The sequence below is a fragment of the Mobula birostris genome, chromosome 7, assembly GCF_030028105.1.
Source record: "Mobula birostris isolate sMobBir1 chromosome 7, sMobBir1.hap1, whole genome shotgun sequence".
NCBI classification, from domain to species: domain Eukaryota; kingdom Metazoa; phylum Chordata; class Chondrichthyes; order Myliobatiformes; family Myliobatidae; genus Mobula; species Mobula birostris.
The window spans coordinates 150,261,850-150,838,565 of record NC_092376.1 but is presented as its reverse complement, the minus strand read 5'-3'; the positions used below and the strand labels follow the sequence as shown (position 1 = coordinate 150,838,565).

General features: G+C 41.3%; 3 protein-coding genes and 1 pseudogene across 8 annotated transcripts; 1 reads left to right on the top strand and 3 right to left on the bottom strand.

Annotated features, from left to right (window-relative positions):
- The first annotated feature begins 142,094 nt into the window (after positions 1–142,094).
- tcf7 (transcription factor 7) lies at positions 142,095–372,383 on the top strand. 6 transcript variants are annotated; one of them, XM_072263933.1, is made up of 13 exons: positions 142,095–142,315; positions 142,445–142,511; positions 142,654–142,766; positions 317,530–317,662; positions 325,172–325,262; positions 330,306–330,392; positions 335,041–335,163; positions 340,704–340,866; positions 341,608–341,715; positions 359,053–359,101; positions 361,771–361,843; positions 362,420–362,492; positions 372,223–372,304. In XM_072263933.1, exons 1-12 carry the CDS (start codon positions 142,121–142,123, stop codon positions 362,460–362,462), a joined length of 1,245 nt encoding a protein of 414 aa, XP_072120034.1. In that variant the 5' UTR covers positions 142,095–142,120; the 3' UTR covers positions 362,463–362,492; positions 372,223–372,304. The 6 variants fall into 6 exon arrangements, with proteins under 6 accessions (XP_072120034.1, XP_072120040.1, XP_072120037.1 ...); XM_072263939.1 differs by lacking the exon at positions 330,306–330,392; XM_072263936.1 differs by lacking the exon at positions 361,771–361,843.
- A 27,131-nt stretch (positions 372,384–399,514) lies between these two features.
- skp1 (S-phase kinase-associated protein 1) lies at positions 399,515–421,179 on the bottom strand. The gene is made up of 6 exons (XM_072264486.1): positions 421,058–421,179; positions 413,008–413,104; positions 412,221–412,294; positions 411,626–411,769; positions 401,078–401,218; positions 399,515–400,564 (listed from the first exon to the last, which is right to left on the bottom strand). Exons 2-6 carry the CDS (start codon positions 413,102–413,104, stop codon positions 400,529–400,531), a joined length of 492 nt encoding a protein of 163 aa, XP_072120587.1. The 5' UTR covers positions 421,058–421,179; the 3' UTR covers positions 399,515–400,528.
- Positions 421,180–429,290: 8,111 nt separating this feature from the next.
- On the bottom strand, positions 429,291–452,005 carry ppp2cab (protein phosphatase 2 catalytic subunit alpha b). The gene is made up of 7 exons (XM_072263932.1): positions 451,648–452,005; positions 437,738–437,947; positions 435,950–436,123; positions 435,570–435,659; positions 434,774–434,935; positions 432,759–432,877; positions 429,291–431,983 (listed from the first exon to the last, which is right to left on the bottom strand). Exons 1-7 carry the CDS (start codon positions 451,747–451,749, stop codon positions 431,911–431,913), a joined length of 930 nt encoding a protein of 309 aa, XP_072120033.1. The 5' UTR covers positions 451,750–452,005; the 3' UTR covers positions 429,291–431,910.
- A 42,601-nt stretch (positions 452,006–494,606) lies between these two features.
- LOC140200856 (cyclin-dependent kinase-like 3) lies at positions 494,607–565,562 on the bottom strand (annotated as a pseudogene).
- Between the last annotated feature and the right edge of the window lie 11,154 nt (positions 565,563–576,716).

Below are 576,716 nucleotides of genomic sequence, written 5' to 3'. Positions count from 1 at the left end.
AAGGTATGGCAGGTATGGCACGTGCCCTGGGGCACCACTTGAAGGGGGGGGGGGCGCCACTGAGCAGTTTCTATTAAAGTCAGACAAGCCATCCTCGGATAGTGAAAAAAGAATTTTCTTCAGATGTATGATCTGTCTTTGATTATCATGGGTGAGAAGCACTAGGATGGCCTTATTTCAGAGCATTGTGTAAGAAGACCATGAAACGTTTCTTCACGAAGAAGAAGGAAAGTGGAGCTGAAGGACGGAAGAAACGGAAGTTGGAGGCAGAGGAAGCCAAGAAGTCGAGCAAGTTCTTCATGCCCTTCCTTGAAAAGCCTGGAACAAGTAACTCGACACGTTCCATGGAGTTGCCTGCACCTGCTACAACTTTGTTAGAATCCGAAGGTGGATCAAATACAAATGTGTCACAAGCCGAGGAGGAAATCAAGTCAGATAAATCTGAGTATGACGAGATTAAGAGTGAGGCTGCCACAGAGAACGTGGACGTAACAGGAGGGGACGATGATGGTGGTGGTGGTGATGTTGAGTTTATTGACGAGATTGAATCTGACGACGCTGAACCTAGTGAACTGGATGGTGTCAAAGAGCTTTGAACTGTCATACCAGAAGTGATTGAACAGCATGACACTGGACTTCTGAAGTTCGACAAGGATACTGGAAAAGCAATTCTGCCTGACGCGTTGAGAACAGAAACAATAAAGCTGGGTTTGAAGTATTTCCAGAACAGTGAGGGGCCTTTCCTACCAACAGATAACCACTCAATGAACAAAACTTGGTTTAAGAGGAAATTGGGAAATGCTCGTGGTGAGGAAGTGACTCGCTCATGGCTGGTCTATTCCCCTTCTAAAAAGTCTGCATTTTGTATCTGTTATCTTCCCTATTCCCGGTCAGACCATCAATCCTCATTAGAGCAGGAAAGCGGATTCAACCAGTGCTTTCCACTGGTTCATGATTCATGGATTAGTGTTCATGAAAATGCCAAGAATCATCGGGAATGCTTCACACAGTGGAAAGAAATGGAAAGAAATTTAGCTGGAAACAGAGGAGTTATTGATGCGGTATTTCAGTCACAGGTTGAGAAGGGAAAACAGAAATGACGTGATATTTTGACGAGAACCTTTTACTGCATAAAATTCCTTGCGCCTCAGAACCTGGCTTTGTGAGGACACAGGGAGTCACTTCGGCTAGGCGATAACTCCAATGTGGGAAATTTCCTTGGCTTACTGAAACTACTGGCCATCTTTGACCCTGTCATAAAAGAACACCTCACTCATTTGGAAAGTCATCCTGGATCCACGTCTTATCTTTCACCAGATGTCCAGAATGAATTCATCTACATGATGGCATCCACTGTTCACCAGAGTTTACTGAGAAGCATTGGTAAAGCCAAGTACTATGGTCTCATGTTCGACCCGACTCCTGATCAGGCACACCGTGAGCAGATGTCAGAAGTCGTGAGGTATGTGGAAGTTGATTTTGAGAGGAAAACAGTCGTGTTAGAGAGTCCTTCTTTGGTTTTATCCAGATAAGCCAGAAGGATGCTGAGAGCTTGGTTGAAGACATCTTGAAACAGCTAGAGAAGGATGAAATGGAGCTACAAGATTGTCAGTCACAGTGCTATGACAACGCTGCTGTGATGGCTGGACACAGAAGTGGTGTTCATCAAAGAATAAGTGAGAAAAACAACCTGGCAGTGTTTGTGAATTGCAACAATCACTCACTCAACTTGGTGGGTGTACTTGCAGCCAAGCAGGATACAATGATGGTCATGTTCTTTGGAACCATCGAAGTTCTCTACATGTTTTTCTCTCGTTCAACACAGCACTGGGAAAAACTCAAAAACGCCATGCCTGTGGTTGTTAAGTCGGAGTTCGAAACCAGGTGGAGTGCAAGGACAGAAGCAGTGAAGCCCGTCAACAAGTACCTTGAGGAGATACTTCAAGTTCTCCAGGACATGATAGACAATGAAAACGAGACCAGTGAAACAAGAAGTGATGCAAGGCAGCTGTACAACCACATGTTGAGTTACGATTTTCTGATTTTGCTAGGATTTTGGAACAAAGTACCCATTTGCATTGACCGTATTCAAAAGAGGCTGCAGGATCCTAGCATGAACTTCCATGATGCTTCCCTGGATTTGAAAACCCTCCAAGATCATTTTTATGATGAAAGAGAAGTGTTGGTCAGTTAATCACTCGACAAAGGAGTCGGTCTCTGTCAGGAATGGAATATTGAAGCTGAAAGACGTCAGAGACGAAAGCAAAGAATGGCTGATGAGAACTCGAGAGATGCTGGGTTAACAGCTGAGGAGGAAATGGAAAGTGTCATGAAGGGAACACTCGACCTTCTTCACAGAGAAATGGACAAAAGGTTTGCTCGTTTGTACGACACTAACGCCAAGTTTAGGTTCCTTCTTGATGGCAAGTGACTGTGTTACAAGGCCAACAGTAACGACCTAAAGAAGAAGTGCGAAAATTTGGGCGAATTGTACAGCTCTGATCTTGATGGATAGTGGCTATATGAAGAAATTTTGGATTGCAGAATGTTGCTATCAAGGCTGGTCAACATGAAAATATCAAGACCTGAAGAGCTTCTTGAATTTATTGTTCAGTGTGGAGATGACAGTGTCTTCCCCAATCTTCACATTGCCATTCAGATAATGCTAACCGTCGCAGTTTCCATCGCCAGCTATGAGAGATCATTCAGCAAGTTAAAACTAATACTTTCGTATTTGAGAGCCTCCATGGGTTAAGGCAGACTCTGTGATCTTGCTCTGCTGAGTGTAGAAAGAGAAGAAACTGAAAAAACTACTTTGATCACATCATAGACCAATTTGCATCAGTGAAAGCAAGGAAGGTGCAGTTATAATTTTCATGTAGTGGCATAATTTGTTAATTGAAAGATTAATGAGTTTAACTTGTATTTTTGAGCTGATATTATGGTAAAGTTATCTAAAAGATGAGTGTCAGATGTTTGGACAGGGGCACAATTTCAGTGCTTGCCATAGACGCTTTTTTCCATAGATACGCCCCTGCCCCCAAAGAATGAGTGAAAGTTAAATGTTAAAAACCCAAAGTCCTCCCCCCAAGTTTCCCTCCTTCCCGCACTTAGGTGGCAGCAAGCAACGATTCCCCCCACCCCCCGGCAAGCATGAACAAAGCAACAGCAATGACACAGACTTGCAGTACTCCAAAGACCACTTGTTCACCCAGTATTCGACATACCACAGGCTCTCTCTCTCTTTCCCTAATAAGGGAGAAAGAGTTGTCTCCATTTCACAGCGAGAGGGGAGACATAACGAACAACTTGCTGGTTTACGATGTTAAAGGTCCGTTGCGTCGCTTTTTCTGAGCTCTGTGCCCAAAGATCTCGGGTCTCTAGGCACACAGCCTTAGATCTTCCACCTCCCACGACACACCGGTCTCCTGTCCGGACACCGACCTCCGATCCCCCCGTCTCCAGAGCCACGAAATCTCGGACATCCGAAGGTGAGGGAAGCTCTTAGGCCGTGTCCTTGATGCGCCGAATAATGGCCAGTCATGGAACTCTGAGAGTGGGTCCCATTCCCGCAAAGAACTGTCGTCAGCGTGTAACTCCAGGTCAGGGCCTTCAAAAGAACCCTGAAAGGGAAAAACAGAGATATTGAAGATGGAAATAGAGCTGTTTCTGAAGTTGCAAGCAAAGGAGTCGTCGTTAGGCGCCATTGATTCTCTTAAGCTCCTGCTCCTATGAAAGTGTGTCTGTGATGAACAGTAGATGATCCTCACAATTGGAACCCATGGTGTTCACAGACCACTGATGTCCCAATGCACTGTCAAAGCTACAAGGCATTTGGCATTTCCAAGCATTCATATCAAAGCGAGCCTGGCAAATACACAGACTCGGCATTGTCTGTTTCACAAACGTGGGTATCCTTAGGTTGAGGGCCTTGCTGAATGGGCTTATTGAGGCAGAGAAAGGAGGAGGAATGAATGATGCACTGCTACATAGTCTACACTCAGCTATCAGCCATCTTAGCATGCTCCCTATAGTCCTTCATGGGTGCATTAGAGAGGGCGATTCAAACTTCATTAGGCATTTGCTGCATTGTGAGTTTTTCGAAAATAAGAACCAGGTGGTGACTCCCCAGGAGCCACAGCATATGGTCCATTAGCTCTGAAGGCTTAGCATCTCCAGCACGGGGCAGGGAGAGCAACTGTTTGGCACGCTTAGACTCCAATAGTCCAAAAGTCTGTAGAAGGTGAGTTTTCAATGATCAGTATTTATCATGTTCAGGAGGGTGTTCAAGCAGACTCACAACTCTCGCCACTGTGTAGTTTTTGAGCAGCACTACCATGTAGTAGAATTTGGTGTTGTTGGGTTTCGCAAACAAAATGAAGTGAAGTGTTTTATGTTTAACGAAACCCATAACATATTTTATTGGACTCCAAAACCTAAGCACCAAAGCGCTCTAATAAAGTCTTTACGTAATAACATCATCACATCAAACCAGCCTCTTAAAGTGAAACCCCAACACAAACGTCAGTGATTGTGAATTATGTACATTTCTCCCAATTATGTTACCCTACATGTACATGTTGACAGGGTTGTAAAGAAGGCACTTAGTCAGATAAATGAGTTTGAGAATTAAAAAATTATGTTGCAACTTTATAAAACTCTAGTTATGCTGCATCTAGAGTTCATTCAGTTCCTGTTGCTCCATAAAAGGAAGGATATGGAGAGGGTGCAGAACAGGTTTACTAGGTTGCTCAGCTAGCAGGCAGCATCTATGGAAAGAGTACAGTCAGCATTTTGGGCCGAGACTCTTCAGCAGGACTGGAGAAATAAAAGATGAGTGGAGTTAAAAGGTGGGGGTAGGGGAGGGAGAAACACAAGGTGATAGGGGAAACTGGGATGAGAAGTGGTGAAGTAAAGAGCTGGGAAGTTGACTGGTGAAAGGGATACAGGGCTGAAGAAGGGGGAACAGGGCTAACAGGAGAAGACAGAAGACCATGAAAGAAAGAAAAGGGGGAGGAGCACCAGAGGGAGGTGATGGACAGGTAAGGAGATAAGGTGAGAGAGGGAAAAGGGGATGCAGAATGGTGAAGGTGGGGGGGGGTGTGCCATTGCCAGAAGTTTGAGAAATCGATGTTCAAGCCATCAGGTTGAAGGCTAACCAAACGGAATACAAGGTGTTGTTCCTCCAACCTGAGTGTGGCCTCATTGTGACTGTAGAGGAGGCCGTGGATTGACATATTGGAATGGGAATGGGTAGCCTCCAACCTGATGGCATGAACATTGATTTCTCGAACTTCTGGTAATGGCCCCCACCCATCTTCTTCACTATTCCCCCAAACCATTTTCACTCTCTCTCTTCATCTTGCCTGCCCATCACCCTCCTCTGGTGCTCCTCCACCCCCCCCCCCACCTTTTCTTTCTTCCATGGCCTCCTGTCCTCTCCTATTAGATTCCCCTTTCTCCAGCCCTGTATCTCTTTCACTAGTCAACTTCCCATCTCTTTACTTCACCACTTACCCTCTCGGTTTCCCCTATCTCCTTGTGTTTCTCCCTCCCCTACCCCCACCTTTTAACTCTACTCCTCATCTTTTTTTTTCTCTCCAGTCCTGCTGAAGGGTCTCAGCCCAAAACATCGACTGTACTCTTTTTCCAGAGATGCTGCCTGGCCTGCTGATCATGTGTTGCTTGCATTTCCAGCATCTGCAGATTCTCTCTTGTTTTCACTAGGTTACAGCCTGGATTAACAGGCATGTGCTATGAGGACAGGTTGGACAAACTAGAGTTGTTTTCTCAGCAGTGCTGGATGCTGGTAGTAAACAGAACAGAAAATTATAAAATTGAGAAGATAGAGCAGATAGCTGGCATCTTTCTCCCCCAGGGCAACATCAAATACAAGAAGCCATGCATTTAAGGTGAGTTGGGGGCAAGCTCAAAGGCAAGTTCTTCTTTACACAGAGCAGTGGTTTCCTGAAATGCATAGCTGGTGGTGGTGGAGGCAGACTCAAATGAGGCATTTATATAGGAGACTGTTAGAAATGCATCAAATGGAGGGAGATGGACCAAGTGCAGGCAGTATGGATTATGTGTCACAAAATTGTGGATGCAAGGGCCTGTTCCTATACTCTCCTGTTCTATGTTCTAATGCATTCTGCTGACGGAAGATATCTGAACTAACTGTAACCTTGCCTTGCCTTGCTTTGCGCCCTTAACTCCTGGTGGAGTCGTTGGGGCACTGTCATGACAAGCTTTGCACCAGTCTGTTCCATCTGTCGCGGTTGTGTGCCAGAGCCTGGGTCACCGCAAATGTTTTCCCTGTCCATTCTTTAATGTTGTCCGTCCACCTTTTCCTCTGTCCACCTCTCCTTCTTTTCCCCTCCACAGTTCCTTGTAGAACGGTCTTTGCAAGGCCACTGGATCTTGTTACGTGGCTGTGTCATCTCAGCTATAACCCACAACTGAAATATGCCAATGTGATATCAGCCTCCGTGCTATTGTATCCGTGCTATTGTGGAGGCAATTATTTTCCTATATTCTTCAGTATCTGGTATACCAAAACATTAGGATTCGATTTTCATTCTTGTCTTCACATCATTTAGATTGCATAAGAAGGCCAGAGTTCCAAGCACCTTAACAAAGATCAAGTATCTAGAAGAATATTAAACAGCATTTATCAAAGGCAAGATGATATTGGAAGGTGATCAATCATTGGTGTCAAAAGTTAAGTTCAAAAGTCAAATTGGCTGTTACAAAGACATGAAAACTGTAGTATTAAAATTTCATCAGGTAAATATATAGATTCAATCCAACTACCTCCACTAACTTCCAATAGCCAAGAGTAAAATAAAAAGACTCGCCACTTATTTTTGATCATGGTTTTGCTTTCTAGCTTGCTGAGCTAAAGCTTTCCAGCTAAGCTATAGCTTGCGTTTTTTCTCAACACACACCAGGATCCAATCTTCACTTTGCCAAGCGCTGAGATCTCAGCTTTATATCTGATCTCAGAGCAATTGCTAATTAAGAATTTAAACAGGGCTGTGCACCAATAATCAGAGTTAAATATTTACGATGAGCATTTATTTGTTGATTTGCAGACTTTTTAATCATTTTGATTTTCCCTTTTCATCATTGGGTGGCAGCGTGGTGCAGCCAGTAGAGCCTCTGCCTCACAGTTCCAGAGACACGAGTTCAATCCTGACTTCGAATGCCATTTGTGTACTGCTTGCACATTTTTCCTGGGACTCTGTGGGTTTCCTCCATAGGCTCCAGATTTGTCCACATCCCAAACAAATGCTGGTTGATGGGGAGAGAAAAAAATGGGATTAATGTAGAATGAATGAGTCAAAGGTCCAAATTTCTTTACTGTATCATATGTTGCACATGTGCCGAGACAATTAGTCTCCTTATGGATCCACAAACCCTTGCTTTTAACAGGAGAAAAGAAAGTTGAACCTTTATTTTGTAAGACCATGAAAATTGTTTTGAAGAACTTTAAGTACATGAAGCAGAAAAGGAGATGAGGATATAAAAGTGTGTCTTGACTACAACCTTGCCTCCCCTTCTAGGTACATTACCAGACAGTGTCTGCAGATCTAGGTAATCAATTCAGAAACTCAACTTCAAATCCCTCAATGGTAACTGTGTAATTTAACTCAGTGTAATGCCTTGGTTCATATTTTTTTTAACTGTTATGCTGTGTGTATTTCATTTTGTGCTGCTCTGTCTGAGCTGCCTGTTTTCAGCTTGGGTTTGGGTTACTGTTGAAGATAAGAGAGAGGAAAAATGCGTGCTGTCCAATCAGGATGGTCGGATTAAGGGGAGGTTTCTCTGGTGAGGGACACTAAGGTTGGGCTTGGAGCTTGTGTTTGAGAGGAGATGAAGGAGAGGAGAGAAGATGCTGGGGAGAACCGGTCGTAACATATGATCCGGTGGGAGACCCATTTGTTTGAGATGGATTGCGAGCGACGTTCGGAAGGTGGTGTGGGTGTTCACGCTGACCGAGGGCCCAGCACGTGAGTGACTGAGAAGTTCAAGGTGAACTCCAACTTGTGCACGTTTGACTGTTTAACTAGAATAGGCCCTTTTCTTCTTGTTATTCTTTACTAACCCTTTAGTTAAGACTCATAAATATAATTCCTTTAACCATAGGCAGTGTACTGCCTGTTATTTCCTGGCATTAATTTGTAACAGGGTAGAAAATGGCACAGGATCCATACAAACCGGGGTTTGGGGTGGGATCGAGCTCACCTCAATCTCACAAGTTTGGTGGGATTGGAGGTTGCCTTCCCTAGATTTACACAGCCAGGGAAACTGGGGTGTTTCATCAGTAATGTTAGTCACAAAACCATTCTCATAAAAGTTCACCTAGCTTTCAATGAAAATAATCTGCCATCTTTAGCTGGTCTAGCCTATTTGTAACTCCAAACCTACCAGTGTTGTTAACTCACATGACATCAAACTGGGCACAGAGCTCAGTCCTGGTGAAGTTGCTCCAGGTCAAACCTCAAGTCCTTTTTAGAAACTTCGGACAGCTTGTATTTGCTCATCAGCCTGAAACATTCACCTTCAGAGAACCATATCTTCAAGATAATGTGCTAGGTTCTTCCATCTACGCAGGACACAGTTATATGTAGGTAGGCAGGAGTAGCCCTTAAAGCGTTCAACATTGATTGTAAACCCAATGAAGTCTCATGACACCAGGTCAAGCACGGACAAGGAGACCTTCCCCCTGATTACCTTACTCCATGGTTGATGAATGAATGCTCCTTTGCCAGCAATACCAGATCCCAAAAATTAATTTAGAAAAAGGCAGGTGTGAGAAGTATTGAAAGAAGTTAGTAAATGCTGAGTTGGTGATGAATTTCCTCCACAAAAAGTTAAAATATTCCAAGATTGTGTCGGCGTACATCAGCGACTCTCTACGTGCTGCAGAAAATTGTACCAATTTTCCTCTTAAATATACTCCTTTTGAATTACTTCTGCTGCAATTTGCAGCATGTAAATTTCCCCTCAACAATGGGCTACAAAATTACACCGGTGAACTTCTGATCTCACATTCGACCGTTAATATTATCAAAGATCCTCACCACCCAGGCCATGCACTTTTCTCACTGCTGCCATTGGGTAGACCGTAGAGGTGCCTCAGGGCTCGTTCAAGAACAATTCGTACCCGTCAACCATCAGGCTCATGAACAAAAGGAGTTAACTACAGTCATTTAAGGACTCTGTTATATTGTTGTGTTGATGGATGTTATATTATTATTTCATGCTCATTATTTATTGCTATTTATTAATCTGCATTTACAGTTTGTTTACAGTTAATAGCTCCTGATGTTTACAGTTTATAGCTTCCGTTCTATAGATTTGTTAAGTATGCCTGCAGAAAAAGAATATCAGGGTTGTGTGTGGGAAAGTAGAACAGAGATGAGGAGGAATTTCTTTAGCCAGAGAGTGCTGAATCTGTGGAATTCTTCGCTACATGCTGCTGTGGAGGCCAAGTCTTTATGAATATTTAAGGCAGAGGTTGATAGATTCTTGATTGGTCAGGGTATGAAGGGATATGTAGAGAAGGCAAGAGACTGGGGCTGAGAGGAAAATTGGATCAGCCATGATGAAATGGCAGAGCAGACTCAATGGGCCGAATGGCCTAATTCTGCTCCTATACCTCATGGTCTCGTCAGGTAGAAGGTACAGGTGCCTCAGGACTCATACCGTCAAGTTCAAGAACAAGTTACTACCTCTTAACCATCAGGCTCTTGAACAAAAGAGGGTAGATTCACTCATTTATGGACTCTGTTATATTGTTATTCATGGTCATTATTTATTGCTATTTATTTATATCTGCATTGGCACAGTTTGTCATCCGTTGATCCTGTTCACGGTTACTGAACTACAGATTTGCTAAGTATGCCCGCAGGAAAAAATATCTCAGGCTTGTATGTGGTGACATGTACGTACTCTGACAATAAATTTGACTTTGACTTATTACATTACAAATTATTCATTTGTTTGTGGGGGGACACTTTGATTTGGGGACTGCTTATTTGTACAATCTATCAATGTTAAGGAGAGAAAAGAAAACATCTGTTTAAACAATCTGATAGGAAATATCTATCAACACACACAAAAAAACGCTGGTGAACACAGCAGGCCAGGTAGCATCTATAGGAAGAGGTACAGTCGACATTTCTGGCCGAGACCCAAAGGGTCTCGCACATATTTTTGTGTGTGTTGCTTGAATTTCCAGCATCTGCAGATTTCCTCGTGTTTGCGGAAATATCCATCAGTTTGAATGAACATGGTTTCTCCTTTGATACTGAACAAAACACAATACTATGAGTTTCATTGCACAAACATGGCCACTATATCTATTCATGCTGAAGAAAGACTATTGAGTAATGTTTGAACATCCTAGAAGGGAATGTTCAAACCACTCATTAAGTATAATTAGTGAACATATTTAAAGTTGTTCCAAATGCAGATAATTCATATTTTTGTCAGACTCTGAATAATTCTCATACACGCTGAGAATCTGTAGAGGAGATGCCTGGGCCAAATGAAATAATCAATTCTGCGGTCAGTGGAAGGTTACCTCTGAAGTCTCAAGTGACACAGCCCCAGGTGACATGGCACAAGTTTGCAAAAACTGTGTCGTAGGTGATCTGTCCAAGCAAATATTGATTAATAGACATTTCACCCTGTTCCATTGCATATTTTGCTTTTATATGATGGAATGCATTGTTTAAAACATCAGATATACCTTTGAGATATAATTTTAGTAAGGCTATTTTCAATTCATGTATAGGTAATAGATTGTTATCTAAATTTAAAAGACTATGTAGATCATATCTCAAATTCATGGTGTGACTTCTCAGTTATTCCCATGGCAACCACAGCTACCAATGAAATCTAGGGATATTGCATAGTATGCTTCAAGTGCATGACGCCCATGTTTATTGACAAGCACAAAATACTGAAGTGACATCAGTAATACACTTGGGAGGGGGGGTGAGAAGTAAGTTCATGTCCATGAATCTTTGTAAGTTGATCAGCTGCCTTACTTCTTCAAGAAAATGCACAATAAAGGTTAGGCCCTCTGAAAAATGACAAAAAAATTAACTGCTCTTCTTTCCAAAAAAAGGGTACATGACAATCTTTGTCAATCTCCCAAACCATTAGAGAAAGCCCTGACTGAACACTTAACTGAAATATGTAAAGCACAAGAGAATATCTCAAACCAAATTCCCTCTGTCTCCGGAATTAGTTTCTGCATCACTCAAGGGCCGAAGAGAAGAATGTTTCACAAGAGAAGTTTGGATAGGTACATGGATTGTTGAGGTATGAATGGCTATGGTTCAGGTGTAGATTGATGGGACCGGGCAGTTTAAATTGTTCAACATGGACAAGATGGGCCAAAGAGCCTGTTTCTGTGCCATACTCTATGGCTCTAACCTCCAAGGGAACCACAACCTTGTCGTGGTTTGAAGGCTTGTATGCCTCAATGACCCAGAGAGCTATGCTGGCTGGAGTCAGGGCTTTATGCTTTGGCTCTTGGTAGTATCACCCATGCCAAACAGATCAAAGGGTAGAGGCCGGGCTAAGAGTGCTCCACCTGTCCTCCAGGTCCAGGAGTTCAGCTCAGGGCTAACAACCCTTACTGGTAAAACAAAATTGTTACAGAAACAGCAATGAAGAATTCCTCTACATCCAAGTGTGATGGTATTCTGAGTCCCCATCCAAGACGTGCATAACTGTCAGTGGTGAAAACTGCGAGGAAGCCCTGAACACCAGCAGAGTAACGGGCAGTAAATTAGTACTATGACTCTGAAGCTTATGATTAGGAATGTTGACTGGAAAAGTAATATACCTGTACTATAAAATAGAAAATACTGCATATTGAATTAAAATTCAGAAATCTATTGGACAGAAAATTACTTTCCATTTCTTGGAAGGTAATATTCAGAGCTGGTCCCATATTGCTCCCTGCTACTCACAGGTGTTTCAGGTTTTATATTCACTAATAGAAATACACAGAATTCTGGAGAAACTAGCTACATCCAAGGAGGGGAATAAGCAGTTGGCGTTTCAAGCTGAAACCCTTCATTAGGACACATAGATGCTGCTTGACCTTGCTGAGTTCCTCCAGCATTTTGTGTGTGTTTCTTTGCATTTCCAGCATCTCTTGTGTCTTTATTCCCTATTAATCCAGTTCTCCTCTGAACCTGTCTTTGTCAACTAGCTGTCAACCCCATTGCAGCTTTGAAAATGAACATGGAAGATTAGAAGTTGTTAACAATTACAGAAACTGAAATAAAAGGAGATCATGCACCTGCCATGTACTGTGTTGAAGGATGGAAATGAGTAATTTTGGTCTGCATAGTTAACTAGACGGTTGAGTCCTGACGAAGGGTCTCGGCCTGAAACGTCGACTGCACCTCTTCCTACAGATGCTGCCTGGCCTGCTGCGTTCACCAGCAACTTTGATGTGTGTTGCTTGAAATTCCAGCATCTGCAGAATTCCTGTTGCTTGTGTTTAAAAACAGATGGTTAATGGCCACTGATCCATCATAAAAGAACCAAAAGGATCAAACCATAGAAATTCAAAGAAGAGAAAATCTGCAGATGCTGGAAATCCAGGCAACACACACAAAATGCCAGAGGAACTCAGCAGGCCAGGCAACATCAATGGAAAGAAGTACTGCGAAAGGGTCTCGGCCTGAAATGTCAACTACTTTTTCCATAGATGCAGCCTGCCCTGCTGAGTTCCTCCAGCATTTTGCGTGTGAAACCATAGAGATTAATATTATTGATGTAAACATATGTGATTAAGCATTTGATCACTTTTACAAAATATATAAGTCTTATTTTGGGTTTGAAATAATATTAGATAGTAAACTAAGTTACAAAAATATTAATAACACATGGGCTTCTACATGTTGAACCTAGTCCTCATTTATAATGGAGTTAGTGAATAGGTTACAAATTATAACACTTTTTTCTTGCATATCATTTATAGTATTATTTTCCTTTCTTCGGATTTTCGCAACAAAGAACTTAAGGGTGCACTGAAGCAGTATTGTGTGATTGCTGTCTGCTTCAAAGGTATTCAGACAAGGAGCAGTCCTTAGTGGATTACCTGATGTGCCAAAGTTTGATTAGAAGGCTGGTAAAGGACAAACACAACACAGTGGTAGGATCAGGTTTAAATGCTTCCTGCCACCAAGTTGTAATTATGGAAAGGAATTAAGTGTAGAGAAATTTGCTTTCCCAGGAGCAGTGAGAGAGAAGGGAAGGAAGGAGGGAGGAGGTGAAAATCTAAGTTAGAAAATAAGGGCTTTCCCAGAGTCTATGTTATATACCTTATGAATCTGAAAGTAGCACTGGGCAATCCCTGCAAACTCAGCCACAAGGACAATGAGCATGCTTGAAAATGTATTTTTGGAATATGTTTGCTAACTCATCAAAGTATAAATTTGTTGCTCTATGAAATGGGACAATTCTTCAATATTTAAGCTTTGCATTGATATGAAACTCTTCCAGATCAGAGAGAGAGCACAAAACATAGAATGATGCAACACAGGAATAGGCCCTTCAGCTCACGATATTTGGGCTGATCATGATGTCAAATTAAACTACGCGTAATCTCATCTACTTGCACAGGATTTGTACCCCCCCCCATTCCCTGCCTGTTCCTGTGCCTGCCTAGAGGCCTCTTGTGCATTACTATTGTATCTGCTTTTTCCATCTCTCCAATCAGCAAATCCCAGTCGAACACCACTTATGTGTGTACATATATTGAAAAATACTTGCCTTTAAAATATCTTTAAACCTTACCTCTCTCACCTTAAACCTTTGCCCACAACCATTTGATATTTCCACCCTGGGGAAACATCTACCCTATGTCAGTCCCTGATAAGGTTGTATACTTCTACCAGGTCGTCCAGTAGACTCTGGAGAAAACAATCAAATTTGTCCAAACTCTCAGGTTTAAATCCTGGCAACATCTGGGTGTATCTCTTCTGAACATTCTCCAAAACCTCCATAAACTTCCTGTAATATAGTGACCAAAACCATACATGATACTTCAAATGCAGCTTTATAAAAGTTCTATACAGCTGCAACATATCTTGCCAACTTCTGTACTCAGTGTTCCAATCAATAATTCCACTTGCCTTCATTTCCAACCTATCCACTTGTGTTGTCAATTTCAGGAAGGTATTGACTTGCACCCATCTGTACATTAGAGCTTCTAAGGGTTCTGCCATTTATTGTACACTTTCCTCTTACAGTTGACCTCCCAAAGTGCACCGTATCAAACTGGTCTGAATTAAACTCCACCTGCCATTTCTGCACCCATGTTTCCAAATGATCTTTACCCTGATGTATTCTCTCATAACCCGCCTTACTATCCACAGTCCTGCGTCATTATTTATTATTCCAATTATGTGTTATTGGCAAACTTACTAATCAGCCCACACACCCAACACCAATTCCTGCAGAACATCAAGATCACAGACCTTGTCATAATAACACCATTCCCTAACTACTCTGTCTTCTAAGGTGAAACCAATTTTGAATCCAATCTACCAAATTGCCACAGAGCCAATGTGCCTTAATACTTCTGAATCAATCTACTACCACGAGAGATGCTGTTGAATGCAAAATCTGTCTGTGGAACTTTCTGTTATTGCCCGCGGAGGATTTAATCAAGTGGCAAAACCTTTGGATGGTTGACAGCTTAAAGTAACAATATTTTGTGTCAAATCACCATTGCTGGAGTATCCATCTCTGAAACCATTGATGATGCCTCACTTTGAATCTTATCATAAACATTATGCATAGAGCTTCTTAAATAATTCCGAAAGTCACTTAAGGAGCATTTGTAAACTCTTGGACATGGTGTAAGATAATTTGCGCATGATATACACATGATACTTGATATTTTGATATTTTGCACTTGCCTTCCCAAGACAATACCTAATAATGTATACCTCTATTGATATTTATCTGGTGACCCAGTTCCTCTTCTCTCAACATCCCAAAAGATTAGTACACATATGCAGATTGAAACACTTCTTCTTGGGGCTTGACATTTGATATACATCCCATTTGGGCTGCCTTTCCTCCAACTTTGCTTCCGAATTGGACTGAATGAGACTCAACTGCATTTTCAGTCTTGTGTGCAATAGCTCTTCTGCTGAAATGTATCGTATCTGCTGCAAAGTATATCATTGTATTGTGGCTTAGAAGAAATCTTGCAAATCAATGTTCCATTGTGAAATTTAATCAGCCTGTTAAATTTTAATACGTAGAATAACCTTTTTAATTCTAAACACTGGTGTTGCACAAAGTTGTGTCCTCAGCCCCTATATTCCTTGTACACCCATGTCAGATTCTGCTCTAGCTCTATATACAAGTTTGCAAATGATACCACAATAATGGACCACTTCTCAAATAACAATGAGTCAGAGCACAGGAAGGAGATAGAGAGCTTAGTGACATAGTGTCATGACAACAACCTTTCCCTCAATGTCAGAGTTGTAGACAAGGCTACTGTTAATCATGCATTGCATAATTAAGGGTCATTTGATTGTCAGTGCAGAGCTGGAAGTCTTATCTGGCTTGGGTATCATTTTAATAGGTCACCCAATCACCCTGTGACATCTCCATTAATAGCTCATGTCCCTACTTTGTTTAGCTCTATCTTTCAGTGTTTGTTATTTGGTGCAGTCAATAGAGGTTCAAATAGACATTTTCAACACATCTCTGGAATAGTCCGCTGTTCCCTCAGGCTTCAAGGTGGCCACTATTATCCCATTTCCCAAGAGGGTGACTGTGATTACCATCCATTAGGACTGACTTCAACAATAATGAAGTGCTTTGAGCATTTGGGTATGGATTGCACTAACTCCCATCTTCCTGCTGCATTGGACCTTTTCCAGTTCACTTATCACTCAGATCAGTCCGCTGATGATGCCATAACCCCTTCTCTTCAGTCCATCCTGTCCCACCTGGAAAATGGTGCCTCAAATGTGAAGACGTTGCTTTTCGAATTCAGCTTGGCATTTAATATGAACATTCCTCAGAAGCTGGTGGGAATACTGTCCTCACTGCGTCTGAACACCTCTCTCTGTAGCTGGATCTTGGATTTCTTGACAGAAAAGTCAACAGTAGAAACATCTCTAGTTCCATCACACTGAATGCCGATGCTCCCCAGGGCTGCGTGCTCAGCCTGCTGCTGTTTGCAGTGCTGATGGAAGGCTACATTGTTAGGTCCAGTTCATACCAAATTATCAAGTTCACTGATGACACAACAGTGGTTAGCTTCATCAACGACGACGAGATGGCATACAGAGAGGTGGTAGAGGGGCTGGTAGAATGGTGTGATCACACAGCTTGAGTCTCAATGTGGATAAGACGAAAGAGATGACTGTGGACTTCAGGAAGGTGTAGGCTGACTATTTCTCATTGCACATACACGGCTCCTCATTTAATGCCAATTTATGAATCCTTATATCCCTATTTTCATATTACTCCAGAACTTCTTTCAATATTCCATCATGTATTCATATTAAATATGATTTTCCAATCCTCAACATCTCTGTCAATCCATTCTTATCAAAGTTAGTTTATTCAAATAATTAGCCAGTAGACTTACCTTTCACCCATAATGGAGGGTTACCACTGGTTTCTGAGTATTCCAAGATAATATTCATCCAAGATAACATGCTTCTTGCTAATTGCACCTTCCTGTGTCTCAGGTTTTATATATATCCTTTCACAAGATAGAATGATCGGTGATCTTTGACAAGATACATATTAATGTCCTCATTGTTAATAGTAAAGACATCAAATGCAGGCCACGCCCAACAGGTCAGATAGCATCTTGAGAAAGAGAAACCGAGTTTGCATTTCAGACCAAAGACTCGTCATAATGTTCTTGGCTCAGTCATTAAGTTACTTTCTCTTTCCACAGATAGTCCAAACTGCCAAATGATTCCATCATTTCCTGTGTTTAATATCAGATTTCCAGCATCTACAGTTTTTATTTAAATTTACTTCTGATCATTAATTTTTACTTTCATTTTAAACCACTGTTTCTTTTATCGATACTCCCATTTCTGTGGCTATTTGGTGTGTGTTCCTCATTCATTGCCTTCAACCATTACAATGGTTTTCCACTGTAAACTATTAACCTTACTGTTGGGGTAATGATAATTGCCATTACTTTGCTAATGTAGTCTATTTAACCATACTTGTAAGGAAGCACTGCAATTAGAATACATTACTGCTCAAAACTGAAACCCTCGCAATGAATAGTACCCTTTAATAGACTTGACTTTGGTGTCATTAACTCTCTTGTGACTCAGAGTTAATGTTCAGAATCAGAATCAGGTTTAATATCACTGGTGTTTGTTATGAAATATGTTGTTTTACGGCAGCAGTATCATGCAATGCATAATAAGAGAGAAAATAACTGAAATTCAGTCAGTGTGTGTGTATGTATATATTCATAGCAATCAAGATTTTAATGGCAGAGTTTCACGGCAGTTTCTTGGAGTCAAAGAGCGACCAATCAGCAAAAGGCAGTGTGTAAAAAGAGCTATCTTTCAGTCAGGTCCGCGTCCATGATTTAAAAGCCTCTTGCTGATTGGTCGCTCTTCAACTCCAAGAAATTGCCACAAAATACTGCCTTTGCAACCACGATTGCCGTAAATATATATTTTATATATGTGTGTATGTGTGTGTGTGTGTGTGTGTGTGTGTGTGTGTATGTATATGTATGTGTGTGTGTATATATATATATATATATATATATATATATATATATATATATATATATATATATATATATATATATATATATGTTTTACTGAAATTCACAGTTTTCGCTGAGTTGGACAATCCACAGCAGGAAGTGTGTTAGAGAAATCTTTTAATCAGGTTTTAAAGGCAGAGTTTCACATCAATTTATGAGAAAAAACTTTGGCCAGCGACCAGCATTTGAGATTGACTAGCAAGAGCAAATTAAAGAAAGGCAGGGGCAAGCGCGGCTGCCTTCGTTGGAGTGTATAGAGTCAAAGTGGTCAGCTTGAAGCTACAGCGAAGAGAGGCTTCAGTCAGTGAAAGCAAAAGAAAAGCTCCAGGTTAAGTTTCTTTTTTCCCTTCCCTTCTGTATAGCTGCTCTGCTGGAGGCAGTACAGCCAGGATAGCTGAGTGCCCCTCGTGCAGAATGTGGGAAGGCAGGGAGACCTCCAGTGTCCCTGATGACTACAATTGCAAGAAGTGCATCCTGCTGCAGCTTCTAACATTCTGCGTTAATGATGTGGAGCTGGAGCCAGATGAATGGATCATTCAGGAGGCTGAGGGTGTGATAGGTAGGACATATAGAGAGGTAGTTGCACCCAAGGTGTAGGACACAGGAAACTGGGTGACAATCAGGAAGGGGAAGGGGGTTAAAGAGCAAATGCACTGTGGTAATCCCCCTCAACAGCAGGCATATCACTTTGGATACTGTCAGGGGGCTGACCAAATACTGTAGAGGCAAGTCACAAAGTTCAGGTCTCTGGCACTGAGTCTGCCTCTGTGACTCAAAGGGAAGTGGGGAGAAGAGGCCCACTGTGGTGATAGGGGATTCATTAGTTAGAGGAATGGGCAGGAGTTTCTGTGGGCCAGAACAAAATTTCCCGATGGTATGTTGCCTCCTGGGTACCAGGGACCGGGATAGCTTGGATTGAGCCCTCAGCATTCTTAAGTGGGAGGGTTAACAACCAGAAATCATAGTCCATGTAGGTACCAATGACGTGGATAGGGTGAGTGACGAGGCTCTGGAAAGAGAGTTCAGGGAGTTAGGTGCTACGTTATAGGGCAGGACTTCCAAGGTTGTGATCTCAGGATTGCACCTGTGCCACATGCTAGTGAGGCCAGAACTAGGAAGATTATACAGATTAATATGTGGCTATGGAGTTGGTGTAGGAGAGAGAGCATAAGATTTTTGGATCATTGGAGCTTTTTCCAGGGAAGGTGGGACTTGCACAGAAGGGACGGTTTGCACCTGAACTGGAGGGGGACTAATATCCTAGCGGGAAGACTTGTTAATGCTGCATGGTGGGGTTTAAGCTAGAACCGTAGGGGGATGGGAACCTAGTGCCAGAACGGTTAGTGAAGAGGTTGTGGAGACAGATGTTGGTAAAACCGCAGACCAAGTTAGGAATTGAAAGGTTGAGTATTGGACTGGTGACCTGAGCTGTGTATATTTCAATGCAAGGCGGGTGATAGTGCTGAAGATGAGGAATCTGGTTTACAAACAGAGGCAATGTGTAGCGAGGAGAGGCTGTTGATTGGGCAAAATTGCAGTCAACAGGATGAGTTGCAGAGCAGACAAAGTCAAAAAGGGTAAATACAGGACAGAAGGTGTTATATTTGAATGTGCACAGTATACGAAATAAGGTAGATGAACTTCTGGCACAGTTACAGATTGGCATGTACTGTATGATGCTGTAGGCATCGCTGAATCATAGCTGAAAGAAGATTATAGATAGGAGCTTAAAGACCAAGGGTACACATTATATTGAAAGGACAGTCAGGAAGGCAATGCTCTGTTGGTAAAAAATGAAATCAAATCATTAGAAAGCTGTGACATAGGGTCAGAAGGTGTTGAATCATTGTAGATAGAGCTAAGGAACTGCAAGGATAAAAAGACCCTGATGGAAGTTCTACACAGACTCCCAAACAGTAGTAAGGATGTGGTCAACAAATTACAATTGGAGATAGAAAATGCATGCCAAAATGGCAATATTACAATAGTCATGGAGAATGGAAGGTGTGGCTAGATTGAGAAAATCAGGTTGGTGCTGGATCCAGGTGGGGGATCTTCTAGTGAACACAGCAGGCCAGGCAGCATCTCTAGGAAGAGGTACAGTCGACGTTTCAGGCTGAGACCCTTCATCAGGTCCTGACGAAGGATCTCGGCCTGAAATGTCTAGGAAGAAGAGATGCTGCCTGGCCTGCTGTGTTCACCAGCAACTTTGATGTGTGTTCCTTGAATTTCCGGCATCTGCAGAATTCCTCATGTTTGGGGGATCTTCTAGAATGGCTTTTTAGAGGAGTGACGAGATGGCTTTTTGGAGCAGCTTGTGGTTGAACCCACCAGGGCATCAGCTATTCTGGACTGGGTGTTGTGGAATGAAACAGAATTGTTTAGAGAGCTTAAGTTTAAAGAACTCTTAGGAGTAAGTGATCATAATATGATCAAAATCACCCTGAAATTTGAGAAGGAGAAGACATACCGGTATATAAGGTCAGATATACCGGTATTACAATGGGAAAAAAAGAGAATTACAGAGGCATGAGAGTGAAGTTGTTTGGAAAAGAACATCAGCAGGGATGAAGGCAGAGCAGCAATGGATGGAATTTATGGAAGCAATTTGGAAGTCACAGGATATATACACCGCAAAGAGGAATAAGCATTCTAAAGTCAAGATGACACAACCGTGGCGAACAAGAGAAGTCAAAGCCAACATAAAAGGCAAAGAGAGGACGTATAGATCAAAACTTAATGGGAAGTTAGAGGATTGGAAAGCTTATAAAAACCGACAGAAGGCAACCAAAAAAAAACATTAAGAAGGTAAAGATGAAATATGAAAATAAGCTAACCTGTAATATTAAAGAGGATACGAGAAGTTTCTTCAAGTACATAAGATGTAAAAGAGAGGTGAGAGCGGATCGCTGGAAAGCAATGCTGGAGAGGTAGTAGTAGGGGACAAGGAAATGGCAGATGAACTGAACAAGTATTTTGCATCAGTTTTCACTGTGGAAGGCACTAGCAGTACGGTGGAAGTTCCAGCAGTCAGAGGGTATGAAGAGTGTGAAGTTACCAATACTAGAGAGAAGGATCTTGGGAAATTGAAATGTCTGAAGGTAGGTAAGTCACCTGGACCAGGTGGTGTACACCCCAGGGTTCACCAAAGGAGGTGGCTGAAGAGATCATGGCGGCATTGGTAATGGTCTTTCAAAGATCAATAGATTCTGGAATAGTTCCAGATGACCTGAAAATTGCACATGTCATTCCACTCTTCAAGAAAGGAGAGAGGCAGAAGAAAAGAAACTATAGGCCAGTTTGTCTGACCTCAGTGGTTGGGAAGATGTTAGAGTCAATCATCAAGGATAAGACCTCTGGGTTCTTGGCTGCACATGATCGAGTTTCTTTCCAGGAAAAATCTTGCCTGACATATCTGTTGGAATTCTTTGAAGGAGCAACGAGCAGGGTAGACAATCGGATGATGATGTATGTTTGGACTTTCCAAAGGCCTTTGACAAGGTGCCACACATAAAGTTGCTTAACAAGCTATGACTCCATGGTATTACAGGAAAAATTCTATCATGGATAAAGCAGTTGCTGATTGGCAGGAAGCAAGGAGTGGGAATAAAGGGAGCCTTTTCTGACTGGCTGACAGTGACTGGTGGTGTTCCACAGGGGTCTGTGTTGGGACTGATGCTTTTTACGTTATATGTCAATGACTTGGATGATGGGATTGATGGCTTTGTTGCAAAATTTGCAGACGACATGAAGATAGGTGGAGGAGCAGGTAGTTTTGAGGAAGTAGAGAGGCTACAGAAGGATTTAGACAGATTAGGAGAATGGACAAAGAAATAGTGGATGGAATGCAGTGTCAGGAAGTGTATGGTCATGCACTTTTTGGTCGAAGTAATGAAAGGGTTGACTATTTTCTAAATGGAGAGAAACTACTAAAATCTGAGGTGCAAAAGTCATTGTGCAGGATTCCCTAATGGTTCATTTGCTGGTTGAGTCTTGGCAAGGAAGGCAATACGATGTTTGCATTCATTTCAAGAGGACTAGAATATAAAGTAAAGATGTAATGTTGAGACTTCTTAAAGCACTGATGAGACCTCACTTGAGTATTGTGAGCTGGTTTGGGCCTGAAAGGATGTGCTGAAACTGGAGAGGGTTCAAAAGAGTTTCCCAGAAATGATTCCAGGATTGAATGGCTAGTGTATGAAGAGCTTTTGATGCCTCTGGGCCAGTATGCACTAGAATTCAGAAGAATAAGCGGTGACCTCATTGAAACCTATCAAATGTTGAAAGGTCCTGATAGAGCGGACGTGGAGAGGATGTTGTTTCCTATGTTGGGAGAGTCTAAGACCAGAAGACACAGACTCAGAATAGATGGGCATCCTTTGAGAACAGAGATGAGGAGAATTTCTTTAGCCTGAGAGCAGTGAATCTGTGGAATTTGTTGCCGCAGGCAGTTGTGGAGTCCAAGTTTTTATATATATTTAAGGTAGAGGTTGATAGATTCTTGATTGGTCAGGGATTGATGCAGGGTGAAGGCGGGAGATTGGGGCTGAGAGGAAAATTGAATCAGCCATGATGAAGTGACAAAGCAGACACGATAAGCCAAATGGCCTAATTCTGCTCCTATATCTTATGGTCTTATGGTCTAAATAGTTAAATTAAATAAGTGGTGCAAAAATAGGAATATCAAAGTTATGAAGTAGTGTTCTTGGGTTCAATGTCCAATCAGAAATTGACGGAAGAGGGTAAGAAGCTGTTCTTGAATCACTGAGTCTGTGCCTTCACACTTCTGTACCTAATTCCTGATGGTAGCAATGAGAGAAAGGGATGACCTGGGTAATGGGATCTTTAATGATGGACTGAGAATATCACTGGTAAAAAGCTCTGCTGCTCTTCAGGTGTATGTTTGAAAGCAAAGGATGGTACCATTATCATGGAAAAAGAAGAGATTATGAACACATGCACTGAGTATGTTCAGGAATTGTTTGAAGACGACTGAGGCGAAAAACCAGAAATTAAAAAAAAACATTGAAGGTCCAATTATTTTAAAATCTGAAGTTCGTAATGAAATAAATAAGATGAAGAAAGGAAAGGCAGCAGGTCCTGATGAATTAGTAATAGAACAAATCATCACCCTTGAAGATTATGGAATTGAAAAACTTACTGATTTAATCAATGACATTTATGAGACTGGAATAATACCAGAAGAGAGGAAAACATCAGTACCTATCACTCTTCCTTAGAAACCTGGAGCAACAGAATGTGAATTACATAGGACCATAAGTTTAATGAGTCATATCACCAAGATTCTTCTAAGAATTTTGATGACAAGAGCTAAAAGTGAGGTACAAGCTGAAATAGGTAAAGAACAACGTGGTTTTGTGAAAGACAAAGGTACAAGAAATGCGATATTGATGTTAAGGATACTATCAGAACGAGCTATTCAAGTGCAAAAAGATTTGTTTGTTTTATCGACTACACAAAAGCATTTGTAAAAGTGAAGCACAATAAATTATTTGAAACATTACAGAAAACTCTAGATCTAGATTCAAAAGACCTCCGCCTAATCAAAAATCTGTACTGGGAACAAACTGCCACTATAAGAATAGATGGAGAATTGAGTCAGTTTACGAAAATCAAGAGAGGTGTTAGACAAGGGTGTGTTTTCTCCTCTGATTTATTTAATGTGTACAATTAGGGGTGTATGGGGTGTCAGGGAGGGGTAGCACCTCTGGTGGGGGAACATGTCGCGTCCTTTTCAGGGCGGTTAGTCCACCTTTGGTCCCCACCTGGCACTCAGCTCTCACCTGTGGCTCCCCGTAGCTGTTTGCATGCGACAGCGGCCACACCCCGGGCAACGGCTTCGGCAAGCCGGCTAAACCAGGTGAGGGTAGCCGACGGGTCTCAAACCCTCAGTGAGATAGGGAGTTGTCTATCCCAGCACGTGAAGACAGACTCTGGCGGACTGAGCGGACAAGGCCAATGGAAGGTCCAACAGTCAAGAAGGTGGTCTCTGCAAGCGTCATGGAACGTGTAGAGCAGAACAAGACACAGAAGACGTCCTGGTCATCCACTGAGTCTAGTCCCATCTCCAGCCGTCTCGACTCTTGTCTTGCCGCTGGATCCAGATGGGAATTGGGAAGAGAGAGTGAGGCTGACACTGTGCAACTCTCCCTCACTTAAATCCAAATCAAGCGCTGGTCTCGGCACCATCATAATGGTGTCGAGGTCTTCATCGACGACAACGATGGACAAACAACAAACAGTGAAACAATATTACAAAAAATAAGAGACATCTTGGGAATCAAAGCTGGCGGTGAAAACATCAATAATTTCAGATATGCAGATGACACTGTGTTAATTGCAAGCACGGAGGAAAAACTACAAAACTTAATTGATATAATTGTCAAAGAAAGTACAAAAATGGGTCTATCTATCAATTGCAAAAAGACAGAATGTATGGTGATATCCAAAAAGAAGGAGAATCCTATCTGCAGGCTGAAAATAAACAGGGAAGACATAAAACAAGTACAGAAGTTTTGCTACTTAGGAAGCTGGGTGACATCAGATGGCAGGTGTGACATGGACATCAAAAGAAGAATAGGGATGGCAAAAGACACCTTTACGAGAATGAAGAGTATACTGACCAATACTAAACTAGGCATGACAACCCACCTCAGAGTACTGAAATGTTACGTTTATCCAGTTATGTTATATGGCTCAGAATGTTGGACAATATCTAGTAACGTAAGGAAATGAATTGTAGCAGCAGAGATGTGGTTTTTGAGGAGGATGCAAAGAATATCATGGACGAAATGAATATCTAATGAGGACGTCATGAACAAAGCAAACACAGAAAGAGAAATAATGTATGAGATCATGAAAAGGCAACGTAACTTCATTGGAGTTGTGATTAGGAAAGAGGGGTTAGAATGCATGGTAATTATGGGAAAGATTGAAGGGAAGAAAGCAAGAGGAAGACAAAGACAAATGATGATGGAGACAGCGGCCAGAGAACTGGAAATGAATACCAATGAATTGATCCACTTGACCCAAAACAGGAGTGTGTGGGCCATGGCAGTCAAAGCTCAAACCTGGGCATGGCACATGATGATGATGATGATGATGAATGATGGACACCACATTTTTGAGGCACATCTCCTTGAAGATGATGTGGATACTACAGAAGCTATTGCTCATGATGGAGCTGACTGAGTTTAGTTCGTTCTTGTGCAGTAGCCCCTCTATACCAGATGGTGATGCAGCCAGTTAGAATGCCCTGCTTGTGGAAATCTGTAGAAATATTGTGAATGCTTTTGGAAATATCGTCTTAAACTCCTAATGAAATATAGCTACTGTCAAGCCTTCTTTGTAGCTGCATATATATTTTAGGTCCAGGTTAGGTCCTCAGAGATATTGACATCCAGGAATTTGAAATTGTTCACTCTTTCCAATTCTGATCCCTTTGTGAGGACTGGTGTGTGTTCCTTTCTGAAGTCCACAATTAGTTCTTTGGTCTTATTGACACTGAGTGCAAATGTGTTGCTACAACACTACTCAACTAGCTGATATATCTCACTCCTGTACACTCTCTCGTCACCTTCTGAAATTCTGCCAACAATGGTTGTGTCACTAGCAATTTTTTAGATGGCATTTGAGCTGTAGTTGGCCACACAGTCAAGAGTATAGAGAAAGTAGGGCAGTGGGCCAAACCCATTCCCTGAGCTGGGGATATTGTTTCCAATCCGCACGGATTGTGGTCTTCCAGTTAGGAAGTCGAGGAACCAGTTGCAGAGGGAGGTACAAAGGCCCATGTTCTGAAGCTTTTCGATCAGAACAACAGGAATGATTGTTTTAAATGCTGAGCTGTAGTCAATAAACAGCCTCCTGTCATAAGTATTTGTTTGACCACAATGTAAGTTTGTGAAATGGCAGCTCATCTTCTATGCATGGTACAGATCCTGCAGATCAACACTGAGTTCAATAATATCGGATAATAACCAGCTTTTTCAGATTGCTTCAGAACTGCTTTGAGTACCTCTAGCATTTCTTTCCTTTGTTTCAGATGTCAACCATCTTCAGTCTACTTGCTTTTTTAGTAAAAGGTGTCAGCTCCTTGGTCAGCATGTTCAAACACTGAGACCAAGTGCATGAAACAGAGGAATAGCTTGCACATGGTCGACAACACTAAAAAGACAGTTGTACCTGGCATTAGCTCAGCAATGACATTAGCCTCTCTGCAAGTAAAAAGACTTTCTGAAAGTGGGCACTAAGAGAAAATACTTACACATTCAATTGGCAGCAGAGGAATTCAGGCGAAATGTGTGAGCAAGATGTTGTAACTCGCTGCTTTCAATATGGCTCAGTATGTGTTCATTCCATCCATTCTCAATCAATGCCAGTTAATCTTGGGTTCTGTGCTCTAACACTGTTTTTCACCACTGACGGGAAAGAACAATTCTATAAGGAGCTCTACGCTACTGTCAGTGAAGCAGCTAAGACAAAACATCTTTACTTAACAGGAAAGTCACAAGCTTGGAAACAAAATTTGAGACTTGGCCCACTTGTCGGGATACTGACATTGGCTAAATCTGGCCACTAACAGATGTTACTCAACACATGCATCATTCATAAAACTGACTACAGCACTACCACTCTCTGACGTGCACCAACATCAAAATCTAATGCTTGCAGCTTTTCCATTCATGACAAAAGGCTGTCACAACATATAAACAATAGCTGTTATTTTAAACCAGTTCCCTGGGTTTCACTTAATATTTATAGAATGTCCCAAACAGGTTCTTTGAAAAGTTCTTGAATAAACTGCACAGGTTGTTTGTCCTCCCCGTGTTTTACGTTTGGGTCCAAACTGAAAATGGAGTTAAAGAATCTACAAGTTCAGCCAGGTAGAAGAAGGGTGATTGTGGAAGAAAATTGGCTGGGCTTACATTCAGAAGAGTGAAGAGTCAGCCATTCTGGTGATATAGACATAGAAACATAGAAAACCTACAGCACAATACAGGCCTTTCAGCCCACAATGCTGGGCCAAACATGTACTTACTGTAGAAATTATCTCAGGTTACCCATAGCCCTTATTTTTCTCAGCTCCATGTAGCCATCCAGAAGTCTCTTAAAAGACCCTATCGTATCCACCTCCACCACAGTCACCAGCAGCCCATTTCACACACTCACCACTCTCTGCATAAAAATCTTACCCCTGACATCTCCTCTGTACCTACTTCCAAGCACCTTAAAACTGTGCCCTCTTATGCTAGCCAATTCAGCCCTGGGCAAAATCCTCTGACTATCCACACGATCAATGCCTCTCATTATCTTATACACCTCTATCAGTTCACCTCTCATCCTCCGTCACTCCAAGGAGAAAAGGCCGAGTTCACTTATCTATTCTCATAAGGCATGCTCCCCAATCCAGGCAACATCCTTGTAAATCTCCTCTGCACCCTTTCTATGGTTTCCACATCCTTCCTGTAGCGAGGCGGCTAGAATTGAGCATAGTACTCCAAGTGGGGTCTGACCAGGGTCCTATATAGCTGCAGCATTACCTCTCGGCTCTTAAACTCAATCCTACGATTGATGAAGGCCAATGCACTGTATGCTTTCTTAACCACAGAGTCAACCTGCGTAGCAGCTTTCAGTGTCCTATGGACTCAGACCCCAAGATCCCTCTGATCTCCCACGCTGCCAAGAGTCTTACTATTAATATTATATTCTGCAATCATGATTGACCTACCAAAATGAACCACCTCACACTTATCTGGGTTGAACTCCATCTGCCACTTCTCAGCCCTGTTTTGCATCCTATCAATGTCCCTTGTAAGCTCTGACAGCCCTCCACACTATCCACAACACCCCCAGCCTTTGTGTCATCAGCAAATTTACTATAAACCCTCCACTTCCTCATCCAGGTCATTTATAAAAATCACATAGAGTAGGGGTCCCAGAACAGATCCCTGAGGCACACCACTGGTCACTGACCTCCATGCAAAATATGACCAACTACTCTTTGCCTCCTGTGGGCAAGCCAATTCTGGATCCACAAAGCAAGGTCCCCTTGGATCCCATGCCTCCTTACTTTCTCAATAAGGCTTGCATGGGGCACCTTATCAAATGCCTTGCTGAAATCCATATACACTGCATCTACTGCTCTACCTTCGTCAATGTGTTTAGTCACATCCTCAAAAAGTTCAATCAGGCTAGTAAGGCACGACCTCCCTTTGACAAAGACATGCTGACTATTCCTAATCATATTATGCCTCTCCAAATGTTCATAAATCCTGCCTCTCAGGATCTTCTCCATCAACTTACCAACCTCTGAGTAAGGCTCGTTGGTCTATAATTTTCTGGGCTATCTCTACTCCCTTTCTTGAATAAGGGAACAATATCTGCAACCCCCCAATCCTCCGGAACCTCTCCCGTCCCTATTGATGATGCAAAGATCATTGCCAGAGGCTCAGCAATCTCTTCCCTCCCTTCCCACATTTAGTTTGGGTATATACAAACGTTTGTAAATGAGCTAACCTGCCAGTTTGACCAAATAAACTAAACACTCTTAAAATGATAGAGGAAACAGAAATATCTCCGCTATAAGTAGGAAGAAATTAGACAAGAGGAGAAATAGATGTTTGCAAGACTGAAATGGTCTGAAGGATGGTTCTACCAGAACAGTCATTCCTGTCTCCCTCAGAGACAAGATAGAAGCAGGCTGTGTTAGGTTAGTGGACAAGTATGGTGGAATCTATAAAAGAACTTATTAGGATTAAATAGTGTCTATGGTTATCAGGGAGACAATGGCCTGATGTTCTGTGGTAAGGTCATGGTCCAGAGGGGGGTGTCAGACAGCCAGTGATTATCTTCTACCAGATGGTGGTCAATTTACAAAACAACACCAGCACCGCCCTTGTGTAAACGATAACAAGCAACATCAGCATTGCCTGCTCTTGACCAAAAAAAACAATAAACCACAGTGCTGCTCCTTTCAAAACTGAACCAACATTTCCAGTTTGTGCAAAACCGACTAGTTTCAGTGACGGGTCATCAATCTAATAAACAAACTTTGTCTTTTCCTCTCCAGACGTGCTGCCTGACCCACCGAGCATTTTCAGCACTCTGTTCTAACTTTTGTTGGTGCTTTATTTCTTCACTGCTTTTGGATCTCACAGTCCTAATTGGTTTTCTCTGTTCCTTTCAACTACTTTGTTCTCATTGATCTCTTTCTATTTATACCTTCTCCAGGTGCACCATCAATGATTAACATCCAATCTCTGCCTTTTCTCAGCCCACATCACTACAACTAGTGTTGTTCAATCTCTCTTGGCCTCCACCTCTCATGCTTATTTCTTTTGTTCTCTCCAACTTGCCCCCTTCTTCTGCCTTAAATATGTTCAAATTCTGACTGTCCTCAGTTCTGACGAACTCTTATGTTTGCGCCTCTCCGCAGATGCTAACAGTCCTGTCGAATATTTCCGGTGTTTGATGGGTTTATTTCTACTTCCTCTCTGTTTGTTGTCTGGATTGATGTGTTCAACCCACCTGTTGAGGGGGGAAATGTCAGCATCCTTTAGAACGTGCAGGTCATGCCAGGTCAGGAACCTACGGACTGGGGCTGTCCATTTCAGACAGAGGTTAGCCTACTGGTGGGATACCATAATCCCTCCTACCAGTGAAGACAATCCATAGAGGCCATTTTCTACATGCTTTGAGTAAACATATTAATTATAATAGTTGTGTTAACTAATACACCCTCTCTGGGACAGAAGCACAGGTACTGTGTCATTGTATCAACCTCTAGGGTGTGTAGAGGAAGAGAGTTGGCACATGGCTCACTATTAGTGTCTTGCATTCTAGTGTGCTGCATTCTTCACGCTCACAGCCTTCACTGCTGGCTGGCAGCAATACACAAAGGGGAGTCAAATGAGCAAGTCTCTCCTCATTGGTATACAGCCCTCTATTAGCAAGCCTTCAAGTGTTGACTGAGAAGAGGTGGTACCTTCATGGACGCAAGCTAAAGCTTCAGGGAAGCTCAGAGGAGGTTTGGCCCATAGAATACAGTGCACTGGTCCTTTACCATCTGGGTGCATTGTTAAACCAAATCCCTGATAATGGGAAAATATTCCATTGTCTTACGGATATCCAAGTAGAGAGGCTAACTACACTCTGAACAAAGAATGAACCTGGATGGGGGACCAATAGTGGACTAATGTTAACAAAGTTGTCTTTCAACCAAACTGGTGCCAAGTATCAATCTCTGTATTCTTTTAGACCCAACCAGGAGGCTGAATTGGTCAACCCATGGTCTCCATAAATTCTGCCCAGGCCTGTGCCTGAAGAGAACTCTCAAGTCTCTCAGTTTAGGCATAATCAAGACTGGAATGGTCTGAAAGGATGGGTCCACCAGAACAGTCATTCCTGTCCCTCTCAGAGACAAGTTAGAAGTAACAATGACCTTACTGACCTCATTTCTTCCTTCAATGTTCTTCTTAAAGCCCAACCTGATTGATCTATATTTCTGGACATGTTTCCTGATGTCCCCGTTTGGAGCTCACTGTGGCACTTGTCCTGGGAAGGGCCTGGAACATCTCTTTTTAGCTTAAAGATGCCATATAAATGTAAATGGTTGCTGTTGTTGTAAGACCATAAGATACAGGTGCAGAATTAGGCCATTTGGCCCATTGAGTCTGCTCTGCCATTTCATTAAGGCTGATCCATTTTTCCTCTCTGCCCCAATCTCCTGTCTTCCCCCGTATCCCTTCATACCATGGCCAATCAAGAATCTATCAACCTCTGTCTGCCTTGAATATGCAAAAAGGCTTGGCTTCCACAACTGCCTGTGGCAATGAATTCCACAGATTCACCACTCTCTGGCTAAAGAAATTCCTCCTCATCTCTGTTCTAAAAGGAGGCCCCTCTATTCTGAGGTTGTGTCCCAGACACTCACATTATAGGAAACATGCTCTCCACATCCACTCTATCAAGGCCTTCCACCATTCAATAAGCTTCAATTAGGTCATCACAGTGGATACAGGCCCAAAGGCATCAAAAGCTCTTCATATGACAAGCTATTTAATCATGGAATCTTTACCAGAAACCTCCTTTGAACCCTTTCTGGTTTCACCACAGCCATCCTACCATAAGTTGTCCAAAACTGCTCACAAAAATCCAAGTGAGGCCTCACCGGTGCTTTATGAAATCTTAATATTATATCCTTGTTTTTATATTCTAGTCCTTTTGAAATGAATGCTAACATTGCATTTGCCTTCCTAACCACAGATTCAACGTGCAAATTAACCTTTAGGGAATCATGTACAAGGACTCCCAAGTCCCTTGGTGCCTCTGTTTTTTGTATTTTCTCTCCACTTAGAAAATAGTCTACCCTTTCATTTCCTTTACCAAAATGCATGACCATACACTTCCAGATACTGTATTCCATCTGCCAGTCAGCAGTTCAGAAATTATAGCTTTTCTTAAAATCTTGTATATTGAAAATGGTCATTACACTGAAGATAGAAGCAAATAGTACAGGGAAGAAGTCCTCACTGCCACAAATTTTGCCAGCTCTTTGTTGATAAACTAGTTAGATGAATTAATAAAAGTTGAGCACTTGTCAAAATAATGTTATGGTTTAGCAAGTTAAATTAACAAAGTTCGTAGGTAAGTAATAGTCCAGAAATAGAAGGAAGCATGTTTTGAGTTTTGAAGGCTGGAAACCAGTGAATTCCATGATGGTTATAAATGGAAAGACTACTCTTAAGTACCCTTAATTTTTCTAAGTGGGTATGAGATGGATCTGACAGGGAAGGTTAAGGAAAACCCTACGAGGTTCTACAGCTACACTAAAAGTAAAAGAGTGGCTCAGGAGAGAGTAAATCCCTTCAGAGATCAGCAGTGTTACCTATATTATGAATCACAGCAGGTGGCTGGAATTTTCAATAAACATTTCTTCTCAGAATTTACTGAGGAGAAAATCCTGGTTGCTCGAGATAAGGGAAACATAGAGGTTATCTTGTAAGTAACTCTCTCTCTCTCTGATCTTATTTGTTCATTCTTCATCTATTACTGTATAGAATAGAGAGAATGGCTCCAGGGCAGTGTTTTGTAGTGCATGTGGGGAATGGGAAGTCTGTGAGACCTCCAGTGTCCCAGATAAACACATTTGCACCAGGTGTATCAAGCTACAGGTCCTGAGAGTATGTATCAAGGAACTGGAACTGCAGCTTGATGACCTTCGACTCATATGGGTGAATGAGGAGGTGATAGGAGCTACAGGGAGTTAGTCACCCTTAGATTGCAGGAGACAGGTAACTGGGTGACTGTGAGGAGAAGGAGGGGAAATGCACAGCCAGTGCAGAGTACACCTGTGGCAATTCCCCACAATAATAAGTATATAACATTAGACACTATTGAGGGGGACGACCTACCAGGGGAGCCGAAGTGACTGGGTCTCTGGTGCTGTAGCTCAGAAGAGCAGAGAGGTGAAGCGGATTGTAGTGTTCATAGGAGATTTTTTAGTCAGAGGAACAGAGACGAGGTTCTGAGGGCACGATAGAGACACCCAGATGGTAAATTGCCTCCCTGACAACAGGATCAGGGATGTTTCGGATCATGTTCATAGTATTCTTAAGGTTGAGGGTGAGCAGCCAGAAGTTTTGGTGCATATTGGCACCACTGACTTGGGTAGACAAGGTGAGGAAGCCCTGAAGAGAGATTTTAGGAAGCTAGGTAGAAAGCTGAGAAACAAGACCTCCAGGGTAGTAATCTCTGGATTGCCGCCTGTGCCATGTGCCAGTGAAGGTAAGAATAGGATGATTTGGCAGGTGAATGTGTGGCTGAGGAACTGGGGAGAGGTGAGGTGTTCAGATCTATGGATCACTGTGGAAGGTATGACCTAGACAAAAGGGACAGGTTGCACCTGAAACCAAGGGGGTCCACTGGCTTTGTGGACAGGTTGGCTAGAGTTGTTCAGGTGGGTTTAAACTAATTTGGCAGGGAGATGGGAACCAATGAGGTCGCTGGATTGCAAACAGAGAAAACATATAGTGAGACCCCGAGCAAAGAGAGGCTGATGATAGGGCAAAATTGTTGTCAACAAGATGAGTTGCAATGTTAAAGGCAGACAAAATCGAAAAGAGTGAATACAGGATGAAAAATGTTATATCTGAATGCACCCAGTGTACAGAATAATGTTTATGAATTTGTAGCACAGTTACAAATTGGCAAATATGATGTTGTAGACATCACTGAATCATGGCTGAAAGAAGATTATAGCTGGCAGTTTGATGTTCAAGGATACACGTTTTATCAAAAGGTCAGGCAGGAAGGCAGAGGGGGCGGCAATGCTCTGTTGATAAAAAATGAAATCAAATAATTAGAAAGAGGTGACATGGGGTCTGAAGGTGTTGAATCATTGTGGAAGTCAAAGCCAACGTGAAAGCCAAAGAAAGGGCATATAATAGAGCAAAAATTAGTGAGAAGGTAGAGGATTGTGATGATTTTAAAAACCAACAGAAGGCAACGAAAAAAAAGACATTAAGAAGATAAAGGTGGAATATGAAAGTAAGCTAGCCAATAATATTAAAGAGGATACCAAAAGTTTCTTCGGGTATGTAAAGTGTAAATGAGAGCCGAGGGTGGGTATCAGACCATTGGAAAACTATGCTGGAGAGGGGACAATGAAATGGCGGATGAACTGAATAAGTAGTTTGCATCAGTCTTCACTGTGAAAGACACTAGCAGTATGGTGGAAGTTCCGGGTGTCAGGGGGTATGAAGTCTGTGAAGTTGCGTTTATCAAGGAGAAGGTTCTTGGGAAACTGAAAAGTCACCTGGACCAGATGGTGTTCACACCAGGGTTCTGAAAGAGTGGCTGAAGAGATTGTGGAAGCATTAGTAATGATCTTTCAAGAATCACTGGATTCTGGAATGGTTCTGAAAGGCTGGAAAATTGCAAATTTCACTCCACTTTTCAAGAAGGGAGAGCCACAAAAGAATGGAAATTATAAGCCAGTTAGTCTGACCTCAGTGGTTGGAAAGATGTTAGATTCAATTGTTAAAGATATGGTTTCGGGGGGTACTGGAGGCACATGATAAAGTAGGCCATAGTCAGCATGGTTTCCTCAAGAGAAAATCTTGCCTGACAATTCTGTTGCAATTATTTGAAGAAATAACAAGTAGGATAGTCAAAGGAGAATAGGTGATGTTGTGTATTTGGATTTTCAGAAGGCCTTTGAGAAGATGCTACACATGAAGCTCCTTAACAAGCTACGAGCCCATGGTATTACAGGAATGATGGTAGCATGAATAAAGCAGTGGTTGATTGGCAGGGGGCAAAGAATGGGAATAAAGGGAGTATTACTGGTTGGCTGCAGGTGACTAGTGGTGTACCACAAAGATCTGCGTTGGGACCAATCCTTTTTATGTTATAGGTCAATGATTTGGAAGATGGAATTGATGGCTCCGTTGCAAAGTTCACAGATGATACAAAGATAGGTGGAGGAACAGGTAGTTTTGAGGTAGTAGAGAGGCTACAGAAGGACTTAGACAGATTAGGAGAATGGGCAAGGAAGTGGCAGATGGAATATAGTGTCAGGAAGTGTACGGTCATGCACTTTGGTAGAAGAAATTAAAAAGTTGACTATTTTCTAAATAGAGAGAAAATACTAAAATCAGAGGGTTAAAAGTCCTTGTGCAGGATTCCCTAAAGGTTAATTTGCACCTTGAGTCTGTGGTGAGGAAGGCAAATGCAAAGCAAGCATTCATTTCAAAAGGACTAGAATATAGAAGCAAGGATGTAATATTGAGACTTTATAAAACACTGGTGAGGCCTCATTTGGAGTATTGTGAGCATTTATGGGTGTCTTATATGAGAAAGAATGTGCTGCAACTGGAGAGGGTTCAATGAAATGAAATGAAATATCTTTATTGTCATTGCATAGTACAATTTGTCATGCACCAATACAGCGAAAATGAGTTTGCAACTCTCGTACTCAATGCTATAAAACAACAAATAAAATAAATAAACAATAAATAAAATCAAGTAACCAGCCAGTACAAGCATTGTCCAGCAGTACAAAAGCGCAACTCAGATGCATGACCGCCATAAAACCAGTATTAAGGTAGCAATATAGCAATTTATGAATGATGCTTGATTGATTGGTTCAAAGCAATTATAGGTCTGGGGAAAAAGCCATTTTTCAGTCTGGAAGTGCGGGCATAGAAAATCTTATAACGTCTGCCAGATGGAAGAAGTTCAAACAGATGATTGCATGGGTGTGTATTGTCCTTACAGATGCTTGTAGCTTTCCATAGGCAGCGTGAGCTGTAGGTGTCCGCCAGGGCTGGGAGCTGTGTCCCTATGATCTTCTGTGCGCTAGAGATGACCCGTTGAAGTGCTTTCCTATCAGCTGCAAATGGAATTTCATAAAAATGATTCCAGGATTAAACAGTTTGTCATATGAAGACCAATTAGCTCTGAGCCTATATTCACTGGAATTCACTGTGTTGACCTAATTGAAACCTTTCAAGTGGTGAAAGGCCTTGATAGTGTGCATATGGAGAGGATGTTTCCTATAATGGGAGTGTTTAGGACCAGAGGACACCGCCACAGGATAGATGGACTTCCTCTTAGAATGGAGATGAGGAGGAATTTCTTTGGCCAGAGAGGAGTGAATCCGTGGAATTCTTTGTCACAGACAGCTGTGGAGGCCAAGTCTTTATGTATATTTAAGGCACACAGATTCTTGATTGGTCAGGGCATGAAGGGATTTGGGGAGAAAGCAGGACACTGGGGCTGAGAGGGAAAATGGTTCAGCTATGATGAAATGGCGGAGCAAAATTAATGAGCAGATGGCCTAATTCTGCTCCGATATCTTATGTTCTTATGGTCTCATGTTCTGGAGAACCTTTTTATCACCAGAGAGGAGGTGTTTACAGCATAAACGTGGATAAATCCCCATTTGTAACTGATTAGCATTCTCAGTTCTTGTGGAAGGCTATAGAAGAAATTGCAGAGGTCCTTGCAGTGATAGTTGCTTTATTATTAACTACTAATGAAGTTTGTGAAGACTGGAAGGTGGCTATTGGTGTTCCATTGTTTAAGATGGGTATCAAGGAAAATCCAGGGAACTACAGGCCTGTCAGCCTGACATCAGTAGTGGTCTGGAAGGTTAAGGTCCATGGAGTTCAGAGAGAGCTTGTTTGGTGGATTCAAAATTAGCTTGGAAGTAGAAAACAGGCTGTGATGGTTCAATTTGTTTCCTGGAAAGGAGACCAATGTCTAGTGCTGTGCTGTCAGGTTTGGTGTTGTGGTCCTTGTTAACCGTTATTTGTATAAACAATTTGGATGCAAATGCACAAGGCTTGATCAGTAAGTTTGCAGTGTTCTTGTTGATAGTGAAGAGGGTTATCATAGATTACTGGGATTTTGGAACAGTTAGGGAGGCAGGATTTCAATACAGATAAATGTAAGCATTTTGGAAATCCAAACCATTGCAATAATAATAACAACTTATTTATAGAGCACTTTACATACAAATGTTGTACTTCAAAGTGTTTTGGGCTTTAGCCTCAGGTTGTTATTCTATTCTCTTCTTGGTTGGTAAGTGCTGGTCAGTAGTCAATAGACAATGAAAAATCAAAGCACCTCAAGGGAAGAGAAGGTTGAATTGCTGCACCAAGAGTCACCGTTTTATGTAAGCGTGCTGCTGATACCTTCTGTGGTCTGAGCAACTGTCCACTAAGGTTAACTTGCAGGTTCAAAGTTAAGTCAGATTTTTTTGTCAAGTGCTCTGCTACAGGTACATACAAGTGTAACGGAAAACTTACTCGCAACAGTAACACATAGCATCATATAAGCATATTTCACAAGAAAAACATAACTTAAAGACAAATCATTCACAATTTTACAATAAAACACAATTAGAGCAAAAAAATGTCCATTTTAATGCAAAGTGGTCAGGTTGTCTATTTAGGATGATATTGATCAGTGAGGACTTGCTCTGCAGCCTGCAGTCAATGAACGACACAGCGCTAAGTGGAACTGAACTGAACATTCCTCAACTGTTTCAATGACTTCGTGGTTTGATGGTTTATACACTGTTTTTTTGCTCTTTTTTACCGTTTGCATGATTTGTTCTTTTTTTTTACATATTGGGTGTTACATGTTGCTCTTTGAATGGGTTCCATGGTGTTTTATTTGTTTTGTGGCTGGCTGAGGAAAATCAAATCTCAGGGTTGTTTACTGCATGGATACTTTGATAACAAAACGTATTTTGAATGTTGAACTGTAGTGAGTAGGGTTTTGCCAGTTGAAGGGAAGTGGCTGTTCTTCATCCTGGTGTCATGGGACTTTAGGCTTCTCTTCCACCTGCCCCGAGTTAGCTGCAAAAAGAGGGAAGAGGGCATGAGCTGAATATGGGAATCTTTGACGACAGATGTTGCTTTCTTAAGGCAGCATCTTCTGTAGATATTAACAATAGTGGGGAGGAATGTATTCGTGTTGCATTGAACAGAATCCACTTCTCCCTTATGTTTTTGCACGTTTGAATGCTGAACCAGACCATAAAGCAACCAGCCAGGATTCTTTTAACAATATACCTGCAGGAGTTTGTTTGAGTCTTCTGTGACAAGCCAAACCTCTTGAAACTTTCAAGAAAGTGAAGAAGCTGGCACAGTTTCCTTATGATTACATCCGTTTAGGATGTATACAATGCATGCTCGAGCACTAGGGAGTATAAAGAAACAGAGGAAGACAAAATACAATATATAGTGCATTGAAAGTGGTGTAACAGAGGAGTGGGTAGTGTAAAGGGCAGTTAACACACCGATCTTCATCAGTCATGGCATTGAGAATTGGAGCAGGGAATTCATGTTGCAATAAAGCCGCACTTGGAGCACTGAGTGCAGTTTTGGCCACCATTATAGGAAAAACATGGTTGAACTGGAAAGACTGCAGAGAAGATTCACAAGGATGTTGCCATGGGCTTGAGTTATAAGGGGAGGTTGGCCAGGCTAGATCTTTATTACTTGGAGCATTGTAGAATGAGAGGTAACTATCAGAAGTTTATAAAAACATGAGGGCCGTAGGTAAGGTGGATGGCAACCATATTTTTCCCAGGGTAGGATGGACTAAAGTATGGAAATATAGATTTAGGATGAGAGGGGAAATATTCAAAAGGGATGTGAGGGGCAACTTTTTCATGCAGAGGATGGTGAGTATATGGAATAAGCTGCCAGAAGAAGTGGTTGAGGCAAGTGCAATAGTATCATTTAAGAAACACTTGAATAGATACATGCAGAAGTGGAGCTTAAAGGGATGTGGGTCAAACACAGGAAATTTGGACTAGCTGAGTGGTACCATGGTCGGCAAGGACTCAATGGATCGAAAGACCTGTATTGATATTGTACTGCTCAATGATTTATGATTCTAATAATTAGCTACTCCTGAATCTCTAACATACAAAATGGCATTCAATGATGAGAAACTCATTCCAGGATCACACTTCCGTGATTCCAGCGGCTATAGGAGATGCTGACCTAGCTTGCAGAATCAGGGCCTCACTGTGTTTTTGAGATCTGCCTGGTCAACTCTGAACGAGAATCCACCTCAAGTGATCACAGGCCACAGACCCAGGTGTTGGAAATCCCCCCACGTAAAGCTCGCAGAGACCTTATTTGAACTACTCACATTTCTCTAACTTCATAACCCCTGCTGCTGCTACTAGAATCAGTCCACCTCATGCTCATGTCCAACACTTTTGCCTCCCTTACAATAATCTAATTCTCTAGCTAGGCTTCTCACTTCCATGGCCACTACTTCTCACTCACAGTTGCCTGGAACTGCACCTTATTGGAGTCCTTTTGCATGCTTTGAAACATGCTCATAGCAGTCACATTGTCATAAAGTAAGGGGGGAAACATATGGAAAGTGTTGGACCTTAGCAGCTAAAAATATGGACACTTCTGGTGAAAGAATAGCTTTGGGAAATGGACCATGTCAGCAACACTGAATAATGTCATTTTAAAATTGTATATCTCAGGTAATGTAAGGTATTTATTCTAAGCAGATCTTTTCATTTGCATACAGTTTGTGATCTTTTAGAATTTAATTCTTTTAAAAGCTTTAAATTTTTTAGAAACACAGCTGTGGCAGGGTTTATGTGCTACAACGAACTACAAGATGAAGCCAGGCAGCATTGCCAACAACAGTACGTCGCTTCCTGGTGAGCTTAATGCATTCTATGCAGGTTTTGAACAGAAGGGGATTGGAATGTCACCACCTGCCCTGACAGCTTCAAAAGCACTTGAATCCTTGCAGATATAAGATCAGTCTTCCAGAGAGTGAACCTATGGAAAGCATCTGGCTTGAGTGGTATCCCTGACTGTGTCCTTAGATCCTGCGATGATCAGCTGGTGCAGGTAATTGCAGATATTTTAACCCCTTCAGCTATTTCAACTTTAAACCTATATTGGTCTGGTGTACGTGAACCCCTGCCAGTACAGTAACACAATTTTTTCATCCAGGCCAGCTTCTGTTTAGAAATTGCAACTTTCTTTAAGCTCCCTTTCATTCCTGACTACAACTCAATTATGTCTCTGTATGCTGTGTCCATTGATACAGTGATTTCAACTGTTCTTTTAAATGTGAGTTGTACTTCAGTTTGGAGGCTTTCTGGATGTTTTCTTGTAAGATTCCACAACTAAACAATCTCTCAGTACGTCATTAAGCCATTACTGAACAGACAGTGCTCAGACAATCTTTTCAATTCAGCCACAATTGCTGTAATTGACTCCCCTTCCTTCTGATTCTGCTGAAGCATTCTGTAATGAACAATAGTTTCAGTTCTAAATGTTCCTGCAGAACTTTCATGATATCAGCAAAGCTAATTTTGGTTGGTTTGGTTGGAGCAGTTAAACTTCTAAGCAAACTGTAATGCCTTCCACCTAATAAACTCATAACTGGCACTGTTTTCTCATTGGCTATTCCATTTCCTTTAAATTATTACTCAATTTGTTCAGCATACATCAGCCAGTTATATTTTGTGCAATTGAACTCATCTCACTTTCCAATGCAGCCAGTCATTTTTGCTCTATTTTAGAATTTAGTTGTGATTATTATCATTACTCATGAACCTGTGAACTTGTCTGTCTCTGCCTTTTTTTAAAACTCAAACGTATTGCTGCTTTTTTTTAACTCAAATGTCTCACTGCACTTCAACTAGTAGGTAGTCGTTCCAGGTTCGGTTAAAACTTCCTTGGTACCACTGTTATCTTCTGTAACTCCAAAACATAGAATTAATTGAAAGAAAATGCAGAGCCGGGAGATGTGTGTCTTAGTTTTGCTTTACTTTTAGCGAGCTGTGCACTTATGATGTAATGGGATGATGACGTATGCCATTCACATACTTGTACATATACTGTAACCCACCATGCATTATGGAAACAACAAAGAATGCTTAATCAAACAATATATTTACAATAATTCTCAAATATTACCAATATATTAAATACACAACAACAGCCTCTCCTTGGTGGACTTTGTCCACACTTCTAGTTGCCTTGGTAAAGCAGCTAGCAAAATCAAAGACCCAACCTGGATATTCTCCCTTCGTCCCCTTCCTGTAAGGGCAGAAGACACAAAAACCTGAAATCACATACCATCGGGCTTCTATTGTAGCTATAAGACTATTACATGGTTTCCTAGTATGCTAAGGTTGACTCCTGACTTTACTATCTACGCATGGACACACTGTTGAAGTAAATCATGGGGGAGAATATTCAACAGCGTTCTTCTGAATAGTTTTGGGACAAAAGGAGCAAAGCCTTGGAGAGGAAAACCCTGTATTTTTCCATTGTGTCTTAAGACATATTGTTCTTATACCTGAAACAATAGGGGTAATCTTTAAATTTTAAACACAAAATAATCCAAAGATGCTGGGGTCAAAGTAACACTCACGACACGCTGGAGGAACTCAGCAGGTTGGGCAGCATCCGTGGAAAAGAACAGACAATGTTTCGGTTTCGGTCCTGACGAAGGGTTCTGGCCCGAAACATCGTCTGTTCTTTTCCACGGATGCTGCCTGACCTGCTGAGTTCCTCCAGCGTGTTGTGAATCTTTAAATTTGATTTTAGGGTTGGATGCAAAAGTGTCAGTTGTAACTCAGTTGCCTTGCAGCTCAGTACCGGGGAGGAACCATACTATACAAAGTGCATCTCTTGGATAAGGTATTCAAATGTCACCTTGTCTCACCTCAGGCTGCGGTGAAAGATTACTTGATGGTAATTACCCCAACTGTTTTAGCCCATTGTCACCAAAACAAATTTAGCTGATTGTTCTCACGCGTCTGCTAGTGAGAACTGGGTGAGTGAAAACTAGCACCATAACTCTCCTCTGAAGTATTTGATTGGGTGTGGAGTGTTTGGAGAACAGCCTGAGGTCATGAACAACACTATGGTTCTCTGACACTTCCTATTTGCGACGAGTAGTCACTCTCGTCTAGCCAGTAGGCTAAACCAGCATACTGCTGAGATAGCAAACAACAGGAATTCTGCAGATGCTGGAAATTCAAGCAACACACATCAAAGTTGCTGGTGAACGCAGCAGGCCAGGCAGCATCTCTAGGAAGACTCAGAGGATGGGCAAGGGGTATAGTCAGAGGGACAGAGGGAGAAAAAGTATAGTCAGAGGGACAGAGGGAGAAGAAGTATATTCAGAGGGACAGAGGGACAGGGACTTTTTCTCCCTCTGTCCCTTTGACTATACCCCTTGTCCATCCTCTGGGTTTCCCCCACCCCCCCCCTTGTCTTTCTCCCTGGGCCTCCTGTCCCATGATCCTCTCATACCCCTTTGCCAATCACCTGTCCAGCTCTTGGCTCCATCCCTCCCCCTTCTGTCTTCTCCTATCATTTTGGATCTCCCCCTCCCCCTCCCGCTTTCCCCTCTTACTATCTCTTCCTTCAGTTAGTCCTGACGAAGGGTCTCGGCCCGAAACGTCGACTGTACCTCTTCCTAGAGATGCTGCCTGGCCTGCTGCGTTCACCAGCAACTTTGATGTGTGCTGCTGAAATAGCAGCCTGGTTTAAGTGGACTCCCAAACTGCCTGGCATAAACTCCCAGCATTTTAACTCTCATTGAGGCAGTTATTTACTGCTTAATTATTGTTTTAAAGGAGAATTTCAAAATCAGGTTTAATCAAAGTTTAGAGTAAAATTTATGATCAGAGTACATACATATCACCACATACAACCCTGAGATACTTTTTCCTGTGGGCATACTTAGCAAATCTATAGAACAGTAATAGTTCATTGACTGTTCATTATCATTAACACAGGGCATAACATTTATTGGTTTGCCACAGCAGTTTAATGCAAAAACATTAAAATCTATACATTTCAAAAGTAAATATATAGTACATAAAAATGAATAATGAGGTCATGTTTGTGGGTTCCTGGATCATTCAGAATTCTGATGCAGGGGGGAAGAAGCTGTTCCTAAATCATTCAATATGGGTCTTCAGGCTTCAGTTCCTCAATGGTAGCAACTTGAAGTGGGCAAGTGGGAATGGTGAGAGCGATGCTGGATGGGGTCTTCTTGAAGCGTTGCCTCTTAAGATGTCCTTTGTGGTGGAGAAGGTTGTGCTGCTGTTGGAGCTGGCTGAGTTGATAATCCTCTGCCGTCTCTAGTGATTCTATGCATTGAGCATTCCACAGTCAAAAAGCTCTCCACTGCAGGAATTGAGGAACCTATTGAGATTTAAAATCCATTTATCCAAATTGTTTATTTTTTTAAACGTGCAAATATAGATGGTAATTAACAATGAGGTTAAAAAGAGCAAGTGCAACATTCAACCAAATTTTTCAGTAGCATAATCTGCTGAGATTTTTATTCTTAAACTCACAGAACAAGTAAAAATATAGTGAGGGAATCCAGGCCAATTAAAAGATGATGCTTATATTGTTTTTCCTTCTGCCATATCAGCAAAACTGAAAGTCTTATGAATGCTCAGAGTTTTAAATTACAGAAATATTCAAGCCAGTAACAGATTAGAGAAAAATAGTGTAAAATGCAGTTTACTGTTTCACTACAATAGGGATTCAAGTGATTTTCACACATTTTGATTTCCTGACTTATGGTCTATTCAAATATATTGATGCATTAAATAGCAACAATTTTTTTTAATTTTAAAAAAATGTACATTTCCACTGGCATATAAACTGTAAACTTTTTAAACAGGTATTTCTTTTAAAAATTATGGTCTGAAGAGGAGAGTCAAACTTTACAAATCTAATGGACTGCTGGTTTGTCCCTTATTCTATCATTGGTAAGCATGAGATCATCCTGTAATTAGCCAATAATGTCCTAACGCCTATTCACCTATAATCCTCCGTGGCTGATGACCTATAGTTGTTCCCAACAGAACTACATGAAGCTCCTCCTTACATTGACTACCCTGCAAAAAACAAGAACAATAAATTGAGACAACTTGATGCACCATGGAGAATTTAAGCCGTAATATTTGGGAAAAAATGCAAAATTATATGAAGTGTACAAAAGGTAAAATAACATGGATTATCTTTTCTTAGCTTTGGTATATATTGCGAATAAAATGCAAATTAAAATTACTCACATAGCATTAGAAAGCTCCAGAATTACTAATAAAAAGAGTCAGACCGAGCTGGTGTGGCCTTAAATAAAAGAAAGCAATCAGGGAGGATAACATCTGGGGAAATATACACAATCCCTCACTCTGATATGTGATTAACAATTTGACTTGCACATCAACGTCTTCACAAAAAGGCCACTAGAGTCTAAATATTTGCAACGAGTTGGTAAATATATGGGGGGAGGAAGAGCAAAGCACAAAAAAGTATATTTGATGCTGCCTAAATGTCAAAATTAAAGCTGACTGATAAAATGTCAGAGATAAATGCAATAAACCCAAGGCCCACAAAATGAAAACAAAAAAAAAACTAAGCTTCCTGTCTCTCTCCATTCGGCTTATATATATATAAAAAAGAGAAAAATAAGAGATAACATGAAAGCAGGTGCCTCACACCCTTTTCTTTGAATTGACACAAACACAAACCCACGGCAACATGGACAATAATGATTTGGAGACTTAACCACTGGGCGTTAAGAAACTAGAGCAAATAAGAAAAAAACAAACACAGAACTCACCAGTGCAGATGTAGAACAGGTGAATGTCTCGCCAACCACTTTGTGAGAAAACATTTCTTATAAAGACTCTTGCAGGTGGCAAGCATTGCAGTAAACCACATCATACAGCTTACCAGGACATAAAGACACAGAAGGCTTCAACACACACACTGAACTCAACAAATGGTGAAAAAAAACAAATGCCACAAGAGACCTGAACATAGACCCTGAAACCCGCTGCACAGCTCATCATGCAAGCCTTTGCTGGGACTGAAACAGTGAACCATGTCATCAAAAACTGATGATAACTGCACCAAACGCCTACCCCCGATAGCTGTGGTGGACAGTGTATTTAATGTCTGCATTCACAGGTTACCATCAGAACAGTTTAAGGTAGAAAGTGGAACGTCCTCTGCCCATTTACAGTGAACTATCGGGACCATGAAGCCGCGTTCTGGGGACAAACATCCAGTACCCCAGGCGAACCTGAACAGCATCCGAAGTAAGGCTTGCATCTTTCAGACATTTTCAAAGTCTGTTTATCATCAATCTACAAGGGCTGCAGTGTGTTAATTCAGAAGATACACAAAAACGTCCCCAATAATGTCTCTAAAACATGGAATCCCTGCCACCAAGAAGCATATACATGAGCCCCACCACCTCCAAGTTCCTTTCCAAATCATGCACCAACCATCCTTACTTCACGAGGTCCTGAAACACCCCGTCTAATCGCACGATGAGAGTAACTGCATCACACAGGATGAAATTCCGTCAAGAAAGCAAGTGACCACCACTTTAAGAACAATTAGGGACGAGCAGTAATTGCTAGCCTTTTTCAAAGTTCAAAGTAAAAAATATTAATCAGAGTACATAATGTAACCACAGACAATCCCGAGATTCTTTTCCTGTGGGCATGCTTATCAAATCGATAGAACAGTAACGGTAAACAGGATCTGTAACCTGCAAACATCAGGGACTGTAAACTGTAATCAAACTGTGCAAATGCAGATATAAATGCATAGCCATAAATAATGAGCATGAAATAACAAGATGAAAGAGTCCCTAAATGAGTGTAGTTATCCCCTTTTGTTCAAGAGCCTGACGGCTGAAGGGTAGTAACTGTTCTTGAACCTGGTGGTGCGAGTCCTGAGACACCTGTACCTACTACCTGATGGCAGCAGCGAGAAAAGAGTATGGCCTGCCTGGTGAGGGTCTTTGATAATGGATGCTGCTTTTTCATGGCAACATTTCATGTAGGTGTGCTCAATGGTTGGGGGAGTTTTGTCACTGATATATTGGGCCGAAACCACTACCTTTTGTAGGATTTTCCACTCAAGGGCATTGGTGTTCCCATACCAGGCCATAATGCAGCCAGTCAGCACACTTTTCACCACACAACTATAGAAGTTTGCCAAGGTTTTTGATGACACATCAGATGTCCGCAGACTCGCGAGGAAGTAGAGGTACTGCTGTTCTTTCTTCACAATTACATTATTTGATGGGTCCAGGACAGATCCTCTGAGATAGTGACACTCAGGAATTTAAAGTTGCTGACCCTCTCCATCTCTGATCTTCCAATGATTACTGGCTCATGGACCTCCGGTTTCCCTTTCCTGAAATCTACTATCAATGATTATCACAGGAAACATAAAACAAGTGTCATTACTCTTAAAGATGTGATATTCATGTTTAAATGATGATAAGGGGAGTTGTCGGGCCTAGTCTGTTTAGGATTCTTTAACACCAGATCAAGCTTTTAGCTTAGAGTAGACAGGATCAGGAATGCTCCCTTTTCTCTGCAGCTGTTGTGACCTTTCTTCACCTGTCACCCATTCCAAAATCCTTTTTGGGATTCACCTTTAGGCTGATCCTAGTGAAGCAAGTAACCTGATATTCAGCTTCTTCATTGTGCACAAACAAGCTCAGATAATCTAAAAACGCAAACACGAAGAAATCTGCTGGAAATTCAGGCAGCACACACAAAAAATGCTGGTGAATGCAGCAGGCCAGGCAGCATCTATAGGAAGAGGTATAGTTGACGTTTCGGGCCGAGATCCTTCTTCAGGGGGTCTCGGCCCGAAACATCGACTACCTGTTCCTATAGATGCTGCCTGGCCTGCTGCATTCACCGGCATTTTTTGAGTGTGTTGCTCAGATAATCTAACCTGTTACTGGGAACATGGTTTGTGATCTTCCTCCATCAGCGGGTATGGAAGGGGAGATTGTTCTTCATTCTAGGTGGAGGAGGGAGACTAGAAAAGCCAAACCATTTCTGTAGAACCTCATAATAGTACACTTACACTGTGATGTGAGAAGAGTTCAAACGTCAACTCAATATTGACACTGCTCTAAATGAGGCCCTGTTAATTTGATTCCTTCATTGTATGGTGTCTGAGGTTAAGCTTTTCTTGCTAATGTGCATAGACAGCGGTAAGTGACTGGAAGACACTTGTATACCTAACTGTTGAATGAAAATTCAACATATATTTAAAGGAAGACAATCAAAGTGTGAAATTAACCAAATAAAAGGGTTACACAGACTGAAACTTGGAGGAGGTGAATTGTTCTAACTTTGCCGCTGCAACCATGTGATCTGCTGTAAGGACGAGAACACAGTGTACTTTCTTTTGTGATCAGTTTCAAGAATAAATTATATTTTGACAGGATGCATTGTGTTTGTGTATTTTTTAATTTTTACTGTATCCAATGAAGTTATTTACTGTTAGAGTCAAGGTGGGGATAAGGGCAAGTTCTGATTGGCTGCTCTCCACGGCCACCTGCTCTGCTGGACTTTTCACTGTTTCAGGTCAGAGTGCTGCTCTCGAGTCAAGAAAATCACAGGTGACAAGCGAAAATAAATGTGCCAAAAGCATAACGTCGCGTATTTCACTGGCCAATGTCCGAATCCATTGTCGTCCATTGATTTATTATGTCTTGTCACCATGTTGTTGTCAACTTTTACACAAACATTGCGGCAGGAGGGCAAAAATAGCTCTAGAGAGAAAATAACTGATCATTTGAATGTAGGGCTTTACGGGGATTTGGAGCAGGTTGACAGTTACATTATTAACATTAGCATTTGGGTGCCCCTGTAGTTGGAATCTGGAGAAAATTCATGCAAACAAAATGGATTAATTAGTCACTTATATTTTAGGTAATTGTTTTTTCTCTTTAAATTGAGAGCTTTGGCATTTACTTGACACTAATTAAGTTCAGGAGTCCTAATTGATTTTTTTATCCACTCAAAGATTCCTGATCAGAACCAAACCAAGCCAAACATTTACATTCTAAGGTAGCTGGGAAAAGCATTGGTACCCTTTATTCAAATCCAGTAACCACAGGGAAAACATCAAAAATTACTACTGCTTGTTCTGTAGCAAATTTCTTTAAAATGGCCAAGATCAGCCTTTTTTTTGTTCTCTGAATAACATTAGTTGAATTTGAACCAAAAAAAACTCATAAAAGGCAGGGAATGCAGCCTTGATGTTAATAGAGAGTTTCTTTGTTTTCCAGATCATTGATTCTAGTTACATGTCCCAACCCCAGCCAGTTATCAAGTAAGTTTTTTTTCTAGCATACTGAGGTCATGGTTATGAGGAAACTATATCGACTGAATGGAGCTCTCTATACGATGCCTTGAGACCATTAATCTACGCTACTTATTTAGATAATTCAATGAATTTTCTGGAATAAGACCTTTTACATGTTCGAAATTTTCTTCTTCCTTTAGTTTAATTGTGCACTGGGAAGATTTTGCTGTTCAGGGTGCTCAGGGTGATGGGAATGATAATGCTCTGTGAAGTACTAAGACACAAATGAGAAAGTAGTTACGGATCAGCGTAAGCTTGTCATGTAAAGTAGATTGTTAAGTTAATTCTGAGAAAATTCTGTTTCCAGAAAAGTGAAGCCATTGGCTTGAGGTTTTTTAAAAAAAGCATGTTTGTAGCATTTCAATGTTCATCTTTCAGCAGAGGTCTGCAAGGTAATAACTTGTGGAGATTACATTGGGAAGGCAACTGGTAACACACCTCTCAGCCTTATTCACAAGAATATCTTTGTGTGTGGGTAATGAAGCTGGGGGCACCCACCTCACATTCGCCACTGTCCTTGCAGCCATTTCAAACAGGAATAGCATAAACCCTCCTTTCAGCACTTGGTAAATGGGTGTCCCTTATGGCTGGAGGCTCCATTTCAATTTGTGAATTTCAGTAGGTTGGCAAGTATGAGTCAGTACAGCAATTTACTAGAACTTATTGAGTATTCTGGGAAACATGGATTCACGTGTGCTGCAGCAACACTTCATATGTAATTGGTGAGTTTTGTGTCTGGGCTTGCATGCCATTTGCAGAGTGATCTAAAGCTATGGAACGTAAGTAAAGCTATGTGCCTGGGGTTACCTGTGGACCTCTGCAAATTAACATCGGAAGCTAGAGAAGCCAGGTCTGGCTGAATTACTTATGGTCTGGAGATTCAACCACTCCTAGTTAGGAGCATTAAATCAACCCTGTACAGTTAACCCTCATCTATTTATTTCAGCACTGTTCAGAGTCGCAAAAAGATCCCAGTAAAAGCACTCTTTATTTTCCTTGTTACAGTTCACAATCATTGCTGTAGTGTCTTATACTTGCCAGCCTAGTCACTAATTGCCGTGAGGGCTTGGGACAACTATTTACCAAGCACCGCAAGAAGGGTTTATACCATTGCAGTTTGAAGCTGGTGCAAGGATAGTGATAGCGATATAGGTGAGGGAGGTTGCTTCTAGCTTCATTACAGACACATGCAAAAATATTCCAGTGAATAGTTTGGGAGGTGTCCTGGGACTGGTTGATTGTTTCTTCTGAAACCATGCAATGATGAAGATAAGAAGAAGGACATGGTAATGAGAGAATATGGTCCCTGTTAAGTGGCAGGGATGAGTCTGAGATTTCGAAAAAGGAACTGTAGATGAAATCGCTAACAGAGCTGAATCTCCTTACATCTGTAAGCATTGTAGAAAGGAATTTCTGGATTCCATTTGATTTGTCATGATTGCTGCTTTGAAAACACACACACACACACACACACACACACACACACACACACACACACACGGGATTCTGCTGGAAATCCAGAGTAGCAGATCAGGCAGCATCTATGGAAAGGAATAAACATTTGGTGTCTCGGGCTTCATTCGGACTCATTTCTTGCTTCCACTTGATTTGTTATGATTAATGCTTTGAAACCTTACCCACATACGTACATAAACGCGAGAGATTCAGATGCTGGAAATCTTGATCAACAGCCACAAAATGCTGGAGGAACTAAGCAAGACAGGCAGCATCTATGAAAGGGAATAGTAAATCGATATGTTGATTGTTTATTCACTTCTATAGATGCACCTGATGAAGGGGAAATTCAAAGGTGAATTGTTAATATTTTTGAATAATTAGTGAATTTCTTTTACTGGTGTGACATTTCTGTTAATTACATTTTCTTTCAGCCATCAACCTGTTCTTGGTCATGTCTCCTTGACAGAATCTGTCACACCCATATGCCAAAGCCATCAGCCTCTTTTTAATTTGAGTACAGTGAGTCTCATCATCTGCCAGAGCATGGCTTTCATTTGCCATTGGGTAGCCATCTTGGATGACAGCAGTTTCAAGGTCCCGAGGTATCTATTTGTACCTAGCTGGTTTCTGTCATTGGAGAAGTATACCACTGTTTCTGCTGAAACTATCTCTTTCATTCATTGGATTTCTTGTTCATGGATGCCCGTCAGCATGACTCAATATCTTTTCTTGTGAGTGAAAATATTTTCCCTTCAACAGGATCGCAACCTTGTTGTGGTTTGGAGGCTTACATGCCTCAATGACTCAGAGGGCAATGCTGGCTGGAGTCAGGGCTTAATGCTTTGGCACTTGGTAAGGCCACCCATGCCAAACAGGTCAAAGAGTCGAGGCCAGACTAAGAGTGGTCCACTGGTCCCCCCTGAACACCACCAGAGATGGAGGACCTTCATTGCCGCCCTAAATATCAGCAGCATAATGGGCAGTAAGTGAGTAAGAAGATATTTTCAGTTGCCTCTGTAGACATTAGAAACAATTACTCACTGTCAAGCTCGGCACTTCAAAATACATTCAGGCATGCAGCGTTCTGTTTCCTCATAGAATAGTTTATCTTCAGCACCTTTTTCAGAACAGAGGCTTAGCAAGTCTGGCCTATTTGCACACACACACAGCTTGACACCCAAGGGGCAGGAGTGTCTATTGATGTAATGATCTCTGTCTCTATCTTTTAAGTTCAGTTTTCAATTTCTGTTTGACAGCTATTGGAACACGTTTGAACAATGTGCAACTGGCTTCTTACTGTCATCCAGATGGTATTTTTCCTCTGGCTTTCCAGTTTCTTAAAACACATCTGCCAAATTTCTAACCTGTATTTCTTTTCAATGATAGACCTTGACTCTGCTGGAATCAGTTCTCAATTCCACTTTCTGGGTCACACAGTAAGCAAGGATAGTTCTCTTCAAGTGATACAAATTGCTTTATATTTTCCATTTTCATTATCAGCCTGGTACTACATCATACAGTTGTATATTGTACCTGTGTTTCTCTTTAAGATTCAAGATCGGCTTTATTTATCACATGTACATCTAAACGTACAGTGAAGTGTTTTGTTTGCATTAACAAGCAACATATCCAAGATTACGCTGGGGGCAACATTAGCACACTCACAATGCTCAGCAAAACAACACAGAGCACAATAAAACAAAGCAGAACACAACAAACACCAAAACAACAACAGCAAGACAAGTCCCATTCCTCCCTACGCAACCACCCATCCACGCACGTAGCCCGCCATCCCCAGGACAGGCCATCTTCAGCTCCAGTTTCCTGTGGCTCAGGCTCAGGCTCACAGACACTGGGCCTTCGACTTCCCCTGTGGCTCTGGCTCGGACTCACAGACACTGGGCCTTTGACCTCCCAGTGGCTCAGGCTCAGGCTCACAGACACTGGGCCTTCGATTTCCCCTGTGGCTCAGGCTCAGGCTCACGGACACTGGGCTTTCGAATTCCCAAGTGGACTCATTGAGATTCATAGACTTGTGGCTCCAGCCATTGGACCTCAACTTCCGAACTTCTGATCCACCTTCTGACTTTAAACTTCTGCATTCAACCCAGTGGGCCAGTCAGCAAGTACTAGGCCTCAAATGCTGGACTTGCCAATGACAGGACCTTTACACTAGGCCTCTAACTCCAGTCTTGTCAACTCATGTATCAGGGGGCCACTGGCGCTTGTTCCTCCTGCCCACACTGAACTCTGACAACTTGCTGACCCTGAGGGAGCCACCAGCCCTCATCCACATTGATCTGCCAGCCCGACATCCGACCACAGATGTCCCACACCCATGTCACTGGCCTTCTAATTAGAGGCTTATACTTCAGCCTCACCTCTAGTTTTCTCACATCCCCGTACCCGTCCTTAAATGCTAACATGATACATTAACTCCCCTCTCTGTCCCCAAAACCATTCTTAGGAACCTAAAACAATGTCAAAAACAACTAAATATGAGCTGCAATTTCAACAGAGACTGCAGCACGGCATCATCTTGATTGGAAAGGTCTTAAGGTTTATTAAAAAGTTCTGAGGAATGATGTTATGTTTAGAACTGTCCAGGTAGAACTGCAACTCCCTTCCTTCTACTTCAGCCAAGCTGTCTGGTAGATTTGCCTCTCCCTTAGGTTCAATGACATGACTTTGATCTTGTTATACTCCCCCTCAGACATCATGCAATAAATGTAGTCAGGTTACACAATGCTGCGAGCTGCCCTTGCTTCTGGGTTAGTATTGCCCTACCTGCTACTCGTCTCATCCTTCTGCACTGGGATGAAGAGTGGTTCATCTTCTTGTACTTATTGCTTCTTCCTTCCTCCAATCATGCTGTTTATGTCAATACTGCATAATTACACACTTGCTGCCCTTTGTTGTTGTTTCACTGCATTGAAGTTGTGGGCATGCTATGATGGCTCCTAAGGGATGGCAACATTTGCAGGCTGCCCCCAAAACATCCTCCACCTCTGTTGACGCAAATGACGCATTTCACTGTATATTACAATGTTTTGATGTGTATGTGACAAAATGAGGCTAACCTCTAAAGATTGTTTTTGACTGTGAAACCGTCCAGTGATGGCTTTGGACAGTTCTGTTGCCCTACAGGAGTCAACACTTTCTGTTTCTATCAATAGACACTTTCCCACTTCTGCTTCTTGAATTCCGCATGCAATCCTGTCAACGATCAGAATTCCTTCAGATCTCAAGAGTTCAATCTCCTGCCAGTCAGTTCAAGTACCATACTCTGCAAAAGTCTTGGGCACATATATATAGTTAGGGTGCCTAAGACCTTTGCACAGTACTGGGTTTGTCAATGTGGAGCGGAGAGCGAGTGCATAAATCTGGCAAGAGCAAAAGATGCTGGGAAAGATGAGAGTGGAGCACCATGGGTGGAGTGTGGAACAGATGGGAGAGAAGGAATGCCCTCAGACACCAGGCAAGGTCATTTGATTCCAAACAATTGGTTTATTGATCATTACAGAATGTCTCTCTGGTGCTTCCTGCTCCCTCCCCACTCCCTTCCCCTTTTCCAAATATGATTCCCCTCTCCCTGCCCCCTTCCCACAATAGAGATCCATATCAGAATCAGGTTTATCATCAATCACATATGCCATGAAATTTGTTCTTTTTGCAGCAGCAGTACAGTGTAATACATTAAAATTACTACAGTTATTGCAAAAAAAAAGGTACAAATATATAACTAGGGTGCCTAAGATTTTGCACAGTACTAAATGTATCAAATACCACCTGATTTACTCAATTAAATTGATTCTGCCAACCATCGCATTGCTTGGAAAACACAGTGATTCTAATGGCTTTGAGAATATCTTCCAACATCTCATTTGTACATTGGATTGTTTGATATGGCTCTCTGCCTTAGTAAGCAACCAGAGGCAATTTTGTTTTTCAGTCTTGTTTTCACTTTATAAGACATTGCCAACCTAATAATGATTTTTCCTTCTCCATTTGACTCCATTCATTTATGATTTATTTGTCTCAAGAGTCAAGCTGGTGAAACAGCATATCTGCTCCATGCTGCAATGTGTCATCATCATCATCAGGTGCCGTGCCCAGTTTGAGCCTTGACTGCCATGGCCCACACACTCCTGTTTCAGGTCAAGGGGATCAATTCATTGTTGGATCAATTGGATCAATTCATTGGTACTCATTTCCAGTTCTCTGGCCGCTGTCTCCATCATCATTTGTCTTTGCCTTCCTCTTGTTTTCTTCCCTTCAATCTTTCCCATAATTACCGTGCATTCTAACTCCTCTTTCCTAATCACATCTCCAATGAAGTTACGTTGCCTTTTCATGATCTCATACATTATTTCTCTTTTTGAGCTTGCTCTGTTCATGACACAGAGCCAACATCTGATATGTGAAAGCAGATGGAGATAGAAAAGCATTCTGAAGGTGTTCCATGGATGGAGATCGTGGTGAAGGCAGGTACTTCACCAGCCATCTCTGGGTGTATTCAACATAAACCTTTGAAAGGAGCTCATTAAGAAATTTATTGAGGACAGAGCACTTGGAACTCTTGGCTTCTTTAGTAGTAGTTTTGTCTCCATCTGATCCACAGCGTCCCAGTATTTGCACAAAAGCCTAGGATGGGTGAGAGCAGGTTTAGAAAAGATCCAACAGAGTGGTTGTGATGTTAAGACAGTGCAGCTCAGTGGATAGGCTGGAGAAGCTGCAGTTCCTCGCTAACCAGAGACTGGGAGGATTTGGATAGCTCTTTAAAAATGTGAAGGATTTAGATGCAGTACATGAAGGGCAACTGCTGCCAATAATTTCCTTTGGATTAAAACTGATGGCTGAAGAGCCGGATGTAACATGGGGAAAGGTATTTTTATTTCCTTACCACAATGCAGAAAGTTATTGAGCTCTCTGCAACAATTCCATCTCCCAACAGAGCAATTCCATCAACCCAGCCCTGCTTTCCATGTTCCTTGGCCTCCCTGCAATGAATTTTCTCACATGCCCATGAACTAGCATTCGATTGTTTGGTATTTACCTACAGTGGGGGGTAATTTACAGTGGGCAATAAAATTACTAACACATCCTTGAGGTATTGGGGAAGCCAAAGCATTCTGCAGAACTCTGCATGATAACAGAATGTGCAAACTCTATTCAAACAGCACACAAGTTATGGATCCAACTCAAGACCCTAGAACTGGCACACAGCACTTCTAATTGCCATGCCATCTCTTTGAGCAATGAGTGATTTAGGCGTATAATATGAGAACACTTTTTTTTCGTAATTTTCATGAGGGTACATGAAAGAGAAAGTCTGGTAGAGATAAGGGGACAGACTGCACCAGTTGGATTGCTATGTAGAGTCAATGTGCTGAGCAGCAGACTTCCTGAGCTGTGCAATGATTTGCTGATTCATTTCATTTCCATTAAACTGTACTGAGTGCCTGAAGAGTAGTTGCTCCATAATAGTTTCCAAATGCATTATTATGGATAGAGAAATTTAATAGTTTGCCTAAACAAACTATGAAGTAAAATTACCAAATCTGGAAACCTGCACCATGTCTCTTTTTCTTCTCTAGCCTCTCTTTCTTTCTAAGCAGAGATTCTTAGAATTCTGCACTGCAGGTTTGATTCTGTTGAATGCCGGTGCCACATCATTTAAACTGAAGAATCCACAATCACATGTTCTGAGTAATCATCAACCCTTTCTGCAGCGTTAGCCTTTCCTCCTGCTAATCAGGTTTAGTTAGAAAACTACAGCACAAAGAACCTTTTGGCCCGTCTGATTATAGATTAATTTGCCCAGGTGGGATGATCATGTGCAGGATGCTGCTTTCTCCTTGTGCATTATACTGTCTTTCATTATGGCCCTGAGCCAGCTCTTATCTTACACAAATCTGACAAAATACTATTTGCCCCCAAGGGACTGGGGAAATCTCAGGTTTAAGAAGAGCACTGTAACAAAGGGAAACACATACAATTAGATCAATCACAGTGATTAAACAGGAATGTTTGATTTTCATAGTTAGTGCCCTGGGGCTAAGTCTTCAATGTTGCCAATTTAAACAGCTTTGTCTCAATGAAAAATAGTATTTTACAAACTCGTTTATCTTTTCAGGAAAAGGATAAACTAAAGAGCTCTCCCATATTGCCATAATATGTAATGATACGATGTTTCACCACATTTACTCTCATTATTATCTTTTTGTGAAAAATTAATAATACTTTTCAAAAGTGCTGGAAAATGAATAAAATCTCAAGAGGTGAGTGTTTTATTCACTCAAGCCTATTCGGCTATTCAGTTAAATTGTGGTTGCTGTTACCCAGTACCCAGCCAAGTCTCGGAATAGCCTCATCACACAAAAAAAGGTTCTGTTTGATTTAGTATTTATAGGAATGGAAAATGCTGTTAAACAGTACTATTTTCTGCAGTGTGGCCTCAGTAATCCTCGTAACCAGTCACCATGAATAGATTAATTAGATATTACAGTTAAACAAAAGTTGCCGTGTTATATTGGGAAGTGTGAAAACCCCAAAAAAAACATCAGCAAAGAAAACACCAATACAGAAAACTAATCAGCATAAGATAGCCCAGTAATTCCCTCACATCACATGACATTTTTGTTTTCTTCTGTTACCTTTTCTATGCACAATATTCCATGGAGTTTATGAAGTGCTTGGTAAAATACTACATTTTCTAAAGACACAAGAAATCCTTCCTCCAATGACCATCTCATTGTTTTCCAATTACAGTGATGATATGTGTACCTCACCCAGTTCTCACACCCATCACTCTGCTCTTCCATTCCCATGAAGCTTACACCACTTAGTTCTACTTTCCTCAAAGAGGACCACAACCTTCTCATAGCGTTTGGAGCTTGCGTGCCTCAATGATCCAGAGAGCCCTGTTGGGTGGAATCAGGGCTTTATGCTTTGGTCCTTTGTAGGGTCACCCATGCCAAACAGGTCAAAGGGTAGAGGCCAGACTAAGAGTGGTCCACCAGTCCTCTCGGTTTAGGGGTTCAGCTCAGGGCAAACAACCCTGACTAGTAAAAAGAAATTGTTATGGAAACACCAATGAAGAATCCTTAAAGGACCTTCATTGCCACCCTAAGTGGTCAGCAGCGTAATGGGCAATAAGTTTTACTTTGTCTCTCCTCAAACCTGTACCCCTTTGCACTTTGCTGCAAGTAGCATAAAGAAACTTTTGGGTAAACTGCCCAGTGAAATTCTCTGTTACAAGAAAATAACTTTTGTGAAGGATGGCACTAGAGTTTGGACTTTTATTTTTGGCTTTTTAATACAGATGAGGCTCAAGAATTTGAAATCTCCTGTTGACTGATTAGTGCGGTTTCAAGGAATTAGGTCAGAAGAGCTGTGACCCATTCTGAGCAGCTGCAGATCTAAAGCATTAAGACCATAAAGGTTATTTCAAAATAACCTTTTTCATTCAAAAGGGAAAGGTTAATAGTAAACTTTATGATTAAATAGATAGTATTGTGAAATAAGTGGAAGAAGATAAGCAAAAGCCTCTGAGAGGACTAATACACATATATCGTTTGTAATAAATAAATAGCATTGTTTGATAAAGTATAGATGAGCTAAAATCTGGATTCTGTGCATACAAATTCTGAACTGTGATAGGCTCAGCTGAAAAAAATAGTTTAAAAAGCACTGCCTAGAATTTTCTGCTTGTGGCTGAGATGCCTGACCCGCTTCTATAAAACCAGACACAGGTGATTGACCACGGGCCTGACTTTGTAGTCAAGAATCAGGCAAACATACTGCAGATACACCAGAGTAATAGCTGGCTATTGGTATGAGCAGACATTGAAAAGTTCTAAGTTAGAAGTAAATTTATTATCAAAGTATACATATGTCACCATATTGTACTGTAAGATTCACTTTCTTGTGGGCATTCACAGACAATACAAAGAAACACAATAGAATCAATAAACACAAAATGATGGAGGATCTCAGCAGTCCAGGCAGCATCAATGGAACAAAGTACAGTTGATGTTTCGGGCCAAAACCCTTCAGCAGAGCTGGGGAAAAAAAGCTAAGAAGTAGATTTGAAAGGTGGGGGGAAGGGAGAGAGATACCCCAGGCAATAGGTGAAACTTGGAGGGGGAGGGATGAAGCAAAGCACTAGGAAGTTGATTAGTGAAAGAGACAGAAGGCCATGCAAGAAAGAAAAAGGGGGGAGGAGCACCAGAGGAAGGCGATGGGCAGGCAAGGAGATAACAAGAAGGAGGGACAAGGGGATGGGAAATGGTGAAGGGGTCAGAGTGGAGGCTTTACTGGAAGTTTGAGAAGTCAATGTTCATGCCATAGGTTGGAGGCTACCCAAACGGAATATAAGGTGTTGTTCCTCCAACCTGAGTGTGGCCTCATCACAAATCAGTAAAAACGTACATGACAAATACGGACAAACAACCAATGTGCAAAAGAGAACAAACTGTGAAAATACAAAAAAGAGAAAAAAAAGTAATAAATAAATAAATAAATAAATTAGCAAGCAAGCAACAAATATTGAGAACATGAGTTGTAGAGTCATTTAAAGTGAGTCCATAGTTGTGGAATCAGTTCAATGTTGGGGTGAGTATAGTTATCCCCCCTGGATTCAAGAGCCTGATAGAAATTTTTAAAAGTTGCGGCCAATTTCTGCAAAACAAGTGAGCTGAAAAGGTGAGATAATGGAGGTTTATAAAATGCTGAGATGTTTCGAAGAAGCAGACAGATAGAAACTATTTTTCCTGGCAACAGAAATGAGTGAAAATTTACACTTAACGAGTAGTCAAAAGATGATGCAAGCTGATTGTATAAATAATTTTTAAAGGGACTGGATGAAGAATAAAGAACTCATTGGATTCTCACTGAAAAGCTGGAGCTCATTACTAAGCATAACTGTTCTTTCAAGAATCCAGTGGCAGCATGACTAGAGTGCTGTGTCCAGATCTGGGCACCACATTGCAGGAAAGGTGTAATTGCCATTACATTGGGAAGGGTCCAGAAGAGATTTATGAAGATATTGCTGGGGCTGGAAAGTTAGAAACATAAAAAACATAGAACACCTACAGCTCAATAGAGGCCCTTCGGCACACAATGCTGTGCCAAGCATGTACTTAATTTAGAAATTACCTAGGGTTACCCATGGCTTTCTATTTTTCTAAGCTCCATGTACCTATCCAGGAGTCTCTTAAAAGACCCTATCGTATCCGCATTCACCACTGTCGCCGGCAGCCTATTCCACGCACTCACCACTCTCTGCGTAAAAAACTTTCCCCTGACCTCTCCTCTGTACCTACTTCCAAGCACCTTAAAACTGTGCCCTCTCATGTTAGCCATTTCAGCCCTGGGAAAAAGCCTCTGACTCTCCACACGATCAATGCCTCATTGGAGTTAAGGTGAAAGAACTGATGATTTAAGGTATTTTTTAATGGAACAGAGGAGGCTGAAAGAAGTTAGAACTGTTTAAAAATTATAAGAGGTTTACGTACAGTAAATTGGAAAGATTTTTAGCAAACATTTAAAAAAACCGGATGCAGCTGTTTAAAGCAATAGCTAGAAAGATTAGTGGGGAAATAAAGAAAGACTGCATCACCCAGGAAAAGTTGGAAGTGTGGAATTCATAGCTTGAAAGACTGGAGGGTCAGAAACTACCAAACAACAGTCACATGTGTCCCTGAAGAGCAATAGTTGGATGTACACTCGAAGGTCTGTGAAATGCAGGAATGTGGACTAGGTGATGAAGCATTGGATGGCTCTGGGTTTGTACTTGCTGGAATTTAGAAGAATGAGAGGGGATCTCGTTGAAACCTATCAATTGTTGAAAAGGCTAGTTAGGGTAGATATTGAGAGCATGTTTCCTGAAGTGGGGGAGTCTAGGACCAGAAGGGACAGCTTCAGAGTAGAGGGAGTCCATTTAGCATGGAGATGAGGAGGAATTTCATGAGCCAGAGGGTGGTGAATCTCTGGAACTTGTTGTCACAGGTGGCTGTGGAATCCAGGTCATGGAGTCTATTTAAGGCAGAGGTTGATAGATCCTTGGTAAATCAGGGCATGAAAGGTTACATGGAGAAAGCAAGAGAACGGGGTTGAGAGGGAAATGCATCAGCCATAATAGAATGGGCAGAGCACACTCGATGGGCTGAATGGCCTAATTCTGCTCCAATGTCCTATGGTCTTATGGTGATGGAAGTAGAATTAGTCTGGAGAGCTCTTCCTTGACAAGTAGTGTTATCTGGGGTAGAAAAGCTTCTATATATTGTGTATTTTCTGTGATTCTATTATTTTATGAATGGGCCAAACAGCCTTCACTGCACTAATGTTTCTTCAGTACTGATTGTCTACTAATGAAAATAGATCTTCATACGACATAAAGCAAAGGAGAGTCTACAGAATACACAGCAGCAAAGTTATCCGAGCTGCTGCCCCAGCTCCTGAGGTGGGCTCTGTCCTGACCCCCAACGAGGTGAGTACATCTTCTCCCTGTGTCTGTGTGGATTATCTCAGGTTCCCCAGTTTCCTCCCACGTGTGTGCAGGCTGGTAATGGAAAATTATCAAAAACAGTCAGGCAGTAGCACTTGGCAGTGTTGTGGAAGGAAAATTCAACGTGCAAATTGCAAGCCTTCCCACAGTGGCTAGAGTTCATTTGCCAGGTGGAAGATGGAGCACACTCTGCACCCCTGGTCACATAGCACACAGAGAAGCTTGGAACTCCCCCTCGAGAAAGCTAATCCTTGGACCTCATGCAAAAAATATCACATGGAATTAACAACTGTGTGTCAACTATAAGTTTTGGTAATCATGTTTTACTTTATTTTCAGAACCACTTTTTCAAAACTTATCTGAAAAGGGCAAAGACTGAATAGTACAATAAGTGGTAACAGTCAGGGGCACCAACAAATGTATTACATCATTGATTGCATGGTTGTGATGTGACACAGATTATAGCAGTCAACGTGAGCTCCAATAACTGAACAGACAATGGCAGAATTTAGCAGCAGAATGAATTCTCTTTGTCTAGAAAATCATCACGTTGTCTTTGACCATTCACTTTCAGTTTGCAATTCAGAACAAGATCCAAACTACACTATGCCCATCATAGTTAAAAACCTAAAATGTACCAGAAATTCCCCTGTTTCATTATACTGAAAAAATATGTCATTTACTAGATCTTCCCATCTCTTATTCTGAGAATTAAAAATTTAAAAAAAACAAATGGACATTTTCAAACCTCATTGTTCATTGCTGACACAAACCATGCTCCACCTCTCCCTCACTATGGTTTGAAAAGCTTAGGTATAAAGCCACAAATGAATAATGGCAACTGAAAGTCAAAAATAGTTCATTCTGGTTTCTACAGCATCAAGCTTTGCTAATAATAGAGATCTTTCCTTAGACAGCTGACATACAGGACAGAAATATGACAAATCATGGTCAATGTTGCAATTTTTTAATTCTGTTCATTCTGAGTCAAAAATATAAAGAAGGCTATATTCCTCATTGCTTACCTTAGTGAAAGCAATAATGTCTTCACACATTGCTGGAGATTCTTTTGTAATAAGCAGATCAATATTATGGTCACTGACGGACCACTCGGGATGCAATGTTAACTTGGTAATACTTTGAAGTAGGCAACAATGGCTGTCAAACTGTTGAAAAGTGTCTTCACACTGGAAGCTGTATTCCTCAGCACCTTTTACCACATTGTGGGGAAGATACTTCCTGTGTGAATGTTTATTTCTGGGAAGAAATGGGTGAACAGTACATACGTTGCAAACAATTTATCATCACTAATGAAAGTGGTAGGAAAAAAGGGACAGTTTTTTTTAGCTTCAAACAGAAGTAATGAAACAAATTCTTCAAGAAAGTAATCCCTGTTTTGTCCCCCACCAAATGTTCTTTAAACTTTCATCTAGATGTAAGTGTGAAATTTCAGATAAGATGAAATTATCTTTAGTTGATGGGAAAACAAGCTGCATAAATACTAAATATTTGTTACGTTATTCTTAATTCTTGAGTAGCATCAATAATTTTTTGACCCAGTCTCCCCCTGCCACTCCATCAATGCAGTTAGAATGTATTGTTTTAAGGCTTTGTTGTATTGATGTGACATGTCTCTGACTGAATAACCCCAGGACTGACTACACTTAACAGTAATTACTGGGGAGTGAGGCAATTACACCTGATCCCGTCTCTTTCCATTACATCCTGAGCTCTAGTTCATGTACCGGGTCACAGTCATTGTCCTTTGTTTTCTGAGGCTTTTTATTTTCTGGTACTAAAATTTCCTCTTTCAGCTGGGTTTAAAGAGCTTCACCCTAAGTTGCTAGTGGGAGCACGCCTGTTTCACAAAAGAGCCGAGAGGTTCTTGAAGTTGCAGCTAAATTAAAAATCTCTGAAAAGCCACGCGGATCTTTTGTAGGAGAGAACGTAACACTGTTTGGTATCAAAGAGCAGAAGAGGCATTTCTTTGTTTTTTTCTAACAGCTCTTGATACCAAATGTGGAAGCAATATTGGGGCTGATAGACCACTTCAAATTCACAGATCCAAACAAATCTGGCATTTGGTATGCGCAGAATAGAAAGAGGCTGCAGAGGATTGTAGTCTCAGCCAGCTCCATCCTTCTGGGCACATTCCACTCCACCGAGTACAGTTTCAAGAGGCAGTGCCTCAATAAATCAGCATCCATCATTGACCCTCATCTTCCAAGACATGCCATCTCCTCATTGGTACCATCAGAAAGGAGTGATGAGCCTGAAGACCCACACTCAACATTTTATGAATAACTCCTTCCCCTCTGACATCAGATTTCAGAACAGTCCATGAACCCATTAACACAACTCCTCCCATGCAGTACTGTGTAAAACTCTTAAGCACTCTAAATTTTTAATATTTTTAATGTGTTATGTGTTTATTTTTTGTCTTCTGCCTTAGTATGTCAGTAGAAAAGAGCAAATTTTAGATTTCCAAACCTTCATTTTCCAATAAATTAAATGCTCCAGAGAATTCTTTATTTTGTTAAAGAAACAAAATAAAAGCTTGATTACTTTGTAGGTATATAGCCCTGTGCATGTTTATACAAAGATAACAAATAGGTGCTAATGAGCAGTGACATAATGAGTTGAATGAACTAAACTGATTAACTGAAACAGAAATGGGTGTAGAAGGAATCAAACAGGGTAAAAGACAACCAAACTAAAAGGCCAGGATGTGGCAGATATGACATTTTAACCTTCATATCATCAAATCTTACACCAGGGAAAGAGTGAGCATAGCAACAAGACACAAGGTGGTCATCCTGCATCAGCCAGGTTTCTCCCAAGCAGAAATTTTGCAGCAGAAGGAGTTTCAATATGTGCTGTCCAAGCTCCTCTGAAGAAGCACAAAGAAACGGACAAAGTTGAGGACCAGAAATGCAGAGCTTGGCCATGGAAACTGAATGCAGCAGTTTCTTCTGCACCTTCTAAATTGGAAGAAATGCAGCATTGTTGTCAGCTCTGAACTCTCAAAAGCCACCAGAACCCAGATACACCCCACTATAATCTGGAGAAGTCTTGTCAGAAGTGGTCTTCATGGAAGAGTTGCTGCCAAGGATTTCCTGGTGGTGGCTGATGGAGTAACAGCAATCTGCCGTTGCTCCAACTCTAATTATCTTACTATTTCCAACCTGTCTTGAAGCTTTTTTAAGTGTGATATTCTTTCATTATGGATAGAAGGAGGGCCAGAGGTACTAAAAAGGATGATTCCCCTGCTTCTTTGGATTCTATTATGGATTTGCTGCAAAGTCATACACGAGAAGCCTCTGAGAAGTTTCAACAATTCAGCTCTGAATTTAAACAAATAGATGGTAAATTGGATTCTATTCAATAAACTTTTAATGAGCACGATAAACGTATTAAAAAAAACGAAGAAATTTTGTCATCTCTGGAAACGGAAGTGGATGAATTGCAGAAGCTTTGTGAAAAGCAATCGAAGTCCAACGAAAAGTTAAGACAGAAGATTATCAACCTAGAAAATAGAAGTAGAAGAAACAACCTATGGGTTCTGGGTATCGAAGAATTAATTGAAGGTAATCTTCCTATGGAGTTTTTTGCAAACTTTTTGCAAAAGTTATTTCCGGAGATTTTGACGTCTGTGCCTATGATCAATCGAGTTCACAGATCTCCTGCGTTTAGACCTCTTAAGGATCAGAGACCAAGATCAGTAATAATCTGTTTTCAGGAATTTAAAACAAAGGAACTCTTAATTCGCGAATCTCGTCGAAGAGGCATGATTGATTATAATGGTCGCAAGATTAGAATTGTCAAAGATTATTCGCCTGAGGTTATGCAGGAACGTGTTAAGTTCAAAGAAGTTATGTCTGAGCTTTTTAATAAGGGTTTCAAGCCTTCCCTTCGCTACCCAGCCCAACACAGAATCACACTTACAGACGGATCTTCGGAATGGTTCTGCTCGACTGTTGAAGCACAAAGGTTTTTAAAATCCAAACACTAGCTGTTTAGTTTCTCCTTACGTGAAGACACAAGATTAAATGAGAAACATTTAATTCGCAAATCCCGTTTGAAGGGGCATGATTGGTTATAGGATGGAATATTAAGATTCTCAAAGATTATTCATTTGAGGTTATGCAGGAACATGCTAAGTTTAAACAAGCTTGGTTGGAATTTTTTTAACAAGGGTTTTATCCCATCCCTTGGCTACCCAGTTTGACTGAGAATCTCATTAAAGATGGATCCTTCGAATGGTTTTGTTTGAATACTGAAGTACAAAGATTTTTTAAATTTGAAGGCTAACTGCTTCGTCTGTTTTTCTATGAAGATATAGGATTAAATGTTTAATGTCTTTCTGTATGAATAATTGTATCTTTTACTTTTGGTAAACCTCTGTAACTTATTTCCTTTAGTATTTTTTATTACTGTATTTTTGATATATGAGAATTGAATCTCTTGTTTGGATATTGTTTAGTCTAGGTTGGAATATAAATAACCTTGAAACTAATTGGAGCGATCACCAAGTTTTTTTGGGGGGGTTGTCCATAGTTGTAGACACCAACTTTCTATTGGTCAGTTTTCTTTCTTTGAGAAGTGGGCGGGGGTATGGTTTTTTTTCTCAGAAGCTGTTTTTGAATTGTTAGCCAACTTGTTGCTTGGTTACCATTTCTCAAGGTTTATGACTTGGTTTTTAACTTACATTTTAACTCTTCCTTTAAATAATATTAAAAATGGTCCAAACTATTCATTTACTTAATTTTAACATGAAACGGTTAAATCACCCTGTTAAACGTAATAAGATTTTTGCTTACATTAGGAAATTTAAGGTCCCTATTATTTTCTTACAAGAAACTCACATACATAAATGTGATAATCTACGTTTTTTTAGCTGTTGGAATGGACTTTGTTTTCAGTCTTCTTTTCAGGCCAAATCTAGAGGAGTTTCGATTCTTATAGATAATACACTTTCCTTTGTCCAACATAAAGTAGTGTCTGATACTAATGGACATTTTGTTATAGTTTCAGGAAAACTAGATAATAAATTAATAGTATTTGCCAATATGTATGGCCCAAATGTAGATGATCCGGGATTCTTTGAGTGTTTTTTTTCCCATTTTTACCAGATCTGAATCTTTTTTCTTTGGTGATGGGAGGAGATTATAACTGTTGGCTAGACCCAATTTTAGACCGATCATCTTCTAAACGAGCATCTCTTAATAAATCAGCTTTGTTTATTCAATCCTTTTTATTGAAGTATGGGAGTATTCATTATTTTCCCATGTTCATTATACATATTCCAGGATTGATTATTTTTTATTGATAGTCAAATGATTTCATCAGTTTGTTCTGTGAATATAAAGAGATTGATGTTTCAGATCATGCTCCTATATTTCTATCTTTTAAACTCCCTGGTCTTCTTCAAACCAACAGATTCTGGCATTTTAATACAACTTTGTTATTTGATAAGGAATTTTTAAAATTTCTAGAAAAGCATATTATTTTGTTTTTTGAAGAGAATAAAAAGGAAGAGACTTCTAATCTTATTGTATGGGATACTTTCAAGGCCTATATTAGAGGACAAATTATTCCTTATACTGTGAGTGTTAAGAATAAAGCTAATAAAGCAGGAATTGAATTAGCCAATCAATTGAAACTTAGATCAAAATTATGCTATAGCTCCAGATCCTGTTTTATATAAAAGACGTGTTGAAGTTAAAACTAAATATGATCTTCTGTTAACATATCCAATTGAAACTCGGCCTCTTAAAGATAAAACTCAATTTTACATTCACAGAGATAAATCAGGCAAAGTATTGGCCAACCAATTAAAAAACTTCTGTAGTTAAATGACAAATTAAAGAAATTTGCAAAACTAATGGTGATGGATTTTCTGGAGAATTTTATAAGGCTTTTTCTTGATTAATTATACTGCAGTTACACTTAGTCTTTTTGGATTCTTTCAAATTGGGTAGTTTGCCTCAATTTTTTTAATGAAGCTTCTATTTCACTTATCCTAAAAAAGAACAAGGACCCAGCTGAATGCTTTTCATATAGGCCAATTTCATTACTCAATGTTGATACTGAAATTCTTTCTAAAGTTCTGGCTCGCAGGATTGAAAATATTTTAGCTTCTATTATTTCTGATGATCAGACTGGATTTATTCCCATTCCCATTTTAATATACGCCATGTATTAAATGTTATTTACTCTGCTTCTCAGGAGATATCGGAATGTGTGATATCCTTAGATGCTGAGAAGGCCTTCGATCAGGTTGAATGGAATTATTTATTTAAAACCTTAGAGAAATTTAATTTTGGACCAGATTTTATTCAATGGATTAAATTACTTTATTTATCTCCTTCTGCTCCAGATCTTACTAATTTTCAAAATTCCAAACCATTTAAACTTCACTGTGGAACTAGACAAGGCTCTCCGTTGAGTCCTTTGCTTTTTGATCTAGCTTTAGAACCCCTTTCCATTGCTTTTCAAGAATCTAATGATATTTGTGGTATTTTAAGGAGAGGTATCACCCACAAAATCTCACTTTACGCTGATGATATATTGCTTTTTATTTCTAATGTTAGAGACCTCGTTACCTTGCGTACTTCCTTTACTCTCCCGTTTTAGTCAGCTTTCAGGATATAAATTGAACCTACATAAGCGTGAATTATTTCCTTTAAATAATTTGGTATCAGTTAATACTAATCTCCCTATTAAAATTGTAAGGAATCAATTTACTTGTTTGGGTGTAACAGTCACTAAGAATTACAAACACCTGTTTAAAGAAAACTTTCTTACTTTATTGAACCATGTAAAATAGATATCATTAAATTGGTCACCTCTTTCAATATCATTGATTGGGCAAATTAATTCTATTAAAATGAATATTCTACCTAAATTTATATATCTTTTTCAGACTTTATCTGTTTTTATTCCTAAATCCTTTTTTGACTCTCTTGAATCTGCCTTACCTAATTTTAGGTTTTATTACTGGGCAGTTATATACGATATCTTACGTTTTAACTATATTATATTAATCATGTAGATTGTCCGGTATGGGTTTCTTTAGAAGCTAACTCTGTTAATAAATTTTGTATTATTTCTCTTCTTGGATCCTCTCTTCCTTTATTTGTAAGTAAACTAACTGATAATTTAATAGTTAAACATACTCTGAGGATCTGGATACAATATTTTGGTTTATTAAGATTTTCCCTTTTTAGTCCATTTATTCTAATTTTTTTTAAACCCTTCATGACTGATTTAGTTTTAAAGAATGGGACAGGTTGGGTATTAAATGTTTTTGGGATCTGTTTGTTGGAGGAAATCTTTTCTCATTTGAGGGAATTGTCAGCTAAATATAGCTTACCCAAAACTCACTTTTTTAGATATCTACAAAACAGAGACTTTCTAAGATCTCAATTATGCACATTTCCTATAAGCTCAGATAAGAACTTACTAGACGTAATTTTTAATTTGACACTTTTTCATCATGGTTCAATATCTAATATTTATGGTACGTTACTGGAGATGAGGAATGTTCCTTTAGACAAAATTAAGAATCTCTGGGAACAAGATTTACAGACATCAATATCTGAGGAAACTTGGAATGAAATTTTTAAACTGGTTAATACTTCATCGCTATGTGCTCGCCATTCCCTCATACAATTTAAGGTGGTACATAGAGTCCATATGACTAAAGATAAGCTAGTTCGTTTTTATTCAGATACATCTCCCTACTGTGACAGATGTAATAATGGAGAAGCTTCATTAATTCATATGTTTTGGACTTGTCCATGTCTTGAAAAATATTGGAAGGAAGTTTTTCAAACTTTTTCTTTACTTTTCAAAGTCAATTTTAAGCCTAATCCTCTGACGGCCCTATTCGGTATTGTTGCAGGACAAGATATCAAGCTGAAGACATCTGATTTACATATTTTGGCCTTTAGCTCTCTTATAGCTAGGAGGGCGCTTTTGTTTAAATGGAAACATGTTTTTCTTCCTGCTCATGCTCAATGGTTATGCGACGTTATCTCATGCTTAGATTTAGAGAAGATTCGTTGTTCAATTTCTGAATCTCGTCAAGATTTTCAAACATTGTGGGAACCCTTTCTGAATTATTTTCAAAACTTTCAAAACCCTCAATTCATTGTTTAAATTCAGATGTTGCCTATTATTATTTTTTTATTATACGAGAGGGTACTTTCCCTTTTTCTCTTTACAGCTTTGGTCTTGGTAGGTGTCAGACTCATTTTTTGTAATAAGTTAGTATATTTCAATATAACTATTGACTAACATATGAATACGGGGTAATGAGATTGTTATTATGAATAGATATAATGTAATTGTTAGTTTTTTAAAATCCTTTTTTTGACCTTTTACATACACTTTCTTCTACTCTGTATTCTTCTATGTAGAAACTAATAAAAATATTGAAAAGAGAAACATAGAAATATAGAAAACCTACAGCACAATATGTGCCCTTCAGCCCACAAAGTTGTGCCAGACATGTCCCTACCTTAGAAATTACTAGGCTTACCTATAGCCCTCTATTTTTCTAAGCTCCATGTACCTGTCCAAAAGTCTCTTAAAAGACCCTATCGTATCCGCCTCCACCACCGTTGCTGCACTCACCACTCTCTGAGTAAAAAACTTACCCCTGACATCTCCTCTGTACCTACTCCCCAGCACCTTAAACCTGTGTCCTCTTGTGGCAATCATTTCAGCCCTTGGAAAAAGCCTCTGACTATCCACACGATTAATGCCTCTCATCATCTTGTACACCTCTATCAGGTCACCTCTCATCCTCCGTCACTCCAAGGAGAAAAGGCCAGGTTCACTCAATCTATTCTCATAAGGCATGCTCCCCAATCCAGGCAACATCCTTGTAAATCTCCTCTGCAGCCTTTCTATGGCTTCCACATCCTTCCTGTAGTGAGGCGACCAGAACTGAGTACAGTACTCCAAGTGGGGTCTGACCAGGGTCCTATATAGCTGCAACATTACCTCTCGGCTCCTAAATTCAATTCCATGACTGATGAAGGCCAATACACCGTATGCCTTCTTAACCACAGAGTCAACCTGCGCTGCTGCTTTGAGCATCCTATGGACTCGGACCCCAAGATCCCGAGCATTAGCATTCCCATTGTATCATGTATGAACTGACAGAGCCTTGCTAGAAACACTGTGCTCATATTAACCAAATACTTTCTGTTTTACAGCAATCCAACTCAATTATTCATTCCTTTAGAAATAATGGTGCAATAGTGTTAGCGCCTTCATCTGGTCAGATGAATCTGAAATAACATCAAATCATTCCACAAACACCTTTTAGCTTTTTGACTTTCAAGACTGCACAAACCTTGCCTTTGACTAATTTCATCATTAGTATCTATCTTCAGATGGAAATAGGCCACTGCTGCCTGCTTAAAGCACACCTAAGTTTTACGTCATGTTGTGAAGATGAAGTCACTTCAATACGTCTTCTAAAGTACATAGATTATTATTTGCATTAGTATCTGCAGTAAGACTTGAACAGACAATTACCTATGCCAGGAAAATATATTTTCATTCTTCTGTGATAAATCTCTGGTAGAAAAACCTGACTCTGTGTGGCAATTTAGGATGAAAGTGGTCCTTTACTGGTGATTGGTGAAAAGTTAGGTTTCACATAAAAAACCTAGATCTCACTAGCCGTGCATGTAGGTTCTGAGGTAGGCATTGTAGCTGTCCAATAATCACTTGTACAACCCGAAGTTTTGTCCACCTTAAGTATAACTATTATTAGAGCAACTCAATCACTATGAGCTTCATTGGTCAAAACTCTATTTTTTTGTATTTACTTGGTCCTTCAAAGATTAAGGAGCTGACTTAGGTTTGCAGTAGATTGGTTAAACACCATATTTGATACATGCATTATGTGCCTTGTGCCATCATTTTTGAAGCAGTCATTGCATTCACACAATAGTTTCCATAAGGACTTTGGTATAACTATGTGAGTATTGAATATGTTCATCTAATAGTTTCAATTTTATGAACTAATCTTTGCCCAATGTTCATTACAGTCTGCCACAATTAATAGTAACTAATAATCACCAATTGTTTTAAAATTCCCATATTCTAAAATTACAGCTGCCTTTACTTCGTAACCACAAGCTTTTCTGGAACCTAAAAGCAAGCATCCTCTGAGCCTTCAACAACTTTCCCCATCAATGTTAATCCATGTCCAAAATAAAGACTATCCCCAACGCCAGTTGTTATGTGTGTAATGCCCTGGTTCATATTTTTCACTGTTTGCTGTGTGTATTTCATTTTGTGCTCTTCTGTGCCAGCTGCTTGTTTTCAGCTTATGTTTGAGTTATTGTTGAAGGTAAGAGATGAGGAGAAATGTCTGCCATCCAATTAGGGTGGTCGAATTCAAGGGGAGGTTTCTCTGGTGAAGGACACTAAGGTTGAGCTTGGAGTTTTTTTTGGTTCGAGGGAGATGAAGAGAGAAGACGCCAGAGAGAAGAGGTCATAGGATTTGACCCGGAGTGGGACCGTGATTTGACGAAGCCCAGGATGAGATCAATTGAGGAGCGGTGACTTGGGGAAACCGTGAGCTCCAACTTGTGCACGTTAGACTGTCTCATTAAAATGGGCCCTTTTTTTGGTCCTTTTCCTTACTAACCCTTTAGCCAAATTAAGAATTACAAAGATAAATCTTTTAATTGTATGGGTGTACCGTCTGTTTTTTCATGGCATTCATTTGCAACAGAGTAACAGATTACACAGTATCCATACACACAGGGGGTTTGGGGTGGACTCGCGCCGCAATCTCTCATGTTTGGAGGGGCTGGAGACTGTCTTCCCTGGACTTACACAGCCGAGGAAGCCAGGGTGTGGGTATTGTCCCTGATCAATTTCATTGGATGCTGTGCAATTGCCCTAAGCATTGATCCAGTGGGTTGTGTCTTTAAGTCTGTGCTAAACTATTGTCCAGTAAAGCGATTATGATACGTGGTTGTGGATGCTGCCGGGGTTGAGCGGTGGTAACGAATGTGTGTGTATTAAGTGGGGTAGACATTCGTATCCCAGATGAATTGTTAATTTGAACTTTAAGTACTGCTAAAGCCATAGGAACATTTACAATTGTGGAGTGGAGGTTTGATAAAATGGTGGGCACTTTGTTTTAGTTCAGACTAGCACTGACGTAACGGCAGTGGAACTGCCCAGTACTATTGGGGCCCCAGGAGGGAGACATGGGCTGTACATACTTACCGGGAAGAGGAGAGCGGGACGAATCGCAAGCTGAGTCTCCTGTAGCTGGGGGTGTAGACTTCAAAGACAGGTTACTCTCATTTCTGCGGAGCGATGGGAAGGAGTGGTCGAATTTGGAACGTCTAATGAGTCCCCCAGTGAAGAGTGGGACTTTTGAGATGGTATCAGCCCTTACCTCGCTGGCGAATAAATGGCCCAGTGCTCATGCAGATGGTCCTCGCTATCAAAAGCTGAGAATGTTCTTAGAATCCGAATCAGAATCAGGTTTATTATCACTGGCATGTGACGTAAAAGTTGTTAACTTAGCAGCAGCGGTACAATGCAATACATAATATAGAAGAAAAAAACAAAATAAAATAATAATAATAAAAAATAAATAACTAAATCAATTACAGTATATGTATATTGAATAGATTAAAAATTGTGCAAAAAACAGAAATAGTATATATTAAAAATGTGTGGTAGTGTCCAAGGGTTCAATGTCCATTTAGGAATCGGATGGCAGAGGGGAAGAAGCTGTTCCTGAATCACTGGCTGTGTGCCTTCAGGCTTCTGTACCTCCTACCCAATGGCAACAGTGAGAAAAAGGCATGCCCTGGGTGCTGGAGGTCCTGAATAATGGACGCTGCCTTTCTGAGACACCACACCTTGAAGGTGTCCTGGGTACTTTATAGGCTAGTACCCAAGATGGAGCTGACTAAATTTACAACCCTCTGCATCTTCTTTCGGACCTGTGCAGCAGCCAACCAACGCCGCCCCCCCCTCCCCGCCATACCAGACACAGTGATGCAGCCTGTCAGAATGCTCTCCACGGTACATCTATAGAAGTTTCTGAGTGTATTTGTTGACATACCAAATCTCTTCAAACTCCTAATGAAGTATAGCCACTGTCTTGCCTTCTTTATAACTGCATCAATCTGTTGGGACTAGGTTAGATCCTCAGAGATCTTGACACCCAGGAACTTGAAACTGCTCACTCTCTCCACTTCTGATTCCTCTATGAGACTGGTATATGTTCCTTCGTCTTACCCTTCCTGAAGTCCACAATCACTTCTTCCATCTCACTGATGTTGAGTGCCAGGTTGTTGCTGCGACACCACTCCACTAGTCGGCATATCTCACTCTTGTATGCATGCTCGTCACCACCTAAGATTCTACCAACAATGGTTGTATTATTAGCAAATTTATAGATAGTATTTGAGCTATGCCTAGCCACACAGTCATGGGTATATAGAGAGAGTAGAGCAGTGGGCTAAGCATACACCCCTGAGGTGCACCAGTGTTGATCGTCAGCGAGGAGGAGATGTTATCACCAATCCGCACAGTCTGTGGTCTTCCAGTTAGGAAGTTTAGGATCCAATTGCAGAGGGAGGTACAGAGGCCCAGGTTCTGCAACTTTTCAATCAGGATTGTGGGAATGATGGTATTAAATGCTGAGCTATAGTCGATGAACAGCATCCTGACATAGGTGTTAGTGCTGTCCAGGTGGTCTAAAGCTGTGTGGAGAGCCATTGAGATTGCATCTGCCATTGACCTATTGTGGCGGTAGGCAAATTGCAATGGTTCCAGGTCCTTGCTGAGGCAGAAGTCCATTCTAGTCATGACCAACCTCTCGAAGCGTTTTATCACTGTCGATGTGAATACAAAAGGGCGATAGTGATTAAGGCAACTCACATTATTCTTCTTAGGCGCTGGTATAATTGTTGCCTTTCTGAAGTAAATGGGAACTTCTGCCCATAGCAGTGAGAGGTTGAAAATGTCCTTGAATACTCCTGCCAGTTAGTTGGCACAGGTTTCCAGAGCTTTACCCAGTACTCCATTGGGACCTTCCGCCTTGCGAGGGTTCACTCTCTTTAAAGACAGCCTAACATTGGCCTCTGAGACAGAGATCACAGGGTCATCAGGTGCAGCAGGGATCTTCACAGCTGTAGTTGTGATCTCCCTTTCAAAGCGGGCATAGAAGGCGTTGAGTTCATCTGGCAGTGAATTATCGCTTCCGTTCATGCTATTGGGTTTTGCTTTGTAGGAAGTAATGTTTTGCAAACCCTGCCAGCGTTACCATGCATCCGATATCACCTCCAACCTCGATCTAAATTGTCTCTTAGCCCTTAAAATAGCCCTCCGCAAATCATACCTGGTTTCCTGGTACAAGCCTGGGTCACCCACCCCCAAGGGGTACAAGGAGTATGAGACTTAGGCGGAGCAGACCTCTCAGTTGTTAGATGAGTGGCAGTGCTTTGATGACATAAAAAGACAGCAATTGTTTAAGAGGCCAGGCTGCTGACATAATGAGAGCCGTAAAGATGCAGAACCCCTTTGCCACCCCTGCAACCTACATGCAAGTGCTAGAAAATATGTTTGGCGTGACGTGAAGCCCAATGGAGCTCATGTCGGGGTTTCAGAACAGGTGTCAGGAGAAGGGGAAGAAGCTTTCTGCCTACATCTTTCGGCTAGAGAGGCAGCTAAATTGTTTGTGGTGTAGAGGAGCCATTCAGACGGCTGAGGTGGATCAATTAAGAATGGACCAAATAGCGAAAGGCACCCAGTCCCAGGACCTGATCGCTTGGGATCTCTGACTGTCTCATAAGATGGGTCCCCCCTCTCTCTTTTGTTGAGCTAATCAAAGAAGTATGAGAGGAGGAGAATGCGTCGGAGGCGTGGGGGAGACTCCATCAGCAGGGTACGGTCCTCAGTAGTAGCCACCTGCATTGAAGTGACCACGGATAGTCCACCCTGGGGAGTGGTAAAGGAAATCGTGACAGAGTTGAGAACTGAGATGTCCCGGTCGTTATCAGCAGATGTGGCCCCCCTGTACGATGGAGATGACAGGGAGGTGGGCCCTCAGGGGGATGGACTACACAGAGGACTGCAAGTGGCCAGGGTCCCACGAGAAGAGGAGCAGCCAGTATTGTCTGTTATAGCTGTGGTGCAGAGGGGCACTTCAGCTGGGAGTGTGAACGACAGGAAACCCCTTGGAGAGTGAGCCCCTGGGTACCTAAGCAGAGAGGGACATTGGGAAACTTAGAGGAGACCCAGTGAGGGAATGGCCTGGCCTCTCGGGGGGAACACATTCCCAGCAATATATCAGGGAACATCCTAAAGCAAAAAAACCCTATTCCTGAAGGCTTAGTGGGGCCAAGTTCCAGTGTATTGCTACAGATTGAGGGTATTTATGCTAGAGCCATACTTGACACAGGCTTGCAGGTCACTTTGCTGTAACATTCGTTTTACAACTAGTATTTGACACGTTTACCATTGACGCCACTCAGTGCACTGGAGATCTGTGGTCTGAGTGTGGGTGATTATCCGTACAATGGTTACTTGAAAGTGAAGCTGGAGTTTTCGGAGGCAGCTGTGGGAGTGGCTGAGGCCCTTGATACATTGGCACTGGTTTGTCTGGACCCCGTTGAGAAGGGCGGTGTTTCAGTTCTTGTGGGGACAAATACTCCTATTGAGAGGAAGCTAATGGGAGCCTGCGTGGAAAGAGCTGGAGAGAGCTTTCCGAAAACATTGTCTGTTCACCCAGTGTTTCGAGCTGCTTTTGAGGAAGTGCATGACCACACTGAGCCAGAAAATGAGCTTAGACGAAGGATTGTGTGGATCACCCAGTCAAAACCAATCATGCTTTGGCCTGGGGAAGTAGCGAGAGTGATGGGTAACCCCAGGTTTCCTGGAATGCCTGAGACCAAGGCCCTCTTGGTGGATGCCCCGGGAGACCTCGAAGAGTAGTTGGCTGATCTACTGGGGGATTGATGAGGCCCGAATGGCAGAAGCCCTCGGTTGTACAGGATAACGGAACACTACAAAGAGGGAGGTCACCTTCAAGTGGGGGATGCCCCTGGTGCACCTCTTCCCAGTGACAGTTATATCTAGTGTCTCTGTGAGACAAGCCGGGGAGAAACTCTCTTCGAAAAAGGGAAAGTTGACTGCTGAGTCATTCAACTTTGGGGACTCCCCGGGGCCTGCGGGTTGGAAGAGGAGGTTGATAGAGAAGATGTTGAAACTGTAAGGTGTCTTTTCTACTGACGAGTTTGATGTGGGTTGTTCCAAGAGCACTTGCCACACTATCCGGTTGACCGAAGACACCCTGTTCAAAGAAAGGTTGCGGCGACTGGCCCCTGCAGAGGTGGAAGATGTTTGGCAGCATTTGTGGAAGCTGAAGGAAGCTGGGATCATCACTGAGTCCAGAAGCCCCTATGGGTCCCCAGTAGTGGTGGCCAGGAAGAAGAATCGGAAGGTACGGATGTGTGTGGACTATAGGACTCTGAAGAGGCGTACCATCCCCGACCAGTATACGGTCCCAAGGATCAAAGAAGTGCCAACCTGTCTGAGTGATGCAAAGTGGTTCAGTGTGCTGGACTTGAGGAGTGGATATTACCAGATCCAAATGAGTGAGGCCGACAAAGAGAAGATGGCATTTATATGTCCACTGGGATTCTTCCAGTTCGAAAGGATGCCCCAGGGCATACTGGGAGCCACTGCGACCTTCCAGCGTGTTCTGGAGAAAACGATATGAATTTGCTTGAGGTATTGGTGTATCTGAATGACCTCATAGTGTTTTGGTCCACCTTGGAGGAACATGAAGCGAGATGACTGAAGGTCCTGGGCCACCTGAAAGCTGAAGGGTTAAAACTTTTCCTGGACAAGTGCCAGTTCTGCAAGACGTCTGTCAGCTATGTTGGGCACATAGACTCATGGACTGGAGTAGCTACAGATCTGTCTAAAATAGATGCGGTGACCACATGGCCAAGGCCCCAGACTGTGAGTGCCTTGATCTCCTTCCTTGGATTCTGCGGTTACTACTGGAGGTTTGTAAAGGACTAGTCTGAATGAATCACCCATTAAATCATGTTCTGTATGGTTACCCTCCCTTGGGGAAGAAAGGGAGGACGAAAGGAGAGGAGGGTAAAGAGTATCTTAGCCCTTCACAGATTTTTGGAGCGCAATGGGATGCGAATTGCGAAGAGGCCTTTCAGTTGCTGAAGGAGCTGCTGACACAAGCACCTATGCTGGCTTTTGCAGACCCCTGATTGCCATATGTACTGCATATGGATGCCAGCAGAGAGGACTTAGGGGGCGATCTGTATCAGGATCAGGTCACAGGGTTGAGACCTGTTTCATTTGTCAGCTGGAGTCTGTCATCTTCTGAGAAAAACCATCTCACGCACAAGCTGGATTTCCTGGCATTGAAATGAGCTGTGCTGGATAAATTGAGTGGCTACCTCTATGGTGCAAAGTTTGAGGTGAGGACAGACAACAACCCATTAACTTGTATCCTGACCTCAGTGAAATTGGATGCCATTGGCCATCAGTGTTTGGTGACTCCTGTCTCATACACTGTAATTTCCTTTACTCCACTGAAATACTGCTACATCAAACTTCACTTTCTCCCTATCAAATTTCAAGCTGAACTCAATCGTATTGTGATCACTTCCTCCTGAAGGTTCTTTTACGTTAAGCTCCCTAATCACCTTCGGTGCATTACATAACACTCAATCCAGTATAGATGATCCCCTAGTAGGGTCAATGACAAACTACTCGAAAAAGCCATCTCATAGACATTCAACAAACTCACTCTCTTGAGATCCATTACCAACCTGATTTTCCCAAATGACCCACATTTCGAAATCTCCTATGACTATCATAAAATTGCCCTCTTGATACGCCTGTTCTATTTCCTGTAGTAATCTGTGGTCCACATTCCAGCTGCTGTTGGGAGGCCTGTATATAACTGTCATCAGGGTCCTTTTACCCTTGTAGTTTCTTAACTCAACCCACAAGGATTCAACATCTTCCAATCCTACGTCACACCTTTCGACTGATTTAATGCACTCTTTACCTGCAGAGCCACGCCACCCCCTCTGGCAACCTTCCTATCCCTCCGATACAATGTGTAACCTTGGACATTCAGCTCCCAACTACAACCATCCTTCAGCCACCATTCAGTGATGGCCACAACATCATACCTGACAATTTGCAATAGTGTAACAAGATCATCCACCTTATTTCTTATACTCCGTACATTGAGATAGAAAATTTTGAGTGCTGTATTTTCTACCCTTTTTGATTCTACATCCCTAATACGCTGATACTCACCCTGCTGGCTCCAATTTTGTCCTATCATCTGCCTGCCCTTCCTGACAGTCTGACTACATGCTATCTTGCCTTTTCTCCTGTCTGTCTTATCTGAGTTCCTTCACTCTGGTTCCCAACCCCCTGCCAAGTTAGTTTAAACCCTCCTCAACAGCTCTAACCAATCTGCCTGCGAGAAAATTGGTCCCCCTCGGGTTCAGGTGCAACCTGTCCCTTTGGTTGCCATACCTCCCCCAGAAGAGATCCCAATGATCCAAGAACCTGAAGCCCTGCCCCCTGCACCAGCTTCTCAGCCACGCATTTATCTGCCAAATCATCCTGTCCAAACACCCACTGGTGCTCCCTGTGTCTAAAATTATGAGGAGCATAAATAAGGTGGATGGTAACAGTCAGGATGCTGGTGTCCAAAATTATGGGGCATAGGGTTAGGGTGAAAGGGGAAAGATTTAAAAGGGACTGAAAGTGGTGAATATATAGAATGAGTTGGTAGAGGCAGGTACAAGAGTTTCATTTGAGAAGCATTTGGATGGGTACATGGATAGGAGGAATATGAGCAGAATGCAGAAGTTGTGATTAGCTAGGTGGACAAAGTGGTCAGCATGCTTTTTTTTAAGCCGAAAGGGCCTGGATCTCTGCTGTATTCCTCTATGACTCTAATTCTGCATCTGGGCTACACGGACTGATCTCTCCATGAATTGCAATGGGACCACACTGACATCCTCAGATTACCCAGCACTCACACTTACAAACGGTGTGCACTCACCCTGCTCAATTTAACAGGTTACTGAAGAAACTGCTGATAAGAGAAGAGCAAATGGTCTTTATTATTTATTTTAATTCAGCTTAAATAATTTTAAGTGTTTTAAAATGTGTGGGCATTTTAATACTTACAATCTGTTGAATGATTTTAACATTTTTTAAAAATTTCAGTCCGGTCTGGTCTTTATTGATCAGTGAGAATTGTCTTCCCAAGGGAAGATAAAGGCTGGGACCGCACTGGAAGCTGCTGTGAGGCCTGAGAAACGGACAACCACAAAACTCAAACAATTTACGGGCTTAAGACCATTATATTCTCTATCATCTCAAGAATGGCGAAATGGACAAATACTATTTTTAATTATTGTGGGAATAAAGTAGTCATAATCTGCATGTCTAACATTCAGATTCTGAATTGATGCATAGAAATTCTATACAATAGGAATAAATAAGCAAAAGCTTTTCTCACTGAATATAAGCCGTTTGTTGGAAGGCTTAACAATTCTGATAAAAGTCATTGACATGAAATATTAACCCGCTTTTTCTCTCACCACAGCTGCTGCCTGGCCTGCTGAGCAGCTCTTGCATTTTGAGTTTGCCTCTTATTTCAGATCTTCAGTATTTTCAGTTTTTAGTTAAGTCACTGTCCTGAATAAGGGAAGGAAATTGGTCACTAGAATTTATGTTTTTATTATTGTTTAATGCTTCTGACTGGATTAAATTTTCCATCATCTTGCTTTGGGATACTATTTCAGAAAAAAGGATGAAATAATTAACTTATCCTGCTGCACCATTTTGTTGAACAGTTCTGCTTTTGCATATGGAAAACCTATAGATAATTTAAAGTTCAAAGTAAATATATTAACAAAGTACATATAAATTCACCATATACAACCCTGAGATTCATGTTCTTGTGGACATACTCAATATATCTATAAGAGTAAGAACCATAACAGAATCAATGAAAGACCAGACCAAATTGTGTGTTCAACTAATGTGCAAAAGACAACAAACCGTGCAAATATAATCAATTAATTAATTAATAGATAAATAAATAGATAGACAGAGAAATAAATAAATAAATAAGCAAGCAAGCAATAAAGATCAAGAACATGAAATGAAGAGTCCTTGAAAGTGAGTCCATAGGTTTTGGGAACACTTCAATGACAAGAGAAAGAGCAAAGTTATGCTCTCTGGTTCAAGAGCCTGATGGTTGAGGCGTAATAACATTTCCTGAACTTGGCGGTGTGAGTCCTGAGACTCCTGTACCTTCTCCCTGATGGCAGCAGTGAGAAGAGAGCATGTTCTGAGTGGTGGGGGTCCCTGCTGACGGATGCTGCTTTCCTGCAACAACACTTTGTGTAGATCTGCGCGGTAGTGGGGAGGACTTTACCCACGTTGGCCTGGGCTATATCCACTACACTTTGTAGGATATTCCATTCAAGGGCATTGTATTTTCATACTAGGCTGTGATGTAGCCAGTCAGTATAATCTCCACAACACATCTATAGAAGTTTTTTCAAAGTTTTATATGCCGTGCTGAATCTTCACTGGCTGCTAAGGAAGTAGAGGCTCAGCTGAGCTTTCTTCTTCATTGCACTTACGTGCTGGGCCCAAAACAAGTTCTCCAAAATACATTTATCAACTTAACTGCACATTTTAAATGAACACCCTTAGCCACTAGAATCTCTCTCTGGGGCATCTGGAAAATGATCATATCAAACAGTAAAGATCTGTGTTCATATAGCGTGTCCCAATAACTTTTCCACCTTTCTGCAAAGAAAGCCTTTTGCTGTATGCTCCATTTAATAAATACAATGGATTTTGGTTAATCAGGTTAGAGTTAGGGACAACTCTTGATGCCCAAAAACTAAATGAGAATATTGGCAGAATTCTCTTCCTTTAATTGAAACATTATACCTTTTAATTGGGGAAGGAAACTATTGTCAAACAGTTTCTAACTAGCATCAGTTGCATGGACGTGTGGCCATTAGATACTACACTGTGCTTAGAGTGAACAGTTTTCAAACTGCAGCAGTCCTGAGTGCTTGTATTCAAAAAGCAGTGATTTTTGACACTGATAGTTGGCAAGAAGTAAGCAGTAAGACAATTCAGAACTGATTTCCAGCATCTGCAGATTCTATGTTGTTTCAGAAATGCTTTGCTCATTGCGGTTTGAAGCTTTCAGACTTGGAGTTGCCAGAAATGGCCGGGTGTGAAAATAAGCTGATTTCACTACTTCGACATGTTTCAATTACAAAGAATTTCAAGCGATCACCAATCATCTTGAATGTCGCAATGAAAATGAAGATATGGAGGATGCAATTGTTGAAAACATTGTATGAAAACAGCCTATAATCTGCACTGGGTGTCTGCACTAACTTTGTTCACTTACAGTCAATCAAAAAAGAACACAGCAGCTTGTGAGGGGTGATTGATAAGTTCATGGCTTAAGGTAGAAGGAGTCAATTTTAGAAAACCTAGCACATTTACTTTTTAACATAGTCCCCTCCTACACTTACACACTTAGTCCAGTGGCCGTGGAGCATACGGATACCTTCTTTGTAGAAGTCGGCATATTGGACCTCCAGAAAGTAGTCCACAGCAGGGGCGATTGATAAGTTTGTGGCCTAAGGTAGAAGGCGATGAGTTATACAGCTCTTGTTACATGTACGTGCAGTTCAACTCTTTGAGTGATTATGCAGAAAGTTTGAAGTTAATAACTCATTTAATTTAATTTTCTTTCCCTATTTCCCACATCAGCCAAATCTGAAGCAATTCTGAGTGAAATTGATTTCTTCATACCGTACCCTTTGTCACCCAATTATTCACTAATTTGTATCATGTCAGAAATTGCTTATTTGAAATTTTACACACTGGGATAGAATTGGGAAAGAGTTGATCACGACACAAATATTTTCATTTCAGAGGAATGGACCTCCAGTAAAATGCAGTACTTCATTAAGTCTCATCTTGAAATTGATGTAATCTGACGTATAATATAACTGGTTGAACGAAGATGTCATTAGACTGGCTAAACTCTCTGCCTTTAGGTGAAAGTACTAGACTTTATCTTTGCATGCCTTTTATCTAAGTTAAAATTTGGACATAAGCTGTTGATGTAGATTCATTGATTAAAGTTGCATGGCTGAGTTAGAAATGAGAAAGAGTTAAATGTGGTATAAATACCATCCAAGAAATCCAGATCTTTCACGACACAGAAAACATGAGCTAATTTGATGTAATTTATTTAGACCCTCCAATCAGGTGTTTTGTATTTAGAATAAATCATTTTTGAATTTTACAGATGTCTGTGTTGTGAAAAGTTTGGAAACCATAAAGGATACAATGTTTTTGTAGAACAATGATTAATAGAAAAGGTGAAGTGAAATTATCTGCCATGTATTCAAGGTAGAGAGAACAAAAAAGTCAGAGGTTAGTTACTTCTATGATGTGAATGAAAACATTATTTAATTCAACAAAGCAAGCCTTATAAACTCTCTTTTTCCAAGTATTTCATGTGATTGTGGTGAGTCAGTAGTAAGGAAAGCAAATTTGGTATTTGCATTTCTTTCCAGAGGATGAGAATATAAAAGCAAGGATATAATTTTACAAGGCTTTATAAGGCATTGCACAGACCATATTTGGAGTACTGTGAGCACTTCTGGGCCCCATATCTAGGGAAGGATGTACTGGCATTGGAGAGGGATAGAGCGTCCGGAGCAGGTTCACGAGAATGATCCTTCTAAAGTAGCATGCAATTCAAATGACAGGTGGGTTCCCCCTCCAAACAACATGAAAAACAGTCAATGCACAACAGGCTTTTGTGCTTTGCTCCAGAAATATATATTTACTGAGACTAGATTTAGTATAGCTACTGACACCTCCCCTAAAGGACCAGTCTAGGGTTTGTGTTCCTACTGACAATTGCTGCACTGCATTCAGAGAAATGTGTCAGACCTCAAGGGCGCTCTCATCATGAGTCAGACAACAGTAATAGGCATGGGAGAAAGATAATCTGCAGAGAAGCGTGCGTGTGTGTGTGTGTGTGTGTGTGTGTGTGAGATTTTCCAAAAGTTCTCATGAATGAGATGTCCCTGAGGAAGGAGGACCTCTGTAGCAGGGTCCAGAAGACACGCCGGCATTTCCATTAGAGGAGCCTTGCAGGGGATAACTTGAACAGTTTCCTCCAGAATTGAGATGGAGCAAAACTTAATGCATTCACAATCACGTCCAGCCAGAAGGGCCAAGTGGGTGATTCATTCACAATCATGTCCGGCCAGAAGGGCCGAGTGGGTGATTCATTCACAATCACGTCCAGCCAGAAGGGCCGAGTGGGTGATTCATCCCGGCTTCCTCCTGAGACCCCCACCATCACAGCATCTGGTCTTCAGCCAATGTAATTCACTCCATATGATATCAAGAAACAACTGAGAGCTTTGGATACAGCTACGGGCAAGAGTACAAACAACATCATGCTGAAGGGTTTCCCTAGACGCTACCTGGCCTGCTGAGTTCCTCCAGCACTGTGTGTATGTGTTGCTCGGATTTCCAGCATCTACAGATTTTCTCTTGTTTGTGAAACAACATTACAGCCATAGCTGTAACCCTCACCTCCTGTTACAACATTGATATTCAACAAACGATGTGGGAAATTGCTCACAAAAAGCAGGACAGACCCAATCCAGCTCTTGGATGTAATTGGGTAGTGTGGGCTCCTTGGGCCAGAAGAGAGAAGGGGTGATAAGGGATTCATTAGTCAGGGGAATGGACAGGAGGTTCTGTGGGTGAGAACGAGATTCCCAGATAATATCAAAGTTGCTGGTGAACACAGCAGGCCAGGCAGCATCTGTAGGAAGAGGCGCAGTCGATGTTTTGAAACGTCGACTGCACCTCTTCCTACAGATGCTGCCTGGCCTGCTGCGTTCACCAGCAACTTTGATGTGTGTTGCTTGAATTTCCAGCATCTGCAGAATTCCTGTTGTTCCCAGATAATATGTTGCCTCCCGGATGCCAGGATCCAGGATATCTCAGGTCAAGTCCTTAGCATTCTTAAGTGGAAATGTGAACAGCCAGAAGTCGTGGTCCATGATATCGGAAGGATGAGTGACGAGGTTCTGCATAGGGAGTTCAGGGAGTTTGGTGCGAACTTAAAGGACAGCACCTCCAGGGTTGTGATCTCAGGAATGCTAACCGTGCCATGTGCTAGTGAGGCCAGAACTTGGAAGATTATACAGTTCAATACGCAGTTAATGAGTTGGTGTAAGAAGAAGGGCTTAAGATTTCTGGATCATTGGCCTCTCTTTCAGGGAAGATGGGACCTGTACAGAGAGGTTCGTTTGCACCTGAAATGGAGGGACACTAATATCCTAGCGAGAAAGTTGGTTAATGCTGCACAATGTTGGAGGGGATGGGAACCAGAGTGCCAGAACAGATAGTGGAAAGGTTATGGAGGCAGATGTTGGTAAGACCTTAGACAAAGTTAGAACCAAAAGATTGAGCATGGTGCAGCTGGTGACCTGAGCTGTGTATATTTCAATGCAAGAAGTATCATAGGAAGGGTGGATGATAGTGCTGAAGATGAGGTAGCTGGTTTACAAACAGAGACAATGGGCAGTGATGGACAATGGGCAAAACTGCAGACAGCAGGATGAGAGGCAACGCAAAAGGCAAACGGAACAAAAAAGGGTGAATAGAAAACTGAAGGTGTTATATTTGAATGTGTGCACAATACAGAATAAGGTAGATGAACTTGTAGCACAGTTACAGATTGGCTTGTATGATGTTGTAGGCATCACTGAATCATGGCTAAAAGAAGATTATAGCTGGGAGATTAATGCCCAAGAATATACATTGTATTGAAAGGACAGACAGGAAGGCAGAGAGGGTAGTGCTGCATTATTGGTAAAAAATGAAATCAGATCACCAGAAAGAGGTAACATAGGGTCGGAAGGTTTTGAATTATTGTGGCTAGAACTAACAAACTGCAAGGGTAAAAAGACCCTGTTGGGAGTTGTATACAGACTCCCAAACAGTAGAAAAGATGTGGTCTACAAATTACAATGGGAGATAGAAAATGCATGCCATAAGAGCAATATTACAACAGCCATTGGGATTTAAATATGCAGGTAGATTGGGAAAATCAGGTTGGTGCTGGATTCCAGGGGGACTTTCTAGAGAGCCTACGAGATGGTGTTTCAGAGCAGCTCATGGCTGAGCCCACTAGGGGATCAGGTATTCTGGATTGGGTGTTGTTCAATGAACCAGAATTAATTTGAGAGCCTAAGGTAAAAAGACTGTTCAGGGTAAGTGATCCTAATATCAAATAAACCCTGAAATTTGGTAAGGAGGTGCAAAAGTCACTTGTATCAGTATTACAGAGGTGTAAAGGGAATTACAGAAGCATGAGAGAGGATTTGGCCAGAATTGTTTGGTAAAGAACACTGGCAGGGATGACAGCAGAACAGCAATGTCAGGAATTTCTGGAAGCAATTCAAAAGGCACAGGATATATACATCCCAAAGAGGAAGAACTATTCTACAGGCAAGGTGACCCAACCGCGGCTAACAAGCGAAGTCAAAGCTAACATAAAAGCCAAAGAGAGGCCATATATAGAGCAAAAATTAGTGGGAAGTTAGAGGATTGGGAAGCTTTTAAAAACCAACAGATGCCAACTAAAAATGTCATTAAGAAGGTAAAGATGAAATACAAAATTAAGCTAGTCTATAATATTAAACAGGGTACCAAAAGTTTCTTAACAAAAGTTACATAAAGTGTAAAAGAGAGGCAAAAGTGAATACTGGACTGCTAGAAAATGATGCTGGAGAGATAGCAATGGCGAACAAGAAAATAATGGATGAATTGGTTCAAAAACCCAGTTAATGATAGAAATCTAGAAAATTGTAAGGATAGCAGGAAGGAGCTTATAAATCAAACTAGCAGAGCCAGAAGGGACCATAACAAGGCTCTGGCAAGCAGGATTAAGGCAAACTCCAAAGCATTCTGCAAGTATGTGAAGAGCAAGAGGATAAGATGTGAGAGAATAGGACCAATCAAGTGTGACAGTAGAAAAGTGTGTATGGAACCGGAAGAGATAGCGGAGGTACTTAATGAATACTTTGCTTCAGTATTCACTATGGAAAAGGACTTTGGCAATTGTAGGGATGACTTACAGTGGACTGAAAAGCTTGAGCATATAGACATTAAGCAAGAGGATGTGCTGAAGCTGTTAGAAAGCATCAAGTTGGATAAGTCACCAGGACCAGACGAAATATACCCAGGCTACTGTGGGAGGTGAGGGAGGAGATTGCTGAGTCACTGGTAATGAACTTTGCATCATCAATGGGGACAGGAGAGGTTCCGGAGGATTGGAGGGTTACAGATGCTGTTCCCTTATTCAAGGAAGGGAGTAGAGATAGCCCAGGAAATTATAAACCAGTGTGTCTTATTTCAACGGTTGGCAGCTGATGGAGAAGATCCTGAAAGGCGGGATTTATGAACATTTAGAGAGGCATAATATGATCAGGAATAGTCAGCATGGCTTTGTCAAAGGCAGGTCATGCCTTCTGAGCCTGACTGAATTTTTTGAGGATATGACTAAAACACATTGATGAAGGTAGAGCAGTAGATGTAGTGTATAAGGATTTCAGCAAGGCATTTGATAAGGTACCCCATGCAAGACTTATTGAGAAAGTAAGGAGGCATGGGATCCAAGGGAACCTTGCTTTTTGGATCCAGAATTGGCTAGCCCACAGAAGGCAAAGAATGCTTGTAGACGGGTCATATTCTGCATGGAGTTTGGTCAACAGTGGTGTTCCTCAGGGATCTGTTCTGGGACTCCTTCTCTTCATGATGACCTGGATGAGGAAGTGGAGGGATGGGTTAGTAAATCTGATAATGACACAAAGGTTGGGGGTGTTCTGGATAGTGCGAAGGGCTGTCGGAGGTTACAGCAATATATCAATAGGTTGCAAAACTGGGCTTAGAAGTGGCAGATAGATTTCAACCTAGATAAGTGTGAAGTCAGCATACAGAGAGGAGGTGCAGCAGCTAATGGACTGGTGCAGAGCCACCAACGTGTCTCTGAATGTGAACAAAACAAAAGAGATGGTTGTTGACTTTAGGAGGACACAGAATGACCACTCTCCGCTGAACGACGACTCCTCTGTAGAGATCGTTAAGAGCACCAAATTTCTTGGTGTTCACCTGGTGGAGAATCTCACCTGGTCCCTCAACACCAGCTTCATCGCAAAGAAAGCCCAGCAGCATCTTTACTTTCTGCGAAGGCTGAGATAAGTCCATCTCCCAACCCCCATCCTCACCACATTCTACAGAGGTTGTATTGAGAGCATCCTGAGCAGCTGCATCACTGCCTGGTTCAGGAATTGCACCATCTCGGATCACAAGACCCTGCAGCGGATAGTGAGGTCAGCTGAGAAGATCATCGGAGTCGCTCTTCCTGCCATTACAAATACTTACACACACGCTGCATCTGTAAACCAAACAGCATTATGAAGGACCCCACGCACCCCTCATACAAACTCTTCTCCCTCCTGCCATCTGGAAAAAGGCACTGAAGCATTCGGGCTGTCACGACCAGACTATGTAACAGTTTCGTCCCCCAAGCCATCAGACTCCTCAATACCCAGAGCCTGGACTGACACCAACCTACTGCCCTCTACTGTGCCTATTGTCTTGTTTATTAGTTATTGTAATGTCTGCACTGTTTTGTGCACTTTATGCAGTCCTGGGTAGGTCTGTAGTCCAGTGTAGTTTTGTGTTGTTTTACGTAGTTCAGTGTAGTTTTCGTATTGTTCCATGTAGCACCATGGTCCTGAAAAACGTTGTCTCGTTTTTACTGTGTCCTGTACCAGCAGTTATGGTCAAAATGACAATAAAAAGTGACTTGACTTGACTTGACTTGAGGTGGTTCATTTTGGTAGCTCAAATATGATGGCAGAATATAGTACTAATGGTAAGACTCTTGGCAGTGTGGAGGATCAGAGGGATCTTGGGGTCCCATTCCATAGGACACAAAAAGTTGCTGCGCAGGTTGACTCTGTGGTTAAGAAGGCATGCAGTGCATTGGCCTTCATCAATCGTGGGATTGAGTTTAGGAGCAGAGAGGTAATGTTGCAGCTATATAGGACCCTGGTCAGACCCCACTTGGACTACTGTGCTCAGTTCTGGTTGCCTCATTACAGGAAAGATGTGGAAACCATAGAAAGGGTGCAGAGGAGATTTACAAGGATGTTGCCTGGATTGGGGAGCATGCCTTACGAGAATAGGTTGAGTGAACTCAGCCTTTTTTTCTTGGAGAGACGGAGGATGAGAGATGACTTGATAGAGGTGTATAAGATGATGAGAGTCTTTGATCATGTGGATAATCAGAGGCTTTTTCCCAGGGCTGTAATGGCTAGCACAAGAGGGCACAGTTTTAAGGTGCTTGGAAGTAGGTACAGAGGAAATGTCAGGGGTAAGTTTTTCTATGCAGAGAGTGGTGAGTGTGTGGAATTGGCTGATACGATAGGGTCTTCTAAGAGACTCCTGGATAGGTACGTGCAGCTTAGAAAAATAGAGGGCTATGGGTAACCCTAGGTAATTTCTAAAGTAAGTACAGGTTTGGCACAGCATTGTGGACCGAAGGGCCTGTATTGTGCTGTAGGTTTTCTATGTTTCTATGTAACTGAATAAGTATTTTGCATCAGTTTTCACCATGGAAGACACTAGCAGTGTGGTGGAAGTTCCAGGTGTCAGGGGTCATGAAATGTATGAACTTACCATTACTAGAGAGAAGGTTCTTGGGAAACTGTAAGGTCTGAAGGTAGATAAGCCACCTGAAGGTAGATGGTGTACACCCCAGGGTTCTGAAAGAGCGGCTGAAGAGACCGTAGAGGCATTAGTAATGATCTTTCAAGGATCACTAGATTCTGGAATGGTTCCAGAACACTGGAAAATTGCAAATGTCCCTGTACACTTCAAGACGGAGGAGAGGCAGAAGAAAGGAAACTATCAGCCAGTTAGGCTGTCCTCAGTGGCTGGGAAGATGTTGCAGTCTATTACTAAGGATGATATTTCAGGGTGTATGGAGGCACGTGCTAAAATAGGCTGAAGTCAGCATTGTTTCTTCAAGGGAAAATCTTGCATGACAAGTCTGTTGGAATTCTTTGACAATAACAAGTGGTATAGATGGAGGAGAATCAGTTGATGTTGTGTTCTTGGATTTTCAGTAGGCCTTTGCAAGGTGCCACTCGTGAGGCTGCTTAACAAACTACAAGCACATGATATTACAGGAAGGATTCCAGCATAGATATAGCAGTGGCTGATTGGCAGGTGGCAAAGAGTGGGAATAAAGGGAGTTTTTTCTCGATGGCTACCAGTGGCTAGTGGTGTCCCTCAGGGGTCTGTGTTGGAACCAATTCTTTTTATGATATCTATCAATGATTTGGATGACAGATGTGATGGCTTTGTTGCAAAGGTCGCAGACAATAAAAAGATATGTGGAGGGGCAAGTAGTTTTGGTGAAATAGAGAAGCTACAGAAGGACTCAGTCAGATTAGGAGAGTGGGTAAATACATGGCAGATGGAATACGGTGTCAGGAAGTATATGGCCATGCAATTTTGTGGAAGAAATGAAAGGTTTGACTATTTTCTAAATGGAGAAAAAATACGACAAAACTGAGGCACAAAGGGACTTGGGTGTCCTCCTGCAGCATTCCCTAAAGGTCAGTTTGTAGGTTGAGTCTGTGGCGAGGAAGGCAAATGCAATGTTAGCATTCATTTCAAAAGGACTAGAATATAAAAGCAAGGATGTAATTTTGAGACTTTCTAAAGCACTGGTGAGGCCTCACTTGGAGTATTATGATCAGTTATGGGCCCCTAATCTTAGAAAGGATGTGTTGAAACTGGAGAGCATTCAACGGAGGTTCATGAAAATGATTCCAGACTTGAAAGGCTAGTTATATGAACAGCATCTGATGGCACTAAGCCTGTATTCACTAGAATTCAGAAGAATGAGGGGTGACCACATTGAAACCAATCGACTGGTGAAAGTCCTTGATAAACTAGATGTGGAGAGGATGTTTCCTATGCTGAAAGAGTCTCAGACCAGAAGACACAGCCTCAGTTTAGAGGGCATCATTTTAGAACAGAACTAAGGAGAAATTACTTCAGCCAGAGTGGTGAATCTGTGGAATTCTTTGTCACAGGCAGTAGTGGAGGCCAAGTGTTTATGTATATTTAACACAGAGATTGATAGATTCTTGATTGGTCAGGACATGGCGGGAAATGGGGAGATGGCACAAGATTGGGCTGAGAGGAAAATTGGATCAACCATGATGAAATGGCGGAGTGGACTCAATGGGCCAAATGGCCTCATTCCATTCCTTTATCTTATGGTCTTGTGGCCTGTTACATCCTTAATCGCTAGATAAATAAATAAATAAACAAAGAGGTAAGATGAGAGTCCTTGACACCAAGACAGAACTTGACTGAATGAAGGGGCCATTGCAAAAACTGAGCGAAGGAAAATACTCCCATGGTTAGTCATGTCTCACATAAAAGATTGTGCTTGTTCAAATTCATTCAGGCCAACCCCAAGACATTACTGCAGGCTCCTCAGGGTGGCATCCTAGGCACAGTCATCTTCAACTTCTTCATCTATGATTGTCCTTCCATCGTCAGGTCAGAGGTGGGGACATTTGCTGATGATTGTGTAATGTTTAATTGCATCAGCATCATCTCAATAAATTCACTGGCACATGCTTTCCATCAGCTTGATCCAAGCAACATTTAGGCATGAATTATACGTGGCACATAATATTTGTACTTAAATGTGTCAAATAATAACCATCTCCAAGAAAGTGAGAATAGAACATTATCCTTGACACTAATTGGTATTGGAATTGTTGACTCTCCACCTGGGCTCACCAAAGACAAGGAAATCAACTGAACTGTCGTATTAAAACTTTAGCTACTAGGTCAGTCACTTTAAAGTGGATTACAATTGGATCTATCCAATCCATTTTTGCAGTTGGCACTATTTCAACTAAAAATGGCTGGTTGCTCAATTTACACCAAGTAAGATTGATCAGGAATTGCATGGTTCAGGAAAAAAAAGGAGGCTTCCTGCGACCAACTTTTAGGCAGAAGCTCTGGACCACTGAAATACTAAAGTGTACCTTTGTCATGGATTCTCAGGGCCAACGTTGCAAGAGTTACTGGCTCAGAGTGGCTAGATTTCCACTACAAATAATTCTTTATTGAAGTTTTAATTGCTAAAATATTGAAAAGAAGGTAAGTTTTTTAGAGAATCTCTAAAATAATTAGTGTTGGCTTTGTTGTTGATATTTGAGAATCTGGTAAGCCACGTCTCATATGAAACTTTGCTTTCATTCTACACCTCTGCCTTCATCAGCTGATAATTCCTGCTGGCCATTGATCAGACTGTAACCTATTTAGCTGAAGGCGTATATTTTAATTCTGACTTTTTGTCTCAGAAATTCCATTCACGATCCATGTCAAAAGGACCAAGGACTTGCTCCAACATTCATTTAAGCGGCTCAGCCCAATAATCGTTTTACATTCCATGAAACTATCACCGAACTACTGGGGCCAATTGGAAGTGTTGGGTTGGGTTGTAGAATTATAATTTTTCTGTATTTGCTTGTGGTTTAGCTTTCGTATGCTGGCATGTATTTTTATATAATCACCTATACTGTATACATGTAACTGCTCAGTGAATTTTCCAGTAAATTACAATAGTTGTCTCTGTATTTCTTTCAGAAATTTCTTGGTTTCAGTAGCAGGCGTCACATTACTTGAATCTGGCTATATTATTGGTTAACTATTATCATTGGAATTTCTGTTATCTCAGTCTGGTAATGAGAAGACCACAACTACTTTTTAGTTTGCTCTTTTCTTTGTTTCTCTCACCACACTTTTTCATTGCTCTTGTAACACTTAATAAAAACAGCTGTAAGCATCAAGTTTTATGCTTCATTCTTGATTTTTGAAGAACCTTTGGATCAAAAAGCATCAAGATCTACCAGGAGAACCAAGAGAACAAGTAAAAATGAAGGCACATGCAGAGGCACAGAGGAAGCCATATGTTTAGTAGGAGGAGATTACATCCACCTTTAGAAATACTGATTAGAAATCAGAGGCTGCAATACCATGACATTTATTTTGATGGAAATTAGAGCCATGTGAAATAGGAAGCATGGCATGGTGCTGAAGGAGACATTTGATTGATCATTTAGGGTTGAAAGACCAGATTTGTTACCAAGATGGGACGTACGTTGGGAGGACACAATTTTATTTGAATGAGGAGAAAAGGTTGCAATGGTGGCATAAGCCGACTTTGCTCCATGGAGAAGCTTTTGGAACATAGAGCAATACAGCACTGGTACAGGCCGTTTGGCCGACATTGTTGTGGCAAGCTAATTAAATCAGTAATCAATTGTCCAACTAAGCTGATGCCTTCTGCCTACACGATGTCCAAACCTTAGGATATACGTAATCAGTGGTCCCTGAGCTACATTTTCTCCTCTTTATGTTGCTCCTCTTCCATAGCCCCACCATATACAGTTGTGTCCATCTTAAATCACTTGTCTGCTCCCAGAACTCCAGAATATGATTGCAAATGACCCCAACATTTTAATTCCATTGGAAGCAATGGACGTAGACAGGATAAGAATGAAATCTTTTCTAAAAGCTTTTCCCAGCTGTGGAAAACACTAAATTCTCCTGTGATATGAATGAAGATGCCAAATTAGGCTTAACCATCAGAGTCAAAAGTTCATTCAAGCAGGAAACAAACCAAGTAAAAAAATACTGATTAGAGTCAGCAAACAGTCTGGGAAAGAGATGTGAAATGTTGTACTTCATCAATTTCCATGACTGTCTTGAGCTGCTGGTTATTCTGTGCAAGCTCCATCACAAGCCTAGATTTTCTATTTTGAGCTCAGTCATACAGGGGGTGGCTAGGTAGATAGAAAAAGATTCAAGACTTGCTCAAAATCTCCTTGGAGTACATAGCTATGACTTCCTGGGAATCTCTGGCTAATGACTATTCAAGTGGAGGAGGAGCTTTCAGGATGGTGTAGCGAACATCAAGGCCACGAGTTATCTATACAGGTGCACATCTCACATTACCACCACGACTTGGAAATCCCCTCCAAGTCACTCACCATCCTGACCTGGAAACATATCACCATCCCTTCGTTGTCGCTGGGTCAAAATCATGAAATTCCCTCCATAACAGTACTATGGGTGTACCTACACCCCAGGGACTGCAGTGGTTCAAGAAGGCAGCTCATCACCACCTTCTCAAGGGCCACTAGGGATGGACAATAAATGCTGGCTGATCTGGTGATGCCCACATCCTGTAAATAAATAAATGAAAAATAACAAAAAAAATGTAATTAATCCATGGTCATAGGAAGTGTTTGTAAACTCTATGCAAACAGCAGCTGAAGTTATGTTGAACTCATGTCCCAATAACTGCTATACTACCTTACACATTTATTGCTAACTATACTTTGTAACTTTGTGAGAGATTGCGAAATGAAGAGATTCCATGTAATCACACGAGTCACTCTTTATAAAGCCATTAAACATTCATTCATTGCATCCAAATCCAAGGAGTAATCCTTCTGAAATTAGCCAGCTTCTTAATCTTTCTCCATATTTGTGCAAATCACCTTTCAAAATCCTTCTTCCATTTTGTTACACCAAAAAGATCATTGGGGACATTTTGGACACCCTGGGGGCTTGCCTGTGACTCACTTCTGAGTAATTTCCTTTTCCAGCAATGAAGTTGCAAAAAAATCACCCCAAAAGCAATACAAGCTCCCTTTCAGAGAGGGACTTTTGCTTAATGTAAATCTCTCATGTTCATTGGAAAATGCACTCCAAGTATTTCCTCATGTCTCAATACAAAATGTGGAAGAAACAGCAGTCAGATTAAAATAGCCTTTCACTTTACTTGCATCCCAATCTTCCACCACCCCACACAGCCCTCTTTAAAACCCCATTGTCCTTCAAGATAGCAAGCCCACCCTATCCGCTGACACAAGAGACTACAGATGCTGGAAACAGGAGCCAGAAACAATCTGCCAGAGGAACTTAGTAGTTTGAGCAGCATCCGTGGAGGGAAAGGAATCATTGACATTTCAAGTTGAGATCTTGAAACATTGACAATTCTTTCCCCTCCCACAGACACACTCAGCCTACTGAATTCCTTTTGAAGGTTGTTCGTTGCTTGTCATTTTCTGGCACTGACCTCCTGCTAGCCTCATGTCTGTTTCAGATAGTTGTCGCTATTGAAATCATTCTTTCTCATGTATGGGCTTCTGTTAAATACCAGCAAACTTGCAGTAGCAGCACCCTCAACACCAGCTGCATAGCAAAGAAAGCCTAGCAGCGTCTCTACTTTCTGTGAAGGCTGAGAAAAGTCCATCTCCCAGCCCCCATCCTCACCACATTCTACAGAGGTTGTATTGAGAGCATCCTGAGCAGCTGCATCACTGCCTGGTTTGGAAATTGCACCATCTCAGATTGCAGGACCCTGCAGCGGATAGTGAGGTCAACTGAGAAGATCATCGGGGTCTCTCTTCCTGCCATTAGAGACATTTACACCACCTACTGCATCCATAAAGCAAACAGCATTATGAAGGACCCCACGCACCCCTCATACCTCGGGATCAATAAAGTATGGCTATGACTATATAATCTTGTCTCCCTCCTGCCATCTGGCAAAAGGCACCAAAGCATTCGGGCTCTCACGACCAGACTATGTAACAGTTTCTTCCCCCAAGTCATCAGACTCCTCAATACCCAGAGCCTGGACTGACACCAACCTACTGCCCTCTACTGTGCCTATTGTCTTGTTTATTATTTATTGTAATGCCTGCACTGTTTTGTGCACTTTATGCAGTCCTGGGTAGGTCTGTAGTCTAGTGTAGTTTTGTGTTGTTTTACGTAGTTTAGTGTAGTTTTTGTATTGTTTCATGTAGCACCATGGTCCTGAAAAACGTTGTCTCATTTTTACTGTGTGCTGTACCAGCAATTATGGTCAAAATGACAATAAAAAGTGACTTGACTTGAGAAGTATCAAGTATCGTCTCTACATATGATAATCTTACAGGTGTTGATTGTGAAGGCAGAAATATTAAATAATTGGTTAGCTTCATTATTTAACAGTGACACTATGAGGGGTATTTGATAAGTTCGTGGCCTAATGTAGAAGGAGTCAATTTTAGAAAACTTAGCACATTTATTTTTCCTACATTTACCCACTTAGTCCACCAGTCATGGAGCATACGGGATCCCTTCCTTGTAGAAGTCGGTGTCTTGGACCTCCACAAGTGGTCCACAGCAGGGGTGATTGATAAGGAGATGAGTTATTAACTTCAAACTTTCTGCATTTTCACTCAAAGAGTTGAACTGCACATGCATGTAACAAGAGCTGTATAACTTACCTCCTTCTACCTTAGGCCACGAACTCATCAACCATCCCTCGTATTTAAACCAGGCCAGCAAGGTTCCTGATTTTCTATCCTGAAGGATACAAAATAAGCCAGATGTTATAAACAATCTCAGAGTTTCCAGGTGACAATTATTAAGTGTTTTTCATTGTCTATATGAAGATCAAAGTAGCTTACTTTGTTTTATTTGGCCTGTATTGAAATATATCACCAAAATATTGAGACAATTAGTAGAACTAGGTGTTGCCAAAATCCTGCCAAAGTTTTAGAAAACAATTCTCCAATTTAACTGCCAGAGTATTTGAAAGACTCAGTTTATTTACTGTTCTCATGAAATCCATGATGCTAGGGTGACAGGGTCTTTCTGTGCCATTTTAGATATCATTTTAAAACTCATTGTGGTAATAATTCTATTTTACAATGATATATACTGTATATTATTTTTAAAAATCAGTTGAATATTTGCTAAATTAATGCTCAGATTTCTGCTTCCTTTGCCATTTTACCCATGTGGTCTTTGGTAGCTTTTTAAATTCTCATTGTTTGCATTTTAATTGGTTTGGAACATAGATTGCATTTTCACTTTTATTGCTAATTCTGTAACTGAGTCCCACTGGTTGAAAAATTAATCTTAGTTTCAAAGACATCTCATTCCATGGTTGAAGCTCATATAGTAATAAAAAAAAAGTTATTCCATTTGGAAGTGCAGAGCTGTGGATGTTATAGACTGACACAAAACTAACTGTTTGGCAACTGCTGTAATTAAATGCAGCAGGCAAGTCTCTGGTCTCTTACAGAGTGCCATTTCAAATGGAGATTGAAGGTTTGTGGATCAAGGGGAAGAAGTCACTGAGCCCCAAGCAGACAGTTTTTGTTGAACATATTGTGCTGCGTACATGCGCACTAATACAATAAGACAGTTATTGTGCTGTGATCTCTTCGATAACATTTGTGTGTTGGACATCAAACAGTTGGACATTAGAGTTTAACAGTTTGCCTTCGTCTCCAGTGTTCAGCATAAGAAGTGGGTAGCATCTGTCAGAGGTTACACCTCACAATGAAACAGAAAAGAATCCATTCACATCCTTTGCATTCAGATCCATTCTAAGCCATTTACTCAATTAATCAAAAAAATATGAAGGCTGATGATTAAACATTGGTAGGGAAGACAGAGACATGGTGGCCTACCGAAGTAATACCTGACTGAGAAATCTAATCCAGCTAGTAAACCTCATCTATCTTCAAATTTCCATTCCTCTCTACAGTAGCCACTGCACAAGATTCTTTGAATTTGTTGTCATTTCTGTAAGTCCACCTTTTTGTTGCACTCAATATTTTTAACCTATTTGTGACACTACATTTCATAATTAAATTTAACTAGGTTATGTCACTGGTTCCAAACAGAAATCCTGACATTCAGTCATTTAAACCATCAACACCGAGAGTCAAGGACGTCATATTCTCCAGCTCAACTGAGATCAGAAATGTGGGCACAAAGCCGTAACTGCTCTGTGACTCAAATCAATATTACACCAACCTGCATATCATCCACCTGTTGTTCATCGTTGTTGTGTTGTTTTGCTCAGCAACTGTAATTAAAACTCACAGGGGTTAATTTAACCACTTCCCCTTCTATAAATACATCAACGACAATGATTAATATCTTACTGGGACTCTACCTTTGTGAAAAAGTGTTTATCCTAGAATTTTTATTTCTGAATCCTTTATTAATGTATTTAAATAAACTGTTGAGATGGCAGTTAACATTTAGTTCTTGTTCCTCTCCTAGCCACAGTGAAAAAGGAATACACCAAATAACTTAAATTTGTCTAAAATCTAGGCACTTTGTTAAAAACCTCAAAAACCACCGTAGTATTTGTTATTTATTTATTTATTGAGATACAGCGTGGAATAGGCTCTTCCGGCACTTAAAGTCGCGCTGCTCAACAACCCACCATTTAACCCTACCCTAATCATGGGAAGTTTATCACATTCCAGGGCGCAGGACTGGCCATGCTAAGGGGGCCTAAGGGGATGCTGGTGTGCATCATGGTGCATGAAAACAAACGAGGCAGAACGTAGAACAATAGGAAGGTGAATTTACTGAGCAAGGTGGACTGCTGTTGCAAGGTTGACTGGGCAGTCGTGGTGTCAGGAATGAAATCACTTGTAACGGCTGTCCGTATACCAACTCAGCCATGGACCTACTTTGGAGTTGTTCTGAGCTCCAGCAGGACCCATGTGGGATACTCATGCGAACACTCGTCAGTCAGGGAAGCCCCCAGGCCCCGCAGCCTTACCCGAGAGACGAATCCACACAACTTGAGCCGTCTTTCATCAACACCTACAATCCCATTCAGGGATGCAGGCAGGAGGTACCTTTATGGGCTGCTGCTCCACACCCTCCACTTCCTAGCATTTGTCCACCGTCCCGACACGCCATGGCGGTCGGTCTTTCCACCTGGAGGTGAGGGGGGTCCCCAGTGGAAGTCCCTCTACAAGGGAGTCCTTCCCATGCACCTTGGGGATCTCGGCTGGAGGGTGCTGCATAAAACGGTGCCCTGCAATAAGTTCTTTAGTTTGTACACGGATCTCCCAGCCGCGTGTCACTTCTGCGGGCTGGAGGAGACCGTGTACCATATGTACGTGGAGTGTGTGAGGCTGCAGCCCCTTTTCGCGTATTTGCGTGGGCTGCTTCTCGCCTTCTGGTTGCATTTCAGTCCCACCCTATTCATATATGGTCATCCAGTAAGGAGGGGGGCACAGAGGGATGAGGATGTCCTTGTCAACTTGCTCCCGGGGCTGGCGAAAATTGCCATCCGTGGCTCCTGGAAAAGGGTGGCAGGAGGTTCTCCCCGGGCGGACTGCCTGGCTATGTTTAGGGGGTATGTTCGAGCCCGGGTGAACATTGGAAAGGAATACGCACAGTCCACGGCGACCGTCGAGATGTTCCGGGACCGTTGGGCTCCGCGGGGTGTAAATGCCATCATTGATGAGGATGGCAATATATTGGTTTAACATGTATTGTCTGTTTGTAGTGTAGTAAATGTGTTATTCACTGGGTTTGTAAATATTGTATAGCACCGACATTTGTAATAAAGAATTAAAAAATAAAAAAAAATAAAAAAATCAGAGCACTCTATTAGGAGCAATGAAATCATTTGCATAGGCTGTTGGACTGCAGGTTATACGCCAAGGTTCTGGGTCTTCGCAGTCCAGGGCTCTGAAATGAATTGGGGACCGCGGTCAAAAAAAGTATCAGATGGAATCAGAATCAGGTTTATTATCACCAGCATGTGTCATAAATTTGTTAACTTAGCAGCAGCAGTTCAATGTAATACATGATAATATAGAAAGGAAAGGAAAAAAAAATAAGTAAATCAATTACAGTAAATATATATATATATTAAATAGATTTAAAATAGTGCAAAAAAACAAGTAATGTATATTTTAAAATATTGAGATATTGTTCATGGGTTCTATGTCCATTTAGGAATCAGATGGCAGAGAGGAAGAAGCTGTTCCTGAATCACTGAGTGTGTGCCTTCAGATTCTGTACCTCCTTCCTGACGGTAACAGTAAGAAGAGAGCATGCCCTGGGTGATGGGGGTCCTTAATGATGGATGCCGCCTTTTTGAGGCATCACTCCTTGAAGATGTCCTGGATACTACAGAGGCTAGTGCCCATGATGGAGCTGACTAATTTTACATCTTTCTGTGGCTTTTTTCAGTCCTGCTCAGTAGCCTCCCCCCCCCCCCACCACACACAACAGTGATGCAGCCTGTCAGAATGCTCTCCATTGTACATCAGTGGAAGTCTTAGAGACTTTTAGGTGACAAACCAAATCTCTTCAAGCTCCTAATGAAATATAGCCACTGTCTTGCCTTCTTTATAGTGGCATCGATATGTTGAGACCATATTAGATCCTCAGAGACCTTGACACCCAGGAACTTGAAATTGCTCACTCTCTCCACTTCTGATCCCTCTAACAGGATTGCTTTGTGTTCCCTCGTCTTACTCTTCGTAAAGTCCACAATCAGCACTTTGGTCTTACTGACACTGAGTGCAAGATTGTTGCTGCGACACCACTCCACTATCTCACTCCTGTACGCCCTCTCATCTCCACCTGAGATTCTGCCAACAATAGTTCTATCATTAGCAAATTTAGAGATAGTATTTGAGCTATACCTAGCCACACAGTCACAGGTATAGAGGGAGTAGAGCAGTGGGCTAAGCACACACCTCTGAGGTGCGCCAGTGTTATTGTCAGCGAGGAGGAGATGTCATCACCAATCCGCACAGATTAAGGTCTTCCGGTTAGGAAGTCAAGGATCCAATTGCAGAAGGAAGTACAGAAGACAAGTTCTGACGTTTATCGAGGAGGACTCTGGGAATGATGGTGTTAAACACTGAGCTATAGTCAATGAACAGCATCCTGACAAAGGTGTTTGTATTGTTCAGGTGATCTGAGGGCATGTGAAAAGCCAGTGAGACTGCGTCTACCGTCGACCTATTGTGGCAATAGGCAAATTGCAGTGGGTCCAGATCCTTTCTGAGGCAGGAGCTCACACCACTCTTATTAGACACTGCTATGATTGTTGCCTTTTCAAAGCAGGTGGGAACTTCCGATCTTGGGAGTGAGAGACTGAAAATATCCTTAAGCCTTACCAGGTACTCCATCGGGGGCTGCTGCCTTGCAAGGGTTCACCCTCCTTAAAGACAGTCTCCAAGACAGAGATCACAGGGCTATTGGGTGCCAAACCGAGCAACCTAGGTGCTGATGTACGGCCAAGCCACGTCTGCGGGTGACATCGATAATGGGGGAATCGACCTCTGGCCACCTGGTAGTACGGTCCACCATGGTGAGGAAGTGCATGAAATTGCACTGCGGGGGGGAGGGGGGAGGAGGACCAATAAGGTCCACGTTGACATGGTCAATCCATCATTCAGGGACCTCAAAAGTTGCCAGTGGTGCCTGAACATGACGGTTACTTTTTGCCTGCTGGCACTCCACACAGGCCACCAATCACGCTCATCCTTTCTAAGGCCATGCCACACAAACTTTGGCGCAACCAGTTTCTGTGAGGCCTCTGGCCCAGAGGCGACAGGCCATGTATGGAGTCATAAACAGTCCATCACCAGTTTGTGGGCACCATGGGGTGAGGGCGACATCGCACGGAGGAGAAAACCTTGCTTCCCTGAACTTAATGTCAGCCAACTGCAGGCCCATGACTTTTATTCCGTAAGCCTGAATCTCTGGGCCAGTAACTTGGGCAGCTGCCGTGCCAGCATAGTCAACCGTATGTGTTGTATATCAGTTGTGAACTCTGATACGTAGGCCAGGTGGCGTTGCTGCTGTGCAGACCAAGGGTCTGATATTTTGGCCATCACGTGCACGTGGTGTTTGTAGTTAACAAATGCTGTGAAATGGTGATCTTCTAGAAGAAAATGAAAATGGTGGACAGCCAGATGGAGACCGAGAAGCTCATGGTCAATGTGCTGTACTTCCATTCGGGGGGACGGAGCTGCCGGCTGAAGGAGGCAAGTGGCTGCCACACACCTCTGGCAAATTGATCATGCACAGCACCCACAGCATAGTCTGAAGCATTGGTAGTAATGGCTATAGGTGCTTTGGGAAGGGCTGCGTTTGTAGGGTTGCCTTAGAAAGAGCTCATTTGGTATCATCAAATGACCTGGTCATGTCGGCTGACTAGTCAAGCACTTGATTAGGGGTATTGCCTTCAGCGCTCTATATGGGGGGGGCATAAGTTTAGCACCTTGCGGAATGAAGTGGTGATAGAAAAAAAATTACCAAAAAAGTCCTGAAGTTTTTTTAGTAGAGTGGGCGGTGGGAAATAGATAATAGCAGCTACCTTTGATGGAAGGAGTTTTTCATCTTCTGTGGAAATGTGATTACCAAGGGAGTCAATGGTTGACAACCCAAACCGGCATTGAGCAGGGTTAATGATCAACCCGTGTTGGCTTAAGCACTGGAAAAGTGTGCAGAGATGAGATATGTGTTCAGATTTAGACGCACTGGTGACAAGCATGTCATCCAGGTAAACAAAAAAAAAAATCGAAGTCTTTTAATACAGAGTCCATCAGCCCTTGGAAAGTCTGCGCTTCATTTTTCAGCCCAAATAGTATGCACGCAGAAACTCTAAGATGCCAAATGGGGTTATCACAGCCATTTTGAGAATGTGCAAACTAGCCCCTAACTAAATTGACTTTGGAAAAGTTAACTTTCTGGTTAAATGTGCTGAAAACTCTTGGTTGTGTGGGACTGTGTAACGATCAGGAGTCAAGAGGTTGGTAATCCCCACAACCACCATCAGACTTAGGGACCGCATGGAGGGCAAAGCCCAGGTGCCATTCGACCAGCATACAATGCCAGGTCTTTCCATGTTGGCAAACTCAGCCTTCGCGGTTGCCAGCTTTTCTGGGTCCAGTCTACGCATGGACTGGCGGGCCGGTTGTGTAAATGTGGTGCTAGGCCCCATGTTTTGTGACTGTAGTGGAGAATGTGGGCTTGATGAGGTCTTGCAGAGCAGTCAAGTAAACTCACATGCAGTGATGCATCAACTTGACAGAGTCATTGTGGGGAAACATACTGGAGGAGCAGGGTAATGACCCAAAGTACTTGACATCCACAAGGTGGCAGGTCTTAAGATCAACTAATAGTCCTTGAGCATACAGGAAATCTGCACTGAACAGAGGTCTAGACACTTTAGCTGGGATGTCATTTTATCTAAAGTGGATGGGATCACTGCAAGCAGCACCTTGGTAAGTTCTTCCCTTTCATTTCATCCAAGTTTGAAGTGAAATCCCAACTCAATATCATGGTTGTGAATTCTGTACATTTCCATCATTTACATTACCCCACGATACTTCCTCTTTGTTTGTTAATCTACGATAGTTTAACTAGAGTAATCTGGTTACTGCCTCCAGATTTACCCAAAGGATTTCCAATGTACAATTATGTTACTTCAGAAGTCCTTTTGTATCAGCCACCTTTATAGCATATTAAACTATAAAAAAAGATTTATTCATTGATAGCACCATATAGAGAAACAAGCAGTAACAGAGAGGAGTTGAAGACAATCCAACAGTATTGCAGCATTGATCCAGTTCATGAAAGGGGTATAGAGACAACCATGCCAGTTGAATTCATTTGAGTAGCTTTCTGCCAAATCTTTCAGTCACAATAAACAAATAAATTTGAAAGCAGATCTGCTACCTGCTCAATGATTCTTTCACAGAAAGATGTAGGCGGCCTGTGGAATTCTTCTTGGCCTCCTGTTCACTGCAGCAGGCCAAAAACTATAATCAACTGGCACCTCAGAAGTGTTGAATTCTTATTTATATAAAATCAGGAGCTTCTTTCAAAAATAACTACATTTAAGATGCAGCTCAACACTCTAGCTCAGTCTGCAAATTTCATTGCATCTATAAAATGGTTGTTGAAAGAAATTAATGAATTTTGTCGAGCTATCTCTGTTCTTTTGATTGGATAATATGATTTATCAATATTCCAGTTAATATTTTCATGACATAGTGACTGTTTACCAGATTTTACCACTCTTAACTTGTGCTTTATTTGGTCTTACATGTTGTATTTTATGAAAACTCACAAAAATCTAACCTATTTCCTGACTTGTAGAAACTATGTTTGTTAAATCCCTTCATTTGAAGAGAAAGCAATGGAGAGAAAACAGGAAAATTAGAAATTAGTGTATTTTGATTTTGGTATGAGATATATAATGCTCATGGAAATGGCAATGAGCATCAATCAAGTTTAATACTGAATATGAGAACAAAGAAAAACACAAAGAAAATCAGACAGAATGAGATTAGAGTGCTGGTTGACATTTAACATTTGCCAATTAAGGGAATCCAAAATTTGTCAATCAGTGCATTAACAACAAAGAATTGTTCAGAGGGATGGAGCCAATTAGGAAACGAAAGATAAATCTATGTGTAGAGGAAGAAAGGCATGGGTGAGATGCTAACTTGGATGAATGATGAAAGGGAAGAATTTACCAAGGTGTTGCTTGCCGTGATTCCATCCACTTCGGAATAAAATGACATTATCAAAGGATTGGTTGAATGAAAGTGTCAAAAAGGAGAGAAGGATTAACTCTGCCAACTTGAAATTTGGTCTGTTCAATATTTTCAGGAACAATTATTTAAGAGGAAAGCCAACAATCACTTAAGGACACATGGAGTAATAAAGAAGAGTTAAGATTGATTTGTTCAGTGAAAATCACAACTAAGCTGTGTGCTGTGGTTTTGTAAGTGACAGTGGAAGATGGAAATGCAATTGATTTTGTGCATTGGTGTTTTCAAAATGTGCTTAAAAACGGTATCACATACTGAATCTAAAGAGATAATGAGTTAAACAGCAGCACACAGAGAAATGTTGAGAATATCAAATATCGCTGTGATGATTGTATGCTCTAGTATCAATTGTTTAGCAACAATAAAGTAAAGTAAAGAAAGGGAAAACAATAATTGAAGGGACTATCATTCAGTACATTGCAGAGAGCCAAGCAGTGAAGTTAAACATTATTTAGTACTAAATCTCTACCTTTCTGAAATTGATTCAAAAGCAATGCTTGAAGTCATAGCAGACTAAATTGAATTTTACAGTTCACACAAAACTTGGCAAAGAAGTAAATGCTGATGAAAATACTAGACTTTCACAGCAATGTGAATAAATGTTGTTGCAGGAAAGTCTGAGATGATATCTATTCGGAAGCAGAATAAAGAAACACAATATGCTAAATAAGAAGACAATGTGGGCTAAATGATACAATTTTTAAAAGGATCACAAGAAGAAATCCTTGAAGGAGACAGAACCTAAATGAAAGAAAGAGCATCGTGAACATTACGTACACAGAGGCAGGAGGTACAAATGATTGGAATGTACACTTTATTAGGTACACCTACTCATTTATGCAAATATCCAATCAGCCAATCATATGGTAGCAATTCAGTTGTAGTTTGGACCAAAATGGGGAAGAATTATGATCTAAGTGACTTTGACTGTGGAATGATTTGTGGTGCCAGATGGGGTGGTTTGAGTATCTCAGGAACTGTTGATATCCTTGGATTTTTCACACATAGCTGACTCCAGAGTTTACTGAGAATGGTGCAAAACAACAAAAGCACGCAGTGAGCAACAGTTCTGTGGGTGAAAACGCCTTGTTAATGAGAGAAGTCAGAGGAGAATGCCCAGACTGACAGGGAGGTGGCAGTAATTCAAATAACCAAGCATTACAACAATTGTTTGCAGACGTGCATCTCAGAACACACAACATACCAAACCTTGAAGTGGATGGGCTACAGCAGTAGAAGACTCCAGTACCTAATAAAGTGGTCACTAAGTATATGTCTAAACCATATGAAAACCACTTCATCCTCAACTCGCCAAATGCGAGGCATCATAGAAGGTACAGAACATTTGCAAGGAAAAGGGATTCTTGTTATTTGGATTAGCTAAAAATATTCTCTTCGGGGCAGAGAAGTCTAGCAAGGAAATTTGTCGCAGATGTCTCAAACAAATGATGTTTAGGTGCATAAATATGAAAGAACCATATCCTGTGTCAGAAGGCGATAAACATATTGAAGTTCATTAGCAGACACAAGGAAAGATCTAATCTGGAAAAGAAGAAATTTCCTGAGGAAGGGTCTCGGAATAAAGCAATGACTGTTCATGCATTTCCATGATGCTGCCTGACTTGCAGCATTTTGTGCGTGCAGGTTTGTTTGACACCACACAACTACTTACATCTCTCCTGTAGGTAACCATGACCCAAGTCCCTCAAGCCATAATATCATTCAAATTCAATCAAGCTCTCAAAGATCCTATAAAACCAGATTTGAATCTTTGAAGAAATCTTCTCACTCCTTTTTTCAATTTCCTGGTTCAGCAAGTGGGCCAATACCTCTCATTTTCCACTAATTATTCCACTGATCTAAATTCTCCAAGGAAAGGGATTCTGTCCTTAGTTAACTCAATGCAAACAGAGACCATTCACTAAAGTTAAAGGAGGACGAGAAAGTATTTGCTGGCACATGTAAAATAAATAATGAACAAGATTAATAGTCAAGTGAGATTACAAATACCCCAAAATAAATGGGCAAGATTAGATGGTGAAAGGGATGAAGGAAATAGCAGTTTCATAAACCAACACCACTTCTTTTCACACAGTTTGTAAGAGTTCCACAAAGTGGGGAAAAAATCGCAGCTGAAAACACAGAAACACAGAAAACCTACATCACAATACAGGCCCTTCAGCCCACAAAACTGTGCCGAACATGTCCTTACCTGAGAAATTACCTAGGGTTACCCATAGCCCTCTATTTTTATAAGCTCCGTGTACCTATCCAGCAGTCTCTTAGAAAACCCTATCGTATCTGCCTCCACCACCATCACCGGCAGCCCATTCCACACACTCACCACTCCCTGCATAAAAAACTTACCCCTGACATCTCCTCTGTACCAACTCACCAGCACCTTAAACCTGTGTCCTCTTGTAGCAATCATTTCAGCCCTTGGAAAACGCCTCTGACTATCCACATGATCAATGCCTCTCACCATCTTATACACCTTTATCAGGTCACCTCTCATCCTCCGTCTCTCCACGGAGAAAAGGCCAAGTTCACCCAACCTATTCTCATAAGGCATGCTCCCCAATCCAGGCAACATCCTTGTAAAGCTCCTCTGCATCCTTTCTATGGTTTCCACATCCTTCCTGTAATGAGGTGACCAGAACTGAGCACAGTACTCCAAGTGGGGTCTGACCAGGGTCCTATATAGCTGCAATATTACCTCTCAGCTCCTAAACGCAATCCCACGATTGATGAAGGCCAGTGCACCATATGCCTTCTTAACCACAGAGCCAACCTGCTCAGCAACTTTGTGTGTCCTGTGGACTCGGACCCCAAGATCCCTCTGATCCTCCACACTGCCAAGAGTCTTATCATTAACACTATATTCTACCACCGTATTGTCATGGTCCGGTCCATGAAGTCGGCATTCCGGTTCACGGTCCAGTCCGTGGACTCAGGACTCCGGGTCTTCCAGCTGCCCCTTGCTTTCGTTGAGTTAATCATAGGCACCTGATTCCCATCTTGGGGCTTGGAATATAAGTGGCCTTGGGGTTGAGTGTGGGCTGCTGGTTCATCTTGTCAAGATTCCTTGGGAGCAACCTGCCAGTGGAAGGCTAGAGTGGCCACTTGCCATCTTTAGGTCATGTTGGAGAACTATCATGTCATGTTGGAGAACTATCATGTCATGTAGCCTTGCTGTTGGTAGTTGGAGCTGTCTTTGTGATATGGATTTGGCTATTTCCTGGGCCAGCTGAGTAGCCATCAGCCACTCTGAGGTAGGTAGGGATCTGGCTGTTTCTGTAGCCAGCTGAGGTTGCTGGCTGTAACTGCTACTCTGAGCAACCCTGATGCAGAGATGGAACTGTCTGTCATTCTTTGATGTTTGTCTCTTCTTGTCCTTGCCTCTGTGGGGTAAGTCAGGCTGTTCTGCCATTGCCCTGCAGGGGGATCTGTCTTGTCCTTGCCTCTGTGGGGTAAGTTAGGCTATTCTGTTGTTGCCCTGTGGGGGGATCTGTCTTGTCCTTGCCTCTGTGGGGTAAGTCAGGCTGTTCTGCCATTGCCCTGCAGGGGGATCTGTCTTGTCCTTGCCTCTGTGGGGTAAGTTAGGCTATTCTGTTGTTGCCCTGTGGGGGGATCTGTCTTGTCCTTGCCTCTGTGGGGTAAGTCAGGCTGTTCTGCCATTGCCCTGCGGGAGGACCTGTCTTGTCTTTGCCTCTGTTGGGTAAGTCTGGCTGTTCTGCCGTTACCCAATGGATGGACCTGTCCCATCTTCGTGTGGAGATAAAGTTGAGTCCAGGCTTGTCTAAGGATAAGTCCTGGCTCTATGTCTATGTACTGTCTAGTCTCATGTTAGTATCGTGTTAAAGATGAGTCCTGGCTTTTCAAAGGATAAATCCTGGCTCTATGTTGATGTACAGTTCCCAGCCTGTCTCCAAGCTCAAGCCTCAAGACCCCAGCCTCCAGTCCTGTAGTCATGTCATGTCCTTGCCTGATTCTGAGGCCTGAACCCGAGGCAAGACACAGGTTCTGGGTCCTTGTCCAGTCTCTGGCTCAGAGCCCAAGCCCAGGCTCCTAGTTCATAGTTCCTTGTCCAGTTTCCTTGTTTCTTGTCCTCCTAGCACAGGTCCTGCATCCTAGTCCTGTTCCTAGTACTTCAGTGTCTGTGTCTTGCATTTGGGTCCACTCCCAGTGCCCCACATATGACATGTACTTAACCTACCAAAATGAACCACCTCACACTTATCTGGGTTGAACTCCATCTGCCACTCCTCAGCCCAGTTTTGCATCCTATTGAAAATGATTGAAGATTCAAGATTGTTTAATGGCACTTCCAGTACACAAGTGTAAAGGAGAGTGAAATAATTGTTACTCCAGTTCTGATGCAGCACAAAATGTCTGATATTGTCATTTAAAGTAAAATTGGATAGGTATATGGACAGGAAAGGAATGGAGGGTTATGGGCTGAGTGCAGGTCGGTGGGACTAGGTGACGGTAAGCGTTCGGCATAGACTAGAAGGGCTGAGATGGCCTGTTTCTGTGCTGTAATTGTTATATGGTTGTATGAAACACAATAAATATAAATACATAATATAGCTTCTGTACATAGATTGATAGGTGAGTAATTGCATGAGGGAGTGAGGGAATCTTGACAACAGTGATCATAACATAATAGGATTTAAACACCCAGCAAGGTCAAAAACAAAATAACATGATTTTGTTTTGTTTTCCCAAAAAACAATTTTATAGGGATGAGAACAGAACCAAGGTAAGCTAAGAGAAGATAATAACCCACAAATGATGAATTACAACAGCTATGGGGATAATTTAAAACAGTAATCAATAGAGTTCAGGAGGAAGATACCACACTAAAACTTTCAGCAATTGCATACAAATGATTAATAAAGTGTAAAGGCAAAAGTGAAACTAGAGAATACACCAAGTACACAGCAGCAATATAAGGAAGATAAAATGCATACAAATAATTTACACAGCAACTCAATATAAAAATTCAGAAAGAAAAGAGTAAATGAGAAATTTACTGATCAAGGAAAAATTAAAAATGACACTACAGATTATATAGATTGCAAAAAATCAGAACAGTATAATCTCTACATATGATAAAGTTACAGGTGTTGATTGTGACTAGTTGGTTAGCTTCATTATTTAACAGTGACACTACGAGGGGTGATTGATAAGTTTGTGGCCTAGTGTAGAAGGAGTCAATTTTAGAAAACCTTGCACATTTATTTTTCCTACATTTACACAGTCCAGCAGTCGTGGAGCATACGGATCCCTTTGTAGAAGTCGGTGTCTTGGCCCTCCAGAAAGTGGTCCACAGCAGGGGTAATTGATAAGTTCGTAGCCTAAGGTAGAAGGGGATAAGTTATTAACTACAAACTTTCTGCATTTTCACTCAGTGTTGAACTGCACGTGCATGTAGCAAGAGCTGTATAACTCATCTCCTTCTCCACGACTGCTGGACTAAGTGTGTACACGTAGGAGGGGACTATGTTGAAAAATAAATGTGCTAGGTTTTCTAAAATTGACTCCTTCTACCTTGGGCCACGAACTTATCAATCACCCCTTGTAATGTGACATGATATTAGAAGCTTTTATTAAAAAACATGAAATACTTTCAAGAGAGGAAATTAAGGATTTTTAAAAATTGTACTATAAAGGACATAAGTGTATTGATTAGGTTAACAGATAAATGGGGTGGGTAAAAAATTCTTATTCATAGATGAAATGGACAATTATCTCAACTGATAAATGTAATGAGTAACAAAGCATGCCAAGTAGTCATAGTGTAGCGTCCAGCACCACAGCAGAAGATCAAATGCACTGGCATAACAATTACAAGCGTGACCTTTCAAGCGTGCTCCACCATTCACCAAGATCATTCTTTCTCAGTACTGTTTTTCAACACTATCACCACTATCTCAGTTTTGAATGAACTCTAAGAACTGAGCCTCTAAAGATTACCCATCCCCTGAGTAAAGATCTCCTCATCTCAGCCCCAAAAAACCTGCTGCTTATTCTGAGACTCTGAACCTGGTCTCATCAGCCAGAGGAATGTCCACCCTATTGAACCCTGTAAGAATTCTGATTCTTCTAAATTCTAGTGAAGGCATATGTAATTATTTGGTTTCTCATTAATTCAGTTTCTCATTTGGCAACCCCACCATCCCAAGAACCAGTGTTAGATGCAGGCCTTTGTCAGGCGCATGTATCCTTTTTTGGGTCAGAAGATCAAAATTGTTCGCAATACTCCAGGTTTGGTCTCAACAAGACCTGATATAATTACAGAATGGTTTCTTTACTCCTGTATTCAAACCTTCTCACAACAAAAGCCAATAAATTATTTGTCCTCTTAAATGCTTGCTAAGCCTGCATATTTCTTCTCATTGAATGCTGCACCCATGTCTCTTAGAGTTACAATTCTCAGTTTGCCACCTGTTAAAAATAGTCTACTTTTCTGATTTGTGTGTCTAGTTTATCTCAAATTTTCCCATATTAGATTCCAACTGCCATGTTCTCACACTTTTGGCTAACTTAGCTCTACTCTCTTGAAGCCTGTTTTACATTATCCTCACTTCTCACAACTCTTCCTAATCAGTAGCAAACTTGTTCTCCTCTGCCAAATCATGTGGTATAGATAGCAAATAGCTGGGATCAAGTTGTGGTACCCATTAGTCATAGTGTGACAACCTGAGAAGAGCTTGTTTTGTCCAACTATTTGCTTTCTGTCTCTGAACTGTGGGTGCAACTGAGGAGTAATGGTTAGCATGACACTATTACAACGCGGGGTGTTTCAGAGTTCAATTCTGGTGTTGTCGGCAAGGAGTTTGTATGTTTTCCCTGTGAACTGTGTGTGTTTCCTCAGGGACCTCCAGTTTCCCCTCATAGTCCAAAGATGTACCAGCCTGTAGTTTAACTGGTCATTGTAAATTTTCCTGTGATTAGGCTTGAGTTAAATATGTGGGTTGCTGGGCAATGTGGCTCAGCCTGTTCTAAGCTGTTTCCTAAATAAAATAAAAATAACTGATTCCAGTACATTAGTCCCAAATCCACCATGGTACTTTGACCTTGCTTGATGCTTTGTAGACGAAGGGCCCAAAGCATTGTTGACGGTCCCTACCCTACCACACATCCCACAGGAGGTACAGAAGCATTGGACCCAGGACTGCCAAACTAATGATTACCCTTCCACCACCAAGGTCTCGTCTCGAGGACAGCTAGCTGTTCACTATTTAATGTTTACCTGTGCTGTGCACATCACATGCATTTTGAATTATAATTTATTGATTTATTTGTGGTAATATCTTGTTTTATGTGCTGTGTGCATGATATATGTATTGGTGCACCATGGTCCAGAGGAACATGATTTTGTTTGGTTCTATAAAGTATATATTTGAGACAGATGACAATAAGCTTGAACTTAACCAACTTCTGTACACGATATCATACCCTGCTATCTACTCTACTAGTTACATTCTCAAAAGAAACCTGATCTTGGACTTCCATGCATGAGTGGCTCTGTATGGAATTGACAGCTAAAGATAATTCAACCCAATATAAGAGTTTGCATGGATTTCCAAATGTTATTAGTAGTACTGCTTCTAATTTTGTAGACTTTAGTTATGACAGAGCAGGTCACAGCAAAACACAAAGACAATACAGAATATGCAAAATGCAATGCAATTGTCAAATTAACTTCTATATTGATAAATATATGTTGGTGTACTTTGCGTAGAGGAATAAGAAAGCCAAACATTTAAAAAAATAATAACATAGAAAATTCCCAGAAACCCGTGACCCATTTGCATTTTTAAAAAATTCTAGAAGAGAAGGCTTTAAAAATAGGAAAGTTAAGTTAAACTTGTGAAGAAATTTATTTGGGCTTAGGGAAAATTGAAGCATTGTCAACAGTTATCACCATATTACTAAAGGGAGGCACTGAGTTGAAGTACAGATGAAAGTGCACATAAGACTTACTGGAATATACCAGACATGAGTGGTTAAATCAGTCCGAAGGTTCTGAACATGCTTTTTTATATTCAAATCTTAGTTTTCTAGTTTTTGAGGAAAATGTGTGGTCCCAAAGCTGGTTCCTTGGAACCCCCAAAATAAACCTCCAGTCTTAGAGACAACTGTCTCAATTTGAAAATGCAGCAAACACTGGAAAGAATAATCAAAGAGTGGTTCTGACTAAAGATCATTAACCGAAAATATTGATCCTCTTTCTCTCTCCACCAATAGTATCTGGCTTGTGGTGTGCTTCCAGTGTTCTTTGTTCCTATTCTTGGATAGAGTAGCCCCAAACTAGGATAACAGACATTGACTGATGAAATGGCTAAAGAGATGTCATTAGAAATGTAATGCAGTGATATGGGAAGTAATTCATTTTGATGGTGATAAAGAAGAAAGCAAATATAAGATGAAAGGTATGGCTTTGAAGAGATGCAGGTACATCAAGAGCTGACAGAGGAGCAGAAAATATAGCATACAAGTCAATGAAAGCTGCAGGAGAAGCCTATTGAAAGTGCTTTTGTAGGTATAGTTTTATAAATAACTGCCATGGATTAAATGGGATTATATAGGATATACAGAACAGAGGCAGATTTTTTTTTTGGCCAAAATAGCCCATGCTCCAAGTAAGCCTTCTCCTGGCCGCCTTCATCTTTCAGTGTATTCCTCTATTCCTTTCACTCTCTAATATTTATCCTGTTTCCTCTTAAATGATCCACCAATCCTTGTGGACCATATTCCACCCTTCCTTGGACAAAGGATGTCCTTCAGAATTGCCCGTCAGACCGCCAGTTGACTACTTCTGGTCCTCTAACTATGCTCATTGTCACAAGTGGAAACATTCTCTCCATTTCCACAATTTTAAATGCCTCTTAGGTCACTTCATATCTGTTGTTTCTCAAGAGAAAGGAGGTCCATTCAGTTCATCTTTTCCTGATGTGAATCCACTCCGAGATCATCCTTGTGAACCTTGTTGGCACTTTCCACAGCGTCTCTGTATCCTTTTAAAGATGGAGTAACCAGCACAGTATGTATTACTCTACATCTAGTCAAGGTGTGAAATGAGTTTAAAGTAACTTCCTTACTCTTAATCCTCTCTCTCCAGAAATAACCACTAGCAACTGGTTTGCTTTTTCTTTCTGGTCATGTTAACCAAAGGCACAATTACAGTCGGAGCCATGAATCTATCCCCTAACTGCTTTGTATTCTGTGCTGTGCTTTTATTATGGTAACTAGTCACAAGACTGGGGGCATGGTAAAAGCAAAGGGAATATGTTACATATTCTTGCTTATTTTGTGGCAGTTTGTAGCTTGGGACGGGAAGAAGTCATATCTTTTGCTCAGCTTACAATTGGGTACAATTATGTTCATTGCTCAAGATTGTATGTTTGCTAATTGCTACATTTTGACAGTTATACAAAGCGAGCACTAAGCATTTGGACATGTCCATGAAAGTAGAAGCAACACAGCTTGGAGCACCTTGTGGCAAGTAATGACCTTTTGTTGATTCACACTGTGTGTTTGGGCTTGAAACACAGTTTTGAATGGTCAGCCCTGCCGTGTTCAGCTGCTTTGGACTGGAAAGCTGTATAATGGTGTTTGACTGAAGAGTTTGACCACTTGGTTCAGTTGAAAAGTTGAAGAATTAAATGGCTTCCATTCTTGAAAGCTGAATTGAATTTGCTGATGTTTTTTCTGGTTTGCATACTTCAAAACAATATGAGTCAGGCTGGAAGCAGTGTTGCAAAGGGACTTGGGAGTCCTTGTGCAGAACACTCTAAAGATTAACCTGCAGGTTGAGTCAGTGGTGAGGAAGGCAAATGCAATGCTAGCATTCATTTCAAGAGGACTAAAATACAAGAGCAGAGATAAGATGCTGAATACTTATAAGGCACTGGTGAGTCCTAATGTTGAGTATTGTGAACAGCTTTGGGCTCCTCATCTAAGAAAAGATATGCTGGCATTGGAGAGGTTTCAGAGGAGGTTCACAAGGATGACTCCAAGAATGAAAGGGTTATCATATGAGGAACATTTGATAGCTCTAGGTCTGTACTCACTGGAGTTTAGAAGGATGAGGGGGATCTCATTGAAACCTTTCGAATGTTGAAAAGCCTCAACGGAGTAGATGTGGAAATGTTGTTTCCCATGTTGGAGTCTAGGACAAGAGGGTACAGCCTCAGGATAGAGGAGCGTCCATTTGAAACATAGATGCAGAGAAATTTCTTTAGCCAGTGGGTGGTTAATTTGTGGAATTTATTACCACAGCCAGCTGTGGAGGCCAGGTCTTTGGGTATATTTAAGGCAGAGTTTGATAAGTTATTGATTGGACATGGCATCAAAAGTTACGGGGAGAAGGCTGGGGAGTGGGACTGAGGAGGGAAAAACAGATCAGCTGTGATTGAATGGCAGAGCAGTCACCATGGGCCAAATAGCCTAATTCTGCTCCTATGTCTTATGGTCCGTTGAAGCCAAGACTGAGAGAGAAATTAAACAAACGTGATCTTGAAGGTCATTTTGTTGGAGGAAAGAAAATATTCACAAAGACAAAGAACAAGCTGTGACTACGTATAAAGGTGATGAGTTACAGGATGGCATGCATACTGAACACAGTGTGTCCGATGTGCACTCAGCCCATTCTGCTGCTAGCAGAATAATTCCTGCATCTGATACCACATCAGCGCACATTAAAATGGAGGCTGATTTAGCTGAGTTACACACAAGACAACAGGTGCTGAGGGACAAGCATGCATTGGAAGAAAAGGAGGCAACAGCTTTGAAGGGACGAAGTGGAACTTTGAAGGAACAAAAGAACAGCTTTGAAGAAACCAGGAAGGGCTTCAAAGAAGCCAGGAACAGATGGAAGATCAATTTTGGAGAAAGACGGAGCATCTTAAGTTGCAGGAGGAAATTGCAGCCAAGATGTCCTGAGATAAAGTGCTGAAGGCTTCAAGTGCTGTGAGTGCTAAACGTGCTCCAGCAGAGCAGTTCTATGGAGAGAGTTTCTATGTTGATATGCAGCAGAGAAAATCCAGCTGAGGAACAAACGGCTGTGAGTCACAAGTTTGAACCCCAAGGGGTAGTTCAAGGTGTTCACTCAGGCTACACCAAGGAGGCACTCTGAACCTGTGCCATATCCAATAGCCATTTACAGTATGAATCCACTCAGATGATAAAGGTGTAAATGCTGGGCTGGAGGCCACAAGGACACGAAAGGATATAACAAGCTTAGTGTGCAACAACAATGCATTGCATCTCTTCCTAAAAGAGATTCCAATCTTCGATAGTGATCCCTTGCAGTAGCATTCATTTATGACAGCTTAAAAGAATGGCATTGAAAATAAGACTCCTAATTATGGTGACCATCTTTATTTTCTCGAATAATGCACCCGAGGTTACCCTAGAGAGCTTGTCAAAAGCTGCAGGCCCAGAGCAAGGATATCTAAAGGCCCAAGCTTTACAACAGAAAATGAGCACAAAATTACTACAACCTACATGGAAAAGGCTCTTTCTTGGCCACATATCAAACCAGAAGATGTGAAAACTCTTCAAGGTTACAGCCTTTTTTTTTTTTAAGAGGCTTGCCTGCTAATATGAGAATTGTCATAATTGAATTACCTGAGAAACTTCGGAAAAAATGGAGATGAGTGATCTGTAGACTTGCAAGAAAGGTGCACTGTAAGGTTACTTTCACTGATATCGTTGATTTTAATGTTGATTTCAAGATTGCTAAGCACCCAGTGTTTGGAAAGAAATACAATGCTAGATCGTCGGCAGTAAGCAAAGGTGTGAACAAAACTGGGTCACAAATTTATTCTCAAACTAAATGAAGCAGCTTTGCCACTACGGTGGAAAATGAAGCTAAAACTGAGCCCAGAGCTGATGAGAAGGGTGCAGATTCGAAACAAGCCATGAATGAATCGAATACAGCAGTGAGTACCGCCCTGGTTCCTAATGGTCTTACTGGGGCTGGTGACCATGATTGTAAACTTCCTATAATTCCAGTTCAGGTGAGGTCTAAGAAGAGTAACACAACGGAGGTTACATATGCTTTCCTAGAACAAAGAAGTACAGCAATGTTCTATACAGTGAGGCTCATGAACAAGCTCAACCTGACAGGAAAAGGAACACGCATTCTCTTACACACTGTGGGTCAAGAGAAGGTTGTGAGTAGCTACATCAATTCAGGACTGGAAGTGGCTGACTTGGATAGTGAAAACTATTGTGAACTGTCTAGCATCTATACGCAGAAACGTATGCCCATCCACATAGGGAACATTGCTTGTCAAAAAGTTCAAGTTACAAGTTCAAGGTAAAACTTATTATCAGAGTACATACACATCACCACATACAGCCCTGAGATTCTTTTTCCTGTGGGAATACTTGGCAAATCTATAGAATAGTAACTGGTAACAAGATCAATGAAAAAGAAATTGTGCAAATGCATATATAAATAAATAACAATTACATGAAATAACAAGATAAAGAGTCCTTAAAGGGAGACCATTGGTTGTGGGAACACCAGAAATAGAATGAGTGTAGTTATCCCTTTTTGTTGAAGAGTCTGATGGTCGAGGTGTAGTAACTGTTCCTGAACCTGGTGGTGCCAATCCTGAGGTACTTGTAACTTTGACCCGATGGCAGCAGGTAGATGTCAGAGAAACATGTTTACTTGCTGGAAATGGAGAGAGAAGTAGAGCTGCTGATAGGGGTGAATGTACCAAAGGCATTGGAGTCATTGCAAGTGATTCATGGTGTTAATGACGGAGCCTATGCAATCAGAGCCAGTGCCGGCTTGGACTATGAATGGGTCATTGATAGGAGACCGTGGCGATGGAAGAGAATATTCTTGGCCAGAGTTGACAGTTAATGGGGCTTCAGATTTGCACTTGAATGAGCTTTGTCAGTAGGGATTCAAGACAGATTTTCCTGAATGCAGTCAAGAGAGACAACCTGGTTAGTCAGGAGAAGATCACAATCCAGAATAGACTCTTTGCCAAAAGAGGACATTTGTGTAGGTTTTGAGATTTCATGTCTCCTATATCTTGGCACCATGTAGTAGTAATTATAGTATAATAATATGAGGACTGGAAGATAAGATCCATGTATTCATTCTCTCTCTGCTTTGTATTCTGTGTGGCACATTTACTCTGGTAACGAGTTACATGAGTGGGCGCGTGGTAAAGGCAAAAGGAATATGTTACCTATTCTTATTTTGTAGCTTTGGATCGGTGGAAGTCATATCTACTGCTGACTGCTGAATAATGCTTAGCTTACACTTGGGTAAGCGAAAGTTCATTATTTCAAGATTGTATATTTGCTAATTGCTAATAAATATAGGGATCGAGTAAGGGATTCGACTTTTGGAGTGATCATTGGAGGTGCGGGCGCAGCACGCAAGTGTGATTACAAAGAGAGCATGGCAGCTCCTCTACTTCCTTGGATCTTTGCAAAGATTCAGTATGCATCTAAAATTTTGACAAACCCCTACAGATGTGTGGTGGAGAGTATATTGACTGGCTGCATCACGGCCTGGTATGGGAACCCAAGTGCCCTTGAATGGAAAAGCCTACAGAAAGTAGTTGATGCTAGAGTGAGTGTTTTTGGGGTAGATGATTTGTTTACACTTAAATGACTTTGGCCACCAGGCTTCCATTTGACAAAGTACTGTGGATTGAATCCACAACAATGCGCTTCCTAAAAAGGTGTGAATACCAGATGCTTCTGCCGCCATAGTTTGACCTGATGCTGTAGTTTTGAAGACAGTATTATCTATACATTAATATTAATTGTCTTCTATGTTAGCATGGGAAATGCCAAATAAATGTATCGTAGACTTAACTTGCATACTTAAAGGATGTGGGTACCAACCCAGACATATTGGTGTCGGAAGGAAAGGATGGTGTGATATTTTGTATGTAGCTTCAATAGGAAGCATTGTCTATAACTTTTTAAGTAGCGATTGCCTTTGTGTTTAGCATATAAATATCGAGCCCACATTGAGCTAGCAGACCTTTCCACCGAAAGCGTCTCCGTCCGTATGATGCCTGCTTGTTGTGTCGAATAAAGAAGCTGCTTTGTATCTACCAGTGACTCTGTCTCTCCAGTGATTTCATCCACACTACAACAGTGGATATGGTCCAGTTCATCACAGGTAAAGTCTTCCCTACCAGAGACCACGTCTACAGTACATGGGGCTTTGTCACAGGATAGCAGCATCCATTATCAGGGACCTACACCACCCTGGCTATGCTCTGATCTTGCTGTAGCCATCAGGTAAAAGGCAAAGAAGCCTCAGGACCTACAGCCACCAGGTTATTACCCCTCAACCATCCGGCTCTTGAACAAGTGGGGATCACTTCACTTGCCCCATCATTGAACTGATTCCACCACTTTTGGACTCGCCTTCATGCACTCTTCATCTTATGTTTTCAATGTTTACTGCTTTTTAAAATTTGTATTTGCACAGTTTTTTGTCTTTTTCACATTGACTCTATTATGTTTCTTGGATTTTCTGAGCATGCCCACAAGGAAAGAGTCCAGAGGAGGTTCACGAGGATGATTCCGGGAATGAGGAACGTTTGGCAGCTTTGGGCCCGTACTCAGTGGAATTTAGAAAAATGCAGGGGGATCTCATTGAAACCTACCGAGTGTTGAAAGGACTAGATAATGTGCAGTGGATGTTTCCTATGGTGGGGGTGTCCAGAACTAGATGGTACAGCCTCAAAATTGAGGGGCGACCCTTTAGAACAGAGGTAAGGAGGAATTTTTTTAGCCAGAGAGTAGCGAATCTGTGGAATACTCTGCCATAGGCTGTGGTGGAAGCCAAGAACAAGGGTATATTTAAAGTGAAAATTGATAGTTTCCTGATTGATCAAGGCATCAAAGGTTGTGTCGAGAAGGCAGGTGTATGGGGTTGAGTGGGATCCAGGATCAGCCATGATGTAATGACGGAACAGACTTGATGGGCTGAATGGCCTAATTCTGCTCCTATGTCTTATGGTCTAAAATGAATCTCAGGATTGTATATGGTGATATATATGTACCTTGAACTTTGAATTGTGGGTCCCATTCTGAGGGAAACCATGGAGGGTGAAAAACATATTAGAGAACCAGGTCCAAGGTCTCTGTGGCTCATGGGTATTTGGGAAGGGCAATGAAGAGGGCTGCCTTGGAGAACCAGTCCACCACTGTCACCATCACTACCCCCATCGGTGACAGCAAACCTGTGATAAAATCCATGCGATGTGGAACCACAGGCACCGAGGGACAAGAGCCCAGAGGGTTGCTGACTGGAGGAATTAGACTGGGCACATTGAGGGCAGGCAGTGACAAACTGGCATACATCTACGAACATGGTGAGCCAGCAGAAGCGGCAGCGTAGAAAACCCAGGGTCCAGCGTGTGCCTGGATGGCTGGAGAAGGTTGAGGAATGGGCCCACTGGAGTGCCTTGGAGTATACAGTATGTGGTTGTCAGGTGTGCCAACTGGAGTGGGTCCTGGCAGATCTAGCTTTCAAGATTCCACATGATCAGGGCAAGATGGAATGATAGACCAAGAATCGATTTTCATTTCATCTGGGTCGAACTGTCATGTTTATAACTTGCAGTACAGTTGATGTTCTAGGACAGGGGTCCCTAACCTTTTTTGCGCCACGGACCGGTTATTGACAATATTCTTCTGGACCGGCCGATCGGGGGCGGGGGGGGGCGGGCGGTGCGTGGGGTAGTGTTGCCAACGGACAAGAGTAGCAGTCAAATACATTGTGTTTACCCCGAGAAAGACTACCATGACCATGAAGCCTTGCATGGGCACCTGTGTGCGCATGCGTGTACATGCCATTTTTTTTTTCTCTACAAATCGTTTTTGGCGATTCTGTTCAGTGAAACTACTGTACATACATTATTTTCTACTTTATGTAGGCTGTGTATTTATCATATCATTCCTGCTTTTACTATATATTAGTGTTATTTTAGGTTTTACGTAACAGCGCATGAATATAATGATAAGCCAATTATAAGTCACTGGTAAGTCAATAGCATCATAACATTTTAAGTAATGTTTGGATATTAAACACACAGCACATATTTTCCCTGTATGAACATATAAAATCATTGCGACACACTAATATGACTGAATCAGTGGGAGCCCTGGGCTTGTTTCCCTGCAACAAGACGGTCCTATCGAAGGGTGACGGGAGACAGCGATACTCGAAGGGGGTTCCTTATGTCCAGTGTATTCCGCAATTTAGTTTTTGTTGCTTTCATTGTAGAAAACTCCACTTGACAGCATATGATGTTGGAAATGGAAGCAACGTTTTCAGTGCTTACGTGGCTGTCTCAGGATATTTAGCCTTGACCTTGATTCAGAATACTGGCAGATGTTCTGTCAAACATAACTTTTCAGCCCACTGTCATTTGCAAGCGCGAGGGGCTGATCTTCCTGCGCTGACATGGATGACGCATGTGTAATGACCTCATGTGTGTTCAAGCTCAACAGTGCGTGACAGGGAATGAGGAAAGGTGCAGCTGACTCATATCGCCAAATCATATCGTTTCCTCACAGCCCGGTTGCCAAATCATATCGTTTCCTCACAGCCCGGTAGCACATGTTTTGTGGCCCGGCACCGGTCCACAGCCCGGTGGTTGGGGACTGCTGTTCTAGGAGATGCTGAAGGACTGAACAGACATTACAGATGTGGTCTTGGGGATCCTTGGAGAAGATGAGGATGCTGTCAAGATAGATAAACACATACCTGTGTTGCATATCTCAGAGGATCACATGGATGAAGGCTTGAAAAATGGCTGAACGGCTGGAAAGTCCAAAATGCAACACCAAGTATTCTTGGTGGCCAGAGGCTGTTTGAACTCTGTCTTCCACTCATCCCCCTGGCAGATGTGGATCAGGTTATCCAGATCCAGACTGGTGAAGAACTAGGCCCTGCTGAGGGCTTCAAATGCACGATCCATCAAGGGCAGAGGATCGGAGTTCTTAATGGTGATTTTGTTGAGTCCGTGGTAGTAGGTACAGGGATGGTGACCTCCATGATTCTTTTTTACAAAGGAGAATCCTGCACCAGCTGAGGATTGAGATGGTCAAACGAAGCCTTGCTTTGGGAATATAGTTATTCATGGTTTCAGTCTCAGGATGGGAGAGGGACAACAGACGACCTTGGGGAGGTGGGGGTGACCAGGAGGAGGTTGATCATGCAGTCATGTGGTTTGTGAGGCAGAAGTATGCTGGCTTCCCTTTTACTGAAGCCAATGTCTAAGTTGTGGTACTCCTGTGGGAATTTGGTGAGACTGAGTGTTTCTTCCATCATCTCAGACTTGCAGGGCGAAATCAGCTGAGGTTGCAAGCAGGTGGACAGGCGGTCCCTAACTCAGTGAATTGAACAACCAAGCAAAGTGAGGGTTATGAGTGGAGAGTCAGGGGTAACCCATGGTGTTGCTCTTCCAACCTGAGTGTGGCCTCATCGCAAGAGTAGAGAAGCAACACTTTAATCTGTCTGGGTAGCCTCCAACCTGATGGCATGAACATTAATTTCTTGAACTTCTGGTAATGCCTCCCCCTTTCACCATTCTTCATTCCTATTTTCCTCTCTCTCCTTATCTCCTTACCTGTCCATCAGTTCCCTCTGGTGCTCCTCCCCCTTTTCTTTCTTCCATAGTCTTCTGTCCTCTCCTATCAGACTCCCCCTTCTCTAGCCCTGTATCTCTTTTGCCAAACAACTTCCCATCTCTTTACTTCACCCCTCCTCCAGGTTTCACCTTTCACCTTTCATCTTGTTTTTTCATCCCCTCCCCCCACCTTCTGACTCTGACTCCTCACCTTCTCTTCTCCAGTCCTGATGAAGGGCCTCGGCCCGAAACATCGACTGTGCTCTTTTCTATTGATGCTGCCTGGCCTGCTGAGTTCCTCCAACATCTGGTGTGTGAAGGTGGAGAGTTAGTTTCGAGTGACGAGCTGATGGTAAACGGTTTCCTGTTGCTTCAGGATCGTGTATTCGTGTCGGTGCTCTACTTCTTGCAAACTCTGCTGGGTCAATCACTGGTTCACCCACGCTGTCAGGAGATGTGGAGGAGGTTTGGCCAAAACACAGAACAGTGGAAATAATATAGCAATGAGTGATCACTGCAGAATAACAAGACATGAGGGGCCACAAGACAAAAGAGAACAGATACTTAACACCACAAGGTAATAAGGTTACTGAAGGCTAGGAGCAACTGATTGAGGCTGACTGGATTGATTGGTGGGCGAACAAGGACGATGGAAGGGAGCTGGGTTTAAATAGGCTGCAGGTGATGAGCTGGAAACAAGTGGCAGGTGACCCCTGTTAGCTGGGTGGAGCCTGCCTGTGCAGGCCTGACACCTGTACCACACACGAGGGGGCATAGTTTTAAGGTGCCTGGAAGTAGGTACGGGGGGGTGTCAGAGGTAGGCTTTTTACAGAGGGTGGTGGGTGCGTGGAATGCACTGCTGGCCGTAGTGATAGAGGCAGATACAATAGGGTCTTAAGAGACTCTTAGATAGGTACATGGAGCTTAGAAAAATAGAGGCTCATGCCAGAGGGAAATTCTAGGCAGTTTCTAGAGTAGGTTACATGGTCAGTACAACATTGTGGACCAAAGGACCTGTAATGTGCTGTAGGTTTCTTTTATTCTGTGATTCCTCTTGATAGTAGTAACCAGAAGAGACAGTAGCCCCAGATGGATGTTAATGATGGATGCCAACATCTTGAGGCACCACCTCTTAAAGCTGTCCTCATTGGAGGGGAGGGTTGTTCCCATCATGGAGCTGGATGAGAGTCTACAACCCTCTGCAACCTCTTGCATTCCTATGCACTGTGCACTGAGCTTTCCAAAATCTAAATCATCCATTGATTCTCAGTAAACGGAAGTTTTGTTAATAAAACTCTGGTTATTCCCCAGGAAGAATATCCAATTCTTTTGGATAAAGAGCAAGGGCTTAGGGGGAGTGTTGAAGATATATTCTGGAATGATTATCTCAGTTTTGTAATGTGGAGAGATAAGAAAAACAGAACTTGTTTTCCAGAAAACAAAGTTAATGGACAATATGTTAAAAGTTCAAAGATTCAAAGTACATTTATTATCAAAGTATGGATGCAGAATACAACCCTGAAATTCATCCTCCCAGAACCCATTCAAATAAAAAAAAATCAAACCCTCCCCCCCCCCCCCACCAACCCTGCCATGCAAAAAACAAACAACAAATCATGCAAACAACAAAATATGAGTGAAAATACAGAATATAAAACAGGCATATTTCATTTCTGCTCAGTTTTTGTTATCTGCAGGCCATCCCAATTCAAAAATTGTCCAAGTTTTTAAAATGCAGAAGAACTTTGATAGAATTAAGATGGAGACTGTAGGATCAACATACAGAAGAATAATATTTAATGTAGATAGCAATAAAATTGAATACTAGATTATAAGTGCATTGTTATAATCCAAAAGGTAATGAATTCCAGTGAGTAGTATCAGTTCTAGGAATGAGGAAGTGTTTTGAGGGACATGTTAATATTCAGGCTGGATAATTTATATTATTTTAAATTAATTGCTGTTTTAAATTTATATGATTTTATATCTTTATTTGTTTCATTGTTTTAATAGTTGTTTATGAACTTTTCTGAATGTCACAAACATTCACATTTTTGAGCTGGCTGATTGTCCAGGCTTTGTATTTAGAACTTGTTCTGGCCCAGGCATCTGATGTCATTCTGTTTTTCAAGACTCTACAATATTGTCTTGGGAACACGCAGGGCATCGTAAAAAAAAAAAAAAAAAAAAAAAAAAAAAAAAAGAGGAACTCTGTTCCAACCACACGTGACAGTGCCTTGTGCAGGTAACTCACTGCTGGTAGCAGATGCTGGGTCACTGATACTGAGAGGCAGAGGCCACAAATTTTCATCATTTGAGAAGTTAAATTGAGTAATGTTCCAGGTCCAGTTTAGGAGCAATTAAATGACGACTATTGATTCATTTCAAGCCATACATAAAATATTGTGCTGCCTGTTCCATCTCCAGAATTTCCTGTCACTGATGAATCACTTGTCCTCACCACAGCTTTACATGAAATTTATGGACTTGCAGATGATACACACCATGACTGCAGTGATGGAGGGAGTCAACATTTACAATTGTAGATAAGGTGCCATTCAGGTGGGTTGACGGGATGGTTATGATTATCTTTGTTATCTCTTTGTTTGCATGCTTTGCGGTCTCTGGTCAGTCCAGCTATTATGGATCCTTCCTGATTGCTTTTGAATTGAGAGCATAATTAAATGAGTGGGTTAAGTGATATATCTAGCCCAAGCTCAGGAAAGATTTTCTTCATCTAAGAACCAGATGACTTTTAATGAGAACTTAGTAGTTCCATGGTCAATGATACTGGTGCTCACATGCTATGCACAAATTAATTTAAAAATTAAAGCTCTTCACATGCCATGTTGCTGTTCAAGCTCATGAGTTCATGTAATGAGTGGAGTGCATTCAAGACCATTCCTAATGTCCTTTCTGGAAGGAGCATTTCATGTCACACATCATAAGATATGTTTTCTCTGACCTGCTGGGTGTTTTCACAGCAGATCCAATTAAGTTTCTGCTCAGTGCTGAGCCCTAGGATATTGGTGATGATAATTCTGGTGAATATCAGGCTTGTGGGTTAGTTTCTCTCCTGATAAACATGATGATTAGCCAGCAATGTAGGACAGGAATGTTACAAACGTACAAATTCAGCCCTTTGACTCTGTTCTGCCATTCATCAAAATTGTGGATGATTTGACTGCAACCATAACTCCACCTCTCGCTCTTCTAAACTTCAGAAGAAAGAAGCCTAAGCTGCTCAACCTTTTTCTCAAAAGACAACTTTTCCATTCAGGTGTTTGTCTAGTAAGCTACATTCTAGGCGTTGGTCTAATAAACCTTCACCCCCTTGCTGTTCCAATGGGGAAGAAGCAGTGCCTTATGCTCCAAGTGGCAACGGAGCAGCTTTTGGGATTTAACAATAAGTTCCAACAGTCAGCACTTTCACCATGATACTCAGCAGTATTTTTACAAGCAATTCTGATTCCTCAAGTTCATTAGCAGTTTGAAAAGATTTGGTATGCCCCCAAAGACGTCTACAAGTCTCTACAGATACACAGTGAAGAGCATTCAGACTGGTTGCATCACAGCATGGAGCCTCCAGTCCACAGGATCTCAAAAGGTGCAGGCAGTTGTTTGCTCAGCCAGATCCATCACAGGCACAACCTTCCCCACCATTAAGGACACTCATCACCCAGGACCTGCCCTCTTCTCGTTACTACCATCAGGGAGGAGATACAGGAGCCTGAAATCCTATACTCAATAATCTAGCAACAGCTCCTTCACATCCGTCATCAGATGTCTGAACGGACAATGAACCCATGAACACTACCCATTAGTGCTTTTTTCACATTACTTATTTACTTCTTTAACTTTTATACTTTTATGCCTTTGCATTGTACTGCTGCCAGAAAAGAAACTTCACATTATAAGTCGGTGACGTTAAAATCAATTCTGATTCCGGTTCTGAACTTGAATTTGAAGAAGGTGATTGATGAAGCAATTCGTGGTTGTTGAGTTTAGGACAGAGTCCAAAGGAACCCCAGCAGTGCAATCCCATAGCTCCTAACAATCACAGCCATCTCTGTGTGATGCATAATCCCAGCCAATAAGTGTTTACCTCTTGATTTTGTAAGTCTTTTTTAATGCCATATGAGATGAAAAGCTGCTTTGATACCATTTGGCAGTTACACTCACCTTGCTTGCGAAATCCAGCCCTTTGATTTAGATCCTGTTGGAGCAGTCGAATAGGGCTGATGGATGCAAAATGAAATTGTCCAGAACCTGGGTGAAGCCTAGACTTGCACAAAATCTTAAATTCAATCCTTTAGTATAATGACTGGTTACTTCGACATGTAGCGTGAGCCATTATTCAGCGTCCAATCACCAATACCTCATTGCTATACTAGCAAAGAGATCCAACATTTAGACATGCCAAAGCAAGGTCACCTTGCAAACCATACGGAGAATTGAAAGATATGACCTTGGTTTTAAATGCCAGGGTGCAAAGAGGTTTGGATGATGTGACAACAGTAGCAATCTATCTCCAGCACATTCGAGTTGCTCAGGTATTGCTGCCTGAGAGGAAAAAAATGACCTCAAGGAAGATGAATCTGTTATCTTCTTTCAGGATAGTCACATTCCCCACTACCAGTCCACAATATCCTTGTTGTTGCCTGTCAGTCCATTAGTTCAGACTGCTATCCATGAAAGCAAGATGGCGCAGTGCACAACCAATACTCCTCGACCCAAATATGCTTAAGATTATCCTTCAAAGCCACCTGATGCCTTCTCCATAGCATAGCAGCAGCCTTCCACTGACAACAGAGTAGTCACCGATCAAGCCTTGTACTTGAGCGTTGCGAGAGGCAAAGCATGGATGGATGTGTTGGATATTGTTTCCTGGGCCGGGGCCCTCATGCTTTTGCCAAGCTCGGCTTTCTAAACGTAGCGGCTGCCACTTGTAAGATCAAACAATACATGTGATTTATAAACAAGTAAGTGGTAAGGAACATGAAGAGGCATGAAAGAAACACGGGGATGAACTAGAAACCATTGCTCTTGCTTCCATTTCTGTAATGAATGATTCATTCGGCTGCATCGTTCAAATGACTTTAGCTTTTAGGGATTGTACCTGTGTGGTTTGCAAATCCTTCCTGTTTCAGAAATGGTTTGCGATTTGGAAAAGTTTAAGATTTTAAATGTGTTTTAAGAATGTCGTGTTGATTTAAGCATGTATCACTGAAATAAAATGAATATGTTGTCAACTACTTTGTTAGTTGGAAGTATCTTCTTGGCAGGGAGGGGAGACCCACCACTCAAGTAATGAATATTGGCAGCTAAACTTGCCATGGAGAATAAACAGGGAAGTGAACTAGTCTTTGAAGATTACATAGTTACAGTGTAACATCCCTTTAGTGAGGGTACTTGCGGCTACTTATATTTGATATGAATTGAATTTATTTAGATCTTACATCAATCACGCATGTGAGGGAGTAGTAATCTTTGCATTATGACTCCATCACAATGTACAGACATGTGAATTTATAAGTCTGATGGCTTGTAGAAAGAAGCTGTCCCGTAGCCTGTTGGTCCTGGCTTTAATGCTGCGGTACCATTTGCCAGATAGAAGCAACTGAAACAGTTTATGGTTGGGGTGACTGATGTCTCTGATGATTTTCTAGGCCTTCTTTCTGCACCTGCTGCTGTAAGTGTCCTCAATGGAGGGAAATTCACATCTACAGATGCGTTGGGCTGTCTGTACCACTCTCTGCAGTGCCCAGCGATCAAGGTTGGTGCAGTTCCCATACCAGGCAGTGATACAGCCAGTCAGGATGCTTGAGAATTTGGGGGGCCATGCTAAAATTCTTCAATCACCTGAGTTGGAAGAGATGCTGTTGTGCTTTTTTTTTCTGCCACACAGCTGGTGTGTACAGTCCAGGTGAGACCTTCGGTGATGTGTATACCAAAGAACTTGAAACTACTCGCCCTGTCAGCTGCAGTCCCATTGATGTTGATCGGGGCGAACCTGTCTCTGTTCCTCCTGTAATCCACATCCAGCTCTTTTGTTTTTTGGATATTGAGGGAGAGTTTGTTATCGAGGCACTACTGTGTCAGGATGTCAACCTCTCCTCTGTAGGCTCTCTCGTCACCGTCAATACAGCTTAAAGGTTTTTGTTTGAGTTTAGAACTTCACGGTCAGCAAACCCAATACCATTACACTTCTTCTTTCTTCTCTTCTTCTTCATCCTCCTCCTGATCTTCTAGTCGGTGGCAATGCCCAAAGCCATATTTTTGCCAGACTAGAGAGCATAGAATTGATTACCGTGAATTTGTGGATCCATTCTGCTGCATACAAAGCATCCTGTGCCACGAAAAGATTGTTTGGTATGTCAGTGATCCTTTCTATGAGGTAAGAGATTGGTGCATGACTTTTAAGACCAGAGCTGAAGTTGGATAGCGCTTGTCTCCAAATATCACCCCTTTCATCTAACAAGGATGTAGATGAAGATGATGAGAACAACATATTGTGAGTGAATAATTGCAGTGACTGTGACATTGATATTCGATAATGACCATCATGAAGCATAATCACATTTTGTAACATACCAGCATTCAAATGCAGATGCCTCTTTGCAATGTGGGTGATGTCAGTCGTAGCTGTTCTGTTGGAAAGCCTGCTGTTCTGGCAGATCCATTCCTGTCTTCTATTCTTTGTTCTGTGCAACTCTAAGAAGATGAGCTCCACTCCCTTGTGATCACCGTAATGCAGCGGTATGCTGCAATCTGTGAACTCTTGCCAATGTTCCCTACAAAACTGCGGGGAGAGCCTGAACCATATCCATTGCTAGCAATAATCTTAACACCTACCAGCAACAGAGTTCTGGCACAGACTATCGTTTGGCAGCAATATGTAGTACCAGCACCTTCCTTGCAACGTGCTATCCGCACTGGGATACATAAAAGGGAAATACTCTGTTATAGCAGTTACTGGATAAGGTATCCTAACCCAGAGCTCTTTCTAACTTCTCACTCCTCCATCCAAGCATTTTCCATGTTCTGCATGTCCTCATGCTCCTCTCATCTTGCAGCCCACCCAATCCCGTTCTATCAAGCTGAAAGTTAATACGTACTCATATCCATGCAACTGCAACTAAAACTATTTCTCAGTAAAAAAAGACTTAACTCACAACTCATTTCAACCAGTCCTCCTATATATCAACCACAAACCAACTTGTAATTTATTGAAGATGCCTTTAAATAGTACAGGCGGGACTCTTTCTGCTGCTAAATTCTCCATGCAAGCTGAGCTTCATCTCTGATGATCAAATTGACACTGCTAGCATCAAATTAGAGTTACACAGTGATTGACCTCATACTCTACTTCCATGTGAGCATCACACATTCTAACACCGGTCTACGTGACCCACACTACAAACGTGTACAACTGGATTGCAAATTGCCAGTGAATCAACAGCTTGGATTCTTAAAGAGCTAACTAACTATGTTGTTCAGGAGCATCGCATTGCCAGTGCCCATTTTTCTAGACTTCCAATCAGTTGTTTCAACATGACCTTTGAAAAATTAGTTTCTTCTCTTAGCAGCAAGCAAGATGCTGGTGAGTCATGGTGGGTCAATGGCATCCATGGGAGGAAAGGAATTCTGTTTCGGATAACACCCCTGCTTTTCGGTCTGTGTGTTGCCTCACAAACAATCATGAACACTCACTTATTATCAAAGACTCCAAGCCTGCTGTATTATCCATGATGTTACAATCCAGAGTTAATAAATCTTTTAGTGGTGAACAGGTGCTAATGTTACTTGTGAGTCATGGGGATTTCAACCGGAGTAAATCACTGAACTGAAGGAGCTGTGGTGAACGATGGTGGTAAACCTGAGTTAACTTCTTCAAACCAGGAGTTACAGCCTCCGGTGCAATGAAACTCAAAATTTGAATACCTCCCAAACATAACTTTTACAAGGAAATCTTTCCCTTTTCACAAATCTATAAAATATTTATCCACAAGAATATTGTAACCTCCTTTAATAGAGTCATACCGCACTTCAGCACAGAAAGAGGCTCTCCAGCTCATGTAGTTTGTGATAAACTGTTATTCTGCCTAACCCCATCATTATTATTAATATTATTATTATTTTCTTTGTACTTTCACAGTTTGTTGGTTTTTTCACATTGGTTGTTGTCCACACTGTTGCGTGTAGTCTTCCATTGATACTATTGCGTTTCTTATATTTACTGTGAACACTCGCAAGAAAAAGAAACTCAGGGTTGTATATGGTGACATTTATGTACTTTAATAATAAATACACTTCGAACTTAGAATCCACTGCGTCCACTGGCAGCTTGTACCACACCGTGAGTGAAGAAATTCCTCGCAGGTCCCCCATAAATATTTCACTTTCACCCATAACCTATGACCTCAAGTTCTATTCTCACCCAATCTCAGTGGAAAAAGCCTGCTTGCATTTATCCCATCTATACCCCATATACTCTAAAACCTGCTTCTTATGTATGATTGTAGCATCCCATATTAAAATACCTACTTCCTGACTTATTACCCTATGCTCATTACCCAATGCTATGCTTCCTTTTCTAATACTGTTGTGAATTCTGCATTCTTCCTTTGTCAGCATATTCCATCTTTCCATTTTTGTTAAATTTTTGGAATACTCTCTATCTTGTGATGTACTGTCCTGTGAACGCATTTTAAAATCTCGGCTCGATCATCTGTCAAATGGTTTTCTCAGATAATCATACTTAAATGAAGTTTGCTAGCTTGACGTACTGATACAAGACTATAACAAATTGGGAAGACAGAAAATCAGAATAAAACTTTCTTAAAATGACATGATGTGACATGTGGTAAAAGTGCTAAATTCATATATTATTTGTACTTCACATTGAGAAGTTAAGGGCACTAGAAGCACTTCATGGACTATTGATTGGTAAAAGGCAGAGGTTGCCAGGGATTGGAAAAATAATGGAGAATGAGCTTTCATTTTGCATTTACTGTCATTTGGATTTGAAAGACTGGGGTACATTCAGATATGAAGGTGATTAAAGAACAAGAAGAAATGGTAAATTTTAAAGCATCCATAAAGTCACACACATGCATGGTGAAATTTGGCTTTTGTATTTAATGTCACAATCTGCCAGGCAGTACTTCACAGAAGACCAGATGGAAGTACGGGATGCTATTTTTTGCCTCCACAATGTTAACAGGCCGACGTGCAACATATTGGAACTTCAGACACAAAGTGCCTACAATTGATCTACCAACCTGTGCAATGCAGCTATCCACTTTGTGGTTCATAGCCAGCCCTGCAAATTCCCTTTCTCAACATGTAGGCACAATTGTGTTCGAGCAGGAAGTACTAGCCAAGCAAGATGGATTTTTCATATTGACCTTATTGCCAATCAAGTTTCCCCACAAAATTTGCCAACTCAACCTACATGAGAAATCAAAATTTTGTAAGCTAACAGGTCTTCATCGGAATCAGGTTGCATATCACCGGCTAAGTCCTGAAAGTTGTTGTCTTTGCAGCAGCAGTACAATTCAATACATAGTAATAGAAAAAATTAATTGCAGTTAAGTATATATACACACACACACAAAATAGTTAAATGAAATAAGTAGTGCAAAAATAGAAGTAATAAAATAGTGAGGTAGTATTCATGGGTTCAATATCCATTCAGATACCGGATGGCAGAGGAGAAGAAGCTGTTTCTGAGCCATTGATGTGTGTGCCTTCAGACTTCTGTCCCTCCTTCCTGATGGTAGCAATGAGAGCACGGCTCGACCTGCGTGATGGGGGTCCTTAATGATGGACGCCACCTTTTTGAGGCATCACTCCTAGAAGATGTCCTGTATACTACTGAGACTAGTGTCCATGATAGAGCTAAGTTTACAACTCTCCGCAGTGTACTTCAATCCTGTGCAGTAGTCCCTCACATCATACCAGATGGTGATGTAGCCAGTTAAAATGCTCTCCGTGGTACATCTATAGAAATATCTAAGTATTTTTAGTGACAAACCAAATCTCCTTAAGCTCCTAAAGAAATATAGCCACTGTCATGCCTTCCTTGAACCTGCATCAATAAGTTGGGTCTAGGTTAGATCTTCAGATATTGACACCCAGGAACTTGAAATTGCTCACTCTTTCCTCTTCTGATCCTTCAGTGAGGACTGGTGTGTGTTCCCTTCTCTTACCTTTTCTGACGCCTACAATCAGTTCTTTAGTTTTACTGATGTTGAGTGCAAGGTTGTTGCAGTGGTACCACTCAAGTAGCCGATATACCTTGCTCCTTTCTGCCCTCTCGTCACTATCCAAAATTCTGCCAAAAGTAGTTGGATCATTAGCAAATTTATAGATGGCATTTGAGCTGTGCATAGCCACCTAATCATGGGAGTGGAGAGTGTAGAGCAGTGGGCTAAGCACCTATCGTTGAGATATGCCAGTGTTGATTGTCAGTGAGGTGGAGATCATATTTCCAGTGAGCGCAGATTGTGGTTTTCTGGTTAGGAAGTTGAGTATCCAGTTGCAGAGGGAGGTATAGAAGCATTTCAATCAGAACTGCATGAATGATTGTGTTCAATGCTGAACTGTAGTTAACAAACAGCATTCTGACTTTCCCATTCAGTCTGTTGCAAGATTCTTGAGCATGCTATTTTTATTTCTATTCTCTGCCTATCTCTTTTGTATAGTTTGGGACTGGTGAGACTAAACTTGAGCTATTGTGCGGGGTTCCAGTATTCCTAGCAAAGGAAGAATATACTGGTGACAGAAGGAATGACAGAGGATGCAGCAATGGTTCACCAGGTTGAATCCTGATACTTGGATAGTCCTGATGTAGGGTCTGTGCCTGAAGCATCGACTGCTTACTCTTTTCCATAGATGCTGCCTGGCCTGCTGAGTCCCCCAGCATTTTGTGTGTGTTGCTTTGGGTTTCCAGCATCTGCAGATTTTCTCTTGTTTGGATAGTCCTATAAAGAGACACTAATCGAAAAGGAACTTTATAAGTGGTTTAGAAGAATGGGGGTTCATGTTTTTGAAACACACAGAATTCTTATGAGGCTTGACAACTATGGGACATCTGGAGCCAAAGATCACAGTGCCAAAACAATGAATGGCCATACTGGACAGAGATGTGAAAACAAAATTCTTCATCGAGAAGTTAGGGGTGGTCAGCCAGGGCCTCTCCTCGCTACTTTTTCTTGTGTTGTCCATTCCGAGGTCTCTCCTCATCCTTCAAAGCTGAAGGTTCTGATTTTGTTGAATTCAATGGATGCCGTTTGCTCCTGGCACTTCGTCCTGTGCCCGTGGTCCTTTATGTGGGATTCTGGCAGTGCCACTGTGCTTTTTCACCAGAGAGAGACAAGAAAAACCTGGCTTCTGCCCTCTGTGTTGATGGCTCTTCAACCCAAAACTGACTCAATTTCTCTTCTCGCTGATGCTACCTGAGCTGCTTAGAGCTTTTTGTATTTTGATGCCATCCTCCCCTGCCATCCACAGGAACAGGCTTCCTGCTGAGGTCATCGGCTAATCATCAGGAAGATCTGCCCGGTGTCCTCTTTCCAAAAATGGGAAACTGAAGCCAACCCATCTGGGATCAGATAACCCAGATCGGATGTGGAATTAACTATTCGCTGTTATTGGGACATCAAGGGAATCAGTAGCTTGCATTTTCCCATCAGTGCTATTTTAATGTCAGCAACAACCCCTGTATTTGAAAAGGTTTACCACAGGCATTAAAATAACCCTGGCATATATTTAATTTTAAAACCAGTTACAGCTGCTGTTAAATGTGGATGCAAAGCGTGTGTTACATTCCTTAAAACAAACACAATTTTAGGCGATTAAATCGCTGTCGGTCCTTTCAGGTATACATGCCAATCAGAACATTCCCCTGGTGCTGATCCAGTGCGCGGTCGCAGGATATGCGGCTGTGCTGCAGTACTTATATTACCGGAGCGATACGTCCACAAAACAGCTAGTTATGTTGCGTCATAAGCGAGTCTGCACGTTAAGGCAGTGTTTTAAATCCTGCCCACGGAGACTATCAATTCCTTATCATTGAGTCTGGTAATGCAATTTTTTTTAAAGGATCCACTCATACTGCAACGTGAGCAATACAATCTCACATAGCAAACACGCACAGCTACACAAACATACAAGGAAATGAACTTTCTGCTGCGGGGAGGTGGGGGGGTCACCCCGACTTTTCCGGTCACGTGGGAACGTGGCATTTCCAAATTTGGTCACACAAAGGCCGGGGCGCCGCCAGATCAAAGAGAACCGCCGTCTGTAGCTTTCCAATCCCATCCTTGTGGTTAAAAACATGACAACAACGCGATCGTTTTCTCACGCCACACGCAATCTCCATCTCCCCCGCAGTCCTATACATTCCATGCTAAATGCAGCACAATCAGCTCCTTTATTCTGATGAAGCCCTGCAATTAGATTCGTGCAGGGCCCCCCCATGTTTATAAGGGGAGTGGGAAAATGATGTAGGAAAGGCGTGAAGCGGCGGCCACATGAAAGCAGTCTCAGCCTTTACATTAATGAGACCCTTTGTTTCCTGGCTATGCGGCAACAGGTTCCTTCACATTTGCCAAAGAGGGATTTTTTCCTCTCTCTCTGTTCCATGTGGGAGGGCTGGAAATCTCAGTATATGTTTCTAGTCTATGCGAACAAAAAAAAGGAATTATCTACAGAGGAATTAATGTTATACAGGAATGTGTAAACTCTCAGCGTTAACTTTCCGTCCCTTGTTGAAGGATACATCTCCACACTACTTTTTACAACATAGCTTGTCCCGAGCACGTGTCTACCGGCTGACCTCTCACCGCGGGTCCAATCCCAGCTGCAGTATTAAAGTCGTCGTCCCACCTACGGGGATAAGGGACAAGATAAACTTTTCAGATATTTCTATATTCTTTGAAAGAAAATCATGCTTTTACAAATAAAATTTCTGCCTGGAAGCAAAGTGATGAGAAGCGCCATATTTTTAAATCTATGAATACAACAAAAAGTTAATTGTTGGCAGTGGGCGTTTGACTGGGTTAAAGGTTATTGCTATTTCCAGAGTTTAATGCACACCGTTGAAAAGGACTTTTCCTGTGCACTATAAATTCTAACGTTGTGATTTCTGGAATCAGAAGTATTTTATTGTTCAAATGATATGGATAACTACTTCTGTTTTAAGGCCAATATTTAAATGTCGACCAACTATTCAGCAAAGGAGATTATCTGCTCATTGTCATCGTTGCTGTCAGTGGTCCTACCCACCCAAATTAGCTGCAGGTTATCTGCACTACAGTATCGTTCATACTGTATATCACAATGCTAACTGGGATTGTGAACAACACTGTACAAATGCAAATATGCTTTTTTTTAGAAAACAATAAGCCATTAACTATGGTTGAATCAATTTGTAAACTATTGGAGTTTAAAATAGAATAGAGAATCTTCATGGAAGTCCGTGAATGTGTCCATCTCTGCACGTGTATGTGAATATACAGTGGACTCCTTTTAATTGGGACACAGTACAATTTGGCCCAATTAAATGGCTCCCCCAATTAACTGAAGTTTCAAGGAAATAGCTAAAAAGGTATGAAAAAGAAAAATTATTTTTAACTGAATCACAAATTATGTATTTAAATGAAATACAGAACAAATTACAACACTACAAATACTACAACTGTTACTAGTACTGTAAAACTATGTATTAGTTCTTAATAGTTATCGATGGAGGAATTCATCCGGTGTATATAGCCATCTTCTTTTGATTGACTCTAAATGATCAAAATCAGTGCAGATACCTGGTGCAGATAATGGACTTCCTTCATGCAGTGCTATCGACAATTCCATCCTCCAAATCTTCATTTTCACTGTAACATTCAAGATGATTGTTGATACCTTCAAATTCTTTGTAGATCCAAATTTGCTGAAGTAGTGAAATTGTTTCATTTTCACTCCCATCCATTTCTGGCATCTCCAAGCCTTAATGCTTGAAATTGCAGTAAGTAAAACAATTCGGAAATGTCTTACTGCTCATTTCTTGCCAGTGGCAAAAGTCACTGCTTTTTGAACACAAACAAATCAAATGACGCTATTGAAAAAAGTTGTCTTCGTTGTCCTGACGAAGGGTCTCGGCCTGAAACGTCGACTGCACCTCTTCCTACAGATGCTGCTTGGCCTGCTGCGTTCACCAGCAACTTTGATGTGTGTTGCTTGTCTCGTTTTTACTGTGTACTGTACCAGCAGTTATGGTTGAAATGACAATAAAAAGTGACTTGACTATTTAAAAACTGTTCGCTCGAAGAACAGCCATGTAAGAGCACGTGGACAAAACTGTTCAGCAACAGTCTTCTATCCCAATTAAGTGGCACAGCAATGAAGGCAAGCCCAGCTATTTTCTCAATTCATTTTTGTTCTTTAAGAGTTGTTGCAAACACGCAGCTGCCCTGATTAACTGATGGGCCAATTAACCGGTATCTACTACATTTGCAAAAATGCCTGTTTGTGTCCATCAGCATTTGAATGTGGAATTTATATTTGAATGTGTCTGATCTGTGCCTATAAGGCGTGCTCTATGTGTCTGTCTTTGTACATTAATGTTTTGTTACAGTCTGTATACACATTCAAATTTGTATGTATATAAGTATACTTCACTGCGTACACTGAAGTATCTAATGGGGTTCTAATTGAATGTCCAGGTTGGTATAGCAGCATGTGCTCGGGAATGTTTCTGTATAAAAAATATGAGTCAATTTGGACAGGTTGATTGTATAAATAAATGAGAAAATCTGGAGAGAGCAGCTTGCAATGTGTCACCACACTCCAGTGCCATTTTAAAACCATGTTAATCAGTGGGATTGTGAATATGATTACCAGATTAGAAGTCTTGAGAACTTGGCCAATGACAGTGAGACATGAGTTCAAATTCCACCACAGCAGTCAAGGAGTTTCAATGAATTAATCTGGTAACAGTGAACATAGTCTGCCAAGCATCTCAGCCAGGTCACTAACATTCTTTTGAACCTACCATTTTAGTTGGGTCTTAATTCCAATCTGGTTGACCTTCTTTGCCCTTTGAAATGCCCTACCAAGCCACACACTCTATGATATCAAATCATTGCAGCAAATTATAACAATAATACAATTTAAGTCATTGCATTCAGTAGCCACAACTCACCCAGTCAACTCTGCGAAGATCTCATATATTGTGGTACTGATAGAATTATACAATCCAGACAATGTCCCAGAGTCCACCAATATCATCCTGGCAATGCAAGCCATCTGGAGGAAGTGACACAATGCTGTGCAGTTAATGTTACTTTTTTTAAAATTCAGAGATACAGTACAGGGTGGGCCCTTCAGCTCCTTCGAGGCGAGACGCACCAGCCAGCAACCGGTGACAAGCCCGTTGTAACCCTCACCTAATCACAGGAAAATTTACAATGACCAATTAACCTACTTGGTACACCTTTGGACTGAGGGATAAGCCAGAGTACCTGGAGAAAACCCACTCATTCCATGGGGACGTTGGGATTGATCTCTGAACTCTGACGCCTTGAGCTATAATAGCGGGGTGCTATCTGCTATGCTACTGTGATTGGGAATACTCTAAAATTGTCTGGATAAGAGCAGCTCAAGCAACTGACAAGCAGCTCATCTAAGAAACAGTAGCAGCAAGTTAAAGAATCAGAAAGGCAATCAGATTGAAGCTCTGTAGTTCCACTTCATCATGGTGGTAGTAAGCAATCAAAATACCTAAGAAGATAAGGTTCCTTGAATATTCCCATCTTCTCCAATGGAAGAGCATAGGTTGTGATGCAAATGACAAGGAAGCATTCCCAGCTACCTTTGCCTGAAATATTTAATGTAAGTTATCTACCTCAGTTCCTTCTAAGGCTCACATTGTCACAGAAGCTACAACTCAGCTATCTTGATGCATTCCACATAATGCCCATCACTGGCTGAAAGCAGTGGGTATAACTAGGGCTGTAGACTTTGAAAGACACATTCTTAATGGTCTCACACCAGTGATGCTTTTCACAAACTGGTCGATAATATGCACAAAGCTGGCATTTAGTCAGAAAGGAACACAACTTTCGAAATCACAATCAGGTTTTTTTATGTTGTGAAATTTGTTGTTTTGAGTAATACAATGCAATACATAAAATTATTATAAGTAGTTAAAAAAGAGCAAAATAATGAAGATATGTTCACGGGTTCATGGAACATTCAGAAATCTGATGGCAGACGAGAAGCTGTTCCTAAAATGTTGAGCGTGTGTCTTCAGACTCCTATCCTCTTCCCTGATGGTAGTAATGAGACGGCCACAAGACGTAGGAAAAGAATTAGGAATTTGGCCCATCAAGTCTGCTCCACCATTCAATCATAGCTGATTTATTAACCCTCTCAACCCCATTCTCCTGCCTTCTCCCTGTTACTTTGACACCCTTATTAATCAAGAACCCACCAACCTATACTTTAAATACAACCATTGGCATGGCCTCCACAATCTCTGCAGCAATGCAGAGCACCAATTCAGCACCTGCTGGCTAAAGAAATTCCTCCTCATCTCTGATCCTAAGGGATGTCCTTCTATTCTGAGGCTGTACCCTCTGGTCCTAAACATCCCCCCACTGTAGGAAATACCTTCTTCATGTCCACTCTATCAAGGCCTTTCAATATTGCATATGTTTCAATGAGATCCACCCTCATTCTTCTAAATCCCACCGAGTACAGGCACCAAATGCTCCTTGTATGTTAACCCTTTCATTTCCAGAACCATTCTTGTGAACCTCCTCTGTACCCTCTCCAATACCAGTACATCCTTTCTTAGATAAGGGACCCAAAGCTGCTCACAATACTCCAAGTGCAATCTAGCCACTGTTTTAAATGCTTCATCATTACATCCTTGCTTTTATATGATAATCCTCTCAAAATAAATAGTAACAAATGCAATATCTTCCTTGCCACCAAGTCAGCTCTCAATTAACCTTTAGAGAATCCTGCACCAAGACTCCCAAGTTCCTTTGTTCTTCTGATTTCTGAACTTTTTTCAGCATTTAGAAAATAGTCTACACCTTTATTCCTTCTATCAAAGTACATGATCGTACACTTCCCTACACTATATTCCATTTCCCATTTCTTTGCCCATTCTCCTAACCCGTCTAAATCCTTCTGCAGACTCTCTACTTCATCAACACTACCAGTGCCTCCACATATTTTTGTATCATCTGCAAACGTGTCCACAATGCCATCAGTTCTGTCATCGAAATCATTGACATATATTGTGGAAAGAAGCAGACCCTACAGTGACCCCTGCGGAACACCATTAGATAACAGCAGCCAACTAGGAAAGGACCTCTCTTTGCCTCTTGCCAATCAGCCAATTTTCTATCCAAGGTAGTATCTTTCCTATAATACCACAGGGTCTTATCTCCTTCAGCAGCCTCATGTGTGGCACCTTGTCAAAGGCCTTTTGAAAATCCAAAGTAAACAATATCCATTTACTCCACCTTGTAAATCCTCGCTGCCAGTTCCTCAAAGAATTCCAACAAATTTGTCAGGCAAGATTTCCCCTTAAGGAAACAATGCTGACTTTGTCCTATTTTATCATGTGCCTCCAAGCACCCCAAAACCACATCCTTAATAATCGACTCCAACATCTTCCCAACCACTGAAGTTGGCCTATAATTTCCTGCTTTTTGCCTCCTTCCCTTCTTAAAGAGTGGAGTGCCATTTGCAATTTTCCTGTCCTCCTTTTACCAAGGAGAAGAGGGCATACCTTGGATAGTGAGGGTCTTTAATGATCAGAGGCATTGCATTTTGAAGATGTCCTCAGTGGTGGGGCGCCTAGTGACCATAATGGAGATGGCTGAGTCTACAACACTCTGCAGGTTTTTTTCGATTCTGTGTATTGGCACTTCTATACTAAACAGTGATGCAACCAGTTTGAATGCTCTCCATGGTACATCTGTAGAAATTTACTAGTGTCTTTGGTGAAATCTTAGCAAGCTCCTAATGAAATATAGCTACTGGCATGCCTTCGTCATAATTGCATCAATATGTTGGGCCCAGGAAAGATCTTCTGAGATATTGACACCCAGGAACTTGAAGTTGTTCTCTCTCTCCACTGCAGAGTTCTCTATGAGGAATGGCGTGTGATCTCCCAACTTTCTCTTCCTAAAGTCCACAATCAACCTCCTTGGTATTATTGATACTAAGTGCAAGGTATCCTGCTACAAGGAATCCGCTAAGCATATCCTACTACAAAAAGTAGAACAAATCCAATCTGGCTATCTATCAACTTTCTCTTAATTATTTGCAAAGTGGTGACCTTCTTATCAAGCAACATTTCATCAACCCTAAGCTGTTCACTAATATTCAATATATGTTCCACATGATCTCCTTACAATATCAGTCCTAATACAGTCCTAATTCAGGTGAATTCCAGAGACAAGATGACACTGACTGTCCTTGACGTAGAGGCAGCATTTATATGAGATTAAGAAAGCTCCCTAGTAAAATTGAAGTATATGGGAATCAAGAAGAAACTCTCCACTGATCAGAGTAATATCTAACATGTTTTTACAGCTCAATCATTTAGCCCCCAGGACATCACTGGTGGCATTTCTTAACTAATATCTGAGGTCTAACCATTTTAGATGTTCCCTCAATAATCTCCTCTCCTTCATAATGGTCAGAACTGAGAGTAAAGCTTAGACAGTGCTCAGTTGCATTGGATGTCTGTGCTCACATGCAGCAAAAGTGGAACAGCGTTCCATCTCAGCTATTAACCTGGAAGCGACATTCAAGATATTGACTTAAAGAGAGTTTCACCATCTTCATATGACATTCCTTGGATTTATCATCTACTGCCATTAACATATTGGTTGTTGCAAAACTTGATTGGATGAGTTACCTAAATATTCTGATACAAGTCCAGGGATATGCTTGGATTTACTGCACTCACTTGCAAGTCACACAGCATCGTGATTTGGACAGTTATCGCCGCTCGCTCACTTTTTTGGAGCAAAAGCAAGGACCTTCTTTCGCAACCATAACTGCAAAGGTTCGGGAAAGAGTCTCACAATTTCAGTAGGACCAGTCAATAATTACAGTATAGCCATTCTTGTTCAAATGTCCATGTATGAGTCACTGAATCAAAGGACACTACAGCATGGAAGTCGAACTGCTATTCTGCCTACTCCCATCAACGCCAATCTGACCATAGCCCTCCGTGCCCCTCTCATCCATGTCCAAATTTCTCTTAAATGTTGCATTAAAGTACATGAATAATGTAACTGCATTGCAAGGCATATAAGGTCAAATCTTTGAATGCGTTTGTATCAATGTGTGAAAATAACTCTATATATGAATATGTTTATGTTCAAATGCATATTAATATTATTGGAAGTATTTATTGTGTATTTTCTTTATATTTCTGTCACGAGAGTTTTCTTGTAAATACTGTATGTGAGTTACTGGAGGCATGATCAATTGAATACAGTCTTTTTAAGAATAGGGCCAGAGGATCACAGAGGTCATGATGCGGTTGCCAGTTCCCTAGTAAACAGCTACTAAGGGGAAAAAATCACTACTGTCTGCCTTTTTACAATTTCCATCTGCAGCACAAAGTTTTCCTTGGAAGTGAAACAGTTGCCAGGACTAGGAATAAAACCATTGTCAAGGAGGGAGAATGTGCCTGTGAAATAGGGCCATTTAGAGAGCCACTTCCCACATTTGCTTTTTGTTTGAATTGATTATCCATAATCCAGAAAAAAATGTTTAAAATTGGTCAGACAACTGTCTTTTTAACATAAAGCTCTTGAGAACACACCCAAAACATCAAAATACTACGCGGGAGCAACATTTGGAAGTAATTCCACCGTTTCTGCCTATACCACCAGAATGTGCATTGCAGTTTATGTGAAAGTTTGTGAATGTTAGTTACTACTTGCGTATCCCTAATTGTCCTTGAGAAGGTGATCTGAGCTGTCTTCTTGAACCATTGTTCTAGTGATGGTATTCCCAAAATGGTGTTGAATAGGAACTTTCTGGATTTACCTCCAATGAGAATGAGGGGTTGGAAATTTCTTTCCCAGTCAGGGGGATATGTGATTTGTAATTATTTGCATCTGACTGTATGCAATGCTTTGTGAGAACATGGGTGTGAATACAACTCACTGTTAAAATATCAGTATGCTTCTGTCCTATACAAACACTGATTCTGTTTCAGAAACATCCATACATGTTTTGTAGCAGTCTTTATTCTTTATTTACATCCCTGTAAAGCAAACATATATATTTTCTGGAGGTACATCATTGAAAATTATTGTTGTTTGTTACTACATCTGTAGTTCATTGTAGTCCTCCTTGTCATCTTTAATAGTTGGTGGTCTTCCATATAAGCAATCAATGCTTCACTTTTCTTCCAATGTCCTCCTGAGGTAGTGACTTCTTAGAGTTCCAGTCAGTTAATCTACAATGATTTTTCAATGCACTTCTAGTTAGTTACCTAGAGCTTATCCCAATTTTTCAGGCAAGTTATCTATTTTTCTCATACGGAAGCTCGTCCTTAGAAACTTTACCCATAAGCCCTTTGCATGTATATGCATGTGGACGACACCAAGAGCCACTCTCCTGAAAACACATATATGATTAAAATCTCATTTATATTATAAACGAATGAAAAATCACTGAAACTGAATGCCAGGAAAGTGCCATTAACTTCCATTTCTACTGGACAATTTTGCCCATTTGTTTTCTTCTCTGTTGGTGTCTTCATCCTGTCAAACTCTAACTTACGCTGACGTAATTTCATAGGCATTTGTACCGTAATATGCTAGAATCACAGAGTCATAGAATCATTGAGTCATACCGCTAGAAAACAAGCACTTTGGCCCACAGTATCCATGCCAACCACAAAACACTCTGCCTATTTAAATCCTCATTCTTAAAGCTAGTACGCTCTATACCTTGTACATTGATTTCAAGATCCAAACCCCTAGGTTGTATATCTTTCCAAGGTCACACCTTACCTCTGTCTATACTTCCAGCAATTCTGCTTCTCAGCTCAAATACACTGATAGAGCATCTGGTCCCCGGTTCACCCCATCATTGCTTTTCTCCAACAGAAGCAACTCCTCTAGTGACTTGGGAATGTCCAATATTTCCTTATTAAGCACTTCTCTTCTAATAGATTAAATTTATTTTCCTAATTCAGTTATTCTTATCTTTCTGACTTAATTTAGAGCTTTCTAATCTCCTACCCTCCGAAAGTTCTTTTGGAGTGTTATGTCTATTATGTGAGTGTGTACTTGTGTCTCCTGTATTTTGTGTGTGTGTGTGTAATTGTATCTGTGCCTATGTTTGTCTATATTTAAGTGTGAATATGTATCTGCACTGGGCTGGCCAGTCTGTGCGTGGCTACCTCTATGTGACTGTATGTTTCAATCTGTGAATGAGTGAAAATGTATCTGGGTATCTGCTTGTGTGAGGCTTTCTCAAGCTTGAATCAATCTGACTTCATTGTGTATATTGTCCTTTTTATAGCAAAAATGCCAAAATCTACCAGGCTCCTAACAATTCAAAGCGAACACCTTGGATGAATTTAAGCAATTCTAGAAAAAGTCAGATTTATCTACTGTTCAAAGGGAATTCCAGTTTATTGAGCAAGATAGGGAATCCTTTCATTGGCAATGTATACACGTTATTTATAAGGGGACGCGTGGGTTCACTGCTTGTCTCCAAGCTAATGAAATATTGGATTTAAAAACAGCTGCATGTAAAGATTTTCCTTTAAGGGAGGGGTTGGTTGCAAGGGTAGGGACTTATTAGGAAAATGATGATGATTTTAAAGTATTTGGTTGATGAAACAATTGAATTCCCCCTCCCGTCAATGAATCTGTCAATCAAAAGGCGGTGCCCTTTGATGCTGAGGAGCCGTCGCCTTGGTCCTAAACACAAACTGCTTCAGATCTTTCTTCTCTCCCTACTGTCTTACTTTCACTGAGATTTCTTCCTCGCTTTCTTTTCCTCCCGCTCCAACTGCCTGCAACTTTACACTGCATTCCCCAGGCCGGCTGTCTGCAACAAGCGGCGCAAGTCCCGGGCAGTAACTTTGTACAGTGGAAAGTGAAGGAGTGGAGGAGAGGTGGGGTGGGGGGAGGGGGGGAAGAGGAGAAAACATCCCAAGGAAAATGCCGCAGCTGAACAGCGGCGGAGAGGATGATCTGGGGGCGAACGATGAAATGATCTCTTTTAAAGACGAAGGGGAGCAGGAGGAGAAAATCTCCGAGAACGCTCTCACCGAGAGGGACTTGGCAGACGTGAAGTCATCGCTAGTCAACGAGTCGGAGACTAACCAGAACGTGAATCCTGCATCCGATCCAGAGGTGAGTGAATGAAGGAGTTTATTCCTTGCTGCACTTCATGGATTTCCAGGCTACTAAGACATACGCGTGCATTTGCCCTAGCCAAATCAACCTCATGCAAATTCTTCTTTCACATGATCTCTTTAACAGGCGATCATACGTTCTTCGGACAGTCAAAGAATTTACCAAGATAAATCCAAAGAACACATCAATGACGGTACGCTGGCTTCTGCTCTTTATTTTCTTGGGATAGCCCCACCATTTAGAAAGTCCTCCTTCATTCGCCCTCGTTTGCAGGCAGCGTTTTGTGAATGTTAGCCGGGCAGTTAAACTTTTCCCCCGTGTTCTCTCTCGTACAGTTACAAAGCAGCGTCAAGATGGAGGTATGTTCAAAGGGACAGCCTACTCGGGGTATCCCCACTTTCTGATGCTCCAGGATCCCTACCTGGCCAACGGATCCGTCTCTCCCTCTGTAAGTGCTGGGCATTTTGTAGATATTGCACATTGGTACCTCTCGGGCTGACACCATTCTCATGTTGTTTTGTTTTGGAAGTTGGGTTGGGGAGGGGGAGGGAGAATTAGTCATATTGCAGGAAATAAACCTTCATCAACGTTTTGTCCTGAGGTTGCATTTAATCGGGGGGTGGGGGGGTCGCTGATCTGTTTTTGAATTCGCTGATGCTTTATTTCGGAATGATACTTCGGCTTTTGTTTTGTATTGTAAATGTCATGGTGAAATTATACGGGAAAATATCCCAGTTATTAAAGCCTTTGGACGTATTTCAAGCCAGTAGGAATACAATTTTTTTTAAAAAAATCACTTGTGGTTGCAGTGTTGTGCCTTGCGAAGGTTGCTTATCAAGTGCTGGGTTCATCTGTGCTGTTATCAGTTTGAAGAAAGGACGCCAGAAATTTGTCAGTGGGGCTTCAAGTTATCCATTGTTTTTTTTGTGTGTGTTGTGGTAGGAATGGGAGGGGGCGATGACTATTGATCTTGGACCATTCTCTCCCTGATCTGTCATTACTTGTAAAATAAACCCAACTGCCACAATTTGTGCATTTTGACATGCCAGCTGAGTGAGTGAGGTAGGAAGGAGCCTTGAAACGTGAATGATGCCATGCAGGAACTATCAATAAAACAGAAACCAGAGCAAGCTCCCACATTATTCTTCACTTGGAGAATGAGGAAACAAAAACCATTGTAATTTTAGTTTTGTATAATTTAATAATTTCTGAGCTCTAATAAATCCGAAAAATAATACTCTGTTTTCTATCAGTGTATTGTAACTAATTGTTTCTTAATATCTATAGTAAAATTTAAACAATTAAAAAGTAGCGAGAGTGTTCTGTGGCATTTTAAATTATATCTGTTTAAAAATCTCTGAACGAAGAGTATAACATTAAAATTATATGGAAACAAATCTCTACCCAGTTCAGACTGTGCTGTTGAAATATACTATCCTTGTGTTGCCCAACATGATTTGCATTTCAAAGTAATATCCCACCAGTCTTTCTCCTTGATGTGTCAAAATTTAAATCAAGCAATCAGCACTTTTCTGAATAATTCTGCAAGTTTCAATCCAAGAAACAAAACACTCTGAGACCAAGGAAGTCATTTTCTGAAAAGCAATAAAAGAGTCAAGTTTTTCAAATGTATTTGCTTAGGTGATCAGTACATTAAGAAAAGGTTTCCTTTGTCGTGTTTAAGGGTGAAGGTATAATTGGAACCTGTCTTTTTTTCACTGTCTCTTCTAATGTGAAGTAACCCAACTAAGTTGTATGACAAGAGTAGGTACGATGAACCCAACAGCTGTCAACTAGTCAGCTTTTCTTCATTTTCTTACTTTTTCAGAAAGTTTGCTATCTGATATCAGTTAAACATTCTGTTGAGCATTTCCATCCAAACAGTCAAAATCACAAAATGCTGCTGTGTTCTGAGCCTTGTACTGTTGTGCGATGTGGTTTGAGTGGTCGTTTTTTTTCCCCTCACAGCAGAGTCAAGTGGAAATCTTTTCAGTCAAGATAGGTTTGCTTGAGGGCTGGAGGGCTAGAGAGGTGATGGGCAGGTCGGAGAGGGGGTGGAATTAGATCAGACACAATCTTTGTTGTTAGCTTAGTAATATAACACAGGCACTGTTGGGAAAAATGGCATTACTGTTTAATAACTGCTTACAGGCTCAGAGTTTCCGTGAATTAGGTTCACTGTTCATTTCATACACACTGACAAGAGCTGTCAGAAATCTCATTCAAGGGGTAGTCTTGTTTTCAGTGTCCCTTTTCAAAATCATATAGTTAAACAAAAAAACTGGGAATAACTTTGACTATTTTTTCCCCTTTGATTTGTTCTGGTGTGTATTTTTTAAACTTTTTATTCAAAAAATGGATGTTGATATAGGAGTCTGATTTTAGCTGAACCCCTGAGATCAACAGAATGAAGGAAGTGGATTATTATTAGACATAGGCAATTCAAATTGAACATTTCAACTGTGTGCAGTTTGTTCAGTTTTCTCACACAATCAGTCTTGGTATCTCTACAAAGCTCATTTCCACAATAATAATGCAAATTAAACAAACGTATCTCCAGGAAATAGCATAAAAAGTAAAGTGACTTTTTGTGCAATTTGTTTATTTTCATCTGTGCAGTTCTCTCTGGGCTATGATTGTACAGCTGGAGCCCATATCAACAAAGATAAAATGGTGGTTCTCTCAGTTTAAGCCTTGAACATTGAATTAGACAATGATTTCATGCCAGTCTCTACATTCTTGGGCCAGACTTGGTTACAAACATTGCTTGCAATCCAGTTTTTATGGTAACAATTAACCTTGAATGAAATTAGTTCCAACTCCAAAATAAACATTGAGAATAAGTGAGGACAGTGATTAGACATTTACAAAAAAAATCCCCTGCAAGTTGATGAGAGTGGGAGTAGCAGAAAAAAGCAAAGATGGAAAATACTTATCAGCAAGAAATATAAGTCATTTCAAGTTTCATAAATTTATTGAATTACAAGACTACAACGTGGATAAGAGGCAAGACAAGTCAAGTAGAATCATGAATTTAATGTTTTCACTTAAATTGTATGTTCAAACTCCTTGGTAGTGTAGAGCCAATAATACTGCATCCAAGACTATATTTGTCACAGCAGTATCCGTGTTAGTTTAATATTATGTTTTTGTTTCAACAATGTAGTATTGAATTTGAAAAGCTTTTTTAATAAAATGGCCAACTGAGATTTCCTAGAATTCCCTGTGACCACCAGCAGGCTTGGGAGTTAAAACAAAACATTAACAACAAAACTTCCTGTGTTCTGAAGGGCACGATCATTACATGGTAGAAAACTACATGAGTGGAAAAATAAATTCTCTGACAGCTCGTATGTCTTCCCATAAAATGGAAAGAAATACTACTTTTCTAAAAGTGGCCTACAAGACTAAGTGTATACAATTATGTTTAATTTCAATTCTGCTGAATTAATTAACTGTTGAGTAGCAATTAGCAATCGCAGTATGCATTTTAGCTTTATTCAGCATATAATAGTTACTGCCAAGCAGTAGAAAGAAAAGCAGTTGTTATTCCCTTGGATTGTAAATGCTTCAAGGTAAAGTTTAGTAAATGTTTGTGGGTGTATCAAGGGACAAAGATCACAACTTTTCTGACCTCCATGCTTATGTTAAGCAAACTTTGAAAGATACAATGTAAAATTAATTTGAAATATTCAAACTGATTTCTAATAGAAGCATGCCCCTGGCTCTAACTTGGCAGCCACTTAGGGAAAGATGATGAGTGCGATGAATGGAAATATTATAGGTTGTTTTGTAGAGTTTGAGATGAAAAATTGTTGGTGCAAAAGAACACATGATGACCAGAGAACGTTAGTTAAGAATTAACAAAAATAATTTTAGAAGTAAGTTATTCATTGGACTGAAATGTTTTATAAATAAACCTTACAGAAGTGTCCTGTCAGGTTAATAGATAGTCAATTTGCTGTTAAAGTATTGAATATTTAAAGCAAGCTAATGTTTCCTATTCCATATATAAGTACATTTTCTCTAGTCCATAATACCTCAGATGGGATAAAAATCTTCTTGTCCCTGACACTAATCGCCTACACTGGGGTAAGAGATAAGGCAAAGCAGTTCAACAACACACATTGATTTGCAATTGTCCTCCACCTCCTCAGAGCCACCCACAAATCTGCAGAAAGCATCTTGCTTTCATTCAGCGCATCTCCAAATGCTTCCACTAAGAATGAGTGCTGAACAGGTAGATAGAATATGGTGAGGGTGGGGAAAGTCACAACTTTGTTGTGCCTGAAACAGTAAAGATGGTATACAATTTGCAGACAACCATATAACGGTTTCTCATTCAATGCCAGGGCAAGATGTAGTTTAGAACAGTGCTTAATTTTAATAACATTAAAATTATTCATTTGTTAAAAGATATTTTGCCACTCTTTAGCAGCAAGTTGACAGAACTTTGTTTGATTGACATATCTGCTGGACCAGACTTGCCATTTTAAAGTCTGAACTGTGAGCTGTAGCAGTTTTGTCCAGATAGCTACGACTGCTCTGATCCCATAAATGAATAAAACACTGTTGATACTCCCCTGCATTCAGTTATCATGCCAGCATTTTTCAGAATCTGAATCAGATTTAATATCAGTGGCATATGTCGGGAAATTTGTTGTCATGTGGCAGCAGTACAATGCAATACATAATAATGAAATCAGTGAATTGCAGTAAGAAGGATATGTATAAAAGTTAAAAAAGTGGTGAAATACTGTTCATGGGTTCAATGTCCATTCAGAAATCTGATGGCAGAGAAAAGAAGCTGTTCCTGAATTATTGAGTGTGTGCCTTCAGGTTCCTGTACCTCCTTACCGATGGACCAATGAGAAGAGAACATACCCAGGGTGATGGGGTCCTTAATGATAGCTGCTGCCTTTTTTGAGGCACTGCTCCTTGAAGATGTTCTGGCTGCTGGGAGCTTAATGCCCATGATAGAGCTGACTGAGTTTACAACTTTCTGTAACTTATTTCCATCCTTTGCAGTGCACTTTCCTCCATACCAGGTGTTGATTCAGCCTGTTAGAATGCTCTCCACGATACCTTTATAGAAATTTGCAAGTGTCTTTGGTGACATATCAAACCTCCTCAAACTCCTAGTGAAATATAGCCACTGTCATGCCTTCTTTGTAACTTGTATGTTGGGCCAGGATAGATACTCATTCTCTCCATTTCTGATCCTTCTGTGAGGACTGGTGTGTGCTCCTTCGTTTTACCCCTACTAAAGTCCACAATCAGTTCTTTGGTTGTACTGACATTAAGTGTAAGGTTGTTGCTGCGACACCACCCAACCAGCTGATCTATCTCACTCCTGTACACCTTCTCATCACCATCTGAGATTCTGCCAGCAATAGTTGTATCATCAGCAAATTTATGGCATTTTGAGCTGTGCCTAGCCACACAGTCGTGGGTGTAGAGAGAGTAGAGCAGTGGGCTAATCACACACCCCTGAGGTGCAGCAACTAACGGTTTGGGCAATACAAGAGATATATCTGCTTGACATTACTTAACATCTATCTAAGTTCAATTGCACTAACCACCAGATCAAAATGTGAGACACAAACAGTTTCTTAGGAGAGGGAGAGCATTATTTACATTCTGTTTCTGAATGCAGAAACATCTTCCCAAGTCACTTCAGACATCTGGTGAATCAACTGTGTTAAAACTACAACAATGAACATTCTTTTTCCCTTAAAGAATTTTAAAACACTTTAAAATATTTTGATTGAAGAGTACTAGTATGGAGTGAAGCAAGGCACTGGAATGGGACTGAGTGGAGAACTAGCATAAGATCAGTGAGATCTGCACCAAGATACCCTTTGGGTCTTACAATCACAGAAATGGCAGCAAGATAAACCTGCTAGTCCAGACCCACTTAAAATTGCCAAGCCTAGACAACAAACCAGTCTTTGAGAAAGTCCTTTGGTGAAGGTGACTGAGGATGGGATGCACACAGGCTGACCACAATCTGTATTTTTTTTGCTACAGAGTTGGAACAATAGTCCATTTCTCTTTGGCTCCACCTTTAAATAAACAGAACACTTTCATCTCATGTCCTGTGGCCTCCAACATTCTCTTTATGTCTGCCGATAATATTCCATTGTAATGGCCCACATTCCCCTCTCTAATTAAAACAGACAATTCCGGTGTGGTGCTTATTCTGATTGTAATATTTCTGGGACTTAATGCCCAGTTCAGATACTGGTTATGTCCTGGATGATAAAAGTAACTTATCCCTAAAGGCCATGAAACTTTGGCGTGGGAAACCTTACAATGGATTTGTGTGATTTCTTTGAATTTTTTCTTAGTGTTTTTTTTCCAAACAATCATTGATCATACAGGTGAAAATGTGAAGCAAAGTTAATTTAATTAGTAAAATTTTTACCTGAGCTTTCCGTTTTTATCGGCAAAGACAATCTCATAACTTCCAATATTCCTTCATCTTTGCAAAGTATTGCCATAATGACAAGCAGACAAGTTATTACTGGCCCTAAAATTTTCTCATGAAGATTTGGAAGATTAAGCTAAAGAGAGGATCTATGCTTGAGAGGAATTTGTGGCTGCAGCTGAATTTTTAGAAGTATGGCAAGTAGGAAAAATAACCTTTCAAGCATTTTCAGATCATTGGAACTCTGTGACCTAATTCCAAATACTTTTCTCGTTACCCCCTTTAATACCTTTAATGATCAAATTTCCATTAATCTCAGATTTAACATTAATAATTAGCCCAACATTACTTGGCATTTGCTGGGGAGAGTTCCAAATTTCCTTCCCCTTTGCCTGTATAAATATTTTCTTTCTAATCCTGAAGGACCCAGCACTAATTGTAACCCCATGTCCCAGACACCCTAAACCAGCAGAAATAGTTTCCCTCTCAAATTTCATGTATTTAAATAAAGAATAAGATGGAAATTCTGAACAGGGCAAGTGGAATCTGTGAAGAGGTAACTTTCTGGCTCTGCTTCTATCTCCTGATGCTATCTCATGGTTCCAGCATCTGCATTTTTTTTGGTTTTTCTGTCCAAGTCTCCTTTGTATTTAATCTTTGGATTTCAGGTGCCATTCTTGTACACCACACATCTACCTTTTGCTGAAAACAATTCTGAAAATGAATTGATTTTATAGCCCTTAGCATTTTATAAATGGGATTGTTTGCTTTAACACAGTGTTTTTCCATGTAGTTCCACAGTTGCCATGATCTACTGCCATATTTCTTTTCTTTTGTTCTTTTAGCCTCATATTCTCTCTTTACCTCTTTGGTCACCCATGACTTCTTATAAGCAATTTGCTCTTTAGCCCTTGCCCAGTGGGAGGTTTAAACTGGTTCCTTCTGACATAAAATTTATTTTTAATACTGCCCCTAGTTCAATTTAGTTTTAGTCACAGCAGATTTGGTCAGTTGTCCAAGGATATTTTCTGCCCCGTTGTTCGGAAAATCTGTGATGTGATCTTTGCAGCTACTTTGTATTTCTCTTCTCTGTCCTGAACTGGAGATTAATTATATGAAACAATTAGATGAATGTTAGTTCTAGGACATATTGTTTCAGAAATTTACCCTCTGTTCACTCCAAAAATTTATTACATTTCAGTTAGGATCTACCCAAATTTATAAAAAAGTTTAAATATCCCAATTAATGACATCATGATACACAGAATCATTCAAGACAGAAATGGGTCCTTCTGCCCACTACATTCATACTGACCTTTCTGCCTGTCTACACTAATCTCATTTGCCTTCAAGAAACTGCCTGCTTCCATGCCTTGCCTATTTAAGTATCTCCCTAAATGCATCGTAAACATTGTTGTTGTATTTGATTGTACCACCTCCACCGGAAGCGGTTAATATATAAACCACTCTCTAAGTAAAAAAAAAGTACTTCTCTTTAAAACTCCTTCCTTTCTCATTAATCTTATATCCTCTTGATCTTGAAACCCAACCTGAGGAAAAGGGTATTGACCATCTACCCTATCTATGCCAATCATAAACTTATATACTTCTCTCAAGTCATCCCTCAGCGTCCTTCACTCCAGGGTAAACCAGCTCAGCCTATCTAATGTCTTCCCGTAAATAAAATCCTCTATTATAGGTGATATCCCAGTGAATCTCTTCAGGGCAATGACTTCCTCCCTATTGTGTGGCAACTAGGAGAGCACACTATTCTTCGAGTGTGGACGAACCAGTGCTTTGTAAGTTTGCAACTTAATGTCCCAGCTTGTACGGTGAATCCTATGCCCTGATCTACATCGACAAGCACACTATTGGCCTTCTTCACCATCGAATTGACCTATGTTTTCACTTTCTGACAACTATGAGCTGGACTATTAGGCCACTCTGTTCATGTGCATTTTTATTGTGTTTTTTTTAATTTGCTCTATCTAAGTGCTAACATAAAGAAAACCAGATCTTTCTGAACACCAACAATTAATAGTCCCACGGCATTTAAAAATGTTCTGCCTTTTCATTACTTCTTTCAAAAAACATAACATCACGTTTCCCTTCTTTACACTCATCCATCATCTTTTTGTCCACTCTCTTAGCCTGCCGGCATCTTTCTGCAGCTTGTTTGTATCCTCACAATCATCTTCCCCACCTATTTTTGTTCTGTCAAAAGCAGGATTCCTTACACACAGTCCCTTCATTAGTCATTATTATAGATTGTAAATAGTTGAGGCCCAGCACTGATCCCTGAGGCATCTTGCTGCAGCTTGCTAACTTAAACATGATATGTTTATCTTGATTCAATTTTTTCTCTTATTACAATGCTCTCAATTTGTGTGAATACACTACCATCAATCCAATGAGCCCTCATTGTCACAGTACATTTATGGGGCACATTTTGCAGATTTAAATATAAACATCCTTGTTAACTAAATGCTGAAAAATATTTCAAGAGTTCATTAAATCTGCTTTCACAAAACTCTGGACACTGCCTAATCGTGTTAAGCCTTCTTAAGCACTACGTTATAACTTTGTTTAAGAATGGATTCCAAAATCCTCTTGACACCTGATGTAGGTCTGTAGTTATCTCTTACTAGCTCTTCTTTCAGTTAGTCCTGACGAAGGGTCTCAGCCCAAAATGTCTTCCTAGAGATGCTGCCTGGCCTGCTGCGTTCACCAGCAACTTTTATGCGTGTTGCTTGAAATTCCAGCATCTCCAGATTTCTTCGTGTTTGCGTCTGCAGTTAGCTGTTTTCTCTCCTTCATAATTGAAATTTAGTGTTTTTTCAGAGCCTCAGCAATACATCCACCCTCTCTGCTACCTCCCTTTCAGCTCCGTATATACCAGCCAGCAGAACAAATGGATTTGTAAGACCTTGATACAATTAGTTGGTATAATACTTTTTTCCCAGTAGTATGGTATGTTTCAAATTCTTCATCTGCTTTTCTCCTTGTTCATTTACTATTTTGGTGCATTTCTTCTGTCTTAGGATAATCAAATGTAAGAATTGTTATGCCACAGAAAGCAATAATTTATCCCACTGGAATCAGTCCTTTCTGCTTTCTCCATAGCCCTACAAAACCATTCTCCCCAGTGGTTATCCAATTCTCTTTTGAAAAGTCAAGTTCTTCCATGTGTTAGATACCTCAGTCTCCAGAGAGCAGCTGTAGTCATTTGGACTTTTCATGAGCTTTATTCTGTGACATACACTCAGTAGCCCCTTTATTAGGTACACCTGTATGCCAGCTCATTAATTCGGGTATCTAATCAGCTGATCATGTGGGAGCAACTCAATGCATAAAGGCCTGCAGACATGGTCAAGACGTTCAGTTGCTGTTCAGACCAAATACTGTATCAGAATAGGGAAGAAATGTGATCTAAGTGACTTTGAGTGTGGAATGATTGTTGGTGCTGTATGGGGTGGTTTGAGTATCTCAGAAACTGCTGACCTTCTGGGATTTTCATGCACAACTGTCTCTAGAGTTTACAAATAATGTTGCAAAAAACAAAACAAAAAATCAGTGAGTGGCAACTGTGTGTGCAAAATCGCCTTGGTGATGAGAGAGTTCAGAGGAGAATGGCCAGATTGGTTCAAGCTGATAACCATGGATTACAATAGTGATGTGCAGAAGACCATTTCTGAATACACAACCTCTCTGATGGGCTACAGCAGCAGAAGACCATGAACATAGACTCACTGATAACGTAATTAGGTACAGGAGTTATCTAATAAAGTGGCCACTGAGTGCAGTTGGCAGGAAATTCAGTGACTTGCAGGCTGTTGGACAGTCCATTGGGGTGTCACAGTCAGCTGAACACAGCAGGAAAAGCATACTGCCTCACTACCTCACTACCTCACTATTCCTCCTTTGCTTTGAAATGCAGGTTTCCCAGGTTATTCATCACATTCGGTCCCAAAAAATGTTTGCACTAGAATTTCACTCCCTCCTGCTTCAACCATGTTGCTCAAGGCACTGAAAAAAAACATGAGATACCCTCCCTCCATTACAACCAGTATGAGACAGATACATGTCATCTGCTGAATGTCTTTTCCATGTTCTTATTCCTGATTATTAACTCTTGGCTTTAGCTTCTAGATGACTAACAATATCTTCTACAGTACTGTGCAAAAGTCTTGAGCCCATGTACAGTGCCTTGGAAAAGTATTCAGCCCCCAACCCTTTGTTCACATAAATGAATATTATGACCATGGATTTTGATCAATTTAACTGACAGTTTTTAATTGTGAATCACTTGCTCCTTTTTCACTGTAGAGTCCAAAATGCAAATAAATTTGTAAAGCATGAAAAATTAAAATTTCTGAAACTAAAATGGCAGCATTTCAAAAGTATTAATTCCCTTCTGCTCAGTATTTAGTTGTACCACCTCTCACAGCTATTTCAGCCAGTAGTCGTTTTGTATAAGTCTCTATTAGCTTTGCACAATGTGATGGGGCAAGATTTGCCCATTCCTCCTTGCAAAACTGTTCAAGCTGTGCCAGATCAGTTGGGGAGCAGCAGTTGACAGCAGTCTTGAGATCTTGCCAGAGATGTTCGATTGGGTTAAGGTGTGAACTCTAATAGGGCCACTCAAGGACATCAGTTTTCTTCATTCGAAGCCTCTCCATGGTTGTTCTGACATTGTCCTGCTGAAAGATGAACTTACTCCCCAGTTTCAGTTTTCTGGCAGAGGCGAGCAGATTTTTATCCAGGATCTCTCACTATTTAGCACCATTCAATCCTAACTAGATTTCCAGTCCCCGCAGCTGAAAAACATCCCCAGAACATGATGCTACATTCACCATGCTTTACAGCCGGGACAGTGTAACTCGGTTTGTGTGCAGTATTAGATTTACACCACACGCACCACTTGGTGTTGAGGCTAAGAAGTTCCACGTTGGTCTCATCCGACCACAAGACCATCTTCCACATCTTTACAGTTTCTTCTAAGTGAAATTTTGCAAAGGCTTTATGGGCAAGATGAGCTTTTTTTTTAGCCAGGGTATCTTCCTTGCTACTCTTCTAGTAATACTCTTTTTGTGCAAGGCATTAGAGATTGTGGAGCCATGAACTTCATCGCTAGTTGCAGCCACTGACTTCTGCAGCTCATCAGAGTGACCGTTGGTATCACAGTAGCCTCCCCCACAAGTGCCATTCTACTCCGGTGACTAAGTTTAGAGGGGCAGCTTGACCTGGGCAGTGTGGCTGTGGTTTCATATTTTCACTTTCACAATGGACTGCACTAAACTCTGAGGTATGTTCAGTGCTTTTGGGATGATCTTCCCCAAATTTGTGCTTCTCCATTATCCTTTCCCTGACTTGCCTTGAATACTCTTTGGCCTTCATTTTAGTTTGATCTGTTGGAAATCTACCATACTATTGAACCTTACAGAGAGAGGGGCTGTTTACAGTTGCTTATGATTTCATTAAAAACTGGTGATCGTTCAAGTTTCAACAAATTGGTTGAGTTGGTAAAGTAATATACAGTATTGCACCTGAGGAAAGTTAGTGCAATAATCACAAAGGGGATGAATATTTTTTCAGGCTCACAATCTTGGGCTTTAATTTTTAGTAAATTGTTGACAGATTTAGGAATTTTTCTTTTGATTTGACATGATGCACAGCGTTCTGTAGATTAGTTCCAAAACTCCTACATCAATATATTCTAAATTTGGAAGTAAGACATAAAAAAGTGAGCAACACACTGACTTCCAGCAAATTTTCTCTTTTTCAGAAAAAAGTGAAAATAGTTGTGGAGGCTGAATACCTTTTCAAGCTAGGGTACCTAGGACTTTTGCACAAACTGTATTAATTTTATGTATTGCACTGTACTGCCACAAAAAAAACAAATTTCATGACATATGTGAGTGATGATAAACCTGATTATCATCACTCATATATGTCGTGAAGAGTGAAATGTTTAAGGGGAACATGAGGAGAAACCTCTTCACTCAGAGTCGTGAGAGTGTGGAATGAGCTGCCAGCGTTAAGTGGTGCATACAAGCTGGATTTCAACGTCGAAGAGAAGTTTGGATAGGATGTGGATGGTAGAGGTATGGAGGGCTATGGACTTGGTGCATGTTAATGTAAGTAGGCACTTTAAATGGTTCGCACAGACTAGATGGGCTGAAGGGTCAGTTTTTGTGCTGTACTTTACTATGACTCTTTTTCTTGTATGGGTCTCTTTTGTGGACTGAGAGTGGGAAGGGGCCAGAGAGAGGTGAATCATGGTAGGGAAAGGGGAAGGGAGAGGAGAGGGAGTGGGAAGCACCAGAGAGACATTTTGTAATGAACAATAAACCAATTGTTTGGAATCAAATGACCTTGCCTGGTGTTAAAGTGCTGGTGTGTCTGTTCTCATGCCACACCCCACCCCTGGCACTCCTTCTCTGCCACCTGTCCCACCCACACCCCTCCCAAGGTACTCCATTCTCCCCTTTTCTAATGTCCTTTGCGCCCACCAGATTTATAAACTTGGCTATCTGCTCCAGATTGACAAATACTGTACGTGTCTAAGACTTTTGCAGTTTGGTATTTTATTTGGTTTCATGATATTGACAATGCCTGTTCTAATTGTCCCCGAGAAGGTAGTCATCGAGTCTTAGTCTTCGAACACTACAGCACAGAAACAAGCCCTTCAATCTACCCAGTGCATGTTGACCTGATCATCTGCCTTGTTCCATTTACTTGCCCCAGGATCATATCCCTCCAGACCCCTCCCATGCAAGTACCTATGCAAACTTCTCTTGTGTGTTACAGTTGAACCTACACCTCACTGGTAGCTCTTTCCACTCTTACAGCACCCTCTAAGTAAAGGAGTTTCCTCTCAGATCCCCATTAAACATTTCACTTCCACCTTCAACCTGTGACCTCTAGTTCTAGTCTTGCATATCTTGAGGGGAGAAAACCTGCATTCACCCTACTTGTACCTGTCACTGGTTTGTGTACCTAATAAGATCTCTCCTCATTCTTGTAAGCTCCAAGAATAAAGTCCAAACCTTTTGGTAGTTGTGACTAGAATTCTTGGATCTTCTGCTGAAGACTCCCCATAATACTGTTGAGTAGCGAATTACTGGAATCAGACCAATGACAATGGAGGAGTGATGGCATGTATTCAAGTCAAGATGATGATCATATTGGAGAGATCTCACGAGGTGGTGTCATTGTCTTGCATCTGCTGCCCTTATCCTTCTTAAAACACATGCTATGGGAGATGTTGTCAGTGTAGCCATGACACGTGAGCCTACCGTGTCACTGATGGTGGATAGAAGGAATATACAGGGCAGTGAATAGATGTGGATCAAGTAGAATGCTTTATTCTGGATAATGTTCAAAGATTCAAAGGTCCAATTTAATGTCGGAGAAATATATACAATATACATCCTGAAATGTTTTTTCTTCATAAGCATCCACGAAAACAGAGAAGTGCCCCAAAGACAGATAAATGCAGCAGCGAGCAACAATAATGTTCTAATCTTGTCAGAGCAGCACTCATCCAAGCAAATGGAGAGTGCTCCATCACACTCTTGACTTGGGCCTTGAAAACATTGAAAAAGCTTTGGGATGTTTCGAGGTCAGCCACTCACCATAGGCCCTCCTACACCTGTCATTGTAGCCATAGTATTCATTTGTGTATCTGGTGAGTGGTAGGATATATCTTAGGATATTGATACTGGAGGACTTGGAAGCTGTTGAATGTCAAAGGTAATTGGTTAGACTGTCTCTTGTTGGAGATGCCCAATGCTTGCCACTTTTGTAACACAAGTATTTTTCTGGCAACTTATGAACCCCTGCCAAAAAGATGTGCAAGTTTTGCAGTAAGCGGGCATAGATTGTCTTCTCCATTTAATGAGAAGTCATAAATGCAATCAAACATCATCTAGTTTTCAGCAAGTATCCCCTAAACACAGCTGGGGTGTGGGGGAGGGGAAATCCAGTGCCGACTGGCTTACAAAGCAATTTTTAAAGGACAATTATGAATCACGTATAACTGAAACAGTTTCGGAAGGTGAATTATCTTCCCTGAAAGATGTTAGTGAACCAGGATCTTTTCACGAGAATCGGTAGTTTTGTATTTACTATCACTTTCTTTGTTCTCAATTTCTATACTCATGGAAGTTCTGACAATTTGCTTTTATGCTTCCTACAGATTTGCTCCCATTTTTTTCTCCTTAATCATGTTTTCTGTCAGCCTTTGGTGATTTACAAAACAGTCCTGTTCCAGATAAACTCCCATATTCTGGAATTCAACTTTTCCTGCCGTAATTTGAACTATATTATTTATATTTTACTTTGAGTTGATTATAAAAAACTTCCCTAACTTTCCAGACAAAATGGTAATCACCTTTTAAGTTGCATGAACGCTGTGATATTTGTTCTGTATCCAACATTGACCCGATGAACTCACACATAGAACACACAGACTTCCATAATGTTCAGACACATGAATTTACATGTAAAACTGATGCTCTTATGAGATCAGGTTTGTTCTGGCTCTGTGAGCCTACCTCAGCATGGTCCTTTTTAATACATTTACTTTCCTGTTCGATGCTTTGCCATAGGGCACAGATACCTGCCCACCTGGAATTGGTTGCTACTACATCTAACCTCTATAGAGCCCTCCCCTGTCACTATGATTTCCTAATCTAACTGCCCCTTGCACAATTCAAGATGCATCCAATTATTCTTTCATGATCTGACTGCAGGCTCGCAGGCCTACCCAACAATTATCCCATATACAGTCCCTTCAACTATTGCATCCCTCCGACAACCAACACCCCTCATGACTCACTGCCTGTCAACCACTCTCTACCCTAGACTGGAACCTTCTCCAATTATTGACATCCTCTGCCATCATTACCCCTGAAAATCGCAGCCTAACTGTCCTCTCACCTGGCAGCTGATTCCTCCGGCTCATAATCTGCTGTACTACCAATACATTAGCTGCTAGAGCCTTCAACTATCCCCAGACTAGCAATCTGTCTATTGACACACTGACTGTGAAACACCCACGTGATTATTCATTTTCTCCATCTATATCTACTAACTCCCTTCTACTGACTCCCTTTGACCACCAAGAATTCAACTATTGACTTCCCCGACAACCAATCTGTCTGACCTCAGATCCTGTCTAATCCTTCAGCTCTCTTGACCCCAATAAACAACTGCTCATATTCCAGTTCCCCAATCTACTGACCCTCTGCTTCCACACCCTTCTCAACAATAGATCCCTCAACTAACCAAAAGCCCAGTTACATTCCCCAGACTCTGTCACGTGTTAACACTTTCAGTTCTTATCTTTTCCCGGTTTTACCCATTTAACCTAGATTATTTTATCAGCTTAACCACTGATCTGCAGAATTATTGAATAAGAATCAGAATCAGGTTTAATATCACCGGCATATGTTGTGAAATTTGCTGTCTTTGCAGCAGCAGTACAATGCAATACATAATAATAGAGAGAAAATGTGTATTACAGTAAATATACATATGTGTGTGTGTATATATATATATAGGTTAAATTAAATAAGTAGTGCAAAAATAGAAATTTTAAAAAATGAGGTAGTGTTCATGGGTTCAATATTCATTCAGAAATCAGAAGGCAGAGGGAAAGGAGCTGTTCCTGAATCATTGAGTGTGTACTGTCAGGCTTCTGTACCTCCTTCCTGATGGCAGCAATGAGAATAAGGCATGTCCTGGGTGATGGGGGTCCTTAATGATGGACGCTGCCTTTTTGCGGCATTGCTCCTTGAAGATGTCCTGGATACAACCGAGCCTGTTGCCCATGATAGATCTGACTAAGTTCACAACTCTGTGCAGTAGCCCCTCCCCCCATACCAGGTGGTGATGCAGCCAGTTAAAATGCTGTCCACGATACATCTGTAGAAACTTGTGACTGTCTTTGGTGACGTATCAAATCTTCTCAAACTACGAATGAAGTATAGCCGCGGCCATGCCTTCTTTGTAGTTGCACCGATATGTTGGGTCCAGGATAGATGTTGACACCCAGGAACTTGAATTTGTTCACTCTTTCCACTTCTGATCCCTCTGAGGACTGCTGTGTGTTCCCTCAAATTACTCTTTGTGAAGTCCACAGTCAGTTCTTTAGTCTTACTGATGTTGAGTGCAAGATTGTTGCTGTGATACCACTCAACCAGCTGATAAATCCTGTACCTGTACACCCTCTTGTCACCATCTAAAATTCTGCCAAAAATAGTATTGTCGGCAAATTTATACAGGACATTTGAGTTGTGCCTAGCCACACAGTCATGGGTGTAGAGAGAATAGAGCTGTGGACTAAGCACACATCCCTGAGATGCACCAGTGTTTATTGCTGGTGAGGAGGACATGTTGTTTCCAATCCCCACTTATTGTGGTCTCCTGGTTAGGAAGTCAAGGATCCAATTGCAGAGGGAGGTACAGAGGCCCATTTTCTGGAGCTTCTCAATCTGAATTGTAGGAATGATTGTGCTAAACACTGAGCTGTAGTCCAATAAACAGTATCCTGACCTAAGTATTAGTATTGTCCTGGTGATCCAAGGCTGCCTGGAGAACCAATGCGATTGCATTCCTTGTAGACCTAACGTGGTGATATGTGGGTCCAGGTCCTTGCTGAGACAGGAGTTAATTCTAGCCATAACCTACCTCTGGTTATGATTCCCTTAACCTTCTCCTGACTCCCCTTTTCTCTCGTCATGATTCCTGACCCTTTACGATTATTGATCTCACCATCAGTCCTTGACATAATGCCTGACCAATGCCTTATCACCAGTAACCCTTGACATCCCTCATCTAATTGTTTCCTCTCAGCCACGGATCATTCTTACCAGCAGAACTCTCCAACTACCAGCCATCTCTGACTACTGACCAACCACCCCCTGATAACCAAAGTCACCTCTGATGACTAGTCACACCTAGCACAGTTGCAGATGTCAGAACATAGTTCCTGAGACTTGCCGGTATCAACAAGTAGGATTTGGATTAAACAGTAGCTTGAACACCCATTTTTAAAAAAAAGAAATGGCAAAGAATAAATCCCCCAAAAGTTCTTTTGATCAAGGCTGAAAATTTGTAAGTTCTAAAATGAGGAAGTTTGCTTAACTTTCATCAGTGCAACACACCATAGGCTCCATCCAACTGCGAAGCAAAAACCCTGTCAAGGCTTTCTGCTACACAATCTTATTCTTAATGATTTGAGGACCAGCTTATTTACATTCTTAAATCTTCCACCTTCAAAAGAGAAGCAATTATAAATATATCATTTAGAAGATTGTAATTTGCCACAGTTTTCCTTTGAAGGGGTTAAGTTTTGTTTTGCATCATGGGAGAGCTACTAGTTTAGCTTCAATTATAGTTTAATATAGATTGGAAACATATTACATCTGTAACCAATTACATTCTTATTTCTTCAAGCGGTGAACTCGATTAAAGACCCACGTTGTGAAACATTAAATTGGAAGTACAGAACTCCCCCAACAAATCTACAAACTGTTCCAGAGGAATTCAACTGCTAGTAAAAATCCCTGTGTTAAAAAGATGATGACATCAGCGCAGCCACCTTGATTCCTTTCAATCATACGTTTTGTACATTATGAGGCGAGAGTTTCTGTAGCTCAGTAACTCAACAAGACTTGGATGAACTTTGAAAGTGAAGTTCAGCAGAGTTCCTTAATTGCCTGACATGATTTCCTTTTGGTGGATGATCAGCAAAACTCCCCCCCCAGGAAAGCCTTGAATATGGTTGTTTTTAGCTGGTGATACATTTTCTCGGGTGTTGTGCTGATCTTTCGGCAAAGTTTTTTTCATCAAAGTTACTTCAGGACACTTGTACAAATAATCCAACCACATATGCTTTGACTTTTATGAAACAAGTGGGTGCCTTCCTGATTTGGACACATACAAGTTGCAGCGTATAGAGGAAATGTCTGTTGCAAATCTTTACAAGTTTAGTCTACTTCATCTTTTATCAATCTGGTTATTGTCAATATGTTGAAAGGTTTAACAGTCAAGCTTCTAGTGCTATGTACATGTCATCTGCACATACCTCGGAAAATTAATGAAACCTGTCTGTCTTCAAAAAGCCAGTAACTCAAAGTGATCCTCGTGACATAACAAAACTGATGTGTCAGATCTATTATGGCCAAAATCTGGAATACTGTGGTGATATCCAGCTACATACCAACCCATTCTGTTCTGTTTGCCTTACTCTCCATTCATCTGTCCATCCATTTCACTATCTCTCTATTTTTTGTGAAATGTTTTTCTTTAAAATTGTCCGTATCATTGTCCTTCTGAGAAAAAAAGAAATCCTCTTTCTGGCCTCTGTGCACCACTTGATGAATCTGCAGTTACTGTTTATCAGTCTTTGTGTATGTATAGTTTTTCATAAATTCCATTGTATTTATTTTCCTGTAAATACGAGAAAATGTATCTCAAGGTAGAATATGCTGACATTTAGACACTTTGATAATAAATTAGCTTTGAATTTTGTCTTTGACTGTGTGGATATCTTTGTAGGATCAGGAACATGTGCCTTCTGTATGTATAGTCCAACTTTAGTCCACAGAAGAATAGTGGGATGAGTAGGGAATGGGCAATGATGCTAAAGTATTGAGAAACAAAGTCTCCGGCATGAACTGATACTGGGAAAAGAAGTGTGAACTGTGCTGACAGAGAGAGAAGGGTGGCATTGCATTGTGACAAGAGGGGAAGATTAGCCCAAACATGAGTTGGGATGAAGGATTGAGAAGGAAAGATAAAGGGAAGGAGAGATGTGTTATAGCCTGCACCGAAGGAAACAAATGAAGAAGAAGAACGTCAAGGTGAGCTGACAAGGAAAATAAAGAGAATAAAGAGCTTTTGTGATGTTATTAAAATCTAGTAATATTTGGATAAGTGCAGAAAGTGATACTAAGGTAAAAGGTCGGCTATAATCTTACCAAATGGCTGAATAGGTGACTCCTGTGTCTATTACGTACTTTAGACAGTGGAGATAAAATTCAACCTCAGACAGAGCATAATCTGACCAGTGGCTTTCAGTCACCTGCTCTAATACCTCCTGCTATGACTTGATGTTAATATTTGTTTTTTTAATGTTTCCATTAACAGAGATGCAGATGCCTTACTATATTAAAGACATTGTATTGCTATTATTTGGGTAGTGAATTGTAAATCCTGCTTACACTCCACTTAAAGCAAGCACACAAAATGCTGGAGGAACTCAGCAGACCAGGCAGCATCTATGGAAAAGAATAAACAGTCAAGGTTTTGGGCAGAGGCCCTTTATCAGGACTGGAATAAAGGTGAAATCAGGCAAAAACCTAGTAATTCTAGAGAAGTCTGACTCCTCTTTCTTTCCAGTCCTGATGAGGAGTCTTGGCCCAAAACATCAACTCTACTTTGTTCTTAGATGCTGCCTGGCCTGCTGATTTCCTCCAGCATTTTGTGTGTGCTGCTTGAATTTCCAGCATCTGCCAATTTTCTTGTGTTTGTTGCATTCCAATTAATTCCCTTTGCCATTGACCTCTCGACCGTAGTAGCTGCCAATTTACTAATACCAGTTTGGTTTTAATGGTACCTCACACACCTTAACTCCAGAACACCAACTGTCATGTGAAGCAGAGGCAGTAGAAATGTCTGCTCACGTTGACGACAACTTGCCTGGAACCATCGAATGTTTTGGAGAAGTAATGGAGAATTAACATCTGTGGGGGTTTCATGAAGAGACTTGTCTCATTTACCTGAATCCAGTGAGGTTAGTTGCAAGTGCGTTCCCCTGAAGCTTAAGGAACCCAAAGTGTGCTCAGAAATATTACTCAAATTTTTATCTGCTTAAAAAAACTTGATAAGCTACCTGCTGCTTGACATCTTATTAAGCTAGGCACTGGCTATAGGATTATTTGGATTCATAGGTGGGTGGAGAGGAATAGGGATGCAAACTGACTTATTACCCAACATTTCTCAAAGAAATCACATCGGATGTAACTGTGCCTATTTGACTACTTGCAAAGCCCAGGTCCTCAGACTGGTTCAGGTCTATCTGGTCTCCTAGCATCAAAATGGTCACTTTATTAGGTACACCTGTAAACCTGCCTGTTATTGCAAATATCAAATCAGCCAATCACGTGGCAGCAGCTCAATGCATAAAAGCATGAAGATGTGGTCAAGCGATTCAATTGTTGTTCAGGCCAAACATCAGAATGGGGAAGAAATGTGATCGAAGTGACTTTGACAATGGAATGATTGTTGGTGCCAGATGGGGTGACTTAAGTATCTCAGAAACTGCTGAAATCCTGGGATTTTCATGCACAACAGCCTCTGTAGTTTATAGAAAATAGTGCGAGAAACAAAAAACATCCAGTAAGTGACAGTTCTGTGGGTGAAAACACCTTGTTAATGAGAGGGGTCAAAGAAGAATGGCCAGACTGAGTCAAGCTAACAGGACGGCAACAGTAACTCAAACAGATATGCATTACAACAGTGGTGTGCAGAAGAGCATCTCTGAATGCACAACACATCAAACATTGAAGTGGATGGACGGGCAATAGCAGCAGAAGACCATTAACGTCCACTCAGTGGACACTTTATTGGGTAAAGGACGTACCTAAAACAGTGGTCACTGAGTGTATGTTCTTAACAATTAAGTTAACAGTTAACACAAAATACTCTGCAGATGCTGGGGTCAAAGCAACACTCACAACACACTGGAGGAACTCAGCAGATTGGGCAGCATCCGTGGAAATAATCAGTCAACGTGAAGGTGGGGGGGAGGGTGGGGCCTCTGCCCCTTCCCTCTTCAGTCCTGACGAAGGTTTCCAGCCCGAAACGTTGACTGATCATTTCCACGGATGCTGCCCGACCTGCTGAGTTCCTCCGGCGTGTTGTGAGTGTTAAGTTAACAGTTAACACAGTTCTTATCCTAATTAACTTAATGCATTCACACGTACTCAACAAATTAGGCATTAAGAGGATTTTCTCTGTCTTTAATACGAATGAAATCATGGTAACCTAATCTAGCAACCTAATTTTCCCCCCTATACCGCTCTGCTTGAATTGTAAATCTAACTGGGACTCTGACTACTCGAAGAGGAACATCAATCATGTAAAATGTTGACATACATATGCAGTATTTTTTTTGTACTTAATCTCAGTCCTTTTAATGTTACTGTAAAATATTTCAGACCTTTATTAATGGTTTTACCAAAGGGAAGAATACACTTAAAGTAAAGAAGTTTGTTTCAAATTTCATAAAGATACATAAAAATTTGATGCAAACTTTGCAAGGAAGTAAGTTTATTTTTATTTCAACAAAGGTAATAAGTGCTTTGATTTATGACATAGCACATAGAATCGCTGAGGCTGCCTCATTATCTGTGTATAACCTGGGGTGGCTGGTGGGATGGGTTGAGAACAGAAGTGAACTGAAGCCATTCAGTGGTGTGGTTTTTCTTCTGAAGCCCTGAAGTTTATAAGAACCACCTTTTCCGATGTTCAAGGAAAGCTTGAATCTCATGTGTCGAGTGAGAGCAAACATAACTGAGATAAATGTTATCTGATTTTTTTTGTTTGGAGGGTTAAACAAATAGAACCTGAGAGTGTGGTTGAGATGGGAAGGCTACATCGAACAGTGAGAATATCTGTAACCACAAGAACACCTGTTATGTGTTTCTGAGCTATCTCAATAACCAGACGTAAACAAGCTGAAACCAAGCATACATTTAACTATTTAGCACGAGGGTGGCAACCTATATTATTTTCTCCTCTTTCATGTTGTGGTGCAAAGTTTTTAAAGGTATGACTCCTTTTTTTAAAATTATAGCCTCCCTTTCTTTTCTTTCCTCACTTGGAGCCAAAAGAGTAGGACATGTTTTACCAAAGAGACATAGTGAGGTAGCCACTTCTTTCCAATGTGCCATTCCCAGTGAAGATATTTAGCAGCTGGAACCCAACAGGTTTTACCTTCAGATTATACAGTTCCAGGGATTTTCTTTTCATTAATTGTAATTCAAAATTAGATTTGAGCATTTGCAGAATAATTTTAGGGCAATTGGTTTTGAAGTTCTGTGGTCCCGGTTGAGTTCTTTCTATGAATTTTTAAAATTAGTTCAGCAATCATACAGCCAGTATTAATTGTCCGTCCTATGATGAAAATGATAATTAGTGCTGAATTACTGTTAGAGGCAATGTTAATTTCTTTATAACTTTATAGGCAGTTTATTTCATGGAAACACTCATGAGCAGTCCACTCAGAAAATACCACTTTGCATCCTTCCAGTTGCTTAGTGGGAAAGATTGCATTCTATCAATTGTTGTGAAGACAGTTTTTATGCCTTGTTACAAACTGAGCAAAACCTGGCAAAACTGAGCTGATAATTCAAGGGTCAGAGTTCAAGAATCGTTGATTGACCCTTTGTTCCAAGCAGTGACAGTATGTGAACAGGTTCCAAGGAGGTGACCAGGTTAGTGGCAAGGGGATAACACCAACTAACAAGAGTCCAAACAGGAAGCACATAAAGATCCCCATTCGACATTGCTGACTGCCTAAGCATGGAGATGATTGCATGTTTATTGTTACATGTGGTGCGTTAAGAGAAACATGAAAGGGATAAGCTCAGTCATGAAGACAGGCATCTCCAGAATGGTTATGTTAATAGAAACTGGAAATAGTCTTTGCATTTTAAATATGTTAAAACTAGCCACATCAAGTATTTTAAATTGGCTTTGAACAGCAGATTTTTTTTTCGCCTTGCTATTATGATGCATATTTGCTAATTATCTCTCAAAAGCGGATGGTATGGCTTGTGTTGCTGCCAAGGATCATCAGAGGCCAGAATACCTACCTTTGAATGCTGTTGCTATTTTAAACCTTTTCAGAAAAAAAAATGCATGAGAAATATTTTTGAATTTAAATTTGAGAAGCAGACATAATGATCACCTATCTTGTTGGGAATTCACTCAGAGAGATCCAGAAGTATGACTTCTGCCACATTTTTGAAGGTTCTTGCTGTTCCTCCTTCAGTGTGTAAGGTGTATTTTGAATTTACTCTCTGTTTACTCATTTGAACAACTCTTTGACAAATATTTATTGTACTGGGGGTGCGAAGGTTGTTTGGAACAGGAGGTGGCCTGAATTATGTTTTAACAATCCTGTCAGAGCCAGAGGGCAGTGGAACTGAACAGAAAAGCAAAGTTGACATGGAAGCATTTTCTCAAGATGGTGCAAAGTGTGCCCTGTAAATACATTTAAATATTTGTCCTGAATTGAGAGTTTGTGGACAAAGAGAAAAATAATTTATTTATTAAATTCTTGTTTGCTTTGAAATATTTGTCGGCAGCTGGAAGGATTGACTACCAGTCTGAAAGTTACTATACACTAGAAGGGGGAGGTAGAAGACATTAATCTATCAACTTCTTGAACTTGGGATGATCAAAAACATGTGGAATTTAGAAGGTGCAACAATAATCTCACTATATTTTTGATCTTCCCAGTCCTTCTGTGTTGAAATATTGCTAGTGACAGTCTCAGTTGCTTACAATATCCTTATAAACACAGATAACACTCATAATGAACAAGGCAACAGCCTTCATGCACTTTGTAAATTTCTGCGTGATCACTGTGGAGATGCATCGGAGTTCCGGCATCATGACAGCTACTGCTGAACTCCCAACACGTGGTAGCACTTGCAGTTGTGTTCAACCATCAATACGTGTGACATTACAGTCAATGCAATTTCACCAACGACCAAGAGATCTGGACTGATGATTAGTAGAGTTCGCAATCCACTGCGGAAGCTGGAAAAATAACACTACTATTTACCAAGACCCAGTAAGGTGAGAAATCTGCCGTTCTTACCTGGTCTGGTTGATATGTCAACAAATTATAAAGTGAGCCAATACACTGCGAGCTTGGAGTCACCTAGCCTGGGGTACATTGGCTGACTTTCAGCTATGCTTGAAAGCTCAGGTGGGGATGGACATTAAATGCCTGGAGCTGTAAAGAACACAAAGACATGGCTAACTTTGGCAATGCTGTTGGTTTTTTATTGTGATATGTACCAAGATACAGTGAAGATTTTGTCTTGCATATTATTCAAGCAGATCAAATTATTACACAGTGCATTGAGTTAGAATGAGATCTAGCAATAACATGCTGAATAAAGTGTGAAAGCAATTGGAAAAAGTGCAGTGCAGGTAAACGATAAAGTGCAGGATCATAATGAGGTAGCTTGTGAGGTCAAGAGCTGATCTTACTGTATAAGAGGTCCATTCAAGATAACAGTGAGATAGAAGCTGTCTTGAGCCTGGTGTTTTTAGACTTTTGTATCTTCTGCCCCCGAGAGAGAGAAGAAGTGAGAATGACCGGGGTGGGTGGGGTCTTTGATGGTGCTGGCTGCTTTATTGAGGCAGCGGGAAGTGTAGACGCAGTCCATAGAGGGGAGGCTGCTTCTGGTGACACAGCAACAGATAGAGACAAAAAGAAATGAAGAGGACCAGTGTATCCTATTGGTACCTTGGCCAACATTTATATTTCAGTCAAATCACTAAAACAGATTAAAGGATTATTTGTCACACCGTGATAACTTTTCTCTGTGCTAATTGGCTGCCATGTATTGCTTTCAATTTACAGTGGCTGCTCTGCTTCCCAAAGTACCCAAATGTCACAAAGGGCTTCCAGGAAGGCAACTCCTGCTTTCTGAAGATATAGTTATAAAAGGATAAAACGTTTATATTTCACTCCTTCTTTGAAAAATGTTCCCAGAGACAAAACTGAGCCATTTCTGAGTTACAACATTTACTTTACATAATACCACCTGATCTAGGTTGTTCATACTGTGTGTTCTACATTTATACTAGGTAGATTTTTTGGAGATGTGTCTGTGCTATTGTGTTTAAGTAGAGCTCGACTACAAGCAGAAAATGGTTCATAATGTAAGATAGGGAAAATCAGAGGAGCTTGCAGGGGATTTTACGTTAAAATTTTATCTTAAACTTGTAGGAGTGATGAATCTGTGGAATTCTTTGCCACAGGCAGCTGTGGAGGCCAAGTATATATAAGGCAGAGGTTGATAGATTCTTGATTGGTCAGCGATTGATATGAGGAGAAGGCTGGAGATTGACGCTGAGAGAAAAATTGGATCAGCCATGATGGAGTGGCAGAGCAGATGTGATGGGCCAAATGGCCTCATTCTGCTCCTCCATCTTATGGTCTTATGGTAATGTGATCACATCAGGCATACATGGAGAAACTGGACATGCTTTCGCTGACCAAGAGATTTGTATGAAGCTTTGCATGGGTAATAATAAAGTTATCTCATTTCAACATAATTCTGCAATTAGCCCTTCCTTAGCATGGATAGTTAATGATATACTGTATTGCCTTGAGGAGAAAGATTCAAAGTGAGTGGATGCTCTTTGGAAGAGGCCAACAAAATGATCAGTTACTAGGGAATGTGACTGTGTTCTCATGGCATTCGGCAATATCACATACCTGGAAGTTGTTATGTAGAGTATCACTGCGCAGGTAAAGAAGCTAGAACTATGGTTCTGTGATTCTCCCCCACCCCAGGGCAAAGGAAACAGAAGCGGTCCTTAATTAATACTTTGCCTCAGTTTTCACCAGGGAGGGGGACTTTGACGAATGTGAGGTCAGTGGAGAACAGGCTAAAGTACTGGAGCATGTCAAGGTTAAGAAAGAGGCTGTCTTTAAGCTTCTGAAAAACATTAGGATTGATAAGTACCCAGGGCCAGATGGGATATACCCCCAATTACAATGGAAAGTGAGGGAAGATATTGCTGGGTAATGAAGATTAACTTTGGGTCCTCACTGTCCACAGGAATAGTAGCAGAGAATTGGAGGATGATAAATGTTGTTCCTTTGTTCAAAAAAGCTAAGGGGGACATTCCTGGGAATTACAGACCAGTGAGTGTTGCATCAGTGGTGGGTAGACTGATGGACTAGATATATGAGCATTTCGAGGAACATAATCTTAAGTAGCATGGCTTTGTGAGGAGCAGGTCACCTCTCATGAAAGTTGTGTTTTTCAGAAGAGGAAACAAAACAAATTGATGAAGGTGGAGTGGTGGATGTGATGCATTTGGATTTTACTAAGGCATTTGACAAGGTCCCCATGGTAGACTCATCAAGAAAGTCATGAGGCATGAGATCCATGAAAACTTGGCTGCATTGATTCAGAATTAGCTTGCCCACAAAAATACAGAGCATGGTAGTAGGTGGAGCGTATTCTTTATGGAAGTCGGTGGCTAGTAGTATTCCACAGAGATCTGTTCTGGGACTCCTACTCTTTGTAATTTTTTTTTATGACTTGGATGAAGGTGGAAGGGAGGTTTAGTAAGTTTGCAGATAACCCAGAGGTTGGTGGTGTTGTGGATGGTGCAGAAGGCTGTTGTAGGTTACAATGGGATATAGGCAGGTTGCAGAGCTAGAGAGATGGAATTCAATTGAGAAAAGTGTGAATGATATATTCTGAAGGTCAAACTTGATGGCATTGTACAAAGTTAATGACAGGATTCTTAGTGCAGAGAAACAGAGGGACCTTGGTGTCCACATCAATAGATCCCTCAATGTTACAATGCCAGTTGACAGGGTGGTTAAGAAGGTGAATGGTGTGTTTGCCATCATTAGTCTCTCTAAAACCGTGGTTAGACCACACTTAGAATGTGTTCAGTTCTGGTCACCTCATTGTCGGAAGGATGTAGAAGCTTTAGAGATGGTGCAGAGGAGATTTACCACATTGCTGCCTTGGTTAGAGAATAATTCTTCAGAGAATACGTTGAGTGAGCTGGGGCTTTTCTCTTTGGTGCGAAGGATGATGAGAGGTGAGTTGATGGAGGTGTATAAAAATATGAGAGACAGAGTGGACAGTCAGCATTATTTTCCAGGGAGACAATGGCCAGTACCAGAGGGCATCGGTTTAAGGTGAGTGGAGGAATGCTTAGGGGAGATGGCAGAGATCATTTTTTTACACAGAGAGTAGTAGGTGTAAAAGCATTTCAGGATGTATATTGCGTACATATCTCTGACATTAAATGTACCTATTGAATGCACAACTGGGGGTGGTGGTAGAGGCCAACATAACAGGGACACTTAGGTAGGCAGATGGAGGTATGAAAAATGAAAGGTGATGGGTTGTGTGGGAGGAAGGGTTAGATTGATATTGATCGGCACAACATAGTGGGCCAAACGTTCCACACGGTACTGCTCTGTGTACCCGGGGTCCTGCCATTTACTACGCGCCTCTTGAATTTGACCGCATAGTCTTCTCCAATAACTTCCTACCACTGATGTAAGGCTCACCATCCTATAGTTTCCTGGTTTGTCTCTATTGCCACAGTCCAAATAAAATAAAAACATTTAAAAGGAAAGCCATTTTAAATCTATTTGCCACTAAGCTGGAGCATTCATCCAAAACTCTGCCCTTAGGTAAATGCAATAATTCTTAGTTGCCACAATCTACTATGTTGGCTGGTTGCCAGCTGGCCTATCTCCACAAAGCAATATGTCACAGAAATGGCATGATTAATACAGATTAATTAGGCTGCAGCAAATCCATAATTGTTGGCTTTGAGGTTTGGATACCAAATGCAAAATACAATCTTTATTTGGTCATTACCTAATGACCTTTATGACTTTTTTGTATTAGGAAACAGCGCTACTTGTTCCCTTGCTCAGATCAATATGAATTTGTTCAGACAATTCAATGAACCTTCATTTTGATCATTCCTTTTATTTTCCTCTTGCAATCTTTCTGTCTTTGCCAATTAAAGGTAGAAGATTTGCATTGGTAGACAGATTCATGGATACTGCTTTAGCATGCTATCTCACCAACATACCCACGTTACAGGAGTACCTGTGTTGTGTTGTGTCATCACTTGGTCTAATTGTTTATGTGCTATAAAGCCACACCAGGGGACCTGTACAGAAATCCATATCAAGATCAATTACCTATGCTGCTGTGAGTTCAAGAAAGAAATGCATTTCAACGGAGTAAACTTCTTGTCAGTGGGTTGGCACCACTATATTCACTGTTTCTATCCTTCCCTTGCCTCTGCCTCTGATTGGAACGTAGTGGCGCCCATAATCTGACCCATGTGTCTCCGTAATGTGCTGTATATTCATTTTTAATAAAATGTTATATACACTCCTATGCTAAGTTTCCGCTGATTGCAGAGAATATTGTGGATTTTCAAATACAAGTTACATCAGCTGCATGTTACATTTTTTAATACTGAATGTACTGACCTAAAAGTCATGAATGTGGTGCAAATGTGGCCTTTCCCCTAGCTTGAATGAATTCACTGCTTACTTTGATGATGGTCATTTGACGGGTCTTTTACACTATTAGGGAAAATATACAACAGACCATGAACTACAAGCTTTTTCATCAATAAGACTAGTAAATGCTTATTTACAGTCTGCTTGAAGTTGTTTACGGTTATTTAAAATCAGAATGGTCAATTTCAGTGTGGTAATGGATTAGAACCATTACATTTACTGTGTGATGAATTCATTTTTTGGCTTTTTAATCAAACACCAAGTTTCAACACATGCTTATCCAGGAATACATTTAATGCAAGTTGGAAATATTAATAAATTCTATTCTAAAATGCTGCCTGATTGTATCGGTTGTCACAAGGTTTGTGATCATGCAAATGGTATAAATAGAAATCTGAACTGTATGGAACACCAGTGGAATTTGCGCTCATCCTGACTATTGCTTCCAAAGCTGAAACTATGTAGCACTAAAGGGCTAAATGTGTTTCCAGCTTGTTCCTAATTGCAACAAATCAAAGCTTTACTGAGACTGTATTAAGAATCTGCTGTGAGCTAAGTTTGACCAAGGTCCTCAAGCCTATTGTAGCAAGATGAATTGCTATTTATGTAGTTACTAACAGCTGTCTTAGGGACAAATTCCTAGAATAGCACTAGAATAGAATCTTGTGTAAAGGCAAAGTAAATGTCTGAATTTGTACTTGTATTTGGTTAATTGTAGGCCTGCTGCCTAGTATAAGAAACAGCAGGCCTAAGTCAGGTGCCCGAGAGTCCAACTACTGACTTCACTGTGATCTATATGTAAATAGATCCAGTAGCCCAAACCAATCTGCTATCTTTTCCTGACTTTTTTCAGTATAATTCTCTGTAGGCTTGTGAGTAGAAATATTTAGAAAATTCTGGAAAGAAGTGCTGTAAAGACATTTTGCATGATCAATGAACTGTTTTTAGTGTGATCCAAGTTCTGGATATCTCTCAAGTAATTTAATGCATGCAACTTACAAAACTATTATAATATTTTGAGGCATAAAGTGAAAAATGCCCTGCTATTCTGGCAACTATTCAGCATTTTCCATTTTATTTCATCAATCTATTCTCCATGTTGATACACTGGAAACTCGGCAACAATTTCAGGAAAATGTCTATCCCTGCAAATGGCCAAGTGGATCTGCTAGCAACGAAACCACACAGCAGGGTTTTCCTCCTCATGCATCCGACCCTGTGGTCATTTATCCATCCTGATTATGTGGGAGGTTGTCCTAGACTTAAAATGAAGATTATTATTGTGTGTGGACCAGCTGAGAAGTATTTATTCCAGTGAGCTGACAACATCTTTATAGACTTTTTTTTAAATGTAAGTGGGACTCATTGAAGAAAGGGGAAAGAATTTGGGGAGAAAGTGATTGATGATAAAAGGGAGACATGAATATATTAAAAAGATATTTCAGTTGTGTTTTTTTTTGAATAAACAAACCGTAAACTGTGAAGCTGACATTTGCTGTCTGTAAGCCATCAGGATTCTGACCAGAAGCTGGAAGCTTTCTTAATAATTTACTGTGCCTCTCTAGGAAAGTTTTTATGGGGAGATTATTGTGATAAGAGGTCCATTATTTTTACTCTGTGAGAAAACATCAGCACATTGGCTAGAATTAAGTCCCAGATGGAAGATGTCAAAGTATTATATTCAGTGCTGTTTAAAATTTATATCAAAAGCAAAAAAACCTATCAAATTTTACATTATCTAATGAATGAGCTGCATAGCATTTTTCTGCACACTGTTACATGCAGTGAAATAAAATCTCATTCTCGATTTCAACAATAGATAAAATAGCAATTTATTCAAATCCTTTTGTCTTAAATTTCTAAACAGATTTCTAACTTCTAATTCAGTTAATTAAATAGGGTTAGCATAACACAGGATTCTAACCTTAGTTGTTTTTATAGCTACTGTCATACACACTCAGAGCTCAAGTTTGGGTTTGGCAGTAGCCAATTGTTAGACTCAAATCCAGACACCTGTCTCCAAAAGTTAAGCATATCTAATTTTAAATTAAAATAATAATAGTGATTAAAAAGCAGCTTTGACTTGAAAGATGTCTAACGTTTGGATATGTAGTGCAGAGAGACCCCTAGTAAGAGTTACAACATTTTGTACCCTCAATTCCAAACATCGTATCACATCTTTGAACTACTTCACTGATCATTGGCGGAGCCTGTTTTCTGCTTGCATGCAAGTGCAAAACCGATCGTTAAACATGACCTGCACTTCCATGCCTGATTAGTGCACAGTGTGAAATTCAGTTACTGACACATCCATTCCCCAACTCTGAGTGATGGGCTACCTGATTCAGACCCACAACTTGAAGCAGCTGTTCCCATTAATGAATGTGTCATGGTGGGGTGTTGAGCAGGTAAGTTTGTGTTTCCAGTATAATTCCTGCAATTACAGAGGGATCTTGTGTGTAACTTGGCTGTTGGCCCAAGAATCATGCCGTATGTCAGCATGTAAGAAAATCATTCACCCACAGTCCTGGCACAAGCTAGCACAGTTTTCCTGCTTGGCACCAGTTAAGCTGGTGTTTCTTTGTGCATTGACCAGTAGTTTGGAGAATTACTATGAAGTGAATTAAAATAAATATCTCACTGGGGCCAGGATTGAACTCAGCTGAGAGAGCCTCCAAAACTGATTAGTCTGCTGAGATCATCTTGCAAACATGCAGATGATGGGTTGCTCCCTCAATATGTGACAAATCGTGAAGAAGCTTGTTCTGGGAGGCCTCTCCTCTTCACCCATCTTCCCTTCCCCCACCCACACTGAACAAAATCCCTGCATCTCTGCTTTAAAAATTTTCACAGCTTGGTAGTTGCCTCTTTCTAAAAGCTCAATTAGTGAAGCTTGGCACGTTTCTCATGACAGGGTTACATTTCAGAAATGTAAAACTCTTCTCACCCATCTTCTAAATCTGTTCCATTGGTAAAGTGAAAAAATAAAAACGGTGAATTGAAGTAACTTTCCCAGTTTTTCAGTAACTTGAGAGTAAGGATTAATGTCTTGTCAATCCCTTATTCACTACTGCTGTTCTTCCTCTTGGACGTGAACATTTGATGAGGTAATATTACTTGGTGTGAGGCACCTTCCAAAACTTGACCCAAAGAGGCTACTCTTCGTGATTTGGTTTTAACCAGTGAGAGATGGTGCAGTGTATACCTCATAAGCTCAGAGCAGTATGGAATTGTCAGTGAAAAGTAAGGAGGTCAGTTGATCCGGGGTTCCTAGAACAATTAGTCTCATTGCTTCCATTCCCCTGGTCTTTCTTCATTGTGTTTCAAATAGTTTTCTCTCCAATTCCCTTCTGAAAGGCTGACTCTTGTTTCCTCCACTTACACAAGTAGTGAGTTGCAGGTTGTAACTTTTTGATTCAGATTTATTTATCACGTAAACACATCATACAGTGAAATGCAATGTTTACATGAACAACCAGCACACCCAGGGGTGTGTTGGGTGCAGCTGGCAAGTGTCACCACACATCCGGCACCAACATAATGTGCCCACGTGTTCCACAGAGCAACACAAGCAGCAGCAACAGCAATACGGCCAAACAAGGTGACAAGAACAGTAAAACCTGCCTTTTTCCCCAGATAGGCCTCCAACCCCAGGACAGGCTGCCTCTGCTTCTCCTGTCCTCATCCCCAGATTCTCAGACTCACGGACCTTGGGCCTCTAACTTCAGACGTCTCCCCCAGGGCACTGATGACAGATTTGACCTTTGAGCCTTGACTTTTGAATTTGCATGGACCTCCAATCCCAGTGACCCGGGCTTTTGTGACTCCTTTGGGCCCTCATGACTCTTGTGAGCTTCGACCTATGGCTTTGCCGAGCTCGACATTCAGGCCTCTACTTCCAGATTTGCACAGACCTCAAATTACGAACTCGCACATAAGGAAGTTTTTTTTTCTAGGGTTCTCCGTCTAATTGGATGGTAGAAGCTGGATCATTAGTATTTAAAGTGAAGATGGATAAATATTTGATAGTGTAAGGAATAGATGAACAAAGAGAAATGGCACAGAAGAGGAGTTAAGGACAGCGTAGATCAACTATAATCATATTGAAAGTCCTGGTGGCCTACTCCTAGTCCTATTTTCTTGTGATATTTCTATTGAGGTCTAGATAACTAAGGCTTAAAAATAAAGTTTTCATTTACAGAATGTGGCATTCACTATAGAGCTGGAGATCTTGGAGAGAAAAGAGATTGCAGTGAGAAGTTAGAACCAGAGGTGCTGGTGTGAGAGGATTTTGGAGCAAGATGGAAGTGTTGGAGTGAGAACTTAATTATTGCTTTCAAAGGTCCTCTGTGGATGGTTTAGAAAAAAACAAAGAAACCCCAGGATGAGGAAGCTAAATTAATATTTACTTGTGGATGAAATGGAGCACGAAATGTAAGAAACTATAGTGCTTGCAAAAGATGTAGGGTTTTTTTGTACCAGCAGAATTTGAGGGAAAAAAGATGTAAAATCAGAATAAGTTTGATGGAATCAAAGAGTCAAAGCAAGATCTCAATGTCATTTCTCACTGGAAATAGAAACAGAGAAAGAGAATTACAAACGAGAAAATCTGGAGATGCTGGAAATCGGAGCAACACGCACAAAATGCTGGAGGAACTCAGCAGGCCAGGCAGCATCTTTGGAAAAGAATACAGTTGACGTTTCGGGCCGAGACCCTTCTGCAGGACTGGAGGGTAAAAGGATGAGTAGATTTAAGAGGTGGGGGAGGGGAGAGAAAAAAACGCAAGATGATGGGTGAAACCGGGAGGGAGAGGGATGAAGTAAAGAGCTAGAAAGTTGATTGGTGAAAGAGATACAGGGCTGGAAAAGGGAAGGGAATGTCGACTCAGACCACGAGAGGCCTGCATCGGGCATTTTCATGCCCTATAAGGTACAGATTGGAAGTCTATGTGGGGTGCCACTCCTCACACAGACTAAAGCAATGTATGATTAAGTGCCTTGCTCAAGGGCACAAACACGCTGCCACAGCCGAGGCTCGAACTAGCAACCTTGAGGTAACTAGATGAACGCCACGTGCCCACGTGCTGGAGAAGGGGGTGTCCAATAGAGAACTGAAGGCCATGGAAAAGGGGGGGAAGAGCCCCAGAGGGAAGCAAGGGCAGGCAGGGAGATAGATGAGAGAGGAAAAAGGGGATGGGGAATGGTGAAGGGGAGGCAGATTGGAAGTTCTTACCTTGTTTATGGAATGTTTCAATCAATGACTTAATGAGTCAAGGGGCAATTTCTGCTGTCAGAGTTGTGGTGAGGTACTTTGTATCATGCCTCTATTCTAAAACTGGCTGAGGTAAAATAACATCTCACGTCATCTGGAGCACACATGGTCTGAATCTCGCTCCGCTGCCACGGAGACCACACTTACACAAACAGGTCTAAAATGAGTAACCCTGGCCAAGCAGCTGGTTGAATGGTGAGCAGGTTACTTATGTTTTGACTAGTGCTTCAAAACTCAGAACGCTCAGTCAGGGAGAACGTATCCACCACCACATTTCTCAGGCACTCATTTCATATCTAGTACCAATCAAAGATTTGTAGCAGTTCCTTGCACCTGAGATATCACTTGCTAAGTTAGGTTCAGTCAAAACCCGAGCAGCACATACAAATGCAACATATCTTTCATCAATCAAATCTACCAGAGTTAATAATAGTTTAGCATATGACTGTGCTCTCCAGTCAACACAGGAGAATCGTTCCACAGAAGGCAAAGCAAGTTCAGGTGAATCTGTAATTAAAGGAACCTTAACGAGGCAAATGGAATTTCCCACTGCATGTTCAGATAATTAATGGGGAAGGGATTTTCCACTAAGGATTAGGAATGGTTCTGAACCCTTATATCTCAGACTAATGCTATACTTATTTAATATAACGGATTCCATTAGGAGCTACTAGATAGCAAAAAGGAATTGGAAAAGCTGGCGACTTATCATTAAGCAGGCTAAGAACAATTACAGCAGTTTCATTGTTCATGGTCTGACTGAATGATTTCAAGGGTATATCAGGCTTTAAATTTTAGATTCTTTAACATATATAAGGAGTTACTATGTAAATGTTTTAGCTGAGGTGAAAAAAAAACCTTTTGTGCTGCAGATCCGGAGTCTTCCAGGTCTTCATTGAAAAATGTGCCCTTTTCTCTTTGTCAACAGAGATGTTGCCCTATAAATTGTAGCGATCCTTAAGGGGTGCACCAGATTAGCACAATGCTCACTTCAGTAATGTCTGAGGGCCTGTAGATGTAGCTGAACTGTGGCCTGGAGTAAGGGGTAGGGTCAACTGGGGATGGGCCAATGACCCTTGGACCACAGTGCCATGGTTCCTTATCACTGTAGTCCATCGTTTGTAGCACAATATCTACAAGGATCTTGTTCCCCTTAAATGAGTGAGGTTCAATACTACTCCATTGTGACATACTGTGACTGGATACTTGCCCCTTCATCCTCACACTCTCCTTCATCTCTTAACCAGCCAGTTCTGTTGTGTCTAATCTAAGAAAGTGGGCTTCTTGGAACAAAGTGTCAAATCAAACACCCACCCCCCCAATCTCGTGCATCATTGTGTCCAAAACTTAGGCCCCACTCCATGAGTTCTGAGCTGCAATACCTACTGCTGATGTGGTTGGCATGGATTCTAATGGCTTTAATCAGCTCCCACACACCATATCTGTGTCATTCTATGTCTTAATTCACCTTATTTCAATTTATTTACTGAATTATTTAAATATGAAACCATTCTGCTGTCTTGTGTTCAGTCAAGTCCCCTTTCTATCAATGTTGTGCTTATTCAGTGGATTCATCCAGTAACAAACCCTCAGAAATAATAAGCACAAGCATGCTCCAGAAAATAAGGGAAAATCACGCTATCTCACAGATAAATGTTTGTTCAGGTTGTGAAAAGCTTACATTTCCAAAGGTACATTAATTTTTTTTATTTATAAGTTCAATCTTGCTGTTAGTGGTGATCAATCTGTTTTCTTTTTAATACCATGGAATTGAAATGCCTATTTTTGCTAATCTACTTACATAATTAGAAATCTTACATGGAAGATGTCTTGAGCTCTAAATGTATTCATTGTGCAAAATAATTCAAATGAACCTATAATTTATTCAGGTGTTAGTAGATGGCAAGAAAAGCTATTAGTGCTGATATTGCTTCCTTACCCACCTGCCGCATGCTCTCACGAATTACACAGAGCAAGATACGCAATTTACATATGATCAGTAGCCTCGTCCTGCCCTGTGCCTAGTTTCCAGAACTGCTTTTATCCTTTACTGCTTCATTAGTTTGAAGCATGTTGGTCACACCAAAGTGGTCTGCGGGGCTATGTGAAGAGAGACAGGGAATAGGGCTATTCTGATCTGACATGATAGTTTGATCTCTATACTTTAATAAGTCTATGATTTTACAAAATGAATTTTCCTATATGTGCAGTTGACACTACACCTTCCATGTTTTTTGTCACTGTTTTAATATCCATGATTCCTATTCCTAATGAACTCAACAGGCCAGCTAACTCCTGCAGGGAAGTATACAAGTAGGCCTCATCTTCGCAAAAGTTGGAGATCTCTGAGTTGTCAGCCTACTTTCCGTCTCCCTCGCCTTTCTCCATTGTCGTACCTTGTTCATTTTCTCTTACAATAATACCCCCTGGGTAAAATTAATCAGTGCAAAATGGAAACTGCTGGAAGAACTCACCAGGTCCAGCAGCATCTGTGGAGACAAAAGGGGTGTGTCATCATTTGTTGTTGAGACCCTGCTCCACAGATGCCGGTTGAATTGCTGATTTCTTCCAGGAGATACTTCTTTTTGCTCCAGATTCCAGCATTCTCTTCTTTCTCCAATAAAAAAAAATTGGAGATGCATTGTACAGAATCATTTTAAAATTGTATTTCTTATGAGGTTAAACCTCTGAGAAGTGAAGTACCATGCCCTCCACATTATATCTCAGTAAAGACTGCAGAATTCTAACATTTTTTATCCTTTATTCTTTATTTTCCTTTATCTTTGCCACCTTCTATTTTGTAGCATAATGGTGTTACTCTCATAAGACTTCTCATTTCTTCAAAATGTACTGTATATACTGTATTTCCAGGCTCACTGGTGAGGGAAGGAGACACCTTAGCTTTCAGAAAGTGGAGAAAGCTAATCACTACAAGTGGGGGGAAATTATATACAAGGTCAGTACATTGCTGGAGGCTACATGAGATGACGAAAAAAAGATGCTGGAATTTACAGCTCTTCACCTGATGTCAATAGAATTCCTTTAAATGATATGCAGAAATATAAAGGTATCTTTGAGGAAATGAACCTCTGGTAAGATTAGTACATGCAATTTTCAGGTCAGTTTGAAAACATCAAAGCATTTGATTCCTCAAGGTACTTAGGTTCCTGACAGTTGGAATAGGTCTGAAATTAAGAGAGCTCCCGATGAGACTTTAAGCTGTAATTTGTAAGGTTCAGTAACCCTCAAAAGAGCTTTTCAACATGGTGAACTTCTCAACACCACTCGCAAGAGAAATGTGACAAATGAAAGCTGATGGGAAGTATCAATTGTTCAGCAAATTCTATTTTAATTCCACCTACTGACAGTCAGTTCAAGTCAGACATTGGCAGTTATGTGTACCAGCTGTCAGTTTTGGATGCAAAGGAGTCATGATTTAAATGGTTATGGATGAAGCAATAATACAGCTTTTTTTAATATAAAATAAGAAAAATAAATTAAAAGTAAAAGCTTTCAATGTATATGTAAATATCTGCACAACATCTGTATTTGTAAATTGAATGTTGAACGTTAAGTTGAGAGTTAAAGGACAGAAGTTTAGGGGTAACATGAGGGGTAACTTCTTTACTCAGAGAGTGGTAGCTGTGTGGAACGAGCTTCCAGCAGAAGTGGTTGAGGCAGGTTCAATGTTGTCGTTTTAAGTTAAATTGGATAGATATATGGACAGGAAAGGAATGGAGGGTTATGGGCTTAGTGCAGGTCGGTGGGACTAGGTGAGAGTAAGAGTTCGGCACGGACTAGAAGGGCCGACATGGCCTGTTTCCGTGCTGTAATTGTTATATGGTTATATGATCCAATTTGCTACCCAATAGAAATCAGTTGTTTTGCCTCCTGGAGTGTTAATTCTTCATACCGACTGGAAGATGAGCCTGGGTCCACCCAACTTTGGACAAACTTGCTACTCACTCATCTGTAGGCATTCTTTGCCAATAGTTGTAGGTTTTGGAAATGAGATGGAAAGCCTGACTATCTTAACCGAAAAGCGACGTGCTTTGTAAAAGTATGGAACAGATACCGGGCAAGTGGCTTCAGTCTGTTCTGTTGTATCAGTTTCTTTCAACTTGTAGGCCCACGTCTGCAGTTTGACCTCATTAAGCGCAACTATTTTCTTGTTCTAGGACAGGATTCATAAATTACACCTTTCACAATCTGGCTGTTGGTGCCTGTACCTTAAGAGAAGCTTCCCAAGATCCTGAGGGAACAGTTATCAGAAGATTCAATGCATTAGGCACTTTATTGACCCTGGCTCTGCAATAGTCTGATTGCAATAGATTCATTTGACTGCACCTAGTTACGTTCAGCACTGGATTTACTCCGCTGATCTGGGCTGTGTACCAGATTCTCCACTCTGAGCTGAGTGCTACATTCAATCCACTACACCAAGCAGGGCTCTGCACCAGATTCACTGCACCAAGCTGGGCTCTGTTCTAGTTTTACTACACCGTACCAGGTTCAGACTGAGTGCAAGGTCATCCCAGAGAGTATCTTACTTTGCAGTATGAGCCAATACATTGCTGCCAGCAAGCAGAGCTGAGGAAAGGGCTGCTGCTCTGGTTCAGGACCTGCGTTCCAGCTTTGAGAGGCCTTCCTTGAGGGCATTGCCCTTTTGCTTCCTGCCCTCAATTGGCCCCTGTTTCTGCCTGCTCGGCACAGGGACCTTTCCCAGCCTCCCTCCTTTGCAGTATCACAAACACAAGAGTTATCTACAGATGCTGGAAATCCAAAGCAACACACACAGTATACCGATGAAGGGTCTCAGCCTGAAAGATCGACTGTTTACTCTTCCGCATAGATGCTGCCTGACCCGCTCAGTTCCTCCAGCATCTTGTGTGTGTCACTCCTCTGCAGGCTTGCCAGTGCAGACTCTCCCAGCAATTGGAGTACCCTGCCGTCTAAAAGAAGTCCTTTACTTTTCAGGCAGAAGGATTGAGGATAAGTTGCTTCCAGTCCAGTACCAAGCAGTAAAAGATGTCAGTGTACAATTGTTATAATGTGGGGTTACTGTTACAGAGTGAGATTTTGAGCTATGTGGAAAGGTTCAAGATAATTGGAGACCAGAATTAGTGAGTGCATGTGCGTGCACACACAGGCACACGCACACCACCACCACCCCGTAACGTTGGAAGGAAAGGAGTCACTCCTTGAAGTTCCTCTCATGTACACTTCTAGCATTAATTTCAGAAGATCGATGTCAAATTGTTGACCACATTTCAGTGTACAAGTACAGTGGAACTTAGCTTGAATAGGGGGATTCAGGAGTGAGTAATTGGAATTGGATATACAGTTAAAAATACATGAATGAATAATTAAATATCAACAATTTTCCACTGCATTTTTCCACATTTTTACTTTTTGGGAGGGCAGTTGTAATTTAAAAAAGCTGTGTGCTCTTACTGTTCAATAATACTGTGTTCTATTTGTGGGTACGTTAAGTGGATGAATGCTGTGGGTTAAACCATGGGGTTCTTTTGGAGCCAAACTTCTTGAAAGTAATCCAACTATCTGAATACAGCAGCAAGATTCATAGCCTGTGCATCAAATTAAGTCAAAGACCAGAAAACACCTGCAAGGCAGAGACCTCTTGGAGTCTAATCCTTATGGGTCTAGAATGGGAGCAGACTAGTGGGGTGAGGTGTGGGCATTGGGTGGTGGAGAGCACTTAAAAGGTGACTTTGTAGTTTTAGAATGAATTTGGATTTTCATAGTTTAAAATTACAGCTTTACTAAATTACAGCCCTCTCAGAGTAGCCACAGAGGAATTTTCATGGAATGGGACACTGGTTGCAAGTCTGTAGGGTATATTGTTTGTGTGCCCATGTGAAGGATATGTTAATTATACAAATTACTTCTTACCAGCCTTACGCAAGTACTATGGGTGTTCCAAGATCAAAGGACAATGATTTGTAGTAAATTGAATTGGGTTCTTGCATGGACAGGGCATTGCGTCTGCAATTTACATTAGGCCTGCTCATACCTAGTGAGTGCAGCTCTGTTAGTTTACGTAGAATACCTACAGCTGGGCATTCACAGCACGTGGCTGCCAAAACTTTTTCCAGTTTCACCACTGAAAACAGAATGGAAGTCTAGCCACTTTAGACATTTTGATTGGTCAGGGCACTAAAGGATATGGCGAGAAGGCAAGAATATGGGGTTGAATGGGATCTGGGATTGGCTAAGATGGACTGGCCTAATTCTCGATGGACTCGTTGGACTGAATGGCTTAATTCTGCTCCTATATCTTGTGATCTTATGGATGTTGCTGGACTAGGTTTTTAATGTAAAAATGTATTCATTGACAACTTAGAATATAGTTCAAAGTAAACTTGTTATCGAAGTACATATATATCACCGTATACAACCCTGAGATTCATTTTCTTGCAGGAGTACTCCGTAAACCTATAGAATAATACCTGCACATGGTCCATATCTCTACATTCCCTGCCAGTTTATACACTTACCTAAAGGCTGCTTAAAATCTCTTAAAATCTCTTTCATTACATTCCATGGCTATGTGTTTGCTGGCACCTACTACTGTGTGTGTGTGTGTGTGTGTGTGTGTGTGTGTGTGTGTGTGTGTGTGTGTGTGTGTAAAAAAAATAAACAAAACCTGCCTCATAAACCTCCTTTAAACTTTTTCCTTCTCACCTTAAGTATATGATGTTTCCACCTTTTCTGTCTGTCTGTGAGTCTCATAATTTTAGATACTTCAGTCAGGTTGCCCCTCATCCTGTAATGCTCCAGGGAAAACTATCCAGGTTTGTTCCATTTCTCCATGTAGCTAATACTCGAATCCAGGAAACCTCCTTTGTATCCTTTGCAAAGCTTCCACATAATTTCTGTAATGTGACCAAAACTACACGAAGTACTCTAAACATGGCCTAACCAAAGTTTTTCACAGCTGCAATATGACTTCACGACTTGTGCACTTAACACCCGACTGATGAAGCCAAGTTTGCCCTGTAGCTTTTTTACGACCTTATTCACTTGTTTGGCACTTACAAGGAACTATGGACTGACAACCCAAGGTCATGCTGTACATCAGTGCTTCTGCCCTTTACTTTGTAGTTTCTTCTTGCGTTTGACTTCCTAAAGTGTAACATGTCAGACTTGCATGGATTAAACTTCATCTGCTATTTCTTTGTCCACATTTCCAAAACTGGTTTGCATCCTGTTAAGCCTTTTGCAAGATTTCCTCACTATCCGGAGCTCTGCCAATGTCTGTGTCATCTGCAAACTTTCCAATCAGTCCGCTTACATTTTCATCCAGATCATTTATATATGTCACAAGCAACAGAGGCCCCAGCAAAGCAAATCACAGACTTCCATTCAGAATACCACCCTCCATCAGTACCCTCTGTTTTCAAAGGCAAAGCCAATTTACCAAGTCTCCTTAGATGCCACATGCCTTAATCTTCTGGATCAGCCTAACATGACGGATCTTGACTTTGCTAAAGTCCATCTATGCAACACCCACTGCCCTACTCTCATCAGTCATCTTTGCCACCACCTCAAAAATCAGCCCCCACACACTAAGCCATGATGATTATCCGGAGCAGGTCCCCAGATGCAAGTAGATCCTATCCCGAACAATATTTTCCAATAATTTCCCTACCATTGATGTAAGGCTCACCAGCCTACAATTTCCTAGTTTGTCTTAAGCAAAGGGACAATGCTGGCTATTCATTATTCCTTTGGAACTTCAACTGTGAATAAAAGGGATACAAAGATCTCTTTCTAGACTCCAGCAATCTCCTGTAGTGTCTCTTTCAATAACTTGGAATCAATCTCATCAGACCCTGGGGACTTATCAACTTTAATGTTCATCAAGAACCCCAAACTTCCTCCTGCTTGATAGCAATATTCCCTAAACTCCAGGTATAGCTCTCCTGATCACCCTATCCTCCATTTCCTTCTACTTGATGAATACCAATCAGGATATTCATTTATTACTTCACCCACTTCCTCTGCTATCAGACATGAATTCCTTCTTTTGTCCTTTGTCGACCTATCCTTTTCCTAGTTGTCCTAATTGACTTTAATATATGTATAAATGCATTAGGAATCTGCTTGCCAAATTCATGGCCCCTTTTAACCTTCCTAATTCCCTGTTTAAGTTCTATCCTGCTTCCTTTATGTTCCTCAAAGGCTCTGTCTGATTGCAGCTTCCTAAATCTTACATATGATTGTTTTTTTTTACTTTTTAATTAAATTTACAGCATCTCTTATCACTCAAGGTTCCTAAACCTTGCCGTATTATCTTTTTTTCCTCAAAGGAGCATGTTAGTCTTCAATTCTGACCAACTGGCTTTTTAACAATTCCCACATGTCAAACTTTCAACTTTACACTTTGATGGACACTCCAATGCACTCTTAAAAAAATATTTAGAGGGGGAACACAATGGGATGCATCTACTTTTTTAAGATATGAAAAGGTAATCAATTTAATTTCAACTCTAGATTCTTGAACTTCAGGTGATAGAAGCAGTTTTTAACTGCCTTTAGCTGGGATTGTCATACAAGTTTGACATTTTAATTTACTATTTTCACCTCTTCTCTTTGGAGACAAATGGTTTATGCTAGTATGTCAAAATCCAGTGTATTAGCTGAGCTTGTGCGGTTCATTCTTGTCTAAATCTAGACAAACTGAATAAGCTAACTGTATACGATTGAGGTAAAAGCAAAAGTGGTCAAGCCCCATTCTGAATGGATATGACAATGTGTATTGCAGTCAGGATCAGTGATCCTAGCTGAGTCCCAACTGCAACCAGCAAACTCTGCACAGGACAGGTGTCCTTTGTGGCATGTTCAATTCTTCTTGACTTGCTGGCCAACATTTCCTTCTAGTCTCGGCTATCACGCTAAGTAGGGACCACATTCACTCTATGTTGCTTAATTGTCTGGCAGAATGAGCTTTAGGGAGGATACAGCAAGGCTTTAGGGAGACACATAGACAGGTTAAATGAACGGGTAAGGTTAAGTGAACAAGCAGCTGTGGAAAGATATGAGGCCATGCAATTTGGTGGACAAAACAGAAAGGTGGAATAACTTAGTGACATACTAATGTAGGTGTCCCTGTACACAAATCACTGAAACAGCTTGGATAGAAAATTCAAGAACAGGAGGACAAATATCATGCATCAACTTCATAGGACTACAGGAGACCACAGTTTTACTGAGAGGATACTGAATGGATGCATTTCTCCATCCAAGAGACTAGTAGGATCAGTGCTTGCATACAATCTGGTTAGACTGATTTTTAAGATATTAAGAAAATAAAGAGATTTGCAGTTAGTGCAGGAAAGATAAGAAATAGGAGCAAGAGTAGGCCATCTGGCCTGTTCTGCCAATCACTAAGATCATGAGGTAAAAGATCAGAGTCATCTTGTGGAATTTCAGAGCTGGCCTTTGTCACTTGTTTTGAATGGAAGCGAGGAAGGAACTTCTTAGTCACAGCAATACAAATGAGTTAGGTCACAGTGATGTTTCTTTTTATCTTCAGTGGGAGCTGGCCATGTATCTGCACATCAACATTTTCAAAACGGAGATATTTCCAAACATTCTCCTTAAAAAATTTATCAATATTGTGTTGTTATTTGCTACCTGATTCACAAAGGTAGTTTGCAACCCAAGGTTCAGTGGAGCGATGGGGAGCACAAGAAAATGCACAACGAATTAGCCTTTCTACAAACTGCATCCGCTCTAGACCCCCTGCAAATCTCATGTGACCAAACCCAAACCCCAAACCCACACAAATTATATAAGTGTCTTGTTTATCAGAGACATATTGGAGCAGTGTGGTCTTTCGTTTTATTTTCTTTGACAGTATTTTATTTATAAAGCCGTTTCTGTCACATTGACCGTTGTGTGGATGGTGAAGGTGCCTGAACAGATGTCATGTTAAAATCTCCTCCCCCGCAACTCTCCCCCTTCCTCACCCACCTCCCCGTCCCCCGCTCCACCCTACCCCCCACTCCCCCCACAAGGTCCCCTTCGTATAGTTTCACAACAATGCAATGGCTGCCTCAGCACAGGTTGTGGAACTCTGCTATCAGGCCTCGATCTCCTCACAAGCTGCATCTTCACTGCGGCAAACAGGTCGCTATAGGCGACATGAAAATGGAGAGCGCAGCCTCTGCAAGTACAGTTATGTGAGGTTAAACCATGCTGTGGTTTACCAATGGAAAATGCAGAGACAGAGTTTTTTTTGTGTTTTTTTCACCTGAACAACATCTGCACTGAATTAGCTGTTGGAGGAACTGAGGAAGTGTGAGGAACCACGGAGAGGCCAGTGAACAGATGGGATGGCAAGGGGGTTGACACGGAGTGCAACAGCAAATGTTGTTTTCCTCTCCCATAGTTGAGCAAAAACTATCAGATAGTAGTAGGCCATGCCAGCATCTGCAACCACATACTTACAATCTAGAAAACTGAAAACGCTGTAGCTGACCACAATACAAACCTGTAGGCATTGTCTGCCATGAGCCGCCAGTGACTTTTCCATCCTTTACTGTTAAAAGCCAGTGGAGCTTACATTTCATTCGTTGACTGAGTGCACTCCTGTGGAAGGGCAACATTTGGACTGGTAAATGGAGCAAAGGTTTATCATGCCAGGATTCCACCTCAGGATGTTTCTGGAAGATCAGCAGTAGATCCTTCACCTAAGCCCCTCACAATTCTACCCACATCACCGAGAGTCTTGGCTGAGAGGACGGGTGGGTGAGGACAGGTTTCAGAAGTTACCTGAAAAATTCCAAGCCAGTTCACCTCTGTGTAGCTCTAACAGAAGCAGCAGCCACCAGGAACAGGTACGGCCTCTGTTATACACATCCCAGGAGCACATCTTGCAGATTTTGGCAGACCATTTTCTTTTTTACTTACAGATACAGCACAGTAACAGCCCCTTCTGACCTAATGAGCTCACGCTGCCCAATGACACACATGTGACCAATTAATCTTCTCACCAGTACACTTTTGGAATGTGGGAGGAAATCGGAGCGCCCGGCATTGTTTATACTATGCTTTGTGGTGCCAGTGATTATACATGGACAAAAATGTTTGTTATTCTTAGTTGGGAGAGAAGTTCATACTTGGATGCAGTCGCTAAAAATGTGCAGGCATATTGGTCAAATCCGCACATTCACCTCCAAGACGTCAATGGAACTGGTCGCCTGGGAGATCAGAACAGCTGGTGGTTGATTTCTCTGTATTTCAGTACTGGTCATCAAAGAATTTCTCCCCTATCATTTTTTTAATTGAAAAATGCTGGCCCAGTTTATGAAGCTTCCATTATCTTTTACCATGTATAATTTTCAGAGCAAATTAGTCCCAGTTACCTAGCCTTTCTTCTCCATTAAAAAAAAACAGCGCAGCACTGCATGCACTGACACAGCTTTACAGTGGCCAGGTGTAAAACAGCATGGAGAAATGAGGTCCAGGTAATCAACAACAAAATAGCACAGAGTGCATGTTGGGGAAAAAAACAAGTGAACTTGTTTACATCAGCGTTCTGAAAGAATATTCACAATAGATTCTTCCTTAACCTCACGATGTGTTGGATAAGCTTTTCCCATTTGACAACAAAAATGGATAGGCCAGGAAACATTTCATCAGCAAACTGTCACAAGGAAATAATTTAATTATTGTTCTCTATCTTTAGAAGTAAACAAAGTTAAGCTTGTTTACACACAACCAGAAACACAAGGCATTCTGCAGATGGAAATCTTCAGCAATGCACACAGAATGCTGGAGGATCCCAGCAAGGCAGACAGCACCTGGGAGGGGAGTAGTCGTCGACGTTTTGGGCCCAGACCCATCATCAGGACTGAAAAAGAGTCTCGACTTGAAATGTCTACTGTTAAAATTTGTTTAAGTACTTTGTTGCATGAAAGCAACTTCTTTTTATGGAGACAATTCTAAGACCATAAGATATAGGAGCAGAATTAGGCCATCAGGTGTGCTCCAAAGTTCAAAGTGCATTTATTATCAAAGTACGTGTACATTATACAGCCCTGAGATTCATTTCTTACAGGCAGCCACAAAGCAAAGAAACCCAAAATAAAGAAATCCACATTCAGTCATAGATTTTTTCCCATCAGCCCCATTCTCCCACCTTCTCCCCGTAACCCTTAAAATTCCATTTCTTCTGCCTTCCAGATTCTGTTTCAGGATTTAAATGAATGAAGAAAATAACAAACTGTTACACAGTATTTTCAGTGTGATGGGTCTCTTAATTGTTATTACTCTACACAGCACTTTTGTACTCAATTGGTGGAATACCCCATGCAAGCCCCTTTTCCTCCCATTGTTTATTCAGCTGGGAAGTATATAACTGTTTCCCAACTGAATGGATGGCATTATAGCTCTGATTCTTTAAAAAAAATGGTGGGAAGACAATTCCAAGGAAAACTGGGGCCATCGTTTTAATTTAATAATAAATAAGATAAAATATGAGAACATGGTTGTGCTCAATTAGAGAGTGCAACTTCAGGAGCACCATCAGAAAATGCTGAAGATATTCTGGTTATCTCAAGCAATCGGTCTGCTCTATGCTTCTTCTCAAATCAACTATGGTTGAAAGAAGTACTTAGAAATTCAGATAGGAAATGTCTTTTTCAGTAAAATATCATTGTTAAATCATGCCCTTCAGGAAATTCAACTATGTAAATCTTGCCATAGATGCCCATTGTGTAACTGATATGATTTTGGCATTGGACTTGCATCAGGTAATGTCATTTCCCATGCAACATAACCTTTGAAACATTTTTTGCTCTGTCCCCATCTCCCTTGGCCATGGGATCTCAAATCCCCAAAACCTGCTCCCCATTGTCCCAGCTCGCCCACTCCTCAGTCCTGATTATAATAACTCTTTGATAACTCTGCTGGCTCCTTGATTAACCCAGTTCCCACTCTTCCAGATCCCACACACTCCCAATTTCTTGACTCCCGGCTTCATCCTCTGATTGCCCAAACTGAAGAATCTATAACTGAAACAGTCATAGTGTGCAGTGTGCCAAATCTTAAGCACAATGCTTAGGGTACACTTGAATATTTCAGCCCTAATTCCACGAGCAACAAGTATCTTCTAGTACCTCATGAAAAAGCAGTAATGTCAGGAATTCCTTGGGATTTCCTGATTTAGTGCTCTAATTTTGGTTGAAGAATATGGGAAAACTTTCACATGGGTTTTCATTGATCTTCCGCCAAGTTGCTGTGGCCAAACTGGAAAGTGCAAATTCTCTGCATCAACACCAGCAGGCTGTCAGCAAGACACTGAAGCCTGGCTCTGCCCTCATACATTCTCAGCAGATACTACCTAAATTCAGAAATCATTGTAAAATACTGGATGGGAGCAAGAACAATAACCCCTTTTCTAACTTCCACAAATCCAAAGCGATGGAGCCTCTCTCTGTACCTCTTTTCAACTCTGAAATCTTTCTCTGTTTATTCCTTTTCTTTTATGATTTATTGTCCATCCTCAATTGTTTTTGAGGGAGGACAATGAGCCATTTATTGAACAATTCAATCAGTACAGACCCAACATTTATTAATCTTTAGGACATTGGATACATTGTGGAAAATTATGGGAGAAAGCTTATTTTAACATTAAAGCAGGATAGTAATTCTGCATGAATAAATAATGGTACTGGCTCCATTGCTTAAGAATTGTGGAAGCTAGAATAGAGGCTGTTGTTCTTGCTCTCAAGCAGTATTTTACATTGACTTCTCCATTGAGATAGTATCTGCTGAGGCTGGCTGAGAGCAGATTCAAGCTTCAGTGTCATGTTTTCTTGCTGACAGCCAGCTGATGCTGTTGCAGAAAATCTTTGCTTGCCAGATTGGCCACAGCCGCTTGGTGGAAGATCAATGAGAATCCACGCAAAAGTTTTCCCGCATTCTTCAACCAAAATTAGAGCACTAAATCAGGAAATCCAAAGGAATTCTTGACATTACTTTTTTCCATGAAGTATTGGAGCTTTTCAGGGTCACAGGGCTACAAAGGAGCTATTACCAAATTTAAACTGAGTACCAAAAACTATTTGATGAAAAAAAAGGATTTTGCTTTCCAATCACTTGTTCTATAACTTTAAATGTTGCAGAGTAAGCTCTTGCTTTTTTAACTGCAACTTTAAAGCTTCAGCTTCTACAACAAAATGGTAGTGTTATTGTCCATTATCAGTCCGCTAATTTATTTATTTGCGGCTCGAGAATGTAACAGTGCAGATAAAATGAGTGGGCTGAGGAGTATAGATTTTTATGAACTGGAAATGTATTAGTCCATGTTCTAGAATGAAACTGCATTGATGAGTGAAGCGTGGTACAACGTGCAGAGCCAGACCTGAGTTTACAACATAATATCAGTCAATAAGGCAAGGTAAGTGTTTAATGGTCGTTGTGGTTAGACATCACAAGCGGATGAGTCACTGATATATATTGGTCTCCAGCTACTGAAATTAAACAAAGAAAGAGAGGAAGCAAGAGACAGGGGAAAAATCAATTCCTTCCATCAACTCAAGCAGTTTCCTTGATTTAAAGAAATAGGTTCTGATAACAGAATATTTTAAAAAAATTGTTGTGAAGTTATTATTAAAAGAGGAGGCAAGCAAAAGAATTATGGCCGGTGTGCTTAGTGTGTGCAACTGGTTATGAAGATGGCCTGGTAGAGGCTTGGTATGAATCTTTTTGAACTCAGTTCTTTGCCAGGGAAGATTTGCATTAGGGACTGCAACCCACAAACATGAGTTCATCTGGATTAAATAAAAACGGAGAATGCTTTTGGAGAAAGCTAGTTTTGCATTTCATCCACCCATCTTAGGCAATCTTTTCCTCTGTCGAGTATTCCACCTACAACATGCACTCTATTGCTAACCCATTACTCCAGCAACAGCAGCCAAGCTTCTAATCTCCCTCCCAAGAAGAACAGGGCAGAAGAACATGAGAAGGTTAGTACCTGGGTGTTGCCCTCCAAGCTCTGTGCTAGCCTTACTGGTTCCTCCATTATTGAGAATGATCCCAGGAATGAGAGAATTAATACATAAGGAGTGCTTGCTGGTTCTGAGCCTGTACTTGCTGAAGTTTAGATGAATGAAGGGGGATCTCATTAGCACCTGCCAGATATTGAAAGGCCTAGAAATGGTGGACATGTAGAGGATATTTCCTGTATGGGAGAGTCTAGGACTATGATTTGTGGCTACCTGTGGGCAAGCAAATCTCAAGGTTGTATAATTTATACATTCTTTGGTAATAAATGCATTTGAATCTTAAATCTTGAGTCTAGAGAACACAATCTCTGAATAGAGGGATGTCCATTTAGAACTAGATGAGAAATTTCTTTAGAAAGAGGGTAGTGAGTCTGTGGAATTCATTGCCACATACAGCTGTGGAGGCCAAGTCACATGCATATTTAAGGCAGAGATTTAATATGAAGAAAGCACGGCAGCACCTCTACTTCCTTAGAAGTTTGCAAAGATTTGCCATGTTATTTAAGACTTTGACAAACATCTATAGATGTGTGGTGGAGAGTATACTGAATTTTTGCATCGTGGCCTAGTATGAAAACACCAATCCCCTTGAACAGAAAATCCTACAAAAGGGTAGTGGATGTGACCCAGTCTGTCATGGGTAAAGCCCTGCTCACCACAGAGCACATCTACACAAAGTGCCGCCACAGAAAAGCAGCATCCATCATAAAGGACTCCCACCAACCAGGCTATGCTCCCTTCTCACTGCTGCCTTCAAGAAGAAGGTGCAGAAGTCTCAGGACCTGCACTTCCAGATTCAGGAACAACTATTACCCCTCAACCATCAGGCTTTTCAACCAGAGGGAATAATGTCACTCAACTTTGCTCACTCCATCACTGAATTGTTCCCTAAACCTAAGGACTCACTTTCTAGGACCCTTCATTTTACGTTCTTGATATTTATTGCTTATCTATTTATTTTTTTTCCTTCTTCCTTCTTTTTGTATTTGCACAATTTTGGGGAGTTTTTTTGCACATTGGTTGTTGTCCAAAATGTTGCGTGTGATCTTTCATTGATTTTATTATGTTTCTTATATTTACTGTGATTGCCCGCAAGAAAGTGAATCTCTAGTTTGTATATGGTGATATACATGTACTTTGATAATAAATTTACTTTGAACTTTGTTACGGAGCGAAGGCAGAGGAATGGAGTTGAGAGGGAAAGTAAATCAGCCATGATCAAATGGCCGGCAGGGCTAAATGGCCTAATTGTGCTCCCATGTCCTGTGGTCATCGTTGGGCCTAAATCCTGGAACACCCTAACAGCCAGTGTTGTCTGAGATGCTTGATCAGATCTTTTGGAATTTAGATCATCACCACCTTCTCAAAGGTAACGGGACCAGGCTTTTAAAATGAATTAAAACGTTACAAAGTTGTACTTTGTCACAAAACAGTAGGTGATTTTAGGAAAGAAAAGATGTTACTTTCTTAAGAAAATGGCACCTTTTTGCTGAGGGCAGACAGAAGTAAGGCAGGGTGTGAATTATTTTCATCTTGATGTACCAAATGGTGAGACACTTTGATGCAACTGACTATGTGTTGCTAAGCAAATGGAAGCAAGTTACATATTCCTGAAGGCGGTTACAAGTAAAAGAATGTTTGAGACAACACCTCACTGGAAGTTAATGAATATCCAACATTAATAAGATGCTCGCTACAAAGGTAGATATCCCTATGTACCACATCTTCAACCCTTTTAGAAAATCCAAAATAGAACGTAGTATAGTGTAGCACCCTACAGACCCTTTGGCCATGATATTGGACCAATCTTTTAACCTATTCCAAAATCACTCTATAACTCTTCCCTCCCACACAGCCCTCATCCATCCATGTGCCTATCGAAGAGTCTCTTAAATGTCTTTTCGACACACCTACCACTCTCTGTGGGGGAAATCCCTCCTCCGACAACCCTCCTGTACTTTTCTACAGCATCTTAAAGTTATGTCCCCTTGTATTAACTATTTTTGCTCTGGGAAAAATAATCTGGCAGTCTACTCTATCTATGCCTCTTATCATCTTGTACACTTGATAGTATCTAATTGCACACTTTTATCCTATTATGCAGAAAATTTGTAGAATTTCAAGTTATGAGGAGAAATTATATATTCAATATTTGTTTTCCCCAGAGCAGAGAAGGCTAAGTAGTGACCTGATAAAGATTTATAAATCTAAAAGGGCAATAAATAAAGGATGGTAGAAATTTTTTCCCATTGCTGGGGGATGTCTCAGACAAGAGGGCATATGTTGAAGGTGATGGGGAGGAGGTTTGGAGGGATCTCTGAGGAAAATTTTCAACAAAGTGAGGTTGGATTCTGAAATTTACTGCCTGAAGAAGTGGCAGAGGCTGATACTCTCACAATATTTAAAAACCACCTTGACAATTACTTGAATCTCTAAGGCATCGAAAGATATGGACCTAATATGGGTACTGAGATTGATGGAGATGGGTAACAACATGTTGTGGTGGATCGAAATGCCTGTTACTGTGCGGTAGGACCCTGTAGCTAACTTGCTTCCAGAGCTACTTCAGCTTGGAATTTCGGCACAGCCACATACACACCAGTTGTTAGACAGATCTAACCAACATCTGAAGCCAGGCTATCATCTAAAGGCAAAAATAAATCCAGCCGAAGTGTGGTTGATGTGTTGATGGAATCCTGAAATGTGGCAGCACAAATGAAGAACATTTGGTCCTTTGTATCTCTCCCAACTATTGGAGATATCTATACATGGTGTTCCACTCCGCTGCTTGGCCCTCTAAATCCACTTAAAATATTTATCCAGTTTCTTATTGAAAATTATTATTGAAGTTGTTTTTACCAGCCTATCTGATCATAACAACCCTCAGTGCAAAAATATTTTCCTACTGTCTCCTCTAGCTCTTCTGTTAATTGGCTTAAAATCTTTGCCTTCTGGTTATTGATGAGTCTGCTATTATAAACAGTTCTGTCTTGATGGTAACTATCTTGAACAAATCTTCACAATATTCTCTGCTCTAAGGTGAATCAACATCTAGGTCTCAAGGCTTTCTACAAAACTGATGGCTTCTGTTCCTTTTTGGCTTTCAGCAGATAGACAGTCTCTTGTTCAGATGGCCATTGCTGAGAATAGTTTTGTGAAGGATGCAGTGTCAGTTTACAGTTGATGTAACTCCTGAGAGTTAAAAGTTACCCATCCTTTTAGTCAAGAAATCCAAGTTTTCATTTCATACTAAATGCATTCTTCTTTACATTATCCTTGTAAAAGTTATCCAGTGAACCTAACATCTTTCATTAAAAGTTAAGAAAATATTAAACTATCTGCTTAAATATTGTTCTTTCAAATGCAGAATTTCCAACTAAAAACTTAACTTGATAATAAAAGTTGTTAAGTAGTTTCAATCTAGTAATTCTTCAGTTTTCTATCTTGTTGCAGACTTTTCAGTATACTTTACGAGTTAGCTTGATTTTGGGTCATTTGAAGCTGGAATTTTCAGGCAGTAATGGGAAATACCCTGCACCAATGATCATAAAAGGGCAATATATTTAATATAACGAACATAATTTGGATGCCTATAAGTAGTTAAGGGCCAAGATTAGAGAGCAGAGGAAGCACACAAAAGACTAAAAACAATTCCATCTTCCAGCTGAGAATAAAAATTAAAGTGACTGAGAGTAAAATGTGTCAAGCTGCTAAGATGACATGTCCCAGTATTCTGTTAAAAAGACTAAAATAAGCAAACTTTTAGTGTAAATTTGAAGAGTACAAAGCAAAATAGTATATGTATAGATTTAATACATGGTTGGTATATTTAAACACATTTTCAAACAGAAGAGTTTTTAAATCCAAAATGTTTCAAAGAAATGAAATATAGAAAAATGCCTTAGGGTACTCCACGGTCCTATTATCAATGAAAATTCAACACTAATCCTCATAAAGAGATATCGGAGATGATGACATAAACCTAGATCAAAGAGTTAGACTGTATCTTTAAAGAGGATTTAGAGGTGAGGTAGAGAATTATTGATGAAGGGAGCAAATTTCAGAGTTTAGGGATGTGGCAGCCAGACAGAGATTCAGGCTCTATACCAATCAGCTTTGGCCAGATCTTGTCTCCTGTTTCTGTGTTACCTTAACTCAACTGTAAAACCTCTATATCCATTTGTAGTTTCTCCCTTTCAAACCGCAGGGTGAATTCTATCACATTGTGATTACTGACTCCCAAGGGTTCCTTTACCTCAATCTCTAGAATCAAATCTGGTTCATGGTGTAATTTGGAAAGGCAAGAGTGGACTGTAGACTGCTGGAAAATGCTGGTGGAGAAGTAGTAATGGGGAGCAAAGAAATAGATGAATTGAGTAAGTATTTTGCATCAGGTCTTCAATGTGGAGACGTCAGCACAATGAAAGAGCTTGGTGGGGGGGGGGTTCACAAGTGAGCGTAGTTGCCACTTCTAAGGAGAAGGTGCTTGGGAAGCTGCAAGGTCAGAAGGTGGATAAATCAACACCCTAGGGTTCTGAATGAGTTAGCTTGGGAGACTGTGCAGTCATGGATATTGACTTTTCAAGGATCACTGGACTCGGGAATGGCTCAAAAGGACTGGAATATCATTAACATCACTCCACTCTTTCGAAGACGGGAAAGATTGACAAGTGATAGGTGGAATACAGTGGAGGGAAATATATGGTCATACACTTTGGTACAATTAATAAAGGCATAGACTATGAAATACATGGGGAGAGAATTCAGATAGGCGAGGTGCAAAGGGACTGAGGAGCCTTTGTGCAGGACCCCCTAAATGTTAACTTTTAGGTTGAGTCAGTTATAATGAAGGTAAATTCAATATTAGCACCAACCCTGGGGGAACTTGGCATTGGTCAGACCACATTTGGAGTATTGTGAGCAGTCTGGGCCCCATATCTAAGAAAGGATGTGCTAGTGTTGGAGATGAGGTTTACAGGAATTATTCTGGGAATGAAGGGTTAACTTCTGAAGAACATTTAATGGCTATAGACCTGCACTCCATAAGACCTAGGAGCAGAATTAGGCCATTCAGCCCATCGAGTCTGCTCTGCCATTCCATCATGGCTGATCCCAGATCCAACTGAACCCCATACACCTGCCTTCTCGCCATATCCTTTGAAACCCTGACCGATGAGGAAACTATCAACTTCTGCCTTAAATATACCCATGGACTTGGCCTCCACTGCAGTCTGTGGCAGAGCATTCCACAGATTTACTACTTTCTGACTAAAAAAAATCTTCTGCCCCTCAGTTTTGAGGCTCTACCCTCTATCTCTGGATACCCCCACCATAGGAAAGATGCTACCTGGCCTGCTGAGTTCTTCCGGGATTTTATGTGTGTTGCTCAGATTTCCAGCATCTGCAGATTTTCTCTTGTTTGTGACAGGAAGCATCCGCTCCACATCCGCCTTATCTAGTCCCTTTAATACTCACAGGAGTTTAGAAGGATGAGGGAGTATCTCATGGAATCTTATTGAATAATGAAAGGCCTGGATTAAATGGATGTGGACACGATGTTTCCAGTAGTGGGAGAGGGTAGAACCAGTGTGCATAGCCTCAGAATAAAAAAAGGACGACTTTCTAGAACGGAAATGAGGAGGATTTTTTTTTAGCCAATGGGTGATGAATCTGTGGACTTAATAGTCACAGACACCTGAGAGGGCAAACCACTGAGTATGTTTCAAATGGATGTTGATATGTTCTTGATAAGTAAGGGTGTCAAAGGTTACAGGGAAAAGGTAGGAGAATGGGGGTGAGAGAATAATAAATCATCCACAATTGAATGGCTGAACAAGCTTGATGGGCCAAATAGCCTAATTCTACTCCCCTATTTCTGGTCTATGATTCAATAAATCTATGACCTAACTTCAATATTTGAAACATAATCTATCATAACTTAAATAAAAATGACATGGACAATAATGTCTATTATTATTGTGTAGGTAAAAGCATTCTTGAGTGCATCATGTTTTTTTTGTTCTCATCAAAATTATTAAAATTATTTTGAAACTATGAATAAAGAAAATTGTAATTCATAAATGTAAATTTAATTTTCAATAATAATTCAATATTAATGCCAATTAATTTAATAGACTTTATCTAAGACTATATATATAAAACACTTAATCCATCAATTAAATGAAATTTAAATATTTATTCAGCCTTTATTCATTGTTGTAAATTAAGTATCATTTAAAACAATTGTTAGGTGGTCTTCTATGACAGTGCTGTTTAATTTATGTTTAAATTTTTTTTAATGCATGTACTTTTTTGTTTGTCTAATTGTGAGGAAAAGGGTAGATAGGACAGAAACTTGAGAACTTGCATCTTTTCCTGCATATGAGCAAATGAACACTGAGGTTGCTGGATGATTTATGCTTTAAGAATAGCAAAAGCAAAACCTCTAATCTTACCACAAAATATTGATCAAGTATCGTGTTTATCCCACTGACATTTGAAAGCAGAGCCATTGTCATGATGGCACAAACTAGAGGCCTTCTTGGCTTTCTCTGCAAATTGTTGCTTTGTTTCTTACCGTCAATTGGATATGATTGTAGTCTGCAGATTGTTTTAATTTGTTGCCACTGGTAGCTCAATGCTTGTTTCTATTTTCTGAAGAAAGGCTTCAAATTCACAGCTCAAACTCATCTCAGCCAATCTGTTTCTGCTCTGAACTCTTAAAGCATCAAAACAGAATGTGCTATTTTATCTTGTTCCAAAAAAGCCTTCTCCTAAGATAGCTAGAACGCAAGACACATATTTGGCAGTTAAATTGATTATGGGATTATGAAATAAAGAAGAGCATATGGTATTTCTCAAACTTTGGAAATTGTCATATAGACCCCACTGGTGTCCTGTGGAAGAAAGAAAGATTGCATTTGTGGAGGGCCTTGTCATTTCTCAGAGCTGTCCCAGAGTGCTGTAAATAAAGGAAATTATTTTTGAAGTTTATTTATTGCTGGAAGTATGGCAGCCATTTTGTGCACTGCATGCGGCATTGAGATAAATGGTTTCAGTTTGTTTGAATAAAACATGAATCAGAACACAGTGGAAATGTTATTTTTAAGTTTGCATGGTGAGATCTGTGAATGTCCAGTGGAAGCACAAAAGGAATTTCAGAGATAAGTCCAATTAAAAAAGCACTTCTTCTCTACTGGTGAGCACAAGCTCTGGGAGTTTGGATCAAACCTCATCCTCTGTGATATTCTCATCTCACTGTGTCCCAAGTGGTGTGGAAACAATGGGTGGCACAGATGCTGCTCTGTCACCAGATATTGATCGATTGCTAGTGCTATCAAATAAAGTTGGCGTTACGATAAATAACCTTCACCACCTTCACTCTAACAATGTTTCCAACACCTCTGCATGCTCCCATGTTGGGATTTGACAGCCTATTAGTTCTTCTGTGCTTGTGGTCATTGTACTGCAACAGGTTCAAGCCTGTGAGTTTTACTTGTGAGCTAACTTCCAAATATTAGTCACGCCTTTGAAGATGGGAAGGAAGGGTTATTCTTCAAGGGTGTAGGAAATGGTTTGATAAATAAACGGTACTTTGTGTCACTCAGGGACATTTAATGGCTTTGACAGAGAATTTTAAAACCAACAAAATATATTGTATATAGAATATTTTGTTTAATTGACAGTGATTTTTTAAATAAAATTCAAAACACCATAATTACTGCTGAATTAAGTGTCTGTTATTATGTACAAGTCAGATCATTTAAAAATGAATTAATGAAATGAATGTTGTATTTATCACAGATTGTGATCTCAGGCATGCTGTGAGCAGCAAAGCTTACTTTTCTGTTTTTCCTTTCTTGTTAACTCATTTTAAGCTGCCTATAAACTTTTTTAAAAACAAGCAAGTGATAATTTCTCAGTAATTAAGCTGCTGCAGTGTAAATGTTTGGCCATAATACTTTTACAGCTTTCTGCCATCTTGACACAGGACTCTGTGAACAGTTTAATTAGGAAGAGCTTTCTATTGAATATATTCACTGGCATTAGCACAGGCCATTGATCCAGCTTGCAGGAAGGGCTGCAAGTTATTACTGTTGTAAGCAGAAACACTTGAATCCCATCATTTGTAATCTAATATTTCTTGTTAAGTCAGGCCCTTCATCCTATATGGTTGTCAATTCCAAATCTAAATACGATTTTGCTTCCAAGCTGTGCAAAATGTTGTTCACCAATTTATCAAATAGAAGTTTTGAAGTAACGTGCATTATCAATCTAATACTCTAGTCTGAAGAGGTCCACCTTCATGAAAACATGTTCATCCAACAATTTTTCTGCAGTGTTTATTCGGGGGGGAGGAGTAATACGTCACCCTACATGATAGTGCCATGACAGAGCTAAGCGTGGAGATGTTTGGCATCTGCTTACTTTACAGTCTACATTTTATAGTTTGAAGATCGACAATGAGCCATCAGCTGCTGTGCAGGCAGCAACCAAACATTTAGCTGCCAGCCCATTTCAGCATCCAGCCAACATGAATTTTGCTGTTTATTCACGAACACAAGAAAAGCTGCAGATGCCGGAAATCCAAAGTGCTGGAGGAACTCAACAGGCCAGGCAGCATCTATGGGGGAAAAAAAAGTAAACAGTCGACGTTTCGGCCGAGACCCTTCATCAGGGTGTCACCCAAAAGTTCCCAAGAGACATAGCCTCAAGGTTCGGGGGAGTAGATTTAGGATGGAGGTGAGGGACTGCTTTTCCCAGAGAGAGGTGAATCTGTGGAGTTCTCAGCCCAATGAAGCAGTGGAGGCTACCTCAGTAAATATGTTTAAAACGAGGTTGGATAGGTTTTTGCATAGTAAGGGAATTAAAGGGTTATGGGGAAAAGGCAGGTAGGTGGAGATGAGTCTATGGCCAGTTCAGCCATGATCATATTGAATGGTGGAATAGGCTCGACGGGCCAGATGGCCTACTCCTGCTCCTATTTTTTTTAAGTTCAGTGTGCACAAAAATCTTGAAGTGTGCAATTTTTTTGCCCAGTGACAACAACATGTGTGCACTGAATAAAAGCAGTGTAAATAAACCAGTTCTAAAATCTGCAGACAAATCATCGCAAAGTCCGCCTTGTCAACAAAGTCCGCATGAGAAAACGGAAAAGGAAATGTGATTGTGTACGATCGTGAAACATACTTAACATGTCAACGAGGTGGAGGGTTACAACCCTCTGTACGCAGTTTAAATTCCTTTTCTGTGCTAGTAGCAAAAGATGTGTGTGTGCACACAGCTTAGAGGGAGCATAGGTCTCACCAATATACAGGAGGCTATACTGGGCACATCGGACACAGTAGATCACCCCAACACCCTCACAGGTGAAGTGTTGCCACACCTGGAAGGCCTGTTTGGGGTCCTGAGTGTACTAGGGGAGGCAGGTGTGGCTCTTGCTCAGCTTGCAAGGATGAATACCGGGGGGAGACTAGAGGGAAGGGATGAATCGAGAAGGGAGTCGCATAGGAAGCAATCCCTGCAGAAAGCAGTAAGTGGGGGGAGGGAAAGATGTGCTTGGTGGTAGGATCCATTTGGAGATAATAGACAATAGACAATAGGTGCAGGAGTAGGCCATTTGGCCCTTCGAGCCAGCACCGCCATTCACTGTGATCATGGCTGATCATCCACAATCAGTACCCTGTTCCTGCCTTCTCCCCATACCCCTTGACTCCACTACCTTTAAGAGCTCTATCTGACTCTTTCTTGAAAGAATCCAGAGAATTGGCCTCCACTGCCTTCTTAGGCAGAGCGTTCCACAGATCCACAACCCTCTGTGTGAAAAAGTTTTTCCTCAACATTCTAAATGGCCTACCCCTTATTCTTAAACTGTGGCCTCTGAATGGCAGAAGTTATGGAGAATTATGTGCTGAATGCTGAGGCTGGTGGCTGCTGTTCATTGGTTGGGCACAGGAATCATGTTCAGACCAGCTTGTATCTCGGAGCATAGTTGGAGCTATAGCAGGTGATGATATTTGTACTGTAAGTGAATGTGGTATGGAAACATAGAGTACAACAGCCCTTCAGACCTTCTGGTCCATGCCATACTATTAATCTGCCTATTCCTATTGACCTGCACTGGGACCATAGCCCCCCATACCCCTCTCATCTTCGTACCTTTTAGAACAGAGATGAGGAGGAATTTCTTCAGCCAGAGAGTGGTGAATCTACGGCACTTGTTGCCACAGGTGACTGCGGAACCCAAGTCTGTATGTATATTTAAGGCAGAAGTTGATAGATTCTTGATTGGTCAGTACATGAAGGGAGATTGGAGCTGAGAGGAAGATTGAATCAGCCATGATGAAATGGCGGAACAGGCTCGATGGGCCAAATGGCCTCATTCTGCTCCTATGACCTGTGGCTTTATCCAAACTCCTCTCAGATGTTGAAATCAGACCTGCAGCCACCACCTCCGCTGGCAGCTCATTCCACACTCTCGTTCTGTCATTGAAATCCATGAAGCAGGACTGAGTTCTGATCCCAATAGGTATTAATGGTTCCCTTCTTCCTGTACAGTTCCATCAGGTTGAGGATGATTTTATTCAACTCCACTTGTGAGGAGTAGAGGGTACCTGGTTTTTTTGATTACGAAGTGATCTTTGCACACCAGTGGAGTTGACATCACATCATGAGGTCTTGATACAACCAGATTTTGGTACAATGACATGGAAGTCTAATGTGATAGGCTAGGCTTTTCCACTTAGACTTAATACACAAACACACTAACATATGTGGCTATATATATATACATGCACACACGGACAATAGCTTAACACTGATCCTGCATGCATGCACAGATGCAACTACACATGATCTTACTCACATCCTCTTCCTTTCCCTCATTTCTGTCTTCCTTTTACAGGTCCTGCTTTACCACTACAGCTCTGCTGCCCCAGTGATCAGAATCAGCTTTATTAGCACCGGCATGTGTTGTGAAATTTGATAACTTAGCAGCAGCAGTTCAATGCAATACATAATATAGAAGAAGAAGAAAAAAAAATACAGTATGTATATATTAAATAGAGGAAAAATGGTGCAAAAACAGAAATAATATATATTAAAGAAGTGAGGTAGTGATCATGGGTTCAATGTCCATTTAGGAATCGGATGGTAGAGGGGAAGAAGCTGTTCCTGAATCACTGAGTGTGTGCCTTCAGGCTTCTGTACCTCCTACCTGATGGTAACAGTGAGAAAAGGGCATGCCTTGGGTGCTGGGGGTCCTTAATAATGGATGCTGCCTTTCTGAGACACCGCTCCCTGAAGATGTTCTGGGTACTTTGTAGGCTAGTACCCAAGATGGAGCCGACTAAATTTACAACCCTCTGCAGCTTCTTTCGGTCCTGTGCAGTAGCCCCACACCAGACAGTGATGCAGCCTGTCAGAATGCTCTCCACGGTACATCTATAGAAGTTTTTGAGTTTTTGACCTGGCCGCTCTCACTCTCGGACTTCCAAACAGCCACTTTTTCCTTAATTAAGACCTGTCTCCCAAATGCTACTGTTTGCCCAATTTGGTTGAGCTTTCCACAGCTATTTGCTCTCTGTTACCATCTCTCCACCCAGCCAAGTAACAACAGTCAAAACCAGTGGCCTGATTCAGAAACTGGACCTCTCCCAGAAAATCTCTCACCACCTGCCCTGAGTTGCCTAAAATTGGCAGACAGTTGGGAGGCATCAGGTGACTTCTGGCAGATGTCACTGTGCGTGCATTGATGCTGACACTAATATCTGCCTCATTAAAATTTCTGGCCCATTTCGGTCCATTAATGGCCTTAAAAAAAAAAGGACCAACCATCTCAGTTTCTTCTGAACTGCTATTCCTAATTACTATTCCTTTTATCTACGCCATTTCATTCAGCTGTTCTTTAATAAGGTACGTCATTGTGTATTCAATATTAACGTCAAAGAGTTTCAAATGTCAGAGCCAAGAACAAATTTCACAATGATAATTTTCTGATAAATTAGATAAACAGGGGCCAAATTTTTTTTAACCATAATAATGTGGATCTGGCAGAACTAAAATTAAACATATTGACATATGGAGAAGGCAAGAAATGGAAGCTGAGGAAGGAGAGTCAGCCCATTGTTTCTACTGTCACCCCTGGCAGGGCATTCCACACACACCACCACTCTGTGTACAGAACTTGCCTCTGACATCCCCCTGCACTTTCCTCCAATCACTTTAAACTTATGCCCCCTTGTATTAGCCATTTCTGCTCTGGGGAAAAAAATCTCGGACTGTCCACTCTATCTTTGTCTCTCACCTCTCACCCTCCTTTATCTCCAAAGAGAAAAGCCCTAGCTCGCTCAACCTATCTCCTTAAGTGATACCCTCAGTAAGACCAAAGACTTGATTGTGGACTTCAGAAAAGGTAGCACGAGGGAACACGAACCAGCCCTCATCAAGGGATCAGAAGTGGAGAGAGTGAGCGATTTCAAGTTCCTGGGTGTCAGGATCTCTGAAGATCTAACCTGGTCCCAACATATCACTGCAGCTATAAAGAAGGAAAGCCAGTGGCTATATTTCATTAGGAGTTTGAAGAGATTCAGTTTGTCACCTAAGACACTTTAAAACTTCTACAGATGTATTGTGGAGAGCTTTCTGACAGGCTGCATCAGAACCAAAAGAAGCTACAGAAAGTTGTAAAATTAGTCAGCTCCATCTTGGGAACTTGTCTCCGTAGTATCCAAGACATCTTCCAGGAGAGGTGCCTCAGAAAAAGCAGCATCCATTATTAAGGACCCCCATCACCCAGAGCATGCCCTCTTCTCATTTTTATTGTCAGGAAAGAGGTACAAAACCCTGAAGGCACACAATCAGTGACTCAGGAACAGCTTCTTCCCCTCTGCCATCCAATACCTAAATGGACATTGAACCCATGAACACTGCCTCACTTTTATTATTTCTGTTTTTTGCGCTATTTTTAATTTAACTATTTTATATATAGAGATTTACTGTAATTGATTTACTTATTTTTTTCTGTATTATCATGTATTGCATTGTACTGCCACCTAAGTTAACAAATTTCACAGCACATGTTGGTGATATTAAATCTGATTCCGATTCTTTAGTTCAGGCAGCATCCTGATAAATCTCCACTATACCCCCACTGAAGCTTCCACATCTTCCTTTAATGAGGCAACCAGAACTGAACACAATATTCTAATTGTGGTCTAATCAAGGTTTTATTGAGCTGTAACATTATTTTGCAGCTCTTGAACTCAATCCCCCAACTAATGAAGGCCAACACACCATATGCTTTCTTATCAACCCTATTAACTTGCAGGGCAACCTAAAGGGATCTCTGGATGTGAGCCCCAAAATCCCTCCGATACTCCACATTGCTAAGAATCTTGCCATTAACCCTGCATTTTACCTTCAGCTTTGACACTCCAAAATGAATCACTGCATAATCATTTGTTCCATTAATATGCTATTCAGCATCGTAAAGCAGCATTGAAGCAAATTTCTCAAGGGTCTCTGAAAACAATTCATTCCGAAGTTAGCCTGAAATTCTTCAGAGAAAAGATTCACCGCTCATTAACTGGCATAGTCCAGCTATAATTTAGGTTGATGCCGCTACCAGCAAAAAAGACCCACAATGCCACATTTTAGGTGCTTCATAATATGAATGAAAAATTTAAAATATGTTGGAAAACCGGGAACTTAATTCAAGTTGACCAGCCATCCTGGTCCTCTGCATGTCTGGTGTATTTATGCACATTACTACTTGACATGGCTGCTGGCATCAGGGCCTTACCTTGGCGGTTTATGTACACTCCATTACTGACTCCTCCATTCCCTAGCCTACATGAACACACCATTCATACAGAAGCTCTTTGCAATGCATGTGAGCACCACTTCAACATTATTTAAAGCAGACTTGTCTGTGCAAATCCCAGTCCAATGCAATTTCACTCCTCTGGTATGTCCCCTTTAAGTAAAATAGACCTTCAGCTCCCTGGTTCTTCCTCGGCATTAACCTCCAACTTGCCCACCCCAGCTCATGACTTTCACCCAGCCACCATGTCCCAACTTTCCCCGCAGTCTACTCTGCTGACTTCACTACCTCCCAATTCCTCTCCATCCCGAAACATCCAAGTATCCTTTTGTGTTCCACTCCAGCAGGCTGCAGGAAGGGTCATTCTGTTGTCCATCTGATCTGTTCAATTAGATCTTATGGGCTGGTGAATTTTCCAGCTGTAGATACTCAAACCAAGTGTCAGTTGGCTTGTGGAAAACCAACAATTTAGCTTGCCCATTGGTACCTTCTACCTTAAGGCATGAAGGTCTTAATTCACAAACACAAAATGCTGGAGAAACTCAGAAGGTCAGGCAACATCTATGGAGGAAAAGAAACAATTGATGCTTTGGGCCAAGACATGGCTCAGTGTTATCATCCTTGATAACTACTGTTATTCCAAGAAAAAGCAATAAATTGCTATCAAAATGACCTAACAAGTTCACCACCCGCAGGCTAAAGAAATTTCTCTGCATCTCTGCTTTCAATAGATGCCCTGGCTATCCTGAGGCTGTGCCCTCTTGTCCTCGACTCCCCCACCATGGGAAACATCCTTTCCACATCTACTCTGTCGAGGCCTTTCAACATTTGAAAGGTTTCAATGAGATCCCCCCCCCCATCCTTCTGAATTCCAGCGAGTAAAGACCCAGAGCCATCAAACGTTCCTCATATGATAACTCTTTCACTCTTGGAATCATCCTTGTGAACCTCCTCTGAACTTTCTCCAATGCCAGCTCACCTTTTCTAAGATGAGGAGCCCAGAACAGTTCACACTACTCAAGGTGAGACCTCACCAGTACCTTATAAATCCTCAGCATCACATACTGGCTCTTGTATTCTAGACCTCTTGAAATGAATGCTAACAATGCATTTGCCTTCCTTACCACTGAATCAACCTGCAAGTTAACCTTTAGGGTATTCTGCACAAGGACTCACAAGCCCCATTGCATCTCAGATTTTTGGATTTTCTCCCCATTTAGAAAATAATTTGCACATTTATTTCAACAACCAAAATGCATGATTATGCATTTTCCAACATTGTATTTCATTTGCCACTTTCTTGCCCATTCTGCTAATCTGTCTAAGTCCTTCTGCAGCCTACGTTTTTCCTCAACACTACCTGTCCCTCCACCAATCATTGGAATCATCCACAAACTTGGCAACAAAGCCATCCACTCCATCATCCACTTCATTGACATACAGCAGAAAAAGAAGTGGTCCCAAAACCGACCCCTGCAGAACAGCACTAGTCACTGCAGCCAACCAGAAAAGGATCTCCCTTTTCCCTCTCGCTGCCTCCTACCAATCAGCCAAAGCTCTAACCATGCCAGTAATCTTCCTGTAATGCCATGGGCTCCTAATTGGGTAAGCAGCCTTTTGTGTGGCACCTTGTCAAGGGCTTCTGCAAGTCCAAATATACAGCATCCACTGCATCCCCTTTATCTACCCTACTTGTAATCTCCTTAAAGAATTCCAATAGGTTTGTCAGGCAAAACTTTCCCTTAATGAAACCATGCTGACTTTGTCTTGTCCTGTGTCACCAAGTACTCCATAACCTCATTCTTAACAACTGACTCCAACATCTTCCCAGCCACTCAGGTCAGGCTAATTGGTTTATAATTTCCTTTCTGCTGACTTCTTCCTTTCTTAAAGAGTGGAGTGACATTTGCAATTTTCTAGTGCTCTGGCACCATGCCAGCGTCCAATGCTTTTTGAAAGATCATTTCTAATGCCTCCACAATCTCTACCGCTAACTCTATCAAAACCCTAGGGTGCAGTTCATCTGGTCCGGGAGCTTGTGTACCTTTAGTTGTTCCAGATTTTTGAGCAACTTCTCCCTTGTAATAGTAACTGTAATCACTCTCTTCCCTCACACCCTTCAACATCTGGCATGCTACTAGTATCTTCCACAGTGAAGACTGATGCAAAATACTCATTTATTTCTTCTGCCCTCTCCTTGTCCCCCGTTATTGTTTATCCGGCCTCATTTTCTCGCAGTCCAATATTAACTCTCATCTTCCTTTTATTTTTTCCATACTTGAAAAACTTTTACTATCCACTTTAATCTTGTTTGCTAGCTTACTTTCATATTTCATCTTTTCTTCCTAATGATTCTTTTAGTTGCTTTCTGCAGGTTTTTAATAGCTTCCCAATCCTCTAGCTTCCCACTAATTTTTCTTTGTTGTATGCCCTCCCTTTTGCTTTTACATTAGCTTTGACTTCCCTTGTTAGCCATGGTTGTACTATTTTGCAATTTGAGTATTTTGTCATTTTTGGAATACATCTATCTTGTACCTTCCTCATTTTTTTCAGAAACTCATGCCATAGCTGCTCTGTTGTCGTCCCTGTCAGTATCTCCTTCCAATTTACTTTGGGCAATTCCTCTCTCATACCACTGTAATTTCCTTTACTCCACTGAAGTGCTGCTACATCAGACTTTACTTTCTCCCTATCAAATTTCAAGATGAACTCAATCATATTGTGATCACTGCCTCCTAAGGGTTCTTTTCCCTAAGCTCCCTAATCACCTCCAGTTCATTACGTAACATCCAATCCAGTATAGCTGATCCATTAGTAGGCTCAATGATAAATTATTCTAAAAAGCCATCCTGTATGCATTCAATAAACTCACTGTCTTCAGATCTACTACCAACCCGATTTTCCCAATCAACCTGCATGTTAAAATCTCCCATGACTATCAATCCCATAGCATTGCCCTTTTGACATGACTTTGCTATTTCCCATTGTAATCTGTGGTCCACATTCCAGCTACTGTTGGGAGGCCTGTATATAACTGCCATCAGGGTCCTTTTACTCTTGCAGTTTCTTAACTCAACCCACAAGGATTCAACATCTTCCAATCCTATGTCACATCTTTCTAGTGATTTGATGCCATTCTTTACAAGTAGAGCCATGTCACCCCCTCTACTGACCTTCCTATCCCTCCAATACAATGTGTAACTTTGGACATTCAGTTCCCAACTACAACCATCCTTCAGCCATGATTCAGTGATGGCCACAACATCATACCTGACAATCTGCAATAGTGCAATAAGATTATCCACCTTATTTTTTATACTCTGTGCATTGGGATATAACACTTTGAGTACCATATTTGCTACCCTTTTGGATTCTGCATCATTAAGGCACTGATACTCACCCTGCTGGCTGCAATTTTGTCCTATCATCTGCCTGCCCTTTCTGGTTGTCTAACTACATGCTATCTTTGCTTTTTTACCATCCGCCATATCCTTAGTCCCTTCACTCCAGTTCCCACCCAGCTGCCAAATTAGTTTAAACCCTCCCCGACAGCTCTAACAAACCTGCCCCCAAGATTATTGGTCGCCCTTGGGTTCAGGTACAGCCCATCACTTTTGAACACGTCATACCTCCCCCAGTAGAGATCCAAATGATCCAAGAACCAAAAGCCCTGCCTCCTGCACCAGCTTCTCAGCCACGCATTAATCTGCAGATCATCCTGTTTCTACCTGCACTGGCACGTGGCACAGGCAGCAATCCAGATATTACTACCCTGGAGGTCCTGTTTCTCAGCTTTCTACCTAGCTCTCTAAAATCTCTTTTCAGGATGTCTGCTTTTCCTTCCTATGTCACTGGTACCAATATGTACCATGACATCTGGCTGCTCTCCCTCTCCCTCCAAAAGGCTGTGGATGCAATTCGAGACGTCTCTGACCCTGGTATCTGGAAGGCAACATGCCATCCGGGTGTACCGTTCACATCCACAGAATTTCCTGTCATTCACCTAACTATTAAGTCTTCTATCACAACGCGTCCCTCTTCTCCCTGTTTCCCTTCTGCACTATGGACTCCTGCTCCGTAGCATTCCCCTAGGAAGTTATCCCCCACAACAGTATCCAAAACAGTATTCTTATTTTTGAGGGGAATGGCCACAGGGGTGCTCTGCACTAACTGCCTATTCACATTTCCATTTCTCCTGACAGTCACTCAGCTACTTGCCTCCTGCAACTTAGGGTGACAACTGCCCTGTAATTCCTCACTCTCCTGAACAAGCCGACAATTGTCCAATTGCTGCTCCAGGTACCTAACACAGTTTTCAAGGAGCTGCAGCTGGATGCACTACACCCGGATGTAGTTCCCTCAGAGATTCTGAGTCTCCCAGGACTCCAACAGCCAGCATGAAGAACACACAACCGCCATTTACTACACTAGGTACAGTAAGAGGAAAGAAAAAATGAAGCCTTAATGGAAACTTACTCAGAGCCAACTCTTTAGAGCCGAAGCCTCCTTTGAGTCAAAGCCTGACACTCCTACTCTCACCACTGGCCTACTCCCAAGAATGGCCACCCCTCTCTCAACCATGGCCGCCCCCTTCCACTTGTGTGGATGAGTGCAGCCGCCATTTTATCGTTAAGCCTTAGTGAGCCTGAAACATTAAAAGGAACAAAAACTAAGACGTTTCCTGCAAATGATGAGGCAAGATTTTAAGTATCTCTCGGAACCACCAAAATGCAGTTTTCAATAAACATTCATACATAGATACACCTGACACTGCCACATACCCTGATGTTAGACCTCACATCCTTGAACGTGGCTTAAATTTTTACTTTCAGTATCAGGTGCATGAGCGCCGCTGAGCAGTAGTGACAGTAACATGGCGAATAGGCCAAGGCAGGTGGACTGTTTGTGAAAATTTCAACAGGCAACTTCTTTAAAAAAAAATTACCAGTGTCACCACATGGTAGTATATCATGGAAACATTTGAGCAGGTGTCCTGTTGGACTGTGTCTGATGTCGTGGTGTTTATTTTATCGTCTAGTTTCGCTACATGTTGGAATAGAGATTATAGAACAGAGCATGATATTCTCCTCAATTGCATTTTAGGAGCTAATTTTAACATTGGTGGGTTTCAAGTGACTGCTAACAAAACACATAACACACATGTTGCCTCTATATCCTGCTCATTAGCTGCTGGCCTAGAAAACCAAACAGCAAGAGATGAATGATCCAAATAGGATACAAAATTGGCTTGGTGATAGGAAGTAGTGGTCGACAGATGGTTTTCTGATTGGAAGTCTGTGTCGAACGGTGTACTGCAGAGATCAATGCTGGGAGCTTTGCTGTTTTGTGATATAAATCAATTATTTGGATATGAAGTTTGTAGGTTTAGCTTTTCCTGCTTAAAACAACCAAGAAAAAAAAGAGCAAGGGTTAAGGGGTGACATGATAGAAGTATAGATGATTATGAGGAGATTAAGATAGGGTAGAAAGTCAAAATCTTTTTCTCATGGTAGTGGTATCAAAACTAGAGGGCATCATTTTAATAAATATTGAGAACATGAGACAAAGTCCTTGAGAGTGAGTCTACTGGTTGTGGGAACATTTCAATGATGTTGCGTGAAATTATTCCCTTTGGGTCAAGTGCCTGATGGTTGAGGGGTAGTAACTGTTCCTGAAGCTGGTGGTGTGAGTCCTGAGACTCCTGTACCTCCTTCCTAATGGCAGCATCAAGAAGAGAGCATGTCCTGGGTGGTGGATGCTGCTTTCATGTGACAGTGTTTCATGTCAATGAGCTGAATGTTGGGGAAGTCTTCACCTGTGATCCACTACTTATTGTCAAATTTTCCATTCAAGGGCATTGGTGTTTCCATACAATACAGCCAGTCAATATAATCCCCACCACACGTCTATAGAAGTTTGTCAAACTTTTAGATGTAATGCCTGATCTCCACAGACTCTTAAGGAAGTAGAGGCACTGCCTGCTTCCTTCATCATTGCACTGACATGCTGGGCCCAGGACGGGTCCTCTGAAAGAAATAACACTGAGGAATTTAAAGTTGCTGATCCTCCGATGAGGACCGGCTCATGGATCTGTGGTTTCCTCTTCCTGAAGTCAATAATCAGCTCCTTGGTCTTGCTGACATTGAGCGAGAGGTTGTTGTTAGTGGCACCACTCGGCCAGATTTTCAATCTCCGTCCTATGTGCTGATTCATCACCATCTTTGGTTCAGCCTGCGACGGTGATGTCGTCAGCAAACTTGAATATGACATTGGAGCTGTGCTTAGCCACACAGTCACACGTGTAAAGCAAGTAGAGCAGGGGACTAAGTACACAGCCTTGTGGTGCTGTGGAAATCCAGGATCCAATTGCACAAGGATGTATTGAGGCCAAGTTCGTATTGATTAGCTTTGAGAGGATGATGGTATTGAATGCTGAGCTGTAGTTGATAAACTACATCCTGATGTATGCATTCTTTGCTGTCCAGATGTTCCAGGGTTGAGTGGAGAGCCAATGAGATGGCATCTGGTGTGGGTCTCTTGCTCTGGTAGGCAATCGGAGTCGCTCAAAGCTGCTTATCAGGCAAGAGTGATATGTTTCATCAACCATCCTCTCAAAACACTTCATCATTGTGGATGTAGGTGCAACTGGGCAACAGTTAATGAGGCAGGTCACCATGGGCACTTGTATAATTGAAGCCTGCTTGAAGCAGGTGGGTACCTCAAACTGCCGAAGTGAGAGGTTAAAGATCTCAAGCCTGTTGATCGGCACAGGTCTTTAGTACTTGTCCTGGTACCCCCATCTTGGCTTAATTCTTTCTGTGGGCTCACCCCCTTGACCTAAGACAGAAATCACAGGTTCAGCGGGTGATGAGGGACAATCGTGAAATCTGTAGATCAACAAGTTGATTTAAAAGTACATTGCTTAGAGGGAAATTACATGCTGCAGATTATAGTGAGCTTAATTCAAAAGAGGTATATTTAAAAGTTTGCATGTGGAAAGGAACCTGCTGAGATGCATAGAGGGATTTGATATATCTTGAAGCTATTTAAATTGTTTTAATCAATTGTTTTATTTTGAACAGTTTTTCAGTATTTCAGAATTTTGGGGACATTCAGGATGATTGACATGGTTTGGCAACTTTGACAGACAGCTTTGCCAAGAGGCGCAGATTTCTTGTTAGTCAGTTTTTGAGAGGATTTTCCTTGACCCAGTTTGACTAGCCCAGCCAGCTTCACTCCAGGCCAAAGCACTATACAAGGCTTCACCTCTCACTCCAAGAAGACCTTAGCCTGCATTTCAGACTCATTCAAAATTAGGTGTAGCACGGTGATTAGACTCCAGCTGATCTGCTGCATTCCATCACATCTGATCCATTGCTTCACTGCTGTTATAAGATGGAATGGTAATAGGCCCCCATTAGAGTCACCCTCAGAACCTGCAAGGTAAAATGGTATGAAAGGATTGGATTTCTTCAGGGCAAATAACTGGCACATTTTTATCTGCCCTGGAGCTGGTCATCCAGGATCACCATCAGACACATCGCAATGAAGTACACTGAGACTTATCGGAAAGATATGCCTTGATTCCAAGCCACTGAATAGCCCCTCGTCCATTCTGTGTATGCGCCATGCTCATGAGCTTTATAATTGCCAGTTCCCTGTGCCAGCTTTGGTCAGTGATCTGTACCAACAGGAATTGAGCTCAAACTCTCTCAGCCTCCTTCATAAAACATCCCCATGGGTGTTGAGAAATAATGTTCCAATGTCTTTCTGCTGTGCATGGTACTGAAATTTATCATAAAGGATTCCACATGTGTTCACTAAATGGGCTGTGTCTTTCTGTAGAGTTGAATATAGGACCTTAATCTAAAAGTCAATTAATAAATATGATATTGTCCATGGTGTACAAAGTTGGATGCAAGTCCCTGTATAGAGACACAACATGTGCACTGTGCTCACCAGATACATGTAGTGACATCAAATATACAGTGACCATTCTTCTGCAGGTCCTTTTCCAAAAGATCTTTCTGCATTTGGATGTTATCTAGGCAAAGTGGTCATGGATTACTTTGTAGGAATTTTCTGAATGAACATGACGAACCTAAAAAAAAAATTAAGTCATTACAAATTAAGTCATAACCTACAATTTGGAGAGAGTTGGGATGAGTATACTAGTCAAATGGTTATGCACAGAATATGCTTCATCAGCATGAAACATTTCATTATGCCTCAGGGTCGAGGAGCAACATCTTCTATTCTGTCTGGCAGCCTTCAACCTGATGGCATGAATATCGATTTCTCCTTCCGGTAAAGAAATCCCCCCTACCATTCCCGTTCCTCTATTCCCACTCTGACCTTTTACCTCTTCACCTGCCTATTACTTTCCCCTGAATCCTGTTCTCCTTCCCTTTCTGCTGTGGTCCACTCTCCTCTACTATCAGATTCCTTCCTCTCCACCCCTTTACCTTTCTCACCTGTCACCTTCCAGCAAACCTCCTTCCCTGACCCCCTACCTTTTTATTCTGGCATCTTTCCCATTCCTTCTCAGTCCTGAAGAGTCTCGGCCGGAAACATCAACTGTTCATTTCCATAGATGCTGCCCAACCTGCTGAGTTCCTCCAGCATTTTTGTGTGTGTTGCTTTTCATTAGCATAGCCTGGTTTTATGGGGAAGCTCTGCCAGTCATGCTCAGAATGGGGCAGGGCAAGGGTTAAATCGGGTGTGGGGAAGGTGGAATTTAGGGTGTTGGGGTGAAACAGGATACTGAACTCAAGATGGGGCCTTCTTTACACAATAAACCAGCTCAGTCACATCGAGTCATCTGGTCAGTGGCGCTATGGGCAGCAGATGAATTAATGGCAGTACTGCGCGTGGGGCACAGCCACGATGTTCCCCGTGTTGTCTCAGTAGTGAAGATGAACACGAGAGCCATTCAGTGAACATAAAACCATTATTACAGCAGGGATTCCGCATAAATCCCATCTGGTTCCTGACTTCCTGTGCGAGTTGCTACTTGCTTAGCAGTGATTGAAGAAGGAAGGTGAGGGGCTGTAACTTTATAATCCAATTCCTAACAGTAGGTCAAAACATATGATATCCACACTGCGGTCATTATCACAGTCACAGAACACAGAGGAGCAATGATACCTGGGTAGGGATGAATCAAGGCCAAAAGTGCTGATCCAACTTTTCAATAGGCTGTAATTCAACGGAAAATAAATGCAAGCGTTGATAAAAATTGACAAAATGATTTTCCGGTATGATTTAAGCATAAAGAAGCAGACACACCTGTATCTAATCTCTAGGCACCATACATATTCAATAACTCCAGCGCCGTATACTTCTGGCTAAAGATTAATGGTTTCTGAAAGCCAGCAAAACATTTTGCTTTATGGTGCAGAAAGGCCATTCAGGGTACCTGGGATAAGTCCAAGATACAACTAAGTGATTCAAAATGCAGAGAGTGAAGGAAGGGGCCTATTGGAAGCATTTTATTTATTTATTTGTTTGTTGATTGGCATACAGCGTGGAACAGGCCCTTCGAGCACACTGCCCAGCAATCCCCCGGTTTAATCCTAGCCTAATCACGGGACCGTTTGGTTTCTTCAGCCTTTTCCCTTAGAGTCATGGGAACATCAGCATTAATGTCTACCACGGTCAGCACAGCTACAACTCCGACTGTCCATTCTAATCTTTCCCCTCTCCTAGGTCGTTGCCTGATTTACTGGTGTAGCTGTGGCATTACGTATTCCATTTTATTTTATTTAGAGATACAGAGCGGAGTAGGCCTTCCCGCCCTTCAAGCTACACCACCCAGCAATCACTGACAACTCTGATTTAACCCTAACCTAATCACAGGGCAATTTACAAAGGTCAATTAACCTACCTGGTCGGTCTTTGGAGTGTGAGAGGGAACCAGAGGACCCTGAGAAAACCCACGCATTCCACAGGGAGGACGTACAGAGACTCCTTACAGAGGATGCTGGGACTGAACTCCGAATTCTGAGGTCCTGAGGTGTAATAGCGTTTTGCAGACCGCTGCATTACTGTGGCACCCCATCTTGTCACCCATTTCATTCTGCAGGGCTCCCTTTAGGCAGCAGGAAATCTGCCGAAAGCACAGTCTGAATGTTGTGTTGGTCTGGCTGTGCAGGTTGAGAAAAGCCAGGCAGAATTCCCGGGCTGAAAACTGAGTGTGCAGCCACTGCGATCACTCAATGACTTAAGCTCAGGAAGCAGAAGGAAACTGCTGATAATAAAGAGAACCTGAAGCCCAGGATATCCAAGTGCAGATTGGAGTCAAAATGGTACTCGTGTCCTTCTCCAGTTAAGCTGGCCAGTGGTGTAGTGGCATGCACACCGGACTTCGGGGCGAGTGGTTCTGGGTTCAAATCCGACCAGCTTCTTGCACTCTTTCCATCCGTGCTGTGTTGAGTGTCGAGCTAGTGACTCGGCCTTGTAAAACAGACAGAAATGGCAAGGCTGCCTCCTGCCCCCTGCCCCCTCCATGCGTTGAACAAGGTGTGGGAAGGAACTTTACCTTTATTTACCCTCTCCATTTACGTTCGGATTTTGTCAAAATTTCACATACCAAATAATTTCTAAGCAGATCTGATAGTAGCGAATCTTATAAGGAACACTCTTTGTTGCCTCCCATCTTTGGCACCAATAGTTTGAATTGGTTTCCAATATCTACCAGTTCCGTCAGTAAATGTGTCACCTTCCTCATTACTTTCTGCTTGATTAGACTCAAATGTGTCAGAAAGAAGTTTGGTTTCCATGCTCTACCAGTGTGATCATGAAATGTGTCAGATTATACATTGTTAGGCATATAAGGTGTTAGAAGGAAGTTTGTCATTTAGTTCTACTTATAATTTATTTTCTGATTGACTAGTAACTCTTTAATCTACAGTGCATGCCAGAAATTTCACGCCAATAACTTGCTACAGTTTTATGTAACTGATTCTGTCAGACTTTGTAATATGCATGTTATCCTTTATACCATGTGCTCCAGCCACAATATAGCATTATGCCTCATGGTTAGCATAATCCAATGATTCCCCACAATGTTAGTCTTTAAACTATGTCAGAACTAATTTGAGGAAACTGTTGCAATGTAAGTAGGAGATACAGAAGGAATCATGACACCTGTTCAACAGAGTGAAATGACTGTGTTTTCCATTTGGCTTAGGGAAATAGAATGTTCACTGTTTGACTGCACATAAAGATAAACTTCTAAAAGTATGAATCTGTTCAGTCAACAAAGAAAGGAAATTGGATAATAATACCACCTCAGGCTCTTCAAGTGTCATGCTTTTTTGAGGAAGTTACCTGAAAAGTGGATCAAGACAAGGCAGCACACATGGAAGTTGCTGGTGAACGCAGCAGGCCAGGCAGCATCTCTAGGAAGAGGTACAGTCGACGTTTCAGGCCGAGACCCTTTGTCAGGACTAACTGAAGGAAGAGCTAGTAAGAGTAAGGCAGTGTATGTTTTCTACAAGGCGCTTGACAATGTCCCCACAGGGGAGTTTGGTCAAAAGGTTCGGTCACTCGGCATTCAAGTTGAGGTAGTAAATTGGATTAGACACACAAGAGAAAATCCGCAGATGTTGGAAATACAAGCAACACACACGAGATGCTGGGAGAGCTCAGCAGGCCAGGCAGCATCTATGGATAAGAGTACAGCAGCCGCTTCGGACCGAGACCCTCCAGCAGAGAGAGTCTCAGCCCGAAACGTCGACCGTACAGTTTTCCATAGATGCTGCCTGGCCTGTTGAGTGTCCCCAGCAGTTTGTGTGTGTAAATTGGATTAAACATTGGCTTTGTGGGAGAAGCCAGAGAATTGTAGTAGATAGTAGCCTCAATGACTGGAGGCCTGTGACTAGTGGAGTGCTGCAGAGATCGGTGCTGGGTCCATTGTTGTCTGTCACCTATATCAATGATCTGGATGACAATTGGTTAACTGGATCAGCAAATTTGCAAATGACAGCAAGATTGGGATTGTAGTGGACAGCGATCAAGACTACCATGGTTCTGGACCAACTGGAATAATGTGTTGAAAATGGCAGATGGAATTTAATGCAGACAAGTGTGAGGTGTTGCACTTCAGTAGGACCAGCCAGGGTAGAAGGAGTAGAAGGAGATGAGGAGAAACTTCAAACTTTCTGCATTTTCAATCAAAGAGTTGAACTGCACGTGCATGTAACAAGAGCTGTATAACGCCTCTCCTTCTACCTTAGGCCATGAACTTAACAATCACCCCTGCTGTGGACCACTTCTACAAAGAAGGGATCCATATGCTCCACGACCACTGGACTAAGTGTGTACATGTAAGAGGGGACTATGTTGAAAAATAATTGTGCTAGGTTTTCTAAAATTGACTCCTTCTACCTTAGGCCATGAATTTATCAATCACCCCTCGTAGGTTAGGAATTTATTCCTTGGAATGTAGAAGATTAAGAGGAGATTTGATAGAAATATACAACATGAGAGGTAAAGATAGGGTAAATGCAAGCAGGCTTTTTCCACTGAGGTTGGGTGGAACTAGAACTAGAGGTCATGGGTTAAGGGTGAAAGGTGAAAAGAATGATGGGCACATGTAAAACTTCAGAAGGTCAAGAGAGTGTGGAATGAGCGACAGCACAAGTGGTGCATGCAAGTTCAATTACAACGTTTAAGAGAAGTTTGGATAGGTAAATGGATAGGAGAGCTATGGTCCCAGTGCAGGTCAATGGGAGTGGGCAGATTAAATGGCTTGGACTTGATGGACCGAAGGGCCTGTTTCTGTGCTGTACTTTTCTATAACTGTATGACTGTCTACAGTGCCATTTGGCACAAATTATTGAGGAAATTCTGCCATTAGTGATTGACACTATGACTTACACTTGCTGTGTTTCTGGAACCAAAAATAGATCAACAGAAGATTTGAAGTATCTGCAGCATTCCAAGTAGTTTGAAAACTTTGAATTTTCAATATGGTTCTAGCAAAGATGAATGTCATTTAAAAATGCGCCCATAATTTCAGGTGCCTTTTAATAGTCATTCTTGTATCGGTGTTGTATCTAGCATAAACAGGCCATTTTTGGCACTGCTTCCGATTGACAGCAATTTATCAACAGTGAAATCAGTGTGTGGATGGTATATTTATGACATAGGCTGCCATTAAATTTGAGTTACTGTATGTACACAAACAGGTCCAGATGGTAACGCAGGGAGTTTTAGCTGTGCTATGCCATATTTGCCACAAGCCAAAAATAGTTCAGTCACTCCTTAACAGATCATAAGACTGTAAAACCATAAGACGTAGGAGCAGAATTGGGCTATTTGGTCCACCAGGCGCCACCATTCCAATGTGGCTGATTTATTATCCCTCTCAATCCCATTGTCTTGACCTTTCCCCATAATCTTTGACACCCTGACTAATCAAGAACCTATCCACCTTTGAAAGATACTCAGTGAATTGGCCTGCGCAGCTGTCTATGGCAATGAATTCCACAAATTTACCACCCCCTTGCTAAAGAAGTTGCTCTTCATTTCTGCTGTAATTGGATGTTCCTGTATTCTGGACCTGTGCACGCTTGTCCTAGACACTCCAACTATAGGAAACATCCTCATCACATCCACTCTGTCTAGGTTTTTCAATATTTTATAGGTTTTATTGATTCTCCCTCATTCAACTAAATTCTAGAGACATCAAACACACCTCATACGTTAAATCTTTTATTGACAGAATAATTTTTGTGAAACTCCTCTGGAACTTCACCAATGCCAGCACATCTTTTCTTAGGTAAGGGGCCCAAAACTGCTCACAATATTCCAAGTGTGGTGTGACAAATGCCTTATACATCATCAGCATTACATCTATGCTCTTATATTCTAGTCCTCTCAAAATGAAAATAACATTGTATTTGCCTTCCTTACCACTGACTCAACCTGCAAATTAAACTTTAAGGAACCTTGCACAAGGACTCCCGAGTCAGGTTGCGCCTCTGATTTTTGCATTTTCTGATTTAGAAAATAGTCTACTCCTTTATTCCTTCCATAAAAATGCATAACCATACACTTCTTGACACTATATTGCATTTGCCACTTCTTTGCCCTTTCTCTCAATCTGTCTAAGTTCTTCTAAGTTCTTCTGTATGCTCTGCTTTCTCAACACTACCTGTCCCTCCACGTATCTTCCTATCATTCATAAACTTGCCATCAATTCCATTATCCAGATCACTGGCATATAATGTGAAAAGCAGCGATCCCAATACTTTCCCTGGTGGAACACCACTAGTCACTGGCAGCCAACCAGAAAAGCCACCCTTTATTCACAGTCTTCCCCTCCTACCACTCAGTCAGTCTTCTATTCATGCTAGTATCTTTTCTGTAATACCATAGATTCTTATGTTGTTAAGCAGCTTCATGTGCAGCACCTTGTCAAAGACCTTCTCAAAATCCAAATAAACAGCATCTCCTTTGTGTGTCCTGCTTATTAATTCCTTAAAGAATTCCAACAGATTTGTCAGGCAAAACTTCTCCTTAAGGAAACCATGCTGACTTTGGCCTATTTTATCATGTGCCTTCCAAATTCCCAAAACCTCTTCCTTAGTAATGGACTCCAACAACTTCTCAACCACTGAAGTCACGCTAACTGACCTACGGTTTTCTTTCTTCTATCTCCTCTCACCTCTTAAAGAGTGGAGTGACATTTGCAATTTTCTAGTCCTCCTGAACATTTAAGAATTTATTGATTCTTGTAAGATCAATATTAATGCCCCCACAATCTCTTCAACTACCTCTTTGAGAACCCTGGGGTGTAGTCCATTTGATCAGGTAATTTATCTATCTTCAGTCACTTCAGCTTCCAAAGCACCTTCTCCTTAGTATTAGCAATTACACTCATGTCTGCTGCCTGACACTCTTGAATTACTAGTGTCTTCTACAGTGAAGACTTTTGCAAAATACTTATTAAGTTCATCTGCCAGTTCTTTGTCCCCCATTACAAACTCTCCAGTGGCATTTTCCAGCGGTCTGATATCCATTCTCACCTCCTTTTCTCTTTATATATCTGAAAATCTTTTGGTATCTATCCTCTTTTATAATATTGGTTAGCTTACCTTCATATTACATCTTTTCTATCCATATGACTTTTTCATTGTCTTCTGTTGGTTTTTCAAAGCTTCCCAATCCTCTATCATAATTTGCTTTATCATAATTTTTGCATTTATGCTGTCACGCATGGTTGCCGCATCCTCCCTTTAGAATATTTCTTCATCTTTGGGCTGTATCTATTCTGTGCCTTCTGAATTGCCCCCAGAAACTCCAGCCATTGTTGTTCTGCCATCATCCCTGCTGGTGTCACCTTCTAATCGACTTTGACCAGCTCCTCTCTCATATACCTCTGAAATTCCTTTTACTCCACTGTAATACTGATACATCTGACTTTATCTTCCTCCTCTCAAACTGCAGGGTGAATTCTATCATATATGATCTCTATTTCCTAAGGGTTCCTTTACCTTAAGCTCCCTAATCAAATCTGGTTCATTACATAACACCCAATCCAAATTTGTCTTTCCCCTATTGGGCCCATTTATAAGCTGCTCTAAAAAACCATGTTGTTGGCATTCTACAAATTTCCTGTCTTGGAATCCAGCACCAACCTGATTATCAGACTCTGCCTGCATATTGAGATCCCTCCATGACCATCGTAACATTGCCCTTTTTATATGCCTTTTCTATGTCCCATTGTAATTTATATCCCACTTCCAGGGTTCTGTTCAGAGGTCTGTATGTAACTCCCATCATGGTCTGTTTATCCTTGCAGTTTCTTAACTCTACCAACAAGGATTCTACACCATCCGATCCTATGTCACCTCTTTCTAAGGATTTGATTTCACTTTTAACCAACAGAGCAACCCCACTCCCTCTGCATATCTGCCTGTCCTTTCCAGACAATGTGTATCCTTGGATGTTGAGCTCCCAGCTATGACCTTCCTTCAGCCATGACTCAGTGATGCCCACAACATCATACCTGCTAATCTCTAATTATGCTACAAGGTCATCTGCCATATTTTGTGTACTGTGTGCGTTCAAATACAACATGTTCAATCCCGTATTCATCACCATTTTTGATTTTGCCTCCATGTTACACCTCTATTCATCCCACTGACTGCAATTTTGCCCTATTATCTGTCTGTCATTCCTTATAGTCTCACTGCACACTGCATCTACTTATATACCAGCTGCCACATCCTCAACCCTATTACTGTGGTTCTCATTCCCCTGCCAAATTAGTTTAAACCCTCCCCAACACCTCTAGCAAACCTATCGACAAGGATATTGGTTCCCCTCGGAGTCAGATGTTAACCCATCCATTTTGTACAGGTCATACCTTCCCCAGAAGAGATCCCAGTGATACAGAAATCGGAAACGCTGCACCATGCACCAATTTCTCAGCCACTCATTTATCTGTACCATCATCCTATTTCTGCCCTGAGTAGCACGTGGCACTGTGAGTAATCTTGAGATTACTACCCTGGAGGTCCTGTTCTTCAGCCTCTTCCTATACTCACTGCACAGGACCTCTTTCCCCTTTCTACCTATGTCATTGGTGCCAATGTGCACCACAACCTCTGACTGCTCACGCTCCCTCTTGAAAATATTCTGCAGCCTGTCTGAGACATCGTGGACCCCCACACCTGGGAGGGAACACACCATCCTGGCTTCTCTTTCACGGCCACAGAATCTCCTGTCCAACCCCCTCGCTGTCATTCTACCAGATAGACAACAAATTTCATGGTATGTAGCGGTAATATTAAAACTGATTCTCATCTTACCCTCCCCCGTTGAGCTTCAGAGCTGGCCACAGTGCCATTATCCTGGCTGCTGCTGCTGTGCTTTGATAGGTCAACCCCCCCCCCCACTAGCATCACCCAAAGGGGTATACTTGTTTCCAAGGAGAATTGCCACAGGGAACCCTGCACTCACTGCTTACACTCCTTCCTTCTCTTGATGGTCACCCGTCATTTATCTGCAGCCTGCACTCTGGGTGTGACCACCTCGGTAGAAGTCTCATGGATGAGGTTTTCAGCCTCCCCAATGGTCCTGAGTACATCCAGCTCCAGCTCCTTGATCTTGTCAGTCTTGGAGCTGAAGTGGATGAATATCCTGTAGCTGTCGTCATTGGGAAGACTGTTAGGTACCTTTCATTCCCACACCTTAAGGGAGGAGCATTCCACTGCCTTAACTACTGTCCTGTCTACATGTTAGGTCCAAGCCTGATATTTCAAATCCTTGCTCAAACAGCCCCCCTTTTGAAAAGAATGCTATCACATTTCAGGGAGGGAGTACAGTCACAAAATTATGTAATAAAACTGTCAGCAAAAATTAACTGAATGCCTTGTAATGCCAATGGTTTTTTTAAATCCTGTTGTAACATTACACTCATGTCAGTCATGTATGAAGCTGCTCCCGCTATCATAGATCTGTGTGGAAAAGTGGCTCAGGTATCCCTGCAACATGAGATTATAACATATTCCTTAAACTATGCAAATTCAACAAGCTCATTGACAGTTTCTCTGATAACGTTAGTCCACTTGGGAACCTGGAAGTACAATATATCTGTCACTCCAGTATACTTCGAGACAAATGAATTACATTTGGACTGTCATAAATCTGATGAAAGTGTGCTTTTGAGTTCAAGTTAGTCTGGTAAACTTTAAAATACTGTCGGTCAAAGGAGTTTTACAGGCACCCACTCCTCATTCATTTTTTGACCTGCTGTATGGATATATTCCTTCATTGCTTATAGTTTTGGGAAGTGTAACCAGCAAACCCCATACAGCAATATAAATACAATCTGCTGACAGTACTCAGAAGGTTGGTCAGCATCTTTGGAGGAAGAAGATAAAGTTAGTATATCAAATTGATGATATTTCTTCATTAGTGATTGTAACCTTTTCCTAATGGCTATAGAGTGGCTTAAAATATTCAAAGACTGCTTCTATTATCCAAAGACTCTCAATCTTTTGTAAAAATAAAAATCCTCTCTAAAATGGGCTAAAACATTATTTTCCACAATAGCAAACATCTTCTCTTCATCCACCTTATCAAAACATTTCAGGATCATATTGTTTCAATTAAGTCCCCTCTCACTCTTCTAAACTCAAGTAAAAAAAAGAAGCCCCAGCTTTGCAAGCCTTTCTTCATAAGACAGCCCACCCAATCCAGATAATAGTCTACTAAAATTTCTCTGAACTACTTCCAACACATTTAACATCCTTCCTTAAATAAGGAGGCTAATACTGTACACAATACTCCAGAAGTGGTCACGCCAATGGTCTATAGAACGGAAACATAACCTCCCTTCTTTTGTTTTCAATTCTCCTGGCAAAAATAATAACGTTCTCTCAGCAGATTACTTGCTATATGTTCATTTAAGTGTTTAATGAATCACATATTTAGACACCTAGAGTCCCCTGCAAAGTCAAAGGAGATCTGTAATCTCTCACCATGTAGTTGATATGCCTCTTTTTCTCTTTGTTTTCCTGCTAAAATGAACAGTTTAACATTGTGCCACATTGTCCTCATCATAAACACGCCAAATCTTTGCCTAATCTCTTAAACTGTCAATATGTCCTTACGTCTTCTACCTAGTTTACTTTCCTCCCTTTGTGCGATCAATAAAATCAGCAACCATGCCTTCAGTCATTTTATTCGCATTTTTTTTATATAGGGACTAGAAAACCCAGCACTGATCCCTAGTGGAAACCCCTAGCGCATAGTCCTGAGGAAACTACCAACAGAAACATGATCTTCTTTGTTAATTAATGTCTTTAAAAATCTAGCTTTAATTTCAAAATATGTCATTAAATATGTAGATTTCAAATAGTCACTGTTTGTACCCTACATGAGGGGAGATTTGATAGCAGTAAACACAATTATGAGGGGTATCGATAGGGTAAGTGCAAGCAGGCTTTTTCCACTGAGGTTGAATGGGACTACAACTAGAGGACATGGGTTAAAGGTGAAAGGTTTAAGTGGAACATGGGGGGAAACTTCTTCACTCAGAGTGTTGAGAATGAGCAGCCAACACAAGTGATGCATGCGGGCTCAGTTTCAACGTTTGAGAGAAGTTTGGAGAGGTACATGGATGGTAGGGGTATGGGGGACTATGGTCCCAGTGCAGGCCAGTGGGAGTAGGCAGTTTGAACGGTCTGTCACAGACTAGATGGACCGAAGGGTGTGTTTCTGTGCTGTACTTCTCTGACTCTGTGTCCACAATCACATTAAACTAGTTCAATTTTTTTGGGACTGGATGCGAAGCTGTCTCAAAAGACCAAAGGGGAGATTCTTAGAGAAAGAAAGAGATTGGCCACTGGAGTAAACTGATATTTAGCACAAAATATATAATTTATTGCCAAACAACTTGACTAGCACCTGCCAGTTCCTTGGAGTTTTGTTTCAATATCTGTAGCTATGCATTCATTTTAGTCACCTTCAAATGATAAGAAACTCAATGAAGCCCGTCGGAATGCATCCTCCTCCTGCCCTTATCCTGGAATTCATTCTCTATGCAGCCACAAAAAGTTCACTATCAAAATTATATTATATACTTTGGAGGGTTTTTACATGGGGTTTGCAAGTAATTCTCAAAACACTTTGATGTAAATGAACCAGAGGAATTGTGTAGCAAAATATAATTTTGCACACAGCCATTAAAGTTTAGAAGGAAAGAGAGAACGAGAAAGTAATTTCTTGGCTCGCATCCACATCTGCTTCCTTTTGGCGGTGTTCTGTTACACACTGAGCAGCCCAGGAGAATGTGCCTTTGTCAGCAGTGCAGCGCTGGGAGATTCCAGAGATGGAGAAAACACAGCCTTATGTTGCCTTCAGCTGTTCAGCATGGGAACTCTGGCGACTCGTTGGCTGCCTCCTTCAAGGAACAGTCTGCTGTGACCCACGCTCTGTCAGCCCATCCCAGCAGGTGACTGTGTCAGCAGTGGAGCTGCCTTGAACGTAATAACTTTCAGCTGGAGTTATTAACACACAACAATTAATCAAGACATAAAAATGCTACTGCATTAAAGGGCCGTGGCTCTGATCAGTAAAATAAGCAGACAAAATGGCAAACTAGTCCACATTCATTCATATTCTATCTCAGGTCAACCATTGAAAACTGACCTAGAAAGCTCTTACACAGACAAACTATAGAATATCAAGGTAGTCAAAAAGTTCTTAATGTTGGCCAAGAATGGAACTGTGCTTCAGGACGTCTGAGGGAAACTGGTTTCACTGTTGGCAATTTCTGACTCCTTGGTTTAATCTTCCCTTCTTCCATACTTTTTATATATAATTTAAGGAATTCAATATAATACTTAAATTTAATTTATTGTTGCCATTAGTTTTGGATCATAGAAGCCTGCAGCGCATGAGCAGTTCTGGGTTATTTTTTACAATTAGTGGACTGTTGTTTGTTGTACAATTCCCTTCTGTACACCAGAAGCACAAATACAGACATGTAATCAAATAAGCAGCCACATAATTCCTGAATTACATTATTTTATCAAATAACTGACACTCCATAGCAATTTCTTGACTGTAATCTAGTCCAGGCATTCAGAGAAAAAAAATCTTTCATTTTATCTTTCATTCATGACATCATTTGGAGCTCATAATTCTGCTTCTTAATCATTTCCAAGTACCTATTATTCTTTAATTAGCATTATGTCTAGTGTCTTTCTTCTTGCCAAGGTATGATAAACTAACCAACAATGTCCATATCCCACAAATGAGTAAGTTTAAAGTTAACTCTGAAACAGAGTCAATGGCACCATTATTCACACCGTGTGAATGTAGATACAGGAAAATCAAACTATTGTTGATCAGAGCTATTGTTGCCGAATCACACTTGACCTCTGTGGACTCGGAGCTCCAGATTAAATTTCGAAAGTTCAAAGTAAACTTACTATCAAGGTACATATATGTCACCATATACAACCCTGAGATTCATTTTCTTGCGGGCATACACAGTAAATCCAAGAAACACAGTAGAATCAGTGAAAGACCGCAACCAACAGAACGGGCGAACAACCAGTGTGCAAAAGACAACAAATCGTGCAAATTCAAAAGAAAAAGAATAATAAATAAGCAATTACTGTTGAAAACCTGAGTTGAAGAGTCCTTGAAAGTGAGTCCATAGGTTGTGGGAACCATTCAGAGATGGTGCCATTGAAGTTATCTCCTTTGGTTCAAGAGCCTGATGGTTGAGGGGTAGTAACTGTTCTTGAACCTGGTCCTGTACATGTTTCCTAATGACAGCAGTGAGTGGAGAGCATGGCCTGGATGACTCTCGTTCCAGCTGTTCTCATAAGAGCATGCAGTAGGATTGGAAATTAAGCACGCTTAAGTCTCCTCTGTTCTTGAATAAGATCACAACTAATTACCTACCTCAACTCCAGCTTCTCACATTGTCTACAAGCTCCCTTTATTCCCTTGCATCCAATTCTTACCAATTTACCTTAAATATAGTTAAAAACTAAGCATCCAAAGTCCTTTGAGGAAGAGAATTACCATTTTTATGACCCTTTCAGTGAAGATTTTTTCCCTACATTTCAGCGCTCAATGGCTGACCCTGATTCAAAAACATCTTCTTTCTTATCAATTTCTTGAGCATCCACTACTTAATTTAAAAAAATAATCTCAATAATCTTTTCTAGTGATCCTTTTCACAACATTAGGGGCCTCATCTTTTGAAGTAATGCTATTTTTAATTTCTAATGTTATTCACCACTTTTCTCCGAGTTTTTTTTATAGTGTACAGGAATGTTTATCCGTTTCCTACATCATACTCTCTGATCTGTATCTTAAGCATTATATAATAACTTGGTGCAATCTTTATTTATGCAAAACAAAATCAGATGCATCACACTAAATCCATCTTTGTAGTGTTCAAGCATACTTAATCAGCTAGAAAAGTGTAGAAGTATTTTTAATCAAAGCATTCTCTCTTCAATTAAACTTTTGTCGACCTTTGTCTGGTTTCCTAGACTGTGTAGCTGCCGAGTACGTGCAGGCTAGCCTGAAATTCCACTGCCTTTTGCAAAGGAGTTATTCCAGGCATTCCCTGTAATTGGCATCAATGGAATAATTTTGCAAGGAATAAAACCCTACTCATGGGCTTCACTCTACCATTAAAATTCATGTGCTATAAAAAATGTTGAAGAATGGTAAGAATGTCAGTTTTTTATATATATAAAACACAAGAGAACCTTGAACAAAAACTTCTGCTTTTGCAATTTCCCTACTTCGCTAAACAATCTTTCCTTGCTTGTGGTTGCTGTCAGACAGCTCAAATACTTCATTCAGACAAGTTGAACCAAGTGTTTGAAAATGATGCCTCTTTAATGAGCTCTCTTGCACTTGTCACCGACAAACTAATTTTTCCCTTTTTTGCTTTATGTCTTTGAAAGTCTGTGCAGATGATAAATTAAATTAATATTTAAAGAAGATCATCCATTAGAAAGAAAAGAAAATCTAGTTTGCCAAAGGGAAGAAAACTGTAATGAAGTCTGTAGAAAAATGATATTGCAGTGTGGTGTACTGAATGTAGATTCTGCTGTTCCTGCTTTCCACAGTGAGTCTGAGCCTGTCAGAATTCAACAAGCATGATGGAAACAAAGCTCCACAGAAGTCTAAGTTTAATTGTTAAAACGTGAAATTATGAAGGAAGAATTATATTTGTTTCTTGCTGCCAGTTTCTTTAAGTTTGTGTAAAGGAGGAATGTGAAAGTGCTGCATTGTTTCAGCCCTTCCTTTGTATGATACTAAAACCCCTCTGGGCACTTTTCTCTATGTTAGGTGGCTAGAAATGAAAATCTGCAACATGGAGTCCTGTCATTGCATCATGTGCCCATGTATTTCTTCAGTTCAGGGCTGAGAGGCATTTTTTCAACAAGCCAAAGGCATTCTGGAAGCAAAATGTAGGTGTTTTGCCAGTTAATCCCCTCAACCTTGTGTACCATGCACTTATCCCTGCTGTGTATGGGAGAGAGGGCCTGACCCACACCTCAAAGAGCCACAAGAGTTCCTACCCGAGAGAGTTGATTAATGAATGCCTTCATATTCCACGAGGCCCAGTGAAACGAGGCGAGATCAAGAACAGTAGCAGCAGCTGCTACTGTTCAGGCACAAAGAGAAAACCTTTTCCTCTTTGCTATTTTTATAAAGACGTGTTAACAGATTAAGGGGCATTTTGCTCACTCACAACTACTTATCCAGTAAATCCATGGCAAAAATAAAACACAATGTATTACATACAGTATATCCCTAGCTAATAGGAAATTTTATCAACTCTAAAGTACCATTTCTTCCAGTGTGAGCTATCTAGGAACTTCCTGCAATTTTCTAAGTAGTATAATTTTACTATATACTGTATAGTACTTCGTCTTTTATTTACCCCTTAGTAAAGTTAAGCAAGCATCTTTATGCCCAGTTAAATTATGAGAAGGCATAATACAGTCCAAAATATGTATTCATCCCAGGAATGATAGAAATTGATCAACTGTTACTGTATGGTATGTAGTATGAAATGTAGTAGTAGTTCTATACTGTTGGCTCCTTCCATTCCATTCAATTCCATGGGAGTTACGGCAAATGAATTTAACATGTGGAATACAAAGCTCATTTAGCACAACACAGATCTCTGTCACCATATCACACTCAGGATGTTCTCACACCTCACATTCTACTCTGCTTGCCCCCTGGACCTGTACTGATCTGCTTTCATCTGAAAGATTTGCTGGGTACTTAAATCTTGACATCCCATCCTTATTTCTCTCCCACTGATGCAATTTAACCTGTTACATCCAGCAATTTTTTGATTTAATTTTCAGCTCTCCATTAAGCAGTGTTCATTATTGAAATTATATTTCCTTGCTTGGCAAAAATGGTGGTGTAATGAAGGAGGCATTGCATTATGGGAAGCCCTTCAAGGCTCCTGAGCCTATTATAAGTGGTTTAGATAGATATTGCAGTTCATTGAGATTCTGAAATACATATTTGAAAAGCTATGTGATTTTTGGAAGACTGAAGGTGACGTTAGGGCCTTGCCCTAAACTTTGATAAAACTATTTAAGTGCACCTGCTAAGGGACTTAATGTTTATTTTCAAAATGTCACACACACAATTCACCAACGTGACCTTCTGCATCACAGTTGTTATCACGTGTGAAGCTAGTTTCTCTCTTTCCTCAACAAAGTTCTAAGACACTACATTTACCAGCTAACTTTAGAATTAAATGTTATCTTTTGTTAATTCCTTTTGTGAGTGTGTCATTTCAGTATTTTATTTTGGAATATGGGGTTTCTTGAACAACATTGGTTTTTCAGGAGCTTAGCCAGGTAGTTTTCTAAAGGATGAAGCTGGGATTATCCTCCAGTGAGTGATAGTTTTAACTAAATGGAATATTTTCTTGCCACCAGAATGTGGCCTGTTTCCTTTTGCTCAGGGCTTGGTTTTGACGGCTTGCAGTTGCCCAGCAGGACACTAACCAGTGGGGGATTTCTCACTGTCAAAGTATCAGCAGGTCTTCTGCAGTGTCCCCTCTGCTGCATGAGCAGTACTGGCATGAGACCCAGGAGGAATAAAAGTGCCCTGGAGATTGGCTTGGAGGTCCTACTGAAGACCTTGGCTGACTCTGGAGTCTACCATAGACCCCTTGTGAAGGACAGGTTCAAAACTGATAAAAGGATCACTCGCTGCATGAGGGATGCTTAGGGCTGTTACTGCCTCCTTCCAGAAATAAATGAGGCATGTAAGGTGCAGCTTATTTGAGAAAACTCTGTCCAGTCGTTTACATCTGGTAAAAGAGAAGTTGCATCCTCGGACTTCTCTTTCAACGATGCAACAATCAAACTGCAGCTGTTTTTCAGCTTATCATCTGAGGCGATCCTGTGCAGAATCGTAGAAGAGGTTTCCTAGTCGATCATCAGTAGAGTATTTCACTATGGAAAATACAGGAAGCTGGGCATCGCTTGCACTCCGATCCTAAAGCTACCCAACCAGAAGGACTAAAAAATAATTTGAGAGCAGTCAAAACTGAGCACTGTGTAGCTCCCTTGCTTGGAAGCATTCTAGTCAGTTGTAATGTAGCTTCAAAACTGATTAAAATTAGTTAACTGTAAAAACAATCTAAATGCAGAACAATTTTGATCTACAGGAGCCAGATGAAAAATGAGAGCTTCCCATTAGATTCCTCAGGCCCCTTTGTTAATGGTATGGGTCCATGGCATAAGAAAGGTTGGGAACTCCTTATCTAGAACATGCTAATCTATGGAAACCAGATCAAAAGTGTAAACTTCCCATTTGTGCAGGGTTCCCAACCTGGGGTCTACTGACCCCTTGGTTAATGGTAGGAAGTAATGCATAAGAAAAGGTTGGGAACCCCTCCATTAGGGGAAGCAATATTCATCTCCTAAAATAAAATAATTTTACAGTAGACCTCATTAGAACATGTCCTTTGCTGTAGGATTACTAGTGTGCCTTGAATTTCAGTCATTGCTGACAATGAGTTTATTTTCAAATCACAGCCGTTTCAGACTCGGTGTAAATAAATCTGATAATTTGAGTTTTATCTGTCCATGACTTGGACTAAGTAGAATGGATTTGAAAGATAACATGCAGTAGTCCTCTGCTCTGCTGGCATCACCTTGATACCAGATTCACACTCTTGATACAATAACGTGATGTCATTGCCTTATTGCATGTAAAAGATGCCTTTAGTCACTGAACGCTCAGCTATCTCGGTCAGTACTATACATTGGTTCTGCAGTAGTCTGGTAATTACGGGATCAGAAGGTATGTCAAAACGAGATTGAAATGAAATTCAATTTATGAATGTTAAGTTTCCAGCTGCACATTAACAGGTTTGCACCCAATTTGTGGTTGTGTTGTAAGAGAACTATTTGTGGAGTGTCACAAAGGTGTGGCCTTTTAATTGCATTTTATGTAGTGCACGCAGCGGTTAATTCATTGCTTCCTTGCTGTCTTCCTGTCTATGAATATAAGCAGCTCTCTCTGTTCATGTTGTTTCTCCCCCCCCCACTTTTCTTTATTTTTGTAATTAAGAAGTAGTTTCTGGTTGCTGACAACAAGTTCTCCTGCAGGCACCTTCCTGCTGCTCCCTAAGTGATGTTTGTGGGCTTACGAAATCCCACTGGCTTTGTCAACAGTGTTATATTCAACGATGCGGTAAGTCAACAAGTAGTTGATGGTTGGGAAAATAATCACAGCTCTTGAGTTGTACTCAAAAAATGTGACAATATTCCAAATTGAATGTTATTTACATAGCAACACTCGACTGGGACACATCAGACTTAAGTATGCAAAGGTCACTTAGAATCCAAATAAATGTTTGTCAATGATTTTAAATTGTTAGTAAATGTTTATATCCGTGAAGTGGAGACATTGTTATTGTGGGGAATGGAGCATTTCGGTTTATCAAGCCTCCAGGATCAACATTAAGTGGTGCCAGGGCAAGGTTAAAGATTTTACACTCTCTCTGCTCGGCGCCAGCCTCAGTATCAGTAAAACGTTCTCTGCGGTATCTTGAACTTTCCTATTTCCGATGCTGTCCTTTCTATAATTGAGAATCCCACTTCATGTCAAATGCCTTTTGTGACCAAGACTGAAATGACTAACTTATTTCACATGCAATTGTGCAGCTGTCAGGTATACTGGACTTGCACAGTATCCCACCAGGTTCCAGGTTGGAGATATTGTGGTTTTCAATATAATCATACTTATTGGCAGCTCCTGCCATTTTGGAATTTTGTGACACCCTGTTTTCCATTGTTCTGCTATTGAGCATGCCTTCTGTGACCTGAGTCCTAACCTCTGGAAAACCCTCGTTTATTTTCTGAAAACCTTTCAGCTTGATCCAAATCCATTTCTCTTACTTTAAGATGCGACTTAAAACATTTCTTTCATCAAACTTTAGTTCATTACTCCTAATATTTCTTTCTCTGATTTGGCGTCATTCCTGTGAATTGTATTGAAGTGTCTGAAAACATTACAGTTGCCAGACGATCGTATGGTTTTGATGAGAGGGTGGGGAGGTATGTGGGCTACATTTTGGGTTTGTAGCACACCGTTCCACCACATTGGTCAGAGAACTAGCATGACTTAAATCTCTTAAGGCTTTCTGCCTCTCTGGGTATTAAACATGCACACAACCAAGCATTAAAGAAAAGTTTTGTGAAATACTATGACCAACTTAAGAGCAAAGTTACTGTTACTGAATAATGACCAAAATGAAAAAAAATGCAAATGGTATCTTTTTCTTCATATTTTGGAAACTACTAAATGATTTAATACTAATCCCATTGTACAAAGTAATCATTAAAAATAAATACTAATAGCAATGTGGAATATTGAGTAGCAATTTTTAAGAGTGGGAGGCATCCTTTTTTCTGCCGGCATACTGAAGAACGGCAACCCATTTTAGCTGTTGAGAGCTGTGATGGTGCTTACATACCCAACAGCTACCAAATGCTCTTTCAAAACCCAGCAGAGGGTCGTCGTGGAAACTTTTGTAAATCAGTGGCTGCCAAAGTACAGTAGTTATGTTAAGTATTTTCTTTTCGTGATTTTATTGATCTGCAAAAATGTTAAATTTATTTTTCCTGACAGCACATTTTCTAAGAGCCTCAACAATTTTGATAAGATATTGATGCTGAGATACTTCCTAGGATACACTGGGACACATAATCAGTGATGTAACCTGGGGTCATCAGGTGTTTCAGGTCTTTCAACATCAGACACTCTCGTGCAGGCGACCCAGCCAGGGTTGATCAGGCCCTGGCTTGTGTCCCAACAGCATTGTTCAATGAGTCACCCCTCTTGATCCTTAACTCACTGGAGGCTCACTCAGCAGCCTCTGTGACGGTCCTGATGGGTCTTTTCTTTGCAGCCCCCGTAAAGCCAAGGAGAGAGTAGGTTCTGCACTGTGAGCAGCTACCAAAACCTCCACACTTCACCTGAAAGAGATGGACACAAGCAAAAAGCATTTGTGTTTTGATGTTGTTGATTCCTACAGATTAAGTTGTTTTCTGGTCAGTGCTAATTTCACCAGGATAGTGGTAGAATTACTGCAGTCAGGATGTGTATCCCTGAGAGAGGACAGAGAGAAATGGCCTGGTGATTCTGTGCTCGCTTCTTTCTGGTGACAGATACGGAAGTGTTCATGTGTGTTTGTGTCTGGTGAAGTCAGTCAGACGTGACCTAATCAGTAGATGCCCACTGAAAAAAGGCTTTTGTTTATTGTCCAAAATGTTACATGCCCCATCCAAGCCTCATGATTTCACAAATTTAAGGTTCATACAGAATCTTCTACTAGCATCCCAATTATTCCCTTGCTAATAGGAACTTGTAATCACAAGATATTCTGCAGACGCTGGAAATTTAGCATAAGACACACAAAATGTTGGAGGAACTCAGCAGGTCAGACAGCATCTATGGAGAAGAATAAATAGTCAGCATTTAGGGCTGTGATTCTTCATCAGGGCTCAGATCTTAGTGGGAACTTGTATTGGAATTCAAATATTGTCAAAAAATGTAACTTAATTATCTGAATTTGCAGCATCAATGTTATAAAACAAGGTTGATGGTGAAATATGCTGCTTCAACTCTTATACCCTCATGGGGCTTACAATTCAGCTTCAGTGATGCTGAGAAAGAAGGAATAAAGCTTTCCATTTCTAAAGTTTTTTATCTTTGCTTTTCTGCCTCATCAGATTTTCAGTGACTGGTTCCAGTTGCTTCCCGTCCCTGTTTCTCACGGAGAAATGTTGACCCATTGGGCTCCTCCTTACTTCACTGAGAAGCACTGTCCTAATATGAGAAAGGACGGAGAGAGGGAGCAAAGAAAATGGGCCAGTTAGTCTGGCATTTATCTTTGGAAAAATTCTGGAATAAAATATTCATGAAGTTAGTAGCAGGACATTGTGAAAATAAAAACTATTAGGGAGAATCGATATAGTTTAATGAAAGAAAATGGTGCAGGACAAATTCATTAAAATTCTTCTGAGGATGTAATGAGCAGAGTGGATCCAGGGGGAACCAGCAAATGTTGCATTTTGCACTTCCAAAAGAGATTTGATAAGGAGCCAGATAAAAAAGTTACTATACAAGTTAAGAACTCGTGCATTAGGAGTAACATATTAGCGAGGACAGAGGGTTAGCTAACTTATAAAGAACAATGACTTGGATAAAAGCATCAGTTACAGACAAGCAGGAGGAAACCAGTGGGGTGCCACAGAGATCATTGCTAACATCTCAACTATTGACACTCTATATTAATGATTTAAATGAAGGATTTGAGTGCATTATATTTAAGTTTGCTGACGATATAAAGTTACGTAGGAAAGTAAATTGTGAGGGCACAAAGTCTGCATGAAGATAGAAAATGCTAAGTCATATGAGAAACTGGCCCTCGGCCCAACTCTTCCATGCCAACCACGGTGACCACCTAAGCTAACCCATTTGCCCATATTTGACCTATATCCTGCTAAAGCTTTCCTATCCATGTATCTGGTCAAATATCTTCAGACAGGTACATGGATAGGGCAAACGTAGGTAAAGGGAGTAAAAGAAATGCAAAATTAAAATGCTCAGGTAGGAAGAACAGTAAAAGAGAATATTAAAAGAATGACCATAAAATGTATTCTCATAAGTGAAACATGGAAGGTTAGCTTGTAAGTACTGCAAATACCTAAGAAGGCAAATTGACCTTTGGTCTTTATGACAAGGGCAATGAGGTACTAACGTGAGAACCTTTGCTACAACTGCACAGGACATTGATGAGTCCACTTCTTGACTACTGACAGCAATTTTGATCTCACTTGCTTTGGAGGTGCTGCAGTTCAGGGAGGTTTCACAAATTTGATTCATGGATGAATGGGGTTTCTTCAGAGGAAATAACTCTGAGAGGACCTGGCAACATAGCTGCTAAGAGGATGTCTCCCTTGTGGGGATGGAGAATTAAAAAGAAGTTTTTCAGAACAAGGGATTGCCTATTTAAGAAAGAAATGAATTTGTTTTCTTACAGAGTTGTGTGAACCTTTGGAATCTCTAGCCCAAAGAACTGTGGAGACCAAATCATAAACACAAGAAATTCTACAGATGCTGGAAGTCCTGAGCAACACACACAAAATGCTGGAGGAACTCAGCAGGTCAGGCAGCATCCATGGAAGAGAGTAAATAGTTGACATTTCAGGCTAACTCTTCTGGAAAGAAAGGGGGAAGATGCCAGAATAAGAAAATAGGGGCAGGCAGCCTCCATATTCTGTCTAGGTAGCCTCCAACATGATGGTAGGAATACCTATTCATCCAACTTCTGATAATTCTCCCCCCTCCCCTCTGGTCTCTTAACTCTTCTCCACCCCTGTCACACCTGTCTATCCCTGGTGGCTCTCCTGCTTCCCTTTCTCCCATGATCCACTCTCCTCTCCAATCAGATTTCTGCTTCTCCACCTATCACCTCCCAGCTTCTTTCTTCATCCCCCCTCCCCCACCCACCTCACCTATCACTTCTAGCTTGTCCTCTTTCCCCCCATCACCACCTTATTCTGACATCTTCCTCTTGCTTTCCAGTCCTGATGAAGTGTTTCACTGCAAAATGTCGACTGTTTATTCATTTCCATATATGCTGCCTGACCTACTGAGTTCCTCTGGCATTTTGCTGAATATATTCAAGACCAAGAATTAGAATCAGAATCAGATTTATTATCATTGGCATATGTCATGAAATTTGTTGTCTTGTGGCAGCAGCGCAATGCAATACAAGAAGACACTATATGCTACAAAAAGAAACATATAAAAAAAATGTAGAGTGCAAAAAGAGAGCCAAATAGTGAAGCAATATTCATGGACCATTCAGAGATTTGTGGGCAGAGGGGTGGAAGTAACTTCCAAAATGTGACTGTGCATCTTCAGGCTTGCTGAGCATGATGATGATGATGAAGATTGTTGCTTTCTAACTGTAGGTGAGGCTAGGGTTATCATTAATGTGCAGGATAGTGGAACCCAGACCAAGATCAATATATTCTCTTTTTTTTCATGTTTCCTCATGATATAGAAGGAAGCTATTTAGCCTGCATTGGATTCTGATGTTTCAGACGTCAGGAAAGAGGCACAAAACTTGTTTCACGATTGCTTTACTAAGCGTTAATGGAATAAAGAGAAATTGAAACGAACAGTGATAGAGGTCTACTAAGTGAAGGGAGAGACAAAGGAGCCTAAGATCCAAGATTTAAGATGGTACAGCTTTGTGGTACAGCTTTTATACCCATAGATAAGGAAATGTTCCATTCAAATTTGTAGATAAGAGTTAACCAATTAGAAAGCCATTATTCAAATAATACAGAACAAAGAAGATTCCAGAGCTTTCCAGAATTATACTTTGTATGACCACCGGAGGGCATGGTCACCTGTTACTTGCATATAAGTAATTATATAAAACACAAGCTAACAATTAATTCTTAAACTGCAACAAAATGACACTTTCAATCATGAAGAAACAGTCACTCATAATCATCTTCCAAAGACTAACCCGTGGACATCATCGAGAAGCGCGAGCCGAGAACCCTCCTGTGTACCTGAGATATACTGATCCATCCCCACCTTCCTGAGAAACACTGAATCATGGACAAAACCAGAAAATGTTGGAAATACTCAACAAATGAGACATTTGTGGCAAAAAAAATAAGAGGCAAAGTTTCCAGTTGATATGCTGAGCGTTTTCTTCATTTTCTGTTTTAGGTTGGATTTGCAGCACAAGGGTTATTTGATTTTGGATTATTGAACCACGGAGTTGTTCCTGTGTTACCACAGAAAGAAGCTGGGCTATTGACCAACCCTGCATCAGCTCTGAGAGACAGATCTATAGTATTCCTCTTGTAATGTCTCAGAGAGAGATTGACTACTGTCCTCTTACTGTAGCACCAAGAAACACTGACTGCAGCTCAGAGAAATTAGAAAAACTCTGGCCCATAACCTCCCTGTATCCTCTGGCAAATATTAACCCATGGTTTTCCTGTTTACCCTGATAATTATTCTCCTATAATTACTGAAAACCATTCACCCTTAGTCCTCCTTTACATCTCTGGGATTACTGTACCCGTTTCCATTGCAAGAAAGGACATACAGTATAGTCACATTTCCTGAGAAACAATGTCCCGTTGCCCTCCTGTGTATTAACTTAAAAAACTAACCCATAGTTCTTCTGTATCCATCGTAATACACTGTCACATAGACGTCACTGAGAAACACACTCGAGGGTATCCCATATCCCTTGTGAAACACTGACTAATAGCCTTCTTGAATCTCCTGACAGAAATGGCCAAGAATCCTTTGATAACGGCCCCTTTGTACGGTTATCTACAAATACAGAATCCTTCCTAGCTTTGATAGCTATTGTTGGCACCTTATCCTCTCAGTGATAGAGACATCTGAAAATAATTGCATCATGGAAGCATTCTACGATTTTGCCTGAGGCTTGGTTATCACCATATTGCAAAGTATATTCCACCTAAAAACACCACACATGGATAACAGAGTAGCAAAGTAAAGTTTGTTTGGTCTGACTGGATTGTGTCATGCTGCAGGATTTCAAGCAGAAACAACAATTCCTTTCTGCCACAGATGCTGCTCCGTGGAGTTCCTCCAGCAGTTTGTTTGTTGCTCCATTTTCCAGCATCTTGTATCTCCGGATTGTGCAATTGTTAAATTCAGAAGTCCAGTTTTTTTATTTGTACAGCATAGAGCAGTACAGCACAGTACAGGCCATCTGGACCTCAATTCAAGGATTCAAGGAATCCAGATAGTTTAATAGAGCATAGAACATAGAATAGTACAGCACAGTACAGGCCCTTTGGCCCATGTTGTTGTGCCGACCCTCAAACCCTGCCTCCCATATAACCCCCCACCTTAAATTCCTCCATGTACCTGTCTAGAAGTCCCTGAAACTTCACTAGTGTATCTGCCTCCACCACTGACTCAGGCAGTGTATTCCACGCATGAACCACACTCTGAGTGAAAAACCTTCCTCTAATATCCCCCTTGAACTTCCCACCCCTTACCTTAAAGCCATGTCCTCTTGTATTGAGCAGTGGTGCCCTGGGAAAGAGGTGCTTGCTATCCACTCTATCTATTCCTCTTAATATCTTGTATACCTCAATCGTGTCTCCTCTCATCTTCCTTCTCTCCAAAGAGTAAAGCCCTAGCTCCCTTAATCTCTGATCATAATGCATACTCTCTAAACCAGGCAGCATCCTGGTAAATCTCCTCTGTACCCTTTCCAATGCTTCCACATCCTTCCTATAGTGAGGCGACCAGAACTGGACACAGTACTCCAAGTGTGGCCTAACCAGAGTTTTATAGAGCTGCATCATTACCTCGCGACTCTTAATCTCTATCCCTCGACTTATGAAAGCTAACACCCCATAAGCTTTCTTAGCTACCCTTTCTGCCTGTGAGGCAACTTTCAGGGATCTGTGGACATGTACCCCCAGATCCCTCTGCTCCTCCACACTACCAAGTATCCTGCCATTTACTTTGTACTCTGCCTTGGAGTTTGTCCTTCCAAAGTATACCACCTCACACTTCTCTGGGTTGTATTCCATCTGCCACTTCTCAGCCCACTTCTGCAACCTATCAATGTCTCTCTGCAATCTTCGACAATCCTCTACACTATCTACAGCACCATCAACCTTTGTGTCGTCTGCAAACTTGCCAACCCACCCTTCTACCCCCACATCCAGGTCGTTAATAAAAATCACTAAAAGTAGAGGTCGCAGAACAGATCCTTGTGGGACACCACTGGTCACAAACCTCCAATCCGAATGTACTCCCTCCACCACCACCCTCTGCCTTCTGCAAGCAAGTCAATTCTGAATCCACCTGGCCAAACTTCCCTGGATCCCATGCCTTCTGACTTTCTGAATAAGCCTACCGTGTGGAACCTTGTCAAATGCCTTACTAAAATCCATATAGATCACATCCACTGCACTACCCTCATCTATATGCCTGGTCACCTCCACAAAGAACTCTATCAGGCTTGTTAGACACGATCTGCCCTTCACAAAGCCATGCTGACTGTCCCTGATCAGACCATGATTCTCTAAATGTCCACAGATCCTATCTCTAAGAATCTTTTCCAACAGCTTTCCCACCACAAACTTAAGGCTCACTGGTCTATAATTACCCAGACTATCCCTACTACATTTTTTGAACAAGGGGACAACATTCGCCTCCCTCCAATCTTCCGGTACCATTCCCGTAGATGACGAGGACATAAAGATCCTAGCCAGAGGCTCAGCAATCTCTTCCCTTGCCTCGTGGAGCAGCCTGGGGTATATTCTGTCGGGCCCCGGGGGCCTATCCATCCTAATGTATTTTAATAACTCCGACATCTCCTCTCCCTTAATATCAACATGCTCCAGAACATCAACCTCACTGATATTGTCCTCATCAAGTTCCCTCTCATTGTTGAATACCGAAGAGAAGTATTCATTGAGAACCTCGATCACTTCCACAGCCTCCAGGCACATCTTCCCACCTTTATCTCTAATCAGTCCTACCTTCACTCCTGTCATCCTTTTGTTCTTCACATAATTGAAGAATGCCTTGGGATTTTCCTTTACCCTACTCGCCAAGGCCTTCTCATGCCCCCTTCTTGCTCTTCTCAGCCCCTTCTTAAGCTCCTTTCTTGCTACCCTATATTCCTCAATAGACCCATCTGATCCTTGCTTCCTAAACCTCATGTATGCTGCCTTCTTCCACCTGACTAGATTTTCCACCTCACTTGTCACCCATGGTTCCTTCACCCTTCCATTCTTTATCTTCCTCACCGGGACAAATTTATCCCTAACATCCTGCAAGAGATCTCTAAACATCGACCACATGTCCGTAGTACATTTCCCTGCAAAAGCATCATCCCAATTCACACCCGCAAGTTCTAGCCTTGTAGCCTCATAATTTGCCCTTCCCCAATTAAAAAATGTTCCTGTCCTCTCTGATTCTATCCTTTTGCATGATAATGCTGAAGACCAGGGAGTGGTCATCACTGTCCCCCAGATGCTCACCCACTGAGAGATCTGTGACCTGACCCAGTTCGTTACCTAGTACTAGATCTAGTATGGCATTTCCCCTAGTCGGCCTGTCAACATATTGTGACAGGAATCCGTCCTGGACACATTTAACAAATGCTGCGTTGTCCAAACCCTTGGAACTAATCAGGTGCCAATCAATATTATGGAAGTTAAAGTCACCCATGATAACAACCCTGTTACTTTTGCACCTTTCCAAAATTTGCCTCCCAATCTGCTCCTCGGTATCTCTGCTGCTACCAGGGGGCCTATAGAGTACTCCCAATAGACTAACTGTTCCCTTCCTGTTCCTGACTTCCAACCATACTGACTCAAAAGAGGATCCTGCTACATTACCCACCCTTTCTGTAGCTGCAATAGTATCCCTGACCAGTAATGCCACCCCTCCTTCCCTTCTCCCCCCTCTCTATCCCTTTTCCCCCCTCTCTATCCCTTTTAAAGCACTGAAATCCAGGAATATTGAGAATCCATTCCTGCCCTGGTGCCAGCCAAGTCTCTGTAATGGCCATAATTCCATGTATGTATCCAAGCTCTCAGTTCATCACCTTTGTTCCTGATGCTTCTTGCATCGAGGTACACACATTTCAGCCCTTCTACCTTTAACCCTTTATTCTGCTTCTCTTTCCTCAAAGCCTCTCTATATGTTAGATCTGGCTTTACTCCATGCACTTCTTTCACTGCTCTATCCAGCAGTTTAATATCATTTCCAGTATACAAGTGTAAGGGAGTTCTAAGTTCAAAGTAAATTTATTATCAAAGTACACGTATGCCACCATATAAAACCCTGAGTTTTATCTTCTTGCAGGCATACATGGTAGAGCCAAGAAACACAATAGAATGAATGATGGACCGCAGGCAACAGGAAGAACAAACACAACAATGTCAAAAAAACTCTGCAAATACAAAAAAATCATAATAAGTAAATGAGCAATAAATATTGAGAACATAGTCATAGTCATATTTTAGTCATACTTTATTGATCCTGGGGGAACATGAAATGAAGAGTCCTTGAAAGTGAGTCCATAGGTTGTGGGAAAATTTCAGTGATGGAGCAAGTGAAGTTATCCTCTTTGGTTCAAGAGCCTGATAGTTGAGGTTCATGAACCTGTGGTGTGGGTGCCATGGCTCTTGTATCTTCTTCTTCCTGATGGCAGCAGCTTGAAGACAGCATGGCCTGGGTGGTGGGGTTTGCAGATGATGGATGCTGCTGTCCTCCGACAGCACTCCGTGTAGATGTGCTCTATGGTGGGGAGGGCTTTACCCATCATGGACTGGACCACATCCACTACTTTTTGTAGGGTTTTCTCTTCAAGGGCAATGGCATTTCCATACCATGCTGTGATGTCATTCCAAATCTTTGTATACTTCTCAGGAAGTAGAGCTGCTGCCGTGCTTTCTTCGAAATGGCATTTATGTGATGGACATAGGACAGATTCTCTGAAATGATAACACAGAGGAATTTAAAGTTGCTGACACTCTCCACCTCTGATTCCTCGATCAGGATTGGCTCATAGACCTCAGATTTCCTTTTTCTGAAGTCAATAATCAGCTGCTTCATCTTGCTGACGTTGAGTGAGAGGTTGTTGTTCTGGTACCACTCAGCCACATTTTCTATCTCCCTCCTGTATGCTGATTTGTCACCACCTTTGATTCGGCCAATGACAGGGTGTCATCAGCAAACTTAAATATGGCATTGGAGCTCTGCTGAGCGTCGGAGTCATAAGTGTGAAGTGAGTAGAACAGGGGGCTGAGCACACAGCCTTGTGGTACACCTGCTGATGGGGATTGTGGAGGAGATGTTTTTGCCAATCTGAACTGACTGGGTGTGGAAGTGAGGAAACTGAGAGTCCAGTGGCACAGGGAGGCATTGAGGCCAAGATCTTGAAGCTTATTGATTAGAATAATATAATTGTTACTCAGAATCCGATGAAGCACAAAAAGCACAATAATTTAAAGAACACAATTAAAAAAGCCCACAATACATATAAATGTATAACATAGCTTTAATAAAAATATATCTATTGATTGTATGTCCATGAAATGACTAAAGGCACAGGAGTGTCTGTATACAAAATGATTCTGACAGAAAATGATCAAATAGTGGTTGTGTCTGGAGAGGAGGGATAGTGGGATGTATGTGTGTAGAGATGGGATAGTGGGGATGAGTGTGTGGAGAAGTGGGTTTGTGAGGATGGGTGCGTGGAGAGGAGGGATAGTGGGATGTATGTGTGTAGAGATGGGATAGTGGGGATGAGTGTGTGGAGAAGTGGGTTTGTGAGGATGGGTGTATGGAGAGGTGGGATAGTGGGGATAGGTGTGTGTAGAGGTAGGATAGTGGGGATGGGTGTGTGTAGAGTTGGGATAGTGGGGATGGGTGTGTGTAGAGTTGGGATAGTGGGGATGGGTGTATGGAGAGGTGGGATAGTGGGGATAGGTGTGTGTAGAGGTAGGATAGTGGGGATGGGTGTGTGGAGGGATGGGATAGTGGGGATGGGTGTGTGGAGAGGTGGGATAGTGGGGATGTGTGTTTGGAGAGGTGGGATAGTGGGGATGTGTGTTTGGAGAGGTGGGATAGCGGGGATGGGTGTGTGGAGAGGTGGGATAGTGGGGATGTGTGTTTGGAGAGGTGGGATAGTGGGGATGTGTGTTTGGAGAGGTGGGATAGCGGGGATGGGTGTGTGGAGAGGTGGGATAGTGGGGATGTGTGTTTGGAGAGGAGGGATAGTGGGATGTATGTGTGTAGAGATGGGATAGTGGGGATGAGTGTGTGGAGAAGTGGGTTTGTGAGGATGGGTGCGTGGAGAGGTGGGATAGCGGGGATGGGTGTGTGTAGAGGTAGGATAGTGGGGATGGGTGTGTGTAGAGTTGGGATAGTGGGGATGGGTGTGTGGAGAGGTGGGATAGTGGGGATGTGTGTTTGGAGAGGTGGGATAGTGGGGATGGGTGTGTGGAGAGGTGGGATAGTGGGGATGTGTGTTTGGAGAGGTGGGATAGTGGGGATGGGTGTGTGGAGAGGTGGGATAGTGGGGATGTGTGTTTGGAGAGGTGGGATAGTGGGGATGTGTGTTTGGAGAGGTGGGATAGCGGGGATGGGTGTGTGGAGAGGTGGGATAGTGGATTTGTCTGTATGGAGGGGTGAGATAGTGGGAATGGGTGTGTGGAGAGGTGGGATCGTGGGGATGAGTGTGTGCAGAGGTGGGATAGCGGGGACGGGTCTGTGGAGCGGTGGGATAGCGGGGATGTGTGTGTGGAGAGGAGGAATAGTGGGGATGGGTGTGTGCAGAGGTGGGATATTGGGTGACGGGTGTGTGGAGAGGTGGGATAGTGGGGATGTGTGTGTGGAGGGATGGGATAGTGGGGATCGGTGTGTGCAGATGTGGGATATTGGGTGATGGGTGTGTGAAGAAGTGGGACAGCAGGGATGTGTGTGTGGAGAGGTGGGTTAGTGGGGATGGGTGTGTGGAGAGGTGGGAGAGTGGGGACGTGTGTGTGCTGAGGTGGGATAGTGGGTGGTGGGTGTGCAGAGAGGTGGGTTAGTGGTGATGGGTGTGTGGAGAGGTGGGATAGTGGGGATGGGTGTGTGGAGAGGTGGGTTAGTGGGGATGAGTGTGCGGAGAGGTCGTATAGTGGGTGGTGGGCGTGTGGAGAGGTGGGATAGTGGGTGATGGGTATGTGGGGGTGGGATAGTGGGGATGGGTGTGTGCAGAGGTGGGATAGTGGGGATGTGTGTGTGGAGGGATGGGATAGTGGGGATGTGTATGTAGAGGGGTGGGATAGTGGTGGTGGGTGTGTGGAGAGGTGGGATAGTGGGGATGGGTGTGCGGAGAGGAGGGATAGTGGGGATGTGTGTGTGGAGGGATGAGATAGTGGGGATGGGTGTATGGAGAGGTGGGATAGTGGGGATGGGTGTGTGGAGAGGTGGGATAGTGAGGATGTGCGTTTCAAGAGTTGGGATAGTGGGGATGTGTGTGTGGAGGGATGGGATAGTGGGGATGTGTATGTAGAGGGGTGGGATAGTGGTGGTGGGTGTGTGGAGAGGTGGGATAGTGGGGATGGGTGTGCGGAGAGGAGGGATAGTGGGGATGTGTGTGTGGAGGGATGAGATAGTGGGGATGGGTGTATGGAGAGGTGGGATAGTGGGGATGGGTGTGTGGAGAGGTGGGATAGTGAGGATGTGCGTTTCAAGAGTTGGGATAGTGGGGATGTGTGTGTGGAGGGATGGGATAGTGGGGATGTGTATGTAGAGGGGTGGGATAGTGGTGGTGGGTGTGTGGAGAGGTGGGATAGTGGGGATGGGCGTGCGGAGAGGAGGGATAGTGGGGATGTGTGTGTGGAGGGATGAGATAGTGGGGATGGGTGTATGGAGAGGTGGGATAGTGGGGATGGGTGTGTGGAGAGGTGGGATAGTGAGGATGTGCGTTTCAAGAGTTGGGATAGTGGGTGTGTGTGTGGAGAGGTGGGATAGTGGGGATGGGTGTGTGGAGAATTGGGATAGTGGGTGGTGGGTGTGTGGAGAGGTGGGATCGTGGGTGGTGGGTGCGTGGAGAGGTGGGATAGTGGGGATGGGTGTGGGATAGGTGGGAGAGTGAGAATATGTGTGTGGAGAGGTGGGATAGTGGGGATGGGTGTGTGGAGAGGTGGGATAGTGGGTGGTGGGTGTGTGGAGAGGTGGGATAGTGGGGATGCATGTGGGAGAGATGGGATAGTGGGTGGTGGGTGTGTGGAGAGGTGGGACAGTGGGGATGGGTGTGTGGAGAGGTGGGATGGTAGGTGATGGGTGTGTGGAGAGGTGGGATAGTGGGGATGGTTGTGTGGAGATGTGGGATAGTGGGATGGGTGTGTGGAGAGGTGGGATAGTGGGATGGGTGTGTGGAGAGGTGGGATAGTGGGGATGGGTGTGGGAGAGGTGGGATAGTGGGATGGGTGTGGGAGAGGTGGGATAGTGGGATGGGTGTGTGGAGAGATGGGATAGTGGGGATGGTTGTGTGGAGATGTGGGATAGTGGGGATGGTTGTGTGGAGATATGGGATAGTGGGGATGGTTGTGTGGAGATATGGGATAGTGGGAATGGGTGTGTGGAGAGGTGGGATAGTGGTAATGTGTGTGTGGAGAGGTGGGATAGTGGTGATGGGTGTGTGGACAGGTGGGATAGTGGGGATGTGTGTGTGGAGAGGTGGGATAGTGGGTGGTGGGTGTGTGGAGAGGTGGGATGGTGGGTGATGGGTGTTTGGAGAGGTGGGATAGTGGGAATGGGTGTGTGGAGAGGTGGGATAGTGGGAATATGTGGAGAGGTGGGATAGTGGGTGATGGGTGTGTGGGAGAGGTGGGATAGTGGGTGGTGGGTGTGCGGAGAGGTGGGTTAGTGGGAATCGCTGTGTGGAGAGGTGGGATACTGGGGATGTGTGTGTGGAGAGGTGGGATAGTGGGGATGGGTGTGTGGAGAGATGGGATAGCGGGGATGGGTGTGTGGAGAGGTGGGATATTGGGGATGGGTGTGTGGAGAGTTGGGGTAGTGGGTGGTGTGTGTGTGGAGAAGTGGGATTGTGGGTGGAGATGTTGATTAGCCTTACTGCTTGGGGAAGTAACTGTCTTTGAGTCTGGTGGTCTTGGCGTGGATGCTACGTTGCCTCCTCCCTGATGGGAGTGGAACAAGTAATCCTTGCGTAGGGTGAGTGAGATCATTGATAATGTTACCTGGCCTTTTCTGACACCTTTCTGTATACACGTACTTGGTAGGCTGGTGCCAGTGATGGGTTGGGCAGTTTTGACTACCTGTTGTAGAGCCTTCTTGTCTTCTTCTTTCTTCCGCAGTGCAGTTTGCAACCTTCCAATGTTGTGTCGACCTTTAACCTTCTCCAAGATCAATCTAACACTTCCCTCACACATAGCCTCCCATTTTTCTTTCATCAATGTGCCTGTCTTAAGGGTCTCTTAAATATTCTTAATGTATCTGCCTCCAACCCACCCCTGGTAGGCGTACCACTCCCTGAGTAATCAACCTGCCTCTGATACATTCCTTCAGTCACCTGACTATTGTGCTCTCTCTCATATTAGCCATGGGGAATATTGTCCACTCTATAAACCTCTGCTCATCTTGTACTGTACACCTCTATCAAGTCACCTCTCCTTTTAGAGGTTATCCAAAAGTACAGAAACTTTTTCAGTTTTGGAGATTATTGTTTTCACCTTGTCCTATCAGTGATGGAGCTATGTTTGTTATTCAGTGTTTTTCTGATGAAATTCTTTCGTGGTTTTCTACTTCAATAGTGGGATGGGCACATCTCTGACAAGGCTAACATTTGTTGCCCATCCCTAATTGGCCTTTGTCCTTTAAAGACAGGGTGAGGACAACTAATTTGCTTTCCTAAGAAACTTCAGTGAATGAGAAGGACTTTTATAACAAACAAGTATCTTCTTGGTCACCATGCCTGATCCGGAGGGTGCAGCCCAGATTCCTGGGCATCAGCTGCTCATTAACTGGTTATCCCAGAATTTTTAATTGTAGAACAGCATTCAAATGGTTCAAATTAATGTCAGAGACTGTATACAATATACAACCTGAAATTCTTATTCTTCACAGACACCCATGAAACAAGAAACCCCATCGAATGAAACATCAGAACTGCGCCTCCTCCGTGCATAAGCAGCATCAGATGCATTGACCCTCCCCCTCCCCCTCCCCCTCCCCCTCCCCCTCCTCACACTTGCACCCCCCATCCCCCCACCCCCACCCCCACCATGCAAGCAATAGAAAAAGCCCCCAAAGAGGCATTGATGTAGAGTCCAACAAAAACTACAGTCCATAGTCCAGTGCTTTGGTATTTCAGACAGGCTCTCTCTCTCCATCGAGGGAGAGAGTGATCACTCCTGCACCAACGAGAGTGGAGACCAGCAACTCGCTATTCCAGTCGTACAGTATTTAACCTAAACAGCTGCTCTTTGGGTTTTCAACACCTGCGACTGGACCAACAATGTAGTAACCTGGATTTATCAGCTACTGCTACCGTATGCTACGTAACTTGTTTGACTGGTCCAGCCAGATGGTGCTGCACGTTGAAGCATCTCAGCCCAAATCATCGACTGTTTACTCATTTATATAGATGCTGCCTGGCCTGCTGAGTTCCTCCAGCATTTTGTGGGCGTTGCACATTTGTTTATTCCAGTCTTCCAAAGGTTTTGATGTTTTGCTGTGTTTGGACTGGTAGGTGTCAGTGGCTTACCAGAATCGGTCGTCGCTTTCATGTGCCAGCATAGAATGAGTTGATAAATGACTTAATCATGGCACCATCAGTGCCAAGCTCTGTGTGTACCAAGCTTCTTTCATACTCTTTCGATTCCATTTGTGGTACTCTCACGGTTGCCTCTGCTGAGATCAGCAAGCTCAGCTTTGACTGACGGGCCCTCACATTAGTGTTATGTTTTGTAATTCCAAAACATTAAGCCCATTAAATTGCAATGATGGGAGTCCAAAATGTGAGTCTGACTTAGTTTTACTTTAAGCAAGGCCTCGCACGTATCACGTGCTGATGAACATCTCACTACTACGAATGTCATTCCCACCGGAGTGATATCTTCTCCAGTATAAGTTCATGGTTGGATAACTACAGGCTGCAATTCAGTACCTTTTGAAATGCCGTTCAAACTCATTTTGTAGAATGACTGAAACAGCTGCACCAGCGTCCAATTCCATTTTAATTAATTTGCCTTTCATTTCTGTTGTAAACCATATTGCTTGTCTATTGTTAATCTTCATATTGTAAATCTCAAGGCTACTCAGTCCAGTGTCACTCTCATCATTATCAGATCTTTCATCAACAGCATGCAGATTAGTGCTCTTTTTGAAACTGCAACTTGACTTTTTATCTTTTTCTCTTCCCTGTGCAGATTATTTATTTTTGTCTGCCCGACATGCTCTTTAGATGTGTTCGATTTTGCTGGATTTTCTGCAATTTTCACCTTTAAATCTGGTGTATGTGACTCCCTGTCAAAACGGTAACACAAATTGTTTTGCTAGGCCAGTTTCTGTTCAGGCGTTGCAATTTTGTTGACACTCACTTTCATTGCTGACCGCAACTCAATTACGTCTCTGCTTTTTCCATTGATACAGCAATTTCAATTGCTCTTTTAAATGTAAGTTGTGTTTCAGTTAGAGGCCATTTTTGAATGCTTTCTTTTAAGATTCCACAAACTAAACAATCTCTCAGTGCATCATTAAGCCTATTACCAAACTGACAATCTTTTAAATCTTTTGATTCTGCTTACAAACCTAAAGTGTTCTGCAATCAACAATTGCTTTGGGTCTAAATGTTCCTGCATTACTTTCACGATACCAGCAAAGCTTATTTTGGCTGGTTTGGTTGACCCTAAGCAAACTGTATGCCTTAAATCCAATGCGCTCAGCCAAATTGGTACCTGTCTCTTATCAGCTATTCCATTTGCTTTAAAATAATGCTCAATCCATTCACTATACAAAATCCAGTCATTTTTTGTATCATCAAATGCATCAATCCATCCGACGTAGCCAGCCATTTCTGCTTTTTTAATGATTATTATCACCCGGTACTCACTGTTTATGAGCTAGTGATTTCTTCCATTTTCTGCCTTTTTTTAAAACTTGATCATGTCTTCCCTTCCGAAGAACACGTGCTGCACTGCTTTTTTTCAACTCAAACATCTCGCTCATTTCCACAGGTAAGTAGTCATCTCGGATTTGTTTCAAAACTACCTTATCACCACTACTATGTTTTGTAACTCCAAAATATTAAACTAATGAAAAGGAAAAGGCAGGAGTCTGAAATGTGAGTCTATGTTAGTTTTACTTTAAGCAAGGTATGCACTTATCGCGTGATGGTGTAATGACATATGCCATTCACATGCTTTTACATATCACCTGTAATGAAGTATTTAAATGAGCTAGAATGCTTGATCAAACAATATTACTTGCCATATTATTCAAATACCACTTAAATATTGAATACACAGCAAAATTAGCTCTTCAAATTCCACCAGCCCCAGAACCTTCAAGTTTCACAAGATGTTTTTTTTTGCTTCCTTGGCCTCCTCCTGCTTTTCATCCACACGCTGACAAAGCATCATTGTTTAAAACATGGTGTCAGTTTCCAATGTGCGTTCATGATAGAGTGCTGTATCTCATTCTCGCCTATTTTAACCCCTCCGCTTTCTTCACATGATCAGACTGCTGAATGGGCAAATTCTTTCTGCCGCTGAGTAACGGGACACCTGAGATCATCTTCACCAATTCCATTTTGTGCCCGTGGATTCCCCAGCAGAATAGTCCTCAGCCAGTAACATCAAGTGAACCTCCATCCACCGATGCCACCTGACCCGCACCTGAGTCAGAATAAGGTTTACTGTCTCTGTTTTTATGTGGCGTGAATTTGTTGTTTTACGACAACAGTATAGTGCAAAGACAGAAAAATCACAATAAACTACAAAATAAGTAAATATTTTTAAAAAAGGAATAATATGGTACAGTAGTGTTCATACATTGATGGACTGTATGGAAAGCTGGTGATGGAGGAGAAAAAGCTGTTTCTGAATCGTTGACTGTGAGTCTTTAGGTTCCTACCTTCTCCCTCATGGAACTAATGAGAAGGGAGCATGTCAGAAAGACTGGGGGGTGGGGTGCAGGGATTGGATACTGACATCTTCATATACTGCCTTGTGAGGGTATCCTTAATGACGATGAGGGCTGTGCCTGTGACGGAATTGGCTAAGTCTGCCATCCTGTGCATTGGAGACGCCGTACCAGTCAGAATGCTCTCAGCATACACCTACGGAAAGAGTATTGGGTGACACACCAAATCTAATGAAGTAGAGCCTCTGATGTGTCTTTGTGATTGCTTCATTGTCTTAGTGCAGGACAGATCCTCTGGGCGTTGACGCCCAAGAACTCGGAGCTGCTCACTCTTTCCAGTACTGACCCCTCAGTGAGAACTGGTGGATGCTCTCCTGACTTCTCCTTTCTGAAGCCCATAGTCAGTTCCTTGGACTTGCTGATGCTGAGTGTAAGGCTGTTGTTTGCATCACTGCCGCCATCTGCGATTTTACCAATAACCGCGGTGTCAAGTGCAAGTTTATAGATGGTGTTTGAGCTGCGCTGAGACCTGCTGAATGTTTGGAGCACTTTCCATTTTTTATTTCTGATTCCTAGCATCTGTTTTTAATTTATATTTGGACTCTATTCCTCTCCCTGACGGATAAAAATGAGCTACTGTTGATAACCTTGCTATCATATTGATGCCAAGATGAGCTTCAGACCGTAACCACTAAATCTGCCCACTTCCAACTCCACTCTGCCTCAGTTCAGCTGCTGGTGACCCTCATCCAGAACTTTGCTACCTCGTTGAAAAAATTCTGGTGACTCTCTTCAAACAACTATTTGCATTGTTGTGGTCGTTCAAGCTCTACAGTATGTATTCAAGTCCCACTCACCATCGTTTCTATGATTGCCGTCCTATGTTGCCATGCATCCCTTTCAACATCTTCCATAAACTGAACCATTTTATCTGGAGCCGCCTCCTCCCTTCTGATATAACAGCACCACTCTCATTCTGACCGTTCATCCTCCCCAAATTTAGTCTTTCATTCATGCTTTTAGCCACTAATGCCAGGAGTTCCTTCCCCAAAATTTGGTGCCTCTTTATTCCACCTTAAAATAGTGAGTTCCGGGATATTTGCCTTTTCAGGCAAATCTCTACAAGTGTGGCTGAGTGTCAACTTGCTTTGAAATCTTTCTGTGTCTGGGGACATTTTGCAGTGTTAAAGGTACATTATGAATGCAAATTGTTGTTGTTGTTACAAAACCAAGCAAGATACCGAGAAACCACAAAACGTGGAAAGCCAGTGAGACGAGGTCTTATTGTTTACTGGTGGGAGACTCCAAAGCATTTCTTGCCCTTATCAGCGCAAATCATCAAGTGCAGTTAGCAGGTGTTTGTGTTTTTTAGTTGCCCGACAAATTGAAACACCACACACGACTGCTTACAAGCAATCTGAGTGTCGAAGGAGCTGACAGTGGCTCCATGACGCAGCAGGTAGGACAAACGAGGCCTGCCTGACGTGTGACTGTTTATCGTTTCTTCAATCTTGCACTATGGTTAAAGGCTCTTAAAAATATTCCTTTAGATATGCTTGACACCAAAACCTTTATTGCACATCTTTTAACCTTTCGCCTGTCATCAGGCTAAAACATAATTTGAATACCACAAAAGATGTAGGTGGAAACAGGCGAAAGATTAATACTCCCGCTTTTGCAAGCAACTGTGCCACTTAACAAAGCTCACCTAGAGCTTTGAACTTTTAAAACGTCAAATAAGCAACTTTGTTAAAAACATTTCTAAAATATGGAGGAGTTTACTGTACGGTTTCCTCTGCCAGTGGTTGGTCATGATGAAAGATAATTTTTCAGGTTTTCTGATGGAAAACTTCCTACCTTTGACCTGTTCTCCTGTCTAATCCATGCAATCCTAATCTATGCTGGAAAGAAGCAACTAAGAAAAATGCATAGACTGTGGCTAATAGACTCACAGAGTCGTGCACAGTGAAACTGACGCATAGGCCTATTATACACACGCTATCCATCAATTACTCATCCATACTAATCCCATCCCATCCATCAATTACTCATCCATACTAATCCCAGCATCTTCTAGGTGCTTATCCAAATTCTTCTTGAATGTTGAGGGAATATCTGCTTCCACCACCTTCTCAGGCAGTGTTTCCCTGATTGCAAATATCCTCTAGTCCAGGTGAAAACATTTTCCCTCCCGTCTTCTAAGTCTTTTAAATTCCCTCAATTAAGTTAAATTGGATAGATATATGGACAGGAAAGGAATGGGGGGTTATGGGCTGAGTGCAGGTTGGTGGGACTAGGATAGGGTAAGAGTTCGGCACGGACTAGAAGGGCCGAGATGGCCTGTTTCCGTGCTGTAATTGTTATATGGTTATATGGTCTCCTCCCAATCTTTTACAGTTCAGATTAAAGCTATGCAATCTAGTTTTGGATGTCTCAATTATTGGGAAAGGTTTCCTGCTGTCTACCCTACCTACACCCCTCATAATATTGTAAATGACCAGTGAGTTACACCATAGTTCCCCAGCTGCTCCTCGCCGCTGGAACATTGCAGGACAGGCAACATCCTGGTGGAACAGCACTGCACCCTCTCCAGTGCGACCACTTGGCAACACGATGCTCAGTACCGTTCCACAACGTTCAAAGTGAACAGCCACACCGAGTTGCCCCAGTTTAGTCTGAGAAATTTCAATCCCACTGAACTCTGCTTCCCAATTTATAGCCGTGAACTTCCGCTCAACACCTTCCCTTCATTTGAAGGTCAGTGTGTAATCTCTTTCCCCTGATTAAAGCAGTTGTCTTCACTGACGTTCTAAATTTTGCCTTTTCACAGCTTCTAGTCAACCCACTCAATTTCCTGAAGGAAATAACAACCTGCGTCTGACCTAGAAATCTGTCCGTCCATTGCCAAATAAATGGAATTATCACGCTGTAGCAGATGATGCAATTATGTGCATGTCTTTTTACTTTCCGCATACGCCGGTGCTATCTTCTCGGCAGTAATGTTAGCATCAGTACTGCCATCAGCGAGACTTCAAATTACTATCTGTCCTTGAAAGACTTTGACGCCCATTTGTCTGGACTTGAATCTCTTTCTCAGGTAGATGTGTGCCTCCTCGGGACTCTAGGCATTCAGATCACAAGAAACATAACAGGATCAGTACACAACAATTTGCAGGGGGCCGTGCTCTTATCTATATTTCCTGAGGTGGCTCTGGTGGGTTTACCCCCATAAGGCCATCCTGGTTCACACCAGTGGCCCAATAAAACCTCGGCAAAGAGCATGCGCATGCCTGGTCACCCAGTCCTCTCAACTTCCTGGCCTCATGAACACCCCAGGCTGAATTAGCTGATAAATGGCACACATTGCGGTTTGCTGACCATTGGTGCTTCCAGGAAGCTCACTCCGTAAGGCCAGGTTTCACCTACTTCTCCATCAATCGGGTACAGGCAGATCATGCCATTGTAGACCTCCACTATGCATGCATTCATGAACTGCACTCTTGTCTTGCAGAGACCCCTTGGCAATGTCCTGCCAGGGGCATCAGGCTGTGGCCCTGGAGTATCTCAATGGAGGAAACCCTCCTGCAGATAACGTAATCCAACAGGTAAACCAGGGGAGCACCTTCCTCACCCTTAGGAATCACAGGTGTTATAATTTCTTAGTAAATGGTACTCTCCAGGAGGTGAGGCAGTGCTGTCAGTTCCTTTAAGGGCGGACTGGGGATCCATCTCCATTGTAATTAATACAGACTGGAACATCTCAATGAATCCCACTAATCACAACCTGCATGGCCTCACACTAGGAAGCCCAACAATACCTTAAAATATCAAAATCTCTTTTGGGTTTTAAAAACACTTTTCGAGAGGTACGCAATAGCAATTTAAGGCCGGTGAGAGCACTGGTAAATTTTTACCTTTCAATCGTAAAAGGAGTGAAATCCCAGCATGTAATGTAACTTTGGAACTTTTTTTAAAATCACTGCATTGTTATTCACAAAAGATGTGTGCATTTCAGAAAATTTCAAATCCCTATTTATTAAACTGAGCAAGAATTTGAAGTACAATTAGCATGTAAATAGGCAGCATGGATAAGAAAAGGGTATTAGAGTCATCAGATATGTCCATGCACAGATGTTATAGTCCGTTCTACAGTTAGCACTGCCTTCCAGGAGAAGATTCTGTGAAGCTTCTGCTCTCACTCCCAACCAAGAACATTAATAATGCAAAAACCACATTGCCTGTTAAACATTCTATTTGAAACTGTGCACGCAGCTTTCTCCAGTGTTACGTTTTTGAAAGTTTCACAATAGTTCAGAAAGGCAACAAGCGAAGAAACTTGTACAAGTCTTATATTATGACGTTGATAGAAAGTAATTACAATTATTAAGGTAAGGAGATAAGGAATTCTTCCAGAACATCAATGACTGTTGTTTCACTCAGTCCAACTACAGCTGTCTTGCTGAATTCAGTAATGTTATACTTCTTCTGTACTTCACAATTCAAGGTGAACGACATGAATTCTCGTCAGAAGCAGTATCTTTTATCCATTGGGGAAAAAATATCTTAATTTAGTATTTTCAGCCATCATTCATTCTGTGATGCCTAAAAGTTTCCTTGAACATAAGGCATTCAAAATTACAGGGCGGTTTAGGAATTGTTATGCAACAAACAGTCTGCTGGAGGGACACAGTGGGTCCAGGAGCATTTGCAGGAGGAAAAGATTTAGACACTTTGGGTCAAAACCTTGCATCAGCAATTGATACAGTGGTTTAATATGGGTTACGAAATATTTTTGTTAAATAATGTATGACCGCAGGTTTGCAGATGCCCCGCACTAAAACATTAATCTTGTTTAATTGACCAATAGTTGGAGATGCAGCTGGGCATCCATGGGGAAAGCAAACTGTTGATGTCATTGAACAAGGTAGGGGGATTACAGAGCTAGAAAGGCAAGCTTCCAAATGAGAACTTTATAAACTTCAGGACAGAGAGTGAGGCAAAGAAGAAACAAACTTAATGTTTATGGTTTCATCATTTAAAAGTAGCTTCAAGATTGCAGGCTATGTACCAAACAATGGCATGGTAGCATAGTGGTTAGCACAGCGCTTTACGGTACAGAATACACAGGTTCAATTCCCGCCACTGCCTATAAGGAGCTCGTACATTCTCCCCTCAATTGCGTGGGTTTCCTCCAGGTGCTCTGGTTTCCTCCCACAGTCCAAAGACATGCCGGTTGGTAGGTTCATTGTTCGTTATCAATTGTCCTGTGATTAGGCTAGGATTAAATCAGGAGATTGCTGGGCGGCGAGGCTCGAAGGCCGGAAGGGTCTACTGCCCACTGTAGCTCAATAAATAAATAAATAAACCAGAGCCATTTTTGAAAGCAAGCCGAGAAAAGATAAGAAAAATGTATGTTCAATTATACTAAAAATACCAAGCAAAGAAAATGTTTCCACGCTTGCTTCTGTTGAGACTGTAGAGCTACATGTTCAGTGGCTTGTTTGATTTTAAATACGTCTTCAAATTTACTGATTTCTTGCACAACACAGAAACAGGTCAGTGGGGAGGATGGCATTAGTCAGGACCATAGATGTCACTTGAAGGGTATGATTGCCAGTCTGGGAAGAGGCAGAGCGAGATGGCCTTTTTGTCTTCACTGTGTTTAGTTTAGTAGTAGTGAACAGTGAGGTGGGTGTACTCCCGGAAACCAGAATCAATGCTGCTGCCTGCAGATTATTGCCCTCAGGGGATCATGCAGCCTCTTACAGTCTTTGATCTTTTTTCAGCTGGTTGCTAATGAGTTTTGGGATCTTTTAGAAGAAAAGTAAGATTTGTTTGACAACCCTCCCCCCTCCCCCCCACACTCTCTCTCTCCCTCACACACACACGCGCACACACACACACACACACACTCACTCTCACACACTGTCACACACACACACACTCTCACTCACACACTCTCTCACTTACACACACTCACACACACACACTCACTCACTCACACACACACACTCACACACACACACACACACACTCACTCTCACACACTGTCACACACACACACACTCTCTCACTTACACACACTCACACACACACTCACTCACTCACACACACACACTCACACACACACACACACACTCACTCTCACACACTGTCACACACACACACACTCTCACTCACACACTCTCTCACTTACACACACTCACACACACACACTCACTCACACACACACTCACTCACTCACACACACACACTCACACACACACACACACACACTCACACACACTCTGTCACACACACACACTCTCACTCACACAAACACTCTCTCACTTACACACACACTCTCTCTCTCTCACACACACACACACACACACACACACACTCACTCACTCTCTCTCTCTCTCTCTCTTTAACTGTTATGATACAAGGGGCCTCAGCTTGCCTCTCTCAGGCTTCAAATACTTAAAAGGGCAAAAACAAGCTTATACACTTTTAAGCAACACACATCAAAGTTGCTGGTGAACGCAGCAGGCCAAGCAGCATCTGTAGGAAGAGGTGCAGTCGACGTTTCAGGCCGAGACCCTTCATCAGGACTAACTGAAGGAAGAGTGAGTAAGGGATTTGAAAGTTAGAGGGGGAGGGGGAGATCCAAAATGATAGGAGAAGACAGGAGGGGGAGGAATGGAGCCAAGAGCTGGACAGGTGATAGGCAAAAGGGGATACGAGAGGATCTTGGGACAGGAGGTCCGGGAAGAAAGACAAGGGGGGGGGACCCAGAGGATGGGCAAGAGGTTTGTTCAGAGGGACAGAGGGAGAAAAAGGAGAGTGAGAGAAAGAACGTGTGTATAAAAATAAGTAACAGATGGGGTACGAGGGGGAGGTGGGGCCTAGCGGAAGTTAGAGAAGTCGATGTTCATGCCATCAGGTTGAAGGCTACCCAGACGGAATATAAGATGTTGTTCCTCCAACCTGAGTGTGGCTTCATCTTTACAGTAGAGGAGGCCGTGGATAGACATGTCAGAATGGGAATGGGATGTGGAATTAAAATGTGTGGCCACTGGGAGAATAGACATGTCAGAATGGGAATGGGATGTGGAATTAAAATGTGTGACCACTGGGAGAAGACATGTTAGAATGGGAATGGGATGTGGAATTAAAATGTGTGGCCACTGAATGATACTGTAAAGATGAAGCCACACTCAGGTTGGAGGAACAACACCTTATATTCTGTCTGGGTAGCCTCCAACCTGATGGCATGAACATCGACTTCTCTAACTTCCGCTAGGCCCCACCTCCCCCTCATACCCCATCTGTTACTTATTTTTATACACACATTCTTTCTCTCACTCTCCTTTTTCTCCCTCTGTCCTTCTGAACATACCTCTTGCCCATCCTCTGGGTCCCCCCCCCCCGCTTGTCTTTCTTCCCGGACCTCCTGTCCCATGATCCTCTCGTATCCCCTTTTGCCTATCACCTGTCCAGCTCTTGGCTCCATCCCTCCCCCTCCTGTCTTCTCCTATCATTTTGGATCTCCCCCTCCCCCTCCAACTTTCAAATCCCTTACTCACTCTTCCTTCAGTTAGTCCTGACGAAGGGTCTCGGCCTGAAACGTCGACTGCACCTCTTCCTACAGATGCTGCTTGGCCTGCTGCGTTCACCAGCAACTTTGATGTGCGTTGCTTGAATTTCCAGCATCTGCAGAATTCCTGTTGTTTGCTTATACACTTTTAGGTGTTTTGCTGAAGCACCTTTCACTTCACTGAAGATCTGTAGCATTGTCAATCTCAACACTGTGCAAGCTGACTTTGTTTCTAAGACAGGCAATGTTGAACTGATTGAATACAAGAACAGCTTTGCAGACGCTGGGACTCCTGTGAACTGGAGGTAGAAACATTAAGCAACGGCGTCTGTAGGAACCTGGTGACCCAAATGTTGCCCCAGTGAAAGTGGGAACAAGTTTCGAGACTCCTGTGAGAAAGCAAAGGTTCAAAATTTACAAGCTGAGTTCCACTGACACCTCCCTGGCTCTGACCCCATCCCACAGCAGAATGGGTGCTCACTGAGAATTGCAAGCATTTATGTGGAGAACTTGCTTATGAATCCTCTACTGGCTTAGACCTTGAACAGGATCTGTGAATTTTTTGATTTGAAAAGCAATTAGAAAACAATGAGAAACAATATAAGGGTAAATTACAATTTTATAGTTGTATTTGATTTGATGATTTTTAAGATTTTTTTACATTTATTTGATTTTATGGTTTAACTTTTTAAAAACGTACTTTTTATATGCTTCCGTATGTTAGAAACATTGTGAAAGCTGGTGAGCTTTGACAGATGCCTAAATAACGGATGGGGCTTTGCTGGCTGTCAAGGGTTTTCAGAGGAATTTTCATGGGCAGTATCGTTCTGGCAGGATGCTCCAATTCCGATTACATCATTGGAAATCCTGCTGCTAAAGTGGGTTCTTTGGTGTGATTAGCGGGCCAGCAACCCGATGACATTACAATTGTTGGGACCGGGAATCATTTGAACTGTTGCCCCACAATTCAAGGGATTCAAATTTTTATCAAAGGGATCACCAGAATTTCTTCCCAAGCAGCTAATTTCAAGGCTGAGCAATATGCCCATTCTCTGACATCCTTAATAGCACAGTCATGTTTGGTAGCAGGAGCTTCACACCTCAAATGAATGGGGAGTGTGGAGAAGAGGGAAATAAAATATAAAAATACCAGAATACCCCAGCAGACTTATGTCTCAAACTGACTATTTTCGTGTGATTGTTTTTTTCCTTTATCCTGATTGTATCTCTCCAAGCCAGGTATTTGTGTAAATACTATTATAAAACTAGCTGTAGGGATCTGAGAGAAAACACTTCAACCTTTTGCAGAATTGTTTGTCCTTTGCTCTTGTGCCTCTCTGGAGTGGTTTCCTGAATGTTAGGGGCATTACATGTGACGATGCGGCAGAGGGTCGAGGGTCACGGTATGAGAGCGCCTTCTAATCGGGTTCCCTTTTATGGCAGCTTCTCTGAGCACACCTAATGGTGACAGCTTTTTCAAAATGACAGAATTAAAAAATTAAAGTGTCTTTGAGTTTCCAACACAGAAACAGGCCCTTCATCTCAACAAGACGGACGACCATAAGCCATTTATTTTATTCTTACACATTTCCAACAGCAAACCTCTCCCCCTCCCCCCCTCCCCTACCAGACTCTATGAGCTTCACAATAGAACAATTTACAGTGGGCAATTAGCTTGCCAACCTGCATGTCTTTAAGAAACTGGGGCATCTGGAGGAAACCCACATGATGACAGTGAGAATGTGCGAACTCTGTGTGGGGAGCACCAGAGGGCAGGGTTAAACGTGGACAGCTAGAGCCGTGATGCAGCAGCTGGAATAAATGTACCACTGTCCCGGCCTACTCTTGATCTCATACCTGTTTTCCACAAACTTGTGGGAGACATTAACCTCAGGTAAAACTGGTACAATACTAACACTATACTATCTCGTCAAGTCAAGTTTATTGTCATTTAGTTATATACATTAACCAAGACAATGTTTCTCCAGACCTGGGTATAAAGCACAGTAGTACACATAACACACAATACCTTAGGAAAGTAAGAATGAAATCTACAGATGAATTACATATAGATGAACAAAGTAAAGTGCAAAAATTAAATTATGGAACAAATTAACCAGTGACACTTTGAATGCAATGCGGCAGGCAGTTCAGAAGCCTAATGGTCTGGGGGAAGAAACCGTTTCCCATCCTGACCGGAGTCTCCTGCCTGATGGTAGAAAGTCAAAGAGGATGTTGGATGCATGGGTGGGATCTTTGATAATACTGAGGGCCCTGCGTACACAGCACTCTTGATAAATGTCCCCGATGGATGGCACGGAGATCTTCCCAGTCGTTCTCACAGTCCTTTGTAGGGACTTCTTTGTAGGCTCTGCTGCTCCCATACCAGATGGAGATGCAGCGTGTTAGGATGCTCCCAATGGTGCTCCTGTAAAATTCAGTTAAGGTGTGGGGGGAAGAGGAGCCTCACTTGCCTCAAACTCCTTAGGAAGTCGAGGAGGTGCTGTGCCTCTTTATTCGGGGAGGTGAGTTTGAGAGGTCCCAGGAGAGATCATCTGTGATGTGAACTCCCAGGAACTTGGTGCACTTAACTCTTTCTATGGAGGAACCATGTATGCACAAAGGGAGATGGTTCTTCCTAAAGTCCACACTCGTTTCCTTGGTCTTCTCCATGTTCAGACTTAGAAACCAGGTGGGAGGAGGGAGGAGGTGGACACCAATTGCAACAAGTCCTTTACAGTGCAATTTGTTTATTTAGTGCACTTCACCTGCATTAAAGCACTTTTACAGTACAAAGGAAACCCCCAATGAGAGGAAGACAAAGGGAAGGGAGAAGCTAACATAAACAAAAAAGACCTCAGTGAAAGCTTTGGATAACAGAGTTAGAGTCATGGATAATTTCAGAGAGACAAATATAGTGAAAGTTTGATGGAATAGCAGAGGGTGCAAGGAACATGTGGAGGAGCAGGTTAAAAAAGGTTGCATGGAGGCTATGCAAAGATTTGGAAGACAATTTTGAAACCCACACATTGGACAATAGAGATTAGAAGGTTTGGGAAGGCCAGTCAGATGAGAGTGTGAGACTTCACTCTACCACATATATAGTTTCTACCACAGTGCAGACTTCCTGTGACCTCAGTGTTGTGGCATTGTGGACGCTCTGTATACCAGGAACTGATCTTGCCTGTCAAAAGAATGGTGTCCGTAAATGTCAAGTATTTTGCCAGAGAGCGAGTAATTAAGTGCTGCTAGTTTAGTCAGAGTGCAAGACTGTCCTTAACATCATCAAGGAATATGGAAGAATTGGTTTAATCAAATGATAACTTGGCCAGTATTATTTTGTTTATATAATATTAAAATGATTTCAAGAAATAATATGTATCTACTGTTCTTTCCATATTGTAATAATTATAACTTAAGTGATAATAAATGAACCATTAGGTGGTATTCAAATAATTATACAATCAGAACATACCATATTTCTTCCCAATAAACAGTGTTCCTTACTTGATTGTTAGATTACTGCAAAGTAATCAAGTGGCAATAGATAAACAGTAGATTAGACTTACCAAGTAATATAACTTTGATCATAATTTTTCCAGTGTTTTCCTAAGGCAATATTATCATGTTTTATATTTGACCAGGAAAAATAACTGACAAATGCATTTTATCTTGGGTACATCTTTCTATTCTTCAAAACAGAGAATATTAATGCTTTGCGACCGCAATATTCTCATATTTCAGCCACAGAACTGGAGAATCATTCAGTCATAGGACAGTTGTAGGAGAGCAAAGAACAAAATAAACCTCTTTCAATACAGCCATAATGATTTGCTTCCGTCTCAGTCTCACAAAAGCAACCTCTACTGCAACAGTGTGACCTTTCCATTTCTCATGTCAGCCATCTTTGTAGCCTTGCTAAATTAGATCGCAAATTCACAGACAAATTTTGCAAATTTGCTCTTCTGCCTTGGAGCGCCGAAAGTACAAGAAAACTGACCAAACCCTGCACTTGAATCGATAATTTCACATTCAGTGTAGTATTTTATCCGTACAGTTTATCAGTGCCGGTGAAGATTAAAGATGAGATGGTAGGTTTGGGAGGGACTATGAACTAATTCCAAAGGCTTTGCATTATGTACAATCTCTTAAAAGGTGTGCAGATCATTATTTTGCTTCTTTTATCTACAGCTTTTGAAAGATCAATTTAAAATACAAATTTAAAACATTTAAGAGCTGTAAAGTCATACAGCACAGAAATATGCCCTTCACCCACCAAGTCCATTATTTATACAAATCCCACATTAATCCCAATTTATTTTCCTTGAATGGTAAGCAGCTTTATTCAGTAGATCAACAGACAATTAACAGGGCAGCTATACTATCAGAATCAGGAACAGATTTAATATCACTGGCATATCTTGTGAAATTTGTTGTTATGCGGCAGCAGACGTTGCAATACATAATAATAATAATAACTATATTACAGTTAGAAGTATATATATAAATGTTTAAATTAAATAAGTAGTACTGTAGAAGAAGAGAGTAGAGAGGTTGTATTCATTGCTTCAATGTCTGTTCAGAAATCAGATGGCAGAGGGGTAGAAGCTGTTCCTGAATCGTTGACTGTGTGCCTCCAGGTTTCTGTACCCCTTCCCTGATGGTAGCAATGAGAAGAGGGCATGTCTTGGGTGATGGGGGTCCTTAAAGATGGATGTCACCTTTTTGAGACACAGCACCTTGAAGATGTCCTAGAAGCTGGGGTGACTAATGCCCCAGCATCCAGGACATTCCCATGATGGAGCTGACTGAGTTTACAACACTCTGCAGCTTATTTCGATTCTGTGCCTTGCCCCCACCCCCCACCCCATACTAGACGGTGATGCAGCTGGTTAGAATGCTCTCCACGGTACATCTGTAGAAATTTATGAGTGTCTTTGGTGACATACCATATCTCTTCAAGTCCCCAATGAAGTATAGCCACTGTCCTGCCTTCATTGTAACTGCACCGATATGTTGGGTGCAGGATAGATCCTCAGAGATGTTGACTCCCAGGAACTTAAAGTTGGTCACCCTTTCAACTTCTGATCCCTCGATGAGGACTGGTGTGTGTTCTCTCGTCTTACCCTTTCTGAAGTCCACAATCAGTTCTTTAGTCTTACTGATGTTGAGTACAAGGTTGTTGCTGTGACACCACTTAACCAGCTGATCTGTCTCACTCCTGTACGCCTTCTCTTCACCATCTGAAATTCTGCCAGCAATAGTTGTGCAATCGACAAATTTATAGACGGCATTTGAACTGTCATGTGTGTAGAGAGAAGAGCAGTGGGCTAAGCACACATCCTTGAGGTACACCAATGTTGATTATCAGCACAAACTGTGGTCTTTCAGTTAGTAAGTTGGGGATTCAGTTGCAGAAGGAGGTGCAGAGGCCCAGGTTTTGGGACTTTTTGTTCAGAACTGTAGGAATGATTGTGTTAAATGCTGAACTGTAGTTAATAAGCATCAGCCTGACATAAGCATTAGTATTGTCCAAGTGATCCAAGGCTACGTGAGGAACCAAAGAGATCACATCAGCTGTAGATCCATTGTGGTGATAGGCAAATTGCAGTTGGTCCTGGTCCTGGCTTAGCCATGACCAACCTCTCAAAGCATTTCATCACCATAGGTGAGAGTTCTACTGGATGATGGTTGTTCAGACAGCTCACACTGCTCTTCTTGGGCACTGGTATAATTATTGCCATTTTGAAGCAGGTGGGAACTTCGGACTATAGCAATGACACATTGAAAATGTGTTTGAACACCCCCACCAGTTAGTTGCCACAGATTTTCAGAGCCCTACCAGGTACACCATCAGGGTCTGTCAACTTGCGAGGGCTCGCCCTCTTGGACAATGTTCTGACGTCGGCCTCAGAGACAGAGATCACAGAGTCACCGGGTGCTGCAAGAATCCTCATAACTGTAGTTTTATTCTCCCTTTCAAAGCGAGAATAAAAGGCATTGAGCTCATCCAAGAGCGAAGCATCACTGCCATTTGTGGTACTAGCTTTCGCTTCGTAGGATGTAATTGGCTACAAACCCTGCCAGAGTTGATGTGCATCTTATGTCGCCTCCAACCTCAATGGGAATTGTTTTTTGTTCTTGAGATAGCTTTCCTTAACTCGTACCTGGTCCTCTTGCACAGTCGTGGGTCGCCAGACTTGAATGCCACAGATCTAGCCTCCTGGTTCACTCACAGCTTTTGATCTGGGTATGTACAGATGTCAGTGACAACTGTGATATATTCATTCAGATGCGAAGATGGATCCATGAATACCATCTGGTCCACCAACTCAAAGCAGTCCTGTAAGCTCTGCTCTTCTTCCCTTGTCCATATCTTCTTGGTCCTCTCTACTGGTGCTGCAGACTTCAGTCTCTGCCTATACTCAGGGAGAAGGTGCCAGGTGACCAGACTTTTCAAAATGTGTGCGTGGGATGGCATGGGAAACACTCTTGATGGCAGTTTAACAGTGGTCCAGTGTGTTGGCTTCTCTGGTTTCACAAGTCATATGTTGGTGATAATTATTTAGAGACTTTTTTCAAGCAGGCCTGTTTAAAATCCCCAAAATGATGGATGTTCCGATTGGTTACGTCACTCAGTTTGTCTAGAGCAGGGGCCACCAACTCCTTGCTTAACGATATTGGTCCATAGCATAAAAAGAATTGGGTACCCCTGGTCTGGAGCCTGTCTAAAATTGGCTAGAGATGGAATGTACACTGCTACCAAGATGATGGCTGAAAACTCCTGCGGCTGATAAAATAGACAACACTTGATTGCTATATGTTCCAGGTCGGATGGGCAGGGATTATTATTATTGGCAATCGCAGATGTGACAGAAGATATTATGAACCAATATGCTACTTATTTGCAGAACCAAAGGAGCCATACAGCATAGAAATAGGACCTTTCTATGCCTCGTCTATTCAAGTGCTAAATATCTCTTAACCATAATGATTATATCTGATTCCACCACCTCCTCTGGCAGCAAGTTCCAGGTACCTACCACATTCTGTGTATTAAAAAACTTTCTGCTCAAATTCCCTTTAAAACTCCTTCCTCGTAGCTTAAATTTATGCCGTCTTGTTTTACATGCCCCGACTGCGGGGAGAGGATTTAATTTATTTGAGATTCAGTCGGGAATATGCCTTTCTGGCCCTTCGAGCCACGCCATCCACCAATCCCCCAATTTAATCCTAGCCTAATCGCGGGGCGATTTACAATGACCTAATAACCTACCAACCCCTACATCTGTGAGTATGGGAGGAAACCAGAGTATCCGGAGGAAACCCAAGCAATCACGGGAAGAACGCACAAACAGGCTGTGGTGGAAATTGAACCCGGATAACGCGGTGTGCTAACCACTATGCTACCATGCCGCTTCCAGATCTACTACACAACCCATAACTCTTATAATTTTGTATACTTCTATGGGGTATGTGTGGGCACGTGGCTAAGGCATTGGACTAGCGACCTGAAAGTCGGGAGTTCGAGCCTTGGCTGAGGCAACATGTGTTGTGTCCCTGAGCAAGGCTCTTAATCACCCATTGCTCTGCGACGACACTGTTGCCAAGCTGTATGGGTCCTAATGTCCTTCCCTTGGACAACACCGGTGTTGTGGAGAGGGGAGACTTACAGCATGGGCAACTGCTGGTCTTCCATACAACCTTGCCCAGGCCTGTGCCCTGGAGAATGAAGACTTTCCAGGCGCAGATCCATGGTCTCGCAAGACTAACGGATGCCTTTACCTATCGGGTATGGAATCTCTACCCTAGTAAAGCAAGGGAGCAAGGGAAATTTGTCAAAGAATACTTAGGGAAATTGAGTAGATAGATTTAGGGGATCTGTGGCTGAAACATTTCACAGTTAGCTTAGTTCACACCAACTGATGGTGTGAAACAATGGCAAATGTTCTCCCACTTTTTTTTAAAAATGTGAAGGAAATGTTCCTTGGACTCACAGGCCAGTGAGTTTGACAGCTGTAGTGAGATAAGCATGCTGTTTGATAAGAGAGGAAGCTGTTTAACAATGGTGAAAACAATGGAGAAAGTGTTTACTATTGCCACCGGGGCTACAGCTCACTGTAGATTGCCTGGCCTTTAAAGAAGCTGGGGTAAAAGGAAGAAATTCAGATGGCTATCACAACAGCAAGCGATGCAGTCAGTCAGCTTGCTGCTCAGCTAGCAGGGTTGAAAATCACTGATTGTGCCTTCTTACAAATCTATTTATTGTTTAATTCTGCATAGAGTTAAGAGCTGGACAGGATGGTGCATTTCCTTTCACCTGTAAGTGCTAGAATACATTTATGAGAAAGTTTGAACATACTTCCTCTATATCACACAGACATCATCTGTAGGAAGTGGATTTGGGTCTATCAGGCCAACATCACAATGCTCACATAGCAGTGCATCATATTGACAGTCTCTATCACAGTGTGCACTGACAGCCGACTGAACCCAGGCACGGAATATCGACAGACTCCCATGTAGAAACAGAAACAAGAATTTATTCGTAGGAATTCCAACAGAACATTGGTTGCTTGACCAGGTGACACCTCGAGACAAATCATTCACGAAACACAAGGAACCCGCCATCAGCGCTAATTCGGAGTCCACTTTAAATAATCACAGTACGCTGAAAGCCTGTGCCAGTCAAAATAAATTTGACAAGATTAATCAGAAAACACAAGGGCCTAATCACTCTAGATAAGACAACAATTAACAAATCCAGGTGAACAAGCCCACAGAGCTGATGACAGTGTAACTCCATAATCATCCAGGGCATGCTCTCTTCTCATGGTTGCCTTGGGTCCCACACCACCAGTTTCAGAAACAATTATTACCCTTTAATCACCAGGCTCTGCAGCCCATGTTCTTGATTTTATTCATTTATTCATTCATTTTATTTGCAGTGTTTGTCTTTTGCACATTGGTTGTCAGCCATTTTTCTGTGTAATTTTGTCTGACTGTATTGTATTTCTGTGTTCTACTGTGAATGCCCACAAGAAAATGAATCTGAAGGTAGTATAAGGTGACAGAGAGTCTTGTCGTGTCCAGCTCACTCACCTTTGGTCCCCACCGGACACTCAGCTCTCACCTGTGGCTCCAAGTAGCTGTTTGCATGTGACAGTGGCCACACCCCGGTACACCGCTTCACCAGGTGAGGGTAGTCAGTGGGCCTCATCCCCCTGTGACTTGGGGACACTCCTGTCCTAGCATGCAAAGTGGGCTCTGGTGGACTGGGCAGGTGAGATCTACAGTGAGATCCGGCGGCCAGGAATGCAATTCTGCAATGCTCTGTGGGGAGCCAAGGGCGTGGTGAGGCATGGTCACCCACTGCAACCAAGAAAGATCCCAGTTGTGACAACCTCTTGTAGCACTGAACCCGGTCTTCTGAGGTCGAGAGAGTGGAACTGCCTTAGTGCAATAGCTTTTCCACTTTAAAAACTCTCCCGCACAGGTTTCCTGTCGTCGTCCGGTATGTCAGACAACCACCATACATACCATTTGAGTTTCCAGAAGGATGATTCTCAAACGCCCTTTCCTCCTTTAAGAAACTTCCTTATAACTGTGCCTCAAAATTCATTCTGGCTCTAAAGAGTAAATTGCATTGTACAATAATGCTGGTATCATGTACTATGTCTCTCAAACTTATTTATTGCAATGGAACTGAACTTTGGTAGCAGAGTACAATACTCTGATATGAGCATACAGCCTGTTGCTCGGAAATGAATTTTTTAGCCCTGCCTTTTTTGGCCAAGCTTCCTTAGTATTTCATTTTGTGGCTTGATGTCAAATGTTCTTTGATGCCACTCTCCTAAAGCATCATATTAAAAGCTCCTATAAAAGTGCAAGCTGTTGTGATGGCTAATGTGGGTCAATGAGAGTGTCAAGTATGAGGCTGCAACCTCAAAGACAAGCACACTTTAGGACTGTGCAAACAGACCCACAGAGCATTAACATTCGGGAATTCAAAATTATCAGTGAGATAAATAAAGTACTCTTTCTCCCAGTGTAAAACGTATTTCATTTAGCACAGATTTGTTCCCATATATCAATATCCTCTGTTCAAGTTAGCAGCCAAGAACCACATGTACCTAAGCCAAAGAGCAATGCTATTATCTTGCCTGTATTCTCCAGGGATTCTGATGAATCTGCTGAGTATTTCCGGTCTTTTTTTCAACTTACAGATTTTTGTGACGATGCTTGTGGCTAGAGAATGTGCTAGCCAGTAACTGATACCTTCCAGATCTCTCTCCCAGTCTACATACTGCACAAGCCCTCCTGTAACCCGGTCACTTCTATGGGAGTCCAGAGACGTCCTTCCCTCCTCCTAAATGTCTTCGTGTAGTGCTCGAACTCTCTCTCTACCGAGTGCCCAAGACCATTCTTTCCAATCTCATGAAGGTGTCAGAGCCACAACAGCCAGCTGCCCTCTAAATCTGGATGTGCAAGGGAGCAAAGAGTTCAAATGAAGGAACCCATTTTTCTTGACACTAATCTGCTCCCCCTTTGTCCCAGTCCCATCACAAGTCAGCTCCATCTTGGGCACTAGCCTACAAATTACCCAGGACATCTTCCAGGAGCGGTGTCTCAGAAATGCAGTGTCCATTATTAAGAGCTTCCAGCACCCAGGGGATGCCCTTTTCTCACTGTTACCATCAGGTAGGAGGTACAGAAGCCTGAAGGCACACACTCAGCGATTCAGGAACAGCTTCTTCCCCTCTGCCATCCGACTCCTAAATGGATATTGAATCCTTGGACACTACCTCACTTTTTTAATATACAGTATTTCTGGTTTCTTTGCACATTTTTTTAAAATCTATTCAATATATGTATACTGTAATTGATTTACTTGTTTATTTATTATTATTTTTTTTATTATTATTATCTTTATTTTTTTTCTTTTCTAGATTGTGTATTGTATTGAACTGCTGCTGCTAAGTTAATAAATTTCACGTCACATGCCGGTGACAATAAACCTGATCCTGATTCTAAACTCAGAGGTCAGATCCTGAATACTGCGTCCGGTGCTCCCGATGTGGCCTCTTATATATTGGCAAGACCCGACGCAGACTGGGAGACCGCTTTGCTGAACATCTATGCTCTGTCCGCCAGAGAAAGCAGGATCTCCCAGTGGCCACACATTTTAATTCCACATCCCATTCCCATTCTGACATGTCTATCCACGGCCTCCTCTACTGTAAAGATGAAGCCACACTCAGGTTGGAGGAACAACACCTTATATTCCGCCTGGGTAGCCTCCAACCTGATGGCATGAACATCGACTTCTCTAACTTCCGCTAATGCCCCACCTCCCCCTCGTACCCCATATGTTACTTATTTTTATGCACACATTCTTTCTCTCACTCTCCTTTTTCTCCCTCTGTCCCTCTCAATATACCCCTTGCCCATCCTCTGGGTTCCCCCCCCCTTGTCTTTCTTCCCGGACCTCCTGTCCCATGATCCTCTCGTATCCCTTTGCCAATCACCTGTCCAGCTCTTGGCTCCATCCCTCCCCCTCCTGTCTTCTCCTATCATTTTGGATCTCCCCCTCCCCCTCCCACTTTCAAATCCCTTACTCACTCTTCCTTCAGTTAGTCCTGACGAAGGGTCTCGGCCTGAAACGTCGACTGTACCTCTTCCTAGAGATGCTGCCTGGCCTGCTGCGTTCACCAGCAACTTTTATGTGTGTTTCCTGAATTAAGAGTTTGATGAAGCAATGAGTAGCTTTTTCACTGATCATTTCAATTGCACTTTGCTTCCATCCAATTTTTTCTTTAAATTTAATGGAACAAAACGTTTCACTCCTACGATCTTCTGCTCTTTCTTTTATGAAAATAGTCGTGCTGCTTGTCATGCTGTGATATGCCCTTTATAGGGATTTACCACGCAATGAAAGGAGTGAAGATCCGCAAATGGAATTCTCTGCTTTTCCACAGAAGTTGTTGCAAAATGACATATTTCATGACGTATCAGTCCGTGATAATAAACCAAATTCTGATGCTGGTTTCTGCTGAGCCAGGCATTGGATGCAGGAAGCTTAGGTCTGTAAGCAAGAAACACGTGGGATATTTGGACAGAGAGGCAAAGAATGAATGCCCATCCCTAATTATTATTGAGGAAGTGATGGTGAGCTGGTCTTCTGGTACTGGCGGAGTCAGAGAAGACATACATTCCACACTGTTCTTGGATGTGGACTTACATGGTTTAAACCTGGCTAATGTAAAGGAAGGAAGATACATTTCCAGCTGAGGATTGGTATGTGTGTGCACACAGTCGTACTCTGTAAGTAGTGGGGGTTGTGAGATTGTGTTAGTGTCCTTGCTTGAGGCAGAGGTGGCTTTTTTTACATTGTGTACAAGGGCACCAGTGGTGGAGAGAGCGAACGTTTAGAGTGCTGGATGGATCCTATTATAATGTAATGATGCAGGCATGATGCAATAACGCCTCCTGCAAGTTTTTCCAGCCACAATGTCAAATGCATTTCACTTCCTATCCTGTGCAACTTGCACAGTTATTCATAATTGCTAACTTGCATCTTCTCTTCTAAGGTCAGATAAAGCTGTCTGCATCCACCAGAAGTTTCTAGATATTTGGACGTTTGTACTTGGTGAGATTCTGGTTAATTGGGACACATCAGGACTAGTACATTTTGGCCCAATTAAGAAGTTTCATGGAAATAGTTAAAAAGGAAAAAAACAAACACAAATTGCCGTTTGAGTACTTGTGAAGTACAGGAAAAAAAATAGAATACCAGTACCTGTACAGCACTTTACAACTGAAAATTAGTTCCTAATACTGTAGTTATCAAAGGAAAAAGTCATCCAGTAAAAGCTACTATGTTCTTTTGATAGTTTGTAAGTGAACAAAATCAGTGCAAACACCTAATGCAGGTAATAAACTTTCTTCATAAAATGCTTTCACCGATTGTATCCTCCAAATCTTCATTTTCATTGTAACATTCAAGATGACTGTCGATACCTTCAAATTATTTATAGTTCCAGACTTGTTCAAGTAGTGAAATTGTTCCATTTTTACTCCTGGCAATTTCTGGCTTCTCCAAGCCTGAATGCTTGAAACCATTGTGAACAAAACGGCTCTGTATTGTCTCATTGCTTATTCCTTGCTAACTGTCAGTGCAAAAATCACTGATTTTTGGACACAGACACAGGCAACTGACACTACTTAAAAATGGTTTGCTCTAAATACAATAGCCGCACAAGTTAGAAACTGTTCAGCAACAGTCTACTGTCCCGATTAAGCAATGGAGTATCCCAAAAAAACAATCACAGTCGTGACTATTTTCTTAATTAGTTTTTGTTCTTTAAGATTTATCACAAGTAAACGGTTGCCTCAATTAACTGATGGCCCAATGAACAGGAATGCACTGTACCAGGAAACTATTAGATCCAGAGTGTTATTAAGTTATTTTTGTACTCATAAAGGACTTGGATCTGAAACAATGAATGTCTTTCTGACATTGTCTCTGCTCAAATGTATCACGAAGGAATATATTGGTTTTTGAGAGCTAAAGCTGTGATACAAAAATACTGAAGAAAAATGTCAGCCATGGTTTTTTTGGTAGAAAATTTGTGCAAATTTGCTGTCACATTTCCTATATCACAACAGCAAGTGTGCTTTAAACAGTATTTCACTGACTGTCATGTAAGGTGCTGTATTAAAAATATAAGTCTCAAATTACTATTTTTCTTTTGTTTGGCAACTGCAACCAATTCTTTGGACTTGATTGAGATTCAAAGGTTCAAAGGTCAAATTCACTCAGAGGGGATGGAGTTCTCCAGAATCATCTCAGAGATTGCTGGCAACAGTAGATGTCAGGGGAGCCACAATGTTTCATTCCAGGTTATCAGAGGGGGTCATTAGTTCCATCAGACATGTCATGGTCTACATTTTGCACATTTCACGACACTAATTACTTCATTTGCTCCATTCCTCGGATTTTTCACTAGGAAGGATTTCCCAAAATGCAGGGTGGTATCTTGTACAACAGTGAACTACAGGATGAATTGGTTTGAGTGCCATTTAATCCATGGAGAGCTTATTTCAATACAATCCAACAAAACAAATGTATGTGTAGATACCGAATACTCAGTTCTTCAATGGCCAAATGTCCCCACTTATAGGTGTGGAGTTTAAAGTCAGTTAATATCTGGAATTTAGAGAAAACTCATCAGTAGTAATATTGATCACAGAAAAGTAACACCAGATTGTTGTAAAAACTCACTTAGTTCAGCAGTACGTGGAAATGATGAATTCAGCCTTCATTATCTGGTTCAGCCTATATTCAGCTCCAGACCAACCAACCTGGTTGATTATTAAATGTCCTCTGAAAGGGCCGAGCCACACAATTGGACCTGTGGTGATGTAGTGCCGTGGAGAATGACTCAAACTCGATAGTTCTAAACATATTGATTTTGGCACTGAATTCAGAGATGGTGAGGTAACTCCTAGCCCAGGTGACTTTGCAAATTCTTCCTCATAAACATCTGGAGACAGGTATTTAAATCGGAATAGCTGACCCTCAGACAAGTTGTGCATAGGCAGACAGACACACACACACACACACACACACAGGATCAGACTGTATATGCACGGACCACTCCATCACAATTCCTGAGCCTGTCCTGTCCCACGGTACCATATGGATCGTCATACTCTACAAACATACAGGACCGAGTCTTCAGCATTGACTCCAGAGCCCATAAAGCTTCATAGTCATGCATCAAACTTGAAGAAAACCTTCCTCTGATTGCCATATCTTGTGCTCCTTAGTTTGTGGATCAGTGTTCCCATGTGTTAAGCAATACTCGGATGTAGCAAGGCCTCATGTCCATCACCAGGTTTAGTTTGGTGGCACCTTCACTAACGAAGCAAGTCCATAAGGACATTGTTGCCCAATTGCATGTACTGCAACTGATGAGGGAACCAACACACAGTGTTAAGTATTTGTCTCACTCACACCAATCTATCAATTGTACATGAATTTATCTTGCTGTTAGTATTAGAAATGACCACCATGTAGTCTTTGTGGTGACAAAGACTGTTCTGCACACTATGGATATGATCATTGTGTCACAGTGTGCACTGACAGATAACTGAACCCAGTGCTAAGAAATGACAGACTCCCATGTAGAGATAGAAACAAGAGTTTATTCATAGGAATTCCAACAGAGCATTGGTTGCTTGACCGGGTAACACCACGAAATGCATTATTCTCGAAACACAGGGAGTCTGCCATCAGCGCTAATCAGGAGTCATCATCATCATCATCATCATCATCATCAGGTGCCGCGCCCACTTTGAGCTTTGACTGCCATGGCCCACACACTCCTGTTTCGGGTCAAGTGGATCAATTCATCGGTATTCATTTCCAGTTCTCTGGCTTCTGTCTCCATCATCATTTGTCTTTGTCTTCCTCTAGCTTTCTTCCCTTCAATCTTTCCCATAATTACGAATTACTCAGGAGTACACTTTAAATAATCACAGCGCACTGAAAACCCTTGCTAGTCCAAATAAGTTTGACAAAATTAAACAGAAAGTACAATGGCTTAAAATTCTGGATAAGACAACCATTAACAAAAACAACAGGAATTCTGCAGATGCTGGAAGTTCAAGCAACACACATCAAAGTTGCTGGTGAACGCAGCAGGCCAGGCAGCATCTGTAGGAAGAGGTGCAGTCGACGTTTCAGGCCGAGACCCTTCGTCAGGACTAACTGAAGGAAGAGTGAGTAAGGGATTTGAAAGTTGGAAGGGGAGGGGGAGATCCAAAATGATAGGAGAAGACAGCAGGGGGAGGGATGGAGCCAAGAGCTGGACAGGTGATTGGCAAAAGGGATATGAGGATCATGGGACAGGAGGTCCGGGAAGAAAGACAAGGGGGGGGGGGGACCCAGAGGATGGGCAAGGGGTATATTCAGAGGAACAGAGGGAGCCCGCAGGGCTCATGGCTGCACTTCCCTTCCTAAGGCCGGCACCTGACTGCCCAGGGAGCCCCAGGAAACTTGAGACAGGGCTGGGAAGCTCAAGGAACATTCATAAAACTCAGGAACATGGAATAGTCCTCGGAAGGCTGGAGGGCCGTGAAAGACTGAGGAGACCTTGACGGCACTGAATGCAGACTAGAGAAGCTCGGAACATGGACTCAAGAAACTCAGAAGGTAGCCTCGGGAAACTTCGAACATAGCCTTGGAACAACCACTGAGAATAGAAGGCACCCTTGCCTTCAGCCAGCTGATGTCTCTGCTGGGTCCACTTATAGTGTGGGGTCCTTCTGTCACACTGTGCACTGGCAGGCAACTGAACCCACGTGGCGAGGAATGACTGACTCTCATGTAGAAGACAGAAACAAGAGTTTATTCATAGAGTTCCAACAGGACATCGGTAGCTTGACCTAGCGACACTTCAAAATGAATTATTCCTGAAATATAAGGAGCCTGCCATCGGTGCTAAGGAGAAGTCCACTTTAAATAATCACAGTACACTGAAAACCCATGCCGGTCAAAATAAATTTGAGAAGATTAAACAGAAAACACAAGGGCTTAGCAACTCTAGATAAGACAACAATTAACAAATACAGTACCACAGGGCTCATGAGAAATTGTGCTAACTGAGAGATACAGAACAGACCTGGCAACTCCAATCTGGGCATCTCTGAAGTGCTGTGGACCATTAACAAAAACAGAAAGGTACACCACAACAAGTTAACCTCATAACATGGCACACCCCCCATTCTACCCTCATGTTGAAGCTACTCAAACAATCCTGGTTGGTGAGGAATGCAGAAAGGCATTCGGCGAGCAGCAACGGGGTAATGTGAAGCTGAAATCAAAGTGCTAAACGTCAAAAGTATTCAGCAGATCAAGCAGAATCAGTGGAAAGGGAAATAATGTTTGAACTCAAAGACCCTTCATCAGTTCCATGTCTTAACACCCCATATTAAAGAATGGTTGTGAAACTGAAAATTTAACGCCACTTCTTTCTCCATAGGTGTCTTCTGACTTGCTGAGCTTTTCAAACATCTTGTTATTAGCCCAGTTATAATACTGAAGGTGTGTGCTCTGGAACGAGCTATGCCTTTAGTAATGTGGCTGCAATACTTTTATAGCAATTACATGGAAGTTACATGTGGAAGTTTGCCCAGGCATGTCTTTTTCACAACGTTAGGTGATCAGTCTCGACCTTGTTGGGGATAATGGCTAAGTATCTTGTAATGATAACACCTTGACGCCCAGGAGTGATTCCATTATCTAGCGGGGACATCAGAAATGTCGTGAATAATTTCCATTTACCTGGATGATTGCAATCCAACAACACTTAGAAACTCAGTCATAAATAAAGAAGAGCTTCCCTCTCAATTGTCACTCCATCCACCACCCTAAACATTCATTCCTTCCAACATGAGTACACAGTGGCTACAGTGTGGACCATCTACAAAGGTCTTTGCAATTACTCTCCCAAACCCTACCATCATCTACCACCAAGAAGGACAGGGCAGAGAACAACACAGCAACAATGCCACCAGTATGTTCCCCTTCAAGTAGTATGCCATCCAGATTTGGAAAGATATTGGTATTCCTTTAATGGGGCTGGTACTAATTCCTGGAAATGCCTCCCCATTTACAGTCCGGTTCCTAGGGCTTTTACGACTGAGTAGAGAATGACTGGTGCCAGATCCTGGAAAATGAGTGAATAAATAAATACACCAGAACCTATTGTTGCTGTGACGGCAGCCACCAAAGGTTAAGCAGCAAAACTGGAATGAGGACTATACCCTTCACAGAGAAACGGCAGAGAGAACGCTGGACTGAACATTTATTCTTTTGCTGTGCTTCAGTATGTTTGAGGCTCCTCATGACTTCTTCATCTTCAATAGAAAACAAAACAACATCAATGAGAGCATGAGGATTCAGTTGAACGAATTCACTTGCTGCTGCGTCAGCCAGTTGGCCAATCCTCCAAAACGGCCACTCTCTCTGAACATCAAATCCTGTCTGTGCATCAAAAAGAAAGCGATTACTGCTGATTCAGAAGATCTGCATCAAAAGCAGAAAGTGTTTGGGAACATTGAAGGCTGACCAAAGGTGACAGTGGGAAACGTTCTGCTTTTTTTCTCCACTGTTGCTAACTGGCTTGCTAAGCATTTCCCACACTTTTTTTTGCAGCGTCAGTCCTGTGCCATGCATAAGTCATAAAATGTCTACATTTGGACAGCAAACCTAACAGTCAGCCAATCATATCTCTCCTTAACCATAGATATCTTTCCCAGAGCCATGGGAAACGAAACTGCACATGCAGCAGTTAAAATGCCAACGTGCTTTATTCTCCAAACTGTGACATTTCTCTGATTCCAGTGCCTGCTGCCATGGTTCTTCCCCTCCACAATCTTTGTGGGTTGTGCTTCACGTTTTAATCTTGTTCTCCTTCGTAATGCAAGCTGTGTGGTTAATGCCAGTGAGGCTGCTGGCAGCAGAGGGTCTGTCCAGGGGTTGCACTGCAAGAATGCAACTGAGATCGGAGATGTAGTTTACAGTCAGTGGATGCCGCCTGACTCTGATGTGGGTGCAGACAATCTCCACAGTGACTATCCCAGTGATTGTTCCCTGCGCTTCCTTTTCTGTCTTCTGGTTTCCCACTTCGGCAGCAATGAGAAAGATACTCCCTTTAATTTGTAGAGGGTCTTGAAGCAGGACGTAGCCTTTTTCCACCAAAAGAACAACAACTGGATCAAGTGTGTGCTGATTACACAGGAGTAAAGGTGTCAAGCTAAACATCCAATTTATGCTGCAGTTTAGGTTGACAACTTGTTGGACATATTGCTGGAGGTTTCATGACATAATGTTCATTAATCAGAAGTTCTATAATTAATTTTTAACATTTTTAACTGCTAAATTATGGTTTATCTATTTTTGAATAAAAGCCTCTAGGATTTGATTACTTGCAAAAGGATCCTTCAAATCATCCTTTAATTTATGAAAACTACAGGTCATTCCAGAGGGGTTGGCGCTTAACACTGGTCAACATTCTGGGGATTTTGTCTTTTTAACCCAAAAACTGCAGATGTTGGAAATCAGAAATAGAAACAGAAAGCACTGGAAACACTCAGACAGCAACTGTGGAGAGAAAACGGTTAATGCGTCAAATTGATGACCTTTTGTTAGAGTAGGGAAAAGTTAGCAACCAAAGATGCTTTAGGTTGCGGAGAAGGAGGTGGGGCGGAGGAAATGGAGGGAACATCTGTGATCGGGTGGATGCCAAGAGAGCAAATGGCACAAAATTCAGTGGGGAGAGGGCACAAGAGGCATCACCAAAGCTGATGGCTCATTGATCTACACACCAAGGAACTGTGGTCTCCACAAGCTTAGGGTAGTTTCTTCGGAGTCACAAGGGTCTGTAGATACTTGGATGTGAGGCAAAACACCAAACCTGCAGCAGTTTTGTTTCATTTTAATTCTGGTCCGCTTTTGACACTATATGAAGTTAACCAGTAGATGGCGCTGAGCAGGTCTTGTAAACTGCCTCAGGTGAGTTAAATCTGGTCATGTAAAAATCCCAAGGCAGTGGTGAAAGATGTGGTCCAGCAAATCAACATGTACAATGTGTGACAGGAATACCACTCCTCACTGGAACTGCACAGGCTTCCAAAATTAGTGCCTCTGCAACATTCCGTTCAGAAGTCAAGTGTTGGCGTTGGTAATGGTTTATTATTGTCACATGCAGCAAGATACATAAAATGCGTTTGTTCGTGTGTCGTCCAGACAGGTTATTCCGTACAGAAGTAAACAGCCATGAAAGGATAGAAATTCTTAATGTAACATTTAAGTATATGATAAACACAGACTTGCAGATGCTGCAGGACTAAAGCAACACACACAAAATACTGGAGGAACTCAGTAGGTCAGGCAGCATTTATGGAGAGGAATATTTAATTGTCTTCATCAGGACTGAAAGGTTTAAAGCCCTTCAGCGTAGACGTACTTTGAATGGACTTTGGAGAGGAGCAGCAAATCGTAAACACTAGATTTTAAAGATGCTGAATTTGACTGGATTTCCACCGTGAAGTCTCTTCGAAGTCTTAAGAGTTTTAAGATTCTTAAATCCTGAAGAAGTTTAAATTTTCTCCAGTTCTGATGAAGGATTTTGGCCAAAAATGTCAACCGTTTATTCCTCTCCATAGATACTGCCTGACCCGCTGAGTTCCTCCAGCATTTTGTTTCTGTGTTACTCTTAGTAAATGATAAAACTTCTTTGGAGAACGAAAGCGGTAAATCTGAGCTGGGACTCAGCACATAAGGAGTGAATTAACCAATGTTTCTAATGGGTCAACTGGCACACTTTATTTATTTTACATTACTTGGGAATTCGTGGAGAAGTTCAGTGATGTTCCGTGCTGTTCAACACCATCTGGATGCCAGCTGTAAACTTCATTGGCATGTGTGATCATGACCTTCGCAAGGTAGATGTGGCTTGCTTCAGGACAACTTAAAGGGACCTCTCACCTATGGAGTCCCTCACAAAGGACTCAAGCAAAAATCTTAACCTCTTTTGCTACTCTCCCCATGCACATGCTCCCTATTCCAACTGATACAAACCCAATCTCTTTAGCTCGTCACTTTCTACCCCCATCCCCTGCCACATGATGCCTCGATGCCACTGTCCTGCTGAGTCATTCCATGGCCTTCCTCAGCCCGCATACCCTCCTCATTGGCTCTCCCCCACCTCATAACGTGGGCACTGGGCCCTCAGTCAATCTGCCTGCAACAAGTGATAGTGCAAGGGGAAGAAAGTCCTCTGAGCATGCTAAACGTGCAAAAGTTCATCCTTTGGCCCTGTGTGCTCTAGAAACTGTAGCAGCATCCCTCACAAACAGCAGTGAAGTATCCTCTATACTGACCATGCCTCCCCAGGTGCAGGTGAACTCCAAGAAGTACAATCTTTACAAGTAACATGTACAAGATATTCCCGTAACAACCGGATCTCAAATAAATATAACAAGTTTGTGGCAGAAGCATAATTGTTGTTTTTACACTACTACAATTGTTGCAACTGGATCCTCAACTTCCTAATTGGGAGACCTCAGTCAGAATGGACTGGCAACAACATCTCCTCCTGGCTGCCAGTCAGGGCAGGCGCATCTCAAGGATGCGTGCTTCGACCCCTGCTCTACTCTTCCTACACTTATGGCCGTGTGGCTAAGCGCAGCTCAACAGCTATCTGTAAATTCACCAGTGACGCCACTGTTGTTCGTAGAGCCTGAGATGGCGATGAGGAGGTGTACAGGAGTAAGACTGATTGGCTGGTTGAGTGGTCTCACAATAAGAATGTTAGCAAGACCAAGGAAGTTATCGTGAACTTCAGGAAGGGGAAGTCAGGAGGGGGCCTCATACAGGGATCAGCAGGGGTCAGGTGAGCAGCTTTAAGTCTTGGGTGATAACTTCTCTGAGTCAATCGTTGTGCAATCGCGAAAGAGATATGCCAGCAGCTCTCTTTCATTTAGAGTAGGGGTCACCAACCCGTCAATCTTTGAGACTTTCCCAGTAGATCCCGAAAGGAATCAAAAATAAGTACACAAATACTGTTGTAACGTGAGCATTATAAAAATAAGTAATACTAATTGGGATAATAGTAATATAGCAATACTTTTGCTACAAAGCTGTTTGTAAGAGAGATTGTTTCCGGGTTGCAGGGTTTTAGTTCCGTTCTTTCTGCCCAGTGCGCATGTGTGTAGCTCCCCCGCCATGAACTGCGTTTTCAGCGTAGCTTGTGCTGCATCAGAGTGACCAATTAAATTAGATACACAGTGGTCCCCAACCACCAGGCGGCGAAGAATGCAGCGGTACAGCGGTAGCCAGAACGTACCCCACACACCTTTAAGAAAAAAGCTGAAATAAACAAGCTAATTGATTATGTGCCGCCCGGCACGTAAATGTCGGCCCAGATCAGAGGCGATTGCCCACTGTGTCGCCTCTGATCTGGGTCGACATTTACGTGCCAGGCGGCACCTAATTAATTAGCTTGTTTATTTCGGCTTTTTTTCTTAAAGATGTGCTGGGTGCGTTCCGGCCACCGCTGTACCGCTGCATTCTTAGCGGCCCGGAGGTTGGGGACCACTGGATAAGAGTACAGACTGTTGCAAGTATCAGTATACGGCACTTGCTCGTGATATCCTGACAGCATGGCGGAAGCTCCATGAAAGAAGGCAAAACCATACAAATTCCATCCAGAATGGGCAGAGGAATTTCTATTTACCTTGGTGAAAGACAAGTGTGTATGTGTGTTGTGTCACCAAACACAAGCACTGACTAAAAGAGGGAATCTGGAGCAGCACTGCAACACCAACCACCAGGAATTTAAAGGCACCTACCCCCCAAAGAGCGCAATTCGTGCCAGGAAAGTTGAGGAGCTGAGATCAGGGTTGAAGGCCCAGCAATCGTTTTTCACAAAACATGCTGCTCAAAATAAGGCTGCTTTTGAAGCATCATTTCGTGTAAGACACCTTTTGGCTAAACACAAGAAGCCCTTTACAGATGGCGATTTATTCAAGGAAGCAATGGCCATTACCACAAGAGACTGTTTTTAATGACTTTAAAAACCAAAATGACATCACAACCGCAATACATAATATACTGCTTGGCCCTGCAACAGTGACGAGGAGGGTAGAGTCACTGTCAGAGGACGTGAATATTTTTCACTACAATTTGATGAATCCCTGGATGTAATGCAAACAGCTCAGCTTGTTGTATTTGTCAGAATGGCTTTCCAGGATTTTACAACAAAGGAGGACTTCCTCTCTCTTTTGCAATTAAAGGAGAGAACGAGAGGTGAGGATATTTACAATGAGTTTTAAAAATATGTCCGTGAAAATGACATCCCCATTCATAAACTGGTGGCAATTACTACTGATGGGGCCCCAGCAATGCGCAGTGTGCGTGTCGGTTTTATAGCACTAGAAGTCAGTGCCTACTTTGGGTCAACTTATCTATGTGAAATTGCATTTTCACAGATGAAAAATTATTAAATCTAAGTACAGGAGCTGTCTTACTGACAGACACCTCACAGACTGTCTCAGACTGGCTGTCTGTAGTTATGAGCCAAATTTCAGGGAACTAGCAATAAGTATTCAGCCCCAGTCATCGCACTGAGTGCAACAGTCAATTTTTATTCATTTATTTTTCGTGTTGAAATAAAATTAAATAATGAAACTTAGAATTAAAGGTGTGAAGTATTGTGATATTCTTAAAGAAAGATATGCTAATTACAGTGTTTTCTTGTTTGAGTTAATTTGAAAGTTTGATGAAAGTATTTTGTGTAATTCAAATACAATTAGTCCAAATAAAAGGCCTCAAATTGGCAGTACAATCTGAGCTGTTTTTTTCTCTAAACAATTTAGTAGGTAGATCTTGCCTTTCACTAAGGTCGAGGTAGGGGATCTTGGGCTTAGAAAGGTTCGGGACCACCAATTTAGAGTTTGAGAAGATTTAGTATGTTGCCAAAGACTTCGGCATATTTCTATAGATGTATAGCAGAAGCACTCTGACTAGTTGTATAACAGCTTGATGTGGAGGCTCCAGCACACAGGGCTGAAAGAGGCTGCAGAGTTTTGTAGGTTCATCAGCTCCATCATGGGCAGAAACCATTCCCTCCCATCCACCAGAGAGGACATCTTCCAGAGGCAGTCCCTGAGAAAGGCAGTGTCCGTCACGAAGGGTCCTCACCATCCAGAACGTACCATCAAGGAGGAGGTACAGGGGCCTGAAGACCCATAATCAATGGCTTCAAAACAGCTTCTTCCCCTCCACCATCAGGTTTCTGAGTGGTCACGGACACTGCCTCACTATTCATGTTTTTTGCACCGTTAGTCTATTTTGTAACTTACGGCAATTTTTTTGTCTTGCACTGTACTGCTGCTACAACAACACATTTTGCGATAAATGTCAGTGAGGTGTCGCATGGTGGTCAATGAAGTCGCTTTACGGCGCCAGCGATCATTGATGGTGCTCGCTTCCACTGCTGTCTCTAAGGAGTTTGTATATTCTCCCGGTGACCACATGGATTTCGCTTGGTTCCAGAAGACTGGTGACATCGTGGGCTGCCCCCAGCAAATCCTCAATGATTTGATTTGATGCCAACGATGCATTTCACTGTATGTTTCGATGTACATGTGACAAGTAAAGCACATATTTCTTTCTTTAATAAACCTGATTCTGAACTAGATTATTCCCATTTGGCCTTTCATTTTGGTTCCTCACTTGAGTTTCTGACTTCTGATCCTTTCTTACTGTTTCTCACTAATCTACAGCGTTTATTTCTGCCTCTGCTTCTGATTATCTGCTCCTGAAATTCCCAAACACACAATTATTCCAGCACTTTTGGACAGCCTCATCCTTGAACCATCTCTAATTTGCAACTCGTTTCTGTCAGACATTTTCGTGGAATTGTTGTCCCTTCCATTTTATCTTGTTAGTTAACATTTCTTCCCTTTTGTAGATGTGAAACATCAATTGTGTGGGCAGTATAGATGCTGATTACACACCCACAGAGTGATTGATCAGATATGCTGATGAAATGTTAAACGGCACCTATGAGTCTGTGATCTAATGAAGAGCCTTAGTTATTAGTCTATGTCCTTCAAAAAATTATTAGAGGAAATGCAGAGTCCACTTATGATAACTTCTAGAACCATTTCACGTTTTCCAAAACATCTCTGAAAAAAGAGAAGCTTGCCCTGGCATTGCAGAATCTTCTTCTTTCTCAGGTGTTAAAGCATTCCACGTTGTTGGGCATCAAGGAGGCTCCAGCAAAGCACTTAGAACTTGTCCCGGATTCAGCTCTAACAATAGCCCTTCAACTTTACGTAAGAGGCGCACCAGCCAGTGTACTCGTATGACATTTCAATTTCTCATTAACACTGCATGTGTCATCTGTGGTTGATTAGGAAGAACTCTCACCTCCCAGTCAGAGCTTGTGAGCACCAAAAAAAAAACGTGTTGAAGCTCCTCTCTAGTTTTGAAGCTGCAACGTTGGAGAGGTTGTCTTTCAGCTGAGGTAAAAACCCTGGCTGGTGTTGAAGACTTCACAGCAGGTTGTTTTTAAAAAAAGAGCAGGAAAGGTTCCCCCCCCCCCCCCCCGCCACACACACCCAAATTCCTGGTCAATATCTAGCCCTCAAGCAATGTCACAACAGCAAACTATATAAGATTTAGTACTATTTATGGGAGCTCCCTACATGCAAATAGATCCCTGAAGAAAGTTCTCGGTCTGAAACATCAACTGTTTATTCATTTCCATAGATGCTGCCTGACCTGCTGAGTTCCTCCAGTGTTTTGTGTGTGGTGTTTTAGGTCTCTGCAATTCCTGCAATATAATTTCTGCTTTACAGCAAAATACTCAATGTAGGACGTCCTGAGTCCTGAAGAGGCGGAAATAGAGATTTTCTTTTCCACTGCATGAGATTGCTAATTAGCGTGAGCTCACCTCAGAGAGTCATCTTTTGTTCCGTAATGAAACCTAGTGCCCTGGGCTGGAACAATAATATGCTAACATACTGTACCATTTAGTCCCTGCTGGCAAGAATTTAGATACTGGCATTAAGTTTTGGGTAGATGGTGAGCTTTGGTGGGGGGGATGTTGGTGGCTGGTAGAGTGACCTTGGAGTGTAAATCACGACTTGATATCTAGTTTATCTAATTCTCAAGCCTCTTTTCCACCCCGCCGCCTAGCTGCCTCCCCATTACTGCTGCCTGCACTCCAGCAGTGACTTATGGCAAGAGTTTTATTTTAGCTGTAAGAGCTGGGGAACATTCTGAGGTCACTGTAGATGTGAAATAAATGCAAACCTTCACCTTTCTCTTATAGACTATGGTGCAATGTTGGATCAGTGAACTTTGTTGCTCTTGAATGTATAATTTTTGCCCACACATCAAACTTTGCAAAGTGACTACTGAGAATTTGTGGTATATGACTGTAGAACACCTTCTTTTTCATCCGCCACCAAACTCCATATGAGTTGCATAAAAGCTCACTTCTTGCTTAAAATTGTATTGTTTTTTAAAACATTAATGACAACATATTGTTTTTTCTAATAAAAGTATTTCCTAGAAGATGAAGATATATTTTTGCTGATTACGTATCTCTGTAAAAGGGATTACAAAAGAATATCATAATCTCTATAAAAGGAAAGCATTATAATGCAGTTTGTATGCAAAAGTAAGATGTCAGAGACGACAGACTGAAGAGACAGTCCAGGGAAGATCAAAAGCAGTTTCAGAAGGAATATATTAATTCTTGAGTTAATTTTGTAATAAGGCATTTCCAGTCTGGTAAGAGCACAGGTTTTTTTTTGCCAAACCACCAGGTTGAATGGAAACTTTCCCCGGGTTTTTGTCTATAGAGGTTTCATTATGACTAATGCATCCGTTAGTAAAAGCACCATAATCTGTAGCATTTTGCAAAATGCACAGCTGGGTTCCATTTTAAAATGCAAATTTTCCTCATATCTTTAAATATATCATAATGAAGGTCCTGGACAAGTAGCTCAAATGGGAAATCAGTGAAGAGCTTTAACTGTGATGGAATATGAGTATAGTCTTATCAATTTTACCCATGTCAAAAATCAAGCAATTCATATAATTAAACTTAAAGCTCATTATTTTTGTGTTTCACATTCTTGTTCTTTTATTTGCAAGGTACAAAGCTCGTGATATGAAAGAACTAAATTAACACGAGTATTTAAGATAATTGCTAAAATAATCTAGGCATTCCTATACTTAAGTGTTCTGTAATTGGAATTGCCTCACACTACCACAGTAATAAACTACTCTGCCCAAAACTGTTAACTGCACTTATTCTAAATAATTACATTTCATGAAAACAATGAGAGACAAAGTTATAAAATTATTTTTAGCTGTGCTCCCAAATTTGTATTCAGGAGTGACTGCAGGAACAAAAGAGCCAACGCCTCCTCCGCACTTCCCTAAGACTATAGTCAACTTGTCTTTAAAACCTTTTCATGAAGGTTGGTCTTTGTTGTGCAGTCGCTCTTTATGAGAGACCTGACAATGAAGCATCCTCCCTGAAAAGAGGTCATTTGGATTTATGTAGTATTGAGCACAAGCTCAGGAGATCCCAAAGTACTTTGTAGCTAACAAAGCAAATCTGAAGCTTGATCATTTCTATATTACAACAGATGCAACAGGCAATGTAGGGATAGCAATTTTCATTAATATCGGAATAGAATGATCCCAGCCTTGAATGTACTGAAAAACTGGGGTACACATTCCCCTAATGCAGAGAATTACAAAGATTTATAGCCCTATGCATAAAGAAATTTTGCCTTATTTCAGTCAAACGGCAGCATTTTATTCTGAGATGACACCCATATTTCTATGACATCCAGCCTGAGAGAACAACCTCTCAAAATGTCTAGGAAGGTTCTCAGTCATCCAGGTCATTGTATGTCAAGCAGTAGTAAGTCACGGCAACTGGACTTGCTGTGTTGACTAGAAAACTTTCACCACTCATCTGAGAGGCTTCTTCAGTTCTAATCCATGGTGGGCTGTTTTCCTACCCCTGAACAGAGGGTGGTGGGTATGACACCACCCATCAGCCGCTTACTATGCAGTCCTAACATCATACCTCCATTCACGCAAAGATAAGACTAATGACCCTCTCATTACCTATACAAATCTTAACGACCCTTGTGTGATTGCTGTACCTTTAAACAACTCTCAGAGTTCATCAGACAGAAAACCACCCACCATGGATCAGAACTGAAGCCTCTTGGATGAACAGCCAAATGCCTCCTAGACAGCACAGCAAGTCCAGTTACTTTGATTTACTACTGCTTGATATAAAAAGGCATTGGCCATCTTTCGGCTGAGCTCCAAAGACCATAGACCAATCATGCTCAAACTTTCGTTACTGAACAATCCCTTATCCCGGGTCAATATGACATACTGATTTCTGAGGCAGAGTCAGCAAACTGCACATAGTACCCCAAATGAGATCTTAAGAGCACCAAAGTAAAGTCTGTTGTACTCCAATTGTCTTGTATTAAAGGGAAGTATAGATAATTCTGTGCCTGCATATTTATTTTCTATGTCGAATGAACAAGCACAACAGCATCCTCTGTACGTCAGTAGATGTTTAATTCTCATTTTTGGAAAAGCATTCCACTCTTTAATCACTCTACCAATAGGAATAACCTCACAGTTGCCCATAATATATGCCATCTACCATCTTTTTGTGCACTCACCTAACCTATATGTCTTGTAGACTCTTTACAAAATGGATCACCAGGATAGAATCAATACCAAAAGAGTAGTTCAATAACTTGAGTTGGTAGGATAGCTTGAACCTTCAATTCATTGTTAAGAGTACTTTAACTTATCCATGGAAATGTGTGATGGAGTAGCAGTTTGCAGAATTCAATCAGTTTCTTAATAATTTGAGACCTGCCACTTCAGGTTTATTTGACATTAGAATAGCATTTGTGGATGGTAATTAATGATAAATACATTGTTTTGGTGGGGCAGGGGCATTTTATTCTGCTGTTGCTCTGGGGATTATTATATGCAACATAACAGCAAAGCTACATAGTACATTCCCATTGCTGTAGGTGCCCATCCCTGTGGCTGAAGAGATCCATTTTTAAGTTATCTTTGCCAGTGCTATTAGGCCATTCAAGGAGTGTCTCCATGTCTCTGGATGACAGGATCTGCATGACCTTTTCAGCCTGCAAATTCCCAAACAACGATAACTATATTTTGACATGAGCATTATTGGAAAACCCGAGACCTGTGCCCAGTCCCTAATTGAGCAAAAGAGAGCAATTTCCAAGGGTAGTTTCACATCAACTGCATTTTTATCAATCAGGAGTCACCAAGTAAGAAACAAATTTTCTTCCAAAAAAGACATTAGTGAACCAGATGGAATTTTACCTCAGTCTCATTGCTTCTTGCTCGTCATTAGCTTTTCAATTCCAGGTTAATTTAGTGATTTTTTAAAAGCCGAAATGCTAGAAATACTCAGAAGATCAGTTCACGCCTGTGAAAAGAGAAACAAGGTAACATTTCTTGTTAAAGACCCTTTGCTAGAGCTAAGAAGGTGAAAACATTAAGCTAAAAGGAAGGTGGGCAGGAATAGTTTGGACATCTCTGAGATTAGGGTTGCCTTGGGGATAAACTTCAGCAGTTATCCAGTCCATGGGTTGATGGAGTAGTTAGAGTGACAGACAGAGGAACAAAAGCCGTGAGATGAGGTCAATTAGAGAGTGAGCTCGATGACAAAGTAGATTGAACAATGCAGAAGGCTGAGCTGAAGGACATTGCCAGCATGTTTGCTGGTGCTAATGGATAAAGAAAATTGAGCTATTATTAAAAATGGTAAATGGGCAGTCAGATAAAGCAAATTACCTGAAGTTGGAGAATTCAATATTGAGTCTGGAGACCGAAACAAACAGATGCAAGTTGAGGTGCTGTTCAATGGGCCAATATCATTCTGACCTCCACTCAGGAGTGATGTAGATGAACACCTACCAGTATGTGTATGTATTTGTGTATTTTAGGGAGTTTCATAAGGGAGTTGAAGAGATGACATTTCCCTTGGCTGTAGTGTCCAGACCCAGCAGTTATAATCTGAAAATAAGATGTCAGGCATTCACAACTGTGATTGAAAGAAACTTCTCCACCTAGAGGGGGAAGGAATCTTTGGAATTCTGTGCTTGGGAAGTCTGTGGACTCCAACAAGCTGAGTGTGTTCAAGGCAGATTATTAGGGTTTAGGACTGTGAATGATATGTAAAGGGGCTGGTTTGATTGACAGGATATTGTGAATGACAAAATCCTTAGCGGTATTAATGTGCAAAGTGATCTTGGGGTCCAAGTCCATAGCTCCCAGAAACTGGCTACAGAGTTTGATGGGGAGATAACGAAGGTGTCTCTTTCTGGCATGCTTGTCTTTACAAGTTGAAGAATTCAAGAGTCGGGAAGTTATGCTGCAGTTTTTAAAAATTCTAGTTAGGCCACTTCTGGGGTACTGTATTGCATTCAGTTCAGACTGCCCCGTTAAAGGAAGGATATAAAGGCTTTGAAGGTGCAGAAAACGTTTATCAGGATGTTAGAGCTATAAAGAGTGGTTGCAGGAACTTAATGCTGTTTTCTCTGCAGCAGCAGATACTAAGAGGAGATCTGATAGCTCATAAGATTATGAGAGGCATAGAGAGAGTAGAGAGCAATTTTCACAAAGGTTGAAATGTCTGATATCAGAGGACGTACATTTAAGATGAGAGGGAATAAGTGCTGCCATCTAATCAACAGCACATGGGTTTTTCAATCGGGCGCTGGACGTTCAGAGAGATTTGGCGGGGGGTGAGCACCCGGCACTCGGCCGGGGACCGTGGTCGAGTGGTCGGCGACTTGGGCTGGCTCCCCCACCGGACTTAGTGTGGTGAGGAGGGTGTGAGGACACCCAGCAGAACTGAAAAAAGCAAGACCTGACAAAGGGTGGATGAGCTGCTTGTGAGCCAACGGCCATCTTCCCTGGAAGAGATTAAAGCCTCACCACATACCTACGAATCGTATGCTATGCACTTAGTTAGAAGAGACATGATGAACTTGGTCGCTGCACCGTGTGCCTGGACCTGCCCAAGGCCTCCGCCTAAGGAAGGGCCGAGCTCGAAGTGCCCGCGGCTGGAGGCTGACACGGCCTTGGGCTCGAGTTCGGTGGGGGCGGCGGCGGGCAGCAAGAACAAACTGGAGGAGAGGCTGTACTCGGTGCTGTCGCAAGATCGAAGAAGATGGAGATGCATAGCCGCCAACCCCAGATTCGGGACGGCACCCACTGACTGACTGACTGAATCAACAGCAACCATTCCAAATCCACAAAATGTATTCAATAACAATACACACAAAATGCGGAGGAACTGAGCAGGTCAGGCAACATTCTGGAATGAGCAGTTGACATTTCAGGCTGAGACCCTTCTTCAGGTCTGGAAAGGACGGGGGAAGATGTGAGAATAAAAAGATGGGGGAGGGGAAGAATGACAGCTAGATAGGTGAAGCCAGGTGGGTGGGAAAGACCATAGATATAGGAACAGAATTAGGTTATTGGCCCATCGAGTCTGCTCTGCCATTTCATCAGCCCCAATCTTTTGCCTTCCCCCTGATTCCCTTCATGCCCAAAAATGTCCTCCACAGCTGCCAATGGCAACGAATTCCACAGATTCACCACTCTGTGGCTGAAGAAATTCCTCCTCACCTCCATTCTAAAAGGATGCCCCTCTATTCTGAGGCTGTGTCCTCTGGTCTTAGACTCTCCCCCATCGGAAACATCCGCTCCAGATCCACTCTTATCAAGGCCATTCCATAGGTTTCAATTAAGTCACCCCTCATTCTTCTGAATTCCAGTGAATACAGGCCCAGAGTCCTCAAACGCTCTTCATGTGACAAACCATTCAATCCTAGAATCATTTTCGTGAACCTCCTTTGAACCTTCTCCAGTCTCAGCTAAGGGACCCAAAACTGCTCACAATACTCAAAGTGAGGCCTCACCAGTGCTTTATAAAGTATCAACTTTACATTCTTGCTTTTATATTCTAGTCCTCTTGAAATTAATACTAACATTGTATTTCCCTTCCTTACTACAGACTCAACTTGCAGATTAACCTTTAGGAGTCCTGCGCAAGGATTCCCAAGTCCCTTTGCACCTCAGTTTTTTTTTGTGTTTTCTTTCCATTTAGAAAGTAGTCAACTTTTTCATTTCTTCTACCAAAGAGATGATCATCACTTCTCAACACTACATTTCAACTGCCACTTCCTTACCCATTCTCCTAGTCTGTCTAAATCCTTCTGTAGCCTCTCTATTTCCTCAAAACTACCTGTCCCTCCACCTATCTTTGTATCTTCTGCAAACTTTGCAACAAAGTCATCAATTCTCCCATCCAAATCATTGACATATAACATATAAAAAATCGGTCCCAAAACAGACCCATGTGGAACACCACTGGTAACCGGCAACCAACCAGAAGAGTTTCCCATTATTCTCACTCTTTGCCTCCTACCAATCAGCCACTGCTTTATCCATGCTAGAATCTTTCCTGTAATATCACGAGCTTGTAGCTTGTTTAGCAGCTTCATGTGTGGCACCTTGACAAAGGCCTTCTGAAAATCCAAGTGCACAACATCAACTGATTTTCCTTCGTTATTTCTTCAAAGAATTCCAACAGATTTGTCAGACAAGATTTTCCCTTGAGGAGACCATGCTGACTATGGCCTATTTTATCGTGTGTCTCCAAGTATCCCATAACTACATCCTTAACAATCAACTCCAACATTTTCCCAACCAATGAGGTCAGACTAAATGGCTTATAATTTCCTGTCTTTTGCCTGTCTCCCTTCTTGAAGAGTGGAGTGACATTTGCAATTTTCCAGTCTTCCAGAACCATTCCATAATCTAGTGATTCTTGAAAGATCATACTAATGCCACCACCATCTCTTCAGCCACCTCTTTTAGAACCCTGGGGTGTACACCATCTGGTCCAGGTGACTTATCTACCTTCAGACCTTTCAATTTCCCAAGAACCTTCTTCATAGTAATGGTAACTTCACACACTTCATGCCCCCTGATACCTCAAACTTCCACCATACTGCTGATGTCTTCCACAGTGAAGACTGATGCAAAATACTTGCCTTTTCCTTGTCACCCGTTACTACCTCCCCAGCATCAGTTCCAGCAGTCTGAGATCCACTTTTGCCTCTCTTTTAAACTTTTATGTATCTGAAGAAACTTTTGGTATCCTCTTTGATACTATTTGCCAGCTTACATTCTTTATTCCATCTTTATCATCTAAATTACTGTTTTAATTGTCTTCTCTTGGTTTTTAAAAGCTTCCCAATCCTCTAACTTCTGACTAATTTTTGCTCTATTATATGCTCTCTCTTTGGCTTTTATTTTGGCTTTGACTTCTCTTGTTAGCCACGATTGTGTCATCTTGCCTTTAGAATACTTCCTCTTTGGGATGTATATATCCCATGCCTTCTAAATTGCTTCCAGAAATTCCAGCCATTGCTGCTCTGTTGTCATCCCTGCCTATGTTCTTTTCCAAACAATTCTGGCCAACTCCTCTCTCATGCCTTTGTAATTCCCTTTTTTCCATTGTAATACTAGTAAATCTGACTTTAGCATTCTGGAAATTCCCCCTCTGGGATCCAGCACCAACATGATTTTCCCAACCTACCTGCATATTGAAATCCCCCAGGACTATTGTAACATTGTCCTTTTGGCATGCATTTTTTGTCTCCTGTTGTAGCTTGTAGACCGTATCATCACTTCTGTCTGGGAGTCTCCGTTCAGGGTATTTTTTTTACCCTTGTAGTTCCTTAGCTCCATCCGCAACAATTCAATGCCTTCTGACCCTATGCCACCTCTTTCTAATGATTTGATTTCATTTTTTACCAACAGAGCAACGCTACCCACTCTGCCTTCCTGCCTGTCCTTTCACTACAATGTATATCCTTGGACATTACGCTCCCAGCTATAATCTTCTTTTAGCCATGATTCCGTGATACCTGCAACATCATACATGCCAATCTCTAACTGTGGTGCAAGTTCATCTACCTTATTCTATATTTTGCGTGCACTCAAAATGCAGCATCTTCTTTCCTGTTTTCACCCTTTTCGATTTTGTCTGCCTTTTACGTTGAAACTCACCTTGTTGACTGCAATTTTGCACTATCATCAGCCCCTCCATGCTAGGAGTCTCACTACACACTCACTCTGTTTGTAAACTAACTACCTCAATCTCAGCACTATCACTCTGCTTCCCATTCCCCTGCCAAATTAGTTTAAACCCTCCCGAGCAACTCTAGCCAACCTGCCTGCAAAGGGTGATGGAATTCTGATAGGAGAGGAGAGTGGACAATAGGTGAAAGGGAAGGAAGCGGGGCACCAGGGAAAGTGACAGACAGGTAAGAGGAGATAAGATGGGGGAATAGAAGAAGAGGAAAATCAATATTCATGCCATCAGGTTGAAGGCTACCCAGATGGAATATATGGTGCCACAGCTCCATCCTGATGGTGGCCTCATAAGGAGGCCATGGACCAACATGTCAGAATGGGAATGGAGATTGAAATTAAAATGTTAGACCAGGGGGAACTTCTGCTTTTGGCAGATGGAGCGGATGTATTCACCATCCCTACTGCTGATTCTTTCAAATGATTGCCGGTCTTTGAGATTTTTCAGCTTCAATTCTCATCAACTACTCCAGTACTATCTTTTAATGACAGGATTTATTTTGTTTGAACATAAATTTGTCAGGTTCTTGGCTGTTCTTCCATGAAAGGCACATATTTAAGTTTAAGCTCAAATAAGTTCATTTCGCAGCAGGCCCAATTTTCCTTTCCATTTTTTATCGTTTGGCTTGTGCTACCACAAAACCAACTTCCCCAACGCTGTTTTGTAATGAGATTTATCAACACAAAACTGTTAAGAAGTCTTACGGGTTGGCAATTTTTTTAACAGGTGAGAGGTTTTTATAATCTTTGAAATTTAATGGTTATTCACATATTGTCCTTTGCTTTTCTAAGGTGTGTGTTTTGTGTGCTGAACAATCATTAACACCACCACACTATGATCAAAAGTGCTGCAAGATCCATGGGCTTAAAAACTTCCATTTGGCCATATCAGCCTACTTTCTAACAACTGCATGGCCAACCAAGGCCCGTTTCAGTCATAGGTTCCTATATGACTCTTGTCCAAATCTTTGGTACTAGCCTACCAAGCACCCAGGACATCTTTAGGGAGCGGTGTCTCAGAAAAGCAGCGTCCATTATCAAGGACCTCCAGCACCCAGGGCGTGCCCTTTTCTCACTGTTACCATCAGGTAGGAGATACAGAAGCCTGAAGGCACACCCTCAGCGATTCAGGAACAGCTTCTTTCCCTCTGCCATCTGATTCCTACATGGACATTGAATCTTTGGACACCACCTCACTTTTTTTTTAATATACTGTATTTCTGTTTTTGCACGTTTTAAAAAATCTATTCAATATATGTAATTGATTTACTTGTTTATTTATTGTATTATGTTTTGTTTTATTTTTTTTTCTCTGCTTGATTTTATGTATTGCATTGAACTGCTGCTGCCAAGTTAGCAAATTTCACGTCACATGCTGGTGATAATAAATCTGATTCTGATTCTAAACTCAGCATCTCTAGAAAGGAATAAAGAGAGATGTTTCTGGCCAAGTCCTGATAAGGAGTTGTGGCCCAAAATGTATTCTTGATTCTTTTCCATAGATGCTGCCTGACCTTCTGAGTCCCTCCAGCATATTTTATGTGTTACGTAGAGTTAGACTGAGGTTTGAGGGTGGGAAAACAGGGCTGGTCTGAAAGATTATTGAGAAGTCCCATGATCAGGATTAGGGCCAGTGAGGGTTGGAAGGCTCTGACATCAGGATCAGATTCACATGTGTGGGTGGTCATCAGTCTAAACAGGAGCAAATGTGCGTGGCCAGTGAAAACATCAAGGTCTCAAGGTTGTGTAGGATTGGGCTCTGGAGATTTGGAGCCATTGTGGGTGGAAGCTTGATTCTGTGGGAAGGATGAGAAAATGATAAAGCATAGGACTTAGTGGGGAAATGGTTTAACATTGCACAAGCATGCTTACCCTGAGAATGACAAATTGAAATTATGACAGATGCATGAATCAGGAAATGTCTGGTCAAGTTTCTGGAGTGACACAAAATAACCAGAAATTGTCATTGCCACATTTCACTTGGGGAAAATGCATTTTACATTGCAGACACTGAAGTAAACAGAACTCTGCATTTGACTTTCTATGCTAGTGCATTAACTGGAGCAAACTTTTCAGATCACTTGTTCCAAGCATTTAGCCTCCTTACTGCCTAAAATGGTAATCTTGTAAATTCTAATGTGCAGCTCATAGCATATTTAAAGTAAGCCATGGCTCAGTTGTTTCCACCTAATTCTGGATAAATAGGAAATGATTCAAATCCCATTTGGAGATACTTGAAGAATATTGTTTTGTTTTGATCAAGTTTGAGGTGTTACCTTTTGGATGAAATTTATTTATTTAGAGACACAGCACAGAACAGGCCCTTCCAACCCAATGAGCCGCGCCACCAAGCAACCCACCTATTTAACCATAGCCTAATCATGGGACAATGTACAGTGACCAATTAACCTACTAACTGGTACATCTTTGGACTGTGGGAGGAAACCAGATCAACCGGAGGAAACCCACAAACTTTCTTACAGAGGACCGCTGGAATTGAACTCTGATCTCCACTGTCCCAAGCTGTAATAGTGTCATGCTAACCACTACACTACTGTGGCGCCCCCTACTGTACTATATTAAACCAAGTCTCCTCCACCAGCAAGACACAAAAAAAAACATGTAAATAGTTACCTTGAAGAAATCAGGAGAATTCTTCCCGGTATCCTGGACACATATCGACTTACGTAAGTCACTAAACAATAGATAACATACCACTTGCCTTTTGAAGACTTTCAAATTGGCTGCCAAGTTAACAATATTTCAAAAGAACTATTCATTGCAATGCACTTTAGACATCTTGAGTTTATGAAAAGATGCCATACCAATGAAAATCTCTTTTTTTAAATTTCTGATTATTTTGTGACACCATTTATTTGATTATATACAGTATTGATGATACAAATCCACATAAGCAATGACCAAGCCCATAATGTGCAGTAAGAAGAAAGGGGCATTGCCCACAAAAATGCCTTTGTAATTGTATTTCCTTGCATTATGGTTTTAGAACAGGGGTCGGCAACCTTTTTGCCTCCGTGGGCTGGATCGCATATTAATGAGCGAATGGTGGGCCAGATAAATGCCATAAAAAACTTGAGATATGGGAATTATCTATTTAAATACATCTAGTTATGTTTTGCCTCAAATTAATGAATAACGCATGCTAGGATATCATTTGTGCTTAAGGTTGCCTCCCCCTGTTCTAGAAACATTAATAATTTTGTTTTACTTTGAAATACCAAATTCATTACAGTATTAATTACATGCAAGAATATGACAAATAAAGGACGTTGAATTTTCCGCTACTGTGAAGACATTAAAGAAGGTCATAAAGTAAATGTTGCTGGCTATTTCTAAAACTGTCCTATGTTTAGGGCAAAAGGCATGTTTGCTATTGTTTGTTTACTCTGTCACCTAATGCAGTGGAGGCTTATGGACTCATCCATGAACAGCCGGATCTGACAAAGTGCAAGCACAAATGAGTAGCAGTTGCTTTCTATTGTTTACTGCTTCTGCCTAAAAAAAGATACCACTCACGGGAAGGGAAAGCGCGGAGGGAAAGTGTGCACTGGAGCTTACTGAACCTGACAAAGGGAGAGAGTGCGTTCAAAGTGAAAGAGAGAAAGTTGAACCACCCCAGCTCCCTTTCACCTTGACAAGCTGCATGCAAAAGTTCTCAAAGGGTTAAAAACTGTAAATTGGGCAGCAATGGAGTGGTTAGAGTTTAGATTTTTTTTTGATAAGAACTCTGAGCGCTCCAAAACTGAAATAGAGAGTGGGCCCATTCGGTCTTTTTCTGTTTTCGAAATTATGGGTTCCACAGTGTGGGTAGCTTGAAAGTGAGATGAGTCATTCGACCTCACCACTAATTGCTGCTAAGGTTATCCCACAGATCGAGTGATGCTAAACCACACCAGAGATCATTGTTGATGGAACGATACAAAGCAGAGCTGTTGACAAAAACATGTACAGTATATGGTTAGTGACAGTGAGAGACTAGTCATTTCCAAACAGTGGTGGGCTGGCTCCCAATTTGTCTCCAGGTGACAGTTGTGATGTGAATACTGTACATCTAAAAGGTTTTTCAAAATTATTTGTTTCAATATTTTCTGGTTGATACACAATTAGTCAGTTCAATGGGTGATCTATATTGTGTCAAAATTATATTAAAAAGACATCAACATCTATCAGTCTTTTCAGTAATTTATTACTTTCTATTTACCTCAACAGTTTCATTGAGAGTACAGAAATCCATGTAGATGTGTGGGAATTAATAGCTTTTAAAATGTATAGAGGAAAAAATTACAAAATGGTAACTCAGTTAAGTACTTCTAATTACAGATTACAGGAAGTAATTGAGGATGTAAGGTTTGTGAATGCTCAGAAACCTTGGTATTCATCATGGCACCAACCCAAAAGCGGTGACCCCTTACCATTCACAGTTGTGATCTAGGAATGACTATTATTAACAGATCTGGTTCCCATATTAAGAATGGCCACTGGTATGTATTATCAGTGGATTCCTGCTGTCAGTGGAATAGAATTTAGCAGAAGTTAAGTAAATCAAGAGAAGATAAAAAAATATAAGTAATGGATCTTGAGTGAAGAAAGGATTTTGCTTAGATAGGATCTAGCTGTATCGATATTTGCCTAGAACTACAATCACTTGTATTAGCAACACACATAAAAGTTGCTGGTGAACGCAGCAGGCCAGGCAGCATCTCTAGGAAGAGGTGGTGCCTGGCCTGCTGCGTTCACCAGCAACTTTTATGTGTGTTGCTTGAATTTCCAGCATCTGCAGAATTCCTGTTGATCACTTGTATTAGGGTGTGTCTGACATCGAAAAATTATTCCATGATTTGTAAGTTCTGTTTCTCCCAACTGTACTGGAATTAAAGTTTTACGGAAGAAGCTCATGCTTAAAGTCTTTCCTGTCCCTAGACCTGTCAATGTTGGAACTCATATTGTTCTTCCAGCTGTATGTTCAATTTAAAAGAAATACAGTCTTACCAATGTACACCTTCAACAGCCTCTGTGTTACAATAAGAACCAGGGATTTTCATTTTAGTTCAAGATCAAATATATAAAATGTAATGATTTCATCTGTAATTTGCCCATGCAATTTGTAACACAAATGTTATCAGTAGTGGCAATGATTCTAGCTCTTTAAGATCTGAGCAATTAACATTCCCGTAAACGCTTACAGCTTCCTTTTACCTAATTCTGCTTAACACAGTGTAATTTGGTATTTCTGTGTACTGAAAGCTGTGCTAACCATATGTGTTAAATTAAAGACTATCAAAGATGCTTTTATATAAGTAAGATCCTATTAAAACCTTTTGGAGACATAGAGAACTAACTTAATTTAGCCCCAGAGATGTAAATTACATTCTTGTACTTCATCCAAAATCTCAGGTGTTGACTGATAGTTAATACCAGCATAAAGATCAATCGAGCTGATAAAGAAAATAATGACTCCTGGAAGGAGTTCATAAAAGGCTGCAGGGATTTACCTTCTTTACAATACAGCTTTTAAATGGAATGGCTTTACAAAGAAAAAAGGTGAAACAAACTTACATAGTTGTGAATGTCAGGATATCAGAAAGTAACTCTTTTGAAGAATTTTTGACTGTAGTTGTAAGCAGAAAATATAAAGTTCAGGAGCAGGCAAGTTATGGTAAATTGCTGTATCAAAAGCATTGGGGGTTGTGAAAAGACTTGGAGTTAAGATATTAAAGACAAGCAGATTTTCTTTGTTTACTGTTCTATCTCCATTAAGTTAAATTCTCGTCAATAGATTATTTTGATTTCTTACATTTTCTCATTTGTTTATTTTAAAATACTCATGATTCCCTCTTCACGGAATCTATTCCTTTGTGTTTTTTCACTTCCTCCCTGTGCAATTGCTGTTCTGCTTACCTTCTTTGAATGGTTTTGATCACATATTAAATTCAATGCATATATAATACAATTTACAAGTACTATTTTGTTTATGGTTTATATTTTGCATAATTTATTAGTTGTAGATGGACACGACAGTAATGAGGAAATGAAAACTAGAATCTTAAGTGTTATCAAGGGATATAAAAATAAGCTGCAAGTCTTCAACAAATAAATCAGTTTTGCTGTCTGAATTTGTATAGGGGGATAAGAAAATTAAGCAAATTTTTTCAAAGATAAAAACAGAAAATGTTGCAGCACTACAGATTTGGAGTCAATGATGAGCTTGAAAGAAAACAGAATTAGCAAAAAAAATTATGATGAAATTAAATGGACTGAGAGGTAATAAATGCCTTGGAAAAAGGAATGGAGAGAATCAGTAATGTCAACAAATGGACAAATGCATTTGACACATTGGTTAGCATAGCGGCACAGCAGCTAGGGTTCTGACTTTGGGTTCAGACTGTGTGCAGTTTTCGTGGTCGCTCCATGAAATCATTAAGTTTCTTCCGGGTGCTCCAATTTTCTCTCACCTTTCAAAAAGCATGCCAGTCAGCTATTGTACACTTCCTCACAATGTAAGTTGCAAAACAAATCAATGGAAAGCTGATGGGGGTGGTGGGGGGGTGGGGAGCAGAGACAGGGAGAGGGAGAGAGAGAGAGAGAGAGAGAGAGAGAAAATAAGTATAAGAATATAATGCAGGCGTACAGAGAAGGGAAAAGAGACTAATGCAGTAGCTTGCCTGAGGGCCAGCATTGAACTACGTTGTTAAAAGATCAATCCCTGTGTCATTATGTGTAAATTAGGGATCTTCCCTCTATTTCATTGTGTGGTTGAAAGCTTCAGTGATGATGGAATGCTGCAACTGAATGATACTCACTCCTCGCTCAATTTCAATTCTGCCTGAATTCCTTGATGCCAATTAACAGCCTATCGACAAACATGGATTGGCAAGTGATACTCAAGGCCTGTCTCTAAAAATACCTCAGTGCACATTATTCAGTGGTAATATCAAAGTTCAAAAGTTCAAAGTAAATTTATTATAGAAGTGCATATACGTCACCAAATACTACATTGAGATTCATTTTCTTGCAGGCATTCACAGTAGAACAAAAAAAAACGAAAGAATCAATAAAAAATATACCCGTGAAATAAACATTGAGAAGCAACGTGCAAAAGCTGTACAAATACAACAATTATAACAAATAATACTGAGAATATGAGTTGTCGACACAGGAACAGAATGACGCCGCTCAGCCCGTCAAGTATTCTCCACCATTCTATCATGGCCGATTTATTATCTCTCTCACCCGCATTCTTCTGCCTTCTCCCCACAACCTTTGAAGCCCTAATTAACTAGGAACCTATCAAGCTCCACCTTAAATATACTCACTGAATTCCACTTTTTGCCCATTCCCTTAATCTGTTGAAGTTCTTCTGCTGCTTCTGCTTCCTCAACACTACCTTCTACTCCACATATCTTTGTGTCATCTGCAAATTTGGCCACAAAGCCATCAATTCCATCATCCAAATCATTGACATATAACGTGAAAAGAAGCGGTCCCAGTCCCAACCCTTGCAGGACGCTGCTTGTCACAGGCACCCCTTATTCTGACTCTTTGTATCCTGCCAATCAGCCAATCTTCTTTCTATGCTTGTATCTTTCCTATAATGCCATGGGCTCTCATCTTGTTAAGCAGACCCATGTGTGGCACCCTCACAAAGGCCTTCTGAACATCCACTGACTCTCTTTTGTCTATCCTGACTGTTGTTTTCTCAAAGGGTTCCAACAGATTTGTCAGGTAAGATTTCCCCTTAAGGAGACCATGCCTACTTTACCACGTGCCTCCAAGTACTCTGATACCTCATCCTTAATAATGGATTAGATTAGGCTAACTAGCCTATAATTTCCCTTCTTCTGCCTTCCTCCCCCCTTAAAGAGTGGAGTGAAATTTGCAATTTTCCAGTCCTCCAGAACCATTCCAGGATCTAGTAACTCTTGAAAGGTCATTACAATTTCCTCTACAATCTTTTCAGCTCCCTCTTTCACAACCGTGAATTGTGATCCAGCTGGTATAGGTGACTTATCTACCTTCAAACCTTTCAGCTTCCCAAGCACCTGATTTGCCCAATCTACCTGCATATTGAAATCCTCCATGACTAGCATAACATTGCTGTTTTTAGATGCTTTTCTATCTCCCGTTATAATTTGTACCCCATCTCCTGGTACTGTTTGGGGACGTATACAACTCCTATCGGGGTCTTTTTATCCTTGAAGTTTCTTAACTCTACCCACAATGATTCTACATCTTTTGATCCAATGTCTTTCCAAGGATTTAATTCCATTTTTTATCAACACAGCCACCCAACCCTCTGCCTAACTGCCTGTCCACAAAGAACTGTCCTTGGAAGTGAGTCCATAGGTAGTGTTCGGGGATCAGTTCAGTGTTGTAGTGAGTGAAGCTGTCCAAGGAGGTTCAGGATCCTGAAGTTTGCAGAGTAGTAACTGTTCCTGAACCTGGAGGTATAGGACTTAGGGACCTAAGTATCTTCTTCAAGATGGTAGCAGTGAGAAGGGAACGTGACCTTGGTGGTGGGGTTCCTTGATGATGGATACCACTCCCTTGTGGCAGCACTCTTTGTAGATCATCTCCCAAATCCTCCATCATTGTCAGTTTTTGGATCACCATCCACTAGAAATTTAACTGGAATAGACACACAAATACTGTGCTGCAAGAGCAGGTTAGACATTGCATAACTTGCAGGAATCAATACCCAGAAACCCTGCTGTCATTTAAAACTCGGTTGTCCGATGCAGAACATTCTACTTAGCTGGATAAGTGCAGTTCCAACAACACCCAAGAAACTCAACACCATTCAGGCCAAAACAATCCCCTTGATTGACACAGATTAAATGTTCATTCTCTCATTATCAGCACAGCGTTTGGCAATATTTCCAGTGTATATTAAGTAAAAACATCATACATTAGAATTTGAAATGAAGCTGAACCAAAAGGAATTATGTATCTTTGAAATCAGAGCCTAATTTATGTTCGGGTGTTGATTTTGTTGGAATTTTCTGAATGCAGCCCTTCCAGCATGTCACACTGTGGGTAGCTGTTGGTTTGCTTCCTCACCACTTTTTAGCCAAACAGGAAGCTTCATTTCACTTGTGGCCACATTAGGGCAACCTTCTCTCTTATCACCGGACACTGAATTAATAATGAGCACAGACCATTGTCCAGTCTTGACGATTACTTTTATTGCAAGTACTTCACATAGTTACTGAACTCATATGATCTTTTAGATTAGCTTTCAACTTCATCCTCTGCAGTAAATGCCCACTAATCTGGAGAGAAAATCCGTCATTTTACAGCATTCAGATATACAGTAGATAAAAAAGGAAGAGAGCTGCCACCTGCTACAAAGATTTAATCTATTACTAGACAGTTTTCCAAAACCATTGTTTTTTTTGGATGAGTTTCTTGGGTGTATAGGGAGGAAGTATTGATTGCTGCAATAGATTTTGGAGACGTCCTGAACTGTTCCTGTGGCTACTGGTGAAAATGTCAAGCAACTTGTCAACAAAATGCATGAAGAAGAGTGATCAAGGAAAAGTGCTTTGCGCAACTCTGTACTTCGTTACTAATTTTATTGAGCGCTTTCTCAGAATACAAGTGACTGATTGAAAGGTTGACGTAGTTCTATTGGCATCAATGAATGGATTGTGGGCAATTGACTGCTTCCACTGAATTGTGACATGAACTAAACTGTCAGAAGGGATTGCCAGAGCAGTAGTATGACCAGTGCAGGGAACTCAAAGCTCAGGGATCTTATTGTTGTTAATCAGGTTTGGTGCAAGATCTTTTGCAACATCATATCATCCAAATGTTGGCTCTGTCCTAGTGAATGATGGCTCAATGGAAGCATCTAGAAGGGAAGTAGTTTGATTCCTGATTTTAAGACCATAAGATATAGGAGCAGAATTAGGCCATTTGGCCCATTGAGTCTGCTTCGCCATTTCATCATGGCTGATCCAATTTTCCTCTCAGTCCTAATCTCCTGCCTTCTCCCTATATGCCCTCATGCCCTGACCAATCAGGAATTTATCAACTTTTGCCTTAAATATACAAAAAGACTTGGCCTCCACAGCTGCCTGTGGCAAAGCATGCCACAGATTCACCACTCACTGGCGAAAGAAATTCCTCCTCATCTCCATCCTAAATGGACGTCCCTTTATTCTGAGGCTGTGCCCTCTAGTCCTAGACTCTCTACCATTGGATCCATTTTCCCTCTCAGCCCCATTTGTTTTATATGAGGCAAAAGGGAAAACAATGAAAATCAGATTATTCCTGATTTTAAAAAGCCTCATGGGCTAATTTTTTTATTTGCAGATGTTCATTTTAAAATATTAACTAGAAAGAACTTTAAAAATTAGATTATAGACTCTGGCCAAGGCACTGTTCATTGTTCTGCAGAACATTGTGGTTATGTTATCTTGGTACTGGAATGTATGGCAACGCTTGTGGGCTGCCCCAGTTTATCCTTCGGCTGTTAATACCGATAACACGTTTCACTGTAGGTTCCCATGTGCATGCAATAAGCAAATGAACTGGGATCTGAATACACTTAACAAGCAAGTGGTAAAGATTGTGAAATTGTCACACAATTTGGTCACTCCAAGTGGAAGATGGATTTAAAACTAATGTTTGAAGTCACTTGTAAAATAACTTCACTAACACATGGACATAAAATAAAATGCGTCTTGGCTGAGCTATCGAGGTCGTCTCAGAAGTCTTTAAGAAGCATTTAGTAATGGTTGCCAGGTGGGTGAAGGTTATTTCCATTGCTCACAATGAAGCTTTCACTCATCTTGACTAGAATACTTTTCAGAAGAAAGAAAATTGAATGTTGAAGAGATTTGTTCTAGAGAATCGGGACATTACATTTGTCAAACGTAATATCACTTTGCCTTCCTACAGTAGAAGGAGGAAGATACAGTGACAGCTTTTTCTAAAATGGGAGGAAAGTAACTTTATAGATTCATTTTCCAGAGCTTTATGTGTATCTTCCTACAGCTCAGTGGCAAGTTGCATTGAACCTCCTCCCAAATTTAAACGGGCTACTGTTACAGGGAAAATCTGGCTCAAAGAGAATCAGAACTAGTGACAGGCAATGCAAAGTGTATTGCTTTGCAGTTGCAATACAGTGCAAATAGATAAAGATTCAATATTCAAGATTCAAGATTGTTTAATGTCATTTCCTGTACACAAGTGTAGGGAGAGTGAAATAATTTTTACTCCAGACCTGATACAACACAAAAGAACATATTTTTTTAAATAATACCAAAAAACACACAATAAATATAAGTGGTTAAGGCGTTCGTCTAGTGATTAGAAGGTCGCTAGTTCGAGCCTTGGCTGAGGCAGCGTGTGTGTCCTTGAGCAAGGCACTTAACCACACATTGCTCTATGACGACACCGGTGCCAAGCTGTATGAGTCCTAATTCCCTTCCCTTGGACAACATTGGTGGCGTGGAGAGGGGAGACTTGCAGCACGGGCAACTGCTGGTCTTCCATTCAACCTTGCCCAGTCCTGCACCCTGGAAACCTTCCAAGGCGCAAGTCCATGGTCTCATGAGACTAACGGATGCCTATAAATATAAATACATAAGGTACATACACTGATTGTATGTCTATTAAGTGATGCTAGGCTGTACATAGATGACTGACGGGAAATAATAGTGTTTAAGAAAAATGATGGTGGAGGGAAAGAAGCTCCTCCTAAATTGCTGAGTGTGAATCTAAGGGCTCCTGTCCCTCTGCCCTGACGGTAGTGGTTACCGCCAGCTTATCGCACCACCTCTGGAAGATATTCTCAATGGTGTGGAGGATTACGCCCATGATGGAGCTGGCTGAGTGAGTGGAGGTGTTGATCAGCCGTACTGCTTGGTGAAAGAAACTATTCTGAGTCTGGTAGCTCTGGCATGGATGCTATGTAGCGTCCTCCCTGATGGAAGTGGGGTTGGGGGGAATTCTTCATGATGTACAGGCCCTTTTCTAGCTCTTTTCCGTATTTATGTCCTTGATGGTGGGTAGACTGGTACCAATGATTTGTTAGGCAGTTTTGACTATCCAATGTAAAGCATTCCTGTTTGTCACAGTGCAGCTTCTGTACCAAGCAGTCATGCAGCTTGTTCGGATGCTCTCTACTGCACCTCGGTAGACTGGCGTGAGTATCAATGTGCAAAGTCCATTCATTGGCAAACTTTCCTGACTGTGTGGTATCTGCTCTGGGACCATGAGAGCTTGTATGTGATGTTCACTCCCTGGAGTTTGAAGTTGCTTGCAGTTTCCATTGCTGTGCCGCTGACGTAAAGTGGGCTGTGAGTGGTGGGAATTCTCCTGAAGTTGATAGCCATCTCCTTTGTCTTGTTGACATTAAGGAAGAGGCTATTTGCTTGGCACCAGGCCTCGAGCTCTTCCACCTCCTCTCTGTAGGCCGTCTCATCATTGCTGAATCTATAAATTAATAAATTAAATACAGAGTGCAAAGACAAAGGAATAATGAGGTGTGTTTATGTTTAAGAAAAATGATGGTGGAGGAAAAGAAGTTCTTCCTAAATTGCTGAGTGTGGACCTTTGGGATCCTGTACCTCTGCCCTGACGGTAGTGATTGTGGCACCACCTCTTGAAAATATCCTCAGTGGTGCTGAGGGTCACGCCCATGAAGGACCTGGCTGAGTTTGTAGCCATCTGCAGCCCTTTGCAATCCTGTGCATATGTGCCTCCAAGCCAGACAGTATCATTCAGCTCCCTCGTACCCGGAAGGTGTGAAGGAAAAGTCGAGAAGAGAAAAAGCACATTGTGGCACCCAGGTTAAGCTTCTCCTTTATCACGATCCTTCCCTCTATTTCTTGAGTCCTCCGCTGATACCTTGCAGTACACGCAGAAAATGTAAATGAGATTTAAGACCCAATACCCAGCCAGCAAATTGGGGATAACATCATTCTGTGTGCCAAGTGATGAGTCAAGGTCAGCCATGTCACATTCACTGCTGAGTCAGAAAATTGTGAACAGCGAATCATGCTGCAAAGGCATGAGCACAAGCACAAGCTCTAGCTCACTGCAGACAGAGGAGGTATGGACCGTCAGGCTTTAAGAGACATTAAATTCAAATCAATATAAAATCACTCATGGATTTAAATTCAAAAACACTGGTATTATAAGGTGTGACATGTTCAGTATTTAACATTCAGTGGACAATATATAAAAATGCTTGTTGTTGGTTGAAAATTGCTATCCCCAGATTGGCTTCCTCACTTCTTCATTGAGCAGGAAATGCTTTCAGATATTTTGGGATTATATAAGGTGGTATATTAATAAAACTTACCTTTCTATGTTATTGTCTTATTTATAATATTCAGAACAGATACTCAATGCAAACTATAGAAATCCATTGTGTATTTCTAACCCATGTTTAATTGTTTTTTAATGAACTTTTTGGCTGCTGCTGACATGATTGCATAAACTGGACTGAACAGCTGAAATGATGGTCGTTGAAACAATAAAAATGACCACTGCGTCCTCTAAGCTGTGCGGGTGTGGGGCCACACAGTAACATAGCCTTTGTTTGTCGCACAGCTGGAATCTTCTTTTATATAATGTTAATATAATTTTGAAATCTATCTTAATTCATCATGTGTTAATGCATACAATCCATAAATTTTCTAAATAATAAATGTACCACAACCTTTACATTGAAATATTTTAGAGTTTCAGCATATTTATATTTTCAGTGTTTCAAGTTACAACACTGTTACAAATTGTAACAATAAACACAGAATGGATGTCAGTAGCTGATTGTTAATAAACTGCTGGCCTGCTGAACACCTACACCATGTAGTCAAAGCATTGTACTTTTGCTATTGTGCCTGTCACTTGTGTTGTGAGTTGTGGTTTGTGTTTGTTTATATTACAAAAAAAAACATTTGAAGTGCCGCAGTTTTCAGGCCTTGTAAAAGCTTCCTACTCAGATAATGGTTGGTCTGTGTGGCTGTAAAAAAAACTGAAGGAATGCTGGGCATAGCAGGAATGTCAATCGGTAGATTCACAAGGTATTATTTGTCAGAGATACTTGCCTGAAGAGCTTCCAGGAATTTAGAAAAGAGTAGTTAAGGGGCAGGTAGTGCTGCTAACCTCAAATGCTGCTTTCACCCTGTGATTGTCTTGGGACTTCTCATGTACTCCTGTTTCCTCCCATTTCTACTGGAGCACTGGAAGGTTTTCAAGGGAGAACAGGTTACTGGGAAATAGGTGGGAAATGGCACTTTGGGAATGCTGTCAGAGTTCCCTAGGCTATAGGGACTATGTTATTATGCTTATATTTTGATTTTTCATGGCTTTGAAGCTCTTTATAATTTGTTTTGACAATAAAGCTTGCTTTAAATATGCACCCTAATGGGAAGGATTTCTAATAAATAGTATGTTATCCAAAAGATGCATTTTAATGCATCACTTCTTTAGAAAGCTGCACAATATATGAGACGGGGGGGGGGGTCATCGCCAATTTTTAAAGATTAACATAAGGGGCACCATGTTTGAGTATTGCACTTCAGGATGTCAGAGTTCAGAGTTCAATTCCAACACCATCTGTAAGGAGTCTACATCCTCCCCATGGAAAGCGTGGGTTTTCTCTGGGTGCCCTGGTTTCCTTCCACAATCCAAGGGTAGAAGGTTCACAAACAAGGGAAAATCTACGGATGCTGGAAATCCGAGCAACACACACAAGGTGCTGGAGGAATTCAGCAGGCAGGCCAGACAGCATCTATGGAAAAGAGTAAACAGTCAATGTTTCAGCTTGGAACACCAACTGTTCTTTTTTCCATAAATGCTGCCTGGCCTGCTGAGTTCCTCCAGCATTTTGTGAGGGTTAGTAGGTTAATTGGTCATTATAAATTGCCCTGTGATTGTGCTAGGGTTAAATCAGGGGTTGCTGGTCAGTGTAGCTCGAAGGGCTGGAAGGGCCTGGCCCAAACTATATCTCAATAAATAAATAAACAACATGTTAAAAGACCTCAAGAAACAAAACAAACCAACACATTCATCTTTTTCTGCACACAAATTATTTACTGAATATTTGATTTCACCACATTAGTCAGAAACTTCATTTCTTAATTTATCACGATGAAACGGATGCCAAACTCCCATTTGCTAGATTTGAATCAACTGAAAAAAGGATTCTGATCTTCATTCAAAGCATGTGGAGGAGGAGTGTTGAAGGGAGTGCAGGCAGAGGAACAGCAGAGTCGGCCCTTGGCCACACCCTTACTAATGATTCAGGATGTGCATATGTATATTAAAACACTTGTCTGTTTTATTAGCTGCTCACTTTTTGTTTTCTGTGCAGATACATTTCTAGATAGCCTAGAAATTGGATGCCATTTTGTTTTTACTGGTGCACTAAATCAGCACTATTATCATACCCCTCCAACACCTGTTGTGAATTTGGCAGCAAAGTAGCAGGTAGTAGTTTCATCCCCGTTCAAGGATGTGTTGGGTTGTGATCTGCATGTGTCCCTATAGAGGTCACCCAACTGACCACAGCTGCTGCCACTGCCTTGCAGAGTGACCAGAGAAGGGTGTCTGGCCTCTCAGACACACTCCCTATGGCAGCCAGAGAGCTATCTGACTGCTGTAGAGCAGGTCACGGAGGGAACACCAAGTTTCTCTGAGGGAGACCATGTATGATGAAGAAAATTAATACCAGGAAGGACAAGCCATGTACCATGGAGTAATGCCAGAAAAATGTCAGGGCCATTAGGTTTGTAAAGTAAATCTTCAACATCAATGTAAAAGCTGCTCTTATTGACACTTAACACACACACCACTTGTTCTTTGTAACTAACAACAGGCAACAGTTGTTTGTGGACCCACAGATTCCAATTTATTTGAGAAGAGCTCAATGTACTCTACATTGAGCATACATGCCCAATGAAGGGCAAGTATCAGACTGGTATCCTAGATCGAGGTGTGAAGTGACCTGTCCAGTTTTGCAGTTGCCACAATACCATCTGGAAATAATTGCTAACATGACTACTTCACATCACACTAAGACCACTAGGAGAAAAAATTGCTAGGGATCCATTATCTAGGTAATTAATAATCTTTTGCTAAGATAATCAACACCTTTAGAATATTAACGAGTTCACAGAGTTTACTGGAAGTGCAATAAAATCAGCGCAGGAGTATTTTGAAGCAGTACATGGTTCCTTTGATAGACACAAAAAAAAACTGCAGATGGAAATCTGAAAGAAGTTTCCAGAAACACACATCTGTGACATTTGCAGGAGGGACACAAGAGTTAGCATTTCATGACAATGGCTCTTCTCAGAACGGGAAAAATTGCGAAAACGTATAACATACTTGTTTTCTCAAATAGTTGAGTTCTGACGAAGCATCATTAATCTGAAATGATGACAGTGTCTTTCTCTCCAATAATGCTGCCTAGGCTGCAGAATATTCTTGAACAATTTCTGTTCTTGCCTCTGCTCCCGTTGAAGAGTTTCCAAATGTTCCCAGATACCCTGTTCTCTGTATTATCTGCAGCATTACCCAATCTAAAAGTTGTAAGCCAAGACCTTTATGGTGTATGTGGCATTGCGCTCAGTAAAGCAGGAGAACTATGCCACCTTGTGCAGGGTATTGTCCTAACTGACATAAGTCGAGCGTTCTGGAGACAAAAATCATTCACAAAAGCAAAGCATGGCAGATGTGAAATTAATAACAGAAAGCGATGGAAACATTTGATAGATTGGGAGTTTATGTGGAGAGAGAGCAAGAGAGTGGCAGTATTTCATCTTGTTTGCTTTTTGCCTGAATCTTCCCCAGTGGTTTTCCTGGAGAACAAAACATCCTGTATGCTGATGCATTAAAATACAAGTCATGCTGGATCTCTAAATGCAAAGCTATAGTTTTGCTTCAAATTCAACGTTCCTGCTGCATTTCCCAATGAATGAAACAAGAAGCAGCATTGAGCACTGAAGATTAAATAAATGACTCACAATGTTCCCCAAGGACTGTCTGAAAATCCCCATTATTATTTAGTCCCATTAAAATATAAAGAAACCATATGAATCATTTAAGTTATAGGCTTTATCATACCTCATGGTCTGTTTTCACCATAAACTCAGAGTAAATCAACACTATTCTTTACAGGGAAACCGCTGAAACAATTACTTTTTCCAATCCAACAACAGTTTGTACTTCTTAGACTCTATACCCACTAATATTTCCAGGCTAATTTACAACAAGCTGTACAAAACCAGGGCAAAACCATTTCAAAATGATCTATTTTAAAAATAGCCTCTTGAAGTGGTTTCAAATGGATAATTAAAGCATGAGCCAGTTGCTTTCATGTGAGCACATGGGAAAAACTCATTGAAGTCAGTTCCAAAGTACATAAAAAGCAAACAGAATATGCAAACTGAAACCAAAAGCTATCACTGTCGACTGATGTATATTAAGATAGTGATCCCATTAATTGAAAAATTAGCTTACTGCCTTAAGCAAACTTACTTTTTGATTGATTGAGTCGGTTCTTTTTAATCATTAGAAATCGGTGACCTGTAAGTGGTGTTCTGAAGCTAAACATTGTTCCCTGACATTGTAAAACATGGCTTTCAGGGAGTTGTATTTTATTTTACCAGGTAACTCTTTCTAAGGATGACACAGGGTGAGCAGTGCATTTCATAAAATCATCGAAATGGAATCATAGAGGCTACTGGGACCCAGCATCCAGTGTTAGCTCTTTGAAAGAACAACCGCACACCTTCTCACACTGCAGTTTTAATTTGTCTCAGTTATCTGTCCAATTCCATGTTAAAATGGGTCAAATTACTTAATTCAAGTGATGGGCCTCTGATCTCAGGCTATGCCCTCTGATCTTAGACTCTCCCCTCTGATCTTAGACTCTCCCATCGTAGGAAACATCCTCTTCCTATACGCTTCCTCTAGGCCTTTCAATATTTGATAGATTTCAATGAGATTCCCCCTCATTCATCTAAACTCCAGCAAGAACAGACCTAGACATATTAAATGCACCAAGTACATTAACCCTTTCATTCCCACAATCATTCTCGGAAACCTCCTCCAATGGTGGCAAATTCTTTCTCAGATATGAGGCCCAAAATTCACAACAATCCAAATGAAGTCTGACCAATGCATTATAAGATTTCAAATTACATTCAAATTACTCTTATATTCTAATCCCCGTGAAATGAACACAAACATTGCATTGTCTTCCTTACCACAGACTCATCTTGCAAGTAACCCTTCAGGAAACCCTACACAAGGACTCCCAAGTCCCTTTGCACATCTGATTTCTGAATTTCTTCCAAGTGTATGATCACACTTTTCCCTACACTGCATTCCATCTGCCACTTCTTTAACCATACTCCTAATCAGTCCAAGTAAGCTGTTCTGCAGACTCCCTGCTTCCTCCACACTACCTGTCCCTCCACCTGTCTTTGTATCATCTGGAAAGCCATCAATTCCATAATCATTGACATATAACGTAAAAAGAAGCGGTCCCAACCCTGACCCTTGTGGAACACCACTAGTTATCAGCAGATAACGAGAAAAAGGTCTTTAATCCCACTCTTTGCCTCCTGCTGGTCAGCCAATCTTTTGTCCATGCTAGTATCTTTTCAGTTGTACCATGAGCTCTTTATCTTGTTATGCAGCATCTTGACAAAGGCCTTGTGAAAATCCAAATAAACAGCATCCACTGAATCTCCTTGGTCTATGCTGCTGGTTATTTCCTCAAAGGGCAACATTTCCCCTTAAGGAAACCATGTTGACCAGCCTATTTGATCATGTGCCTCCAAATGCTCCAAAACTTCATCCTTATTAATGGACTAGATAGGTCAATTATAGGGTAACTGACCTATAATTTTCTGTCTTTTTCCTCCCTCTCTCGAGGTTGGAGTGACAGTTTCAGTTTTCCAGTCCTACAGAACATGGAATGATCAATACTAATGCCTCCACAGTCTCTTCAACTACCTCTAATGAAACCTGGGGTATGTTGCTTCAGGTCCAGGTGACTTATCTACCTTCAGATCTTTCAACTTCCCAGCCACCTTCTTTTTATTATAGCAACTACACTTGCTACTGCACCCTGACAGCTGCATGCTGTTGGGGTCTTTCACAGTGAAGATTGACGCAAAATGATTATTCAGTTCGACCACCATTTCTTTATCTTTATGACCACCTCTCCAGTGTCATTTTCTAGTGGTCTGATATCCTATGTAATATTATTGACTAGCTTACCTTCATATTTCATCTTTTTCCTCCTTATTGCTTTTTTAGTTGCAATGTGTTGGTTTTAAAATCTCAGACTCAAACTCAGTTTTAATATCACTGGCATATCTTGTGAAATTTGTTGTTAATGGGCAACAGTACATTGCAATACATAAAAATAAAAAAACTGTAATTTACAGATTTAAAAAGTTGAGTTAAATATATAATGCAAGAAGAGAAAAAAGAAGTAGTGAGGCTGTGTTCATGGGTTCAATGTCCGTTCAGAAATCTAATTGTTGTGGAGAAGAAGCTATTGCTGAATCATTGAGTGTGTGCCTTCAGGCTCCTGTACCTCCTCCCTGTTGGTAGTATTGAGAAGAGAGCATGCCCTGGGTGATGTGGGTCCTTAATGATGGATGCCGCCTTCTCCAGGATGGCAGGATTCACAAGACATTACTTCCTACAAAGCAAAACCCAATAGTATGAGTGGCAGCAAAGCTTCAGTACCAGATGAACTCAATGCCTTCTATGCCCGCTTTGAAAGAGAGAACACAACTACAGCTGTGAAGATCCCTGCTGCACCTGATGACCCTGTGATCTCTGTCTCAGAGGCCGATGTTAGACTGCCTTTAAAGAGAGTGAACCCTCGCAAGGCGGAAGGTCCCGATGGAGTACCTGGTAAGGCTCTGAAAACCTGTGCCAGCCAGCTAGCGGGAGTATTCAAGCACATTTTCAACCTCTCACTGCTACAGGCGGAAGTTCCCACTTGCTTCAAAAAGGCAACAATTGTAGCAGTGCCTAAGAAGAATAATGTGAGCTGCCTTAATCACTATCGCCCGGTAGCACTCACATCGACAGTGATGAAATGCTTTGAGAGGTTGGTCATGACCAGACCGAACCCCTGCCTCAGCAAGGACCTGGACCCATTGCAATTTGCCTATCGCCAGAATACCTCACAATGGTTCTCCACACGGATTTAGACCACCTGAACAACACAAATACCTATGTCAAGATGCTGTTCATCGACTATAGCTCAGCATTTAATACCAGCATTCCCACAATTCTGATTGAGAAGCTGCAGAACCTGGGCCTCTGTACGTCCCTCTGCAATTGGATCCTCGACTTCCTAACTGGAAGACCACAATCTGTGCAGATTGATGATAACATATCCTCCTCGTTGACGATCAACACTGGTGCACCTCAGGGGTGTGTGTTTAGCCTACTGCTCTACTCTGTAAATACACATGACTATGTGGCTAGGCATATTTGAAATACCATCTATAAATTGCTGACAATACAACCATTGTTAGTAGAACCTCAGGTGGTGATGAGAGGGCGTACAGGAGTGACAACTAGTAGAATGGTGCCGCAGCAACAACCTGGCACTCAATGTCAGTAAGACGATAGAGCTGATTCTCGACTTCAGGAAGGGTAAGACGAAGGAACACGTACTCATAGACAGATCAGAAGTGGAGAGAGTGAGCAGTTTCAAGTTCTTGGGTGTCAAAATCTCTGAGGATCTAACCTGGTCCCAACATATTGATGTAGTTATAAAAAAGGCAAGACAGCAGCTATACTTCATTAGGACATTGAAAAGATTTGGCATGTCAACAAATACACTCAAAAATTTCTATAGATGTACCATGGCGAGCATTCTGACAGACTGCATCACTGTCTGGTATGGGGCTGGGGGGGGGGGGGAATCTACTGCACAGGACCGAAAGAAGCTGCAGAGGATTGTAAATCTAGTCAGCTCTGCCTTGGGTACCAGCCTACAAAGTACCCAGGACATCTTCAGGGAGTGATGTCTCAGAAAGGCAGTGTCCATTATTAAGGACCTCCAACGCCCAGGCCATGCCCTTTTCTCACTGTTACCATCAGATAGGAGGTATAGAAGCCTAAAGGCACACACTCAGTGATTCAGAAAGACGAAAGGGCTGATTTTGGACTCTGCCATCCAATTCCTAAATGGACATTGAATCCTTGGACACTACCTCACATTTTTTAATATTCAGTATTTCTGTTTTTGCACATTTTTAATTTTTTCTATATACGTTTACTGTAATTGATTATTTATTATTATTTTATTTTGGTTTTTTTTCTTCTATATTACGTATTGCATTGAACTGGTGCTGCTAAGTTAACAAATTTCAAGTCACATGTTGGTGATAATAAAGCTGATTCTGATGACCAAGCTTGAATGTCATAGATCTAGCCCTCAGCAGTTTATGAATCTCCTGTTTCATTCACGGCTTTAATTCAGGTATATATGGTATATTCTTGTAGGCACACACTTGTCCACACAGGTTTTAGTGAAGTCAGTGACAACTGTGGCGTATTCATTCTGATTCGAAGATGAATCCATGAATACCGTCAAGTCCACTGACTCTGTTTAAAACAGTCTTGTAAGCTCTCCTCGTCCTCCCTTGTCCATATCTTCTTGGTCCTTTCTACTGCTGCTGCTGTCTTCAGTCTCTGCCTATACTCAGTAGAAGTACAGCCAGATGACCAGACTTTCCAAAATGTGGGCATGGGATGGCATGGTAAGCACTCTTGATGGTAGTTTAACAGTGGCCCAGTGTGTTGGCTCCTCTGGTTTCACAAGTAATACATTGGTGATAATTATTTAGGGACGTTTTTAAGCACAGCTGGTTGAAATCCCCAAAAATGATTGGGAAGGCGTCAGCGTATCCTGTTTCATGCCTGTAGATGACGTCGCTCAGTTCATCTAGATGCAGGTGTCCCCAGTCTGGGGTCCATGGAGTCCTTGCTTAATGGTATTGGTCCATGACATAAAAGAAGTTGGGAACCCCTGATCTAGAGCTTGTTTGATACGGGCCTGAGGTGGAATATACACCGCTACCAAGATGACGGCTGAAAACACCTGTGGCAGATAAAATGAACAGAATTTGATTGCTAGATGTTCCAAGTTGAGTGAGCAGGACTGACACAGAACCACCATGTTTGTGCACCACGAGGAGTTAATAATAAAGCCTCCTCTACATTTGAAAGACAGCGGTCCTATCTTGGTGGTGAATCGTGAAGCTAGTGAGCTGTATCACTGCATCTGGAATGGTGGGGGATAACCAAGATTCTGTGAGCTCCCAATCCTCTAGATCCCCACCAATTTTTGCTATACTGTATGACGTCTTTTTTCCTTTTATGTCCGTTGTTAACCATAGTTGCCTCGTCCTTCCTTTAGAATGCTTTTCTTTGGGATAAACTAATCCTGCATCTTCTGAATTATTCTCAGGAAACACCAGCCTGATAGTGTCCCCTTTCAATCAACTTTGGCCAGTTCCTCTCTCATACCTCTGTAATTTCCTTTACTTTAATACCAATACATCTGATTTTATCTTCTCCCCCTCATACTACAGAGTGAATTCTATCATACTATGATCACTGCCTCCTAAAGGTCCCTAAAGCTTCCTAATCAAATCTAATTTATTACACAACACCCAATGAGGAATTGCCTTTTCCCTAGTAAGCCTGACCACAAGCTGCTCTAAATAGTCATCTCATAGGCATTCTACAAATACCGTCTTTTGGGATCTAGCACTAACCTAATTTTCCCAACCTACCTGCATATTGAAATCCATCATCACCATCATGATGAGAAGTGACTTGACAGTAGGCTATCCACCTGGGCCTATTCAGCAATATTTACATCTGTAAATAGGTTGTTCCAATTTAGGAGAACTAGAAAAGACATTACAAATCATAAGTAGAAGAAGTATTCCCCAACTCAATTGACCTGGAAAGACGGGTGAGCGGAAGACAAAATATGAAAACCATTAATCAAATCTACAAACCTGAAAATAGGGGAGATGGGACAGGAGAGGGGACGGTGTCTGGATCCAAATGTGTACATAACAGTTGTAGAGTTGTTTTTTTCTATCTCCCAGTAACAACAGGTGTATTGTGTCACATGCCATTGTGACAGGCATTGAGCAACCTGACCAACAATTCTAAACACACCACTGCAGAGACCACACAGAAAGAGATAATATTCAGACTCAGCTATTAACTCTTTATGGTCTTCCTTGGAACTCTTACCATCCTGTCCCACCAACCCATAATGAATTCTGTGCCAGTTAGTGAGTATTCAGGGATGAATTTTATAGCAGGTCGATTTCATGGCCCTTTTTTGGCCACTGTCCCATCACATCACCCACACATAAGGGGCAATTTATAGTACTAGGGGCTAATTAATGTACTGAGTGATATTTTTCTGGAGCATTGGAGGAAACCCTGGAGAAATCCACACAGTCGTGGGAAGAACATGCAAACTCTGCACTGAAAGCTTTGCCGGTCACGTTGGGTTTAGACTGAGGTGGAGGCTCCTCTCTCCGCGGCACCATGCTCCTTTAAAATCAGCTTCACAAATTCAGCATCAGTGTGTTCAGCATTTATTCCTTCACAATACATCAAAGCAATAGATTTATATTCATGCAAAAGCAAAGGAAGAGTGACTTTGATACAGAAACAACAGGAGAAAGAACACTGCCGGCAGACCAGAATTTGGCTTTTATCCAATTCCTCTCTATTGAGAAGGTGAATATAAATATCCCCTCCACCAGCAGTGTGGCTTTATTATGATGATGACTGTGTTTTGATATATGGTTAGCTATTTAATGATTAGCAATATAAGCCCGTTTGGAAATAGTTTTGTGTATAAGCTTGTTACGCTGTATCTGAGCAGTATTGCAACCTGAAGCTCCGGAGGGTCCATCCTGACGCATTTCTGACTCTGCAGTCAAGCATGTCATTTCCGCTCCCCTGGCTGTCCCACGACAGCAGCACTGAGAGTAGGAGTTCCACATGCAACGAGACTGTGGCTGAAAACCCACATCCAATCATTCTGAGATACTGAACCTCAAAAGCACCAAGTAAATCCCACTGAAATGTCCCAGTAATCATATTTTAACTTTATCAACTCACATGTAATTATCAACGCAATTCAGACATGAGAAACAAAGACGTGGACGGAGGGCTGGAGACTAATCCATTCCCTGGAGAAGAGTATATCTCAGCATGCATGATCTTCAGGAGCTCAAATAATTATAAGGTTGATAGAATTAATAACAAAATTGACTATTATTAGGGAGAAAAACTATAACAAGTAGGATAGAAGGCAGTGACTAGTGAACTTTTGTGATGAAAAACAGACAATGAAACGGTATCTGCTCCTCTGCCCTGTCAGACTCCATAACAATTTTGTGTTCAGCGAGTTCATCATAAAGTCAAGAGAACAAAGACTATTTCAAGGATATCCTTCCTTAGACAAGTGAACAGACTTGTGCACAATCACAGGTCCCCATCTTGATGAAGTACGAAACCAGTACTCTTGCCTCACTGTGCTTGAACGGCCTAGGTAGAATGGACATGGAGTGGATGTCTCCAATAGCGGGAGAGTCCAGGACCAGATGGCACAGCCCCAGAGGAGAAGACGTCCCTTTGGAACAGAGATATGCAGGAATCTCTTTAGCCAGAGGGTGGTGAATCTGCCACAGACGACTGTGGAGGCCGAGTCATTGGGTATATTTAAAACAGAGGCTGATAGGTCCTTGATTAGGCAGGGAAATGGGGTTGAGAAGAAAATAAGATCAGTCGTTATCAAACAGCGGAGCAAACTCAGTGGGCGGAATGGGCTAATTCTGCTCATATGTCTTTTTGCTTTTGCATGCTTGTAGTGTTGTACACCACAACAAAATTCAGCTCCAATAAGTGGAATGAACTGTGGCAGCCCCTCCATGACCCAACGTGGATGTACAGTGTTCCTAGGGCCAGTGAGTGCGGAGGACCGATGAAGAATTCTCTTCATATTCTCTGTATAAATCCACAAACGCTGATGGGATCATTTGGTGTAAATTGTGTTTAAAACAGTACCTGTCAAGTCCTTTAGCAAACACAAACCACTGCTTTGTCCAACACTCTATAATTGTAATAGGCCAGAATAGAAACACAGAAATCTACAGAACATTACAGGCCATTCGGCCCACAATGTTGTGCCAACCATGTAACCTACTCTAGACATTGCCTGGAATTTCCCTACCACATAGCCCTCTATTTTTCTAAGCTCCATATACCTATCTAAGAGTCTCTTAAAAGACCCTATTGTATCCACCTTTACCACCATCACTGGCAGTGCATTCCACGCACCCACCACTCTCTGTATGAAAAACTTACCTCTGACATCCCCCTTGTATCTACTTTCAAGCACCTTAAAACTCTGTCCCCTTGTGTTAGCGATTTCAGCCCTAGGAAAAAGCCTCTGGCTATCTACACGATCAATGCCTCTCATTATCTTATACACCTCTGTGAGGTCACCTCTCATCCTCCGTCGCTCCAAGGAGAAAAGACTAAGTTCACTCAACCTGTTCTCATAAGGCACGCTCTCCTAAGGTTCCTATTCTCTTTTTGGCTTAAGGCATGGAGGTTTTGCAAGGGTTCCAGAAGTTTTTGTGTTAAGAATGTGGTACAGAATTTACAGCAGAGGAACAATCTATCTAGTCAAATGATGATATCTTGGAGGTTTTTTCCCGTTGAACTACCTCTCATCTCACCACACCTAAATGCAAAAATGAACTTTATATTGTATGTGATTCATACCATGTCATCTGGAATATTTGACAAGACAATGCACAGGATGCACTTCAAAAATAAGACATCCTTTTCTAATGCAAATCAGTATTACCGAAGCATTGTGGTGTTGGAAGTAACTCAGCAAAATGAAACTGGCCAGAGATCATTAACCTGAAACATCAGTGCTGCCTCCCTACTGAAATAATCCAGCATTTTCTTAAAGTGGGTGGGACTAGGTTATAAAAAATGGTTATTTTTCTACTCCAAGGGAAAAAGGTCTGATTTTGTAAACTTTTTTTTGTCTTACAGTCTAATAAGGTTCCTGTGGTGCAGCCATCCCATGCAGTCCATCCCCTCACGCCCCTCATCTCCTACAGCAACGAGCACTTTGCCCCCAACTCCCACTCGCCGCACCTGTCAACTGAAATCAACCAGAAAACAGGTAAGAGCACCAGCTCTTTAGATTGGCCTTCTGCCAGTAATTTCAGGAAGTCAGCGCTGGTGATGAAATAACAGATGCCACGGTAAGATATTGAACGTCAAGTGCAGGAGGAACACAGGTGAATACCCCATCTCACAGTTCAGTAGAACAGCACATTTGGGGAGACAGGACACAGACACACACGTAAACACCTCCCCCCTCCCAACAGGCCTGGGTCTAAAATGCTTTACCAGAGTAGAAGTGGAGTGATATTCGTTTAAAATATGTATAGCTGTGGGAAAGGATAGGGAACTGGGACTAGCTACATTTCTTTTACATGTAGCTTGTAGAACTCAATGGGCCTAATGTCCTGTTTCCCTGTTGTTACCATTCTGTTCTTCTGATCTTTAGTGCAGCAGAGTGCAGATGTCTGTAGAATTAATTCACTCCACAGTTCCCATTGAAGGACCTCGGTGTCCCCTTTAGCAAAATGAAAGAAAAATCAGAGGTACAGGTCGTTATGGGACTTTGTTGGCTGCAAGTTGGTTGCAGGTGGTTTGGGTAGTATGGAGAGGTCATAAAGCTCTCACTGTAGCAGTAGCCATGACAATAAACTGGAGGAAAAAGAATCGATTATGTTTTGCAGTGGTCTCCAAAAACTTTACTGAATAGAAGTGCATTCATTCAAAGGACAATAGACAAACTGTCAAATTTCTCTGAATCAAAATATGTCTTCAGATATATAAAAAAACTCCCCATGCTAGGCACTTGAAGAGCTTCCTGTTATATTTCCCATTACTTTTTTATGCAATTTGTCTTTCTTCAAAGGATCTTCTATGAACTTCTTGGCCATTTTGTCAGATATTTGTCTCCAGCAAGAAGAAAGGACAAAAGAAAATAAGACTGGAAAAATTGATGCTGAAGTTGGCATTCATCTAGAGTACTTACTGTGTCAGCACCTTCCAGAAGAACTAAGGCCAGCCATTCACATTTTCTCCTAATTCTGCTGAAAAAAATCCCCATCACAGTCCCTTTACACCTCCATTAAGAGAATTCCCTGGAGTACTCAGTGAGTAAGCACTTTGTATAATGCACCGCCAAGCTCACAAGCCAGAAGATTGCGTCCTAAAACACACTGAATTAGTTGATGTCAATCAGGATTTCTGCTACTATCTATTGAAAAGTGAAAAATTGGTGCACAAGGCAAAGTTAAAGTCAAGTTTATTGTCATATGTGAAAGTACATCGCTGCTCAGGTGCAATGAAAAAATACCTGACCCAATGGAACTATTGTACTGAATTGCATTAATCCCAAAGACAGAATGACCAATCAAAATATAAAACTCAGTGACAACCATGGAAAAACTTATTCAGTTTTTTTTCCAAATAAACCATGACAAATGTAAATGCCAGCAACATTATGCACGAAATGTTTCTCAGGTGATAGACAGTGGTTTAACCTTTTTCTTCCTAAACACCCTAAACACATGTAAATCAATTAACAAAATGCACATTTGTGATATAGTTATGTCAGGGATTTGATCATAGATAACACAGAACAGCCCAAGTGATCATAGTGAGTAATCTCTAAATGTCAGGTAAGGTCAATATGACAATAAGCTTTGGAGTCTATGCTATATAAGGAAGTTGCGTCATCATGTTTGGGAGCTTTGTGGTCAGATTGAATATGTGTACTTGGAGTTTGCCCTGAAAACCTCGTTGGAGGATGAATACCAGAGTTTGTATCAGAGGAAATAATCTTGCAATCACTTCATTAGCATTTTCTCATAGCAAAGCTTCATTTTATTGATGTGCATTTTTGGCATGGATCAGTAAGATATGTAGTAGGCTTGATATTCCCTTTCAGCTTTATCCCATACTAATATCTCCAGGGATCTGTTGTGCAGATTGCAGAATTGGCTAATTTGAAAGTGGACACATAACAGTAAAACACATTTCAACTCCAATGGAGGAGGCAGAAGCTTCAGAGAGAAGAAATATTGCTCCCTTGGTCATTCAAGAGGGGCATGTAACTCCTGATCAACGAGATACATGCCAGAAGGGAGGTCCCATTCCCATTCTTTATAAGATCCATTTGTCCCAGCAGACCCTCCATAAGAAGAGTAGAGTACACAGCTTCATTAGTCATCTCTAGGGGGAAAACCTTCCAAAAAATGGAGCAGTGCTGGAAGACATTTTATGATCTCCAGGACATGTCATGTGAATCTGCTGATGGATCTACTTGAAAATATTTTTCATGTATAGGTCTAAGATTATTTTAAGGGCAGTTGCTTGTCAGGATATGTTGTAGAAAGATATTGAAGTAATTAGAACTAAGATTCTTTCCATTCATGTGGCATAATCAGTGGGGATAACATACACAGAATGTTTGAGGGCATTTTATTTAACAAATAGGCTCTCTTTGATCATAATTGGTGTACGATGTTAGTTTTCAAGATTGTAATGGGGAGGTGATATTTTGGTTTGTAATAAAAGCTGAATATACTGGAGTACACAGTGTATCTTGGGGTCCGTGTATATCTTAATGCTTCCTCATCAGACTAGAAAAGTAAGAAAGAATATGAGGTGGAGAGATCAGCTCTTCTCTTGGATGGCACCAAAAGCAATTGTATCAAACTTGATCTCCATCTTATCACTGACATTCCTTTAGATTTTTTGTGTCCTATAAATAGTTGTTAAAAAAAAACTGCAAACAACCACAAGGTAATACTGAGTTCCCCAAAAGGGCATTGACTCCAGTTTATTTGGGTAGAGGCAGAAATGACTTCACACTAATAATGATTTACTTTGGTGCACACTTGGCACAAGGGAAATATCGACTGCACCAAGGTGATTAACATACAAAAGTACCTGGAATCTGAAGCGTCTGATACAGTTTCACCAGCAATGATCTCCCATTGAATTGGACTCGACGGCAGCCAAAATGATCAATGTTCAAGGTTAATATTCCAGATGGTAATTTGTCCACTTATCAAATTCAGTGTACATCTTGGGTGCATTTTGGTACAAATTTTCAAAGTGATTCAGCTCAGTTTGCCATTACCCTTAGTACCAGCTGCCTGTATACAGGAAATTTTTAAGTCACGAATTCCTGTGCACACTATTCTTAAGTTTGTCCAACTGTAGCAATGAATTAGTCATTTACTTACTAGGACTCTGAAGGGTCAGTAAAGCTGACTGATAGTCTTGTGCTAAATCTACATTCCAGTGTGGAGTATTGTGCTGGTTTTCAATAGGATAAGCTGTTTCATTGGAAATTTAAGTGATTATATGTCATTTAAACTTTACAGCAAGACTGTAGATAACTGTTATATTGCAGCTGATTTGTTAAATCTTAAAGAACAAGAGGTACAATTGTGGCTGCTAAGCTGACATGGCAACACATTAAAATGTGACCTTTCATCATTAAATGCACAGAAGACACACAAGATAATGGATCATTCAGGAGTGAGGACTCAGTTTAGAAAGAAAGATAATTTCCTGGCCAACAGCTGTGGAAAGAGGTGAATGAAACAAGATTATGTCACCAATATTTCATGTATAATCACACAGAATATTTAGAAATGGTTGGTCCTGTCATTATCATCTCGCATTTAACAGATTTACATCCTGGTTAATACCTTCTGCACAGGAGGAATAATGCACTGGATAGAGTCTAGATTATTACACAGTCCTTACATAGAAATTGGTCAATCAGATTAACTTGACTGAGGACATTGCTATGGTTTATTAAATTAGAAATGAACTAATTCTTGCAAAGTATTCAAAAGGATCATTGGTTAGAAATAAGGCAATGAAACTTAATTGACCATAAAATGCTTCTTATTGTCCAAAGAAAATTAACAGTACTGTATAAATATGGCTACCATAAGGTTAGTAAATGTTCAGGAGTGATTGGGATGTGGACTTGTTACCACTGAAAATAATTTCTCTAACCCAGCGTGCACTGGACTTGGCGAGTCATCTTTAAAGATCGCTATTGAACACAAAAAGTAGTGGATGTGGCCCAGTCCATCACAGGTAAAGCTCCCTCCCCCACCAACCCCCCATTAAGCATATCTACATGGAGCGTTGTTGCCGGAAAGCAGCATCCATCATCAGGGACCCCCACCACCCAATTCATGCTCTCCTCTCGCTGCTGCCATCAGGAAGAAGGTACAGGAGCCTCAGGACTCACACCACCAGGTTCGGGAACAGTTATTACCTTTCAACCATCAGGCTCTTGAACCAAAGGGAATAACTCAACTTGCCTCCATCACTGAAATGTTCCCACAACCTAAGGACTCGCTTTCAAGGACTCTTAATCTCATGTTCTCAATACTTATTGCTTATTTATTATGATCCTTTCTTTCCTTTTGTATTTGTACAGTTTGCTGCCTTTTGACTACTGGCTGAACATCCAGTTGGTGTGGTCTTTCATTGCTTCTGTTATGGATTTATAGAGTATGCCCACAAGAAAATGAATCTCAGGTTATCTGTGGTGACATATATGTACTTTGGTGATGAATTTACTTTGAAACTAGTACTTTAAAGATTGAATGCAAAATGAGCACATTTTTCAACCTATTTCAGTGCCTATGTGCCCTACTATTTCTGCTCATGTCAGTACCTAGTGACCACATCAGGGCAGGTATGTGTGGTTGCAATATGTTTGAATGCATGGCCAGCATCTGCTCTCTGGGGTTATACATGAGTTAGATATAGTCAGCACCACCGGGACCAACGGTGCCATGATTAGCATCTTCACGTATTTGGAGATGCAATTGCTGTTCCGAAGCAGCTAAAAGCAAATCAAAACACCCAAACACTAATCCCTCTGACCTACACCATGTCCATACTCCTCCATCCTTCTTACACCCGTGCCTATCCAAACGACTCTTAAAAGCCTGTAATCTATTTGCCTCTACCACCTTACCAAGCAGCGCATTCCAGGTGTCCATGCCAGTATAAAAATTACTCTGCACGTCGCCCTTTCACCTTCAATGCATGCCCTCTGGTATTAGACATTTCAACCCTGGGAAACAGACACAGTCTGTCCACTCTAACTATGCCTCTCATAATCTTATTAACCTCTATCAGACCTCCCCTCGGTCTCCAGCACTCCAGAGAAAACAACCCAAGTTTATCCAGCCTCTCGCGATAGCGCGTGCCCTGTAAACCAGGCAGCATCCTGGTAAACCTCTTCTGCACCCTCCCCAAAGCCTCGACATCCTTCCTATAGTGGGGCGACCAGAACTGTATGCAATTCTTCAGATGTGGCCTAACCAGAGTTTTATAAAGTTGCAACATAACCTTTAGAATTCAGTGCCTCAGCAAATATAAGCAAGCATTCTATAACCCTTCTTAACTATCTTATTGACCTACGTAGCCACTTTCAAGGATCTATGAACTTGGATCCCAAGATCTGTCTGCTCAGCAGCACTGTTAAGTATCTTGCCCTGAACAGTGTGCTGTCCCCTTGCATTTGTCCTACCAAGGTGCAACACCTCACATTTATCTGGGTTAAACTCTACCTGCCAATATCTGCAACTGATCTACTGTATATCACGTTGTATTCTTTGCCAGTCTTCTACACCATCCATAATTCCACCAATATTACTCACTAACCCATCCATCTAGATTTTTTCCAGGTCATTTACACAAGTCCCAGCATAGAGCCCTGTGGAAAACCACGAATTATAGACCTCCAACTCGAATAAGTCCCTTCAACTACCACCCTCTGTCAGTCTGAATCCAAACAGTCAATTCATCATGGACCCCATGCATCTTAATCTTCTGGATTAGCCCCCTATAAGGCACTTTGTCATATGCCTTACTAAAATCCGTGTAGACAACATCCACTGCCCTACCCTCATCACCTTGTCAAAAAACTCAGTCAAGTTGGTAAGGCATGACCTGCCACACACAAAGCCACACTGGCTCGCCCTAATTAGGCCATGAGTTTACAAATACTCATATATTCTATCCCTAAGAATTTTCTCCAGCAATTACCCTACAACTGCCGTGAAAGTTTGAGAACTAGGAACTACGTATAAAAAACTTGTGGGTTAATGCCTTTGCTTGGTTCCTGCTATGGCTCAGAACTGCAATGCCAGAAGTTGACATTGGCTTCCAAGAAAACCACAGCAAAGAACTGCAAACAACTGAAAACGAAACCACAGTGTATTCTGCACGCTAATCTTTGAGAACATGAAGGAGTCAGTGGGCTTTAAAAATAATTCATAGACTTTTAATTTATAAATGCCCACAGTCCAAAGTGTATATGGAACTATTACTTGGAAATATATTTATGGATGCTAACATTATTAGAGCTCCGCAGCTAGCTCAGTGGGTATATCTATTACATGATGTTGTTCTGAACATATGGGGCAGGAAGTCTGCTGGCTCAGTTTCTTGCTTAAGCTGAGTTAACTGAATTTATTGGACCAAAAGGCTTTTCCGCTCCTGCTTTGGGATAGAGTGGGTGGGGAAAGACAGTTATTAGATCACAGCACACTGACCCTTGTGATAAAAGGACTTGTGTAATTATCAAGCATAGTCAGGGTTTGTGTCAGTAACAGTACCCCTCACAGGTAACTTGCTAACGCTCGCTGTAAAACGTTTCCTCACAGCAGTCCAGGGAAGCAGAGAACTGATGTCGGACAAAACAACATTGTCATTCAGGAGGGATGCAGGCAAAACTAAGAAGACAATCCATATTTGTCCTAAATACAAGAGATTCTGCAGATGCTGAAAATCCAGACTATCACGCATAAAATGCTGGAGAAATTCAGCATTTATGAAAAGAAGAAAGACCAAACGTTTCGGGCCGAAACCCTTGATCAGGACTTCTTGTCCAAATTTTTAAGACAAAACTAATTAATGAAATTCAATGTTTTTCATATTTACTTCTAAAACTAGTATTTCTTAATATGAAGTAATGGCTGCATAATGGGGAGAACACTAAAATTCCCCACCCTGACCAAGCAACTCAGCCTTTTTAAAGGAGCACCACACAGTCTCTGTTAGAAGATTGATCACAGGCTTAGATGTCACTTCACAATCCAAGCACCCCATGGTGCTACATATGAAAGAAGCTTTGATCTAAAGTTATATCATTGTTACACTTTCCTCCCTGTAAGTCCCACAACCCTACAAGTTCTTTTCCTTTTCAGATTTACTGGTACCCTTTATAAACATTTTCAACACTCCACTGCGTTTCTGGTGAGGCAAAGAGATTATGCCACTAACCTTCACACTTGAGCACATGTTTCACTAGTAATTAATATTGTTGCATCCATTTTCCCAGTGTAGTATGGTGACAAGGAGTATCTGAACAGCTGGAAGCCTACATCTACTCTCTGCAACCCCATTCTGGCACAATGGGAAATATTCAAACTTAAGGATCAAAAGCTCTATAACATATCAATGCTCTGTAGAATGTCAGAGTACATGTATGTACAGGAGTTTGTAAATTATTGAGTCTAAGTGGCAATTTAAAGTTTGTAATTGTCAGTTTTATTTTGTGCAGGTCTGCATAGATCTCCTCAGGGTCCAGATCTGGCTGCTTTCTACTCTATGTCTCCTGGAAGTGTAGGACAGATCACGCCTACAATGGGCTGGTAAGTGATGCATCAGAAAGTCTGGTTTGAGAGTCTTCCATCAGCGTGGTGGAAGAACTAAAGGTGAAAAGAGTGGCCTTTCACTCATCTGCACCAAAAAGAAAGGAAATGTTATTTGTGCCCGGGGCCTCAATAAACTTTGAAACTTTCAATGGTGGCTTTCATTTTCGATTCTCTTAAACATCAGTACTGACCCAAAGCCAACTGCTCAAGAAGGATCTTACTGGCAGATTCAGCAGTAGGTCGGTTGGGAGTCATGTTCAGACACTGGCTTTCCTAGTATCCACAGACGGCTGTGTTCTGAACAGCATTATTTCACTTGGGACTTAGAGAAAGCCATAATGGTAACTACCATTGATATTAATATGGGATAAAAATGATGCCCTTATTAATCAGAATTGATGCCCTTAGTAACAAACATATTAACTTGCCTGGGGGGTGCGGGGAGGTAGCTTTATTCAAAGAGTTGATTCAAAACCAAGGTTCTATTTACATTGTTCTCTTGTAACCGATAATACCAAGTAACAAATTCTGAAAGTGCATGGGCTTTGTCTTTGTTTATTTTCTTTAAATCTAAGAAGACAACAGTGCAAATAGTGCCTCAAAGTGAATCTGGCATGAACACTATTCCCTGGTGTATCTGGCAAGAGCTTAGCTCCCAGATGGATTATGTCATGATGATGTCAGTAAGCATCTGGTTGCCCCACTTGTCTCCAGGCAACAGAGTCCTTCTGGCTGGTTTTTCAAAAGGTATACTCACTCCAAGCAGTCTTTGTGAAATACATGCCAATTATTTATCAGTAACATTTTTTGTTTTTTTTCCTTAACTTTAACATAACATTTCTGTTTATGCACAGATGGATTATTTGTTGTCGATGCTGTCATTTTCTTTTGTTAGATTCGATGACGAACTGACTCAGCCACATCATTAATTCATCAATGTAACATAACACAAGCACAATAAGCAGTCTTTCATCTGAAGAACCTCAGAGACTTCTCATGCCTGTGTGAATTATAAAATCCAATCTTCAAGTTATCAAAGCTGTTATTATTTTATGCACTGTTTAGTTTCAGTGAAGTCAATTATAGCACTGAGAGAATGGGATAAACAAACTATTAAATGATGTTTAATTTTTGTTTTCTCATTTTCCTGACTCTCTTTCTTTCCTCTTGTACCAGATACAGTGCCAAGAGAGGGTGGAGGTTGCTTTGCAGCTCCTGTTTCCACTGCACGTAGAGTGGCTCACACACACACACACACACACACACACACACACACACACACTCACATACACAGGCTGTAGAAAGGGTGACTCCAAGCCACGTTGACTGCACGCATGGTTGGCTTTACTAACTCATCACTTAAATAAAACAGTGGGTGTTATTTAGAAGAATGGGGCGTTTCATTGAAACCTATCAATAGTTATCAATAACATTCTTGTTTTTAACATAATTTTATTGTTTTTTTAAACTTAAGTTCAACATAACATTTCCAGTCCTCCAGAACCATTCCAGAATCTAGTGATTCTTGAAAGATTATTATTAGTGCCCCCAAAATCTCTTCAGCTAACTCTTTCAGAACACAGGAGTGTATTCCATCTGGTCCAGATGACTTATTTACCTTCAGACCTTTCAGTTTCCCCAAGAACCTTCTCCTTAGTGATAGTAACTACACTCACTTCTGCCCCTTGGCACTCTCAAATGTTCAGCTTACTGCTAATATCTTCTGCAATGAAGCCTGCTGCAAAATGCCTATTAAGTTTGTCTGCCATTTCTTTGTCCACCATTACTACCTCTCCAGCATCATTTTCTAGTGGTTCAATATCCACTCCTGCCTCTCTTTTACTCTTTATATATCTGAAAAAAAAACATTTGGTGTGCTCTTTTGTATTTTTTGGCTAGCTTATCTTCATATTTCATCCTTTCTGTCCTTATGGCTTTTTAGTTGACTTTTGTTGGTTTTTAAAAGCTTTCCAATCCTCTAACTTCCCACTAATATTTGCTATATTATATGCCCTCCCGTTTGCTTTTATGCTGTCTTTGACTTCCCTCGTCAGCCATGGTTGCCTCATCCTCCCTTTAGAATGCTTCCTCATCTTTGGGATGTATCTATCCTATACTTTCTGAATTGGGCCCAAAAAATCCATTCATTGCAGTTCAGGTGTTATCCCCAATAGTGTCCCCTTCCAGTCAACTTTGGTCAGCTCTTCTCTCATGCTTCCATAATTCCCTTTACTCCACTGTAATACTGATACATCCAACTTTATCTTCTCCCTCTCAAACTGCAGGGCAAATTCTATCATATTATGATCACTGATTCCTATTGGTTCCTTTACCTTAAGCTCCCTAATCAAATCTGTTCATTGCACAGCATCCAATCCAAAATTGCCTTTCCCCCAAGTGGGCATAACCACAAGCTGCTCTAAAAACCCATCTCGTCAGTATTCTATTAATTCCCTCTCTTGGGATCCAGCACCAACCTGATTTCCCAAGGTACCTGCATATTAAAATTCCCCATGACTATCGTAACATTGCCTTTATTACATGCCTTTAATATTTCCCATTGAAATTTATATCCCACATCTAGGTTACTGTTCAGGGGCCTGTACATAACTTCCGTCAGGGTCTAATTACCCTTGCAGTCTCTTAGCTCTACCTACAAGGATTCTACATCATCTGATCCCATGTCACCTCTTTCTAAGGATTTGATTTCATATATACCAACAGAGCCACACCACCCCCTCTGCCTACTTACCTGTCCTTTCAATACAAGGTGCATCCTTGGATGTAAGCTCCCAACTATAATCTTCTTCCAGCCACGGCACAGTGCCCACAATGTCATACCTGCTGATCTCTAGCTGCACTACAAGATCACCCACTTTATTCTGTATACTAGGTGCTTTCAAATATAACAACTTCTGTCTTGTATTCATCACCCTTTTCAATTTTGCCCCCATGTTACATTTCAACTCATCCCACTGACTACAATTTTTCCCTGTCATGGGCCTGTCCCTTTCACTACACAATTCATCGACTTCCACACCAAATGCCCCATCCTCAGTCCTTTCACTCCAATTCCCATCCCCCTGCCAAATTAGTTTAAAACCCTCCCAACAGCCCTAGCGAACCTGTCTGCAAGGATGGTAATCCCTCTTCGGGTTCAGGTTGCCTTGTTCTTTTTGCACAGCTCATACGTTCCCCGGAAGAGATCCCAATGATCCAAAAGTATGAAACACTACCCACTGCCCCACTTCTTCAGCCACTCATTCATCTTCACTACCATCTTATTCCTGCCCTGAGTAACATGTGGCACTGGGTGTAATCCTGAGATTACTATCTTTGAGGTCCTGCTCTTCAGCCTCTTTACTAACTCCATATACTGACTGCACAGGATCTCTTCCCCTTTTCTACCTATGTCATTAGTGCCAATGTTCACCACAACCTCTGACTGCTCACCCTCGCTCTTGAGATTCTTTGATAGGCGTGGAGAAGATATTTCCTATAGTGAGCGAGTCTAGGACCAGAGGACACAGCCGCAGAATAACAAGGGTGTCCTTTTAGAACATAAATGAGGAGGAATTTCTTTAGCCGGGGATGATGAATCTATGGAATTCGTTACCACAAACAGCTTTGAAGGCCAAGTCTTTGGGTATATTTAAAGCATAGATTGATAGGTTACAGGGAGAAGGAAGGAGAATGGAGTTGAGAGGAATAATAAATCAGCCATGACGGAATAGCTGAGCAAACTCAATGGACTGAATGGCCTAATTCTGCTTCTATGTCTTATGGTCTATCCATGCACCTGGAAAAATAAATCTTAACTGCATCACCTTCTTCCCACCAAAAAACTGTATAGTTAAAATGCACCTTCTAAATTATCACACAAAAATTGTATAAATGCTAAATAATCATTATGTTGATATGTTAGTAATCTGGCTTAATCAATTTATACCTCTTGTGTATGCCACTCTTGCTCTGAGAAATATTCTGCATACTTCAACAACACTGTTATATCCTCTGCACATCCAGAAATAACAAGGCAGGATTTATCCCAAGAAATACTGAGCAACGGCAAAATAGGCTAACTTGCTGCTCAAAAGTAAGCTTGAAAGATGTTCCGGCTTCAAATAGGTGAGATACGTTAACACTGCAGAAATATTTACTTGGCTAGCAGTTGATTCGCAGTTGCAGATATTCAATCTATCCCTTCACCTCTTCTGTTCCTGCATCATATCCTTTGGGGATTATCCTTCGCAAGCCATTTTTGAATCCGTACCTGTTGATATTTGCCATTTACTTGTGCTCTCAACTTGATGCAATCTGAAAATTTGAACATACTCAACAGAATCCCTCCAATCAATCAAAAAAATTCTAATTAAACGACCTCTGTCTTTCCAACATTAAGAGGACCAATTAACTGCTACTTCTTGTTGTTACCAGCCAGTCATTTGTCAGTCCACTTTAACATAATTCAGCCTTTCCCATTGTCCAAGCCACGGCTGTTCTCCCTGCTTGGTAATGAAGTCACCAGGGTTCGAGCCCAGAGGATAAGTGGCTGGTTCATGCTGAGTTAGTTCATCTCTGAGTTCCTGAGATTTGGAGAGGAAAACTAAACAATGTGATGATGGAAATGAACAGTAAAGATATCTGTGGCAGTTTAGTAATTAATTATTGGGTGCAGCTCACTATTTATTCCCACCAATTTAGAATGGCCATTGGACCAGATACCCAGAGATATATGGAAAAATGGAAAAGCAAATTAGAAATCTCCTCTAATTCTTCTGGAAAACGTTATCCTACAGCCGTCAGTGACAACAAGCTTCATTCTACTAACATGTTGGAATCCAGCTCCAGAGGAGAGAGCTCTCATTCACCACAGATTCCTCAAAGCATAGTTTCTTTATCCCATTCTTTTGTAAGCAATAAAAGAAGTAAAGCAATACTTAGCACATGGCACAGTAAGATGCAGTCTATCTTTTTTAAGCTCATAGGAAAAGCCTGCAAGGCCTAGCAGCTGATAGATCCTTTTCTCCCCGATCCCAGGCAAGGTCAATCTGTCTATCCAATTACATCATGTGGATTTAGACAACCTTACTCCTCAGCGCTTCCAGCCAGTACTTCCATATCCAGGTAGGTATGATGTGTGAGACTAGTCAGCGGCAAAGCTAGTCTCACAGCTTGCAGCTTCTGCCAAGAAGTGTCCGGCAGGCACGGCTGAATATGTGGTTCTCGGGCAACGTGCCAGAGCTGGGCCTCAGGCTCCAATCAGCACTCATCTGTTCAGTTGAAGGGAGCTGAGCTCTGATGAGTGCTGATTTAAAGCTTAGCTTTAAATGTGCCCTTACTGTCTGGTAGCAGGATTGTTGTCCAGTATTGTGACGTCAGAGCCCTGTGTCTTTTGTTGCATTCACAACCGGCTTCAAACTTATTAAACATTTCATTGGTGTTCTAAATTAAATTAAACATTATAGGTTGGCAGCCGGTGGGAGTAATGCAGCACATCAGCCTTCTGTGCACCTGAATAAGGTACAGCTGTTAACCTGAGCCGGTTGTGTTTGCTGATAAGGACCGCAATGTTGGAGAATGACCCTATTAATGTGATTCTGTAATTATGTGTCTACAAAATGAGATGTCATGCACAGTAAAACCTGGTGCTCATTTTTTTTAAGTTTTTGTCCACTAATCTCCCTTGTCCTACATGTCCATCAGCTAAGCAGGAGTCTAGTGGAATGAGGTGCGAAAATGTTATCGGATAAATGTTAGTGCAGCTGTTAATAACAGGGAAGAGATCTGAAATAATGAATTCCTGACAGAAATCCATTATTTTGTTTTATCTCCGGAGCAACAGAGGTGAAATCAGTATCATTAACTAGGATTATATTTGTAGGATTATATGTTCACCAAATGTGTGAATAGTCCATCGCTTTGAAAGCACAGCTGCATCTCAAGCAGAACCTTCTCAGCTAAAAGAAGCAAAAATTGGGAAAGTGATGTTGCACTGTTGCAGTGGCCTCCAATCCATCTCTCTTCAAGCATAGGGTAGCCGCTGGCCCATCATGTAAATGGGCTGTATCTACTCAGGAGGCTAATCAGCATCTGGGGAGAGAGAGAACAACAAAATCAACGTTTCAAGCTGATACCTATCTTTGCCCCTTAAAGAGAGGATCATCTATGGGTTAACCTTTCCAGACTGCTAAAGAGTCTCGGATTGCTTGATATAAATCACTACCATCACATCATTTGCATTTACTATTATCAGGATTGTTGTGCGCTTCATTCTTCCTTAGCAAATTTTTGGGGATCTTTTTCTGCTTGGCTTTGAGCTCAGCTTCCTATGTTGAGAAGATACTGTTTTCAGCATCTGCTCCACCCAGTACCACCAAGCTTCAGCTGGAGTTAGAATTTGCCACAAAGTTCCATTCTGAGGGATAGTAGGGGGAGGGCCTGTGGTGTGGGGAGTGGAGGGGGGATCAGAAAAGGGACCAGTGGCCAACTGCTGCTAAAAATATACATCCATGTGGACAACGGATGCATATCAGGCTCAAATTTCTTTGGGTAGTTGGGAATTTGTGAAGAACTAGTGTTATTTGGAACTGTATCCAGAAGAAAAGAGAATATAGGGAGTATAAAACTAATCGTTTTTCACTGCGTGCATTTTTCAAAGAAGAAAAAATGTTCCTTAGATTTATTCATACTGTAGAATTCTCTTATCCCTTTGATTTGTTTTATAACGGCATCAAATTACTTTTCACTTTTCATTTATTTGCAATTGCAAGGATATTTCTTTGACAATATTATCCACCCAGTTCCCACCAGGATTCACTGTAAATGTCCTTGCTGCTTTTCATTTTCTAAGTTTGATTCAATGTGCACTTGTTTGTGACCTGTAAGGTCAGGAGAAGTCTCTGCTGATCATCGTGCAATATGTGTGTGGCATTGATGTGTGTCTGATAACAGGTTTTATTTCGGAAGTCTGGTTCTATTACGATTTTTTTTCCCCAGTTTAAAAGCAAGAGAAAATAGAGTTAGTTTTGCACAATCCCTTTCTTAGCCTCATGTTGTCCCAAAGCATTAAACTGTCAATAAAGTATTCTTTAAACTGTAACCATTATTGTAATACATGAAATTTAGCAGCCAGTTTATTCACAGTGAACCCCACAATGGCAATGTGTCAATGATCGCGTAATCTGTTGTGATAACTCTGCTTGGAAGTTAAAAATTGGCTAGAACACCAGGAATAACCTGTTAATATCCTTTGAAATAACTTCATGAGATCTTGCTCCGACTGTGAATTTTCTACATTATCATGTTAATTGATCCCAGTTTAGATTAAACTCCACATTGTGAAAGATGGAAACTGAATTTTGTGTGACGTGTAAGATAATTGTTTTTGGATAAGATGATCTTGGACATGAATTATTGTGAAGCTTTGCTCTTGTTACACAATATCACATAATCAATTATATCACATAATCAGTGTCACCAGTGATACCAGCCTATCACGTAACCAGCGTGTCACACCCCGCACTCACTCATCAATTTATAAGGAAACTGGGAAATACAGTATATTGCTGACTCAAACAATAACACTTGTTTTGTTAAATTGCCCAAGGCAAATGTCCTCAAAACCCTGTTATACCTAATTGAAGCAGAGTTACTTCAGTATCTTCCCAAAATTTCACAATTTCAGGATCAGAATCAGATTCAGCCTTAATATCATCAGTATGTATCGAGAAGTTTGTTAACTTTGAGGCAGCAGTAAAATGCAATACATAATAATAGAGAAAAAACTGTGAATTACAGTAAGTATATAAGCAGTGCAAAAATTTTTTAAAAAGGAAAAAAAGCAGTGAGGTAGTTTTCATGAGTTCAATGTCCATTTTGAAATTTGATGACAGAGAGGCAGAAGGTGTTCCTGAATCGTTGAGTGTGTGCCTTCACACTTCTGTACCTCCTTCCTCATGGTAACAATGAAAAGAGAATATGTCCTGGGTGATGGGGATCCTTAATAATGGACGCCGCCTTTCTGAGGCATCACTCCTTGAAGATGTCCTGGATACTACGGATGCTGGTGCCCATGAAGAGGCTGACTAAGTTTACAACTCTCTGCAGCTTACTTTGAACCTGTGCAACACCACCCTCCCCCCCCATACTAGACAGTGATGCGGCCAGTTAGAATGCTCTCAACAGTACATCTATAGGAATTTGCAAGTGTTTTAGGTGACATACAAAATCTCCTCAAACTCCTAATGAGATATAGCAGCTGTCATGACTCCTTTGTAGCTGTATCAATATGTTGGGTCCAGGATAGATCCTCAGAGATATTGACAAATGCTCACTCTCTCCACTTCTGATCCCTCTATGAGGACTGGTCTGTGTTCCCTTGTCTTACCTTTTCTGAGTCCACAATCAGTTCTTTAGTCTTATTGATGTTGAGTGCAAGGTTGTTGCTGCAGCACCACTTAACAAGCTGATATATCTCACTCCTGTACGCCCTCTTGTCACCATCTGAGGTTCTAAAACTAGAATCAATACTTTTGTTCATACAAAACTATGCACAGCAGATCAACTTCCCAGACAGCTACTGTGTGCCAAGTCCAATGATGGAATAGGGTGGGAGCACAAATCCAGCACACAGTTTGTCTCTGTCTTCTGCATTTCAAAGGTTTAATTTAATGTCAGAGAAATGTATATAATACATATCCTGAAATGCTTTTTTCTTTGCAAAGCATCCACAAAAACAGAGAAGTGCCCCAAGAATGAACGTGAGAACCCCAAAGTCCCCCCCAGCTCCCCCCTCCCGCACATAAGCGGCAACAATCCCCCCCATCGACAAAACAAAAAGCGCACCCGCTACCGAGCACAAGTGTGAGCTAAGCGATAGCAAAGACACAGACCTTGCAGTTACCCCAAAGACTATCTCAATGCATCTGGCATTCGGCGACCCACACGTTCTCTGTCTGCCTGGCAAGGGAGAGGGAGATGTCCCCCCATTTCAGTGCCGAGATGCAGAAGTCAGAGATGACCCAACTCTCTGAGAGAACATTGCTGTCAGTTCTACACAACCTCTTGGCTGAAGATAAATATACCGAGGTCTATTTGTATATATTCAAACCTTGGTCAAAGAAGCAGGTTTGAAAACCATCTTGAGGAGAAAAGAGCAGTACATTTAAGGAGGAAACCAGAGAGCAGAACCTTGGTGGCTGAAGGCACTACTAGAACAGCTAAATTCAGGGCAAGCAAAGGAACACATGGCAGAGAAAGCATCAGTGATACAGAGGGGCTGAACTGTGGAGGGATTTGAAAGCAAGAGTAAGAATTTTAAGATGGAAGCATTGATTAAATAGGATCCGAATTTACCCTCCCAAATTTGCATATTTTTCTCTGCTCCTCACATAAAGATATTCATGCATTCTGGTTGATAGCTCCAACACCTCCAGTCTCACTCAAAGGCTTATCTCTGATGTTGGAAACCTCATATCGCCAAAATGTTTCACCTTCCAATACAAATCGCCCAAAAGCAACTGGTGGCTGTGCTATCAACCCTTCCCACGTTTGTGACTGCTTTCATCTGTAGCTCAGCATTTATGACTTAGCGTTGACTAGCTAAGCCATGTTGCTTTTGAAGTGGTAATACATTTTAGCCTTATTGGATCGAGAACTGTAGTTCACGGGCTGTGTGTCACCTCAATCCACATCCAGACATTTCTAACAGATGAAGGCTGTCCCTGTAGGAGATGTGATGCCAAATTAACAACCGTACCTTGCTTGTTTGCAGGTTTCCCCATCCCTTGGTGTTGGGCCCGCCAGGCATGCACTCGACAGGAATCCCCCATCCTGCTATTGTGAGCACTTCCAGCAAACCGGACATGAATCAGTACGACAATGGCCTCAGATGTGTGTAAGTAAGAGTTGAAAAAGATAGTGCTGTTTGCCACTGCGGTGAAGAGCCGTCATAAGGACAAACTCTTTTAGCTGGTCTGTGTGCTTCTAACACCCATCTTGCCCTGGATATTTGGCTTTACCACTGATAAACTATTAAAGTCATCCAGCATCTGAAGTAAAACCTGTGAAATACCTTTCATTAAGAGGAACTAGAGGGACACCGTTTGCTAAAATATATGACGCATGATTCTCTGGGTTCCATTTCCCCTTCTGCTGTCTGTAAGGAGTTTGTACGTTCCCCCCATGTCCATGTGGGAGACCTCCAGGTGCTCTGGTTTCCTCCCATAGTCCAAAGACGTGCTGATTGATAGGTTAATAGATCATTGTATATTGTCCCATGATAGGCTAGGGTTAAATTGGGGGTTGCTGGGTGGTGTGGCTCTAAGGGTTCGAGGGGTCTATTCTGCGCTGTATCTCAATAAATAAAAGAGTAAGTAATTATGCAAATGACTTATAAAAGCATCTATTATTATTAAAAAGTCTCCTTTCACTTGTTTGTGTACATGATGCGCTGACAAGTCACAGGTCTATGTGACCTGCAGAGGGTATTATGTAACATCGTGCAATAAGAAGCTGCCTCGTGTTCCTCCCTTTCTGCTGGGAATTGAACGACTGACACTTACCGTCACAACATAGTGTCTTTAAGATTTATACATTCAGAAACATAGTGAATGATGCAATTCAAGCTGGCTGATGATGAGAAATGCAAGTCCACCACCCCGCTTCAATCATTTTCCTCTGTGGAAATCATTTCCTGGCTATTTTGCCTCACTCCATAAATAGATCCAAGCACTTCTGGATGCAAGACCACGAGACAGGAGCAGAATTAGGTCATTTGGCCCATTGAGTCTGCTCCGCCATTCCAACATGGCCGATTTATTTTCCTTCTCAGCCCCTTTCTCCTGCCTTCTCCCTACAACCGGTGACACCCTTACTAATCAAGTACATATCAGCCCTCTGCTTTAAATACACCCATTGACATGGCCTCCACAGACTCCTGTGACAACAGATTCCACAGACCCACCACCCTCTGACTAAAGAACTTCCTCCTCGTCTCCATTCTACTTTGAGGCTGTATCCTGGGTGTCTGGAATGGCATAATACCCCTTTTGGAATAATGAGGGGATCATTTACCGAGGTATTCCCGGAATGAACCTTGTTGTCACTCGTGGAGGAGTTATTGCTGTACCTCCTCCCTACACACCAGCACCATCCAAACTGCTAGACTCAGTCCATTCTTGCCATAGCTACAGCACAAGATGGCCACCCAGAACCCAGGCATCCTAATGGAGTACCGGGCCGCACATGAAGCCTGACACCCTGCTGTTGTGCTCACTAAGTGAACCCATTACGGGACAGTAGACACAAGTGTTTCCCATTTCTTTCTTGATTTTCAAAGGACAGTTCAAACTAAGACTTGGTTCAGCAACTGATGGCAACTGTCTGGTTCCCCAGCCAACTAACCGGATTTCAGGTGTGAACCCAGACATAGCATTGTCAAAATATTTGACTTGCAGGCCTAGCATTTAATTACCATATGACATGAAGCAGAATTAGGCCATTCAGCCCATCGAGTCTGCTCCACCATTCCATCATGGTTGATTTATTATCCCTCTCAACCCCAATCTCTCGCCTAATCCCCGTAATCTTTGATGTCCTTACCAACCAAGACCCCTATCAAACTCCGCTTTAAAGATGCCCAAAGGCTGGCCTCCACAGCTGTCCATGGCAATGAATTACACAGGTTCACCACCCCCTGGCTGAAGAAATTTCCCCTCATCTCTGTTCTACAGGATCGTCCTTCCATTCTATTCTTAGGCTTCTCCATATAGGAAACATCCTCTCCACATAAACTCTATCAGGGCCTTTCAATATTCAATAGGTTCAATGAGATTTCTTCTCCACCACCCCCCCCCCCCAATTCTTCTAAACTCCACTGAGTATAAAATATTTTCCTCATACATTAACCCTTTCATTCCTGGGATCATTCTTGTGAGACTCCTCTGGACCCTCTTCAATGCCAGTCCATCTTTTTGTAGGTAAAGGGTCAAAACTGCTCACTGTACAATGCCTTATAAAGCCTCAGTATTACATGACCACACACAGAATCTTCCAGCTGGGGACACTGGATTGAGATGAAAGGAGGGAACCACAACTGATTTTTCCCTCCCTGACTTGCTGCCTTTGAGGCCAGTTATAGCGCCTGTCATTGCCAGCTGGGTTGAAATCAGCTTACTCAGCACAGTCTAGGGATCTTCTGCCTTGTGGAGCTCTGTAATGTGGTAATTCTATTGCAAAAAAATGCAACCGAAGTGAATTTCTATGGGTTACACTTACATTTCTAGAGAGAGGGTAAGTTAGCATTTAAGTTATACCCAGACGGAAATCATATACATATTCAAATTAAGCATTTACAAAAGCATTTCTGATTCACAGTTCTGATGTATTTCATGAAGAGACACTGAAGATAAAGATAATTTTGCCTTAGTTCTGTGGGGAAGTGTGAAGCTGGAAGTAATCATTCTCTTGGCTAGGCGGAATGCTAAGCAACTGTTACTTATAAATTATATAATTGAAGAGTTATGTTATATTTGGCACTGTATGAATCAGTTTGGGATAGAAGTTACTAACAGATGCAAAATGTTAAACAGACAGTTTTTTTAATGACTAGAATTAAGCTACAACAGTTAACTTTCATCATCTTTAAATATCATGTATTAATGAATAGTTGACAAAAGAAATTAGAAACAATCTGGATTTTAAAGCCCCCCTCTTCCACCTTTCATCAAGGCATTTCTGCTGCATTATTGTATAATGAGATTAGTGCATGCAGCAAAACATTGTTTTTTGACTAATTTGAAACACCAGCTTGGTCAGAAGAAAAGCTTGTTTCACAAACTGCCTTCAGATTGAGCCAAATTTGCCATTTGTGTATTTGATCATGTTCCAACAGTGGCTTAAACTTTTGTTCTGCTGCTTTACAATTTTAAAGTAAAGTATTAAAATAAGGTAACAAAAGATAACAGTTATGCGATGTCTTTGGTTCAGTTCAGGCTTTCTGTCAAGACTTCAGTGAAATCTTCCCATAGAAAGGGGATTTGATAAATACACTAGGTCTTTAGACTAAAACCTGTTTCTTTTTATGTGCTGCAAGGCTGATAAATGATAACAATTACTCTTTTCTCCTGTGTAATTATATGAAATGCTTACCGTGCATGCTTGTTTTCTCAGAAGAGTGGTAGATATCACATTGTCAGACTTGCTTTTCAACTCTGGAATTTATTTGCAGAGGATAATACATATCAGTGTATCTCAGTAGATTTTGCTGTTAATATACCTGGTATTTCAGAAAGAATACTTGGATGTAGCACATTGAACATTCTGGGAAGATCATGTACCCGGGAACATGCCCACACAACTTTTTTCCAGCTAGTAGATGGTAAATTAGATAGGTTCCCTGACAGCCTTGTGATCTTAATTTTTTTAAAAATCACTCAATAGAATCATAGGAGCCTCTAGGAAGTTGTGCTTGAATCCATTTCGACTGTTAATTTTCTGTGTTTCACTCAGGTCCTCCACTGGCCACAAGCAATACTGTCCTTTAGGACGATTAAATTACAAAAAAAAAACTTTGAAACAACAAAGGTAGAACCACAGTGAAGTTCTGAACTCATAAAAGACAGAATGTCCTGTTTTAGCAAGCATTTTGTTTTACATAAATTACAATCTGTAAGCATGTGGATTTACCGTGACCTGTCCAGGATTGGTGGTAGCTTTCAAGAAGGTCAAGGTGTTGGTAAGAGGTAGTCCAGGTCTCAGAAGGTCGAAAAGAACCTGGTGTTCAAAAGTTCAAAGTACATTTATTGTCAAAGTTTGTATACTATATACAACCTTAGGATTTGCCTCCTTACAGGCAGCCACAAAACAAAGAAACCCAATAGAACCCATGAAAATAAAGACCATCAAACACCCAATGTGCAAACTGAACGCCCGCACGTCCCTCTCCCCCAGTCTGGAGACTCTGAGCTTTCCAATCTGACCTGGCGGTTAAGTCGGCCAAACAGCAGTCATTCCTTGCCCTGCGATATGCTCCCAGGCTTGGGACCTGCCACCTTGATTCGGCCCGTACCCAACGTTTCCAAGCTGGCCTGGCGCTAAAACTGGTCAAGCACCAGCTTGTCTGCTCACTTTCAGGCCCAGGTACCGCCACCCTACTTCTGTTCGGCCACTTCAACTGGGCTCCAAGCCCACTCCAGCAACGGCCAAGCATTGGCTTGTTCCCTCTGTCAGGTAGACCATGGGCTTAATGCCACCTCTGAGAGTGCTTGATCTTCTGCGGGCACACTGAAAGCGATGATGAATTTCATCATCAATGTCTGCTTCACTGGGAGGTGTCTCCTCTGATATGGATAGTGGTTTATCATCTCTAGGGTCTCGCTATGAGTCTTTTTTGTGCAGCAAAGGCAGACTGAGAGGGGACCTTTGTCATGCAGATATATAGCCAGAAGCCTGTCTTCTGAGCCAATCTCAGTGAAAACCAATGTCAGACAAGAGTGAGTCATTGCCCTGACACTTTTCTCAATATTTCTCACCGCAGTGTTGCACTTCCCCTCTGACAAACTTTCCGCAGGAGCGAAACTAAACTTCGGAGCAAATGGAAGGTTGTTCAGTGAACAGCATTTCCACTGCAGAATTAAGGTCACTCGAACCTCAGCAGTGAAGCAGCACTATGCTGACAATGCTTGCCTTTGGGGTGAGCACGAAGCAGTCAATGTCTTATTTGTTGGAGCAAATGAGAGGATGGTCTGTGTATGTGGTTTAACGCTTTCAGGTAGATCTGAAGGAGTTCAGTATTAATGCTTCACTAGCTCTCATGGGCAAAGATCTTTTGAGAATCAAGCATTTCTTGTTGCATTTGTAAATTCTCAGTGGTTCATTGATTCTTGTGTTCTTGATCTTGAGTTTACTCAGAATGAGTTTAACAGGTTGGTCAAAGTGAAAATGGGCAGCAACACTGCTTTGATAAAACATCAACTCTGGGATTTTGCTAGTCTGCCGTTCTTACTTCATCTTTGATGTTCAAACTAGAATTGAAAGTGAGAATAAAAAGTCAATACCTTGTTTCATTATGCTACTAAAACAATGCTAACATTTAGTTCCTTCACTGGGGCTGCTGGTGGAGCTGCCGCCTCACGTAGCCAGTGACCAGCGTTCAGTCCTGACCTCCCGCGCTGTGAGTGGAGTATGCATCTTTTCCCTGAAAACACACGACCTCCTGCAGTTTTATAACCCACACCCCCAAGGCGTACAGATTGATGAGTTAACCAGCCATTATAAATTGTCCCTAGTATGCAGGTGAGTGATAGAATCTGAGAGATGTGAAGGGGTATGGAGGGGTGGGGAATAAAATGAAATTAGTGTAGGTGAATGCCTGATGGTCACTACATAACACGATGACAGCTTATTCTTAAGCACTGTACTATTTTTGCCCTTTAGGAAACCTAATCCTGAACCAAAAAGGGAAAAAGAGAGTAAAAAGCCAACCATCAAAAAGCCCCTCAATGCATTTATGCTCTACATGAAAGAAATGAGGGCAAAGGTCGTAGCCGAGTGTACTCTGAAAGAGAGCGCTGCCATCAATCAAATTTTGGGTAGAAGAGTAAGTAAATTATATATTCCAACAGTTACGTTTGTGCATCTGTCTGTTCCTTACTATTCTCCACCTGAGGGAAATAACTCATGTACAAGTACATCATGGACCCATGAACACTCCCTCACTATTCCCATCTGGCACTATTTTTACATTTTTTATTGGGACTTATAGTCATTTTTTTTGTTTTGCACTATACTGCTGCCACAAAACAACTAATTTCACAATATATGTCTGGGATAATAAACCTGATTCAGATCTCAAAAGTACCAGGCAGAGGTCTTCTTCTTGTGAGGTGAATATATGTGCAGTTTTTTTTTACCGCCCAGTGCAGTGAAGGAAAATAAATCCAGTTTGTTTCAAGTCAAAAGGACACCAGAAGGTCTGCAGCTTGTTCGGACGTGCACCATCTTTATTAACCCCACCCCACCCCGCCCGCCACCGCCAGCACGCTTATCCAAGAGATCAAAGTTAAATCTTGGTCTGGAGGGCATGGTCTCTGAGAGCTTTTCTGTCTGAAACCACTGAAGAGCCTCTGGCCGTGGCACCTGGAAAAAGCAGGGCTGTAGGAGGTGGGTGGGAGGGAATTCTATTGTGGTCACACATGGGACAAGATTTTCTATGCAGGTCGGGCTTGCCGAGATGGCACGCAGATGGTTTAATGTCATCATTGGAAATGTGTATTGCAGAGGATGCTTGCTCTTTAATACAGATATAATAGTTGCCATTGTTGTATTTTTATTGACACAGTGGCATGCTCTCTCCCGTGAAGAACAGGCAAAGTACTATGAACTGGCAAGGAAAGAGAGACAACTACACATGCAGCTTTACCCAGGCTGGTCTGCCAGGGATAACTATGTAAGTTAACTTCTAAAGACCAGTGATTATCAATGGTTAACAGTAGAAACAGCTGATTCTATTTAGACTGAATATTGATTATGTTCTGGAAAATACAACCTGACCAACAATTCCCTGCTTTCTTCACTTACACTCTTCTGAAGACAATTACACACCAGTGCCTCACCAACTGATGCAAATGCATTAATTAATCTTTTGTCACTACACATAGACCAGAACTAAAATTGCTCATTTGTAGTTGATGCCACAACGTATTACTCTAATCTTTCCCCATTCGGTTCTATGAACTCATCCTCAAGGCAACATTTGTGAATTTGATTTGTCTGGTGTATATGGTCCCTCAAGGTTATCACATTATCCTGCTGATTTTTCATCTCCAACCTGCAAGGCGGTGAAGCTGCTTATAGTGACTTCACCAGAGACCGAGTATTCCTAATATTGACACCAGATTGGCTGTAGCATTTTTGCTGAACTTGTGCTGTGTGAGTTCAGTGCACAGTCTGTTCTACAGATTCACAACTGATGCTCTGTGCTATATTGCTGCTGCCATGCATTGGCAGGGTACATTCCTTAAGTGCCTCCAAATACCCTGAGGATATAGAAAATCTTCCCAGCTCTTCCACCTACTACAGAACCAAAAAATACAGACCTTACTTTCACCCATGTTATCTGATCCTTCACTGATCCCTTCCAGTGGCTGCCTGCATTTGCTGCTGTCACCTCGTACCTCCCCTGGAGAAAGTGCAGGTTAACTTTCTGTTTGCAAGCTGGTTTTCATGAGAGCTAGCCACTAGAATCATAGAGAGATGTACAGCAAAAAACAAACTCTTCAACACACAGAGTGCATGTGAATCATCAAACCCTCGTTTACACTAAGCCTGTATTAATCCCATTTTAAATTATTCACAATATATTTTCCTTCTGCTGATGCATCCAGCAAATCAAAGGTGAAATAACAATAGCCAGTCTCTGAAGTCATTATAATGTGCAGGAAACACTACCGTTTGACCACATCGACAGTGAATGAGGGGCATCCATCATCAGGAACCCCCACAATCCAGGCCATGCTCTCTTCTCACTGCTGCCATCGGGAAAGAGGTTCAGGAACCTTAGGTCCCACACCACCAAGTTCAGGAACAGCTTTTACCCTTCAGCCGTCAGGCTCCTGAACCCACATGGATAACTTCAATCACCTCAACTCTGAACTGTTTCCACAACCTTTGGACTCACTTTCAAGGACTCCACAACTCACATTGTCAGTATTATTTTTTTATGTGTTTGTTTATTTATTATTCTTTTGTGTATTGGTGGTCAGTCTTTGTGTGCAGTTTTTCATTGATTCTATTGTATTTGCTTGTTCTAATGTGAATGCCTGCAAGAAAATGCATCTCAGGTGACATAAACATATTTTGTTCATAAATTTACTTTGAACTTTAAGCTTTTAGCTTTGAAGTACAAAATAAATCTGCTGTCTTCATTGCAGTCTCAAAAAATGAGTCAACCACATATCCCATTATCTGTACTTGTTTCTAATGGCTATAGGATTTAATCCTCAGTATTCAATCTCATCAACCTCCTTGTTGGCTTGATTGGGTTCCACAAAGACCAGAAGAACATTGTGCTGCTAGAGAAGGCAGTGTAATTTATAACCCTATTTTTGGTAACTATTCATAATATTCTGCTAAGTTTGCAAACCTTTGTACGATATGATAAAGATTAGAGGAGCACATGCACTTCCTGGTAACAAGCCAACTTGTTTTATCTTATGTAATGCAACATAAAACCATAATGTGAGGAAATGGGATGTTAAAAGGAAAGTACTATGAAAATCTGAAAAAGGGAAAGAATTCAGTGATGCACATGTTGTTATTCTAGCATATAGGAGGCATTCTACATTTCAAAAACAGGAAGGTCCATCTTTTGCTATATAAAACTTTAGTCAGTCCGGACTTGGAGTATCTGTGTGCATTTCTGGTCACCTCATTATAGAAAGGATGCGGAGACTATGGAGAGGGTGCAAAGGGATGCTGCCTGGATTAGAGGGTCTGACAAACCTGGGTAGTTCATCCTAGACCTTTGGACGCTGAAGAGAGACTGGATAGAACTTTGTATAATTATGAAAGGCATAGATAAGATACAGTAGATAGTCAGAATCTTTTCCCCAGGGTATACATGTTAAACACCAGAGGACATGTTGTTTAAGGTTAGAGAGGTAAAGCTTAAAGGTGACGTGAGGAGCAAGTTTTTATGCAGGGAATGGTAAGTGCCTGTAATGGGTTACCAGGGGTGATAGTGGAAGCCGGCAGTTTGGTGGAACGTAAGAGGCTTTTAGATAAACCCATGCATATGAAGGGATTGGAGGGATACAGGAGATGGGATGTTATGTTGAATAAGACGTTGGTGAGGCCTAATATGGAGTATTATATGCAGTTTTGGTCACCTAGCCACAGGAAAGATGTATATAACATTGGAAGAGTGCAGAGAAAATTGACAAGGATGTTGCCAGATCTGGGGGACTCGAGTTATCTGGAAAGATTGAATAGGTTAGGACTTTATTCCTTGGAATGTAGAAGATTAAGAGGAGATTTGATAGAGGTATACAAAATCATGAGGGGTACAGATAGGGTAAACACAAGGCAGGCTTTTTCCAGTGTGATTGGCTGGGACTAGAACTAGAGATCAAGGGTTAAGGGTGAAAGGTGAAAAGTTTAAGGGGAACATGAGGGGAAACGTCTTCACTCAGAAGGTCATGGGAGTGTGGAACGAGCTGACAGCACAAGTGGTGCATGTGAACTTGATGTCGATGTTTAAGAGAAATTTGGATAGGTACATGGATAGGAGGGGTATGGAGGGCTATGGTCCCTGTGCGGGTCAATAGGAGAAGGCAGTTTAAATGGCTTGGACTAGATGGACTGAATGGCCTGTTCTGTGCTGTACTTTTCTATGATATGGATAAAACGCAGGAGGAGGACATTTCATATAAATTAATTACAGGATCAGCACAACATAGTGGGCCAAATGGCCTCTGTAGTGCTGCATTGTTCTATGTTCTTAGGAGATCTTTGACTAGTGATATTCAGTAGCTGGGATTATTTTTAATGGACATGTCAGCAATTTGTGATAAGATCTTCACACCACCCACCCTAGCTGAATCAAAGGAAGAGTTCAAGGAAAGCTTCAGTTTTAATCATCTCTCCCATTTTGTGCATCTTCTGTATTTTCGCTAGCTTACACATCAAACTAAGAATAAAGTATGTTGGAAATACTTGGAAGATTAAACAGCATTTGTAAAGAGATACAGAGTTCATTCCACAGGTCAATGATCTTCGTTCTAACTTTTCCTAGTGTGACAACAGGCTCAAAGTTCAAAGTAAATTTGTTACCCAAGTGTATATATGTTACTATATACCGTCTTGAGGTTCATTTTCTTGCAGGCAGTTACAGACGTAAAAAGAAATACAATAGAATTTACAAAACTTTACATAAACAAGGACCAACAAACAAGCAATGTACGAAAGAAAAATAACAAAAAAAAACTACAGAATGCAAGAGATTCTGCAGATGCTGCGAATCCAGAACCACACACACAAAAATGTTCATCAGGTCAGGCAGCATCAATGTAGATAATACTGAGAACATGAGTTATAAAGGTTAATCAGCCTGAGGCACTAAATCTATTTATTCTCTCCATACAAGCTACCTGAACCGATGAATATGTACAGTACTTTTTTTTTATTTCAGAGTTACATCATCTGTGGTATTTTGCTCTTGGTACTCCCTGATTAATTTAGTAAATGACACTATTGTCTTACTAAAATTATTTATCACAAAGCACAACTAAGAATTTGGAAGAGACAGCAACTTGCACCAGTTCTATAAGCAAAATTAAAATGAGTACCACACAAGTAAGATATTAGGCATGAGCAGTACACACGTTTGACTCTCAGTCTCAGTTCAATTATTTGAAACTAAGTGTGAGTGAGTGTTTGTGTCTGTACGCGTGTGTATGTGTGCATGCACGTGTATGAATCTGGTTTTATGCCCCACCTTCTTTACCAGCCTTCTGATATTGGCCATCAAGTTTCACACATGATTATTAACTACTTGAATAAGTTAGGGGAGGAAGGACATGTTACTACAAGAAATTATTGGGGCATTAATGATGATGTTTACTTCCTCCCAAGCCACAGGAGTGATACCAGAGAGATGGAGGGTGGCATATGCTGTTCTATTGTTCAAGAAAGGTAATAGGGATAATCCTAGGAATTATAGACCGGTGAGTCTTCCATAAATTATTGAAAAAGATTCACTAGCAAAACTTCCATCCAGAAAGTCATGAGGCATGGGATCCAGGAGAACTGGAGTGCGTGGATTTGAATTGACTAGCCCACAGAAGGCAGAACGTGGTAGTAACTGGAGCAAAGAACAATACAGGACAGGCCCATAATGTTATGCCGAACCAATTAAATTAATAAGCAAATAGTCAATTAAACTAACACTTCTGCCTACACAATGTGCATATCCTTCCATTTCCTTCACATTCACGTGCTATCTAAAAGACTCTTAGAAGTCCCTAACGTTTCTGCCTCTACCTCTACCTCTACCACAGGCAGTGCATTCCAGGCACCTACCACTGTGTAAAATAACCGCCTTTGAACTTACTCCCTCTCACCTTAAATGCATACCCCCTGGTATTTTGCATATCAATCATGGGAAAAAGTGCTGTCTGTCTACTGTGTCTGTGCCTCTTATCATTATATATCAGTTCACCCCTCAGCCTCTGCCACAGCAGAGAAAACAACCCAAGTTTGCCCAGCCTCTTGTTACAGCACATGTCCATCTAATCCAGATAACATCCTGGTAAACCTCTTCTGCATCCTCTCCAAAGCATCGAATTCCTTCCTATACTAGGGTGAGCAGAACTTTTTTGCAATACTCCAGAGTTTGTAAAGCTGCAACATAACTTCCTGACTTTTGAACTTAATGCTTCAACTGAAAAAGCAAGCATGCCATTTGTCTTCTTAACCACCATATCAACCTGTGTAACCACTTTCAGAGAGCAATGAACCTGGACCCTAAAATCTGTATGCTCAACAACACTGTTAAGAGTCTTACCCTTGACAGTGCGCTGTTTCTTTATGTTTGACCTACCAAGATTCAACAACTCACATTTGGCCAAGTTAAACTCCATCTGCCATTTCTCTGCCCATATCTGCAATTGACCTATATGCTGTTGTATTCTTTGCCAGTTTTCTGCACTATCAATAACACAACCAATCTTTGTATCTTCTGCAAACTTACTAACCCACCCATGTACATTTTCATCCAGGTCATTTATATAAATCACAAATAACAGAGATCCCTATGGTACACCACTAATCACAGACCTGCAGCTAGATTAAGTCCCTTTGACCACTGCCTTTTGTCTTCTATAGACTCATTCTGAATGCAAACAGCCAATTCTGTATGGATCGGATGCACCTTAATCTACTGGATGAGTCTCCCACGAAGGACCTAGTCAAATGCCTTACTAAAGTCCATGTAGACAACATCCACAGCTCTACCTTCATCAAGCACCCTCATCACCTCGTCAAAAAACTCAATCAAGTTAGTAAGACACGGCTTACCCTGCACAAGGCCATGCTGGCTTTCCTTATCAGGCCATGGTTTTCCAAATGCTATAAATCCTAACCCTAAGGATTCTCTCCAGTAACTTTCCAACCACTGAAGTGAGACTCACTAGTCTATAGTTTCCAGGATTATCCCAAATTCCCTCCTTAAATAATGGAACAACACTAGTCCACTGGGACCTTGCCTGTGGCTAGGTAAGACACAAAGATATTGGTCAAGGCCCCTGCAATCTTTTCACTTGCCTCTCTCAATAACCTTGGGTATATCCCATCAGTCCCCGGGGACTTATCTACCTTAATGCTCTTTAAGAGACCCAACACCGCATTTACCTCAGAATGCCCTAGTCTATTAATACACTCGACACTAATCATCTCCTCCTCCACGTCCTTCTCCATGGTAAATACTGACATAGAATACTCATTTGTGACCTCACCCACATCCTCCGCATTCAAGCAGATATTTCTCCACCCCCCACCTTTAACCTTGAGTCTCTTTAACCTATTGTCTCTCTGATTACCCTCTTGCTTTTCATGTATGTATGTATAGAATGCCTTGGGATTCTCTTACTTGCCAAGGACTTTTCATGACCGCTCCTGATTTTCCTAATTCCCTTCTTGAGTCCTTTTCTGGCTTCTGAATAATCCTTAAAGGGCTCTGTTTGATTCTAGCTCCCTAAGCTTTACGTACTTTTCCACCATGGTAACGGAATGGTTAGTGCAACTCTATTACAGTTTGGAGTGTGGGAATTCGGAGTTCAATTCTAGAACTGTCTGTAAAGAGCTTGTATGTTCTCCCTCTGACCATGTGTGTTTCCTGTGGTGCTCCAGTTTCCTCCCACAGTCCAAAGAGATACTGGTTAGTAGGTCAATTAGTCATTGTAAATTGCCTTGTGATCAGGCAAAAGTTAAACGGGTGGCTTGCTGAGCGGCATAGCTCGGGCTGGAAGGACATGTTCTGTGCTATATCTCTAAATAAGTAAATAAAATTCTTCTGGACCAAGTTTACCACCTCTCTCCACATCCAAGGTCCTCTTACCTTGCCATCCTGGTCCTTCATTCTGACTGGAACATACCTGTGCAGCTGGTCTTTAAACACCCTCCACATCTCAGATGTAGACTTGTTCAAAAACAGCTGCTCCCAACTAATTCCCTCCAGTTCCAGCCTAATGCTCTCATAATTAGCCCTGCTCCAGTTTAATACTCTTGAGCAAGGTCCATACTTATCCTTATCTATAGCTAACTTAAAGAGCTGTGGTCACTGTTCACTATCTGCTCTCCCACGGAATGTTTGATCACTTGGCCATACTCGTTACCCAACACCAGATCAAATACAGCCCCTCCTCTTGTTGGACTATCTATATATTGATTTAAGGAACCCTCCTGAATGCACCTAGCAAATTCTGCTCCATCTAAACCTCTTGCACTAAGAAGATTCCAGTTTATGTTAGGGGAGTTGAAGCCTCTCATGACAACAACCCTATTGTTTTTACACCTTTTGTTAATCTTCTTGCTTACCTTTCCTCAATGTCCCAGTGACTTTTGGGAGGGGGGGTTCTGTAGTGCATTCCTATTTTTGAGTTCTACCCACATATAGACTCAGTGGACGACACTCCCATTATGTCCCCCTCTGAATGCAGATGTGAGATTGTCCCTGATTAATATTGCAACCACCCGCCCCCCCCACCAAACCTGCTTTACCTCTCTCTCTATCTTTTCTAAAACATTGAAACCCTGGGACATTAAGCATCCATCCCTGTCCTTCTCTCAACCAAGTCGCTGAAATGGCTACAACATCATAGTCTGCCTGGAGGTCGGTGACTGGTGGTGTTGGGCAGGGATCGGTTCTGGGACCCCTGTTCTTTGCAGTTTTTATAAATGACTTGGATGTGGAAGTGGAAGGGTAGCTTAGTAAGACTGCCGATGTCACAAAGGTTGGGGTTGTTCTGAAAAGTGTAGAAGGTCGTTGTAGGTTACAACAGACAGGATGGAGAGTTGGACTGAGAATTGGCAGATAGGGTTCAGTGCAGAAACGCGTGAAGAGATACATTTTGGAAGATAGAACTTGAAGATGCTGTACAAGATTAATGGCAGGATTCTCAGCAGTGTGGAGGAACAGAGGGATCTCAGGGATGGAGTCCATGGATCACTCAAGGTTGCCACACAAGTTGATAGGGTGATTAAGAAGGTGTATTGTGTGCTGGCCTTCATTGGTCAGGGGATTATGTTCAAATGCCCCAAGGTAATATTGCAGCTGTTCACTTCTGGTCCCTTTGTAGAGAGGGTGCAGTACAGATTTACCAGGATTAGAGAATATGTTTTAGGAGGAGAGATCAAGTGACCTAAAGCTCTTCTCTTGGGGGTGATGGAGGATGAGAGATGGCTTGATCTCAGTATATAAGATTATAAGAGGCATTGATAGAGTGGACAGTCAGCACTCTTTTCCCAGGGTTGCACTGATCAATACCAGAGGAGATCCATTTAAGGTGAGCAGAGGAAAGTTTAGTGGAGATGTCCGAGACAACTATTTTACACAAGAAATGGCTGGTGCCTGGAATGCACTGCCAGGGATGGTGCTGATAGCTGATACAGTATAGGTATTACAGATGCTATAGAAACATAGAAACATAGAAAATAGGTGCAGGAGTAGGCCATTTGGCCCTTCGAGCCTGCACCGCCATTCAGTATGATCATGGCTGATCATCCAACTCAGAACCCTACCCCAGCCTTCCCTCCATACCCCCTGATCCCCGTAGCCACAAGGGCCATATCTAACTCCCTCTTAAATATAGCCAATGAACTGGCCTCAACTGCTTCCTGTGGCAGAGAATTCCACAGATTCACCACTCTCTGTGTGAAGAAGTTTTTCCTAATCTCGGTCCTAAAAGGCTTCCCCTTTATCCTCAAACTGTGACCCCTCGTTCTGGACTTCCCCAACATCGGGAACAATCTTCCTGCATCTAGCCTGTCCAATCCCTTTAGGATTTTATACGTTTCAATCAGATCTCCCCCTCAATCTTCTAAATTCCAACGAGTACAAGCCTAGTTCATCCAGTCTTTCATCATATGAAAGTCCTGCCATCCCAGGAATCAATCTGGTGAACCTTCTTTGTACTCCCTCTATGGCAAGGATGTCTTTCCTCAGATTAGGGGACCAAAACTGCACACAATACTCCAGGTGTGGTCTCACCAAGGCCTTGTACAACTGCAGTAGTACCTCCCTGCTCCTGTACTCGAATCCTCTTGCTATAAATGCCAGCATACCATTCGCCTTTTTCACCGCCTGCTGTACCTGCATGCCCACTTTCAATGACTGGTGTATAATGACACCCAGGTCTCGTTGCACCTCCCCTTTTCCTAATCGGCCACCATTCAGATAATAATCTGTTTTCCTATTTTTGCCACCAAAGTGGATAACTTCACACTTATCCACATTAAATTGCATCTGCCATGAATTTGCCCACTCACCTAACCTATCCAAGTCATTGTGCATCCTCTTAGCATCCTCCTCACAGCTAACACTGCCACCCAGCTTCGTGTCATCCGCAAACTTGGAGATGCTGCATTTAATTCCCTCATCCAAGTCATTAATATATATTGTAAACAACTGGGGTCCCAGCACTGAGCCTTGCGGTACCCCACTAGTCACCGCCTGCCAATCTGAAAAGGTCTCGTTTATTCCCACTCTTTGCTTCCTGTCTGCTAACCAATTCTCTATCCACATCAATACCTTACCCCAAATACCATGTGCTTTAAGTTTGCACACTAATCTCCTCTGTGGGACCTTGTCAAAAGCCTTTTAAAAATCCAAATATACCACATCCACTGATTCTCCCCTATCCACTCTACTAGTTACATCCTCAAAAAATTCTATGAGATTCGTCAGACATGATTTTCCTTTCACAAATCCATGCTGACTTTGTCCGATGATTTCACCGCTTTCCAAATGTGCTGTTATCACAAATTTGATAACTGACTCCAGCAGTTTCCCCACCACTGACGTTAGGCTAACCGGTCTATAATTCCCCGGTTTCTCTCTCCCTCCTTTTTTAAAAAGTGGGGTTACATTAGCCACCCTCCAATCCTCAGGAACTAGTCCAGAACCTAACGAGTTTTGAAAAATTATCACTAATGCATCCACTATTTCTTGGGCTACTTCCTTAAGCACTCTGGGATGCAGACCATCTGGCCCTGGGGATTTATCTGCCTTCAATCCCTTCAATTTACCTAACACCACTTCCCTACTAACATGTATTTCGCTCAGTTCCTCCATCTCACTGGACCCTCTGTCCCCTACTATTTCTGGAAGATTATTTATGTCCTCCTTAGTGAAGACAGAACCAAAGTAATTATTCAATTGGTCTGCCATGTCCTTGCTCCCCATAATCAATTCACCTGTTTCTGTCTGTAGGGGACCTACATTTGTCTTTACCAGTCTTTTCCTTTTTACATATCTATAAAAGCTTTTACAGTCAGTTTTTATATTCTCTGCCAGTTTTCTCTCATAATCTTTTTTCCCCTTCCTAATTAAGCCCTTTGTCCTCCTCTGCTGAACTCTGAATTTCTCCCAGTCCTCAGGTGAGCCACTTTTTCTGGCTAATTTGTATGCTTCTTCTTTGGAATTGATACTATCCCTAATTTCTCTTGTCAACCACGGGTGCACTACCTTCCTTGATTTATTCTTTTGCCAAACTGGGATGAACAATTGTTGTAGTTCATCCATGCAACCTTTAAATGCTTGCCATTACATATCCACCGTCAATCCTTTAAGTGTCATTTGCCAGTCTATCTTAGCTAATTCACGTCTCATACCTTCAAAGTTACCCCTCTTTAAGTTCAGAACCTTTGTTTCTGAATTAACTATGTCACTCTCCATCTTAATGAAGAATTCCACCATATTATGGTCACTCTTACCCAAGGGGCCTCTCACGACAAGATTGCTAATTAACCCTTCCTCATTGCTCAAAACCCAGTCCAGAATAGCCTGCTCTCTAGTTGGTTCCTCGACATGTTGGTTCAAAAAACCATCCCGCATACATTCCAAGAATTCCTCTTCCTCAGCACCTTTACCAATTTGGTTCACCCAATCTACATGTAGATTGAAGTCACCCATTATAACTGCTATTCCTTTATTGCACACATTTCTAATTTCCTGTTTAATACCATCTCCGACCTCACTACAACTGTTAGGTGGCCTGTACACAACTCCCACCAGCGTTTTCTGCCCCTTAGTGTTACGCAGCTCTACCCATATCGATTCCACATCTTCCCGGCTTATGTCCTTCCTTTCTATTGCGTTAATCTCCTCTTTAACCAGCAACGCCACCCCACCTCCTTTTCTTTCATGTCTATCCCTCCTGAATATTGAATATCCCTGAACGTTGAGCTCCCATCCTTGGTCACCCTGGAGCCATGTCTCTGTGATCCCAACTATATCATAATCATTAATAACAATCTGCACTTTCAATTCATCCACCTTATTACGAATGCTCCTTGCATTGACACACAAAGCCTTCAGGCGCTCTTTTACAACTCTCTTAGCCCTTATACAATTATGTTGAAAAGTGGCCCTTTTTAATGCTTGCCCTGGATTTGTCGGCCTGCCACTTTTACTTTTCTCCTTAGTACTTTTTGCTTCTACCCTCACTTTACACCCCTCTGTCTCTCTACACTCGTTCCCATTCCCCTGTTGTGAACTAACCTCCTCTCGCCTAGCCTCTTTAATTTGATTCCCACCCCCCAACCATTCTAGTTTAAAGTCACCTCAGTAGCCCTCGCTAATCTCCCTGCCAGGATATTGGTCCCCCTAGGATTCAAGTGTAACCCATCCTTTTTGTACAGGTCATGCCTGCGCCAAAAGAGGTCCCAATGATCCAAAAACTTGAATCCCTGCCCCCTGCTCCAATCCCTCAGCCACGCATTTATCCTCCACCTCATCGCATTCCTACTCTCACTGTCGCGTGGCACAGGCAGTAATCCCGAGATTACTACCTTTGCGGTCCTTTTTCTCAACTCCCTTCCTAGCTCCCTATGTTCTGCTTTCAGGATCTCATCCCTTTTCCTACCTATGTCATTGGTACCTATATGTACCACGACCTCTGGCCCCTCACCCTCCCACTTCAGGATATCTTGAACGCGATCAGAAATATCCCAGACCCTGGCACCAGGGAGGCAAACTACCATCCGGGTCTCTGGACTATAGGGGCATTTAAAAGACAATTAGGTAGGCACATGGACGGAAGAAAAATGGAGGGTTATGGGCTATGTAGGAGGGGAGGGTTAGATTAATCATATAAGCGTGTCTGTTTGTATTGGTTGGCACTCATCATGGCTCGAAGGGGCTGGACTGTCCTGTACTGTTTTATGTTCCTAATATAGAAATTAGTGCTTTTTGGAGCTGAAGGTAGGGAAACAATAATGAGAGGCAGAAAAATGGTTTAAACATCCGTGGAAGGCAATACTACAGACCATTTGCAGCTGAATTAGATGGAGAACCATAGCATCATAGATCACAATCAAGGTAGCAACTGAACGAGCTAGATCCAAATGTTACTGTCATTGATTCCATACTTACCACCAATATTCAGCCAATGAAAGGAGAGTTAGATTGGCATTTTGGCACTCGAGCAGTCAAATCACTTTGCACAGGGATCCAGCCCTTCATTTCAATGGGGATTGTTAAACAAAAAGAAAAATAAATGTCGTTTTTATGTTTCAATTTAGTTTAATGTTTTTAATTATTTATTATTTATAAGTACCTTTTAAGTTTCTTGTTAATCAGTTTACTTTAAAGTATTTTTAACTTTAAAAATAGCTTTCTAAACTTTCATTGCTTTTAAGTATTTGCAACATTTAAAAACCACCAATTATTAGCCTTATTTCCTCAAATAATGGGGTTTCCCTTCCTTCACCATTGATACAGCCCTCTCCTCCGTTTCCCAGACTTTTGCACTTACCCCATCTTCCCTCTGCCTTGATAGATATAGAGCTCCTCTTGCCCTCACTTACCACTGCATAATCCTCCGCATTCAACACATTCTCCACAACTTCCACTATCTTCAACAGGATTCAACCACCAGACACATCTTTACCTCCCCCCTCCAACTCTCCACTTTCCCCAGGGATCACTCCATCCGTAACTCCCTTGCTCATTCATCTCTCTCCCCGCTAATCTCCCTCCTGGCACCTACTCCTGTAAGTGACCAAAATGCTACACCTGCCCATTTACCTTCCCCCTTACCTCCATTCAGGCCCCCAAACACTCATTCCAGGTGAGGCGGCACTTCACCTGCAAATCTGTTGGGATCGTCTGCTGCATCTGGTGCTCGTGATGCGGCCTCCTCAATGTTGGTGTGACCCGCCGTAAATTGGGGGACCACTTTGTTGAGCACCTCTGCTCCATCCACTAAAAGCGGAAATTCCTGGTGATCAACCATTTTAATTCCTATTCCCATTCCCATTCCAGCGGGTCAGTCCATGGGCTCCTTCTTTGCTATGATAAGCCCACTTTCAGAGTAGGGGAGCAACCCCTCGTTCTGTCTGGGTACCTCCAACCTGACGGCATGAACATTTATTTCTCCTTCTGGTAATTTTTCCCTCCCCTTTCCCTCTTCTATTCCCCACTCTGTCCTCTTACCTCTTCTCTTCACCTGCCTATCACTTCCCCCGATGCCCCTTCTTCCTCCCTTTCTCTCAAGATCCACTCTCCTCTCCTATCAGATCCTTTCCTCTCCAGCCCTTAGCCCTTCCCACCCACCTGGCTTCACCTATCACCTTCTGACTAGTCCTATTTACCCCCTTCCCCCCCACCCCGCCTTTTTATTCTGGCATTTTCCTTTCCACTGCTGAAGAAATGTCTCAGCCTAAAACATCGCCTGTTTATTTATTTCTATAGATGCTGCCTGACCTGCAGAGTTCCTCCAGCATTTTACATAGAAACATAGAAAACCTACAGCACAATACAGGCCCTTCGGCCCACAAAGTTGTGCCAAACATGTCCCTACCTTAGAAATTACTAGGCTTACCTATAGCCCTCTGTTTTACTAAGCTCCATGTACCTGTCCAAAAGTCTCTTAAAAGACCCTATCGTATCCGCCTCCACCACCGTCGCCGCAGCCCATTCCACGCACTCACCACTCTCTGAGTAAAAAACTTACCCCTGACATCTCCTCTGTACCTACTCCCCAGCTCCTTAAACCTATGTCCTCTTTTGGCAACTATTTCAGCTCAGGGAAAAAGCCTCTGACTATCCACACAATCAATGCCTGTCATCATCTTGTACACCTCTATCAGGTCACCTCTCATCCTCCGTCGCTCCAAGGAGAAAAGGCCGTGTTCACTCAACCTATTCTCATAAGGCATGCTCCCCAATCCAGGCAATGTCCTTGTGTGTGTGTTTTTCTGGATTTCCAGCATTTCAGAATCCTGTGTTAATAGTCAGCCTTTGTAGCTGGCAAAGTTTGGGATACAGCTTTTCCAACTGTCTAAACTTTCAGAGCAGTTTCAGGAAGGGTCTCATTGGTGCTGTGCCATTCTGATCACACTGCTGGGTTGCAAGACACTTCCAGCTGGGGTAGACCCTCAGCATCCAGGCCAGGAAAGTGTTGGTGGGGAAGGCGGTGGACAGCAGTTTTGGAAAGGGTAGCCTGATCAGCTAGTTCTAGCCTAGTAAGTCTGATTTTAAAATTTTATTTTCTCTTTCTTAAAACTCATCTCTTACAATTTGATTTAGAACATGCAACATAGAACATAGAAATCTACAGCACATTACAGGCCCTTCGGCCCACAATGTTGTGCCGACCATGTAACCTACTCTAGAAATTCCCTACCACATAGCTCCTTATTTTTCTAAGCTCCATGTTCCTATCTAAGAGTCTCTTAAAAGACCCTGTTGTATCCACCTCTACCACCATTGCTGGCAGTGCATTTTAAGCACCCACCACTCCTTGTGTGAAAAATTTACCCCTGACATCCCCTCTGTACCTACTTCCAAGCATCTTAAAACTATGGCTATCCACACGATCAATGCCTCTCATCATCTTATACACCTCGATCAGGTCACCTCTCATCCTCCGTCGCTGCAAGGAGAAAAGGCCGAGTTCACTCAACCTATTTTCATAAGGCATGCTCCAGGATTCCATGCAGTATTGAATCGAATATACATCTGTGGGTGTAAGGAAATGATAATAACTGGAAAGAGAAGCAGAAAAGTTGTAGCAAATCTTGACAGTTCATCTTCTGCAGGAAATCTGACTGAATTTTCTACTTTGTCAGACAAAACCACCCTCAATTTGATGTAACACACATAAAAGTTGCTGGTGAACGCAGCAGGCCAGGCAGCATCTCTAGGAAGAGGTGCAGTCGACGTTTCAGGCCGAGACCCTGACGAAGGTCAAGACTGCGAAAATGTCGACTGCACCTCTTCCTAGAGATGCTGCCTGGCCTGCTGCGTTCACCAGCAACTTTGATGTGTGTTGCTTGAATTTCCAGCATCTGCAGAATTCCTCATGTTTGCCTTTCTCAATTTGATGTGTTTGACTTTAAGAAAATTTTGGATTTGTAAGATGCCTACATTCGGTTTTAAATCCCTGGCAATCCCGTTTATGTTATGTGCTATGTAGTTTATATCGGATGTTTGGCAGCATTGAGATCAAAGACTTTTAATTTGTTAGTTTTGGTTGAGTACAGAGCTGGCAGCCAGCCTGACTCCTTCCCCTTACACCCCTCACTCTGATGGGAATTTCTTACTCTTTCTAAAGCTTCTGATATTTTGTTCCCCATGTTTGGTTGTGTTTAAGCCCTGGCACGTAGTGTGAAATGAATAAGGTAAACTATCTGCTCGTCCTTATATGTGAAGGCGATTACAGTGGATCTGCACTAACAGGCACAGGGCAGTGTAGTGGTGAACGTTTCTTCAGAAATTCCCTCCCCCTCTCCCAGTGCAGAGTGCCCTCCTGCTTCACATTATCCACCATTGTCCCTGTACCAAAAAAGACCAAGGTAACATGCCTGAACGACTGGCGTCCTGTCGCACTCACCTCAATAATAAGCAAATGCTTTGAGAGGCTGATCAAGGACTACATCTGCAGCATGCTGCCACCCACACTGGACCCCCTACAATTCGCCTACCAACACGACCGATCGACAGATGCTGCAATAGCCACAGCTCTACATCCTTACTCATCTGGAAAAGAAGGATGCTTAGGCGAGAATGTTGTTCTTGGACCGCAGTTCAGCATTCAACACCATAGTTCCATCCAGGCTCGATAGGAAGCTCAGAGACCTCGGTCTTGACTCTGCCTTGTGCAACTGGATCCTGGACTTCCTGTCAAATCGCCAGAAGGTTGTAAGATTAGGCTCCCTCACCTCCAACCCTCTGACTCTCAATACAGGAGCTCCTCAGGGCTGCATACTGAGTCCCCTCCTTTACTCCCTGTACACCCATGACCGTATCGCCACCCACAGCTCCAATCTGCTAACTAAGTTTGCCAACGACACTACATTGATTGGCCTCACCTCAAACAATAGCGAGGTGGCCTGCAGGGAAGAAGTCATCTCTCTGACACACTGGTGTCAAGAAAAGAGCCTCTCCCTCAATGTGGCAAAAACAAAGGAGCTAGTTGGGGACTACAGGAGGAAAGGAGATGGGCTAACCCCTATTGACATCAATGGATCTGGGTTTGAGAGGGTAAACAGCTTCAAGTTCCTTGGCATCCACATCACCGAGGATCTCACGTGGTCTGTACACACCAGCTGTGTGGTGAAAAAGGCACAACAGCACCTCTTTCACGTCAGATGGTTGAGGAAGTTTGTTATGGGCCCCCAGATCCTAAGAACGTTCTACAGGGGCACAATTGAGAACATCCTGACTGGCTGCATCGCTGCCTGGTATGGGAATTCTACTTCCCTTAACCGCAGGACTCTGCAGAGAGTGGTGCGGACAGCCCGGTGCATCTGTAGTTGTGAACTTCCGATGATTCAGGACATTTACAAGGACAGGTGTGTAAAAAGGCCCCGTAGGATCATTGGGGACCCAAGCCATCCCAACCACAATCTATTTCAGCTGCTACCATCCGTGTAGTGGTACCACAGCACAAAAGCCAGGACCAACAAGCTCCGAGACAGCTCCTTCCACCAGGCCATCAGACTGATGAATTGACGCTGATTTGAGTGTACTCTATATTACATTGACTGTTCTATTTATTATAAATTACTATGATTGCACATTGCACATTTAGATGGAGCTGTAACGTAAAGATTTTTACACTTCATGTATGTGAAGGATGTAAGAAATTAAGTCAATTCAATTCAAGAGCTCACGTTATAAATTCATAGGTTATAAAATACGAAGCCACATGGAAATTGGCCCCCATTTATTTGATCCCCCTTTGTTTAGAAATAACATATTTTGCTGCTTTTGCATAATTAAAATTATTTTTCATGTTAATTTTAATGGAATATTTTGTATCGTTATTCTGTTTGGCTGAAATGACTGTCAACTCTGAGTCTGTGATCTCCAGGAGGGCCTCAGTGGCAGTATAGAGAATTGGTGAGATCCAGATCAGGAGATCCTAAAAGTTCCTCAGGAGTCTGGAGCAGCATTGTTCCAAAGAAAGAATCTCACCACACTAAAATAATTTTAAGGGTTGCCAAGATGCTCAAAATTGAGAATACAGTTAGAATTGAATGCATTGTAAATTATATGTTGCAGGGTAAAAAGAAAAGGAGGAAAAGAGACAAGCAGCAAGATTCTGATCCAGGTACAGAATATTTTCACCTCTGACTGCTTAGTGTCTACACTTATTCAGTTGTAACTTGAAACCAAGTACTCTGGGATGAAATTGCATGATGCAGTATTAATGAACCAATGTATTAACAATGCGTATTTTTTAATTAAGCAAAATACTCATTATACCAGTGGGCAACAGCTTTGTTGAAATGACAGGCAACAAAATTCTACATCAGTACTTTGTTGATGCAAAGTTGACAGCCCAGGCAGCATCTGGAAGTTGAGTGTTACAGGAGGAGAATGCCTGACATCATTAACAGCAAAGAATTTTGGCTATTTGCTTACTTTGATAAACCTTACCTCTGTGAGAAGTCTAAAACAGCCTCCAAAGTACTTATGTTCTGTAGAATATAATGGTTTTGCTCAAACCTTTTTGATCTTTATGTATTTCTGACCATAGTTGAGAGTGGACCTGCTAGCCTAGAGGAACAAACCACAGTTGCTGCCTGAACTTGATAGCAAGTTGAAAATGTGATTATATTGTCATGTCAACCAAACTACTAACTTTAAAATTCTACCAGGGTTTTAAGGAAAGCACAGGGTCAGTCTAGTGTCTTCATGCCTGCACGTTTAATGTTGCCTTGGTTACACAGACGGTTAAGATAGGTGGAGAGGATACATTGATGAAATCGAACCAACCCAATTTTCAAATGATGGAAGGAGAGACAGTTTGGCTTAGTGGCCGGCCATAAGATACTCAGAGACTGTCTTACTTAGTGTGTTCCACCCAGGCATCAAGATAAAAATTCAACCCCTCTCGTCTTTGCAAAGCAACCATTCTTCAAACCTTCCTTGTTATTTGAAGAGGCAGAAAAGCCATAGGAGCTCTGCACTGTTTTCATCACAATAATATATTTCATCATAATATGCACAGTAGGACGGGGCATCTTTGAACAAATGATAAAAGAGCGTGACAAATGCTTTTTGTGAATGCTGCTTATTGATCGCATTTTGACAACAAACTATTCAGTACCTGTATGTGTCATGTTTTATACCCCTAGGTGAAAAAACTTGACTGAATATCCCTGTCTTGTTAGAGGATTTTGTACAATGTCACTTTAGATGATTTCAGCTGTCTTGTTGAAAGAGGGTGGGTGGATGATTTCAGGGGAACTGACAGGAACTTCTTCTGAAATGATTCCTTCTGGGATTGTAAATGTATTCTTATGTCTGTTTAAACAAAAATTTTCAGACCAAAATGCTAATTTGAAAAAGAGACTCTGCCACTAAAATAAAATGTTAAAGCTCAAAATATGCTGTGTGGTGCAAGCCCATTTGCATAGACTTAGCTCACATACACAGAAACATACATGTACAATGACAGGGTAAGCGGTTGTACACTACTAGAGACAGGCAAACATGCAGATGGACACAACCACAAGTGCAAATTGACAACGGAGAGACATGTATGGATTCTTAGAAACACTTGCGCAGATGTGTGAGCGAAGAATTATATGGATATCAAAACTGAAGGATATTAAAATGAAAAATTCTGGAAATCCTCAATAAATCAAGCAGCGTTTGGAGAGAGAAAGGGAGACGGATGATCTTTTAACAGGAAATTAATTCACACATTGGCAAGCACTCAAGAGGCAGATAAAGGTACAAATACAGCCAAATGCACAGTCAGAGAGCAAAGTAAATCCTGATTTCAAGCCTCATTCCAATAAGCTCCAGTTTTATTAAAGAAAGATTTTTTAAAGTAACATATTTGAATCTGCTTTTTAATCTAATATCACATAACTCTCCATAATCATTGATCAATACAGAAAATAGCACTTCAAAAAGTGAAGCAGTTGTGTTTGGCTTCTTTGGTATTTGTGGTTTGGCTCCCATTGCTATTTAATTTTTAGTCTCATAGACTTTTCTAGCTACACCATTAAGCTGCATGTGCAAATTTTCCACTCAGAATGAGCTTGCATGTGCAAGCTATCCTTTCATTCCATGACTCACAAACATTGCAATGCCAAAGCAATGGTTCAAACCCAGGTAAGGAGTTGGTATTGGGTTACCATTGACTTCACTCTCCCTGATGTCCACATTGGAGTCACGAAATCTAGATACGGAACCTGAATTAATAATTACCTTTTCTGAACATTCGATCAAATTGTAATATTGCTGTTATTGCCCCCAACTGGAATCATCTAATTCAACAGATTAGCAATCAAGCCTGAGATAGTTTTGTTTTGAGAGATTGGTGGAGATGGGTAGAAGGAAAGGGTTGGAAACCTGCAGAATTAATCTCACATTTCTTGTGACATGCTTCAGCTTTGAATGATCTCTCCTAATTGTAACTTTGCTCTGTCTGAGTCCTGCCGCTTTTTGTTTGCAAGCACCAATTTTTTTTTTGCTTGTGCTCTTATTTAAATCTCATTCTGTAAAACTGTATTTATTTAAATCAGCAACTTTACATGCAATAAACGGTACATACAATCTACTTCTCGGTAAAATGTTTTGCTTACTAAAACAACCTTCAAATTGACTCTTTGTAGTGTCAAATAACAGTCTGTGAAATTATTGTAACAGTTGCTATAACACCTATTGCTTTTCTTTACTCTCTTTTTTACTTTCGTGCCTTCCCTGCCCATCCTTGCCATATATTTTGCTTTTTTTTTGTTTCTTTTGTTTGTTTTTGTTCAGATCCAAGCTCTCCTAAGAAATGCCGGGCACGCTTTGGCCTTGACCAACGGACAGACTGGTGTGGCCCTTGCAGGTGTGTATCTTGTAGCCTAACGGTCTTGTCACCAAGTGCCTCTGTGTTCAGACTTGTAGGACTTGCAGATATCAAACTGTGCCAATGTTGCAAAGAGGCAACAATAGTCTTTCTCTTTGCTGGCTTTGAGTTGACCTGGGTTTTGGGATGATGTTAATCTCGCACATCTGTAACACTGCTGCACCACTTCTAGCCAAGCTATCTGCAAAAGAGCCCAGAACCACAGTATCACAGAACTGCCACCATCTTGATATATGGTCTTAAAACTGATTTATTATCTCAATGGAATCCTTGCACATTGGGGTGATTGGAAGCTACTTTAGGACAGAGTCTCTTGTTCGAAAGCTGTGCAATGAGATTTTTGATAGTTTTCAAGTGCAGTCAAAAAGAAAAGCCTACAACACGAAGAGCAAAAGGCAACCGCTTTAAAACCACATGTTCCTTTCTGTTTTGGATAATCTTTGTGGAGCCTGCTGATGCTTTTCCAGCTCAATAGAATTGCATACTAACTCCATTTTTTTTAATATAACAAAACATGTTCCTCCATTGTTGTCTTTGTTTACTTCACACTAACAGATGCAAACACCACAATGATGTGTCGCCCATTGTTCGAGCTTGATCTGCAATAGATGCGGTGCCTCTCCTGCAGGTACCCACAATTACTCTATCTTTAACCTGCTTGTGTTTTTTTTTAATTACAATTTTTTGACCAAACTTTTCTTGCCTGTTCAGAAGGGCCTTTCACAAAGGAGGTCATCTTTATGGAGAAAGAATCTGGCACATCTGTTTTTGCTAGGGTGGGAGTAGTTACAAAAGGGCGGTAGTACTACCTCACATTTTCATTGCAGTGAAGTTGCACACAAGTAACATAATGACTTTTGTCACCACAACTTTTCTTGCAAATAGGCGTGGAAAATAAAAGGTTTGCCAGACTTCTGCATGAAGACGATTCCCTTTAATGTAACTGTAGACAGTCTCAGCTTGGAGCCAGAAGTGGTGTGAAGATGGAAGGGAAAATCGGCCTTTGTAATTAAAATAACAATTGTTTAATAAGAAATTATGAAGTGAACGTGTGAGGACTGTGTTTAGTACTCATAAAACAGCTCCACATGAAATATAACTCTATCTTCACAAAAAAAAACTTGCAGCTACAGTGAAGTAGAAAGATAAATGAGTCTTGTGTGGGACAGAAGATATATGTAACTCCGGATGAAATACTATACATCACATTCATCCTTTTATCATCCCAGGTATCGGTTGTATTCTTTTCTTATTTAGCTCAAAAAGGTGTAAGCGAGATAATTTTAATGAGTTGTTGAATATTTGCGATGTGAGGCTGAATTTCTACCAAAACTGTTTTTGTGGTCATCTAGTGCAGTTGCATAGGCTGTTGTGGGTGACGTGATGAGGTTTCTTCGAAGATTTGAGATGGGGACTGGTGTTGTCTTTCCCCGTGCTCACTGCAGTTTAGCTGAAACCTGACCGGCAGATTTTCAGGGACCTCTTGTCGGTGACATAGTGACGATGTTACCAAGGAACAGCAATAAGACAGCCAACCTCTGAAGCCAATTCCACATCTAATTAGATCCTTAAGGATTTGTATCTCAACTCTATTCATTTTTAAATTTCAGTAACCACAGCTATTTGGGAGAGATTTTTCTCCATCCTCTGTAAATAAAATTGCTTCCTGATTTCATAACGACATATGAATTAGGTGCACATTGGGCCACCGGCCATATGAATCGTCTACGATGGAGTCAGTTTTCTGCTGTATCCCCTTTTCCTTACGCTGCTCTAATATTCAGGAATCTGTCTCTTTGTATGTCTTGTCTCCACAGCACTCCAGATCCACCCGACTGAGGAGATTCCCCCTCAGATCGACCCTTGGTGCCTTCCCCCCCTCCCTTTCCCTGTGACTGCGATCTCAGATCACAAACCCCTCAGCAGGAGGGAATGACTTGATGCGTGCTTTCTTCTGCCAGGCAGGTTGTTTGTTGCACTTTCTTGACGATAGTCATGTCCTGTTTTAGGTAAGGAGACCAGAAGTGAAAACATACTCCAGATAAATAAATTTGCACAAAGGTCTTGCTGCTCGACTCAAAATCCTAAAATAACAAGCACTAAGATTCTACTCCTATGTTCTTGATTCCTCTGCTAACAGAGTTCTTCTCTGTACTACCAAACTCTTATCAATCTGGTGGAGCTGTGCAATATCCAGCCCCGAGATTATCATAGAATCATGGAAAATTTAGGAACTAGAATGAGGCCAATCAGCCTATTGAACATGTTGTGGTTGAGAAGGAATATTGGGTCTAAAGTCTAAAGAATCCATTTGTTCAAGTGTACGGACCAGCAATGTTTCAAGATGGTGGGGGTTTCCGTCCCTTATAGACACTGAGTTCCAGACCCCAATAACACTCTGAGTGAAAGAAAAATTCCTACATCTCCCCTCTCTTCATTCTACCAGTTACTTCAATTCTAAGTCCACTTCTTCTGACCACCTTCCTAATAACTCCCTCTATCTGGCTCATATATGATACAATTCAATTTTGCCTTCCCTCAGCCTTCTCTGTTCCATACAAGCCCAGCATAACCTACCTTTCCTCATGCCAAAATGTTCCAGTCCTGGCAACGTCCCCATGAATCTCTTCAGTGCAATCCCACCTTCTCGTAATGTGATGGACAGAACTGTACATTTACTGAAGGTGAAGAGTCATCTGACTTAGGTTGTGTAGAGTTTTAACCTCTCTGCTTTAATATTCTCTGCTTCAACTAGTATTCTATCCCATGATCTTTATGAATTGTTGGCCATACTCTCTCCCAGGTTCCTCTGCTCTCCAAATATTATGACTCTATGTAGTCCTGATGAAAGGTCTCGGCCCAAAATGTCAACTGTTCATTCCTCTCTATGGACATTCCCTGACCTGCTGAGTTCCTCCAGCATTTTGTGTGTGATGCTCTGATGTGTTGCATTGGCAGGATCTCTTGTGTTTATGACTCTGTGACAGTCAGAATCTTTGCAATTGTCATATACCCTCTTGGCTTGTCGCACTTCCCGAAATACATTTCTCCACACTTACCTGGATTGATTTCCATTTGCAATAAGGTCACCTTGCACACCTTCCCAAAGTATTGAGTCCAAAACTGAATCTATTGCTCTGAATCAAATTTGGTCCATCATGTCACATTGAACTATAGCTTCACTTCAAGCAACACGCACAAAATGCTGGAGGAAGTCAGCAAGCCAGGCAGCATCTATGGAAAAGCGTACAATCGACGTTTTGGGTTGGCCCGAAACTTTGACTGTACTCTTCTTCATAGATGCTGCCTGGTCTACTGAGTTCCTCTAGCATTTTGTGTGTCTTGCTTGGATTTCCAGCACTGCAGATTTTCTCTTGTTTATAGCTTCACCTCCTTACTTTTGTATTGAAAGCCTTGTAAAATGCATTTAGGTTTAGTGATTTTTTTTGTTTGTTCAGTGTACTAACTTTTAATCATTTGTGGACCAAAATCATTCCACTACAATTCCTAGTATCTTGTAGAAAAAGACACATTCTGATTTGCCTTTCTTCAGTGTAAGTGAGATAACCTCACGATTCTCCACATTGATTCTATTCACTTTCACCAGTCACTTAAATTGCATGTAACCTTTTGTAGCTTCTCTCAAAGGAAAATTTTGTGCATCCTATCCTGCTGTTGTCTGTGAATTCAAATTCACAATTCATTACTTTTCTGAACCATTGATATTTATAATGAAATACAGCCATTCGGTCAGATAACTGCATCTTCAAAGCAAGAAGAAATTTGTACAGTGTAGTTAGGAATGCAAAAAGATTTCATTTCATTTCTGAAGAAAGCAGTAATTGCACAGCAAGGTAATAAAAGTCAATGTATTCTTGATCACAATTCAGACCAAAGGCCAAATGTGCTGATCACTGGCCCTTGTAAAAGTAGACTAGTTCAATCGGGACAAGAGTGGGACCTGTAATTGTTATCAGAGACCTCAAATCAGGATTAAAAAGATCATTGTTAAACTTCCTATTCCTGATCATCTTGGAAGGTAGTTGCTTGAAGCCTGTATATGACTCAGCAGTGACTGTCTCAGTATCAGACAGGCTACTATTCACTGCACAGATAATGTGCACCACAGTTCAGTGCCAAAAAAAATGGCAGAACTGTACCTCAGCTTACATCGCCACCTTTTAAAAGGTCATAGCAATTTAATTCCGGCCATGAATTCATTAAATGTGGTTATTGATAAGTTTGCAAGAGAAAATAAAGTGACTGTGAACGGGCTGGTTTGGTACGAAGAATTGATGTTGTCACCAATATATTCAAAAGAAGAGAATCTGCTGCTAGCTCTTGATCTACTCTCTATATGACTGTAGAGGATTTATTATAAATTCTCTGTAGAAAAGAGAAGGTAGGAGTGATTAAAGATTACAGATTTGAAAGGCTAGATATTATCATGAGTGCAAGATCGAAAGTAAGAGCTATAAAAAAGAAGAGTGAGTCACTAACAATTCAGGAAGAAAGATTTCAGGAAGAACTTCTTAACCCAGAGGGACTTGAATATGGAACTCATCACTACAAGCAAGAGGAAATCTGCAGATGCTGGAAATCCAAGCAACACACGCAAAATGCTGGAGGAACTCAGCAGGCCAGGCATCATCTGTAGAAAAGAGTAAACAGTCGACGATTTGCACTGAGACCCTTCAGCTCAAAATATCGAGTGTGCTCTTTTCCATGGATGCTGATGCTGCCTGGCCTGCTGAGTATCTCCAGCATTTTGTGTGTGTTGCTTGTTACTACCAGGATGAGTTGAGCTGATTGGGATAGATCTATACAAGGACAAGGGGGAAGAAAAGGTATGGTGATGGAATAAAGAGGGGTGAGAAAAGATGTAAACATTGCAGTGGGATCATTGGGTTCATACTGTAGTTCAGTGCTGTATTAACTCATAATATTTGGCAATTTATGAACGTCAGTGATCCTTAAACTAGTCAAAAAAGTACTGTTGTAGTGTTCAAATTATTCAAGGGAAACACTACACCAGGAGGAATCCCCGTTTCCAATAACAAAGCAATTTTAAGGATCAAAAACAGTCCAAAGTGCATCATAAGGACATTTTCAAACCAATTAATGCAAGCCAAGTGTGAGATGTTAGGAGATTAACCAAAAGTCACTTGGTTAGGTCAGTCACACAAAAGAATTAGAATTTGCCTATCAAAGAGCAATTTGTTATAAATATGGTGTAGATGTAAAGGAGCATCAGAGAAAGAAAGAACAATGGAGGAGGTGGGGAAGGGGGTTATAGGTGTCTACTTGAGAAGAAGTTCAAGCGGAAGCTACAGATGCATGTGGTGGAGCAAACAGCAAGGGTCCGTAATTGAAGGAATTTGGATTTCCCAGAGGATGAAAGGGGGGAGGAGATGGTAGGGAATAGAAATGATGCAACATTGGAAGAACTTCATCACAAGATTTAGTGCAATATTTAATCAGGATCCAGCAAACACAGGTAAGTGCTGAATAGGTATTAGAGCCCTGGATGACCTCAGAGAATAACATGATAGATTTTGGCCAAGATTTCTTTGAATAGACATGTCAGTAGTAAGACATAGTTCTAGCAGTAGGTAAGTGAAGGGAGGGAGATTTTCAAAGGAGGGGAAACCGGTGATCCTAATGTGAAACAGAAATGAGACCCACAACGGAACTTTGGCAAAATCTGACACCCAAGGATATGAACTATCTGATCAATCTTCAGATAGTTATTGGGGAGAAATGGAGATTGTGGGTAGGGTTTGTGATTGCAATATGTGATTGGGATTGCATTAATGGTTTCATCCGATTTCAGTAACAAAATACAATAAGTCACTTGCATTGTACACGTAATATAATAATGTTGCTTTCAAAATTTATCCCCATAGAATGAAAATATTTGGAGTACAATACAACTATAGAGTCTCCACTGCAGAAAATATGCACAAGCGATTGAGAACATACAATATTTTAAGTGTTTGAAAATTCAAGTCCTTTCAGAAACCTTGAAGCATATTCCTATACATAGGACTTCATCACTGGGTGGTAATTCTGGTACCACCAGCACATCTCTGTCTCTGAAATGCAGTTCCAAGTGCAAAATACAGTGAAGTGTGATGTTGTTGCAGTACACCATGTTTAGCATTATACATAACTTTAAATGCGTTGTGCATGTGAGAGCCATCATTGACAAGTGAGCTGCTACTAATTTAAGTTTAAACTTGGACTAAGTTTTTTAAAATCTGCCATTTCATAAATAAGGCAAGCCAGAGTTTGTTGGTTTCAGACTTTGCAGTTTTAAACTAACGAAAAGCAATGCTTGGCCATGCAAATACTTCTACTGTACAACCCAGAAAGGTACATTAAGTGAAAAACCACAAGTGAAAATAGACAGCAGTTTTAGGATATGATATTAATTAGGGCTTCAAGTTTGCTCTCGAGAAATTCAGAGGAAAATGAAGCCGTAAAAGAATTTAAAATTGGGGGCTGAATGACGCCAACACACATTTTATTCAATTAACTCAAGCTTACCGCAGAATATTTGGGAACATGTTAACCACCAACAGAAAATATGCTGGGCATGGAATTTCCTGATAACCAAATACAGCATTAGAATAATCTTAAGGACGCTTCTGAAAATTAATTAATTTTAAAATGTGAACTGAAATTTATTGGCAAGAATCTCCCACAAATAATGACCACAAAAAAAAAATCTGCTTATTTAGTAATGTTGACTGAAGGATAAATACTGGCCAGTCAGCAGAAATAACTTATCAGCTCTACTTCTGAATAGCCACACAGAATTTTCTTGCATCCTCTGTGAGAACAGATTAGGGCCTTTAAAAGATGATATCTCTAACAGCTATGCAACCTAGTGCTCTGCTGAACTGTCAGTTCTGATATATATACATATACTCCTAAAATGAGAATTGAACTGAACGTTCTGACTCGGGGATATAGTGATGCACTAGTAATCGTGATAAACTTCCACTTCTGAAATCCATGGCAATTCATACTCATTTCGTCATCACAGCCAACAAGTACAGCAACTTCACCCTGCTACCACAAAACAGGACTAACAATACCTGTGAGACCAAGGTCATCTTTATAATTGCTAGTAGGAAATTCTTTAACATCTCAGAAACCATTGATCCATTGATGATTTGGACTAGTAGTCTATAGTATATTATGATACCAATTGCATTCTGACTTGGGCTATAAGACGTAGGTGCAGAACTAGGCCGTTCGGCCTATCAAGTCTGCTCTGCCATTCCATTGTCTTATCTTGTCCATACTGCACCAACTGCCGCCTTTGGGCTATAAACGTGCAGGAGCAATTTGTGGTTAAGTGTCTTGCTCAAGGACACAACACGTTGCCTCAGCTGAGGCTCGAACTAGCGACCTTCAGATCACCAGTCCAACGCCTTAACCACTTGGCCACGTGCATGACTGATTTATTATCCCTCTCAACCTCATTCTCCCCATATCCTTTGACACCCTGATAAATCAAGAATCTATCAACCTCCACTTTAAATATACCCAATACCTTGGCTCCACAGCTATCTGTGGCAATGAATTCCACACGTTCACCACTTTCTGGCTAATAGAATTCCTTTTTATTTCTTTTCTACAGGGACATCCCTCTATTCTGAGGCTGTGCCCTTTGGTCTAGACACCCCCACTATAGGAAACATCCTGTCCATATCCACTCATTCTAGGCCTTTCAACATTCAATAGGTTTTAATGAGATACCCCCACCATTCCTCTAAGCTCCTGCAAGTATAGGCCCAAAGTCATTAAACACTCCTCATACGATAACCTTTTCATCCCAGGATCATTCTCATAAACCTCCTCTGAACCTTGTCCAACATCAGCACATCCTTTCTTACATATGGGGCCCAAAATTCCTGACAATCCTCCGTGCAGTTGAGATTTGTGTCCTTTCTTTTATATCTGCCAACTCAGATACGATCAATCAGAATTCTTTCATTAGATTCCATCTTGGGTCTTATTCCTGGTTAGTTTTCATATCCTTCCTGTGGTAACAAGTTCCACGTTCTCACCACTTTTTGAATAAAGAGATCCCTTTTAGATTCCCTGGATGCTTAGATTCATTTATTTCTGCAGTTTCTGATACATTGAATTAATATATTAACTCTAGAACATGCATATTGTCATGTCATTTAGTCAGAGCATGGCTCAGTTATCTTTGACTGGCATACTGGCATCATTCCTTCATTCTAAACAGGCCTGGAAACATTGAAGCCAATCGAAACCACCACAATCAGCATCTTCAAACCCAAATCCTTCGCAGTATGGTTCAATATTTCATAAAAGCATCCAGTTATCCTCCCTGGGGCATTATTAGCATGTTATGTTTAAATCTCTAACATTTTTAATATTTGATTGCATCCTATATTAAAAACAGGCATAATTTTTGAGTGATAAAATCCTGCTTCCTGAGATTAGCAGACACGAAGGTGACTGGATATCCAGCATTCTCTGCTGTGTCAATCTTTTGTGTAAATTACAGCTCCATTTTTATAATGTTATAACCATTGTTAGCTATATTGTTTGTAGTTTATTGTACTATTTCATTTGTACAAGATACGTCGATTGTGAAAAGTGCTGTATCTTAGAAAATCATTCAAAAGTTTACTTCAAGTTAAGTGTGACTTTAAGTACCCTCCCATTCATTTTCAAATGTATACTTATGTTGATTTCAAGCTAGATTGAGAGGAAGCATTTTTTTTCATCTCAGGAGCTGGGCTGAAATCCTGCCTAGATAGAGATGTATGTTTTCTTTCACCGCAGAGTGCAAATGGACTACAATGATTTTCCGGTTCACGCTGACGTTACCAGTATGACAACATCTGTTCACCACTGAGGCAAAATGAGACTTAAATTCACTGACTCACTCAGAGAGGTCACAAGAATGTGTTTGATTTCTGATACAAAGGGGCCCAGGGGGTACACGACTACTCACTTGGTTCAGTGATTGTGTTCTGAATTGTGGCTAAAAAACCATGGAAGTTCACTGTGTTGCAGAAGGTGGCGGGCTTCTAACACTGACATCAAGGCATTTAATTCATGAGACACAGATTAAATTTAATGGTTTCAAATCAAAAAACACTTCGTAATTATTTAAATTACAGGCAACAACGAGTTGAGCTTACTCTCAGCTTGAGTTGAGACTTGCAGCTTTAGAAAGCAGGGAGCATCAATGTCCTTGAACCTAAATCAGGAATTCTGGAAGCATTAATAAATAGCAGAAACTGTTCCTATTCAAGCAATGGAATAGCTTATTTTGTGGAAAGCAAGAAAAAAAATCAAAAATATAAATTTCAAATATGTAACAGTAATCAAATACAGTGCTGCTTTAAATCTACCTCCTATTCCCACCATGAATTATTAATTTTAAATAGTTCTGTATCTAAAGTCTGTCATGAGAAGTGAGCCCCTCAAATGCTGTGCTCTATGTATACCAGTAATGAAATCCCACAATAAACCAAAGAGCAGCAGTCACGTGATCAGGCAAAAAATTGTGGTTCAAGCTTGTAAGAGGAGAATGGTGGGATACAGTTTTTCCTGTCCCTCACACACTTCTCCAGGCATAGAAATAGCTCGCTAATCCCAAAAGCTGTATTTTGGCCAAAGTGAATCTAAATGGGAAAAGTTGGGATGGTAAACCACTCTCCAAGGGCTCTCTTCAAAAATCGCTCCACATCTAATATTAGAGTCTGAAATCAGATTTCCTGTTTGTATGTTGTACAAAGAAATGCCTGTCATCGGGAAGAGAGAAAGATGATTTTAAGAAAAGAAACACCATTTGATCAAGAAAACCTTTAACCATTGTGTGCCTCCTTGGAATTTTCAAGCCTTCAATTTCAACAATCCCAGTTTCCTTAACTTTTTTGTCATTATTTTAAGATCAAGTGCCACACATCTAAGATAACAAGTATATTCTATTCAGGTCATTTCTTCCCGGCGCCCCCCCCCCCACCCCCGGATTATCATAGATTGAATTACTGGGAAGGAGACAGCCCTTTCCACATTTCCAGCAATTCAGTCTGAAGCTTCAGTAACGTCATGTAGGTGAAACTGACTAACGCTCCCTTGCCCTTTCCTTGCCTTAAAGTGTCTCATTTTAAGAGGGACTGGCTAATTTTAGGAGCACATTTATTGTGAAAACTAAGGTAAAACTCTCATGTTGTGGCATTAGTCATTGCCCTGTGCACTGGATGTTCACATTCATGTTCTGAGACACCAGTCTTGATAATTTTTCTTTGATGTGAATCTACTGTACGCTTGCTTAAATGTGCTCTTCTCACTGTTCTCAGGAAGAAAAAGAAATGCATTCGGTACATGCAAGGAGAAGCCAGGTGCACCAGCCCAGTTTCTTCAGATGGAAGTGTGATGGACAGTCCTTCCTCTTCTCCCAGTGCACTCCAGCGTTCAGAAGAAACTTCCGCCAAGCTTGTTAATTCTACAGACTTAGCACAACAGACGCAGCCAAACCCAGCCCCTTACTCTGATCAACCCCAGCCTACCACAGATCTCACGGGACTGTCTATACCCTCTACGTCGGATTCTCCACAATGTTGTACTTTAATGAACATCCCTCATCAGCACACGATGCCAAGATAATGGCCAACTTCTACTGCAATCACTGATTAACAAGTAATACCCTAATGCATAAAAATGGAAATTCCATAATGTCTTTGGCCAGGCCCAACCAGTCTAGTGCACATTCAAAGAACAAGTACTTCTAACTTGTTAATGAAGTTCGGCATGCTCTCAGGACACAAAACAAAATCTGATTCGACTCTTTCAAGACTTTCCAGTGTTTAGCATTGAATGACTGGTTGTCATTTCAAGTGTTCCCAGTAGTATTTGTTTTGATTATACATACATGGTGGAATTCAACAATTCAAATATACAGTCGGTTTTCTTGTGATCATCCATCTGTATATATCTGAGTTTGCCAGTATGTCAGTGTATGTTCCTCATTCACATAATTATAATTTGCAATGAGTTGTTTCTTCCTCAACCTTAAGTAATGGAGGCTGTTCTGAATTGGAATTTATAAGTTTATTCTGATTTTGGATATTTTACAAACAAAATATCCAAAATCAGAAATATGATTACAACTTACTGGGTTACAAACACAAGCTGGTTGTTGGTAGGATAGAAGAGTTTAACTACATATCATTATGTGAATGCAATGATTGATAAATTGTAATGTTTAACTTGATTTGGGAACATTTTCTCTTTAAAAGAAGGGCCTTTGATAACCTTTATGAAAGAATGAACATTGAAGATGACACCTCCAGATTCTTAAGTTAGTTAGCTTTTTACCACATACACCAACTGTCCTCAGCACATGCTTGTGATATGCCTGTTTCTTTGAGAAAATATCACTTTTGATCAAGGCAACAGATAACAACATGCTCTAGGTATTACAGTGGAAGAGACTCTATCTCATTTTTTCTCCTCCATCTTGGTAAGGCAGGGTTAGAGGTATACAAATGCAAATTTACACATTGATACTAACTGATTTATTTAATATTCATTGCATTTTAATGTGCAGTGTTGAAAAGTTGATGCAGTGTTTGGATCTACATTTTAACATTAGTGTTCGAAGTGCAATTGAGTCGCATGGGGGACAGATAACAATTAACAGCTTTTCGAGCACAACACTGCCATAGCGAAATGCCTGCCTTTCAAACTGGAAGCAATTGGAATTGCTTTATTATAATTATGTGGCAAACATGAAAAATCCATAAGGAATGGAGGTAAGATCTTGGAATAAGAGGGAGAATAGGAAGAAGAATCACAATCACAATCACAATTTCAGACAAGCCTGTTGCATGTCTCTGATAAATAATTCAGGCACAATTCTTGGAAGAGCACCCCCATATTCCACCATTCTGCAGTAGGTGAAGTTCACACATTCAGGCATACAAGGTACAGTATGTCTTATTTTCAAGTGCAAATATTTTAAAAAGTAGCATAATCATTTGCAGTCCATGCTTGTTTGCATAGTGTTCAAAGCAGCCCAGTGTTTGTTCTCTCTCACATCTCTCTCCTCCAAACACATTTACTGCCAGTTCACTTTAGGCTGAAATGATCAGGAGATAATTTTATCAGCAGTGAGAACCGTTGTAACTCTCTCGGGGGGGCGGGGGGCAACTAATTTGCACATTTGTGACTAACAAGTCCAGAAGAATCTCTTACTTAGAAAATCTCCCTGATGTCACCAGCCATGAGATCCACACCAGTTCTGGTCACAGGGCCAAGAATAAATCAAATTAAATGTTACCGACTTCAAACAAGACTGCGTGATGAAGTTCTAATGGAACTAATAGTGTGGACAGAGGCCTATATCATTATCGTCGCATTACTATCGGGATGTGAAGTCAACAGAAACCAATGAGTTGAGTAACTCCCCTCTCAGAGCCATGAGATCCCACAAGGACTGAATCTGGGGAAGTCTCCTTCTGTTAGTGAAACTCCAGATTTGACAGGTTCAGGATTTAGTATCAAACTGAGTTTAAATCAGAAAGCCATAAGATAGACTACTCCAAATTTTGGAAGTGTCCGCTACCTCACAAGGATTGCGTCTTGAAGTAGGGCAAAGACATATCATTGGATGGATAAAGCTTCATCCTGTGGCCTCTATCTGACACAAGGTGTGGACAGTATAGTAAAAAGTTTCACTTTTCAGTATTGATCTCCTGTAACTAGAGAGTATAAAAACAAAGTAATGACTTAATTCCTCACTCACGGTGGAACATATAATCAAATGAAGTACTATCTGTGGCAGCTGCTAGATCTCATTTAATGTAGCAGGTTTTATGCAAGAGCTACAGATTTGGATCCAAACCCAACGTTTGTGCATCTCCTTCCTCCTCTCCTTCCATATGTTGGCATTTCTATGTCACTAGTTTGAAGAGAAAAATGAATCAATAAATATATTTTTTGTCTGAGGTATAGCAGCTGAAAACATTTATTTTAAATGGTAATATTTGCTTTCTATGTGTATTGCATTGGTTGATGGGTCTTTTCATTGCTATTATAAGTCTGCTATCAGGCAGTAACAAAATTAGCATTTATACTGTCAAACAGATAAATGAGGTCAATATTTGACTTGGATGTTACCTTTATGAACCCCTGAAATGATCAATCACTTAGTTTTGTGGTTATTACTTAATTTTCTTGCCTATTTGTATAAAAAAATTGAGAGCAAAAAAAAACAAAAAAAATATAAATATAAGACTTGATGCTTCTGCTTTTCTGTGTGTGTATTTCAGGCTGATGTAATATTTTTATGAGTTATATTTTTAGGGAATTAAAATGAAAAGTAGAAATAGACAGGGTTTTATAATAGCTATATTATTTAGTATTTTCCACTAAGTTTCATCTTCCATGACAAGAAATCAAAAAAGGTCAGCTGTTTCTTCTTCCTTCACACAAGACATGTTTGCATTTTTGTAAAAAAAACAGCTTTCAAAGATACTGCTGCCTCATACCCTTCAACAATTACAGTCCCAGCAAAGAGCCATTAACATATAGGCAACACACATGTTGATAGAAAACCAAAAATTTTAAGTAAGTGGAAGGGATCAAATTATTAAAAACATGTACTATTTGTTGAAGTAAAATAAAAGAGGTATTTTGATTGAACTAAAATGTGCATCATGGATTGATCTGTTGTTTCATTTCTGCACTTCATTTCTTTAAATATTTCTCATCTTTGTCAAATGTGTTTTGGAAAATGTTTGAGGAGAATTGATAATTCTCCCAGGCTTACAAAGTGTGATATGACTCTGCCAATTCACACAAGATAGTTCCAAAGCTAAGCTTTGGAATCCAAGTTTTGTTTATTTTGTATTTTGCTATGTTGCAGCTCCTTCGCTTTCAAATGCCATTTCTCTCCATCTCCTGCCAACAGTAGTTTTTCTCACATTCTGATCTCTTTCTGCGTTTTCTCATATTTGCAGCACCAGTGTGATTTACACTCTGAAGTGACCAAGGAAGCCATTAGAATATACAGCACACATAAGCCTTACTGAGGCTTTCTATCCTGGGAAAGACTAAAATACTATTTCAAAGCCAGCAGCGGAAAAGCATGATTACCTGGATGCTGTGTTTAATGCCATGCCTTGTACCTACTCTAAGCTAAACCTGCACCAGACCCAAATAATGAGAGAAAGAAGAAGATGGAACCCAATATTGCTGGAACTGATGCAATTATAAATTACATTTAAAATCATCTTAGGCTTACATCTCAAAGTTACTAACCATTGCCGTTTTTTCCTCATTTCATGAGAAAGCTCAGAGTGTGAACTCATTGTTTACCTCTTCGTGCTGAGTTGATCAGCTGAAGTCATTTGTCACTGATTTCCGTACTGTAATAGTAAAATGGAGATTAGCAGCCTTTTGGGCTCAAATAAATTTGGGATATTGAGACACAATGGGATAGTGCTCATTGATAGATGAGGAAGGCCACATGGATTGCTCCTGCTCCCATTTTTTCATTCAAAAAAGCACATTATCAATCAATTTACATACGACTTCATTCTGACAATTTGGCAGGAAAATACACTGTGGACCCGGAGTGACGTGTCTAAATTTCATCTGAGTCAAATGCATGATTGGATTGGACTTGGCACCTGTGCCAAACTAGATTGGAGTTTTAGGGAGAGGAACTTGTGTGTACTTGGTTGCCTATCCTGAAGAGGTAATGCTTTTGTTTCTCCCAGAGAATGCCAGTAGTGCTGCTGTGAGTGAGGATGTTGTTTATCTCCCAGTGAAAGTTTTTTAATATCCATATGCACATCATATCTTCCTCCTTGTGGAAACAGAACGCATGGTGTGCTTAGCCACGGGCAGATACTCCTCCACCTCCCAATAAACATTAAACACATGAAGAGCTTGCACAGTGCTTTTGAAGTGCTTCTCCAATTCAAGTTCTTGCTTATGTCCTTGCTCTGAAAAGAATTTTTTATTTATTTGGCATAGCTGGGAATTCCTCTTGAAACTTTTTTTCAGGCCAAAGTCTGCAGAGTCCAAGTGGTGCACATTCAGCCCCTGATGCTGTGCCTCCTTGCACAGCAACCCAATAAGCTTTGGTGACTTTTACAGATTATCTGAAACTCAGGTCAAACTCAAACAATTCTAAATTGGATTCCATGCATTTTCCAGGATCTTCAAGTGTAAACAAGGGCTAAATCTGCTGCTGAATCTATGTATAACCTTCTGTCCAAAACATGAACTTCACAAGTCACATGCAAATAAATACTAATATTAATCATAATTCATTGAGGAGCTAACACATTTTAAAGGTAGTCTTAACAGTAAACTAGCTACTCAAAAATGCATGTGCCACGTTCCCACCAAACCGTTGCTGCCGGAGTTTGCAAGGCCACATCATATACTTGGTCTGGGTAAACTGCTTTATTCCCCATAAGAAGACGAGCAGGAGTTTGCACACCTCAATCTCCTCAGAAAGTGTAGATAGTGCTGTGCCTTCTTGACTAGTGAGGTGGTGTTGTGGGTCCAGGTTAGACCGTCCATTATGTGCACACCAAGGAACTTTGGGCTCTTCACTCTTTCCATGGCAGAGCCATTGATGTGCAATGAAGAGTGGGTGACCTGTGCCTTCCACAATTGTCTCTTTTGTCTCACCCACATTGGGATTCAGGTTGTTGTTCTCACACAATTTGACAAGCCTCTCTACCTCCTGTTGGCTCTGTTGGTAAGAGACGGAATTACATCTTCAGAAAGAGGTGACATGGGGTCAAAGAATATTGAATCTTTGTGGATGGAGTTAAGAAACCATAAGGGTGAAAAAAACATCATGGGAATCATATATAGGCCTCCAAATAGTAGCCAAGATGTGGGGTTGAGATTCCAATGGGAGCTGGAAAAGACATGTAATAAGGGTAATGTCACAATTGTAATTAAGTTAAAGTTAAAGTCTGTTCCGAGCCTTATAGGCTCATCAGGCCAGTGCTTATGCCAGTTTCTGTGGCATGAAGTGACTGAGAGTATGAGACTCCCCCCCCCCCCCCGGATAGGATGCCAGTCTATCGTGAGGTTAACCCCCAGCTGGGTGGACTGGAGCATTGTGTGGTTAAGTGCCTTGCTCAAGGACACAACATGCTGCCTCAGCTGAGACTCGAACTCGTGACCTTCAGATCACTAGTCCAATGCCCTAACCACTTGGCCACGCACCACACCACAATTGTAATGGGGGATTTTAATATGCAAGGAGATTGGGAACATCAGGTTGGTGTCAGATTGCAAGAGAAGGAATTTGCTGAATGCCTATGAGATGGTTTTTTAGAGCAGCTTGTGGTTGAGCCTACACGGAGAAAGGCTATCTTAATTTGGGTGTTGTGTAATACCCCAGATCTTATCAGGGAGCTTAACATAAAAGAACCCTTAGGAGGCAGTAATCATAATATAATTGAATTCATACTGCAATTTGAGAGGGAGAATCATAAGTCACATGTATCAGTATCACAATGGAATAAAGGGAATTATTTTATTGAGAGAAGAGTTTGCCCAAGAGGATTGGAGGAGGATACTGGCGGGGATGACAGCAGAGCAGAGGTAGCTGAAGTTTCTGGAAGTAGTTCACCAGGTACAGGATAGATATGTCCACAGATGAAGTTCTCAAATGGCAGGGTAGGCAACCGTGGCTTACAATGGAAGTTAAGGACTGTATAAAAGACAAAGAAAGAGAATATAAGGTAGCAAAAGTGAGTGGGAATTTGGATGTTTGGGAAGCTTTTAAAATCCAACAAAAGGCACCTAAAAAGCTATAAAGGGGAAAAGACAAATATGAAGGCAAACTAGCCAATAATATAGAGCAGGATACTAAATTTTTTTTCAGTTAGATAAAGAGTAAAAGGGAGGTGAGAGTTGATATTGGACCACTGGAAAATGATGCTGTTGTGGTAGTAATGAGGAGACAAAGAAATGGCAGATGAACTTCACTGTGGAAGACACTAGCAGTGTGCCAGAGGTCTCTAAGTGTCATGGAGCAGGAGTGAGTACCATTACTATTATAAAGGAAAAAGTGCTAGGCAACTTCAAAGGTGTTAAGGTGGATAAGTCTCCTGGACCAGATGGACAACATCCCAGAGTCCTGAGAAAGGTTGCTGAAGGCTGCATTGGTCATGGTCTTTCAAGAATCACTTGATTCTGACATGGTCCCAGAGAAATGGAAAATTGCAAATGTCACCCCACTCTTTAAGAAGGGAGGAAGGCAAAAGAAAGGAAATTATAAGCCAGTTAGCCTAACCTCAGTGGTTGGGAAAGTGTTGGAGTCTATTATTAAGGATGAGGTTTCGGAGTACTTGGAGACTAATGATAAAATCAGTCAAAGTTAGCATGGTTTCTGTTAAGGGAAATCTTGAGTTCTTCAAGGAAGTAACAAGCAAGGTGAACAAAGGAGAGGCAGTGGATGTCATTTACTTGGATTTGGGTAAGGATTTTGACAAGACATTTGATAAGGTGCCACACATTAGGATGCTTTACAAGATAAGATCCTATGGCGTTACAAGAAAGACTCTGGCATGAATAGAGGAACGGTTGACAGGCAGGAGGCAGAAAGTGGGAATAAAAGGGGCCTTTTCTGGTTGGCTGCCAGTGACTAGTGGTGTTCCTCAGGGGTTAGTATTGGGACGGCTACTTTTCATATTGTTTGTCAATGATTTGGATAATGGAATTGATGGCTTTGTGGCAAAGTTTGTGGATAATACGAAGATAGGTGAGGGGAGGTAGTGCTGAGGAAGCAATGTGATTGCAGCCAGACTTAGACAAATTGGAAGAATGGGTAAAAAAGTGGCAGGATGGAATATAGTGTTGGGAAGTGGATGATAATGCATTTTGGTAAAAGGAACAATAGTGCAGACTATTATTTAAATGGGGAGAAAATTCAGAGATGCAGAGGGTCTTAGCAGTCCTCGTGCAAGACTCTCAGAAGGTTAATTTACAGGTTGAATCTGTGGTAAAGAAGGCAAATACAATATTGGCATTTATTTCAAGGGGAATAGAATATAAAAGCAAGGAGATAATGCTAAAGCTTTATAAGAGACTAGTCAGGCTGCACTTGGAGTATTGTCAACAGCTTTGGGCCCCATCTCTCAGAAAGGTTGGGTTGTTATTAGAGAGAGCCCAGAGGAGGTTCACAAGGATAATTCCAGGAATTAAGACCATAAGATAAAGGAGCAGAAGTAGGTCATTCGGCCCATCAAGTCTGCTCTGCCATTCAATCATAGGCTGATCCAATTCTTCCAGTCATCCCCACTCCTGCCTTCTCCCCATACCTTTTGATGCCCTGGCCAATCAAAAACCTATCTATCTCTGCCTTAAATGCACCCAAAGATTTAGTCTCCGCGGCATCTCATGGCAACAAATTCCACGGATTTACTACCCTCTAAAGTAATTTCTCTGCATCCCTGTTCTAAATGGACATCCTTCAATCCTGAAGTCATGCCCGCTTGTCCTAGACTCCCCTACCATGGGAAATAACTTTGCCATGTCTAATCTGTTCAGTCCTTTTAATATTCAGAATGTTTCTATGAGATCCCCCAGCATTCTCCTGAACTCCAGGGAATACAGCCCAAGAGCTGTCAGATGTTCCATATACGGTAACCCTTTCATTTCTGGAATCATTCTCATTAATCTTTTCTGAACCCTCTCCAATGTCAGTATCATCATCATCATCATCAGGTACCATGCCCAGTTTGAGCTTTGAATGCCATGGCCCACATACTCCTGTTTCGGGTCAAGTGGATCAATTCATTAGCATTCATTTCCAGTTCTCTGGCTGCTGCCTCCATCATCATTTGTCTTTGCCTTCCTTTTGCTTTCTTCCCTTCAATCTTTCCCATAATTACTATGCATCTATTACTATTACTCCTCTTTCCTAATTACATGTCCAATGAAGTTACATTGCCTTTTCATGATCTCATACATTATTTCTCTTTTTGTGCTTGCTCTGTTCATGACATCCTCTTTAGATATTCGTTTCGTCCATGATATTCTTTGCATCCTCCTCAAAAACAACATCTCTGCTGCTTACTAGATATTGTCCAACATTCTGATCCATATAACATAACTGGATAAATGTAACATTTCAGTACTCTGAGGCGGGTTGTCATGCCTAGTTTAGTATTGGTCAGTATACTCTTCATTCTCGAAAAGGTGTCTTTTGCCATCCCTATTCTTCTTTTGATGTCCAAGTCGTACCTGCCATCTGATGTCACCCAGCTTCCTAATCAGCAAAAGTTCTGTACTTGTTTTATGTCTTCCCCATTTATTTTCAGCCTGCAGATAGGATTCTCCTTCTTTTTGGATATCACCATACATTCTGTCTTTTTGCAATTGATAGATAGACCCATTTTTGCACTTTCTTCAGCAACTATATCAATTAAGTTTTGTAGTTCTTCCACCATACTTGGAATTAACACAGTGTCATCTGCATATCTGAAATTATTGATGGTTTCACTGTCAACTTTGATTCCCAATATGTCTTTTATTTTTTGTAATATTGTTTCACCGTACACATTAAACAAATCGGGGGAGAAAACACACCCTTGTCTAACTCCTCTCTTGATTTTCATAAACTGACTCACTTCTCCATCTATTCTTAGCAGTTTGTTCCCAGTACAGATTTCTGATTAGGCAGAGGGCTTTCAAATCTAGATCTAGTTTCCTGTAATATTTTAAATAACTTATTGTGCTTCACTTTATCAAATGCTTTTGTGTAGTCGATAAAACAAACAAATAAATCTTTTTGCATTTGAATAGCTCGTTCTGATAGTATCCTTAACATCAATATCGCGTTTCTTGTACCTTTGTCTTTCACAAAACCACATTGTTCTTTACCTATTTCAGCTCGTATCTTACTTTTAGCTCTTGTCATCAACATTCTTAGAAGTATCTTGGTGATATGACTTATTAAACTTACAGTCCTATGTAATTCACATTCTATTGCTCCAGGTTTCTTAGGAAGAGTGATAAATACTGATTTTTTAATTTCTTCTGGAATTATTCCAGCCTCATAAATGTCATTGGTTAAATCACTAAGTTTTTCAATTCCACAATCTTCAAAGGTGATAATTTGTTCTATTACTAATTCGTCAGGACCTGCTGCCTTTCCTATCTTCATCTATTTATTGCATTATGAACTTCAGATTTTAAAAAACTTGGACCTTCAATGTTTTTCTTAATTTCTGGTTTTTCGCCTCAATCGTCTTCAAACAATTCTTGAATATACTCAGTCCATCTGTTCATAATCTCATCTTTTTCCATGATAATGGTACCATCCTTTGCTTTCAAACATCCACCTGAAGAACAGAAGAGCTTTTTACCAGTAATATTCTTGATTTGTTGATGTACCTTTTTTAGATCAATAATAGGGATTCTTTCTAGTTGCTCACATTCCTGGTTTAACCATTCTTCTTTGGCTTTTTGACATAAGCTTTAACTTTTTTAATCTAAGGAATTATATTCCATAGGATTTGCTTTCTTCAGTCTCCTTTCTTCCATTAGATTTTTGATTTCATCTGTCATCCATTTATTCTTTGTGCTTTTTTTCTTTTTTAGGAATCATTGACTTTGCTGATTCTACCAAGGCATCTTTCAGAGAGTTAAACTTCATTTCTACATAATTGCTATCATCTTCAACAGATTCTATTATCACATTTATCACATTGTCCAATCTTCCTGCTTGATATAGGGTTCTTACATTCCAAGTGGCAATAATTTTCTTTTGTGTTACTTGAATTTTATGAGCAGTAGCGATACATTTTGTGATTTTGACCATGGTTTTCGTAGCAAATAGATTCTAGGAAACCTAGTATCTAGCAACGGTGGTTTGCTATTGCCTTTTGTTGGACGAACTGAAGAAATCGCCATTTCTCTTCCCAAATGTTCATCCGTCTGTACCATAGCTGTTGTCATTTGAGGTCGTAAACACGAGGAATTCTGCAGATGCTGGAAATTCAAGCAACACACATCGAAGTTGCCGGTGAACGCAGCAGGCCAGGCAGCATCTCTAGGAAGAGGTACAGTTGACGTTTCAGGCCGAGACCCTTCGTCAAGACTAACTGAAGGAAGAGTTAGTAAGAGATTTGAAAGTGGGAGGGGGAGGGGGAGATCCAAAGCGATAGGAGAAGACAGGAGGGGGAGGGATGGAGCCAAGAGCTGGACAGGTGATTGGCAAAGGGGATATGAGAGGATCATGGCACAGGAGGCCTAGGGAGAAAGACAAGGGGGAGGGGGGAAAATCCCAGAGGATGGGCAAGGGGTATAGTCAGAGGGACAGAGGGAGAAAAAGGAGAGAGAGAGAAAAAGAATGTGTGTATATAAATAAATAATGGATGGGATTCGAGGGGGAGGTGGGGCATTAGCGGAAGTTTGAGAAGTCTATGTTCATGCCATCAGGTTGGAGGCTACCCAGACGGAATATAAGGTTGCTACTGTTCTGGGTCAGAACAGCCCTGGGAGCAATGAATGACTAAGGGTAACTCCACTTTCCCCAAAGCTCTGAAAGTCCCCAATCAGAGCCTCATCACCGGTTGCAGTTTAGAGTCATACCCAGGGCATAATGTCAGTATATCCTTTCTAAAATAAGGAGCTCAAAACTGCACACAGTATTTTAAGTGTGGTCTCACAAGTGCCTTATAGAGTCTCAACATCACATCCCAGCTCTTATCTCTAGAAAAGAATGCCAACATTGCATTCGCCTTCTTCACCACCTACTCAACCTGGACATTAACCTTTAGAGTATCCTGCACAAGGACTCTTTGCATCTCTGCAGTTTGAATTATCTCTCCATCTAAATTGTAGTCTGCCATCTAAATAGTAGTCAGCCTGTTTATTTCTTCCACCCAAGTGCATGACCATACACTTCCCAACGTTGTATTTCATTTGCCACTTCTTTGCCCATTCTGCTAAACTATCTAAGTTTCTCTGCAGGCTGTCTGTTTCCTCAACACTACTCGCTCCTCCACCTATTTTTGTATCATCAGCAAATTTAGCCACAAATCCATTAATCCCAGAGTCCAAATCATTGACATAAAAAGCAGCGGTCCCAGCACCAACCCCTGTGGAACTCCACTGGTAACCAGCAGTCAGCTAGATTAGGATCCCTTTATTCCCACTCTCTGTTTTCTGCCGATCAGCCAATGCTCCACCCATGCTAGTAATTTCCCTGTAATTCCATGGGCTCTTATCTCGCTAAGCAGCCTCATGTGTGGCACCTTGTCAAAGGCCTTCTGAAAATCCAAGTACACCACTTCTATTGCATCTCCTTTGTGTACCCTGCTTGTAATTTCCCCCAAAAATTGCAGTAGGTTTGTCAGGCAGGATCGTCCTTTCAGGAAACCATGCTGGCTTTGGCCTATCTTGTCATGTACCTCCAGGTACTCCATAATTTCACCCCTAACAATCGATTCCAACAACTTCCCAAACACCGCTCTGCCTGCTAACCTATCTTTCTGATACACCGTATATCCTTGGACGTTCTGTTCCCAATGGCAGCCATCCTTTAGCCAAGTTTCAGAGATAGTCACAATGTCATACTAGACAATCTGTAGCTGAATTTCAAGATCGTCCATTTTATTTCTTATGCTGCATGTATTCAAGGATAACACTTTCAGTCCAGTATTTGTTGCTCTCTGTTTTAACTGCAGCATGCCTCTATTGCCCTGTAACTCATCCCACTGGCTGTGATTATGCCTCATCTCCTGCCTGTCCTTTCTAACACCTCTGTTGCACGCTATCTTTGATTTAGGTCGGTTTTCCCCTTCCTCAGCCCTATCACTCTGGTTCCCATTCCCCTGCCAAATTAGTTTAAACCCTCCCAACAGCTGTATTAAACCTACCTGCTAGGATATTGGACCCCTTTGTGTTCAGGTGTAACCCATCCTTCTTGTACAGGTTGTACCTCGCCCAGAAGAGATCCCAATGATCCCAGAACCCAAAGCCCCGCCCCCTACACCAGTCTCTCAGCCACGCATTAACATGCCTGATCATGCTATTCTTGCGCTCGTTATCACCTGGCACAGGCAACAATCCTGAGATTACTACCCTGGAAGTCCTGCTTTTCAGCTTTCTACCTAACTCCCTGAATTGTCTCTTCAGGACCTCTTCCCTTTTTCTACCTATGTCATTGGTACTGACATGAACCAAGACTTCTGGCTGTTCACCCTCGGCCTTCAGAGTACTCTGCACCTGATCTGAGACATCCCGTACCCTGGCACCTAGGAGGTAATACACCATACGGGTATCTCTATCAGGCTGACAGAACCTCCTGTCTGTTCCCCTCACTATGGATTCCCCTATGACTACTGCATTCCTCATCTTCTTCTTTCCCTTCTGCACCCCAAAACCAGGCTCAGTTAAGGGATTAACATATGACGATCGTTTGGCAGCTTTGGGCCTGTACTCACTGGAATCAAAAAAAATGCAGGGGGATCTCATTGAAACCACTGAATGTTGAAAGGGCTAGATAGGGTGGATGTGGGGAGGATGTTTCCTATGGTGGGGGCATCTAGAACTAGAGGGCACAGCCTCAAAATTGAGGGGTGACCTTTTAGAACAGAGGTAAGGAGGAATTTTTATAGCCAAAGTAGTGGATCTGTGGAATGCCCTGCCACAGACTGCACTGGAGGCCATGTCCATGGGTATATTTATAGTGGAAGTTGATAATTTCCTGATTGGTCAGGGCATCAAAGGATATGGCGAGAAGGCGAGTGTATGGGGTTGAGTGGGATCCAGAATCAGCCCCGATAGATTGGCAGAACAGGCTCGATGGGCTGAATGGCCTAATTCTGCTCCTATATATCTTATAGTTCCTCTGAATGCCATTGGTGCAATGTCTCGTCATAGGTGCAGATGAAGCCAGCCACTGTAGTATCATCAGCGAAGGTCAAGGTTGCAGCAGGTCTGATTCGCCCTGATCCATGAATGGTAGGAGAATAGAGAGCCAGTGATATAAAGTTTACAAAGGGTTCAAAACATAACCAATGTTTAAGTGAAGGGGTAGAACATTTTTCAAGACTGGACGCTAGGGAGAAGTTTGTTAGAGAAACTGCAAGTCTCATTCATTGGCTTATTGGCTAATTGAGTAGTAGCTGCAATAGAAACAGAGTATGCTCTAGTGGAGGGGCTATTGTAGGATTGACTCAGTGGGACTTTGACTCAAGAGGTTTTGGAGAGGGCAGTCCTGGCCCTTACAAGAGAAAATCTGAAGATGCTGGAAATCCAAGCAACACACACAAAATGCTGCCTGGCCTGCTGAGTTTTTCCAACATTTTGTGTGTGTTGCTGGCCCTTAACCTTTCCTCTTTAAACTACTTAGATGGATGAATTCCTAGTGGGCTTATAGCTGAGATTTAAATGCTGTTACTGACAAGACAGTAATTAAAACAAAAAAAGACACCAAATGACAACTAATTAAACAAATGAGGGATATAGGATCAGATGATGTGTTGTAGCTGCATGATGGGAAACCTGTTGACTCCACTGTGGTTGCTTAAGGAACTCAGGTTCAAACTTAATGCCTGGAAGCTGAGCTTCAAACTATGATACATTAGGGAGGGTAAAAGTCATGAATTACGATGATTCCTTCCATATTTGACTGGAACTATGTCTTTATTTGGATAATCTGACAATAAATTTATTTGCTTGCTTTTTGCCAAATCAAATCTGAACTTCATAAGATAGATTCAAAGACTTGCCTTTCATAGTGACCGTAATCTATTATCAGCTCTGTTGTACAAAGAGAATGTCCTTTGATCAAATTTTAATTTTCCTTACTCCACAAGTAATATTTTTTTGAAACATTTGAAAAGGTGACCTGATAGAGATGTATGAGATGATGAGAAGCTTTGATCGTGTGGATAGTCAGAGGCTTTTCCCCAGGGCTGAAATGGCTAGCATAAGAGGGCACAGTTTTAAGGTGCTTGGAAGTAGGTACAGAGGAGATAACAGGGGTAAGTTTTTTTCAAACGCAGAGATTGGTGAGTGCGTGGAATGGGCTGCCAGCAACGGTGGTGGAGGCGGATATGATAGGGTCTTTTAAGAGACTCCTGGATAGGTATATGAAGCTCAGAAAAATAGAGGGCTATGGATAACCCTAGGTAATTTCTCAAATAAGAGCATGTTCAACACAGCTTTGTGGGCCGAAGGGCCTGTATTGTGCTGTAGGTTTTCTATGTTTCTATGTAAATTAACAGCACCAGGAACTTCAGAGTAACATAACAATTAAAATCTGTGCTTTAGGAGGCAGTCACGTATTAGATTAACTGCATCTAATTTGGTCTATGGTCAGGGACAAGGGGCAAGTTGGGGGATCCAAGAGAGAGTGCTGGAAGCAGCTCAATCCTTAAACTCGTCCAACAGGTCTGACAATCTTGCTGCCTGTGCAGGTTGGAATGCAGCCCCAGGATGAGCACAACAAGCAACACACATCAAAGTTGCTGGTGAACGCAGCAGGCCAGGCAGCATCTGTAGGAAGAGGTGCAGTCGACGTTTCAGGCCGAGACCCTTCGTCAGGATGAGGACCATTGTTTAGGGAGACTTTCAACAAGGGGGAGAAAAATATCGTTATAACTGGGGATAGTATAATCAAGGGACTAGATATAATTCTCAGTTGCAGGGATTAAGAGTCTTGAAGGCTATGTTGTCTGCCAAAGTGCTTGAGTTTGGGGCACCTCATCTAATCTGGAATTTGAAGTGGAAGGGGAAAAATCCAGTAATTGTAGTCCACATGGGTACCAATGATGCAGGTAGAATAAAGAGATTCTGCTGAAGGAATTTGAGCAGTCAGGGACTAAATAAAAAGCACATTCAAAAAGCTAGTAATCTCTGAATTGCTACCTGAGCTATGTGCAAATTGGCACAGAGACAACAAAAGAGTTAAATGTGTGGTGGCTTAAAGATTGGTGTGGAGAAGTGGGTTTGAATTTGTGGTGTGTTGGCACCAGTATTAGGGAAAAGTGGGAGCTATTACTATGGGACAGACTCCATCTGAATCATGCTGAGACCAGGGTCCTGTGAATTGCATAACTCAGAATGTGGATAGGATTTTAAACAAAATAGTAGGCAGTGAGTTCAATGGATTGGAAAGGTATGCATAGAGGGGGTGCAAGGGAATGAAGTCTCCGGAGTGAAAAATAAGACGAAGTTTAGAAAGGAATAAGAATTTAAGTTCAGGCAGAAAGGATACAAATTTGAGAAGGTGGGGTTGGTGAATACAGGATGGAATGTGCTATATTTGAGTGTGTACAGTAAAAGGAACAAGGTAAATGAGCTTATAGCAAGCAGAGTTAGATGTGGGTATGAGTATGTGACTGAAAGAAGATTACAGCTGGAAGCTAAACATCCAAGGATACACATCCTAGCAAAAAGACAGAGGGGTTGGGATGGTGCTGTTAGTGAAAAAAATGAAATCAAATCTTTAGCAAGCAGTGGCCAAAGACTGCAAGGATAAGAAGACGCTTATGGGAGTTATATACAGTACCAGCCTCCAAATAGTAGTCAGGATGTGGGGTACAAATTTCAACAGGAGATAGAAAAGGCATGTAAGAAAGTCAACGTTACAGTCATCATGGCAGACATCAATATCACATAGACTGAGAAAATCAGGTTGGCACTGGATCCCAAGAGAGAAGAATTTGTAGAATGCTTATAGAACCATAGAACCATAGAAACTACAGTACAGAAACAGGCCCTTTGGCCCTTCTTGGCTGTGCCGAACCATTTTCTGCCTAGTCTCACTGACCTGCACACGGACCATATCCCTCCATACACCTCCCATCCATGTATCTGTCCAATTTATTCTTAAATGTTAAAAAAGAACCTGCATTTACCACCTCGTCTGGCAGCTCATTCCATACTCCCACCATTCTCTGTGTGAAGAAGCCCCCCGTAATGTTCCCTTTAAAATTTTCCCCCCTCACCCTTAACCCATGTCCTCTGGTTTTTTTCTCCTCTTGCCTCAGTGGAAAAAGCCTGCTTGCATTCACTCTATCTATACCCATCATAATTTTATATACCTCTATCAAATCTCCCCTCATTCTTCTACGCTCCAGGGAATAAAGTCCTAACCTATTCAACCTTTCTCTGTAACTGAGTTTCTCAAGTCCCAGCAACATCCTTGTAAACCTTCTCTGCACTCTTTCAACCTTATTTATATCCTTCCTGTAATTTGGTGACCAAAACTGAACACAATACTCCAGATTCGGCCTCACCAATGCCTTATACAACCTCATCATAACATTCCAGCAAAATACTTCGATTAATAAAGGCCAATGTACCAAAAGTTCTCTTTACGACCCTATCTACCTGTGAAGACACTTTTAGGGAATTTTGTATCTGTATTCCCAGATCCCTCTGTTCCACTGCACTCCTCAGTGCCTTACCATTAACCCTGTATGTTCTACATTGGTTTGTCCTTCCAATGTGCAATACCTCACACTGGTCAGTATTAAACTCCATCTGCCATTTTTCAGCCCATTTTTCCAGCTGGTCCAAGTCCCTCTGCAGGCTCTGAAAACCTTCCTCACTGTCTACTACACCTCCAATCTTTGTATCATCAGCAAACTTGCTGATCCAATTTACCACATTATCATCCAGATCATTGATATAAATGACAAATAACAACGGACCTAGCACTGATCCCTGTGGCACACCACTAGTCACAGGCCTCCACTCAGAGAAGCAGTTCTTTACCACCACTCTCTGGCTTCTTCCATCGAGCCAATGTCTAATCCAATTTACCACCTCTCCATGTATACCTAGCGACTGAACTTTCCTAACTAACCTCCCGTGCGGGACCTTGTCAAAGGCCTTACTGAAGTCCATGTAGACAATATCCACTGCCTTCCCTTCATCCACTTTCCTGGTAACCTCCTCGAAAAACTCCAACAGATTGGTCAAACATGACCTACCATGCACAAAGCCATGTTGACTCTCCCTAATAAGCCCCTGTCTATCCAAATGCTTGTAGATTCTGTCTCTTAGTACTCCCTCCAATAACTTACCTACTTCTGACGTTAAACTCACCGGCCTATAATTTCCCGGATTACTTTTCAATCCTTTTTTAAACAACGGAACAACATGAGCCACTCTCCAATCCTCCGGCACCTCATCTGTAGACAGTGACATTTTAAATATTTCTGCCAGGGCCCCTGCAATTTCAACACTAGTCTCCTTCAAGGTCCGAGGGAATACCCTGTCAGGTCCCGGGGATTTATCCACTTTAATTTTCCTTAAGACAGCAAGCATCTCCTCCTTTTCAATCTGTACAGTTTCCATGGTCTCACTACTTGATTCCCTCAATTCCATAGATTTCATGCCAGCTTCCTTAGTAAATACAAACGCAAAAAACCTATTTAAGATCTCCCCCATTTCCTTTGGTTCCGCACAAAGCCGACCACTCTGATCTTCAAGAGGACCAATTTTATCCCTTACAATCCTTTTCCTCTTAATATACTTGTAAAAGCTGTTTGGATTATCCTTCACTTTGACTGCCAAGGCAACCTCATGTCTTCTTTTTGCCCTCCTGATTTCTTTCTTAAGTATTTTCTTGCACTTCTTATACTCCTCAAGCACCTGATTTACCCCCTGTTTCCTGTACATTTCATACAACTCCCTCTTCTTCTTTATCAGAGTTGCAATATCCCTTGAGAACCAAGGTTCCTTATTCCTATTCAATTTGCCTTTAATCCTGACAGGAACATACAAACTCTGCACTCTCAAAATTTCCCCTTTGAAGGCTTCCCACCTACCAATCACATCTTTGCCAGAGAACAACCTGTCCCAATCCACGCTTTTTAGATCCTTTCTCATTTCTTCAAATTTGGCCTTCTTCCAGTTCAGAACCTCAACCCTAGGACCAGATCTATCCTTGTCCATGATCAAATTGAAACTAATGGTGTTATGATCACTGGAACCAAAGTGCTCCCCTACACAGACTTCTGTCACTTGCCCTAATTCGTTTCCTAACAGGAGATCCAATATTGCATCCCCTCTAGTTGGTCCCTCTATATACTGATTTAGAAAACTTTCCTGAACACATTTTACGAACTCTAAACCATCTAGACCCCTAACAGTATGGGAGTCCCAATCAATGTATGGAAAATTAAAATCCCCTTCCACCACAACTTTATGTTTCCTGCAGTTGCCTGCTATCTCTCTGCAGATTTGCTCTTCCAAGTCTCGTTGACTATTGGGTGGTCTGTAATACAATCCCACTAATGTGGCCATACCTTTCCTGTTTCTCGGCTCCACCCATAAGGACTCAGTAGACAAGCCCTCTAATCTGTCCTGCCTGAGCACTGCTGTAATATTTTCCCTAACAAGCAATGCTACTCCCCCACCTTTCATTCCTCTGCCTCGATCACATCTGAAGCATCGGAACCCTGGAATATTAAGCTGCCAGTCCTGCCCCTCCTGTAGCCAAGTTTCACTAATTGCTACAACATCATAATTCCACATGTCAATCCACGCCCTCAACTCATCCGCCTTCCCCGCAATACTCCTAGCATTGAAATATATACACCTCAGAAGATTTTTACCACCACTCACAACCTTTCTATCAGCGGATTTGCTTAAACTTTCAATATCATTTATTTTCACCCCAGTCACACTGTCAGCTCTGGCACTCTGGTTCCCATACCCCTGCAAATCTAGTTTAAAGCCTCCCCAATAGCACTAACAAACCTCCCTGAAAGGATATTGGTCCCCCTGTGGTTCAAGTGTAACCCGTCTCTCTTGTACAGGTCCCACCTGCCCCAGAAGAGGTCCCAATGATCCTGAAATCTGAAACCCTGCCCCCTACACCAGTTCCTCAGCCACTTGTTCCTCCTCCACAGCATCCTATTCCTACCCTCACTGGCACCTAGCACAGGTAGCAATCCTGAGATTACCACCCTTGAGGTCCTGCTTTTCAACTTCCTACCAAGCTCTCTATACACACTCTCCAGGACCTCCTCACTCTTCCTTGCTATGTCATTGGTACCGATGTGCACCACGACATCTGGCTGGTCACCCTCCCATTTCAGAATGTCATGCAATCGATCAGAGACATCCTTGACCCTGGCACCCGGGAGGCAACAAACCACCCTGGATTCTCTGTCACGACCACAGAACCTTCCATCTGCACCTCTAACTATCGAGATGAATTTTTAGAGGAGTTTGTGGTCAAGCCCACTAGGCAATCAGAAACAGGTTTATTATCACAGACATGTATTGAAATTTGTTGTTTTGCAGCAGCAGTACAGTGCAAGGCATGAAGAATTACTATAAATCACAAACTAGTGCAAAAGACAAATGAGGTAATGTTCATGGGTATGAAAATCCCTTCACTCACAGAGCAAGTGGATCTTTAGAATGTTCCGTCAAAGAAAGCTATGGAAGTTCATTTATTCAGTATATTCAAATGAGTTTTTTTTAATGTTCAGAGAACCAAGCGTTAGCACAGCAATGTAATTCTGGTGTAAAATAATTAATCATGACCTTTCTGAATTGCAAAGTAGGCACAAGCAGACAAATAACAACAGGAATTCTGCAGATGCTGGAAATCAAGCAACACACATCAAAGTTGCTGGTGAACGCAGCAGGCCAGGCAGCATCTGTAGGAAGAGGTGCAGTCGACGTTTCAGGCCGAGACCCTTCCTCAGGACTAACTGAAGGAAGAGTGAGTAAGGGATTTGAAAGTGGGAGGGGGAGGGGGAGATCCAAAATGATAGGAGAAGACAGGAGGGGGAGGGATAGAGCCAAGAGCTGGACAGGTGATAGGCAAAAGGAATACCAAAGGATCATGGGACAGGAGGTCCAGGAAGAAAGACGGTGGGCAGGGGGGGAGACCCAGAGGATGGGCAAGAGGTATATTCTGAGGGACAGAGGGAGAAAAAGGAGAGTGAGAGAAAGAATGTGTGCATAAAAATGAGTAACAGACGGGGTACGAGGGGGAGGTGGGGCCTTAGCGGAAGTTAGAGAAGTCGATGTTCGTACCATCAGGTTGGAGGCTACCCAGACGGAATATAAGGTGTTGTTCCTCCAACCTGAGTGTGGCTTCATCTTTACAGTAGAGGAGGCCGTGGATAGACATGTCAGAATGGGAATGGGATGTGGAATTAAAATGTGTGGCCACTGGGAGATCCTGCTTTCTCTGGCGGACAGAGCGTAGATGTTCAGCAAAGCGGTCTCCCAGTCTGCGTCGGGTCTCGCCAATATATAAATGGCTACATCGGGAGCACCGGACGCAGTATATCACCCCAGTCGACTCACAGGTGAAGTGTTGCCTCACCTGGAAGGACTGTTTGGGGCCCTGAATGGTGGTAAGGGAGGAAGTGTAAGGGCATGTGTAGCACTTGTTCCGCTTACACGGATAAGTGCCAGGAGGGAGATCCATTGGGGAGGGATGGGGAGGACGAACGGACAAGGGAGTTGTGTAGGGAGCGATCCCTGCGGAATGCAGAGAGAGGCGGGGAGAGAAAGATGTGCTTAGTGGTGGGATCCCGTTGGAGGTGGCGGAAGTTACGGAGAATAATATGTTGGACCCGGAGGCTGGTGGGGTGGTAGGTGAGGACCAGGGGAACCCTATTCCTAGTGGGGTGGCAGGAGGATGGAGTGAGAGCAGATGTACGTGAAATGGGGGAGATGCGTTTAAGAGCAGAGTTGATAGTGGAGGAAGGGAAGCCCCTTTCTTTAAAAAGGGAAGACATCTCCCTCGTTCTAGAATGAAAAGCCTCATCCTGAGAGCAGATGCAGCGGAGACAGAGGAATTGCGAGAAGGAGATGGTGTTTTTGCAAGAGACAGGGTGAGAAGAGGAATAGTCCAGATAGCTGTGAGAGTCAGTAGGCTTATAGTAGACATCAGTGGATAAGCTGTCTCCAGAGACAGAGACAGAAAGATCTAGAAAGGTGAGGGAGGTGTCGGAAATGGACCAGGTAAACTTGAGGGCAGGGTGAAAGTTGGAGGCAAAGTTAATAAAGTCAACGAGTTCCGCATGCGTGCAGGAAGCAGCGCCAATGCAGTCGTCGATGTAGCAAAGGAAAAGTTACTCATTTTTATGCACACATTCTTTCTCTCACTCTCCTTTTTCTCCCTCTGTCCCTCTGAATATACCTCTTGCCCATCCTCTGGTTCCCCCCCCCCACCTTGTCTTTCTTCCCGGACCTCCTGTCCCATGATCCTCTCGTATCCCTTTGCCAATCACCTGTCCAGCTCTTGACTCCATCCCTCCCCCTCCTGTCTTCTCCTATCATTTTGGATCTCCCCCTCCCCCTCTCACTTTCAAATCTCTTACTCACTCTTCCTTCAGTTAGTCCTGACGAAGAGTCTCGGCCTGAAACGTCGACTGCACCTCTTCCTACAGATGCTGCCTGGCCTGCTGCATTCACCAGCAACTTTGATGTGTGTTACAAGCAGACAAATGGTCTATTTTTAATTGTACTTCTTACTTTTATCTTATGCTTGCTGGCTCTGAGATGCCGGTTGATTACACTGACCAGCCTACCTGTTGCTGCCAACTTTTGATGTCAAAGTTGGAATTGTAGAAATTCGCACTTTTTTTGCGGGCTGTTTTAAGGCAAGCAAATGCTTCCTTTCATTAATCATTACTAAATCTGAGAGCATGTTTTACTCACCATCAGGTGGCAGCATTTAAACAAAAATACTGTTGGAGATCAGTAGCAAAGCAACAGCACCCTCTATCCATTAAAGTTTGTAACTTAACAAGAAATAATTATTCTTTCACAGACCTTTTAATTAAGTTTTAACCTGTACTGTAGCTTCAGGATGACCAAATGCATCCATCTTTAGCCTCTAGTTTAGATTTTGTAGCAAACATTATGTTTCACTTTAGATTCCCCCCGCCACCTTTGATTTACCATGTTAATATTTGATCTAATTGTTTTTGTAAAATTTATGTATCATTTGTTTATCTTGTGAATGTGTGTTATCTGATGCCACGTGCCTCTGATGTTGCTGCAAGAATTTCATTGCACCTGTGCATGCATGTACTTGTCCTTATGACAATAAACTCAAATTTGGCTTGGATCTTGTGGGAAGAGAGCATCAACGTTTCGGGCTAGAAACCTTTTGTCAGAACTGTGAGACAAAAGTAGCTTGAGTAGCATTAGGGAGTAGGATGTCTCCTATAGGATAACTTCACAACACATGCCGGTGATAATAAACCTGATTCTGACTCTGACCTGCTGGGCTTCTCCCGCTGCTCTGCATTTCACAGCTCCCACATTCTTTTGTCTAGATTCTTGCCCTCACACTGGCTGGGTATATCCTCCACGCTCGGTGGAAAAGGAACATGCCCCTTCTTATAGCACTTCCTCTTGCAACTGCAGATTATGCAACACTTTTTACCTCTTCCCTTCCCTTCCCATCACCCAGGAACCCAGTCTTTCCAGGTGAAGAAGTAATTCATTTACAGTTCTTCCAAGTTAATGTACTGCATTTGGTGTTCATAATGTTGTGTCTATTCTGGAAAGAACATAAATTGGGTGATCCCCTTGCAGATGAATACAGACATGCCCTATCTGTATTCATCTGCATTTGCCACAGAGGTCGAAAGCAAGTTTGAACAACAATTCATCTTTTGCCAGCATTGTACCCTTCTGGACTTAATAATATTGATTCCGTAGCTTCAGGTTACTTGATTTCCAATTCGTCATTCATCTAATACTAACTCAGCTGTTTTTTTTTCTATTTCTCTGTGAGTAGAGGACATGCTCAATTTGACCTGTTGGGTTTATCCCCTGCTCCACATTTGGCAACTCTCACATTTTTTTGTCTATGTTCACATCTCCTAATTACTCCCATTTACTCATTGACCACATAATCTTGTTTACAGCTTATCCCCATGGTCACCCAGTTTTACCCTATCAAAGACATCACCCTCTCCCGCCCCCCTGCAGCTTGATGAACTTTAGTCTAGTTTTCAGTTCTGTTGAGAGGTTTAACCTGAAATGTTGACCATCTCTTCCATGAAATGTGGCCTGCTCTGGATTTCCAATGTTTTCTGTTTTTGTTTTACATTTCCAGCATCTGCAATTTTAAAAAATATTTCAATATAATGAACTTGCTCTCTTACTGTATTGGAGATGAGGGCCAATCTCCAATAGACTGAATATATGAAACTACATTTCCCTCAGACAATGACTGAGATAAACCTAATAAGTTTAACAATTTTAACAAGGTTAACTTAGTGGGTAAAATATTACCTATAAGAGTATGGTGGCATTAGGGTTATTGAAGGTTGGAGGTGTAGTGGACAGCGAGGAATGCAGTCATGGCCTGCAGAGGGATTTGGAGGTGTAGTAGACAACAAGGAAGGCTATCATGGCTTGTAGGGGGATCTGGATCAGCTGGAAAAATGAGATGAAAAATGACAGATGGAATTTAATGCAGGCAATTGTGAGGTTTTGCAGTTCGGTAAGACCAACCAGGGTAGGTCTTATACAGTGAACAGTAGAACATTGACGAGTGTGTTAGAACAAAGGGATCTGGGAATATAGGTATATAATTCATTAAACATGGTGTCACAGGTAGATAGGGTCGTAAAGTAAGCTATTGGCACCCTGGCCTTCATAAATTAATGTACTGAGTACAGAAGATGGGATGTAATGATGAGAATGTAGAAGACGTTGGTGAGGCTTAATCTGGAGTAGTGTGCACAGTTTTGGTCACCTACCTACAGAAAGCTGTAAATAAGGTTGAAAGATTCCAGAGAAAATTCACACGGATTTTTCCAGGTCTGAAGGATCCAAGTTATAAGTAAAGATTGAATAGGTTAGGACTTTATTCCTTGGAATGGAAAAAAACTGAGAGCAGATTCGATAGAGGTATACAAAGTTATGATGGGTATGGAGTAAATTCAAGCAGGCTTTTTCCACAGAGGTTGGGTGGGACTACAACCAGAGGGCATGGGTGAAAGTTTAAGGGGAACATGAGCAGAAACTCCTTCACTCAGAGGGTCGTGAGAGCACAGAACTCACAAGTACTGCTGGCACGCTTGATTTCAGCTTTTAAGCAAAGTTTGTTTAGGTACATGGATGGTAGGGAGAATGGAGGGTTATGGTCCTGGTGCAGGTTGATGGGAGTAGGGAGTAGATGGGCCAAAGGGCCTGTTTCTGTTTTGCACTTCTTTGTGACTCCATGAAGTGGAAAGGTACACTAAAATTGCAGCAACGCAAAACTGCAAGCATTTGTCAGCAAAATTCAGACCGAAAATCATAGCAGTGAAATTAAAGCTCTTATAATGAGTAAGATCATGAAATCGTTTATTTAGTCCTAATATTCTGGAACAATACCGTAATGAGGTTATCGATTCCTTCACAGAAGCAGAACCCTGACACATTAAATATGAAGAGAAACACAGCAATTACCACAGCTGTGCTAAGCTCCCCATTAGTTATAATAGTGCTTTATTTGACACCAGAGACTCTATGCTTTGAGTCAGAGGAATATCTAAATAGACTTTTATTCTCAAATGCAAGCTAGTAGTTCCCTCTTTGACAGTAATGACTGATAAATTCTTCCAGGCATGTGCATCCACTTTGATTTCCTGCAGCAAACAAATTAAGCTAAAAATCAACCCATTACCAGCTGGCAGAAAGAAGCCTTGATAAAAACATGCTATTGTCACATCTTCTTTCTTCAGATGCCAGAGGCTGCTCAGTACTTTCTTCCACTGAAGTATTTGTGCTACCGCTCTACGTCATTACAATCAAAGCTCAATTTCTAAGAAAAATACTACTGTTTAAATAGAGGGCTATCAAATGATAGTTTCTTACTACTATTTGAATTCTACAATTTCAATAAGAACATCAGGTTAGCAAAATATCCCAAGTACATTACCAAGGTGCTTGGTAATTCCCAATAAATTACCAAAATACTTGTAATTCCATCACATCTGGAAAGACACAATTTCAAGTGAAGAACATAGCAATTTCCCATTGAGCAGAAGAGGGAGAAAGCACAATACAGGTGTCCCCTGCTTTTCCAACGTTCGCTTTACGAAACCTCACTGTTACTAAAGACTTACATTAGTACCATTTTCGCTTTCAGAAGGTTTTTTCACTGTTACGAAAAAATCATCGCACGATAAAAGGCAGAGCGCGCCCCGGAACAGCATTGCTTGAACATGTACCTGTGAGCAGCCGTTCGCAAGCTGAGTTCTAAAGTATCGGAAAAGCCTAAAAGAGCTCGTAAGGGTGTTATACTTAGCGTAAAACTAGACATAATTAAGCGTTTCGATCGTGGTGAACGAAGTAAGGACAACGTGAGTTTGGCTTGTGGAAGCTGACGAACATAATGTTGAAGAGGTTTTGGCATCCCATGACCAAGAACTGACAGATGAAGAGCTGATGCAATTGGAAGAAAAAAGGATAACAATCGAAACCGAATGAGTAATGATAAAGTACGACTTTAATTTTGAAAGGGTACGTCCGTTTAGGGGATATTTGCAGGATGGTTTGAGTCCTTACAAAGAACTGTGTGATAGAAAAATGCGCGAGGCTCAGCAGTCAAGCAAGCCTTCCATATCAGCCACAGCAGACAACGAACCTTGATCTTTGACATCGAGGCGGGCAGAGATAGAAGATGAGCTGCCTGCTCTAATGGAAACAGACAATGATGAGATGACACCCCAGTGTCCCACCACCTCAACCCCCAGGCCACGGACAGATACCGATTCGCGGAGAATGCAACGGTAGTCGGGAGGCACACAGCACATCTTTAAGAAAAAAGCCAAAATAAGCATACTAATTAATTAGGTGCCGCCCGACACGTAATTGTCGGCCTAGATCAGAGACAACGCAATCGGAAATCGGCACTGATCTGGGCTGACAATTACATGCCAGGCGGCACCTAATTAATTAGCATGTTTATTTCGGCTTTTTTCTTAAAGATGTGCTGGATGCGTCCCGGCTACCGCTGAACCACTGCATGCTTCGTGCCAATATATCGCTTGGCCACTGCACCACCCAACCTGCGACGACTCAGTCTAACACACCATCATCAGTGTGCTCGGCGCTGTCTTTCTGATTCCGGTAAGTAATACTACACTGTACATACATTTCTACTTTATTTAGGCTGTGTATTTTTACGTGTCATTTGGTATGATTTGGCAGCTTCATAGCTTAACGGTCACTGGAGCGCGCTTGCACCGTGTTTTTGCCAACAGCGCTTGCGTGAGATTGTCACTACAGAGAACAGTTCAGTAATGATTGTGGAAAAGTATTTTTACTTTATATAGGCTGTGTATTTATCATATCATTCCTGCTTTTACTATATATTACTGTTATTTTAGGTTTTATGTGTTATTTGGCATGATTTGGTAGGTTATTTTTGGGTCTGCGAACGCTCACAAAATTTTCCCATATAAATAAATGGTAATTGCTTCTTCACTTTACGACATTCCGGCTTACGAACCATTACATAGGAACGCCCTACCTTCGGATGGCGGGGAAACCTGTACATTATCCTCTTAAATAATAGTAGTAATAGCTTCAATACCTTAACACCAAAACTTCAAAAGATATGTGGGATAACAATGAAATACTATTGCAAAACTAACAAAGTAATTCATGGGCCTATTTTATTAGATAATAAGATGACAAACAAATCATACAATAATTACACAAAAGCAGGAATATTTTAAAGATATTTGTGGTAATGCAAAAGTAACAAATCCAGTAACTGAAGGATCCTATTTAAAGTTGTAACATTTATCTTGCCTGTTGCATTGATTTAATTATATTAAATTTGTGTTGCTGAACATTCCAGAGAACCTATTTGGGAGCAATCAATAGTATTTTAGGCCAATTTAACATACGATACTGTTTATTACAAAGATCAAAGACAATTACAGGATAATGCAGTGGAGTAAGAAAAAAACCAATTAAATCAAGTATACAATTATATTAAAAAAAATCAGAAGCCACAATGCATTCATCACACTAGCAAGTATATTTAGGATGATCATTGTCCTGGTCGGCATACAATGTGGTCACTGGGACTTGAGCACAAATGCATTGCTAAATTTCAGTAACAACAGAATACAACTTGCATCAAAAATCAAAGCATAAAAGGAGAAAAAGATTATTAATTTAACAACACCAAGTAAGCTCTTCATGCTGTAAACCTTTATTGTTTTACTCTATTGAAAAATTAAATGTTTACTTCATTCAAACAAATTTGCCCTGTTGTCTTAAATTTATGAACAAAACCCCCTCACTGCATACCCTGCTGTTTTCATTTGCCTTCCAGACAAGAGAAAGACATGTATATAGTATTAAAAGAATCTTTGTCTGGTAAACACTTTTTAAATTTTTATAACACATACACATTCTAATCCTCTTGAAGTCACTCTATTATAACAGATAAAACCGTACATCACTTCCAATCCAACAGCAAGATAAAGGCTATAGGGTCTGAACAGGTAAGGAACCATCATGCAATCAAAATGCTATCCTTTTTTTCTCTTTTCCCCTGCATTTTCCAAATAATTAACATTTACAAAACAGTGCAGTGCAACAGCATTTGAAAAAAAAATCTTTCCGTATATCAGAAGACAATAATAGGCAGAGAAATGTTCACTTTTCTTCACACCATTGATTCTCCTTGCGCACCTGAAAAAAAGAATAACATTGTGACGTGTCCACTAGAGTGAAATTGCAAACTGTGGCTAAGTGACATTATAAAAGATAGATTGAACATTAGCTTTGTCACATGTACAGTGAAACATACAGTGAAATGTATCATTTTGCGTCAACAACCAACACAGTCCGAGGATTGTTCTGACGGCAGCCCTGCAATTTCTTCCATCCTTGTTAAGAGATGGAAAAATGAGTAACGACTACAACATAATGGGAAATTAATTCAGCAAGCTTCATGACATCATTATGCTGTGCCTCCCCCCAAGTTATCAATCTCTGACTAAAGCAGGAAACATGACAGAAAATCTACCAATGCATTATCAAGCTTAAAATTAAAATAATAGTTTCTTCACATAGATAACCATATAGTTATTATATTTACCCCAGTCTAAGCCAAGAAGCCTGCACAAACAAGTTATTTTATAGAAAATGAATGTATTAATGTTTTAATTGAGTCTTTTAATTTTAGAACAATAGTGCTATTACCTGTGCTTCCTCTTCTTCAGTAAAGTCATTCTTGATATTGAAGGTCTTACGAATTTCTTCTGGAGTTTTACCTTTGATCATATTTGCCACAGTTTTGCATGTCACATCAAGCAGACCTTTGATATCCAAATAGTTTGCAGCCTAAATAATACACATAAATATTTAGGTTTGAAATGTGCAGACCCTTTCCCATCACCAAACTAATCTAAAACAATGCTAAACAAAAAGTTTCATTAAAACAGTATTTTCAGTGGAGATCTCTGTACATGCAGGAATACCTTTGTATGTTTTTATGCAAGTCAATTTGTACAAAGTCTCACTTTATATGCTGCTTTTGCACCCCTGGTGCATGTAATTTCATACTAGTATCTTCAAAGAAAACATTTCCCTTTAAGCAATCTTTCAAATTGGTAATTAAAGCAATATTTAACAAAATTTACATAATAGCCCAATGGTTTTCTATCATAACAGTTTGGAAGCACGGTAGCATAGTGGTTAGCACAACACATTTACAGTCCCAGTGTTCAGGTCCCCTACTGCCTGGAAGGAGTATGTACACTGTCCCCGTGACCATGTGCATTCCCTCCGGGCGCTCCCGGTTCCACCCGCAGTCCAAAGACGTACTGCTTGATAAGTTAGTTGGTCATTGTAAATTGTCCTGTGATTAGGCTAGGGTAAATTGGAGGATTGCTGGATGGCATGGATCAAAGAACCAAAAGGACCTAGTCCTTGCTGTATCTCAATAATAAATAATTTTGAAAAATCTACACCTCAAGCCAGTTTCAAAAAGATCCAAACACTCATCCTATCACACCTATTAATATTGGAATTTTCACTGCTTTAAAGTTAATCTTGTTGCGATATAAACAACTTCAAAACAAAAGTACTGATTCCAGTGAGTTGTGTCACACAGTGGCAGGAAAGAGAAGAAAATACAAGCATAGTAAAGGATGACCAAAACATTCAATCTGGGTTTTACTAGTATCTAATTATCTTGAACCAGGTTCCAGAACAGTTACTACCCCTCAGCCATCAGGCTCTTGAACAAAAGGGGATAACTACAGTTATTTAAGGACTCTTTTATCTTGTTATTTCATGCTTGTTATTTATTGTTATTTATTTATATCTGCATTTGCACAGCTTATTGTCCATAAGCATTCTTCTAGGGTGCATCACAACCTGGTATGGAAGTTGCCCTGTCCAAGACCGAAAGAAGCTGCAGATCGTGAACACAGCGCAGCACATCACACAAACCAATCTTCCGTCCTTGGACTCACTTTACACTGCATGCTGTCGGAGCAGTGCTGCCAGGATAATCAAGGACACGACCCACCCAGCCAACACACTTTTCACCCCTCTTCCCTCCGGGAGAAGGCTCAGGAGCTTAAAGACTCGTACGGCCAGATTTGGGAATGGCTTCTTTCCAACTGTGATGAGACTACTGAACAGATCCTGACCCGGATCTAGGCCGTACCCTCCAAATATCCGGACCTGCCTCTCCGTTTTTTTTTGCACTACTTTACTTTCCATTTTTCTATTTATGATTTATAATTTAAATTTTTAATATTTACTATCGGTTTGTAATCCAGGGAGCGGGAAGCACAGAATCAAATATCGCTGGGATGATTGTACGTTCTAGTATCAATTGTTTGGCGACAATATAGTATAAAGTATACTGTTACTGTTCTATAGATTTGCTAAGAACACCTGCAGAAAAAGAATGTATGTGGTGACATGTATGTAGTCTGATAATAAATTTTACTTTGAACTTTGTACTTTAATTAGAGGATAGCATTAAAAGCAGCACAGGAATTTGAGAAATGATTAGCATTTTGAAAAAAAAAAACAATTGTATTCATCAAGGTTATAGCCCAAGGCTACAGATCAAACCATTTACATCAGCCTGAACCACCAATCAGAAATGCTGTAAGTAACCCAATGGAAATTAATTTTGACCAATTTAAAATAGTTGAAAGGTTTTAATACAATAGCAGCCATTAATTTTTTTTCAATCAGATTAGAAATCTGAAATAAAAACAAACATGCTGAAATACTCAGCAGGTCAGGTCGCATCTGTGAAAAGAGAAATGGACATACTATTTTAGGCTAAAGACCCTTCATCAGAAATGAAAAATGTGGGAAAAAATGCTTTTCAGTTGCAGGAAAGGTGGAATAGGATGATGGTTAGATAAGGCAAAAGAAACATCTGATAGGAAGAGCGTTGCTTTGGTGAGTCACTATGAAATTACCTGGTAGTGAGATTAATGAGGACTGTTAGAGAGAAAACAGAGTGACATATAAAAGCTGTGAAACACGGGTCAGAGCTGTTGCTGAGAAATGAAACCAAAAGGAAAATGTGAGGTATTATAGCCAGTGGTGATGATGCTTCACGAATGTAGGTTCAACCCTGACCTCTGATATGGAGTTTACCTGGATACTCCAGTTTCCTCCCACATCTTAAAGGTATGGAGATTAACAGGTCACCTGTAAATTGTCCACAGTATATAGGTGAATGGTGACATCTGAAGGGTGATGTGAGCAGTAGTTGTCTGGACAGTGAGGACAATAGGTTACAGGGAAAATTAGTGGTCAGTGGGTCTGGTTTGCAAACTAGCAAAGACTCAATGGGACAAAATAGCCTTCTTTATCATAAGGAAATATGGCTTGGTACAAATGAATGCTAGAACACATAGCACAACAGGCAGTGTCTGTGAAGAGAAAAGCTAAGTCAACATCACATATCACTTATAGCATAACTTGCCTTACATGAGAACTGCTCAGCTCTAACACAAACAGAAAACAAATCATCTGAAGTCACTAAAATTAATTCTGAGCCCCGAGTTTTACAACCTGCTCAGATGAACAGCGCAGGCCAGAGTGGGAGTGTACTGCATTCCACTGGATTGGAATGAGAACGGACCAGGGAACTGTGATGGGGAACAGCTCATTCCAAATGCTGAAAGGAAATGGAAGAAGATTGAAGCATCAGGGTGAATGCAGAGGGGGTCAGCGATGGCTCCCAACGGAGACAGGCAGCAGCTGGATCAGCGCATTCAGCCCCGGATTAGCAGTCACTCTTTAAGGAAGGACTGAGTTTGTGTGGCTGCTCTCCTCATATGCAGACGAAAAGATATTTCCGATATTCTGAGATTTATGTGATTATTGGAATGTACTTTATATTGGTTTCCTTCAGGTTTTCACTGTTTTCTTTCTTGTGGATGATTGGCAGGTAGGTGATGTGTTAATTTTTTTGTATAGGAGGAGAGGTGGGGTTGGGCATTTGGTGCTACTGTCCCTGTTCTCTGCAAGTGAGGGGGTCAGAAATTGTTATTGTCGCTGTTTTCTGTGAGTGAGGGGGGTCGGGGATAGTTACTGTCTTTTTGACGGGGGCTGGAGACAGTTATTGTCGCTGTTTTTTTGCTGCGGGGAAGGGGGTCTGCAAATTTTGTTTCTTTTCTTTTTCGTGTCAGGGAGGGGGGTGGAAAGAGTTGATGTCTTTTTTTTTTGTCAACATCCATGGTTTAGAGGAGACATATAACAGAGTTGTATTCTACATGCATACTTTGACAATAAAATGAGCCTTAAAAAGGAAGGAAAGGCATGCGTGATGGTAGAAATCACTGAAGGTGGTGGAAACCACCTCCTGGTGTTTTCTCCACTTTACTGCCTCTCACCGTCTTCCTCAAGGAATCCTTTCCAGTCTTTCAGTTCTTCAGTCTCTATTATACCTTCTCCAATGACGAAACATCCTGCATGAGTGCCTCTGAGACGTCTTTTTTTCTTAACAGGGTTCTGTCTATCACAGTCAGAACTCTCAAGATTGTTTCATTTACTTCCCACACCTCTGCTCTCATCCTCATCTCCACGTCATCAGTGTCAGCATTCAATATATCAACCCTCATAACTTGTCCATCTTCAAGGAGGTACAACCAGCAGCCACAATTTCCCCCACCCTCCTTTTTCAGTATCCCATTGCTAGTCCTTGGATTACTCTTCCATCTACACCATCCGATTCTCTTTTCATGACACTCTCCATGCAGAAGATACATCTGTTCTTTTACCTTGTCACTTCCTACCAACCAGGAACCTAGATGAAGCAGCAATTCACTAGCATATTCAATTCTCACTTGGTGGTTTCTATGTCAGAGAAACCAAATACACACTAAGTAACTATTTTGCAAAATACCTGTGTTTAGTTTGCATAAATGATACTGAGCTTTACAATTGCCTGCCACTTTAATTCTAGCCTACTAATATATAGCAGTCTCTTAAAGAAACTACAAAATTAGCAGATAAGACATGAAAACATTATATCACTGCAGTAGGCACTAATTCTTCTAGTTAATATTTCTTGTTTGTCATGACAAGGATATTTTTCCTATATCTAATCCACACGAGAGAGTGGAAAAAAAAGTTGAAAAATAGTAAACAATTTCCAGAGCAAGTAATTACAAATTGGAATGAAGTGAATTGTGATAGTGGTGTTTCATTAAGGGGAGAACGCTGGCCAGAGCCTCGTGGACCAAGAAATGACTACTGGTTTCCTTTAGGCATCTCACTCAAAGGTCCTTCCATATTACGAGATTGTCAGCTTGTGTGTTCAATTTCTAGAGTGGGTTCTAAACCCATAATATTCTAATCTAAAGAACACCATAATATAGTTGCTGGACACCATTTGTTGTAGCTTATGTGCTTCAAAGTTTCATCCATTTCATCATTAGTTCTGAAGCATAATCAACTCTGAATATATCTGTTTGCTGGGTTAGCTATCTGTATGAGCATGTTTATGTTAAATGCCAATAGAATAGGAATGCTCTTTATCCAGCAAGACCTTGGCTGATATTTTTCTTGCATTAACTCCCTATTACTGGATTAGGTAAGTGAATGAAAATTGCTTGAGGTAATGAATTGGGATATAAAATGCATAGGGGCGATGGATATAGATTCAAAATTGGCTTCAAAGATCAAAATAATTGGAAGGACATGGGAAAGAAGGAAAATTAAGTTTTACAGACCTATATTAGAGTTGATACTCATTGGGCAGGATGCTTTTTTATTTGGTTTCTGTTAATCAGAGTTTGTCTGGTAGCTGCAGATCCTCCTTTATCCCGATTATGATTTATACATGATTCACTTATTGAACAGAGAAGTTTAAAACAAGAATTCACTCATTTCTCCACTTAAGGCTGCTTAATGCTCTACTTCAGTTTAAAAAAAATACAATCTGGCAGCCTTCCAGCACCATTTCCAATTTGTAATCAGTGTAGACATTGAGAAGGATACCGAAGCAGACTCCCATAGTTAACTTGATTATATTGCCTCTAATCCTTCCTATTTCAAGAACTTAGTTCCATTCCCCCATTGTATCTGCTCCATTGATGGGACATTCCACAGTTGCCTCTGACATATCTTCCATTTTCTTTAATTATGACTTTCCCTATAACATAGTTAACAGAGGCTGTTACAGCTGGGGAGTGGTAATGGGGACAAGCTCCCACTACCTATTAAATGTTCCCAGTAGCGTACGCCTCAGACAGCCTCTGACAGCCAAGTCCAGCTCCTGGCCTTCACATGTGGCTTAGCTACTAAGTCTGACGGAACCATTCCTACTGACAAGGGAAAGGGCAAAGACAGGTTACTGGCACCTTAAAACCAGTCACTTCAGGCAGATGGGGCTCATCAGCCATAGTTGGTAGCTCATCTAGAAGGAAAACTCTGATCTCAAACCTCCACTGCCTTGTGGTTATACCAACACAGGAGTAAACCCCACAGGAAAAATCCAGAGCTGGAGTCCCTAATACAGTCCTACTTTGAGTTCAACACTGACTGGCAACTCCTACAATACTGCTGGTACCAAACTGTATCGGTCTCTGCCATTCCTTTGGGTTCATTAGATGTGTGGACAGTGGGAGCTTGCTCTCCACATCATACTACCCGGCCTTGCATATCTAGACAGCTATTACACTACATCCAGTGTCAACCATGACTGACTGAGATCTTACTCACTTAGTTGACAGAACTTCCAACTGTATTTCACTTCCCACACCTCATTAGCTCTACTTTCCACTCCACCAGCAAAGGCATTCAACAGATAATCTTTTGCTAATTTCCACCACCAACAAGCACACCTTCCCTTTCCGTTTCAATATTCCAACAACATAGATCCCTTTGTGCCTGTCAGAACTGCCCTTTCATCTACACCATCCAGTCCTCTTTGCATGATCTCTACCCCACGCAATTGCATTAGTCACAACATCTGTTTTTATCTTGTTTATTCCTATCATCTGAAAACCCAAGTGAAAAAGAGATTCATTCAGATATCAAATGCTCTAATGATCACATCAAGAGCAACTGCCATCTTCCAATACAACAACCCCCATACAAAATGCAGAATTATAAAGGGTCACATGATGCAAAACAGAGCTTTGCTCCAAGCAGCCTTATCAGATGCAAAAGCTGTCCGCATTTCCATCAATACATTCTTTAGACCATATTCAACAATCACCAAGGAACAGTCATGGGAAGAACTTTACCATCATCACCGAAAGCTCCAAGGTCAGATTCAGCACCACCTTTATCATGTGAACACCCATGACAATATAAAAAGCTACTACCATCAGTTACATACAACATTGACAACTAAGAGCAGGAGGAGACCACCTCGTTCCTCACAGTTTTACTTGAAAAAGATAGCTTTGCATCTACCAGTCTTTGAGGAAGAGATATCCAAAGATTCATGACCATAAAAACAAATTCTCCTCTCATGTCCTTAAGAGACTAGTTCTTATTTTGAGGGTGATTACTAGTTTCAGGCTCTCACACATTGGATTGGGCCAAAGTGCGTGTTTCTATGTTGTATGACTCTAGCAAAAACCCTTTCCTCATTCACCCTGTCATTATTTGTTAGGATCTTGTATCATTCAATTGATGATTACCACACAACAGTACATTATGCATATTTTACCTTAATTTAAGAAATGATTATAAATATACTACTGGATACATTTATTAATATTTTATACTAATATATATGTGTTAGGCTTTTTTGACACATTTTTGAATTTTGAAATACAACCTGAGTTTTTACATTGAAACTAAAGGGAAATGCAATGATTTAAGAATTTTTGCCTAATATTTTTTATGTTTTTTGTAAATTAAGAAATACAATTTTTTTTTCACTCCAAGAATTGTCACTTTGTAAAAGCAGCTTATGGTCAATGTCATAGCATATGCAACAGTTAGTTAAGTGCCAATAGTTATGGGGGGGGAAATGGTGAATAGCAAATAAGGGAAAGATCCCAAACAGTTATATCTGGTTAAAGTCAGTAATTTCTTGATCTTATGAAGTGCAGCCAATGATTTAACAAAAGGATTCTACAATAGAACAATTCTCAGTGAAGACTGGTGTCAAACAAAGCTGCACCACTGTGCCAACAATTATCTCCATCTTTTTGCCACAATGTTGCATCTCATCTAACAGGAACGGAAATAGTCTTCAGATCGTAATAAGCAATTCAAACTATGACAACTACGCTCTAAAACAAATATGAATTAAACTTGCAGCATGCAAGTGAGGTTTGCACTCGCTCAGAGGTTGAGCTCTAAGCTGCCATCAACACTTTCACTGAGGTACAAGAATATGGGTCTTAGATTCACTATCTACAAACCCAATTTCCAGAAAAGTTGGGATATTTTCCAAAATGCAATAAAAACAAAAATCTGTGATATGTTAATTCACATGAACCTTTATTTAACTGACGAAAGTACAAAGAAAAGATTTTCAATAGCCTTACTGACCAACTTAATTGTATTTTGTAAACATACACAAATTTAGAATTTGATGGCTGCAACACACTCAACAAAAGTTGGGACAGAGGCATGTTTACCATTGTGTTACATCACCTTTCCTTTTAATAACACTTTTTAATCGTTTTGGAACTGAGGATACTAATTGTAGTAGATTTGCATTTGGAAATTTTGTCCATTCTTGCTTGATATAAGACTTCAGCTGCTCAATAGTCCGTGGTCTCCGTTGTCTGATTCTCCTCTTCATGATGCGCCATACATTTTCAATAGGAGATAGATCTGGACTGGCAGCAGGCCAGCCAAGCATACGCACTCTTGTCTACAAAGCCACGCTGTTGAAACCCGTGCAGAATGTGGTCTGGCATTATCCTGCTGAAATAAGCATGGACGTCCCAGGAAGAGACATCGCCTTGATGGCAACATATGTCTCTCTAAAATCCTAATATACACCTCAGAGTCAATGGTACCTTCACATACATGCAACTTACCCATGCCATGGGCACTGATGCACCCCCATACCATCACTGATGCTGGCTTTTGCACCTTTCACTGATAACAATCTGGATGGTCGTTTTCACCTTTGGCACAGAGAACTCGACACCCATTTTTCCCGAAAACTAGCTGAAATGTGGACTCATCTGACCACAGCACACGGTTCCGCAGTCTTTCGGTCCATCTGAGATGAGCTCGAACCCAGAGAACTCGCCGGCGTTTCTACATAGAGTTGATGTATGGCTTCCTCCTTGCATAATACAGTTTCAAGTTACATTTCTGGATGCAGCGACGGACTGTGTTGAGTGACAATGGTTTTCCGAACTACTCCCGAGCCCAGGTGGCTATAATTGTCATAGTAGCATGACTTTTCTGTGCAATTTTCAATCTTATTTTAACTCTGTCCCAACTTTTGTTGAGTGCGTTGCAGCCATCAAATTCTAAATGTGTATATTTACAAAATACAATTAAGTTGGTCAGTAAAACTATTGAAAATCTTTTTTTTGTACTTTTGTCAGTTAAATAAAGGTTCACGTGAATTAACATATCACAGATTTTTGTTTTTATTGCATTTTGGAAAATATCCCAACTTTTCTGGAAATGGGATTTGTACAAGATGGAGACCCTCTACCAATTTACTCCTACTACACTACATTGCCCTCTGACATGGAAGACCAATGGAAAACGCTTGTCACTTCCCAAATCTCTGGAACCAATTCTTGATCAAGCCAAAAAAAAAACACTGCCTTCAATACATAAGAACAGCTTTTGGTCAACTAAAGATGATTTTTAAAGATCAACACCTCAGACCTCACAAATGAACTTAGCCCCAGAGAAATACGAGCAAGTTCAAACTGAATTAGCGTTCAACCATACATGAATATAGTCAAATGAAACAACATTCCTTCAGAGCCAAGGTGCAAAGCACATAGCACATATGGTTACGACAGCAGAAAACATATAGTCACACAGAAAAATATACCCAAGTCCCTGAGTGGCAAGGCCTGTAGTTTGATGGTACATGGGATGTTGTCCTGGTCCAGCCTGTTCTTCCACCGAGCAAACACAGGAGGGCAGCATGGATGGGAGTGGCCATCTTCCAACCCAGTAATGATTCCAGCTCACCTACAGAGGCTTCTGTTCTGTCCCATGGCATCTCCTATCCCGGGCAGCTGCAATAGGTGACCCCATGGCAGGAGGGCCTAGTCTGCGCCACAGCAGAGGCAATACAGTTCCCTTGCCATTGGTTTTGTTAATAAGCCAGTGAACAAGACTACCAGTATTCTTCATTACCAATGTCCAAAAGTGTCTTGCAATTACAAAAAAAAAAAAAAAAAAAAATCCAATAGTCACTCACTCCATATGCTGGATTGCGCACTGCCTTGGCACAACAATATGCCACAAGTCCAGGCAATAACACGGCAACCGTACACAGTAAGTCCAGCTCCATCACTATCAAGCAATTCGCTGATGGGATGGACCTGCAAAACTTGATGTTCTTAATATTCAGCAGTGTATTGGGATCGTAAAATAGATGTAAAGGATGAACAACTGGACCTTTGGTTGGGCCCAGAATGGTCGCAGCGCCTGAGCATGCTGCCATCCTACTGGAAACAATCTCCAGAATAATCATCTGTATGCTTCCGAGAACCAGGCCATCTACAGGCATCTCAAGGCACCATGAAAAGACCACCAATGTCCCAGCATTGAAACTCTGGTTACACCATGTTAGCTACACTAGGTAGGCCATATTGTTTGATGTTTGACATCAGACTCCTAAAGCAGACACAATTTTGTAATGAGGTTACTAAATTGACAGAAATTATTTCCAATATGTGTTCAAAGTCACTCTGAAGAAATGCAGTATCACTGGCACTTGGGAATCCCCTGCCCATGCCGGTTCGAAACAGGAAAGGACATCCCCCAAGGGATGATGTCAAGGAATTTGAGGCCAGGTTGTGAACACACAGGCAGCAGGAGGAATGGGCCAGGACCACCTCAAAAGCTAACCAGTTGCCTCATCCACAATTTCAATATTACCTCATTAGCCACTTCAGAAACCACAAAGTGTGAACAAATTATCTTCAGACCTAAGGAACTGCCCAAGGAGGAGGAGGAAGAAATAAGATGTGCAGCAACAGAACTCCAGCCATACGCATGTCCAAGTTACCACCATCTACTGAAGAAGGTAAAAAAAAAAGGAAAAAAAAACTTTTCTTAAAATGCTTGAGGCTAATAAAAAAATCTTACCAGAATTAGTTCAAATAGTGTTCCTTGGTCTACTTTCAGGAACTCCTGATCCCATACTGGTATATCATCAGTTCTCTTTTCCTTGTTTTCATCATCCTCAGGAGGAGGAGGGTCATCTTTGTGATGAGTGCACCATTGAATCACCTATAATCAACAATACAGATAAATGTATTGATGACAGAATTACCTGGAACTATAAAAAGACGAACAGAAACAAAAGGCTTGAATAGCCAGTTTATACTTCACCATTATTGCAAAGTACTGCTAATATTTGCAATTGATTTCATGGCTTGCACTTTTTCTTCTTTGCAAAAAGCCATTATGGTGAATTTTGCGCTATTCTGCTAAGAACAGTCAGTCCTCGGGAACTGAGTATTTTTATGCTTTACTATTACATTGTTTTTGGATCATGGGCACCCCTGAAAAGGTCAACAGTTTAAGCTTCAGAGATGCCATCAGTGTGAAATAGGTGAGTACTGCAGAGGATGGCATGTGATAAACAGAAGATTCGTTTAAGGTGATTAATAATGCACCAATCAAACTAGATGTTTTTGTCTAGATGGTATTGAGCTTCTTTAGCACTATTGTAGCTTACCTTTTTAAGAATTGCAGCATTAACATTTGGAAGTGGTACTGGATCGTCATCTCCTTCATCATCCATCCCCAAATCTGTTTCCAGTAATACATTGAAATTACAAAAAATATAGTTTATCAAAGTTTTCCAAATAAATAAAAGTATACGATGAATTCAGTATAAGGGACTCCCTCACTTCTATCCAATAACTACTGTGCAAAATGTAGGTAAAAGTTACTACTAGCCGTAAATATCAGTTTTACTTTCACTGGTGATTGTATTTGCCTTCTGCACAGCAATGTAACGGAGGTTAGAAGTTCTGTCAAAATCACACAGTCAAAAATCTATCAAATGCATTCCTTTTATGATTCAACCAAAAAAAAACCCAGCAAAATATTATATCGACTTGGAATTCTTTCACCCTTCATTTCACACACTATTTGACACCAATAGGAAGAGCCTTGAGAATGGTGCTTGTCTTCACAACTCAAATGATTTAAAAGCAGAGACAAATTAAGATTTTTATTAAATATCTTAACATTTCATTTTGCCTTCCAGTTAATTATTCACATCTTTTCAATTAATATAAACGTTGATTGGACTATTACAACAAGAAGTTTCATCTACTCAATGTCAATATTACATTGACTAAATGGCCAGCGTAAGTAAGCAACCTTTACAGAAACTAAAATGACATTCAACAGACCTTTGGAACTCAAATTCAGAAAAATGCACAGGAATATGCTTACCATATTAAAAAAAAACACATAATTAACAAACAAGATGATTCCCAAAGAGACGCACTGACCTTCCAACATAGTCTTGATTGTTACAGATTGTTTTGCTATCTCCACGTCAACTTCAAATATTTCTCCATCAGAGCTCTGGAGTTTAATTGAAGGCATCTGAAAATGCAACACAACTATTTCAGTTTCTGTACTTCAAGCATTTCTTTACTTCAGTAACTGTCCTCGACTCAATAGAGGAATCTCAAGGGGTTCTACAAATATATTAAGAGGTAAAGGATAGAAAGGGATAAAATTGGTCCACATATGACAGTGTGGTCATCTATGCATGGAGCCAGAAGAGATGGAGAACTTAAGTGGATATTTTTCATCTGAATTTTCTCAGGAGATAAACACAGAGTCTATAGAATTGAGGAACAACCAAGAAAAGTAAGTTTAGTACAGAGCTTCCAAAACAGAACAATGTAGGAAAAAGAGTCCTACCGAAACGGTCCTACCGAAAGGTTTCGGCCTGAAATGTCGACTGTACTCTTTTCCATAGATGTTGCCTGGCCTGCTGAGTTCCTCCAGCATTTTGTGTGTGTTGCTTGAACCTCTAGGGTAACGCCTTCTACAAAAGCTATTTGGTGCTCCAATCAATGATATGAGATTGGAGGCGTGGGTTATAGAGGTGCCCTGCCCTATAAAAAAGCCACACAAAGTCAGGTTACTGACAGAGCCTGCTCTTCTCAAGAAAGATCGTTTTTTGTTTCTGAGGATCTAAGAAGAACTGTAGAGCTGCATGAAGCTGGAAAAGGCTACAAAAGCATTTCTAAGGACCTGAGTGTTCCTCAGTCCACAGTAAGAAACATGGAGGAAATTCAGTACTGTTGCCACTTTCCCTAGGAGTGGGCATCCTGCAAAGATCACACCAAGAGCACAAAGTGCAATGCTGAAAGAGGTGGAAAAGAACCCAAGGGCAACAGCAAAAGACCTACAGAAAGCTCTTGAACTTAGTAGAGTCTTTGTTCATGTGTCCAGTATAAGAAAAACACTGAACAAGAATGGTGTTCATGGAAGGACACTGCAGAGAAAAAAAAATCACCGCTCTCCAAACAAAACATTGCTGCCTGTCTCAAGTTTTTGCAAAAGACCACTTGGATGTTCCACAATGCTTCTACGACAACTTTCTGTGGACAGGTGAGACAAAAGTAGAATATTTTGGCAGAAATATTTTGGAGGGAAAAGGGCACTGCACACCAACACCAAAACCTCATCCCAACTGTGAAGCATGGTGGAAGGAGCATCATGGTTTGGGGCTGCTTTGGTGCCTCAGGGTCTGGACAGCTTGCAATTATTGAGGGAACAATGAATTCAAAATTGTATCAAGAGATTTTACAGGTGAATGTCAGGGTAGCAGTGTGACATCTGAAGCTTAACAGAAGTTAAATGATGCAACAAGACAATGATCTGAAACACAAGAGTAAATCAAAAACAGAATGGTTTAAAAAGAAGAAAATTTGTGTTTTGGAATAGCGAAGTCCAAATTGAAGTGCTGTGGCATGACCTGAAGAGGGCTGTTAATGCATGGTATCCCAAAAATATTGATGAACTGGAACAGTTTTGTTTCGAGGAGTGGTCTAAAATTCCTCCTCACCATCGTGGAAGTCTGATCAGCAGCTACAAGAAATGCTTGCTGGAGATTATTGCTGCTAAAGGAGGTTCTACCAGTTATTAAATACAAAGGCTCACATACTTTTTCCAGCCTGGACTGTGAATGATTAAAAATGTGTTCAATAAAGACCTGAAAAGTACAATTGTTTTTGTGTTATTAGTTTAGGCAGATTGTGTTTGTCTACTATTGTGACTTAGATGAAGATCAGATCACATTTTATGAGTAATTAATGCAGAAAATCAGGTAATTGCAAAGGGTTCAGAAACTTTTTCTTACAAGTATATGTCACCATGTACAACCCCGAGACATACTTGGGGGCATACTCAATAAATACAATAACCATAATAAGATCAATGAAAGACTGCACCAAACTGGGCGGACGACCAGTGTGCAAAAACACCACGCAGAGCAAATACAAAATTAAAAAATAATGATAAACAATTAAGCAATAAATATCAAGAAAATGAGATGAAGAGTTCTTGAAAGTAAGTCCATTGGTTATATGAACAGTTCAGTAATGGGGCAGTGAAGTTATGAAGTTATCCGCTCTGATCAAGAGCCTGATGGTTGAGGGGTAATAACTGTTCCTGAACCTGGTGGTGTGAGTCCTGAGGCTCCTGTACCTTCTTCCTGATGGCAGCAGTGAGAAGACAGCATGACCTAGGTGGTAGGCATCCCTGATGATGAATGGGGCTTTCCTGCGACACCTCTCTGTGTAGATGTGCCGAATGGTAGGGAGGGCTTTATCCATGATGGATTGGGCTGTATCCACTACTTTTTGTGGGATTTTCTGTTCAAAGGCATTGGTGTTTCCATACCAGGCTGTGATGCATCTAGTCAATATACTCTCCACCACGTGCCTCTAGAAGTTTGTCAAAGTTTTAGATGTCATAACGAATCTTCACAAAGTTCTAAGGAAGTAGAAGCGCTGCCGTGCTTTCTTTGTAATTGCACTTATGTGCTGGGCCCAGGACAGGTTGTCCTAAATGGTAACACCCAGGAATTTAAATGCTGCTGACCCTCTCCACCTCTGAGGACCCAATGAGGACTTCAGTTTCTTTCTCTTAAAGTCAATACCAGCTCTTTGGTCTTGAATAAGAATTTGTTGTTGTGGCAACACTCAGCCAGATTTTCAATCGCTCTCCAATATGCTGATTCATCACCACCTTTCATTCCGCCAGTGACAGTGGTGTCATCAGCAAACTTAAATATAGCATTGGAGCTGTGCTTAGCCACACAGCCATAATTGTAAAATGAGAGGAGCGGGGGATAAGACGCAGCCTTGTGGTGCACCTGTGCTGATGGAGATTGTAGAAGAGATGCTGTTACCAATCCAAACTGACTGGGCGAACAGAAAAGATGTACACAAAACGAAGATTTTAACATTAGATTAGATTATGAAGACATGTAGTCCTCTTTTATTGTCATTTAGTAATGCATGCATTAAGAAATGATACATTATTTTCTCCGGTGTGATATCACAAAAGCACAGGACAACCCAAGACTGAAAAAACTGACAAAACGACATAATTATACATATAGTTACAACACTGCACAATACCATAACTTGATGAAGGAAGTCCGTGAGCACAGTAAAGTTCAAAGTTTCTCAAATGTCCCACATCTCACGCAGATGGGAGAGGGAAGAAAAACTCTCCCTGCCATGCCGACCACAATCCGACTCTGAGTCATCCGAAAACTTCGAGCTCTAATCAGCTCTCCGACACTGAGTACTGCTCTGTCCGAGCAATTCGACCTCTTTCTCGGTCGCCAAAAGCAGGCAAGGCTGGGGATTTTGAGGCCTACCCTCCGAAAGATTCCCGACCACACAGGTAATGACAGCAGCAGACGGGTGTTTCAGAAATTTCTCCAGATGTTCCTCCGTGCTTTCACGTCTATCTCCATCAAATCAGAAATTGTCCACGGTCTCTATTTAACAGATACATCATTTTTCACCGGAGAGCTGCGCACGCATGGCGCGCTGCCATCTTCTCCTCCATAAAACATAAAACTCATTAATAGCCCTTACAGAAGCTGTCCAACATGAAGGATATCTAAACAAAATCTAGTGGTAGGAAATGAAGCAGAAGAGATCATTGTAAGGGGGAGTGCTGTCTGACAACATCAATCACAAGATAATGGCCTAGCGGCAGTAAAAACAGCAACAGTCACAACATGCTGGAGGAACTCAGCAGGTCGGGCAGCATCCGTGGAAAAGATTGGTCGACGTTTCAGGCCGGAACGTCGACCGATCTTTTCCACGGATGCTACCCGACCTGCTGAGTTCCTCCAGCGTGTTATGAGTGTTGCTTTGACCCCAGCATCTGCAGAGTATTTTGTGTTAGTAAAAACAGCAACACCTCCAGTATTCACTGTCAATTATGCAAGACTCCTCTGCAGCCTATATACTGCAGCAACCTTCTCCAACAGCAGAGAGAAACAGGGAGAGAAATCTCATATTGGTATGGATTCAATCTATTTGCTCTGTATAAGATAACATGAAGATCTTAAGCTTAGTAATATAATGATCTAATTTAGATGTTAATATAATACCAAGCTACTGTATAATTATTGGGTTTTTTTTTGTAAAAGTCCAACTTAGTGCAAGAGCTATGCAATTTCTTCACATATTTCAAATATAACCATCTTTAAGATAAAAGCAACACACATAAAAGTTGCTGGTGAATGCAGCAGGCCAGGCAGCATCTCTAAGAAGAGGTACAGTCGACTTTTCGGGCCGAGACCCTTCGTCAGGACTAACTGAAAGAAGAGCTAGTAAGAGATTTGAAAGTGGGAGTGGGAGGGGGGAGGGGGAGATCCAAAATGATAGGAGAAGACAGGAGGGGGAGGGATGGAGCCAAGAGCTGGACAGTTGATTGGCAAAAGGGATAGGAGAGGATCATGGGGCAGGAGGCTTAGGAGAAATAAAATAAAAGGTTGTTTTGTTGTCAATTAATATTCCCCTACAATAGTGTTCCTAAGAGAAACCCATAATGTTAAATTGATGACATAGCTACCATATCTATCCCTTTCTTTTAAAATAGAGATTACATTTACAATTTCCCAATCATCTTGCACAGTATCTATAACCATAAACAATCAGAAGACTGCAGTTAAAACCTCTAATTTCCACATAAATATCCACAGTATCCCATGGTGAGCCCCACCTGGGTTGGGTGACTTTATAATTTGATGAACACCAACCTTTTAAGCATCACCTCTAATTTTAACCCTATTCAATGTCACCACTGTTTCCTCCTTTAGACACATAAGTAGCATCTACTTTTCTAGTTAAAAGATGCAGAGCACTGATTTACTCTGCCAAGCATGCCCACTATCTCCACATAACGATCTTTTAGGTCCCTGATAAGCTACACAATATTTTGACCATCTTTTTTACTGGTCACATTAAAAAAAGCTTCCAGATTCCCTTTTATTTCAGTCATTAATTTGTTCTCATAATTCTCTGTTCAGCCATTGCCCACTTTATTTTTTCCCCCCTTCATACTTGCTATATTTGCTTATTTGTTTCTTCTCATTTTTCCACCCACATCTTTAGTTGTAAGAAGCTATTTTATATAAGAGATATTTATGTTTTATATAGAGATCCCTCTGTCCCCACCCATTACTGCATAGTAATTCATCTAATCTGTATATCCTATAGCAAACTATCCAGTCCATCACTCTAGACCATTAAGTAATCAAAGATCACACATCAAATGAAAAAGAACAATACTCTGGGGTCACAATATCCTTGAAGTTCTAAAACTTGGGAAAGAGTATATTCAGTTGAATTCACAGCTTCCTCCTCCACATCCATGAAGAGACGGACATGTGTTGGAACCTGAGTGGCATAACTGTGACCACCGTCAAGAGACAAATTCCTCTATGACGACTCCCTGAAATCTGCCCCAGGGAAAATCAACTCAAGAATCCTGAACATCTTCTCTCAATAGCCAAAGATTTGCTCCCTGTTCCTTTGACCCCACAGCTATCATTCCAGGGAGCCATTGTAAAGAACATTTTGTTTTTATTTTCAAAAGTCATTTGATAAAGGCACTACAATTTACACAGATTGTGAAGAAATGGGCAAAATGCAGAACAGCTAACAAACTGGTTAAAAATGGAAAACATGAATAGGGTTTAAAGGCAAAACAGGGGATGAGGTGTTTCACAGCTGGCTGATCTAACATACAGATGAAATTTGCACAGTCTATCATGGCTCCATCAATGCAAAATACAGAATTCTATTTAAACGTTAAACAGGATTTAGCAATTTTAATAATTATGGGTACAGAATCAGTCATAATCTGTATTAGTTAGGCAAATTTAACCCTGGTAACAATGACCATCTCAGCATTCCCCATTCACTGTTACAAGCTGTCAGGAAAGCTGGGGGAAAAGAAAATAAAGCAGACATTAGAAAGATAGTCCTTTCCTTCTGCCATCCAGTAGGGATAGAATCAGCATCAGGTTTAATATCACCGGCATATGTTATGAAATTTGTCTTTGCAGCAGTATAATGCAATACATAATAGCAGAAAAACACTGAATTAAAGTGCATACATTTAAACAGTTCAATGAAGTAAGTTAGTGCAAAAATAGAAATTTTAAAAAGTGAGGTAGTATTCATGGGTTCAATGTTCTTTTAAAAATTGGATGGTAGAGGGGAAGAAGCTGTTCCTGAATCACTGAGTGTGTGCCTTCACACTTCTGTACCTCCTTCCTGATGGTAGCAATGAGAAGAGGGCATTACTTGGGTGATGGATGTCCTCAACGATGGACGCTGCCTTTTTGAGGTATCCCTGATTGAAGATGTCCTGGATTCTAGAGGCTAGTGTTCATGATGGAGCTGATTAAGTTTATAACTCTCTGCAGCTTACTTGGTTCCTGTGCAGTAGCAACCCCACACCAGACAGGGATGCAGCCATTTAGAATGCTCTCTATGGTACAGCAGTAGAATTTTTAGAGAGTTTTTGATGACATACCAAATCTTCTCAAACTCCAAATGAAATATAGCCACTGCCATACCTTCTTTGTAGCTGCATCGATATGCTGGGTTGAGGTTAGATCCTCAAGAGATATTAACACCAAGGAACTTGAAATTGCTCAATCTTTCCACTTCTGATCCCTCCACAAGGACTAGTGTGTGCTCCCTAAACATTGACAAAGTGCTCATTCCCAATCAAAAAGCTGCTTCTCTACTTTAAGTGATCATGGGCCAGAGATTCTCCAGGAGATAGTGGGAACAGTGCAGTTCTTCAAGATTGAATTTGAATACATCCCTGACTCTTCTTCTTCCTATCTACCTGTTAAACCCATTCCATGGCAGTGCTCACAACAGTGTCAGTTTCTGGATTTTTTTCCAGGTATGCAAATGACGCAGCTTGCCCTAAGTAGCTAACTAAAGTTTAGCCAGGGCCTTGATGGTGGGGATATATACTTGCCCGAGGTCAGCCAGTGAATTTTGAGGATCTTGCAGATATAGAACACGCTTTCCATCTCTAAAGGATACAGGAGGACAAGGATCACTGCTGGTCAACAGAAGATGTGAGGAGATTTTGTATGTCACTTAAGACTCTTAAAGACAAATTTTATAGATGATGGTAGAGACTGGTTCAATCACAGCCTGGTATGGAAAAATCAATGTGCAGGATTATAGGCTATACAGTTGGGTCCTAAGGCTCACTAGCTCCATCAGAGGCATAACCCTCCCCATATCGAGGGTGTCTACAACATCCATTATTAAGACCCTCATCATCTGGGACATGGCTTCTACTCATTACTACCATCAAGGTTGAGGTTGAAGACCCACACTCGATGACTCAGGAAAAGCTTCTTCCCCTGGGTCATCAGATTTCTTAACAGTCAATGAACACTATCTCCCCCCCCCCTTTTTTTGCACTATTTACCTAGTTATAATTTTAATTCCTTACACTGCACTGCTACCACAAAACAACAAATTTCTCGACATATGTCAGTGATAACAAACCTGAATCTGATTCTGCGGGTTTAGGTCTTGATTATCAAATATTCTCTAAATTGATTAAAGTTTGTGAATCGATGTCTACATTAGTCAAGGCACGACTCCTTAAATATGGAAAATGACCCACATTTTCCAAAACACATCTTTAAAAAAAATACCTTGTGGTCTATCCTCCAATGGAGATTGGCTCACTTAATGACATCTTTGTCCCTGTAACGCTGCTTAACTTCCGTGGCCCAAAGAGACACATTCGCTCTCCTTGGATGTTTTAAAACGCAATAATCTCCCCAAAACAATGTAGTACGCTGTTTTCCATCTACTAACCAGGGCTTCACAGAGCCGGCCAGGCCCTTCCCTCCGTTGCTCGGGCCTGGCGTCGCCTGGTTGTTCCAAGGCCCACCTTAGTAACGGCCCCCACCCGTCCGCCGCCCGCCGTCCCCGCATTTTCACTGCGCCTGTAACAGCAACTCACCCTGAGGATCCGTCCGCTAACCAGCTGAAGATCCGCCTGTTGTGAGCGTCCCGTCCGTAAGAACCGACGCCAGTCACCGGGGCCCCACTCTGTAGCTGTCCAACCAGATCGCCTGCAGTCCCGCCTATAGAGACAAAACTGACTTGTCCCTACCCATTTTAATTTTAACTCCCACCTCTCGATTTTGCTTTGTGTTCGGGAATTGTATTATATTTGGTACCAATTATTTGAACAACCCCAACTCTTAAAGGTGCATACACTCGTTGGGATTTGGCAAAATAACCTTTCGTTTCCAAATCAAAATTTGAAGCAATCACCGACATATCAAAGCTCATTATGCTGTAACTGGGCAGAAAAACTATGGGCTGGAACAATTTCATTTTTTTAAAAGAAGAAAAGTTGTCAGAGGGGGAAATCCCCTCTCCAAGCAGATAGTGCGCCTTTAAAGGATGGTTTCCCTGAGAACGGAGCAGAAGAAACAGGTACGAGAGTCAAGTTACATCTTTGTCCAATGATTTTAATATATTATGAGATGAAGGAAAAAATAGCAGGAAAGGTCACTGGGCTCATACTTGCACCACCATTCAAAAAGACCACGACTGATCTTGTATCTCATTCCCACACTAATCATATTCCCATCAATTCCCTTAATATCCATACATGTTTCAATCTTTACCCTGAACGTACACAGACTGAGCCTCCGTTACCCTCTTGGGTGGTACAGTATTCTGAAGATTCAGAACCATCTGGGTGGAAGACAATAAATTCTTAATTTCTTTTCTAAGTGGCCAGCTCTTTATTTTGAGATTTTAACTGGTTCTAGGCTTTCCAGTGAAAGGAAACCATTTCTGCATCCACCCTGTTAATCCCAGTAAGAGTTTACCATGTTTTAATAAAATTGCTTTTCATTCCAAATAATTTAAAGATTTAGGGGCCTAATCTCTTGTATGGCACTTTACTGAAAACCTGAAAATCCAAATATACAACATCCAATAGTTCACATTTATCTATTCTGGTAGTTACACCTCCAAATAAAGGAGACCTTGCTTTGTGGATCCAGAATTGGCTTGCCCACAGAAGGCAAAGGGTGGTTGTATTCTGCATGGAGGATGGCAACCAGTGGTGTTCCTCAGGATCTGTTCTGGGACCCCTACTCTTTGTGATTTTTATAAATGACCAGGATGAGGTGAGGAAGTAGAAGTGGGGGGGCGGGGGTTAGTAAGTTTGCTGATGACACAAAAATTAGAGGTGTTGTGGATAGTATGGGGGCTTGTCAGAGGTTACAGTGTGACATCGATAGGATGCAGAACTGGGCTGAGAAGTGGCAGATGGAGTTCAACCCAGATAAATGTAAGGTGGTTCATTTCTGTAGGGCAAATTTGAAGACAGAATATAACATTAATGGTAAGACTCTCGGCAGTGTGGAAGATCAGCTGTGGGATTGAGTTCAAGAGCTGTGAAGTAATGTTACAGCTAACTAAGACCTTAGTTAGACCCCACTTGGAGTATTGTGTTCATTTCTGGTCACCTCATTAAGGGAAGGATGGAGATACTATAGAGGGAGTGCAGAGGAGATTTACAAGGATGTTGCTGGATTGGAGAGCATGATTTATGAGAATAGGTTGAGTGAACTTGGCCTTTTCTCCTTGGAGCAACGGAGGATGAGAGATGACCTAATAGAAGTGTATAAGATGATGATTGTGTGGCTAGCAAGAGACTTTCTCTTTCCAGGGATGAAAAGGCTGACACACAGGGCATAGTTTTAAGGTGCTTGGAAGTAGGTACAAGAGGGATGTCAGAGGCAAGTTTTTCCACAGACTGGTGGGTGCACTGCCAGCGAAGATGGTAGAGGCAGATACAATAGGATCTTTTAAGACACTCTTAGATAGGTATATGGAGCTTAGAAAAATAGAGGGCTATGCAGTAGGGAAATTCTAGGCAGGTTCTAGTGTAGGTTACATGGTTGGCACAACATTGTGGGTCAAAGGGCCTTTAATGTGCTGTAGATTTCTATGTTTCTAAACATCTTTTAATTTTGAAAATATATTGGAATTATGAAAGGAAATTTGTTTTTTTATTGGTTCTGTTCAAAGCTGTGTTTATTTTTGTTCTCTTTTAGAGCAAGTTCAGTAAATTAAATTTAAGAGCGATTAGAAAAGGGTAAAGGGCAAGCCTTCAGAATAGACAACAATTACCCTGAGCTAAAGGTTCAGTAAACTGTGCGTATAAATGATTTGACTACAAAGCTAGAGGGAATGGTGTCTAAAATTACTTTAAATGCTCAAAAAAGGACCTAACAAATAATTGAAAGTAAAAAGAAGAGGATATTTATTAAATACTGAAGCAAGTAAAAATTAGCAGACTAAGAAACATTTTGCAGATAAAATTCAATGACACTAGATATGATCTGGCCAATTTTAGCGTAAAAATTATGAATGATTGCATTTAGAGGTCCAGAGGAGCTTTTGGTTCATTAGGCAGTAAATGCAGCAGCACAGGTTGTTAAGATCAAATTAAAAACTAATGGAGTACTACATTTTATGACTAATGGTAAAAGATGTAAAAGTAGAAATGATGAGACTATTAAAGACTTAGCAATACCAGACATATTGTTGAGACAAACCTGCATACATCTTAGAAGGTTAAACCATCTTTTAGAAAAATGATGATTAGAAAGGATATACTGAATACTTATTAAAGCATTTCAGCCCTTCAAATCTTTGTCAAGCAATTATTTGGTCAGCTTTCCTGGCCCTTTTCCCTTGTACTTCAAATTATTTTCCCTCAAGTAAAACGTGGCTATTTCAAAGTCATAACAGAACCTGCCTGCTTTCACCATTCCAACAGATAATAAGCTTCACCTCACCTAGTTTCACCCATCACCAGCCCATCTCACCCACTCCCACCTTACTTTTTTCATACTTTGCTTTCCCTCTACTCTCAGTCCTGATGCAAAGCATTGGACCATCTCTTTATTTCCAGAATTTAGTGTTTCTCCAAACTGGGAGCAAATATAACCCAGTGTTCAACCAGGACGGAAAGTTAACTAACTGTTTAACCTGGCATCAAAGTAGTAATAACAGAATCAGTTTGGTAAATGAAATGGTAATCATGTCTGACAAATCTGTTTGACTTTCTTGAGGTCCTAGAAAGAGTAGGTAGACTTGGAACTTCATTTAGATGATCTCATTGAAACTTTCAAAATTCGTAAAAGGCTCAACATGTTAAGTGCAGAGTTAATGGTTTGCCTAGCTGGAGTGTCTAGAATTAGTAATGTCTCAAAATATGTATTAATAAGAAACAATTTATTCACCCAGAAGGCAATGATTCCTTGATATTTTCCACCCTGAGGGCTGCTGGTGCTCAATTACTCGGCAATTTTTTAAAATATTAAAAGGTATCAAGTGATATATGCTTAGTTCAGGAGCGTGGTGCTGAGGTAGAAGTTCTGCCATGATTGTGTTAAATGGTGGGGTTGCATGAGAGATCAAAATACCAATGCATGCTTCTATTTCATATGTTCACTCACTCAGACGCAAGTTAATTTTCGAACCCTTCTCCCTTTTCCTGCTCTTCTACATGTGTTTCTCACTTCACAGATTGCTCTCAATGTGCTTTTCTCTTCAGGTGCCTCTGCACATCCTCTAACCACCCATTCACATACCTATAAATCAAAGTTCAAAGACAATTTATCATAATACATGTATATCACCATATAGAACCCTTAGGTTCATTTTCTTACGGGTATTCACAGTAAAGCCAAAGAAAGAATAGAATCAATGAAGATGTACATAAATACAGATGTATAAAAGACAGCAAGCTGTACAAATACAAAAAGATTTTAAAAAGTAGTCATAAATAAATATGCATTGAATCAAGAATGAGTTGTAGCGTCCTTTAAAAGTGAATCCATAGATTGTGAGAACAATTTATTGTAGAGATGAGTGCAGTTATTTCCCGTTTTAAGAGTCTGATGGTTGAGGGATAATAACTGTTCCTGAACCTGATGGTGTGGATCTTAAGGCTCAGGTACCTCGTTCCTGCTGGCAGCAGCAAGAAAAAAAAGCATGGCCTAGTTGGTGGGAGTCCTTGATGATAGCTGCTGCTTTCTTGCAATAGTGCTCCTTATAAATGTGCTCATTTGTGGGGAGGGCTTTACCTGTGCTGGGTTGGGCGGTATCCACTACTTTTTTTTATATAAGCTTTTCCGTGCAAGGGCATTGGTGTACCCATATCAGGCCGTGATGCAATTAGTCAGTAAACTCACCACTGCTTATCTATGGAAGCTTGTCAAAGTTTTAGATGACATGCCAACCCTTCACAAACTTCTGATTAGAGGTGCTGCTATGCTTTCCTTGTAAAGGCATTTCCATGCTGGACCCAGGACAGATCTTCTGAAATGATAACTCAGAGGAATTTTAAGTTGCTGACCCTCTCCACCTCTGATCCCCTAAGGACTGGCTCATGGACTTCCAGTTTCCTCTTGTAGTCAATAATCAGTTTTTTTTTGGTTGTTGTGGCACCGTTCAGCCAGATTTTCAGTCTTCCTCCTACATTCTCATTCATCACCACCTTTGATTCAGTTCAGCCAATAACAGTGGTGTCATAAGTAAACAAATCTGGGATTGTTGCTGAATTTCACCTCACAGTCACAAGTATAAAAAGTCAGCAGGGGGCTTAGTACACAGCCGTGTAGTGCACCTGCGCTTATGGTTATTGTGGAGGAGTTGTTGCCGATCCCAACTGACTAGGCTCTGCAAGCGAGGAAATCGATGATCAATTTCCAAAAGGAGGTTTTGAGGCCAAGAACTTGGCGCTCCATTAATTAATCTTGAGGGGGCGAGTGTTCAATGCAGAGCGGTAGTCGATGAAGAGCATCCCGGTGGATGCATCTCCCCTGTCCAGATGTTAGAGGGCTCCGTGAAGAGCCAATGAAATGGTACCTGAGTTGACCTGTTTGACGGAGCTGATCCAAGCTGCTCCTCAGGTGAGTTAATATACTTCAGCACCAATGTTTCACAGCACTTCCCCAGCATGGATGCAAGTGCTATTAGGCATATCATCGAGGCGGATTACCATGTTCTTCTTGGGCACCAGTATATTTGAGCCTGTTTGAAGCAGGTGGGTACCTCAGATTGCCGAAGCAAGAGGTGAAAGATATCAGTAAACATTCCAGCCAGTTGAAATGGTTTTTGGGTTCCTTTTTACCCCATACTATATTCTCACATTCTCTCCATTTTTATCACATGCAAAAATCAGCCTTGGATTATATAATACTTCAAAAAACTTACACCTCTGGTTGCTGGAAATCTTAAAAAAAAGTGCTGTTCTGAATGTTTTTCTAAAGGTATTTGGAGAAGAATAGAAACAAAGTGGTTTGAAAGATTTAATACTTAGACCTGAATTCCAAATTGTTTGTGATTCAAAACCCTTCTTCAGAATCAGGTTTATTAATCACTGACACTTGTAAATTTTGCTGTTTTATGGCAGCAATATGGTGCTAAACAAAACTCAGTTACAAAAAATAACGCAGTAAGCCCAAGGACTGTTTAGAAATTTGTTGACGGAGTGGAAGTCTGTTCCTAAAATGTTGAATGTGGGTCTTCAGGCTCCAGTATTATGAAAAGAGTGCACGTGCTGGGTGGTAGATGGATGTCGCCTATTTGAGGCGTCAACCTTTTGAAGATCTCCTGGATGGCGGGGAAGGTAGTGCCATAGGGAGCTGGCTGAGTATACAACCCTCCGCAGCTTTTTCCGATCCTCCATACCAGACGTCGATGCAACCAATTAGAATGCCCTCCATGGTACAGACTGGTGTAACACCCTCGATTTCCCCTTCCTGAAGTTCACCATCAATTCAATTCCTTCGTGCTGAGCGCAAGTTGTTGACACACCACTCAACCCGCCGATCTATCCCACTCCTGTACCCTGTCACCTTCTAAGATTCTGCCAACAGTTGTCATTGACGAACGTGCCTAGCCAGTCGTGTGTGTGGAGGGAAGAACAGCGGGCAAAATCTTTTCACCAAACACCGGCTAAAAATAATTTTTAACTTAATGGAATTAAAATCTTTATATATAATCAGATACAGGATTTATTTTTAGCTGCAGCTACAAATATAGATATATATATGCATCTCTAATTACAACTAAAAATATACATGCAGCTTATAAAAAGGAAGATGCTTCAGTTAACCTTGGATTTGGTTTACACAGGAAAAAAATGCAGCATTGTGCAATGGCTATATACTTAATTTTAAATATTTTTTTATTTGAGAAGGGATTGTGCACTTGTATCTCTCGATACAAATTGAGGCTCTAATACTTATGTCCATACCACTTTCAAAGACTAGAATAGATTACATAAAAAATATCCCTTGAATTAGTAAAGGTAAATTAATGGATGTAATTGTTTCATTACAATTATACGCCATAGGGAGATACAACATGCACACCTTTCCAGGATCCTGTCCACTATTAAATACCTCTGCACCAATAATCTCTACATTACTAACATTTAAAAAAAATTTGCCTACATTCTCTCAACTCTCCCGGATTCCACCACTCATTTGCTCACTAGCAACAACTTAGTGGCCAATTAACCTACCAACCAGCACGTCTGTAAAAGGTGGCAGGAAATCGGAATACCTGGCAGTCGCAAGGAAAATGCACAAATACCACAGATGACAGTCAAGGTCAAGAAGGTCTCTGGCAGTGAGGCAGCAAGCAGCACCACTCACCCTGCCACTCCTACTCTGATGCTTTTATTTTGGACACCATATTCCAGCAGCATCATTGAAACTTGACCTATTTGTGGTAAGCACAGAAACTATTTCAACAGCGAGTCCACATCTTCACTCCATCGTTGCCAAATATGCCGAATTAGAGCATCGAAGGAGATGATTAATGTATCTGGTGCGAAGTTAAAGACCGAAGTCTGAAGTTACGTGCAGTATAATTATACAATGACCAAGTGAACGTCTTTATTGAAAAAATATTTGCCAAATATGCCAATGACTTTTTAAACATAAAATTCCCGCTGTGAAGGCAAGAGGCTAAGGAGTTTCACTTTTATAGGATTTTAAATTGATACACCAGAAGGGGTGTTACTAGCTGTTTGAATTACTTTGGAAAAGTGTAACCTGGTTATTCGGAATCACAATTCTTGCATATGGAAGTAGACCCATCAAGCCTGCACACTAAACAGAGGTTTGTTTAGCTGTTTATCAAAATCATTTGAAAATAAGCTGGAGGTAAAGTTTTAAGGTAAAATTGTTATCAAGTCTATTTTAGTATTAAGAGAAATCAAACTAAGCACTTCGTGATCAAAGCCTTTTTTCCATTATTCCAAAATCACAGATTAAAACATTCCATTTATATCCTGTTGTGCAAGACTGAATGATACAAACCTCTTCATTGTAGCTAGATTTAAGGCAGCAATAATTAAATCCAGCTGATTCTCTCCCCCCCCATAGAATCTGCAAAATGTAAATGACAATTTTACAAGACAATTTTCATTGCAAATCAGTTAGTCTGTTTTCCAAAACAGCAACATTTTTCAGGATACCTAGGCAATAAAGCACTACCTTTTGCCATCGGTTCCTCAAATTGTCCACACCATGACTAATTTAAAATATGTCACACCTGTATTTTGCAACTAAACAATGACCAATAATGGTCACTTGGCATTGAGTTAACAATGGAACTGAAACTCAATGACATGCTTTAAAAAAAAGATACATCCTTGATAACTGTTCACAATCCTTTTGTTGCAGCCCTTGCTCCAAGACCAAGTACAGCTGATGCAGTAAACCAGATCTTAAATCTAAACAAAGCAAAACTGTCCAGCCAGCCATCCATAGCTCAAGGTATAATGAACAGATATTTTAAGAGTTATTGATAACCAAATTCCTTGCAACTTAAAACTTCTCAAGCAACAGGTGCTTGTGTATCTGGATGCAAATTTATACTTTTTATTATTACATCATAGATCCTGGCATGGAATTCTAAAGATACTTACAATGTTCTTCTGGTTTTCCAGCAATGTAAACATTTGAGATTCGGTGGCAGTTTGCTTTGTTCAATTATTCTTGGCAATTAACCAGAACCCACATTTCACTGAGATGCATTTATAGACAATACCAGAAATACAAATGTACTAGTGACCACTCTCATGTTAGCTTGCTCACAATGGCATGCAGTAACCAACCAAATTACAATCAACACACAGGAACTTTAGTCTATTTTTATTGGTTCAACAAATTTCAGATATATAGTCCCACAAAAATGAAAACTGTAAATTATCACTATCAAATGCTGTAAAAGGGATGGCCACCATATTGAAAAGCAACTAACTTATACTTGCCATTCTGGTAAAGCTTATGAAAAATTGTTGTCTAATGATAAACGCACAACTCCAAGTAAAAAAGGTATTATTTATGAATTCACCTTTATAAAGATTACATGGAGACAATAAATTTAATACATAAATATGTGAAAACTGGAATGTATCTCTACTGGAGTTGGCTAAGCTACCAGAACACAAGTTTAGAGGCACATCATTCACTTACAAGAACTGAAGAATGTACCAAACGACAAGGATGGTTTAAGTTTACATTCAACCAGTGACAGTAACTAAACCAGCCATGTCCAGAGTTGCATAAAAAAGTTAATGTTAACAAAGTTCATAATTCTAGGATACAATGCACAGAGCTCTGTAAGATCATAACTCCCCTCATCCACTCTGGGGACCCATTACTTTCTGTCCAGTGTTCACCCTTAAAAAGTTCTAGTTTTGTACATCAAATTATTTTATTTCCAATAAATGTAAGTGCTGCTCCCCTGAACAGTAAGAATGGATATACAATTCTTGTATTCACTGAACGTTCAAACTGTTCCCTCATTGCAGTGCGATAATGTGGATAAAACATCACCCGCATGATTATCCTGGAGAGAATGAGGCTAAAATTCAACATATTGGTCTGGTACAATTTTGTGTCTTCAGTTCACTGACACAAAAAAAAAGTTCTGTTGTCATTACACGAAGTTTAGACAAATGGTAAAGAAATCAAGGACCTCAACTTCAAAGGACACCAAGACAAGAAAAATATTTCAACTCAGATTCTTTTCTTCAAGTTTAAGTGGCTATACCAGTAATCTTATCAAAAATCACATGATTCTTTTGCAATTTTTTTCCTCCATCCATGTTACCCTTAGATTAATTGATGAAACAATCCTTAGAAACTCTCCTTCTTCATGCATTAATATGGAACTGAACTTTTTATGTGATTATAGATATATGTAAACAAACAAGCACTGTGTGAATGGTTAATTACAACTTTTCCACGCTGAAAGCTTCTACTTCCATTAAAATGCAATAGAATTAGGTAATCGATTCTGATTTAGGCTTCATAAAACAGCTATTTACAGATTTACAGCTCAGGAATTAAATCAAGACCAACCAGTACTCAACACAAACTCTCACCTATTCCTCTTCATTAAACCTTTTCATGCAATGTGTATTTTCTCCCCCTTCTGGCTCACTATATTTTTAAAGCCAGAATTCTCACAGATAAGAGCACCCATGACCAGAGAAAGACCAAAACAAACATTGAATCAAATATTATGGCAAGCATTTATAAATTTGCAAGTCAGTACCAAACCAATATGGCACCTCAATGGTCCCAACAACTGGATCATCGACAGAGCAAACGGAAAAAAGTAAACCCAAACCACAGCATAGCTACAAAAACAGAAACATTTTAATTGAAGTTAGATTACGTATTTTGTTGAAATTGGATGGTGCAGGATTTAGCTAAATTTAAATATGTAAATATCAGAAAGACAGCACAATATTTTTTCATATAAATTACTGCCAGGAAAAACTGAAGGATTGGTTTTAGAAAATGAGGACCTATGTAATACTGACCACGGTCTTGGTGCTTCAAAACTAATTACAGCACATGCAAAAGCATTTATATTAGTCAATGAGGAGAGATTTGATCTAACTTTATGCTGGATACTTGTATTTTATGCATTTTCCTTAATTCTATTAACATTTCATAGGGAAACTAAGGAGATGCAAATTGGCCATTTGGTTCCTCTCAAATGCAAAAACATATCCTGTACGAGCAATTTCAGTCTTTTATTATTTTAACCTGGAGCCTTTGATACACAACTAAAATATTAGTGTAACCATTTTACATAAAGGTATCATGTCTTTCATTCCAATACAGTTAAAATCTGAAATATCTCAATTCTTGGTTCATAATTTTATGGAAAATGACATAGCAGACATCTGCCATGATTTTTCAAAAGGAAAATTTTGTTCCATACAACTTATTTGAATTGGACATTATGAAAAATACATCAGAAACAGTAGAGACAAATTAAATTAAACAGTATTCCCTGAAACAAGATTTCAGTACTGACACAAATAGAGGCTGTTGTATTTTAAAATGTTCTTTTAAGCTCCATTGATTGTTTACTGCTATTGTTTATCTACAAGTCATGCTTGGTATGCTATAGCTAAATGAATTATCACGAGGTGCAGGTTTTAATGTTTACATCTTTATCTCTGCAATCTCTGAAAAAGCAAAAGTAACTACAAACTAGGCTCAAACCACGGTTCTCAACCCATAACTTTCACGCATCAGCATGCATTGATGAACAGGTGCTCAAGTAGAACAATGAGATGTTTGCAGACTGAGGGTTGTATTTATTATGGCACGTCTTTTGGTCCATGATGACAGATTTCTGAATGTTTGAGATTCTCGCTTATAATTTGAAGTTACTGTTGCTCTTCCAATTCTGTCAGGCCAATGTTTAATTCATGGCAATACTGTACAAAAGATTTTACAGGAAATAATCTGGGGTGCGACGAGTCACATGTGGTTCACCTCTGCGAGGCGCAGGATCAAACTGTAGGCTGTGGAAGTAGGAGAGGAACAATCATTAAAATATTAGGCAGTAACCACATCTTAAACCTTACTATGCTAATCAAATACTGGCCTGAAAAGAAATAATCAATAAATAAAGCACACATCATTTTAACAAATTAATGTTAAGGAACAATCCACCTTAGAAAATACAGTTTTCTTATGCCTTCATCCCATATATTAAAGAAATAAACTCAAACAAAACGATCAATTTCAAGACATTCAGATGATTAAATGCCATTAATCCAATTCTGAAAAAAAATCCTATTTATTAACAGAAACTCAGGACTCAAAAATGGAAAATTAACTCTGGCCAATAAAAATGAAGATATGTTTCACCAAAAACAGTCTGCCTTCATTGAAGGCAAATAATAAGAGCTTTATTCCAACAGAGGGAGATGGGAGATCAGGAATACAGATTTACAATTTACAGCCCCAAGTAGCATATCTGAACTGTTGCTATGATAGCCGCCATTTAATAACAACATCCCCCATAAAATTCAAAGTAACACTGAAATGGTGTTAGGTAAACTTTGAGCACTCTATGGAAGAGTTTAAATTTGAAATAACAATACTTAAATGATGCATTTAAATGCATCACTTTGAGAACTGCAAATTGGCACATTTGTTCAGCTCTCATCCAGGAATCAGTAAAGCTCACATGCACTTTCCAATTATATATCATCTTACCAATTAACATAAGCATTTAAAACAAAAAGTAATATTGACTACAAGAGTCTTAATATGGCAATATATATCACTTACAAAGAATATTTAAGGGTGTCATCAAGTTCCATTATTGCGGCTTGATTCCCACAACGATAACAGTAGTTTGGAGCACTGAAAATTGTCACTACGTTGCGATCATGGCACCAGTTGTAACCCTATTGACAGAAATTGCAATATTATAAAACGTTCTAGTATGAACAATTTAGTCATTACACAGGATGCTTGCTAAATAACTTCAGAATTGTGCCTACGTACAGCAGGCTTGGCAACCAGTTCAAAGAGCTCCAAGAATAATTCCCAGACCAAAAAAAAGTCAGGCTAATTAGTCTAGCACAGGGGCTCAACGCAACTGCATAAAGATCTGTAGATTAAGTTTAGACAGCATGTACTTTTACTGATTATTTAATCTTGCCAGACAGGGATAGACTAAACAAAAGTTAGAATGATCTTGATCTTCATTCAGGAAGTAGGCAGTGTACTGTCAGGACAAAATGCCTACACATGATGCTCCAGCAACTGATGATAGAGAAATTGTTTTTACTTTCCTGCTTGTTACTTCCACATGAATGATCATAGGTTCCCATTCTTTCTAAGGGTCACTCTAAGTCTCTTTCTTCCCTCCCCACTGTCAAAAAATGTCAGATCAACCTGCAATTCTGACATTAAAATTTGAAGAACAAATATCAACAAAATAATTTGATACTTGGGGTTTAATGAAATAAGAGTTACTGGAACCAGTATTACTCAGGTGATTTGAAACTGCTCAACTTCTGGCAATTTTATTTTTTGCCAAATTTAAACTTTACCTATATTTTTGAGACCTTGGCCTTAATACCTCCTTGGGCAATTGGATCCTCAACTTCCTGACTTGCAGACCCGAGTCAGTTTGGATTAGCAAAATCTCTCCGAGAATTTCCATCAGCACATGTGCACCGCAAAGCTGTGCGCTTAGCCCCCTGCTCTACTCACATTCCATTTGATTGTGTGGCTAAGCATAGCTCAAACGCCATATCCAAGTTTGCTGACGTAGGCAGAATCAAAGGTGGCGATGAATCAGCATATAGACAGGAGATTGAAAATCTGGTTGAGTGGTGCCAATTCAAGCTCTTCTTCAATGTCAGCAAGGCCAAGAGACTGATTATTGACTTCAAGAGAACGAAACTAGTCCTTATTGTTGGATCAGAGGTGGAGAGGGTCAGCAACTTTAAATTCCTTGGTGTTATCATTTCAGAGGACCAGTCGTGGACTCAGCACACAGGTGTAATTATGAAGAAAGCACAGCAGGTCCTCTACTTCCTTAAAGAGTTTGCAAACATTCAGCATGATATCTTAAAGTTTATCAAGTTTCTACAGATGTTTAATGGAAAGTATTGACTGGCCAAATCACAGCCTGGTACAGAAACAATGCCCTTGAATAGAAAATCCTACTAAAAGTATTGATGTGACATCACATCTACACAAAATGTTGTCACGGGAAAGCAGCATCAGATACCCCTACCATCCAGGACATGCTCTCTTCTCCCTGCTGTCATCAGGAATCTCAGAACTCACACCACCAAGTTCAGAAATAGTTACTATTCCTCAACTATCAGACTCTTGAACCAAAGGAGATAACCGGACTCAACTTCACTTACCCCATCACTGAAGTGATCCCAGAACCAATAGGCTCACTTTCAAAGACTCGTCATCTCATGTTCTCGGTATTTATTTATTGCTTGTTTATTTATTATATTTCTTTACATTTTTATTTGCAGTTTGTTGTCTTTTACTCGCTGGTTGAACACCCAAGTTGGAGTAGTCTTCATTGACTGTAACGGTTATTATTCTATGGATTTACTAAGTATGCCCGAATGACAATGAATTTCAGGGTTGCATATGGTGACATAAATGTACCTTGATAATAAATTTACCTTGAACTTTTTGCACCGTGAGCATTTTATGTTCCAATCTGTTTAAAAGCGGCTGTGTATTGTTAATGATCAAGTCAATATGGATTTTAAATTACAATATCATTAGTTACTTTCAAGGGAAACCTCTTAACAGTACTTTACCTCCATCACCAGTTGATGTGCTCGTGAGACCAACGTAAGGCCATTTGCATGGTTAAAAGTCTCAGAAATATCCTGACCAAAGGTGTAACCAGCACCCCTGGGGGATATGCCCCAGCCCCCACGGTCATCAGGATCCGACCATAGCAAATCGCACATTGGACCCTAAAAACACAAAAAATACAAACCCATGAGAACGAAATGTTTCATTAGGTATTTAGGCAGTAAATACTTACGGCATTTGGGGTGTATGAGGTGTCCAAGGAGGGGTAGCATCTGTGAAGAAGGGGCTTGCCATGTCCAGTATGGGAGAGTTTACTCACCCTTGGTCCCCACCAAACACTCATCTCACACCTGTGGTTCCAAGTAGCTGTTTGCATGCAAAAGCAGCCACACCCCGGTGCACTGGTTCGACAGGCAGGCTAAACCAGGTGGGAGTAGCCAGCAGGCCTCATACCCCAGCGAGACAGGGACATGTCTGTCAATGGATGCGAAGCAATCTCTTGCAGACTGGGCGGAGAGATCAACAGTGAGAGCCAACAGACAGGAAGGCAGTTCTGAAACGCCCCATGGAGAGCGAAGAGCATGATGAGACACAGAAGCAGTCACAATCATCCACTGCAACTAAGGAAGATCCCAGTTTTGACAACCACTCATACCACTGGACCTGGACTTCCAGGGTTGAGTGGAACCACCCCAGTGCAACGGCTTTTCCTATTTTAAGAACTTTCCTGCACATGTTTCCTGACATCGTTGGATATGACGGTCAACAACCACTCAAGGCATTTGAAAAGCATACCTCATGTGGAACCTCCTGAAGGCGATCTAGTGCTCGGATGTGATCCAGTGTATCTATGGAAGGAGAAAGGCCTCCATGGAGACAGAAGATCTAAGAGAGACCAACAGCAATAATTTAAGGTACAATTCAGCCTGAAAGTTTATGTTAGCTTTCAGAAATTAACATACCACAGTTGTTATTAATTAAGCATATAGTTTCAAATATCAACTAGTTTTTAAATACATGCAAACAGAAGATTGAAATCCATATACTACTGCATGCTATCAATTGGAATATTTTGAAAATGGAGGCAACATTTGTATTTTGAATCATCTACAACTACCATTATACAAATAGACGCAACTAGTTCTGGGTTAAATCAGTATTAAAAAAACACTCACCTGACCATCTACCAAGGCAGTGAGCGGAAGGTAATCAAAGAGATCAGTAAAATATTTCCACACATTGGCATTTCCATATTTTCTTAAACATTCATCATAGAAGCCATACACTTGTGTAATTTGTCTGCTTTCATGATTCCCTCTAAGTATTGTGATACGTTCACGATAACGTACCTGAAACAAAATCATTTTTATAAGCAAAGCCATGCTGGCTCATCCACCTTAGTAAAACAAGATCTTTTGATTCTTATAGTTTAATTCTTATAACAAACAATACATATTTTAGTTAGAATTTTGACAACTAAACAGTTTCCTAAAAGACCAAATGCTACCTTAATTTAGCTACCAAAATGGCTAATTTCAAACTGAAAACAGACTTTAATATTAGACTGAAGTAATTAGCCGGTTATCATTGTTTTCACCATCTACAGAAATGCAGCTATACTTAGTGATATTTCTCAAGGAGGATATTAGAAGGTAATTTCATTATGATAACATTCTTCCTTCTATTATTTAGAAGGTATATTGATATGGCAATTAACTATACTTAAACATTCCAGCTGATGAATTTGGTAAATATTAATTCTGTTCCCCAGAATATTCATATTAATAAAAATTACAAATGAATATTCAAAATGTAAATGAATAGATGGCATGCAAAACAAAGTTTTACCACTGCACCTCAGTACATGATCATAATAATTACTAACATTCAACTCAACACTTCCATCACTTTATAATACTCCAATGCTTAATAATAGCATATCATTAGTCATTATTTATATAGAACCTTGATAAAATAGTTCATGGTTTTTTTTTAAAAAAGAGATTACAGATTAGAGTGCAGTAGCAAAATGGGCCTCAAATTGTCTTTCCTCACACAACCTATGCAATGGCAACATCCATCTCCAGCATGTCCTCAGCAAGTAGCCCCAGACCAGTTTGCAACATTTAGTCTTGTCTTTCACTTTGCTGAGATGTCAGCAAAAAGAAAATCATATATACAGTACCAGCAGGCATCTTTCACCAGATAGGTGTTTTTCTAACCAGTAATATTTGGCAAAACACGTGTCTCTTAGAACAGCTTGCATTACACAGAATCTTGTGCACCTTTATATGGTGGTTCTTTCAAATAGCCCTCTCTTTCTAGATAGGTAATCTGATGAGACAACAACCAAGAAATCAGCTGAGAATCACTGTCAGGACATCCTTTAGCACAACAGAGTAAAGTGTCGATGGTCAACCAAATTAAAGGTATATTAGTGCTGAACTGAGCATCTCATTCACCTGAGCAGGAGCTGAATGGCTTGTTGCTGGACTGTATACAAAGTGCCTATGTTTTTATTTTATTGAATACAGCTCAGAATAACCCTTATGGCCCTTTGAGCCATGCCACCTAGCAATCCCCAATTTAATCCTAGTCTAATCACGGAACAATTTACAATGACCAATTAACCTACCAACTGGTACGTCTTTGGACTGTGGGAGGAAACTGGAGCACCTGGAGGAAACTCATGCAGTCACGGGGAGAATGTACAAACTTCTTACAGACAGCAGGTAGGAATTGAACCAGGGTTGCTGGTATGTAAAACACTATGCTGCCGTATCTTCCCCAATATACTGAGCAGTTTTCTACAAATGCTACAAAATGGTGTTGCCTTTTCAGAAGTCACAAGCCAAATTAACTCTAATGAGACTAAAGTGAAAAGTTTATAGTACATCTTACAGAAAAAATCAATTTTCTAGAAAAGATTAGAATTTTAATATTTTGCAAATAAAAATAGATACCTTAAGGGCTACAAGGAGTGTGACTGTTTCAACTGAATAATAACCTCGGTCAACATAATCTCCCATAAAAAGATAATTTGTGTCTGGTGATTTGCCTCCAATTCTAAAAAGTTCCATCAGATCATGAAATTGCCCATGGACATCGCCGCAGACGGTAACAGGACATCGGACCTCCTGCACATTTGATTCCTTTGTCAAGATTTCTTTAGCCTAAACAAGAAAATGAAAAAATTAGTTCACATTGACCTATTTGATCACATCAATACAGATGCCAATTTAAAAATATTTAGCCACTGATAAGAAATAATGATAAAATAACTGAAGCTGCTTTTATTTTGTCTTTATTTTCGACATTCACGTTGTCAACAGCAAGAAACAAAGGATCAACTTTTAAGTATGTGATTAGAGGAAAATCAGACACTTAAATTAAGAAGTTCCTGAACATATATTTGACAGTTTAAATCTAATATGCATGGATCTACCTTTACCATAATCCACAAAAATAAGATGGAATTCAGATATTGGCTGTAAAAGAAAAATTCTACTGATAATTTCACTACTATTACCAAATAGCAAAACAATGCTGATGCGTTGTTCTTACATTATTGATCCAAAAGATAATTCCTGACACAACTATAAATTATTAGCAAGTTTCTCAATAGGCAGAAATTTTAGCAGCAGTTACAGAAGTTATTGGAGACCTGGGAAGTAGACATTTCAAGAAAGGAATATTTATAGCTCCTTTGTAAATAAGAGTTCCAATGTGGAAAGGTAGAATACTGCAGATGTTCAAATCTGAAACAGACACACTACTTTCTCGCGAGATCAGGTGAATGCCTTAAAACTTTGTTTCTACATTATTAGATGTTGTCTGACTCATATTTCCAGCACTTTCTATTTTAGTTTAAATAGCTATTGGGGTCTCCCTACCTTCTGTCCAAGACCTCTTTCAGAGTCGATGCCTCCATAAGACACGGTACATCATTAAAGACCCCTCACACCCTCTCCATGAACTGTTTGTTCTTCTGTCATCAGGCAAACGTTACAGGAGCATCAAAACTAAAACAGCTTCCTCCCACAGGCAGTCAGACTGCTAAATAGCCACTCTACCTGACTCTGCTTTGGACACTTAACTTGCACTGGACACTAATGACTTGATTTTAACTGACCTGTGGCTGTTGTGTTTTACTATTTATTGTTATGTTTATTATTTAGTGTTGTGTTTGTTATGTTATGATTGCACTGCTCCTGGGAAACGCTGTCTCATTCTGCCCTGCAGAACTGATGTACGGTTAGAATGACAATAAAGTTTTTTGAATCTTGAAATATTTATTCTGCATTAAAATACATCATTCTCCCTTGCATAGCTCATGAGAATTCCACCTGTTCATTCAATCTCTTCCAATGATAATGTACAAATTTGTAAATTACATAATCTTCAAATATTTGTAAGTATAAAACAAAGTCTAAACTCAAGAACATCAAGCCTCAATGCTGGTTAAAACTTAAATATAAAAGTAAAATGTATAAATTTATAATAAAATTACCATGTATAGCTGATTCAATTTGGAAGTTAAACTAATTTTGCCCTGGAACTTGATGCTTTTTTTTTAAAAATATAAATCAATTTTGCTATCCCTAATTCTGCCCTTTAATGGTTCATTGAGAATTAGAGATGGCTTTTTCTTTTGAAGAGACCCATACTAACTCAGAAAACCTACATGTTGGTATCATTACAATTTGGTCGAAACACTCTCATGTTGCTCCTGAATAGTTTATGTGAAGCGGCATTTCCAGACCAGAGCTTAAACATGCCACCTGTAGGCTAAGGGCTTCGAGATTTTTTTTGATGGAAAAAGTCCCTTGTATTTTGCTCCAAGAGATTTAATTTTTCAACTTCTAATTCATTCTCAGAAATGATACATTTTCAAATCACCTCAGACAATGTCATAGAGCAAATGCAGAATGCAACTTTTAAAACGATTTGGCAAAGTAAATTACAGGAAAGTGCTAGTAAAAGTACAAAGCCAATAATAAATCATTGGCACCATGAAATTACTTGAAACAAAGCCACATGTAAGCAAATAAAATAATTTTTAAAAATTTCTGATTTACAATGCGAGTGTCTACAAAACAGTTCTCACTCAGCTCAACAAGCATAATCCCAAAAAGTTGAAAATATTCAATTATTTTAATCTTATTCTTAGGCAGCATCTTGGAGAAAAATTACTTGCATTTCAGTTTTGTGGTTTTAGTAGTCGCCACAGAACCCAATGTTAGGTCAGAAATGCTCATCTTCAAACATCTCAGAACCCTTCCACACACAGGGCAAGTTGTGGCTGCTGATAAGTGGGTCGTGTATGAGGTGATCATACATTGCTAAAACAGGACCGTGGTCATTCCTCAACACCATCCTGTATGCTCCTATCCTTTGAAGATACCGAGTGTAATTAGCACCCTAGTACCAGAGAAGTTGGCCCTGTAGAGGATAGTGATATTGATCCAGTTGCCCTTCCAGTGAATTTGGGGGGCCTTGCATGGACTGCATTGGTTTATTTTCCCAATGTCTTGAGGTGGCTGCTGTTAACAGTGCAGAATCACACAGATGACAGGGTTCACCACTGTCCACAAAACCATCTGCTGTATGTTAGGCAATACACACAAAATTCTGGAGCAACTCACCAAGTCAAACAATATCTGATGAAGGACAGAACATTGACTCAGACCTTTAGAGGCCTGCGTCAGGCATTTTCATGCCTTACAAGGCGCAGATTGGAAGTCTGTGTGGGGCGCCACTCCTCACACAGACTAGAGCAATGGGTAATCAAGTGCCTTGCTCAAGGACACAAACACGCCGCCACGGCTAAGGCTCGAACTAGTGACCTTGAGATCACTAGACAAACACCTTAACCACTTAGCCATGTGCCTACACGTGAAGAGTCTCAGTCCAAAACATTGACTGTTCATTCCCTTCCGTAGAAGCTGGTTGACTTGCTCGAATTCCTCCAGCATTTTGTGTGTTGATCAAGACCCCCATCATCTGCAGAATATCTTGCGCTTATGTTGTATGTTAGGTCGGAGATACTGATCTTCAAATATCCTTTGCCCAAAGGATGTAAGAAAATTTCTAATTTCACTATTGATGTTTCTCCCTTGGAGAAGTTGCTGAGTAGAAATAGGAAGTGGTCCAGATTTTCCACTGTTTTAACATGAATCTTCAGTGTCAGAAGACAGCAATACAACAGGGGCAGGTTGGCAGTAGACTTTGACCTTGCAGATGGGCAAGTGTGTAGCCTAACTTCTTTGGCTAATTTCAGTGATGGTTTGGACCTTAGCCTCTGCATATACACAGAAACAAGTATTATCTATATACTACAGTCTGGGTAACTTTGGTTCTATTCTGTTCTTATTTTAGGCTGTTCAGCTTCCCATTATTCCTGATGATCACTACATTCTGAAGGATGTTTGTTGCAGGGGAGATGAGAAACCTCAGCTTAAAAAAAAGGCAAAACAAAGTAAAGACACACTCTTGTTTGACACTGGGGTTTGTTGAGAATGGTTCTTCCAGTACACTATTGCAGAGAAAACATAGGAAGGTAATGAATTCTTGTGGCAAAAGGTGGGGCATAGGAAGAACAGTGGATGGCGAGATCCAGAGATCCAGGCTAAGCAACTAATCAACAGACAACACATTAATGCTGAAACAGCCATCAAAAGCTCTGACACCCAATACCCCAGCCCACGGAGAGCTTGGAACAGGGTTACCAGGGACAGATGTAGCCAATCCAGGTTAAAAGGAACACTTTCAAGACTTTAAACATCTGTTCCTTAGTGAGAATACTTAACTCAATCTCACGGCAGAATTCAGCACAAATTCACAGCCTCATCACCCACATTTGTGCAAGTGTTGTTCCGAAGGACCTCAGTGACCCCCTGCTATCCATTACAAGGAACATCGTTACCAGAATCTTTCACAGCTACCTCATCCTAATGGGTGAAGAGCTGCTTCCTGAATCAATGTGGTTTCTACTGAACCAGAGGCAAACTGACATATTTTCACTGTACAAGAAAAACACGGGACGCTTTAATAATTTTAACACAGTCAAGCAAGTTTTGACAATCTTCAGCTATGCAGTGAAATGAAATGCATCTTTTTCAACTAAATTAATCCCAGAAGACTGGCAGTATTTGCATAGAAAGAGTTAGTGCTTCTGATGAACGAGCTGAAACATAAATTCCACTTCCCACCCACAGTAGCTGCCTGACCTCTTGCTTTTTGTTATTTTTGACTTACATCTGCAGCTGCTTTCCACATTTATCTTTAAATTTATCATAGAAGACTCCAAAAACATGACCTTTATTTCCCCTGCAATGCAAACAAAACTTCAGTACAATGAAGTCCATGCGTAATTGTCAATTGTGCGATTAGCTGTCATATTTCAAGAGTTTCTTGATTTGTCTTAAAATCACACTATAACCTCAAAATGAATTCCAGGGATTTGATGCATCTTGTAGGGTTACAGATCTAGTCACGGCCTCAAATAACCAAAAAGCAAAAAGACAAGTCTAACATCATCATGTTTGAAAACTCCAGATATACAGACTACAAAATAGAAACCATAAGAGATTCAGTGCATTACCAAATGTATTTACCAGTTACTATTTGTAGAGTTACATCTTGAGTTAGGCATAAATTGAAAGATGGACATGTTCCAGAGACAAAGGTATAAGAGTACATTTTTTTTTAAATATACAAATCAGATCCACTCAATTGTGCCTATCAAAGCATATGTTCATTCAAACCACTTCAATATAGCAGCCTAGGTGTTAATCGTGCGTAATTATTTAAATATATTGCAACCCAACAGTATTTAATCTGGAGCAACGGTAATCAGATGTTGATACTTTAACTCTATTTGTTCTGTTATTAAGTGGGAGGTGGATAGGGAATACACAAGTAGATCAAAATCAAACCTCTCAGGATACCACAAAGCAACTTGCATTAAATGAAATACTTTTTATCCAATTTCATGTAGATGAAAATAGCCACACCTTCACCTCCCCAAAAAGGTATTACAGAAATTTAAAATAATAGCTGCACCTTAAATGAGTAAGAATGTCAAAAAGTCTGTTCAGTATTATATACAAAAACATAATCTTTAGCTTTACCTTCTTATCCCATTTCTATTTATGTCATTTAATAACTATTCCGTTCAAAACTGGAGCATTTATTCCTGACAAATTTATGAGAAAAATCAAAAAAAATCATTACATGTTCATACATTACCCAAACATTCAAAGTGCTCACTTTACTCCAATTCCTACAACTACAGAATAGCTTTAAAAACCAAACCTGAAAAACACATAACAAGTTGAGGCTTAGTTTCCTTCTTCAAGGAAGATGATGAGCAGAAATGAAATCTTAAATCGCAAGTTTTGGTACATTCAAAAATAATCAGCCAATCTTCAAAAATCTACCTTTACAGTGGCAGTACGGTTGATACCAATGTGTCAAAGTAAAATTTATTTTCAGAATGGTCACCACATACAACCCTAGTTTCTTTTTTCTGCAGGCATACTTAACAAATCTATAGAACAGTAACTGTACACATCAGGAACTTGTAAACAAACTTCAAATGCAGATATAAATAAATAGCAATAAATAGTAAGCATGAAATAACAATATGAGTCCTTAAGTGAGTGTAGGTGATGATTGAGGCATAGTAATTGTTCTTGAACCTGGTGGTGAAAGTCCTGAGGCACCAATGGCACCAGCAAAAAAGAGCACTGCCTGGGTGGTGAGGATCTTTGACGATGGACGCTCCATTTCTATGGTAACATTTCATGTAGATGTGCTCAATAGTTAGGGGAGTTTTACCTGTGATGTACTGGGCTGAATCCACTACCTTTTGTAGGGTTTTCCACTCAAGGGCACTGGTGTTTCCATAACATGTCATAGCGCAGCCAGTCAGCACACTTTCCACCACACAACTATAGAAGTTTCTCGAGGTTTTTGATGACATACCAAACCTCCCCAGACTCTTGAGGAAGTAAACACACTGCCATGCTTTCTTCACAATAATGGGTCCAGAACAGGACCCCCGAGATAGTGACAACCAGGAATTTAATTACTGACCCTCTCTACCTCTGATCCTCCGATGATTACTGGCTCATGGACCTCTGGTCTAGAATCAGTTCTTTGGTCTTGGCAGTGAGCCATATCTCAAATAATGCTGAGTGGCAGTGCAAGAAGATAGAGCCTAGTGATTTGGTGCCACAACAATAACCTTTCCCTCAATGTCAGCTCAGCAGAACAAACGAGCTGATTATTGACTTCAGGAAGAGGGGCACGTGCTCCTGTTTATGTCAACAGTGCTAAGGACGATAGCCTTTTAAGGTCTTACCACACAGATGCCACAGCCAAGAAAGCTTACCAGCACCTCTACTGTCTCAGGAGGCTAAAGTTGTTTGGCATATCTTCTGCAACCCTCACCAATTTTTAATCAACGTACCATAGAAAACATCCTAAGCAGATGTACCATAGCCTGGTATAACAACTGCTCTGCTTGTGGCTAAAAAAAACTGCATAGAATTGTGGACGCAGCTCAAGCTCATGATGGAAACCAGCCTGCCCTCCACACCACTGCCTCAATACAGCAGTCGGCATAATCAAAGAACCCACCCACCATGGACATTCTATCTCCTTCCCCCACCTCCACCATCACCCATCAGGCAGAAGATACAAAAGCCTGAAAGCACACACCACCAGACCCAAGGATGGTTTCCAGCTCATGGTTATAAGACAAGCGCACATTTCCCTAGTACAATAAGATGGAATCTTGACCTTACAAACTACCTCGTTGTGATCTTGAACTTTGCTGTCTATCTGTACTGTACACACTTCATGATTTAATCTGTATGTACAGTATGCAAGGCAAGTTTTTCACTGTATTTTGGTTCATGTGAAAATAAACCAAGTGCTTTTATTATTTAGAAAATGATAAAACAATCTTTTATCTACAGTAGGCTACTTCCATTCAGAAGTATATTGCTTGAATCAAAAAGGTGTTTTTTGAAACAATCCCCAAAAATTTCTGCATGTTTTTCTGCTTTAAACTTCCAAAGTCATTCACAATGACATCAACTGACCTTAAAAATTAATTTGATATTTATTTCCCCCATGACACTGTAAAATGCTTTCTCTTGACCAAATCTCTTTCTAAATATTGACCACTTCTACAGTCAAATTCTTCGCAAGGACATTTTCTGTACGTTTTTCAAGAAGTGGTCACTATTAAATTATACGTTTAGATTATGTTCAAGTGGCAGTCTATCTACAATGTGATAATTTTCAAGTTCTTGACTACAGACTATATTGTATCACAGAAATACAATTACAGCTCAATTTCGTTTCCCATTTTTGGCAAACATGCATTAAATTGCAATGGTTGAACATTTAAAATTGAAATACCCAAAACTAAGTCCTTACTGAAATCTCCCATTAATAAATTCCAATTGATCTATCATATTAATGTCTATTAGCTACTGAATATGCACTTTTAACAATTTTCTTTAGATCACATGCTCACTGCACATTTTCATTGCTCAATACGATATCTGAACATCTCCATCGAAAATGTGGTGTTCTTTTATAGTTCAAATTCTCAGCCATCTTCCTTCATGGAACATTTTAGATCTTACTAGCACCTGTATCCAAATAAAACTCCTATATCACACAAAAAATTTCGTGGGTGTTGCTTTGATTTTCCCCTTTCAATTCAAAGTGCATACTGCTATCAGTCATATGACAAATCTCTCCATAACCCAGTTAAGTATTATGGCAATTTGTGGATCAGGCTGAGAATATCTGAAAGATTTGTATTTATAATACCTTCTATAATTTGTAATATACTAAAGTGACTTATAGCTGAAATACCTTTGCAATGTAGTCATTGTTGCAATACAGGACACAGCACACCCTTATCTAGTGGCTTGCTACCATGTCAACATTTGGATAAGGATTAATGCCAGGTCATGTACTATCCTCATTCTTGCATGCAGATTGACCAGAATCCATTGGGGGGGGGGGGGGAAGGGAGAGGAATCAGAAACCAAAACACATATACAAGGCAGCCTTACTACATTATAATGAACCCATTGTAAAGAATGCTCATTAGGTCAGCACACATTTTAGCCAGCCATGGGACAGTCTTGGGTTCAAATCAGAACAACAAGAAATTAAGAAATGTCACTATTTTTATCAGAAACAGTAACAACCAAATGTACTGTGGCTAGATGTAATTGCACGCCAAATGGGGGAAACCCACTAAAAGTAATTGCAAGTTAAATACCTCAATACTTCAGCATTTCCTAGAGACCAAAATACGTCAGAGGTCAGAATACACTGGAACTTGGTTACGTACAAAAATACATATTCAAGTGAGACTGCAAGACATAATCTACCATTTATATACAAAAGATAATATCAGAAGTACTCAGATTAGACAGCATTCTAGAAACAATCAACATCTGGGCCAATTCCCTGCTTCTGTTCCTCTTTCCACAGGTGCTACCTGGTCTGCTGATTATTCCCAAAGCTTTCCATTTTAAGATTTCCAACATTGTTTTGCTTTTACATTAAATGTAGAGCCAATTTAGGTACTTAAAATCCTAATACTCCTAAATCAATATATATACACAAGGGTCCTAGAAAAGATTTTTAAAGTCCCTAGCTACGGATGAGGTGCTACAGGACTGAAGGATAGCTAATGTTCTGTTGTTGAAGAAAAGCTCTAATAAACTGGGGAATTATACAACAGTGAACCTATCAATAGTGGGCAAGTTATTGGAAGGTATTCTAAGGGATCAGCTACACAAGTATTTGGATAGATAGGGACTAGTTAGGGATAGTCAACATGATTTTGTGCATGGTAGGTTGTGTCTAACTGATCTTACTGTTTTGAGGATGTTACCAAGAAAGTTGAAGAAGGACGTAGTCTACAAGAACTCATACAAGGCACTTGATGAGATTTCACATGGGAGGTTTGACAAGAAGGCTTAGTCACTTGGCATTCAAGATGAGGTAGTAAATTAATTTAGACATTGGCTTTGGTAGTAGATGGTTGCCTCTCTGACTGGGGGCCTGTGTCTAGAGGAGTGCTGCAGGGATCGGTGCTGGGGCCATTATTGTTTGTCATCTGTATCAATGTTCTGGATGATAATGTGGTAAACTGGATCAGCAAATTTGCAGACAACACCAAGATTGCAATTGTAGTGAACAGTAAAGAAAGCTACCATAGCTTGCAGTGGGATTTAGACCAGCTGGAAAAATAGGGTGAAAAATGGCAGATGAAATTTAATGCAGACCCGTGTGAGATGTTGCACTTTTGGAGGACAAAGCAGTGCAAGACCAACATGGTGAGCAGCACAGCACTGAGGAATGCAGAACAGAGGGATCAAGGAATACAGATCCAGGAGTAGGTCAGCGGGCTAGGCAGATTAATAGTTCGGCATGGACTAGATGGGGCTATTTATATGCTGTAGTGTTCAATGATTAATTTTAGCCTTTGGGGAAAAAAACCACAAGCACTATTTACATTTTTCATCTAAATTCAAAATTAAATAGAAATTAGGATCAATGGCAGAAAATATACTATTTTTCAGCTCAAGTGCAGATATTTCCACATGTAACATCTTATAAAAGAAATTGAGTATCAATTAAAACATGATCCCCGGAACTAAACTGTTGCAAGACAAAATAGCTGAACAATGACGTACAGTTGGAGACAGAACATATGTACAGAAAATGCAAATGTGCATTTTATTCTTCAATGACATCAACCTGCTTGTGAAACCACACCCTCCTGTAAAACAATTACGCAGGATGTGAATCCCAGAAATATCCCAAAAAAAAGATAATAGCACAGAAGCAAGCTTTTAGCCCATTGATTCCTTATCAGTTTCACAACAGCAAAACTACTAATTCCACTCCCCAGCCCTGGAAATTCTGTCCCATGTTGCTTTTGAAAGCAACAGTTATGCCGAGCCATCACTACCTTTTGCAGCACATTCTAGATGTTAACCAGTGTAAAAAGTGTTATTTCCTCACGTCTCTTGAAATCTGCTTCATTCTTCACCTGCTAATTTCTGACCTAATCAATGGGAACAATTTCAACCTAATTACTCAGTCCACACTATTCTTTATTTAAAATACCTCCACTGGATCTTGTGACCACTACAAGAACTGTCACATATTTCTCTAGTTTATCCACATAACTCAAGTCCCCCATACTTGCAACCATTTTCATTAAATGTTCTCTACACACCAGGACTGCAAATCATTCCTCCTCATAAGAGTTCAAGGAATTGAGTATAGAGGTTATAATCTCTGTACGAGATGTTGGTTAGGCAAAACTTGGAACACTGCTTTCAATTTTGGCCACTCTGCAATGGGAAAAAATGGCATTAGGCTGGAAACTGCAGAAGAGATTTATAAGCTTGTTGCCAGGATTCAAGAGACTGAGTTATGGAGAGCTTAAGGCAATTGGGATTTTATTCTCCATCAGTGGCTAAAAGTAAGGAGCAAACTTACAGAGGTGCATAGAGTTAATCTGCAGTCTTTTTATCCAGTATTGGGGGAATAAGAACTAGAGGACATAGCTGCAAGGCACGAGGGGAGAGATTTCACAGGAACTGGAGAGGCAGGTATTCGCAAAACTTGAAAGGGGCTTGGACAACTACATGGAGAGGAAAGGTTTAGAGGGGTATGGGTGAAACTTCAGCAAATGGACTAGCTCACCTTTGTCAGATGGACCAAAGGGCCTGTTTCTGTGGTGTAGCAGAGACTGAACCAGTGTTTTATATACTGCATTTTATACAATCTTCAGAATCAACTTTAATATCACTGGCATGTGTCAAGAAATGTGTTGTTTTGCAGTAGTACATTACAATAACTATACATTACAAAGAAAGGAAAAACATACTAAGGTAGTGTTCATGTCATGACTTCATTGTCTATTCAGAAATCTGATGACGGAGGAGAAACTGTTCCTGAAACACTGAGTGTGTCTTCAGTCCCCTATACCTCTTCCTCGATGGTAGCAATGGGAAGAGAGCATGTCCTGGATGGATGGATTGGGGGGGCGGGGGTGGGTGGGCAGGAGGATCGTTAATGATGGACGCCACCTCTTTCAGGCATCATTTTTTTTCCGAAGGTGCCCTGGATGCTGGAGCTGGCAGACTTTACAACATTCTGCAATTCTTTTCCAATCTTGTGCAATGGCCCTGCCATACACGACAGTGATGCAATCAGGTAGAATACTCGCCACGGTATATTTGTAGAAAATTGCCAGAGTCTGTAGCGACATACAAATTCTCCTCAAACTCCTAATAATGAAATATAGCTGCTATGTGCCTTCTTTGAAATTGCATCAATATGATAGATTGTCAGAGACACCCAGGAACTTGAAACTGTTCGCCCCTTCCACTTTTGATCCTTCAATGAAGACTGGTGCACGTTCCCTCAACTTTCCCATCCTGAAGTCCACAATCAATTTCTTGGTCTTATTGACATCAAGTGCAAGGTTGTTGCTACGATGCCATTCAACCAGCGGACGCATCTTGCTTCTGTACGTCTCCTCGTCACCATCTGAAATTCAGCCAAGAATCGTGGGTGTGGAGAGTAGAGCAACCTTGATGTGCGAGTATTGATGGTCGGCCAGGAGATGTTATTTCAGATCCACAGGCTGTGGTCTCCCACTGAGGAAGTCAAAGATCCAGTTGCAGAGAGAAAAAAAAATAGGCCCAGGTTTTAGAGCTTGTTGATGAGAACTGAGGGTATAATTGTGTTGAATCCTCAGATGTAGACAATAACAGCAGCCTGATCTAGGTATTACTATTGACCGGGAGCGCCAAAGCCAAGCGGAGAGGCAGTGAGTTTGCATCCACTGCAGGCAAATTGCAGCAGGTTCAGGCCCTTGCTTAGGCAGGAGTTGATTCTAGCCATGACCAGCCTCTCAACGCACTTCATCACAACAGATGTGTGTACCACTGGGCAACAATTGTTGAGGTAGCTCATCCTGCTCTTCTTGCACTGGTATGATTGTCTCCCTTTTGAAACAAATAGAAATCTCCAACTACAGCAGTGAGAGATTGAAGATGACCTTGAACACTCCTGCCGGTTGGCTGGCACAGGTTTTCAGAGCCCTACCAGAAACATCATTAGAGTTCAACCTCTTTAAAGATGTTTTGACGTCAGCCAAAGAGACAGAGATCATAGGTCACCAGATACTGCAGGGATTCGCACAGGTATAATTTATTCTCCCTTTCAACACATGCATAAAAGGTGCTGAGCTCATCTGGGAGTGAAGCTTTACAACCATTCATGACGTTAGGTTTTGCTTGTACAGTGAACCCTATCAGAGCTGACAAACATCTGATTCCATCTCTGACCTCAATCAGAATTGTTTTCCTGCCCTTGTATTCTTTAGAACTGGACCGCCTAAATTATTTTTCTTTACATTCCTCCAACCAAAATGTAACACTTCACATTTCAAAGTATCAAATTTCAACTGTCACCTGCCCAGACGTTCTAACATTGCCTAATTTTTTATTTGTCAGCCATCAAATTGTCTATCATTGGCAAATTTGAAAACCACTTCCCAAATACCCGTCAACAATATATTAAGTACTGTAATGACCTTGGTGCTAATCCACAGGGAACTCCATCAAATATTTCCCTCCAGCCCAAGACACCCTACAAGTCCTACAATCCAAGCAAGGTTCTGCACTGCATTCTCTTCAGCACAACCAGATCCTTCCTACAGCATAGCAACCAGACTATACACAATCCTCCAAAATCTATCTAATCAAGTGTTGCAGCATTATACTCCAACATTATTCTATATCCTGATCAATGAAAGCAAAAATGGCATATACACCATAACTATCTTCTCCCACACACAATTCTGAAGAATACCAAGTCCATTTATCAAACATCCAACGCAAACGGCAAACTCACCAAACTACATTCTCTCTTACTAGTCCATCCTCACCTACCCCTTGTGGCAAAGTCTACAGGCCACATTACCCTCAGCAGCCACTTCAAATCCCCGAGAGCTAAAGCAAGTCATCTTCGATTTCCCGAGATGGCCAAAGCAGCAGGTAATTCTGCCCTAATATTTCAAGATTACACAATTTAAAACCATCAATATTTTTAAGATATTAAGTCCACAAGCCTTAAGTTCTTTTCTGAAAAAAATGTTCCATGAAATTCTGATCTCGTTATATTACAGCGGTTCTTTAGCACTACTGCTTTCTGTTGTATGCTCCCTCTCAAGTGATCTTACACTTTCAAGTATCAAATACGGATCCAAATAAACACGAAGGTTAAAACTAAGCAAGCAACAAACATCCGCGTCAAATTTAGGAGCTATCCAAACAATACGAGAATCACACCTTTAAATCTAATACCAGTTCGGAACTGGTACGAACAATTATACGGTGGTAAGGGCGGGTAGGGGACAGAACGATTCCGAGATCTGTCTGCAATTGTTATGCTGCTGCTCGGAGCGGTGAATTGCAGCCGCGAGAATGGCAGCCCGAAAGGCGCCATTTTAGGTGCACACTTGTAAGGTTCAATTTATGCGGCACAGAAATGCCGGCTCCTGATCCGGGAGCACCGAAAGCAAAATACTCCCAGTCTTTCGAGGGGACTGACGGCTAAACACCTTGCTTGAGCAGTAGTATATTTTTTTAAACTGCCGGGGGTCCGCCTGTGCTTTGGTGTCTGAGCGGCGGCGACATTAGCGGGAGGCTCCGGGACTAGGCCACCCCGGGGGGGGGCGGAGACACGCCGGACCCCAGTAACAAGGCCCGGCTGTGGGAAAGGCAACCCACCCGCACCGGCTCACCTTCTCGCACAGCGTCTTCACTTGGCTCTCGGTCAGTTGCTTGCAGTCGTTCAGCTGTTCGATCCACTGGTCCAGCTCCTTGGTGAACGCCTTCTCGTCCATCGCTCAACGACGCGCTCGCCGCCGGCTTGCAGCGGAACGACCGATTCACGCTCACACAGAGAAAAACCCACAAAGGAGAGTGTCCCCGTCCCCCCCTACTTCTATTTAAAAATGAATGTTATGTTTATTTAAAAGCAGGCGCTCAGTCGGAGAGGGTCTATACGTGGAGCTGAAGCGGCAGCGCTGCCCTTCGCAGCCCGATCCCTCTCCGGCTTCAGCTCCCCGGCCCAGAAAATGGCCGCTCGCCCGCAATGACATCAGCGCGCAGGCGCTGTCGGGCTCGGGCTCGGCCGGCCTCTGCTTTCCGGATGGGGAGCGAAGCGCGGGGCGGTCGGTCGTGCGCCGACTGCATTCCAGGAGCCGGCATCAATGCCAACGCTCGTCAAATAGTTCACCCGTCCACGTCAATATTTCGGGGAATCCCTATGCTTTGGGAATGGTGGTGTTTCTTGTTAAAGAGGTTCCAAAAGCCTGAACCTCTGCTGAAGTTCCTCAGGGATAGGTTAGTGTGTTCTAATAGTGGGCAAAGTTTTAGCTTTTAAACGCTTTGCAACCTCACCAAAGGAATATGAAAGACTTTATATAACGATATTTTTATTCATCAATCTGAGGCAGGAGAAGAATTGCGAGAAATGGACTGCAATGAAGGTTCACTAGATTTCATTCCTGAAATTGAAAGATTAAGCAGACAAGGCCTATACATTCCAGAGTTTAGAAGCATGAAATTCTTGAGAGGGTTGACAGACTGACGATGATATCTCCCCTATTTTGTGTATCTGGAGAAAGAGGTTACATGTCACAAAATAATGGATTGGCTTGAGAATAAAGCAACAGAAATGGTGATTGGTCTTTTAAGAAGTATGAGAGAGGGAGTTTCTTTTTGGGGTTGATAGTAGTCATAGTCATACTTTATTGATCCCAGGGGAAATTGGTTTTTGTTACAGTTGCACCATAAATAATTAAATAGTAATAAAACCATAAATAGTTAAATCATGATATGTAAATTATGTCAGGAAATAAGTCCAGGATCAGCCTATTGGCTCAGGGTGTCTGACCCTCCAAGGGAGGAGTTGTAAAGTTTGATGGCACAGGCAGGAATGACTTCCTATGACGCTCTGTGTTGTATCTGCAATTCACCTCCACCTTCTGAAATTTGCACTGTTTATTGCAGCAATTAATTTCACTTTATGTTATTTGGACTTTGCACTGGATGTTGTTTAATGTCACCTTCCATTTTTATGCAGTGATGTCATTGAGGTATTATACTAAAAAAAGAGAAGTATGATGAGGGGCAGACCATTTGGCTCCTTCATCGAAATCATAGCCAATCTTCTACCTCAGTTCCATTTTCCTGTGCTATAGACATATATAACTCTTTGAAATGAGGCTTGCATCCTGAGCCCAATAGCAAAATACTGCAGATATAGGAAAACTAAAATATAAACAGAAAATTATGTAAACACTTCACAGTTCAATCAACATCTGTAGCAAAGACCAAGAAATATGTGAGCTGATGTTTAATTTGTGGGAAAAAATTAGCATGACATCCTACCTCACGTTCAGTATTCACCCTCCAGTAGATGTGACTGCTGTACTATTGAAGTTTTGTCTTAATCTCTGATTTTAGTCTCATACTATTGTTTTGAAATACAGAAAGGGATTTCTCCCCAATAATCTTGCTAATGCTTACACCTCAACCTATGAACAGACTGTCTCCTCCATGGGCACAAATATCTGCTAGCGAGATTTTCAATTTTTCAATCAGAATCAGGTTTATCACCAGCATGTGACGTGAAATTTGTTAACTTAGCAGCAGCAGTTCAATACAATACATAATCTGGCTGAGAAAAAAATAATAAATAAAATTAAAATAAATAAACAAGTACATTAATTACATATATTGAATAGATTTTTAAAAAGTGCAAAAACAGAAATACTGTATATTTTTAAAAAAGTGAGGTAGTGTCCAAAGGTTCAATGTCCATTTAGGAATCGGATGGCAGAGGGGAAGAAGCTGTTCCTGAATCACTGAGTGTGTGCCTTCAGGCTTCTGTATCTCCTACCTGATGGTAACAGTGAGAAAAGGGCATGTTCTGGGTGCTGGAGGTCTTTAATAATGGACGCTGCCTTTCTGAGACACCGCTTCCTAAAGATATCCTGGATATTTTGTAGGCTAGTGCCCAAGATGGAGCTGACTAGATTTACAACCTTTTGCAGCTTCTTTTGGTCCTGCGCAGTAGCCTCCATACCAGACAGTGATGCAGCCTGTCAGAATGCTCTCCACAATACAACTATAGAAGTTTTTGAGTATATTTGTTGACATGCCAAATCTCTTCAAACTCCTAATAAAGTGTAGCCGCTGTCTTGCCTTCTTTATGACTACATTGATATTTTGGGACCAGGTTAGATCCTCAGAGATCTTGACACCCAGGAACTTGAAGCTGCTCACTCTCTCCACTTCTGATCCCTCTATGAGGATTGGTATGTGCTCCTTCATCTTACCCTTCCTGAAGTCCAGAATCAGCTCTTTCGCTTCACTGATTTTGAGTGCCATGTTGCTGCCGCAGCACCACTCTGCTAGGTGGCATATCTCACTCCTGTATGCCCTCTCGTCACCACCTGAGATTGTACCAACAATGGTTGTAACATCAGCAAATTTATAGATGGTATTTGAGCTATGCCTAGCCACACAGAGAGTAGAGCAGTGGGCTAAACACACACCCCTGAGGTGTGCCGGATTTGATCGTCAGCGAGGAGGAGATGTTATCACAATCCGCGCAGACTGTGGTCTTTCAGTTAGGAAGTCGATCCAATTGCAGAGAGAGGTACAGAGGCCCAGGTTCTGCTCTCAATCAGGATTGTGGGAATGATGGTGTTAAATGCTGAGCTATAGTTGATGAACAGCATCCTGACAGAGGTGTTTGTGTTGTCCAGGTGATCTAAAGCCATGTGGAGAGCCATTGAGATTGTATCTGCTGTTGACCTATTGTGGCAATAGGCAAATTGCAATGAGTCCAGGTCCTTGCTGAGGCAGGGGTTCAGTCTAGTCATAACCAACCTTTCAAAGCATTTCATCACTGTTGATGTGAGTGCTACTGGGCGATAGTCATTAAGGCAGCCCACATTACTGTATTCTTCTTAGGCACTGGTACAATTGTTGCCTTTTTGAAGCAAGTGGGAACATCTGCCCATAGCAGCGAGAGGTTGAAAATGTCCTTGAATACTCCCATTAGTTGGTTGGCACAGGTTTTCAGAGCCTTACCAGGTACTCCATCGGGACCTTCTGCCTTGCGAGGGTTCACTCTCTTTAAAGACAGTCTAACATCGGCCTCTGAGACAGAGATCATCAGGTGCGGCAGGGATCTTCACAGCTGTAGTTGTGTTCTCCCTTTCAAAGTATGCATAGAAGACATTGAGTTCATCTGGTAGTGAAGCATCGCTGGCATTCATGCTATTGGGTTTCACTTTGTAGGAAGTAATGTCTTGCAGACCCTGCCAGAGTTGCCATGCATCCGATGTTACCTCCAACCTTGTTCAAAATTGTCTCTTCATCCTCGAAATAGTCCTCTGTAAATCATATCTGGTTTTCTGGTACAGGCATGGGTTGCCAGACTTGAATGCCACAGATCTAGCCTTCAGCAGATGATGTACCTCCTGGTTCATCCATGGCTTTTGGTTTGGGAATGTACAGTAAGTCTTTGTGGGCACACACTCATCCACACAGGTTTTAATGAAGTCAGTAACAACTGCAGCATACTCATCCAGGTTTGAAGATGAATCCGTGAATACAGTCCAGTCCACCGTTTCGAAGCAGTCCTGTAGGCGCTCCTGTGCTTCTCTTGAGTAGAAATACAGCCAGGTGATCAGACTTACTAAAGTGACGGCATGGGGTAGCACAGTAGGCATTCTTGATGGTGGTGTAGCTATGATTCAGTGTGTTGTTTCCTCTGTTATTGCAAGTGATATGTTGATGGTAATTGCATAGTGATTTTTTCAGACTGGCCTGGTTAAAATCTCCCAAAATGATGGTGAAGGTGTTAGGATGCGCTGTTTCGTGCATGTTGATCCCATTACTCAGATCATCTGAAACCTGCTTGACACTGGCCTGAGCTGCTACCAAAATGACCCCAGGAAACTCCCGTGGTAGGTAAAAAGGATGGCACTTTACTGCTTGATATTACAGGTCCGGTAAGCAGAATTGGGACAGCACTGATATATTTGTGCACCAAGAAGATCATGAGGCATACTCCTCCACCTCTGTTTTTGAGGACTCTATAGACCTACCCAAACCCGTCGATCTGAATCGCTGCATCCGGTACGGAAGGGGTTAATCAGGATTCTGTGAAACAAAGGACACTCGCGGTCCTAATGTCCCTCTGATTCAGCACCCTGGCTCTGAGATCATCGTTTTTATTCACCAGAGACTGCACGTTCGCCAGCAAGATAGTATAGGGAATAGGGAATTTAAAGCCCCGTTTCCTTAAACGTATTTGTAACCCTGATCTACAGTCGCCGCTTCCTCCGTGGGCGCTTCCGACCGCAATCGGCTTGTTTCCGTTGGTTTTAAGCAGCGTTAGTTCGCTTGAACGCATTAGACATCTTTGTTGACTGTACTGACCTTGGAACCAGGTGTGCTTTTTAGCTGTATCAGGCTGAAACGGGAACATTTAATCGTATCCATTGAGAGTACTGCTGCAACTAGGCGCCTAAATTGGTAACTCTAATCCAACAGTATCTTTAAATAATTGTAAAATGGTTTCAGACCTGAGGTTATGAAAAGAAACCTATTAGAAAAGAAAAGCATTACTTTTCAATCCAATCTTTATTTTCCTTTGTGTATTTGATTAACCTGCTCTAATTAATCTTTACACGAATTTGGTTGTGAAAATAGACTTTTCATCCACCAATTCACGGAGACCTCAGATGGTCTATTTGCGCAGTTCCCCTTCCAGAAAATTAATACAGTATTCAATTTGCTTTTTAAACTGAAAAATTGAAAGTAAAAACAAACTGTTCTATTTTGCTCGAATGAACCATCGAAATGGCCCGTATTTATCTAATTGCTAGGCATTTCCTTTGTTAAATGAATGCAGAACAAAAATACTTGAATAGCTTGCTGTATTTCCCAAATATGCAATCAATCTTAGCTATACCAGCAACTCTCATTTTACCAAGTAATAAAGATATAATTTTATTTATTTAATCTCTGTAAATCAGATACCATGCTGTATAAAGCAGTATATTCTCTGCAGTGTGTGCTTCAATTCCTGTGACCATCTAAAATAGGAAGACACATGGCACTATAAGCATAAAGCTGTAATTTAATCTCGAGGCCCACATGACAGGCATAAGTCTCTTCAGAACAAGCTGGCCGTAAAACTACAAAAATGATTGTCCATTGTAAGGTTAGAATCTAACTTTGGTTCCCAAAGTGGATGATATTTCTCTGCGAGCGATGGGCGTTTCTAAGGAGGGGGGGGGGCGATAAAGATAAAGCAGGTGGTGGAGGGAAGTGCTTGATAGCAAGGGGTGCATCTGAGGAATTACAGGCTTAATTAAAGCAATTAACTACTTTTTATAAGCATTTGATCCTCAGTGCCTCATAACTGATTACAATGTAATCACCTTGCTAACCCACCCTTAGGCTTTGCTCAAAGCGCGTTTCAAGCGTGGTGTTGAAAGCCCACGTGACACTTCTGTATTTTATCATAGGAAATCTGGATAGATGAATCATGTGTAAAGTTATTTTAAAATTCTTTCTGTGCTCTTTTTATGGTTCAGCTCAGGGTATTTGCTTATGTACCATCTAAACAAAGGAGATACACGTGTTCCCCATTTTCTAAATGGGGAAAAAAATTCAAAATTCAGAGGTGCAAAGGGACTTCGGAGTCCTTGTGCAGGATTCCCTAAGGGTTAACTTGCAGGTTGGGTTGGTTGGAAAGGAACGCAAATGCAAGTTAGCATTCATTTCGAGAGGACTAGAATACAAGAGCAAAGATGTAATGCTGCTGCATTTTGAGGCATTGATCAGAGCACACTTGGTGTATTGTGAGCAGGTTTGGGCTCCTTATCTAAAAAGAGATTCTAGAATTGGAGAGGGTCCAGAGGAGGTTCACGAGAATGATTCCTGGAAGAAAAGGGTTAATGTATGAAGAGTGTTTGACGGCTCTGGGCCTGTACTCACTGGGGTTTAGAAGAATGAGGGAGGATCCTATTGACACCTTTTGAATATTGAAAGGTCTAAGTGGAGTGGACGTGGAGAGGATGTTTCATATACTGGGTATCTTGGGACTGAGGGCATAGCCTCAGAAAAGAAAGACATCCATTTAGAACAGAGATGAGGAAGAATTTCCTGAGTCAGAGGGCGGTGAATCTGTGGAATTTATTGCCATGGATAGCTGTGGAGGCCAGTCATTAAGTATATTTTATATAACCATATAACAATTACAGCACGGAAACAGGCCATCTCGGCCCTTCTAGTCCGTGCCGAACTCTTACCCTATCCTATTCCCACTGACCTGCACTCAGCCCATAATCCTCCATTCCTTTCCTGTCCATATATCTATCCAATTTAACTTTAAACGACAACATCGAACCTGCCTCAACCACTTCTGCTGGAAGCTCATGTCACACAGCTACCACTCTCTGAGTAAAGAAGTTCCCCCTTGTGTTACCCCTAAACTTTTGTCCTCTAATTCTCAACCCATGCCCTCCTGTTCGAATCTTCCCCACTCTCAATGGAAAAAAAGTCTAACCACGTCAGCTCTATCAATCCCCCTCATAATTTTAAACACCTCTATCAAGTCTCCCCTCAACCTTCTACGCTCCAAAGAATAAAGACCTAACTTGTTCAATCTTTCTCTGTAACTTAGGAGATGAAACCCAGGCAACATTTTAGTAAACCTCCTCTGTACTCTCTCAATTTTATTGACATCCTTCCTATAATTTGGTGACCAGAACTGTACACGATACTCCAGATTTGGCCTTACCAATGCCTTATACAAATTCAACATTACATCCCAACTCCTATACTCAATGCTCTGATTAATAAAGGCCAGCAAACCAAAAGCTTTCTTCACCACCCTATCCACATGAGATTCCACCTTCAGGGAACTATGCACCATTATTCCTAGATCCTATTTTAAAACAGAGTTTTTTTAGGTTCTTGATTAGTCAAGGTGTCAAAGGTTATGGGGGAAAGGCAGGAGAATGAGGTTGGAGGGATAATAATTCAGCCATGATGGAATGGTGGAGCAGACTCAAGTGGCCTAATTCTGTTCCTATCTCTTATGGTCATATCTTTTCTCGATGCAAGCTCCAGGTTGGGTACTAAGTCAATTCCTGAACACTTGTAATGAGTAATTAAAAGAAAAAATTAAGGAGGAACTAATCTCGCTACAAAATGACTTTGAACTGAAGCTAAGATTCAAATAATCACATCAAGATTTATGGTTGCAGATATAAATTTCTGAACACTATCCTGCACTGTATCAAAAAGTCAAGATGTTCCTTATTGCCTTTCCAACATCATACTTAGTGGAGTTTGGTTTCAATGCAGTCGCCCGACCTCTTTCAAAGCAATGAAACAGCTTGCAAGTGACTGAATGTTGGGAACTGAGACCCTTTCTGAGTCACATTCGGTCTGATGTCAAAAAGCTGATATCACTGCACCAAGCCCGTCCATTTCATTGAAAGGTGAAAAAGCAATGAAGTACAACTAAAGTACACTCTAATATTGTTGATGAAAATTGTTTACTGTAATTAAATAAATAATTTTATTTGTTGCTTTAAATAGATTTGGACAATTTTTGCAATTAAATATCACTGCTTTGAATTTTACAGGTCCTATTTTCTTTCACTATTTCAAAATAATTCCTATTTTCTTTCAAATATAAATTCTTTATAGTTTTTACGTAATGATCAGATAGTGAGGGGGGGTGCTGGGGATGTGGTCTGGGAGCCAAGGGGGCGGTAACACAAAGAAGTCTGAGAACCACTGGATTAGATTGAATAGTGCTACGTTGCCTCGCCTATAAGTAAAAAGCTGCATAGGTTAACCTATTAACCGACAAGCTACACAGGACAACATGCAGTAAACTGTCTGTATAACTATCAATTTGCAGGATCAAGCAAATGTGTGCACTAGGATAACAGAGAAACAACTCTTTGTTACACGTCCGTTTGGAAACACACATGATAACGTTTATTTTCAATGAAAGAATTGTATCTTGCCAGTGGAGTCATTTGCTTGCAGTACTGCTAAAAAAAGTCATTAGAAACTTGACTGTTTCAGGATAAACAGTTACCAGTGTTACTGTACAGGAATATTGCCAAGTATTTATTTATCTCGTAAGGAATAATCAGTGTGGATGGCAGTGGACATAGGACATGAAGAAACCCCAGCAGTGATGGGATGGTGGATGAAAGGACAGTAAAGGGAAAAAATGCAAATATTCATCAATGGAACACCCATTCTCTGGGAGGTCACCACCAACTGAGTATGGATCGGGTTGTATTCAGTGATCAAATACCTTACAAAACTTCATCACATAGCACATAAGATGTTACGCTGTGCAGTAGACTATTGGGATCATTCTCCTTCCTTTCCATTACTTTCTTTTACAAATCTTTTTTTCAGTACATACTGATTGTGTATTTCGGAGTCCAAATCCATTTATTTCAAAGTTCAGAGTAAATTTATTATCAAGAAGTGATGAGAGCTACAGGGAGGTAGTCACACCTAGGCTGTTGGAAGCAGGGCGTTGGGTGACAGTCAGAGGAGGGAAAGCGAAGGTGAGCAGACAGGTAGTGCAGAGTACCCCAGTAGCCATTCCCCTGAATAATAAGTTTACGGTCCTGGATACTGTCGGCGGGGATGACCGACCAGGTGTGAGCCACGGTGGCAGGGTCTCCAGCACTGAGTCTGACCCTGTGGTGCAGAAGGGTGGGACGGAGAAGAGGAGAGCTGTCGTCACTGGAGACTCTATAGGGGAGCAGACAGGAGATTTTGTGGATGTGAGAAGGACATCCGCATTGTTTGTTGCCTCCCGGGTGCCAGGGTCCGGGATGTCTCTGACCGGGTGCATGACATCCTGGTACGAGAGGGAAAGCAACCAGAAGTCGTGATACATGTTGGGACCAACGACATAGGCAGGAAGAGGGATGAGGTCGTGAAGTATGAGTTTCAGGAATTAGGCAGAAAGCTGAAGAACAGGACCTCAAGGGTGACGTTCTCAGGATTGCTGCCAGTGCTACGTGACAGAGATGGTAAGAATTGGAGGAGATGGCAGTTGAATGCGTGGCTGAGGAGTTGGTGCAGGGAGCAGGGATTTAGATTTTTAGATCATTGGGATCTCTTCTGGGGAAGGTGGGACCTGTATAGATTGGATGGGTCGCACCTGAACTCGAGGGGGAGCAATATCCTTGCAGGTAGGTTTGCTAGCATGGTTCGGGAGGGTTTAAACTAACTTGCGAGGGGGATGGGACCCAGAGCGATAGAGCAGTGAAAGAAGTGCATGGAGTAAAGCCAGATCTAACATACAGAGAGGCTTTGAGGAAAGAGAAGCAGAATAAACGGTGTAAAGACAGTAAGGTAGAAGGGCTGAAATGTGTGTATCTCAATGCAAGAAGCATCAGGAACAAAGGTGATGAACTGAGAGCTTGGATACATACATGGAATTATGATGTAGTGGCCATTACAGAGACTTGGCTGGCACCAGGGCAGGAATGGATTCTCAATATTCCTGGATTTCAGTGCTTTAAAAGGGATAGAGAGGGCGGAAAAAGGGGAGGAGGGGTGGCATTACTGGTCAGGGATACTATTACAGCTACAGAAAGGGTGGGTAATGTAGCGGGATCCTCTTTTGAGTCAATATGGGTGGAAGTCAGGAACAGGAAGGGAGCAGTTACTCTACTGGGGGTATTCTATAGGCCCCCTTGGTAGCAGCAGAGATATAGAGGAGCAGATTGGGAGGCAGATTTTGGGAAGGTGCAAAAATAACAGGGTTGTTATCATGGGTGACTTTAACTTCCCTAATATTGATTCGCACCTGATTAGTTCCAAGGGTTTAGATGGGGCAGAATTTGTTAAGTGTGTCCAGGATGGATTCCTGTCACAGTATGTGGACAGGCCGACCAGGGGGAATGCCATACTAGATCTAGTACTAGGTAACGAACTGGGTCAGGTCACAGATCTCTCAGTGGGTGAGCATCTGGGGGACAGTGACCACCGCTCCCTGGCCTTTATAACTATCATGGAAAAGGATAGAATCAAAGAGGACAGGAAAATTTTTAATTGGGGAAAGGCAAATTATGAGGCTATAAGGTTAGAACTTGCCGGTGTGAATTGGGATGATGTTTTTGCAGGGAAATGTACTATGGACATGTGGTCGATGTTTAGAGATCTCTTGCGGGATGTAAGGGATAAATTTGTCCCGGTGAGGAAGATGAAGAATGGTAGGGTGAAGGAACCATGGGTGACAAGTGAGGTGGAAAATCTAGTCAAGTGGAAGAAGGCAGCATATATGAGGTTTAGGAAGCAAGGATCAGATGGGTCTATTGAGGAATATAGGGAAGCAAGAAAGGAGCTTAAGAAAGGGCTGAGAAGAGCAAGAAGGGGGCATGAGAAGGCCTTGGCGAGTAGGGTAAAGGAAAACCCCAAGGCATTCTTCAATTATGTGAAGAAAAAAAGGATGACAGGAGTGAAGGTAGGACCGATTAGAGATAAAGGTGGGAAGATGTGCCTGGAGGCTGTGGAAGTGAGCGAGGTCCTCAATGAATACTTCTCTTCGGTATTCACCAATGAGAGGGATCTTGATGATGGTGAGGACAATATGAGTGAGGTTGATGTTCTGGAGCATGCTGATATTAAGGGAGAGGAGGTGTTGGAGTTGTTAAAATACATTAGGACAGATAAGTCCCTGGGGCCTGATAGAATATTCCCCAGGCTGCTCCACGAGGCGAGAGAAGAGATTGCTGAGCCTCTGGCTAGGATCTTTATGTCCTCATTGTCCATGGGAATGGTACCGGAGGATTGGAGGGAGGCGAATGTTGTCCCCTTGTTCAAAAAAGGTAGTAGGGATAGTTCGGGTAATTATAGACCAGTGAGCCTTACGTCTGTGGTGGGAAAGCTGTTGGAAAAGATTCTTAGAGATAGGATCTATAGGCATTTAGAGAACCATGGTCTGATCAGGGACAGTCAGCATGGCTTTGTGAAGGGCAGGTCATGTCTAACAAGCCTGATAGAGTTCTTTGAGGAGGTGACCAGGCATATAGATGAGGATAGTGCAGTGGATGTGATCTATATGGATTTTAGTAAGGCATTTGACAAGGTTCCACACGGTAGGCTTATTCAGAAAGTTAGAAGGCATGGGATCCAGGGAAGTTTGGCCAGGTGGATTCAGAATTGGCTTGCCTGCAGAAGGCAGAGGGTGGTGGTGGAGGGAGTACATTCAGATTGGAGGATTGTGACTAGTGGTGTCCCACAAGGATCTGTTCTGGGACCTCTACTTTTCATGATTTTTATTAACGACCTGGATTTAGGGGTAGAAGGGTGGGTTGGCAGGTTTGCAGACGACACAAAGGTTGGTGGTGTTGTAGATAGTGTAGAGGATTGTCAAAAATTGCAGAGAGACATTGATAGGATGCAGAAGTGGGCTGAGAAGTGGCAGATGGAGTTCAACCCGGAGAAGTGTGAGGTGGTACACTTTGGAAGGACACACTCCAAGGCAGAGTACAAAGTAAATGGCAGGATACTTGGTAGTGTGGAGGAGCAGAGGGATCTGGGGGTACATGTCCACAGATCCCTGAAAGCTGCCTCACAGGTGGATAGGGTAGTTAAGAAAGCTTATGGGGGGTTAGCTTTCATAAGTCGAGGGATAGAGTTTAAGAGTCGCGATGTAATGATGCAGCTCTATAAAACTCTGGTTAGGCCACACTTGGAGTATTGTGTCCAGTTCTGGTCACCTCACTATAGGAAGGATGTGGAAGCATTGGAAAGGGTACAGAGGAGATTTACCAGGATGCTGCCTGGTTTAGAAAATATGCATTATGATCAGAGATTAAGGGAGCTAGGGCTTTACTCTTTGGAGAGAAGGAGGATGAGAGGAGACATGATAGAGGTGTACAAGATAATAAGAGGAATAGATAGAGTGGATAGCCAGTGCCTCTTCCCCAGGGCACCACTGCTCAATACAAGGGGACATGGCTTTAAGGTAAGGGGTGGGAAGTTCAAGGGGGATATTAGAGGAAGGTTTTTTTACTCAAAGAGTGGTCGGTGCGTGGAATGCACTGCCTGAGTCAGTAGTGGAAGCAGATACACTAGTGAAGTTTAAGAGACTACTAGACAGGTATATGGAGGAATTTAATGTAGGGGCTTATATGGGAGGCAGGGTTCGAGGGTCGGCACAACATTGTGGGCCGAAGGGCCTGCACCGTGCTGTACTATTCTATGTTCTATGTTCTAAGAACATGAGATAGGAAGTCTTCGAAAGTGAGTCCTTTTCAGTGGGAACAGTTCAGAGTTCAAAGTAAATCTGTTATCAAACTACATACAGTATGTCACCATAGAGAACCCTGAGATTCATTTTCTTGCAGGCATACTCAATAAATCCAATAATTATACTGTAATAGAATCAACGAAAGACTGCACCACTGTGCATACAATCAGTGTGCAAAAGATAGCAAACAAACTGTGCAAGTACAAAAAGACAGAAGAAATAACAATAATAAATAAGAAATAAATATTGAGAACATGAGACAAAAAGTGCTTGAACATGAATCCATGGTTGTGGGAACAGTTCATTGATAGGGCAGGTGAAGTTATCCCCTTTGGTTCAAGAGCATGATGGTTGAGGGGTAATAACTGTTCCTGAACCTAGAGTGAGTCCTGAGGCTCATATACCTTCTTCCTGATGGCACCAGTGAGAACAAAGCACGACCTGCATGGTTGGGTGGTGGAGGTCTCAGATGATAGATGCCGCTTTCCTGCAACAATGTTGATGTGCTCAATAGTGGGGAGGGCTTTACCCATTATAGACCGGGCTGTATCCATTACCTTTCATCAGATTTTCCATTCATAGACATTGGTGTTTCCATACCAGGCAGTGATGCAGCCAATCAATATATTCTCCACCACACATCTATAGAAGAATCAGAATCAGGTTTATTATCGCAAACACGAGGAAATCTGCAGATGCTAGGAATTCAAGCAACACACACAAAAAACGCTGGTGAATGCAGCAGGCCAGGCAGCATCTACAGGAAGAGGTACAATCGACGTTTCGGGCCGAGACCCTTCATCAGGACTAACTAAAAGAAGAGATCGTAAGAGATTTGAAAGTGGGAGGGGGAAGGGGAGATCCAAAATGATAGGAGATGACAGGAGGGGGAGGGATGGAGCTAAGAGCTGGAAAGTTGATTGGCAAAAGGAATATGAGAGGATCATGGAATGGGAGGCCTAGGGAGGAAGAAAGGAGCGAGGGAAGCCCAGAGGATGGGCAAGGAGTTATAGTGAGAGGGACAGAGAGAGGAAAAAAAAAGGGAAAAGAAAAAAATATAATAAATAAATAAATACATAAGGGATGGGGTACGAAGGGGAGGTGAGGCATTAACGGAAGTTAGAAGTCTAACTTCTGTTAATGCCCCACCTCCCCTTCATACCCCATACCTTATTTATTTATTTATTTATTTATTTATTTATTTATATTCTCCTTTTTCCCCCTCTTTTTTGCTGCCTGGCCTGCTGCGTTCACCAGCATTTTTTGTGTGTGTTGCTCAGGTTTATTATCACCGGCATGTGACATGAAATTTGTTAACTTAGCAGCAGCAGTTCAATGCAATACATAATCTAGAAGAGAAAATAATAATAATAATAAATAAAATTAAAAAATAATAAATAAACAAGTAAATCAATTACATTTATTGAATAGATTAAAAGAACGTGCAAAAGCAGAAATACTGTATATTAAAACAAAGTGAAGTAGTGTCCGAAGATTCAATGTCCATTTAGGAATTGGATGGCGGAGTGAAAGAAGCTGTTCTTGAACCGCTGAGTATGTGCCTTTCGGCTTCTGTATCTCCTACCTGACGGTAACGGTAAGAAAAGGGCATGCCCCGGGTGCTGGAGATCCTTGTTATTGGACGCTGCCTTTCCGCGACACCACTCCCTAAAGGTGTCCTCGGTATTTTGTAGGCTAGTACCCAAGATGGAGTTCCTAGATTTACAACCTTCTGCAGCTTCTTTCGGTCCTGTGCAGTAGCCCCTCCATACCAGACAGTGATGCAGCCTGTCAGAATGCCCTCCACTGTATAACCATAGAAGTTTTTGAATGTATTTTCAGATTTAGATGTCATGCCAAATCTTCATAACTACTAAGGAAGTAGAGGCACTGTCAAGTTTTCCTTGTCATTGCACTTATATGCTGGGCCCAGGACAGGTCCTCTGAAATGATAACACTGAGGAATTTAAAGTTGCTGACCCCCTCCATCTCTGATCCCCTGATGAGGACTGGCTCATAGATCTCTGGTTTCCTCCTAATGAGGTCAAAAATCAGCTCTTTGGTTTTGCTGACATTGAATAAAAAGTTGTTGTTGTGGCACCACTCAGCCAAGTTTTAAATCTCTCTCATGTATGATGATTCATCAGCATCCTTGATTCAGCCTGTGACAGTGGTGTTGTCAGCAAACTTGAATTTGGCATTGGAGCTGTGCTTGCCACACAGTTATTAGAATAAAGTGAGTAGAATAGGGGACTAAGCACACAGCCTTGTGGTGCACCTGTGCTAATGGAGACTGTGGAGGAGATGTTGTTGCCAATCCGAACCGACTGGGGTCTGCAAGTGAGAAAATTGAAGCCTTAGTTTCCCCTTGTGCAAATGGATCCAAGGTCTTGAAGCTTATTGATTAGTTTTGAGAGGCTGATAGTATTGAATGTGGAGCTGTTAGATAAAGAGCATTCTGATTAATGCATCTTTGCAGTCCAGATTTTCCAGGGTTGTGTGAAGAGCCAATGAGAGGCATCAGCTGTGGACCCGTTGTGCCAGTAGACAAATTGGAGCAGATCCAAGTTGCTTCTCAGGCCAGAGTTGATCTGCTTCATCACCAACCTCTTAAAACACTTCATCATTGTGGATGTAAGTGCTACTGGATGATAGTCATTGAGGCAGGTTACCACACTATTCTTAGGTACTGGTATAATTGAAACCTGCTTGAAACAGTCTGGGTATCTCAGACTGTTGAAGTGAAATGGTAAAGATCTCAGTAAACACTCCAGTCAGATGATCAGTACTGGTCCTTAGTACTTGGCCAGGTACCCCATCTGGCTAGGAAGCTTTTTGTGGGTTCACTGTCCTGAAGGATGCTGGCATATTGGCTTCAGAGAATGAAATCACCAGATCATCAGGGGTTCTAGGAGTTTGTGATGGTTCCTCCATGTTTTGATGGTCAAAGTGAGTATAGAAGGTATTGAGCTCATCTGGAAGTGAAGCCCCGTTGTCGCCCATGTCACTTGATTTTACTTCATAAGAGGTGACAGCATTCGAACATCCTTCATTGATTCAAGTTTAGTCTGGAATTGCCACTTTACCCATAAGATGGCTTTCTGGAGATTGTACCTGGACCTGTTGTAACTTTCTTGGTTGCCAGACTTGAATGCCTTTGATCTGGCCCTCAGCAGATTGTAGATTTCATGGTTCATCGAGGACTTCTGGTTGGGGAAGATTCTGAGTGATTTTGTGGGGGTACACCTGTCTACAACCACTTTTATAAAGTCTGTGACAACCGTGGTGTATTCATTCAGATCCACAGATGAGTCCTTGAACACTGCCCAGTCCACTGACTCAAAGCAATCCTGTAGCCTTTCCTCTGCCTCCCTCAGCCAACTCTGTGTTGTCCTTATCTCTGGAGCCTTGAAATAAGCAACGTAAAACAAATATAAAAAATAAATTTAGTTGAACCATGCATTACCAGATGATCCGTCGATCAATATTTAGTTTCTCTATGACATTACGCAGTGCATTCAGAACAGCAACACCACGTGTGTGTTATTGTGGATGCCAAGCACAAGGCTTTTCTCATCTTTCATCAGTTAACCTTTCACACGTTATTATATAGCCTTTCCTTAAATGTACCAATGACGTTTGCCTTAACTAATCATACCAGTGTACTTTTTTCAAAGAAGTTTCTTCTCAATTCCGTGCTGGATTTATTAGAGACCACTTGGCAGTTAAGTCTTCAGTTGCACTCTCCTCTGTAGGTCTAATTCTAAATCACTCCATTATACAAGATAGCAATGGAGGAGATGGTTGGAACCTTGACAGAAATCATTGTACTTTCCAAAATTGTGGCAAGAACCCATAAGTCTGAATTATAACCATTGTTATTCCTTAGTTTTAGAAATGCACAGGGAATACCTGGGAAATTATAGGCTTATGGGCCTTACATTAGTGGTAGGGAAATTATAGGAGAAGATTTCTAGTGACAGGAATTAATCAGCTTTCAAAAGGCATGAATTTAGTAGAAGCACCAATTTTCTAGGAGTGTACATAATGGACGATCTCATCTACTCCCTCAGCACCTCCTCTTTGGTCAAAAGAGCACAGCAGTGTCTCCACTTCCTGAGGTTATTGAGATGTGAGGCCCCCTTCCAATTTCAGTCACTTTTTTCAGGAGCGCCATCGAGAGTGCCTTGACCAACTGCACTACTGTCTGGTAATAGAATTGGAATTAGAATTAGAATTTATTTAAATCTTACATCCATTCCACAACTTGAGGGAGTAAAACTCTTTGCGGTATGACTCTGTTGTAATGTACAGACATGTGAATTTATAAGTCTAATGGCTTGTAGGAAGAAGCTGTCCCGTAGTCTGTTGGTCCTGGCTTTAATACTGCGGTAATCTTTGCCAGAAGCAGCTGACACAGTTTATGGTTGGGATGACTGGCATTCCCAATGATCTTCCAGGCCTTCTTTATGCACCTGCTGCTGTAAATCTCCTCAATGGAGGGAAGTTCACATCCACAGATGCGCCGGGCTGTTTGTACCACTCTCTGCAGTGCCCAGCGATCAAGGTTCCCGTACCAGGCGGTGATACAGCTGGTCAGTACACTCTCAATAGTGCCCCTGTAGAAGGTCTTGAGGATTTGGGGGCCCATGCTGTACTTCTTCAGTCACCTGAGGTGGAAGAGAAGCTGTTGTGCTTTTTATTTTGCCACACAGCCAGTGTGTACAGTCCAGGTGAGATCATTGGTGATGTGTATACCAATGAACTTGAAACTACTCACCCTCTCAGCTGCAGACCCATTGATGTTGATCAGGCCGAGTCTGTCTCCGTTCCTCCTGTAATCCATAACCAGCTCTTTTGTATTTTGGACATTGAGGGAGAGGTTGTTATCTTGGCACCACTGTGTCAGGCTGTCAACCTCTCCTCTGTAGGCTGACTGCAAGTCACTACAAAGGATTGCGAGGACTGCTGAGAGGATCTCAGGGTCTCTCTTTCACCCATTAGAGATATTTATCGGGAGCTCTGTGTACACAGGGCCCTTAGCATTGAAAGTGATCCCTCTCATCTGTCCAACGATCTCTTTGACCCCAACCATCAGGTAGAAGGTATCATAGCATTAGGACAAGAACTGTTAGGTTGGGAAACAGTTTCTTTCCCCAGGCTGTCAGACTACTGAACTCGCTGTCATTACCCCGGTCTCATCACATAAGAAGCACCAACAGGTTTCACTGTTTATTTGTTAACTTGTATCATATATGCACCTTATTATGTCTTCATTTATTTTTGGTAATATTACCTTATGTGATATGTGTGTGAGGTGTATGTACTGTGTTGTTCACAGTTTGTCAGTATGCATGTGAATGGTGGAATGACGGCAAACTTGAACCCGAATTTGGATGGTAAGCATGGCTTGTGCAGGCAAGGTCCTGTCTCACAAATTTCATTCAGACTTTCAGGATGTGACAAAGGTGATTGATCAGGGCAGGCAATATGTCTACATGAACTTCCGTAAAGCATTTGACAATGTCTCTCATTGTAGGCTGATCCAGAAGGTTATGTCACATGGGATCCATGGTGAGCTGGTTAATGGATGAGAATTGGCTTGGACATAGAAGGCAGAGGCGAGTGGTGGTGGGTGGAATTTCTGACGGGAGATTGGTGACCAGTGGTCTTCCACAAGGAGCAGGGCTGGGAGCTCTGTGTTTGTGATATACTGTATCTTGGACAAAAATGTAGGTGATCTGATTAGCAAGTTTGCAGATGACACAAAAATTGGCAGAAATGCACATAGTGAGGAAGATTGTCAAAGGATAAAGCAAGAAGTACTGTGGGTCAGTTGAAACTTGGGTGGAAAGTGGCAGATGGAGTTTAATTAAGGACAACAGTGAAGAGTATGTAATGTATGGATCTATTTCTTTTAGTGCAACGACTCCCCTTAGTACTGATAACTGACTGACTGATAAAGTTAAAATCCAGCCGGCACCACTTGCCTCTGTTTTCTATTATTTACTTATTGACTGATAACTTACCCATGTACCTAGATTTGTTGCTCTTTCTGCAAAGTGAATATACTCATTAACTCTACTTTGAGTGTGTGAATTTATTTATTTGATACGTAGCTGTACAGACACAACTGAAAAGCTTGAGCATATAGACATTAAGAAAGAGGATTTGCTGGAGCTTTTGGAAAGCAACAAGTTGGATAAGTCTCCGGGACCAGGCGAGATGTACCCCAGGCTATTGTGGGAGGCAAGGGAGGAGATTGCTAGGCCTCTGGGAATGATCTTTGCAACATTAATGGGGACGGGAGAAGTTCCAGAGGATTGGAGGGTTGCAAATGTTGTTCCCTTATTCAAGAAAGGGAGTAGAGATAGCCCAGGAAATTATAGACCAGTGAGTTTTACTTCAGTGGTTGGTAAGTTGATGGAGAAGATCCCAAGAGGCAGGACTTATGAACATTTGGAGAGGTATAATATGATTAGGAATAGTCAGCATGGCTTTGTCAAAGACAGATCATGCCTTATGAGCCTCATAGAATTTTTTGAGGATGTGACTAAACACATTGATGAATGTAGGACAGTGGATGTAGCGTATATGGATTTCAGCAAAGCATTTGATAAGGTACCCCATGCAAGGCTTATTGAGAAAGTAAGGAAGCATGGGATCCAACGGGATCTTGCTTTGTGGATCCAGAATTGGCTTGCTCACAGAAGGCAAAGAGTGGTTGTTGACGGTTATATTCTGCATGGAGGTCAGTGACTAGTGGTGTGCCTCAGGGATCTGTTCTGGGACCCCTTCTCTTCGTGATGTTTATAAATGACCTGGATAAGGAAGTGGAGGGATGGGTTAGTAAGTTTGCTGATGACACAAAGGTTAGGGGTGTTGTGGATAGTGTGGAGGGCTGTCAGATGTTACAGTGGGACATCGATAGGATGCAAAACTGGGCTGAAAAGTGGCAGATAGAGTTCAACCCAGATGAGTGTGAGGTGGTTCATTTTGGTAGGTCAAGTATAATGGCAGAATATAGTATTAATGGTAAGACTCTTGGCAGTGTGGAGGATCAGAGTGATCTTGGGGTCCGAGTCCATAGGACACTCAAAGCTGCTGCGCAGGTTGACTTTGTGGTTAAGAAAGCATACAGTACATTGGCCTTCATCAATCGTGGTATTGAGTTTAAGATCTGAGAGGTAATATTACAGTTATATAGGAACCTGGTCAGACCCCATTTAGAGTACTGTGCTCAGTTCTGGTCACCTCTCTACAGGAAGGATGTGGAAACTATAGAAAGGGTGCAGAAGATATTTACAAGAATGTTGCCAGGATTGGGGAGCATGCCTTATGAGAACAGGTTGAGTGAACTCGGGCTTTTCTCCTTGGAGCGATGGAGGATGAGGGGTGACCTTATAAGGTGTTTAAGATGATGAGAGGCATTGATCATGTGGATAGTCAAAGGCTTTTTCCCAGGGCTGATACGGCTAACATGAGAGGGCGCAGTTTTAAGGTGCTTGGAAGTAGGTACAGAGGAGATGTCGGGGTAAGTTTTTTTACGCAGAAAGTAGTAAGTGCGTGGAATGGGCTTCTGGCAACAGTAGTGGATGAGGATACAATAGGGTCTTTTAAGAGACTCATGGATGGGTACATGGAGCTTAGAAAAAATAGAGGGCTATGGCTATCCCGAGATAATTTAGAAATATAGAAACATAGAAAAACAACAGCACAATACAGGCCCTTCAGCCCACTGTGCTGAACATTTACTTACTTTAGAAATTACCTAGCTTTTCAATCCGCTGTAAGTCATCCCTACAATCGCCAAGATCCTTTGCCGTAGTGAATACTGAAGCAATGTATTCGTTAAGTACCTCAGCTATCTCCTGAGGTTCCATACACACTTTTCCATTGTCACACTTGATTGGTCCTATTCTCTCACATCTTATCCTCTTGCTCTTCACATACTTGTAGAATGCCTTGGGGTTTTCTTTAATCCTGCATGCTAGGGCCTTCTCCTGGCCCCTTCCTACTCTCCTAATTTCATTCTTAAACTCCTTCCTACTAGCCTTATAATCTTATAGATCTCTATCATTACCCAGTTTTTTGAACCTTTTGTAAGCTCTTCTTTTCTTCTTGACTAGATTTTCAACAGTCTTTGTCCACAACGGTTCCTGTGCCCTCCCATCCTTTCCCTGTCTCACTAGAACGTACCTATGCAGAATGCCACGTAAACATCCCCTGAACATTTCTGCCTTACATTTCTCTGAGAACATCTGTTCCCAATTTATGCTTCCCAGTTCCTGCCTGATAGCTTCATATTTCCCCTTACTCCAATTAAATGCTTTCCTAGCTTATCTGTTCCTATCCCTCTCCAATGCTGTGGTAAAGGAGATAGAATTGTGATCACTATCTCCAAAATGCTCTCCCACTGAGAGACCTGACACCTGACCAGGTTCATTTCCCAATACCAGATCAAGTACAGCTTCTCCTATTATAGACTTATTTACATATTGTGTCAGGAAACCTTCCTGAACACACCTGACAAACAATTGGAAAATTTCCATGCCAAAGTATCGTTCTTACCAGTTATTTTATTATTTCATCCAATCTGTTTATCCTTCTTTTATCGAATGATAAATGTGGAGCTTAGGTTAAGATTGCTTCTCCATCTGTTCGCTTCTTACCTTTTCATTCTTTTGCTATCCTACTTGTTCATGTCTTGTATTAAATTATAAATGGATGATAGACTGAAGTTGATATTTAGGAAGTAGCAATTACAATGCAACTAGAACAATGTAGGAGGAGCAGGGCAGAGTAATAACTGAAAGTAATAGTTAATAATAAATAGAGGTATGCCACTGAGTCCAATATATCATGTGAGGGAAAAACCTGAAGTGGAAAGGGGTTCAATGGGGTAAATAACCCAAACGTATATCAGCTTCATAACTTTACTGTTGTGTACTGTATACATGTTAAAACAGCTTTGATAAAGAAATTAAACTGTCAATATTTTAATAAATAATAAGCAGAGTAATTTGAGGATTCAATATCACATTTAATGTCCACAATCTGCATTAAAAATAACTTGGGAAATATTTTGTTTAGAAGAAGAGCTATGAATTACTTATCACAATGATATCACTCACAACCATGACCACATCAGTCATGTGTTTGGAAGTGGAAGTTTTGCCAAGAGCTCTTAAGGGAATTTATCTTTCCGAGTGTGAGCCTCTGCAAAGCAGAACCTATCTGAACTGTCAAGATATTCATAGCTTGAACTGCAAAAAGCCCTGTGAGTTGTGTATTCGCAAACATCTTGATTGCTATGCAAAAAGTAACAAGCTGGAACAGCGAAACCAAAAGGATAATACAGTCTCCCTTCAATCACTTGACAGCAAGGGCAGGGAAATTGAAGTTATAATCTTTGACAACTAGTGTACACATTCAAACTGAAGTTCTTTGATGCAAATAGATTTCATGCAAAATTGCAACACCTTGAAGAAAACCACCCACTAGTAAAATGAAAGGAATTAGGCTATCTGTACTTGAACCACTAAGTAAAAAGCAAGACACTTGCATGTAATTGTATCTAGACTGTGTTCCAGTTGCCAGAAAACCTCCAATTTCCACATTGCTTTTTTGAGCAACTCCTACCAATATCTGAATATCATGGTGGTTTCCTGCAGAAACATAAGGGCTCTGTGTGTTTCATCATAACATATGGTGGCTGAGCAACAGAAGTAAGATAAAAGACATAGGGCCATTGGACTGCTTTGTGGTTCTACGCGATATTTTCGACAGAGACCGTTATACAACAGTGATATGCCGCATCTTTAACAGCCTCACTATACCAAGGGACAAAGAACATTGGTATTCAAAGTTCAATTTAATTTATTATCATAGTACACATATTACCATATCTTGTAGAAATTTACAGGAAAAATATAGAATCTACTAGAAAACATGTATAAACAAAAACAAACAACCAATGTGCAAAATAAAGAAACTGAGAACATAAATTGTAAAAAAAAGCCCTTGAAAGTAAATCTGTAGATCATAAAATCAGTTTAGACCATGAGATATAGGAGCAGAATTAGGCCATTTGGCCCATCGAGTCTGCTCCACCATTTCATCATGGCTGATCCATTTTTCCTCTCAGCTCCAACCTCCTGTCTTCTCCCTGTATCCCTCGTGCACTGACCAGTCAAAAATCCGTCAACCACTGCCTTAAATATATGTACAGACTTGGCTTCCACAGCTGCCCGAAGTAAAGTTTAGAGCTTTTTGATAAGTTTCGAGGCGATGATGGCATTGAATGCTGAGCTGTAGTCAATGGAGAGTAATCCCAGCCATGCAGCTTCATTGTCCAGATGTTCCAGAGCTGAGTAAAATGCCAATGAAATAGCATCTGCTATCGACCTGTTGTGACAGCAGGCAGATTGGGGCATTTCAGGTGACTCTTCAGGCTGGAGTTGATATGCTTCATGACCAACCTTTTAAAGTGCTTCACAGTGGATGTACAGTAAGTGCTGCTGAGCAAAAGTCATTGAGCCAGGTTATCACATTCTTCCTGGGTGCCGATATGACTGAAGCCTACTTGAGGCAGGTGGGTAGCTCAGATTGGCAAAGCCAGACACTAAAGATGTCCATAAACACTCCAGCCTGCTGATTAGGGCAGGTCTTCAGTATTTGGCCAGGTACGCCGTCTGGGCCAGATGCTTTCCGTGGATTCACTCTCCTGAAGGATACTTACGCGTCAGCCTCAGACTGAGATCACAGGGTTTTTGGGGGCTGTGAGGATTCATGATTTTTGTTGTTATTTATGTTGCTTGGTTTTGCTTTGTAGGAGGTGATGACATTCAAGCCTTCTCACATTTGTAGAGCATCCCTCTGTGATTCAAGTTTAGTTTGGAATTGATATTTTGCATTTGAGATGGCCTTCTGGAGGTCATATCTGAAGCTTTTGTATTTTCCTGGATTATCAGTCCTGAACACCATTATTCTAGCTTTCAACAGATTGTGAATCTCTTGAGTCATCCAGAGCTTCTGGTTAAGGAAAACTGTGGGAACACACGCATCTACCTTATTAGTCAATGACAATCATGGCATTTTCATTTAGGTCCTCTGATAAGGCCTTGAGCATAGCCCAGTCCACTGACTTGAAGCAATCCCGTAGCTGCTCCTCTGCCTCCTGTGACCACTTCTGCATTGTCTGTACCTCTGGTACCTGTCCTTTAGCCTCTGCCTATATGCAGGTAGGAGGAGGAGAGCCAGATGGTCAGATTACCTGAAATGCGATTCAAAAGATGCAACAGTAGGCATTCTTGCTGGCAGCGGTTGTTTGGGTGTTTTGGGTCCTCTGATGTGCTGGTGATGCTAGGTGGTAGTTAGGCAGAGACTGATTCAAGCAAGCCTGACTGAAGTTCCTGGCAAGGGTGTGAAAGGCATTCGGGTAGGCTGTTTCCTGTTTGCTGATCATGACACTCAATCCATTGAGTGCTGGCGTGACATCTGCTCAGTTAATTTCCATCGCCTTTTTCCAGACTGTTTCATTTGCCAACTGATTGAAGTAGTTCTTCTAAAACAAAAAGGTCATTCATAAGTAAACATCCATAACTTGAGATTAGCATTAAAATGGTCCATGATGCACATACAATACAATATTTCCAAAAGTAGGAAGTCTTTACTAAGTCTTCTCAAAATATCCATTCAGTAGCAAATGTGCATCAAACATCTGTCTCATATAAGAGATATAGATATGAACACAATACCGAGGTGTCGTGCCATTTTTTATATTTTACACAACAGTGTTTAGAAAGCCTATAAGTAACAATCTAAGCAACAATTTCCACAATTGCACAAAATAATCTGCAGATGCTGGGGTCAAAGCAACACTCACAACACGCTGGAGGAATCCAGCAGGTCGGGCAGCATCCGTCCTGACAAAAGGTTCCGGCCTGAAACGTCGACCGATCCTTTCCACGGATGCTGCCCGACCTGCTGAGAAATTCCACAATTAACAGGCAATGTATTCCAGTTTAAGATGGTCGTGCTGAAGGTGAGCAACTACTTACTGGTGGTTAACAAAACAAGGAATACAACTGAATAGTTTATTAATAACATTTTTTTCAGTAAATAATTATGGTAAGTGATCACTGCAAACAATGAAGAGGTGAGCGAAGGTGAGGCTGAGTCAAGGGTCAAGGTGTGTGGGTGTGAAGTGAAGTCAACGCGAGTGGAGTGGAGCAAGGTCGGAGCAGAGGAGAGGCAGATTCGAGGTCCGCCCACTTGACCAAGAGTGAGGTTTGACGATCTAAGTGCCAGGCTGACTTGGAAAGGTCTGGTACGGGCCAAAATGTGGCAGCAGGTTCAGGCCAGACTATATTGATGCGACAAGGCCCGGGTCTCAGACTGAGGAACGACTTGATTTTTGGATGATTTAAACACTAGGCCCGATAGATTGAAAAGGCTGAGTGTTGGGACCAGAGGCAAGGGTTCTGCTCACTGCCCTGTGACACTTACTCCATTCTGTGCTGAACTGAGGCTAAGGTTGTGGCCTGCTTCGGGCTTTATGTCTGAGGGACTCACTTCCATTCTAAATTCTATTTGCTTACTTTTATTGTTTGAATGATTTGTTTTGTGTTTTTTCTCCACACATTGTGTGTTTGTCAATGTTCTTTTTTATGGGTTCTATTGTGTTTCTTTGTTTTGTGGCTACCTGTAAGGAGATAAGTATCAAAGTTGTATAATTACATACTTTGGTAATGAATGTACTTTGAATTTGAACAGAATTAATTAATTGACCAACTTATCACACAGTTTCATATCTCAGACAAGCTATATGGAGAAAGGGAGACAGATACGTGAAAAATGGACAAATGCACAGTCTTGCTCTATATTTTGCACTGTCACTCCATCAGTTATATGAGGTCAGGATTACTGGCTGATTACTGGAAGCCCTCAGACAACTGATTAATGCTCAGAATCAGATACAGATTCATTTATTTATCACATGGACATGGAAAGGTACAGAGAAATGTTCTGGTTGCATTAACAACCAACACAACCCAACAATGTGATGGGATAGCCTGCAAGTGTTGTCACACATTCCAGTGCCAATACAGACAGCATGCCCACAACGCTCGGCTAATAAATTGAATGGTTTGAAATGATTAAGTTTCAGCTATCTCATTGCATTTTTGAAAGTTTTTGACAATCTTAACCTAAAGTCTCAAGACTCTTATAGGTCTGGAATATTCCAAAGGGGAAAAATCTAAATGGAAACATTTCTGATCCTGATTGAAGTGTGCCAATCTTAAACTTGCTTTCTGATCTGAAATTCCAGCATCTATATCACTGAATATTTTGCTTCGTTTTCTGCTCTTTGATAAAAATAGATATAATTTTACAGATAATATAATTCATCACTTGTGAAACATAAGCGAATGTTAATCAGAAAATGATGAGAACAAAAAAAACATTAAATTGTCTGTTCAGAAATGTACATATTGTACAAAAGCAGCTGGAGTCAAAAACATTCCAACAGGGACCAGCAATGGATAGAAAGTTATTAGACAAGAACAATAAAAGAGATGGTATGTTGTTCTGAGTAGGAGCATGACTTCTAGCATAGTCATAAATTTACAATTAGTCACATTGGAATGGTAGGAAGTATTGACAAAGAGGATTGTGACAACATACTTCCATTAATACACTTTCAGAATGGGCATGTAATTAGTACATTAATATAAACAAAGATAAGTTCATGTATTTTGGTAAGAAGATCAAGGAGGGCCAGTATATCATGCAAATCATCTAGTGATCATAATGCCAGTAGTTTCAAGGTAATTATGGAAAAGGATTGGCCTGGTCCTCGGGTTGAAATTTGAAGTTGGAGAAAGGCCAATTCTGATGGCATCAGAAAGGATCTGGCACATGTCGACTGGGACAGGCTGTTTTCTGGCAAAGGTGTACTTGGTAAGTGGGAGCTGTCAAAAGTGAAGCTCTGAAAGGACAAAGCTTTAATGCGCCTGTCAGAATAAAAGGAAAGAATAACAGATTTAGAGAACCTTGGTTTTCAAGAGATAGTGAGGCCCTGGTTAAGAAAAAAAAGGAGGTGCATGGAGAAAAAAAACCTACTGGAGGGTCTCGGCTTGAAATGGTGACAGTACTCTTTTCTGTAGATGCTGCCTGGCTTGCTGAGTTCCTCCAGCATCTTGTGTGAGTTGGTTGAAAAGGAGGTGCATAGCAGGTAGGAACAAATGAGGTACTTGAGGAGTATAGGAATGCAAATGAACACATAAGTAGGAAATCAGAAAGGCTAAAAGAAGGCATGAGTTTGACCTAGCAGCTAAGGTGAAGGAGAATCCTAAGGGATTCTACAGATAAGCTAAGAGAAAAAGGAATGCAAAGGACAAAATGAGTCCTCTGGAAGATCAGAATGGTAATCCATGTGTGCAGCCAGAAGAGATGGGGGAGATCCTAAATGGATTTCTTTGCATCGGTATTTACTCAAGAGATGGATACGGAGTCTATAGGCAAAGCAGCAGTGGACACTATACAGATTACAGGAGAGGAAGTGCATGCCACAGGGCCTGACAAGGTGTTCCCGTGGACTCTGTGGGAGGCAAGTGCAAAAATTGCATGGGCCCTAGCAGAGATATTTAAATCATCCTTAGCTACAGGTGAAGTACCAGAGGATTGGAGAATAGCTAACATTGTTCCACTGTTTAAAAAAGGCTCTAAAAATAAACCAGGAAATAATAGGCTGGTGAGCCTGACATCAGTAGTGGGAAAGTTATTGGACTAGATATATAAGTATTTGGATAAACAGGAACTGATGAAGGATAGTCAGCATGGCTTTGTGTGTGGTATGTCATATCTAACCAATCTTATATTGTTATTCTAGGAAGTTACCAGGAAAGTTGATGAAGGCAGGGCAGTGGATGTTATCTACATGGACTTCAGCAAAGCTTTTGACACTCCCGCATGGGAAGTTAGTCAAGAATATTCTGTCGCTTGGCATCCACGATGAGGTAGTACTTAGATTAGACATTGTCTTTGCTGGAGAAGCTAGAGAGTGGTCATAGATGGTTGCTTCTCTGACTGGAGACCTGTGTCTAGTGGAGTGCTGCAGACAGAGGTACTAGGTCCATTGTTGTTTGTCATCTATATCAACACTCTGGATGATAATGAGGTTAACTGGATCAGCAAATCTGCGGATGACACCAAGATTGGGGGTGTAGTGGACAGCGAGGAAGACTGTCAAGACTTGCAGCGGGATCTGGACCAGCTGGAAGAATGGGCGGCAAAGTGGCAAATAGAATTTAATGCAGACAAGTGTGAGGTGCTGCACTTTGGGAGGACGAACCAGGGTAGGTCTTACACAGTGAACAGTGGAGCACCGAGGAGTGTGGGACAACAAAGGGATCTGGGAATACAGGTCCATAATTTGTTGAAAGTGGCATCACAGATAGATGGTTTCGTAAAGAAAGCTTTTGGCATATTGGCTTTCATAGATTAAACTATTGAGTACTGGACATAGGGTATTATGTTGAAGTTATATAAGACATTGGTGAGGCCTAATTTAGAGCATTGTGTGCAGTTTAGGTCACCTACCCGCAGAAAAGGTGTAAATGAAATTTAAGGTGTACAGAGAAAGTTTACATGGATGTTGCTGGGATTGGAGGACCTGAGTTATATGAAGTGATTGAATAGGCTAAAATTTTGTTCCCTAGAATGTGGAAGATTGAGTGGGGAATTGATAGAGGCATACAAAATTATGAAGGGCATAGACAGGGTAAATGCAGGCAGGCTTTTTCAGCTGAGGTTGGATGAAACTACAACCAGAGGTCACGGGTTAAGGGTGAAAGGTGAAAAGTTTAAGGGGAACATGAGAGGAAACTGTTTCACTCAGGGGTGGTGAGAGTGTGGAAGGAGCTGCCAGCGCAAGTGGTGGATATGTTTTCGATTTCAACGCCTAGGAGAAGTTTGGATAGGTACGTGGATGGGAAGAGGTGAGCTGGGTAAGGAGGGCTATGGTCCGGGTGCAGGTCGATGGGACTAGGCAATTTAAATGGTCTAGCACAGACTAGATGGGCTGGAGAGACTGTTCCTGTGCTGTAGTTTTCTATGTCTATGTCTATGTCAAATAAGAATTGAAAAGAGGACAAATATATCTTGGCATAAACACATGAATCATTGAAAAATTACTGAAAGGTTAATAAAAAACATTTAAAAATCTGACCAATTGGCCTATTACTCATGAGGTGCTGTGCCCAGGGCAACACAGAGTTGCAGAGGCAGAGTTGCAGTCTGTCAGCTACAGCAAACCAGGCCTCTGGCACTGCCTTTGTTAAATTTACACATTCTTCTTTGGACTGCATACTATTTCCTCTGGGAGCTCTGGTTTCCTCCAACATTCCATAAGCATGCGGGTTGTAGGTTAATTGGCCACTGTAAATTGCCCCAAGTGTGTAGGTGAGTGGTGGAATTTGGGAGGAGCTGTCAGGGATGTGGGGTGAATGAGGTGATACAGGATTTGTACAAACGTGTGTTTGACAAATGGGTGACAAAGGGCAGGTTTGCATGCTGCATGGCCCTATGACATGGTTCTGAAAGGAAATCGAGGCAAAGGAGAAATTTAAAAAATATTTTACAAGCATGTTACCAAGAATGAAGGCATATATTAAGGTGGAACAGGCGGGGATTTCTGCATAGCAAACGGAAGTTTGAGAGTGATCTGATAGTGGTATTCAAAATTGGATAAAAGTGTATTTAATAATCTCTATGTGAGGAGAGAATAAAAATAGAAGTGGTCAATATAGAAATATTATTAATAAAACTAAGAGATTGCACAAGAGTTCTTTAAAAGGAACAACTGAGACAAAATGCATCGTCATATCTAAGAGGAAGCTCGATTATCAGATGAGGGATAAAGTAATAGAAGCTTATGCTGATGAAGGTTTTATTTATAGGAGGGAGACGAGGCCTATGGAGCACAGACAGGCAGGATAGTCGAGACAAATTGCCAGAGAGGATACTGCCCTATGTAATTTAAAGGCACTTTTCTGGCACTTTTCCCATAGCTGTTGTTCATTTATACTCCCTCTTTCATTGCAGCCTTTGCTTCTTTAAACAGCTGCAAATTTGGTACCATTACAACCAAGTAATTGCACATAATTTAATGATTTATTGTTATTTTGTTAAATAAAAAGGAAAAGAAAATTCTCCATATAAAATTAGAACATGAAACTGTATATTTGCATAGGAAACAAACTGTTCAATTATCTCATTGAATTTGCTAAGCTAAAATATAACTGAGCAGCACACTGAGAATGCAGCCAACACATTTAAGCGGACATTTATCAGATATAAATATCTCACTGTGAACAACCTGAATCATAAAGAGTACAAAAAATGGTCTAAAAGTAAAGGTAGATGGGTTCAAGCAAAATTCACTCATCATGATCAGCAGATCAGTCACCAATTTGTAGGTAGAGCTAATTGCTGTTCAGAAAGAGCAAAGGCAAATATCTAACATTCAGAGAATAAAGCAAGCATTGGACACTGTCAATGATCGCCTATGCCAAAGGTCAATAGGTCAGAAGACCCGCATGGGAGATTGGTCAAGAAGGTCAATGTCATGCCATTTAGGATGAAGTAGTGCACTGACTGCCGTTTGAAACAGCTCACAGTTCCCACTGCTGTATCACTGATGTAAAGAGGGGTGTAAGTGGTGCGAATTCTTCTATAGTCGATAACCATCTTCTTTGTCTTGTTGACCTTAAGGAAGAGATTACTTGCCTGGTACCAGGCCTCAAGCTCTTCTACTCTGTACACCAGTTCATCATTGTTGGTGATGAGCCCCACCACTGCTGTGTCATCGGCGATCTTGACAATGTAATTACTCGAGTGTTTGGTCATGCAGTCATGTGTGAGCAGCACTGGGCGCACCCAGGTTGAGGATGACGGGGAGGGAGGAGCAATTGTGCATCCTGACTATCTGAGGTCTTTTCGTTAGAATGTCACACATCCAGTTGCACAGTGGTGTAATTAGACCGAGGAGTAGGAGTTTGTTCACCAAGGTTTGTGGGACAATAGTGTTGAATGCCTAATTGAAATCCAGAAACAGCATTCTGACATAACTGTACTCATTTTCTTGGTGTGTCAGGGCCAGGTGCATGACAAGTTCTATGGCACCTGTTGGTAAGCATATAGGTGTGTGTCCAGTGTGGCAGGAATGAAGTTTTTGATATGTGCCATTATCAGCCATTCAAAGCACCTCATGACAATTGGCATCAGTGCCACCAGGCTGTAGTCTTTTAGAGTTCTTTGGTGCGGGGATGATGGTGGCTGATTTGAAGCATGAGGGGACAACAGCCTGGATGAGTGAAGTGTAGAAGATGTCTGTGAGCTGGTGTGCACACTCCCTGAGTGCTCAGCCTGGGATATTGTCTGGCCCAGCTCCCCAGTGAGGGTAGACTCTCTACAGAGTTCTTCTCACGTCTGCTACTGTTACAGATAGTGGCTGCTCAACTGAAAACGGGATAGCTTTCATGGCTGGCGTTGTGCTGCATGCCTCAAAGCATGCATAATAGTTGTTTAGAGCATTGGGAAGGGAGGTGTCACTGGTACAGTTGACGCTATTTTTCCTAGTGTAGTCAGTAACGTGCTTGATGCCCAGCCACATAACGATGATAGCTGTCAGATGCTGGGAAACGTTAGCTATTACATGTTTATACACTTCTTGAGCTTAAAAGTAACTTTATATGGGTTGGTTCTTACTAATGATACTTTCTGGATCAAATTTGCCTGGCCACTTCTTTACACCATGCAAATGATCTCTCACATGCTATTCTGGTATGAGTCATGTTTCTATTAATGTCACTGTTTGATCACATCATGCTTTCTCCCTTGTCAGAAAGAATGGGAGCTTTTGGGCATGAGGAGCAGATTATACCTCTGCTGACAATGGGAGATGTGACTAGATTGCTTCAGAAGGTTGCTATTTAAAGACCTTCAGAAGTTCAAAGCTATTGATGTCTACAGAATCGAGCTTATCATCATTGACATACTGTATGCTGTGGAATTTGTTGTTTTGTGGCAGCAGTACAGTGGAAGACATAAGAATCAGTATAAGTACAATAAACAATAAACAGCGCAATAGATGAATAACAAGGTAGTACTCATGGGTTCAAAAACCATTCAGAAATCTGATGCTTCAGAGGAAGAATCTGTTCCTAAAATGTTGATTGTGGGTCTTCAGGATCCTTTAGCTGGTCCCTGATAGTCGTAAAGAGAAGAAGACATGAATGGATGCTGTCCTCTCTAGGCCCCCACTCTGGACTATGTCCTCAGAGGATTGTGCTGTAATGGAGATGGCTGACTCTACAACCCTCTGCAGCCCCCTTTTGACCCTGCACATTGGAGCTCCTGTCAACATTTTGAAGAGTCTTTGGTGACATATCAAACTCCCAGTGAAGTAGAGCTGCTGACATGCTACCTCTGTGATTGCATCAATGTGCAGGGCCCAGGATAGGTCCTCAGAGATGTTAATACCCATGAACTTGAAACTGCTCACCCGATTTCTTCTTCCTGAAATCCACAATCAAGTCAGTATTTAGCAGTGAAGACACCATTGATAGCAGTCTATTAAGGGAGCAGCAGTATACCATCAACGTGTTACTTAAGATAAAGACTTGGAGGCAAAAATGTCATTATCTAGGATTCTAGTAGAAGACTACTACCACAGAGCCTTTGGAAATGGCAGACTGCCTAGATCTATCTGATGAACAATGTATTCACAGGCTCTGGCGTTCCAAACACTGAGATATACAAAATCCTTGAAAAGGCTTTGGACCATGTGTCCATGTCTGGACCGTTCTTTGAATGAATGTCAAAGTCCCCTTAAGTCTAAGTCAGCATGGTTTCTGTAAAGGGAAATCTTGCCTGACAAGTCCGTAGAGAGTTCTTTGAGGAAGTAACAAGCAGGGTGGACAAAGGAGAGGAGGTAAATGGCAGTGAAAATCCATTCACTTGGATTTTCAGAAGGCGTTTGATAAGGTGCTACACATGAGGCTGCTTAACAAAATAAAATCCTATACTGGCATGGATAGGGGAATGGCTGACAGGCAGGAGGTGGCGAGTGGGAATAAAAGTGGCCTTTTTTGTTGGCTGCCAGTGACTAGTGGTTTTCTCAGAGGTCAGTATTGGGACCGTTGCTTTTCACATTGTTTGTCAATGACTTAGATAATGGAATTGACGGCTTTGTGGCAAAATTTGCAGATGATACGAAGACAGGTGGAGGGGTAGGTAGTGCTGAGGAAGCAATACGATCACAACAGGACTTCGACAAATTGGAAGAACGGGCAAAAAAGTGGCAGATGGAATACAGTGTTGGGAAATGTATGATAATGCATTTTGGTAAAAGGAACAATAGTGCAGACTATTACCTAAATGGGGAGAAGGTTCAAACATCAGTATTGCAGGGGGAATTAGGAGTCCTCATGCAAGACACCCAGAAGGAAAATTTACAAGCTGAGTCTGTGGTAAAGAAGGCAAATTCAATGTTGGCATTTATTTCAGGGGGAATAGAATATAAAGCAAGGAGATAATGCTGAGCCTTTATAAGACAGTAGTCAGGATGCACTTGAAGTATTGTCAACGTTTTGGGCCCCATATCTCAGAAAGGATATGTTGTCATTGGAGAGAGTCCGGAGTAGGTTCACAAGGATGATTCCGGGAATGAAGGGCTTAACATATTGAGGAACACTTGGCAGCTTTGGGCCTGTACTCACTGAAATTTAGAAAGAAGAATGCTGGGGGATCTAATTGAAACCTACTGAATGTTGAAAGGACTAGATAGAGTAGATGAGGAAAGGATGTTTCCAATGGTAGGGGTATCTAGAACTAGATGGTACAGCCTTAAAATTGAGAGGCAACCCTTTAGAACAGAGGTAAGGAGGAATTTTTTTAGTCAGAAAGTAGTAAATCTGTGGAATGCTCTGCCACAGACTGCGGTGGAAGCCAAGTCCATGGGTATATTTAAGGGGGAAGTTGATTGCTTCCTGATCTGTTAGGGTGTCATTGGATATGACAAGAAGGCAGGTGTATGGGGTTGAGTGGGATCTGGGTTCAGCCATGATGGAATGGCCTAATTCTGCTCCTATGTCTTATGGTCTTATGGACTCTAAACTTCTTCAACTCAGGATCTTTGTGAATGGCTGCAGTATTTCTGTGCGGTGTATCCCAATTTGCTGTGACTGAGAGAGTATCTAGGCACAGTTTTTGAGAAAAGATTTAAATTGACATACAACTCATATTAACTTGAGTGATGATCAAGCACAATCTCAGGCAAAGAAACTTGCTGGCTAGTTTCTCGTGGAGTGGAGTTGTTTACCCATTCAGGCTCCCACTAATAATCCAAATTTGTTAACCGATAGGATCATATAAAGCTGTTTGTGTTCATGAATGCCATGTTACTGTGAGCATCGATGAAACATTCATCCTCAGGGCAACCTAACTGTCAGACATTTGTGGCCAGCCCGAGGGAACGAGGGTTACTGACTATCTCCCTGGCTCATGACACCAATTCGTATTTCAGCCACAATGACCAGAGACACACTAGTACCAGAAATGTTGTGGAAAATGCCAGTGATGTTCTGAAATAGCTTCCTGAACTTGCATCATTCCAGTGGTGCATGGTGGTGGCCGCCCAGCAGTTGAGTGCAATATCCTGCACAGTCTAGTAAAACCTAAAGAAAGCAACCGGTTCTGGAGAAATAATTATTGACCTTGGGAGACAAAAGACATCAGCTAAAGAACAGCAGAAGCAAGAGGAGCAAGAGATCGCGGAAGTCTACCAGTAGGTTCAAAGTCAAAGTTCAATGTAAAATTTATTATCCGAATATATACATGTCACCATATACAACCATGAGATTCTTTTCCTGTGGACATACTTAACAAATCTATAGAACAGTAACTGTAAACTGTAAACATCAGGAACTATAAAATGTAAACAAACTGTGCAAATGTAGATATAAGTAAATAGCAATAAATAACGAGCATAAGAGTTCTTAAATGAGTTTAGCTATCCCCTTTTGTTCAAGAGCCTGATGGTTGAGGGGTAGTAACTGTTCTTCAACCTGTTGGTGCAAGTCCTGTAGCTCCTGTACCTTCTACCTGATGACAGCAGTGAGAAAAGAGCATGGCCTGGGTTTTGAGGATCTTTGATGATGGGTGCTGCTTTTCTGCGGCAATGTTTCATGTGGGTGTGCTCAATGGTTAGGAGAGTTTTACCAGTGATTTACTGGGCTGAATGTACTACCTTTTGTAGGATTTTCCGCTCAAAGACATTGGTGTTCTCATATCAGGCTGCAATGCAGCCACTCAGCACACTTTCCACCAGACATCTATAGAAGTTTGCCAAGGCTTTCGATGACATGCCACATCTCCGTAGACTCCTGAGGAAGTAGAGGCATTGTTGTGCTCTCTTCGCAATAATATTAATATGGTGGGTCCAGGACAGGTTCTCTGAGATAGTGACACCCAATAATCTACAGTAGGTGTCCTAGAGGAGTAATACCAATCAGCAAACTGGAACAGATGGATTGAAATTGTAAACAATAAGGGGCTCTTTGTTGAATGCATTTTTGTAAAGAGCCAACTTAATGCAAATTAAGTGACTTTCTCCAAACTTTAATTGCAACATAGTTCACAACATTAACCAAGAAAGCCAAGTCAACTCATAATAAGTCCTTGTTTGCATGATTACCTGCCCTGATCCTAACACATGAATACGTCATTACTTGCGACACACCACAACTGTTTTCTCGTGGTGCATAGCTCATCCTTAGATGTCCGGTAAGAATATGAACTTTGCTCGATTGAGGGGGGATTCTCACACCTGGAGAAAACACACTTGAGGTCCTAGTGCCAGGTTTTTACCAAACTCTCACCATTCACCTTCAAAGCCATCACACAGGAACTACCTCCTGGTATTTACCTCACTGATGAAAATGTTTGGAATCCTTCACTAAATAAAGGAGCGCTCTCTCTTCAATAGCCCCTCTCAGTAGTCTGGCTGCAATAGGGAATGTGCCCGCAAGGATTAAGTCCCCTCAAGGATTGGTGTGCAGCAAGTTCTTGGAAGTCATGTTTCGCTAAACATGGTCTTGTTAACTGTGTGTTAGTGCTGTACTTTGCATGTGTATGCAGCAGGAAATTAATTTTCTGACGTACATTTATTACTGTTGCTTATGCAACTAACCAGTTCAGCAGTATTGGGAAAAAATTATAATGGTGAGGTGTTAAAATCACATCTGTACAAGGGACCTCAAGCACTGATATAGGGAGCATCTCCCAGCAATGCTTCACCTTGATAATGGTGCCACGGTTGTTTTCTAGCATACTCTGCAGAAGCATAGCAGATTGACTCAGTGACATATCGGTTGTACAACGTAAATGACTGCTGCAGCCAATGGAAACCTTCAATTTCCAGCAAAAGCTTCTAACTTAAATATCAGAAATAATCAAAAAGCAATCAATCTTTATCTTTAAATGCTCCTGGACAAAAGCAGAGCTAAAACCAGCAAGTCCCACAAGAGTGAACACTGAGACCATATCAAAAATAGCTCACTGGCTATGCTGTGGTTTGGGATAGTCAGATGACATGAATGTTGCTACAAAGATTCTTCTTTACTCTGAAATAGATCATGAAAAATGGACAGCCAGTGTAAGTTAAATAAAACACGACTTTAATTGGTACACCAGACCAGAGCTGCTTTCTCTTGTGGGTACTGAGTTTCAGCTTATTCCTTTCCATTAATTTTAGGTCTCTCATCTAATATTATAGTTTGTTACAGTTTATCTCACACAAGTATAAACTGTTTTAATAATTACATTATGCACAACAAAATATTATTGTTATGCTGGTAATCTACTCCAGGGAGTAATATGCAACTCCCTTATAGATTTCAAATATCAGTTGTTAGAACTTGCCACTTACAAGATCAATTATTGCTTTTGCTTCTCAGGATTGTATAATTCTCTAGTTGGCAGTGTTGCTAACCATATTAATACCAGGTCCCCCATGTTGTATATCCTCGAACTAATTACACATAGTTCATCATTTAAGAGCAAATGGGAAATTATTAATTCTCATGAGATATAAACGCTGCATACACATCTCGAAAATTGTACAATCACACCCATATTAACTTGGCACTGTTTGCATGCAATTAGCACATTCATCAAATAATACATTTTTTTCTCTGCTAATGTTGCTTCTGCTCTCTTTGCACCATAATCTGTGATGAACCTTGTTAACCCAACTTCTGAATAAAAGCCGCAGATTCAGTATAGGCACCAAAAAAGTCACGCTGCAGCTGTGCAGATGTTTCTTTAGGTCGCATTTGGAGCATTGCACGCAGTTCTGATCCCCGTGCCCCACCCCCCCGCCCCCGCCAATTACAGGAAGAATGCGAAGGCTTTGGAGAGCGTGCAGAAGAGGTTCACAAGGATGCTGCCTGGATTAGATGAGAGAATATCAGCTATAAAGAAAGGTTGGATAAGATTAGTTTGTTTTCTCTGGAACATCAAAGACTGGGGAGAGATCTAGAGGATTATAAATTTATGAGAGGCATAAATAGGATGAATGGAGTCTTGTCCCAGGTAGAAATGTCAACCACTACGGGATTTAACTTTAAGGTGAGAGAAGGATTGTTTAAAGATGATATACAGGATAAGATTTATGCTAAGTGCCTGGAACGTGCTGCCAGGCTGGTGCTGGAAACAACTGTAGTAGCAGCTTTTAAGAGGCATTTAGAGCAGTACATGAATATGTAGAAAATGGAGGGATACATTGTATGCAGGCATATTCCTATTTATGATTTATAATTTAATTTTTTAATATTTACCAATTTTTAATATTTTTAATATTTAATATTTATAATCCAGGGAGCCGGAAGCACAGAATCAAATATCGCTGTGATGATTGTACATTCTAGTATCAATTGTTTAGCGACAATAAAGTATAAAGGAGGTTTAGTTACACCAGCAGCACCAAGTGTTCCGAACAGTACAGGGGAGTGAGTGAGGAAGAGAAACATCCTCAGAAGTAAGCTTATGACACTGTGCAGGACAGAATGGCATAGAAGTTTTGGGGGTGGGAGGGGGTTGGGGAGGTATGGGGAAGGAAAGAGAGCCAGGAATTTAGGTGCCTTTATTGCAAATCCTTACAGATTCACCAAACAGCTGCTGGGACGGAAGCATAGTGACCACCTCGCATGCTCCAAACAAGAGATGGTTCTACACCTGCAGAACTCACTCAGCGACTCCGAGAGGGAGTGGGAGCTGGGATACCACAGTAAGTCTCTGGTAAATCCTCCTCCTCCTGCAGATGTTTAATGAAAAGGAGCCCAGCTGAAACGGGATCCAGGAAGTAGTCAGAACAGCCAGAGCTAGTTCTGCCCTGGTGTCAGCAGATCAGAGAACCCTACAAGGCTTTCAAGCACTGCCCCAAGTCCTCCAGCTACAATGGAAATTCCTTCCGATTATCTGATGTAGGGGAGAGGTCACAGACCAGTGAAGGTGTGCAGAGAGAATTTTTAAACTTTCAGTTAAAATCCCTTTAATCCCTTAAATTGTAAAAAAACAGAACGTCCAACTAATGGGGTGAGGAGCTGTCAAAATAACAATTACTTTAAAAAGATAATTCTTTTTGGACTGTGAGAGTACATGTTTAGAAGTTCAAGTTTAATTGTCATTCAACAATACACGTGAATACAGCCAAACGAAACAGTGTTCCTCTGGGGCCAAGGTGCAAAACACAGTACCAACAGCGCACAGCACATAGCACATATAATTACAGTAGCAGAAAAACTTGGTCACAGGAAGTGGCGTGGCCTGTAAATTGATGGTGCATGGGATGTTCTCCTGCTCCAGCTTGCCTTCCACACTGGAGAGGAGCACCAATGGGAGGGGCCAACCCTGGGCCGTGCAACACCTGAGGCGACACAGCTCCCCCACCATTGATCTTGCCAGCGGACCACTGAAACGAACTTGCAGTATTCTACATTACCAAAGTCTAATAAGGTCTTGTGATCACAATGAAAATGTCCACGACAACCCTTTGTACCAGTGGCTCTGCATAAAGGTATGCAACAAGTCCAGGTGACAACTTGGTAACAAGTCCAGCTCCATCGCTATTGAACAACTCGCTGATGGACTAGACCTGCAGTACTTGATGCTGTCAATATCCAGCCGTGTCTTGCAATTGTAGAAAAGATGTAAAGATAGAACAATTACACCTTTGCTGGGACCGGGAGAGCCTGCTGCAACTGTGTGCACTGCCATCTTACCAGAACCGGAAATGTACCTACATCCCGAACCCTGAGAAGTCATAAGCAAAATCTAAAATCAAAGATCCTGTTAGGCAATGCAAGTGACTTGTAGTAAGACTGAAGTCGCTCAACAAACCAGCTTCCAAATCATGAAGCAGTTGCAGAATAAACCAGAAGCTTTGAAAGATATATTATCAACAGCTGCACTGTTGGAGACTACATCATACAACCAGGAAACGAAGGTGCTTTTGGAGAAATAACACAACAGGCATTAATGCGGGCATCCCAGTGGATATGAACTGCGATTTGGGAGTATCTAGTGTATTCGCAGAGGAACAGATGAGATCAAACACCCAGAATAAACTGTGAAGCCCAGGGTGTGGATGGCAAAACGGAATCCACTGAATCATTGAAGGACAGCCTATCATATTGGGAGAAGGGTAAAATCTTAATGATGTATCCCACACCAAGCAAACCATTGGTGAAGAAGGTGTTCTAAGAAAAAAGGAAGCTTCAAAAGTTAATATGTCAGCAGCGAATAAGAATTTAGAGCAAGAGATAAACTAGCAACAATAACAGAGAACTAGACTGTTGCTGATTGGAAAATCAGCAACAGAAAAGCAGCAAAATTGTGGGACCTTAAAACCTCTGTGATTTTAATGGAAGCCTGTATACAGGGCAATTAGTTTAACCTTTTCAATGCTTATCCAGAAGGTAACTATTTTCACATATTTTGACTCTCATGAAATGGACAGGATGAGGAGAAACAACAGTATCAACCAAAACTCATTTACTTACTGAGTGCAGGTAGTGGACTGTTCCACATTTGGATTGCCTGCTTCAGTTGGACATTTAATTGAGTGATATACAATCAGGTGATGTCCTGTATGTAAATGCTATTACAATGACCTTAACATGAGCCAGTGCCCTGCATTTTTGTAATTTTGCATGTACTTTCATACCATTCCCTTACGGGTAACCAGTTCTAGAAACCTGGAAGTTATCGACTGGCAGGCAAAGGAGGAAATGAATGAAGGAGGTTGAAAAGTAAATGTCAGGAAAGATTGAAATGAAAAGAAACTGATAGGAATTCTTACTGTAAATAGAATACAATGTTTTCATTCCATGTGTGACTGTGGTAAGAAAGGAATGCAATTTATTCTGGTGGCCAATGCCATTATCATAATTAATTGCAGTTTTCTTTTCAAATATGAATTTGAGTAATTTGATTATGATGCAAAACAGTGGGCTAGAAAGTCTTTCTCAATAACTAACTTGGGTTAAGTATTTTCTAACTTTGATTCCATGCAGCAATTTGCTTAGCTCTGTATCTTTTTATCACTTTTGCAATCACATCCTTCATACGCCACACGCCATTGTAGTTGCTTCATAGCCATGTAACCAAAACCAAATTTTCATTTCTTGGTGAGCCGAATTCCTGTATTCCTCAGACCAGAGCTGAAATAGCTGTTTTGATTGGTTGAAATGTTATGTCACATTTTATTACACCAGGAAATTTAGGCCCAGTTGCTGGAGCACCAGTTAAATGGTTATCTCTTAAAATCTATATTTGTACTTTTCGTTAAAGTGTCAGAAAAAGAAGTACGACAGGAATTGCCAAAGAACCAAATTTTCTCTTTCCTTACCTTTGGGTCTCACATCCTGATGTTACAGTGTTTAAATACTATAGAGTAATTACCAAGTTTTCCAATAAATTGTTCCTACTTCACACAAAATTTGCACCAATTACTATTCCATGAAAATAAAAATGAGCAGACTGATCTAATAGTTCTAGTCCAACAAAATGCCCAGGCAAAATTTGAGCAATGCTAGATTCAGATACAATCACATTTCCTACCATGGTCAAGGGAAAATCTGCAGATGCTGGAAATCAAAGCAACACACACAAGATACTGGAGGAACTCAGCAGGCCAGGCAGCATCTATAGAAAATGATAAACGGTCCCGGTGCAGGGCCTTGGTCCAAAACGCTGACTGCCTTTCCATAGATGGTGCCTGTCCTACTGAGTTCCTTGCGTCCTATCATGGTGCAAACTTCCCCGTCAGTCATAAATTATGATTCGGTCATCCACCCGACCCAACTGCTTTGGGAAGTATCTTTAGCAGAGGGTCTATGCTGTTCAAAAAGTCAGATTGCCACCATCTCTTCAAAGACAACTAGGAAGTTCAGACTTCTGTGTTGACAATATGCATATTGAAGTGTGAGACCCACTGAAATTGACATGGGTTTAAGATAATAGTTTCAACTGCTATCTCCAGAAACCAAGATTAGCTCTAGTGTGTCACGTCAATGACACTTTATCAGAATTATGTAACAAACCACATAATATAACTTCCCAATATTACTGCTCAATTTATAGCCAGCCCAACAATATGGACAATGCTGAATAAACAACCACATTTTCTCTTCAGTCTACACTGAGCTGAGTGTTTGTTTTCCAGCAGAATGTATGGAAAGATGCCCTATGTTCTTGAAAAAGTATTCATAATGTATCCAACACTATGGTTCTAAGTATGTGATTGAAAAGCCTTGTGACAATAAAGTTAAAGGGAATGGTAAAACTGATTAGTCCTGGTAAGGATGCCGGCTGTCTCTCAAATTCAACATGCTCCTGGTCATTGGTTTACTGCAGTTTTACTACTGAGCTTGAACTTCCCAGTGCAATGCTCCTTCAACCATGATGCATTGCCAGGAAAGCAACAGGAAATTCTACATCTCTTTTATCTTGGTGAAGTCATGCTAATGTGGCAATGCATTCAACATTGTCTCACTTTGGATAAAATAAGAAAAAATGAATTTGCCTTTTTCCTGATTTTTCATTTATTTTTGTAAAATTATGTTTTGATAAGCAGTCTTCAGAGCTGTGCTCAACTTGCGGCTTTCATCCATCAGTACTTTCGATTAAAACCACGGCTTGCTTTGGTACAATTAACGAGGAAACACTGATGAACTTACTCTGGAATAACACTGTATGGACGATGGTGGAAGTCATGGATTCAAGTCAACCACAGTATGGGCGACAACTATGTAATTGGCCCTGTGACACTATATATGACATTCTTAGCTGCTTATGCAGATGTGTAACACCCATGAGTAACAAACTCATACTCTAAAGAATGTTCCATCGTCAGTAGAAAAACTATATAGGATTACCTCTGACTCTTACTGAAAAGAACTGCTGTAGGCTCTGCTGAGTCACAGCCAAATTTCAGGTTAGTTCTCAATTGTGCTAATGCTTCACCAAATTTTGAGGATTAATCACCAGTGGAGGAAAGCAAGTAATTTGGCAAGAGTTTCTCCTCATCACCTGCGCACATATATGAATAAACAATGACTTTATTGTTTCTTGGGAGTTTGTAATTAACAGTAAACATTTGGATTCAGTGTATGTATGGGTGGGGCACTTCTTACTATAAATCCCGAGGTACACTCCCACCCCCCCACCCCCAGTCACTCCCAATGACCTCACTGCTCAATCCTCAACCATTGCCCTTAGAGGAACGCAGGTTTGCCTTGCCCAGCATACAAAGCCTGAGGTCAGAATTACTTCTATCATCAAAAACTGTGAGTAATCGAAGCTAGCTTAAGCACATCCTGACCACGTACAGCACAACTTCCTATTAGACAAAATACACTTAAAGGTTCAAGGTCTTACAAGGCAAGAAGAAAGTATAAGTAACTCCTTAAAAATAACAGTCAGTTGCTCAGATTATTGTAAAACTTACAAATATATTTTATCATTCTCCCACCACTTTGGCAATTAGCATTATTCCTCATGGAATGGTAGTTTGGAGCAAGTGCATATTTCAATTTTAAAAATTCTAATTGGAACTATGTTAAGAGTACAAGGCCCCTAGATTTATCTCCCCCTGCGATCTATCCTGAATTACACATCAAGAAGGTGCTGAAAAGAAAGAATTTTCAAAAAATGGCTTTGTTTTAATTTAGCTAAAATAAATGTGGCACACTCTCCCATCAGCAATGACAGGCTTTATTACATGGAAATCTTTCATCCTGGGCAATGCATTCTGCATGCAGAGTTTCTGGCTTTCTGTGAATCTCCCGTGGCCTAAAAGTCAAACCAAGAATAATAATGTTAACATTTGCTCTCTGCCTGAAAATGTTGTATAAACAAGTCAATATGTCACATTCTGTTTTGAAAGAATAAAGAGCTCCCAATGTCATCCAGGAAATATATTTCAGTAAGACTTAGGAACAATGAGAAAAATGAAAGTTCTTTAATATAATAAAACTAAAGCCAAAACTATTCAATAGTCTATTCGTAGTTTATTCTCGTGTTGGCGCATGGCCAAGTGGTTAAGGCGTCGGTCTGGTGATCTGAAGGTCGCAAGTTCGAGCCTCAGCTGAGGCAGTGTGTTGTGTCCTTGAGCAAGGCACTAAACCACACATTGCTCTGCGATGACACCGGTGCCAAGCTGTATCGGCCCTAGTGCCCTTCCCTTGGACAACATCGGTAGCGTGGAGAGGGGAGACTTGCAGCATGGGCAACTGCTGGTCTTCCATACAATCTTGCCCAGGCCTACACCCTGGAGACCTTCCAAGGTGCAAATCCATGATCTCATGAGACTAACAGATGCCTATATAATAAGTTTATTCTCAAAACACTAACATTAGAAACGTAGATCACCTCTTTTTCATGATATATTAGCAACAGCAGACATATATTAATTTTCATGAGTCTTATGAGCAATTGGTGGATTTTTCAAATCTGCTTCATCCTGACTCAGTTGTGTGATATGTAAAGGAACAATTGAACAAGGCCCTCAAGCCACTATAACAGGGTAAAAGTACCGAAGTGTGTTTGATATGGCGGAAACAACAGGAATTCTGCAGGTGCTGGAAATTCAAGCATCATCAGCTCCTGGGTACTCAGAGGCTCCATCTTCCTCTCACCCCAACCCTCCCCTCTCCACTGACACCCCTAGGCTCCCCGCTCCCCCCTCTGATCCCAGCTCTCATCCGTGCTGGGTCTTTACCATCCTCTCCGACCTTCAACTGTCTGAGGCAGAACGCTCTGTCCTCAGTAAGGGCCTCACCTTTGTCCCCCTTCGCCCACACCTCAGCGAGTTCTGCGTTCGCCATGATGCGGAACTTTTCTTCCGCCGTCTCCGTCTCCGAGCCTTCTTCTTCGGCAAGGACTCTTCCACCCCCACCAATGACCCCTTCTCCCGTCTTCAACCCTCCTCTTCTTCATGGACACCCCGCTCTGGTCTTCTGCCTGCTCTGGATCTCTTTACTTTCTCTCACTCTCCTTTTTCTCGCTCTGTCCCTCTGACTATACCCCTTGCCCATCCTCTGGGTTCCCCCCCGCCTTGTCTTTCTCCCTGGGCCTCCTGTCCCATGATCCTCTCATATCCCTTTTGCCAATCACCTGTCCAGCTCTTGGCTCCATCCCTCCCCCTCCTGTCTTCTCCTATCATTTTGGATATCCCCCTCCCCTTCCCACTTCCAAATCTCTTACTAACTCTTCCTTCAGTTAGTCCTGACAAAGGGTCTCGGCCTGAAACGTCGACTGTACCTCTTCCTAGAGATGCTGCCTGGCCTGCTGCGTTCACCAGCAACTTTGATGTGTGTTGCTTGATATGGCGGAGTCTATTTTAAAACCAACTAAAGGCCACATTGCCTGAGCATAAACTAGTCAAAGGCAAGTGGCAATTTGTTTTATATTTTACTTTACATGGAAAGATGTAAAATAGGCTCTTCATTTGTTATCGCCCAATGGATACCAAGTTAAAACCTACCTGAAACAAAGGAAAAGTCATTTATCTGAAGACTTTGTCATTTTCCTCACAATGGGCCTGTTTACAGTTCACACTGTGAAACTCTAAACTCAATGTACAACACCTTCTCATTGAGCATATTGCATCCTTTTGGGTTCAATGTCAATGTAACATGGACCAGTATTCATATATCATCAGTATTTCTAGCTTTTGTGTTCATATTTGCAGAATTCCTGCAATTTTTTCCTCCTTCAGTAGTTCTGGATAAATGTTCTGTTTCTTACATTTACAACTCCCACTGACTGACATTTGTTAAGCACTAATTATCTGACCACCATATTTCAAATTATACTAGTTATGACACAGCAGTTGAATTGGACTCATGATCCACAGATCTAAGTTAAAATTCCACTACAGCCGCCACGGTCTTTGAAATAGGTTAATAATCTAGAATTGGACACCAAAACTAGCCATTAGTAAAGGGATACCAGACTGTTGTAGACACCCATCAGTTTCACTAATAACAATAAAGAATATCATTAAGGAAGAAAGCTGTATGATAATGTCTCTTAAATTACTAAGTAAGCCATTATAACCTCTACATCAAAGGGAATAAAACTAAACAGACCACCCTGCATTAATTGATGTGCTGAATTCAAACACAACAAAGATGTTCATGCAACTTTGCAAAGTTCTCCTCACAAACATCTGGTGTCTAATTGGGAGGGATAGTCCAAAGACAGATCATGCAACAGGCTGATATGGTTGTCTTTATAGAGGTCTAAAAGTTTTATTGAGATACAGCCCAGTGTAGGCCCTTCTGGCCCTTCAAGCCATGCTGGCCAGCAATCCCCCAATTTAATGCTAGCCCAATCACAGGACAATTTACAATGACCAATTAACCCACCAATCTGTAGGTCTTTGGACTGTGGGAAGAAACCGGAGTACCCAAAGGAAACCCATGCGATCTGGGGGAGAATGTGCAAACTTCTTACAGACAGTAGGAGGAATTGAAACCAGGTCACCTGTACTGTAGAGCATTGTGCTCATTTAATGACTACGCTACCATGCCGGTAAGCAGTAACTCTGTAAATCCTCAACATTGACTCCAGACCACGTAAAGTCTGATGGGTAAGCAACGTCTGTCAGTTGGATGTATCAGTGATCCTGCACATGAAAGGAACACTTGGTAGCACCATCGCTGACTGAATCCTGTAGAATATAGTCACCGGATTGGGTCTGCAGCAGACAGTGAGTGAACCAACACGAAGGATAAATACGTTTGTCCTCACCCTCACTAATGTACCTGTGGCACACACATTTGTCTATTGGTAAAACTGACCACCCCTCAGTCCTTGAGGAGACAAAGTCCCGTTTTCACCCTGAGAACAATCTCCATATTGTCATGTATACCATTGAGCAAAGTGAGAAAGACTCACAACAGATCTGGCAGCTCAAAGCTAGTCATTCACGAGGCGCCGTGGAGCAACAGCAGCAAAAGTGTATGTCATTACAATCTGTAACTTCCTGGCATGGTATGTCTCTCACTCAACTGTAACAGAGAAGCTGGGGTGGGAGGGGGGTGTGGAGGAAACGGGAGGCTACCCCGGTGAAATAAACACCATGGAAAGGCATGTTAGGAGCAAAGCCAAGCATGCAGAAAACAAGGTGCCAACGATGTGAAGCTTCAGCAGATGGTGGCATACTCGTCAGGCAGCTGAAACAGCATGCAACAAGTGATTCTACAACCCAAAGCTCTGCACATATCTAGTCGTTAAAGGGGGAGGACAATTAGACAGCTAAGGAGGAGGAGACTCCAAGAAAATCCCCGTTTTCATCAGTGTTGAAATCCAGTAAATGAGTGCGAAAGACAAGGCTGAAATATCCAGAAATCTATTCAGCAGACCTGCCAAATACATGATCCATCATGGATCATTCTGAGGGCCCCTCCATCATGGAAGCTACTCATTAGCCAATTAGATTCATTTCGCATGATACCAAGGGCATCATGGGCTACAACTCAGTTATGGGAGCAGCAACATCTTGGCTGTAATACCAGCAGACAAGCTGTTCTAGTGCAGATACAACACTGGCATCCTTCTGACAATATGGAAATTTGCCCAGCTACATTTGGCTCACACAAAGTAGGATAAATTCAATTCAGTTGATTACTAATCAGTCTACTCTCAATCATCAGCAAAGTGATGCTGACAGTGCTATCAGCACCATCAAGCAACACTCGCTCACCAGCCTGCCCACTTTGGATTTTGCCAGACCCAGTTAGTTCCAGGGCTCATTGCAGCATTGGTATAAAGATTGAATTCTGGATGTGATGTGAGTGAGATTATTCTGAACATTATGCCAACTTTTAACAGGAGCCCTGTTAATACTGAAAACCCTCAACATCTGCAAGTCTGAGCTCCTCTAAAGATCTGCTGCATCATCTTGCCCTCTTTCATGCCAAGATTTAGGAAGAGTTGAACCACTTCTCAGAGAAGGCAGACATTGTGTCAGCACAACCTTTGGTCAATTGAGCAAGTGAGGTTTCCAAAATCCAGACCTCAGACAAAACTCATGAGCTATTGGAGAGCAGTGATCCCTGTCCTCCTATACAACTCTAAGACCTGGACTACCTATAACAGACATCTCAAGTCGCAAAAAAATGTTCTATCATTGTTACCTCCACAAAATCCTCCAAGTTCAAAGGAAGGATAATCAAATCTATGTCATTGTTGTTGGATTAGTGTGTAGAATTGTTATTTTTCTAGTATTTTTCAAAGTAGTTTAACTTTCCTACGCTCGCTTGTAATTTTTATATAATCACTTATATACGTTCAGTAAATTTTTTAGTAATTGTAGTATAGCCGATTCAGTATTTTCTAGAAGCTTCTCATTCCTTTTGCAGCAGTTGTCTCACCATTTAAATCTGGCTAAGTTATAAGTTCATTGTTATCACCAGAATAATGTTACCTCTAGTCTGAGTATGAGATGACCAAAATTTCTTTTTCTTTTCTTTTAATTTTGTCCTTTCTCTGTTCTTGTAACAGTTAATAGAACAGCCATAATCGCCCAGGTTTATTCCACATTCTTGACTTTAGAAGAACGTCTGGATCAATATCACCAGATCCAAAATTGTCCTCTCAATGTCCTCAGTAATGAAGACCTGGTTCCTTTAAAGTTGGTGATTCTGGGACAGGCCATGCTATTTGCATAGACCACACAATGGCCATCAGTAGACACTGCATTATGAGCTCTGCTATGGGACCAGATTGTCAGGTGGACAGAGCAAATGATTGAAGGATATGTTCAAAGCTTTCTTGAGGTAGTGCAATATCCCCACTGACACCTGGGAAACTCTGGTCCACGACTGCTTAAAGTAGAGAAGGAACATTCAGGATTGTGTTGAGAACCTCAAGGCCATGCATCAAGAGCACAAAAAAACCCCTGCACAAGCTACAGAAGAAATGTAGTACCCACAATCTACCTACTCTCTCACTCTATTACCAACCTCACAACCCAACTTTGGAATCATGTGCAATTCCCACATCTGCACCATCAGCTACCTCAGAACCCACAAAACTGGGATAGAAGCAAGAATAGTGAGAATCTAAACAACTAAATGATCATCATCACCTAATTGTGACAATGAATCTATCAGATAGAAAATCTAATTAAATGGAAGTCCATTCACATTCTGAAGCCATTGCCCTGTGAAGTCAATGGTACAGAGAGAATCTGGGAAAATGGGATTTGTCACAGGAGACCCCCGCATATTAAGTTTTCATTAACAGCTGATTTGGATTGGCCACCTATTAGCCAAGTTCCCAGATGTTATTTTTCAGTCAAGACCCAAAAAGCTAGATTCTGGAAATCTGAAGTAAAAATAGAAAACCAACCAACAATGTTCCCATAAAACACTATTGCTCCAAGTATCTGCAATAGGGGTTTGGGTTTGGTAGGAAAATCGAAAAGTTGTGACCAAACCGCTATTGCAGATATTTGAGAGCAGTGTTTTATGGGGACATTGTGAAGGTGTGGAGATCAAATTGAAAATAAAACAGTGTAGATGTGGAAACACAAAACACATGCAGAAAATGCTGGGAAAAGCTCCGAGATCAGGTTTCCAAGTTAGTTGGCCAAGACTGCTGCTTGGCAAGCAGAAGCAAAAATTAATTGTATGAACATTAATTCAACATAAGTGTCAAGTATAATTAGCATCATTTTACCTGGTGGAAAGTGTTCCTAGTTTGATCCTGGTCAGAAATCACCAACAAAGGGATTCTCAACTCTTTTTTCAGCAGCTTGCATTTTCCTGGAATTAGAACATTGGTTTACATAGCAATTTTTGTTGTTCCATTAAATGTAAAGTCATACGGCTGAGTTTGCATTTGTGTTGTGATATTAAAGTGTCCTGCATTATTCCTTGTATTCCTGCAATCTCCCCCAATCCATGCCATTTAGTTACCAATGTAGTAGTTATTTCACAGAAGCTGCTTTTCGAACAGTTTTTATTGAAGGTGACAATAACCATCTCAAAGAAAGTGCACTCTTTTTTGGATGGATTATGATATGAACAATTACAAGATTGATGCAAATTCAAACTGATTACAATAAAATCTGAGATTGTTCATCGTAACCAACTTTCTGCCAAAGGAAACTTGCCGAGGATAATGGTATTCTTACCTACAGAGCAGCTAGGATCACAGAAACTGGGCAATAGATGTGACACATAAAAGACTGGGTGTGGATGAAATGAAAATTACGAACACGAGAAAGTCTGCACGGGCTGGAAATCCAAAGCAACACGTATAAAATGCTGGAAGAACTCAGCAGGTCAGTCAGCATCTATGAAAAAGAGTAAACAGTCAAAATTTCAGGCCGAGACCCTTTATCAGGATGGAGATAAAGCGTCTCAGCCTGAAACATCGACTGTTTAGTCTTTTCCATTTATGCTGACTGACCTGCTGAGTACCTCCAGCATTTTATGTGCGTTGCTTTAGATGAAAATTGTTTCCAAGGAACAGATGCTGATAACATAACAGGAGTTAGTCCTGGACTGCCTGCGGTTGTTTCCAAGGTGGTGACGTGAAATCCAGAGAACCAAATGGCTACTGTCACCAGTGCACTGGGGCCTTGGATGTGTATCCCAAAAAAGGAGAGGAATGCCAGCTATCATTAAAGACAGCGGTAGTATCACATGTTGAAACATGAATTGTAAGGGTAGTTCTGTCCTCTCCCCTATCACAACCAAAGCTCCAATCTGTTTCTGTGAAGGCAAGTATCAGCAGTAGTTCCCAACGAAGCTGTTCATGCTCAGCAGGTGCCTCAAAAGAAGTAAAAGGCTTTCCTGATGTTGATGTAAATGAGATTTATATATTCCAGGATGTATATTGTATACATTTCTCAGACATTAAATGCACCTTTTGGATCAATTACAGGAAATGGCCTGAAACTGACTTCAAAATCTTACATGGCGTAATTCTCAGGGAGTAGGAATCCTTGGAATTGTCTGCCCAAGGTGGTAGTGGAAACTCAGTTACTGAGTTATTCAGGACAGAGATCAATAGATTTGTAGATATTAAAAGAAACACGGTGTGGTGCTAGTGCAGGAAAGTGATGCTGAGGGAATAAGATCAGACATGATATTGAAAGGTGGAGCAGGCAGTAGAGATAGAATGGTATGTTTCTGATTCTCCTTCCCTACGACACTTCAAGTCAAGTCAAGTCACTTTTTATTGTCATTTCGACCATGACTGCTGGTACAGTACACAGTAAAAATGAGACAACGTTTTTCAGGACTACATGAACAATACAAAAACTACACTGAACTACGTAAAAAACAACACAAAACTACACTAGACTACAGACCTACCTGGGACTGCATAAAGTGCACAAAACAGTGCAGGCATTACAATAAATAATAAACAAGCCAATATGCACAGTAGAGGGCAGTAGGTTGGTGTCAGTCCAGGCTCTGGGTATTGAGGAGTCTGATGGCTTGGGGGAAGAAACTGTTACATAGTCTGGTCACGAGAGCCCGAATACTTCGGTGCCTTTTGCCAGATGGCAGGAGGGAGAAGAGTTCATACGAAGGATGCGTGGGGTCCTTCATAATGTTGTTTGCTTTACGGATGCAGTGTGTGGCGTAAATGTCTCTAATGGCGGGAAGAGAGACCCCGATGATCTTCTCAGCCGACCTTACTATCCGCTGCAGGGTCTTGTGATCCAAGATGGTGCAATTTCTGAGCCGGGCAGTGATGCAGCTGCTCAGGATGCTCTCAATACATCCTCTGTAGAATGTGGTGAGGATGGGTGCTGGGAGATGGACTTCCCTCAGCCTTTGCAGAAAGTAGAGACACTGCTGGGCTTTCTTTGCTATGGAGCTGGTGTTGAGGGACCAGGTGTTCATGTGTTCAGTTACAAATCTTGTCACCCCATAGCGGTCGGGTCAATGGGCTCCAGAGCCTTCTCCTCATTCAATACTAACTTAGTTATTACGATTTAGGAAACCATTTGGCCTACAGATTCTGTCTGTACTTCTCGCTGCCTCAGTAAAGCAGCCAGCACAATCAAAGACCCCACCCAGCCCGGACATTTTCTCTTCTCCATTCTCCCATCAAGCAGAAGATTTTTAAAAAGCCTGAAAGTACATACTAGCAAGCTTCAGGAAAGCTTCTACCCCACTGTTGAATGGTTCCTTAGTACAATAACATGGACTCTTCAAGATTTAAGTTGATTTATCACATGTACATCAAAACATAGAGAAAAATGCATTGTTTGTACTAACGAACAACACACCCGAGAGAGCGCTGGAGGCAGCCTGCATGTGTTGCCACGCGTTCTAGTGCCACCTTAGCATGCCCGTTGGCAGAACACAACAAACAGCAAAACAACAACTGACCTCACAACCTATCTCATGATCTTGCACCTCACTGTTTTCCTGCAATGCACTTCCTCTGGAGCTGTTACACTTTTTTCTGCATTCTGTTATTGCTTTACCTCGTACTGTACTTCCTCAACACACTGTGTAATGGTTTGATCTGTACGAACAGAAGGCAAAACAAGCTTTTCACTGTATCTCGGTACATGTGACAGTAATAAACCAATTTCAGTTCCACTGGATCCATGCTGAACTCAAACAGCATCTGTCCCTTTTACCTCTCTCTATTCCCCTGTACTACCACTGTGTAAATTCTTTCCTATATGTCAATCAACACCTCCTTGATTCCGCAAACACGAGGAATTCTGCAGATGCTGGAAATTCAAGCAACACACATCAAAGTTGCTGGTGAACGCAGCAGGCCAGGCAGCATCTCTAGGAAGAGGTACAGTCGACGTTTCGGGCCAAGACCCTTCAGTTAGTCCTGACGAAGGGCCTTGGCCTGAAACGTCGACTGTACCTCTTCCTAGAGATGCTGCCTGGCCTCCTTGATTCCTTTGCATTTACCTACACCACAGGGTAGATGACAGTAGTTAATTACCTTAACAACATATATTTGGATTTGGGACAGTCTTCCTATTCCTGTGATTTTAAATGGTGAAACAATGAACTCCTTGAGCCAATTATCATTTCAGCTTCCTGCTGCTCCAGCTGAAGGCATAACAACAACAGAAAAGGCAGTAAACATTCTCCTACATATCATTCCATAATAAATTTGCATACAAGGGTCAATGACCTGAAAGGTTATTTCTGTTTTTCTTTCCATATATACAGCCTAGCCGGTTGACTACTTTATTTCTGTCTCTGTTTCAGATTTCCAGCATCTGTAGTTTATTTCATTTTTCACCTGAAGGCAAACTACTCTTATCCAAATACATCGGTAATTACCAATTGCAATTTTCTGTATATTTCTAATAATTAAAAATGCAGTAGTTCAAGTAAATCTCTTTCCTTTCTAAACTAACCCATCCATGACTTATGCAAGATTATTGCATATATACAGTATTAAGAAGACACAATGCATTGTGTAGTTAACATTAGACACACGCTATTTATAAATCTAAATGTTAATATCTTTAAGCTCTTAGCGTTCATTAAAATGGTTGGCATATAGAAACTTCTGTTTAAAATAAGAAATATCAGCTGTTAGCTACTGATGCCTGCAATTAGCTCTCAATGTGCTAAAGAATTTAGTTACCATTATGAAGTTTTTATTTGAGCCAGTTGACATTTGTTTACAGATCAACTAACAATGCATGGCTGAGGTGCTGAGTAATTGCAGTTTAGAATTCAACTCTGCAGTTCTTTATGTAATGAAAACCCTCTTCTTTCAGTCACAGACCATGTGACCATTTTCTATCGTCAAAAGCGGAGCACATAGTGCATAATATTCCTGGATTCAGAAATCACGACCCAAGTTTATCTGTTGCTACTGAGTGTGAATGAGAAATCAAACGTATTTTCCCACTAGCCCAATCTCCTATTATCGATGTTGCCACACTTATCTTTGCTCTTGAATATAAAACGAAATAGACAGGAAGGAAGCAGGGTCCTACTTTAAATATGCAGATAGTATCCAATGCAGTAATTAAGGTGCAGAATGCAATTTCCAACGGATGCCTGAGAGGACTGCTATCTTACAAAAAAGGGGATGATTTCAGCTCTTTCCTCAGTAGACAAAATCTCTCGTAAGGTGGATCATAGATCAGAAGCCCAAGGAAGTAAACTTAAACGTATTTTTTTCTAGTCTCTATATGGAACAACAAAGGGACTGGTCTACTGTTTCTTATTGGGAATTCTTAGGCTTCCGTTCTACCAGCCTACCACCCCCCCCCCCCCCAACACAAATGATGCAAGATAGGTCCCTGAACTCCTGCAGCCACATAATAACCACATTTTCACCATTTCTGTTATGGTTGCCACCTTTAACTTATTTACATGTTTCCATTAGCCAGAGTAACTGCCAAACAGGAGTATACAGCAAGTTCTTTAAGAGGGCTAATGATGTGTTAGCTTTTATGACTTGGTTTTGAGTACTAAATAAGAAAGTCTTATTGTAGTTCTATATGGCTGGTGAGACCAAATCAGTAGTGCTGTGTGCGATTTTGGTCTCCTCACTTGAGAAGGAATATGCTTGCAACTAAGGAAATACTGCAAAACCTCACAAGACTGATTTGGTAGGAATAGTGGTTTTGTTGCATGAAGATAAATTGATTAGGCCTGTATTAGGTAGAGTTTAAAACTTACAAAATTCTTCCTTCTTCTACCAACCCTGGCTATTGCCTCTTTAATATATCTTTTCAGGCATGTGCACAATTCAAATGCAGTGTTTTGTTATAAGATATGCTTCTCTATTGAAGAAATAATATTTTTAAAATGATTTTTCTCACGGTTAATTGCATCTACTAGGTGAAGTGAAGGCAGTGGAATATCCTTAACCCTGTTGACTGGGCACCTCAAAGCATACGTTGAAGCATATCTTCTTCATATCCTAGAATGTAACTTCACCTCTAGAAATATTTTGTAATTTCCAGTGAGTGCACAAGCCAAATCAAAAATTATTAGTCATCAATTTTAATTTAATGGTTATCTAAATATTCCCCCACATGCTTTCCTCAGGATGACATCTCAATAGATTTGAGCTAAAGGCAAGTAAACACATTTATTAGACAGTAAATGGATAATGAACACCACAGAATTACATCAAATTAAGCCTTAACCATAGCTCCTGAGAAGTTTCTAAAATATTAATATTGGCTGTGCAAATTACAAGTTGCACATTCATTAATCTTTACATGGAACCTAGCTGCTGACCCTAGTCTTTCTGAACTATGTCCATGATGGATTCAATTAGAACAAAAATATGTATTAATATTCATTTCTGTGGCCCCCTGATGAATAGCTGAGATTTGCTGTTTAGTACTACTCCTTGAAATGAATATAATTATAAACCAACCATTTTTATTTATTTTACTTTCCATCCTGTACCTGTCAATGATCATTAGGACAAGATTCTTGCATAGGCAGAGTATTTGGACTAATCTTCCAGAATACTGGGCAGGCAGTTTAAATTCTGCTGATTTTTATCAGTTGCTAACATTAACAGCAAAATAAGAATGCTGATGTCTGTCAGCACGAAACATAAATGATTGGCAGGTAATTCAGTTTAATCTGCAGGTAATCTGCTACGTGCCTCTGGTGAAGAGTAAACCTGCAATCTCGAGGACAGCGAGGAAATGGACGGAGGAGGCTTATGAGGCACTCCAGGCAACACACATAAAAGTTGCTGGTGAATGCAGCAGGCCAGGCAGCATCTCTAGGAAGAGTGAACGTTTCGGGCCGAGACCCTTCGTCAGGACTAACTGAAGGAAGAGCTAGTAAGAGATTTGAAAGTGGGAGGGGGAGGGGGAGATCCAAAATGATAGGAAAAGACAGGAGGGGGAGGGATGGAGCCAAGAGTTGGACAGGTGATTGGCGAAAGGGATATGAGAGGGTCATGGGAGAGGAGGCCCAGGGAGAAGGAAAAGGGGGATGGGGGAAAAAACCCAGAGGATGGGCAAGGGGTAAAGTCAGAGGGACAGGGGGAGAAAAAGGAGAGAGAGAGAAAGAATGTGTGTATATAAATAAATAACGGATGGGGTACGAGGGGGAGGTGGGACATTAGCGGAAGTTAGAGAAGTCAATGTTCATGCCATCAGGTTGGAGGCTACCCAGATGGAATATAAGGTGTTGTTCCTCCAGCCTGAGTGTGGCTTCATCTTTACAGTAGAGGAGGCCGTGGATAGACATGTCAAAATGGGAATGGGATGTGGAATTAAAATGTGTGGCCACTGGGAGATCCTGCTTTCTCTGGCGGACAGAGCGTAGGTGTTCAGCAAAACGATCTCCCAAGCTGCGTCGGGTCTCATCAATATATAAAAGGCCACATCGGGAGCACCGGACGCAGTATATCACCCCAGCCGACCCACAGGTTCAGGGCCCCAGACAAGCTCTGGAGGCACTCCAGGGTTGTTTTGAGGTGACAGACTGGCAGGCACTCTGTGAGCCACATGGAGAGGATACTGATGAGCTCACAGAGTGCATCACTGGTTACATCAACTTCTGTGTGGCCTGCAATGTTCCAACAAGAACTGTCCTTTGTTATTCAAGTAACAAGCCATGGGTAACAAAGGACATTAAGGAGGGCGTTTAGACATGGAAATGGGGAGGAGCTGAGGGCAGTACAGAGGGACCTGAAAGCCAGGATCAGGGAGGCTAAAGACAGGTATAGGAGGAAGCTTGAGTGGAAACTCCTTTCTTTCTTTTTAAATCTTTTTATTAAATTAGTACACAAAAAGTAAACCATGTAGACACTGTTGCAATATAAATTTGCAAGAGATATTAATACACAAAAAAAGTTAGTACAAACAGTGCAGTTTAGATATAAGATAACAAGGTAATATAATAGTATACTAATTTTCCATACATATCAGTAAAGAGAAGAAAAAACCCCCCCAAAAAACCCACCGTGCAACTAATCTAAAAAACAAAGCAAAGCAATGGGCTAACTAGGTAACAAGTAGAGTTAAACAACTTAAAACAATCACGTCCTCAAACCCGACCTCCATTAAAAACAGTTAAAAAAGCAAGAAGGGAATGTAAATATGGGCAAAGAGAAAAAAAATTACATTAAATGAAAATGTTGAATGAAAGGTCTCCAGGTCTGTTCAAATTTAACTGAAGTATCATAAAGATTACTTCTAATTTTCTCCAAATTTAAACATAGTATCATCTGAGAAAACCAAAAGAATGTAGTTGGGGCATTAATCTCCTTCCAATGTTGTAAAATACATCTTTTCACCATTAAAGTAAGAAATGCAATCATTCTACGGGCTGAAGGGAAAGATTACTGGAAATTTTAGGTAATCCAAAGATAGCGGTAATAGGATGGGGAGAAATATCTATATTCAATACCTTTGAGATAATATTAAAAATGTCTTTCCAAAAGGTTTCCAAAGTAGGACAGGACCAAAACATATGAGTTAAGGAGGCTATCTCCCCATGACATCTGTCACAAAGAGGGTTAATATGAGAATAAAAATGAGCTAATTTATCTTTAGACATATGTGCTCTATGAACAACTTTAAACTGAATTAGGGAATGTTTGGAACAGATAGAGGAAGTATTGACTAGTTGTAAAATATGTGCCCAGTCATCCGCTGAAATAATAAAGCCCAATTCCTTTTCCCAATCTGACCTAATCTTATCGAATGGAGCTTTCCTAAGTTTCATGATAGTATTAGAGTGGAAACTCCAGCAGAACAACATGAGAGAGGTCTGGAGTGGGATGAGGACCATCACTGGGTTCCGGCAAACTAGCAACAGAGGAGCTGAAGGCAGTGTAGACAGGGCCAACGAACTTAACCTGTTCTTTAACAGATTTCACATTGTGGCCCCTGCCCATCTCCCACATGATTCATCTGTCGTCGACCCCCAACCAACACATATTCCACTCTCCCCTCCTCACAGTCCCCCACCCTGCTCTCCTGACTATACCCCTTCCCCACACAAAACCACCACAGTGGGCTTCACAGCTGAACAGGTGAGAAGACAGCTGAAACGTCTCAACGCAAGAAAGGCCGCAGGACCGGATGGTGTCAGTACCAAGGTGCTCAAAGCCTGTGCCCCTCAGCTATGTGGAGTACTTTGCCATGTCTTCAACCTGAGCCTGAGCCTCCAGAAGGTTCCTGTGCTGTAGAAGATGTTCTGCCTCGTCCCTGTGCCGAAGACGCCGCGCCCCAGCGGCCTCAATGACTACAGACCAGTGGCATTGACCTCCCACATCATGAAGAACCTGGAGCGGTTCTGGAGCTGCTCCGGCCTATGGTTAGGTTACACTTAGATCCCCTCCAGTTCGCCTACCAGCCCCGACTAGGAGTTGAGGATGCCATCGTCTACCTGCTGAACCGTGTCTACGCCCACCTGGACAAGCCAGCAAGCACTGTGAGGGTCAGGTTTTTTGACTTCTCTAGTGCGTTCAACACCATCCGCCCTGCTCTGCTGGGGGAGAAGCTGACAGTGATGCAGGTGGATGCTTTCCTGGTGTCATGGATTCTTGATTACCTGACTGGCAGACCACAGTACGTGTGCTTGCAACCCTGTGTGTCTGACAGAGTGATCAGCAGCACTGGGGCTCCAAAGGGGACTGTCTTTTCTCCCTTTCTCTTCACCATTTACACCTCGGACTTCAACTACTGTACAGAGTCTTGCCATCTTCAGATGTTTAGGATGACTCTGCCATGGTTGGATGCATCAGCAAGGGAGATGAGGCTGAGTACGGGGCTACGGTGGGAAACTTCGTCACATGGTGTGAGCAGAATTATCTGCAGCTTAATGTGAAAAGACTAAAGAGCTGGTGGTGGACCTGAGGAGAGCTAAGGTACCGGTGACCCCTGTTTCCATCCAGGGGGTCAGTGTGGACATGGTGGAGGATTACAAATACCTGGGGATACGAATTGACAATAAACTGGACTGGTCAAAGAACACTGAGGCTGTCTACAAGAAGGGTCAGAGCCGCCTCTATTTCCTGAGGAGACTGAGGTCCTTTAACATCTGCCGGACGATGCTGAGAATGTTCTACGAGTCTGTGGTGGCCAGTGCTATCATGTTTGCTGTTGTGTGCTGGGGCAGCAGGCTGAGGGTAGCAGACACCAACAGAATCAACAAACTCATTCGTAAGGCCAGTGATGTTGTGGGGATGGAACTGGACTCTCTCACGGTGGTGTCTGAAAAGAGGACGCTGTCCAAGTTGCATGCCATCTTGGACAATGTCTCCCATCCACTACATAATGTACTGGTTGGGCACAGGAGTACATTCAGCCAGAGACTCATTCCACCGAGATGCAACACAGAGCGTCATAGGAAGTTATTCCTGCCCGTGGCCTTCAAACTTTACAACTCCTCCCTTGGAGGGTCAGACAACCTGAGCCAATAGACTGGTCCTGGACTTATTTCCTGGCATAATTTACATATTACTATTTAATTATTTATGGTTTTATATTGCTATATTTATACCCTATTCTTGGTTGGGGCAACTGCAACAGAAATCAATTTCCCTAGGGATCAATAAAGTATGACTATGACTATGACTATGACTATTCCTCAAGCCCACACATTTTGCTTTTAAATGAAAATTTCGACCCTTTTCTACTCTATGCACCTTCAGTTGCGTCATTGCCACACTTCATGGCCTAGTGAAAAGCCATCCTCTTCAGCATTTCCTAAGAACCTCACCCAGGCAGTTCCCACTGAAAAGCAACATTCCCTTCAGCAGTCAGATAGGCATTCGGAGCAAGAAAGGGTGATTAAAGTGTCTGGTGCTCTTTGGAAGTTAAAGGAGGAAGAGTTAAATAAGGAGGAGCTGGAGGAGTGATTAATGTAGAATTGCTCTGCGGTTAATCATCTTAAACAAGTCCTGAGAATGCTTGTTACTTGTGTGGAATTCTAATGTCTGCAATTGCCTCATAGAAATATATTGTCATCTTATTGAACACATAAAAGGTGAACTATTAATCACCACCTCTTTAGAAGAGTTTCTGCAGGTTTCAATCTGAGATATAAGTAAGAACAAGCCATGGGTGAGAAAAGAACACTTGCTTTGCCTGTCTAAAGTACTTAATTTCAGGCCAATTTCACTTCTAGCTGATTGGTCTCTGACGTGAATTACCAATAAACAAAATCACAGGAAAAGAGTCTGATATTTTTTCTGTAAAGCTTCCTGTGAATGATTTCTCCCAGGAGTACAAAGTTTTGAATTATGTTCTTCTTTTATATTAGGGATTATTCTTGTTGCTCTCAAAGAACAGCCTCCCATTCATGGATATTCAATCTGAAAGCTGGGAACCAAAACTGAGCATGACTTGCCATCTGAGATGCACTTTAAAATGTCATTGTAATCTCTGTAGGTTTGGAGCATTTCATTATGCAATATTGTCATGGTACTAATAATACCTGGTGAGCAAGTGCCGCAGAGATGACTCACTGCAATAAACATGCATAGTTCCTACGCAGACTGGGCGAGGCACTGTGTGTGTACAGCGGGTATAGAAAATCCAGAAGACAGGTTGTTGATTGCAAGAAGCATTGAAGTTTTTATCCAAACGCAGTTGTTAAATCTGCCATTTTCAGCCTCACATGGCTGAAAATTGACAACCTAGAGTGAAATGTGAGGACCATTGCCAAATCCTTTTGCATCACTCCAAAAATTCAAATTGGCAATTCCCAGAATGAGTCACCCTTGAGCACCTGATGTGGTTTTTGATTTAGCAGCATACACAATGACATAGTTTAAACCAGAATGCTGCAAATACTTAGCAGATCAGGCTGCATCTGTGGGAAAAGAAAGGTAGTTCACGTTTCAGATCAAAGAAACTTTATCAAAACTGGGAGGTAAACGAAAGAAGCTTCTTAAGCAGCAGGGGTAGTTGGAGAAGGGGATGTCTCTGATAGGATAAACTGACTGACAATAGGGGATATGCAGTAAGCAAGGTTCCCTGGCCAGTGAGTGAATAGGAGCAGAAAAGAGAAAAAATAACAGACCAAAGAAGATAGACAAAAGAATGTAAGGTTTATGAAATGCAGAGGAAGAAGACATGCCCCAACAAATCAGACTGAGAATGTCCTCCACTCCCACAGGCAAAAAAAGAGAGTCAAAACCAGATACAACAGGCCAATATCACAGATGGAGAACAGATACAGATACAAATTAAGTTAACTTAAGTTGTAGTATTCAATATGAAGTTCAGAAGGCTGCAATGTGCCCAGGATTTGGATGAGGTTTTTTTCTTCCCAAAGATCTGACCTGACTCTCTGAGCTTCTCCAGCATTTTCTGTTTTTTATTCTGGATCATTAGAAAGATGTAACATGGGATCAGAAGATGTTGAATCCTTGTGGGTTGAGTTAAGAAACTGCAAGGGTAAAAGGACCCTGATGGCAGTTATATATAGGCCTTCCAACAGTAGCTGGGTTGAGGACAACAGATTGCAACAGGAAATAGAAAAGCCATGTCAAAAGAGCAATGTTATGATAGTCATGGGAGATTTTAACATGTAGGTAGATTGGGAAAATCAGGATGGAAATGAATTCCAAAAGACTGAATTTGTTGAATGCCTGTGAGATGTCTTTTTAGGGCAGTTTGTCATTGAGCCTACTAGGGGATCAGCTATACTGGATTGGATGTTATGTAATGAACTAGGGCCGATTAGGGAGCTGAAGGTAAGGAAACACTTAAGAGGCAGTGATCACCATATGACTGAGTTCAGCTTGAAATTTGATAGGGAGAAAGTAAAGTCTGATGGCCTTTGACAAGGTGCCACACATGAGGCTGCTTACCAGGTTAAGAGTCTGTGGTATTACAGGAAGTTACAAGCATGGTTAGAGCATTGGCTGATTGGTAGGAGGCAGCGAGTGGGAATAAAAGGATCCTTTTCTGGTTGGCTGCCAGTGACTAGTGGTGTTCTCCAAGGGTCGGTGTTGGGACTGCTTCTATTTATGCCGTATATCAGTGATTTAGATGATGCAATAGATGGCTTTGTTGCCAAGTTTGCAGACGATATGAAGATTGGTGGAGGGGCAGGTAGTGTTGTGGAAGCTAAAAGGCTGCAGAAGGATGTAGACAGATTAGGAGAATGGGCTAGAAAGTGGGAAATGAAATACAATGCTGTAAAATGTATGGTCTTGCACTTTGGTAGAAGAAATAAATGTGCGAACTATTTTTGAAATGGGGAGAAAATCTAAAAATCTGAGATGCAAAGAGACTTGGGAGTCCTTGTGCAGAACACCCTAAAGATTAAATTGTAGGTTAGTTGGTGATGAGGAAGCATTCATTTCTAGAAATCGGAAATAAAAGAGCAGATGTGATGCTGAGGCTTTATAAGGCACTGGTGAGGTCTCACCTTGAGTATTGTGAATAGTTTTGGGCCCCTCATCTTAGAAAAGATGTGCTGGCATTGGAGAGGGTTCAGAGGAGTTTCACAAGCAGGATTCTGGGAATGAATGATTATGAGTCTGTACTCACTGGAATTTAGAAGGATGAGGGGGGAGCTCATTGAATCCTTTTGAATATTGAAAGGCCTAAACAGAGTAGATGTGGAAAGAATGTTTCCCATGGCGGGGGAGTCTAGGACAATAGGTCACAGCCTCAGTATAGAGGGGTGTCCATTTAAAATAGAGACGCGGTGAAATTTCTTGAGCCAGTGGGTGGTAAATTTGTGGAATTTGTTACCACATGCAGCTGTGGAGGCCAGTATGCTGGATGTATTTAAGGCAGAGATTGATAGGTTCTTGATTGGCCACAGCATCAAAGGTTACGGGGAGAAGGCCAGGCAGTGGGGTTGAGGAGGTGGGTAAAGAAAGAATCAGCCATGATTGAATGGTGGAGCAGATGATGTGCCAAATGGCCTAGTTCTTGCTCCTATGTCTTATGGTCATATTTCCAACATTTGCAGTTATTTTTGATTTTAATATGGAAATGAATGGTCCACATGAATTCTCTTTTATAGCTGTATTTATATCCTGGGATAAGTTATGATGCCTTTATTCTCAAATGTCTTTATTTTCTATCCCACCATTACATTTCTGAATGGACGATGTCCCCATGTACACGAACTCACTATATATTTTTTCTCTTTTTTTGTTCTTTTTGTGCATTATTTATTAATATAATTATATCTATTATTGCAATTTATATTTAATATTATGTATTGCATTATACCTCTGCTGCAAAACAACATATTTCGTGACATATGCCAGTGATACTAAACCTGATTCTGATTCTGAAATTTAATGTATAAAATGAACCAATCAGTAAACAGTATTTTTTTTTTGAATTATTCATTTCCTTAACTTGAAAATGATGCAACTTTCACCATCTTTCTGAGGGGGGAAAAAAAACAAATGCTTGAGATTTTCAGCAAGAATAGGATCTTCTGTGGAGAGAGAGAGAAACATTTGTCAATTCAACTTGATGACTTTTCACTGGAACTGTCCAGCTCTTCTATAATCTGGAAAGGGTGTTTATCTGAAATTGTTGAATTTATTGTTAAATCCTGAGGACTGTGATATGCCAAGTTAAAAGATGAGATGCTATCTCTCAAGCGTATCAAAGGCTTTGTTGGAATTGTGTATGAAGTAAAGGCAGAGAGATTAGAATGGAAGTAGAATGAGGAATCTTACTTGTAAAAGCTGGAAGCTGTGATCAAAGGGCATCAATCTAAAACATTAACCCTGTTTTTTTTTACAGTTGCAGTTAGATCAGTTAAATATTTCCAGCATTTACTGTTATTTCAGATATCCAACATTCTGCTTCTTCAGCTTGTATCTCATACTTCATCTTTATTTTTACGTTCTCCTTTCTCTGTCCTGTCTCATTTGTCACATATTTACAAATTCTTTCAGGTAGGTTCACAGCATTTAACAAGCCTTTGCCACTCTCGCTCAGTCAGCTCCTACACCATTATGTCATTCAGTATCTCTTGGTCTCCATCTTAACACAGATATTTTCTTTGTTCCCTTCAACTTTCTTCCTTCTCTGTAACTTAAAACACGTTTAAATTGTATTAAATATTTAACTGATCTGACTGCAACAGTAAAAAAGAGTTAATATTTTAGTTTAATGCCTTTTGATCAGAGCCTCCAGTTGTTTATAACTATAATTCTTCATCCTACTTCCAGTCTGACCTTTCCTCCTTTTACTTCATACACATTTCCAATATAGCCCTCAGTAAGTTTGAGATATAGCATCTCATTTTTCTACTTGACATATTACGTCTGGCAATTCTATGCTGATGTCCTCTGAGTTTAGAGTACCTATAGCTTGTCCTATTTGGTGTGCCTTCTCTGATTCCCCGTTCACCAAAACACTCTTATAGAAAGGGATTGACATCAGAAATTCAGTTATGGAATTTATGATAAGATTGTCAGCTGTAGGTCAAGATCCTGAAAGGCTACTGAAAATTAAATGACAACAGAGAAAAATAAATCCAGGAAAATCTTGCTTTTTAACATTATTTTTGATGGGATTTGTGCATTTCTGGCAAGACCAGTATCTATAGTTCATCCCTATTTTCCCTTGAGAAAGTGCTGATAGTCCACTTTCTTGAACTGCTACGGTCCTTCTGATAAAGGTACAGTCAGGGAGGGAATTCCAGTATTTAGACCCTCTGATAATGAAGAAACAGTAAGATATTTCTAAGTCAGAATTGCATGAGACTTGGAGGGGAACCTGTTGGTGATGGTGTTCCCTTGCACCTGTTGTCCTTGCCCTTCTTGATGAATTTTAGCTAACACATACTGCAGTCAAAGCGTATGAATTGTATGTAACATTCTTCCCTGAACCTTGTAAGTTTTAACTGAACTACAACATAGCGGTGTCTCTAAAAATTGTAGATATTACAGTGATTAGAATTATAATAAAAATACATTGACCAAAATTAAGTTTTTCTCTCTCCATAGGCGCTGCCTGACCTGTGGAGTATTTTCAATACTTTCAGTAGTTAAAATAAATTTCATCCTTAATTTACAAACACCATTATGGAGCCCAAAATAACCTCACCACTCTCTGATTCCAGTTTTCCAAAGAAGTTTTTATGTTCACCTTAAGATCCATTACACCAAGTGTGTGAGGTACTCATTTATCAGGTATAAATTGGCTTAATAATACATAATGCTCATTTGATATCCAGCCTCTGAAAGTGGAAAAAATTGCACATTGTGAATTCTCTACTGCAGTCCAGCATTCAGTTGTTACCATGAACACAAAATAATCTGCAGATGCTGGGGTCAAAGCAACACTCACAACACGCTGGAGGAACTCAGCAGGTCGGGCAGCATCCGTGGAAAAGATTGGTCGACATTTCGGGCTGGAACCCTTCGTCAGGACTGAAGGGGGAAGGGGCAGAGGCCCTATAAAGAAGGTGAAGGGAGGGTGGGAAGGAGAGGGCTGGTAGGTTCCAGGTGAAAAACTAGTAAGGGGAAAGTTAAAGGGGTGGGGGAAGGGAGGTAGGGAGGTGATAGGCAGGAAAGGTGAAGAAAGAATAGGGGAAAACACAATGGGTAGTAGAAGGAGGCGGAACCAAGAGGGAGGAGGTAGGCAGATGGGGGAGGGGGCAGAGTGAAATAGGGATAGAGGAAGGGAGGGGGAGGGAATTACTGGAAGTTGGAGAATTCTATGTTTATACCAAGGGGGTTGTTACCATGCATTGGGCATCCAACTTGGTCAAAAAAAATCCCAGTCTTCCAAAATCAGTGTTCCAAACATCTCCTGACCACTTAGGAGAGAGAAATGAAAGTACTTCTTACATGCACAGGAGATTCTGCAGATGCTGGAAATGCGGGCAACACACGCTAAATGCTGGAGGAGCTCAGCAGGTCAGACAATATCCGCGGAAGTGAATAAACAGTCGATGTTTCAGGCCTAGACCCTAGCTCAAAATATTGACTGTTTATTCATTTCCATGGATGCTGCCTGACCTGCTGAGTTCCTCCAGCATCTTGTGTGTGAAATTCCTATTATCTGTTTTTATTCCAACTAGCTTTTCCTCTTGGTCTAATTTCAAATGTTATTAATATTTCAGTCATGTTTCTTTACACTTCCTCCAGGAGAGTATGTTCCAGTGGACACTCCAGAGATTTGTTTGCTTTCCAGATTTAAGTTTCAGCCAGACCTTAATTACATTTCTGCCCCAAAGAGGGAGAAAACAAACTGAAAATAGCATTTGTAAGACCTTGGTTACAGTTTTAATGTACAAAGGGATGGAACTGTTCATTCTGGTCGACAAATGAACTTTGTACAGTCCAAAAGAAGATAATTTTTTTGCCTTTTAACAAAAAAAGTGGTTATAAGAGTCTTCTGCACAACTGCTGTACGTGTTTTTTTTTCTCCCTCTCCCCTTTTGATCCATCTCTGGTCCCCCCATTTTGGTTCCTTTTTTATCCCCTTCCGTTCTTGGTTTAATCCACCTATTACTTGAACATTTTACCCACTACCCCCTTCCCCATCTGCCCTTATCACTCCTTTAGTGGTTCCCATTATTATCTCCAAAGTTCAAAGTAAATTTATTGTCGAAGTATGTATATGTCACTATATGTAGTACTTCGAGATTCATTTTCTGACAGATATTCACAGTAGAACGGATAGATACAACAGAATGAATGAAAAACTACAGAGAAACAACGACTGGCGAACAACCAATATGCAAAAGTAGACTGTGCAAATAAAAATATTAACAAGAGCATGAACTTTATCCAGACATCCCACCTCTCCGGGAAGTTCCGGGAGTCTCCCACATATTGATAGTGGCTCCCTGATGCCCGCAAATTATATACAATATCTTGGAAATTGATTTTTTTTGAGAGCGAGCGAGTGAGAGAGCGCAAGAGCATGAGAGAGAGAGAGAGAGAGAGAGCGCGCGCCATAGCAGAGTGTTCCAAAAAAAGAAAATATAAAACGTACCTCACCCCAGACTACACTAAAGTGTACCCCAGCCTAATAGGGGTCAAAAATAATGACAGTGTTGCTCGCTGCACTGTTTGCAACAGTGACTTTTCTATTGCCCATGGTGGGTTAGGACTGTAAAAGACATGTTGAGGTGAGTTTAACAGGTGTCATTCGTTCATTAGCATAGCTAATGTTATTTAAACTAGCTGGCTAGCTGCTAAGGAGCTACTCTATTGCAGACATCCCACCTCTCCCGGAAGTTCTGGGAGTCTCCCGCAAATTGATGGTGCTACCTCCCTGAAGTGAGTTTTTGCAGGGTGGGATGCCTGTTTTAGAGTCTTTGAAGGTGAATCCATTGAAATTGATCTACCTGACTATTCAAACACCGGCACTGATAACCTTTGTATCCTTAATTATTACCCTCAGGTAGCTGGCTCTACCTATACATTCCCTTCCCTCACACCTGGTTGCATCTGTCCACCTTCCTTTACCACTACTTAGTCCACCTCTCACCTACTAGACCCTGTTTCACCTCCCCACTTTATAACGATTACTTTCCATCTCCACTCTCAATCCCAATACACAGTCTCAGCTTAAAACATTGACAATTCCTGCGACCGGGAGGGAGGAGAAGATGGCGGCGCGACGCAGCGCGCGCGGCCACTTTGGTGATGATGTCTGTTATCTGTCAAGTAGGGGACCATGCACAATTCTGATTTGATGGAGACAGATGTGAGAGCACGGAGGAACATCTGGAAAACTTCTGAAATGCCCACTTCGCTGCTGCTGCTAATGTGTGGTAACCGGAATCTCTGGGGCTGAAGGCCCCGAAATCCTCGGCTTTGCGTGTTTCAGCGGCTGGGGAGAGGTCGAAGGCACTTGGCAGAGGATGGCGCTCGGGAGGCTGTATCGGAGGGGCTGGTTGGAAGCTCGTAGTTTTCGGACGGATGGACTCAGTGTCGGCTGTAGTCGGCTGCTTCCAAGGCATCGGCAAGTTGACGGTGCCTGGAGGTTTATGTCAGGGAGTTTCTCCCTTTTGCCGCCTGCTATCGGGGACTCGGGAGTCGATCGACTCGGGGACTTTGAGACTTTTTTTTTACTGTGCCCATGGTCTGTTCTTCATCAAATTATGGTATTGCTTTGCACTGCTGTAACTATATGTTATAATTATGTGGTTCTGCCAGTGTTAGTCTTTGGTTTGTCCTGTTTTCTGTGATACCACTCCGAAGAAACATTGTATCATTTCTTAATGCATGTATGCATTTCTAAATGACAATAAAAAGAGGACTGAGTGTTCTCATAATCTAATCTAAACCATTCTCCTCAGATGCTGCTTGACATGCTGAGTTCCTCCAGCAGTTTGTTTTTTGTTGGATATTGTTTGTGTCTTTCACTCAGGATTTACTCCCACTTCCCAAATCAATTATCCTACCAGCCAATTCTGTGCAGAAGCTGAAGAATATCCCATCATACAGAAGCAGTGAACCTTTCTCACTATCTAATTTCTGCATTGAGGAAAAATATACTGGAGAGAAATTCAGTGGCAGTGAAAAACACAGTGAATTACTAGGATGAAAAAAAGTGCTGTTCACCCCTTACAGAATAGTCAGTACCAAATCATGCTAATTTCACTATAAGTGCATTGAGAATGTTATTCTACCATTCTAAGAACAATTATAATTTGTTTCTTCCAATGTGGAAAATGCTTGGTTTTTAATTGAATGGACTAGTGGTTCCATTCTCCAAATCAAGTTGCAAATGATCTTGAAGTAGTTTAAAAGTTCGGGATAACATTGTGGGCCGAAGGGCCTATACTGTTTTGTATTGTTATATGTACTAACTACATTGCTTTCCTCAAATCATCTTCCAGGCTGACACTGTATATTTGACTAAGTCCCACTGTTTGTTGGCTCTATGCTGTAGATTGTTTCAGAGCAATCACTGAAAGGAAAAAAATACCGTAGACATCAGATTGTCTCGGGTCCACATGGAGTAAAACACCGACCCCCACCCCCCCACCCCGTGGAAGTGATAATCATACTAGAAAGAAAATAATTCAGGGAGAAATAACTAGGAAGATTCTCAGAATATCCCGTGATGTCTTTCCCATATTTCTAATTAGCAAAACATTTAAATTTTCTATGCTTGAAATGAAGTTAACCTATAAAATCTCAGGGAGTTTATTTTCCATGTGGTCAGAAGCATTTTGAAAATCCCTTTAAAACTCCGAATCCCTCCGATGGTAAAAATGAAGTATGTAAATCACCATTATGTTATATGTTAAAGTGTTGATGAACGGTGCCATTATAATCCAGTTCACCAGAGGAAAATCCATTTACACCAAGTCCACTATTACTCACCACTGATATAATGGAATGGAAAATTCTGATACATTGAGCTAAAGTCAGTGCATAGTCTGCTTTTCAATGAGTGCATTAGTTTAAAATGTCCTTAAGAGTTCCAAATGATGCACTGGATTACTTCCCGGAAATCTTTTATTTCTGGACATGATTTCAGATTTAATGCAGATCGCCACTCTACGGTATGGATCTTGTAGAGTTTTGTAGCTACAGGCTGCAATATTAAAGAAGAATTTGCCAAGAAGTGAAATCCATCTCCCACCTTAAACTTGCACCAGCTTAGTATCATTAGTTGATATAATTTAACCAGGTAATTACATTGATATTATAAGCATGTATATTTATTTGTACCTTCCAACGCCTTCCCTTCCACTGGATAGCCAGTTGACGGGAGCTCAGGAAAATGGAGATCTCTCTTCCCTGTCTTTGTGGATTTTGGCTTTTTTTTTGTTCCATTAAGCTCTTGATCTGTTTGTACAGGTTGCTCACCGAGATCAGTGTCCTCATCCTGAGTCGGAAACAAGAAAAAGGCATGTTGGTTGTGGCGAGATCCAATATGAATTACAAATAACAAAAAAAACGATAATCTTTCACTATGCAGAAAAAAAACCTTACATTTAAAGTGTGATACAACTTAATGAAGATTTTTTTTAAGAAGGTGCAGATGCCAGGAATCTAAAACAAGAACAGAAAATGCCAGAAATAATTAGCAGGTCAGCCTCATCTGTGGGAACAGAATGTTCTCTTATAACTACAGATGACCCAATACTTGCCCTTTCATCTCTTACCTTCCCACCATCCAAAGATATAGTAGTCTTCCAGGTGAAGTCATGATTCACTTGCACTTCTTCCTATTATAGTCAGGACTCCCGATGTAAAGGTGCAGTTCAGAGAGGAGTGTGAGTTGCTTTCTCGATGGAAGAGGACATGGAGAGATTGAAGCTACTTTTAAACATAATAGGGTAGCAATGGCGGGAGATCTTAACTTCTCTAATCTTGACTGGGCCAACTATACTGTGAAAAGCTTGGGCAGAGCGGAATTCGGGGCAATGCGTCCAAAAAAGCTTCTTTGATCAATGCACGGAGGACCCTGCTAGAGAGTGTGCAACACTGGACCTCCTCATGGAAAATGAGGTCAGGCGTGTGGCAAGTGTCTGTTGGCAAGTACTTGGGATCCAGTGGCCATAATTCCATTAGCTTTAGTTTTTAAATAGTTTTGGAGAAGGATACGTTCAGTTCACAGGTTAGGGTCCTGAACGAGACAAAGCAAAATTTGGAACAATTAGATAATTAGGTGAGATGTTGTTGTGGTTGATTGGGCAAGATTGCTTACAGCGAGAGAATTGCCTGCCAAGTGGAAGGCCTGTAAAAAACGTGATGTCAAAAGTTCAGGGCCTGCATGATCCTATTAAGATGGAGGTTAAGGCTAGCAGATTTAGGAACCTATGTTGATGAAAGATATTGAGGCTCTGGTTGAGAAAAGGAGGGAGGCATACACTCAGTAGCCACTTGATTAGGCACACCTGGTTGTTGATGCAAATACCTAATCAGTCAATTAGGTGCAGCAACTCAATAAAAGCATGCAGATATGGTCAAAGAGACTCAGTTGCAATGGATGCAGAAAGCCAGACAAGTCAAAGCATTGATATGTTCAGATTCATCCTCAGTTCTAGCAAGTTTAAGGTCTTTCACACAAACAGTCGGCAAGATGTACTTTATGAAGTCCTTCAGTTAGTTGCAAGAATTGCAAATCAGGGGGGTCAGGTAAAATTTCTATGGGTTCCAGCACATGTAGGGGTGAAGGGGAATGAGGGGGTAGATGAGTTGGTAAAGACGTCATTAAAGAAAGAAAATGTAGAAATGCACATTAGTATCAGTAAAGCAGAGGGTAAGTGTGTAATCTGGGAAAAAGTCAACCAAATGTAGCAAGAAAGATGGGACAGGGAGGGGAAAAAGAGGCATTTATATCGAATACAAAAAAGTGTTGCAGTTACTAGGGTAGGTAATGGAAACAGAAGAGAGGAAACTGTGTGGACTAGGTTAAGGCTGGGACACTGTGCATTAAACAAAACATTGAAAATGATAGGGAAACACCAGACAGGATTGTGTGAGGAATGTCAGGAAGAGGAGTCAGTAGGACATGTAGTTCTGAGTTGCAGCAAGTATGGGATACAGAGAGAGATGATGAGAATTAAACTAAGGGAATTGGGGGTGCAGGAATTCACATTTAAAGGGTTGCTGGGCATGGGTGAGAGAGAGCACAGGTTAGGGTATTTTTAGCTTTCTTAAGGGGTACAGGGGTTTTTCATAGGATATGACGGATAAACAGGAATAGGGTACTAGGATGGCCGAAGATGGGAGGATAAAGTGTAGGTTAGGGTATGTGTGTGTGTGTCTGTGTCTGTGTGTGTGTGATTGGGTGAAGGGATTTAGAATGTACGTCTATTGCACATTCCGGAGCAGAAGGCGGCGGTAATGCACCACTAAGCTGGGTGCCAACTACCGTAACACAAGACAGAGACAGACAGACAGACAAAGAGACTCAGTTGTTCTTCATCAGAATGGGGGAAGAAATGTGGTCTTGCACTTCATTGTTTACCTGCAGTACACTCCCTCCATAGTTGTTAACTTGCTGCATTCTGGTATTCGTTACCCCAATGCTCTATGTAATGATCTGATCTGTATGAACAGTATGGGGTGTCAGGGAGGAGTAACACCTCTGGTGGGGGGACATGTCGCATCTTTTTCAAGGCGGTTAGTCCACCTTTGGTCCCCACCTGGCACTCAGCTCTCAGCTGTGGCTCCTCATAGCTGTTTGCATGCGACAGCGGCCACACCCCGGGCAACAGCTTTGACAAGCCGGCTAAACCAGGTGAGGGTAGCTGACGGGTCTCAAACCCTCGGTGAGATAGGGAGTTGTCTATCCCAGCATGTGAAGACAGACTCCGGCGGATTGAGCGGACGAGACCTATGGAAGGTCCAACGGTCAAGAAGGCAGTCTCTGCAAGCGTCATGGAACGTGTAGAGCAGAACAAGACACAGAAGACGTCCTGGTCATCCACTGCGCCTAGTCCCATCTCCAGCCGTCTAGACTCTGTCTTGCCACTGGATCCAGATGGGAATTGGGAAGAGAGAGTGAGGCTGACGCTGCGCAACTCTCCTTCACTTAAATCCAAATCACGCGCTAGTCTCGACACCATCATATTGGTGTCAAGGTCCTCATCGACGTCAACGATGGACGAACAACCATGAACGGTATTCAAGATTAGTTTTTCACAAGTGACGATAATAAACCTATTCCAATTATAATTCCAATTGATATAAATGATTCCATGCAAGAAATGGTTAGTAAGTTTGCAGGTGACACTAAAATAAGTGGCATTGTAGATAGCGCAGAAGATAATGAAAAAATTGCAGAGGGGTGTCTTGATCAGCTAGGTGTGAGGGCTGAGGATTAACAATTGGATTTCAATCCAGGTATTGCATTTTGGGAGGTCAAACTTTTACAGTGAGTGGTAGGGCCTTGGGGAGTTTTATGGAACACTGGGACATAAGACTAAGTGGGCCTGAGTTACAAGAGGTTGCATAGACGTTATTCCCTGGAATGTAGGAGATTGAGCAGCGACCTGATAAAGTTTCCAAGATCATTAGGGGTATAGACAGGGTGAAATACATAATCTTTATCCCAGGGAAGAGATGCTAATGACAAGAGGGCTTGGGTTTCAGAAGCTGAGAGATTTGAAAGGAACGTCACGGGCAGCTTCTTCGTGCAAAGGGTGGTACGTACTTGGAATGAGCTGCCGGAAATAGTGTTTGAGACAGACTCATGAGCAACATTTAAAAGTCATCTAGATAAGTACATGGACATGTGGTTGAGAGCATCAGGCCAAATGCAGGCAGATGGGAGATCAGCTTGCTAGGCATCACAGTTGGTGTGGACAAGTTGGGTTGAAGGGCCATTTTCTATGCTGCATTGCTCTATAGGGCTGCCCCTGTATTGGAGATACCAGATACAGATTGTGTTCAGTTATCAGGGCTGATTCATTTACTTCAGTTCCCCATCCTATGCCACTCTGGTTTATGGTTTCCTTCACTGGCAAAATGAGACCCAGCACAAAACCTGTGGAGCAGCACCTCATCTTTTGTCTGAACACATTGCACCCTTCTGGACTCAGTACTGAACAACACAACTTTGGGTAACATTGATTTTCCAGTCTGTATCAGTCATCCATCAGTGTTATTAACTCAAATTCTTTTACCTGCCCTCCTTTTTTAAAAACCTCTGTAGGGTATGTCCAGTTGCCCCACTGGACCCGTCCTCCTGCTCTGCATTTTGCAATTCCAATATTCTTTGGTCCACATTCTTTAGTCTATGTTCTCACTGTTCACTCATTGACCAGATAACCTTGTCTACAGCTTGGCTTTAATCCATCAGAGATATGCCCTCCACCAGACTCCTTGCTGTTTTGCAAGTTTCCTTTTGTCTCCTACTTACAACTCTTTCTCTTCCCACAGCCGTGGCCTAAATGAAAGGACTATTTCCAGTATTCTCTCTTATGGTTGTAATATGATAAAAGTTCCTTCCCCACCCCACCTCCAACGATAAGCCCCTTCTTCCACCTTCTTCCTGTTCCATGATTTTCATGACCAAAGCAGATGGTTCTTGATGAAGTCTCAAACCTGAAACATCAACTTTGTTTTCTCTTTCCACATATGCTAACCTGCTCAGTTTTTAGACCATAAGACATAGGAGCAGAATTAGGCCATCTGGCCCATCGAGTCTGCCCCACCATTCGATCACAGCTGATCCTTTTTTTCCTCCTCCTCAACCCGAGTTCCCGGCCTTCTCCTCATAACCTTTGATGCCACGTCCAATCAAGAACCTATCAATCTCTGCCTTAAATACACCCAACGACCTGGCCTCCACAGCTGCATGCGGCAACAAATCCCACAAATTCACCACCCTTTGGCTAAAGAAATTTCTCCGCATCTCTGTTTTGAAAGGGCATCCCTCTATCCTGAGGCTGTGCCCTCGTGTCCTAGACTCTCCCACCATGGGAAACATCCTTTCCACATCTACTCTGTCTAGGCGTTACAACATTCAAAAGGTTTCAATGAGATCCCCCCTCATCCTTCTAAATTCCAGCGAGTACAGACCCAGAGCCATTACATGTTCCTTGTATGATAACCCTTTCATTCCTGGAATCACCCTTTGGACCCTCTCCATTTCCAACGTTTTCAGTTTATATGATAAAAGTTTTCCGCAACCTGTGTTCGCTGACTAATACTATGCAGAAAGTAACCACTAGAGGTAGATATTTTCTCATCCTCCTTCTAGGAGAACAGTGATCAGTTGAAGTTCAGTCACTTAGCAAGATGATTTTTAAGGGCATTGAGTGATGGAGTTATTGTTTGTGTAATATACCATGTGAGAGTGAGGGTGGGACAGAACCTGCCTCAATTTGAACACCTATTCAGTTTAAAATATGCTCACTTCCTGAAATAAGCAAGGTTACCTTATGAGGAATGGGTTGACAGGTTAAGCTTGCAACCTCTGTAAATGGGAAGACTGAAATGGGACTTGATTGAAGTATATAAGATCCTGAGAGGTCTTAACAGGATCGATGTACTGAGAATGTTTCTTCCTGCAGTAAAATCTAGAACTAGGAGTCACTGATTACGCATTTAAGAAGTGAGGTGAAACTTTTTCTCTCATTTGTGAATTATCGAAACTCACTTCTTCGAAGGGTAACAAAGAGGCCTTAGAGTATTTTTTGAAGGCAGAGGTGATAGGTTCCTGATAAGCAAGAGGGATAAAGGTAAGACTGGAATGCAGTGCTGAAGTTATAATCAAATCGACCATGACCTTAGTGAATGGTGTAGCAGGCCTGTACGTATTAGCAGACTTGTCAATGATTGACTTGAACATAGAACATAGAATAGTACAGCACATTACAGGCCCTTCGGCCCACAATGTTGTGCCAACCCTCAAACCCTGCCTCCCATATAACCCCCCCACCTTAAATTCCTCCATATACCTGTCTAGTAGTCTTTTAAACTTCACTAGTGTATCTGCCTCGTGAAGAAAAGGTCAATGCGTTCTACAGGGCTGGACTTTGCTGCCAGGTCACCAGTCTGGCTCCAGTTTACAGAAGTGAAGGTTGCGGCGTTTTTAGTTAAAGGGTGCTTTAAAATACTTCTGCCAGGGTTTCAGCACAAGTAGGGGAGGGCCCCAAGACAAGGCCTAGTTTAAAGAGGCTGAAAGAGAAGGACTTCAGTCAGGTGAATCCAGTTTTACAAGAACAATGTATCTTGAGGCAAAGATGATGAGAGCAAGTGGCCAAAAGTTCAAATTCCAAAGAAAGTTTATTATCAAAGTACGTATAAGTGGCGATATACAACCCAGAGACTCAGGTTCTTCTGGTCAATCACAGTAAACACAAAAAACGCAATAGAATCAATGAAAGGACACACCCAACAGAATAGACAACAAGCAATGTGCAAATAAATACAACAGACTGTGCAAATACAAAAAGAAAGAGAAGAAAGTAATAATAATACTAAGAGATTAGTCACCAGCTCAATACAGAGCTCCAGCCAGCCTGGAGTTTAATGTCACAGTGGTCATTGATATTTTTTCAATCTAAGTGGTAGATGATATTGTATATTTCGCAGCCCAAAGCTTCATTTGAGATGTAACAGGACTGTCTACTCAAAGAGAGGGGAATCTTGAGCAGAGAAATCCTAATAAATCAGCCCTCCATGTGTACCTCGAATACAAATTTCCTCAAGGTACAGGGAAAGATAGACTGTACATCCTGTGATGCTCTGAGCTGTGACACTTTGCTGTTCAACTATTAACACAATCACCACCATGAACGTGCAGAAAGATTGTAACATGACCAGAAGTTGAGAATCTTGGATGATTCATTTGGGACCAAGCTTAGCCCGTTTTAACCACTACATCAACTGAATAGAAGCCTCTTGGAGCACAAGGGCTATTTCCTTTATCTCTGTTTTTTAATTCCTGTTCAGTCCTCTGGACGTGTTGGAGAGCACAATTATAGTGTTCATAGTCACTTTTAATGTCCTGGAGACTGCAACTGGGGTTGTCAAAATGAGATTTCAATTGCTAGACTCATGAGTGGTGGCCCAGAAAGTCTTTGCATACCATCCTTAAGGAGAAGCAGAAGAACAAAGGCCTTACTGAAGTCCATATAGACAACATCCACCATTTTATCCTCGTCAACTTTCTTAGTAACCTCATCAAAAAATTCGATAAGATTTGTCAAACATGACCTTCCACGCACAAATCCATGTTGACTGTTCCTAATCAGACCCTGTCTATCCAGAAAATTATATATACCATCTCTAAGAATAATTTCCATCAATTTACCCACCACTGACGTCAAACTCTCAGGCCGATAATTGCCAGGTTTACTCTTAGAACCCTTTTTAAACAATGGAACCACATGATAAGGAACAGTCAACATGGATTTGTGCGTGGAAGGTCATGTTTGACAATCTTATTGAATTTTTTGATGAGGTTACTAAGAAAGTTGGCAAGGGTAAAATGGTGGATATTGTCTATATGGACTTCAGTAAGGCCTTTAACAAGGTTCCACACGGAAGGTTAGTTAGGAAGGTTCAATCGTTAGGCATTAATATCGAAGTAGTAAAATGGATTCAGCAGTGGCTAGGTGGGTGACGCCAGAGAGTGGTGGTGTTTAACTGTGTGTCAGATTGGAGGACGGTATGTAGCGGTGTGCCTCAGGGATCTGTACTGGGTCCAATGTTGTTTGTAATATATATTAATGATCTGGATGATGGGGTGGTAAATTGGATTAGTAAGTATGCAGGTGATACTAAGATAGGTGGTGTTGTGGATGATGAGGTTTTCAAAACTTGCAGAGAGATTTAGGACAGTTAGAAGAGTGGGCTGAAAGATGGCAGATGGAGTTTAATGCTGAAAAATGTGAGGTGCTACATTTTGGTAGAACTAATCAAAATAGGACATACATGGTCAATGGTAGGGCATTAAAGAATGCTTTAGAACAGAGGGATCGAGGAATAATGGTGCATAGTTCCCTGAAGATGGAATCTCATGTGGATAGGGTGGTGAAGAAAGCTTTTGGTTTGCTGGCCTTTATTAATCAGAGCATTGAGTATAGGAGTTGGGATGTAATGTTGAATTTGTATAAGGCATTGGTAAGGCCAAATCTGGAGTATTGTGTACAGTTCTGATCACCGAATTATAGGAAGGATGTCAATAAAATTGAGAGAGTACAGAGGAGGTTTACTAAAATGTTGCCTGGGTTTCATCTCCTAAGTTACAGAGAAAGATTGAACAAGTTAGGTCTTTATTCTTTGGAGCGTAGAAGGTTGAGGGGAGACTTAATAGAGGTGTTTAAAATTATGAGGGGGATAAATAGAGTTGACATGGATAGGCTTTTTCCATTAAGAGTGGGGGAGATTCAAACAAGAGGACATGATTTGAGAGTTAAAGGGCAAAAGTTTAGGGGTATCATGAGGGGGAACTTCTTTACTCAGAGAGTGGTAGCTGTGTGGAATGAGCTTCCAGCAGAAGTGGTTGAGGCAGGTTCGATGTTGTCATTTAAAGTTAAATTGGGTAGTTATATGGACAGGAAAGGAATGGAGGGTTATGGGCTGAGTGCAGGTCGGCGGGAATAGGATAGGGTAAGAGTTCGGCATGGACTAGAAGGGCCGAGATGGCCTGTTTCTGTGTTGTAATTGTTATATTGTTATATGGTTAACAAAGAATAAGGCAGTCAAGAAGAAAAGAAGATCTCTCTGACATCCTGCCAAGGTATGCTTAATTGATTTGCAGTTCACATGGGAAGCCCCACTTCAGAGAATAAGGTCTTGGAAAAAAAGGAAATCTATGCTTCAAAGTATCAAGAGATTAGGAACATTATATTGTGTGAATGACCACCTCCAGTAAAAGAATACCCGATCATTTCTCCTTAGCATTCGGCAGCATTACTGCTGCCGACGTCTCTAGCAAACTCCTAGGGATCATCACTAACCAGAATTAGACCTGCAACCCGTACGTAACTATCTGGCTGCAAGAAAACATCAGAGAGACATATTCTGTAGCAGGGAGTTCGAATTATAACTTTGCAATGAGTTATAACTATTTACAAGACATATCGGCATATCTGAAAAATGTACAGCATTCATTTTGAAGAGCACAGCTCTTAACTGATTCCACACGAAGCGTCCTGTTGTACAGCCATCCCCATTAATCACTCTGAACATTCACTGTTGACTAGAACAATATTGATTCGATGCCTGTGGCATGAACTGTGCACAAATTAGAATTTGTCAACACATCCCGCACAGCATAAGAAATACCCCTTGATCTCTATCACATAGACAGACAAGGAAAACAATCTTTTGGAAATCTATTAGTCACCTCCAAGTCTGTGCAACTCTTGAAATAATTCTCCTTTATTGTGTGTTAATTCAAATAAACAGTGTGATTGGTACGAGTTATATTCGCAAATCATTGCGTTAAATAGATGGCCAAAGTACTTTTGGGACTGGCACACGTTCTCCGTGCAACATTCTAGCGCACGGTTCCCACTATGACGGATGTTTCTCCTAGGCTGCAGCTTAGCATACCTGTGTAATAAAACAGCTGAAAACAGAAACTCTGCCATGCTGAGATTCTTGATGCTAATGTGTCCAAGTAGCCTGCCATGTTCAGTCAATATAATCATGCTATCAACGTTTTGTGTTACACAATTAATGGATTGTGCATTTAAAATTAATTAGGTATTGAATGTTGAGAGCCATAAATACCTCAGTGAGTAAATATAGCAAATGATGTGATATTGAAATACACAGCAAAAAGGTCCTAAGTTTGACCATGAAGTGATTTCACTGCACATTTGTAGGTTTACTTGTGAAATATAACTTGTCAGGGATGAATAATATTGATATTAAGGTACAGTCAGGAGACTATACCTGTAGTTTCCATTTATCTTCAGAGTTCATCAGTAAAAATTCAGGTATCTTCTTTAGTTGTCAAATAAACTCTGAAATAAGAGCTGCACACACAAAATGCTGGAGAAACTCAGCAGATCAGGCAGCATCTATGGAACCGAATAAACAGTTGATGTTTCAGGCCACGACCCTTCTCAAAAATTGAGTTTATTCATTTCCAGAGATGCTGCCTGACCTGCTGAGTTCTTCCAGCATTTTGTGTGTGTTGTTTTGGATTCCCAGCATCTGCAGAATCTCTTAGGTTTTAAACTCTGAAATAATCCGGTTTATTGTATATGCTCATTGTAATTGCTTAAGCCAGTAACTAAAAATTAAATACAAATTTCTCTATTATTGGTAAATAATTAAAGTTGACTAATCATTGTATACATTCACATTTATGCTTTACTTGTTAGTCAACATTTATTGCCTCTGAGAAGGTGGCAGTACGTTATCTTCTTAATCTGCCTTCTTGAACAACTGAAGTCCTTCTCATGAAGGACTTCTTCTATAATGTTCTTGGGCAGGGGGTTCCAGGAATTAGATCCTGCAATAAGGAAGAACCAGCAATACGTAGCCACTTCGACGTGCATCAACAGGTGGTTTTGTTTTCATACAGCTGTTGCCCTTGCTGAGATTTCAGGATTTGGCAAAGCTTAGGAGAGTAACTGAAGAACGTTTTGTATTATCCAAACAGCTACAAGGCTCCAATGGTGGAGTGACAATGTTTAAGGTGATGGGTTGGGTACCAGTCTAGCTGGATGCTGTAACTTGGGTTAACGGGACTTCCTTGAGAACTGGTGGAGCTCTATTTAGCCAAGGAACTGGCAATCATTCTATCATGCTCCTGATCTATCTTGACAATGTTGGCAAGGCTATTGGATGACAGGAGGTGAGCCACATGTTGCAGGATAACACTCTGTTCTTTTAGTCATACTTCCATGACTTGTCTATTTGAACCTCTGGTCTTTGGTGACTTCCAAGATATTAATGTATTAACCATCCTACTTCAGGTGCGCTGAAGTTCAACATTATAACCTCAAACATATTCATGTCAGAGGAGAGAAGAAAATATTGCTATAGCGGCAACATTTAACTAATAGCAGAACAAGGGTCAATGAAAAAATCTTCGCAGTCAGTGCTGTGCACCATTCATATTTGCATTTTTTTTGCTGAAGCAGCTTGCTCTGACCATATTTTATTCAACATGCCAGATGGAAAAATAGTTCTTCGTGGTCATTCCATTCTACTTAATAAAAGCTCAGTCAAAGAAACTCCTTTTATTTAAAAGCAGTAGAGCTTGGAATAATAACTGGCAAGTTATTGCTGGGCTACACTAGTGCTTGGCAATAACTACCCTCCACCAACACAATTTCATCATTGCCTTATTACCAAAACACTCATTTAATTCCATATTTACTATAGTGACTCCACTTACAGTGGTGTAATGAATAATTAAAAGTTACAATACTAAGCGAATTTAACTGTAAATCTAAATTAAGCCAATAAATCTAAAAATGAATTTATCTATGACCCCCTTAATCACCTAAGTAGCAATTCGTGGTCATTGCCCTCGAATGCTATTTTAAGACTTAACTGAACAAAATATGGCAATAACATCAAAGAGAGGAGGCAAGCAGCCTAACCAGACTTTTTGCACAAAATAATGCAATGAGAGTCAGAACAAACAAAAACAAATGCAGTACGTTATTACTAATTATATACAGCAAAATATTTGGTGTATATAAATTATTGTATATAAATTATAAGTCATTCTCCCAAGTGAAAATTAAAGGTTGTTTTCCTGCTGCCAGTTTTAGCAAAATAAAGGTACATTTACATGTCACATTCAAATACTGTTCTATTTATTATTTGTATTATATTAGCTAAAGGTGAAATATAGTTTATCTTCTTAAAAATGATTCCTTATGTTAAACAAAAACTACAGTTAAATGATGTATATACACAACATCTAATAACTTACTGGTGCTGGAAGTATTTCAGTCATCTGGTTGCCACAGGGGCTTGATTTTATCTTCACTTTCTCTTGCATCCTACAAAAGTTAAAAATTTATCTTCTCAACAAAAAAGCAGTGTAACAATAGCCCCTGCATTAATGATCATCATGCAAAGTAGCTGGGAACCTATGGTAAGATGAATTAATGATATTTGATCAACCCTGAGAACTGAGTGTCTTTTGACCAGTCATTCAGATTCTCAGGAAGAACTAATTGAAGGCATCAACCCAGTTCCAAAAGATACCGGATACTTCACACAAAACTGTTTATTATTTGTAAGATTGCCTGAAAGTTTGCAAATGTCCTTACACAGTCATTTACAGCATTATAGGAAACAGAAACATGATGCTGATAGAAAAATTACTCCTCCCTGGTTGAAATAAATGTTATATATTTGGAGCAGAATAGACAGCACATTCATCTGGATCTAAATCTCTTTTGTACTATTGCTGATGCCTCAGATTAAAGTGATCGATCACTTCAGGGTAAAAGTGATCCATCTTCCTAAAATGACATTCCTCATTTAAGAATCTGATATTCAAACACGAGGAATTCTGCAGATGCTGGAAATTCAAGCAACACACATGAAAAACGCTGGTGAATGCAGCAGGCCAGGCAGCATCTACAGGAAGAGGTACAGTCAACGTTTCGGTCGACAGTCGACGGGCAAGGAGTTATAGTGAGAAGGACAGAAGGACAGAGGGAGAAAAAAGAGAGAAAAATTTTTAAAATAATAAATAAATAAATAAATAAATAAATAAATAAGGGATGGGGTATGAAGGGGAGGTAGGGCATTAACAGAAGTTAGAGAAGTCAATGTTCATGCCATCAGGTTGGAGGCTACCCAGACAGAATATAAGGTGTTGTTCCTCCAATCTGAGTGTGGCTTCATCTTTACCATAGAGGAGGTCAGTTGAAGCCACACTCGGGTTGGAGGAACAACACCTTATATTCCGTCTGGGTAGCCTCCAACCTGATGGCATGAACATTGACTTCTCTATCTTCCACTAATGCCCCACCTCCCCTTCGTACCCCATCCCTTATTTATTTATATATTATTATTAATTTTATTTTTTTCTTTTCCCCTTTTTTCCCTCTCTTTTTTCTCCCTCTGTCCCTCTCACTATAACTCCTTGCCCATCCTCTGGGCTTCCACCCCCACTTTCTTTCTCCCTAGGCCTCCCATCCCATTATCCTCTCCCTTCTCCAGCCTTGTATCCCTATTGCCAATCACCTGTTCAGCTCTTGGCTCCATCCCTCCCCCTCCTGTCTTCTCCTATCATTTCGGATCTCCCCCTCCCCCTCCCACTTTCAAATCTCTTACTAACTCTTCTTTCGGTTAGTCCTGACAAAGGGTTTCGGCCCAAAACGTCGACTGTACCTCTTTCTATAGGTGCTGCCTGCCCTGCTGCGTTCACCAGCATTTTTTGTGTGAAATTCAAATACTTGCTTTTTTTTTCCAAAGTCTGTTTTTAAAACAGGCACAATCAACAGACCAGCCTACACAGGAAGTAAATTTGATGTATACCAAAATGCTACAAACAGCTTTTTGCCAAAAGTGATGAGCAAGAGTGTGCAATATTTTAGTGTTAAATTGTTTTCAGAATCTGGAAACTGGAAGAATGACAAAGAAGCCAAGTGTGGTGTACTCCATCTGATCCTGTAAATTAACATTTTATACTGTGTCTATAAAAGGTATTCGTCCCCCCTTGCAAGATTTCATGTTTTTTTGTTTTACAACATTGAATCACAGTGGATTTAATTTGGCTTTTTTGACACTGATCATCAGAAAAGACTCTTTTGTGTCAAAGTGAAAACAAAGTTTTACAAATTGGTCTAAATTTATTACAATTATTAAACACAAAATGATTGATTGCATAATTACTCACCCCCTTCAAGTCAGTGTTTATTCGATACACCTTTCGCGGCAATTACAGCCTTGTGTCTGTGTGGATCAGTCTTTTTCAGTGTTGCACATATGGACACTACCATTTTTCCCCATTCTTCTTTACAAAACTGCCCAAGATCTGTCAGATTGCATGGGGATTGAGAATGGACAGCCCTTTTCAAGTCCAGCCACAAGTTCTCAACTGATTTGAGGTCTAGACTCTGACTTGGCCACTCCAGGACATTAACTTTGTTGTTTCTAAGCCATTCCTGTGTAGCTTTGGCTTTATGCTTGGAGTTATTGTCTTGATAGAAAACAAATCTTCTCCCAAGTCGCAGTTCTCTTGCAGACTGCATCAGGTTTTTCTCCAGGATTTCCCTGTATTTTGCTGCGTTCATTTTACCCTCTATCATCACACACCTTCAGCCTTTCAGCCTGCTGTAGTGAATCATCCCCACAGCATGATGCTGCCACCACCATGCTTCATGGTAGGGATGGTGCGTTTTTGATGATGTATGGCGTTTGGCTTACATCAAACATAGCGTTTAGTCTGATGGCCAAAAAGCTCAATTTAGGTTTCATCAGACCATAGAACCTTCTTCCAGCTGACTTCAGAGTCTCCCACATGCCTTCTGGCAAATTCTAGCTGAGATTTCATGTGAGTTTTTTTTCAACAGTGGCTTTCTCTTTGCCACTCTCTCATAACGTTGCAACTGGTGAAGCACCTGGGCAACAGTTGTATGTGCAATCTCTCCCACCTCAGCCATGGAAGCTTGTAACTCATCTTGAGTTGTCATAGGTCTCTTGGTGGCCTCCCTCACCCGTCGCCTTCTTGCAAGGTGACTCACTTTTTGAGAACGGCTGCTCTAGGCAGATTTACAGCTGTGCCATATGCTTTCCATTTCTTGATGATTGACTTAACTGTACGCCAAGCAATATTTAGTGACTTGGAAATGTTCTTATATCCGTATCCTGACTTGTGCTTTACAATAACCTTTTCACGGAGTTGCTTGGAGTGTTCTTTTGTCTTCATGGTGTAGTTTTTGCCAGGATACTGACTCACCAGCCTTTGGACCTTCCAAATACAGGTGTATTTTTACTACAAGCAATTGAAACACCTTGACTGCACACAGGTCTCCAAATCAGATCTCCATTTAACTAATTATGTGACTTCTAAAACTAATTGACTGCACCAGTGATAATTTGATGTGTTATATCAAAAGGTGGTGAATACTTATGCAATCAATTATTTTGTGTTTTATATTTGTAATTAATTTAGATCACTTTGTAGAGATCTGTTTTCACTTTGACACAATAGACTTTTTCTGTTGATCAGTGTCAAAAAAGCCAAATTAAATCCACTGTGATTCAATGTTGTAAAACAATAAAACATGAAAACTTCTGGGGGAGGGTGGGATTGAATATTTTTTATAGGCACGGTACGTGCTTTATAAGCCTTCAAATAAAAAGTAGTGAGAAAAGAATCTTTTGTAAGTTTTCAAATGCACGAGATCTATGATATACTGAAATGATAGGATGACTTTTTCCCTTGTGTTCCACTTGCACAGTTCCTCCCCTTCCTGGATCCTCCGCCAGGACCATTGACAAAGAAAAGCAATTACACTGGATACATTGTAATTTTGGTTCTGCTCAGATGCTTCCCACCATGCACATATCAGGCAACAAATTAAACTACTGTAACCTGTAGATAAAGCCTGCAAATTAACAGCTAGATGCATTTTCAACAGAGCATTCATAAAATGTTTCTTAGTGGCAAAGCACAGGCTGACAAGAAAGTCTATTTATGGATTACTCACAATTATACTACAGAGTTTTGTGACATACTTTCCCGATAGCTACCTTGAGTTCAAAATTGAAGTTTCATTGGTGTCATTATTGAGATTTTTGTTCGGAGACACAGAAGTGGTTATTCTGGCATGCATGCCAATGGGAGGGATAGTTGTCACTGGTGTGTTGTTCACACCTTTCCCACCATTGTTCAGATCCTTCAGGGAAGTAACTGCTGGACTTGTGTTACAGCCATTGGTATACCTTCCGTCAGTTCCAGCAGGGTTTCCTTCAGTTGCCATGAGGCTTCCTTCTATTTCTTCAGTTCCTGCAGAAGGATTTCCCAGAGCATCTTCCTGCGGCTTTGGAGGAGGTTTCCAAACAGCTGGATAATCTACTTGATCGGCCTTTGTTGCTTCTCCTTTCGAGCTAATACGTTTGTACTTCCTGCTTTTAGGCTCCTTATCCTTTATTGTGTCCTATATAAAGAGAAAAGTGTGTTTTGAATGATTAGCATGTGAAAAGTAAGTTAATTTTTTTTAGATTATGAGGACACGCAGTCCTCTTTTATTGTCATTTAGTAATGCATGCATTAAGAAATGATACAATGTTTTTCCAGAATGATATCACAGAAACACATGACAAACCGACTTAAAAACTAACAAAAACCAAGTAATTATAACATATAGTTACAACAGTGCAAAGTAATACCGTAATTTAGTAAGAACAGACCATGGCACGGTAAAGGTCTCAAAGTCTCTCAGAAGTCCCATCATCTCATGCAGACAGTGAACCTCCAGCGCCGCCAACTTGCCGATGCAGCATACTGGAAGCATCTGACCACAGTCTGACTTACTTACTTTGTAAATAAGTTAATTTTTAAATTATTGTTACAGATAATTTGTCCTTTTGGAACAATCTTGGTTTAATTTTGCTCAAGCTCCCAAATAAGTCCACCTCTATTTTTAACATTGGCCATCGTGCGTACATGTTTTAAGTTCATCCTAGTGTAACAAAAAAATAAAGTGAAACAGGTAAAAACAAGTTGTCAGCCAAATGTGGCAACTGATTTATCAAAGCAGTATATCATGGTAAATCATCCACTCCAGCATCAGAATCATAATGTGAACTATTTGATCCTGCCAACACTGCCACATTCGTGGCCTGAGTTCTGAAGTTGGAAAAGTTATTTTCCAACTTCACTCCTAAGTGATTTAGCATTGATTTTAAGTTATTTTAAGTTATGTTTTCAAAAAAAGATACGGGACAGGAACAGACGCTTTAGCCTACGCCAACCATTGCCATCCAATTACAGTAATTCTGTATCAATCCCTGTTTTCAATTTTCCCTACATTATCATAAATTGCACTCTCACTCACCTAGATAAAGTAGATAAAAGAGCAAAAAAATTAGTCATTTATATTGTTAATATTGTATGCTAAGTGTGCATAACTGGTACTGCACACTGCAGTTTAAAGCCAGATCTATATCTCACTTCCAATAATTATCGCAATTCATCATGTAAGTTATAGTTTAAACAAATTAAATGGAGTAAAATTAATAGCCTAACATATAACTTTGGTCAGTTACTGTATTGGATCTTGCTAATTCAGTCTGTCTAATAAACTTGAACGGAATATATTTGAATATCTTTAATATTAAATAACTCCAAATGTTCTACATTGGAAATTGGGACATATTATGAAGGAAAAATAATCACTTGTTAATTATTTAAATATCAATCTATTATTTAGAAAATGTGGCATTTTCCTTCAAAATTTCATGAGGTAATTTAATTTTGTCTATTAAGGAAACAAATAGCTGGCACAACTGATGTGTTTCCAGATTAAATCATTAGGTTTGAAATATCACAGTTTTAGATAAATGTATATAAAAATAATTTCTCATAAACATCAGAATAATGTTCCACCAACAAAACTACAAAAAAATACATATCGTGTGTGTTTCAAGTGAAGAAAACTTTAATCTCCAATTCAGTCATGATATCAAGGTTTCATTATTTATACCATCAGCAGGAAGTCACTGGGCCATGCTGTTGCCATTGCCAGTTAGGCTGCTGTAGCTAATTCTCTGGATAATACTACCCTAACTGGGGGTAGAACTGTCAAAGGTGAAACAATGAGAACAAATTATTAACAGCTTTTAGTAGAATAAGCCTTGTAATATTGTGAAGATATGATATAGAAGATTCAAATTTTAGTTATCCCAGCCATTGGGTTATCCCAGTAACCGAATTCCTGAATTAGACAGACTGTTTTATTAACTAGATCAAGAGATCTCATAGTGGAGCTTTTAATGTTTCTCATTCTGCTTTTGCACATTGATACCTTTCAGACTAGGGAAGTTCAATCTAAATTGCTTTTAACAGGACAGCATAGCCCCGTACCACTTTACGGCATCAATGATCAGGGTTCAATTCCCAATGCTGTCTGTGAGAAGCTTGTACGTTCTTCCCGTAACCGTATGGTTTCTTCTGGGTGCTCTGATTTGCTCGCACATTCTAAAGGCGTACGAGTTAGTAAGTTGTGTGCACACCACATTGGTGTCGGAAGCGTAGCAATACCGCAGGCTGCCTCCAGCACATTCTCAGACTGTGTTGGTCAATGATGTAAACAACTCATTTCTCTGTACGTTTCAATGTATATGTGACAAATAATGCTAATCTTCTTATCCTCTTGTGTAGCCAGGGTGTGTGAATCTAGTTGTATAAACTTCAGAGCTACCTATTCCTCACTTCTTACACATGCTCATTTACATCGGATGTGTGCAAACAGAATGCAGACCTGTAGACAGAGAATCAATCTGTATCAGACAAGGCAAACTTAAGACAACTTTCTGGGCTTGATTTGGAGACGCTTAAGTACGGTGTGAACCTTCCAGGCGATAGGAAAAATATTACCACAACAGGCTGGCCAGTTTGGCAGATGTTGCATTTGTAAATCTTTTGTTTTAACTGGAAGTAACATTAACACTATAAGGTTCTATGCACATTTTCCTAACCTTATTTGCCTTCCTATCGGTTGGTACTTGAAGCTGTTTCTTGTTAACACAACAGTTTCACAGCCTCATCTTACCCATGACCCACAATCCACTTCACCCCAGCTCAAGTACCCATGCAACATCTGCCAAACAAATCATCCTATGCAACAGGAATTCTGCAGATGCTGGAAATTCAAGCAACACACACCAAAGTTGCTGGTGAACGCAACAGGCCAGGCAGCATCTCTAGGAAGAGGTACAGTCGACGTTTCAGGCCGAGACGCTTCGTCAGGACTAACTGAGGGAAGCGTTAGTAAGAGATTTGAAAGTGGGAGGGGGAGGGGGAGATCCAAAATGATAGGAGAAGACAGGAGGGGGAGGGATGGAGCCAAGAGCTGGACAGGTGATTGGCAAAGGGGATATGAGAGGATCATGGGACAGGAGGCCCAGGGAGAAAGACAAAGGGGGGGGAACCCAGAGGATGGGCAAGGGGTATAGTCAGAGGGACAGAGGCAGAAAAAGGAGAGTGAGAGAAAGAATGTATGTATATAAATAACGGATGGGGTACAAGGGGGAGGTGGGGCATTAGTGGAAGTTAGAGAAGTCAATGTTCATGCCATCAGGTTGGAGGCTACCCAGACGGAATATAAGGTGTTGTTCCTCCAACCTGAGTGTGGCTTCATCTTTACAGTAGAGGAGGCCATGGATAGACATGTCAGAATGGGAATGGGATGTGGAATTAAAATATGTGGCCACTGGGAGATCCTGCTTTCTCTGGCAGACAGAACGTAGGTGTTCAGCAAAGCGGTCTCTCAGTCTGCGTCGGGTCTCGCCAATATATAGAAGGCCACATCGGGAGCACCGGACACAGTATATCACCCCAGCCGACTCACAGGTGAAGTGTCCCCTCACCTGGAAGGATTGTCTGGGACCCTGAATGGTGGTAAGGGAGGAAGTGTAAGGGCATGTGTAGCACTTGTTCCACTTGCAAGGATAAGTGCCAGGAGGGAGATCAGTGGGGAGGGATGGGGGGGACGAATGGACAAGGGAGTCGCGTAGGGAGCGATCCCTGTGGAAAGCCGGGGGGGGGGGGAGGGAAAGACGTGCTTAGTGGTGGGATCCCGTTGGAGGTAGTAGAAGTTACGGAGAATAATATGTTGGACCCGGAGGCTGGTGGGGTGGTAGGTGAGGACCAGGGGAACCCTATTCCTAGTGGGGTGGCGGGAGGATGGAGTGAGAGCAGATGTGCGTGAAATGGGGGAGATGCGTTTGAGAGCAGAGTTGATGGTGGAGGAAGGGAATCCCCTTTCTTTAAAAAAGGAGGACATCTCCCTCGTCCTGGAATGAAAAGCCTCATCCTGAGAGCAGATGCGGCGAAGACGGAGGAATTGCGAGAAGGGGATGGCATTTTTGCAAGAGACAGGGTGAGAAGAGGAATAGTCCAGATAGCTGTGAGAGTCAGTAGGCTTATAGTAGACATCAGTGGATAAGCTGTCTCCAGAGATAGAGACAGAAAGACCTAGAAAGGGGAGGGAGGTGTCGGAAATGGACCAGGTAAACTTGAGGGCAGGGTGAAAGTTGGAGGCAAAGTTAATAAAGCCAACGAGCTCAGCATGCGTGCTGGAAGCAGCACCAATGCAGTCGTCGATGTAGCGAAGGAAAAGTGGGGGACAGATACCAGAATAGGCACGGAACATAGATTGTTCCACAAAGCCAACAAAAAGGCAGGCATAGCTAGGACCCATACGGGTGCCCATAGCTACACCTTTAGTTTGGAGGAAGTGGGAGGAGCCAAAGGAGAAATTATTAAGAGTAAGGACTAATTCCACTAGACGGAGCAGAGTGGTGTAGAGAGGAACTGATTAGGTCTGGAATCCAAAAAGAGGCGGAGAGCTTTGAGACCTTCTTGATGGGGGATGGAAGTATATAGGGACTGGACGTCCATGGTGAAAATAAAGCGGTGGGGGCCAGGGAACTTAAAATCATCGAAAAGTTTAAGAGCGTGAGAAGTGTCACGAACATAGGTAGGAAGGGATTGAACAAGGGGTGATAAAACCGTGTCGAGGTATGCAGAAACGAGTTCGGTGGGGCAGAAGCAAGCTGAGACAATAGGTCGGCCAGGACAGGCAGGTTTGTGGATCTTGGGTAGGAGGTAGAAACGGGAGGTGTGAGGTGTGGGAACTATAAGGTTGGTAGCAGTGGATGGGAGATCCACTGAGCGGATAAAGTCGGTGATGGTGTGGGAGACAATGGCCTGGTGCTCTTTAGTGGGGTCACGATCGAGGGGTAAATAAGAGGAGGTATCTGTGAGTTGTTGCTGTGCCTCGGCAAGGTAGAGGTCAGTACGCCAGACTACAACAGCACCTCCCTTAACGGAACAACACCTTATATTCTGTCTGGGTAGCCTCCAACCTGATGGCATGAACATTGACTTCTCTAACTTCCGCTAATGCCCCACCTCCCCCTCGCACCCCATCCATTATTTATTTATATACACAATTCTTTCTCTCTCTCTCTCTCCTTTTTCTCCCTCTGTCCCTCTGACTATACCCCTTGCCCATCCTCTAGGTTTTTCCCCCCCTCCCCCTTTTCCTTCTCCCTGGGCCTCCTGTCCCATGATCCTCTCATATCCCCTTTGCCAATCACCTGTCCAGCTCTTGGCTCCATCCCTCCCCCTCCTGTCTTCTCCTATCATTTTGGATCTCCCCCTCCCCCTCCCACTTTCAAATCTCTTACTAACTCTTCCTCCAGTTAGTCCTGACGAAGGGTCTCGACCTGAAACGTCGACTGTACCTCTTCCTAGAGATGCTGCCTGGCCTGCTGCGTTCACCAGCAACTTTGATGTGTGTTGCAAGTCATCCTATGAACTGGCTTGAATGTGAATTAAAGTTTAATTCTACTAACAGCAGTTTGGAGCTATTCTCTAGTTCAAGTTGATCAGCAGAGGTCACCCAAAAATGTTTCAAGTTAGGTCCTTACAGCTAGTGGTAAAAAGGATTCCCCCACTCCCCACAGTAATGCAGGTTTGATTCTAACTCACACTCTAGCAACAAAATGTCATTCTCTAACTCCTGTCGCAGTCAGCAACTCTCTTTCGAAGATCACTGTCAATAAATGTTTACTCAAACAAGAGGTTTAGGATTGTAATGGAACAAGAGTAACTCACCTTTCCATGCTTTTTAGTGCTTTGTTTTACAGCTAGCAGTGCCTTTTCATATTCTGAAATTTCTTTGCTGATGTTTTTACGTTTTCTAATCAACAGCAGATTATCTTTCATATCCTTGAGGATTTGAGCTTGAATCTCTGGGATAAATCTGGAAATACAAGGATATCCTTTCTCAAGATACTGCCTTACATGTTGAGTGCTTCCAGTGTTTTCTGGTATCATTCGAAAATTTCAGCATTTTTAATATTAATTAATGAAGAAATCTAAGTTAACTTCTGCAAATAACATTTTCACTCTTCATTTTTAGTTTCATCACTAGCCTGGTTCATTGAAGCAACATTTCCCAACTAGTATGCCCTGTTATTCAAGTCTCCATTGGTTAGTCTGCTGGCTTTCTAAACATTTTCCAGTGCATTCCAGGACAATGTAAGATGTATCTTCATGGTAAAATATAATTATTATATGACAAGCATCTCAATTAACCTTTTTACAAAAATGTTCTTACTTTCAGATATCAAAGATTTGCAAGTTTCAACAGCTCTTGGATATAATCCATCATCCCCTGTGTCATTATTTCCCATCTCTAGCTGCTAACTCTCTTTATTCTACAAGTTTCACACATTATCTCGAAATCATTGTCTCTTCTGATTCCGTCTGCAAACCCAATATTCAGTTCTCAAAAGAGATCCAAGTTTCATTCTCTTCCACATGAATATTAACAAGTTTTGATCTCAACATGAGTTCTACCTATTCTCCAGCTGTGTCCACCTCTAGAGACATTTCTTTGACCATGGCCCTTCACTGGCATGTTGGACCCTTGCTCTGTTTTCAGAGCTGCACACTCCTCACTGTCCTTTTACCTCGTCATTGCAAACTGTAAGTGTGACAACAATTCCTATCTTATTACCACCTGAGGCTGCAGCACCCTAACCTGGATATAGATAGATTATAGATTATGAGGATACATAGTCCTCTTTTATTGTCATTTAGTAATGCATGCATTAAGAAATGATACAATATTCCTCCGGTGTGATATCACAAAAACAAAGACAGTGATGCTGTTGTTTAGCAAACTGACTTCTGCCCTGCTGAGGCTCAATTACAACTTACTGGCGATTCCTAATATCTCCCACTGGACCCCATCACTGAATATCAGGCCTTTGTTTCTCTGGTGCCTTTACAACCTCAAGCTTCATTCTCCTAATCCACACAGCTTGTCTCAACCTCCACCCAAATTCACAAGCAAGTCTGCTGATATAACCATCATTTCACACTGCTTAGCATTACTCTGAATCTCAATATTAACTCCCTTTGTCCCCACCTATGTGTGCAATATATTTAATAATATCAGCTACTTAGTTTTACTTTCTTAATCCTAACTACATAATTTTCATGAAAGTTGTGCAATTTCTTTGCATTGCCGTGCACCATCAGGATGACAATTTTAGGGTATAGATCAGCAACTCTATCAATCCTAGGATCAGCAGACCCATAGCTATATTGACCATGTCACTTCTCCTTAAGCTTTTTGTAATGACTCCATTTTATTCTCCGTTTCCATACCTTTGAATTATTTGTTCTGCCGAGCCCCTTTCTATGTCAACCATTCTTTCCCCTCAACCAATGTTTCCCTACATTGAAGTTGATAGCACTCCATCCTTTGTATTACCTGACATTCTGCTTTCAACCCTTTGCCTCCCTTCTAGAAAACTGAAAAATTTCCCTTGTCCTTATCTTCCACACCACCGTTCTCCAATTCAATAGATTATCTATTGCCATTTCTGCCACTTCAAATGAGGTGTCATCAGAAAGCACATCATCCCCTTTCTTGCCAAAGGTCTGAGTACACCAGTTTACCACCAACAATATTTTTGCACTTTTAGTCATAGTCATATTTTATTGGTCCTGGGGGAAATTGGTTTTCGTTACAGTTGCAACATAAATAATAAATAGTAATAAAACCATAAATAGTTAAATAGTAATATGTAAATTATGCCAGGAAATAAGTCCAGGACCAGCCTATTGGCTCAGGGTGTCTGACCCTCCAAGGGAGGAGTTGTAAAGTTTGAAGGCCACAGGCAGGAATGACTTCCTATGACGCTCTGTGCTGCATCTCGGTGGAATGAGTCTCTGGCTGAATGTACTCCTGTGCCCAACCAGTACATTATGTAGTGGATGGGAGACATTGTCCAAGATGGCATGCAACTTGGACAGCGTCCTCTTTTCAGACACCACCGTGAGAGAGTCCAGTTCCATCCTGACAACATCACTGGCCTTACGAATGAGTTTGTTGATTCTGTTGGTGTCTGCTACCCTCAGCCTGCTGCCCCAGCACTCAACAGCAAACATGATAGCACTGGCCACCACAGACTCGTAGAACATCCTCAGCATCGTCCGGCAGATGTTAAAGGACCTCAGTCTCCTCAGGAAATAGAGGCGGCTCCGACCCTTCTTGTAGACAGCCTCAGTGTTCTTTGACCAGTCCAGTTTATTGTCAATTCATATCCCCAGGTATCTGTAATCCTCCACCATGTCCACACTGACCCCCTGGATGGAAACAGGGGTCACCGGTACCTTAGCTCTCCTCAGGTCTACCACCAGCTCCTTAGTCTTTTTCACATTAAGCTGCAGATAATTCTGCTCACACCATGTGAAAAAGTTTCCTACCGTAGCCCTGTACTCAGCCTCATCTCCCTTGCTGATGCATCCAATTATGGCAGAGTCATCAGAAAACTTCTGAAGATGACAAGACTCTGTGCAGTAGTTGAAGACAACATTCCTCAAGAAAGGCAAACGTCCACTTTTATCTTTTCCCTTCCCATGATTGTTTTCAGTTTCTGCATTTAGCAAACCTAACCTTCATTTATTAATTCTCAAAACCACTGTAAAGCTCAGGTATGAGGAGAACAACCCAGCCCATACATTAACCTTCTTCCTAATCATCCCAACCCACTTCCCACAGCAAGCTACTCTCCTTCTCAAATATCCAGACGAAGGGGCTGATAGAGACATAAATACTAGTTTCCTCACTGCACTTGGTTCATGACTTGCTGAGAACCAAGCAGAGAGAAAAGGGATCGAATATGATCATAATTTTAAAAAAATGGATTCTGCAAATTGATGTTATTCTCTTATTACTGAGTAGATATTTCTTGAATCATTTAGAAAGAAATAAATAGTAATGTTCGAAATATCAATTAAAATAGTTTTCTTTCTCATGTAAAAGTCCTCACTTTTCTGAGAATCCATCTGCTGTGAAATATTCATGTTTTAGAAGCTCTGTGGATGAAGCTCTCTTGTCTGCATCCATCTGTAAGCATTTCTGTAAAAATATCATATTTCCAATCAATCATTACGTCCAAACAAAATTCTAACCATGGCTAACCAAAAGCTTTGCTTTGAACAAATAAAGCACAAAAACAGGTAATTAGCCATGTTCCCAAAAGCTGCAGCTTTCTGTCCAGAATTCAGGGCCTTTATTCAGGGTTCATTAAACGAAACCATTTCAACTGGGTACTCTCCTGAAAGTGCCTCACTTTATGAAGGAAACTTAACTATGTATAAGATATAAAGGCACCTTATTCACATGGCTGTTCATTAGTTCTACTGTAGTTCTGTAAATCGCATGTTTCTCTCCAAGTCAGACATTGTGATTTCAAGTTCTACTCCAGAGGTTTGAGTACAAAACTCTAATCTTCCATTCTAGTGCAATACCTAATTTGTACTGAATTATTGGAGTTGCTTTTGTTTAGATGAGGTCCTGTCTGCCTTTTGAAGTGGATGTCAAAGTTTCCATGGTACTATTTTGAAGACAAAGGGAACTATTTTCATTTCAAAGTTTGAAAATATTTACTTCTCAATCAGCATTTAAAGAATACTGATTCTCTCGTCAATGTCTTATTGCTGTTTGTAGAATCTCAAAGTACTATTTCCTAAATCACAATTGTGACCAGAATTCAAAAGTTCTTAATTAGTTGTAAAATTCTTTGGGATGTCCTATGGACAGCATTCTTTCTTTCCCATATGTCACCCAGAGACACCAAAACATAAATCAATATGAACTCTGGTGACTCTTGCTACTTAAATGAAAACAGTAGTAAATTTGCACATACCAACATCCCCAGAATTACAAGTTAAATAAAGTTATTCTGCTATTGGGAATGTTGGCGAACATGCTAACAATGGACAGATGTAAAGAATTCTCTGCTCCACAAATGGTACAACAGGGTCTTTCATAACCACTGACTGTATGATTGAGAGTAGTGTGTAAGACTGTCTCCAATAAAACTCTGCATGAGAACGTACAAGAATGTGACCGTGGGAATGTGAGAGCATACATTACTCTCAGTAGGTTTCTGAAAATGGACCAAATGTTAGAGACGCAAACACGAGGAATTCTGTGGATGCTGGAAATTCAAGCAACACACATCAAAGTTGCTGGTGAACGCAGCAGGCCAGGCAGTATCTCTAGGAAGAGGTACAGTCGACGTTTCAGGCCAAGACCCTTCGTCAGGACTAACTGAAGAAAGAGCTAGTAAGCAGAACAAGTGCTACACATGCCCTTACACTTCCTCCCTCACTACCATTCAGGCCCCAGACAGTCCTTCCAGGTGAGGCGACACTTCACCTGTGAGTCGGCTGGGGTGATATACTGCGTCCGGTGCTCCCGATGTGGCCTTCTATATATTGGCGAGACCCAACGCAGACTGGGAGATTGTTTTGCTGAACACTTACGCTCTGTCCGCCAGAGAAAGCAGGATCTCCCAGTGGCCACACATTTTAATTCCACATCCCATTCCCATTCTGACATGTCTATCCACGGCCTCCTCTACTGTAAAGATGAAGCCACACTCAGGTTGGAGGAACAACACCTTATATTCCATCTGGGTAGCCCCCAACCTGATGGCATGAACATTGACTTCTCTAACTTCCGCTAATGCCCCACCTCCCCCTCGTACCCCATCTGTTACTTATTTTTATACACACATTCTTTCTCTCACTCTCCTTTTTCTCCCTCTGTCCCTCTGAATATACCTCTTGCCCATCCTCTGGGTCCCCCCCCCTCCCCCTTTTCCATCTCCCTGGGCCTCCTGTCCCATGATCCTTTTGTATCCCCTTTGCCAATCACCTGTCCAGCTCTTGGCTCCATCCCTCCCCCTCCTGTCTTCTCCTACCATTTTGGATCTCCCCCTCCCCCTCCCACTTTTAAATCTCTTACTAGCTCTTTCTTCAATTAGTCCTGACGAAGGGTCTTGGCCTGAAACGTCGACTGTACCTCTTCCTAGAGATGCTGCCTGTCCTGCTGCGTTCACCAGCAACTTTGACAAATGTTAGAGAGACAGCATTCGTGCATTTATGAATGGACGGGCATGAACGTCAATAATTTATAGGTCTTCGGATATCAGACATTTCAGACATTATCTTTGAAACGTGGAACTTTTGGATCCATATTTGCATTTCTGTACTCTGTGCATGGTTTTAGAAGTTGAATCAGAAAGTCTGCTGTTCTCCAGTAGACACAAAATGATCATTTAATTGCATGAAAGATATGCAGTGATCTGGAACAAATACACTCATCTAATCTGGAAATAATGCTGCGTTAGCAGGTGCATCTGCGCCATTGTTAATTTAGCTTCACCATGTTGTCAAGCTCCGTATCTCCTCCCAGATGGCGGTGCTGCAAATGCGAAGGTTGTGATGTCAGAATCAGATTCACCAGAGACCCCTGAGTTGCAACAGCGGAAAGTTCAGCCATCTGAATACTGACGGCAGGCACCTGCAACTCTTGGGGCAGGTTTAGGCACCTGTTTAAAGGCAATGGGTTTTAAGTCTGGAGCCTGCTGCTTTCCATAATGAACTCTTTGTCTCTGTTCCCCGAACCTATTGACAGCTGATTTCTCAGAATTATTAGGATTTTGAATAACCATATGATAAATATTACTACTGACTTTAAAGATCTAGGTTATGCATCAGTTTCAAACTCTTTGTCTGGACTCACACTAGCATTGCAGTAAGAAGTAGGATAAGGTTAAAGGCAGTAGGTATAAACCCCCCTGTCAATCACCTCCCCCATTTTGTTCCCCTCCCCACACACCACACCTTTGTTTTCTTTCGCCATCATTTCACTGTTCCTGCAGTGAACATTTAAATGGAATTTCATGACACAATACAGGAGAAACTTCGATGGAGCTCATTGGTTTCCAAGTTCAGCCGTTTGTAATACATAACAGTAGCTGAGTAAGAAACATAACTACATGACTAAGTACTGTACTTTCCTTTCAATCACTGGGTAGTATTTTGTGAACTAAAACCCTCCTTTCACGAAAACTTAATTGTCACAGAAGAGATCCTACTGATATTTGATGACTATTCGTCACCTCAAACATTTTTACCTTCACCAGCAGAGTCAACAAAGGATTACATTTTGCCAGCTTCTTTTCTGGTGATTCTGACCTCTGGACATCTGGTAGACATACGCCGGCGAATATAGGATTTTTGCTAAAAAGCCCCTTGAGGTGCAGCGTCAAGTTTCCTGATCAAAAAAAAGAATGCAGATTAAAATAAGGCAGCTCAGAAGTTAGCTCACATTAATAATTAAACTGTAAGTGTCCTCAAACAGATCATTATTAATCTGAATTAATACATAGCTATTTGACTATTATTCCACCTTTACCCTGAGCAGCAATTTTTCACTTGGTCCTTTATGGACTACATTTCACTGCAGAAATAATGATGACAATCAAGCATTCTAAAAGGAATTAGACAGAAATTCCTGGTAACTCCACTTCCCTAATTAAAAGCTGTATTCCAAAAGTTGCTGATTTTGCAGAGGAGGTTTATCAAAATGTTTCGAGAGAGTTATGGCTATGAAAAGATGCAACAGTTACTTTCTTTGTAACAATAGAGGAGAGAGTTCACTAACGTGTCTAAGTTGCGGGAGGCCAAGAAAAGATGAATACAAATGACATTTTTCTCTTGGCAGTGAGGTCAATAATTAAGGGGCATTCTGTATATTTAAGTTCATTGGTAGAATAATCAGGAATTGTGGATTTTTAAAAATGTACTTTATGTGAGGGGTTGGAGGGAGAAGGAGGGGAGGGCAGACAGGATGGTGATGCCTACAGTGGAAGGTCTGGACTCACTGCTTGAAAGGGTAGTGGAGGCAAGAGGTACTTGGATAGGAGCTTAAAGTCTACTGACAGGGATACAGGGAAAACTGAGATCTGGGAAGTGGGAGTAAACTAAATAATTTATTTTTTGTTTGATGTGGACTCTGTAGACTAATTGAGCTGTTTCTGTGCTGATTAAAATGATTCTAATGTTCATCCAATTGCTTCCCGAAGGTGGACATCTGGCTCCTTATCAAATATATTCAACTGTGTAGAATTGCTCTATTCATCTCACAATTGAACTAATTACTGTAGGAGATTCATAAATTACCTAAACACTTCTATTTTCATTTTTATCCTGCATTCCCTTGCTACTATCCAATCTTTCTTCCTATCTCGTTCTCCGAACTGGACTATCATCCAGTAGCACTTACATCCATTGTGATGAAGTGCTTTGAGAGGGTGGTGATGAAACATATCAACTCCTGCCTGAGAAGTGACATGGAGCCACTTGAATTTGCCTACCATTACAACGGGTCAACAGCGGATGCCATCTCACTGGCTCTTCACTCAACCCTGGAACATCTGGACAGCACAGATGCACACATCAGGATGCTCTTTAATGACTACAGCTCAGCATTCAATACTATCATCCCCTCAAAACTAATCAATAAACTTCAAGACCTTGGGCTCAATTCCTCTTTGTGCAACTGGATCTTCGATTTCTTCATTTGTAGCCCCAGTCAGTTCAGATTGGCAGCAATATCTCCTCCACAATCACTATCAGCACAGGTGCACCACAAGGTTGTGTGCTTAGCCCCCTGCTCTACTCACTTTACACTTATGACTGTGAGGCTAAGCACAGCTCCAATGCCATATTTAAATGTACTGACAGCACCCTGTCGTTGGCCGAATCAAAGGTGGTGATAAATTAGCACAAAGGAGGGAGGTTGGAAAACTGGCTGAGTGCTGTCACAGAAACAACCTCTCACTCACTGTCAGCAAGACCAAGGAGCTGATTATTGACTTCAGGAGGAGGAAACTAGAGGTTCACGAACCAGTTCTCATTGGGAGATCAGAGGTGGAGAGGGTCAGAAACTTTAAATTTGTCGGTGTTATCATTTCAGCGGACCTGTCCTGGGCCTGGCACGTACAGTAAATGCCATTATGAAGAAAGTATGGCAGTGCCTCTACTTTCTTAGAAGTTTGGAATAATTCAACATGTCATTTAAAACTGTGACAAATTTCTATAGATGTGGAGAGGAGTATATTGACTGTTTGGGTCACAGCCTGGTATGGAAACGCCCTTGAACAGAAAATCCTACAAAAGTAGTGGTTTCAGTCCAGTCTATCACGGGTAAAGCCCTCTCCACCGTTGAGCACATCTACATGAAGCGCCGTCGCAGGAAAGCAGCATCCTTCATCAAGGTCCCTATCAATCTAGGCCATGCTGTCTTCTCACTGCCGCCATCAGGATTAGATACAGGAGCCTTGGGACCCACACCACCAGGTTTAGGAACAGTTATTACCCCTCAACCATCAGGCTCTTGAACCAGAGGGGATAACTTCATTCACCCCATCACTGAACTGTTCTCACAACCTATGGACTCACTTTCAAGGACTCTTCATCTCATGTTTTCAATATTTATTGTTTATTTTCCTCAGCTCAAGCTAGTAAAACCCGAGTTATAGACATAGCTAAATAGCCCAACACACTCATTTCTCAATTGCTAGGAACTTTCAGACTATCTTAGTGGTGTTTAGCGTTGTTGCTTTCCGAAGATTTACATAAATATTGTTGTGTTGGCCTAATTGTTTAATCCTATTGTGTAGTGGCTTTGGGATGATACCAGTTGTAGATATTAATATTGGGACAATGTATACCCTGTTCATGTTCCAATGTCTTTCAATTTCCTCTTTCAATTCAGCGTATTTCTGGTGTTTTTCACTTATTAATTTCTGCATGTGTATTCGGAATGGCTATCTATTAAGTAATATCCTGTAATATTTTATCTGGACAGTTATCATGGATTGTCCTATCCATAATAATGGATTGGTCATAATATAATTTGTATGACTCTGCCCTAAAGCTGGATTCGTATTTATAGTATAAAATAGTGTCTTTTATGAGTTTGTATTTTAAATCAAGATTTTGGTAAATAATGTTTTCCACTTGATTGTGCCTGTGTAAGTGATTAGACTGAGTTAAACTGCTTCAGTATCCTGAATAGTGTTGGATTTCTCTTCTAGTTTCTCTCGACATTTTCTGCATTTATCATCTTGAATTTGTTGGTCTTTTATTATGTATTTTGATGATATCTTTGTGTTAACCACCTGGTCCTGTATTGCCACAAGGAAACCTTCTGTTTCTGGGAAGAGATCTCCAAATCTAAGTCAGGCATTTGGCACGTCCTTGTTGACATCTAGTCTGCTCAGATAGTGGGGATCTCTTCCGTGGAGGGTCATGCCCTTCCATTGGTTAACTTTTTCTCCTCTAGTCATAATTTCTTCATTTTTCTGGGCTATGCTTTCATTTAAGTTTAGTGATGTGTACTTCTTACCAAAATTGTATGAGCTCAGGTGCAGTGCTGAATCCTGTTTTCATTGATGAAAATATACCCTTAGAAGGTTTATCTGACTGTTGTGTAATTTTTATGTATTTTACTCCTCTTCCTCTTTTTGTCCTACGTAGTGTTAATCTAAGTGTGTTTAAGTGTACACAGTGTTTTCTAAAATTTGTCGTTTCAGTTCTTATTTTTCTTTGTAAATTTTCCAGATTAGTCTTGGACCAAAATATTATGCCAAAAGATTACATTAATATGGGCATAGTGAATGTATTTATTGCCTTTGTTATATTTTTACTATTGAGCTCTGTTTGGCAGAATTTCTAAAACCGTGAAGCAATTTCTGCTGAAAGTTTTCCCTTTATTTCAATATGATCTATTTTCTTTGCTTGTCGGTATCCCAGATGTTTATATGTTTCATATTCATCCATCGGTTTTATTGTACCCTGCTGCTCTGTTTTGTAATCTACTAGCTCTATTGCACATTTCTTTATGTTTAATATTATGCACATATCTAGTGCAAAGTTTGTGTTTATATCTTTAGAAAATACACTATTTGAATTTATTATTATTATTATTACTTCTTTTTATCTTTTTGCATTTGCACTATTTGTTGTCTTTTGCACATTGGTTGTTTGTCTGTCACGTTGGGTGTGGTCTTTCGTTGATTCTATTGTAATTCTTGTATTTACTGTGAATGCCCACAAGGAACTGAATCTCAGGCTTGTATATTGTGACAAATATGTACTTTGACAATAACTTTACTTGGAACATTCATTTGATTTGAATTTAATATCCCTGATGATGGTTCCTAGTTACAATTTGCCACTGGGTGATATATTATGTGGTATAGCCATGAGGACTGATGGTCCTGGGGTTTAAATTGTTGTCGGTGCATACTCTAAAACTGGCATTCTAATGGAGAAAGTCCATGTGGAAAAAATAGCATGTATTTTATGAAAATTAGATAGTTCAGATTAGGGAAGTAGAAACAGCTGAAGTAGCTGCTGTTATCAGATGTATTACAAACATGGGTGCAGAGAGATAGGATAAGGTGAGGTAATATGGTCACATTGGGAAGAAATACAAGTCCAGCCAAGCGAAAGCAATATCACTGCAGCCGGCATGACAACTACCTCCATTTCCCAACAGGAGTGGACGGCTGGTAATGACAGCTTTGTACAAACTGTAAATTAGAATAATGCACCTTCTTTTGTGATTTAAAAAATGATTTTGTGAAGCAATGGTAGTTTATGTTCAGACTATGAATAATCAATTTAAAAGCAATTGATAATAGCCTTCCCTTTCATTTAAAGATATATCAAACAGAATATAGACTTCTATTTTCAGGATTTCTTCAAAGAATATCTGAAATGATTGACTACAGTAAGGGATAAGCTTTATTGTAAATCCATCGGCTCAAGTCAAAAACAATTTCAGCTTCAAGAATTCACCTTTCTTAAAGCTTTATCTTGCCTTATATTGTCTAATGCTTTGGAGTTAACATCTGAAGTACTTAAGCAGGCTGAGGGTGGCAGACACCAACAGAATCAACAAACTCATTCGTAAAGCCAGTGATGTTGTGGGGATGGAACTGGACTCTCTCGCGGTGGTATCTGAAAAGAGGATGCTGTCCAAGTTGCATGCCATCTTGGACAATGTCTCCCATCCACTACATAATGTACTGGGTGGGCACAGGAGTACATTCAGCCAGAGACTCATTCCACCGAGATGCAGCACAGAGTGTCATAGGAAGTCATTCCTGCCTGTGGCCATCAAACTTTACAACTCCTCCCTAGAAAGGTCAGACATCCTGAGCCAATAGGCTGGTGCTGGACTTATTTCATAATTTACTGGCATAATTTACATATTACTATTTAACTATTTATGGTTCTATTACTATTTATTATTTATGGAGCAACTGTAACGAAAACCAGTTTGCTCCGGGATCAATGAAGTATGACTATGACTATGACTATAAATATTGAAATTGGAACATGTGTAAACGATATTTATGCATTCACAAATACATCCAAAAAATTTAGTGGAGTTGTGCAGTCTAAATCAAGACATTAATTAAGTATTTAATTATTAGTGAAAATGCCAAATTTATTATCAAAGTTAAAAAATGCGCCATCAGCTAATGTAAACAACTGTGTCATTGTGTGCATGGCTAATATTTACTAATGCTATCGTAGGCTCATTTTGTACAAATAAGACCACCGTTGCACTGTAATGAATAATGCAGGAAAGTGGTCCCCCAATGTTATGTTGGGTAAAAAATGCCATTAGGTGTGTTACAGAAATATAGGACTGGAAATGCAGCAATTTAATATTCACATCATAGCTGCTGGTGAACGCAGCAGACCAGGCAGCATCTCTAAGAAGAGGTACAGTCGACGTTTCAGGCCGAGACCCTTCATCAGGCCTAACTGAAGGAAGAGTTAGTCTTCCTTCAGTTAGTCCTGACGAAGGGTCTCGGCCTGAAACGTCGACTGTACCTCTTCCTACAGATGCTGCCTGGCCTGCTGCGTTCACCAGCAACTTTGATGTGTGTTGCTTGAATTTCCAGCATCTGCTGAATTCCTCTTGTGAGCAATTTAATATTGTCAGGTTTTCATTTGGTGTGCTTGTTGGTGACTTTGGGCGGGGTTTGGCAGAGCAAGGGATGGGAAGTGTGTGTGTGTGTGTGTGTGTATGTGTGTGTGTGTACTCTGATGAAGACTGATGTCATCTACGATGCAATCCAGAATAGAAATGCCTGAAGCCGTTTTCTAAACTCATCATCAGGAATGCATGTTTTGGCAAAGTAGCGGGAAACTAAACAAGAGTGGTTCTGCAGGAAATCCAGAGTAACACACACAAAATTCTGGGAACTCAGCAGGTCAGGCAGCATCTATGGGGAGGAATAAAGGGCTGAAGTTCCAGGCTGAGACCCTTCATCAGGATCTTACCTGAAAACTATAGAACTACAGAAATATACTCCAACATGAGTCATAATCAACAGCAAAGTAACAGAAAATAAGAAATCATAGAAGCATTGGGGGGGGGGGGAATTGGAGCCACAAATGTATATCAATTTTCTCAATCTTGACATTGAAGTTTAAGTGCAATCTAACTGATTATGACCACTTCCAATAAAATTATATTAATATTCTGGTACAACTTAAAATATACTTAGGATTCAGTGTAAATTACATCCTGTGATTTAAAAAAAACGAGTTTGTTAAATTTTGCACAAAGAGTGCGGTATCACTTACCTTACCCTTTCATTTATACTCACCCACTTGAGTCACTATCTTGTGGATCTGGTCTAAGTCAGAGTTCCCAGGCAGAAAGGGACGTCCTGTCGCCATTTCAATGCTCATGCATCCAAATGCCCAAATGTCCACAGGTCTATAAAAATGTATTTTTTAAAAAAATATTCATTACAATCCTTACGTATTGTACCTTTTTGAACATAGGAACTGCTGGCTTTAATTACTGTATATGTTTGAGTTACGCTACAGCTTTATAAAGCATCGATGAAGCCACATTTGGAATATTGTGAGTAACTTTGATGACCATAATAAAGACAGGACGGGATTACTCTGGAGAGGGTGCCGATGGGATTTCACTAGGATGGTGTCTGAGGTGTAGTGTTACACAGCTGTGAGGAGAGAATAGACAGGCTGGATAGTGTAGAAGATGCTGATGGGGAACCTGATGGAAAATGCAGGTGCCTATGTAAAATTTGAGGAGCTTAGATCGGGTAAGGAGGAGGCACTTTTTCCTATAGCAGATGTATGTACAACCAGAACACATAATTTTAAGAAGAGGTTTTAGAGGGGATCTAACAATTTTTTTCACCCAAAGTGTGGTTAAATGCACTGCTTGATGGAACGTATTCTCACAATGTTCAAACATATTAAGACTAGCACTTTGAATTGCCAAGGCATTGAAGACTATGGACTAAAGTCTGGCAAATGAGATAGTATAAATAAGTATTTGATGTTTAGCCAGTTGGCCAAAGGACATTTTTCTGTGCCTTATGACACTATAAGTGTAGCGGTTACCACAACATTTTGCAGTGCCAGTGACTTGGGTTTATTTCCCACTGCTGTCTGTAAAGAGTTTGTACGTTCTCCCTTTGACCGCGTGGGTTTCCTCCCACAGTCCAAAGGCATACCAGTTAATAGGTTAATTGGTCGTTGTAAATTGTCCCATGAGTAGGCTGCGGTTCTAGGGTTATATCGGGGGAGGGGTGTGGTGGGATAGGGGGGGTGGGGGGCGTAGGGGCATAGGGGGGTAGGGGGGTGCTGGGGAGGTGTGGCTCAAAGGGCCGGAAGGGCCTACTCCACACTGTATCTCAATAAAATTAAAAAACAAAGAAACAGCTGTTTCACAACCCCATCCACTGCTTTCTGCGCAATGAATTGAAATTTGTAATGAAATTTTACATTTTTTTTCTGTTATAAATTCACAGCTCTACAGTAAAAATGTAAAATGAAGTGGCTACCATTTCCAACTCCTGGTTGTACTGCTGGAACATTTTTAGGATCCAATCAATTGCATTTCTCTAGTTCCCATATCATTATTTACTTGTTAACTAACATAATAAAATAAAATAAAGATCCTGCCCAAACAGATAAGTAAAACATACGACTTTTAAATTAGAAACGAATTGCATCGGTATTGCCTGTCCCATTTGCTCTTCATATTCTAATCCTTGTTTTCACATCATTGGGATGCAGGCTTTCCACTTACACATGGCCTTGAATAGATACCATATGATTTTCTTTCGAAACAGTAGCTCCCATGTACGGTATTTATATTTGATGACATGCAGCAAGCATATAATAATTTTTTTTTCATTGAGTGCTCGAGTAAGGGATCATAAAATAAAACCATTTGTAGGACTTACAAAATCAAAAACATCAGCATGCCTCTAAATTAAGCACAGAAGTTGAGTACTGTATTCAGGAACGAAAGTGATGTGTTCATTCCACCACATAACTAAGTGATCTGTATTTCAAATTTATCTGACTTATATTCAGAATGTCTAATATCCTTCGCCAACATTAACACATTTTGATTTGTTATGGGTTTTTTTAGCGTGTTGCACCAGACAGTCAGCCACTCTTGTCTGGCGCGCGGTGTCAGGATTGGTCTCCTTTCGGATTAACCGGGTCACGATATGAACATTCCTAACTCCACCTTTTTTTTTACGAGGCCGAGTGGCTAGCTCGACGCTCAACACAGCATGGATGGAAAGCGTGCTCGCGGGCTGGTCCGACTTGGATTCGAACTCGGGATCCTCCGCTCCGGAATCCGGCGCTGATGCCATTGCGCCACCAGCCGGCCATTTGTTAACCATTTGTTATGGTGCAATATATGAAAAAAACTAATTAAAATATTCCTTATAAAATATTGTGTACAATCTTTACTACTACCACCTATCTCCCATTATTCATGATTGTTTCATCACCTTAGTTTCTTGAGTTAGTACATATCTTACACTGATGGCAACACATATGGAAACAAAACTTACAACGATGCCTGTAAATAATCAAGTTATTATAATCTTCCAATTATAATGCAAAAAAACGAGCCCTCTGTGACAGACGTACCCTTTATTACATAAGGAGACTGTAGGAGCTGCTACAGTGACCAAAACTGCATGCAGTACTTTAGATGTGGTCAAACCAAGGCCCTACTTAGAGATAGTTATTCAATCTAGTTCTTAAACTCAAAATCTTTTGCAGTGAAAACTGACGTTCAATTTGCCTTCTTAACTGCTTGCGGCACCTGAATGTTTGTTTTCAGTGACGGGTGTAAAAGGACACCCAGATCCCTTTGCACATGAACATTTCCCAGTCTTTCACCACTTAAATAACTTATGGATTTTTATTTGCATCCACGAAAATGGATAAGCTCACAGATGTCATGTAGCATGTGCCATAATTAATCAATTGATACTGAATCTTGTAACAAAAGTAGAGCAGAAATCTTCCGTTTCCCTACACAAAGCTGCTTTCGAAGCAGAAATGCACAACAGCAGATACAGTTATTCAATTACTACCCCTGTAAGTGATCACTATCAATTGATAACTACCATGAATTTTTTAAAAAAGGGTTCTGGGTAACTAAGGAAAACTTAAGAAGGAGATTTGGACAAGATCTGTGAAAGCCATTCTTTTGTGCATATTAAATGTCAGGACACTAACGCAAGAGCAAGGATTAGACAAAAGTCCTTTCTGGTCTCTGTAGTTCATAACCAAGTCATTTTGGTGGGGTAGTTGTGTAATCTTCTACTCCTGTGAAATAAGAGAAAGTAAAGGACTATTTGCAATCTGTACCTACTTTCCATATTTGTTGTCACCGACTACTAACTCTGGGGCCCTATACCAGCGAGTGGCCACATACTCTGTGTAAGTCTCTCCTGGTGCAGCCAATGTACGGGCAAAGCCAAAATCACAGAGTTTAACGACGCCAGACCCAGAGACCAAGACATTTTCAGGTTTGATATCACGATGAATTATCTGGAGACGAAGAAAGGTGAGAAAAACAGATTAAAACAGCTGACAGACATTTAAATTGTAAAGCAAAATCAATGAATTATACAAAATCAATTCAAGCGTCCATGTCATTAAAACTGAATACATTTAGTTGGCATATTGTGACAGTGTGTTTTAGCATCAATGTATTGGGCCATGGAAGAGGAGGCTGTAACTTGATTTATACACCATTGTTGTTCATTCAATTTCCACAGCTCTTACGCTAACATTATGAAATAATCAACCATAATATGAATCACAGCTAAGCTAGATAAATCAGCTTACATATATACCCTTCATCCTTTAATAGTAAATATTCAGATGCCACCAAGAAATGTATACAGATAGTTCACAGAAGGTGGATAGTTTAGTTATGTGGCACACTGTAATGTAACCAGCGTATAGTAAAGCTTTGCATTAACATAATATATCGCAGGTCTCAGCTGGAAACGTCGACTGTACCTCTTCCTAGAGATGCTGCCTGGCCTGCTGCGTTCACCAGCAACTTTTATGTGTGTAGCTTAGAGTATGGCCAAGCACCAAGTATTACAATGTTTCATCATTTGCAATATCCATGACACAATAACATATAATATTCTTTCATAGTTGTTCCTCTCAGTGTCTTGTGTAGCATCAGGCGGTAACTTTGCGGATTTAGCAATTTTCCTAAACTTTTAGCATGTTTGTCTGTTTTTTTATGAGGGCAAGGTACTAGCTCGACACTCAACCCATCAGGTAAGGAAAATGTGCAAGGAGCAGGCGGGATTCGAACCCAGGACAACTCGCCTCAAAGTCCAGTGCAGATGCCACTACCCCACCAGCCATCTTTAATTTTCCTTTAGCCTTTATATTATTTGAGCCCAGTTTGATTTCAATGACTCAGTTTTCATCAGTTGCTCCTTGGCGCTCCAAAGAAATTTGAAATATGTTATTAACATTCAAAAGAGGTTATATTCTAACTGCTGACATTCTTGCAAATTTGAGTTCCAGGCCATTTCCTACGATTGGTTAATTGTGCTGTTAACCCTCTTCATTTCACGGTTTTCATTGTTCTTACTGTTCTTGATGGTATTAGATGGCTCTGCTTTCTGCTGATCTTGATCTACAACATTGCAAGTGAGGAACAAAAATCATGCAATGTCGAACACTCAACATTCCAAACAAAACGGATCAAAGTTTGATAAATAAAAGTGAACAGCATAAGCTGTTGCTAATATAACGTTGACTGAAACCCTCATTACTCACAATCAGCCATGTTGTGAAGGCCACTTCATTTGGATGGCTGACACCAGACTCCAGAAGCATTTTACTCCATGCTCTGTTTTGGAAAAACATCAACAGTTCGACAGAGAAAAAGATTCAAGTATACGTTCACAGCTTCCTTATGGATTTACACTTACTCCTTGGAAAATCTGGGCCATGATCACTCATAGGGGGAAAGGGACATTTGGGGAGCCATTGAGAACTTAAGGTTATGCACTGGGATACACAGAAGTCTTTCATAAGTGGCCAAAGGAATGTGGCAACTTACAAACTACTAGCCAACCCCACTTGCACCTCTTGACCTATCTGTGACTCTTAAATTGGCCTCATTGGACACTTTAGAATCCCTAAATCTGAAGTGAAAGAAAGTCTGAGAGGAAATGGAAGAAGTGGAAGAATATTTTTAAAAATTGTCTAAATCAGATAGATTATCAGAATTTATATTTAATAACATGCACATAAAATTTGCACACAATACTAAAAAACAGAACGATCAAATACCAGCAAGAAAAATAAACAGCACCACACAATGAAAACCATTAAATATTTCCAGTAAACACTAGGTTGCATTAAACAAATACTTTAAACTAAGGAAGCAAGATGAACCAGCAGAACAATGGTAGTTGTAAATTAACAAATTTTCCAATCAGTCTGCAATCAATCAAGAAGTTACAAAATTAATGAACAAAGATGGCACAATGGAATGAACTGAATAAAAAGTAGGCTGCAACAAATTAATTGACGACTGAAGCACTGGACAGAGCAAAATATAAGCAAATCATAATCATCAGAAATCTTCAATCATAAGCAAATGCTTTGAAAGGACTCCCTACAATTCACCTACTGACATAACCGATCAACAGACGATGCCATAGCCACAGCACTACACACCGTCCTCACTCACCTGAGGGAGAAGGATGTTTACATCAGAATGCTGGTTTTTGGATACAGTTCAGCATTCAATATCATCATTCCCCCAGGCTCGACAAGAAGCTCAGAGACCTCGGGCTGCACCCCACCTTGTGCAGCTGGATCCTGGACTTCCTGTCGGATCACCGGCAGGTGGTAAGGATGGGCTCCCTCACCTCTGCCCCTCTGCCCCTCAACACGAGAGCCCCTCCCCCAGGGCTGTGTCCTGAGCTCCCTCCTGTACTCCCTATACAACCACAACCGTGTTGCCGCGCACAGCTCCAATCTGCTGATCAAATTTTCAGATGACATGACATTGATAGGCCTTATTTCCAACAATGATGAGACTGCCTGCAGAGGAAAAGTCAACACCCCTGACACAGTGGTGCCGAGAAAACAACCTCTCCCTCAATGTCAAAAAGGCGAAGGACTTGATCGTGGATTACAGGAGGAACAGAGATGGGCTAGCCCCTATTGACATCAATGGGATTGTAGCTGAGCGGGTGAGTAATTTCAAGTTCCTCGGTATACACATCACCGTGGATCTCAGCTGGACTGTACACACCAGCTGTGTGATGGAAAAAGTACAACAGCGCCTCTTTCACCTCAAACAGTTGAAGTAGTTCAGCTGAGTCCCCAAATCATAAGGACTTTGTACAGGGGCACAACTGAGAGCATCCTGACTGGCTGTGTCGCCCCCTGGTTGGGGAACTGTACTTCCCTCAGTCTCAGAGCACTACAGAGAGTGGTGTGAACAGCCCAGCATATCTGTGGGTGTGAACTTCCCTCTATTCAGGAAATTTACAGCAGTAGGTGCGTGAAAAGGGCCTGGAATTTCATCAGGAACTCCAGCCACCCCAACCACAAACTGCTTCAGGTACTACCGTCTGGTAAACGATACCCCAGCATTAAGGCCAGGACCAACAGGGTCCAGGACAGCTTCTTTCACCAGGCCATTAGATTGATCAATACACATTGATCTGATTGTGTATCTGACTGTACATTGATCTGGTTGTGGACTGACTGTACATTGATCTGATTGTGTGTCTGACTGCACATTGATCTGATTGTGTATCTGACTGTACATTGATCTGGTTGTGTGACTGACTGTACGTTGATCTGATTGCATGTCTGACTGTACATTGATCTGATTGCATATCTGACTGTACATTGATCTGATTGTGTGTCTGACTGTACATTGATCTGGTTGTGTGTCTGACTGTACATTGATCTGATTTTGTGTCTGACTGTACATTGATCTGGTTGTGTGTCTGATTGTACATACACATATACAAGACAATTACGTATACTATTTTAGTGTTTGGCCAACATCCTCCCACAGTTCCGCTCTTTATTGCTTGAACGCTGTAGCGGAGACACAACATAAAGATTTTTACTCTCTTGGATGTAAGAAATAAAATAAATACAAATACAAATACAAAAACATTAAGTACAGCATTAAACAGGTGAATTAATTAATTAATGTGGCAGGAACTACCTGTGATTTAAAAAGTTGGCACAGCAACAAATGGATCATTAACCACATGAGATAATCACAGTGGAAATAAATGCCAGTGAACCAGTGAATTAATTTAACAGCAAAAACATCAACAAATAAATTAATGGAGGATTGGTCACATGATGAATAAAGTGAACTCTCAAATTTAATCAATGGCAAACCAATTAAGTCAATATTTTAATACAACAGTGGAAAACAATGAATTATTAATTCATAGAGCTGCCATTACACTGATAAATCAATCAATTTGCAAAAATGCCAACAAACAAAATTAAAATAGTAAATCTTAAACTAGTGAATCAAGATTCAGGATTCAAGATTGTTTATGCCATTTCCAGTAAACAAGTGTAAAGTAGAACAAAATCATTCTTACTCCAGATCTGATGCAGCACAAAAAAAATAAGATAAAGAACATAATAATAATAATAATAATAAAAAGACAATAAAAATAAGTAAGATAGCTTATATGCATAGATTGATTGTCTGACCATAAAGTGACACCAGGGACATTAGTGTCTGTACATAAGGTGACTGACAGAAAGAGATAAGGTAGTGGTGGGGCATGTGGAGGGGTGGGTTAGTGGGTGGAGGTGTTGATCAACCTTATTGCTTGGGAAAAGTGACTTTTTCCTGAGTCCGGTGGTCCTGGCATGCTACGAAGCCTCTTCTCTGATGGGAGTGGGACAAACAATCCAGGAGCGGAGTGGGTAGGATCCTTCATGATGTTACTGGCCGTCTTCCAGCACCTTTCTGTATATATGCCCTCGAGGGTGGATAGGCTGGTGCCGATGATGTGTTGAGCAGTCTTGAGCACTTGTCAGCCGCAGAGCAACTTCCATACGATGCAGCGACGCAGCTTGTTAGGATGCTGTCTACTGTGCGTCAGTAGAATGACGTGAGTATAGAGGTGCATAGTCTAAGTCTCTTCAGCCCCCTCACAAAGTAGAGGCATTGATGAGTTTCAAATCATAAACATGAGAAATTCTGCAGGTGCTGGAAATCCAAAGCGACCGCACAAAATGCTGGAGGAGCTCAGCAGGTCAGGCAGCGTCCATATATGCAGACTGACCTGCTGAGTTCCTCCAGCGTTTTGTGTGTGTTGCTTTGGTGAGCTTTCCTGATAGTCTAGAACGTGTTCTGACAGTATGAGAGATGGTGTGCCAATGCCAAGACGTGCACAACCAGGAGTTCGAAACTGCTCACAGTTTCCACTGCTGTGCTGCCCATGTGAAGAGGTTTGTGAGAGGTGCGAGTTCTCTTGAAGTCAATAACCATCTCCTTTGTCTTGATGTCATTGATGGAGAGATTATTTGCCTGACACCAGGTCTAGAACCCTTCCAGCTCCTCTCTGTAAACCGTTTTGTCATTGTTGGTGATGAGCCCACCACTGCCATGTCATTGGTGGACTTGACAGTGTGATCACGCAGATGTCTGGTCATACAGTCACGTGTGACCAGAGTGTACAGTGTTGTGTGTGTGGTTAACTAAAAGCTGTTTCTAGTTTTAATGATATTTTCATAATTTTATTTGTCAAAATACGTTGAGTTATTTTTAGGATTTTTAATTGACTAAAGCTCTAAACAGCTCATGGATATATCGTGTATAATAAGTTCAAGAGCCCTGTCCATTTAATCATGGCTTAATAAAAAGTTCACAATCACGCAAAATAAGTAGGATGCAAGAGGGTTTCCAAGCAGGAGTTTTATAGAACAAGTGATGAATGTGAGGCCTCTGAGCTGCCTCTAATAATTTGGAGTATCCATTTTCCTTATAGCTTAAAAAGACACTGCACAGAGTATGCACCTCCTTCACACAAAACACTGTTATCATGGTCCATTATTCCATTTTTCTGTCATGATTTTCTCTTGGCTCAGTCTCCATCTTATTTGTCAAATCAAAATGGAAAATGCACAATCAATTTACAATAAAATGTTAACTGCCTTCAAATGCATTAACTTACGTTGTTCTTGTGAAGATACTCGGTGGCTCGTAAAACCTGGATGAGGCACCTTCTGAGCCTTTTATTTTCCAAACCATTTGGAAACCGTTCCAAATCATCCAAAACAGTGTGGTCAACAAATTCAAACACCAAGAATAAACGCTTCTTTTGCTTGAACACCTCAATAAGGTTTACTAGATTTTCATGTCTAAATTGCTGTGAAATATTGCAAACAGAAAGAAAATAATAGTTATTCAAAAATCAAATTTGTAATCATGTGAGTAACAGAAAGAAAAACACCTGTTGAGACATTTTGTACTCAAGGGAATGAAATGCAGGTAAACCTGTCTTCATGTTAGTTAGTCTTCAAGCCATGCTGACCTACAGAAGGCAGAAAAGCTAAATATTTGCAAAAAAACTGACACCACCCAAGAACAATGGCTCCCTATATAGGACCTACACTGCAAGACAGCCTAAAGTACATTCTATTGATAACATTTCCCCTGTGATCAAAGTCCATTGACCTCAATTGACACAACCTATGAAAAATAATCAAAATGGAATGCTGTGGACATGGAGCGTGTGCTTCCATTAGTGGGAGAGTCTAAGACCAGAGGGCACAGCTTCAGAATAGAAGGATGACACTTTAGAACAGAGATGAGGAGGAATTTTTTTAGCCAGAGGGTGGTGAAGATGTAGAATTCATTGTTGTAGTTGCTGTGGAGGCCAGGTCATTGAGTATATTTAAAGCAGAGCACGGTTGCTGCTACTGTGCGTCAGTGGTAGAGTGAATGGTTGTGGAAGTGGTGTCTACTGAGTGGGCCCTATTTCCCTTATGGTGTTGGGCCTCTAGAGGGTTGTTGAAGCTGCACATGTCCAAGTAAGCAGAGAATACTTCATTATGCTCCGGACTAGTGCCTTGTAGATAGTAGGCATACTTTTGGGGGATTAGGGGGTGAGTTACTTGCCACAGGATTCTTAGCCTCGGGCCTGCTCTTGTCACCACATTGTGTATATGGCTACTCCCGTACGGTCTCTGCTCATCAATAATCCCCAGAATATTGACAGCGCAGGATTCTCTAATGGTGATGCCACTGAATGTCAGTATGATACACATCCATTGAAAGTCAATATGGCAGCCAAACTGCCTAACAATTTGCCATTGTTAGTCAAACTGATTAACATGCTGCCAAAACCCAATGGTCCAAACCAGTAGTACTTGTCACCAACTGCTTAATTCAGTCCTTGTGTTGAGAAGCTTGGCAAAGTCAAATCCCATTTATGAGGCTCAGTCGGAGACCAGTGTACAAAAACCATATGTTAGGATTCTAAGACATCTAAAACTATCATCCACAATTCCTAGCCCAGAGGAACTATGGGGCATGTAAGCTTTCATTATTAACATTAAGTAATATTGATCTTAAGATGAATGTAGGCTCTTCTATTTTATATGACTCAGTACCAAATCTTATGGTGTATTTACCTAGTGTCAAGGAAATACTCATTCAAAATTAATTAATTGTTCATGACACTTGAAATTAAGTCTTTCAAATTAGTAATAATTCATGCTCCTACCTTCAGAAATCGTACTTCCCTCACAGCAATTTTCTTGACCAATCTGTCATCTTCTCGATCTTGAAATCTTTTGATGGCGACTATTTGTCCTGTCTCTTTGTGTCGGCATTTCATCACTGATCCATAAGTACCCTCTCCCACAAGACCTAGATTCTCGTACATCTCCATTTGTAGGCTGGATGGTTTCACCCTGTATCAGAATGTGGCGCATATTGCTATTAGGAATTATAGACTATACTCAGCTAAAGGGAATTTTGATCTAATATCATCATGTTATGGGTTTGATGAAATCAAACAATAAAGAGAGAAGAGCTATTCCAAAATTGTACAGTGTCACTACGCAATGTTAAAAGTTTCAAGAGAGCTTCCCATATAATGCCTGTCACGTTCTAAATTGCTGACTACAACTCCATTGGGTCAGGCAGCATCTGTGGAGGGGAGTGACACAGTCAGCGTTCCGGGTCACATGGCATAGAGAGCCAATAATAGGGATTGCTGGGGAGAGGATTCATGGCGAAGAGGATGGTCATTGGGGAGATGAATGCGTAGAATGGAGAGGGTTTCACTGAGATCTGTTGATTTGCAGGGTAGCAGTACGTCCTATGAATAACCAGTAAATAATTAATGTAAAAGGGTCTATGTCACCAGAGACAGGTTCCTAGATGATGGTGGGATGCAATCTAATGAGGGAGGTATTCTTTCTACTGAGACGCTATGGAGACAGCAGGGCTATTTTAGCCTGGCTGCCTGGGTGTGGCCAATGACAAGCAATGGGTGGGGATCTCATTGAAACCTACTGAATGTCAGAAGGACAAGATAGGGTGGATGTGGAGAGGATGCTTCCTGTGGCGGGAGTATCCAGAGCTAAAGGGCACAGCCACAAAATTGCAGGGTGACCTTTTAGAACAGAGGTAAGGGGGAGTTGTTTTAGCCGGAGGGTAGTGCATCTGTGGAATGCTCTGCCACAGACTGTGGTGGAGGCCAGGTATTATTAAGACGGAAGTTGATCGTTTCCTGATCGGTCAGGGATTTAAGGGATATGGCGAGAAGGCAGGTGTGTGGGACTGAGTGGGATCCAGGATCAGCCTTGATGGAATGGTGGAGCAGACTCGTTGGGCTGAATGGCTTAATTCTGCTGCTCTGTCTTATGGTCATTCTGCAGAATAAAGTGACTCCCTCTTTTCCCAGACATGTACAAAAGGAACGTTGTGTAAAAATGACATCAGTCTAGGAGTGTCTGACATGGAAATCATGCCAACAATGCCAACATAATCTGTGACCTGTGGCACCCAATGAAACTTCAGAGTGTCTGGAAACACAAGTCGATGCAGTGCGTAGTGAGACTGTGAGGAAGAACAGGCAGGTGATAAGGCAAAATTGCAGTTAGTGGGATGAGCTAAAGTGTAATATAGGAGCAGAAATGAAAAGGCTGATGAAAACAGGACTGAAGGTGTTATATTTGAATACACACAGTACACAGAAAAAAGTAGATGATCTTGTAGTGCAGGTAGAGATCGGCAGGTATGACATTGTGGACATCACTGAGTCATATCTGAAAGAAGATCAGAGTTGGGGGCTTAATACCCAAGGACACATATTGTATTGAAAGGACAGGCAGGTAAGCAGAGGGGGTGGGTTGGCTCTGCTGGTAAAAAAAATGAAATCAAGTCATTGGTGACATGGGATCAGAAGATGCAGAATCCCTGTGGGTAGAGTTAAGGAACTGCATGGATAAAAAGCCTCTGAATAGTAACCAGGATATGGGGTATAAATTACAATGGGAGATAGAAAAAGGCACGTAAAAAGGGTAATCCTATAATAGTCATGGGAGATTTCAATATGCAAGTAGATTGTGAAAATCAGATTTGTCCTGGATCCCAGGAGAGGTAATTTGTAGAACGCCTATGAAATGGATTTGAGCAGCTTATGGTCGAGCCCATTAGGGAAAAGGTAATTCTGGAATGGGTACTGTGTAATTAACCAGATTTGATTAGGGAGCTTAAGGTAAAGGAACCCTTAAGAAGCGGTGATCATAATATGGTAAAATTCACCCTGCAGTTTGAGAAGAAGAAGATAAAGTGAGATATATCAGTATTACAGTGGAGTAAAGGGAACTACAGAGGCATGAGAGAGGAGCTGGCCAAAGTTGACTGGAAGGGGACACTATTAGCAATAACATCAGAACAGCAACGGCTGAAGTTTCTGGGAGAAATTTGAAAGATTCAGTATAGATACATCCCAAAGACAAGAAGTATTCTAAAGGGAGGATGACACAGCCATGGCTGACAAGGAAAGTCAAAGACAGCACAGAAAGGAAAAGAGAGGGTCATATAATATAGCAAGAATTATTGGAAATTAGAGGATTGGGAAGCTTTTATAAACAAATAGAACATGACTAAAAATTCGTTAGGAGTGAAAAGATGAAATATGAAGATAAAATAGCCAATAATATAAAAGAAGGTACAAAAAGGTTCTCGGATATATAAAGAGTAAAAGAGAGGTGAGAGTGGATGTCAGACCACTGGAAAATGACAATGGTAAGGTAGTACTGGGGGTGGGGGCACGGTCAAAGAAATAGCAGACAAACTTAATAAGCATTTTCCATCAGTCTTCACTATGGACGACACTAGCAATATGCTAGAAATAGGAAAATTTCAGAAGGTAGAAGTGACTGTAGTTGCTGTTACTAAGGAGAAGGTGCTTGGGAAGCTGAAAAGTCTGAAGGTAGATAAGCCATGTGGACCAGATGGACTACACTGCAGGATTCTGAAAGAGGTGCCTGAAGAGATCATGGAGGCATTAGCGGTGATCTTTTCAAGAAACAATAGATACTGGAATGGTTCTGAAGGACTGAAAAATTGCAAATGTCACTCTACTCTTTAAGTAGTGAGAAGAGAAGAAGAAAAAGAATTGTTGGACAGTTAGCCTGACTTCAGTGGTTGGGAAGATATTGGAGTCTATTACTAAGGATGAGGTTTTAGGGTACTTGGAGACACATGATAAAATAGGCCAAAGTCAGTATGGTTTCCTTAAGGGGAAATCTTTCCTGACAAATCTGTTAGAATTCATTGAAAAAATAACAAGCAGATAGGCAAAGGAGAATCAGTGAACGTTGTTTACTTGGAATAAAGATGGCCTATTCTGGTTGGCTGCTAGTAACCAGAGGTGTTCCGCAAGGATCAGTGTTGGGAATACTTCTTCATGTTATATGTCAACGATTTGGATGAAGGACTTGATGGCTTTGGGGCCACGTTTGTGGACAATACAAAGATAGGTGGAGGGGCAGGTAGTGCTGAGGAAGCAGGGAATCTGCAGAAGGATTTAGACAGAGTAGGAGAATGGGCAAAGAAGTAGTAGATGGAATGTAGTGTAGGGAAGTGAATGGTCATGCAATTGGCTAGAAGTAATAAAGACATAGACTATTCTCTAAACAGGGAGAAAATTCAGAAATCAGAAGTGCAAAGGGACTTGGGAGTTTTTGTGCAGGATTCCCTAAACGTTAACTTGCAGGTTGAGTTGGTGATAAGGAAGGCAAATTTAAGGTTAGCATTCATCTTGTAACCGCTAGAATACAATAGCAAGGATGTAATGATGAGGCTTTGGTCAGGCCACACTTGAAAAGATGTCAGACCACTAGAAAATGACAATGGTAAGGCTGGCATTGGAGAGGGTCCAGAGGAGATTCACAAGAATGATTCTGGGAATGAAAGGGTTGATGTTTGAGAAGAGTTTGAAACCTCTAAGCTTGTACTCACTGAAGTTTTTAAAAATGAGGAGAAATCTCATTGAAACCTATTGAATGTTGGAATGCCGAGATAAAGTGGATGTGCAGAGGATGTTTCCTACAGTGGGGAAGTCTAGGACCAGAGGTCACAGCTTCAGAATTGAGTCAGGTCCACTTAAGACAGAGGTGAGGGGGAAATTTCTTTAGCCAGAGGGTGGTGGATCTGAGGCATTCATTGCCGCAGATGGCTGGGGAGGTCAAGTCACTGTGTATACTTAAAGTGGAGGTTGATAGGTTCTTGATTAGTCAAGGCATTAAAAGTTACAGGGAGAAAGCAGGAGAATAGGGTTGAGAGAGATAATAAATCAGCCTTGATGGAATGGTGGAGCAGACTCGATGGGCAAATGCCTAATTCTGCTCCTGTGTCTTATGGTCTTATGGTAACAATCATTGTCTGAAAATAATTACTTTCATTTGCATTATCCTGAGAGAACGCAGTGCTATCCAACTGAATTTCTCTCCCATTCTAACATCCAGTTCCAGTTCAGCGTACTTTCATTTCAGGAAGTAAAGCTGGATGCCTTTCTCTGCAGTACAAATACAGCTGTGAATTTTCCTGTAGCCTCTAATAATTTATGAAATTACCATTATATTCCAATATTTCTGAATTGCAATATTAGCCTATTTCCATAATAATGATTAATTAAACCTGATTGCAATTATGTAAAACTTTGGTTACAACTATAACAAATACCGCAGCTGGAGAACTGTGTGCCACACTGTATGAAGGAAGTGATTGCAATGGAGAGAGTACAGAGGAGATTCAGAAGGATGTTGTGTGGTATGCATCGTCTGGGTTATGAAGAAAAGTTGAACTTGTTTGGAAACAGAAAAGCTGAGAGTATAAGACTATAAGAAATAGGAGCAGAAAGCCAGTCGGTGGTGGAGTGACATCCGCATTGGACTTTGAGGCAACTAGTCCGGAGTTCAAATCCGGCTGGCTCTTTGCACGTTTTCCATCCGTGCTGGGTTGAGCATCGAGCTGGCAACTCAGCCTTGTAAAAAAACAGACAAAAGTGCTAAAGAAATGGCAAAGTTGCACACCACAAGGCGTGGAAAGGAACAACAGTAACATAGGAGCAGAATTAGGCCATTCAGCCCTTTAAGTCAGCTCCACCACTCAATCATGGCCAATTTATTATCCCTCTCAATCCATTCTCCTGCCTTCTCCCCATAACCTTTAACTAATCAAGAACCTATCAACCTCTGCTTTAAATACACCCAATGACTTGGCCTCCACAGCTGTCTGTGCAATGAAGTCCACAAATTCACCACCCTCTGGCTAAAGAAATTACCCCTCATCTCTGTTTTAAATGGACCTCCTCATATTCTGTTCTCTGGTTCTAAGCTCCCCCAATATAGGAAACATCCTCTCCACATCTATTTCATCTAGGCATTTCAATATCGAATAGGTTTCAGTAAACCCCCCTGCCCCCAATTCTTCTGAACTCCAGAGAGTACAGGGCCATCAAATGCTCCTCATACATTAACCCTTTCATTCCTGGAATCATTCTTGTTCATCTGGACCCCTCCAGTGTCAGTACATCTTTTCTTAGATATCAGGCCCCAAAACGGCTCACAATCCTCCAAAAGAGGTCTGACCAGTGCCTTATAAAGCCTCAGCATTACATCCTTGCTCTTATATTCCATCCCTCTCAAAATGAATACTAACATTGCATTTTTCTGCCTTACCACAACCTCAACCTGCAAGTTAATCTTTAAGGAATCCTGCACAAGGACTACCAAGTTCCTTTGCATCGCTGATTTCTGAATTTTCTCCTCATTTTAAAAATAGTCTATGCCATTCTTTCTATCAAAGTGCATGACCACACACTTGCCAACACTATATTCCATCTGCCACTTCTTTGCCCATTCTTCTAATCTGTCTAAGTCCTTCTGCAGACTCCCTGCTTCCTCAACACTATCTGTCCCTCCTCCTATCTTCATATCGTCCACAAACTTGGCCACAAGGCCATAAATTTTGTCATCCAAATTATTTACAAAAAAAACATGAAAATAAGTGGTCCCAACACCTGCCCCTGAGGAACACCAGCAGCCAACCAGAAACTAACATGGAAGACACAGAGCATGGTGGGTGCGTGGAATGTACAGCCAATGACAGAGGCTGATACAATAGGGTCTTTTAAGAGGCTCTTAAATAGGTACATGGAGCTTTGAAAAATAAGGAGCTATGCGATAGGGAAATTCTAGGCAGCTTCTAGAGGAGGTTACATGGTCAGCACAGCGTTGTGGGCTGAAGGGCCTGTAATGTGCTGTAAATTTCCTACGTTCTATGTTCTAAACCTGACTAGCCATGCAAATGCTATGACTGTATAAGCAGGGGAGTAGTTGGTGATCCAATGCCAACCTACCTCCTGGCTTCACAGAATTATTTTACAGAGGGAGCTTCATTGCGCGTTTGCAAAATTAGGAGGAACATGCAACATGCCTGTTTGTATGTTCTCCCTGTGACTGTGTGGGTTTCCTCCAGGTACTCCAATTTCCTCCCACACTCCAAAGATTTACTTATTTATTGATACCAAACAGGTTGATAGAACATGGGTGTAACTGGTGAACAGCAAGAAACCTAATGGCCTAATGGACAGAGAGCAGAGGTTTAAGCTGAGGAGAGGAAATTTAGAAGGCTTTTGAGGAATGCCAGGTGTTTCATACAAAAGGTGGTACTATACGGATGAGAAAAGTTAAGGAATTTGGGCCAAGTGGAGGCAGATGGGACTATCTCAGAAGAACATCTTGGTGAGTATGGACTATGGACATTAGACAGAAGGTTCTGTGTCTGGGACATCGAACTTGCATGGTGAAGACCACCATAAAGGTATAGCAGTTGGATATCCTGTGTTTTAGAAACCTTGCTCGAGGTTTAAATACTGACTAGCACAAAAGTGACCCAGCTTGACCACTGGATCAGCTTTACTGTACTGGAAACGTTTGATTTGACCTGGAGTCCCCAGTAATCTACAGGTCCTGAATCTTCGGAGGAATCAAACCAGTGTGTGCCGCATTAACATGCTGAATGTCACTCCTGTACTCCCGCCAGACTGGAGGCGCAGCGGTAATTTATGTGGAAGGGTAAAGTTCAGGCAAGTGCAGAATTTCTGGGTGCATTCGATGGAAAAACAGATCCTACATGTAATAAGACCAAGAGCCTCAAACGTCAAAACTGGTTTTGTTTTTTTTTGTGAATTTTTTACATAGCCTACCCTTACAAGAGTGAGTCCGATTACTGAAAACCCAAAATGAGTGTTGCGCCGTGCTCAGTTGCATCCATGTGTCCAAATGCTTCTTTCTAATGGTCTTCGGAAAATCCGGCTGACAGCCGAAACCTAGGTGCAATATTTGTCCTCCTTTCAAAGTGAGAGGTCAATCCAACATCTCAAGAGACAGAAGTTGGTTGTACAGCGATCATGCTGTTGTGAATGGTTAAACCTCATTTTTCTGCGCTAACAGTGTAATAATTTCGCGTTCGCCCGCACCCATAGCAACACATACAAAACAATGGAATGTGGAATCCGTAGAACCTGGCACAGAACGCCAAATTGTAAAGGAAGCGACGCAAGATAGGCAACGATGCATTTAAAATTACAGTATCTTTCCTATGGCTCGGCTTTTAAGACTGCAGCGGCGGAAAAGACTCGTATTTGCGCATGCGATTTTTCGAATAGATTCTGCGGAACTGCACTTCAAGAGTTAATGAAATGTTTATGGACTTGCAGGTACACAATTAAAGAGAAAAATACACTCGGTCCATCAATGTTGCTCCTCATTTATGCCACTCCGAGCATTTTGCCAACTGTGGAGTAGAATATATTTAATAAGAGGAGAATAAACTTTAAATTAAAATAATCTCCAACTGCATGGCATGCATGGGAATAGTCATAGTCATACTTTATTGATCCCGGGGGAAATTGGTTTTCGTTACAGTTGCACCATAAATAATTAAATAGTAATAAAACCATAAATAGTTAAATGGTAATATGTAAATTATGCCATTAAATTATGAAATAAATCCAGCAGCAGCCTATTGGCTCAGGGTGTCTGACCCTCCAAGGGAGGAGTTGTAAAGTTTGATGGCCACAGGTAGGAATGACTTCCTATGATGCTCTGTGCTGCACCTTGGTAGAATGAGTCTCTGGCTGAATGTACTCCTGTGCCCAACCAGTACATTATGTGGTGGATGGGAGACATTGTCCAAGATGGCATGCAACTTGGACAGCATCCTCTTTTCAGACACCACCGTCAGAGAGTCCAGTTCCATCCCCACAACATCAATGGCCTTACAAATGAATTTGTTGATTCTGTTCCTGTCTGCTACCCTCAGCCTGCTGCCCCAGCACACAACAGCAAACATGATCGCACTGGCCACCACAGACTCGTAGAACATCCTCAGCATCATCCAGCAGCTGTTAAAGGACCTCAGTCTCCTCAGGAAATAGAGATGACTCCGACCCTTCTTGTATTCAGCCTCAGTGTTCTTTGACCAGTCCAGTTTATTGTCAATTCGTATCCCCAGGTATTTGTAATCCGCCACCCTGTCTGCACTGACCCCCGGATGGAAACAGGGGTCACCGGTACCTTAGCTCTCCTCTGGTCTACCACCAGCTCCTTAGTCTTTTTCACATTAAGCTGCAGATAATTCTGCTCACACCATGTGACAAAGTTTCCTACCGTAGCCCTGTACTCAGCCTCATCTCCCTTGCTGATGCATCCAACTATGGCAGAGTCATCAGAAAACTTCTGAAGATGACAAGACTCTGTGCAGTAGTTGAAGTCCGAGGTGTAAATGGTGAAGAGAAAGGGAGGCAAGACAGTCCCCTGTGGAGCCCCAGTGCTGCTGATCACTCTGTTGGACACACAGTGTTGCAAGCACACGTACTGTGGTCTGTCAGTCAGATGTCATTATTTTCTCTGAATCATTTCTGTCTTGGGTTGAAGTGAATGCGAATTAGTGGATAGTGAGAATCCAATCTCGCCCACTCATTCATACAGCTGGAGATGGTCAACACTAGGGCTGCCAACTTTCTCACTCCCAAATAAGGGGCAAAAGTAGCAGTCGAAGATGGGACAGTTGTGTTGACCCCTGGAAAGACTACCATGACCATGAAGCCTTGCGCGGGCACCTGTGTGCGCATACATGACGTGCACATGCGTGTACATGCCGATTATTTTTCCCTACAAATCGGTTTTGGCTAAATCTTCCCGATTCTGTTAAGTGAAACTACACTGTACATACATTATTTCTACTTTATATAGGCTGTGTATTTATCATATCATTCCTTCTTCTACTATATTTTAGTGTTATTTTAGATTTTATTTGGTATGATTTGGTAGGTTATTTTAAGATCAACAGTGTGTGACAGGGAATGAGGAAAGGTGCAGCTGACTCATATCGTTTCATATCGCCAAATCATATCGTTTCCTAGCGGCTGGGTAGCGCATGCCTTGCGGCCTGGTACTGGTCCGTGGCCCGGTGGTTGGGGACCACTGCGGTAACCCTTTCATTCCTGGAATCATTCTCGTGAATCTTCTCTGAACTCTCTCCAATGTCAGTACCTGTATATCCTTTCTAAAAATAAGGACCCCAAAACTGCACACTGTGTAAAACTCTGCACGTTGCTAAGAATTTCCATGTTGGCAAAGTCAGCCGTCGCACTAGGCAAATTTTCTAAGTCCAATCTACGAGCACGTGTAGAGACCATTGAGCCAGTTGTGGAAATGTGGAGCTCGACCACATGCTTTGTGACTGTGGTGGTGAATGTGGGTTTGTGAGGAATTGGCCCAGCAGATGAATGAATTCACATGTTGGTGGAGCATGGCTTGGGTACAGTCCCCTGCACCCCCAGGGGAACTTACTGTAAGTACAGTGTAACGACCCAAAGTCCTTTGCGTCCACAAGCAGGCATTTCTTTAGATATACTAACAGTCTTTGGCACACAAGCAATCTGTGCCGAGTAGAATTCTAGCAACTGTAGGCAGGACGAAGTCCCATGTGCAGTGTTATCCACTGAGGCAGAGCGCCAGGCGTCGTGTCCCAAACGTCCAGATCCTGCTGCCATTGGAGTCCTCCAGTGGGGGTCCGTCACTCTCTAAACTTATAATCTGCCTGAAGTTCTTTGGTCTGATTGTTTCTTGGTGAAATTTGGCAATGGATTTCCCTGGTTGGACCTTCATGTCCAGTCATCGTGACCCCACGTCAGTAACAGGAGCCGACCCTGCTCCGGCTCCAGGCTCAGGTCAGCATTGCTGGGAGTGACCGTACTGGCACTGGAGAGGGCCCAGTCCATGTGGTCAATTCTGGCTAATGGCAGCTGGGGCTCCACCCTGACACCGAGTCATTTTATGTGATTAGCAAAAGCTGCAGCCCATTAATGACTTCATTCGTGAGGGCTGTGCAAAATTCATCAGGCATTTATTGCCTAAAGAGGTGTTTAAAAATAAAACGAGGATGGTGGTTGCCCAGGGGAGGTAAAATGTGGTCCATATTTTCTTAAGGCTTAGCTTCATCCAGTCTGATCAAGGAGAGTAACTGTTTGGTGTGCTCAAACTCAGACAGTCCAAAACTCTGACAGTGAATTTTCAAAGGGAAATACTGTACTTAACAGGTGCAGGTGGATCTTCTAGTCGACTCACCCCTCAGACTGCAGTGTAACGACTTAGCGATGCTATGACAGAGTAAAATTTGGTACCGGTATTGCCCATGGTGATTTATCACAGCAGGAATGGAGTTTCCACTTGTGAAAACCACATGGTAGCATGCTGCCCCCTAATCCCTGGCAGCTTCAGAGCGACTGTGTTGGTCGACAGGTCATTGAGTAACTCAGGAATTGTCCAAGAGTGTCAGGGTCACCAATGTAGGGTTTTGTGAAAGTTGTTTTATGTGCTAAACAAAAACTGTAGCCCTTTATTTCCATTACGAAGAAAGCCTTATACTGATACCACTCCATCAGGACTGAGGAGAAAATTATTCACACAACAGACACTCAGACAGGTGCATGAATAAAATGGTTTCGAGGTATACGGGACAAATGCAGGCAGATGGGACTGGCTCAGAATGGGATCTCACCAACACCACTTCCCCATTCCCCCTGCTCTCTCCCGTCCATTACCCTGCTCCCTCCAGGTTATCCAAACAAGCTGACGCAATTTGCTCAAAGGTAACGTTGTCATCAACATCCAAGTGAAGTCTCCTGATTGGCCTGGGGAGATGGACATCATCAACTGATCCTTCCAGACTGGTCTCTTGAACGGCTCCAGGACAATGACAACACTGACAACCAAGCCCTTGGCTGTGATTTGTTCCACCAATGCCCCTATTGGCTACTGGCCTTTCTCCATGGTGATCGACTCCTTGTCTGCTCACACCTATTGGCTACTGCCTTTCTCCATGGTGATCGACTCCTCTTCCACTCTCACCAATCGGTGTTTCTCCAGCAACAACATCGTCTATCGATTGACAACCGAACATCAACTCTGATTGGCTGAGATAGAGCTGAAATTAGTCATCAAGCCAATCAGCTGAC

Bases quoted from the DNA above. Each gene is read 5' to 3' on its own strand.
- tcf7 (XM_072263933.1), top strand. From the start codon at position 142,121: ATGCCGCAGCTGAACAGCGGCGGAGAGGATGATCTGGGGGCGAACGAT. The intron at 142,767-317,529 runs GTAAGTGCTGGG...TTTGTCTTACAG, and splicing joins ACGGATCCGTCTCTCCCTCT to TCTAATAAGGTTCCTGTGGT. The intron at 361,844-362,419 runs GTGTGTATCTTG...TCACACTAACAG, and splicing joins GACTGGTGTGGCCCTTGCAG to ATGCAAACACCACAATGATG.
- skp1 (XM_072264486.1), bottom strand. From the start codon at position 413,104: ATGCCTTCAATTAAACTCCAGAGCTCTGATGGAGAAATATTTGAAGTT. The intron at 401,219-411,625 runs GTAAGATTTTTT...TGTATTATTTAG, and splicing joins CACTATTTGAACTAATTCTG to GCTGCAAACTATTTGGATAT. The intron at 400,565-401,077 runs GTAATAGCACTA...TCTTTTTTTCAG, and splicing joins CTGAAGAAGAGGAAGCACAG to GTGCGCAAGGAGAATCAATG.
- ppp2cab (XM_072263932.1), bottom strand. From the start codon at position 451,749: ATGGACGAGAAGGCGTTCACCAAGGAGCTGGACCAGTGGATCGAACAG. The intron at 437,948-451,647 runs GTGAGCCGGTGC...TTTCTTGTTTAG, and splicing joins TGAAGACGCTGTGCGAGAAG to GCTAAAGAAATCTTGACAAA. The intron at 435,660-435,949 runs GTGAGTGTTTTT...GGTCTCTCTTAG, and splicing joins CTGCCTTGGTAGATGGTCAG to ATCTTCTGTCTCCATGGAGG.